General features: G+C 38.5%; 2 protein-coding genes, 1 long non-coding RNA gene and 1 pseudogene across 8 annotated transcripts; 3 read left to right on the top strand and 1 right to left on the bottom strand.

Moving 5' to 3' along the window:
* The first annotated feature begins 8,742 nt into the window (after positions 1-8,742).
* On the top strand, positions 8,743-15,238 carry LOC123589893. The gene is made up of 3 exons (XR_006708506.1): positions 8,743-8,841; positions 10,253-10,347; positions 15,027-15,238. It is a non-coding gene; the product is annotated as an uncharacterized LOC123589893 (long non-coding RNA).
* Positions 15,239-44,793: 29,555 nt separating this feature from the next.
* On the top strand, positions 44,794-99,951 carry SLC5A8 (solute carrier family 5 member 8). The gene is made up of 15 exons (XM_045464192.1): positions 44,794-45,262; positions 49,937-50,002; positions 52,378-52,429; positions 57,267-57,334; positions 58,354-58,508; positions 61,179-61,319; positions 64,700-64,829; positions 68,095-68,183; positions 69,277-69,389; positions 72,098-72,165; positions 86,446-86,532; positions 89,596-89,801; positions 93,939-94,042; positions 98,877-98,956; positions 99,216-99,951. The coding sequence occupies exons 1-15, from the start codon at positions 44,912-44,914 to the stop codon at positions 99,339-99,341; spliced, it is 1,836 nt and encodes a 611-aa protein (XP_045320148.1). The 5' UTR covers positions 44,794-44,911; the 3' UTR covers positions 99,342-99,951.
* Positions 99,952-125,808: 25,857 nt separating this feature from the next.
* Positions 125,809-542,869, bottom strand: ANO4 (anoctamin 4). Of its 6 annotated transcripts, XM_045462468.1 has the most exons (30): positions 542,557-542,868; positions 530,164-530,247; positions 522,195-522,446; positions 356,921-357,112; positions 339,071-339,175; positions 326,441-326,577; positions 322,859-323,017; positions 278,326-278,426; positions 274,864-274,908; positions 264,946-265,077; positions 236,266-236,372; positions 223,900-223,955; positions 221,486-221,607; positions 218,019-218,153; positions 216,860-216,956; positions 212,376-212,436; positions 184,464-184,546; positions 181,590-181,730; positions 178,641-178,805; positions 172,608-172,644; positions 170,030-170,141; positions 168,747-168,804; positions 168,511-168,608; positions 166,085-166,227; positions 150,266-150,418; positions 149,137-149,284; positions 142,806-142,925; positions 130,579-130,684; positions 128,852-129,047; positions 125,809-126,570 (listed from the first exon to the last, which is right to left on the bottom strand). In XM_045462468.1, exons 1-29 carry the CDS (start codon positions 542,675-542,677, stop codon positions 128,856-128,858), a joined length of 3,462 nt encoding a protein of 1,153 aa, XP_045318424.1. In that variant the 5' UTR covers positions 542,678-542,868; the 3' UTR covers positions 125,809-126,570; positions 128,852-128,855. The 6 variants fall into 6 exon arrangements, with proteins under 6 accessions (XP_045318424.1, XP_045318425.1, XP_045318426.1 ...); XM_045462469.1 differs by lacking the exon at positions 274,864-274,908 and having other exon boundaries at positions 542,557-542,869; XM_045462470.1 differs by lacking the exon at positions 339,071-339,175.
* On the top strand, positions 494,882-495,510 carry LOC123589895 (annotated as a pseudogene).
* Positions 542,870-576,716: the final 33,847 nt, after the last annotated feature.

Below are 576,716 nucleotides of genomic sequence, written 5' to 3'. Positions count from 1 at the left end.
ATTAATACAGGCATAATTCATTTACCATATTTTCTGCTTTGCTTGAAAGCTAGCCATGTTAATTATCTATTGCCACAATAAAGCTTCAGGGGGGGAAAAAACCCAGCCATAGTGGCATCCAACAAGTCTATAGTTGGCTAGGTGTTCTGCTGTTCTGGGTTGGTCTTGGCTGATCTTGGCTGGGCTTGTTCAGGCATCTGTGGTCTGCTGACAGCCTGGTCAGGGGCTGGCTAATCTAGCATGGCTTTGACTCGGATGGCTTGGTTCTGCTTCACCGTGGTCTTTCATCATCCAGCAGGCTAACCTGAGACCAGGTAGAGTCCTGAGAGAGCCTGGAAGAGTGCAAAGCCCAGGCTCAGATCTGTTACACCACTACTTCCTCTACTCTGCTAAGCAGAGCAAGTCACAGAAGCAGACCACCTTCAAAGGGTGGGGAAATGGTTTCCATTTCTTAATGGGAAGAACTGCAAATTTCCGTTGCAAAGTGCATAGCTACAGAGAGGAGTGAAGAATTAGGCCGTTTTTGTAATCAGTCTACCATACTCATCTTTGTTCCCTTTATAAAACCATGGTGGTAAGGAGATAACATAAGCAGATGGATACCGCAACTTAACCAGATGTTCACCAAGGGAAACAGATTCCTTCAGCACATCAAGCAGAGTATGCTGCTACCCTGTCCTTATTTCACTCAGCATGTGTGATTTTTCTTTAACTTGGAAATGCATACAGAAAGGAGACTGTTCTAAAGGAGACTTTAAAGGTCATCTGGCCCAATCTCCATATTTTTCAGAAGAAGAAACCAGACCCCGAATTAAGACCATCACTCTGACCTTTATTTCGATCATCACCTCACCTTCTCACCCAGGGTCACACAGGGGCAAGTCTGGACCCTAATCTGGAGACTCCCGGTGCACTAGGCTTTCCATCATCTTGTGCTATTCTTTTCCCACACCACAGCAATGTACTATAAAGTCTGCATTCTTGAACTTTGGAGTCAGTCAGCCTGGTTCTAATTCTTGCCTTATCACTTGTGAGCTATGAGACCTTTGACAAATTATTTAATGCCTCTGTGGATGATCTAGTAGTGCATACCTTGTAGAATTCTTGTGAGGATTAAGTGAAAGACAGAAAGTAAAGCACATAGTAAGTGTTCAGTAAATTTTCTTAAGACACAATACTTTCTATTTGATTCATTCCTGTCTACATTTAGTCTGGGTTTAGGAGTTTAGGGGAACTGCAAATATCATACCTCCTAATATTTAGATATCAGACAATAAATTATTCTTTTAAAATTATGTGGGAGTACAATTCCATGTGTTTATGAGAAGAGATGCTTATAGCCTTATTCATCTGTTTATTTACTAAGAAATATTTACTGAGAGTGTCTTTAGCGTCAGGCATTGTATTAGTTTGTTATTGATGCAACATATTACCTTAAACGTAATACCTTAAAGCAATGTATGTTCTGGGGGCCAGAAGTCTAAAATGGGTCAGCCAGGCTGCGTTCTTTCTGGAGGCTCCAGGGGACAACCTACTTCTTCGTCTTTTTCCAGCTTTTTGAGGCTGCCAGCATTCCTTGGCTTATGGTCCATATCACTCCAACCTCTACTTTTATCATTACATCTTCTTCTGTCCCTCTGCTACCATGGCCTCGCTGCCTTCTCTGACCTTCCTGCCTCCTCTTATAAACCTCACTATGTGGCTTGTGCTTCCAGACAGCAGAGTGGCCTGGAGTAGTCAGACTTCTTACATGGCAGCTCAGGGCTCCTAGCATGACTCTTCTCAGGAAGCAAAACAGGAATCTTCAAGGCCTTTTATAAACTAATCTTAGAAGTCACATAGCTTCATTTCCATCCTATTCTGCTGGCTTAAGCAGTCATAAGCCTATCTCCTATTTCTAGGGGAAGGGACATATATCACATGTCTTGATGGAGTAAGTTTTAAAGAATTTGCAGTTACATTTATAAAACACAAAAATGGACCTCCCAAATGTGAGGTTTTTTTTTCAGTTGCCACATTTCTCTGCCATTTCACCAGCCTGGCTCTGTAGAGGTATATGAAGTTGTCAGTGGTTTCCTGCAGGCTTCTGGGTTGGGTGGTCATAGCTCTCTGGCTCTGAGGCAAGGAAGCTGAAAGCTGGTGGGGAGCTCCCTGAATTTAGCTTGTCAAGACTTCCTGCCCATCCTGCGAGCCTCTAATTTCCTGTATTAAGTACCTCTCTACTTGAAATGCCTACCAGTGATGTCTGTTTTCCTTACAGGATCATGATGGATATAAGCTCCAAAGTCTGCTCTTTTAACTGCTGCATCTCACCTTATTAACCTTCACCACTTTTCTCAAGCTCCCAGCCTCTTCCCTCACAACCCACCTCCACGCGGGCACAGCTAGCACGCCCTCAGGAAGATGACTGTTCTTCTTATTGCTCAGAAAAAAAAGAGCACTTTAGACATGACCTCCGTCAACTATCCTCTCTTCCCAACTGGAACTATATCTACCCTTTTATTTTCTTCTGCTCTGTCTTAAAAGAATTATTCCATACTTCTGAGAGTAAAAAAAGGGTGAGACTTTTTTATATGTTACATGACACCCTTCATTTATCTTTTCAATCTAATTTTCTGCTACTTTCTCATATGTACTTATATTAACTACAGTAGACTAATGGCATTAATAGAGAGAATTATAAAATAGGTGGAGTTATTACTGTTAACAAAAAGACCCAAAGATCTATAATGGCTCAAACACAATAGAATTTATTTCTTGTTCAAGTAACAGGGCTGAGCAGGTGAATAATCAGTGGGACAAACCCAGCTCTATTTAGGGACCCAGACTGATGGAGACTCAACCACTTTCAACATGTGCTTTCCAAGGTCATCCTTTCTAGATATCCAGAAGGAGAAAAGCATATGGAGGATATACATGGAAGGTTTTTATGGGTCAGGCCTGGAAATAGTACATGTCTTTTAGTTGGAATTCAGTCACATGGCTACACCTCACTGCAACGGAGGCTGAGCAGTGTGATCTAGCTGAGTGCCCTAGAAGGAAAGAAAATGGGTTTTGATGACCAGCTATAGTGTGTGCCATTGTGCCTTAAACCTTGGAAAACTTTCAGTAGTCCAGTTTTCTCATTTCTAAATCAGGGTAATGATCGCACCTCCTTCCTAGGGCTGTTGTAAGGATGAAATGTGTTGGTACTAGAAAGACTTCAGAACATTGTCTGGCACACAGTCAGCACCCCATCAAAATTATCTGTTATTATTATAAACCATAGGTGTTCCTTCCTGTGTCAAACTTTTTTCTCCCATTTTTCTCTTGCCCATTTCTCTACCAGAGTTGCATTGTATTCTAACTACCTGTTTTATGATTGGTGGTTCTTCCTCTACATGCTTCTTGAGGGCAAGGGTTGTGTTTAGTTAATTTTTATATCTCAAGTACCTAATAGTCCCTGGGATATTATAGGTACTCACTAAATATTTATTGGAGAAGAAAAGAAGTGATGACAGAAGGGTGGCAGGAGGAAGGGACAAAGGAGGGAAGAGAGGAAGGGAGAGATGAAAGGAGGAAAACTATGTAAAGATCAACATCTTGTCACGGGTAGATTCATGAAGGGTCAGCCTGGTAAGCTGCAGAGCAACTTTAGTAGTCACTATATCCCGGGTCCCAGAGGGTCACTTGATACTTCTGCCAGCTCAGGACCAAGGCTGTCTGCATCACCTTCATGCCTTGCATCGGACACCCCTTGCACACTGCCTGGCATCCTCTCAGCCTAGCTTGACTCCAGCCATTGTTGCAGCACCAAGCCACCGGAGGTGTGAGCCTCCAGTCCCTCACCTCAGATGTACTGCATCTCGTTCTGCCCTGGGGCTGCTCTTACCTCTTCTTTTTTTTTTTTTTTTTTTTTTTTTTTTTTTTTTTTTAATTTTTTTTTTCAACGTTTATTTATTTTTGGGACAGAGAGAGACAGAGCATGAATGGGGGAGGGGCAGAGAGAGAGGGAGACACAGAATCGGAAACAGGCTCCAGGCTCTGAGCCATCCGCCCAGAGCCTGACGCGGGGCTCGAACTCCCGGACCGCAAGATCGTGACCTGGCTGAAGTCGGACGCTTAACCGACTGCGCCACCCAGGCGCCCCTCCTCTTCTTTGGACACCTGCAGAAATGTGTTTTGACTTCCATGTATGCAACATGGCAAGTGCAAGGAAGTTGGCATCTGTCTCACAGGGCAACTTAACCAATAGAGGACTGTAGCTGGTGAGTAAATGTTCCCCTCTTCTGGCTTTGGGTAGATGATTTCTGAGGGTGGCCAACTCATCCTAATTTTCCCAGGACTTTCCTGTTTTTTTTTGCACTGAAAGTCCCATGTTGTAGAAACCTCCTAATTCTGGAAGGTATTGTTTAAAACTCCTCCTGGGGTTGCAGGAGCTTAATAAAACACCTTTCTTGATTCTCCCTTCTTCCCCAGATTATATCCCCAAATAAACTGCCTCCACACAAGCCCCATCTCAGGCTCTGCTTTCTGTTGGCCTTTGAATTAGGTAGCCCTGAGCTTACCTGTGCAGTGATGAGTGTTTTCAGCTCTAGAAAACTAAAAAAAAGGCAGAGACAAAGGAAATGAGTCAGTGCCCAAAACAGCCAAATTATCACTTTCCTGATGTTGCTACAGAATTGATCTGGAAGATATGGTGCGGTTCGAAGATATCATCACGAAATGTTTATCATAAGGTTTAATTGCTTCAACAGCAAGGTGTTAGAAAGAACGACAGACAGGCAGAAGACTTAACTTTTAGTCCCACTTGGAGTATTTAAAATTCTGTATGACTCGTCACTTTTCTTCTTCTTGGGCCTCAGTTTCCTATCTGTAAAATGAGGAGGTTGGACTAGTCCTTTTTGCTTTTACCAGTTGTCCTATCCTTGGCTGTTGCTCATGAGGTGGAGGGAGGGCAGAGGATTGAGGGGCGTCAACAGGGCTAGTGGTAGGGAGGGACAGGGGCTGAGGGTTCATACCCATATCAGTAGCTGAGTACATGATGCAGAAAGATTTTATAAACAGGTCCCTGTAGATTGAAGAACCCCTAACTCATTTCTCTAACATTCTTGAGATTTAACAATCTCAAGTCCTTTGCCCATAGTGCCAACTAGACAAGATTCCAAGGCCAAGAATATTTGCCTCTGAATTTTAAGAAAAATCTTTATATAAACCAAAGGACTTGAGGCCATGACCATCATAGCCGAGTCAAACATCTCCGGCCAATGATGTGCTGGAATGGCTAATACCTATTTGCAGGAGCTGATTGCTGAATATTCAGGAATTTTTCCAGCCAAACAAACTATCCATAGTTACCCAAACAATGGATAAATTGAAACCAGTCATAATAGAAGTAGACACCGTAGACATTGGAAAACACTACAAACGGGGCTCCCTCTGCCACGCAAGCTGTTAACTAGCCCATCTGTTAACTAGCTACCCTGGTAGCTTCTTCTCTGGGACAGCTTCTTATCTGGCTGAATTAAGTATGTGTGGCTTAAAAATAATTTTTTTTCTCCCTTGCTTTTTGGTTTGTAGACACAATAAGTAGAACCATTAAAACCTGTCTTTCTGTCTCCTCAATAGTGGCTTTCTTTACAGATTCTATGGATCTGAAAGATGCAAATTCCTGCAGAATTGAGGCAAGTTTCTGCAACTCCAAGCCCTACAGGCTCTAACAGGGGCTGGCCCTGCCAGGAAGCTCTCAGATCCACATGTGCTGTTGTTTCAAGGGTGTTTGTCCTCATGAATTGCCTATTTGGTGGTTTTGGATAATTTTTTAAGGATTTCGGAAGCCTGGTTAGAATACTCACTTTGCCACTTGGGAGCTCTGTGACAGGGTTATGTTTAACTGTACTGAGCTTCCTTGTATGTAGAATGGGTAGTACATGCTTGAGAGGGTTTATGGGTTTACCAGGAAGCTAAGAAAGTTTAAGCATTGAGGTACCTCGCTTGTATGGGCCCCTCACAGGGAGTCTTGGGCATGTTGTATTTTGAATTTTATAATCTAAAAGACCCCCACCCTCCCCCCCTTCCCCCGCAGAGTGTGTAATCTTCAGAACTTCACACAACCTGCATCAGCTCCTGCTTGTGGGAATGAATCACATAACATATGCAAAGCACTTAGCCCAGGGGCTGGCCCATTATGAGAGCTTCATAACTAGATAAATAGTCCTTGTTGTAAGACAGGAACTTTCCTTCCATTACCACATATCCCACATGATTTTCCTCCACTCCCTAAGTGTCATCACTCAACTGCATTCTGTTCATACTTAGCCTTTCTTCCACCTATAATATTGGTTTTTACCAATCATTTGCCACTTTGCCAAACTTATTCCATGAAGTGCAACGTTCAGTGTGCTACTATGTTCATTTTAGTGGTGGGAAAACAATATTTAGCAATTACGCTCTTCCCAGAAGTGATGTGATGGCAAAGAGAAATGATAAATAAATTGCCCAAAGCTCATTGGTGTGATGAGGAATCAGTCATATTAATGCTTAACAAAACATCCAACAGGACAAGGATACAAAGGGCAATTGAGGCAACGCTGTGATGTTTTGTCAGTTGTTAAACTAAGAGGCCAATTGTCAGTCAAGCATGATGTAGAGACGCTTCCCTTAAGAACACATGTATCTCAGAATTATCAAAGGGCTGTAAGTCACCCTAATAATGGGCTTTTATCACAAGCAGAGAGAATGAAAGCCACGTTTATTCTTAAAAGACGCAGGACTTTGCACAGCAGCTGTAACAAGATTCTTATAGCTATTTGTCTTTACTGAGGGTGAGTAAAGGGGTGAGTGGATGCCTTTGAGCCTCACATGGCACTCTTGCCCTGAGCTGTAAAAAGGAACTTGACTCAGATGCAACTTAGGTACAACCATTACTTACAGCCTATTGTATACAAGGTGCCTGAGTGGTGATGAGTAAAATTAGGTGTCTGGTGCTTTCCATCATGCAGTGCTGGAAGCTGTCTGGTCAAGGGGAGAGAGTGTGGCCTTGGGATTAGATGAATCTGGTTTAATTCTGGTTTTGCTTTGTACCAGTATGTGCTTTAAACTATTTATGTAACCCTCTTGAACCTCGTTTTCTCATCTGTAAAATGGGACTAATGCCACCACTAGCAGAATTGCTGACACAAAGCAAGTACCCAATACATGTTAATTTTCTTACCTCCTTCTGAAAGCCATAGAATCTACGTGTAATTTTGGTACTCTCCAAAGCTACTTATGTAGCTTTTCTGAATCTTGTATTATTTTAGTAGTTGAAACATTTTTTTTCTTTTTACAAAAGCGATATATCAAAGCGAGAATTATAATACGTAAGCAAAAATATAAAAAATAAAAATTACACACAATTCCAATATGTAGTTATAACTTCAATTAACACCCTCTGTATATCCATCCAGAACATTTTTTATGCATATAAATATATGTTATTAAAAATATAATTATATAATTTCGTAAGCTGCTTTTCTCAGTACAAAATATCATTATTATGGGAAATCCTTGGGAAAATCTTTTTTGTGACAAGGCCAGGTAACAGTTTTTCCTTGTCAAGGGAAGAAGTTGAGATTAACACACTATGACAATTGTCTATTGCTATTAAGTAAGTTATACCAAAATTTTGGTACCCCTTTCCCAGGGAAAGGCTGTGTAGCTACTACAAGGAAAGAAAACAAGTAAAATCTACAAATCCTATCTTGAAGCCCCTTTATCTAGAAATCATGCTTGTTTTCTTTCAACAGTTTTATAAAAACTAGAAAGAAGCCTATCCCTTTGTATTTAAAACAAGGCAAAAGAAATTTATGATTGGATATTGTCTTAGCTTGGGCTGCTATAACAAAATCCCATAGACTGACTGGGTACCTTAAACAACAGACACTTATTTTTCTCACACATCTGAAGAGTTAAGTCTGAGATTGGGATGCCAGCCAGTTTGGTTCCTGGTAAGAACTCTGTTTCTGTTTGCACATGGCCACCTTCTAGATGTGTCCTTATGTGGTGGCAAGAGAGAGCTCTGGTTTCTTCTTCTTATAAGTACATGAATCCTACGGTGGGGGCTTTATCCTCATGACCTCAGCTCAACCTAATTACCTCCAAAGGCCCACTTTCTAATGCCATTATATTGGGGGTTAGGGCTTCAACATATAAATTGGGGGGGGGGATACAAATACTCAGATCACAACAGACGTTATAGACCCATAAATTCTGCCCTAAAGAAGATAATAAAAGGGGGAAAAATCCCTCTATGATCCATCTTGTTAGAAAAAATTACTGGATTGACACAAACAGGCAGCCAGTCTACTGTTTGGATGGTTGAGAAATCTTGTCCCTGACTGAGGGATGGAAGCAGTACAGGTAACCATTGGTGTATTACTTACTGAGGCATTTCGTTTGGAACCAAGGTAGAGTGGGATCTATTGGTCCCTCTGCTATCTCTTGTGCTCTCAATATCCCTCTCATTGAAAAAAAAAGAATCAAAATAAAATCTTGTTATAAGAGGAGCTATTTCCCTAATTTAGGCAAGTTGTACACTAATCCTATCTTCCTATACAATACATATAATATTTGCACAGTATGCAGTTGTCAAGATTGTTCCTCAGTTCCTAATGAAGATGAGGATTAAGAGAATGATCCTTCTATTGATAAAAAGCCTACACTCCAGTGATTGCCTCCTACTGTCATTCTAACAAGTACTGTTTGAACCCCTACTATGTTCCAGGTACTGCTTTTTGTGCTGGGGATACTGTGGTAAACAAGACAGGCAATGTTTCTCTTCCCATGCAACTTACATCCTGCTCTTTCCTGACACAAACCATGGTAAGACAAACTTAATGCTGATGACTTTAAGATTTCCACTTATTAGAAGCAAGGTGAAGGAAACCACAACATAAACAAGGAAATGTTTATGGAATGTCAATTACACTTGAGAATTTAAGGGGCAAGGATATCACTTTTTAAGATTAAACATTTTATGGAGTGGAAGCCTTCATTTTTAATGAAATTGTATAGGAAACAAGGGCACACAAATATTTCCTATTTGCAGCATCTGCTCACAATACATCTCTGGGTCACACAAGGATGAGAGCTGGCTCTCCTCTGCATGTTGAGGGCATTTTGGTGGAATTGTTTGAAAAGCATTGCCCATGAGTTTATATCTCCTTCGTAGTGTTCTTGGGAGAATTAGATGAGATTACCAGTGTAAAACAGCTCACATTGGACTGGCATGTAGAAAATGCTCATTCCGCGAACAGTGTGGAACATCCTTGGGCTTTGGACAGATCAGGGTTTGAACCTTTGCTTCTCACTTATTTGTTGGGGTATCTCTGAGTGTCATTTTATGTATCAAGATCTCTGTTCTTGGAATCGGGTGCCTGTCTATTCCTCTTTGAGGGCTCTTTCCAAACTAGGTTTTTGAATAGGGAAGAGAGAAAGAGTCTTTGTTACAAAGAGGAGGAAAAATTCAGACCATTTGCATACCAGAGCATTTGATTTATATTATAGGAAATGGCCAACATAAGCAGGTGATTGGATTAGATTGTAAATATTTCACTCAGAGGCTGAGAATGAGAGGGCTGTTTCCTTCTTCTCCTTCACCTAAGCACAGCACTTGAAGCCTCTTCTCTCAACATATTTAAAAACTGCCACTGGCTCCACCAAGGATAATATTGATGACCCCAGTTTAGTAGTCACATAAATCATAGGCTAGAAAGAATCAGCAAAGCCTTAGGGTAGGACAGAGGGGCAAGAAGAATGATGAGGCCTTGGAAGAAAAGAGAGAAGGCATCTAGAGGGAAGGGATTGCCCAGTTGCTGAGGATGTGTACAGATTAATAGGTGGCTCAAGGGAAAATCTCGTGCATGCTTGATAGAGGGACGTCCTTCCCTACAGTGTCCAAAGAAAGAACCCAGTGGAGAGGTCACATTTTGGATGCTAATACTACTATTCTTTATCTCCACGCTCTTCTTTAAACTCTAAAATTTAAGACCTCAGCACTGAGAATAGTATGGTGCTACTCCACCCACCCTGCCAACCACCACCTCTGTTTATAATTGTGACTGGTTTGCTGAATGAGTTGAATTTGGTGGCGTAAAACTTCTTCTGGCCAACTCCATGTTCTGATTAATTTAGTAGTAATTGTGACCACCCTGACCACAGATGCTTCCCTCTATCTAGATAGAATGTTTTCTTATCTTCCTTCCCTTGGCAAACTCTTAACTTATCCCTCCAGAGTCAGATGGGGCATCATCTCCAGGAAACCTTCCTTGATTCTACCCGGAACTTCCTACCCTATGGCTAAGTAAGACATCTCCACCCTGTGGCTAAGTAAGTATGTTAGAGTATCTACTGGTAACCTCATTCATCTTTTTATTGCAAGGAGCTAGTCTAGGTCCTGCCGAATAAATAGCTGCTGTATGACTATTGTATTTGTTGCTCTTCTTATCTTTGGTAAAAAAAAATGATAGTATAGGCATCTCCAGTTATGCATATTTGCAGATCAGTTTCCCTGGGAAGCAGACTCTGAAATGGAGTTTTATGTGCAGGAAATTAACTGGGGAGAGCTGTCAGGCAATACATATGGAGTAATGAATGAAGCAACAATGTGCCAGAGGAAGAGGTTGGGTAATAAGGCTGCCACAACAAAGGCCTAAGCTAATCCCTTTAGAGCAGAATTGGCCTTACAAAGTTGTCCTCGGTTGTCATGAATTGGAGCAAGAGACCAAGCCTTTTCACCAAGGCTTTTCAGTCAAAATGTGCAGGCTGCCTTGAGAAGGGGCATGATCTTGAATGCAGAGGCTGTCTTCAGCTGAGGCTAGTGTGGATATAAGCCATCATAGCCTCTGCAGCTGAGGGAATGCAACGGGAGGGGAGATAGGATGATACATTCCTGTGTCCATCATAGTCCATGCCTGGTGCTGCTTGAATCCACCTGCTTGAATCCAATAAAGGGGCTTTCTTGAATAGTAAACATGAATACACTCTTCCCTAAAATGTCTATGCCCCAACATGGGTAAGTACCATGACATCCTGGTTTACACATCAATCTTTTATCAACTGGTGAGCGTGAGTTTTTTCTAGGTAGGGTTATGAACCTAAAATTTGAGAACCAGATTTTGAATCTTAGAGAGCCTGCCAAGATATTTGGAAGCCCTTTGAAGGCATTTATAAGGCTTTTCATTATTTTTCTGTGAATATTTCTTGAGTAATAGAAATTTCTTAGAAATGTAGCAATCTGTGAGAACATTTAAAATGAATACACACAAAAAAACCTTGGGACTGTAAGTTTTGTTGTTTCAACCCATGCAAAATAGATCCTGGACTAGGGACCCCCTTGTATCCTTGGTCCTGAAAGTAATTTGCAAAGTCCTCCATGAACATCAAACTGGATTTTCCTTTATTGATACCTTTATTTGAATGTTAAAGTTTAAAAATTAAAGATGGTGACCAAAGCAAAGTGAAACTATGAATTTGGAAATGCAGCCTCTTAGGTCTGAGGGGTTAGTTTGAGAGCACTGAAGTTTCAGTGGATGGTGAGAGAAGCAAAGAGGATTAAACCAAGTTTCTGTGCTCAAGTCTTTAGTGAAATTAGAGTTGGCACAGTTTTCTTTGGCTCTGAATCTAAGCCATATTCTGAAAACAAGGTGGGGCCACTTCCAAGAATAACCTGTTCTTTGGCCACTGGGTATAAAGTAACTTAGTAAGTTTTTGCATATATTTTAGGGCTTCTAGTCTCAGATGGGCTTCCTGCTGCATTGCTAGTCAAATTGAGGTGATCAAGCTAAAATGAGATCATTAGGGGAGACTCTAATCCAATATGGCTGATGTCCTTATAAAAAGCTTGGAAATTTGGAGACAGACACAGGGAGAGAATGCCAAATGAACATGAAAATGGCCATCTACAAGCCAAGGAGAGAAGCCTGGAATAGATCCTTCCCTCAAGGCTCTCAGAAGGAATCATCCTTGCCAACACCTTGATTTTGGACCTCTAGCCTCACCCAGTTTGTGGCATTTTGTTACATTTTGCAACAAACTAGAAAACTAGTACCTGAATGGACTTTTCCCCATTCCTCACAGAGAATCATAAACTGTATGGGATGGGTCTTCCGTAGCAGGTAACAAAGAGAACTTCAGTGAAGCTAGCTCAAGCTAGTTTAAGTGAGAAGTAGGAATTTGTTTATAAGCGCAGATGGTCTTCTTAGAAACCCAAGTGCAAAGGTGTGCGATGGGCCACAAGGACAAACTGGAACCAGTGTCTCACTTATTATCAGGGCTGGTTCTATCTCTGCAGAGTGACTGATTATGAGTCTGTAGACTTTAGCAAGACCAACAGATAGGTTCCTAAGTTTACATAGTTGAGGTCCAGTTACCAGAGAATGACCAAAATCTCACGGTACCAGACCAGGGGGAGGGACACTAGCTCAGCTGTAGTCACTGGTTTTACTCCTGTTGTCCCTGCTTCAGACCAGTCCCATACCAACATTGCTGCCAAAAGTGTCCTCTGTAATCATGTGGGTTATGAAGGGAAAGGAGTAGGCTGGTTCATTACTTAGGGCAACTGTAACAAATCACCACAAACTACATGGCTTAACACAACAAATTTACTCTCTCACAGTCTGGAGGCTAGAAGTCCAAGATCAAGGTGTCAGCAGGGCCATGCTCTTTCTGAAGGCCCTAGAGAAGAATCCTTCCTTACCTCTTCCTGGTGGTGACTAGCAATACTTAGCATTGTTTGGTTTGTAGTAGTATCACTCCAGTCTCTGCCTATGTTTTTCCATGGGGTTCTCCCCTCTGTCTCTGTGTTCAAATTTCCCTCTTATAAGGATACCAGTCATTGCATTAGGGCCCACACTAATCCATTATGACTTCATTTTAACTTAATTATATTTGCAAAGACCCTAGTTGCAAATACGGTCACATTCACAAGTACTGTGGCTTAGGACTTGAACATGTTTTTGGGGAAAACACAGTTCATCCCACAACAGATGAGCGATCCAATCGTTATCCACTCCACAGACTTCTAACACTTTTATTAGCTCCTGCTTTCTTTGACTTTTCTATCTTCTGAGACTAACTAGATCTTCTTGAACCCAAAACCTAAATTTCCAACCTCACTGTATGTTAGCTACCTCATCAGTCATCTCTTTTGTCCTCCCTCTTACTCTGAAGAAAAGTCTAGATAGGGTTATTGGATAAAAGACAAGACACACAATTAAATTTGAATTTCAGCTAAATAATGGCTAAGTTTTTAGTATAAGTACATCCCAAATATTGCATGGGAGTCTTGAATTTTATTTGCTAAATCTTGCAACTCAAGTACTGCACTTAAAGAACTGGAAGTGTTCTAGATAAAGCATGTGTTCTTCAGGATGCCACCACACCAAAATATCTATACCTGACCTGTTATATTCACTTAAGTTATCTGTTGCCTGTTGGTATTTCAGTTTGCAATACCTAGTCACCCTAAGTAAGATTGGAGTTAGAAGGTGAAAGTCGGGTGGAAGATAACCAGAGATGGAACTAAGGCAAAAATACAGAGATGAAGAGGAGAGGGATAGATTTGAGAACCGCTAGGTTGCAGAAGAAAGTATTTGATGTCTTTTTGAATGACTCTGGTTTCATCAAGTGGGCTACCAAATAAAGTTAGTCATGTTGGGTGTGGGGTGTCCTTTAGGTGGTTGGGTGTGGAATGCTCAGGGAGGAGGCAGGGGCTGAAGATTTAAATTTAGAGCCATAAGCATATATTGAGATGTGAAAATTGAGATACGAAAGTATTTGGGATTTCCTAAAGAGAAATTATAGTGTTAGAAGGAAAGAAAATCCTGTGAACGACCAATATTTAAAATGCCAATGCCCTATTTGTTTAAATTTTTAAAATATTTATTTGTTTTTGAGAGAGAAAGACAGAGCATGAGCAGAGAGACACAAGAAGACACAGAATCTGAAGCAGGCTCCAGGCTCTGAGCCATTAGCACAGAGCCCAATGTGGGGCTTGAACTCACGAATCGTGAGATCATGACCTGAACCAAGGTCGGACACTTAACAGTCTGAACCACCCAGGCGCCCCAGGCCAGTGCCCTATTGATATGAATATTTAGGTTCTGTAGCACTATTTTCTTATTTCATACAGTGTTACAGTACACAAACATCTCTGTCCATCTTCTTACTTGGTTCATTTACTTCCTAACCATTTGAAATGTTAAATAAATTGGAAGGAAGGAAGGAAGGAAGGAAGGAAGGAAGGAAGGAAGGAAGGAAGGAAGAGGGAAGGAAAAAGTTTAGATTCCACCAGGGTCTACCACACGGACTGAAAAGGCCATTTGGCCCAGGACATTCAGAAAGGATCTCCAAATCACATCTCCAAATGAAATTTTACCTATATTCACCAAGATTACATCTCTCAGCAACTTTAAACCTGTGTCCCTATCAAGTATATTTTGAATTAAAATTGTGGGTTCGAGCCTGTGTCGGACTCTGTGCTGACAGCACTGAGCCTGGAGCTTGCTTCGGATTCTGTGTCTCCCTCTCTCTCTGCTCCTCCCCCACACATGCTCTGTCTCTCTCTGTCTCTCAAAAATAAACATTAAAAAAATTAAAAAAAAATTTTTTTTACAAATGCTTTAATTGCTTTTTATTTATTTTTTTTTTAATTTTTTTTCAACGTTTATTTATTTTTTGGGGGACAGAGAGAGATAGAGCATGAACGGGGAGGGGCAGAGAGAGAGGGAGACACAGAATTGGAAACAGGCTCCAGGCTCTGAGCCATCAGCCCAGAGCCTGACGCGGGGCTCGAACTCACGGACCGCGAGATCATGACCTGGCTGAAGTCGGACGCTTAACCGACTGCGCCACCCAGGCGCCCCTTTAATTGCTTTTTAAATAGTACAATTTCTACTCCATATTTTGCTTTGTTTAAAAATTAACTTGTTAAATTGTTAACTTATAAATATGTAAGAAAACCTACACATCAAGTAACCATGTGTTTACGTTTCTTTACTTTTTTATAGAGTTGGGAGCTTCCAGAAATAGCAACAGCCTGGACTTCTTTCTGTGTGTTCCTTCATCAGACTTGACCTGTTTGAACCAATGATTGCACTTAGGAAAGCAGTCTTGGGTCTTCCGTAACTTAAATATGATTATTCTTCAAGATCTCAAACCAAATCTTGCTCATGATTTTTTATGTCTGGGTTGTTATATAAAGGCATATATTTGCAGACTATTGCTTGGTTTGAACTGTGAGGTTTTTCTTCCTAATCCAATTGAAAGGGACCATATATATTTAAGTTCTGGATCCTTACTAGATAGAAGAGAGTTCAGGATTTTAGATTGTGCTACTTGCATAGGATGTAGGTGTATATTTACTAAAACACACATGGCTATACATATGTTCAAGCATCTCTTTGTAAGAAGGGTCCAGTATAAGTGGGAACATTGCTTCTACTATTCTCGTGAGGCAGTATTGCTTACTGATTAGGAGCACTAATTCCAGTCCCAGACTGTCTGAGCTTAACTCAGTCAGCTGCACCAACTGTAAACTAGCAATCTTGGGTAAGTTAGTTGTTATTAGTCTCTATTGTTTCATCTGTAGAGTGGATATAATAATAGTTCCTATTAATAGTTATACCTACCTCATAGGGTTGTTGCAAGGGTTAAGAAAAGTAAAAAACAAAAACAAAAACAAAACAATGTTAATAAGTTAAAGCACTTAGAACAGGGTCTGGCATATAATAGAAACTATATGTTAACTACTATCATTCTACTAGAATTCTAACAGGACTGGCAGTTTCCTAAGTGCCATGTTTCTCTCATTCATTACTCAAATAACACATGGTATCCTGGATGCCTGGATACATCAGGTACTATGCGAGCTTCTGGGAAACAACAAAACAAAATGCCCATTTTCCATTTCCTTAAACAAAAACACAACCCTAATACACACATCTTCTAAAACATCTTTGTGGCTGGGGTTGGAGAGATTCCTTTATGTAAAGCAGGAATCCTGGAAGCATGACCATGCTCTGTGACTCACCTGTAAAGAACTCTGTCACTTTGCAAGAGTGAATAATGCTGGGAGTGCGTTGAGGTTCCCAATGCCAGCTCTTCCTGAATATGCATCTGTGTAGCTGTCAGAGCTGCCAGCATTGTCAGCGTATGGTGACACCAGGATGGGGCTTGGTGTGGGAACATACGGTTCCTAGAGTTTGCCCTGTTGGCCTCCTATGGGGTGGCCTCTGTCCTACTTTCCAAAAATCTTCCTCCTGCTAGTCTGAAGCCAGGGTAATGAGACTACAATTATTTACTTTGAAAATTTTGACTGTATTCCAGTTAAATCTTTTTTTTTTAAGTTTACTTATTTATTTTGAGAGAGAGAGAGAGCGCGCGCGATGCAGGGCTCAAACTCACCGTGAGATCACGACCTGAGCTGACGTTGGATGCTTAACTGACTGAGCCACCCAGTGGCCCCCCCCAGTTAAATCTTTTGTACATGTTGATAAGTCGTTTGCATTATTAGAAGGGCCAAGGGGCTCCTGCAGTGTATTCCTTTTCATTTTATTTTTAATTTATTTTATTAATTTTTTTCCTTTTCATTTTATTTAAAAGGAATTGATGGGAACTTTTTCACTTTGCATTAAGGAGGAGAATGTGGAAGGGGGGGAGGAGGGTAAAAGAACTAACATTTATTTAGCACTTTCTCTATGTCTGGAAGTTTATGTATGTTGTCTTTGGGGGAACTCAGACTAGACTAAGGTCTGTGAGGCCAAGGCCACATCTTTACCTATCTATACATGTACTGCAGCAACGAGCACACTGTCTTGTCTATCGTAGATGCTCCATGTGCTGAATGATATGAACATATACACATGACATATGCACATGTCTGTCTATCTACCTAATCTTTGCTAAAGCTCATGTCACTTAAAATTATAATTACCTTGGTCTCAGTGAAAGACCATCCCATAATTTCCATGTCAAGTAATTGATTTTATACTTAACTACCATGTGATAGCTGCAGAGCTAATTAACTCATTATTATAGTCCTTTGAGCATTTAGATGTCTTCAGTGGTGTAGATTGAATTCATCTGTCGGTTTAATGAAACTAACTTTTTAATTAAAATGGTAACATTGACCTTATTTTCATCCGTAAAACAGAACTTCCCTATCTTCTTATGTAAAATTTGGGCGTTGAAGAGCAGTTGGAGATGAAGCATGCATATTGGAAAGTTGAATGGGTGGAGAGGTAAAGTGTGGTCACATTAGGAAAGTGAATTGGCATCTCAGGTTTCACTTGTCTCTACATGTCTTAACTATTTTGGGTCAGGATTCAGAATTGAGATGAACTAATTGGAGAATGGTTTGATGGACCTGTCCCAAACCTTGGCTCACAATCCTGATGACGTTTCTGGACTTAAACATTCTTCTTCCTAGAGGTCTTCTAAGCTATTATCTGTAGCTGTCAGTGCGTATTCCAAATAGGTCCTGGTAGTTCTTGATGCAACGCACGTCTCTTGCCTCTCTCCTTGCAGTTCACGGATGCTTCAAGTCAAGGGCTGCAGAAATTCATTTGATAAAGGATCATAGAGTAGAAGATCTTGTTGTTGTATGCTAATAGTGAAGTTGCATTAAATGCATATTTAACTTGCATGAAGGAGAGTACAAATTGGAAACATGCCCAAATTGCCATGGTTGATCTCTAGCACGGCTTCTTCTGAGGCTGCCCTAAGTTCTATTACCTCTGAAAATTTGGGGGGCTTTAAAATAAATAAATTATATCCCTTCTTCTCTTAAGTTTCATAGAATGGACAGTTTGTTAGGGGTTTGTGTGTGTATGTGTGTGTGTGAATCTCTGTCACCGAATTCTTCCCCAGGTGGGGTTAGTTGAACCTTATTCCAACTCCATTGTTTTACCACCACCAGAATCCTGGTGGGAGGTCTCCATTCCTGAATGGACTAAAACTCTTCCAGTGCTGGCAATGCCAGAATATGCCCTGCATATTCTCTAGTTTATTACTATGTAAGAACATAAATGTACATTCTTATCCATATGTATCTATACCTGACCTCATAAATATGACATCTAGGAATCAGAAATTTTTTTTTCTTAAATGGGCTTATAAGTGCATTGGTGCATATCATATTCTAATTAAATGCTTTCTAGATGCAATTTTAGATATCAATTATGGGTTTCCTTTCATGTGCAAAAATTAAGGTGTAGATTACACACTAGCAGAAATAAGAGCTCTTTATCTATCACTTAGAAAGCACTTACATGTCCTAGACTCTGTTCTAAATTGCTTTATAACTCATTTCAAATTTATCGCAAACTTATGAGCACTTACTATGTGATTATAAAGACTGTTCTTTATTACCTTATTTCTTATTCTCACAATAATCCTTGAAGATACTTAGCATTATTCCCAATGTTGTGACTACTCCTAAGAAACAGGACCTCCACCCCAAGTCGGGTTTGCATGTCAAGACTAATGATGGCACATACATACCAAGAGTGTATGAAAAAAGTTTATTACTCACATAATGAGGCTTTCTGGGGGAAATCAGTGTGGCCCCCAAGGAGATTTTAAAAATGGTTTGAGAGAGAGCAAGGAAATGAGACTGGCCTGGGTGTTTTTGTTTTTTGTTGTCCTTGTTGTTGTTGTTTGTTTTTTGGTGGTTAGGGGGTTGGGCCAGGGTGAGGGTAATTTCTCATCAACATCAAAAGAGGGAGTATCTCAGCTTTGTTACCAGTTGTCCCAGATGTAGGGCAGATGGGGAAGAAGGAGTGAGGCTTAAAAGCTGTCAGTAGTCAAACATCAAAAAAATGGAGTCAGATTGACTATACCAATTTTACCAATGAAGAAACTGGGATTCTATGATATGTTTTGAATTAGGCATGACATTAGATTAATCCTTATATGTGTAATTTAGTCCACATTATTCTGTGGTCACATACTAGGTGCTCATCTTGAAAATGCACACCCCTGATCATTGAAGGGGAGTGAGAGACATAGGAAAGCCAAAACACCATTGCAAATCTATCCATACCAGAGATACTGGAAAAATAATGTAGCTTGGCATGGTGGAAGGAGCGTGGCCTTTTCAATTAGGTTACTGTTTGGCTTTGCCTTGCTTTGCTTTGGTTTTATTCACCTTGATAAGTCTTCGTGATACAGAATACCTCCAGTGACATGGAATTCTAGGAGGCATCTCATTCCATTTTAGGGAGTTTTCTTGGGAAGTTCCTTCTTAAATAATGGCACTTTGCTACATTACGTTTGGTCTGTATATACATTCTTTGAACACTGGCGTATCAAGGAAGGTTGTCAGGAATTCTAAAGTATGAAGACACACTGGCCATCTGGAAAAAATATTGAAGGGGGTTTGGGTGATAGAGAGTAGATACAGGGACAGTAATCAAGCTCTATAGCAAAAGGTGAGAGGAAAGCATCATCAGCCTCTTAAAAATCCAAAACACACTGGAAACTACCCCAAGTGAGGAAAAAGTTGAAGTACCTAGGACGTTCATTAATTACTAGCAATAGTTTTGGTATAATACTGGGATTTGCTATTCAAATGTTGCTTCAATCCTGTCCCAGGAGAGTTTAATTCTCAGACTGGCTCTACATCCTACGATTTTATAAGCCCTAAAGTAAATGTCTCTTTTGTAATTGTTCTGGCAAAAGTCCCAGGGCTGCCTCTCATTGATCCAAATTGGGTCATGTACGCACATACCTGTCCATGAACCAATCACAGTTTGAATCATAGAACAATCACTCTGATTTGTTAGGCCCGAGCCGCTCATTTGTTCACTCCTGGTGTGTTGTGGTCAGCTTACCTGAACTGCATGGACTGAGAGCATGGGAGAGTAGATGCCAAGTTTGAAAACCAAACTGCTGTTCCCAGAAGAGTGAGAAGGTGATGCTGAGCAGGTACAGCAGCAGAGGCTTATGACAGGTCTCCAAAGAGTGACCTCACTCTTCCAGTTTTCATATATTTCTAACTGCGTGAGAACTCAGCATCTTCCTCAGGTGCCAAATTCACGTGGACTATGATGGAAATGGAGACCCTGGATTTTTGCAATGCTTTGCTCTACTTCCTCTCTCCCTGCTACAAACTTTTCCCACAAACTTTCTTCAGCTTCTGGTCTTAATAGGTTTTCAATAGATGGAAGGGAGATAGGGCTCAAAGCACAGGCTTCCACAGAGATTGAGTCCCAGTGCATAGACCCTGGTGTCAAGGTCTTTAGGCTGTTGATTCAGACCTTCCAGCACATACACGTGCTTTCTCTATGACAGAAAACTGCTACTAACTATATCTTCAGAATTGTTTCATATTTATCATAGGTCATGTGTGTCTCTGATAATAATAGCAGTCATCATTTAATGAATGCTTACAAATGAGTTTTTGGAACATTGCCTATGCATAAGCTGAAAATTGCCTGTGAATTTGGAAATGTGTGCCAGCATTAACCTGACTAGACATGTTATTTTGGTCATAAACCAGTAGGGTTTTATTTTCTTATCCCTCTGTTTGGCTGACATAAACTCCTTTGCTCTAAGCCACTCAACTGTAGATACAGAAGTCCTCTTTCTCTATTCTTTCCCATAACCTCAGCAGGGTAACATCTAAACTGGAGGTAAGATGGAGATAAAGGTAGAATTTATAAGCTACAGGGAAAATGATGTGTTCTACCTGTTCGTCATATAGTAAATAATGTAGTATGTATACTATATAAAATATAAAAATCACACACATGCATAAATGTACATTATATATGTTATATATTATATATAATGTCCTTTGCTTCCAAGCTTTAAGTTTGTGGTGTGTCTGTGATTTTAACCAATTTATCTTGCCTTTTCTGATGTATCTCTTAAGAACTTACAGGGGAATCCAAATAGATGACTAGTGTAAAGTAAATTTAAAGTGCTTAATGGAAAAAAAACAAAGTACTTGACCATCAATATTCTTTTTTTTTTTTTTTTCTTTTTTTTCTTTGTTTAATTCAAAGGGCAAATTATTTTTTAAATTGTATTTATTTATATTCAAGTTAGTTAGCATACAGTGTAGTATTGGTTTCAGGAGTAGAACCCAGTGATTCATTACTTACGTATAACACCCAGGGCTCATCCGAACAAGTGCCCTCCTTAATGCCCATCATCCATTTACCCCCTCCCCCACCTTCCCTCCAGCAACCCTCAGTTCTTTGTATTAAGAGTCTCTTATGGTTTTCCTCCCTCTCCATTTATATCTTATTTTTCCTTCCCTTCCCCTATGTTCATCTGCTGTTTCTCAAATTCCACATATGAGTGAAATCATATGATATTTGTCTTTATCTTACTGACTTATTTCACTTAGCATAATGTCCTCTGGTTCCATCCATGTTGTTGCAAATGGCAAGATTTCATTCTTTTTAATTGCTGAATAATAACCATTGTATGTATATACCACATCTTCTTTATCCATTCATCAGTCGATTGACATTTGGGCTCTTCCCATACTTTGACTATTGTTGGCAGCATTGCTTTAAACATCGGGGTGCATGTGCCCCTTCAAATCAGCATTTTTGTATCCTTTGGATAAATACCTAGTAGTGCAATTGCTGGGTCATGGGGTCATATTATTTTTAATCTTTTGAGGAAACTCTATACTGTTTTCCAGAGTGGCTGCACCAGTGTGCATTTCCACCAACAGTGCAAAAGGGTTCCCCTTTCTCCTCATCCTCTCCAACATCTGTTGTTTTCTGAGTTAATTTTAGCCATTCTGATAGGTGTGAGGTAGTATCTCATTGTGGTTTTGATTTGTATTTCTCTGATGATGAATGATTTTGAGCATCTTTTCATGTGTCTGTTAGCCACCTGGATATCTTCATTAGAAAAGTGTGTATTCATGTCTTCTTCCTATTTCTTCACTATTGTTTTTTTTTTTTTTTAACATTTATTTATTATTGAGAGACAGAGAAAGATAGAGCATGAGCATGGGAGGGGCAGAGAGAGGGGTAGACGTAGAACCCAAAGCAGGCTCCAGGCTCTGAGCTGTCAGCACAGAGCCTGATGTGGGGCTTGAACTCACAAACCGTGAGATCATGACCCAAGCCAAAGTCGGACACTTAACCCACTGAGCCACCCGGGCACCCCTCTTCGCTATCCTTATAGCCAAATTTTCATATGGTTTATGATATCTCACTGATTTCTCAAGGTTTAAGAAGCACAGAGGTATCATTACAGAGTGATTTTGCCCTTTGGTTTAGAGATTTATTTTAATTTACTATGTATCATTTCCAAGCTCTTTCACCTTCTAGACCCCCTAGACCATTCTTAATGAATACCAGCTGTGCATACATACCAGGGCAAACAGAGGTGCAGGCAAGCTAATAATTTGGTGCCATTTCAAACTGATGTTATTCAAATTTGTATTCATTTCCTCAGTGAAGCTTTCAGAGGAGATCCCAGCTCTGGCTGACACTTGATTGCAGCCTTGTGTGAAACCATGAAGCAGAATACCAAGGTAAGCCATGCGATTCCTGACTCAATGAAACAGAGAGATAATAAGCGTGCTGTTTTAAGGCACTACATTTGTGGTAATTTGTTACACAGCAGTAGATTAATAAAGTACTGAGGAGGGAAGTTTGCCTATACCTAGCCAGAAGCTCCAGTGTTAACTAGAACTACCCTTCTCACAACAAAATGTGGAAATCAACTGTGTTAACAGAACATATCTTTCAGAGTCCTTACCACTCTTTGGGCTGCAAGCAACAGAAACCCCCTCTGACAAGCTTATGTAAAAATGTGACTTATTGACTGACATACTGAGTGTCTAAGGGTATGCCAAGCACCTTTAACCTCAGATCTAAATGATTGACTATTTGGGGTATATATGCCACTATTGGACCAATTACTATGTCTAGATGGATAGGGTTCTCTAAGTAGGTGGCTTGAGTTGTATATGTACACCTGTTAGTGGGGAAGTGTGGTGGAAGGAACACTGCATCTGAAAGTCTCATAATGTAAAAATAGTTATCCAAAGACAAATTGAAATTCCATTTTTAGAAGTGTTGGCCACACAGCAGCTATCTACCATACTGCCTTCCACCCAGCCTCTCACGAAAATATGGCTTCCAAATACATACAAACTTAACTCCAAGAGAAATTTTGGTAAATATGGAATATTAGATCTCTTTATAATTTCAGTGATTTAAAAAAAATTTTTGGAAAGCCTAGGTGGCTCAGTCAGTTATTAAGTGTCTGGCTTTTGATTTTGTCTCAGGTCATGATCTCACGGTTTGGGTTCATGGATTCAAGCACCACATCAGGCTTTGTCTTGACAGCATGGAGCCTGCTTGGGATTCTCTCTTTATCCTTCTCTGTCTGCTCCTCCCCCACTCACATGTTCTTTCTCCCTCTCAAATAAACATTTTTTAAAAAATAACTTTTTACCAAACTATACTATGCATTGTAATATGCACATACATGAAGAGTACAGATGGATGAATTTTCATAAACTGAATGTGCCCTTATAACCAGCACCCAGATCTAGAAATATTAGCTACACTTCCCTTGCCCTGTCAAAAAGAACCACTGCCACTTCTAACAACATTGATTAGTTTTGCCTATTTTAATATTTTATATAAAAGGAACAATAGGGGCACCTGGGTGACTCAGTCAGTTAAACATCCAATGTTGGCTCAGGTCATGATCTCACAGTTCATGAGTTCAAGCCCTGCGTTGGGCTCTGTGCTGACAGCTCAGAGCCTGGAGCCTGCTTTGGATTCTGTGTCTCCCGTTCTCTCTGCACCCTCTCCTGCTCACTCTCTCTCTCAAAAATAAATCAATGTTAAAAAAGAAAAAGAACAATAGTATATGCTCCCTTTTGGGTTCAGCTTCTTTTCCCAACATTATGTTTCTAAGATTCATTTATATTGCTATTGTATTTCTAAATTATTCATTAATATTTCTGTATAGAATTTCATTGTGTGACTATATTAGAACTTATTTATCCATTCTACCATTGATGGGCACTTGGAAAATTTCCATTTGGGGACTACTATTTAGAGTGTTGCTACAACATCCTAGTGCATGTCTTTTGGTGAACATGTATGAACTTTGGTAGGTATATACATAGGAATAGAATTGCATATGTTAACTTTAGTGCCAAACAGTTTTCTGAGAAGTGTTGTCAGTTTACACGCCCGCTATTGGTGTTTATGGATTCTGGTTGCTGCAAATCTTTGCCAAGTTTTAGTATTTTTCATCATTTTCATTCTAGCCATTCTGGTGGGCTAGCTGTAATATCATATTATGGTTTTAATTGCTAATTCCCTGGTGACTTATGAAGATGTACACTTTTTTTTTTTTTTTTAATTTTTTTTTTTTCAACGTTTATTTATTTTTGGGACAGAGAGAGACAGAGCATGAACGGGGGAGGGGCAGAGAGAGAGGGAGACACAGAATCGGAAACAGGCTCCAGGCTCCGAGCCATCAGCCCAGAGCCCGACGTGGGGCTCGAACTCACGGACCGCGAGATCGTGACCTGGCTGAAGTCGGACGCTTAACCGACTGCGCCACCCAGGCGCCCCAGATGTACACTTTTTAATATGCTTATTAGGTAGCTGTTTGCATATCCTTTTTTTAAAAAGTAAATCTGCTCACTGTACTATTGTCTTTTTCTTATTAATTTGTAGTTCCTTACATATTCTGGATAGAAGCCATTTGTCCAAATGTGAGAACTGAAACCATAAAATTCCAGAAGAGAACACAGGCAGTAATTTGTCTGACATTGGCCATAGAAATATCTTTATAGATATGTCTCCTCAGGCAAGGGAAATAAAAGCAAAAATGAACTATTGGGACTAAACCAAGATAAAAAAGCTTTTGTGCAGTGAGGGAGACCATCAACAAAACAAAAAGTCAACCTGCGGAATTGGAGAAGATATTTGCAGATTATATATCTGGTAAGGGGTTAATATCCAAAATATATAAAGAACTTACATAACTCAATGTCCACTCCCCAATAATCTGATTAAAAAATGGACAGAGGACTTGAATAGATTTTTCTTTTTTTTTTCAATATATGAAATTTATTGTCAAATTGGTTTCCATACAACACCCAGTGCTTATCCCAAAAGGTGCCCTCCTCAATACCCCTCACCCACCCCCCCCCGCCCTCCCACCCCCCATCAACCCTCAGTTTGTTCTCAGTTTTTTTTTTTTAATTTTTTTTAACGTTTATTTACCTTTGAGACAGAGAGAGACAGAGCATGAACGGGGGAGGGGCAGAGAGAGAGGGAGACACAGAATTGGAAGCAGGCTCCAGGCTCTGAGCCATCAGCCCAGAGCCCGACGCGGGGCTTGAACTCACGGATCGCGAGATCATGACCTGAGCTGAAGTCGGACGCTCAACCGACTGAGTCACCCAGGTGCCCCTGTTCTCAGTTTTTAAGAGTCTCTTATGCTTTGGCTCTCTCCCACTCTAACCTCTTTTTTTTTTTTTTCCTTCCCCTCCCCCATGGGTTTCTGTTAAGTTTCTCAGGATCCACATAAGAGTGAAAACATGTGGTATCTGTCTTTCTCTGTATGGCTTATTTCACTTAGCATCACACTCTCCAGTTCCATCCACGTTGCTACAAAGGGCCATATTTCATTTTTTCTCATTGCCACGTAGTACTCCATTGTGTATATAAACCACAATTTCTTTATCCGTTTGTCAGTTGATGGACATTTAGGCTCTTTCCATAATTTGGCTATTGTTGAGAGTGCTGCTATAAACATTGGGGTACAAGTGCCCCTATGCATCAGTACTCCTGTATCCCTTGGGTAAATTCCTAGCAGTGCTATTGCTGGGTCATAGGGTAGGTCTATTTTTAATTTTCTGAGGAACCTCCACACTGTTTTCCAGAGTGGCTGCACCAATTTGCATTCCCACCAACAGTGCAAGAGGGTTCCCATTTCTCCACCTCCTCTCCAGCATCTATAGTCTCCTGATTTGTTCATTTTGGCCACTCTGACTGGCGTGAGGTGATATCTGAGTGTGGTTTTGATTTGTATTTCCCTGATGAGGAGTGACGTTGAGCATCTTTTCATGTGCCTGTTGGCCATCCGGATGTCTTCTGAATAGATTTTTCTAAAGAAGATGCACAGAGAGCTAATAGACACATGAAAAGGTGTTCAACATCGCTAATCATTATGGAAATGCAAAACCACAATGAGATATCACCTTATACCTGTCAGAATAACTAGTATAAAAAAGACAAAAAATAATAAGTGTTGGTGAGGATGTGGAGAAAAAGGAACAATCATGCACTATTGGTGGGAATGTAAATTGGTATAGCCACTGTGGAAAACAGTATGGAGGTTCATCAAAAATTAAAAATAGAATTACCATACAATCCAGTAATTCCACACTGGATACTAACCCAAAGATAACGAAAACACTATTTTGAAAAGATTCATGCACCCTTATGTTTATTGCAACATCATTTACAATAGTCAAGATAAGGAAGCAACTCAAGTGTCCATCCATGGATGAATGGAAAAGAAGATGTGGTGTGTGTGTGTGTGTGTGTGTGTGTGTATACATATATATATATATATATATATATATATATATATATATATACGTATATATATATATGTATATACATATACGTATATATATATACGTATATATATATGTATGTATATATAGAATATTACTCAGCCATTAAAAAGCATGAAATCTTGGGGGGGTTGTTATGAAACCCTTTGCAACAACATGGAAGGATCTAGAGGGTATAATGCTAAGTGAAATAAGAGAAAGATGGCTACCATGTGATTTCATACACATAGAATTTAAAAAGCAAAACAAATAAACAAAAAAAACCTCAAACAAACAAATATAAAACCGGGCTCTTAAATACAGAGAACAAACTGGTGGCTGCCAGAAAGGAGGTGGGTGGGGGTGGGTGGGTGAAATAAATCAAGGGGATTAAGAGAACACTATCTTGATGAGCACTGAGCAATGTATAGAATTGTTGAGTCATTATATTGTGCACTTAAGACTAATATAAAATTGTAAATTATAGTTCAATAGTAAAAAAAGTATTAGAAAATAAAAGAAAGCAGGAAAAGACTATATAGAGAAAGGAGTCAGTGATTTTGTTTTGTTTTGTTTTGCTTGCCAACAGCCTTTATTATTCTGTGGAGTTCTGTTCAAATACCTCCCTATTTCCATAAACTCTGATCTTTTAAAAAAATTTTTAAGTATTTATTTTGAAGGAGAGAGAGAGAGAGAATGCTCGAGCAGGGAATGGGCAGAGAGAGGGAGAGAGAGAGAATTCCATAGCCCAGTTCAGGGCTTGAACTCAGGAGCCATAAGATCGTGACCTGAGCCTAAACCAAGAGCCAGAAGCTTAACCGACTGTCCTACCCAGACGCCCCAACCTAGAGCTTTCTCAGAAAAAGAAAAAAAAAAAAAGATTGCAATTTTTCAAGGAGAAAGTGAATTTATCAGGGAGTAAACTCATTTGTATCTCTCTAGAGAAATCTTTTGCATATACTTCTTTCCAAAGAACAGCAAAAGACTTTATAGAGTTATACGCAAATGATAAAACTAAGCCAAATATTGAGCCAAATATATAAGAGGTTTAGCAGTTGAATGCAAATCTTTAATCTGACACAAACTTTTGATACTTTATACAAACATGTGGCTCTGTTTTGTTAGTTTCTGCTCAGAATCTGGCTTTCTCATTGATTATTTTGGAAGGCTAAATACTTTTTCAAAGACTGCCATTGATTATAGCCATTTTGGAAAACTCTAAGCAGAGAGCCAGTTTACAAGGCCTAATTAGAAAATCTTTCTGCTTACTTTTTAATGTTATTTTAAACCAAAAGTGGCATTACCCTTCTTGGCATCACCTGACTTTGAAAGACTTTAGACTGTGTCTGAAATCACAATTACCTTTCATGGAAGACTGTCATCAGTTAAGTTGTTTACATAGCAATGCCCTTGCTGTAGGCTTGTCAGAGTTAGCAAATAAAAATACAGGATGCCCAGTTAAATTTGAACTTCAGGTGAATAACAAATACTTTTTAATATAAGTATGTTCCATGCTTATACTAAATTCAGATTTAACTGAGTGCCTCGTAATTTTTGTGTTACCCCTACATAGGTGTTGAACATAATTCAAAGAAAAGGATTTTTAAAACTGTTTTGTACAACAGTGGCATTACAGAACGAGAATATGCATCTAAATTACAAGATATTTTTAAAAAGGGATCACCTTATCTTATTAGGCTTCATAATATTATAGCCAAGAAAAACAAGTGGCAGGAGGTAACAAATCACAAAAAGTATGTGGATTTCTTTTTTTTTAATGTTTGTTTTATTTATTTTTCGAGAGAAAGATTGACAGAGTGTGAGCGGGGGAGGGGCAGAGAGAGAGTGGAAGACACAGAATCCAAAGCAGGCTCCAGGCTCTGAACTGTCAGCACAGAGCCTGACGCGGAGCTTGAACCCACAAACTGTGAGATCATGACTTCAGCTGAAGTCGGGCACTCAACCAACTGAGCCACCCAGGCACCCCAACAAAAAGTATGTGGATTTCATTAGTGTATGTTGTTTATTACATCTTGACCAGTCTCTTAAATTAATAAATAAACAGTTCCTTGTAACCTCTCTGAAGTCAACCTAAGCTTATTTAATGAGTCAGATTGACTGCTTTTTTTAAAACCACGTTATTGAGGTATGATTGACATGTAAAAAGTCATACATGTTTACTGTATACAATGCAATGTAATGAGTTTGGGTAGCTCAACTGGTTTTGTCCCAATATCATAGGGAATAATGAATAAAACAAATAGAAAAGTTGTATTAGCATGACAATAAATGAAATGGGGAATTCCCCATTGAAGATTGGCTTTAACTTTGACTAGTTCCTGGTCTCAACTTTGTATCCTCTGACTTCAGTGGTAGAGAGGTACAAGAATTTGTAAAGGAGCGCCCTAGTACTTCATGCTTTGTTTAACCATTATCTAGTAATAGCAACTTGTCATTACATAACCCAAGCAGTAAAAAACACCACCAGCACACAAAAGACTTATAGAAATGAGAGGGCTGGTGCTGTGATGTATGAGGCGTACCTTCAGGTATTTTGTATCAAGTATTTTAATAACGCTTTTTGTACAGTCATTGTTTTCCTGACACAATACGCCTTCTGTACTCAACATGAGTTTCCTTTGAATTACATTTCTTTGTGCTTTCAGTAGTTTCCAGTTTTATTTTTAAAAGTGAAAAGTTCCTTTTCTGCAGAAAGAAATCAATAGAAGAATTTTGCCAGAAAGCAGGAAAGGCAATGAAGAGTCTTTTCTTTTTCTGTCAATAGGAAGTGTTTTTTTTTTAAAACTTAGACTTTCTTTTGATTAGCCAATTATTTCTCTCAAGAATTGTATCTCACAGAGTACAAAGTGAGATTACTAAAAGTTAGAAAAAGTTGAAGATCGTTACTTCTTTGGCAAATCTGAGTCTTGCAAATCTAAATCTTGCCTGAGGACAGAGAGTAATTGGGACATTAAAGATAAAAGAATTGCTAAGAGGTTCAAAGGAAATAAGGAAATGAAAAAAAAAGAGAGAAGCAATTATTAATTCTAGGAAAAGCGAAAGTTTACATAAAAAAGTCAGTTTCTTCTTAATATACTATGTGACTTGGCTATGAATAATTATATAGTTATAATAAAATATATGCTGAATTTTTCTAACAAAAAAATTATGATGTTTATCTATTGGGAAAACTTGGGACAGGAAGTGTTGTCTGTGTATGTGAAGATGGAGAAAGGAGGAACCTGATAAGGGCACTAAATCCTCAGATTCCCTGGTTGGAAGGTTATAGAACACACCCAGGCCTTAAAAAATCAAGAAATAGCTATAGTACATAGCTACTTAGAAACCTGGGGGTCAGTAATAGAAGAAAGAGCTAAAAGAATATAAAGTGGTTTTTCAGGAATGAGGACTTGTGGGAGGGGGGTATTGCTGTTTTAGTTATAAGCCTTGTAGTCCCGTTTGACTTTTTTTTTTTTACCATATACATGTATTAGCTTAATTAAATTAAAATTTTAATAAAATCAAGGGCCTTTCCCAAATAAAACTAATACCAAATTATAAGAATAATAAAACAAAAGGAGGGGACTGTTTCAGGGCGGGGTGTGGAATATATTCTTAGTTCCAAACAAGTTTTGTAAATAAATAAGACTTTGGTCCATCAATAGATTATGGATGGCTAGATATAATGTAGATATCCAGATATATCTAGATAGATAGAGAGAGAGAGAGAGAGAGAGGAATATTATTCAGCCACAAAAAGGAATGAAATCTTGCCATTTGTGACAAGGTGGATGGACCTAGAGGGTATTACGCTAAGTGAACTAAGTCAGACAACAACAAATACTGTATGATATGTTTATATGTGGAACCTAAAAAATAAAACAAACAAAAAGCAAAAATAGAACCATAAATACAGAGAACACATTGATTGCTGCCAGAGGGAAGGGCATGGGAGGATGGGTAAAATGGGTGAAGGGGAGTGGGAGGTACAAGCTTCCGGTTATGGAATGAATGGGTCATAGGGATAAAAGGTGGATCATAGGGAATATAGTCAATTGTATTCTGATAGGGTTGTATGGTGACAGATGGCAGCTACACTTGTGGTGAGCACAGCATAATGTATTGACTTGTTGAATCACTATGTTGTACGCCTGAAACTGATGTCACATTGTGTGTCAACTATACTTTAATTTTTAAACATACAAAAGAAATAGACTTTAGGGACATAACCTGCTCCTGAGGATGGTACTTTCTACCTTCCAAACTCAATAATGGTATGAGATCTGCCTTAGGAGAGTCTAGATACAGCCTGGCTTCCCCCACTCTTGCTCCTTTGTTCAATCTTTTCCAATTACACATTGCCAGTGAATAGCATTGCTTTTTGAGGATTGCAAAGCATCAGTCTTAGCAAAGCTAATGTTTCTAGGACCATCTAACTCAGCTTTCCTAGAAATAAGCATGGGAATGAAATTTTGAGGCCTAATGGGCCCTTTTCTGATCTGAGAATGAATAGGAAAATTCAAACCTCCTTCCTTTCTTTGCTCTTTTCAAGGAAGTGAAGGGCCTTGTTATGTCATTTGAGGGGGAAAGCTTGTGCCAGATTAAGCACACAGGGTGCTATGGAAAATAAGTAAAACTGACAATAGATTCAGCTTAATGAGACTTTGACAACTTCCAGAATTCTCCAGCCAATCTTCAAATTTGGGGGGACAAAACTCTACTAGATTTACACTTTGGGGTTTAGATTGGGGTGCAGGTGTTTTCCACTTGGCTAGCAAAATTCCTCCAACTGCTAGGATTTGATTAAGCATCCAGGGCTGAGCTGGGAGTATTTCTCACAACGTGCTAAGCCAAGTCTCCCCCCAGGAACCAATTATCCTTTGGCATCAAATAACCATTGGCCAGTGAAAGTTCCAACACACAACCTGGTCCAGGTGGCTGCACTTTTGGAGAAGAAAGGGGCAGAGGGGATACTCACAGTGCCAGTGAACAAGGCTCTTGTGATGTGGGGAGACATTCCTTCTCTTCTCCATTTACAAGAAAGGAAATTTGGAGTGTTGTTTCTCTGCTGTTGGCCCTTCTCCTCATCATTGAAGCTCTGGGCCCATTTGCTATAGTAGGTTGTTCTGTGCTTGTTCTGTTGCTGAGAGGACAACTATCCTTATAGATGATTTTCTGCTATTATAGATTTTTTTACTTTCTTCTGAAGTCCTAGCTCCACAGTGAGAATATAAGGTCCTTGAAGTCAAGGATTGTGTGATGCATTTCCTTTCTATCTGTTTCTATCCTAGATCTTACACAGTATAGATATTCAGTATATGCTGTGTGTTGATGATGACATTTACAAATACTTTCCTCTATTTATACAACATATGGAAGAATACCCATCATAAAAACCTGGATTAGATTGTGAGTATAAGTCTTCTTTTTGCTTATCTGCATTTTCTAATTTTTCTACAATGATCAGGGGGTGGGGGGTAAACCTCCACCCTCAACAGCATTCTTCCCTCCTAGAGGAAAAGGGGCCACAAATGTATTTGAATGTCAAACTAACTAAATACATACATATATACATTAAAAACAAACAAACAGACAGACAGCCAAAGGTAGCTTTTATTGAGCCCTTACTATATGCCAGGAACTGCTTTACATGTTACATTTAACACTACATGTGTTAGCTCATTTAATTCTAAAAATGATTCTTCTAATCGCAGATGTCTCACATTGTCTTAAACATCCTGTGCTCAAAAGCTGGGTTATTTCCTGATTTTATGCAAGCCAGGTTATTTCCTGACATACTTTATAATCCTGGTCATCATGATGCAGTAACAACTGTACATTCATTTGAAAGACTTTAGGGAAATGGTCAATACATTGGCGCAAAGGTGTGCCTTCACTTCATCATGAAATTGGGACTTGTATGTGTCACAAGTATAAATGCAAACAAACTAAAGAAATTATTTCTAATCATTAGAAATTTGAAACCGAGAGTCTACCAGGCCCCACATCACTGCCGCATGACATCATGAGAGGTTGCTCACCAGATGAGAATTCTCCAAGTATCACTGTGCTTAGCTAATTCATCTTAAGAAGCATGGAATGACCCAATGTGCCTTAAGGTGATTCTTTTAAAGTGAAATACAGCCTATAACATACAGAGTTTTCATGGTTGGCCTTCTAGCTCTGAAGATTCCCCCATCAGATGGGCAGTGGAAGCTACCTGAGATTCTCTAATGTTTCCAGGGAAGCAAAAATCATATGTAATGAAAGCAGAGAAGGGCCAACCCATCACCCCACCCAAACCAGAAAAGCAGGAGCTTGATGCCATGGAATGTGCTAATTCCTCTTGCCAACCACCAGCTGGACTCAGGGTTTCCTGATGTGTTCCTGGAACTTAGGGTAAATGGAATTGAGAGAATAAGTCACACCACCACTGTCAGAAACTGGAACCGTCACTGCAAGCATAACAGAATCTATCACTTTAAAGAAAAAAATAATCATAAAAAGTATTAGTAACGAAAACAATCCTAACTGTTTAGATTGGCCTACTGACATTCTAAAACATTTCTATGCTCCGTCCCAGAGCGAAGAACAGACACTACAGAGGGAGGAAGTAGGAGTAGCTATTGGCAGAAAGCACAATCAGAATTTTGAAGCTGGGAAGCCCTCAGACCTTTCATTTCCCAAAGAAGAAACAAAGGCACAGAGAGATTCAGAGACTTATCTAAGAACACACAGCACAGTCAGTACTAGAATACAGATTTCCAGACTTCTAGTTCAGTGTGCTTTCACTTCAGATATTACCTTTTTTTTTTTTTTTTTAAAATAAAGCAGTGTAACGTTTCAGAAAATGCAAAGTTTAGCAAAGAAAAAAACAAAAATTACCCATAATCACAACTTTCCAATAACTATTGTCATTTTTATTTTCTCCTAACACGTTACTATTTTCATTTCTTTAACATAACTATAATCATTAATCATATGTTTCTATTTTTTCAAAACAAAAGAATAAGTGTTTTCTCACTTAAAATTTAAGTGAATTTTTGGGGCACCTGGATGGTTCAGTTGGTTAAGCATCTGACTCTTGATTTCGGCTTAGGTCACAGTCTCACGGTTGTGAGATTGAGCCCCGTGTCAGGCTCCATGCGAGTGTGGAGCCTGCTTGGGATTCTCTCTTGCTCTCTCTCTGCCCCTCTCCCACTTGCATGTGTTCTCTCTCTCTCAAAATAAATAGACATTAAAAAAATTTTAGGTGAATTTTTTATGTTCATTCATGTCTATTTTATTTTTTTGTTCCAAGTTTTTATTTAAATTCCAATTAGTTAACATAGAGCGTAATATTAGTTTCAGGAGTAGAATTTAGTGACTCATCACTTCCATACAACACCCAGTGCTCATCACGAGTGCCCTCCTTAATCCCCATCACCTATTTAGCTCATCCCCCCACCCACATCCCTTCCAGCAACCTCAGTTTGTTCCCTATAGTTCAGAGTCTGTTTTTATGGTTTGCCACTTTCTCTCTTTTTCTTCCTTTCCTTATTTTCATCTGTTTTGTTTCTTAAATTCCACATATGAGTGAAATCATTTATTTATTGCTGAATGTCTACATGCACCAATGTACTGTTGTAAATAACACAATCCCTGTGCCACAGGACTAACACTCTAGTGGCATAGATACAGTATACATAAATAAGCAAGTAATGTACAATATTCCTCAACCAATGAGGATAATTTGTTTCTGAATAAAGGCCCTTGCGGGGAAAAATACAGCTCATTTTCTCATAGGTTGAAATGGTAACTAGCATCACTTTCAACAGGAAAAACATTTTTTCTCTGGAGCCCCCAAATGAACTCCCACTAATGCTAAAAACAAAGCCAATCCCCTTAAAATAGACACAATTCTATTGTAAGTAAATAACTCGCATAGGACGGTGCTCACAAAGCATTCATATGCTACCCAGTGTTTATGTAATTAAATGTTTAAGAAAAAATGAGCATTAAAAATAAAGATATGGATTAAGGATGGTGCACAAAATGAATACTTCCATAAGTACTTTAAAAGGAGAAACTTAAGGGGCACGTGGGTGGCTCAGTTGGTTAAGCGTCTGACTCTTGATTTTGGCTCAGGTCATGATCTGACGGTTCATGACTTTGAGCCCCACATAGGGCTCTGGGCTTACAGCACGGAACCTGCTTGGGGTTCTCTCTCTCCCTTTCTCTCTCTTTTTGCCCCTCTCCCACTCTCTCTTTTTCTCTCTCTCTCTCAAGATAAATAAATAAACATTAAAAATAAATGAATAAAAGGAGAAACTTAAGACAACCCACACCATTTTCAAGACAGCAAGGATGACACACGGGGACTTATGCTAAATGTACCCAGTGGCTTCCTAACCCAGTAAGTTCAAATACATCTTCCCCAATGTGAAGAATGATTCATAAGCTTAAATGAAGATATTATGTCTTTTAACACTCCCTCACCCCTACCACAAACACAGTTCTATCCAGGCCAGCAGGATTGAATAAGTGATAGGTAGTGATAAGTGATAAAGAAACAAAAAACAAAAAAATATTTTTAATATATTTAAATAAATAAATAAGTATATATGTGACTTAAGTTTCACTCAGGAAGCGAGCAGATGGTGTGCACAGCCAAGACAAAGGCATGTACCAAAGAAGAAACATGAGATTCAGGTAATAAGAGATCAACTGGATAAAGACTGGAAAAATCCCTGGAGTATGATACACTGAGATCCCAGGGCAGTAACTGTGTAGCAGTTCTAGAGAGCAAACAGTTCACAGTGATTACCTGATACACTGAGACATATTGAGTGAAGATTTTTACTCTTGGGGAAGAGTTTGGGAAAGACATGAATAGGGGAAGGATGCAGAGGGTCTTCTTTTTTTGAGTATGTAGACATTCCCTTAGTCCCCCAGTTTTCAGTATAAAAGCTAGAGTACAGTTGTATACAGTGTCCTCTGTTTAGAGTCTCTCTAGTTTAACTTCTGGGAGTGAAATTCAGTTTTCTGCTGGGGTTGGGGAGGGGCTGTTGCCCACCTGTCCAGGGTAAGGATAAAATGTTCATATGTAGATTTTCTTGTCTTTTGTGTGTGTGTGTGTGTGTGTGAGAGAGAGAGAGAGAGAGATAGCATGAGTGGAGAAAGGGGACAGAGGGAGAGAGAGAGAGGGAGGGAGAGAGCGAGAATCTTAAGCAGGCTCCACACTCAGCACTCAACAGACTGAGCCACCCAGTGGTGCCCCCTCATATATATACTTTCAACCAATTCTATTTTCAGCCAGCAGCCTCTTCCCTTCAAGAACTATTACTATCTCCAATTTCTGATATTTGGGGCTTCAGAGGCACAAATCAGCCTGTGTCCAGGCTGCCTACTCTGTCAGCCTGAATTTCAGCTTCCTTTGGTTTTCTAAGTAAGTATCTACTTATTCATGTGCTTTCTAGCTTCCAAAAGTTTATTCCTGTTCTTTTGTCTTTCACTCTGTTTATCTTTTATGGTTTGTGTTGTTTTTATTCCACTAAAGTCATGTCAGTAATGTTTGAGAGGGAACAAAATGTGAATATGTGTTCAATCAGTCATGCTGTTTAAAACCCAGTTTTCTTTTAAATTGTAAAATATTTGCATATAGTTTAATGAATAATTATAAAGTGAACAATCATTGACCAATACTCAAATCAAAAATAAAACATTGCCAACACCCTAAAAGCTCTCTATGTGTCCCTTCCTGGTGGCAACTAGCCATCTCTCTCCAGAAATAACACTTTTCTACCTTTTATGATTACAGCTTCCTCCTCCTCCTCCTCCTTCTTTTTTTTTTAAATGGTTTTAACCACTACTTACAATTATTGTGAAACAACACAGTCTAGTTTAGTTTGTTTTGGAATTTTATATAAATAGAGTCATACAGTGCATATTCTTTTGTGTCTGACTTCTTTTGGACAACTCTGTAAAATTCAACCATATTATTGCACACGTCCATTTTGATGATATGGGGATACCACAAACTGTTTATCCATGTTACCATGGATGTACTTTTGGGTTGTTTCCAGTTTGAAATAAGTCTTATTGCTATAGACATTCTTTTTTAAAATTTTTTTTTTTTCCTTTCAACATTTTTATTTATTTTTGGGACAGTTAGAGACAGAGCATGAACGGGGGAGGGGCAGAGAGAGAGGGAGACACAGAATCGGAAACAGGCTCCAGTCTCCGAGCCATCAGCCCAGAGCCCGACGCGGGGCTCGAACTCACGGACCGCGAGATCGTGACCTGGCTGAAGTCGGACGCTTAACCGACTGCGCCACCCAGGCGCCCCGCTATAGACATTCTTGTGCATACTGCTTGGTGCACAGATACACATATTTCATTTGGTATACAACAGGAAGTGAAAATTTGGGATCACAGTGCATGAATATCTTCAACCTTATATTACCAATCCTTTCCAATGTACTTATATCAACATTTTATGCAAGTTTCCACTGCTCCACATTCTCACCAATACTCAGTATTATGACTTCAGTTTTTGCCAGTTTGGTAGCTGTGCAACCAAACATATTTAGCAGGAAATACAGTTGACCCTTGAACACCATGGATTTAAACTGTGCATGTCCACTTAAATGCAGATTTTTTTTCAATAAATGTAGAACGGTACTGTAAATGTATTTTCTCTCCTTTATGATTTTCTTAATAACATTTTCTTTTCTCTAGCTTACTGTTTTATAAAAATACAGTATATAATACATATACCATGCAAACTATGTGTTAGTTGACTGTTTATGTTATTGGTAAGGCCCCCTGTCAACAGTAGGTTATTACTCAAAAATTATCTGTGGATTCCCACTGTGCAGGGGGGCAGCACCCCTAACCCCCACATTGTTCAAGGGTCAACTGTATTTTGCTTAGTTTTCCATGTACCTGCCATCACTTTATCACCCTATGTTTTGAAAAAATTTTTAAAACTCCTCTCTCATAAAGTTCAAATTGTAAGGCAGTTTATATATTCCATTGTTTTTTCTTTTTTCTTGGATATGTTCCACATGGAATTTCCTTGTCTCCCTGGATCTCCTGTTTCCTTGCTCCCATGTCTTCCTCTTTCTTCATTTTCTTGCTGTTTTCATAGAGCACATTCTCCAGAAGCTACTTAAGAAATGGTGTTTAGAGAATACAGTTTGATCTTGCATATTTGAAAACAGCTTTATTTTCCCCTCACACTTGCTTGATAGTTTGATTGGGTTAGAATTTTAGGTTGGACATAATTTTCTAAAGAATTTTGTAGGTACTTTATTGTCCTCCAGTTTACAATGCTGCTATTGAGAGGTCTGATGCCATTCTGATTTCTGATGGTTGTATATGACTTTTTTTTTTTTTTTTTTTTTTTTTATCTCTGGAAGCATTTAGAATGGTTTATGTATGGAGTTCTGACATTTCAGAATGTTGGGTCTTGAGGTGGGTCTTTTTAAATTCAGTTTCTATACATTTGGTGAGCAGTTTCAATCTGAAGAATCATGTTCTTAACATTTTGGGAAGTTTTCTTGAATTTTCCTTTGATAATTTCTCCCTTCTCTCTCTAGAATTCCTATAGTCATGTTTTTGACTTCCACGATTGAACTTCTATATTTCTTTTCTTTTAGCTCTGACTTTTCATCTCTATGTATTTCTGTTCTGCTTTATAGGAGGTTTCTTCAACTTTATCTTCTGACCTTGCACCAATTGTTAATTTCTGCTTCTATATTTTTTTCATGTCTGAAAGCACCTTCTCATCCTCTGTGAAATTTAATAGCAAACTCCTCAAATTTCACATCATGCAGAAATTTCCTTGTTTTCTCAGAAAGTAATAACTCTAGATTTTTAGGGTTTCCCTTTGCTTCCTGCTTTGACTCTGGTTTTGCTGTTGTTGTTGTTTTTTTGTTTGTTTGTTTGTTTTTAATTTATTTTCTAGTTTTTAATGGGAGGCCCTCACGTTAGGATGTTCAGGTGGGGGCTCTGCTTTTTTATGGAACCCCTAAATGCCAGCATTTTCTTGGGCTGCTTGGTTTCTTCAGAAAAAAATTCTCTCCAGTCCTGCCTGAGAAAGTATACAAATCTGGGAATCCACATGCTGGGAGCCTAGTAGGGAAAAGCATGGGGAGGGTGTCTCACCATTCATTAGACAAACTTTCTCTAATCCCTATCTTCTAGGAAAATGCCTCACTCTAGCCCTTAGCCATGACTGGTGTCCTTAGGCAGAGGGTTTTTGTTTTTTGTTTGTTTTTGTTTTTGTTTTTGTTTTTACTTTAACCTCTCCAGATGGTATCTGTAGTTTTCTACCAAGGAGAAGGGAGAGGCACTATTGCCAGTTCCCAAACACTCCTTATATGTCTACTGGTTTTTCATTCTACCTCATATCCCTACCTTTAGAAGTATATGGCCCCTCTGATTTCTGACTTTTTCTGGGGGTATTATTGCACAAATTGCTTTGTTCTTGTCAGCTTCCTTACCTTAAGGTATTTCACAAGTGAAGAAAGCTGAAACCTAAGTCACTTTCCACTTGTCTGTTTGCACTCATTCTTCTAAAACTGTGGTAAGCCTTTTATTGGCAGTCATCCCATCTTGCCTTCTGTCTGTCCTTCTGGGCTGACACCTTTGTTTACTCCTTTGATGCCATTTCAGTGGTGATTTAAGATGTACTGGGGGATATGTGCAATGAATAGATTTTATTGCATTTTTTCTTTCTTTGGGTGTAACTTTCTGTATCCAAAAGAAGGTTTGAGATTACTTGCAATGAAAGAGACATATGCAGAAAAGGTTGAGATTTGGGGAAAACAACAAAAATCAAGTAGCAAAAGGAGGGAAATCTCTGTGCCAGAGAACCAGGCTAAGGATCTGGGCTGAGATAACACAAAAGTTGGCCTTACTAAGGTGCTGTGGCAGTTTTGCTAGTAGGAGATATGAGGAGTTTAATAGACCCTATTACTTAGCAGGAAGCAGGCTAGGACATTAGCTAAAACTTTTCCTACTAAATTTATTGGGTTGGTTGATTCCATTATTTGATAAAAGTACCTAGTACTACAACTCAGAATTGATTACATTGAATTGGTTAGAGTGACACCCAGTTAAGAAAGGAACAAAAGAAGATGTGTGTGCAGGTAGAGATGCTAAGTACTGACTCATATACATCTGTCCTAACTCAAGCCGTGTGATGACAATGGCAATTGTACTCACCTGAAATTTCCAACTTTACTCAGTGCTCCCAAGTGGAAGGATGTTAAGAAAGTACTCTGTAGAGGAATTTGTGTGCTCTTATCTTCCTTTGCCATTTCAGAAGGATATTCTCACGGCCTCCTAGTAACTGTGATCGTGATTTCAAGGTAAAGAATGGGCAGACAGTAAAGACTTATGTTGGTAGTACACTTTCCTTTACTTTTCCTCTCAAAAACAAGAGAAAAGAACCCCCCCCCCCCCAACCTCCTATGGGTAAGCGTATGAGTAAATCTAGATTCAGGATCCAATAAGATCACTCTCAGATTTCCAGATTTCACTTTTAGAAATTTGGGTGAAATTCTCATGCCAACAAGCATTGTCAAGTGTGATCAATACAATAGGTTTAGCATTTTCTTTAAGCAATAAACAGTGCGAGGGTCTGGAGGTTTATAAAGATGAGCAAGCACAGTCCCTTTTTCCAAGGAGTTTATCTTCCACCCACAGGAGATAATAAAATGACACAGACATTTAATAAAGGAGACACCTTTCAGAGTTTACCATCCTCCTACATGGAGAACTAGTCCCCCTTCCCTACCCTCAAGGTGAATCTGTGCAGCCTACAGTGAGAATCTCTCCCTTCTGGCCAGAGATGATTGGATTAAAGGTCTAGGAACATGTAACCAAAACTGCACCAATTGGATTTCTTCTCCCAGTAATTTAAACTTAGAATTCAAAGGTGCTAATGGGTCTCTGCTGTCTACTGAATTCAGTGTAGATAAGCACTGGGTTGGACATTTTTGACCATGTACCTGTGGCAATGCAGAGAAGGCATCTGGAGAAAGAGGAAAAACTGAGGCAGGCATGTAGATGGCTTTCCAGTTCCTGCTTTTGGACTCATGGAATCCTTAAGATATTCCTGCATTAAGAGCCTTGGTCAAAACAACTGCAATACTGTACCACCATAAAGGCCAACAAATGAGTATAAACATGCTAAGAGGGCTAAAGAAGGAAAGATAGCTGGTTGTGAAACAGGTAGGATTAGGAGTAGTAAAACATTTCATGAAAAACTTTGACAATTTGAGTCCACCTTAAATTATGGGTATGATTCTAATATGAAGAAACGGGATAAGATCATTTACAAGTGAAAGGAATCATAGAGGGGAGAGAAAAATTGGGGGCCGTGTTGCAAGATGCACAGGAATGGGTATGTCTTCTTGTGAAAATTCAGGAACTCTTTGACTGGCTTCTATCCTCACATGAGCTATAACAAATAGTGCATTCAAGGTCCTTTTTCCACTTGAAAATAATTCATGTATCAGTCCATTCTCGTTGGCTTCCCTCTAGCTATTTTGCTTTAAAAAAAAATTACAGAGTCCATTCAGAAAAATTCCTATATTCGATAACGTTACTCCAAAAGCAGTAAAGTAACTAATCATGCAATGCTGTAATTTTCAATATAAATTCCGTTCTTGTTTCCTTATTTTAGGATAGGTGGCAAATAAACATTTCCCAGTCGCATGAGGTGAGTCATATACAGTTCGTTCCCGGGGTGCCTGGGTGGCTCAGTTGGTTGCTTAAGCATCAGATTCTTGATTTCAGCTCAGGTCATGATCTCATGTTTGAGCTCCCCATTGGGCTCTGTGCTGACAGTGCAGAGCCTGCTTGGGATTCTCTCTCTCCTCCCCTCTCTCTGTCCCTCCTGTGCATTCCCTCTCTCTCTCTCTCTCTCTCTCAAAATAAATAAATAAACTAAAAAAAAAAAAATTCCATCCTAACTTCAGTCTGGGGAAATCTGTTTGGCTCTGTTGGCCCACTTCTCAATGTCTATGTCTATGGCCTTCAGATGTAGCAGGCGACCGGTTTTGAGGGCCACCAAATGATTTTCTGGGAGAAAAGATATTTTGATAAATTTTAAAAAACACTAAAAAGGGGATTGGGGGGGAGTATATATGTACCTATTGTGGTTTAAACTACCATTTTTCACAAAACATTAAATGTGAATATACTTATAAAACTTTTATGAACTGTGCAGTTGCAAGGCATTACATAAATAGGCATATTATACACTTTTATGTGTTTATAAGTACAGGTAACTCTTGAACAACACAGGTTTGAACTTTGTGGGTCCTCTTATACATGGATTTTTTTTTTCAATAAATGCAGTACAGAACTACAAATGTATTTTATCTTTCTATTGATTTCCTTAATAACATTTTCTTTTCCCTAGCTTACTTTATTGTAAGAATATGGTATATAATGTGTACAACATCCAAAATATGTGTTGATAAACTTTATGTTATCTGTTAAGGCTTCTGCTCAATAGTAATCTATTAGTAGTTAAGTTTGGGGGGAGTCAAAGTTATACGTGGATTTTTGACTATGTGTGTGTAGGGGGGTCTGCACCACAACCTCCTCCAAATGTCTTTGAAAACATAGAAAAAGATGAAATTTGAAACATTAAAAATAGGTGTGAGTCAATATATTTGAGAAGATTTTCTAATAATCCTTTCCTTCGTCTATTCATATATTCAACAATTTTCTAGATGACTATTATGTACCAGACTGTTCTACACCCAGGGAATATAGTGATGAACAAAACAGATAAAGTCCCTGCCTTCATGGAGCGTCTATTCCAGTGCGAGAAGACAAAGTAAAGACAGAACAATTTCAGAGTGCACAAAGTATTTGGAGAAAAACTAAGCAAGGTGAAGGAGTAGAAGGTGATAGATACACTTTTCAGTTGGAGTGGTCAAGGAAGGCTTCTTGGAGGAGGTGGCATTTGAACAGATGCCTGAATGAAGTGAGGGTGGGAGTCATGATAATATCTGAAGGAAGAACATTAAAGGCAGAGGATGAGACACATGCAAAGGTCCTGAGATAGAAACAGGCTTGGCATGTTCCAGGAACAGTGAAAAGATAGTAGACCAAGTAGGGGGAAAAAAAAAAGTGATAGGGTAAGATGCCTGAGAGCTAGTCAAGGGCTAGATAGTGTAGGCTGAGTTGCTAGGAGGTCACATTTAACTGGATTAAAAACATACTTTGTGATCCACTTGAAAAGGAAATGCCTAAAAAGTAGATGGGAAGACTTCTTGTCTCTCCACTACTACCAGAGCACCTCTTTATGTAAGCAGAGCCCATCACCTCTAGAGACCATGTCATCTCAGTCCTCTGGCAGGACACTAACTGGGGTGAGGTACACTGGTGGTGCTCAGTGAGTCTTGATAGGAGCTGTCCTTGCAAGTAAAGCACCGTAGTTCTGGGCGGAGATGGAAGAGCCCTAGATACAGTGGATGCTGTACCTTAAAGCTTGTAAGATGCTGTTTCGTGATGAGTTTGAGTGCCAGGCAGTGAGAACAGGAGAAAATCATAGGTGCAAAGATAGTAAATTTCACACAGTTGGGACATAAGTCCAAGCCACATGTTTGTGTAAGTGATTGAATTACTTGGATTTAGCTTCCATTTCCTTCTTTATTTCCCTTTAAAAATATTATACAGGGGCGCCTGGGTGGCGCAGTCGGTTGAGCGTCCGACTTCAGCCAGGTCACGATCTCGCGGTCCGTGAGTTCGAGCCCCGCGTCGGGCTCTGGGCTGATGGCTCAGAGCCTGGAGCCTGTTTCCGATTCTGTGTCTCCCTCTCTCTCTGCCCCTCCCCCGTTCATGCTCTGTCTCTCTCTGTCCCAAAAATAAATAAACGTTGAAAAAAAAAAAAATTTAAAAAAAAATATTATACAAACAATGCCAGTTCACAAAAAATAAAACCTGATATAGTTTTCTTTACATTCTGGGCTGGGCTAAATGCATTTTGTGGATTGCTTATGAAGGATCACCTGGTAAATTATAAAGATGTATGACAATGAACAAGGTTGGCCTGAAATAGACCTATGCCAGGGCACACTTGACTGGAGGGTCTATTTCAGAGGAAAAACCTGGGAGTCATGTTGCTTTACAAGCATGAGTCATGTATTGTTAGTAATATTTCAAGGGAAGCCACTTAAAATATGTCCTGAGTACTGATACTGGAAATGACCTTGTTTTCCATATGCTTTCAGGTGTCTTCACGTAAGTGTACATATTTATGCCTATATTTAACACCTATCTACATTTGGGTTCTACAATGCATAGCATTGCAATTAAAAGAACGAATTCTGATATGAGACCTTGAATAAAAATCTTAATCCCCACCATTTCCTGGCAAGTGTTTTAATCTTCCTAAGCCAGTTTCCTCCTTTAAGAAATGGAGATGATTCCTACCTCAAGAGTAATTGTAAGAATTACATTAGTTAATGTATAAAGTACCAAGCATGTTATATGTCACAGGGTTTAAGTTTTCCTTAAACCATTAATACAATAGAAACTATCATATTTAGGAGAGATTGTAGGGATCAGAGATGTTTATTGAATGAAAAGGCACCCGAAACCAATAATATTGCACTGTATGTTAACTAAAATTTAAATAATATTTTCTTTAAAGGAGAAAAAAAAGTCACCAATAGCACAGATTTCTTCCTCTCCTTTGTAATTGCTTACCTGCCTAAGGACTGGAACCTCAGCTCACCGCACACTGTCACCTGAAACGCCCATCAAGTTATCAAAGAAGGCAATGTAAAAACCCCACGTGTATCTTCTTGTAAGGACCCGGACTGTTGAACCGGAAAGCGAAAAGTACAAGTGTTACAACTGACCTTCGACCCGCGCTCCCCCATCGGTCGCCTGTTTATTTAAATGGTGCGTCCCCTCGGGTGCCACCTGGTAACATTTAGGCCCAGCGCTCCCGGCGGATTCGCGGGACGCGGCTGGAGGCGCCAGTTCTCCCAGGTGTCCGCGGCGCTCGGCGACCCCGGCCACCCCGAGCCCGGCACCCCGGTGAGGGCTTGGCGTGACTAGACGAGCTCGGCCGGCTGCGGTGGGTGCAGAGGCCTCCGCGCCTAGCCACGTCCCCGCCTTCGCGGGGCGCTCGGAGCCGGCGGGGACCGATACCTGGAGGACGCCTCCAATCCCCGCGGGCGCCACGCCTGCCGCGCCCGCGGCGCGGGGAATAAGAAGTGAGCGCCCGGCCGCAGAGGTAAAGCTCGGGCTCGGGCTGTGCGCCGCGGGGCCACGGTTGGAACGCAGGACCCGGGAGACCGAGCGACCATGGACGCGCCGCGGGGCATCGGCACCTTCGTGGTGTGGGACTACGTGGTGTTCGCCGCGATGCTGCTCATCTCCGCCGCCATCGGCATCTACTACGCCTTCGCGGGGGGCGGCCAGCAGACCTCCAAGGACTTCTTGATGGGCGGCCGCAGCATGACAGCCGTGCCCGTGGCGCTGTCTCTCACCGCCAGCTTCATGTCGGCCGTCACCGTCCTGGGCAGCCCCTCGGAGGTCTACCGTTTTGGGGCCATATTCAGCATCTTTGCCATCACTTACTTCTTTGTGGTGGCCATCAGCGCGGAGGTCTTCCTCCCGGTGTTCTACAAACTGGGAATTACCAGCACCTACGAGGTAAAGGGTGAGGGTGGCTTGGGGGGGAGTGGAGGGGGCAGGACTTTTCAGGCTCTTGGAGGGATTTTCCTGGGGGCAGACTCACCACCACATCGAAATATCTCCCTGTCCAGGTCCATTACCTCCCCTGCCCTCCCCTTTTGGGGAGAGGTGTCCTGTGAAGGCCACAAAAATCTTGGAATTTGCTCTCAGGAGCTCACTGACAAAGAGAGCCTTCCAAAGTAAACGGAGTGATTTGGATTAGTGCTCACTAAGGCGCTTTCTGCTTTAACATCTTTGATTCCGAGTCAAGGGGAAAGATTTAAAAACTTTTTATCTGAGCGAGGGTAAGTTGTTCAAATCTCAGCCTCTCCTCCTTGAAAGGAATCCCCTTGTTCCAGGTCCACAGGCACCACTCACTTTCCCAGGATCGTCTGGGAAGAATTTGCGCACTCTCCCCTCCTTGCCCCTCCACACACACACACACACACACACACACACACACACACACAAACACACACACACACCCTCCAGAGGCACATGCCCAAGTGGGTAAGGTGCTGTAACTCCTGTCCCAGTACCTACATTTGAGATCAGAGTCTACCCCTTACTAGCTGGGTAACCTTGAATGATTTATTTAACCTTTTGTGCCCATTTCTTTCATCTCAAAATGAAAATAATAATACCAACTACCTCATCTAGTTGTTGGGAGGATTAAATGAGATGATGCAAGGGTAACATTCAGAATAGTGTCGGGGGCTGGGTGAGTGCTGGAAAAACGTGGGCCATAAATATTTGTGGTGACAGTAGCAGATGTGGTTATCTTGGGATAGCTAGGAAGATTTGGCTGAAAGGTTCTTAAACAGTTCTGCCTTTTCTCTCAGTGGAAAAATGATTAAGGAAGGCACTTGTTGGGATGAGCACTGGGTATTATATGTAAGTGATGAATCACTGGGTTCTACTCCTGAAACCAATACTACACTGTATGTTAACTAACTCCAATTTAAATCAATAAATAAAACCATCTTTCCTGCTGCACAGCTCCATTGGTTATAGGTTTTCTCCAGTTGTCTGCAGGAAAGGGCTTTGGAGAGGGAGGGAATGTTTGGTTTAATTTAAAGAACTGTTGAATGTGAGTGGGGTGGGGGTGCAGTTCAGCACCCTTAGTGGTCTCTTTATCCAGACACTAACCCATGAGGCACATGGGCAAACCTGCAGAAGTTTCCTCTCGCACAGGTCATTATCCAGAGGGCTCTGACACTCATTCTTAGACTTAAGTTCAGGTACTTTTTGCTCCAGTTCAGAGCCCCTGGAAGGTGGTTTCCTAGTGAGGCTGGTTCAACTGGTGCTGGCTGCGGGGCCTCAGTGGCACAACAAGTGTTAGTGACAAACTGCCTGGGCTGTGGTGATGCCATCCAGGGCGAGGCACCCCTGGGGCAGCAATGCCTTCCACTCACTCTGGTCATTGTGTTTGGGAGAGTTCGGTCATCATCCCAGAAGGGAGCAGAATGGAATTTCTCTGTTTTGCTCAAAATTAACAAACTGGCTGCCCCAGGCCAATCTTAATTTTCTGTCTTTTTTTTTTTTTTTTTTTTTTTGACCCTTAAAGTGTTTTGAAAGAAAATTAATTTAGCATTTATGATGTTGAGAAGTCAAATACAATTCCAGATTCTAGCTTCTTTTGAAAATTTAGAAGCCTGATGACACTGGGCTCACATTCCCTGGGGTGAATTCCATGACCAATTCCCAGTTTTACAGCCATTGTTCTCACTTCCTGTTAATTCTGGTAGCTGCATGGTTACTTTCTCATGATAGAGAAATCTTTATCTGCATTTTTGTCTTTCTCAAAAATACAAAAGGGAACATGGACAGGGTGAAGGGAGTACTTGGTTTTGAGAGAGATGTGAGAGGACATATTTCTTAGTGGATGTGAGGAATAGTCCGACATTTTAATATATGAACACCTGGCCAATCCACTTGTGTATGTTACTTTATGAGTCCTTAGGCAGTTTGAGTCTGTGAGCTCTGATCTATAGTCAACCAACTCCAAAACTCAGAAAGGGTTTGAAGAACCTGGCAAGAGGACTTCAGTCCCCAGAGATGAATGCTCCTCTCATAAGCACTGACCCATGCCTCCTCGGGACAGCAGCATTAATTCAACCAGAAAGAGATTACCCATACATTTCCAGCGGTGGAGGCTGTTAGCAGAGTTCCAGCTAAAAATGGCAAGAAGTTAATGTTTACTGAATGCTTAATACATGTGTGGCACTGGGCTGCATGGTTTACACACATACATTATCTGACTCAATACTAAAACAATCCTTATAAGGGAAGTGCTAAGAGAGCCCCATTTTGCAGACAGAGAGACTCAGAGTAAGTTAAGCTACATAAGAGTGTGAAGCAAAGTAGACACATGCCTAGAGGCTGTGCAGTGGTGCATACTGGCTGCTTCTGAAGCCTCTGGTGAGTCTGTTATAACCCTTAAGCAGGGCTTACAAGAGTACAGAGAGAACAAGGGAAGTAGAACAGAACACACAGAGTTGTGGGCACGCTGGCAGCTTGCATGACTGGTGGGTGCCCAGCAGCTGGGGTCAGGGAAGTTAAGATAACATGCTTTGTCCCTGATGATTGGCCATAGGAAACACTCTCCTGTAACTCTTTTCTATTTGTTTATATATGCCTCAGAGGGCACGACCTACACAGAATAAGAAGTCCAGCGTTGGGTGATATACCCTGGTATTCTTGCTCAAATATGAAATCTCTTCCTACTTATATTTCTTTAGCTAGAATTGGCTATTCAGAAGCATATCTGTTATCTATTTATCACTGCTTTTAAAGTATAGGCCTGATAGGTGTTAGCCACTTCCAGACCCACAGGTAAGAATGTAATGCAGGAATACAATTTCGTTCACCACTTCTTCAGGATCTTTCTGGATCCACAAAATCTGTGTGTTGGAACTGAGTTGTCTAGGTATATATATATAACCTATAATCCCTAAAAATATATGTATTTTTGTGAATTATATGTATTTATATATATTATTCATATGTATTTATTTTGAATACATATGTATGTTTATAATTATGCGTTATATTTATCTGTGGATTTGGATGCCAATTTTTAATGTCTTACTTTTGAATAACAAGTTACAATATTTCCCCATCCATTTATATCACTTGATAGTCTCCAAAGCCCTGCAAAGTAAGAGGGGAAAGAATTAGTACTGTGATCCTCATTTTCAAGAGGAGGAGCCTAAGATTTCCAGTGACTTCCCCGAGCTTGTGGAGTCATGATTGGGACTGGGTCAAGGGCTGGAACTCCTCCCCAAAACTATGCTGTGCTGTGTGTGTTTTTTACCTGTTAGTTGTTTTTTGAAAGTCCTACCATGCGTCAGTGCCACCTGCTCACTCTGAGTCTTAGAGACATGGTCAGTTTGCCTATTTATTTGGAATAATGTAGTGGTTCCCTGCCAAGATTTCGGCATCAAATGGTCCTAGACATGCATTGTGGCTGTGAGAATTGTTAGGTTGCAACTTTGGTGTTCTCTCTGAACCCCAGTGCCCTCTGCTCTGACGGGTAGTACTGGCCTCTGGGAATTGTTGGAAGGACAGTGTATATAGCAAGTACTCTATAACTGTCACCTGTGATCATGGAGCAAAAATATCTGGTGTCCTTGCCTCTGATTATTACTTAATGTCAATTTTTCCTTCCTCTTTCTTTTCCCCTGCTCTATGAAAAGACTTGTTTTCAGCTTTAAAATTCTCTCTACATGAGTAATATTCAACTTAGAGAATGAGAACCTAGCTTTCTTCCAGCTCTAAAAGTCTATGACTCTAACTCTATAATATATTATGACATATACTATAGGAGATAAGCAGATTATATTTTAAGATGTCAAGGAAAGTAGGAAGAATTGGCAGTTGTTCATTGGCCCCGAATGGAAACTGACATAGACTGATTTAAATAAAAAATAATTTATTTGGGAGGATACAGGGGTAGCCCATCCGAGAGTGAAAATATGAGCAAAGAGGCTGTGAAAAGGATGGAAGCCAGGATGGCCTCTTCAGGCCACTGTCAGGATCAGTCCTCTTTTGCTCCAGCCATTTTCTGTCTTTATATTATGCCTCTAAGATTAAAGTATCCATTGGAGAGAGAAGCTGATTGCCTGAACTTGGGTCATATGACCATCCCTTGGTCAGAAGAGGCAGGGCACCTTGATAGACAGTTCCATCACAATTGCCTGCAGTGGGAAAGGTTGATTCCCAAATGGATCAGGGAAGTATCTAAAGTACATACCAAGACAAAGGGGAGAATGGCACTTTGCCCATTCTATAAATGCAGAATATAATCCACTTATATATATTCTTGAAAAGTCAAAACTAGGGATGGAGAACAGATCAGTGATTGCCAAGGTTTAGGGGTAGGGGGAGAGTTTGACTACAAAGAAACAACATAACAGAGTTTTCTGGTGGTGATGGAATTGTCCTGTATGTATTAGAACCTAATGGACTGCACTTTAAAACAAGAGTTAATTTTGCCGTATATAAATAAAAAGAGTAGTAAAGTAGGAATACAGAATACAAATCTTATGAGGTTGCTTTAAATTTCTAACCCCTTTACTTCTTGAGCAGCTGATGCTTCACAACAGGATAAAGTTTTCGCGTATTAACCATTTTTCACTTTTTTGGAAACAGTATTTAGAGCTTCGATTTAACAAATGTGTTCGTCTCTGTGGAACAGTCCTCTTCATTGTTCTAACGGTAAGTTACTCTCCATTAGTTTGTTTTACCTTTTGTCATCTGAAATGTTTGAACTAAGGCATCTGGGCCAAGCTTATTTGGTAAATGAATGAAACATAAGAAAGAGATGTTGAGGGGCGCCTGGGTGGCGCAGTCGGTTAAGCCTCCGACTTCAGCCAGGTCACGACCTCGCGGTCCGTGAGTTCGAGCCCCGCGTCGGGCTCTGGGCTGATGGCTCAGAGCCTGGAGCCTGTTTCCGATTCTGTGTCTCCCTCTCTCTCTGCCCCTTCCCCGTTCATGCTCTGTCTCTCTCTGTCCCAAAAATAAATAAAATAAATGTTGAAAAAAAAAATTTAAAAAAAAAGAAAGAGATGTTGAAAATAGGAGACAAAAAAGCAAAAACATTTGCTGTTATACAGCATCAACTCTTAAGATCATTAAACCGTGTTTCAGCAAATGCCCCACTTCTTGGAAAACAGAATGTTTCAAGTGAATGCTAAGTATTACATTAATCAACTAACAGTCATGTTGCTTCAGGAGCACATGCTTTTTCCTCTCCCACCTCTGCTTTTGCCCACCAAAGTGACTGAGATGTCATCATTACTGAAATGACAAAGATATTTGAAGGAGCTGTAGGAGCTGATGGTAGGAATTGTAACAAAGGGAAAACAAGTAGTATGTTTCATAGTGTTTTGCAACTTGAGTACAGGTTTGTAAAAATTAACTGACATAGGAAGACACTAGGAAATAATTTCATTTGCTTGAAAGCATGCTTACAAAAGTGAATCAGTGCTCTCTTTTAAAAAGCAGAAACTTATGCCCCAATTGAAGTGGTCATCGAGTATAAAACAACAGAACTATGCACTCTGGAGTTTTTAAAGCCAAGTACAAGTCAGGTAATATAAGTAAATGCAAATATAGATTTACTGATTGACACAAATGGAAAGCAAAGATTTGCCAAGCAGTGAATGACAGAGAACACTTCCCAGTCTTCATCCAGGTTGCTGGAGGCTTGTCATGATTATTGTCACATCATTTATATTGATCTTCCTCTTGACAGGTAAATGCTTTTTGGAAGGATGGGTTTGTTAATGGAGATCTAGGAAGGAGTTTTCATTCTCATCCCTATTGGTAATTCAATTCTCCAATCACAAGCAACCCTAAGCATTTGCTATAGCATAACAGAGTGCCTTTATAAATTATTTAACTTGACTCCATTTTTTATCTCTGTAAATTGCATAACTTAGATTGGTCCTTAACACTTCCAGTGTAAAAGGAAGGAGCCCTTTGGGGTCTGGTAGAGATTCCGACAAAGAATTGAGGCCAGTATCTTGCATTTACCAACTGTTCCTCTTTGGATCATTTTTAGAAATGCCTACAGAGATGAAAAGTGGGGAGCAAGTGTCAAGAAGGTGCCCTGTGGTCATGTTTTCAAACTTTCAAGTTGGTCCGGATAATGACTGTGGAAAGTTCATTACTACAAAAAGAAGAAAGCTTTACCATCTCCCACTTGAAGGACTTACTTCCATTGACCTATCCATGTAGTATAATCAAACATTCAAATACTACATAATATGGCTTTTTTCATCATTTGTCTTTATAGAGTAAACATGGAATCATAGAGAATCATAGAACCATATATTTTTATAAAGTAAATCACATAGAATATATATGAATATACAGGATATGATATACAGTATTTGAAAAATCTAATGCAGTGAAAATAATATCCTGAGAAAAAAAGACCACATTTATCATACCACTGTGCCCCAGATTCATAAATATTTGTTAGATATATGAATGAAAAATAATATAGAATATCAAAAAGATGGAATATAGTTTTTGTTGGCTTTCAGGGTTTTTTTAAGTTCAAATTTATAGTTTTGTTTAATTAATTAGCATGCAAACTTTTTGAAACCAGTTTCCAAAATTATTACTGTTTTTCCCAATTAAGTATGCAGTGATTAACAATAGTTTGAAGGCATATGAGTGAGGAACCATCTTTTTTTTTTTTTAGGTTTGTATTTTTTCTTTCCTTTTAATTGTTTAGATCGAGGAAAATTGATTTCAAGCTTCAGTTGATGGATCAATGACTATCTGCAGTGAGCACCATGTGAAAAGTCCATATTTTTACTTTATTTTTTTATTTTTTATTTTTTATTTTTTTATTTTTGAGAAGTCCATATTTTTAACAAAATTGGCCATAAAAGATTTCCGTAATCTATGACCACATCACAAACGGTAAAGAAGAATCAGCTTCACTTAAATAACATTTTCAAGTTACAGATTTTATCATGTATACTGAAACTACTGTTTTAATTCATAATTGAGTTTATAAAAAATTAATATTTTATTTTATAATTCATACAGTATATTTGGTTTTCTTTTTCCCCTAGGTTCTCTATACTGGAATTGTTATTTATGCCCCTGCCCTGGCTTTGAATCAAGGTACATTTTAGAGTTAACAATTATGTCACCATATTTGGGGGTTCATTTTTAAAGACTTTATTCTCTCCTTGAGGAGGGGGGAAGATGGAGGAATGCCTCCAGTAACCTGCATCAACTTGAGGGGAGCAAGATGGCTTTAAGTGTTTACTCGCGCAGCTTCTTTGAGTTCCTGGGTCAATAGCTCCAAAAGATCTATGATTAATAGGAGGGCAGACCTCACTGAGGAGTGAATCTTGGATGTACCAACCAGCCACGCTCCATTCCTTCAGAATGAACGCCCCCTGTAGTCTAAGTCATGAATGGCTGCACTTTCTTCCTTGGTAGCTGTAACCAGGAGCCCATAGTCAAGAGGCTTCTGTGTTACTCAGCTCAGTTCCATCATGAAATCTGGCAGGGAGAGAAACTTTTCTTCTTCCCATTTCTCACATGGTCCAAAATTCAAGAGAGGGAGATTTGTGTGACTTGAAATATCAAATCTTTCCTAGTGACACAATGAAAGATGGCTATAGTATCCTTTTAAACAAATGTATGAAGATGGTGCTGATCAACAAACTACCCTTTGGATTTGGGCAGATAAAAGCCATGGAACTGGAATAGTTTACTGAACCAAAGATGCCTGTTAGTTAGTCTTATCTGCAAAAGGCTTTTGGGGAACCCCATATCCTTTGAATTCTTATCAATCAGATGTGAATTTATCTCTAAAACTGCCTTGTAAAATGGACAAGTGGACTTTGATGGGAAAAATGTGATGTGGTTCCTGTGAGTTAATATAAAATGGAAGAACCCTGCTAAATCCACACTCTCATTTCTTGATTTTATGATAGACAGATAGTAATTATAACCTAAGTTTATAAAGTATAACTATATCATTACAAAGAAGAATTCCATGATATAATGTGCTCTTGAATTCTGAATGACAGGCATATTCCATGTCAATATTACCAACATCATGAGTGGGTCAATTTCATGTATAAAGAGCTGACTATAAGCTTCATCATAAGTTACCTATTGGCCTTAAGTGTAACTAAAGATGTTGGCTTTAGGGTTTTAAAGTACAGTTATGGCAGTAAGAGAGTACTGCTTTCCATCTGTGAAGAAATTGAGGACTCAGATCTTATCAGGTTATTGTGCCATTCACTAGGAATTAGGACCTGAGGCTGCATTTTGACCGCTTGAATATCAATTGTGTATTTTACTGTGACCAAAGCAGTATATACCAGCATAAATATAGTACTGGCTGTGCAACAGATGCTCCAGAGAAACTTGTTTAACTGAAATGGATCTTAACATTCTTTGGGTCTGATCATTTCCTTTTTACTTTTTTAAAAAAATTATAGAAAAATTCAAACATATACTAGAAAAAAGAGAATAGCATAGTAAACTCTAGTGTATCCTTAACTCCACTAAAAATGATCAACTCTTGGTTTAATTCACTCTGTTTCACTCACTAGATTATTTTCCTGTAAACCTGAGATATTTTATCATTTCATCTGAATTCAGGGTCTTTTAAAAATAAGGATATGCTTTTTTTTTTCTCCACTGAGGTAAAATTGACATATAACATTGTATTATACTATAATGATTCAATATTAGTATGTATTGCAAAATGACCACCGCAATGTCTAGTTGACATCTGTCTCCATACATAGTTAAAAAATTTCTTTTTCTTGTGATGAGAGCAAATTGGTATTTATTCTCTTAGCAACTTTCAAATATGCATTATAGGATTATTAACTATAGTCACCATGGTGTACATTATACCTCCAGGACTTACGTATTTTATAACTGGAAGTTTGTACCAGCATGTGTTTTGCAAATACAACTATACCATTTTCATATCTAAAATATTAAAATCATTTTTTTTGATATCATCAATATGAAGTCAGTGTTCAGATATCCCTGATTTTCCCCCCTTTTTATTGTATTTCATCATATGCATTCTCCAAAATCTGTTCATCCATTCTCTTATTGATGGGCATTGGGTTGTTTCCAGTTTTAGGCTACTCTGAATTAGAGCTACTAAGATCATTCTTGTTCAGGTTTTGTTTTGTCTTGCTTTGTATTTGTTACAACCTCAAAGCAGAATGTGACTTGAGCACTACTTTTTTACTCACAAAACTTGCTGAGTTACTTTTTGAACAGCTTTATAACATACCTACGTAGGCTTGTAATTTTGCTACCTCAAACAATGTTTTTCTTTGGAAAACAAGCTCTATAGATAGTGACTCTCATCAAGTCAGTTCGGTTTAACATACTAGTTTTTAGAGGCCTGTCACATGTAGTAGACAACTACAGGGGATAGAAGGTTTAAAAAGTAGATCCTAGGGGCGCCTGGGTGGCTTGGTGGGTTAAGCATCCGACTTCGGCTCAGGTCATGATCTCACGGTCCGTGAGTTCGAGCCCCGCGTCGGGCTCTGTGCTGATAGCTCAGAGCCTGGAGCCTGTTTCAGATTCTGTGTCTCCCTCTCTCTCTGCCCCTCCCCTGTTCATGCTCTGTCTCTCTCTATCTCAAAAAATAAATAAACGTTAAAGATAAAAAATAAATAAATAAATAAATAAATAAATAAATAAATAAATAAAAGTAGATCCTAGAAGGTGAAAGGTATTTGAACCAGTATTTTTATTTTAAACATCAAGGGATAGCTCAGAACACTTCAGTTACAAAAAGTTTGGTCTTACTAAGGAATCTGCTAGGTAGCCAAACACTTCAGACCATGCAGTTAACACTAGGTTACTTACATCTTGCAACAAATGCTACCTTGTCCTGTTAAAATAAGCCAACATGGAACTAGATAGAAAAGGAAAACTAGCTGGGTTTTAGTTCGTACTTATCACAGCATCACCCTCAGAAAGTGGTTCTTGTCCTGCCATACAGATTTTTAAAATGTTAACAAAAATGAAGAAAAACATCCTTGAATGTATTATCGGGGGAATGAAGATAAAGTATTGAATACCTGTACAAGTAATTCTTGGGGCAGCGCTTAATCCAGTTCTTCCATGGGTGACGTGTCACCATCCCCCAGGAGGAGCAGCATCTCTTTGGTTACAGCAGCATTGCCATCATCAGCAGTGGGGTCATTTTCATCAATAACCAAGACCAAGTTTGATCGTCTTGTAGAACCTGTTAGCGTGTGTCTGGGGATTCTTTTTTGACACACGTTTTTATTTCTAGTGGGTGAACACCTGGAAGCAGTATAGTTAAACATACACCTATTATGACCCAGCTCAGGGCAGGTTCATGTACAAAATTTAAGAGAAACTGGCAAATAGTTTTTCAAAATGAATGTACCATTTTACATGCCCACTCCACAATGAATGCATGTCTGAGTTACTCCAGTTGTGCTCCTGCCTTGGCTTTGAATCAAGGTACATCTTAAAGTTACCACATTTGAGGCTAATTTATTACATAGGAAAACAATTGACTTTTGTATATTAACCTTGTGTCCTGCAAACTTGCTATAATCACTAGTTCCAGGAGTTTTTTTTAAATATCAATGATCATGTCATCTGTGAACAAAGAGAGTTTTATTTCTTCTTTCCCAATCTATATACCATTTATTTCCTTTCTTGTACAATGTTGAGAAGAAATAGTGAGAGAGGGCGTCCTTGTCTTGTACCTGATGTTAGTGGGAAAGCTTTGAGTCTCTCACCATTAAATAGGGTGTTAGCTGTAGGATTTTTGTAGACAGCCTTTATCAAGTTGAGAAAGTTCCCTTCTATTCTTAGTTTATTGAGAGTTTTTATCATGAATGGATATTGGATTTTGTCAATGCTTTTTCTGCATCTTTTGATATGATCATGTGATATTTCTTTTTCAGTCTGTTAATTTGATAGATTCCATTAATTGATTTGAAAATATCAAACGAGCCTTGCATACCGGGGATAAATCCCTCTTGGTCATGGTGTTTAATTCTTTTTATACTTTTTTTGGATTCAATTTGCTGATCCTCAATTTGTTGAAGACTTTTGCATCGGTGTTCCTGGGAAATATTGGTTTGTAGTTTCTTTGTAATGTCTTACCTGGTTTTGGTATTAGGGAAATCCTGGCGTCATAGAGTGAGTTAGGAAGTATTCCCTCTGCTTCTATTCTCTGAAAGAGGTTGTAGACAATTGGTGTAATTTCTTCCTTAAATTGTTAGAAGTTACCAGTCAGCCTGCCTCAGCCTAGAGCTTTCTGTTTTGGAAGGTCTTTAATTACTGATTCAATTTCTTTAATAGATATAGACCCATTTAGATAATTTATTTCTTGTTGTATGACTTTTGGCCCATTGTGTCTTTCAAGGAATGGGTCTATTTTATCTAGATTATCACATTTGTGAGTAGAGTTGTGATCCTTCCATTTAAAAAGAATACAGTATGCCTCTCCACTTCTTAGGTAGATGGTGGCAAATTATACAACTTTTCTCCTTCTTGGTTCCATCTTAGTAACATGCACAACTCATTTCAAGGAGTGGTAGAATAGTGTGTTTACTGAACCATGATGACCAATACTCTATGACCCCATTCAGTCTAGTTAACTTCCTCACAATATCAAGTTGTTTCTTAGCTTCATTACAATAGAAATGCTTTCTCATGTATTTTATTTAGCCAATGTTGGATCTAGGGATGCTGTCTGAGGGTAGAAACTAGGTCCATTTAACTCATCAAGTAAAATTTTAAACTCCACTTGTTTGGGGACATTTTATGAGATTTGGACCAGTTTTAGGCAAGAGTAGAGAGGTAGGGAGAAGATAGGTGCTCTACAAATGATATAGATTCCTAATGATGATTTTTTGAGAAGTATTTTTATTATACACGTTTCACAGTTACTCATGCGTTTTCTTTTTTCCTTTCACAGTCACAGGATTTGATCTGTGGGGTGCAGTAGTGGCGACAGGTGTGGTCTGCACATTCTACTGCACACTGGTATGTCAAGGACATTATTTCCCTTTTCACTTTATCCGCTTGCTTTGCAAAATGGAAAATTCCAGTAGTTGTGTTCTGCAAACTGCATTGTTCGTGTGTAATATCCTACTCTTATCTCCCACAAGTGTAACTTTTTGTAAGAAATATTCAATCTGGGGAAAAATTTGATTCTTTATAGAACATTGATCATAACTGAAACTTCTTTCTTTTATCTGAACCGTTGTAGTGGTCCTGAATTTTGTCTTCTGATTCATCTTTACTGTTGCTAAATTATTATAGTTGTGTTCATATTATTCCTAGGCTCCAAAACCTGAGGTAGTTTCTCATTGCCTATAGGTAGGAGTTACAGTCAAAATATATAACATCCATATAGTATGGACACTGGTATTATTATGGATGCTAGTTCTTAACAGTGGTGCAACTCTCATGGCATCCCTGACATACTAGGTCTTAAGACTTTAGTTGCTGGATCTTCTACAAGATGGGGATCTCCAGGAAGGGATGTTTCAGCCAAGGACAGAGGAACTGGAGAGAGACTCTTGGCAAGTTTTGGTAGTGGCTAGTACAAAATGATTTTAGTACTTCAACAACTGGTATGACCTTCTATATGCATACTTGTTTGGATATCAGCCCTGCCTATGGGATAAAGTCCATGAAAATGCCTCTTACAATTTGACTCTGAATTTTCTTCCCAACAATCTACCTATACCATTCCACTTTGCTTCAAAATGTATATCTGGCTGCACTCAACATGCTATGTACTTTGACTTTTTATGCTTTTACCCATGCTGTTTTCTCTTCTGGGATGACCTTTCATCTTTGCCTCTGCTTCTGTCTGAAGGCTTGGCTCAAATCTCACCTTCTCTTGAAGGTTCTCCCAAGCTTACAATCTATGTTGAATGTACCTCTTGGCCCAGATCCATGTTTTCATTATTTTTATCCAACATAGCATATAAGCATGTAGATTATTAATAATGTCTGATAAAAGCATTAATCCTAATATACTTTTCTCCTCAAAGGGTGGTCTTAAAGCAGTTGTCTGGACAGATGTTTTTCAAGTTGGGATCATGGTAGCTGGATTTGCATCTGTGATTATACAGGCTGTAGTGATTCAAGGTGGGATCAGCACTATTCTAAATGATGCCTATGATGGTGGAAGATTGAACTTCTGGAAGTGAGTTGCTATTTACCTCCTGATCAATAGAATTCTCCTTTTTTTTTTCTATAAAAATAATCTTTTTACTGAAATAGTAAGTTTATATTAGACCTCTAACAAATAGACCTCTAAGAACATAGTACAAAAAATTGAAGCTGACAAGTTAATGTGTGAGGGGTTTCCACCAAGTCTTTAAGGGGTTGAAACAGTCAGTTGGTTAGTTACATGGTACTTAGAATGGTCCTTCTTCCTGAGAAAGGACTGATAGCAAAAGAGTAATTTTCTTCCAGATATTTAAATCTGGAATTGGTTAAAGGGTAGGGTAGGGTAATTAGAGAAGAGATAGTTGGAAATAAGAAAAGGAAACCTTTCTTAAGAGAAAAACACCAGAAGACCATGCTGCCATTTTCATAGTTTTTTGTTTCAAGCAGCCTAGAGAATTTTTCTATTGATATTGCCCCAACAATATATAGTATATTATTATTATATTTCATAATTGTATATATGTATTAAATGTTATATAAAATTATATGTTATTTCTAGAAAATTTACTAGAAAATTTATGACTAATGTTTCAAGTGTCAGTAGATTGTGTAATATAGCATATCTTAAGCAGTTATTCATGTTTCCTGGAGAAAGACCAGTGGGAAAACTAGACATTTCATCCCAAATATATCACACAACTTAAAACAATATTTAAAATACCTTCCATTGTGGTTCAGTAGTGTCATTCTTGTTATCATGTTCAATGTGGAAAGGGGCTTATTTTGACTTGGAACAGCATATTTCCTCTTTAAGAAGCCCTACTTTGAGACACACAAGCTGAAATCACCGGCAAGAAGAAAAAAAGAAAAGCATTTCTTACTTGGTGGCTCTCTTCTAGTTTTTGAAAATGGCACTAACGTTTGAGAAGAGATTTTTCAGAAATTGGACAGGGACAACATGTTAATTTTCAGAGATGAGTTGAATTATGACAAATCAATTTCAATTATTTTCTATTATTACTATGACTACTTCAAGATTCAGATTCCAAGGAAGAGCACCTCCAATTGTCCTAGCTTGGGCATGATTCCATACCTTAGTTGGGGCAGAGCAGGACTTTGTATTGACAACCACTTAGACTATTTTATGGGGCAATGGTTGTTTCCCAAAGCGTATTTGGGTTGCCATTACTAGAGGATGGGAGAATGGATACCAAGAAGCAGAAACAATCAGTGGCCACGCAGAAGATCTTGATTACTCCCAAATCTCTTCCTAGTAGGCTTAGATTGAGGGGAGAAGGTTTGGAACCAATAATTTTTTCTGCAAGTTAATTGTCACTGTGTATAAAGGCAACCCATATTGCTGCATTGAAGTGACACCTTTTACATTGATGACAGATTATTGAAAGTAAAAGATTAGACATTTTCATGATGTTTACTTTGGAGCCTGCCAAGCATTAAATAATAAGAAAAGCATTATTGTGTATCCTTGTTATTCAGATATGTTTGAGAATATGGTGGGCAAAATATCTGCTCTGGTGGTGATAAGAGAAGGATTCTGTGTTGGTATTTTCTGTATGATCTATAGTTGTCATATATATTGTATATGGCCTAAAACCACTAAATTGGCTATTCTAAATCTTGTCTTACTTCCCTCAAGTAGCTCGCTGAGTCCTTTTGGCTCTTGATTTCCATTAGCTAATATAGTAGTTGCTTTCTCTGTAGGATAAAGGGTCAACACCCTTGAAACTCTTAAACTTTAATATGAAAGTTAGAGAGTGGAATAGAGGCTCTTGTATTTCCATAAGAATGCCAGAATATGTATAAAATTAGAATACTTTCTTCCACTAATCTTAAATATAAGATTTGAGATGGATTTGCAGAATTTCACAATTTTTAGAAAGTTTCTTTGAAAGCCAATTTTGCAGAAATTTGTCAAGCTCATATTGTATATCATAGATGAATAGAATTATTCCTTCTAAGATAACACATTAAGAAAAGTTAAAAGACATATCAAATATGGAAGTTGAGCTTTCTTTATGACAATATTTTGGGCTTAAGTATATGTCATAAAGTGACTTTTCACTATTAGCATTTAGCTTGTGCACACAGCATTTTCAGAAAGGATGATTACACTGACATGGTAATTTTAGAATGCAAAAGCCTTTAAACTGCATTATCTAACTGAGTTCTTGATCTTGAATATAAATTAGAAGTCTGACTGTACATGTGCTAGGAGAAGAATTACGTATGCATTGTATAACAAAAAATTTTGTTAATTTTGTGTTCATTTCAGTACCATATCTATTGCTAGGGTGCACTTAGGAAATTCCCTCTCTTTATTGCTTTCTCTTTTTAGTTTCATATTTTTCTCTAATTACAGCATGGCAGACTTGTTTAAATAACAATTTACTAAAGCTACAGGAGAAAATTTTTATAAAATCTCAGAATAATTAGAACATTCGTTTTTCCTCAGTCCCACCCAGAGTTTCCAATTCTCTGAAATTATCCACTTTTATTTCACGGAACTTAAGCTAGAAATATTTCTACCTTTTTTATTACTTAATAAATTTGTACATATTTATGTATGTATCCATATTTACATAGATATACATTGCTTGCTTCCAAAAACTATTCTAGGATAATTTTCTATAGTTTTTTTTTTTTCCTGATAGCTCAGATTTTTTTTCTGTCTCTTTTCATTTAGTTTTAATCCTAACCCTTTGCAAAGACATACATTCTGGACAATTGTTATAGGAGGGACCTTCACATGGACCAGCATCTATGGTGTCAACCAATCCCAAGTGCAGAGATATATTTCCTGTAAAAGCAGATTCCAGGCAAAAATGTAAGTCAAACTATGGTATAGAAATCATTAATAATCATCAGTTGTCTTTATTGAAATTCTTTCATTAGTCACACTTTGCTCAGGTTTAAGTCTTATGTATCATGAAATTCCAAGAGATAAATGATACTTAGTTATAAAAGGATCAAGTAAAACAAAGTGGCACTGTATATTTTAAACCAGATAATTTGAAATATTTATATGAATTATTTACTAAAACAAATACTATCAAATAATGCATTTATTGTGTATCTATTTGTATAAGGAATTATGGAGGATAAAAAATTATAAATATATGGCTCTTATCATGAAGGAGCTTAATATCTAGTTAGGAAGATATATGCAAATATGCAAAAAAGTGAAATAACACTAGAAAAGTATAACAGTTCCATGGAAGGATAAAATGCTAGAAGAAATGGTCAAGGACATTATATTGCCGGATGTGTTGGTGTGTTTTATTTTCAGACATAGTCATGGATTTATACCTCTGCTCTAACACTTGCTATTTGAGTGATCACGGGAAAGTTACTTAGTCTCCCTGAGTCTCAGTTTCTGAACTTACAAAATGAGCATAAGAAATATTATATATTTCATGAGAGGTATTGTAAAATGCTGTGTTCAGCACACACATGGTAGGGGGCCAGTAAATGTGAATTCCATTTTCTATCTCAGATCATAGGATGTGAAAGCAGAGGATGGGTGAGAGATTCCTCTCAAGCAGGCAGATCCTGAATAATGACCATATGTGGGCAGGTAGAGAATAGTGGGAGAGCATTCCAGATAGACATTGATTTGAACATAGCCCAGAAGTCAGAAGGATAACATGATCAGGGAACTCTCAAGCCCATCATGGCTTGAAAAAAGAGTACAAATGGTGGCTGGTTCTTTCTCAGGAAGCCTCAGATCAGTGTGGTGACCACCATTCCCTATGCTGATAAATAAGGCTAACTGGACCCACATGCATTTAGGAACTTAAAAATTCCAAATAGCTTAAGAGTAGCAGCATGATTAAAGTAGGATGAGGAATGGCAATTCTATTTCTATTCAAAGGAAAACATGAAAATATTGTGATGTCACATGTCAGAACTCAATATATTGAGGGTAAATTGGTTTAAACATGATCTGTCTTTGGAACATTCTCTAATAAAAGATCTACAAGAAAATCAGCACAGTAACTGGATACAGAATACCCCAAAAGTGAGCTTAGGGGTTCTGGTATTTTTAGGAACTTTGAAGGAATGTAATTTATACTTCCAGTAATCCACTGGACTTTAAATCTATGCTAGAGCTGATGCCTCTCCCAAATTAATTGTGCACATACTCTTCTGTTTCTTTGGGAACATGAAACTCAAAAAGCCCAATTTTATAACTAAAAGACCAGAATTGGAGCTTTAGAGCTTTCTTAATAAAAAACAATTTCCTTTGGAACGGCCTAGTGGGTCTCCTTAACAAGGCAGAATCCCTGAGCTCAGAGGAATCATTTTCTCCTACTTCTTTTTTTCTTTATTTTATTAATTTGTTTTATTTTTTATTTTTTAAATGTACATCCAAATTAGTTAGCATATAGTGCAACAATGATTTCAGGAGTAGACTCCTTAGTGCCCCTTACCCATTTAGCCCATTCCCCCCTCTCAGAACCCCTCCTGTAACCCTCAGTTTGTTCTCCATATTTATGAGTCTCTTCTGTTTTGTCCCCCTCCGTTTTTATATTATTTTTGTTTCCCCTCCCTTATGTTCATCTGTTTTGTCTCTTAAAGTCCTCATATGAGTGAAGTCATATGATTTTTGTCTTTCTCTGACTGACTAATTTCACTTAGCATAATACCCTCCAGTTCCATCCATGTAGTTGCAAATGCATTTTCTCTTACTTTTTAACACTGGCTCCTTGGTAAGAATGAATCCTAGCCAGAAAGTTAAGACCTACTGACATTGATTGACCAGGGGCAGTATTAAATGTTGTTGATGAGAAATCTATTTGAATGGCACTAAAGTCAAATAAGACTATATAGTAAAGTATTAAACCCATGTATGAGCAAGGGTGTTAGAGCAGGAAAGCGTCTGTGTAGATTTTCTGATGATTTGGAGATGAAATACACTTATTACACTATTTTTAGACAATAACAAAGCATAGAATAAATTTAGTCAATCAAGGGAAAAGGTTAGCAATCTGTGGCTTGGCACCTGTGGAAGGTGGCTTCTCCTGAAACAGACTCTGAGATGGAGGCTGGCATGCTACAGTCTGTTAGAAAATCACCACCTGTAGAAGAAAATGGAAAGGAAGCAGGGTTGACTGGAGGGAGAATTTGGATTGTTATGCATTCTCAGCCAAGGCCTTAGGGGAAGCTCTAAATTTGGGCTGACTCATCAGATTTGTCCCAAATTAGGATGAGGGGACTTGTCCTTTAAACCTCTGAATCCACTAGTCATTGGACACAGGTGCCCCAGGGAAGGAGGCATGATATTGGGTGTTGTACTTCTCTTCAGCCTAGGGCAGCTTGTATCAGTATCCAGTACAGCATCCCTGGGAGAACAATATAGTCACCTTCTGAGAGAGAGAAATGTTAACTATTCAACTGATTATTAAGACATAGAACTCAATGACATTAATATTCATAATATCAATAATTACCATTTAACAAATGTTATTACATGCCAAGCTATATGATATGTACTATTTCATTTAGTCTTATAACTCTGTGAGGTAGGCGTTGTTATCTGTAGGTATAAATGAAGAAACTGAAGTTCACAGAGGCTAAATTACTTGCCTAGGGTCACATATGATAGATCAAACTAGTGTTTATGTTCAGGTCTGACTCCAGTGATGTTATATAAGCCTTTATACTCTCCCAGAGCACACATCATGTATTATAATGGTGAACATTGTTTGGGGAAGGTACCTGTTCAAGGAATGCAGATTTGCCTTTCACATTTATTAGATGATATTACAAACCACATTTAAACAAGTTTGATGAGTTGCTATGTAAATGCTAACAATGTTTAGCAGTTTAGAATTGCATTACTTTTAAAAGGAAAGTGAGTAATGGTTACTGGTCTGTTGACTATTAAAAATCTTTATTTCATGATAAGAAGTTCTGAAGTAATATAATTACATATGATTATAAAGCTGATAATGCCCATGGAACTCTGACCAGGAGAATATAGTTATTTAATAGAGAAACCCCCATCTATTCCATGTATTTCCAAATATATTGTTGATTGAGAGCTTAAAGAGAAGGTTAGGCTAGAATAAAATAGATAGCAGTTTTGATAACCAAAAGATAATGTACATTTATTGAGTAATCATGAAGGTCTTTTCTGTTTATGTTACAAGTTTCCTAATCTTTAGGATGGAAATTACAATTGTCATTTGCTGACTTCTTTAGGTCTCTCTACATCAATCTTCTGGGACTCTGGGCAATCCTCATCTGCTCAGTGCTTTGTGGGCTCGCCCTATATTCCAGGTACCATGACTGTGATCCTTGGACAGCCAAGAAAGTGTCTGCACCAGACCAGGTTCAGTACCATGTCTTTCTTACATGTGCATTAAGGATACCCAGAAAGCTTATTAGCTGGGAGGAAAGAGTGTTCCTGTTTTTGTAGAGAAATAGCAAATGAATACAATGTAATTGTCTTTAATTTCTATAAAGCATTTGACAAAAACTTATTTTAGCAAATATAGTAAGAATGAAGAATGCTGTATCCAAGATTAAAATAGTGAAATACCTGGAAAAATTTCAAGCCAAGGGATCAATAGAAATAGCTCAAGGCTGGGAGTAGAAATGTAAACACAGTTCAAGAAAAAAAAAAATCCATGCACAAACCATGGTAGTGTAGAATATTTTACGGTTATTCTCATATCACTTATTTATCAATGGCTTACCTTCCAGTTTTTAAATGATAGATAAACAGATCTAATGAGTGAACATTTACCAAGTACCAACTATGCGATGAGATTCTATGCTCAGAGCTTTGCATGCTTTATCTCTTTTAATTCTCACAACCCTATAATTCTAATTTTAGAGATGAGGAAATGAATGGCTCTCAGAGAGGTTATATAACTTGCTCAAGGTTGCATAGCTAATAAATAAGAATAGCTGCAGGCACTTATCATACTGTTATAAGTGCTTTATATAGACTTCAACTCTGAATCCTTACAGCCACACTCTGAGGTAGGTGCTATGATTATCTCTCTTTCAAAGATGAGGAAACTGAGAAACAGACAAATCATGTAACCAGCTAGTAAACCTGGAACCAAAATTCAAACTCAGGCAGCCTACGACCAGAGTCCTAACTTTGAACCTCTGTGCCATATACAACCTTTCAGAAAGTGTAGCTAGAATTCAAATCCAGGGCTGCTAGACTCTAAAGCTTGAGTTCTTGTTCTCAGAGTTCTTGCCAAAATTCTTTTTTCTTTTAAATGTTTATTTTTGAGAGACAGAGTGTGCATGAGCAGGGGAAGGGCAGAGAGAGAGGGGGACAGAAGATCCAGATCAGGCTTTGCGCTGACAGCAGAGAGCCTGATGTGGGGCTCGAACTCACGAACCATGAGATCATGACCTGAGTCAAAGTTGTCAGGAGCTTAACCAACTGGGCCACCTAGACACCCCCACCCCCGCAAATTATTTTCTAAGACTTGTTTGTAAATCAAGTGCCCAGGGGACTCATGAGAAAGAAGATAGACCTGCATTCTATGTTGGTGTAAATGCATCACATACTCCTAGAAAAATGCAACTTTGTGGGATTAGAAAATGAGAGCCTCAATGAGCTGTGCATCTCAACCCTATCTTCACATGTGTCCTCCTGTTAATAAATAGATCTTTCCTATTTGCTCAGAGAATCTAAGAAGCATGTTTCCTCTGAAGATGGAGGCACTCTTCCCTTATGTTCTCTCTAGTGAAGAATATTTTGTTCTTTTTGTCAATGTTTATTGTTTGTAGTTTATATAATGAGGACAGTAGGGATGTTAAAAATGTTTCTCATTTATCTTATCCTACCCCTGGACAATCACAACAGAAAATGTCTACAATCTCCTAACCTTGAGACTCGTCATAGAATGACAATGGGGGTGGAGTGGGGTCTTGCATGCATGCACCTGTCATTTTGAGAGCCTGTGCTGATTTTTTTTTTTTTTTTTAAGAAAGGTTTCCTCCAAATTGGATGATTCCAGTGTTGTGTTGATTGTTAAGGAGTTAATCCAATTAACAGTTCCCTGGGGATACAATGCACATAGGCACAGTCAGTAGAAAGTCAGGTCAAAATCTTAACCTGAGGAGAGCAAAGATATATTTCTGTGACACTCTGCTGGACCTCACCGTGAGGAAGCAAGATTAGTGTTTGGATATAGTTTTACTACTTTTCTATCTGTCGGTCTTGCTAGTTCTACCTATACCTGAGGGGGTCATTCAGAATATGAAATATCACCCCAAAAACTTGAGAAAGTTGATGATAGGGTAGAGGATTTTAGATCTTGTTATAGCAGTAACAATGGAAACTTGACTTTTGCTTTATATGGAATACTGCTTAAAGTGACACTTTTAAGGTATCTTGGGAAAATTTGGTCTTGATTTCATAGAGAGATAACTGCTATTCTCTCTTTCTGAGAATAAAAATTTAGTAAGCTTTGGATAACGTGGAGAAATTCTTAAAACAACTCAACACAGACCCTTGTAACAGTGGGTTAATAGTAACAAACTATTGTTAAATGAAATCAAAGAGGCTGATAAGATAGGACATGCCATCCACTCTATACTATCAGAGAACGAATCAAGAATGTTTCAATGCAAATGAAGGGAATTTTTCCTAGAAAATTATCCTCTTAGTACCCTTTTGATTTAAAAATTAGTGTTGCCAAAAGACTGGCATGTAACATAGTACTGAAGTAATACACTTTCCCATCCTTATTTAATATTTATTTTTTTTAAGTAACTTATCAAAAAGTAAGTTGATATCAGGAACTTTTCAAAAAGAAGCAAGTTTCAGAAACTTCCTGAGGGTACTCTCCACTTGTCACTATTTCTCGTACTATATGCAGCTGTAATTACACTTTCAGTTCTGGGTAGTGATTGATTCACAAAGATATCTTTGAGTCATCAAGTCAAGTTAAATTAATTTAACTATGCTGTTTGCTTAAGCATAGAGGTATGTAAAATATTTCCTTTAAATTGTTTTATTATTCTAAAGAATGAGAACAGCTACTTTAAAAAAATTTTTTTTAAATGTTTTTATTTATTTTTGAGACAGAGAGAGAGCATGAGCAGGGGAGGAGCAGAGAGAGAGGGAGACATAGAATCCAAAGCAGGCTCCAGGCTCTGAGCTGTCAGCACAGAGCCTGACACAGGGCTCAAACTCATGGACTGAGATCATGACCTGAGCTGAAATTGGACGCTTAGCCAACTGAGCCACCCAGGTGCCCTGAGAACAGCTGCTTTTTAATCAAGCATTTACCATATTCCATGTACTATACTAAGAGCTCTACATTTAACTTTTATAGCAAGTATATGGGATTCGTATTATTACCCCTCATTTACAGATGAGGATACTGAGTCTTAGAGAAATTAAGTAACAAAAACCACTTCTGTCTGAATCTAGAATCTGTATCCTTAACTACTGTGCTATTCTTTTAAGTGTTAGCAGTTAAATAATATAATTTTTCATATTTAGAAATTTCAATTATGTGGAATAAGTTCCATTAGTTCTTGAAGAACACAAGATAAATGATACATTAATAATTTTATTTGGTAGCAAATAGCACTCAGGAGTAAATTTTGGAATTTTTCAGCTCATGCCTTATTTGGTACTGGACATTCTGCAAGATTATCCGGGTCTTCCTGGACTTTTTGTGGCCTGTGCTTACAGTGGAACATTAAGGTATGAACTATGACTCTAACAGTACATGGTTTCCCTATTGGGATCTTTCTTTTGTTATTGGATATTTTGGGGGATAAAGCTGAATTCTGAAAATGAACACAAATAGGGCCAAGTGAGTAATCTACTCTGTGTATCCTGTTGTTCTCAGTTTCAGTCTTACCTCTGTGGACTAGCAGTCTATTATCCTCAGTCTCCACTTTTAACTTGGTCCCTGCTGTCTAATACATCATCACCTACCCTGGAGGGTCACTATAATAATGATCAGTTGGTGGTAGTTTTCACTGATTATCAAAAATGAGTACCTATGGTCTCAGTTTAAAATATATGGATAGATAAAGCATGGTCAAATGGAAAATTAGAATTAAAATCTCCTGTTACATGCTGAATAATATGCACTGCCCAAAGACTCTTGTTCTGTGTTTGAACTTACTTATTGCACTTTCTTCTAGTGTTTGTGCCAGGGATTTTTTTTTTTTTTTTTGACAGAGAGAGTGAGAGAGCATGAGCAGAGGAGAGGAACAGAGGGAGAGAGAGAGAATCCTAAGTAGGCTCCACGCACAGAGCCCAGCACACAGGCCTTGATCCCATGACCCCAGGATCATAACCTGAGCCGAAATCAAGAGTTGGACGCTCAACCAACTAAGCTACCCAGGTGCCCCTGTGCCAGGAAATTCTTGATTAACATGTACAGTGTATGTTAGTGAGGATCCAGGAAATTAATATTATTGATATTTATGTTATATGTTAGTGAGGATTTATGATAGTCCTTTCTCTGTACAAAGAAAAATAAGTTTAAAAGTCACTATATAATAGTATTGTGTAGTCTGTAGATTGTTTCCATAGACACTGAGAATTTATTGCAAAATGATAGCAACATAAAATTGTCCTTTCTCACTATTAAGCCTATGGATGTTGACTGAATCATTCTTGGATGATATCAGTTTCCAGAAAGAAGATGTTGTGATCATGAAAAATATAGTAGAAATCTAGTTATATTTCAGCAATGACAGTTTGTTTCCCCCTTTCTTATTCCTACTTAAAGTATTGTTAAAATTAAAATATTATAAATCAAAAGTTTGATTTTCTCTTACAGCACAGTGTCCTCCAGTATTAATGCCTTAGCGGCAGTAACTGTGGAAGATCTAGTTAAACCTCACTTCAGATCACTCTCAGAAAGGTCTCTCTCTTGGATTTCCCAAGGACTGAGTAAGTTTCCATGTTCACAATTCTATTTTAGCCCTGGGAGATGATTTTTAGAGATACCAGAAATTCCTTTTCCTGGAAGACACAGAGTAAGAACCTCTGAGTGTAAGTGTATCTATGCATATGCATGCCTGTCACTAAACACAGCCATCCCGTATTTGCAATCAAGATTTGGGAGACCCTTCAAGCGATTAATTGTCAGGGGGCCACAAAGAACAATTTCCTTATTTGGCTGTCCTTCTTTTTGAACTTCTTCTTAGCTACAGAAAAAAATCCAACCCTTTTCCTTTCCAAACTTTAGCCCACGGTTTTAAGAAATACCCTTAGTTTGGAGGCAAGAGCCCACATTTTATTACCTAAGAGCTCACTGTCAGTTTAAAGTACATAGTCTGTGTGTATGAATTGAAGATAAACAGAGTGTTATGATTTTGAACCATCTTGATTGTCTATTCTGTCTGTACATGTAGACTGCTCTAGAGATAGTCAATAAAATTGTACAGGGAAGGCTCATCTTCTATTTATAGATGTAGGACCTTATGAGGGGTTAAATATCAGTTGAATGGAAAGGTTTAAAGACCCCAGTTCCCAGATGTCCCAAATGTAACAATCTGACTCAAAGAAATCTGGCTAGTGTACTTCATTTTTTGTTTTTGACGTTTTGGTTATATGTGTTCTGGAATGAATGACTAACTTGTTTTTTCAAAAGAATCTTTAACTTCAACCCAATAACACTAATAGACTGCCAAAGAAATAGTAAATAATATTCTATTTTGAACCATAATTCTATATGTAATTGTCTTGACTATCATCTGGAGTAAGTACTTAGTTTATATTGTTCAGTGTCCCTTACATTTTTTTTTTAAATTTTTTAATGTTTATTTATTTTTGAGAGAGACAGAAACAGAATGCAAATGGGTTAGGGGCAGAGACAGAGGGAGACACAGAATCCAAAACAGGCTCCAGGCTCCAAGTTGTTAGCACAGAACCTGATGTGGGTCTCGAACTCACGAGCTGTGAGATCATGACCTGAGCCAAAGTTGGATGCTCAACCGACTGAGCCACCCAGGCGCCTGAGTGTGCCTTACATTTAAATAACATTGCATAATTTTATTAGGTGCCCAATTTTAATCCTGCAGCATAATTTCAGAATGATACAATGCTTCCCAAAGAGTATTTAGATTGGTTTGTTATAGGATTATCAAAACTGTGTGGTTTTCAATAGAAGCTTTTGAAGCCAGACAGACCTAATCTTGCTCACCAATTTATTAGCCTTAAGCAAACCCAATAACCTAATACAGCTTGAATTTCTTTATATGGAAAATGAAACAAAATGTGTTCACCTTGCGGGTACAATGAGGTTTGGAGATAATGCATATAAAACAAGAGGCACTAGCTTGTGCTCAAGGAAGGATGTTGATAATGATTAATAACAAATCAACTTTGCTAGTGTAGATGAGGTTTTTGTTTACTCTGAAGGGTTATATAAAGTCATTATCTTGAGATATGTACAGTAAAGGTATCATAGAGAAGAACATGGCAAATGATTTGAATGTGTTTCCAGTAACTTTGATACCAAAACCCATAATGGTGACCATCCATGAGCAATCAGATAGAGAAGAATCAAGCTAAATATGTTAGAAATACCATTTACATTAGGATTAAGAGGTATAAAAATGATTGTATCTCAAGCTCTTTGCAAAAACTTAATGTAAGGTTTCCATTCAGGTGCAAAAAGGTCATTTACCCAATATAATCAACAAAGGTGTGAATGCTAGTGTAAGTCAGATAGATATAAGGAATGCACTAATTTTATGATGAGCAAAGCTATCATTCATTTTTTTTTGTTTTGAATTTTATGCGTGGGAAATTATATTGACTGATTTCAGGTGATTTGTGCTGAATGGAAGTCTTCAAAAATAAAAATCTGGGTGTGTGTGTGTAAATTTTAATTTAATTTCAAAAGTAAAACATGTACTTGGAGAAAATCTGGAAAATATTGAAAGCCAAAAGAGAAAAAAAATCCCATAATCTATAATCTGGCCAGCAGTGGTGGCTTGAGAATTTCTATAAAGTTGTGGGGAAACAATTTGGTAGAAGGGGTAATATCATACTTGTCTTTGATGCTATCTTTCTTGGCTAGTTTAACGAGAAAGGGTTGGGTATGTTGATTGAGATAACAAGACGGCTAAAGGTCCTAAACCACCCCTTGGTGTGGATGAACACTTCCTGGGAGAAATGGACCCTTCAAATCAGAACACTCTAATTTTTGATGCTTATTAATCCTCTCCCCCATCATGCTGTACACAGCAGAGCTGGATTGTGTCCTGTTTCTGGCAAACTGAAAACAGAGACCTAAGCCTTCCTTTATAAACAAATGTTTATAGAGGATTAGATTAATAACACAATAGTTCTTAGCTTTAAAGTCCCCATAGTTAATGCTAGGGATTTTTCACTTATATAATCTAATGTAATTAATCCTAAAACACAATATCAGAGTTTTCTTTCCTCTTTGCACTCTGCTGATCTTGTAAGAAAACACCCCTAACTTTTTTTTTTTTTTTTTGTCTGGCTTTGATGTATGTGGCCATTTTTCACCACAATCATCACAATCATATTAATTACTTTGAATCAAAGGTGTGGTAGCTTATTCTATTGAGAATTCGAATCCTCTGGGTCTGAATTTTATACTGGCTTTTATATCATCCATCTAGGTGTGATGTTTGGAGCTCTGTGTATTGGAATGGCTGCACTGGCATCACTAATGGGAGCTTTGCTGCAGGTAAGAGCTGATTCTGGAAGCTTTGAATCCTAATCACTGAATTCTTGTTTTTTAAATGTTGATGTGACCATCCTTCCAGACTTCTCTATTCATCTATATGTACACATATCAAGGAACAGAGATGACTAAATTCTTTAAATTTTTTAAAATTAAACTTTCTATTTTCATATAATTTTATATTTACATGCAATTTTAAGAAATAATACAGAAATATCTCATATACCCTTTACCTAGTTTTTCTCAATGGCGTGAGATTTAGAATGATGTTCTTTTTTTCCCCTTTCCCCATGGATGTCCAGTTGTAAAGGCTATCTTTCTTCCATTGACTTACACCTATATTAAAAATCAGTTAGGGGGCACCTGGGTGGCTCAGTTGGTTGAGCATCCCACTTTGGCTCAGGTCATGTTCTCACTGCTTGTGAATCCGAGCCCCGCCCTGCATTAGGCACTGTGCTGACAGCTCAGAGCCTGGAGCCTGCTTCAGATTATGTGCCTCCCTCTCTCTCTTTACCCCTCCTCTGCTTGCGCTGTAATAAATAAAACATTAAAAATTTTTTTAAAAAAACAGGCATATTTGTGTGGGTCTATTTCTGGTTTCTTTATTTTGTTCTATTGATCTGTGTGTCTATCCCTCTGTCAATACTACACAGTCTTGATTTGTATGGCTTTATAATAAGTCTAGAATCAGGTAAACTAATTTCCACTTTATTCTTATTTTTAAAAATTGTTTTAGCCATTCTAGTTCCTTTGCCTTTCCATATAAAGTTTAGAATAATCTTCTCTATATCTAAAAATATGTTATTTAGATTGTGATAGGATTGCATTAAATCTGTATATCATTTTGGGGAGAATTGACATCTTTATTATGCTGAATCTTTGAATCCATGAATGTAGTATATTTCTTCATTTAATTAGATCCCTGGTTTTTCTCATCACCATTGTGTAATTTTCAGTATACAAGTTGTGTATGTATTTAGTGATATTTATACCTCGGTATTTCATTTTAAGAATTTTAAAAAAGTTTTTATTTTAATTTCAGTTAGTTAACATACAGTGGTACATTAGTTTCAGGTATACAGTATAGTGATTCAACAATTCCATACATTACCTGGTGCTCATCATGACAAGTGGATACCATAATCCCCATTACCTACTTAATCTATCCTCCTACCCACCTCCCCTACGGTAACCATCAGTTTGTTCCCTATAGTTAAGAGTCTGTTTCTTGGTTCATTTCTCTCTCTCTCTCTCTCTCTCTCTCTCTCTCTCTCCCTCCCTCCCTCCCTCCCTCCCTCCCTCCTTCCCTTTGCTTGTTTGGTTTTAAATTCCACATATGGGTGAAGTCATATGGTATTTATCTTCCTCTGACTGACTTTTTTCACATAGCATTATACTCTCTAGCTCCATCCACATATTGCAACTGGCAAGATTTCATTCTTTTTATGGTTGGCTAATATTCCACTACACATACATGCAAATACACACACAACACATATTTATCCTTTCAATGGACACTTGGGCTACTTCCGTATCTTGGCTATTATAAACAATGGTGCTATAAACATAGGGGTACAGGTATCTCTTTGAATTAGTGTTCTTGTGTTCTTTGGGTAAAAACCCAGTAGTACAATTACTGGATCATAGGGTAGTTCTATTTTTAACTTTTTGAGGAACCTCCATACTGTTTGCCAGTATGCATGCCCAACAACAGTAGAATGCACCAATTTCCATTCCCACCAATTGTTCACGATGGTTCCTTTTTCTCCACATCCTTATCAATACTTACTGTTTCTTGTGTTGTTTTTAGCCATTCTGATAGGTGTGAGGTGATATTTTATTGTAGTTTTGGTTTGTATTTCCCTGATGATAAGTGATGATGAGCATCTTTTCATGTGTCTGTTGGCCAATGTCTTTGGAGAAGTGTCCATGTCTTCCGCCCATTTTTTATTGGGTTATTTGTTTTTTGGGTGTTGACTTTTAGAAGTTCTTTAAATATTTTGTATACTAATCCTTTATCAGATATGTCATTTGCAAATATCTTTTCCCATTCAGTAAGTTGCCTTTTAGATTTGTGCATTGATTTCTTCACTCTGCAGAAGCTTTTTATTTTGAGGTAGTCTCAATAGTTTATTTTTGCTTTTGTTTCCCTTGCCTCAGGGGACCTATGTAGAAAACAAATTACTACAGTCATTGTCATCAAAATTAACTACCTGTGCGCTCTTCTAAGATTTTTATTGTTTAAGGACTCACATTTAAGTCTTTAATCCAGTTTGAATTTATTTTTCTATATTGTGTAATAAAGTGGTCCAGTTTCATTCTTTTGCATGTAGCTGTCCAGTTTTCCCAACACCATTTGTTGAAGAAAGAGACTGTCTTTTTCCCACTGGATATTCTTTCCCGCTTTGTTGAAGATTAATTGAGCATATAATTGTGGGTTTATTTCTGTGGTTTCTATTGTGTTTCATTTATCTTTTGTCTACTTTTGTGCCAGTACCATATATACTGTTTGGATTACTACAACTTTGTAATATAACTTGAAGTCTGGAGTTGTGATTCCTCCAGCTTTGCTTTGCTTTTCTAAGATTGCTTTGACTATTTGGGGGTCTTTTGTGGTTCCATATAAATTTTAGAACTGTTTGTTGTAGTTCTTTAAAAAATGCTATTGGTATTTTGATAGGGATTGCATTAAATGTGTAGAATGCTAGAGTAGTCTAGACGTTTTAACAATATTTGTTCTTCCAATCCATGAGCATGGAATGTCTTTCTGTTTCTTTGTGTCATCTTCAATTTCTTTTATCACTTTTTTAAAGTTTTCAGAGAACAGGTCTTTTACTTCTTTGGTTAGGTTTATTCCTAGTATCTTATTATTTTTGTTGCAATTGTAAGTGGGACTGTTTTCTTAATTTCTCTTTCTGCTGCTTCATTATGGCTGTATAGAAATGCAACAGATTTCTGTACTTTGATTTTTGTATCCTGTAACTTTACTGAATTTGTTTATCAGTTCTAGGAGTTTTTGGGTGGAGTCTTTCAGTTTTCTATATATAAAATCAAGTTATCTGCAAATATTGAAAGTTTTACTTTTTCCTTATCAATTTGGATGCCTTTTATTTCTTTTTGTTATCTGGTTCCTGTGGCGAGGACTTCCAGTACTACGTTGAATCAAGTGGTGAGAATGGACATCCTTGCCTGTTCCTGACCTGAAACAGTTTTTCCCCAGTAGATATGATATTAGCTATGGGTTTTCTCATATATGGCCTTTATCTTGTTGAGGTGTGTTCTTTCTAAACCTACTTTGCTCCAGGGTTTTTTTTTTTATCATGAACAGATGTTGTATTTTGTGAAATATTTTTCCTGCATCTATTGAAATTATTATGTGGTTCTTATTCTTTCTTTTTAAAAAAATTTTTTTTATCTTTTTATTTTATTTTAGAGAGAGAGAGACAAACAGAGTGAGAGTGGGTGAGGGGCAGAGAGAGAGAGAATCTGAAACAGGCTCCAGGCTCTGAGCCATCAGCACAGAGCCTGACATGGGGCTTGAACGCAAGGACTGTGAGATCATGACCTGAGCCAAAGTCAGATGCTTAACTGACTGAGCCACCCAGGCACCCCAACTTATTCTTTATTGATGTGACTTACCACATTGATTGATTTACAAATATTGAACCACCCTTGCAATCTAGTAATAAATTCCACTTGATTGTGGTGAATGGTTTTTTTTCAATATATGAAATTTATTGTCAAATTGGTTTCCATACAACACCCAGTGCTCATCCCAAAAGGTGCCCTCCTCAATACCCATCACCCACCCTCCCCTCCCTCCCACCCCCCATCAACCCTCAGTTTGTTCTCAGTTTTTAAGAGTCTCTTATGCTTTGGCTCTCTCCCACTCTAACCTCTTTTTTTTTTTTTTTCCTTCCCCTCCCCCATGGGTTTCTGTTAAGTTTCTCAGGATCCACATAAGAGTGAAAACATATGGTATCTGTCTTTCTCTGTATGGCTTATTTCACTTAGCATCACACTCTCCAGTTCCATCCACGTTGCTACAGAGGACCATATTTCGTTCTTTCTCATTGCCCTGTAGTACTCCATTGTGTATATAAACCACAATTTCTTTATCCATTCATCAGTTGATGGACATTTAGGCTCTTTCCATAATTTGGCTCTTGTTGAGAGTGCTGCTATAAACATTGGGGTACAAGTGCCCCTATGCATCAGTACTCCTGTATCCCTTGGGTAAATTCCTAGCAGTGCTATTGCTGGGTCATAGGGTAGGTCTATTTTTAATTTTCTGAGGAACCTCCACACTGTTTTCCAGAGTGACTGCACCAATTTGCATTCCCACCAACAGTGCAAGAGGGTTCCCGTTTCTTCACATCCTCTCCAGCATCTATAGTCTCCTGATTTGTTCATTTTGGCCACTCTGACTGGCGTGAGGTGATATCTGAGTGTGGTTTTGATTTGTATTTCCCTGATGAGGAGCGACGTTGAGCATCTTTTCATGTGTCTGTTGGCCATCCGGATGTCTTCTTTAGAGAAGTGTCTGTTCATGTTTTCTGCCCATTTCTTCACTGGGTTATTTGTTTTTCGGGTGTGGAGTTTGGTGAGCTCTTTATAGATTTTGGATACTAGCCCTTTGTCCGATATGTCATTTGCAAATATCTTTTCCCATTCCGTTGGTTGCCTTTTAGTTTTGTTGGTTGTTTCCTTTGCTGTGCAGAAGCTTTTTGTCTTCATAAGGTCCCAGTAATTCATTTTTGCTTTTAATTCCCTTGCCTTTGGGGATGTGTCGAGTAAGAGATTGCTACGGCTGAGGTCAGAGAGGTCTTTTCCTGCTTTCTCCTGTAGGGTTTTGATGGTTTCCTGTCTCACATTCAGGTCCTTTATCCATTTTGAGTTTATTTTTGTAAATGGTATAAGAAGTGGTATAGTTTCAACCTTCTGCATGTTGCTGTCCAGTTCTCCCAGCACCATTTGTAAAAGAGACTGTCTTTTTTCCATTGGATGTTCTTTCTTGCTTTGTCAAAGATTAGTTGGCCATACTTTTGTGGGTCTAGTTCTGGGGTTTCTATTCTATTCCATTGGTCTATGTGTCTGTTTTTGTGCCAGGTGAATGGTTTTTTAAAATGTGTTGTTGGATTCAGTTTGCTAGCATTTTGTTGAGAATTTTTGCATCTAGGTTTATCAAAGATATTGATTAGCCTGTAGTTCTCTTTATTATGGTGTCTTTATTTGGTTTTGGTATCAGAGTAATGCTGGCCTGAAAGAATGAAATTAGAAGTTTTCCTTCCTCTTCTATTTTTTGGAATAGTTTGAAAAAAATAGGTATTAATTCCTCTTTAAATGTTTGGTAGAATTCACCTGTGAAGCCATATGGTCCTGACTTTCTATTTGTTGGCGTTTTTGATTGCTGATTCAATTTCTTTGCTGATAATTGGTTTGTTCAAATTTTCTATTTCTCCCTGTTTCAGTTTTCATAGATTATATGTTTCTAGGAATTTTTCCATTTCTTCTAGGTTGTCCAATTTGTTGGCATATAGTTTTTCATAATATTCTAATTGTTTGTATTTCTGTGGTGTTGGTTGTTATTTCCCTCTTTCGTTTGTAATATTATTTATTTGAATCCTTTCTCTTTTTTTCTTGATACTTCTGGCTAGAGGCTTAGCAATTTTATTAATTTTTTCAAAGAACCAGCTTCTAGTTTCATTGATGAGTTCTATTTTTTTTTTTTTTTTTAGTTTTTATATAGTTTATTTATTCTCTAATCCTTATTATTTCCTTTATTCTTCTGGTTTTAGGCTTTGTTTGTTGTTTGCAGGTGTAAGGTTAAGTTGTTTATTTGAGACTTTTCTTGTTTGTTGATATAGGCCTGTATTGCTATAAACTTCCCTTTTAGAACCACTTTTGCTGTATCCCAAAGGTTTTGAACTGTTGTGTTTCATATTCATTAGTTTCCATGTACTTTTTGATTTTTTCTTTTATTTTCTGGTTGACACATTCATTGTTTAGTAGCATGGTATTTAACCTCCATGTATTTGTGGTCTTCCAGATTTTTTCTTGTGGTTGACTTCTAGTTTCATGGTGTTGTGGTTGGAAAAGATGTATGGTGTGATTTCTATCTTTTTGAATGTGTTGAGGTTTGTTTCGTGGGTTAATATGTGATCTGTTTTGGAGGATGTTCCACGTGTACTCAAAAAGAATGAGTGTTCTTTTGTTTTAGGATGGAATTATTTGAATATATCTGTTAAATCCATCTGGTAGTGTATCATTCAAAGCCATTGTTTGTTTGTTGATTTTCTGTTTAGATGAACTGTCTATTGATGTAAGTGGAGTGTTAAAGTTTTGTACTATTATTGTATTGCTATTGATTATTTCCTTTATCTTTGTTAATAGCTGCTTTATTTATTTGGGTGCACCCTCCAACTGTCTAAGTCTTATTTATTCTTCAAGTTTCTTTTTTTCTTTATTTTTTTCTTGTCTGTGTATGTTATAATTTTTTTAATATGAAATTTATTGTCAAATTGGTTTCCATACAACACCCAGTGCTCATCCCAACAGGTGCCCTCCTTAATGTCCATCACCTACTTTCCCCTCCCTTCCACCCCCCATCAACCCTCAGTTTATTCTCAGTTTTTAAGAGTCTCTTATGGTTTGCCTCATTCTTCTCTGTAACTTTTTTTCCCCTTTCCATCCCCCATGGTCTTCTGTTAAGTTTCTCAGGATCCACATAAGAGTGAAAACATGTGGTATCTGTCTTTCTCAGTATGACTTATTCCACTTAGCATAACACTTTCCAGTTCCATCCACATTGCTACAAAAGGCCATATTTCATTCCTTCTAGTTGCCAAGTAGTATTCCATTGTATATATAAACCTCAACTTCTTTATCCATTCATCAGTTGATGGACATTTATCCTCTTTCCATAACTTGGCTATTGTTGAAAGTGCTGCTATAAACATAGGGGTATAAGTGCCCCTATGCATCAGCACTCTTGTATCCCTTGGGTAAATTCCTAGCAGTGCTATTGCTGGGTCATAGAGTAGATCTATTTTCAATTTTTTGAGTAACCTCCACACTGTTTTCCAGAGTGGCTGCCCCAGTTTGCATTCCCACCAACAGTGCAAGAAGGTTTCTGTTTCTCCACATCTTCGCCAGCATCTCTAGTCTCCTGATTTGTTCATGTTAGCCACTCTGACTGGCGTGAAGTGATATCTCAGTGTGGTTTTGGTTTGTATTTCCCTGATGAAGAGTGACGTTGAGCATCTTTTCATGTGCCTGTTGGCCATCTGGATGTCTTCTTTAGAGAAATGTCTATTCATGTTTTCTGCCCATTTCTTCATTGGATTATTTGTTTTTCGGGTGTGGAGTTTGGAGAGTTCTTTATAGATTTTGGATATTAGCCCTTTGATATGTCATCTACAAATATCTTCTCCCATTCTGTTGGTTGCCTTTTAGTTTTGTTGATTGTTTCCTTTGATGCGCAGAAGACTTTTATCTTCATGAGGTTCCAATAGTTCATTTTTGCTTTTAATTCCCTTGTCTTTGGGGACGTGTCAAGTAAGAAATTGCTGTGGCTGAGGTCAGAGAGGTTTTTTTCCTGCTTTCTCCTCTAGGGTTTTGATGGTTTCCTGTCTCACATTCAGGTCCTTCATCCATTTTGAGTTTATTTTGTAAATGGTATAAGAAGTGGTCTAGTTTCATTCTTCTGCATGTTGCTGTCCAGTTCTCCCAGCACCATTTATTAAAGAGACTGTCTTTTTTCCACTGGATATTCTCTCCTGCTTTGTCAAAGATTAGTTGGCCATACTTTTGTGGGTCTAGTTCTGGGGTTTCTATTCTATTCCATTGGTCTATGTGTCTGTTTTTGTGCCAATACCATGCTGTCTTGATGATTACAGCTTTGTAGTAGAGGCTAAAGTCGGGGATTGTGATACCTCCCACTTTGGTCTTCTTCAATATTCCTTTGGCTATTCGGGGTCTTTTGTGGTTCCATACAAATTTTAGGATTGCTTGTTCTAGCTTCGAGAAGAATGCTGGTGCAATTTTGATTGGGATTGCATTGAATGTGTAGATAGCTTTGGGTAGTATTGACATTTTAACAATATTTATTCTTCCAATCCATGAGCACGGAATGTTTTTCCATTTTTTTTTTTTTTGTATCTTCTTCAATTTCCTCCATAAGCTTTCTATAGTTTTCAGCATACAGCTCTTTTACATATTTGGTTAGGTTTATTCCTAGGTATTTTATGCTTCTTGGTGCAACTGTGAATGGGATCAGTTTCTTTATTTGTCCTGCTGTTACTTCATTATTACTGTGTAATAATGTAACTGATTTCTGAACCTTAATTTTGTATCCTGCGACTTTGCTGAACTCATGTATCAGTTCTAGCAGACTTTTGGTGGAGTCTATTGGATTTTCCATGTACATTATCATGTCGTCTGCAAAAAGTGAAAGTTTAACTTCACCTTTGCCAATTTTGATGCCTTTGATTTCCTTTTGTTGTCTGATTGCTGATGCTAGAACTTCCAACACTATGTTAAACAACAGCGGTGAGAGTGGGCATCCCTGTTGTGTTCCCGATCTCTGGGGGAAAGCTCTCAATTTTTCCCCATTGAGGATGATGTTAGCTGTGGGCTTTTCATAAATGGCTTTTATGATGTTTAAGTATGTTCCTTCTATCCCGACTTTCTCGAGGGTTTTTATTAAGAAAGGATGCTGAATTTTGTCAAATGCTTTTTCTGCATCGATTGACAGGATCATATGGTTCTTATCTTTTCTTTTATTAATGTGATGTATCACATTGATTGATTTGTGAATGTTGAACCAGACCTGCATCCCAGGAATGAATTCCACTTGATCATGGTGAATAATTCTTTTTATATGCTGTTGAATTCGATTTGCTAGTATCTTGTTGAGAATTTTTGCATCCATATTCCTCAGGGATGTTGGCCTGTAGTTCTCTTTTTTTGCTCGATCTCTGCCTGGTTTGGGAATCAAAGTAATGCTGGCTTCATAGAATGAGTCTGGAAGTTTTCCTTCCCTTTCTGTTTTTTGGAACAGCTTGAGAAGGATAGGTATTATCTCTGCTTTAAACGTCTGGTAGAATTCCCCAGGGAAGCCATCTGGTCCTGGACTCTTATTTGTTGGGAGATTTTTGATAACTGATTCCATTTATTCACTGGTTATGGGTCTGTTCAAGCTTTCTATTTCTTCCTGTTTGAGTTTTGGAAGTGTGCGGATGCTTAGGAGTTTGTCCATTTCTTCCAGGTTGTCCAATTTGTTGGCATATAATTTTTCATAGTATTCCCTGATAATTGCTTGTATTTCTGAGGGATTGGTTGTAATAATTCCATTTTCATTCATGATTTTATCTGTTTGGGTCCTCTCCCTTTTCTTTTTCAGAAGCCTGGCTACAGGTTTATCAATTTTGTGTCTTTTTTAAAAAAACCAACTCTTGATTTCATTGATGTGCTCTACTGTTTTTTTAGATTCTATATTGTTTATTTCTGCTCTGATCTTTATTATCTCTCTTCTTCTGCTGGGTTTGGGGTGTCTTTGCTGTTCTTCTTCTATTTCCTTTAGGTGTGCTGTTAGATTTTGTATTTGGGATTTTTCTTGTTTCTTGAGGTAGGCCTGGATTGCAATGTATTTTCCTCTCAGAACTGCCTTTGCTGCATCCCAAAGCATTTGGATTGTTGTATTTTCATTTTCATTTGTTTCCATATATTTTTTAATTTCTTCTCTAATTGCCCATTCATTCTTTAGTAGGGTGTTCTTTAACCTCCATGCTTTTGGAGGTTTGCCAGATTTTTCCTGTGGTTGATTTCAAGTTTCATAGCATTGTGGTCTGAAAGTGTGCATGGTATGATCTCAATTCTTTTATACTTGTGAAGGGCTGTTTTGTGACCCAGAATATGATCTATCTTGGAGAATGTTCCATGTGCACTCGAGAAGAAAGTATATTCTGTTGCTTTGGGATGAAGAGTTCTAAATGTATCTGTCAAGTCCATCTGATCCAATGTATCATTCAGGGCCCTTGTTTCTTTATTGCTCCTGTGTCTAGATGATCTATCCATTGTTGTCAGTGGAGTATTAAAGTTCCCTGCAATTACCACATTGTTATCAATAAGGTTGCTTATGTTTGTGATTCATTGTTTTATATATTTTGGGGCTCCCATATTCGGTACATATACATATATAATTGTTAGCTCTTCCTGATGGATAGACCTGTAATTTTTATGTAATTCCCTTCTTCATCTCTTGTTATAACCTTTAATTTAAAGTCTAGTTTGTCTGATATAAGTATGGCTACTCCAACTTTCTTTTGACTTCCAGTAGCATGATAGATAGTTCTCCATCCCCTCACTCTCAATCTAAAGGTGTCCTCAGGTCTAAAATGAGTCTCTTGTAGACAGCAAATAGATGGGTCTTGTTTTTTTTTTATCTATTCTGATACCCTATGTTTTTTGGTTGGAGCATTTAGTCCATTTACATTCAGTGTTATTAATTGAAATATATGGGTTTAAAGTCATTGTGATATCTGTAGGTTTCATGCTTGTAGTGATGTCTCTAGTACTTTGTGGTCCTTGCAACATTTCACTCACAGAGTCCCCCTTAGGATCTCTTGTAGGGCTGGTTTAGTGGTGATGAAGTCCTTCAGTTTTTGTTTGGGAAAACCTTTATCTCTCCTTCTATTCTGAATGACAAACTTGCTGGATAAAGGATTCTTGGCTGCATATTTTTTCTGTTCATCACATTGAAGATTTCCTGCCATTCCTTTCTGGCCTGCCAAGTTTCAGTAGATAGACCTGCTACTACCCTTATGTGTCTACCTTTGTATGTTAGGGCTCATTTATCCTTAGCTGCTTTAAGAATTCTCTCTTATCCTTGTATTTTGCCAGTTTCACTATGATATGTCGTGCAGAAGATCGATTCATGTTACGACTGAAGGGAGTTCTCTGTGCCTCTTGGATTTCAGTGCCTGTTTCCTTCCCCAATCAGGGAAGTTCTTAGCTATGATTTGTTCAAGTATACCTTCAGCCCCTTTCTCTCTCTCTCTTCTTCTTCTGGAATTCCTAGGATACGGATATTGTTCTGTTTGATTGCATCACTTAGTTCTCCAGTTCTCCCCTCGTACTCCTGGATTTTTTTTTATCTTTTTCTCAGCCTCCTCTTTTTCCATAGTTTTATCTTCTAGTTCACCTATTCTCTCCTCTGCCTTTTCAATCTGTGCTATTGCCGTCTCCATTTTATTTTCCACCTCATTCATAGCATTTTTTAATTCCTCATGACTATATTTTAGTCCCTTGATCTCTGTGGCAATAGATTCTCTGCTGTCCTCTATGCTTTTTTCAAGACCAGGGATTAATTTTATGACTATTATTCTAAATTCTTGTTATATTGCTTAAATTGGTTTTGATCAATTTGTTAGCTGTCACTACTTCCTGGAGTTTCTTTTGAGGAGAATTCTTCCGTTTCATCATTTTGGCAAGTCCCTGCGGTAGCTCCAAACTGCAGGGCACTTCCCCTGTGCTGTCCAGAGAAACTTGTGTTGGTGGGTGGGGCTGCAGTCAGACCTGATGTCTGCCCCCAGCCCACCGCTGGGGCCACAGTCAGACTGGTGTGTACCTTATCTTCCCCTCTCCCAGGGGCAGGACTCACTGTGGAGTGGCATGGCCCCTGTCTGGGCTGCTTGCACACTGCCAGGCTTGTGGTGCTGCTTTGATGGGATCTGGCCAAGGGCGTGTTAGCCCAGGTGGATCCACAAGGTGAACAGGGGAGGGAGGGGCAGGCTTAGCTCGCTTTGCCCTCCATGGTCCCCTGTGGGAGGGGCCCTGCAGCACCGGGAGGGAGGCAGGCCCATCCCAGGGATAGATCCACAGAAGCAAAGCATTGGGCGTTTGCGCTGTGCAAGCAAGCAAGTTCGGCGACAGGAACTGGTTCCCTCTGGAATTTCAGCTGGGGGATAGGAGAGGGAAATGGTGCTTGCCAGTGCCTTTGTTCCCCTGCTGAGCTGTGTCCTTCTGGGGCTCAACAACTCTCCCTCCAGGCGTCCTCTCGCCCTCCCCACTGTCTGAGAGCAGAGCTGTTGACTTTTAACATTCCAGATGTTAAGTCCCGCTGGCTTTCAGAACTCACACAATCCGGCCCCTCCCCTTTTGCAAGCCAAACTTTGGGGGCTCTGCCTTCCTGTGGGCTGCCCCTCCACTGCCACGGCTCCCTCCCACTAGTCCGTGTAGCACACTCCGCCTCTCTGCCCTTCCTACCCTCTTCCGTGGGCCTCTTGTCTACACTTGGCTCTGGAGAGTCCATTCTGATAGTCTTCTGGCAGTTTTCTGGGTTATTTAGGCCTATGTGGGTGGAGTCTAAGCAATCAACAGGACGAGGTGAGTCCAGCATCCTCCTACACTGCCATCTTCTATTCTTCAAGTTTCAACTTAAACATCCTTTCTGTTCCCTGCATACTTTTTAGTTTCCCTCTGCCACATATTCTTAGAACACTTTGTGTTTCTCTTACCATATTCTTATTTCCATTATCATATTATATTGTAGTGATTTACTTAATGTCTGTTTTACTAAATAGTGTATAATTCCATGAAAAAATTTTGACATTGTTGTCTAACACTGTATCAAATATCTGGTGTCTACTGCAGTGTTCAAGACATTTAATAAATTCAGCTTGAATGTACCTATTTTGTACTTGTTCATAAATATCCACTTATCACCTCAAACGCTCCCTGGACCTTCTCTGGGCATCTAGGCTCCCTGTCTGGGACTCCTGGACCTCCCCATGTTCCAGAAAGTTGAAGATCAATGCTGGACAAAGCAGGTCGTCCAGACTCCTTCTTTAGACCTAAGGCGTGGGTCCATTCTGGTTGATTATTGCTTAAGGCATACGAGTTGTTAAAATAGCTTAATCTCATCTTGACTATATGAGTGAATGAATTATGTCCAGATGCACCAAGCTTATCTAGTAAAGCTAAGCCATAACCAGCAAAAGTCCTCTGAATGTGCTTTCCTCCATAGTCTGCATTATTGCTTATTCTTCTGTAGTCTGCATTATCGCTTATAGCTCTTAATGTGGTTAATTTCCCTTTTTATCATATATCAACTCTGGCCTGAGTATATGCAGTGGGGTGTTCTAGGTATGTCATCATAACTCTAAGCCAGTTTTTGTTTGCTTCCTCTCTAACTTAAGTATTATTTCCTGAGATAGATCTTTTTGGGGATATATTCCTTGTGTCTCCAACACTGGCTCACAGGTCACACTGTCATAGTGTCATAGCCTGATTCGTGGGCCTTGTGACTTATTTCACATTATGCACTGAAGTCTATCTCCCTTCCTCCTGGGCTCTGGTTCAAGAGAAGTTGTGAAATGACTCCTTAGGATGATATTCTGAGCCCATATTCTCCTCAAACAATAGTTCTTTGTCATCTGTATCCATACTCCCTTCTATAGTCCAAAAGGTAGGCTTTGTAATTGTTGTTAACCTAAGAATGCCGTCTGTATCCTATAAGATTTTTCTTGACTCAATGTTTTTTCTTTGATTTGCTTATTCTGTTTTATCAAGCCCCTTTACTCTGTAGACAAACTAATGTGTTCCCTAATTCTTCTTATATGGTTCTATCCACTATTAAAAATTAGCCATTGGATTATTGGGAACTCACATCTCTTGGAATTTTTAGCTATTTGCATATCTCCATTGTTCACATTGTAATTTCTTTTGACATCTATACATCAAAACAAAGGTTACAGTTAGCCAATTACATTTTAAATCTTTCTACATGATTTGATCAATCTGTTTTTTTTTTTTTAAATCCTGGTTTTCATTCTAATTCCATTCTTAGGGAACCAAAGATGGTGTTGGGTTTCATTGCCATCTCTGTTCACTTAGGAGTACTTATCCACAGTCTTGTTTTGCAGAAGATTTTGAGAATCAAAGCACAAAGGAGTAATGTGATTGATTATTAACACCTGCAAAAACAGTTGGGAGGAGTAATGTTCCTCTTGTCTTATGCATTCATATAGGTGCTCCCATTGTCTCATGACTCTCTACCTTCTTTATGTTTTGCTTCCTTTATTGAGGTACCTCAATGAACAGATTAATAATTGAGACTGAGAAACAGAAGCTTCTAAGTTCTGATGACCTATTTGCCAATGATAAGGCTGCCATGATTTTCTGGAAGAGGCTAACTAAGTTCTCATTCTGATGAAATTTATTTGAAACTTTTTAACTTGGTATTTGAGATTACTAGTTGTTGACTTTTTGTTATTTTTGTAGGCAGCCCTCAGCATATTTGGCATGATTGGTGGACCACTTCTGGGCTTGTTTGCTTTGGGCATTTTGGTTCCCTTTGCCAACTCAATTGTAAGTATAAAGAGTGAATATGTGTAAAGCTTAATTTCCCAAATATAGTAGTGGCTCAATTTTTGTCAGTTGTAAAGATATAGTTCCTTTGATATCTGTCATTAGTGACTTGATGACTTAATTACTCATATTGACTTTGCTGGGGTGTACAATAAATTACTATGCACTGGGATTGTGCATATGTAAAGCTAAATGGAAATTGCCAAAACAACATATATTATGTAACTAAATATTTATATAATTAATAATATATAATATATTCTATAATTATATAATTAAAATATAATATAGAATATTATATAACTGAAGTATATATGCTATAAAACATATTATATGTAACATATTATGAATATTATATAACTAAAGGAGCAACTTTTTTGTGCATTTATCTTTTTGCCCTTCTTGAAAATTAATCACTAGGATTTAAAGAAAGGAGATCAACAGGCTCAGATATGAAAGATTTAAGGGCAATAGAGCTGAGGATACTTGTGACTAGCCAGAGTATAGCAAAGAGAAGCAATAAGATAAGATATTCACCACCTTGACTAGAGAGTTTATATTCCTGATATTTAAAGCTATAGCTCCAACACCATGGTTCTGGCCCCAAAGGGGTGATCATAGTTGGGAATAGTATCCAGAATAAGGTAATATCTCTCTTCTACATAGACATATCTGTGCTTTGAAGTACTAGATTTTGTACTAGTAAATGAAATTGAAATTATTTCTGTGAAAGCCAAGGGAAACTCCATCTAATCAGGCTTGCTATAGGCTGACATTCAGGAAAAACTGATAATGCATGTTTTGTTGTTTCAGACAGATGTAGAATAACCACAAAACTATGACTTTACATTTAGAATTCCATTTTCTTCATGAGGCATTAGGGATTGGTAAGGCAGCTACTAATAAAGGCTGTTACCATTATTACTAATAATTCTCAGAGAAATAATTCTCAACAGATGGTAGCTGTACTTGTGATGAGCATAAAATAATATATATAGACATTAAATCACTGTGTTTCAGTACCCCTGAAACTAATGTAACATTGTGTGTCAACTGTACACAAACAAAAACTTCACAAAAATAATAATTCTAAATAATAATAATAATTCTCAATGAAATATCATATGAAGCGCAAGTTTTGTAGAAATTAATCACAGTGAAAGAGAATGGTTCATATCAACCTCAGAATGTTGAAGCTTTGGTTAGACTCTTTGCATTTTGAAGTGCACAGTGCTTTTTGAGTGTTTGAAACATTAAAACAGGATTGACTTTTGGTTTTTGACATTTACTGCCACCACGGGGTGCCTCCAGAAAAGCTGTAGCAGACAAGGTCCCACATATCCTTTTTTCAAGAGAAGTATGATATTATTCCTGTCATAGGAGGTACCTCTTTTTACTGCATCCACATTTTTCACCAGAATATCTACTCTTACCTTGGAGTGGACTTCCTGCCTCCCTCTCTTCCTCCTACCTTCTCACCCTTTCTCCCCTTCTCCTTTTCTCCTTCTCTTCCTTTGCTTCTCTTCTTCCTTCCCTTTTCTCCCTTGTTCCCTCCCCTCTTCTTATTCATTCATTGAACATTTATGAGCTGAGTACTGTCCTGGAAATAGAGAGCACTGAATATTTCTGCTTTCACAGGTTTTATAATTTTGCAGATCTTTGAACAAACCGTATACAATGCTGAGAATAAGCAAGTCTGGCCTGTCAACAGGTGGCCACCCTACTATTCCAATCTCATAATATTGAAAAAATGTTTATTGAACTCCTGTATATGTCCAGCACTGTCATAAGTGTCATAAGTTTTGGGGTACCAAAAACAAAGAAATCTAATTCTGCTTTCAAGGTTCACAGCCTAATGAAGGAGCTCACAGTCTTCGTCCCTAACACAAATCCTCTGATCTGGTCATCAGCCTTTATTTTCTCCCATCAGCACACCATTCTTTTTTCCTACCCTATGATTTTGCTTATGTTTTCCCCCTGACTTCAAATATTCTGCCCTGTCCTTTCTATGGGGATCCTGAGGCACAAGCTGCATTGTCTGGTCGGTATTATTTTTTTTTAAGTTTATTTATTTATTTTTGAGCGAGAAAGAAAGTAAGAGTGGTGGAGGGGCAGAGAGAGAGGGAAAGAGAGAGAATCCCAAGCAGGCTCCACACTGTTAGCATGGATCCTGATGTGGGGCTTGAAACTACTAGCTATGACATCATGACCTGAGCCAAAGCCAGACGGTTAACTGACTGAGCCAACCAGGCGCCCCTGGTCAGTATTCTTAAAGGAAGGGGCAAAATTTCACCACAGGGGAAGAGGCTTCCTAGCCCAAGTTTTGCTTTTGTCCCCATCATTTGGAACTAGGGCTTAAATCATTCAAAGTCCAGCAGAACATCCGGATTACTGATGAAAAGCAGAAGTGGGGACTCCAAGTTTTCCAAGGACTGGGAAACCAGCTGTCTTCAGAGAGGACATCCCTACCTGTCTTTAGAAATACTAAGTGTGGTTATATGCACCATGGCAGTCATTTGTGAAAACTGCTTCCTGGTTTCCCCTAATTACCCTGAAGCACAATTATAATCGTGCATGTTGTTAAGTATAGGAATAAACTCTGTGTATGATTTCTCCTTCACAATCTGTTGTTCATATGGCATACCATTTGTTTACAGACTAAATAAAAATATAGGGGGCAATTGGTCTGGGGTCAGCGATGTGACTGTTGTAGTTATTTGGGTGTGAAGAAAGCAGGAGGCCAGAGCAGAGTGCTAGCTATGGAACAGAGTAGAAGAAATGGAATTATGAGATCAACTAAAAGAAAAATGGCAGGAATTGGTGATTGGCTAGGTAGGGTTATGGAAAAGGGAATGGGGTTACAGACTCCCCAGGGCTCTGGGCTAAAGGACCAGTGGCCCCTGCCACTCTTGACAAGAGGCAGAGATCTTGAGAGAGGGATGATTTTAGGAGAAAAGCTGGTAAATCTGACTTGGACCACGTTGAGCTTAACCTTCTAATGTTAATTTCCATCTCAAAGCAAGCTGTGTTATTTTTTCTTTTAAAAGTACTCTTGTTTTACAGGGAGCACTTGCTGGTCTTCTGGCTGGATTTGTTGTTTCTTTGTGGGTAGGAATTGGAGCTCAACTGTATCCTCCACTGCCTGAGAGAACTATGCCACTAAGCCTTGAAACCTATGGCTGTAACAGCACATACAATGTGACAAATTGGGTGACAACCACAGAAATGCCATTTTCTACTAGTGCTTTTCAAGTATATGGTGCTGAAAGGTATTGAATTAAACTTTGTATGTCATATTTTTAAGAAATGTATGTGACAGGTAGAGAACAGTTGCTTTCTGTCTTGCCTGCAGTGCTGTGATTTTTCCCTGATCTGAAATGGGTAGAGCCCTTGTGACTTGCTGGCTATGGTATTTTGCTCAGAAAGAGCAAAAATTGCCATATGTTCTTAATTTTATACACTTCTGTCATGCTTACAGATCTGGAGAAGACTTGAATTGTAACAAAAAAAAATCTATTATGGGTAAATGCTACCAAATATCAGCTCTAGTTGAATGAAAAATTGTCTTTGTCAACTAAGAACCTTTTAAAATGAAAAGTACCATTATAAAAGAACATTGCTTCTATAGTCTTTGAGGTATAGATTTTACAGACTAAAAGCTACAATCATCTAAATACGTTAGATTATTGCTATTTGTTTAGGTTTAAAGATTCCAAACCTTTAGAACATTAGCAATGAGTTGCAGCTGTGATATTCTTACTAGAGTTTTCTGTATGTGGTATACTTTTAGGCTTGTGGATCCTTATGTTGTCTGATTTAATGAAATGTTGTGGGTCTGCTAATAGGTGAGTGTTTTATTATATAGTGGATGTGAGGGCAAGACTTTCTATAGTGGACAATTATATGTACAGCCTTAAAGCATAAACCCCAATAGAAATGTTCAAGGAGTATGGATATGAGGTTGTTGCCCCCCAATTATTGCCCCCAGCTCCAGCTTTCTTGGAATGAAGCCATTAAGGACTCATGCCCACTTTAGCTGGACACCCTCCTGAGAGAAGGAATGTGACTGTTACAATTAGTGATTCATGTTCCAAAGAAAATATAACTATGAGAATGCCTGCCAATGGAAGTTCAAGGCTGGCAAATGCTTCATAAATAGAAAGAAAAGGTAGTTCCAGAGCCTGAGGCATATTTGGGGGAGGTCTGACTAGGTGGGGTGCTGTGGGGTGAGGGGCAAGGAAGTGCAAGGAGCAGTTTGGACAAGCATGAAAGCACTAATGTGCATGTGTAGAGGCAAGTTGTTACAGTCAGAAAGGGAGAAGAAAATAATGGAATGGTATGTGGGAGGACATTCAGGATGTACTTGTTTCACAGTTTTGCTTAGCATTTGTCCTGGTTGTGTAAATATCTCTCTTAATTTAAGAGTCTGAGGCAAAATAGTTATTTGGATTCTGAAACAAATAAATTAACTGAGGTTTAGTATATACCTGGTACCATAATAATTACTTTTATAGGTTAGCTTGTTTATAAAATAACAGGTAATAAGCAAGAATTTTTAAGAATGAATACATACTCAACTCTGGGCTAGCCATTTCTATGATATCCCTAGAAAGTCTTCCCCTTTCACTGTGGTTCCTGCCTTCCAGGAAATTATAATTTAGCTGGAGAGAGTATGCTAATGTACACAAAACAATCAATCCAGTAAGCACAGTAAGTATAAAATAAGTATAAAACTAGCACATGATAAATAGTAATAACTACTTGATAAATACTTGTTAAAAGAATGAATATAAACAAGGTTGGAGTGAGTAGCAGGAAGACTTTGGAGAGGTAGGACTTGAAGGATGCGGAGGCTGGCTAGACAGAGGTCTGGAAAGTCATTCTTACCACAGAAAATGACCAGAAGGGAAATTGGACAAGAAGATACACAAATAATGCTTGTGGTAAGTGGTATTCATAGGTGATCAAGAGAGCCAGCAGAAGGAAGAGCTTAACTCTTCCTGAGTGGAGTGAAGGAGACCTTCTTAGAGGATTACATAAATTGGAATTAGTCAGGTGAACAGGTTGGGCAGAGGGACCAAAGGAAGAAGAAAATCACACAGTGAAGGAATAGTGTATGCAAAGGCATGAAGTTCTGAAGCCACGTAGCACCTTAGGAAATCACACCTAGTCAATGTCGCTAGAGTACAAGGGGAGTAAAGTTCACAGCTGAAGATGAAATAAAATACCCTTTGGTCGTCTAGATTCTGCATTTCCATTACCCACATTCAGTTTTTATTAAGTTCCCAGTGCTTGATGTGTATATATTGATAGCTTGTTGTAGTTTTAATTTGCATTTCCCTTATGATCAGTTACATTTGATACCTTTTAATATATTTATTGGCCATTTCCATTTGAATATTTACTTTAGCCACTTGTCTGTTGAAATCTTTGATCCATTTTTAAATGCATTCTCAGTTTTTTTCTTATTTATTTAGGAGTTCTTTTTTAATGTTTATTTATTTTTGAGAGAGACAGAATGCGAGTGGGTTAGGGGCAGAGACAGAGGGAGACACAAAATCTGAAGCAGGCTCCAGGTTCTGAGTTGTCAGCACAGAGCCCAACAGGGGCTCAAACTCATGAGCTGTGGGATCATGACCTGAGCTGAAGTCGGACGCTGAACCCACTGAGCCACCCAGGCGCCCCTAGGAGTTCTTGATATATTCTAGATACAAAATATATTTTGAAAATATTTTTCTCCCACTTTGTGGATTGCCTTTTTACTCTTTGAGTGATACTTTTGGTGGCCAGAAATGTTTTCATTTTAATTATGTTCAACTTTATCCGTCTTTTTCCTATATGTTTGTGTATCCCAATTACATCTTCTGTGTATCCCAATTACATCTTTGCCAATCCTGAGGTCATAAAGAGATTCTTCAAATTTTTAATTTAAATGCTTTATTGTTAGTTAACTGTTTACATTTATGAATGTAATCTCCTTTGGAATTGATTTCTGTGGGTGCTGTGATCAAGACTCATTTTTTCCCATATGGATATTCGATTAACCAAGTACCACTTATTGGAAATAACTTCCCTTTACCCCATTACAAAGTACTGTCAACTTTGACATAAACCAGATGATTATTTTCTTGTGGGTCTGTTTCTTGATTCTCTCTTCTGTTCTACTTTGTCTGTTTTTTGTTTTTGTTTTTTGTTTGTTCGTTTTTTCTCCCAGTAATACCACATCTTAATTTCAATAGCTCACCTCAGTGTGTTTCCATCTTTCTGGGATCTTGGCCCCTCAAGTTCTAATTGTTGTGACTCTCTGGTATCTTAAAAAAAATGTGCCTGCTCTTTGCCCCAGTTTTTATACATTATTCTTGGCAGAATTGTTGGTCTAAATCAAGCTACTCTATTAAAGCTGAAAATGAGATCCTAGAATAATCATTTTAGAAACAGATTAGATCATGTCACTCCTCCATTTAAAGTACTTCCCTGAGAGCCACTGCTCAGAGAGTAAAATCCAAACTTCATACAAGCCTAACAACAAAAAAGAACTCCGTCTTCCTCTTGTTTTGTGTAACTCTGTTGCTCACTATGCTTTAGTCAGCTGGTGTTACCTCTCTCTAGGATGCTTTCCTCAAGAACTTTCCTCCAGGTCTCAGTTCAAATGTCACTTCTTCCTAAAGGCTTTCTCTGACTCCATGTTGGAGTGTAGTTCCTTCTTTCCACTCTGTTAATATCACATTACCTTGTTTTATTTTCCTTACAGCACTTTCCACCAGTGGAAATTATTATATTTATCAGTTTACTTGTTTATTTTATTTCTCTCCCCATTAGAATGTAAACCTTATGAAGGCAGGAACCCTGTCAGCCGTTTTTATGGTAGACTTTTTAATGACAAGAACAGTGCCTGGGACATAAAGCAAAGTTGAACGAATACACATGGACATTTAGCATTATAGTGTATGGTCAAGGTTAAGCCAGGATTTTAATATTTTTCCCTCAGGCTTTTAATTCTTTTTTTTTTTTTTAATTTTTTTTTTCTTCCACGTTTTTATTTATTTTTGGGACAGAGAGAGACAGAGCATGAACGGGGGAGGGGCAGAGAGAGAGGGAGACACAGAATCAGAAACAGGCTCCAGGCTCTGAGCCATCAGCCCAGAGCCCGACGCGGGGCTCGAACTCACGGACCGCGAGATCGTGACCTGGCTGAAGTCGGACGCTTAACCGACTGCGCCACCCAGGCGCCCCCAGGCTTTTAATTCTTGATTCAATAAGATAAAATTGGAACTGCAGATTATGACATTAAAAACATTATTAAATATTTTATTTTGATTTTGCCATGCATGGAGATTATTGAGACTGCTCTTAGTTGCTAGTAGCATTACATGAAATTTTACAGTTATGCTTTTGTTCTTTCTCAGGACTCCACTGATGGATAACTGGTATTCTTTATCATATCTCTACCTCAGCACTCTTGGAACTTTGGTAACATTATTCATGGGAATGCTAATCAGTTTGCCAACAGGTAACTATCTAAACCTTAGTATTGTATTTACCTCCATATCAATTTTTACTATATCTGTTTTATAGCTGCTGATGTTATCTTACTATAGTCCTGTTATCAACTAGTTTAATTACTTGTTCCATTTTCCTCATGGGAAATTTGAGGGCCTACACTTGAAAGCAGAAGATTCTCTTTGAACCTTTGCTCCACCATGTACCAGCTGCATGAACTTAGGGAAGACTGTATAGCTACTCTGAGGCTTAGCTTTCTTCTGTGTAAATTGAGGTTAGTGGTGATTGACTTCCCTATCTCACAGGTTGCTGTAAGATAAAAATAAGGTCTTTAAAATATTATACGTAGTTACTACAATGCTAGGGATTTTACACATATTATTACAACAGTCCTGCATCAGATCTTTTCATTGTCCTATGCTGACTTTTTGTAAACTTTAAAGAAGTATACGCAGGTAAGGAATGATCGCTACAATTGTTATATCTAAACATAGTATGAAGCTTTTTTCAGATTCCATAAATTTTAAAAACATTATTTAAAAACTGTCAGTGAGGAGCCTGCTTGGGATTTCTCTCTCCCTCTCTTTCTGCCCCTCTTCCACTCATTCTCTCGCTCTCAAAATAGATAAATACACTTAAAAAAACATTCTTTTTTAAAAAAACAAACTGATAATACACGTGATACATACATTGCTCTCTGGGATTGCTACAGAGCTGTTGTTCTGGAACTTCATGTCCTTATTCTGCGAGTTCCATCTGTCTCCCTCCTGTGTTGTATTCCCTGCTGCCTGTGTCCCATTATTCCTAATTCTTGTTTATCCCCTTAATTGAATGGAGCACATCCTTTTAGCATGTTCTTGAGAAAGTGTAGACAAGAGATTTTGAAAATGTGGTACCTCTGTAAAAAAATGTCTTTAATTCTCCCTTATACTTGATTGATCATTTGTTTGAGTAGAGAATCCTAGGTTGAAAATAACTTTCTTGTTTCTGAAAGGATGTCTTTTTTTTTTTTTTTTAATGTAATTTATTGTCAAGTTGGCTAACATACAGTGTATACAGTGTGCTCTTGGTTTTGGGGGTAGATTTCCATGATTCATCACTTCCATACAACACTCATCCCAACAAGTATCCTCCTCAATGCCCACCACCATTTTTCCCTCTCCCCTGCAACCCTCCCATGAACCCTCAGTTTGTTCTCTGCATTTAAGAATTTCTTATGGTTTGCCTCCTTCCTTCTCTGTTTGTAACTATTTTTTTCCCCTTCCCTCCCCCCATGGTCTTCTGTTAAGTTTCTCAAGGTACACATGTGAGTGAAAACATATTAAGTTTATTTATTTATTTTGAGAGAAAAAGAGAGAGAGTGTGTATGTGCACATGTGCAAGCAGGAGAGGGGCAGAGAGGGAGGGAGAGAATTGCAAGCAGGCTCTGTGCTGTCAGGGCCGACCCCGACGCAGGGCTCAATCTCATTCAGGACTCTGCTCTATCTCACAAACTATGAGATCATGACCTGAGCTGAAATCAAGAGTCAGACACTCATCCGACTGAACCACCCAGGTGCCCCTCTGAGAGGATGTCTTAACTTTCTTCTAGTTCACTGTGTTGTTATTAAGATGCCAGTGCCACGCTACCTGCTGGCCCTTTGTATGTGACCCATTTCACAATGATTGCTTTGCCCTAAGGCCTTGGTAGGATCTTTTCAAACTGAAGACTCATGCCCTTCAGTTCTAAGGCATTTCCCCTTATTATTTCTTTTGTAATTTCTTGTGATTTTTTGTTTTCTCTTTATGGAAACTCTTGTTAGTCAAATGTTTGAGTCCCAGACAGTTATTCTAATTTTCTTCTCTTTTCTCTCCTATTTTCCATAACTGTGTCTTTTAGGTCTACTACATGGGATACTTTTTCAATTTACTTTTCCATAATTCTCAAAGGAGCATTCTGATCCAGTTTTGAGAATAATCTGTAAAGGAAGGAGGGCCGGTAGGAAGCTATTACAGTAAGTCAGGTGAACGATCTTGGTGGCTGAAAGCAGGATAGCAGGGTGGTTGGTGAGAAGTGCTGGGCTCCCTGATTTCCTACATTCCCTCACACATGTACTTCCATAGCAACCAGAATGGGGGAAGGCAGCTCACTGCTCTTTTCCTCAAATGTGCAATAACTAGTCAGAAATCCTATACTTTTGTCCTAGGACGTCTGATGTCTTTGTTTGCTTTATGCTACAAGGCTACCATCACTGTGCCACTTGATAGTAGAAGAAATTCTAAGTAGAAAGTAGTAGAAGAAATTCTACTATCAATTATGATTTTGTAACTCCTGAATAGCACTGCCTTTCAAGCTTCTGTGATACTTGTATTTATAATTAATAAATGATATCAATAGTTAGTAGTAATATTAATATATCAACAATGATATTGCAATGTATAATTCTTATGCATTTATGATAAAGTTTGTAGCTATTTATTACCTTTCAAACAGCTGTTTTTAACTATTTTCTTTCTTTTCAAAAAGGACTGTGGCTTTTTTCGTAAATAAATTTACCAGCACAGTAGATTTATTCTTTTTGTCCGTTTTGATATATTTTAAGACAGATTTTAAACTTTTCTCACAAATAGCTCAATTATTCAGATCAAGAATACACATCAACAGTCTCCTTGTGCTATTTGACATTAGGTTCTTATTCAACCCATTCCTTTTTCTTTAAGAAAATGGAATATCAATATGATTTCACTCATTTGTAGAATTTAAGAAACAAAACAGATGAACATAGGGAAGGAAGAAAAAAAGAGAGGGAGAGAGGAAAGCAAACCATAAGAGACTCTTAAAGATAGAGAACAAACTGAGGGTTGATGGAGGGAGGTGTATGGGGGCTGGATTAGATGCGTGACAGGTGTTAAAGAGGGTGCTTGTTGTGATGACCACTGGGTGTTATATGTAAGTGATGAATCATGGAATTCTACTCCTGAAATCAGTATTTCACTGTCTGTTAACTAACTAGAATTTAAATAAATATTTGAAAAGAAAAAAAAAAGAAAATGGAGTATCGGAATATTCCCTTTCAACATTCCCTTTTTTTTTTGCTTAAAAGTTTTTATTCTGATAACCATATACAACCATATCTTTTGTTTTATAAAGTAATGCTATACCCAGCTGAGCAGGCATCCAGTGATAAGAAGCAATACAACTTCATTAATTTCATATGGCTTATTCCCATTTCACAACAGCAGTGAGCACCTTGAGAAAAACAAACAAATTAGAAACACGAAATCCTAACACTTCTGGGGAAATAAATTTAAAGATCTACTGCAGGGGCGCCTGGGTGGCGCAGTCGGTTAAGCGTCCGACTTCAGCCAGGTCACGATCTCGCGGTCCGTGAGTTCGAGCCCCGCGTCGGGCTCTGGGCTGATGGCTCAGAGCCTGGAGCCTGTTTCTGATTCTGTGTCTCCCTCTCTCTCTGCCCCTCCCCCGTTCATGCTCTGTCTCTGTCCCAAAAATAAATAAAAGTTGAAAAAAAAAAATTAAAAAAAAAAAAAAAAAAAGATCTACTGCAGGATACTAGGAATCTGTAACAATTCAGGCCATACAGACTTGGTTGGCATTTCAGTTTCACCTAACCATGTACCCACCGTAAGTGGGTCTGTCTCTTCATTAGTAAGTGGGGTAAATAATGCCCTAAGTAGACCGCGAGCTATGAGTACAGTAATTGTTTTACTCATCTCTGTCTCCCCAGCACCTAGTAGAGTCTCTAGCACGTGGTGGTTACTCAACAATGTTGACTTGATTAGTTTAAAGTTGATCCCATTTCTGGAAGAGCAGAGGTTCCCATAATTAAAAGCCTAATATTTGTACCAAAGTGATGGCACTCAAATATTAGATAGCATAAAGATCACTTTGGAAATTTGGTAAAAATCAGGATTCAGTGGCCCTACCCCAGAGTTTCTAACTGGGTTAGTCCAGGTTGGAGTTCAGGAATCTGTGTTTTAAGTACATCTCCTGGATGTACTTTGTACTAAAGTAGTTTGAGGAGCACACAGTTTTAAAAAGCTTAGTCTTCGATCTACAAATAAAATAATTTGTATCTACAAATAATTTTTGTAAAGCAAAATGTTAGGGAAGAGGAGTTGAATCCAACACAATCATCATACTGATTTTCATTTGACCAATTTATTTGACATTTCATAATTTCCTGCACTTCTTCACATACATCTACATTCACAGCCTTGAAACTGGAGGAGTGCAACTCCGCTGCCTGAAACAGAGGCAGATGGTTTGATATTTTATTGGTAGATCAGAGAGGATGCTTTTAAACCAGTTTCCCTATGAGTACTGGGTTCTTTCTCAGGTTAAGCACCATATGAGTAGGCGGCTTGCATTTAAGAGCCATCTATTCATTTTTATTTTTTATTATTTAAAAAAAACTATGTTTTTATTTTATTTTTGAGAGAGAGACTGCAAGCAGGGGAGGGGCAGAGAGAGAGGGAGACACAGAATTTGAAGCATGCTCCAGGCTCTGAGCTGACTTGGAGCTCAAACTCACGGACTGTGAGATCATGACCTGAGCTGAAGTCGGACGCTTAATCGACTGAGTCACCCAGACGCCCCATCTCATTTGTTTTTAAACACCAGACTCATATTTATCATAGTGAGAGGCTTGCAGAATCTGAGTGTGACTAAGGGAAGGGAAATGGTGAGCCAAGTCTCCAGCACTGCTTAAAAGATTTCTCTTTCTCTTTGTGTTTTATAAGTGCATAGAGTTGAATGCACCCAAGTCAAATGCTTGTATGATGGGCCATCACTGGGTAGTTACAGTTATCTTTCTAACAATGTAAACAATGTAAATGTTTTTCAGGAGGAAGAAAACAAAACTTAGACCGCAGATTCCTACTAACCAAAGAGGACTTTCTTTCCAATTTTGACATTTTTAAGAAAGTAAGTTGGCTTTCTTTCTCCTTCAATTAGTAAGACTGTGCTTTTACCCCCAAGATAGAATACTAGTTAGTCCTTAGACTCTCTTTTGAACTCTGATAGACAAGGAACGTATTTGACCTATTCTTTGATGATGTATTTCTGTTATATATCTCGTCCTCAGTAGACTACCAAGCTGATTTAAAGAAGGAAAAACAGTAACAATTATTTAGAATTGAATAGTTACTTTTTTTCTAATCACTGTATTAACATTTTCTTTTAGAAGAAGCATACTTTAAGCTATAAATCTCATCCAATAGAAGATGGTGGAACTGATAACCCTGCCTTCAACCATATTGAATTGAACTTCACAGACCAAAGTGGCAAGATCAATGGGACTCGTTTGTGAAGCAGCTGTGATATTAGATGATCTTAAACAGTGTCCCAATTTGATATATTTTCTAAGAAAATTGGGCCGGGTTTAGATTTTTTTTGAAGGGGTGGTTCTATAATGAGTAAAGTTTGGGGGGAAATTTTTGTTAAAGCAAAGTCCTGACTCTTCAGTTCCTAGACTCAATAATTGATGCTACTCTGGAGTTAAGAGTTTCAGTGTCAGTGTTTTCCTCTATTTCTCTTTTATTTTAATGAGGCTGCAGTTGTGAAAATTATGACCACATATGTGCTGATAGATTAATATGCACATACTTAATGGTCAAAAGCATATTCTTAAATTTGGTCATTCATAAAAGTATTTTCCATGCATTTGGTGCTAGCATATCAGTTTTAGGATTTACCAAAATCATAAGTAATACTGAAAAGAGCTTTCTCCCTTCTACTACATACTCTATTTTTTAGAAAACAATGGGGTGACAGATCTATGTTATCTAGATCTTTGCTTCACATTGATCCATATCAGCTCTATCAGGGAACATATTAACCTTGGAACCAATTCTGGCTCAGGAAGGTGATAATCAAGAAGCGTCCTGTTTGGGATGGAACAATGATCAAGGTCTTCTTGGTGTGGTGTATCTATTCTTGTGCCTTTCAGCTAATTATCTACAGCTTCTAACCATTGGGGGCTTATATTGCCTTAGACTCTGGTTCTTTTTTTTTTTTTTTTTTTATTTACTTTTGAGAGAAAGTGAGAGACAGAGGCATGAGCAAGGGAGTGGCAGAGAGAGGGAGACACAGAATCCAAAGCAGACTCCAGGCTCTCAGCTGTCAGCACAGAGACTGTCATGGGGCTCTAATTCACAGACTGCGAGATCATAACCTGAGCTGAAGATGGAAGCTTAACCGACTGAGCCACCCAGGCGCCCTAGACTCTGGTTCTTATATGCAATCCTAGTTTTGGACCCAACTGTGGTTTTGTTGTACAACTTTGCTTTGCTTGCCTTCCTAATTTCCTGTTTACTCTGTTACCTTGGGCTTGGGTATATCTTGAGACACCCAATATGAATCATGCTACCCCAGGTTTAGAACCATGCTACTCCTGGTTCACTAAATCCCAGACTATAAATTATAAACTCCTATGAGCCTGATACTGACTAAAGTACTTTCACTATAGGTACTTAAGGATTTGGTGACCCAAGAACATTTACATGATTAAAATGGTTAAGCTGCATGGAATTACATGATTATGTTGAATGATATTAATTTGAATGTCAACTAATTTGCAGTCAATTAAATTTAAAAGTAAATATGCTTAGAAGTCTTGTATTCTAGTGTATTCATCTGGTTGAAGAGCTAAATTACATAGGCAAACACTACAATTTTTTTTTTAATGTTCTGGAATTACTAACTATATGCTTTGTTCCACGGTTTAAAACTTCAAGTAGCAATCTCAAAGTTTATTTTGCTTATGTTGCTACGTTTCTAGCTAAGAGTTTGGTCACAGGCTTTTATCAATAACTTATATTTTTCTATAGTTCCCCCATTAGATCCTGTATAGATTTTTTTTTCTTTACAGTGTTTTCAAATAATGTGAGAAACATTTAGGTACATTAAAAATGTTTTATATTTAAATACTTTTTCTTATTTTCTGATACTTAGGTGAGCATGCTCTGTACGTTTAGAGATTGTCAATCGAAAACATTAAGAAATAAAATAAATAGGAAGTAGCATTTATCTAAAGCAAAGAGATTTATATAACATTTAAATTAATGATGTGTTCATATATTTCATACATGTATAGATGTTATTTTTTCATCAATATATTTGTCAGCATACATCAAACTTTGTAAATCTTTCTACAATTTTTTAATGAGTACTTAGATATGATCTTATTTATTTTATGCAAGTGTGATTTGAACTACTGTTAATTATTTAATAAGTGAAAGTGCATATGTGTGTAGAATGCTTCAAATTTGGAAATCAAAGTCTACTTTTTAAATAATTTTTTTTCTTATCTAACTGCCAAGGGATTATGCAGTATATTTTTTAAAAATTTTTTAATGTTTTTATTTATTTTTGAAAGAGAGAGAGCATGAGCAGGGGAGGGCAGAAAGAGAGAGAGAGAGGGAGACACAGAATCCGAAGCAGGCTCCAGGCTCCGAGCTGGCAGCACAGAGCCCAATGTGAAGCTTGAACTCACAAACCACGAGATCATGACTTGAGCAGAAGTCTGACCTCAACCGACTGAGTCACCCAGGTGCCTTATGCAGTGTATTCTTCATGAGAGATATGGTACTTCCATTCTTGTCCACTTTCTTTAACAAAGTATATCTTTGTGACATTGGGAACTGTTAATATTTTACCTTTATAAATACATCACAGTGACAGACAGGATTCTTAAGAAATCAAAGTACTGTTATTAATTATGAAAAATATTTTATCTTATCTGAATATTTGGACAAAACCAAATAGGGGTAAAATGTTAATATAATGTAAATAAAATCACCTAATGTTCTTAATTATTTTGAAACACAACAATCCTAACAGGAGGGAAAAGCCACATAAGTTGTCTATTTTCATTTTGCCACTGACAAGTTGTATATGACCTTGAATTTATCCTTAATCTCCTCTAATGATGGAATTTAACACTAAACTTAACTACCTCACGAAATAATGTGAGTATAAAAGATCAGATAGCACTTTATTAGCTTAAATAGTGTTACTTAAAATGTCAATATGATTGGAAATCAAATTTTGAGACAAAGGTCACTTGCTAGTTTTAAAAAAAGGTGAACTGTTAATAATGTGGAGATAGTTCTTCCTCTAAAAAACATGTGTCATTGAAATGTTGAACTATATTTAGGAAAAAGCAGGATTATTTGAACAGAAGAATGGAAACTTTAAAGAATGCTACAGATCAATCATATTCACTTCATAAAGAAATGAAAATATTATATGTAAGATGTGAAATGGTACAAGTGTATATGCACCTGTTTGATTGCTTATGCATTAGTTTTCTCTCTAGACCAGTGGTTCTAATGGGGCAATTTGGCATCAGAGGGGACATTTGGAAATATCTAGATACATTTTTGGTTGTCACAGCTGGTGATGAGATGCTACTGGCATCTAGTGGATAGAATTCAGGGACTCTGCTAAATATTCTATGATACGTTGGACAGCCCCTCTCCGTGACAAAAAATGATCCTGCCCCAGATATCAATAGTGCGGAGTCTGAGAATTCTTGCCCTAGAGGCTAAGATTGTAATCTTGATTTTCCCAAAGTCACACCTGCTGGTTGTGTTCCTTTAGGGAAATTGCCTTGACTCTTCTATCTGATCATTCTTTTTTTTTTTTTTTTTTTAATTTTTTTTTTCAACGTTTATTTACTTTTGGGACAGAGAGAGACAGAGCATGAACGGGGGAGGGGCAGAGAGAGAGGGAGACACAGAATCGGAAACAGGCTCCAGGCTCTGAGCCATCAGCCCAGAGCCCGACGCGGGGCTCGACTCACGGACCGCGAGATCGTGACCTGGCTGAAGTCGGATGCTTAACCGACTGCGCCACCCAGGCGCCCCTATCTGATCATTCTTATCTACAGATGAGGTTTAAAGTGTCACTAGCTTGCAGAATGTTATGATAGAGAGTAATGACCATGTGTTTTCATAGCATTTAAAAAATATTAAGGAATATAAAATCATGAATAATTATGAGAATAACTCTTAAGAAAGTTTCATTTAGCAACATGATTTCCAACATTAACACACATTAACGTGAAGGAAATTTTAAATCATAAATATAAAGATTTCATAATTTTGTTTTATTTATAAAAACACCAGAAAGTATAGCTTATTTGTTAACAACTCGATGTCTGTCCATGATGTAGACACAAGGGACAGGGATAGGCTTGAGGTCAGGGGAGTGACTCCTTATGTTGATTCTTATAGGAGATTCTGAGTTTTTTTCCAGTAACAGTTATTAATAACAGAATCAACTGAGTGCATGCACAGGTACTGAAAATTCACTGCACAATTTAGTTATTATAAAATTTACTTTTATATTTAAGTTGTATGCTATTGTGAAAAATCTTGAGGGAATTGAATATTGCAATGTATAACATGTTTGCATTTCTGATTTTTCAACTTGCTGATTAAATTGTCTACAAGTGTCTTTGCAGTTGTGTGTTCTTGGGGAAGAAAATGTCAAATTGAATATAATTAAGTTTATCAACTTTTACAGAGAGTTATTTCCACTCTACCACATAAAGGACTCTCTCTGTATATAACACATAGATTATAAAAGTGTAAGCAAATAAACATGCAGAACTTTTCACTGAAAAATATTTTAAGTAATTAACACTGTATTTGAAAATAAAAAGTAAAGTCTTTAATACTGAAAATTTCTTAGCCATTATTTCTTTGAATATTCCCCCACTTCCCCAGCTCCTGTTCTGTAACTCTTTAACTCCCATTAGATGAATGGTATACCTCTTTATCCTGTCCTCCAGGTCTCCTAATCTGGTTCATATTTTCTATATTTAAAATTTTCAGGATGTATCACATAAATATAAACAAAAGGACATTGCATTTTATTTTCTTTTCAGCTGTTTCTAATTTGCTATTTAATCTGTCCATTTAATCTTCCATTTCAGTGACTACTTTCTTCATTTTCTGAGTTGGGTGTGCTTTTTCAAATTTTTCAAAACTTCTTTTATTCCTAATGTTGGATTTTTTCATTAAGATTCCCAATTATTCTTTTATCTCTAATAATTTTTTTAATGTTTATTTTTGAGAGAGAGAGAGAGAGAGAGCAAGTAGGAGAGGGGCAGAGAGAAAAGGAGACACAGAATCTGAAGCATCACAGAGCTATCATCACAGAGCCTGACGCAGGGCTTGAACTCACAAACTGTGAGATCATGGTCTGAGCCAAAGCTGGGTACTTAACCGACTGAGCCACCCAGGCACCCCTTATCTCTAGTAATTTTAACCATATTTATTGCTCCTTTATGTTAACTGAAATTCTTGATGTGCTAATTCTTCTTCTTGTTCATTTACTTACTCTCCATCAGGGTAGTTTCTTTCCTTGTGTAGTTGACCTTTAACAAAGTTTATTTTCAGTAGGGTTTTTGTTTCTTGTGTTTTTTTTTTTTTTTTTTTGAGAGAGAGACAGAGTGAGAACAAGCTAGGGAGAGAGAGAATCTTAAGCAGGTTTCATGCTGTGCACAGAGCCTGATGTGTGCTGAGCCCAATGCGAGCTTGATCCCATGACTCTGGGAGCATGACCTGAGCCAAAATCAAGAGTCAGATGCTTAACCAACTGAGCCACCCAGGCACCCCAGTAGGGATTGTTTTTTTTTTTTTTTCTAGTGAGAGTTTCCTGGGCTCCAGTTAGTGGAAGAGTATTTCCAGAGAAGTTTTAAATTAGTTTGGGCTGTGCCCTTGTTTTAATTGCCTTCTACCAATTTACATCATTATCTCAGGGCTTCTCTCTTAGGTTCACAGTATCAATTTTCATCCTATATCCATGCATGGCACAGAGTTTAGGGTTGGAGCCTCAGCTACTTTGTTCTCCATCAAAGACTTGGAGAGAAAGACTTTAAAATTCCTTTTTAAATAATGGAGCAGTTCTTCAAGGCTTCAGGCTTTCAGTGATTTTGGAATAGAGTTCTTACTCTTCTACATTCTGGAAGTGGAAACCTCATCTTTGTCCCCATGAGGACCTAATACTCATCAAGAACTATACCTCCAAAGGTTATTCAACATCTGCTGGTACCATTGCTATGGTTTAGACTTTTTTTTTAATTGAGTAAAATTGGGGGCCGTCTGGGTGGTTCAGTAGGTTAAGCATCTGACTTTGGTTCAGGTCATGATCTCACGGTTCGTGGGTTTGAGCCCTGTGTCCGGCTCTGTGCTGACAGCTCAGAGCCTGGAGCCTGCTTCAGATTCTGTCTCTTTGTCTGTCTCTCTCTCTCTGTCCCTTCCCCACTCATGCTCTGTCTCTGTCTCTCTCTCAAAAATAAAATAAACATTAAAAAATTAATTGAGGGATGCCTGGGCGGCTAAGTCACTTGAGTGTCTGACTTCGGTTTGGGTCATGATCTCACAGTCCCATGAGTTCAAGCCCCGAGTCAGGTTCTGTGCTGTTAGCTCAGAGCCTGGAGTCTGCTTCAGATTGTGTCTCCCCTGCTCTCTGCCCCTCCCCCACTCATGCTGTCTCTCTGTCTCAAAAATAAACATTAAAAAAATATTAATTGAGGTAAAATTGGTATATATTTTAGGTGTATATCATAACTTTAAATTTGCATACAATTAAAGTGATCACCATAATTAGTTACCATCCATCACCATACGACTGCCCCTCTTCACCCTTTTCGCCCACCTCCCAACCCCCTTCCCCTCTGACAACCATCAATCATTTTTCTTTCCAATATCGGGACTGGTGTTTCCCTTTTTTTGTTTTTTAAGTTTCTATATTTTGAGAGAGAGAGAGAGAGAGAGAGAGAGAGAGAGAGACAGCTTGAGTTGGGGAGGGGCAGAGAGGGAAAGAAAGAGAATCCCAAGCAGGCTCCACATTGTCAGCACAGAGCCCAATGCGGGGCTCGAGCTCACGAACTGTGAGATCATGACCTGAGCTGAAATCAAGAGTCAGATCATTAACCAACTAAGCCATCCAGGTGCTCCCCAAGTTTGACTATGTTTTAAAATTTTTGTTTTGTGAATTTTATCCAGAATTTCTGTGTGTTTAGAGCAGATTTGTATCAGTATGAACCACAAATTTTTGAAAGTTCTGTTGTTATTATTTTCATTTGCTTAATCTTGGGCTATGGAGGCGTAAGGAGATATTCATGACACATGGCAATTTCAAAACAATGTGCAAAATAGGATAGTCTAGTATAAACTGAACAATTGAGTGGTGAGGCACATATTTTTATATAAAACCTTTATCGAGATATAATTCACATACCATACAATCAACCAATTTGAAATGTACAATTCAATGGTTATTATATTTCCAGAGTTATACAACACTTACCACAATCTTAGAACATTTCATCACCTACAAAAAAGCCCCACATCCACTGTAGTCTCTCTCCATTTTCTCCCAGCCCTCTTAGCCCTAAGTGACCACTGATCTACTTTCTGTGTCTACAGATTATTCTGGACATTTCATGTGAGTGAAATTACATAATATGTTATCTTTTGTGACTGACTTCTTTCATATTGCAGGTTTTCAGTGTTAATCCATGTTGTAGCATATATCAGTATTTCCTTCATTTTTATGGCCTTGTAATAACCCATTGTTTGGCTATACCACATTTTATTTATCTGCTTCTCAGTTGAAAGACATTTCTATTTTTCCACTTTTAGGCTGTTATGAATAATGATGCTTTGAACACTGTGTACAAGTTTTTGTATGGACATTTGTTTTCATTTCTCTTGAGTGTGTGCCTATCGGTGGAATTGCTGGGTCCTATGATAATTCTGTGCTTAATCATTTGCAAAACTGCCAGACTGTTTTCCAAAATGGTTGCACCATTTTACATTTCTTATTTTAGTATACGTGCTGCCGAAGCGAGCACTCCATTTTACATTTCTACCAGCAGTATATAAGGGTTCTAATGTCTCCACATCCTGACCAATGCTTAGCATTAACTATATTTTTTATTATAGCCATTCTAGTGGGTATGAAGTAGTATCTCCTCATGGTTTTGATCTGCATTTCCCTGATAGCTAATGTTGAGCATCTTTTTATTTTTATGGGTCATCTCTTTGGAGACATGTCTGTTTAGCTCCTTTGCCCATTTTTTTTTTTTTTCAACGTTTATTTATTTTTGGGACAGAGAGAGACAGAGCATGAACGGGGGAGGGGCAGAGAGAGAGGGAGACACAGAATCGGAAACAGGCTCCAGGCTCTGAGCCATCAGCCCAGAGCCTGATGCGGGGCTCGAACTCACGGACCGCGAGATCGTGACCTGGCTGAAGTCGGACGCTTAACCGACTGCGCCACCCAGGCGCCCCTCCTTTGCCCATTTTTAATTGACTTGTGTTTTTATTATTGAGTTGTAAGAGGTTTTGGATTTTCAAGATATAAGTCCCTTATCAGATATATAATCTGCAAACATTTTCTTCCATTCTGAGGGTTGGAGAGTTTTCTTTTGATTGGGAGTGTCTGAGTTACAGAGAAAAGTCATGTGAGAACTGAACAGAAGAAAAATATAGTATGATTTTGAAGTAGCAAAACATAAAGACTCCTATTCCCATACTTAAGGCGGAGTAGGAAACATGAAATTTCAATAAATAAGGCATGCAAAATACTGTACCATTTTTAACAAGTGCAGTTGTGAAGGCAGATGGAGGGCAAAAAAGGAGAGAGATGGAGAGACAAAAGATAGGACAAGAGAGACAAATACCTAAATTTACCTTCCTGCTGAGGCCATACATGGCATTATTATGTAACACTGGGTGGAAGCCAAGATACTTAGGCAAAGGCAAGGCTGCAAAAACGTGGTAGGAGTTAAGGAGTTCCTTGATTTACACTGTTGGAGAGACAAGGGGCTGGCTCAAGGAGATTGTCTACAAGGGAAGTGATCAAGTAGAGAAGAAAGGCATGTGAGGAAGTTCCAAGGAAAGTATAATAGTGAGATATTTAGAAGATTTAACCAATGACCTCCCACACTCCTTGGAGCAATCTGTTGCCTCCTTAGCTCTTCTTCACATTCAAATAATCAGGTCTTTGATATTTATAGCTCAGGAATGGGAGGGGAACAGTCAGAGTCAATACATTGGTGAGTCTTGGAGGAAGGCCCTCCTTGTTCTACTTTACGTGCTGAGCCCTGGATGGCGACAGCAAACCACCATTGGCTTGTATAGCTTGAAAACCAACACAACCTGTGCTGCAGCTCCTGGAAAGAGCTTAGAGCCACAGGACCCCAGTAAGTACACAGCTGAGTGGTGTGTCTGGGCAGGCATGGGCCTTGGGCTGTTGGAGAAATTTTGCCATGTTCTGTGAGCACCAAAGCAGAAATTGCTGCATGAGGTGTCCAGATGAACTGGACTTTAAATAGCCTCACAATTTCCTACAATCTAATGTAGCAGAAGAGCAACATAATGATTTCTAAGCTCCCAAGGGCACCATGGAGGTAAGGAAGGAACCCCTTATGGGAATTAGGCTCCAACAGGCTGAGATCTGCTTAGACTAGCAATCAAGGATTTTATAGTTTTTGAACAGATCATGAATTTTATAAGCTTAGACAATTTAAAAATTAGGCAGGTGAAGCAGTGGTAATGGGAAGCAGACATACCTTTCTCTTTTTATAGTAAGTAGCCCATCAATGCTGTAGCTAAAAATGGATTTCAACCTCTTAATGCTTTTCATGATCTCTTTTCTTAAATTTAGTTATCTGTGTTCATTGCTGTATTGTTAGCATCCAGAACAGAGTCTGGCCCAATAAATGCTTGTTGGATGAATGAATCCATACAATTCCCGCCTCTTAGAGCTTTCATCCACCTTTTGGCATGTTTGTTTGTTAAATGAGTGTTACTTGTTTGATTCCCTGGGAAGGAGAGTCTGAGATGGAGTTTAGTATGTTTAATGTTTATTAAGGAGAGCCTTTAGGAGCAACACCTGTGGAGGGAAGACTAAAGAAGAAGGTTTGGACAGAGGTGGAGGTTGAGCTGCAGTGCTGATCCAAGGACAGTTTCCCCAGAGATTCGGAAGTAAGAGGAGCCCTTTAGAGATATCCTGAGTTCGGCCAAGATCATATTCCTGCATCAATTAGTCACAGATGAGGGCTGTCACAGGAAGGGGTGTGGTCATGGACCAGGTGATCCCCTGCAACGAGGCAATTAAAAAGGGGCCAAGAGATGAAGGCTGTCTGACTTTACCACTCCCAAAGCCGCGTCAAGAAGTCCTTCGTTGAAGGAGGAGCTCAGCAGTGTACTATAGTGTCCACTTCATGAGGTAACTGTGTCTTAGAGAGGTTAAATCACTTGTCCATGGTCATACACCTTGGATCTGAATTTAGTTTTGTCTGACACCGGAGTGTATAATCTTAATATTTTCACTCTATTGTATATGTTAATGTAAGCTTATTCTTAAATTGGTGTGGGTGAGGGGTTGGAGTTAGGAGAAGTTACTCTCAGGCTCCTGGGTTGATACAGAGTGCCGGTCAAGGTGGACGACCTTTTGTGGCACACAGCAATCCTTTAAGAGGTGCCCAGTGCTCGGCTGGGAACCTGTAGTTGCAGTGTCTTCTAACGAATGATTTGATTAACTTATAACTGTACTAAGATCACAGTTTGAAATTGCTACCCACCTACCTTTCCACCATGGTGATGTTCTCTAAAATATTACACAGACAAAACTCATTTGGTTCAGCTTGAATTGTAGAGTATATTAAAGTAATTAAAAATCCAGCAACATATTGATTAGATCAGCAGTTTTCAAAGTATTAACACCACCTGGGTGCTTGTAACAATTAAAATTCTTGGGCTCGAGGGGCGCCTGGGTGGCGCAGTCGGTTAAGCGTCCGACTTCAGCCAGGTCACGATCTTGCGGTCCGTGAGTTCGAGCCCCGTGTCGGGCTCTGGGCTGATGGCTCAGAGCCTGGAGCCTGTTTCCGATTCTGTGTCTCCCTCTCTCTCTGCCCCTCCCCCGTTCATGCTCTGTCTCTCTCTGTCCCAAAAATAAATAAACGTTGAAAAAAAAAATTAAAAAAAAATAAATAAAATTCTTGGGCTCGACTTAGATCTACGGAACCAGAAATGGTGGTGGTAAGGTCCAGGTGATTCTAATGCATGCTAGAATTAGTTTGAGAACTTCTGGGCTAGATGATAATGATAATTAGGAAATACAAACTGGGTTTATGACTAGCAAACTATATATAAATGATTCCTTTAAAAATGGTTCAAATATTTACTCTATTTTGTTCATAGTATTTGCTTTGCATATTTGACCTCAGCCCTTCCATATGATTATAACTTCTTAATTAGCAAGGTCTGAGTCAATAAAAATTAAAGATTACCCCCTTAGGGGCTTACATCTAGGCACACTGAGTGCAGCTATACAGAGGGTACTACTAATAACAGTTTAATATTTACCCTTCCCTACTAGAAGGTTAATGGAATCCAAACTGAGTAGATCAAGTATTTAAAACCACTCATGTAATGAATGTGTTGTTAAGCAAGGCCACTTTGTTTTTGTTAAATATTATAAAATTGGTATTTGGACAATCAATGGGCAATCTGGAGAAATTACTCAATATCCCTGTTGGAAAACAATAGCTATCACTTAAATCAGAGTGACTTTAACTTCTTCACTAGAGGATTAAAGTTAATGTCTTATACTTGGCCATCTCATGATGAAATGTATTTACAGGAAAGTGAGTCGAAATTGATTGCATGCTGTAAACAACATGTCGCCCTTTCAGATTCATTTATTTTAAGAAGCATTTAATGCTTGACTATAGGCACTACACTCTGTTAGGCATTGGGGAAGGTGAAGAGGGGTTCTTGACCTCTATCACAAGCTATCTGAGGATATAAGACAGACATGTATGCACTAGCTAAGGAAAAAGTCTAAGTGAGTGGGGCAGATTGTGTAATAAGAGACTTCCGGCAGGAGGGGAACTCAGGAACAGGACTTGTTGAAAGATGGACGTGTTGAACAGCTAGAGTTTGAGCTAGTCCTTGAAGCTAGAACTGATTTGAACATGCAGAGAAGAGAGGGAGTATGTTTGGCCAGGAGTGTTGGTGCAGGAAGAGTATAAACAAATCTTCAGAAGGAGTGAAGGTGTCTGCTTTTCTGGGGAATGTGAGGAGGTGGACCTGGCTAGCATGGAGTTGGGACTAAGGTGAAGGAAGTTGTGTAAGAAGGGCAGCCAGCTCTGAAGGCCAACATGCAAAGATAGGTTTTTCACCAACACTTTCCTGAGAATCATTTGAGGCTCTGGAGTGTTGAATCCAGAAGGGTCTGCTGCCTGGCAGGGTTATATGCTATATTCTTCATCTGTCTCTGCTGTACATTAGAATGATATATTTACAGTGCTGACACTGAATCAAGCAAAGGACAAATGGGTTTCAATTTCCTTTAAGAACCCCTAGAAAGTGTATGGTACGTTTGCACAAAGATGTTCATTTAAAAAGTCAGCTAAAATAAAATTTTATCAGTTCCAAGATTGACCACCCTTGTGAACTATTTGGATAAATTTATTAAAATCACTACTTTCTTGAAAGACCCAGATGGCCGAAGTTTTAATGAATTACAGTGTTGAAGTAGGATATTTCTAGTATACTAGTCTTATGAAGACTCATAAGATTCGGTAGATTAGAAAATCCTCAAATTATGGCATATTCATTATGCATGATATTTAAAATATTCCACCATCAAGACTGGGAAGAAAGTTCATCATAAATATATGCTGATATTTTGATGGTTATAGTATTTGCTTTTGTATGCATTCATCCAATAAACATTCGATTTCTTTTGAAATTTATCGTTTATTGAGATATAATTGATGCTGTACAAATTTAAGCCATACAGCATAATGATTTGACTTACATATATTGTTGAAATGATTTAAGTTTAGTTAACATCCATTATCTTATATAGATACCAAAATCAATCAATCAATCAATCAATGTTGTTTTCCTTATGAGAACTTTTAAGATCTACTCTGTTAAAAATTGTCAAATATAATATAAGATGGTATTAACTATAGGGATCATGTTGTGCATTACATCCCTAGTATTTATTTATCTTTGTTTTAAAATTTTTTATGTTTATTTATTTTTGAGAGAGAGACAGAGTATGAGTAGGGGAGGGGCAGAGAGAGAAGAAGACACAGAATCCAAAGCAGGCTCCAGGCTCTGATCTGTCAGCACAGAGCCCGATGCAGGGCTCGAACTCACAAACTTTGAGGTCATGACCTGAGCTGAAGTCGGACACTTAACTGACTGAGTCACCCAGGCTCCCCGTACTTATTTATCTTTTAAAAAATGAGATATACCATTATCTTAGTTTTAGATGTACTCCATAATAATTCAGTATTTGTATACATTGTGAAATGATCAAAGTAAGTCTAGTTAACATCTATCTCCACATCTCGTTATAGTTTTTTACTTATGTGGAAGACATTTAAGACGTCAACTTTGAAATATGCAACACAGTATTATTAACATTAATCATCACAATACCTTTATATTATATCTCCAGGACTTACTTATTTTATATCTGGAAGTTTATACCTTTTGTTAATGTTTATTTATTTTTGAGAGAGAGAGACAGAGTGCAAGCAGGAGAGGAGCAGAGAGAGAGGGAGACACAGAATCCAAAGCAGGCTCTAGGCTCTGAGCTGTCAGCACAGAGCCTGTTGTGGGGTTCAAACTCACAAACCATGAGATCATGACCTGAGCTAAAGTCGGATGTTCATCCGACTGAGCCACCCAAGAGCCCCTGGAAGTTTGTACCTTTTGACCACCTTAAGTCATATCACCCATCCCCCACCTCTGACTACCATCAGTCTGTTCTCCTTGTCTCTGAGTTTGGTTGTTGGGTTTTTTTTTTTTTTTTTTTTGGATTCCACAATTGAGATCATATAGTATTTGTCTTTCCCTGTCTGACCTATTTTGCTTAGCCTAATGCCCTCAAGGTACACACATGTTGTTGCAAATGATGAGATTTCCTTCGTTTTACAGCTGAACAATATTCTATTGTGTGTGTGTGTATATATGTACACACATATATATACATACCTATATATGTGTATATAGATATAGCTATCTCACATTTTCTTTATTCATTCATCGATGGATACTTAGGTTGCTTCCATATCATGGCTATTATAAACAATTCCACAATAAACATGAACTTTCAGAGATCTGTTTGAGTTAGTGTTTTTGTTTCCTTTGGATAAAATCCCAGGAGTGGAATTGTTGGATTATATAGTAGTTCTATTTTTAATTTTTTGAGAAACCTCCATACTGTTTTCCATAGTGGCTACAACAATTTTATTCCTGCCAACAGTGCACAAATGTTCTATTTTCTCTACATCCTCACCAACTCTTGTTATTTCTCTTCTATGTGATAATAGCTATTCTAACAGATCTAAGGTGATATCTTATTGTGGTTTTGATTTGCATTTCCCTCATAATTAGTGATGTTAAAAATCTTTTCATGTATCTGTTGGCCATCTGCATGTCTTCTTTGGGAAAACGTCTATTCAGATCCTTGGCCCATTTTAATTAGATTCTTCATGGTATTCTTTTTTTAATGAAAGTATAAATAATATACACTATTATATTAGTTTCAGATGTATAACATTATTTCAACAATTCTTTTTTTAATTTTTTTTAATGTTTGTTTATTTTTGAGGGAGAGAGAGAGAGAGAGACAGACAGAGCACTAGTGGGGGAGGGGCAGATAGAGGGAGACAGAATCCGAAGCAAGCTCCAGGCTCTGAGCTGTCAGCACAGAGTCTGATGTGGGGCTCAAACCCACGATCTGTGAGATCATGACCTGAGCACAAGTCAGATGCTTAACCAACTGAGCCACCCAGACGCCCAGAATCAACAATTCTATACGTTATTCAATATCATGATAATTGTGGTCACCATCTGTCCCCATACAGTGTTATTACAATAGTCCCTATGCTGTACTTTTTATCTCCATGACTTATTTATTTTAAAACTGGAAGTTTGTACCTCTTAAGCTCTTTTATTTATTTTACTCCTCTTTCTACCCACCTCCCCTCTGGCAACCACTAGTTTGTTCTCTGTATTTTAGAGTCTGTTTTTTTTGTTTGTTTGTTTCCTTGTTTGTTTTATTTTTAGATTCTACATATAAGTGAAATCATATGGTAATTTGTCTTTGACTTTTTTATTGAGCATAATATCCTCTAAGTCCATCTGTGTTGTCACAAATGGGGAGATCTAATTGTTTTAATGGCTTAGTATTAGTCTATTGTATATATAACACTTCTTTTTAAAAATATTTTCTTTTTTCCCAAATGTTTTATTTATTTATTTATTTATTTATTTATTTATTTATTTACTGAGAGAGAGAGAGAGAGAGACAAAGAAAGAGAAAGAAAGAGGCAGAGAGAGAGGGAAAGCGGGAATCCCAAGCAGGTTCCATGCTCAGTGTGGAGCCTGACATGGGGTTCAATCTCATGACCACAAGGTCAAACCTGAGCTGATATCAACAGTCAGACACTTAACTGACTGAGCCACCCAGGTGTCCCCAACTTCTTTATCCATTCATCTATCGATGGACACTTGGGTTGCTTCCATATCTTGGCGATTGTAAATAATCCTGCAATAAACATAGGAATGAATATATTTTTTCAAATTAGTATTTTTATTTTCTCCAGTAAACATTCAGTAGTGGGACTATTGGATCACATGGCATTTCTATTTTTAATTTTTAAAAGAACTTCCATACTATTTTCCACAGTGGTTGCACCAATTTACATTCTCATTAACAGTGCATGAAGCTTCCTTTTCCCCACATCCTTGCCAACATTTGTTATTTCTTGTCTTTGATTCTAGCCATTTTGACAGGTATAAGAGGGTATCTGAATGTGGTTTTGATTTGCATTTTCCTGATGATTAGTGATTGTAGTCCAATAGTTAATTTTCGTACTTGTTTCCCTTGCCTCAGGAGACATGTAGAAAAATGTTGCTAAAGCCTATGTCCAAAAGATTATCCTCTGTATTTTCTTATAGGAGTTTTATGCTTTATGGTTTCACATTTAGACCTTTAACTGATTTTATTTTTGTGTATGCCATTAAAAAGTTATCCAGCTTCAGTCTTTTGTATATAGCTATCCAGTTTTCCCAGACTGTCTTTTCCCCCATTGTATATTATTGCCTCTTTTGTTATAGACTAATAGACCATATAAGCATGAGTTTATTTCTGGGCTCTCTGTTCTGTTCCATGGATCAATGTGTCTGTTTTTGTGCCAGTACCATACTGTTTTGATTACTGTATCTTTGTAGTATATCTTGAAATCTGAGATTGTGATAGCTCCAGTTTTGTTTTTCCTCAAGATTGCTTTGACTATTCGGGATCTTTTGTGGTCCCATACAAATTTGAGTATTATTTGTTCTAGCTCTTTGAAAAGTGCTCTTGCTATTTTGATAGAGATTGCATCAAATCTGTAGATTGTTTTGGGTAGTACAGGCATTTTAAAGATATTGATTCTTTCAAGCATGAGCATAGAATACCTTTCCATTTATGTGTGTCATCTTCAATTTCTTTCATCAATGTTTTATAGTTGTCAGAGTATGGGTCTTTCACCTCCTTGGTTAGGTTTATTCCTTGGCATTTCATTATTTTTGATGTAATTGTAAACGGGATTGTTTTCTTAATTTCTCTTTTTGCTACTTCATTATTAGTGTATAGAAACACAGCAAATTTCTGTATATTAGTTTTGTATCCTGCAACTTTACTAAGTTGATTTATCAGTTCTAATACTTTTTTGGTGTAGTCTTTAGGGTGATACACACACACTATATGTGTATATATATGTATATATATATGGTATGTCATCTGCAAATGGTTCAGGTTTCTTTCTTCCTTACCAATTTGGATGCCTTTTATTTCTTGTCTTATTGTTGCTGCTAGGTCTTGCAGTACTACGTTAAATAAAAGTGGTGAGAGTGAACGTTCTCGTCTTGTTCCTAATCTTAGAGGATAAGCGTTTAGTCTTCAATCATTGAGTATGATGTTAGCTGTGGGTTTTCCATATATGGCCTTTATTACATTGAGGCATATTCCCTCTAAACCCACTTTGTTTAGAATTTTATTGTGAATGGATGTTGTATTTTGTCAACTGCTTTTTCTGTATCTATTGAGATAATTTTATGGTTTTTATATTTTCTCTGGTGAATGTGATGTATCACATTGATTGATTGGCAAATATTGAACCACCATTCTATCCCTGGAATAAATACCACTTTATTGTTGTGAATGATTTTTTTAAATGTTTTTTTGTTTTTTTTTGTTTTTTTTTCAATATATGAAATTTATTGTCAAATTGGTTTCCATACAACACACAGTGCTCATCCCAAAAGGTGCCCTCCTCAATACCCATCACCCACCCTCCCCTCCCTCCCACCCCCCATCAACCCTCAGTTTGTTCTCAGTTTTTAAGAGTCTCTTATGCTTTGGCTCTCTCACACTCTAACCTCTTTTTTTTTTTTTCCTTCCCCTCCCCCATGGGTTTCTGTTAAGTTTCTCAGGATCCACATAAGAGTGAAAACATATGGTATCTGTCTTTCTCTGTATGGCTTATTTCACTTAGCATCACACTCTCTAGTTCCATCCACGTTGCTACAAAGGGCCATATTTCCTTCTTTCTCATTGCCACGTAGTACTCCATTTAAATGTATTGTTGAATTCAGTTTGCTAATACTTTATTGAGTTTTGCATCTATTTCATTAGACATATTGATTTGTGTTTTCTTTTTTGTGGTGTTTTCATCTGCCTTTTGTTTGATTCCAGTATAGTAAGTTATACAGTGTTATATTAGTTTCAGGTACACAATACAGTGACTCAACAATTCTATACATTACTTAGTGCTCATCATGATAAGTGTACTCTTTAATCCCTATGGCCTATTTCACCCATTCCTCCACCTACCGCCCCTCTAGTAATCATCAGTTTGTTTTCTATAATAGTATAATTCTTGGGGTGCCTGGGTGGCTCAGTCCATTAAGCATCTGACTTCAGCTCAGGTCATGATTCTTGTGGTTCATGAATTCGAGCCCCACGTCGGGCTCTGTGCTGACAGCTCAGAGCCTAGAGCCTGCTTAGGATTTTATGTCTCCTTTCTCAGCCCCTTGCCCACTCATGCTCTGTTTCTCTTTGTCTCAAAAATAAATAAACATAAAAAAAATTTTAAAAAGGAGTGCCATTCTTGGTTTGCCTCTTCATCTTTTTGTTTTTTATCTTCTTTGTTTCTTATATTCCATATGAGTGAGATCATATGGTATTTGTTTTTCTCTGACTTATTTCACTTAGCATTATACTTTCTAGCTCCCTCGATGTTATTGCAAATGGCAAGATTTCATTCCTTTTTATGATATTTGTGTGTGTGTGTGTGTGTGTGTGTGTGTGTGTGTATACATATGTATACCCCACATCTTCTTTATCCATTCACCTGTTGATGGACACTTGGGTTGCTTCCATAATTTGGCCATTGTAAATGGTGCTGCAATAAACATAGGAGTTCATGTCCCTTTCAGTTAATGTTTTTGTATTTTGGGGGTAAATAGTAGTGTGATTACTAGATTGTAGGGTAGTTCTATTTATAACTTTTTGAAGAACCTCCATACTATTTTCCATAGTGGCTGCACCAGTTTGCATTCCCACCAACTGTGTAAGAGAATTTGTTTTTCTCCACATTCTTACCAATATCTGTTTCTTGTGTTGTTGATTCTAACCATTCAGAGAGGTATGAGGTGATATCTCATTCTGGTTTTGATTTGCATTTCCCTGATGGTGACTGATGTTGAACATCTTCCCATGTGTCCATTGACCATATGTATGCCCTCTTTGAAGAAATGCTTATTCATGTCTTCTGCCCATTTTAAAATTGGTTTATTTGCTTTTTGGGTATTGAGTTGTACCAGTTTTTTGTTTATTTTGGATACTAACCCTTTATCAGATATATTATTTGCAAATATCTCCTCCTATTCTGTAGGTTGTCTTTTAGTTTTGCTGATTATTTCCTTCGTTGTGCAGAAGGTTTTTATTTTGATATAGTCCCAAGAGTTTATTTTTGCTTTTATTTCCCTCACCTTGAGACAAATTTTTTTGGCTCATATCATGGAAGTTACTACCTGTGCTCTTTTCTAGGACTTTTATGGTTTCAGGTCTTATATTTAGGACTTTAATCCATTTTGAATTTATTTTTGTGTATGATATAAGAAAGTGGCCCAGTTTTATTCCCTTGCATGCAGCTGTCCAGTTTTCTCAACACAATTTGTTGAAAAGATTGTCTGTCTTCTATTGGATATTCTTTCCTGCTTTGTTGAAGATTAGTTGGTCATACATTTGTGAGTCCATTTCTGGGTTCTGGGTTCTGGGCTCTGTACCACTGATCTATGTGTCTGTTTTTGTGCCAGTGCCATACTGTCTTAATGACTACAGCTTTGTAATACAGCTTGAAGTCTGGAATTGTGATGCCTCCAGCTTTGGTTTGCTTTTTGAGGATTGCTTTGGCTATTCAGGGTCTTTTCTAGTTCCATATAAATTTTAGGACTGTTTGTTCTAGCTCTGTGAAGAATGCTGGTGTTCTTTTGATAGGGATTGCATTGAATATGTAGATTGCTTTGGGTAGTATCGACATTTTAGCAATATTTGTTCTTCCAATTCATGAGCATGGAATGTTTTTCCATTTTTTTTGTCTTCAATTTCTTTCATAAGTTTTGTATAGTTTTGGGTGTGTAGATTTTTTACTTCTTTGGTTAGGTTTATTCCTAGATATTTTGGTGCAGTTGTAAAGGGGATCAATTCCTCAATCTTTCTGTTGCGTCATTATTGGTGTATAGAAATGCAACTGATTTCTGTGCATTGATTTTATATCCTGTGACTTTGCTGAATTCATGTATCAGTTCTGGCAGGTTTTCCACATAGAGTATCATGTTGTCTGTGGAGAGTGAACGTTTGACTTCCTCCTTGCTGATTTGGATGACTTTTATTTCTTTATGTTGTCTGATTGCTGAGGCTAGGACTTCCAACACTATGTTGAATAACATCCTTGTTGAATGGACATCCTTGTCGTATTCCTGACTGTAGGGGAAAAACTCTCAGTTTTTCCCCTTTGAGGATGATTTTAGCAGTGGGTCTTTCATATATGGCCTTTATGATCCTGAGGTATGATCCTTTTATCCCTACTTTCTTGAGGGTTTTTATCAAGAAACGATGCTGTATTTTGTCAAATGCTTTTTCTGCATCTGTTGAGAGGATCATGTGGTTCTGACCCTTTCTTTTATTAATATGATGTATCACATTGATTTGTGGATATTGAACCAGCCCTGCATCACAGGAATAAATCCCACTTGATTATGCTGAATAATTCTTTTAATGTATGGTTGGATCTGATTTGCTAGTATCTCATTGAGAATTTTTGCATATGATCATTACTTTAAATTTTGTATCAGGCATATTACTTATTTCTCTTTTGCTTAGATCTGTTGTAATTTTGTCCTATTCTTTTGTTTGGGACATATTTCTCTGTCTCCTCATTTTGTCCACCTCACAGTGTCTGTTTCTGTGTGTTAAGAAGGTCAGATACATACATCTTCTGCTCTTCAGAGTAGAAGACATATGAAGAAGAGGTCCTGTAGTGACCTCCAGTGCAGTGTCTCCTGTTCATCAGAACCTGGCTCTTCAACGGAGTCTCCTATGTGTGTTGCTTGCATCCTGCTATTGAATCTGAATCGCTTTTCCTTTCACTCCAGACATCTGCACTGACTCTCTGCCTGTGATGGACTGTGCTTGCTCTCTGTGATACTAGTGAGCCCCAGGCAGGCTGGCTTTGAGGGGCTGTGACAGCAGAAGGGCTCAGGTGCTGGGTGGCACTGTTAGCAAGATTTGCACTGAGCCACTAGTCCTGCTCTATTCCTCACAGCCCAATGGCCACTGGGGGCATGAAATGCAGCAGCTGTAGTGGCCAGCGGTCTGCAGCATCTTCTCCTGCAGTGGCTGGGTGCAGCATCTATGCTCCCAGTGTCTATGTGCACAATGGCTGGGTAAGAAGTATGGCAACTGTGGCGTGTCACATCTGTGCATACAGTAGCTGGGTAGGGTGTGCGGGCTTTAGCAAGATTTGCACTGAGCCCAGGGCCAAGGCCAGCAGGCTTGGAGTCCTCAGGGAGAACTCATGGGCAGGCACACTGCTAACAGGTTGAATAGCAAGTGTCCGTTCATTGTTGCCTCCCACACGTGGCTCTGTGTTCATGCTGAGGGGTGGGGGAGGAAAATGTCACCTGCCAGCTTTGTTCCCCTTCCCCCAACATGCTCCCAAATCAATATAAACAGAGCTCCTTCCCATTGTGTAAGCTGTTGTTTCTATGTTACTTCTCCTTGGACTACCGTTTCTTTAAGGGTGGAGACTGGCTATCACTCCCCCTCCTGGCTTGCCCAGTGCTGAGTCAGCTGGCTTGTTTTTCTAGAGATTTTAAAAAATGTTTTCATTATTTTTGAGAGAGGGAGATCGAGTGCGAGTGGGGGAGAGACAGAGAGAGAGGGAGACACAGGATCTGGAGCAGGCTCCAGGCTCGGAGCTGTCAGCACAGAGTCTGACATGGGGCTCCAACCCACAAGTCTTGAGATCATGACCTGAGGTGAAATCTGATGCTCAATGGACTGGGCCACACAGGTACCCCTAAGTCAGCTGACTTTTAAAGTCCCCTGAAAGCAGGGAATTCAGTCCCTTCTAGTTTCCAAGGCCAGACATGGGAATTCATTTTCCCCATGTGGCCTCCCTGGTGCTTTCCCCTCAGCATGACTGCAGCCCCCTCCCTCCTGCAGGCACATCCTAACCACTGTTTCTGCCCTTCCTAACCTCTCCAATGCAGCTTCTTATCTACATTTACGGGGCGCCTGGGTGGCGCAGTCGGTTGAGCGTCCGACTTCAGCCAGGTCACGATCTCGCAGTCCCTGAGTTCGAGCCCTGCGTCGGGTTCTGGGCTGATGGCTCAGAGCCTGGAACCTGTTTCCGATTCTGTGTCTCCCTCTCTCTCTGCCCCTCCCCCATTCATGCTCTGTCTCTCTCTGTCCCAAAAATAAATAAACATTGAAAAAAAAATTTAGTTGTAGAGTTTGTTCTGCCCATCTTTGTATCACTCTCCAGTTTATTTACTTGGATGTGAGTGATAAATCTAGCTGTAAAGCTGGGATGAGGTGAGCTTAGGGTTCTCCTCTCCACCATCTTCCCAAGCCCCTCTCCAGCATGATACCAGTTTTGTTTTGTTTTTTCAAGATTGCTTTGGCTATTCAGTGTCTTGTGGTTCTGTACAAATTTTAGGATTGTTTGTTCTAGTTCTGTGAAAAATGCTGTCAGTATTTTGATAGGGATTGCATTAAGTCTGTAGATTGCTTTGGGTAGTATGGACATTTTAACAATATTTGTTCTTCCAATGCATGAGAGTTGCTAGTGATTCTTTATGTTAATTTTGTTTCCTACAACTTTACTGAATTCATTGACTAGATCTAACAATTTTTTAGTAATTGTAGTCAGTCTTTATAGATTTTCTCTATATAAAATCATCTGTAAACAGAGACAATTTTACTTCTTCCTTTGCATTTCTGATGTTTTTTATTTCTTACCTGATTGCTCTGGATAGGACTTCAATTACTGTGTTGAATAGGAATGGTCAGAGTAGTCACCTTTGTTCTTGTTCTTAGAGGAAAAGCTTTTCAGCCTTTCACTATTGAATATGATATTAGCTGTGGGATAGTCATATGTGACCTTTATTATGTTGAAATATGTTCCTTCTATACCTAATTTGTTAGGAGTTATTATGAACAAATGTTGAATTTTGTCAAAAACTTGGTGCTACCTACTGATATAATCATATGCTTTTTTTTCTTTCATTCGATTAATGTGATGTATCATATTTATTGAATTGTGTATGTTGAATCATCATTGCACCCAGAGATAAATCCCACCAGATCCTGGTGAATGATAATACTCTTAACGTGCTGCCAAATTCAGCTTGCTAGTATGTTCTTGAGAATGTTTGCATCTTATTCATTAGGGACATTGGCCTCTAGTTTTCTTTCCCTTATAGTGTCCCTTTTCCAATTTTGGTATCAGAGTAACCCTGACCTTGAAAAATGAGTTTTGAAGTCTTCCATCTTCTTTGATTTTTTTGGAAAGATATGCAAAAGATTGGCATTAATTCTTGCTTAAATGTTTGGCAAAATATACCATTGAAGCCGTCGGGCCTGGAACTTTTCTTTAGTGGAAAATTTTGATTACTGGTTTAATCACCTTACTAGAAATTGTTCTGTTCACATTTTTTTTTCTTCAAGTTTATTTATTTATTTTGAGTGAGACACAGAGTGCAAGCACAGAAAGGGCAGAGAGACAGGAGGACATAGGATCCATAGGCTCCACACTGACAGCAGACAGCCTGATGTAGGGCTTGAACTCATGAACCCCAAGATCATGACCTGAGCAGAAGTCAGATGCTTAACTGACTGAGCCACCCAGGCAGAGTCCCTAGTCTGTTCAGATTTTCTATTTCTTCCTGACTCAGTCTTGGTAAGTTGCATGTTTTTAGGAATTTTTTTCATTTATTCGAGGTATTCCAGTTTATTGGCATGTAATTTTTCTTAGTTGCCTCTTATGCTCTTTGCATTTCTGTGGATTCAGTTGTAATGTCTCCTTTCTCATTTATAACTTTGCTGATTTGGGTCTTTTCTTTTTCCCTTGGTCAGCCTTGCTAAAAGTTTGTCAATTTTAACAAGACTAAGAGTTGATGTTATGAAAAGATAATCTTTTGAATTGTTTACTGTTCTCTTATTTCTGTTCTAATCTTTATTATTTTGTTCCTCTGTTAACTTTGGGCTCAGTTTGTTCTTCTGTTTCTAGTTCCTTAGGGTGTAGAATTAGGTTATTTGAGGTATTTCTTGTTTATTAATGTAGGCATTTACTGTTGTGAACTTCCCTCTTAGAACTGCTTTGCTGCATTCCGTAAGTTCCAGTATGTTGTATTTCCACTTTCATTTGTCCCAAGATATTTTTAATTTCTTTTTTGATCCAGGTTAAGGAGAGTGTTGTTTAATCTCTGTGCGTTCATGAATTTTCCAGTTTCCCTTTTTTATGGATGTGTAGTTTCATACCATTATGGACAAAGAGAATACTTGGTATGATTTCAATCTTTCTGAACGTGCAAAGACTTATCGTGTAGTTTAACATAGGGTCTATCCTAGAAAAAGTTCCATGTGCATTTGAGAAGAATGTGTATTCTGGTATTGTCAGATAGATGTTCTCCATAGGTCTGTTATGTCCATTTGGTCTATAGTGTTATTCAAATCTGCCATTTTCTTACTGATTTTCTGTCTGGATGATCTATCCATTATTGAAAGGGGTATTGAAGTTTCTAACTAGTATTGCCATTCATTTCTCCTTTTAACTCTATTACCTTTGATTTAAACTTTTTTTAATGTTTATTTTTGAGAGAGACAGAGACAGAACACAACTGGGTTAGGGGCAGAGAGACAGGGAGGCACAGAATCAGAAGTAGGCTCCAGGCTCCGAGCTGTCAGCACAGAGCCTGATGTGGGACTCAAACCCACGAGCTGTGAGATCATGACCTGAGCTGAAGTCGGACGCTCAACCGAGCCACCTAGGCGCCCCTACATTACCTTTGGTTTATATGTTTAGGTGTTCTGATGCTGGGTGCAAATATTTACAATTATTATATTTTCTAGATGGGTTAACCCCTTTATCATTATATAATGACTCCTTTGCCTCCTTTTACTATTTTAACACCTATTTTTTCTGATAAGTATAGCTACCTTTTGGGTTGTTTTGTTGGTTACCATTTCATTGAAATATCTTTTTCTTTCTCTTCAGTAAGTCTATGTGTGTCTTTTAGGCAGCATATAATTGGATTTTGTTTTTATTCAGCCATCCTGAATCAGGCATCCCGCCAAGTTCCCTGGTCATGGCTCTGCAGATAAACAAAGCCACTGGTTGGGATTATTTCTTGGGCATTGCAGCTAGGAACTCAGTTTTCCAAGATCTGACTGCTGGTTGTTGCAAGCTCCTCCCTGTCCTCCATCACAATCAGGTTCTCAGTGGTCAAGTTCTGCATGTTCCCCTGCAACTCCTGTGGGGCAAAATTAGAATAAGGACTGCTAAGAAGTGACCCACAATACTGGGAGTGCTGGATGTTCACACTGAGCTCTCTTTTCCCCCTGAAGGAACTTCAGGCTCAGAGGAGACCTCTTGGCATAGCACTGTACCAGCCTGGAAGAGGGGCAATCTGGTCAGCAAGTAGCTGCTCCTCTTACCCTTCTAATGTGGTCGTTTTTGGTCCCCATAGTACAGGGGGTCCTTCAGCATCACTGTTGCATTCTAAGTTTCTCTCTGTGGTCTTATCCATGAATGGTTGTTAGTTTTCTTCTTGTGAGGGGGAACAAAGAGAGGAACCTATGTCTCCAATTTGGTGATGTTATTCCTAACACTTGATTTCTTATTAAGTACATCAGAAATTCTCTTCTCTTTCTTTGCCTTCCTCCTCCCTACAAGCCTAAAGACATCTTAAGATATTCACCACATTTTCCTTGTACCTCAAACAGGGAATCAGGAATTGTGATTGACAGAAACACTTGGAATAGCAAAGGCAGAACACCACAGGCAGAAAAAGGTTTTGGTCATGGAGTTAAGTTCAGTTTATGCTCAGACCAGGGAGAAAGTTGCACTTAATAAATGTTTACTTCTTTATCCTGATCAGTGCCTTTGGTAATCCTCTACCTAGCTGTGACTGTTCACGGCCCATTCCAAACCCAAAGAGGGACTCACAATTCTTTGCCTCCACTGTTCTACCTGCCCCAAGGATTTATTGGGCCATGATGCTTGGGGTGGAGCTTCAGGCATACTGAACAAAAGTGACAAACTGAGTCAGTATGGCAAGTTGTCTTATTGGAATCTCTTTGCATTTCATCTCTGGAGACTTTTCATGGAAATTCCTTTTCCCTGGGGCTGCTGTGAAAAAGTTCACAGACTTCTCAGCCAGTGATTGAAAAGAAAACTCTTTCAATGGCTTTTTGTCTCAGTTTCCATAAAGTGTATCTCCTTAGTTTAGGCCCTGCTAGGGTTAGGACTTCACTCCCAGGAACATCAGGTCATAGAGAAAACTAAGAAATGGTTGAAGTTCTACCCTGTCCAATGCCACTCTGACTGCTGGTACTATATAGGCTAAGAAAACACCTAAGGTCTTTGGGAATCAACCGGCTTACGTGAATACATATCTAAACTAGGACAGTGTTTGATGGACCCTGGTAATGGGAGCATTTCATCTCCTTAACTCACATAGGCAAGATGATAACATAGTTCAAGGGCAGGTTCTGCTCTCTTTAGAAAAGAGTAACCACAACAGGCATTGTTTAGAAACCTTTTTTTTTTTTTTTAAACAGATGTATGGCCTCTTCCAAAGATTAGCAGACCAAAGTAATCAGGGCAATTAAAACATCATACGTAAGTGTCATTGGCTATATTTCATATTTCCTCAACAAAGTTATGTCAATGACATTTTCCAAGTTCTTCTGAGAGATATCTAATTAGTTGGCTTGATATTCTAAAAAAGTAGCCTAGAAACAAGATGGAAAAAAAAATGTACTCTGTCTGAAGTGATTTCTCAGGAGTGTGTGGGAGTAATAAACCTTCCTTTAAAGATCTCACTCTAATTTCTCTTATTCTATGAGAAAAAAATATGACAGAATTTCAGAAGACCCAACTGAAAATATTCCATGTGCATAAATTTATTTTAAATTTTATTGCATCACATTATACAAGCATTAAACATGGCTTCATGTTGATGACTATTTAAATGTGAAAATTTGTCATTCATGTCAGTACCCTTTGGCTATTTACAAGTAAGGAATTTCTATGTACTTTATATATCTCTGTATTTGTATGTACATATGTAAGAATACATGACTATACATATGTACACACAGAAATACATCTATGGCCATACACATAGCTATAGATATGTCATATATAATAATCTCCTCAGAAAGATCTGAAATTAAAAAAAAAGAAAAAGTTGTAAACAGGGTCTTGTCTGTATCGTTCAGTGACGTGGAATTAGGACCATATAATGACATTCTAGGAATGTGTGTCCAGGTGTCTGAATACCCTTATTAGCCCAGTGTCTGTAAAATTCACATGGGACAGAATGCAAAAAAGGTAGCAAACAGGCTGAAAAACAGGCCCAGTATACAAGTTCCCCTTGGTTTTAAAAACTTGAGAATGTAACTGCCCATGATGTGCATGCTTGCTTGGTCAAGAATGGTCTATGGATAGAGAGCAATTGTGTGCTGCAACGTGATTTCACAGCAGCATGATTTCCCAGGTAGTCCTTTAAGGGTGCTGACTCCCCTGCTGCTGCCAATGTCTGCGACATGCACTGCGGTTGCATTTTAGTCATTCACTTGAATGTGCTTTTGCACAGCTGGGAGAAGTAAACAGGTTTCAGGTCCTTGGCTTGGAAATGAACTGTTACCTAGAAAGAGGAAAGAAGGCATTGAAACCCCATGTACACACAATAGCTTAAGAACACAGTGTGCAATGGTTTATTTGTACTCACCACGAATCAAAGGCATTGAAAGAATTTGCAACCCCAAACTGAGTCAGGTATGGTATAAACATTATTGTGCCTGCTTTACAGATGAACAGACTGAGTCAGAAAGGCAGTCTGAAGCAAGGTGACATCCTGCCAACTGTTGGAGGAATAAGACAGACAAATACTATGCTTTCAAGCAAAAATTAGAAATGGCCTCTGGGGAGAAAGCAACCCATAATGAGGAGGCCAGAAAAAACTCCCAATTGGTTACTAGCCTTATAGCCCAGTGCAGCCCCTAGAAGTGTAGGTAATGCCGCTTACTGCACCTTGGTCTTGGCTACTGGAGCTCCTGGGAGCAATTCTCTTCACTAATGTCTGCCTCCTACCCTAAACAAAGCCATCTGGATAGTCAGCCATTTTCCTTTGAAGGCTGACCAGAGCCAGAGAAGAGGTGATCAGAATGGGGCTTGGAACAAATTCTAGAATCCCAGAGTGTTAAAACTGGATAGGCTCTTTTTTTTTATTTTTATTTTCTTTTTAAGTTCTTAAATTAAATTCTAGTTAGTTAACATACAGTGTAATATTAAAAACTGGATAGACTCTTAAAGTATTGTTCAGTCCAACTTCTTTACTTCTGTAAATGTGGAAATCAAATCCACATGAATATTCCATTCCAGGTCGTACAGAGAATGGAAAAGCCAGGTCTAGAATCTGGTGGAGCATAACACAACGTTTAACAATACAAATCCCGTGTAGTATTCTGTAGCACTTTATTGTTTCATACATGTCTCACATACATTGCCTTATTTGAGCTGCATATTAGTTCTGTCAAATAAACAGGCTCAGAAAAAGTAGGCAATTTTCCCAAAGTCGCATAGTCACATGGCAAATCTAGGAAATGGCAAAATTATTATGTTGCAAAAAATGTCTTACTTTTAGTGAAACCAAGACCTACTTTGGAATTGAGGGAGGGGCATTGTTCAATATCTGTATACTATTATCCTTGTGGGTCTGGGGTCTGGGTCTAAGTCCTCCTAAGTCCTCTAGGGACTTAGTCCTTCCTCTAAGTCCACCTTCATATCCAACTCAAAATAACCTCCTAGACTCTTAACACAGATCTGGGGCAACAGAACTTCTCTAGCTGAACAACAAATGTCCCTGTAGATATTGTCTACATCGTAATCAATATGAAAAATGAAAAACATACTTTCTTTCCCTGTATATCCCATTTTTCTTTGGAGGCAAAATTTTGAAAAATGTTTTCAAAGTTAGTCTTCAAACAAGTGGAGGGGGAGAAATGAGGGTGAGGAAGGCGAAAGGAATGCTATAATATTAGATTTACAGAGTACCAAAACTGAGAGCTCATCTAATCATTTGTGAGGAAACTGAGGCCCAGAGATGAACTGAGTTGTCCAAGGACACACAGCCAATATTTGACTTACCTGAGAGAAGGTCTCAGGAAAACTTTCTGATAAGATATGTGGAAACATTATGAAACTGTCTTACAATGCTTTTAGCCTTAATCCACCTCCTTTATTCACTGAATTGCATTTAATGGGTGCCATGTGCTTAATGCTATGCTAACTAGTTGGAAGAATAAAATTACCATCCATAAAGATACCATTCCTAAAGATGCTTAAAATTGTGCTGGGGAAGCCTGATAACTATTTGAAAATCATAAATAATACAGTTCAATATATAGGTCAATACACGTAGTAATGATGCAATAACCGGAGAAGTTTCTAAGAAGCGAGTCTCAGCAGGCTGATAAGTCTGGGAAAAACTTACTAGAGGGTATGGTGTGACATGGACCATCCTGAAGGAAACAATAAGTGGGTGATGGAGGGAGGGCCATCTTGGGTGAGATAAAAAGGTGACTTTAATATCCCCAAGGCAACAGGACTCTTTTCTGTTGAAAGAGAACTGCCAAACAGGAGTAGAAGGCAGAAAAGAAGGTTTATTTCAGGGAATAATAAGGCCAAGTCATAAAGACCTTGACTACCAGGCCAAGAGTGTCATGGAGGTAGAGAAGAGTTGCAGGAATTATGTGCAAATGGAAGATAAAGTTAAATTGTGCAATTAAGAAATAAGCTGGCTTGAGAAGCTTCTAAGGAGTTTGACTCATATCAGTAGAATGATGGCAAGCTTTGATTCAAGGAGTTTAAAGCACTAACTTCAACCCAAGGAGAGATTTCAGACCATGAGCACACCTCTCACCTACCTGGTCATGGCCACTCATTGTGGTGTGCTTTTCCATTTTTCTTCCTCTCCTTTCGTTCCTTCTGGAGACGCTCCAGTTCTGCTTCGTACATCATCTCTTGAATCAAGTATTTCTCTCTTCTCATTCGATCCCTTAGATCTTTTGGGAGGTCTGGGATCAGATATGAAATGAGGTGCTTTATACAAAACACGAGATGCTAAAAACATAAAGGAGAATACAACAAGTTAGGTTTATTGCCCATGCTTAGTGGAAAGAGCTCTGGGAATTGGTGCAAGAATGCCTCTCACTCTAGGGACATGGAGCCTCTCAAGTGTCTGGAAAGGTCAAGGGAGGTGTGTGTGAGGAAAGAAGACCATAGGGATAGGTGGGGACCGAACTTGGTCTGATGACACTTCATAGGGAATGAGAAAAGGAATAAGGAAAGAATGTGGAGAACCAGTGGTCAGAGAATGCAAGGGAGAGCCAGAAGTACATATACTGTGGAATCAGAAAACCTAGGGTTGAATCTTGGCTCTGTAGCTTTTATTACTTAAGAGCTGTTTGTTTGGCTGAGAATAAGTCACTCTGAGCTTCAATTTACTCATGTGTAAGATGGGCATTATTGTGAAAATTATAAGAAAATGTTGCAAATACAAATTGCTAAATTTGCTTTGCAAATTTTAATTGTAAGAATTATCAGTAGGCCTAAGGGAAGTGATCATTTCAGGAAGAAACTTTTTTCCGGTAAACTGCCACAAATTCTTTACCTGACTTACTAATAGCGGAAACTCTAGAATCACTGTCATTTCTATTTGCCTATATGAGGATTATCAGTAAAGTACCAGGTGATAATTTAAAGGCTTTCATAATTCTAAAGTATTAAAAACTTTAAAGTGGGACTGAGTCATTGATAAGTGAATTCCCAGGGAAGAACAACTTGTCTTCTCTTAGTTTCCTGGAGTGAAGAAAAAAAGCAAATGAAAAAGAGGTATAGGAAACTTCCAGTCCAAGCCAAGAGGCAGTCTTGGTTTTTCTTTAATCTGGCTTTTAACATATACAAATGGGTATCAAATTTCCACTTATAAGTATAGTCATAGAAATACAAATGATTTGGGGCATCTGGGTGGCTCAGTTGGTTAAGTGTCTGACTTCGGCTCAGGTCATGATCTCACCATTTATGAGTTGGAGCCCCATGTTGGGCTTTGTGCTGACAGCTCAGAGCCTGGAGTCTGCTTCGGATTCTGTGTCTCCCTCTCTCTCTCTGCCCCTCAGTCCAAGTAATGAATACTTATTTGTGTCTTAAATATAATGTCATGATGACACATAACCAGAGGCTACCACTTGTATAATACCCAGTTCAATGTTTTCCAGACTCTAGTCTTTGAACACCTACATCAGGAAGAATCATGTTGGAGAGCTTGTGAAAAGCAAATTACAGACCTGACGTATCTGAATCTCTGTGAGTAGTGATAATAAAACCTACAATTTTCCTAAAGTTGAAGAACAATGGCCCTAGAGTATTAGGACTAATGATTTCTGGTTTATCCATTAACAATCAACAATGGACTTTCAATTATTTCTTGAACAACTCAAGGTAAAAAAGATTTAAAAAAGAGGCTATATAATATTACTCTAATACTTCTGGACATATGTAATCACATTGAAAGTTCTCACCGTTGCATTTATGCATTATTCTCAGTTACTTCATTATGGCAAAGGTAGTAAAGGAATTGGTTAAGAGAAGATACCTCAAACACAATGATAAAAGCCAATCGAGCTGCTAGGACGTGCCAGAACTGCAGTGTGTAGCCATAGGGCACCAGTGAATGAGGAGGGTCACGGTAGTCTCGGTATCTATAAATATATAGGAGAATGAATGTTACATTCCAAGCTATGATTTTCCTGACTCCCATATCTCATCCATTCCCACTATGTAGTCCTCATTCATGACAGATGGTTTAAAAAGTTTCTCTCTTCTAGACATTTGTCACTTTACTTGCCCATCCTTTCTTCTTCTGGTAAAAGAATATCTCCTCTCCTCTGGGAAATTATCCATGTGGGTTAGGCAGGGTTCACCCCCTACCCTGACTCCAGCTCAAAAGATGATCAGTGAGAATCTTCACCAGGACTTCTGCTAGAATGGTCATTTAGCGAATTATCGCTACGTCCACAGAGGGTAAAAGCCTGGAGCTGCTGCTGGCTATCACAGACTATGTGGAGAGAGCTTCTTTGAGAATGGTAATTTGAACAACTCAGAGCCAGGAGAGAGGCATTGTGTTGGTTGACACTGCTGGAGGCTTGAGATTTAGCCATTACCAATGTATCATCCTGCCAACCTCCCAGTTACCTGAACCAATGACTTTTGAAAAGTCAGTTTATACTGGATTTCTCCCACTTGACAATAGAGTCCTTCCCAACATATGCTCCAACTATAACTTATGAATCAGCATCAAATTCCACAAATAGATGTTGAGTACCTACTAGAAGCAAGGCACTGGTCCTAAGAACTTAAATCCATGTAACTCCATTTTATCTTTGCTGTAATGACAGGTGGGGAAACAGAAAAATGACTCTCAATATTATAGAGTTTTCATTAGTCTTGAGCCCAGTATTCTTTTCATTAGCTCTAGAAATGTGTAAAGATACGGAAGTGCTAATTCTTCTAACAGTTCTGTATGTAAACTTACCAAATTCCATTGTCTCAGTAAAAATTATGATCATCCAGACTCCTATCCTGGATAGTACCTAACCTCAAGATCAGCACTAACTTATGTGTGAGAATTCAAGATAATTCCTATGCAGGGTATCTGTTCTTAAAATTAAGTATAATTGACAGATGATGTTATATTAGTTTATATTAGATGTTATATTGATTTGACAATTCTATACATTACTCAGTGCTCATCACAATAAGTATTGTCACCATTTGTCATCATACAATGTTATTAAACATTGACGATATTCCCTATGCTGTACTTTTCATCACAGGATTTATTTATTTTGTAACTGGAGGTCTATATCTCTTAATCTCCATTATCTATTTAGCCTATCCCCCTACCCACCACCCCTCTGACAATCAGCAGTTTGTTCTCTGTGTTTAAGTCTGGTTTTTTTCTTCATTTGTTTTGCTTTTTAAATTCCATGTATAAGTGAAATCATATGATATTTATCTTTTTCTGACTTATTTCACCTAGCATAATACCGTCTACATCCATCTATGTTGCCGCAAATGGCAAGATCTTATTCTTTTTGTGGCTGATATTCCATTATACACATATAAACCACCTCTTCTTTCACCATTTATCTATCGGTAGATACTTGGGTTGCTTCCATACCTTAGCTATTGTGAATAATGCTTCAATAAATATGGGAGTGCATGTATTTTTGTTGAATCTGCATTTTCATTTTCTTTAGGTAAATACATAGCAGTAGAATTACTGGATTATATCATATCTAATTTTTTGAGGAACCTCCATAATGTTTCCCACAGTGATTGCACCAATTTACATTCCCACTAACAGTGCATGTGGATTCTCTTTTCTCCACATCCTCCACCAACACTTGTTGTCTTTTTGATACTAGCCATTCTGGCTGATGTGAGGTGGTATCTCATTGTGATTTTGTTGTATTTCCCTGATGATTAGTACTATCTGTTGGCCACTGGTGTGTCTTCTTTGGGAAAATGGCTATTCAGGTACTCTATTTTTTAATATGATTGTTTTCTGGTGTTGAGTTACAGAAATTCTTTATATATTTTGGATATTAACCCCTTATCAGCTGTATCAATTGCAAATATCCACTCCCATTTACTAGGTTGCCTTTTAGTTTTGTTGATGATTTCTTTTGCTGTGCAGAAGCTTTTTATTTTGGTGTAGTCCCACTACTTTATTTTTGCTTTTGTTTCCCTTGCCTGAGGACACCTACCCATAAATATTTTGCTATTCCTGATGTCCAAGAGAATACTGCCCATGTTTTCCTCTAGGATTTTTATAGTTTCCAGTCTTACATTTAGGTCTTTAAAGCATTCTGAATTTATTTTTTGTGTATGGTATAAGAAAGTGGTCCAGGGCACCTGGGTGGCTCAGTTGGTTGAGTGTCTGACTCTTGATTTCAGCTCAGGTCATGATCCCAGTGTTGTGGGATCAAGCCCTCCATCAGGCTCCGTGCTGAGCATGGAGCCTGCTTAAGATATTCTCTCTCTCTCTCTCTCTCTCCCTCCCCCCCCTTCTGCCCCCTTTCCCCTGCTCACACTCCTTAAAAAAAAAAGTAGTCCAGTTTTATTCTTTTGCATGTAGCTGTCCAATTTTCCCAACACCATTTGTTGAAAGGACTACCTTTTCCCTATTGTATATCTTGTCCCCTTTTTCATAGATTGACCATATAGGTGTGGGTTTATTTCTGGACTGTCTATCCTGTTCCATTGATCTATGTGTCTATTTTTGTTCTATGCAGAATCTTTTTTTTCCATAACCATATCATTTTATTCATAAATTTAATCATTTATAAACACATTTGGGCAGATTTGTTCATGAATTTCCTCATATTCATGTTGGCTTCCTGCACACTTTGGCGGCTCCATAATCTTTCCTTTTTTTAAATTTAAATATATTAAATTTATTGTCAAATTGGTTTCCATACAACACTCAGTGCTCATCCCAAAAGATGTATGCAGAATATCTTTGAAAAGAAGCAAAGACTACAAAAATGAGCTGTCACTATTGTCACAATTATCATATTAATTATCATTACTGTCTATGGTATATAATAATGTATTACAATTGTTTTGTGAGTAAAATTATGTTTATGATGAGTATCTGGTGCTGAACTTAAGAATGAATCTACTAGTGCCTTCAAGCTGTTGGTTCTCTCTGTAATGATGAGGATTGGTCATTGTCTAAAACACCTTTTTTCTAATATATGATTACATAAATGGTTTCTGTCAAAGGTCCAATTTATTGGGGACTAAAAGTTTGCATGGACTAATCTTTCTAGAAGAAAAATGGCAGTATGCTTTTTATTATACATATGGTTGATTATTAGACAAAAGTATATTTATAAAAGGAGGGAAACTGAATTGTTTCAAGAATCACCCTAACTCCTTAAACCTTTTACACAACAGCATTTGCTAAAACAAAATTCTTTTCAGAACCCACTGCTCCCCTTCCTATTTATGCCTCTGTTCTGCTCTTAACTGGTGCCCTTCATTGTGACTGCTCTATCTCCTAGCTTCTCAGACCTTGTTCAGCTTTTCATTTGAGGAATTTTAATAAATCTTTTCCTCCCCATATCTCTTGTAAATTCATTGTGTGGAAAATTATGCTTTTCCCTTGACTGTTCCCAAAACCACAATATAGATGTATCATTCTTAAATTTCTGCTACAAGTTTGGTAGTATTAAGTGAATTCATTTATACATCAAATATAACCATTCATTAAATATAAGCATGAAAACTAGAAAGATGAAATACTTTCTTATGACCCAAAGATGATTATCAAACATGACTATTTATAAAATTGTACATATACGCAAGTAGTTTTACCCCACCCCCATTCTGCTGTTTCGTTTTCCATGGTTTCAGTTACCACATCCTCCCTACCACAGTCAGGAGGGAGAGGATCCTGTTGCTGACTATTGTCACAATGTCAATAGGAGCCTAATGCTAGGTCACAATGCCTATGTCATTTGCCTCAATTCATCTCATCACATAGGCATTTTTACTTCCCATTATCACAAGAAGAATGGCAAGTACAATGTTGTATTTTCATAGAGACCACATTCACATAATTTTTCTTACACTATATTGTGATAATTGTTATTAGTTATTCATCTTACTGTGACTAATTTATAAATTAAACTTTCTCATGTATGTATGTATGTATGTATGTATGTATGTATGTATGTATGTATATATAGGAAAAACATAGTGTATATAGGGTTTGGTACCATCCACAATTTCAGGCATCCATTTGGGTCTTGGAATGTATCTCCCTCAGATAAGGGATGACTACTGCAATATGCAAAAATGAAAACACTTGTTTTTAGGTGGTGGTCTTAAATTTTAATTTGTAGATTTTTATATTTTAAAAATTAACATTCCTTACATTTTTTAATATTTAGAAAACACTTATACTCATGGCTATGGTGAGTTGGGAATATTTGAGGTAATTGCTATATAGAGATCCAGTTGTTGAGGATATGCATCTATTTGCTCTGCCTCTGTCTAGGATACATCCATTTGTGGATCTATCACAGAGCTCTGCTAATATGTGTCCAAAGGATTGCGATGTTCCTACATTGGCACTTAACTTCTGATTCTTGTTCTTAGGACCTATGAAATTTTTAAAAGTTTCACTTTTCAGAAGCAGCAGGTTTCTGGCCTTCCTACTCTTTTAAGCTATTGTATCACAGTCAAGTTTCTCTCTAGAAAATTCCTTATTGCTACCCTAAGGCAATTAAGATGCAGTGGTGCTAATGAATTTGGCTGTCATCTGCTTCACTGCCCACAGCTATCTCCAAAACTCTGTATTGGAAAGCACACTGAAACCAAGTTTGGGGTCTGCCTGACTTTATTATCTTGGGAAATTCAGGAAGCTTCTCTAGACATCAGTTTTCCCTGGTAACACAATTAGGGTCTCTTCATCTCACCAGGCCCTAATATTTTGGATTCTCCCTCTTTTCTGGTATGAGTCTGCAGATGACTGTTTCAAGGGGAGCTCTCAGTCGATGTGCCAGCCTACTCCTGATCCCACTGGTCTTTTCAATGAGGCAGAGGTCTGAGAGATGCTCAGATGTCATTTGTGCCCCATGTCTCTGTTTTTTGATGTAGTGCTGTTTATTTGATTTGCCAAATGACAGACTACATGTTTACTTGTGCAAAGAAAACACTTTCCTGGCCCTGCTGTAGAAACAGACAGAAAGCCAAGTTTCAAAGCTAATTGAATCAGTGTTTTACTGCTCTAATCTTAATTTAGTATCTTCAAAGACATTAAGTGGTCCAGGAGCATTAATGTTTGGAGGAATTTTTTTTGAGTGAGTCACAGTTGTTTTCAGAAAGTAACACTTGTAATTTCTTGGCTTCAGTTTTACATGTGGGAAAGGCAGGATGTTCCCTTTTGACAAGTTAGTGCATTCTGTAAAGCTGCTTTTGTTTCTCAGGAAATGGATTATTGGCTTGCAAGCATATTTTTTTTCCTAGTGCCAGGTATAGTTAATTCGTTCCCATTTTTTAAAAATGTAAAAGTGTATGTACATTTGAAAGAATGATAGTGAACTTCATGTAACCCCATCCAAGGTAAGACCTAGAGCATGGTCAGGGGCTTACAAATGCCTCATTGTCAATCCCAGACACCCTGAAAGGTAACTGCTATTTAATTTTCTTCTTTTCTCTATGGTTGTACTACTTGCTCAAGTGTTCCTAAATAAAACAGTGCTTAGTTTTCATCTGCTTTGAACTCTGTATAAATGAAATCATATAGTGTTATTTTGTGATTATACCTTTAATTGAGTTCTCAATTCTATTCCATTTTCTATTTGATTCTGTAATACCACTACACTAATTAGTAAAATTTTATACTATTTCTAATGTAAAGTACATCTCCCCTTCATTATTCAAAAGTATCTTGACTATTCTGCATCCTTTGCGTTTCCATATAACATTATTTTTGACATTAGGTGCACAGAATTGTCCTACTCCTATATCTCAATTTATAAGTAAACTCATTGGCCCATTTGTGTTTTTTCTATATTTATTTAATACCTTAATAATATGATGAACTCTCATAAATCCACCATGCAACATAAGACTTAAAACATTATCAGGAACTTATCTTACCCTCTGTATTCCTCCTTTTCCTCATCCCCTTGCTTTCCTTATCCTGAACTTTATTCTTATCATTAACAAATGTTTGTATGTATATTCATTCATATTTGTCTGAATATTATACTGTTTAGTTTTGGTATTGAATTTTCTAGAAAGGATAGTATACTGTATGCAGTCTTCTGAGGCTTTTTTTTGTTTTTTTACTACCATGGCTACTAAGATTCATCCATGCTGTTGCCTATTTATTTCCATTGCTATAAAACAGACCCTAGTATGAATATATTGTGGTTGTTCTATGTAGTGCATGTTTAGATATATTCTCACATATTGGTCATTTCTTTATTTTCTTTCAACTTGTCTAGCCATGTAAGTTCTTGAAAAACAAAGCTCAAGTTTATTCAGTTTGGATAAAAGTACTTCTACATTCCATTCTGGGTTTCACCTTTTTTTATTATGAAAAATTATTTTTTCCTATAATGAGAACTTTTAAGATCTACTCTTCTAGCAAATTTAAGATTTGAAATACAGTATTATTAACTATGGTCACCATGCTGTGTATTACATCTCAAGATTTATTTTATAACTGGAAGTTTGTATCTTTTGACTATGTTCACAAATTTTGCTTTGGTAATTACCAATATGTTCTTTGACTGTATGAGTTTGAGTTTTTTGTTTTGTTTTGATTCTACATATAAGTGAGATCATACAGTATTTGTTTTACCCTATATGACTTATTTCATTTAGCATAATGTCCTCAGGGTCCATCCATGGTATCCATGAAAGTCAGGATTTCCTTCTATTTTATGGCTGAAGAATATTCTTGTGTGTATATGTGTGTATCACATTTTCTTTACTCATTCATTCATGAATGGGCACTTAGGTTGTTTCTGCATTTCGGTATTGTCTTGACTATGCTACAATAAACATGAAGGAACAGGTATCTTTTTGAGTTAGTGTTTGGATAATACTTGGAAGAAGAATTGCTGGATCATATGAATTTCTATTTTTTGTTTTTTGAGGAACCTCCATATATTTCCATAGTAGCTGTACCAATTTACATTCTCACCGGCCCAGTGCACAAGGGTTCCTTTTCCTATACATGCATTCCAAAACTTATTTCTTATTAGAATGGCTATTATTAAAAAGACAACTGTGAAGTGCTATCTCATTGTCGTTTGGTTTGCATTTCCCTGATCGTTAGTGATGTTGACTGGCTTTTCATGTACCTTTTGGCCAGCTGTATGTATTCTCCAGAAAAATGTCTATCTAGGTTCTCTACCCATTTTTAAGTTGAATTGTTCATTTTTTCCATTGTATGTGTTCTCTGTATATTTTGGATATTACCCCCTTATCAGATATGATTGGCAAATATTTTTCCAGTAAGTAGGTTGTCTTTTCATGTTGATGATTTCCTTTGCTGTGAAGAAGCTTTCAGTTTGATTTATTCCCACTTATTTATTTTTGCTTTTGTTGCCTTTGCTTTTGATGTCAGATTCAAGAAATCACCACCACAACCAATGTCAAATAGCTTAATGCCTATGTTTTCTTCTAAGAGTTACATTGTTTCGGGTCTTATGTTCAAAGCTTTAATCTATTTTGAGTTAATTTTTGTGTATGATGTAAGATGTTCGCCCAGTTTCATTCTTCAACATGGGGCTGTCCAGTTTTCCCAACACCATTTATTGAAGAGACCGTCCTTTCTCCATTGTCAATTCTTGGCTCTGTTAGAAATTAATTATGCATGGGCTTATTTCTGGGTTCTCTGTTCTGTTAATTTATATGTGACTGCCTTATGACAGTACCATACTGTTTTGATTACTATAGCTTTACAACATAGTTTGAAATCAGGAACATGATGCCTCCATTTTTGTTTTTCTTTCTCAAGATTGCTTTGGATATTTGAGGTCTTTGTGGTTCTGTGCAAATTTTAGAATTGTTTTTTCTATTTCTGTGAAAAATGCTATTGGAATTAGGAATTGCACTGACTCTATAGATTAATTTGGGTAGTATGGACATTTTAACAATTCTTTAAAAAAATTTTTTTTTTACATTTAAATTCAAGTTAGTTAACATATAGTGTATTCTTGGCTTTAGGAGTAGAACCCAGTGATTCATCTCTTATATATGAGACCCAGTGCTCATCCCAACAAGTGCCCACTACCCATTTAACACATCCCCCTACTACCTCTTCTCCAGCAACCCTGTTTGTTCTCTGTATTTAAGAGTCTTTTATTGTTTGCCTCCCTCTCTGTTTATATCTTATTTTTCCTTCTCTTCCCCTATGTTCATCTGCTGTGTCTCTCAAATTCCACACAGGAGTGAAATCATATATCTTTCTCTGATTTATTTTGCTTAGCTTAATACACTCTAAATCCATCCTTACTGTTACAAATGGCCAGATGCCATTCTTTTTCATTGCTGAGTAGCATTCCATTGTGTGTGTGCGTGCACGTGTATACCACATCTTCTTTATTCATCAGTTGATGGACATCTGAACTCTGCATAATTTGGCTATTGTTGATAGTGCAGCTATAAACACTGGGGGTGCATGTGCCCCTTCAAATCAGCATTTTTGTGTCCTTTAGATCAATACCCAGTTGTGCAACTGAAAAGATGCTCAACAACACTCATCATCAGGGAAAAAGAAATCAAAACCATAATGAGATACCACCTCACACTTGTCAGAATGGCAAAAAATAACTCAGGAAACAACAGATGTTGGTAAGGTTGTGGAGAAAGGGGAACCCTTTGGACTTTGGTGGGAATGCAAATAGTGCAGCCACTTTAGAAAACAGTATGGAGTTTCCTCAAAAAATTAAAAATAGAACTATCCTAAAAATTGTTCTAAGCCATGAGCACAGATTATCTTTCCAATTATTTGTATCTTCTATTTCTTTTATCATTGTCTTATAGTTTTTAGTATACAGGTAGGTATTTTACCTCCCTGGTTAAATTTATTCCTCGATACTTTATTCTTTTTGATGCAATTGTAAATGGAATTGTTTTCTTAAGTTTGTTATTAGTGTATAGAAAAACAAATGATTTCTGTATATTGATATTGTATCCTACAAATTTACTTAATGTTTGTTAGTTCTAGCAGTTTTCTGCTGGAGTCTTAGGGTTGTCTATATATAATATAATGTGACCTGCAAATAATGATAATTTTACTTCATTTCCCATTTGGATGCATTTTACATCTTTTTCTTATCTAACTGCTCTAGTTAGGACCTACAATACTATGTTGGATAAAAGTGGCTAGACTGGGCATCCTTGTATTGCTCCTGATCTTAGGTGAAAAGCTGTTAGCTTTTTGCCATTAAGTATGACATAGCCATGGGCTTGTCATATATCGTCTTTATTATTATGTTGAGGTACATTTCTTCTATACTCAGGTTGTTGAGAGTTGTTATTGTGAAAGGATGTTGAATTTTGTCAAATGATTCATCTGTTGAGATGATCATATCATTTTTATATTTTATTTTGTTAATGTGGCATATCACATTGATTGGTGGATGTGGAATCACCATCCTTGCATTCCTGGAATAAATCATTGATCATGGTGTGTGGTCCTTCTAATGTATTGTTGAATTCAGTTTACTAATATTTTGTTGAAGAATTTTACACTTATATTCACCATGGATATTAGCCTGTAATTTATTTCCTTGAGGTGTCCTTGCCTGGTTTTGGAATTAGGGTAATGCCAGCCATGTAAAATGAGTTTGGAGGGGTTTCCTCCTTTTCTAGTGTTTGGAAGATTTTGAGAATTGGTATTAATTCTTTGAATGTGTGGTAGAACTCATCAGTGAAGCTGTCTGGTCCTGGACTTTTGTTTGTTGGGAGGTTTTTGTTTACTGATTCAATCTCTTTACTAGTAATTGGTATGTTCCAATTTCCTGTTTCTTCTCAATTTGGTCTTGGTAGTTTGTATGTTTCAAGAAATTTGTCCATTTCTTCTAGGTTGTCAAATTGTTGGTGTATAATTGTTCACTGGTCTCTTATGATCCATTGTTCTGTAGTGTCAGTTATAATGTATCTTGTTCCAATTTTTTTCCCCAGTCTTCTTTTTCTTGGTAAGTCTAGCTAAATGTTTGTCAACGTTGTCAATTTATTTATATTTTCAAGGAAGCACCTCCTGGTTTTATTGATCTTCTCTATTTGTTTTTAGTTTCATTTTTCCTCTGATCTTTGTTACTTTTTCCCTTCTACTAACTTGGGTCTTCATTTGTTCTTTTTTTTTTTTTTTAGTTCCTTGAGGTATAGTTAGGTTGTTTGAGGTTTTTCTTGTTACTTGAGGTAGCCATTTAGTGCTATGAACTTCCCTCTTAGGATTGTTTTTGCTGCATTCCGTATGTTTTGGTATGTTGTAATAATTTCCAAATGTCTCAAGCTCTGTCTGATTACTCCTTGACTTCTTCTTTGATTCATTAGATGTTTAGTAGCATGTTTAATCTCCACATACTTGTGATTTTTTTCCAGTTTTCTTCTTGTAATTTATCATTTATACCATTGGGGTCAGAAAAGATGCTTGATGTGATTTCAATCTTAAATTTATTAAACTTGTTTTGTGGCATAACATGATCTGTCCTGGAGAATGTCTCATGTGCACTTGAGAAGGATGTATTCTGATGCTTTTGGATGGAAAGTTGTACATATGTCTGTAACATGTTGTCTGGACCAATGTTACTTTATTGATTTTCTGCATGGATGATTTATCATTGATGTAAGTGGGGTATTAAAGTTCCCTACTATGGGTGAATTGCTATGCATTTTTCCCTTAGATTTATTAATATTTGTTTTATATATTAGGCACCCCTTTGTTGGGTACATTGGGAGAAATGTTGTATCTTCTTGTTGGATTGACTGACCCCTTTATCATTATGTAATGATCTTCTTTTGAAAGTCTGTATTTAGAACAGACAATATATCCCAACTTTCATTAGGTTTTTATTTGCATGTGATTATCTTTTTCCATCCCTTTACATTCAGTCTGTTTGTGTCCTTACATCAGAAGTGAGCAGCAAATAGATAGGTCTTGTCTTTTTATCCATTCAGCCATTCTATGTCTTTTGATTGAAGAATTTATTTGTATTTAAAGTAGTTACTGATAGGTAGGTACTTACTGCCATTTGTTAATTATTTTCTGGCTGTTTTGTAGTTACTCTGTGTTCATTTCTTTTCCTGCTCTCTCCCTTTATGATCTGATGGCTTTATTTTAGTGGTATGCTTATATTTCTTACTCTTTCTGTTTTGTGTATCTATATATTTTTTGCTTTGTGGTTACCACAACTGTGGTATATGCTGTTACATATTATAACAGTCTATTTTATTTTAAGTTGATAATTATTAAAACTTGATCACGTTCTAAAGCTCTACATTTTTGTTCTGCCCCAACGTTTTGTTTTTCATGTCGCAATTTCTTTATTTTATGTATCTCTTAACTGATTATTGTAGTTATAAGTATTTTTACTACTTTTGTCTTTTAACCTCATACTAGCTTTATAAGTGATCATTCCTCTTTTTTTCCTATATATTTACCCGTGAGATTTATACTTTCAACTGTTTCCTTGTTACTAATTAGCACCCCTTCATTTCAACTTAAAGAAGTCCCTTTACCATTTCTTGTTAGGCTGGTCTAGTGGTGATGAACTCCTTTCCGTTTTGCTTGTCTGGAAAACTCTTTATCTCTCCTTCAATTTTGAAGGACATTGTTGCTGGGCAGGGCATTCTTGGTTGGCAGATATGTTCCTTTCAGCACTTTGAATATATCATGCCACTCCCTTCTGGCCTATAAAATTTCTCCTGAGAAATCTGATAGTTTTATGGGGGTTTCCCTTGTATATAACAAGTTGCTTTTCTCTTCCTGCTTTTAATATTCTTGTCTTTAACTTTTGACCCTTTCATTATAATGTCTTGGTGTGGGTCTCTTTGGGTTCTCTTGTTTGGCTTCCTGGATCTGGACATCTGGGTTCCACCCCAGAGATTCTGTTTTAATTTTCTAGGTCACAGTCCTGGTCAGGAGGAGTTTTAAAATTCTCCAATGGATGTTAATGCATGATCAAGATTGAGAACCACTGCTTTAAACTGTTCAGTCAGAAAGGACTGTCTGAGCAAAACCTCCCCATGGTAGAGTCAGCACAGGTTAGGCTGAGTGCTCACCTGCAGTACTTGAGAGGAGTCCCCGAGAACTCACTGCCATCAGACTCAGGCTCAGATCGGTTCTCAAAGTCAGAAATTCGAAACACAGATAAGCTGGCATTCACATAGCCAACCATGCACCTGAAAGAGAAAACAAATGCTATAATTAGATCTCTGATCACTTCTGCATCCAATTCAATAAAGGCTCTACTTCCTAGAAGCTCTTGCACTTGTAAACGCCTTTAGCTGGCTCTGACTTGTCACAAGCACTCAGGGCACACCGAAAAATCCTGGGTATGTGAAATCAGGAACAAGTCATTCTTTTATTCTAGTACTTTTTGTTCACAATCATCATATAGAACATCACTGCACCAATCACTACTTCAGCGAAATAGGTGAAAGACAGCATTGCATAATCAGTACAAATTATAGGCAAGTCACTGCTTCTTTCCTTGATGATATAAACACACACGCACATATAAACACATTCCTTTATTAATGAATATCTATATTCTCTCATAATGTCATGAATGTGACTGGTGTGACCATGACTCCCTCCCAACTCACATCCCTTGCTACAGTCATGATAGACTACATTCTCTGTCATGCTTTTGTTCAGGTTGTCTTTTCTATTGGGATTCCCTATTCATTTCTTTATAAGTGGAAATAGTGCTCCTTTTCCAATGACCAACTGAAATGGCACGCTTTCTGGGAAGATGTCCTAATCCTGGCCCAAAAGCTCATTCCCTCCTCTGTATGGTGCTGCACTTAACTTCACCATCACCATACAGCTTGTGCTAGAGTTGGCCGCATACATGTAGGTCTTCTTTAGATTGTAGTTGTTTTTGGAGAACAGGTGTCCTAGGTATTTTTGTATCCTAGGATGGTCTTATGTAGTGTAGGAATCCAGTAAATACCAAATTCAATTGATTTCATATGGGCATATAGACTACTGCCTATATACCGCAGGGATAATAAGCTTCTTGAGGACACAGCTTCCATTCTGTACTGGGAGTTAGTATATTATAATACTAAACACTAGGATTAGAGGGTCAGATTGTAGCTCTTCTGCTTTCTAGTCATGCAAATTCAGCAAGTTATGTAACTTCCTTAGACAACCACAGGGCCTACCTAATAGGGTCATTGTGGGGATTAAATGAAATGATACCTGTAAAGCAAGTGTGACAGAGTGCTTAACCTATAGCAAGATCTTAATTAAGTGTGAATGGCTATTATGAATTTTATTTATTTATTTTTACCTTGCAGGAGGTCAACAAATAATTATTAATTTAATGAGTAAATCATAGCTTTCAAATTCCCTTCATTAACTTGTCTGGCATGATTACTCCAAGCTGCTGAACACCGAACCAAAACAATGACACAGACACAGTACTGAGACCACGTGAGTTCTGTATGTTGTCTTGCTCAAGACAAATCACTGGGGTTTTATCATGGCCTTAAAAAAATGAAGCAAGCAGAAAGACCCATTTGTCAAGTCACTCATGGATGAAACAAATGGTCAGTGGGTGTGTAACATGCCTTAATCCAACTGGCAGAAGGTCTCCCCTACAACTCCTCAGAAGGACAATTTGGAACTGCCTAGAACATGACATGAAAGAAAATTAGTGCCTTGATTATTAGCTGTCACAGAGAGGGAGCCAGCTTTTGTGAGCTACAGAATATAGCAGAGTCTTCTCAAGACCCAAACAGTGAGAAAGGAAAGTTCCTCTGGAAACTGGCAGAAAACAGACCCAACACTGAAATGAAATATTTACAACCCCTCCTGCACTCTTTCTTATCTCCCAAAGCAGCCCTGTGGCTTTATTAAGATTAAAGCTGCAGTTTGATGGCTGCTCTGTCCAAAAACTCAATTGAGAAAAGTCTAAATTTAAATAAAATACCGGTCTCCTGGACAATATCCAGCCTTCAAAATAAAGAGGCTATATCTTTGAACTATTTATTAAGCATATTCATGTATTGCCAGTCATAAATCCAAGTTGAAAATATGCCTTTGGTGGTTCTGTACTCCTGTGTATAAAGCATCACACACGGACACAGTCCATACACACACACACACACACACACACACACATATATACACACCTAGTTATCAGCTGTGTAAGTCTCCCTTCCATATCCTTTCCATAATCAGGGAAGAAGAGGGACTGCTAATACTGAACTGGCTAGGCATTTCTCGAAGTCTTTTCACTGTGGTAGAATCTTCGCTATTGTCCATAATAAGTAGTTGAGGCAGTCATCAAGTCAGGGAAATGAGATTTCCCACAGTTCACTGTATGAAGTTTAGCCAGTGGCATTCATGTGTCAACTCAGTGACCTACTGTTACAGCAGGGAGGCCACAGGCAGTGGCAGATCCCATCTGTCCCTGTTTGCTAGCAGGAGATCTCTATACCCTCACTGTGACACACTACCAGCTGCCAGTTAGAGGAACGATGAAGCACTGATGATCAGGCAGAGGTAAGAGATACAGAGAGGAAGGTATCAGACAAACAAAGAGTTTCTGTGAATATAAAATAATGAAGTTAATTTTCTTAAGGGGTTGGTGGATGGCCTCTGAAGGTACTTCCAAAAAAGGAGATTCAGAAAATATCTTACGTAAGGGTAGCATTAAATTAGGATGCATACCTCTTCCAAGTAACTTCTGCAAAGACCACATTCATTTAAATGTGAGAATAATGGTTTTAAAACCATTCATGACTAATTGTTTCAATCCTTTACTACAAGGAAAAAGATGAGTGAGTAGTAATCACTAATAATCAGTTTTAAGGGAAAGAACAGAACCAGAAATTGACTTTTGAGTTTGTAGATTCCTGACCAAAATTACTGCAGAGTATCTTTGAGTTTTGCTATTCATTTGCCTTTGAGGTTTTACATATAGTGACACAAATGGCATGGGGATAGGACTCAAATGATGAAAAAGCTAGGAAAAATCAGATCTGGTTTACGCATTTAAAGTCAAATGTGCCTTACAGATAAATGACAAATTTATACATTAACTTATCTATAGATACTTAGGCTAATGAGATGATGACAGAAGAAAGTGGAATTCTGACTTATTGCAATAAAAATGCCAGACATCATGAAAAAGGAAGATTCAATCTCTGTACAGTAGGCTTTATGTTTTTAAATACAACTTTGCAATTGGTTATGATGTTGATCTATTGGATTATAATTTGCAAAAATATCTTGCAAACTAAGTAATGTATTTGTGATTCATTCTGTGACAATTTGAGAATTGTGTCCTTGATCAAGTCTCTAACTCCTTATGATACCACTATTTATACACAAAAATCAGCTTTGGTTTAGATCACTAAATCAGATCTATACCTCACAATAGTCCTAAGGCCTGCATATATCTTTAGAGAATGTTCCACAAGTCTAGCTTGATAACAACAGTAATTAGTTTCTCACATTCAACGGATGGGTAGGGGAGCTCAAAATGGTTATTTGTGCTATTTGAAAATAATTTTAGTTGATTAAAATTTAGTTCTGATTAACAGAACAATTTTATAGTATACAACTTCAACTGTGCTTTGTAATTTCTGTCTTCTGATGCATACCTGGAGGAGATTTTAGTTCTCTAAGCACTTTTCTTTTTTTTATTTTTTTTAAATTTTTTTTTCAACGTTTATTTATTTTTGGGACAGAGAGAGACAGAGCATGAACGGGGGAGGGGCAGAGAGAGAGGGAGACACAGAATCGGAAACAGGCTCCAGGCTCTGAGCCATCAGCCCAGAGCCTGACACGGGGCTCGAACTCACGGACCGCGAGATCGTGACCTGGCTGAAGTCGGACGCTTAACCGACTGCGCCACCCAGGCGCCCCACTAAGCGCTTTTCTAAAAAGGTTTATATGAAGATCTCTTGAAAGAGACAGTGACTTCATTTTACAAACCATAAACAATCTGAGCAGGGGCATTGGTCCAGGAATCCCCCTAGGTAGGCTGTAGTCAAAAGGAAGGAATTTCTTGAGAGGAGAGATGAAATATTTGAAACATTCTCATGTACCCACTGTGTGGAGAACATTGCCTCAAATTATGGCATTCCTTTCATGTTCAGATCTGGCTGGAAAAGGAGAATGTCTTCCCCTCTATGCCACTGAAGATGCATTCCCTGAACACTCATGACAGTAGGAAGACTGCGGATGGAGAGCACATCCAGGGAGCAGTTGAGATATCCTGTCCTAGGGACAAGGGGCATGTGAACTGAGTGACTCTGGATATATGCACGAAATTATCCTTGGGGAAGCCAGGGAAAGCTGAAAAAATGGTGAGAATTCGGAGAAAGGTAGTTGATTTGGTTGGAGTACTTTTGATTTAGAGTAAGTTTCAGTTGAAAGATGGCATTTCTACAGGTGCATTAAATCATAATAAGAAATTGGACATACTACCTCAAAAGCCTGTAACATTCTAAATTTTGACAATGCTGCTCCCCTATCAGTTAAATCATTTCTAAAGAATTTTTATCAGGAAAAAAAACTTAAAAAGGATAATAGAGTAGTTGGTGGGGCAGAAAATAAGATTCATGAAGAAATGAATACAAATGCAACTATTTGAAAACAAGAAAAATGACCAATGGATTAGAAGATAGAAGGTAGATCTATAAATATTGAAAGTGGCAGAAGACTCATAAGTGAAAGAGAAAAGTTATTTATAAAAAATAGCTCAGGGGAGCCTAAGAAAACTGAAACAAGGAGGCTATTAGGGAAATTTTAAACCCCATGAACACTGTCTTAAATCTAAATTGTCAACATTCTAAAGCTTTGATTCACTATCATAAATGTACATATATGTTTCCACTTTATTTTTGGGTTCCCCCAAACCAAGACAGGTTTCATTCTATTTGGGGGTGGAAAAGAATTTAAATAACCATTGGAATGTAAACCCCTGGGAGTTCTCTCCTGTTAGATGAGCTGTTTGACAATTTATTGGCAATGGCCCTGAGGGCTGTTTTGTTCAGGATGGAGAGCACTGTATGAGTCCAGGCTTTGCCTTCATGTGGGTTCTCATAGGTACTCTGCCTTGATATTCTGGACTTAACCTCTAATCTCTTTCTGCTCTTCAAAGTGAGGGTAATAATGCATGTCCCACTCCTAGGGTTGTTTTGAGAGTCAAATGCAAAACAGATGGGAAAGTGGTTTAAACAAAGGCAAGCTTTTCCAGGCTCAGTCAAGCAGAGAATGTTGGCATCAGTTACAATTAGAAAGAATATGTGAGTAGTACAACATAAGTCTTTAAATCTCTTAAAATGGGATGGCACGTTCACTTAAAGTTGCTAGATAATTAGTGTCTAATGTCCACATGGTTATTATAGTAAAGAACTTTATAGAAGCTTCTTCAAATAGCTGGAATGTAGGTTTTATTACATTCAGCTGTCCATGCCTTAGAGTACTTATGTAGGATTAATAATGAAATTGGACCTAGACTAGGGGTGCATAAATTTGGCTGACTTGATTTGGTGGCACTTTACTCCTTGGGGCTAATTGAATCACAGTGGCTATACAGAATTAGTTTAGTTCTGATAGTAAACCCAAAGGAAGGGCTGCCTGTGCAGGTAATCATAGCCCATGTGGGATGACTTCTGGGGCATTGAAAAGACTCCCAAACATATCCTACTCTGACCTACAAACCTCTAAATTCTACAATTAGAATTGATTATTTTTACTCTGGCCAAACAGGTATTTTTCTCCCACTAAAGTATGTTAAGAAATCTAGGGGCATGCTATAATTTTGCCTGGGCTTTACCTGACGAGAAATACCCAGAAAGCCCTGATTTTGGGAATCACTTAGGTGATGCCATAGAATTGAATCTGCCTGGGATAATATATACATTGGTTAGGTCAGTAGCCAGGAAGGATTACTTACTCTACAAATACTTATTGAGTATCTATAGGGTATTTATCACGTGGTTGTATATTTCCCATGTAGAATTTGCAGAATCTCCATATGATGATACAAGAGTAATCAGATTATAACTGTCCTCTTAAAATAAAAATGGTATAACTATACTATATCATGTGCTATTTTTTTGTCTACACACATTAGCATACCACACATTTCTCAATTCATAGTGGGCACAGGTCATGGGTAGGGGAAATGATTAATTGCTGCTCTCACACTGGATTCCACCTAAAACTTGTCTGACCTATATTGACCCCACCACTTCAGGATGTGTTTTCTTTGGCTAAAAGCATCATCATAATTTCACCTCCCTCCCCCACTCCCCACCATTCTAATCCTGGGTTACTCCAGTGCAGAAGCTTCTGTCTGAGTGAACCAGCATCACACAGTGCATAGGAAATGGGGATTTCATGATAGTTTTATGACAAACTTACTTTTGTCCAGCTTCTCCTTGACCTGCACAAGGTCCATACTTATAAGCATACACCAAGCGAGGAATAAAGTCAGATGTTATTGCTATGACAAATGCATTTGTAATAACAGAGAGAATTCCAATGCCTTCAAGAATTCCATACCAAATTCCTATTCAAGGAGAAGTGTTATATTAGTTCCAGACATAACAGCAGAGATAATAAACACAAAAAACAACTGGGGTAAGTAATTTCAATAGTCCTTTCCATGGATCCTTACATCCCAAATACTGACACTTGTAACCAACAGTAAGAATTTGTACTTGCAAATATCTTGTCACTGAAGGAGCTCCTGTGGAAGTACTACTGTTCATCACTTAACAACTCAGTCAGGATCAGACTTAAGTCAGAGAGTTCTGGTCAATGATGAGGCACCAATATGCTAGCCAGTAAGATGGGCACTCACACTGTCAAGCCAATACCAGCCTGGGAGCTCCTGAAGCACGCTGACATCTGTGTGGGCCCAGTCCCTGTTGCATTGGCCCAGGGTAGGTGCTCACTGAATGTGTGTTTGTTTCATATGGAAGTTAAAGAACACTGTGAGCCAAGTGTATCCACATTCAATTCTCTTCTGTACACATTGACTAAGTGCCTGCTGCCTCTGTACTAAGAACTGGATGCAGAAATGAATAAAAGGTGGTCTCTGACCCCAGGCAGTTCTCAAGAGGCTGCATCTGATTCAACTCAGCTTTTCTCATCAAAGACCAAAGGCCATCTCTGTCTTTAGAAAAACTGGATCATGATTTCTGTGACTAAGGCAAACGTTTGGGGGAAGGGTAAAACAAAGTAAAGCAAATGGAGGATTACTTTAAAAAGGATGTAAGTGATAAGTCAATATTTTAGATTCCAAGTTCTTAAGATAGAAATAACCAAACTGAGAATCTATTTAAGCACAAATTCTCTCGTACCAGAAATAATAAATTTCTGAAAAGGTAGCTTTACTTGTCTAATATTATTTAAAGCTAACATAATTATTCTCTTGCAAGAATTATTAAGTCATCTTACATGGAAACCATAAGTAAAAATCCAAAGTTGGTATCTTATTTTATCCACTAGATGGTTAATATCTTAAAAAAATTCAAATCTAACTTACCTATGTCTTTGGCCCTTGAAGCTAAAGGTCGTCTCCACTGTGTGACAAATTTGTAAGCATCAAGTCGGATTTCAATTATGTTGTTCAGTAAGGCCAGAAGTGGTGCTAGGGGAAAAGCTGCCACAAAGATAGTTGTGAATCCAAACTGAAGAACTAGAGAATAGAAAAGGAAAAAGAACAAAGAGTATTGGCTTTCTATTACTATTTTCAAAAGGATAATAATCTGAATGTGTCCATGTCTTCACCCATATTTTTCCCAATATAGAAGCACAGGAAACATCTCTACAGAAAAATGGCCAGGACACTGGAGAAACAGGCACTCCCTGGGTCTGAAAGTAATGACATCCTAGGAGAAATGACCATACCTAAGATGCAGATCTTGTTTTCTAAATACCATTTTCTAATAAATGGAACAGAGGTCCTTGAATAAATGTTTGATTCTAGAGCTATAGCAGGGAAAATACAAGGGGAGTCTGGAATATCTCATGATGTTAGGAAGTCCTTGAAATAGAATGGGGAACATATCAGTAGAACACAGGACAAACCTGAAGAAGCTACCAATAGCCAAAGCTGGAACAATATATACAACAAAATAGATAATGATAGTATTGAGTTACAATCCAAAGACTAAGTATATAGGTCCATACTGATATAAATAACTGAATAAATGGGGGAGAAGGTATAGCTCGTCCTTATGGCAGAATTTTAATTAGCAAATTAGAAAACAAATGTGTAAAAATAAATCTAAAGGAATGTTAAAAATAGAAAATCACTAGTGGTCAAAAACATCACAATAGTAATTGTTGCAGGCAAGAATCACCAAAGAATGATAGTGAAAAAATAGGACGTTTGTATATTCTCAAAGTATCTCCCTTCATGATAGTAATTACAAAGGAAAAAACATTATCCTTACCATGGAAAAACCTGGTAGCCATCACCTTCACCAAGTAAATATTACCAATAATAAGACATATTGACATCCCATACCACTATATGATGTACTGAGGTGCGTACATCATTTCTATGGTGTGGTATGAACATTTCCACAACATTAATTCTTCCAATCCACGAACACAGGATGTCTTCATTTGTGTTTTCTTCAGTTTCATTCAGCAAAGTCTTGTAGTTTTCATTGTACACATCTTTCACTTCCTTGGTTAAATTTATTCTTAGTTATTGATTTTGATGCTATTATAAATGGAACAGTTTTCTTTATTTCTCTTTCAGATGTCTCATTATTAGTGTATAGAAGTGCAAATGATTTCAGTTGATTGTATATCCTACAACTTTACTGAAATTGTTTAGTGCTGACAGTTTTGTTTTTGTTTTGGTTGAGTCTTTGGAATTTCCTATATGCAAAATCATATCATCTGCAAATAGTGACAATTTTACTTCTTTTCTGATCTGGATCCCTTTTCTTTATCTTGCCTAATTGTGCTAACTAGGACTTCCAGTACTATATTGAGTAAAAGTAGGGAGAGTGGACATTCTTGTCTTCTTGATCTTAAAGAAAAGCTTTCAATTGTTCTCCACTGAGTATAATATTAGATTTAGGTTTATCATGTATGGCTTTTATTATTTTGAGGGATGTTCCTTCTATACCCAATATGTTGAAAGTTTTTATAATGAGAAGATAATGTATTTTATCCAATGCTTTTTCTGATGCTATTGAGATAATCATATGATTTTTATCTCTAATTCTATTAATGAATTACAGTTGACTTGCATATTTTCAACCAACCTGAATCCCAAAGATAAATCCCATGTGGTCATGGTTTTGAAGTAAAGAACACATTAAGATGATTAGTTTGCTAATATTTTGTTGAGAATTTTTGCACTTATATTCACCCATTGGCCTTTAGTATCAGGGTAATGTTGGCCTCACAGAATGAGTTTGGAAGTTTTCTCTCTTCTATTTTTTGGAATAGTTTGAGGATTGGTATTATTTTTCTTTACATGTTTAATAGAATCCATTAGTGAAGCCATATGGTCCCAGGGTTTGCTGTGGTGGGATATTTTTTAGTATCAGCTTATTCTTTTTACTTGTTAGTGGTCTGTTCAGATTTTCTATTCCTTCTTGATTTGCTCTTGAGGTTGTATTTTTAGAAATATATCCATTTCTTCTGGTTACCTAATTTGTCAGCTTGTAATTTTTCATTAGAGCCTCTTATTATCCTATGTATTTCAAAGTACCTGTTGTATTATCTCCTTTTTCATTTCTAATTTTGAGTCTTCTCTTTTTTCTTAGTCTAGCTAAAGGTTTGTAAATTATGTTTACTTTTTCAACACATCACCTCTCAGTTTTGTTGATCTTGTCTATTGGTTTTCTGGTCTCTATTTCATTTATTTCAGCTCTGATATTTATTATTTCCTTCCTCCTGGTAACTTTGGGCATAGTTTGTTCTTTTTTTTCTAGTTTATTGAGGTATAAAGTTAGGTTATTTGAAATCTTTTTAATTTCTTAATATATGCATTTATTGCTATAAATTTTACTTTCAAAAACTGTCTTTGTTACTTCTGGGGAAGAGAGCAGAGTAAAAGGATCCTAAGCTCACCTTGTCCCCTGGATACACCTAGGTAACACCCACATCAGCGTAACTAACTGAGAAAGTGACCCAAAGATGGGCAGAACAGACTTTTCACAACTAATCATACAGAGGCCACATAAAAAATGGAAATCAAAGAGGAAATCAAAGAATACATGGAGACAAATGAAAATGAAAATACAATGATCCTAAATCTTTGGGATGTAGCAAAAACTGTTCTAAGAGGGAAGATTATAGTAATATAGACTTACCTCATTAAGTAAGAAAAATCTCAAACAAGCTAACCTTAAAATTAAAGGAGCTATAAAAAGAAGAACAAACAAAACCCCAAAACCAGTAGAAATAAAGAAGAAAGATTACAAAAGAAATAGAAAATTAAAACACATTAGGACAAATCAATGAAACCAGGAGGTAGTTCTTTGAAAAGATCAACATAAATGATAAACTTTTAGTCAGACTTATAAAAAAAAAGACTCACATAAACAAAATCAGTAAATGAAAAAGGAGAAATAATAACCAACATCACAGCTATACAAAAGATTATAAGAGAACATTATGTAAAACTATATGCCAACAAATTGGACAACCTAGAAGAAAGGAATAATTTCCTAATATATAATCTCCTAAAACTAGATCAGGAAGAAATAGAAAATTTGAACGGATTGATTACGAGCAATGGAATTGAATCAATAATCAAAAACTCCCAACAAACAAAAGTTCAGGACAGATAGCCTCACAGATGAATTCTACCAAACATTTAAGGAAGAGTTAATTTCTATTCTTCTCAAACTACTCCTAAAGATAGAAGAGGAAGGAAAACTTCCAAATTAATTCTATGAGGCCAGAATTACCCTGATACCAAAACCAGATAAAGATATCACAAAAGTGAGAACTATAAGCCAGCATTTCTGATGAACACAAATGCAAAAATCCTCAACAAAATATTAGCTAATCAAATCAAATAATACACTAAAAAAAGCATTCACCATGATCAAGTGGGATTCCTGTGATACAAGGGTGGGCTCGAAATTCATAAATGAATCAACACAATTTGTCAGTAAGACACAGGGTAAGAACCATATGATCATTTAAATAGATACAGAAAAAGCATTCAACAAAATAAAATATCCACTCATGATAAAAAACCCTCAACAAAGTAGGTTTAGGGGGAACGTATTTCAACATAATAAAGGCTATATATGAAAAACCCACAACTAACATCATACTTAATGGGGAAAACTGAGACCTTTCCCCCTACAATCAGGAACAAGATGAAGATGTCCACTCTCACCAATTTTATTCAACATAGTCCTGGAAGTACTAGCCACAGCAATCAGACAAGAAAAAGAAATAAAAGGCATCCAAATTGCTAAGGAAGAAGTAAAACTTTCATTATTTGCAGATGACATGATACCATATAGGGGAAACCCTAAAAACTTCACCAAAAAAACCCTACCAACCAACACTGATAAATGAGTTCAGTAAAGTTGTGGGATGTAATATCAATATACAGAAATCAGTTGCATTTCCATATACTAATAATGAAGTAGCAGAAAGAGAAATTAGGAAAATAATCTCATTTACAATTGCACCCCAAATAATAAAATATCTAGGAATAAACTTAACCAAGAACATGAAAAACCTGTACTCTGAAAACCATAAAACTTTGATCAAAGAAATCGAAGATGACACAAATGGAAATATATTCCATACTCATAGATTGGGAAAATTAATATTGTTAAAATGTCTATACTCCCCAAAGCAATCTACAGATTTAATGAAATCTCTATCAAAACACCAACAGTATTTTTCCTAAAACTAAAACAAGTAATCCAAAAATTTGTATGGAATCACCAAAGACCCCCAAATAGCTAAAACAATCTTGAAACAGAAGAACAAAATTGGAGGCATCATAATCCCAGATTTCAAGATATACTACAAAGGTACAGTAATAAAAACACTATGGTACTGGCACAAAAATAGACACATAGATCCATGGAACACAACAGAGAGTCCAGAAATAAACCACAATTACATGGTCAAATAATCTACGACAAAGGAAGAACGAATATGCAATGGGAAAAAGACAGTCTCTTCAACAAATGCTGGGAAAATTGGACAGTACATGGAAAAGAATAAAACTGGACCACTTTGTCACTGCATACACAAAAATAAACTAAAAATGGATTAAAGATCTAAATGTGAGACCTGAAACCATAAAAATCCTAGAAGAGAACACACACAGTAACTTCTCTGACATTGGCTATAGCAACATTTTTCTAGATATGTCTTCTAAGGCAAAGGAAACAAAAGCAAAAATAAACTATTGAGACTATATCAAAATAAAAAGCTTTTGCACAGCAAAAGAAACCATTCAAAAAACAAAGAGACAACCTGTTGAATGGAAGAAGATACTTGCAAATGATACATATGATAAGGAGTTAATATCCAAAATAAATAAAGAACTTCACCAACCCCCCTCCCCCAAATAATGAAATTAAAAGTTGGGCAAAAGACATGAACATACAGTTCTTCAAAGAGGACATACAGATGGCCAACAGATACATTAAAGGGTGCTCAACATCATTCATCATCAGGGAAATGAAATTAAAACCACAATGAGATATTACCTCACACCTATTGGAATAGCTAAAATCAAAAGCACAAGAAACAAGTGTTGGAGAGGATGTGGAAAAAAATGCACCCTTGTGCACTGCTGGTGGAAATGCAAATGGTGCAACCACTGTGGAAAAACAGTATGGAGGTTCCTCAAAAAACTGAAAATACTATTACCATATGATTCAGTTACTCCACTATTCAGTATTTACCCAAAGAATACAAAAACACTAATTTAAAAAAATGCATCCCTATGTTTACTGCAGCATTATTTACAATAGCTAGGATATGAAAGCAACCCAGGAGTCCACTGATAGAGGTATGAATGGATAAAGAGGTGGTATTTATATACAATGGGATACTGCCATCAAAAAAGAAATGAAATCCTGACATTTGCAACAACATGAGTGGATCTAGAGTGTACAATGCTAAGTGAAATAAATCAGTGAGATAAAAACAAAAACCATATGGTTTCACTCCTTTGTGGTATTTACGAAACAAAGCAAAAAAAAAAAAAAAGACAAAAAAAAAAAAAATAATCCTGACTCTTAAATACAAAGAACAAACTGGTAGTTAACAGAGGGGAGGAAGCTGGAGGGCATGGGTAAAATAGGTGAAGGGGATACTGAGTACACTTACCATGATGGGCCCTGAGTAATGTATAGAATAGTTGAATCACTATATTGTACACCTGAAATTAATATAACACTCTATGTTAATTACATTGAAATAAAAAAAACTATCTTTGTCCTATAAGTTTTGGTATGTTGTGTTTCATTTTTATTTGTTTTGGGATACTTTGTTTTCCTTTTGATTTCTACTTTGACCCATTCGTTGTTCAGAAGTATGTTTTTTAGTTTCCACACATTTGTAGATTAGAACTTTCTTCTTGTAACTTTCCAGTTTTATACCACTGTGGTTGGAATATTTAGTTGGTATGATTTCAATCTTCTTAAATTTGTTGATTTTATGTCCTACCATATGATCTATCATGGAGAATATTCCATGTACACAATGAGAAGAATATGTATTCTGCTGTTGGATGGACTGTTCTATATATGTTTAAGTCCATTTGGTCTAATGTTTGGTTCAGTTCCAATGTTTCCTTGTTGATTTTCTGTCTGGATGATTTATCCACTGCTGATAGTAGAGTACTGAAGTCCTCTAGTATTATTGTACTGTTGGTCTATTTTTCTCTTCAGATCTATTAGTATTCGCTTAATATATTTAGGTGCTCTGATGCTGAGTTCATATATATTTATGACTATTATATCTTCTGGATGTATTGCTTCCTTTATCATTCTATAATGACTTCGTCTTGTTACTGTTTTTGCCTGGAACTCTGTTTGACATAAGTATAGCTAATCCCACTTTCTTTTCATTTCTACTTGCATGGAGTATCTTCTTCCATTCCTTTACTTTGGGCCCATGTGTGTCTTTAGAATTGAAACGAGACTCCTGTAGGCAGCATATAGGTGACTCTTATTTTTTAATCCAGCCAGCCACCCTGTACCTTTTAATTGGTGAATTCAATTCATTTACATTTAGAGTGATTATGGATATATAGGAACTTACTACTGCCATCTTACCATCTTACAAAATACTATTTTGTATTTATTTTGTTTCTTTTCTCCTTTGTTTCTTTCTACCTCTGAAGCTGGTGTTTTCCATTGTAATATGCTCAGTCTTTTTTTTTTTTTTTTTTTTTTATGTTGCATGAATCTACCCCAGAATTTTGCTTTGTGGTTACCATCAGGGTTACATAAAATATCTCACGAATAAAACAGTCCATTTTATGCTGATAGCAACGTATCTTCATTTGCCTATAAAGCCTCCACACTTTTACACCTCCCTTTTTGTATTTTTGATGTTACAATTTACTTCTTTTTATGCTGTCAATTCATTAACAAATTATAGTAGTTATAATTATTTTTAATCCTCTTTTCTTTCAATCTTTATACTATATTAAGGGGTTAATACACCATCCTATTACAGTCTTCTATTTTGAATTTATTTTTCGCCTTTACCAAAGTTTTATGTACTCTCATATGTTTTTATGTCACCAATCAGCATCTTTTCATTTTTAGCTTGAAGAACTCATCAACATTACTTGCAAGGGAGGTACTGTGGTGGTAAACTCTTTTAGCTTTTGTTTGTCTGGGAAAGCCTTTATTTATTCTTCATATCAGAGGGAAAACTGCCAGGTAAAGTGTTCTTGGTGGGTAATTTTTATCTTTCAGTACTTCAAATATGTCATTCCATGCTTCCTGGCCTGTAGAGTTTCTGCTGAGAAATCTGCTGACAGCCCAATGAGGATTCTTCTTAGGTTACTTCCCCACCCCCACCCTCCCCACCTCACCTCCTGTCCCTGCTTCCTTTAAAATTCATTATTACTGATTTCTAACAGTTTCATTATAATGTGTGTTGGAGAAGTTTGTTTGGTTTTTTTGCATTGAGATAAGAGGGTGTTCAACTAGCTTTGTGCATTTGTGTGTCCAATTCCTTCCCATGATTTAAGAAGTTTTCAGCTATTATTTCTTTAAACAAACTCTCTGCCTCCTTATCCCTCTCTTCTCTTTCTGGTATAGCAGTTATTCTTATATTTGCCATTATAACTGAATCTGAGAACTCTTATAGGGTTTCTTCAGTTTTTAAAAATCTAAATTCTCTATCCTTTATTTCTCTATTCCTATCCTCTAAATCATTTATTTTTTCTTCCATCTGACTTTCTCTAGTACCTAACTTATGCTCTCCATTGAATTCTTTATCTCATTTACTGAATTCTTCAGCTCCAGAATTTTTTTTTTAATAAATTCAATCTCTTTGGTAAAGAACTCCTCCTGTTCATTCATTTTATTCCTGAGTTATTGAATTGCCTGAGTTTTCTTGTAGCTCACTGAATTTCTTCATAACAGTTTGGAATTCTTTATCAGTTAAATTATAATATTATGTGCCTTAGAATTTTGTTGCTGGAGAATTATTTTCTTTTTGTAATACCATATTTCCTTGATTTTTTCATAGTATTTAATGGTAGGAACCTCCAATTTTGCATTTGAAATAGCAGACATTTTCCTTTGTTATGAATTTATGTTTACATTTCTTATAACTCAACAGGCTACATGCCTAATAACTTTTATAGTTTGCCAAACATATGAAAACTCTAGATGAAGAAATAGTAAACTATTGCTTTCAGGCCAGTTCCGGCCAGATCCCTGGTTTTGTTTCTTTTTGAAAACCATCTCTGAACGAAACATGGTTTTTTATATGTGAAGTGCTTATATTTATAAGTACTTGTATAATATTTTTCCTCTTGACTCCAAAGCTTAAATTATTTACTATCTAGCAAGGTTCTTGATCTCTGTTATCAGTTATGTTTTTTTCTACAAGAAAATGTTCCTTGTGCTGCTGTTAAGGCAGATAAAGAGGGAGATGATCACTTCAAATATGGTCATTGATTAAGCTGGGCTGGTTTTAGATGGTAGTTTTTATAAAGTGTGGTTCACCTCTGTTTTTTTCTTGTTCTTTGGCTGTAACTGAGAACCTGGTGAGTCTTTATTTTCTTAGTCCTGAAAGACTGTGAGAGGTTCAGTTCTGTCCTTTGGAAGATTTCAATGTTAGCTCCTTAGCTTCTTCCTCATCACATCTTCAAAATATTACATTATTAGAGACAAAAAGTGGTTTTACATAAAGCTAAAAAGGTCAACAGTAAACTAGGAAAATCCTAAACTGTTTACACATAATAACACATCTTCAAAATGCATAAAAGAAAAGTTGACAGTACTAAAAGGATAATAAATTCACGATCATATGTGGGAATTTTAATATACTTTTCTTAGTGAATAAAATAGTATCTTAGTAGATAATATCTAGTAGAGAAAATAGTAGATAAAATAACTTAGTAGATAAAGTAGACGAAGTTTAATAAGACCACAGAAGATAAAGACAACACAAACAGTGTTGACTAATTGACATATGTAGAGCATTATATCAAATAATTTCAGGACACACTTGAAGCACTCACCAAAATAGACAATATACCAGGGCATAAAGCAAATCTCATCATATATCAAACAACTGAAATAATATAGAGAATATCCTCTGACCACAATGAAATTAAATTAGAAATCAGTGACAGAGGGATAACTAGAACTAGAAAATTCCCATCTTTTGATAGTAAGCAACTATCTAAACATGTAGCATTACTAAAGCAACATTACTAAAGTTGCTTACTTTAGTAACATAAACATAAAAGTAAGCAACAATACTAAAAAAATACATAGATCAAATATGAATGGCAATGGGATATATCTTAACAATGAAAATAAACCATGCCAAAATTTATGGGATGCAGCTAAAGAAGTGTCATAGAGAAAATTATAGCTCTAAATGCCTATATTGGATAAGAATAAAAGCTGAAAATCAGTGATTTAAGCTTCCCTCTTAAGATACTGGTAAAAGAGAAAATTAAGCCCAAATAACACATAAGAAAGGAAATAAAGATAAAAACAGAAATGAATGAAATAGAAGGCAAATGAGTAATAGAGAAATAAAATCAACAAAGCACAAGTTGAATTTTTTTTTTTTTGGAAAAGATTAACAAATCTCTTGACAGACTGGTAAAGAGAAAAAAGAAAAGTACAAACTATAGAAGAGAACAATATTACAGGCCTTATATAAACAAAAAGAAGAGGGTATTTCAAACAATTTTGTTCCACTAAATCTGAATATTTACATGAAATGGATAAATTTGTGAAAAAACAACTAAGAAACAGCTATCAAAATGGATACTCAAAATAGAAAATTGAAATAGTTCTATAGCTATTAAGTAAATTAAATATACAGTTAGAAATCTTCCCACAAAGAAAATTCCAAGTCTAGCTAACTTCACTGAGTTCTTCCAGATATGTATGTAAGAAATAATAATCTTACACAAGCTGTTTAAGAGAATAGGAAAAAAGGGGGAAAATTATCTGAATCAGAGGTCATCATAACAATGACACCAAATTCTGAAACATTACAAAAAAGAAAGTATAGTATATGTTTCATGAACTTACATACAAATATTAGCAAATTAAATTTGGCAATACAAGCAAAAAAAGGATGACCAAGTGATTATTTTTTCCAAGTCTGCTAGGTCAGTGGAACAACCAATAAAACTTTAACAACCAATAAAATCAATCAATGAAATTCGCCACATTAATAAAGAAGAAACACATGATTTTAGTAGATTTAGAAAATGATTTGATAGAATTTAATTACAACTTATGATAACGCTTAGCAACCTAGGGATATAAGTAAAGTTCTTAAACTTAACAAAAGGTATGTACATGGCAAGGTTGGGGGATAAATGAGTAGGCAGGGCACAGAGGATTTTTAGGACAGTGAAAATACTCTATATAATATTATAAGGATAGATATATGTCATAGTACATTTGTCCAAATCCATAGAATGTAAAACACCAAAAGTAAAGTAAACTATGGACTTAGGGTGATTATGATGTGTTAATGTAGGTTCATCCTTGGTAAGAAATGTGCCACTCTTCTCAATTTTGTGGTAAATCAAAAACTGCTCTAAAAACAAAGTCTTAAAAAATCAATCAGACTTCCCACCAACAGTGCAAGAGGGTTCCCCTTTCTGTGCATCCTCACCAACATCTGTTTTTTCCTGAGTTAATTTCAGCCATTCTGACAGGTGTGAGGTGGTATCTCATTATGGTTTTGATTTGTATTTCCATGATGATGAGTGATGTTGAGGATCTTTTCATGTGTCTGTTGGCCATCTGGATGTCTGCTTTGGAAAAGTGTCTATTCATGTCTTTTGCCCATTTCTTCACTAGATTATTTGTTTTTCGAGTGTTGAGTTTGGCAAGTTCTTTATAGATTTTGGATACTAACCCTTTATCTGATATGTCATTTGCAAATATCTTCTCTATTTCTGTTGGTTGCCTTTTAGTTTTGCTGATTGCTTCCTTTGCTGTGCAGAAGCTTTTTATCTTGATGAAGTCCTAATAGTTCATTTTTGCCTTTACTTTTCGTGCCTGGAGATATGTCAGGTAAGAAGTTGTTGCAACCGAGGTGGAAGAGGTTGCTGCTTATCATCTGTAGGATTTTACGGTTTCCTGTCTCGCATTTAGGTGTTTCATCCATTTTGAGTTTATTTTTGTGTATGGTGTAAGAAAGTGGTCCAGGTTCATTCTTCTGCATGTTACTGTCCAGTTCTCCCAGCACTATGCTAAAGAGACTTTCTTTTTTCTATTGGATACTCTTTGCTGCTTTCTTGAAGATTAGTTGGCCATATATTTGTGGGCCCATTTTTGAGTTCTTTATTCTATACCATTGATCTATGTGTCTGTTTTTGTGCCAGTACCATACTATCTTGATGATTACAGCTTTGTAATATGCTTGAAGTCCAGAATTATGATGTCTTCCATTTTGGTTTTCTCTTTCAGGACTGTTTTAGCTATCTGGGGCCTTTTGTGGTTCCATATAAATTTTAGGCTTGTTTGTTCTAGCTCTGTGAAGAACCTGGTATTATTAAAAAAATTTTTTTAAGTTTATTTATTTATTGAGAGAGAGGGGCAGAGAGAAGGAGAGACGGAATCCCAAGCAGACTTTGCATCATCAGCACACTGCTCAATGTGGGGCTCAAACTCACAAACCATAAAATCATGACCTGAGTTGAGGTTGAGTTGGACACTCAACTGACTGCCACCAGGGGCCCTTGTTGGCGTTATTTTGATAGGGACTGCATTGAATGCAAACTGGCACAGCCACTCTGGAAAACAGTATGGAGGTTCCTCAAAAAATTAAAAATAGAACTACCTTATGACCCAGCAATTGCACTAGCATGAATTTATCCAAAGGATACAAAAATGGTGATTTGAAAGGGTATATGCATCCCAATGTTTATAGCAGCACTATCAACAATAGCCAAATTATGGAAGGAGCCCACATGTCCATCAGCTGGTGTGTGTGTGTGTGGGGGGGACACACACACACACACACACACACACACACACACACACACACACAAAATGAAATACTACTTAGCAATGAAAAAGAATGAAATCTTGCCATTTGCAACAACGTGGATGGAATGAGAAGGTATTATGCTAAGCAAAATAAGTCAGAGAAAAACAGATATCCTATGATTTCACTCATATTTGGAATTTGAGAAACGACGGATGAACATAGGAAATATAAAAGGAAACTGGACAGCACTGGACAGCAATATGCAGAAGAATGAACCTGGACCATTTTCTTATACCAAAGGAAAAATAAGATAAAAACAAAGAGGGAGGCAAACCATAAAAGACTCTTAAATACAGAGAACAAACTGAGGGTTGCTGGAGGGTGGGAGGGTGGGAGACATTATGGAGGGCACTTTTTGGGATGAGCAGTGGGTGTCATATAGAAGTGATAATCACTGGGTTCTACTCATGAAGCCAAGACTACACTGTATGTTAACTATCTTGAACTTAAAATTTAAAAACATTTAAAAAAATCAATGAGAAAAGAAAATCCCAATATAAAAGTAAGCTAAGTGTAGAAATTATAAATCTGATTCTATAAGTTATAGGGAACCAATTTTGAAGAAGAACAAAGTTGAAATTTTTGTTCACTTTAATATATCAGCAAGTGAGTAAGAAGCCAAGTCACCAACTGGGAAAGGCTATTTGATTTGCAACATAGATACCTGACAAAGGACCCGTATCCAAAATAGGTTAATAACTTCTACAAATCACTAAGAAAAAGAAACAACAAGATCATGGATTTGAATGGGAATTCACAAAAAAAAGCATAGCCTTATAGCCATAAACATATGAAAAGGTGCTCAGTGTTACTAGTCACCACGAAATTTCAAATTAAAACCATGACATACTACGACATACCAACCAGAGAGGCTAATATTTGCAAGGACTAACAAGTTTTAGTGAGTGTGTGGAATAACTAATACTCTAAGACTGCTAAGTTGTAAATTGGTACAACTTAGTTTTAAAAACTCAGTGTTTGCTGAAGATCAACAGGTGCCTATCTTATGGCCCAGTAACTCCACTCCTACAAAAATTCCCTTCAGAAATATGTACATATGTTATCCAAAGCACAGGTACAAAACGTTCACAGTAGTATTATTTGTAAGAGCTCAAACCTGGAAATAACCCACATATCTATCCCCAGTAGAATGGATAGATAAATATTGGTATATTCCTATTTATTTCCAGGAGCCTAGAAGATCTGCAGACTCACAAAATAGTTCATCTATTGGCACAGTGACATCTGCATTTCCACAAGTAAATCTGACTTTTTTTTTTGATTCAAGCTTGACAGAGGCTTTGATTCCTATTAGAAAGCATTTATCTAGCATGTTTATCCTTAGCAGTGCTCATGAAGTTTCATACTCATAAAGTAAATTTTATGATATCGGAAAGGGTTGAAAGTTGGGGGTGGTGGGGTCTATGTGATTTAGGGGAACAGAAGAGAAAATTGGGGACTATCTGGGAGTAGAAATGCAAAAAAAAAAAAAAAAAACCCACATATGCCTAAAGATGGAGGTGAGTATCAAAGAGAAATTCCACCTGCTTCATGATTTTGCTTCAGGTATACATTCTAAGAATACTATATGGTAACGAAAATAAAATTTTACTACCTGTAGCAACATAGAAGAATCTTATAAACATGATGTTGAATGAAAGAACAGTATGTATTGTATAATTTCATTCACATGGAAATTTTAAAAAGCTACAATTAATCTATGGCATTAAAAACCAGAAAAGTAGTTAGTGAGGGTGTTATGACTTGGAAAGAAAACAAAGGAGCCTTCTTTGATAATGATAATATTCTGCTTCTTGATCTATCGCACAGAATGGCAAACATTTTCTTTAAGGAGTCAGTAAATATTTCAGACTTGATGGGCTGGGCTATACAGTGTCTGGCACAACTACTCAATTCTACTGTTGTGTAAAATGAACTATAGATAATATGTAACTAAATGGATATTGCTATGTACCAATAAAACTTTATTTACAAAAATAGGCAGTGGGCTCAATTTGGCCTGAGGTCTAGTAGTCTGTCAAACTCTTACTCGCACAGATGGGAAAATTTGTAAAAATTTATGGATCTGTACACTTACTTGTGTAGTTTTTGCATTATCTGTTATATTTTAATGAACACATTTAAAAATATATAAAACAAAGCAGGGAAGTCATTAAGAAAATAAAATGACGCGAATAGAAGGAAGCAGTTAGGATTCTCTGGTCTGCTTGCGATGCTTCCAAGATTTGTTTCTTGTTACAGATACCGCAGTACTTGGAACTGTACTAATTCCAGCCACATAAAAGCTTCTTTTCAAGCACTCAATATACCAACATTATTGTTCATTTCCTTCTTTATGGGAGAAGAGTCCATTAAGAGACCTCAAAGGGGTTAGTTCTCTTAATGAATTCCCTTTATTTTTATTATTAATGCCCACATTGATTTATTCTCTGAGTTATATCATTCTGCCCTTCTATAATTGAAACTCCAAAAACAACAGTAGATGCTTAAGACATAAGCAATCTAAAAAACGTTAAGCATCAACTCTGCTATTCCTTTAATTTTCAGATTTTTCCCAGAAAGAATTCCTTTCAGAAGTAATGCTTCTTGTCCATCCGTACCCCCACTTTTACCCTCATGTTACAGAGCATAAACATAATTGAAAAAAACAAACAAACCTATACACACTCAATATATCTGCTAAGAGATTTTGTTAGCTTTTCTCCCCTGGGAGATAAGAACAGGAAAATAATAACAATGATACAGATAACATGTACCAAGTGTATACTATGAGCCAGTCATTGTTCTAAGCCCTTTCCACTCATTAACTCATTTAATCCACATAAAGACCTTATGAAGTGGTTACACTCATTATTATCCCCACTTTAGAGGTAAGCAAATTGAGACAGAGATTAAGTTATTATCCAAGATTTCATAGTTAATAAGTGATAGGGCTGGGATTTAAACCCAGGCAATCTGTTTCCATAGCCCATGCTCTTAAATAACATGCTAAGATAAATAACTAGGGTTTGAATAATAGAGAAATCTAATTCCTTAAATGTAAGTTGCATAGTTTAAGCATTCCTGGCTTCCTGCCATCATCTCCAAGAGAAATGGCTGCTCCCCCTAAGCCTCCCCTGATGCATCCTGCAGCATCTATTATACTTTACTGCACTTATTTTTACATCTCTGACTTTCCCCCCACATAAATTCTTTGAGAGCTGGGACTATGCCTTACTCCTTCTTGTAGTTCTAGTGCCAAGCATACGGTCTGTCTGGACATAACATGGCTCAATACAGGTCTGCTAAATGAGAGAATCAATCATGCCATGAATGATAACTCCTTTTTCTTTGGCCCACCAAATTTTCCAACCCATTCTTGTTTTCTGGTGATTGATTATAAGGGACAGGACGCAATATCATGAGGAGTTTGAAGCGACCAGGCTTTTGGCACCATCTCTATGGATTGAACTTCTTAAAGCAAGAAACTCTCTCCTCTGAAGCACTTAAGAATCCCCACATGCTTCTGGCCTCAGTGATAATGGGTGCATGTCTAGCTGAATTATAGCTTGAGATCTAGAATCTGAATTTAGAGTTAATAGGATAAAATAGGATATTTCCATACTCATTTCTAAGTATTCATCGAAGAGTCCATAGGCGTTCATGGGCTGAAGGTTGTAGTCCTTTTCCCACTGTGGGAAACTTATTTTTCTTTCAGGTCCACGTTCTTGTCGTACTTTCCTTCTGGTCCACCAATTCTGAATTAACCTGCACGACAAGATAAGTTCCTTTAAAAAAATATATGGCTGTTCGTAAGACATAAGTAATAAGACAGAATTCAAATATGGAACCATCATTTAAAACTTTTTAGGATAGGCTGCCAAGGACATAAAACCTTGGATTAGGAAGAAAATAACAATGGAGGCTATACTTCATGCATTTGTACTTGCAAGTGAACAGAATGTCTGATGAACTTATTTTAAATATTCATGAAATTGTTTCATGTTTAGTGTTGCCTTGGAGGGTTGGATAGAGGACAGAGAGCATCTATAAACTGATCCACTGGCATGAAGGCAATACCCTGACCTTGGAGTAGAGGAAGGTTTGGCTTAGCTGACTTAACTCAGGACCCATGAGCAGTCTTAACCATGTGGGTGCTGATCTGCATATTCTGAGGGAGGTCCTGGAAGATCTGCAAACCCACTAAATGCTTCCTCTTTTTGGCACACTGAAGTCTGCATGCAGTTCCACAGTTGGACTTGCCTGCTTTTAGCTTGATCTTGAGACAGGGGCTCTGATTCCCAGTAAAATGCATCCTATACTGGTGAAGTTAGCACATTAATCCTTAGTAATGTTCAGGAGTGCATCTTATGATATGGAACGGGGTTAAGGAAATGGGTGGGGGGTCAGGTCTGTGTGCCGTAGGGGACAAGGAAAAATTGAAGGGTATCCAAGGGTAGAAATGCCCCCAAAACCCCCCAAAAACAAAACCAACCAACCAACCAACCCAACAAACAAACAAAAACCCAACCAGAAACAAAATGTGAAATAAAGGAAAAAAATGAGAGGGGGTATCGAAGACAAATGACCTATTTCACAATTTTGCTCTATGTCCATAATACTAGAAGATAAAATATAGTTCCCTTGGGGGCACCTAGGTGGCTTGGTCGGTTAAATAACTGACTTCAGCTCAGGTCATGATCTCACAGTATGTGGGTTTGAGCCCTGCATCAGGCTCTGTGCTGACAGCTCAGAGCCTAGAGCCTGCTTCAGATTCTGTGTCTCCCTCTCTCTCTGCCCCTCCCCTGCTTGTTCTCTGTCTCTCTCTCTCAAAAACAAATAAACGTTAAAAAAAAAAATATAGTTCCCTTGATGTCTCTGACATTTGATAAATTATGGTTTATACTTTAAAGAAGCATACAATCCTGTTAATTTTTAAACTTTATGCATTTAAAAAAGTTTTATAGAAAACATCAAGCACTTGGAATACATTTTTTAAAAAGAATTCTAAGAATCAAAAACTACTGGCATTGGCTCCGACAAAGAGCCAAGAGGGGACTTTTTCAAAGCGATCCAAGTTCTAGCTAATTGTTCTGGTTGAATGGTCCTCCCTGAAACCTGGAGTTCTCTATGGAGACACCAAGCTGCCATGAAAACCAGTAGGTGTGGAAGGAATTAAAGCAGAAAGAGAGGGGCTCCTGGGTGGCTCAGTCAGTTAACTGTACGACTCTTGATTTTGGATCAGGTCACAATCTCACAGATTGTGGGTTTGAGCCCCATGTCGGACTCTGTGCTGACAATACCTCTGAGCCTGCTTCAGATTCTCTGTCCCCTCTCTCTGCCCCTCCCCTGCTTGCACTCTTTCTTTCTCTCTCAAAAATAAACATAAAAAAAAAAAAGCAGAAAGAGAAGTTGCTGATTTATGTTCCTTTAAAACCTAACTGACCAGAGCTGAGCAAACACAGCAGAATTCAGTTATCCTTATAAAAGTGATGCATGTTTTTTGCCTATTGTCATCAACATAAACTCATCACCAGGTGAACATATTTTTGCTGGTTAGGATATGTTGACTTAGAAATACTCCAGTTTCTTTTCTGCATCTCTAAACTTTTTTTTCCCATAAGTTCCTTTTCTGTAGAGTTTGAATTTAAGATAGTTCAAAAAAAAATTAATTCCTGATTTATCATGGGCGTGGGAGAGCAGAGCTCTAGTTAATGTGTCCTAACTAGTGAGAGCCTTGCAGTGCTATGGTATGAGGGTCAGAGGCATCATTTAAAGAAACTTCCAAGCAAGTGTTCAATATTTAGGGCCCCACAGAGACTTTTTAAAAGGATATTCACTATCATTCATACTTCTTATGCTAAATCTTCCTAAAGAGCTAATGTTTATTACTTTCATGATCGTCTTTGAATAACTGAGCATGAACGCTTAGCTCCAGGTACACACCCTGGTGTAACTGCTGAGTCTGCATTGCTTATCTTACTTGCCACACCTAGAAAAGCCAATAATGAGCAATGCTGCATCTCTACTACACATGTCTAAGGTACTTACGGGTAGCCAAGTTCCATGAAATTATTCCAGGTCTGCTTTAGCACCATTATAATACCCATTTGCATACAGAGATCAATAAGGCATCCACTAGGGTGGCACTGCGAGGTAAGCAAACACAGAAATTCCAGAATCAATGGAGAGGAAGAAAGAGTGTCTGGTTTCTAATCTGCACAAAGTGGCCCTAGGCTGTTTAATAGAAGTCTGTAGCAAACAAGGAGATAGGGAAGAATACAGACCTCTTCTAGTCTCCATCTGTTTATCAGCCTCAAGTAGGCACCTGGGTGTCCTGTAAATCTTTAACACACAGAAAAACAGACCATTAGCATCCTGTAGGTCTAAGCTTTCGGTGACTATTATGTTCAGGGTAGCCTATCCTCCAGTGAAAATTACGGGTACAATCAGGTCTGAGAGAATTAGGAAACTCTCCAGAGCTGTCAAAACTGCAGCTTCTGGGGGCGCCTGGGTGGCGCAGTCGGTTAAGCGTCCGACTTCAGCCAGGTCATGATCTCGCAGTCCGGGAGTTCGAGCCCCGCGTCAGGCTCTGGGCTGATGGCTCAGAGCCTGGAGGCTGTTTCCGATTCTGGGTCTCCCTCTCTCTCTGCCCCTCCCCCGTTCATGCTCTGTCTCTCTCTGTCCCAAAAATAAATAAACGTTGAAAAAAAAATTAAAAAAACAAACAAAAAAAAAACTGCAGCTTCTGGAATTCTCCGGGGGATATATCCCTTCTGGACTGCCTGGCTGCTAACCACAGAGGCCAGCTCTTGTTGCTTGCTGTGACTTTGAACATTTTCTGCTAAGTATCAAGTGCTCTGGCCTGTGTAACAGCATGTTGGATTGAAACACATTCTGATCTTTTTGAATGAACGTTTAATTTAAAAAAAAAATAACCAGCTTCACTATTTGACTAGAATTGCATGCTGAAGTAGCTGGAAACCGACGAGAGGCTGCTGCATCCATCCCAGCAAAACCCAACGCTCCACCCTCCTCTGGTTCTCATCTCCTGGGAAACACTTCCTGGAGCAATGGAATCCATAGGACAGGACTTCTCCACACAGGAGCCTTTCCAAATCCTCATAACTGCTGGATTCGGAAGTTGCCTACTCTCCTGTGGAGTCCTACGTCAGCCCCTTTCCTGTCTGGATGCCTTTCCCTTTTCTGTGAAGGCGGGCATCCAGGATACACTGCAGATCGCTGTCCCCATTACACCACCTGCTTGCATTGGTGTGAGACCCAGGGTCCTGATTCAGGTGTGGATGGAGCCCACAAGTTTTAAATTCATCCTTCACTTGTGCAAATGCTTCTCCTCTGTGTCCTTACACTGAGAAAAGGTGCACAGGTAACACTTGAGTGGAGCGACCATTCCCCACGAGGAGAATAGGAAGGGAAAGGAGGAGGCTGATCTTCTCTTTTTAGCCTTTGTAAAAATCACTCTAAAGGAGGTGCTTCTCTGTCACCCTGGTCAGAGACCTCTGAGCGCTCTGTCCTGGCCTCCAAAAGCGTGGAGAGATCAGGTTCTTACCTTCCAAGGAAGAATGCGATGTAAAATGTGGAGCTGTTCAGATTGACAAACTGAAAAAGAAACATTTTCAGGGTGAAGCTGTTCTCCCACTCAGACTCTGTGCGAGGCTGTTCTGTGGACAAAAGGGGAGTAGAATTTGAGAGGCTGCATTTGACCCCTTCTCAACTCCCTCTGCCCTGCTCCCTATACACACAGGAGCAGAGGTGTTCTAAGGAAGCTGCAGGAGACCACAGCGCCTGTAGATGGTATGTGATGGAATGGACCACCCAGCGGATCGAGCCTTAAGCTTGCAGACCAGTCCCATCCAGGTTGTGGTGGAAAGCAGCTACTGACATGTCTGAAGGGATGGAATATCCAGTTTGTTCTGCTGTGACAGGATGCCCAGAGAGCCTGGAGTAGAGGCAGCCAGGCTTAAGGGGCCTCATTCCCAGGCCTGGCACCCTGCAGGAGTCTTTCCGTTGCTCTTAGTTTCCCCCTGTGAGGTAGGGTCTGTGTGGGGTCAGTTTCTCTTCCAGCTCCTAATAATTCCTTGTTCTCAATATCTATTCTGGTGAAATGTCAGGTGCTGTTGGGCAAGAGGGAGTCAGACCCCCCCCTCCCAGAATGCTGAGTATCTGACTTCTTTGCCTGTCATCCTCATCCATCATTTTTCATTCCCGTGGACAAATAAAAAGGAGACGACCTCATTTTTAGAGCTTTTACTGTATATCACCATCTGCATCTTATAATATCCTGACCTCAGTCATGTGCCAGTTCTCATCTCTTTATATTTTGACTTCCATAAAGCAAATGCTCTTTGGACACTGATATGAATCAAAGTATAAATCAAACTTCCAACTTGACATCTCATGTCAAATGCATCTATCCTTCCCTCGGAGCTTCAACCTCATCCCAAACAATGTCAAGGAAAATGTATTTAATACAATAGTACTTTTTCTGTTTCCACATTCCCTGAGCTTCTATTGCTCTTTACCATTTCACCCCATCAGTTCCTTTTCCACTAATTATAATTCAAAATGCTTGCTGGAGCATATCTGAGAAGGGAGGGGAGAATATAATTTAACAAGGTGTACTGCTGATGAGGGAAGAAAATACAGGATTGATGTGGGGGTGGGGGAGAGGGGAAAGTGAGTGATGGGCATTGAGGAGGGCGCTTGTTGGGATGAGCGCTGGGTGTTGTATGTAAGTGATGAACCATGGGAATCTACCCCAAAAACCAAGAGCACACTTTACACACTGTATGTTAGTCAATTCGACAATAAATCATATTAAAAAGATAAGGGTGCCTGGGTGGCTCAGTTGGTTAAGCGACTGACTTTGGCTCAGGTAGTGATCTCACAGCTCATGAGTTCAAGCCCTGCATCAGGCTCAGTGCTGACATCTCAGAGCTTGGAGCCTGCTTTGGATTCTGTGTCTCCCTCTCTCTCTGCCCCTCCCCCATTCATGCTGTCTCTCTCTCAAAAATAAATAAACATTAACAAATTTTTTAAAAAAGATAATAAAAGGGTTTTGGCTTTGTTTCACTTCTGCTACTGAACTACTGGTAACCTAGGAAGGTGTCCCACGTTGTTTGCCAGCTGGGTGGGTTCCCAGGTATCTCGACCACAGATGGACCAGGGCTGTATCACCTCGGCATCTTTGCCAGCCTGGATCAAGGTGCCATTGGATACAATCTGCCAATGCAGTTACCTCTTCTGTGGATATGAACCTCTTTCTATCTTTTTGGGGAAGGAGAAGTAAGGATGGAGGTTTCAACGACATTAAAGGAGATATGCCACGTGCCTACCCCTGTACCTGGTACATAGAAAAGCTCAATACATGGCATCTTGTATTATGATTATTATAAATGAAAGCACTTTTGTGATTTTTCCCCCCTCTGGACAAGCTATGTATGGGAATGTGCTAAAATAGGTTACCTGTGGGAGCATGTAATTTTCTGAAATTGTATACAGTAAAATGACTGATGTTTCATTAACAAAATTGGGACAATTTCTATACCTTGAAAACATGGAAAATGCACAGTATATAGCAGGCTTCCAGATTGTTCTAATGCTTTATGGAGTCAGAGACATGTTCTTAAAGGTGACTTGTCCAGGTGAGTGTTATTTCTACAAACATCAGTAGTGGGGGTGGTCACCTACATTCCTGGTAGAAGGCTCCCAGTCTCCAAAACAGCTAACCTTCTGTGGTTTTATATATACCATGAAAAACTTGATACATTTTTATTTAAATTAAAATTGTACGCAATACCAAGTGAACAATTTTCTAAATGATTCTGGGCACTTTATTCACATGTACTTTTGTGACGCTATATTTTTTGTGCATTAAGAGAAAACCTGTCTAAAATTACATTACCTCATGATAGATAATATTTATGACAAGCTTTAAAGCTTTAGACAGAAAAGATCCCTCAATTGCTAGACATACTTAAAATGTTCCATTGAAAGCAAAGAACTTATTGTATGCAATTTGAAATAAAAAGAATATTTCTTTTCAGCAGTATTTCATAAATGAATCTTTGAAAGGATGCTTTCCAGACCACAGTACTATGCCATGAAATAAGAAGGGTCTCACTTACCTAAATTCGTCAGAAGAAGTGCAACTTTTTCATAGAGCTGTAAAACAAATTTCATACGTTTAACAAAAAGACCCTAGATGCTACAAAATATGTAATTATAAAGGAAATAGGTAATCAAGTCACGAGTGAAAGTAATTTCATTAACCGCCCATTACTTGAACAATGAAAACACTGTAAACAAACATTGTGTCCTTTCTGGGCAAGAAAGAAATGCACAAGGTCCCATTTTACTATTTTTAAAATTTCACTTCTTATGTTGGAGTGAATAATTCTGTGGCAACAAGACTAGCTGCCACTGATGACCAGCTTGCTATGTGATGGCGGGCAAATCACAACATTCTTGGACCTTAGGATCTCTAAGACTGATTCTGATGGTAAGATTCTATAATCTCAGGGCACCTGGGTGGCTCAGTTGGTTAAGCATCTGTCTCTTGGTGTTGGCTCGGGTCACGATCTCAAGGCTTGTGAGTTTGAGTCCCCCATCGGTTTCTGTGCTGATAGCATGGAGTCTGCTTGGGATTCTCTCTCTCTCCCTGTCTCTCTGCCCTTCCTCTGCGTGTGCTCTCTCTCTCTCTCTCTCTCAAAATAAATAAACTTAAAAAATATAAAAAATTCTGTAATCTCACTGTTTATGGACTGCTGTGTTTTCTAGATTAGAGCATTAATAAATACTAAAGTGATGAAACCTTACTGGGAACTCCTAAGCTTATACTCTGCTTTTCCATTAGCGGATTGGATGCATCCTTCACTTACCCAGCTGTTTGGTAAATAGAGGGTCCTAAGAGGGAAGGGATAGTGTGTGTGTGTGGTGTGTGTGGTGTGTGCGTGCGTGTGTGTGTGTACATGATTTATAAAAGTGCAGGGTACAGTTCAGGGCAAACCCAGGTTGGCATCCCCAGAGAGGGTATAAATTGAGAAAAAGAAAAAAGTGCCTTCTCTAAAATGAAAGATGATAAAATGGAAATTTCAGAAAACTAGTGAAATATATTTGAACAACATGAAAATTAAGATCCTATTTAGACTGAAATGGTGAAAATGCACTGGTTAAAATTCCCCTGGCTGGAATTATAACTTTACCAGCTAGCAAGCTGTAGGGCTTGGGCATGTTACCTTATCTTTTCTTCAAACCATTGTTTTCATTTTATGTGGTTGAGAATGGAATGGGTATTGGACTCATTGATCTTAAGCTCCTTCAAGCTTCTCAATTCCCTTATTCGGGATTTTGGCTAACTACAGAAATAGATAAAATACTGGCTGTATGATTCTAAACTTTCAGCAATGACTATGCTTTGCTATAGTAAGATAATTAATATGGCCATAGTATCAAATTTTGTGTATAGAAACTTCAGACTCTTGGAATCCAGTGTTAAAAGAGATTGGTGCAGTTTTTCATAAGAAATCCTGTGGTGTAGTCATACATTTTAATTTTATCTTAAAAATACTGGTTAACCACAGATTAGGACAGGTGTTTTTTAATAAAATATATTTTACTGTTAACACATTTTATCATTAAAGTTAATTATGTAATTTTCAAGGAAAATTAGATTTGACTGGTGAGACAACCTTTCTCAAAATACAACTTGAAAAAAAAAGTTTATTTGTTGATTTTGAAAGAGAGAGGAAGAGAGGGCAAGAGCGAGCAGGGGAGGGGCAGAGAGAGAGAGAGACAGAGAGAGAGAATATCCCAAGCAGGTTCCACACTGTCAGAGCAGAGGCTGATGCAGGGCTTGATCTCATAAACTGCAAGATCATGACCTTAGCCAAAATGAAGAGTTGGTTGATTAACTGACTGAGCCACCCAGGCACCCCTCAAAATACAATTTTTGATTATCTAGTTTATCATTTGTATCTTTAATGTTTGTTCAAGTGCTGCACTTTGCACTCCTGTCTCAAAGGTCTTGATAGCTGGTGACATGCCAACATTATTTTGGTTTGGACACTGAAAAAAAAAAGGAACTTAGAGAAAGAACAATGCAGGAGTCAAAATATGATTAATATTAACCTTGTGAAAAATAAGGCAAAGTGTATGGGGACACAGTAGGGATCCATGGCATCTATGAACATTTATAAAACATTTATAAAATGTTCACAGATGCAAGGGGATGGACACTGAGGTTTTGAACAGGATGCAGCTGGAAAGGGCACATAAGCAGAGCGTGTGGTGACTAGCAAGAGACCTTCAGATGAGTGGTTTCTGGAAAAGGTCTGGTTTCTCATTAGGCAGTTGAGATAGAAATAATGGATGATTTGTTCTGATAAAAGCAGTAGAAAATCTCTTCTCAAACTGGATGCCACAAATTGGGAAAGTTAAAATCTGTAACTGACAGAAAGCTTTCTGACCTTAAGTATATTTCCAAAAGAAACTATGAGTGCTTCTAATTTGATCTCGTCCACCTGATCAATGTAGGTGGGCATGTTCTGATGCAAGCCATGTTTTATGGTTTACTCCTTTTTGGAACAAGACATTGTGGTTTTCACTGCTTAGAGTATAATGAAACATCTGATTCATATTGGTATGCCTCAGTAAAAAGGATGGCAATAACTTTTAGTCTCCTCCTGGGATATATTCTAATTGACATCTTTTGTTTGTAACCATATTAAGATGTTCTTTGGTCACAATAGAAACAGAATGAGAGTGAAACAGTATGACAAGGAGCAAGAAAATCCATCCTACTCACTCTATCTTTCAAGTATTTATTTTTCAAGAAGAAATAAAATGAAAACTAATAACTGCCACTTAAACAGTTAGTAAGAAGTAAATACATATCATAAAATCTAGAAAATAGACATCCCTTATACATCTGCTTCTTCAGTTAGGTTTGGAGAACTCTAGCATAAAGTCAGAAACAGGGTATGTGATCTATAACAATATTACTTAAAAATTAGAGGCTGTAATGAACATAAGATAAAAGCCAATCTAGCTCTCAAGATTTTTATATTCAATTAATGTAAAGTAGTAATGATTCATGACTAAATGATGATTTCTTTTTTGCAAGACAAGTATGGCCAAAATTTTAAGTAGTTGAAAATAACTTATGTAGCCATAAAAATGCATATGAAAATGTGCATGAAACTATCTTAAGTTGAATAATTTCAGAAGCCAGTAGATAGTTGAATTCTGAACTGGTCAAAGCTACGTTATAGTTATTAGTCTGTCATCTGTCCTTTAAGTGATATTTGCTTCTTAAGGACTTACTTTTTAATTTATTTTTTGATATTCTGATGAAAATCTTTCCAAACTATATTACACACTTGGTTGCCTTCATAATGGAATGTGCAAGGCTTCAGGGAATAAGATAGGACTGTAAATGTGTGTGCTCAGATGGGGACGTCATCAGAGACGGCTGAGGAGAGTAAGGCAACTGCTTCCTACACAAAAGGGTCTTGGATGCTGCTGCTTTGAGAGTTTTTACATATATATTTTTAAAATTTTCCTTCCTTCCCCTTGCTATGGCTTGTCATTTCCTGCTCTTGTCAGAATTCTTGCCTTAGTAACCTTCTGTTTTTCTAGTTTGATGTTGGTGAGAAATCAGAACATCAAAGGTGTTCACATGTACCTAAAATAAATGAAAATATACCTTAAAGGCATTATAAAAATACATATTACCTTTAGTGTGTGGACTCTACATCATCCATTTCAGTGACTCTGACGTGCTTGTTAGATAAAACATATAAATGCCTAGTAGTCTAGCTCCCAGCACATAGTAGGTGCTTTGCAATGTCCACAACTATATAGTTTTCCTACCCCCTATGCTCCCTCCTTCATTTTTTGTTTACTTCCTCTTTTCTTGGTGTGTCTCATGAAGTAGAGATTGCAGGGTAACTGATTTCTAGTTAAACAAAATGTTACACTGACAACATTGGTATCTGATCAAAATGTATGAGCAACCATGTATTTATAGACTCATTACATGTATACAGTAATTTATTAAGATGTACAAATTAAATTTTAATAAGACATTAGAGAAAAGAGAGCTTTAAGTCATTGCAAACTACCTAGACATAGAATCTTTCACTGCCCTGGCTGTTTGTTTAATTTCACTATGAATCACTCCCCTTCACAATGTGTATGTTCCACAATTAACTTGGAGACCAGCTAAGTCCTAGAGGAGGGAGTGCCAGGGGGTACCACATATCTACTCTCAATCTCCAAGTTCCTGTTATTAATAACAATAATAATAGTAATATTAGTAGCAGTAATAGTACTAACTCACCTACATTTTATTAGCTCAGTGATTACTAATTCACTTAAGAATCATAAATGAAGTTTTTCAATATTGGGTGGGTTGAATTCTCTTAGGGATCACTCTGAGTATATTGGTTATAGAATTTAGAATTGTTTAAAGAACTAGAAACGATAATCCAAACAGATTAAACAATATTGGCAACAGTATTAAATTGCTTGGCCTTTGGAAAACCCTTTTTTAATGATAAGAGCATTTCAGCATTATGGCCCAGATTTAAGATGCAATATAATTAAGGGTGAGGGCACCATAATTAATTGAACAGCTACTCCATGCCTAACACTGTGCTTGGCACTCCAAATACATTATCTTATTCATCCCCTGCCACAGATCTCTAATGTCAGGATTTTTATGTATAGGTTGACTTCAAATCTAACAATGTCAGCAAATAATATTATTCATTCTGCAAATAACAACAACAATTTACTGAGAGCCTACTATGTGCCAGGCCCTGATCCAAGCACTGGAAAATAAAAGCAGTAAAAAAAAATAGACAAAAGTGTCTGCCCTCATAGGCCTACATTCTAATAGAGAAGACAGATAATAAAATAAGTTTTAAAAAGCATATTATGTGGTGATAAGCACCACAGAGAAAAACAGAGCAGGTAAGGAGATAGGAAATTGTCAGAAGCAGGAGTGGTTATAATTCTAAAACTGAGTGACCATGGAAGCCTTATATTAGAAGAGTGACATTGGAACAAATACCTGAAGCAGGTGAGGGAGTAAGTCATGCAGACCCCATGGGGAAGAATATTCCAGGCAGAGAAAAGAGCGAATAAAAAGCCTAGGGTGAGAGCATGCCTGGCACATCCAGGGAACAAATGGAACAGGAGAAGCAGGGTGAGTAGGGAGAGACAAGGTCAGAGATGTCACTGGGGCCAGAAGAAGAGTCCTGGAGGCCACATGAAGATGTGAACTTTTATTCTGAGCAAGAGGAAAGCCATCGGACATGGTGAACAGAGCAGTGACAGGAGCTGGCTTACAGGTAAGAAGCTCACTCCAGCTGCTGTGATGAGTCTAACTGAAGGAGCAGACCTAGCAGCCAGGAAGACCAGTTAGGAAGGCACTGCAATAGCCCAAGAGGGAGATATTGGGGTCTTGGACCAAGGTGGGACTTAGAAATGTGTGAAAAGCGATCAAATTCTGGAAGCAGTGAGAGAAACAGAGGAATCAAGGGTAATGCTGAAGGTTTTCAGCCTGAGCAGCTATGGGGGAGATTGTGGAGGGGCTGATTCTGGAGGGAGGAGAGGGGGTTTGGGGAGGATAGTGGAGCAGACAGTTGGATGTATAAATTTGGGGTTTAAGGGAGACATCTGGGATGAAATACAGAACTGAAAAAAGCATGAAATTAACACAAGTTACATGTGCCATCCCCTTGCAGGGCTATTCCAAGGAATGCTTTGGAAACTGACCACTTTTCTACCATTCAGAATCAAAAGGAAATGGGAACCAACACTTCTGAGCTATGTTACAGATTCTAAGCTGGGCCTTTAAAGTATCTTCTTTCTTTAAGTTTCCCCAAGGTGTATATACACAGTGTTATCTTATTGGGTAAAGAAGGGAACTAAGATTCAGAGAGAGAAAGTGCCTTGCTTAATCTTACACTAAAAAATCCAGGAGCCTAGATTTGACTCAATCCTTCTCAATCCTCCGCATGTCAGGCAGTTTGCTGCCCAGCCATCAGCACCACGTGACAGGCTAGCCCCTCTGAAGCTGGGTCCCTTTTAGCAGCAGCAGAGAAGGGCCACATATTTTAACCATTGGGCTAGTTACCGTGCAGCTCACTTACCACATTCAGCAGCATAATGATGCAGAAGTTGATGCACACGGCAGTCCCTGTTGTTGCAACCTGAGAGTTATTCCTGATTAACGCCCACTTAAAGGCAGCAAAAGTGCTGACCGTCACCACCCGGTAAATGACGATCCCGAACACGGCTGCGATCACCACGCAGATCTGGCAAGAAGACAGAGACCCCGTGAGCACCTCGGTAGAATGTCTCAGGAAAAGGGTTCCCACCACTGTAAAATCCCACCCCTGGAAAATGAGAAAAGGATATAAAACAATGGTGATACTGACTCAAGCAACCACAACAAAATGCTTGCTTTTTATTGTGATTATTACTTTCTCTTGCCTGTATTTTCTTTGTTATTCAAATAGAAAAATCATAGTGCTTGAAAGCTGATTAACTGTGTAAGCTATGGAGTAACATTAGCAGAATATCAGATTGAACATATTTATTATGGAAATCTTATGATGTCACTCTTCTATGTAAATCTATTGGTTTCTTTCACTCTTAGAATAAAAGCAAAGTCTGTATGGTGGCCTGCAAGACTTTCTCCACCTCGTTGAAGGCCATTTTCCTTTCTGTCTAGGGACTCCAGAACCTCTCTCATTGTTTCAAATGGGCTAAGCACCCTTATTCTTCAAGACCATTTCCTTTGCCTAAAATGCTGACCCACCGCCTTCCCCTGCCAAACACACATATGTGCACACACACAAGCAATCTAGTTAACACCTACTCATTATTCACACCTCAGCTCAAGAACCACTTCATAACTAAAGCTTTTCATGCCCTCCAGACTTTTTTGTAATTGTTACATGGTACCTATACTCTTCTTTTAGTAGCCTATTTATAATTTCTAATAGTTTGTCAGTTTGATTATTGCCAGTTTCCACCACTTAGAAAGTACACTATCCACCCCCCCTTGTCTGTGGGGGATATTTCCAAGACCCCCAGTGAATGCTTGATACTTCAGACAGTATGGAATCCTGTATATATTGTGTTTTTTCCTATACACACATACCTATGAGAAAGTTTAATTCACGAATTAGGCACAGTAAGAGATTAACCACAGTAACTAATGATAAAATAATAATATACTGTAATAAAGGCTATATAAATGTTTCTCTCCCTCAAAATATCTTATTGTATTGTACTCTTCTTGTGATGATGTGAGATGATAAAATGCCTGTGTGATGAGATGAAGTGAGGTGAATGATGTAGGCATTATAACACACTGTTAGGCTACTATTGACCTTCTGAAGATATGTCAGGAGAAGGATTATCTGCTTCTGGCCTGGGGTTGACTGTAGGTAACTAAAACCCTAGAAAGCAAAACTGCAGATAAAGGGGTGGGGGGGACCACCGTAAGTTCCATTAGGGCAGGTATGGCATCTGTTTTGCATACCACGGTTTCCATGGCACCTTAACTTAATTACAGGTGCACAGTAAGTGTTCAGCTATTTGTTGCTGAATACACCAACTACGTGATAGGTACATAATCTTTTATTAATCATTTATAAACACTGAAATGAGGAATCTTTCTCTGAAGATTTCATTGTATTTGAGAAGAATATGACATGTCTTCTATCTACTGGGAATCTGAGATTCCAAAAAGTTTTTTGTCTTTCATTAGGTGATTCAATATATTAAAGACCTTAACCTACTTAGTTATTAAAACTTTAAGCTGGGCCTCAGGATGGATGTTGCTGAGTTACAGACTGCTCTCTTTATAAAAGCATTCCTCTGTTTTACTAAAACTTATTTTGGCTTCCTATAGGTGACATGCTCTAAAAGCTTGGGCATGAACCCTAGCTGCCAACTGGCCAAAATACAACAACAACTGCCCACATCTTAATCCTCGAGCTATGATGGGAAGATAGGTGAAATCTACATTGACTTTCAGACAAGGGTGGCAATGTGGTGGAATGGAGAGCTTGTTGGACTCAGTCAGAAGTCAGGTCTGAGTCCTTACTCTACATCTATAGATCTTATAAGAAACTTAAAAAACAAGACGGTAAATATGACTTTGCTCATGGAAGGCAAGGCAGGCACAACTGCGTACAGAGCAGTGTCTGTAGAAAGATATGGATCTGAATCTTGGTCTGAGCCAAGAGATTGCTGGGCATGCTGCCTACCCTTTCATCTTCCCAGTTTATTTCCGGCTAAAAGGGGGTCAAGTGTCTAGATTTGCTGCCATCTTGGTCTTCCTGATATAATGATCTATGATACTTATTTACACACTTACTATTTGAAAAGAGGAGAGGAGAATCCTAATAACCCCTTACTGTTCTAAAATGACATTTCGGAAAATATAAGTTTTGTTCAGTAATTAACAGTGTCGAAGCTGATTACTGAATGACTTCTTTTTAGGAAAAGTCAACAATGCAGGTTCAAGTTAGTGGTTTTCAAATTGACAGAACCATTAGTGAATCTGGAAATCAATTTTAGGGGGTTATAGCTGGTATTTAAAACAAAGACCATAGTAAAACAAACGAAAAATCAGTGTTCACTGTGTATTGCAAAGGTGAACATTGTTTCAGTTACTCTAGTTCTATATATCTACTGGCACAGAATATACTGGGTCATGACAGATAATGTATTTCTTATGCAGGAATGACAAGCAAAAAGCCTGACCAACACTGCTGCAGGTCCTATCTCAAATTTACTTCCTTTCAGCATGGAATAGGGAGGCGAGCAGAAAGAACTGGAGCTCTGGGTTATTTACTGGCTGACTCTGAACAAGCCCTTCACCTTCTGGAGTCTCAGTTCCTCCATCTGTGACTTGGGGACAGCAGTACCATCCCCAACCACCTCACGGAGTCACTGTATTACACAGCAAGAATATGTAAAAATGTTTTTGTGGAATTATGCAAAGGCCTGCTATGATTATTGTTGTTACCACGCTATAGGTTTGTACTTTATGAAACAAAGAGTTTTGTAGAAAAATTTCGAACCATAAAAAATATCCCAGATGCAGAAACAATAAGTCGGCTGCATTTATCTGCAAATGCCTGATAGGGTTCTGGCTTTCCCGAAATGGGATTCATCCGCTCTTTCTTGGAGTACTTGGCTTCAAACTGGGGCCGTATTTCTTCCTAAAGAACAAACAGACATATTTTTATGCAATGGAGAGATATGCACACAATAAAAAACTTTTTTATTCTACTGTAAAACTGAATCAACAGCTACCACACTAATCAGTCAATCAGTGAGGTGAGCTCAGAGACCCAGGTTTAAATGTTTGGAAATTGGCCACTTGAAGAAAATCTAAAGGATGATGATCTAGACTTATTATCATCAAGGCAGTGTAATTTATTTTTTTAAAGTTTATTTGAGAGAGACAGTGTGCATGTGAGTAGGGGAGGGGCAGAGAGAGAGAGGAAGAGAGAGAATCCCAAGCAGGCTCCATGGGGGCTCAATCTCATGAACCATGAGATCAGGACCTGAGCCAAGATTAAGAGCTGGAAGCTTAACTGACTGAGCTACCCAGGTTCCCCAAGGCAGTATAATTTAGACTAATAGTTACGTGCCTCTGTTATCATATTAAGCTGTGCTAGAAGAAACAAACAGAATGAGAAAAGGGACCACTTCTCTTTGTCCCTAGTAGTATGAAATAACTATTAAGCTTTTACTTTTATTACCAGGGAATGAGACAGACACAGGACAAAGAAAATTTCTTAACACCAAAGTGTCCACAATCCATGTTGTGAGTTATAATGGCAATATAATTTTTAGTTTCCTCCTACAATTACAAAAACATTTTTTTGGGGGGGCTCCTGGCTGGCTCAGCTGGTGGATCATGCAACTCTTGAACTCGGTGTTGTAAGTTTGAGCCCCACATTGGGTATAGAGATTACTTAAAAATCTTAAAAAAATTTTTTTTCAATTGAGGCAGCCCAAAACATGGTGAATCTATCTTTTAATAAGCTCCTATAAGAGTCATTCACCTTTAATCAGTAGATTTTAAATGTATTAATTGGTATTGAATAGCAGGTAAACATCTTTCAAATCGAGCTAAAATCAAGGCAATTCTAATTCGAAATCAAGCTGAGGCTTTGTTTTATTTAGTTGAGACCCATCTAATGTGAAAAGCTTCTGACTAAAAAGCAATTATGGGATTAGAAACAGGAAATCAGCAAGAGGGTATCCTGAAGTGGTTCCAGTTAATTAAGTACCTGTTCTATTTGAATGTTTTGCAAGAGGAGGGAAAATGAGTGGCAAGTCTGATAAAATAGAGATTGAGTTAATCCAGAAAGAAATGCTCAAGACTCCGATGGAGGGAGAGACAGAAAGTGAAGAAGGAGTTGACAGAAGAGTGGTTATGGATACTGGGCAGAGTTTGGCAGTAGCCTGCCTGTGTAGGAGGAAGGGCAGCCTTGCTCCTGCTGCAGAATAAGCCCAAGGCTGGCCTTCACTCAGGGGCAGGTAATGGGGAAGGACAGGGGGAGATACAATGATAAATAGGTTCTGCCTTCTTTTACTTATTTTAGGCAGCTACACTTGAGGATATAAACACAATAGACCTAGAATCTTCTGCTTCTTTGGGAAACTCTGAGTTTATAAGGCTGTGTCATCTAAGAGTCACTGAGTTAATTATCCAGAGGCTGAGGCCAATCACTGAACCAGACCTGTGTCTCTGGGTTTTATGGGCTAAATTGTGTCTCCGCTCCCAACCCCTGCAAATTCATTTGTTGAAGCCATAACTTGCAATACCTCCGATTGTGACTGTATTTGGACAGAGTTCTTACGGAGGTAATTAAGGTCAAGTGAAGAGTGGCCCCCTAATCCAATAGGACTGGTTCTTTATTAAAAAAAAAAATTTTAGACACAGACATGCACAGAGAGAGGACTATGTGAAGACATAGGGAGTACATGGCCATCTACAAGCCAAGGAGAGGAGCTTGCAACAGATCCTTCCCCACAGCCCTCAGAAGAAATCAACTCTGCCAATGCTTTGATCTCAGACTTCTAGCTTCCAGAAATGTGAGCACCTAAATTTCTGTTGTTTAAGCCACTCAGTATGTGGTACTTTGTTATGGCAGCCCCAGCAAATGGTTACCCTGGGTTATCCATGAAGAAGTCATGTAGCAAGCTGGGGATTTTCTGCACAGCTATCTGAGCATGACAGGCTAGAATAAGAGGCATTTAGCCACTTCTACCCATGAGGCCTCTTGAGGAGTGGTTCCTGCTCAGTGTTCACCGACTTGAGATAATACTTCTGAGTCTGTGCAGCTCTGGGCACTGTGCAGGGCTCTGGAGAGCTCAAAGAAACATTTCCTTGGAGTTCTCTTACGAGGGTTGCTTCCATGTACCTAGAGTTGTAAAACTAATACTCTCTGCTGAAGTAAAGAAAATGGATACTGTTTAAGAAAACTAAACAAATCTTACTACTAGTTATTCTGATGTCTCTACCTACAAGTGATGCTTTGCAATCAGAATGTTTTCTTTCTTTCTTTAAGTTTATTTATTTATTTTGAAAGTGAGGGGGGAGGGGCAGAGAGAGAGAGAGGAAGAGAGAAAGAATCCCAAGCAGGCTCCATGCTGTCCGCTTGGAGCCCAATGCAGGGCTTGAACTCACAAACTGTGAGATCATGACCTGAGCCAAAACTAAGAGTCAGATGGTTAACCAACTGAGGCATCCAGGCACCGTGTCTTTTCTTTCTTTTAAATTCTGCTAGTTTTTATACTACCTGAAGTTTTTTGCAAAGACAGGTATTGAAATGCTTTGTGAAGAAACCTGACTTCTGTCAGCATGGAGTGATATACTCAGGGGGACTATGTGTTTGTTGACTGGCTTTTTGAAAGATTCTGAGGTAAATAATACAAACCTCCTCTTCTTCCCAGTCTATCAAATCCCAGTCATAAGCAATTACTGCTCGCCTTCTTTTCCAAAACTCCAGGAAAACTGTTGCTGGAACAAGCAGAGAAAGACAAAGACGTTTTTGAATAAAACAATGCTGTTAACTGTCACTGAATAATGAAGTCATTGCAGAGAATGACAGTTGTTTGTGTAAGCATCCTTGAATATCAGAATTTCTAGCTAGCCCCCATTTAACAAGGACCACTATTGAGAATTACTAAGTTTTTGTCAAACATAATGAAAAATTAGCTATTTCATTTAGAATTATATTAAGCTGATTTCCAAGTTGAGGCAGAACAGACTTATTAGAATGACAAAGCTCCTGGTATACAAGAATACAGAAAACTAGGTTACCAGCATCTCTCTTATTGATAAGAGTATTTATTTTTAAAAGTGAGGAGCAGGTAGGGGCATGAAAGCAAAAATAAAACTTAGCAGTTCACATGGATTTGACTGGCAGTGATTTCTTGTCTGCCAAATCGTCCTCACCACAATAGCTATGTAAAATGTATTTTGCTGTTTTACTGAAAGAAGCTCTTTTACCCTTTTTCTCCAAACTATTTCTTGGTTGTCACATTAAAGGAAAAAGTGTGCAAATTCCAACAACCTTTTTCAACGAGGTGTGGGGTAGCTGGCCTTTCCACCCAGGGAAATCTGGAGGTTATCCTCATTCAGCCAAAGTAACTTTCTACTCAATTCAGTTAAAAATTATCTGCCAAAATCAATTATTGAGCATTATACAATGACAGAGAGGAAAGAAAAATAATCAAGACATAATTTTGCTGCCTTGGAAGTCATAAGCTAAATGATAGGAGACACACACACACACACACACACTCAAACTTTGAGGATGAATGCAACAGAGACACCCAGGACACAGAATTGGTAGATCTCTCTCTCTCTCTCTCTCTCTCTCTCTCTCTCTCTCACCTTGCTGTGTACTTAAGAATTACAGAGGCAAGGGCCAAGAGCCAAGCTGGTGAGCAGGATTTTCTAAAGCAGGCCTGTTACGTTAACTATTTTCTCTACACTTGTTCTTGCCTTACCAAATTATCTTGTCTTTGCATGGGGTCCCTGGGACAATTCTTCTATTAGGTCCTCTGGACTCTCAAGCAAATGGCACTGGCTAAAGACTTTATCTCTTTTTTTGTCTCCGGAGTGTCCCCTGGTCTTGAAGAGAAAAAGCAGCCAGTCCTTGAATATGTGGTTATTCTTCATTAAAAGTCAGGACTGTATTCTGTGGCCTCAGAGAGGCTTGATGGGGGACCATTCTGAAAAGCCTAAGGCCACAGTATACATATCCAATCTGTCTTCCTGGCTGTTGCTACTCTCACCAAAACCTACCAATGCATCTGCAGTTCTCACCTAGAGGAACTGACTTCTAAGACAGACCAGTGGCTGTCAGAAATATTCCACCACCTTTCTTCCCCCCAGTATGTGCTGAACTCTGCATGGAGGAGAGAAACTCTAACAAGGAATTCCCTTTTGTGGCTAATAATCCTCTCCTCCCTTCCATTCTAGAACTTGGGAGGATTAGAAGAAGTTAGTTGCTTGCACAATTGCCAATCTTTTGTGTTTTTGTGTGAAAATGAATCTGGGGAAGAATCTGCTTCTGCATCTGAGGAATCTGCATCTGAGGAAGAACTTCTTGCCATGAACTACGATATAATTGAATATTAGGTTGTCTCCTTCAAGGAAAAGCTTCAATTTCATAACCTCCCCCCTCTTTTTTTAAATCCCATATCCTCACTATTCCATGATTTAAATCGCTTTGTCTAAATACTCACAGCCCTGGGAACCCAATGTACTTTGACTGTGTCCAGTTATATGCTGCCTTACATCAGAGTTCACATTTTCCTCTTTGTCTCCTTTGAAGCTGGTTTGTTGTTAATATATCTCTTTGTCTTATACTACTATAGCACTCAGTACTATATGTTTGATTAAGAAGTATTATTTCTTGGAGGATCGTCGGAAGATGGCGGCATAGAAGGACGCTGGGTTCACCGCGCGTCCTGCTGATCACTTAGATTCCACCTACACCTGCCTAAATAACCCAGAAAACCAACAGAAGACTAGCAGAATGGAGTCTCCGGAGCCAAGCGCAGACGAGAGGCCCACGGAAGAGGGTAGGAAGGGCGGAGAGGCGGTGCACGCTGCACGGACTGGCAGGAGGGAGCCGGGGCAGAGGGGCTGCACGTCGGCCAAGCAGAGCCCCCGAGTCTGGCTTGCAAAAGCAGAGGGGCCAGATGGAGTGTGTTCCAACAGCAAGCGGGACTTAGCATCTGGGAGGTCATAAGTTAACAGCTCTGCTCGGAAAGCGGGAAGGCTGGAGGACAAAGGGAGAGAGAGTTGCTGAGCCCCAGGACGACAGAGCTCAGTTTGGCAGGGAACAAAGGCGCTAGCCAGCGCCATCTCCCTTGCCCATCCCCCAGTCAAAATCCCAAAGGGAACCGGTTCCTGCCACGGAACTTGCTTGCTCCGCGCAAACACCCAACTCTGTGCTTCTGCAGAGCCACCCCTCCAGCAGCGGGTCTGACTCCCTCCCGCTGCCACAGGGCCCCTCCTGAAGTGGATCACCTAAGGAAAAGCGAGCTAAGCCTGCCCCTCCTACCCCCGTGCACCTTGCCTACCCACCCCAGCTAATACGCCAGATCCCCAACACCACAAGCGTGGCAGTGTGCAAGTAGCCCAGATGGGCCACGCCAACCCACAGTGAATCCCACCCCTAGGAGAGGGGAAGAGAAGGCACACACCAGTCTGACTGCGGCCCCAGCGGTGGGCTGGGGGCAGACATCAGGGCTGACTGCGGCCCCGCCCACCAACTCCAGTTATACACCACAGCACAGGGGAAGTGCCCTGCAGGTCCGCACCACTCCAGGGACTATCCAAAATGACCAAACGGAAGAATTCCCCTCAAAAGAATCTCCAGGAAATAACAACAGCTAATGAACTGATCAAAAAGGATTTAAATAATATAACAGAAAGTGAATTTAGAATAATAGTCATAAAATTAATCGCTGGGCTTGAAAACAGTATAGAGGACAGCAGAGAATCTCTTGCTACAGAGATCAAGGGACTAAGGGACAGCCAGGAGGAGCTAAAAAATGCTATCAACGAGTTGCAAAATAAAATGGAGACAACTACGGCTCGAATTGAAGAGACAGAGGAGAGAATAGGTGAACTGGAAGATAAAATTATGGAAAAAGAGGAAGCTGAGAAAAAGAGAGATAAAAACACCCAGGAGTATGAGGGGAAAATTAGAGAACTAAGTGATCCACTAAAAAGGAATAATGTATGCATAATTGGTATCCCAGAGGAGGAAGAGAGAGGGAAAGGTGCTGAAGGTGTACTTGAAGAAATAATAACTGAGAACTTCCCCGAACTGGGGAAGGAAAAAGGCATTGAAATCCAAGAGGCACAGAGAACTCCCTTCAGACGTAACTTGAATCGATCTTCTGCATGACATATCATAGTGAAACTGGCAAAATACAAGGATAAAGAGAAAATTCTGAAAGCAGCAAGGGATAAACGTGTCCTAACATATAAAGGGAGACCTATAAGACTCGTGACTGATCTCTCTTTTGAAACTTGGCAGGGCAAAAAGGCATGGCAGGAGATCTTCAATGTGATGAACAGAAAAAAATATGCAGCCAAGAATCCTTTCTCCAGCAAGTCTGTCATTTAGAATAGAAGGAGAGATAAAGGTCTTCGAAAACAAACAAAAACTGAAGGAATTCGTCACCACTAAACCAGCCCTACAAGAGATCCTAAGGGGAATCTTGTGAGACAAAGTACCAGAGACATCGCTACAAGCATGAAACCTATGGACATCACAATGACTCTAAACCCGTATCTTTCTATAATAACACTGAATGTAAATGGACTAAATGCACCAACCAAAAGACATAGGGTATCAGAATGGATAAAAAAAACAAGACCCATCTATTTGCTGTCTACAAGAGACTCATTTTAGACCTGAGGACACCTTTAGATTGAGAGTGAGGGGATGGAGAACTATTTATCATGCTCCTGGAAGCCAAAAGAAAGCTGGGGTAGCCATACTTATATCAGACAAACTAGACTTTAAATTAAAGGCTCTAACAAGAGATGAAGAAGGGCATTCTATAATAATTACAGGGTCTATCCATCAGGAAGAGCTAACAGTTATAAATGTTTGTGCGCCAAATACGGGAGCCCCCAAATATATAAAACAATTACTCATAAACATAAGCAACCTTATTGATAAGAATGTGGTAATTGCAGGGGACTTTAACACTCCACTTACAGAAATGGATAGATCATCTAGACACACGGTCAATAAAGAAACAAGGGCCCTGAATGATACATTGGATCAGATGGACTTGACAGATATATTTAGAACTCTGCATCCCAAAGCAACAGAATATACTTTCTTCTCGAGTGCACATGGAACATTCTCCAAGATAGATCACATACTAGGTCACAAAACAGCCCTTCATAAGTATACAAGAATTGAAATCATACCATGCATACTTTCAGACCACAATGCTATGAAGCTTGAAATCAACCACAGGAAGAAGTCTGGAAAACCTCCAAAAGCATGGAGGTTAAGGAACACCCTACTAAAGAATGAGTGGGTCAACCAGGCAATTAGAGAAGAAATTAAAAAAAATATGGAAACAAACGAAAATGAAAATACAACAATCCAAACGCTTTGGGATGCAGCGAAGGCAGTCCTGAGAGGAAAATACATTGCAATCCAGGCCTATCTCAAGACACAAGAAAAATCCCAAATACAAAATCTAACAGCACACCTAAAGGAAATAGAAGCAGAACAGCAAAGGCAGCCTAAACCCAGCAGAAGAAGAAAATAATAAAGATCAGAGCAGAAATAAACAATACATTTTCTAAAAAAACTGTAGAGCATATCAACGAAACGAAGAGTCGGTTTTTTGAAAAAATAAACAAAATTGACAAACCTCTAGCCAGGCTTCTCAAAAAGAAAAGGGAGATGACCCAAATAGATAAAATCATGAATGAAAATGGAATTATTACAACCAATCCCTCAGAGATACAAACAATTATACTGTGAAAAATTATATGCCAACAAATTGGTCAACCTGGAAGAAATGGACAAATTCCTAAACACCCACATTCTTCCAAAACTCAATCAGGAGGAAATAGAAAGCTTGAACAGACCCATAACCAGTGAAGAAATTGAATCGGTTATCAAAAATCTCCCAACAAATAAGAGTCCAGGACCAGATGGCTTCCCAGGGGAGTTCTACCAGACATTTAAAGCAGAAATAATACCTATCCTTCTCAAGCTATTCCAAGAAATAGAAAGGGAAGGAAAACTTCCAGACTCATTCTATGAAGCCAGTATTACTTTGATTCCTAAACCAGAGACCCAGTAAAAAAAGAGAACTACAGGCCAATATCCCTGATGAATATGGATGCAAAAATTCTCAATAAGATACTAGCAAATCGAATTCAACAGCATATAAAAAGAATTATTCACCATGATCAAGTGGGATTCATTCCTGGGATGCAGGGCTGGTTCAACATTTGCAAATCAATCAACGTGATACATCACATTAATAAAAGAAAAGATAAGAACCATATGATCCTGTCAATCGATGCAGAAAAGGCCTTTGACAAAATTCAGCACCCTTTCTTAATAAAAACCCTTGAGGGGCGCCTGGGTGGCGCAGTCGGTTGGGCGTCCGACTTCAGCCAGGTCACGATCTCGCGGTCCGGGAGTTCGAGCCCCGCGTCGGGCTCTGGGCTGGTGGCTCAGAGCCTGGAGCCTGTTTCCGATTCTGTGTCTCCCTCTCTCTCTGCCCCTCCCCCGTTCATGCTCTGTCTCTCTCTGTCCCCAAACTAAATAAACGTTGAAAAAAAAATTAAAAAAAAAATAAATAAAAACCCTTGAGAAAGTCGGGATAGAAGGAACATACTTAAACATCATAAAAGCCATTTATGAAAAGCCCACAGCTAACATCATCCTCAATGGGGAAAAACTGAGAACTTTTTCCCTGAGATCAGGAACACGACAGGGATGCCCACTCTCACTGCTGTTGTTTCACATGGTGTTGGAAGTTCTAGCATCAGCAATCAGACAACAAAAGGAAATAAAAGGCGTCAAAATTGGCAAAGATGAAGTCAAGCTTTCACTTTTTGCAGATGACATGATATTATACATGGAAAATCTGATAGATTCCACCAAAAGTCTGCTAGAACTGATACATGAATTCAGCAAAGTTGCAGGATACAAAATCAATGTAAAGAAATCAGTTGCATTCTTATACACTAACAATGAAGCAACAGAAAGACAAATAAAGAAACTGATCCCATTCACAATTGCACCAAGAAGCATAAAATACCTGGGAATAAATCTAACCAAAGATGTAAAAGATCTGTATGCTGAAAACTATAGAAAGCTTACGAAGGTAGTTGAAGAAGATATAAAGAAATGGAAAGACATTCCCTGCTCATGGATTGGAAGAATAAATATTGTCAAAATGTCAATACTACCCAAAGCTATCTACACATTCAATGCAATCCCAATCAAAATTGCACCAGCATTCTTCTCGATACTAGAACAAGCAATCCTAAAAATCATATGGAACCACAAAAGGCCCCGAATAGCCAAAGGAATTTTGAAGAAGAAGACCAAAGCAGGAGGCATCACAATCCCAGACTTTAGCCTCTACTACAAAGCTGTCATCATCAAGACAGCATGGTATTGGCACAAAAACAGACACATAGACCAATGGAATAGAATAGAAACCCCAGAACTAGACCCACAAACGTATGGCCAACTCATCTTTGACAAAGCAGGAAAGAACATCCAATGGAAAAAAGACAGTCTCTTTTACAAATGGTGCTGGGAGAACTGGACAGCAACATGCAGAAGGTTGAAACTAGACCATTTTCTCACACCATTCACAAAAATAAGCTCAAAATGGATAAAGGACCTGAATGTGAGACAGGAAACCATTAAAACCTTAGAGGAGAAAGCAGGAAAAGACCTCTCTGACCTCATCCATAGCAATCTCTTACTCGACACATCCCCAAACGCAAGGGAGTTAAAAGCAAAAATGAATTACTGGGACCTTATGAAGATAAAAAGCTTCTGCACAGCAAAGGAAACAACCAACAAAACTAAAAGGCAACCAACGGAATGGGAAAATATATTTGCAAATGACATATCGGACAAAGGGCTAGTATCCAAAATCTATAAAGAGCTCACCAAACTCCACACCCGAAAAACAAATAACCCAGTGAAGAAATGGGCAGAAAACATGAACAGACACTTCTCTAAAGAAGACATCCGGATGGCCAACAGGCACATGAAAAGATGCTCAACGTCGCTCCTCATCAGGGAAATACAAATCAAAACCACACTCAGATATCACCTCACGCCAGTCAGAGTGGCCAAAATGAACAAATCAGGAGACTATAGATGCTGGAGAGGATGTGAAGAAACGGGAACCCTCTTGCACTGTTGGTGGGAATGCAAATTGGTGCAGCCACTCTGGAAAACAGTGTGGAAGTTCCTCAGAAAATTAAAAATAGACCTACCCTATGACCGAGCAATAGCACTGCTAGGAATTTACCCAAGGGCTACAGGAGTACTGATGCATAGGGGCACTTGTACCCCAATGTTTATAGCAGCACTCTCAACAAGAGCCAAATTATGGAAAGAGCCTAAATGTCCATCAACTGATGAATGGATAAAGAAATTGTGGTTTATATACACAATGGAGTACTACAGGGCAATGAGAAAGAAGGAAATATGGCCCTTTGTAGCAACGTGGATGGAACTGGAGAGTGTGATGCTAAGTGAAATAAGCCATACAGAGAAAGACAGATACCATATGTTTTCACTCTTATGTGGATCCTGAGAAACTTAACAGAAACCCATGGGGGAGGGGAAGGAAAAAAAAAGAGGTTAGAGTGTGAGAGAGCCAAAGCATAAGAGACTCTTAAAAACTGAGAACAAACTGAGGGTTGATGGGGGGTGGGAGGGAGAGGAGGGTGGGTGATGGGTATTGAGGAGGGCACCTTTTGGGATGAGCACTGGGTGTTGTATGGAAACCAATTTGACAATAAATTTCATATATTGAAAGAAAAACAAGTATTATTTCTTTTATGGGTTGATCCTCAAAACACTTAAAACTCTGCTATACGGAATCCTTCCTATAAAAATTTGGTCTAAAAATATCTTTTTTTTCAAAGCATCAGAAGGGTTAACTTTACTTCTAGCATTTTGAACTCCTTAGATTCCTATCTATCTTTCTACGGAGATAATGGTTTTTCTAAAACAAGGTATGACCAGTTTTCCTGGGTGTCAAGGAGCCACACCAACTATAGAAAAAGCCCCCACTACCAGCCCAGGATGCAAGGCTCCTAATGACCCTGCCTATGCCTAACTCTCTCTGCCCTAACTTGCACCCTAGACTCCAGGCTAACTCACCAGCAGTTTTCACACCTGAGCTATTGCATAACCTTCTTAGCTTTGCCTGCACTATTTCTTCAGCTTATAATGTTCTTCCCTATTTGAGTCTACTTAGCCAACTCCTACTCTTGCTTCCAGATTTGGCCCTATGTGTTCTGCAACCACTCCCTTTGAACCTTCTCTAAACCCATGCTGAGTTGTGCAGATAACTCTAGGTCAGTGCTGAGCACAGGATTCACCACTTAAAAAACAATAGAAAAATTGGATAGTTTCTACCACTAGCTTGTGGGCTTCTTGAGAATAAGGGCTAAATCTTTGCTGTCTTTATCTCTATATCCCCAGGGTTCATCACAGTAACTAAATCCACAGAGGCACAGTAAATGTACAGTTGACATGCTGTCATGAAAATGAGAATAATATGGCAAATTACTCTTATTCATCTAAACCTTTAAGGCATTATGGTATATGTTTGAAAAATATGCAACTATATCTTGTGAGTGTTTTTATACATCAGTGTCAGTTAAATAAATAATAACTAAGATGAAAAGTTGAAACTTTTGTGTTTCTCTTTTGCCTTGAAATAAAGTATCATTCTGTTCTAATTAGCACTCTCACTATTTGGTTGCATGGACCCTGTGGCAAAGACTACCTATTGCCCTCTAAGATGCATTCTTGCCTTGTTCCACAGTAAAAGGACTGCTGCTGATGTCATGACTGCCCATTATACTGTATTTCCCAGATGTCCTTGCTGTTAGATATGGCCAGAGAACACTTCTCACTGGTGGAGTGTGAACAGAAGTAATGTGATGTATGTCACTTACCTGTCGATATCTTAAGATATTCTCTTTACCCTTTTGGATAGGTGGAACCCAAGAGACTCAGCTGAGACCATGCAAATGTTGCCAAGGCCTGGGGGATGACCAACAACTTGTTTGCAGGACTATGAGTCCCTGAGTGACCACGTAGAGCTATCTGCCAGCCTGGAATGCTTCTCCCATTTAATCACTGACATTGCATGAGGCACGAAGATGAAAAAAAAACTTATGAGTTACTTCCCTTACAGATTTTAGGTAGGGCAGTATCCAGCTACAATATCTGAAGCTTTATTAGTTATAAGACAGACTTTTGCATGCTCTCTTCTCTCCCTTTTCTACTCTGTAATACTCTGTACTACTATCTAACCTACCCACAAATGAAACTCATCTGAGGTATTAACATCAATCCCAAATAACAATCTTCTCACATTAGTTGACACATTAGAAAAATCTGAGACTTCTGCCTTTTAAGTACCAGTAGGGCCAAGGTTAGTGTTCAGGTAGGTTTGTTTTCATATAGCAGAACACCATTGGCTCGGAATTGTACACAGTTGAGAAGGTTGTCACATAAGCCCATACAGGACACAAAAAGGATGTAACAGTGTTCTGTGGGCCATGTTATGATCATTTCTTTAAATAGAATATTTATTATCAATTTCAAATCAATTTGTGTCAGACTTCTATGCATTTACCAAAAACCATTTCTTATCTTTCTAGGCATAGTTAGATTACATTTCCTGGCCTTTATTACAGTTAGATGTAGCCAAGTTTTGGAAAATGGAAAGGAAGTAGAAGTGACATATGTCAGCTTGGGACTAAATAATTAGGAAGTAAGTTTATCATCTCTATGTTTCTTTATTCCTTTTGAGGGATGAATGGAGAGGACTCTAAGGATCCCAACCAGGATAGAGCCACAAAATAAAAGGAACCTGGGTACTTAAATGACCACTTAGAAGGCTGACAACCAGAAACACCTGGTTGGGCTTCATGTGCATGGGTTCTATTAAACATCTAGGTTTTGTTTTTTTGTGTATTTTGGCAATTAACTTTAGTCATCCTGATACAGGTTTTTTTTTTTTTTTGAAAGTATAACCATGGTAAACATTTTGCAAATAGGAAGAAAAAACCCACTGAGTTTCTATTTTTTGTCACCTTCTTAAGGCATTTAGAGAGTCTTATGCAGGAAAATCTTTCCTTTAAGCTGCATACCTTGGGTTCCATAACAGGGTTGAAATACTATACTATTTAGTCACTGTACAGTAAAAATTTATTACATGTTAGGTACTATGTTTTATTTTCTAAAAATTCTGTCCAGGTGGGTATTATTTTCATCATCCTATGAATAAGAAATCTGAGGTTGAAGAGGAGTCACATGGCTAGTAAATGACAGAACTGGGATTTGGCCCTAATATGCCTTTTTTTTGTGTGTGTGGGGGGGGGGAGCTTAAAACAGCAAATTTATTCTGTTACAGTTCTAGAGGTTAGAAGTTCAAAATCAGGTGTTGTCAGGGTTAGTTCCTACTGGAGGCTCTGAGGGAGAGCATCTTCTATGCCTCTTTTCTTAGCGCCTGGGTAATCTTTGGCATCCCTTGGCTTGTGAAGGCACTGTTCCAATCTCCCTGCCTGTCTTCATATGGCATTCTACCCTGTGTCTGTCTTTACATTTTCTCTTCTTGTAAAGACACCAGTCATACTGGGAATCCATTATGGCCTTATCTTAACTTGATTATATCTTCAAAGACCCTATTTCCAAGTAAAGTCACTTGCACAGGTGCTGGGGGCTAGGACTTAAATATATCTTTTTGGAGAACACAATTCAACCCATAGCAGGGTTATTTGGGCTATCACAATGACTAGGAGCAACTGACATTTAGGGTAAGAGCCAGGGGTGCTATCTGGTCCGTTAGCTAGAAGGTCACAGTCTAATCTGGGACTTCTAATTTCTATTGAATCAAGAAGAGCCAAAAAGAAAGCACTTTGCTGAAACCATAGGATCACTTTGCTGAAACAGTTATAAAAACCAAAGTACCATACCTCGGGTTATAGCTTTACTGTGAGAGCCTGGCATTAATCTCTATCCTTCCTGTAGATCTATTCTTTTCTTCTGTAGACCTGAAAAAACCCACATTTATTCCCAAAGCTGCTAGAGATACATGCTACCAGTATTTGCCCTTTGGTAACATAACGTATTCAGAGGCATAATTTGATTCTTCATTTTGAAAATTTCTACCCTGGAAGTCCAGAGGAGAATTGTGTCTAATGCCACAATATAATTATAAAGGCATGTTTACTTATTTTTTGAGAAAAACAAGGGCTTAAACATCCTAGAGTCTAACTTCCTTCCTTAACTTGTCAAAAGATTATTATATATTTATATAAAAACGAACTGTGGTCAGCAATAAAATTGGCAGTAGATAGGGAAAGGAAAGAATTATTTTTATTTCAGAAAAGTGACCTTCTGTCTGATGACTCAAAGCATTTTCAGAAACCTGGTTAACATGATTCTCTTCCTAGGAAATTAGAATGAACTTCCTTCATACACATAGTCATTTTTCTCCAAATTCTAATTTCCTTCTTTTTAAAAAGTGAAATGGATAATACTAACAGATTTAATTATCTCTGTCCTTTATAACTTTCTGAGAATGTTCATTTGGAGAAGGTACAGAGGAGTTACAAGGATGCTTCCCAAGAACTTAGAAGTAGAGGAATGAGGCCATCTCCTGAGAACTTAACTTGTAAAATCTACACATATTGAATGAGCTTAGTGAGGAGTCACAAACTAAAATGCTAAAATGACCAGATCATTACAAAACCTACAAGAGTAAACCACACAATTGGGAGTGGTGGGGAATGAGACCAGTTGGAGTGTGTGTGCACCATATGAAGTGGTAGGTGTTCTTCAGTTTCCATTGACTACACTGTGGCTAGATTTTCAAATTTTTCAAAAGTTCAAGGATCTGGCCACAATGTTTCTTCATGTGAACTATCTCAGTTTCAAAGTAATACTTAATTTGTATATTTTTAAAATTGGTGACGACCAGAGTATTTTTATCGGTTGTTAATTTGCAACATCTGAGGTGGGTCATTGGCAATAATAATGCAAGTGAATGTAAACACGTGACTAGAGAATTTGTGAAACTCCCCAACATACAAGATAAGGTTAATCTCAGGATCCAGGAAAAACAGGAATGTGACTATATTTTAAGAAGTTTAAGTTTAATTATTGGTATTAGAACCTTTCTGGAGAAATTCAATATATCCAGATAGTCAACCTGTAAGTTAAGAAAAACAAGGGTCTAAGAATATAAATTTTGCAGAGTTTGATCTAATGGAGGATATTAGAAGGGTGTCCTGACATAAACCAGTCTCTAGGGGTGTTTTTTGAAATGGAATAAAGATGACTAATTCAGCAGAAAAAAATAGTTCTTGTGTCCCTCTTCCATTCATTTAACAGTTATTAATTGCACTCTTTTGATGTGCCAGGGATTTTGCCAGCTGCACTGATTTCCAAGCTCAAACACCATATAATTATTAATCTAGCTTCCTAAGTGTCCTGATACAGGAAGAAAATGCTCTAGATGGTCATTATAAAATAATACTCTCTATAATATACTTGCATTTAATATTCTGGATAATGTACTAGTGCTTGCAGAGTTTATAAGAGGTGTCTGTTTGTCCAAGTGCAATTAGCTCTGGGTATTCCAACAGTGTTTCTGAACTGGTAAAAATGAGGAGACACCATGGATAATGGCAGTTTTCCAAAGTAACCAAAATTCTCTGAGGCCCTGCCTGAGTGTATGCTTCCCTTCTATAAAAAGCCATCAAGCTACAGGTGACTGCGATTTTTTGTTTCTACCCATAGGACTAACTGCTTCAATATAAGAAACAACTTTTTTCAGCACTGGACAGCAGATAGTGCAGCACTGTGATCTCTGAGAGAAAAATAAGTGAGGTAAGCTTTAGGATGGCACCAGCTCATTGTTTGGAGGCCATTTTCAGGTGGAGGAACCCAAACAAAGCCTAGTGGTCTTACTGAGCTTGAGAGATTAGAGTGGGGAAAGTGAAGTGGCGTGAGTTTGTGGGGCACAGTACCAGAGAGAAAGGAGCTAATATTGAAAGAAAGATCAAGGTATCAGCAATGAAGTCCCTTCTGCTCTTGACATGCATGGGGTGAAACTACATGAGGTGGCTTGTTGGTAGATAAAGAATCCTCAGAATTCACAGAGGGCTGAAAGAAGTTTACCATCTCACTAGTCAGAGTACAGAGATGTTGCAACATATAGAATTTTATGAGAGGCCTCATAAAGGCTGTCTCCTAGTAGTGGGTGTCTGGATCTATCCTAACAAGCTAAAAACAAATCTCAAGAGAATCTAACTGGGATGCAAGTAAGTTAACTACATACCTGAATAAAGTCCAATGCTAAAGAAACACAACAAAAAAACAAAATTCAACACTTCTCAGAATTTAATAAAACCACCAGACAGGGGTGCCTGGGTGGCTCAGTTGGTTAAAAGTCTGACTCCTTGCTTTTGGCTCAGGTCATGATCTCATGGTTCATGAGTTGTAGCCTGGCATTATTCCATCAATGTGGAGCCTGCTTGGGATTTTCTGTCTCCCTCTCCCTCTCCCCCTCACCCACTCACATATTCTCTCTACCCCCTCCTTCCCTTCTCTCTCTCTCTCAAAAATAAATGCACATTTAAAAAATTTTACTAGACATACAAATAAGCAGGAAAATAAAACCTATAAGCAGGAGAATATTCAATCAATCCCAGGGAAACAGCCCAGAACTGACAGAAATGATAGAACAAAGATGATAAAACAACTGTTATAAGTATACTTTGTCAAGAAGGGAGATGAAAACATGAACACAATGAGGAGACTAATACCAGGCATACAAAGACCCAACTGACTGAGATATGGGATGGACAATCTAAGTTATGGAAAGAAAAATACACTGGATAGAATTAACAGATTAGACCTTTCAGAAGATTCAGTGAATCTTAAGACAAACCAATAGGAACAATCCAAAAAGTATAGACAACACAAAGACTAAAAAAGACTGGAATATGTGAACAAGGCATTAAGTGACCTGTAGGACAGTATTGAGTGGTCTAGCATACATTCACATAATCGGAGACTGTGACAATATGATTCTGGAAAAATTTCAAAATTTGATAAAAATTACAAAATTACTGATCCAAATTAAATGAACCCTAATTATAAGAAAGACAAAGAAAATGACACCAAAACACATCTCAATCAAATTCCTGAGAATAAAAAATAAAAATCTTTAAAGCAGATACAAAGGAGGAAATCTTTTATAGAAAAAAAAGAATGTCAGCGACATCTTATAAAAGACCATGCAAGCCTTCATACGATGGAAAGGCATCCCTTAAGGCAATGTTTTTCAATCTGGACACAACTGACATTGTGTCAACTGTTTTGAAAATATAAGTCATTATTCTACATCAAAACATTCCATATGTTAGTCGTACTTTAATCTTCACTTGTAGATGAGAATGCTGAGATAGAAGTGTCAGATGACTTTCCAAAAGAAACTCAAATAGGCCATGTGACTTCAGAAAAAGAAAGATTATAAATTTAGCAGAGTTTGTCAAACTCAACATCAACGATGTCTTAGAACATTTAATTCCTCCTTGAGGGTGGGGATTGTTGTTCTGTGCATTGTATGATGTTTAGCAGCATCCCTGGCCTCTATGCATTAGATCAAAATGCCAGTAGCACTCCCTTCTGTCAGTTGTGACAACCAAAAATGTGTCTGCACATTGTCTAATGTCTCTTGAGAGGCAAAAATAACTCCTAATTGAGAACATGTGCTCTAATGTATTTAAAGGTAAAAAGAAAACCCTTCCAACTTAGAATTTTACATCCAGCAAAATATCTTTAAAAAGTTAAAATGAAGCAAAGATATTTTTAGACCTTAAAAATCAGAGAAAATTCATCACTAACAGCCTTGCATTATAAGAAACTTTAAAGGAAGTTCTTCAAGCAGAAGGAAATGACACCAGATGGAAATCTGGATTGATACAAAGATAGGAAGATCACATAAAACAAGTAGGGGCTCCTGGGTGGCCCAGCTGGTTAAGTGTCCTACTCATGAATTTGGCTGATGTTATGATCTCATGGTGTGTGAAACTGAGCCCTGCATCAGGCTCCATGCTATCAGCATGGGATTCTCTGTCTCCCTCTCTCTCTGGCCCTCTCCCACTCTCTCTCTCTCTCTCTCTCAAAACAAAAAATAATAAAAAAAACAAATAACTATATGGGTAAATAGAATTTTTTCCTCATTTCAATATCTTTAGTAACTACATGCTGAAAGCAAAAATAATAACAATGTATCAAGAGGTTTATAATATGTAGAAGAAAAAATATAACAAGAATAGCAATAAGATGTAGGACAAAAATAGAAGTAAAATATATAGCAATAATACAAGGGACAGAAAATAAAAGGTAAAGTATACTTTTTTACAGTTCTTATACCACATGTGAAATAGCATTATACTATTTTAAAGTAGGCTGCTATAAATTAAAGGTGTATATTACAAATCCTTGAATAACCATTATAAGATTAAAACAAGTATAGCTAATAAATCAACAGAAACAAAACTAAATCATGAAAATATCTAATTAATTAAAAAGGAGAGAAAAAGAAAACAAAGGCTCATTAAACACATATAAATCAAATAAAAAGAAGGCGTATTTAAACTAAATGTATTGATAATTATATTAAATGTAAATGGCATTAAAACTCTAATGAAAAAGCTGAGATTATTGGATTGGATAAAAAGTAAGACCTGTCTATATTTGATTTGATTTTTTATTTTTTTAAATTTACATCCAAATTAGTTAGCATATAGTGCAACAATGATTTCAGGAGTAGATTCCTTAATGCCCCTTACCCATTTAGCCCATTCCCCCTCCCACAACCCCTCTAGTAACCCTCAGTTTATTCTCCATATTTATGAGTCTCTTCTGTTTTGTCCCCCTCCCTGTTTTTATATTATTTTTTCCCTTCCCTTATGTTCATCTGTTTTGTCTCTTAAAGTCCTCATATGAGTGAAGATTTTTGAGTAAGACCTGTCTGTAAAAATAACACTGCAAATATAAAGACAGAGATAGGTAAATGTAAAGAAAATAAAAATATACCATACAAACTCAATTTAAGAAAGCCTAGAATGGCAATATTAATACCAAAGTATACTTGAAAATAAGAAATACTATCAGGAATAATGAGGGAAACTTCATAATGACTACGGGGCTTCAAGTAAACATAAAAATCCTATATTTAAAATACACGAAACAAAATCTGATATAACTGAGAGGCAAACTAGATAAATCCACAAATAAATTTAGAATTAGTATAAATGTAGAAGACTAAAACAAGACTAATCACCCAAGTGGACCCAAACGAAACTTACAGAATGTACAACTTAACAACAGCATAATATGTAGTCTTTTCAAATGTGCAGGGGACATTTGCTGAGATACTATACTATGGGCTATAAAACAAATCTCAGTAAATGTAGAAGGATTTAAATAATACAAAATATGTTCTCTTAATTAAACTAGAAATCAATAGCAAGCAGATACCTAGAAAATCTCCCAAATATTTGGTAAGTAAACAATATACATCTATATAACTCATGGATCAAAGAGAAAGTCAGAAGGGAAATTAGAAAATATTCTTAATTCACGAAAAATGAAAATACAATGTGGAGGATGCAACTAAAGCAGTACTTGGAGGAAATTTATAGCATTAAACTTTTATATTTGAAAAGAAGAAAGGTCTTACATCAACAAACTAGGCATTCACCTTAAGAAATTAAAAAAGAAGAGGAAACTAAACCCAAAGTAAGCATGAGAAACGTAAGATAACAGCATAAATAAAAAAAAACATAAAACAATATAAAGACATCACTAACATTGAAAAGGTTCATTAAAAGATGAATATAATTGATAAACTTCTACACAGAATGAACAGGAAAACAAAAAGACATGAACTACAATTTCAGGAATGAACAAAATGTATCACAAAAGATCCTACTGAAGGTAAAATATAAGAAATTATTATGAACACATTTATACCAATAAATTTGCAAGCTTAGATAAAATTACAGAGTCCTTGAGGACAGGAAGAAGTAGATAATCTAAAGAGCTCTCTATCTGTTAAAGAGATTACGTTCGTATTAAACATTTTCCTGCAAAGAAAACTCTAGGCCCAAGTGGCTTTACTGGTGAATTCTATCAAACATATAAGAAGTAATATCATTTTTATATAAACCTCTCCACAAACAGAAGAAAGGATACTTCTTAATTCACTCTTTGAGGCCAACATTACCTCAAAACTAAAAAATACACTGGAAGAAAATTAAAGACAACACTTATGAAAATAGATGCAAAAATCTTAAAAATATTTTAGCAAATCAAATACAGTAATATAGAAAAAAAGATAATACAGTTGACCCTTGAACAATACGGATTTGAACTGTGTGGGTTCACTTATACATGGGCTTTTTTTTTTAATACCATACAGTACTCTAAATTTTTTTTCTATTGCTTATGATTTTTTTATTTGAAAAAAAATTTTTTTAATGTTTATTTATTTTTGAGAGAGAGACAGAGTGCAAGCAGGGGAGAGGCAGAGAAGGAGGGAGACACAGAATCCGAAGCAGGCTCCAGGCTCTGAGCTGTCAGCACAGAGCCCAATGTGGGGTCCAAACTCACAAACCATGAGATCATGACCTGGGCTGAAGTTGGAGGCTTAACCAACTGAGCCACCCAGGCACCTCATTTCCTTATGATTTTTAAATAATGTTTTCTTTCTCTAGCTTACATTATTGTAAGAATACAGTATATAACACATATAACATGCAAAATTATGTATGTTTCTGTTATTGGTAAAGCTTCCAATCAACAGTAGCTATTAGTAAAGTTTTTGGGGAGTCAAAAGATTTTCAACTGCATGGAGGTTGGTAAACCTAATCTCCACACTGTCAAGAGTCAACTATATATACAATAAAATGGGTTTATGCTAGGAATTCAATATCATTGTAGGTTTTGAAAGTGAATCAATTTAATGAATATATTAACTACCTTTTAATAAACAGAATTATTGGGGCATCTGGGTGGCTCAGTCGGTTAAGCGGCCAACTTCTGCTCAGGCTTCATTATCTCATGGCTCAAAGGCTCATGAGTTCAAGTCCCGCATCAGGCTCTGTGCTGACAGCCTGGAGCCTGTTGCAGATTCTGTATCCCCCTCTCTCTCTCTGCCCCTCCCCTGCTCATGCTGTGTGTGTGTCTCTCTCTCAAAAATAAATAAACATTAAAAAAATTAAAAAAAGGATTATCTTATTAATACAGATGACAACTTTTAACAAAACTCAATACCCATTCATGATAAAATTCTTCAGCTTGACAAAGGGTATTTACAAAAATTTATATTTTCTAGCATACTTAATAGTATAACACTTAATGCTTTTCCCCCAACACAGAACAAAGAAAGGGTGTCTGATATCACAACTTCTATCTAACATTATTCTGTCACTGTAATATGGCAAGAAAAAATTAAACCCATATGGGTTTGAAAAGAAGAAACAAAATTGTATTTATTTATAAATATCATAATCATCTATATTGAAAATCCTAAGGAATTTACAAAAAAGTCAGTAGCTTTACAAGTGAGTTTAGAAAGGTCATAGGATATGAGATAAATATACAAAAGTCAATTGTATTTCCACAGAGTAGCAATGAACAACTGGAAATTAACATTATAGAAATGAAACTATTTATAAAAAATATAAAAAAAATTATTAAATACATAGGGATAAATTTAACAAAATATCCAAAACTGCACATTGAAAACAGTACAAAATTGCAGAGAAATTACAGATCATTTAAATAAATAATGTTTATTTATTAAATCAAATCAAATAAATAAATCAGATCAAATAAATAAATAATGCAGACATATTTGATACTGAGTTTTTCAACCTTCCCAAAATGATCTCTTGATTCAACTCCACCACAGTCAAACTATCAGCATCTTTTCTGGTAGTAACCGACAAGTTGATTCTAAAATATAAATGGAAATGCACAGTCCCTAATATAGCCAGAACAATTTTTAAAAAGAATAACACTTCAAGGCTTACTATGCTATAATAATCAAGACAGTGTGTTATTGCCATTAAAGTACACATATTCCAACAAATAAAAGCCAAGGACTAGACAGAATTCTACCAGATATCTAAAGAAGAATACTACTCCTTCTCAAAATTCTTCCAAAAATAGAAGAGGAGGTACCATTTCTAAATTCATTTTGTGAGGCTAGAATTATTATGATACCAAAACCAGACAAGGATGCCACAACAAAAGGCCAATATCCTGATAAACACAGATGCAAAAGTCCTCAACAAAATACATTTGTTCTGGAAACAAGCTTGTAATCCAAAGCACCTGTATTTCAACGCAAAGTTCAATAACCGTTGATTCAGTTGTGATCATGTGATGTTCCACATCACGTACTGTTCGTATTGCAACACCTCGCTCATTGATCAAGTTAAAATTTGTTAGAAATGCTTGCTCGTCTTGTGGAGCACTCGCAGAACAAGTTACTCGCAATCCAAGGTTTTAATGATTAGCAAACCACTGGTGTTATATATGTTAGTGATGAATCCCTAAATTCTACTCCTGAAACTGATATTACACTATATGTTAAGTAACTGGAATTTAAATAAAAACTTAAAAAAATAGAAAAAGTAAAAAAAATATATTAGAATATTAAATTCAGTGTGACACTAAAATGATCATTCACTAGGATCAAGTGGGATTTATTCCAGGGATGCAAGGAGGTTCAACATCCATACATCAGTCAACATGATAGACCACATTAACAAAATGAATGATACAAATCATATGATCCTCTCAATAGACACAGAGAAAGCATCTGAAAAAATTCAATATCAATTTATGATAAAAATTCTCAACAAAGTGGGTATAAAGGGAATGCACCTCAACATATTAAAGGTCATGTATGACAAGCCTACAACTAACATTATGCTCAGTGGTGAAAAGCTGGAAGCTTTTCCTCTAACACCAGGAACAAGACAAGGATGCCTACTCTCACCACTTTTATCAACACAGTACTGGAAGTCTTAGCCACAGCAGTTACGCAAGAAAGAGAAATAAGAGGCATCCAAATTAAAAAGGAAAAGGTAAAACTGTCACTACTTGCAGATAACATGATGTAATGTATAGAAAACCCTAAAGACTCCAGTAAAACAACTGTTAACCAAAAACCATTAATAAACAAATTCAGTAAAGTTTCAGGACACAAAAAAAGAAACATAAAAAAATTCTATAATACATAATTGCATCAAAAAGAATAAAATAGCTAGAAATACATATATCCAAGGAGTTTGAAATACCTATACACTGAAAACTATAAGACATCGATGAAATACATTGAATAAGATACAATTAAATGGAAAGATATTCTGTGCCCGTGGACTGGAAGAATATTAATATTGTTAAAATACCCATAACCTACAGATTCAGTGCAATTCATATTAAAATTCCAATGGCATTTTTTCACAGAAACAGAAAAAGCAATCCTAAAATTTTATGGAACCAAAATAGACCCTAAATAGTCAAAGCAATCTTGAGAAAGAAGAACAGTTATGGAGGCATCACTCTCCCTGACAGAACCACACAAAGAACCTTTGAATTTTCTTTTAAATAAGTTTAAGATCTCATTTATACATAGAGTCTAAACACAGACAAACAAACAAACAAACAAAACCTCTAAGCTCAGAGATACAGAGACCAGAGCGTGGTGAGGTGGCGGCTGGGGCTGGGTGAAATGGGTGAATGTGGTCAAAAGGTACCTATTTCCAACTATAAAATAAATGTCAAATAAAAGAACAAACTACTTATGTATGCTGACATGTTGTCACATAAACTCATTTCAATCACATTAAGCTTAATGAACAAAGCCAGACACAAAATGCTAAATTGTGAATAATTCTATTTGCATGAGATTCTACAACAGGTGAAAGTACAGTGGTAGAAAGCAGGTTAGAGGTTGCCAAGGGTCTCAATGCAAAGTCATGAGGAAACTTTCTGGAGGATGAAAATGTTCTATATCATCATTATGGTGATGGTTACTATACACATTTGACATAACTTGTCAAATTGTACACTTAAAATTGCTGGGGGGGGGGGGGTGCCTGGGTGGCTCAGTCCATTGTGTCTGACTCTTGATATCTGCTCAGGTTGTGATCACATAGTTTGTGGGTTTGGGCCCCATGTTGGGCTCTGTGCTGACAGCATGGAGCCTGCTTGGGATTCTCTCTCTCCCTCTCTCTCTCTCTCTCTTTGCTCCTCCCCCACTCTTTTGATATTTCTCAAAAATAAATAAATAAACTTAAAAAAAAAAAGAAACATGAAATGTCTGACCAATATTTAAAAAAACAAAATAAAACTGCTAGATTTTATGTAAATTATACCTAAATAAAAGCTGACAAAAACTTCTCATAATCCCGTCACATAGAGAAAATCACCATTACTATTATGACATAATTTGTTTTCATTAGTATTTAATATACCTGAAATCACATTTATCTGTATACTTAATATATATTTACCAGTTTTTAAAATATAATCTTTGTGCTCTATTACCTACTTTGAAAGACTAGTTTTTAGTGGCTGCTTATAATTTTGTAATTCATTCTTCTATCATTGGATATTTATTTTACATATCATAAATAACTAAAACTAGGAAAACACATTTATGTATAAGGTTTTTACTCTGTAATTTAGATCTTTTCTAAAGACCAATTCTGCATAATATTTTGACTGAACACTGGAACAGCTTTCTAAGTGGCCTACCTGCTACCTACTGGTCCCCACTTTCACTCCTCCATGCTGTTGCCAGGGTTACTTCCCAAATACAACTGATGACATCACTCTCCAGTTTATAACTTCAGTTGGCCTTCTGTTGCCTATAGGGTGAAGTCATGGTTCCCTGTTGCAGCACAAATGTCCTACAATAAGTAAACCTCAGCCCCCAACATACTGTCTGTTAGGGGTTGAATTGTGCCTTTCATAAAAGAGATGTTGATGTTTTAACCTCAAAATGTGACCTTATTTGGAAATAAGGTAACTGCAGACTAACTAGTTAAGATGAAATCATACTGGAGTAGGGTAGGCTCTTAATCCAATGCATTTCAGTGTCCTTATAAGAAGACTGCCCTGTGAAGACACAGAGACACAGGGAGAATACAGGTGAAAATGGAGACAGAGATTCAAGTGATGCATCTACAAACCAAGGAGTGTCAAGGATTGCTGGCTGTCACAAGAATTTAGGAGAAATACATGGGACAGATGCCCCCTCAGAGCCCTCGAAAAGAAATGACTCTTTTTATACCTTAATTTTTTACTTTGAGCCTGCAGAACAGTGAGAGAATAAATTTCTGTTGTTTTAAGCCATCCAGTTTGTGGCACTTTGTTACAGCACTCTAGGAAACTAATACATACTATATGTTCCTATCACACTGAACATCCTCTCTTTTCAGAGCTTTGCCCACACTGTTCTCAGTTCAGAATGTTTTCTACACCTCCCTCCAACCCCTCTCCTTTGCCTGGCAAATTTAAGACTTGGTTTCAGGATCTCCTTTTGTATAAAACCTTCTCTGCGCTTCCATTTTGCTTCAGGAAGTTGGCAGCATGGACCCTCACTGTCTGATTGTAAACTGTACTTAATATCTTACGTTATAATTACCAATCTCAATACACTATGAAATTTTTGACAGCTGAGATCACATTTTACTCATTTTTGTACTCCCGTTGTCAAGTGATAGTGAGAATGCATTGTCTGGTGAGTAATGAAATCTTAATGCATCCTATCAAAGGTACATGACATGATATACAAACTTTGGAATGACTTGAAATAGTCAGACCAGATCTGGTTTAAAATCTAGACTCCACCACTTAGCAGTTACTGGGTAATCTTGGGCAAGTTGCAGAACCTCTCTGAACCTCAATATGTTCATCTATAAAACTGGAGCCGTAATTTCTTTCTGGTGGGTTATGAGAAATTGATGAGGTGTCATAGGTGATTATACCTACACACCTAATAGGTATTTAGTAAATGTATACCATTTTTTTGAAAATGCAACCACTATTTTTTTTGTTGGACATACAGGTAAGACTATAAAGATAAAATTGCTGTAAATATCTACAAATAAAAGGAAATTATTATAAAATTTATTTTAAAAATGAGACATACTTCACTAACAAATTTTTGACAGAAGCATTTAAAGAATCTTTGAATTTCCATTAAAATAACCACAATTCTGGTATTCAGTTTTGGAGAACACTGAGGACCTTGATTTGATTATTTACTGAGGGCAAATAAATTTTTTGGCAATGAAAGTAAAAAGAAAAAAAAAATGATTTAAAAAACCCATAAATGAAGAAAAGAGAAATATAATCTGCTTCCTGACAAGTCTCTGCCAACATCTAGTTCCCTAGTGACTCATTTTCCCCCCTAGGGAGAGAAGCTAATTTAGGCCATAATTGTTCTGTTTCTTCAATCTTTCTGCACAAAAATGAGCACTGAGGAAAAAGCGACACTGTGGTTCAAGCCCAGAGCTGTAGGCTCACAGTGTACCTCGAGGGTCCCCGGGAGGCCCTGCTATCACAAAGGTAGTGGGGTTCTGTAAAGCTTTTTAACCCCACACAAAGGCCCTTCCCAGCTGTTGCAGAATGATTCTAAATGGAGCCCTATTGTTTCTGTCCTGAACACACAAAGCAAAGGGCAACACAATAAACACATCAGCCCCATCCTTTACAGGTCTTGTAAACCACTTTTATCTATTCTCAGCATCTCTGCATCTAGCAGTTTCCCAAAAATAAAGTGCATTTGTTTTCTTAAATGTAACTTGTCAATCATAAAGGATAAGCCTGACACCACTAAGCTGAGCTCCATTAGAAGTGACACACTTTTATGGAACATCACCGTCTCAAAGCAGTATAAATGGGGCTTGGGATGAGTTTAACAGTCCTTTATCATAAAGTTTATATCTCTGAAGCAGAAGCAAACAGGGCTACAAATAGTACATGATCTAGCAATAGACTGTAGAAGCTAAGAGTGCCCCGTTTAACTCCTGGGTTTGCCACTTTCTAGCTACTACCCCAGTTCCCTCATCTATCACATGAGGATAATAACAGTATCTTCCTCAAATGCTGCTATAAAAATTAACTGAGAGGATACTGTACAATGCTTAGGATGGTGTCCAGCACATAGGAAATCAACAAGTGTGTGCTATTATTATAGCTGTTATTATTGGCCATTCCAGATTTCTGAAAAAACATCTACAAAGAAACACCTGGGGTAAGTCATTCTTCTTCTCAAATGATTACATTTCTGGGAACCATCCAAGATTTAAGCAGTAAGTTGTCAACTAAGACAAAGCAATTCAGACAATGAATTATTCCAGGCTTGCCTTGCCTGAAGTGGTCCTAAAATGTTCGCTTCTTCCCAAAGGTTATTACAATACATCTATCAGATTCTTACTGGGTACCCTCCAAAGCCCAAGGATTGTCAAATCTCCAATCCACCCACTTGGAACTCAGAAGTTTCTCAGCTTCGTGTTCCAGAAAGCCACCCCCAATCAACTGAAGTTAGTAGGGATAAAATACACATATTTGTTATCACCAGCATAAGGCATTCCAACTTGCAAAGAAGGGATGCAATCCCCTTTATAATGGTGGTACTGTGTGAGGGGTAGAGGAGATCTTGACCTCTGCACTTTAGACAAACATTATAATATCCCAGAACTTTACTTCTCTATAGTCTCAGTGGATAAACAAAGAGAAGAAAACATCATTTCAGTAAAAATTGGTGAAATACTAAAGTAGGTAATGTATATTTATGTATTAATTCTTCCAGAAAATTACTCTCTATGCAGAAGAATTAACTCATTACATAGTAGACTCATGGCCCAAAGCAAAGCAGACCAGTGGGTATGCCAGGGGCAGATTATAGGTGTGCATGAGGTAATAATCCCTTCAAACCTTCAGGCAGGTAAGGTGTTGAGGGCAGTATTATCCCTGGCCATGAGCAGACTCATTCATGTACATCAGGATGCTGTGCAAATAGTATTTCATATGTGTGCCACAACTGGAAAAGTTTGGGAACTCCTGGTTTAATAAACGAAGACATTTTCTAAAGTATCCTCATTTGTAACCATGGCATAGCTTAAGCACTGGATGGCGTATTATACTTCCTGACCATGGTTACCAATACAAGTATATTCTAGAAAAAACAGATATACAAGTCTTGATCTAAGAGTTCAGTCCCATAACCAAATTCTGTTATGATTAGATTCTTTTGTTTGCAAGGGACAGAGATGTACTAAGGGGTAAAACAAATAATGAGGGCTTTTCACAAAGCCCTCCCTGTCAAGGGAGGCAGGAATCCCATGGGGATTAAAAGACTGAGCCTATTCAGAGACTGGATACAGAAGCCAGCAGTTTAAGAGACTTCAGCCATAGGAGATCCTAGGTCTTTACCCTGATACTCCACTAATAACACAGCTTGACTATATTCTCCCTGTTTCTCTTTGGGGGACTGTCTTGCATTTCCTCCTAGTTGGCTACCAGTTAGCTTCTGGACTCTCTGCTTTCTATCGTTTCCACTAGCACTTTGCTTTTGCTTATTCCAAGGTTCTGATTTCTCATAACTTCAACATGCTCATAATTCTTCCTACTTCCACCTTATGTTCAATCTCAATTTCCTTCTTCCTCCCTCCCTCCTGACATTTCTGCACATTTCAGTGTCAATTCCTATAGCTAACTCTCTGTCTCTCTCCACATTTTTCAATCCATATTCTTTAGAATAAGACTGTGGGTGATCTTGCTAGTTCCTCTTTGGACAGAACTTCAGGTATTCTCCCAGGCCACTTACTAACCTGTGGGTTTTGGGTCCAATGCCCACTGACAGAGGGGCTAGAGTCACAGGTTTAAAAATATGTCCCTTCAGGGGGCCTGGGTGGCTCAGTTGGTTAAGTGTCTGACTTTGGCTCAGGTCACAATCTCGCAGTTCGTGGGTTTGAGCCCTGTGTCAGGCTCTGTGCGGACAGCTTGGAGCCTGGAGCATGCTTCAGATTCTGTGTCCCCCCCCCTCTCTCTGACCCTCACCTGCTCTGTCTCTCTTTCAAAAATAAATAAACATTAAAAAATTTAAAAAAATATGTCCCTTCAACAGATATGTACTGGGAGAGACAATTTTTTCTTTGAATATCTCTAGGTAGGGAAAACAGAATATATCTAGAACAAGTCTCCTCAAGAGAACAAGGCTTTTGTATTTCCAGTTGTCAAAGAGACTATTTAAATACATTCCTTGTCTTATAAAGAAACTGTTTTGATAATTTGCTTCTCTTTCCCTTCTCTTTTCTTTTTCCCATCCATCCATCCATCCATCCATCCATCCATCCATCCAACAAATATGAATCTCTGTCTTCAAAAGAAATGTATGAATCTTCAATCACTATAATGATCCTTGAGGAACATGAACCTACTAAGGGAAACAATGTGTGTATGCAGCTCATTTTAAGTGTCCAAAGAAGGCTAGAAGTCAGTCAAATGTTGTGAAGTTCAAAGGAGGAAGATGACAATTCAGTTAGCCTCTGAAAGATGGAGAAGATCTGATATTCATTCCAGACACAAGGAACAACATGAGCCTAAGTCTTGAGTTAGCAGAGTTTTGTAACATCAAAACTGAGATTCTGGAATTTTAATTTCTAGAAGAAATGCATAAAAATTGTGAAAATTCAAACCAAATTGAAAACATATAGTGTAAAAACCTGTCTTTCATCACTGCTCACTTACCCTTTCCCTTACCCATCACTGCTCACTTAACCTGTCTCCAAAGATAACCACAATTGTTTATTATGAATCTACCCAGACTCTTCTATACTACTAAATTAAAAATTTATAATGATTTCATAAGAAAGATACTATGAAACTCATTTTACAAAGAAGTAGGTAAAGTACTTTCTTTGGGTTAAGAAAATATTTAAGTGAATGTTCCATCACACCTTGTTATTATGGAGCTGTTGACTTAAACTGATACAGAAGGACTCAATTCAGCTTTATAAGGAGCTCAGTTTATAGGGGGTCTTTTTAACCAGAACTGAAAGAAACCCAGAGGTGGGTACTCACACATTAGCTGGATGAAATGATTCCACTCACAGCAGAAAGTCCGATACATACTTCTGTGAGTACTTAGATCTCACTAGAATTTTTGATATATTACAAGCTTTATTTTTGTCTCCAACAGAAGGTGAATTTTATGTTAATAATGAAATGTTGATGAAAATCTTGAAGGTGTAAGAGAAATCAGACATATTTCTTCTCTATAACATTATTTTTTAAATAAATAAATGAATTATTTATCAGCTTGTGTCTAATAGAATGGCCGACTGAATTTATGCAAGCTTCTTCCTTTCACATCCACAGGACAAAGTCAGATTTCTGAAGGAACATATTATAAAGCATATAAGGGGAACTCAAGTTACATGGATGCAGGACACTTACCCCAGACTGCCATGAAAACAGCAAAGAATACAGTAGCTCCGTTGTCAAAGAGGTGAGTTACCTGGGAACATTATGAATCATAGTTAAACTAGTTTCTCATATACTATATTTCAATTCACATTTGTTTCAATTCTATACAAATAAATGAATTTTGCAGGATTTCTTTGGGAGATACTCATTTTGGATCATAATCAAGAAGGGAGTTCCTCCAACTGAGAAGTAGTTTGGATATGCAAAAGAGAATCTGTACCCTGTATATGGGTATCATCTAGTTGGAAGTTAATTAGCAGCCCCAAGAATGCTAAGAATTTTCTTTTGTACACCATAAAAACTATTATATGTGCACATATGTATATGGAAAATTTATATTTAAGACCAGAAAGGTGTGATTATTGCTGCTTTAAAGTCTTCTGATTTCTATTTTTAATGCCTCATTTATTCACTTTGGAAACACGGATATTTTGTTTGTGTAGTTTTGGGCAAACATTTTTCTGGGTTGCCCTCTGGATTTTAATATTACAAAGAAGAGAGAGCAGACCATTAACAAAATCCACTTCCACCTTTATTAAAGCCTTGGGTAATCATTGTATTTATCTATTACACACAACACAAATACTTTATCTAGCAAATACTTTATTGCTAGAATAATATATTCTATCACAAATACCACAGCAGAAAGCAAAGATATTTGTCTTGCAAAACTGCTATGCTCATTTCCACCTCCAGGATAAATCACACCAATGTCATGCCAAATTGAAATGACGACTGATACATTCATAAAGCATAACTTTTTTGGGGTGCTTTATAGCTCTGTATAAAATATAGTTTACTGTCCCTTGGAGAATGCACCAACTATAAACAGGTCTTTTCCTGTTATATCATATTGTGAAGTATTTCAAAATTTTCCAAAAGTTCATGCCTTCTTTTTTCTTTGAACATAAGCGAGATGAGCAGCATTCAAATATTTAATGTAGACAAAAGGCAAAAGCCATTTTATTCATACACCAGAGGGAGTGTTAAGTTGTATACTGCATATCGTATAATGAACTGAGAATTAAATCAAGCTTGAGAGTTCCAGTTATATGCGGCTGGTCTGTGCTATTAGGGTATTTATAGGGAGTTGGTGGAAGTTGTAGCCTGCACCATCAGTGTAGATTCTGGAATGAATTGTGGTGGTCATTGTTTTTGGCTGCTCACATGATCTTTCCTCCCTTCTCCTGATAATAGATCTCTCTCATGTAGGTCACTAGGGGGCATGTGGTTGAAACAGAACCAATTAGAGTCCCTCCCTGGGACTGATGTACAAACATGTGGAGAGAGACATTTTTCGGCTGCAGTTATTTGGGAACATGTGAATCAGGAGGGGTGAGTTAATATGGACTTCTGGTTCCTACTAAAATGTAAGTTAAGACAGACTGATGTCTCCCTCTGCCAAAATCAACCCTGGAGAAGCAAGATAGTAGATTCAGGGAACTAACAAAACACAAAAACAAACAAAGACTCTGAGAAACCCCAGGGGAGATGGAAAGTTGCCTTGAGTTGGCGTGTGTGTGTGTGTGTGTGTGTGAGAGAGAGAGAGACAGAGACAGAGAGACAGAGGGACAGAGAGAGAGAACACGTGTGTGTGTGTGTGTAGGTTGTAGTATATGGTGGTACATGGAGACAGTTAGTGGCAGTTCCCAAACAGCATGGGAGCTCAGCTTGGAGAAATACATAATTTCTACTCCAGCCTCTCCCTCCACAGTCCCTGGACAGTTAGTTTCCCCCATCAAATCACCTGCAACAGGGAGGGCAAGCTGCAGGTGTTGGTTCTTGGGGTAATATAAGGGTGCTCAGAGTTCTGCCTGGTTGAGGAGATGAGGAGGTGCTCCCTGGCCAGCTGTCCTTACGCATTCTCTCCTCAGTCCATTCCTCTTAAACTCCAGGGCTAGTGGGTAACAATCAAGGGATAGTGGCTCCGCCCAATTCTCTTTTGTTCTAGGCAGGCTTAAAAAAGAAACTCTGACCAAAAAGTCCTCTGGAAAAGTGCAGCGCATAGTGGTGCCTAGGACACATTGTCCTCTCCTTCTGTAAAATCGCCAGGACTGACAGCTGAGTGCTTGTCCTATGACCATTACCCAAAGTAGTTGACACCTCCAAGAGACAAACATGCACAGGCCAAAACAATGAAGTATTTGGGGAAGACATCTGCCTCCAAAGAATTCCCAACTAGACAACATACAGACAGGTTCTGAAAGAGACATTCTGTAATGGCAGACCAAGAATTTTTATAAAAATATACCTAAGGAGATAAAGAAAGGAAGATATAAGCCTTGTGTTGTGGCAGTCAGCAGCCACCTTCTTGACCATGTGATGAGAACTTGTCTGCAAAACGAACATGTAGATAGGTAGCCGAAAAGAGACATCTGGGGGCCTGGAGGCTGTGAGGGCTTTCTTCCCAGACAGTGTGGGCTTTCAGTATCTTTTCCAGTGAAACAAGCCAGTAAGTCCTTTCTGCTGACCTTGCGAATGTAAAGGTTGAGAATGAAGCATTCCTGACCAGCAGAACAGCCATTGATTAGATTGGATCGGGACTCTGATATGATCCAATATTCCAGTGTATCCTCAGTTCTATGAAATCAGTTTGGCATTTCTAATAAGTATTTCTAAAGGAAACTCTATAGAACTTCAGTTATTTCATTCTGTAGCGTTTTAGCTTTCATTTTATTAAGTTTTTAAAGGCAAGACCAAATCTGAAATCCAGAATCTAAACATCTTGTAGCCTCAATATGGCACAATGATATGTTTTCCAGTCAGATAAACCAAGGCCTAGCTACTCACTGCTGTGTGACCATGGAAAAGTAATTTTTACCTGAGTAAAATCAGAGTAATAACATCTACCTTGAAGTTGCTGTAAGAATTAGAAATAAAAATGTAGATTGCCTAGCTACTTTGATATCTATAGCCTAGCTGTTATTATAATTATTATTGTTCTAGATCTTATGTTCAGTAGGATAGCTGCTCAACTAGCTCCTATAAAATCTGAACACTCTAAACTGTCCATTATGATCCTTTTAAGGGATTGTCATAGATCTCCTAAAGAGAGAACTTCGCTCCAGTCATATTTTTCCACATAGAAAACAAATACTCCCAAGCAACAATAACAACAAAACATTGGTTTGCTGAGACTCCCAAAAAGCAGACTTTTTACACCTGAGTCATTCAAGCTTAATTCATGATCTTTAAACAAATTATACTGCTGACAAACCTCTTTGGGCCTCACCAAATCTATATTTCCCAAGCTCATTCTGTTAAGTTTGTCTCACTTTCTGGGTCTATCTGTATGTTCTCCAAAGACAGGGAGGATATTTTGTGCTTTTTTGGTCCCTTGCAGCATTTAGCCAAATCTTCCTAAAATCACACCTGGCTGCTGTGGTTTGGGCTCCACCCACATGGACTGGCCACCTGCACTACTGATGACATCATGGATGGGCGGGCTCCTGGGCTGTCTATCAAATGTTCTCGTTAAAAATGAACAAAACCCTGCCATGCCAACAGTATAATTAGATAGATCCAAGCTACAGGGATTGCAGACATTCAATAAAGTCTGCCAACCCTCTTTGTATCTGAAGTCTGGGCAAGTTGACAGGCAGTGGTGTTTGGAAAGTCTTCAGCAGCCCATACTCCAGCTATTGCTTTGCATTAGTGAGACTGACCGTAAGTAAAAAATAAGGAATTCAATGAATGTGTCTAAAGTTTAAATAAAAGCATAACATGGGAAAGGGACATGCAATGATATATGATAGACATAATGATGCTATGTATTTGTTCTTTTCAAAGCACTTTTCCATATAAGACTATCTTCTTTGGTCTTCAGGACATTCCATGGGGCAGAGAAGGCAGCTATCACTGTGTGCATCTTAGAGATGAAAAAGTTCAGCCTCAAAGAGACTGTCCATGTGCAAGATCAAGGAGGTAAGTAGCTGAACTAGTCTTGAATCTAAAATTTATTTGACAATAATAATGATGAAGGAGGAAAATGACGGCGGCTCTCATTTACCAAGATCTTACCATTTGCCAAGCACATGGCTCAGTATACATTTCAGCTTATTTCTTATAACCATTGTATGAAACAAGCATCATGTTCTCCATTTTACAGATAAGAGAACTGCGGCTCAGAGAATTAAGTAACTTGTTCTTGGACTGACAGGTGGTAAAGAGCAGAGTCAAGATTTGAATCTTTCTCTGACTCTAACAACTGTACTCTTTGCAGTTTGCACACTGAAGCTTCTTGTGATGATAATCAGAGCTAATACATTTAAAATACATATACAGTAAAAAACATATTTGAATTAGAATACCAAGTGATAGAGGTAACTCTCTCCTACAACATAAACTTGAGAATCAAGGACCAGATATTACAAAGAGAATACAGTTACCCTCTGTTCCTCAGAAAAATGTATGAAAGATTCAATCCACCTAAAATGCTGCAGATGTGAAATTACCTTGGCATAAACGCAGCTGTCTGACAGCCTCATGAATGGACAATATTTATCACACACAGGACACATGATGATATCTGTAGCTTGGCAGACTTCTTTACTGGAAAAGAGAACAGAAAAGGACCACTTTTTAATGACATAAGAGCATGTTTTTCCATCCAATTTCACCAGAATATTCAACCACTAAATAAGACCCAGTAGACCAGATTTTTGTCGTGATTAGATTCCTAGCCTTATCTGTTATTAATGTAAACAAATGCCTGAAGATTTTAGTAATTTGATAAACCTACTTATTTATGAGGCTGTTTCTTGGCTTTAAATATTAATAAGTTAAACTCTGAAAATACATGAAGCAAAACATTGGATGTTATAACCTAAATTACACAAAAGTCATTCACAACATTGCACAGATTTGAAACGGTTTTGTATTGAATTTTAGGAACAACAAGGTACCTAAAAGTGTCTGCCTCAAACTCCATGTGTATGGTAAGTGAAAACTAATAATGGAGTAATAAATAAAAATATGATGCATTAGTTCTGGGGGGAAACTACATACCCATTAACAATTTCACCAAAAAGTAAAATATTTTTATAGGCAGGAGAATCAATCCCTTTTACTTTTGTAATCATTTCTAAAAGGCACATTTATTATTTAGGATCACTGTTCAGGCTGGCAATAAACTCTGTACAAATACCTTAAACTATATAATGGTGAGAGAGTTAACAATCCTCGACATCAATCATTCTCAAGGCCCAACAAGTTGGTAAGATGTCTTTCTGGTTTAGGTGTAAAGGGCCCTTACAAAAACACAGAATTCATAAAAAGGGATTGTGAACCTGCCACTTTGCAGTATTAGAAGAGAAAAAGTAAAAAGTCAGAAAGAGAGTAACTTTTAGCCAGTGAATGGAAGTGATTTTTTCTGTGGATACAGAATAGCTTATATGCCTACAAATGTAAACCCTGCTTCCCTGGTATATGAAGACTACAGCAGCATGGATAATGGATGGAAGATCTTGTGAACTGAGCCTTTTGATTTCTTTTAGGAGTGACTGAGAAGGAGGTTAGAAGGAAAAGTGGGCCCATGATCTGGGAACATCCCCAAAGTACTACCACCCATCTCTAAATAGAAGCAAAGGTAGGTTCACCCAGAGCTCCCCATACCTGACTTGGCAGTGATCCAGAGTAATGACTCCATACAAAAAGACAAACAATCCAATGAAGGCAGCTGGGAAGAGCATGCCGGTATACCAGCCCAACCAGGCAAAATACAACCCAATCTTCTCTCCAAAGTACCGCCTGTGTAAGACACAACAGCATTTTAACACTTTACTCAGTAAGTTTACTTTGTAGTGTCCTTGCTGATAAACATGCATCTAAGAGAATAGATACTTGACCAAATTAAGGCTCTGGGCTTCAATTTCTTCTCCTATTATTATATATTGGAAATAGAATAAACTCTTCCATAAAGGAACATGATTATACACAAGCTTGTGTAAGAACACAGAGCAAAACCCATGTGCATTCAGGAAGATATGACATTTCTTACTACAGAACCAGGAGAACTTGAAGTGTTGGTGACAACACATCATCTCATCTTTGCCATTTCCAAGTGTATGCTTTTTTGTAGCACATGTATTATAATGACATATATTTTTAAAAACAGGAAACAAAGTTACTGTGAAAAACTTTAAACACCCCTCTCAATATTCTATAGCCTTATGTTTACAATGCTAGAATTGCACGATATTATAAAGAAAAGAATTCTAATTACTGAGATTCAATATGAAGGGACACTGAGAGCAACTTTTCCTCTTAAGTGATGATTTTACACAAGTTTCAACATGCACCTCTAAAAATGTTTTTCAGAGACTAACCAGTCTGCCTAGTGCCCTGAAGTCTGTGAAGTTCAGAGGTATCCAGGGAATTCCTTGTTTTTTTTTTATTTTATTTTCACACACCATTAATAACATAATTGACTTACACTAGAATACAACCCAAACTGTACTTTCTATGCCTCTCAAATGCTACATGCTATTAGTTAGAAGTTCATTATTTTGTTTAAAGTTTATTTTTATTTATTTTTGGAGATAGCAATTGGGGGAGGCACAGAGAGAGAGGGAGACAGAATCCCAAGCAGGCTCCATGCTGTTAGCGCAGAGCCTTATGTGAGGCTTGAACTCACAATCCGTGAGATCATGACCTGAGCTGAAATCAAGAGTCAGACACTTAACCGACTGAGCCATCCAAGTACCCCAGAAGTTCATTATTTTTTAGTTTAATATAAGAATATTCTAATTATTTTTTTATTCTCATTCTAAACAAATGTTGTTTACCACCTATTTCCAAATACTGGCTTCTGCTTTCCTCTTAGAATGTCCAATGGTTCCTAAAAGCTCCTAAAAGATGGAATAAAGATTATCCCCTTTATCCTATCTTCCACTGTTTTCCAACAGAAATTTTTCACTCCCTGAAGGCTTCTTCAACATACATTCAAATACACAGATAAATATTCTTTTATTCATTCAACAAATAGAAACTACCTTCCAGGTGGCAAATATTGTGCTATGAACTGAAGATAAAATGATGAACAAAATAAGCATGGTCCCTGCTCTTGTGCAGCTCACAGGCTAATAGAGTAGATATACATCAATCAATTAAAGAAATAAGTTTATAATTAGAACACTGGGAAAAGGGAGTGTTCTCCCTTTCCTTTTGTGGAGTCCTCTCCACAAAAGGAGAGGAACATAATTCCACAAGTATATAAACTAAGACCATGTGATCACCTTAATTAGGGAAGACTTCTCTGAGGAGGTGACTATTAGCTAGGAAGGACTGGGGACAGGATAGAGCATTTCCAGCAGAGGAACCATAAGTACAAAGAACCTGTAGCAGAAGGAACCAGGTAAAATAAGGGCAGTGTGCCTGGAACACTGATAACAAGAGGTGGGCTGGTAAGGTAGGTGGAGGCTGGACCTCAGAGGGTCTTGTAAACCATGCTAAATGCATTGATCCTTATCTTGGGAGAAAGGGAAAATCATAAGAGAGTTTTAACATTCGAGGGACATTATCAGATTCACATTCCAAAAATATCACTCTGTCTGCCGGTTAGAGAATGGACTGGAAGGGACCAGAGTGGGAACAGGAAGACCAAGTGTGGGACAACAGCCATAGTCCAGGTTGTAAGGTGAAGGAGGCAGTATGGTAGAGGAGATACTAGGGTGTGGCCAGATTCAAGAGTCATGGAAGAAGCAAAATTTATAGGACAAGAGCTATTTAAGAGATGAGATTTCCTAGATACTCCAAAACTTCATACTACTCAAATCTTGCTTGTGCTTTTCCTCTCCCTTCCTTTTGGGCAATACAAATCCCAATCTCTTCCAGGCTCAGCTCTACAGAGGTTTCCACAGAAGCACCTACCCATATCTATCCTTCCCATTTTTCCGAATTGTTGTAAAACTTATCATAATACGTTTTACCTAACTGTGCATAGTCTTGTACTGTTTTCTAGTTGTTTCGAGTATGCAGAGCCTGTTTTTATGAAGGAAACTGAATTTCTTAGACATGGTGGCTTCCAACTGTCTTTGCCAAAGGTATTTAGCATCATACTAGAAACACAATGGGTTTAACACAATGATAAACTGCAAAGTCTTAATCAAAACAATGTCAAGGACAGATATTTTGCCTGCAGTACTTTTCTGTAATTTTTAATCAGTGTATTCCTGTAATATTGGGAGTGAGGCTGGGAAGAGCACTTACTTGTATCCTCCCCACCCCCACTGTTTTAGCATGTATTGAGACTGGTCAAAAGAAAATGATCTCATCTCAGAAAATATTTTCCACTCACCCAGATCATCTGGTTTATTTGTTACTGATACATAGAATAGTACACAATTCGTCAGTGCCCTTGGGTCAATAGGAGTAAATACTTAGTAACAAGGACTCTGGCAGGAAGAATGGCTAATTGCCCAGGGAGACGAAAATATAAAGTGAGTTGTCTTATTATTTCATTTTCCTCTGGGCTCAATTTTTGAGGGCACTAGTCAGAGTAAATCAAATCAAACTAATCTAGGAAATGAGACATGACTTTCTCTTTTATAAGGAATCCACAAAGTATGGACTGTTGGTACCCAATGTTAATAATAACCAGCCTGTAAATAAATAATGAGATGTCAGAGAATAATGCTTCCATGAATGCTGAAAGTTGAACATACATAAACAGTTAAAAAAGCATACATTTCCAATGTCATCACAAGTTAAAAGCAGATGTACTGATTTGACTTGCAAAATCAAAACAATCTTTAAAATTTATCAGTTGAAAATTAAAATAAGCCTGAAATTTATTACAATGACAGAATCCGTATTTCCTACTTACACAGTAACTAATATTCTATTTGTCACTAATATATGTAAGCATCTTTCTGCAGTCGTTATTGATAATTTGTCAATAACAGTCACATGGATGGCCTGCTCCTTATAAAGTCCTGTGGGAGGCCTGGCCACGTTGCCTTTTGAGATAAAGCCAGATTTGATCAAGAGCTATGTAATTCAGACTTTTTTCTTGTCCCAGCTGACAGTCTTCCCTAATCATTCTGTGCAAGCTTTATATTTGCAGCTGGTTAAAAACTCACCTTACAAGATCCAAAGGCTGGTACTTATACCACACACCCCAGGAGGCCCAGCACTCATAGAGCAGATGTCGGTGGTTTTCCGCTCCATGGGTTCTAATGGAGTTTTTACTTCTGTAACTTCCCTGGGATAAAAACACCACTGCCAGTGAGGTAATACCCAAAAAAAGTCATAAGGAAAATCTGACAGTAATACTAGTCTATTATGGCAAGGGTAGTGATAGGGGTCATATAGGAAAGAAATGGATACATATTATTGAAGGCAAAGCAGTTATTGTGGACATAATCTTGTTGATGGTGCTGTGTAGTAAAAAGCACATGCTTGTTAGAATCAGGCAGGTTTGAACTGAGTTCGAACTCAGTTCTGCTATTTTTTAGCTGGAAGACCTTAAATTCTCTGAGCCCTGGATTCCTAATTCATAATGGAACTAAAATATCTGCCTCATTAGATGTCTTTCATGGTTTGAATGAATAAAGTGTCTTGCCCAGAACACATGCCTAAGACTTAGTTCCACTTGTCTCAAGACAGGGTAGTTGGTAAACAGCCATAGCTGTTCCCTTGCCTTGTCCACGCAAAACCCTAAAATATAAAATCTGGATATAACCTCAAAATTACAACAATTCAAATATAATTCAACCACTTCATGGAACAAATGACGAGACAAAGGGCCGGGACAGGTGCAGGTTTTTCTGAGTTCAGTTAATGGCAATGCTAGTTTCACAAACAGAAAAAGCATTTTCTGGAAGTGGACTAATTACTAACGTTAATCTGAGAAGTTCTTTCTTGTGGAAGGTGAACCAGGCTGAAAGACAAGAAACTCAGGTTCTAGTCTCAGGTCAACAAACTCACACAGTGACTAGAGGTGGGTTAACCTTTCTCTAAACCGCTATTTAAAGTTTTAACATGAAGCGTTGGCAACAATGTCTGCTCTTCCTGCTTTCCTGCCTTTAAAGGTTATTATGAGGTTAAATAATATAATTAAGCTAAACTGAGAGTAAAGAGTCAAAAGAGCAATTATCTTATTGTTGTTGCTATTACTGATTTGGAAGTTCTCTTCTCATAGAATACAGGGCTTTACCAAGATATGGAAGCCACAAAGACACCTTGAGTTACTCCATGGGGTTTCAAAGCTGCATCTTCTTAGACCTCCTCATACCTGCCACCTACTCGCCTACACAGATACTTCTGCTCCCCTACTATTGCTCACTACGGACAAGGGCTTGGCTGTGGGAGAATGCAGTTGTCTTCGAAACCTTTTTGGGGCCATGCCAACTAATAACTACAGAAGGCCACATGATGTTTTCTGGGGAAATCTGTCTTTAGAGTTCAGAATCACCTGTGTGTGGCTCGAGAATACCACGGGGTCAAAATGTTTGCTTTTGTCATACTAAAAGAATCATTCCTAAAATGTTTCATGGCAGTCTGTAAACAGGGTCTCAGACTAAAGCCTCTAGTTTTCTTAATGAATAAGATTTGTAAAATTCTATATCACCTTTGTGTGCTTGTAGTATTTAAAACAACAGGGGCAGTACTCTAAGCCAAATAATAAAAGGTATGTTTTGGAAAGACTTGCCATTTATGAACTGTTGGAACAGTTCTCCAAAGTTTATTGGCAAACTGTTAACATCATTACTAGTATAAGGCTTCTGGAAATCACTCCCAGGAGTTCCAGCCTGGCTAGTTTGTGAGGTCCTACAGGGCATGGGCTGTGATAGTCATCTTTCTGCTGCGTCACACCGTGACTGGTACAAAGTAGGGGCTCAATACCATGAAGATGAGAACCATCTTTCACCAATCATGAGGATTAAGTCCCTGTAAACCTATGTGTAAAAGAGAATTCTGGGTTAAATAACCCAAAACAGAGTTAAGGGTAATCTCAATTACATTTACTAAAATCCTTATAGATGACAAAAACCATGAAGCAAATAAGGAGAATATCAAAATTTATGTAACTTAAATGAGCAATAATATGTACAATACTATTCATTTCCATTCATCACCCTCTGGTTACCAGAGACTTTTCAAAATGGCTCCTCCCTACTCTCGAAGAAATAGCTATAAATTTCTTTGTTGCAGAGACTATATATTTCAGCAACATTTTCCCCATGGGTGTGGTGCCTCATGCAAATTTTCAATGCTTCTCTAATTTTATGACTTGGAGTCCCTCAGCGATTCCTCTGAACTCATGCTGAGTGACTCTTGACTCAAGTATTCTTACAATTACATAAAGACACATAAAATAAATCTGTGCTGGGGAGAGACGTCACAATGCAAGTAGGCCCTCCCTCATTATCCATTGAACAAATTAATTTCACTCTGAACAAATGTCGTATCAGCAAACTCAATTAATGACTATTCCCAGAAGGTGATTTAATAACAAGAAATTGACAGAGGAGGAGGAAAGGCAGGACAATACCTCGTGCAAAGGAAATGCAGCTTCATAGGAGCCATTGGTAAGCAAACGATTCAGACCTAAAATGATAAAAAAGTTCAGTTTGAACTAATACTGAGTTTGAATCCTCACAATGTTCAAGACTAATGTGAGGGTGGTACTTTTTGGAGCAAGCAATCTAGGTTTTCAAAAATGATTTGAACCCAGTTGGGGACTCAGTTTGGAAAGTTTTGCTATGTGCTAGCAAATTGGAATCAAGGGCTGGGAAATCAGATTTTCAAATAGAAACCAAACAGTGACGCATACCTGGCGCAGTGCCTGGCACAGAGACAAGAATGTATTGAGAAAAGTGGATACATTTATCATACCAAAAAATGATTTTCTTCCAGGAGCTCTTTTTATATTTTGATCTAGAAGCTTCAATGTAGATAAATCTAACCCTTCTGCATTGGACTAGTGGTATGACTTTGAAAAAGTTCTCTTGCCCTCAGGCTTTAATTTTCTCATATATAAAATGGGGGAAGGGTGTTGGATATGTGGATTATTTTAAAAATAGCTTTACTGAGGCAGAATTGACATACGACAGATGACAGAGATATAAAACACACAATCTGAGAAGATTTGACTTACATATGCACACCTGAAACCATCAGCACCAAGATAGCAAATATATCCATTACCCCAAATACCCCAAAGTTTATCATGCCACTTTGGAACGGCACTCCTCCCTATGCCATCTCCAAGGCAACACTGATCTGCTTTCTGTCATTATCGGTTTGCATTTTCTAGAGTTTTGTATAAATGGAATCATCTAGCATTTACTCTTTTTTTGTCTGAATTCTTTCACTCAGGATAATTACTTTGAAATTCACCCATGTTATAGCTCATTTTCATTGTTGAGTATTCCATCATACGGATATATAACTATTTGTTTCAATTTTGTGAAAGAGTTTTTTAAAATTGGTATTATTTCTTGAATGGCTCATAGAATTCATATATAAAATAATCTGGGCCTGCAGGGGTATTTTTGTGAGAAGATTCTAAAGTACAAATTCAATTTCTTTAATACATATGGGGCTAACTAGGTTATTTCTTCTTTTTTTAAGCTTATATACATAAGTTTATTTTTTTGTTTTTATTTAAATTCCAGTTAACATATAGTGTTATGTTAGTTTCAGGTGTACAATACAGTGATTCAACATTTCCACACATCACCTGGTGCTCATCACAAGTGCACTCCTTAATCCCATTTATTTAACCCATCCCCCACCCATCTCCCTTCTGGTAACCATCAGTTTATTCTCTGTAGTTAAAAGTCTGTTTCTTGATTTGCCACTGTCACTTTTTGTTCCTTGGCTCATCTGTTTTGTTTCTTAAATTCCACATATGAGTGAAATCATATGGTATTTGCCTTTCCCTAAATTATTTTGCTTAGCATAATACTCTTTAGCTCCATTCATGTCATTGCAAATGGTGAGATTTCATTCTTATGGCCGAGTAATATTCCACGGTGTATGTATACCACATCTTCCTTACCCATTCATCAGCTTGTGGACACTTGGGTTGGTTACTGTAGATAATGCTGCTATAAACATTGGGATGCATGTCTTGTTTTGAGTTAGTATTTTTGTATTTTTTTGATAAATACCTAGCAGTGCAATTGCTGGATTGTAGGGTAGTTCTATTTTTAACTTTTGGGAGAACCTCCATAATGTTTTCCATAGTGGCTGCACCAGTTTGCATTCTCACCAACAGTGCAAGGGGGTTCCCCTTTCTCCACATCTGTGCAATCTACACATTTAAAGCAATCCCTATCAAAATACCGACAGAATTTTTCACAGAAATAGAACAAAAAAAATTTGTATGGAACCACAGAAGAACCTAAAGAGCCAAACTAATCTTGAAAAAGAAGAGCAAAGCTGGAGGCATCACAATTTTGGACTTCAAGTTATATTACAAAGCTGTAGCGATCACAACAGTATGGTACTGGCACAAAAACAGACACAAAGATCAATGGAACAGAATAAAACACCCAGAAATGAGCCCACAATTATGGTCAGTTAATCTTCAACAAAACAGGGAAGAATATCCAGTGGATAAAAGACAGTCTCTCTAACAAATGGTTTTGGGAAAACTGGACAGCAACATGCAAAAGAATGAAACTGGACCACTTTCTTACACCATACACAAAAATAAATTCAAAATGGATGAAAGACCTAAATGTGAGACAGGAAACCCAAAACTTCTTTGATATCAGCCATACACAGCAACTTCTTTCTAGATATGTCTCCTGAGGCAAGGGAAACAAAAGCAAAAATAAACTACTGGGACCACATCAAAATAAGAAGTTTCTGCACAGTGAAGGAAACAATCCACCAAACTACAAGGCAACCTATGGAATGGGAGAAGATATATGCAAATGACATATCTGAGATACACATTCCAGAATATATAAAGGACTTACACAACTCAACACCCAAAAAACAAATAACCCAATTTAGAAATGTGCAGAAGACATGAATAGACATTTTTCAAAAGACATCCAGATGGCCGAGAAACACATGAAAAGATGCTCAACATTACTGATCATCAGGAAAAGTGCAAATCAAAACTACAATGCGATATCACCCCACACCTGTCAGAATGGCCAAAATCAACAACACAAGGTTATTTCTTCTTGAATGGGTTTTGATTATTTTCATCTGTCAAGAAATTTGTCCATTTCATTTAAGTTGTCATATTGACAAAAGATTATTCATAATAAAAGATTATTAAAAATATTCAGAAAATTTTTAGTGAGATCATCTTTCCTATTCCTAGAAATTTAGGAATTTGTGTTTTCTCTCTTTACTACCTGATAAGCCTGGCTAGAAGTTTGCATTAGTGTTCTTATCATTGTGTAACAAATTATAAGATATATTGTAGCTAAAAACATTATTATCTCACAGCTTCTTTTAGTCAGAAGTCTGGATATGCTTCACCTAGGTTCTCTGTTTTGGGTCTCACAAAGCCAAAGCAAAGGTTTTGGCTATACTGCATTCTTACCTGGAAGTTCAGCTAGGAAAGGAGCCACTTCCAAGCTGCCTTACATGATTGACAGAATTGATTTCCTTGTGGCTACAATATTCATGGCAACTTGCTTGATCAAAACCAGCAAAGGAGAGAGGGAATCTGTGTCACTGCAAGTTTCTGAGCTGGGGACAGGCCTAAACCTGATTAGGTCAGGCCCACCCAGAATGATCTTCCTTTTGATTAAGTCAAAGTCAAACTGATTAAGAACTTTTCCACATCTGGAAGATCTCTTAAGCTTTGTAATGTAACATAATCACAGGAGTGACACAATCACCTTTGCGATACTCTATTGGTTAAATTTAAGCTACAGTTTCTGCTCACACTTAAGGAGAAGGAATTACACAGGGCATGACTCACTGGGAAGTCGCCTTGGGTGTATCCACCACAAGGTTTATAAATTTTTTTGTTTGTTTTGTATTTTTCCCCAAAGAAACAGCTTTTGGTTTCAATGATTTTCTCTATTGTTTTTTCTGTTTTCTATTTCACTGATTTCTTCTCTTTTATTATTTTCTTTCATCTACCTACTTTAATTCCCTTTTCTTTTTGTTTCTTAAGGTGGAAGGGGAGATCATTAATTTGGGCATTTCTTTTCATATATAGGCATATAGTATTCTAAATTTCTCCCTAAGTACTGCAAACTTTTTGGTATATTGTTTTTTCATTGAATACAACATACTGACTTCTCTTTTGATTTCTTCTTCCACTGATGAGCTATTTAAAAAAAATTTTTTTTCAACGTTTATTTATTTTTGGAACAGAGGGAGACAGAGCATGAACGGGGGAGGGGCAGAGAGAGAGGGAGACACAGAATCGGAAACAGGCTCCAGGCTCTGAGCCATCAGCCCAGAGCCCGACGCGGGGCTCAAACTCACGGACGGCGAGATCGTGACCTGGCTGAAGTCGGACGCTTAACCAACTGCACCACCCAGGCGCCCCTGATGAGCTATTTAAAAGTGTATTAGTTTTAAATATTTGTAAAATTTCCAGAAATTATCTTATTAACATATAATCTACTTCCTCTGGTCAAAAAACATACTCTGTAGGACTTGAATCCCTTTAAATCCATCAATCATGTTTTATTCCCCCCCAAATATGCCAATCTTGGTAATGTTCTAGGGGTACTTGAAAAAAAAATACATATTCTGCTGTTGTTGGTAGTGGACTGATCTAAAAGATCATTTAAGTTCACTGGTAATGTTATTCAGGTCTTCTAACTCCTACTGATTTTCTGTCTATTTATTCTATTAATCACTGAGAAAGAAGTATTGGAAATATATGACTATAACTGTGAAGTTGTCTATTTCTCTTTGCATTTCTGTCAGTTTTTGCTTCGTGTCGTTTGAAGCTGTAGGCTTTTAGGATTGTTATGTCCTCCTGATGAATTGACTAAATTCATTTTTATCCCTGGTAATATTCTTTTCTCTGAAATCTATTTTTATCTGATATCAGTATAGCCTCTTCAGCTTTCTTTTGGTTGGCATGGTATAACTTTTTTGAACCTTTTACTTTTAACCTATTTCTGTCTTTATATTTAAAGTGTGTTTCTTGCAGGCAGCAAAGAATTAGGCCTTGCTTTTTTTTTTTTTTTTTTTTTTTTTTACTCAGTGTATTAACTTCTCGATTTTGGATTGGGCTCTTTAGAGCATTTATGTTCCATGCTCTGAGAATGATGAGGTGTTCCAATAACATTGGAAATCCTTTGTGGTTGTCCTTTCACTGACTTTGGATAGTTTCCTAATACATATCCACTAATCAGTAGTCAGCTAAATACTTGAGGGGGACCTGCTGCTGATCTTCAGAGTTCTCTCTTGGTGGAACTTTCTACTTTATGGTACTCTGCTCTGTGAACTCTAACTGCCTTGGTCTCCTTGGACTCTCAGCAACATCTTCTCAACTCAGGCAGGCTACCAGGTTCTGCCTGGGTTCTCCTTCCCTAGCCTGCTATCTAGAAACTATGTCAAAGTAGCAAGTGGAGACAATTATGGGGCTCACCTTATTTGTTTTCTGTTTCTCAGGGATCCCTATTCTTGGCTGCCCAACATTTGATGTCTTGAAAATAGTAGTCTCATACTTTTTTTTCTGTTTTCCCTTTGATCGTTTCAGGTGGGGGAGTAAATCTTGTGCCTGTCACTCCTTCTTGGCCATCAGTGGAAGTTGAATGTGTTGACCTTTGAAGTTTCTTTCAGATCAAGAATTATGCTACTTCCTAAAACGTACCTCAAAGAAGTTGACTAGAACAATGTCTCTCAAGTGACTAATAGGGGAATGCTCCCTATGCTTTAGATCCTGATTAGAGTGCATAGGCTTAGCCTCAGTGGGAGACAGAACATACACTGATTCACTTTTTACTGATGGAGGGTCAATCAATGTTCAGGTACTTTTAACCACCGTAACACAGTACTGTGTTTTAAGATGCTTGACATTAACACTAAATGTCTAAGAAAAACATGTTAAGTACAAGTACCTGTATTGCTTTTGTATTTTGTCTAGCAGGCAGGAGGCCCTCAATAAATACCTTTGCAACAAATGAATAAAAATGATTATGTGGAAAACTCTGATTCCCTGGAGTCTCTATTGAGAATTCCACATATCTCAGCAATCAACTTTCAAACATCCCAGATATTAGAAAAAACAGAATTGACAGGGACCTAATAAGAGACTCTGTTGATGACCTCTGTAAGCTTATCATAATTTATCAAAGTCCTGCAAAGTGAGAAAATAGTTCCTACTTGAAGTCTACTACTCCACTAACTTCCCCTTTGAGTACCAATTTTGAAAATACAAGTCAATTTCAAAATTTATTTCATGTACCTATATTGTTAAAAAATCTTAGTTGATCTATTAATTGCTCTATTTTGAACATGGATTTCAACAGGTTTGATTTTCACAGTTGTAACAAATTCAGAGTGAATCAGGAAAACTTACATAGTGTAGTTTACACTCCAGCAAAATATCCTTATGAATCATGTTTACAAATCAGTATTTTTGTATTATTTTTGGTCACTATTGGCTCATGGAAGATGTCACTTTCAGAAAGAGTTTAGGTAGAAAATAACATTAGATAAACATTATTCTATCAATAAATTAAAATTTCTTCTAATATGTTATTTCTTTTATTTACAAAACCAAAGATGACAATGAAACACTGGGTCAACCGAGCATTTGTAGTTTTACTCCATGTTTTTTAGCATAATGCCTGACTCTGTGTTAATAATTTACTCTGTGATTGGTCATTTCTAAATTAGATACTTCTCCAGGTCATCATTACCAATTTTCAAAGCACTGAACTGATGAAGGAATAAAGAATATGTGAGATATATATGTGTGTAATACACACACCATACACACACACACACACACACACACACACACACACACACACACACAAACACTGGACTTTTTCCTCAGTCATAAAAAAGAATGAGATCTTGCTATTTGCAATGACATGGATGGAGTTAGTATTATGCTAAGCAATATAAGTCAGTCAGTCAAAGACAAATACCAAGGGATTTCACTCATGTGTGGAAGTTAAGAAACAAAACAAATGAACAAAGAGGAAAAAAAAGAGGGAGGGGCAAACCAAGAAACAGACTCTTAACTATAGAGAACAAATTGATAGTTACCAGATTGGGGGGGGGTGGGTGGCGATGGGTGAACCAGGTGATGGGGATTAAGGAGTGCACTTGTGATGAGCGCTGGATGTTGGGTTGAAGTGTTGAATCACTATGTTGTACCCTTGAAACTATTATTACACACTATGTTAGCTAACTGGAATTTAAATAAAAGCTTAAAAGATAAAAAGCATTGGGGTTCTTGAATAGAATTCTCCTTTTAACAAATGAGAAACTTTTACAAAGATCATTTATAACTAGTAAGAATACAACATTTCCCACACTCCTCCAGAATATTTACAAATCACTGTCTCTGTCCTTTGGTCTTCATCTTGGCTATTTGTAAAAATAGCTCACATTTTGAGATGCAAAAGTTAAGTTATTGATGAATGGCCTCATTGTACACAATTTTTTTACTGTCTAAGGATGCTGATGATTAGACATTGTGTTTAAAACATTTTCAATTCAGTTCAAGAAGCACTCATACTACATGCCAGAGAGTGTGCTAGGCAATGATGATACGAAAATGAATAAGGCAGCGTATTTACAACTAAAGAGCTTACTGTCCAGACTAGCAGTTTTTAGCTACAGTCTCAATACACTAGCGTGTTATAATAAATTGTGAGATGTGTTGCAAGTTATAGCACCAATATTAGCGAAGGCACTGTTTTTAAAAATTTGTATTTTATGAAATAATTCAGAATAGCTACTATCATAATCATTTCACTTCTGCTCATTTCTTTCCTAGCATTTTTATGATACAATGTTAACTGAAAAAGTTATGATAAAAGGGAAGTGTAATATATCTTGTTTGTTAAAATTACATGAGCAAATAGGGGATACATATTTAAAAAGTAATTAATATAATATTTATGTTGTTGAGTTTAGCCATTCTGACAGGTGTGGGGTGGTATCCCACTATGGTTTTGATTTGCATTTCCCTGATGATGAGTGATGGTGAGCATCTTTTCATGTGTCTGCTGGCCATATGTAGGTCTTCTTTGGAAAAGAGTCTATTCCTGTCTTCTGCCCATTTCTTCACTGGATTATTTGTTTTTTGGGTGATGAGTTTGAGGAGTTCTTTATGGATTTTGGATACTAACCTTTTATCTGATAGGTCATTTGCAAATATCTTCTCCCATTCCATAGGATGCCTTTTAGTTTTGTTGATTGCTTCCTTTGCTGTGCAGAAGCTTTTTATTTTGATGAAGTCCCAACAGTTCATTTTTGCTTTTGTTTCCTTTGCCTTTGGAGAGGTGTCTAGTAAGAAGTTGCTATAGCTGAGGTCAAAGAGGTTGCTGCCTGTATTCTCCCCTAGGATTTTGATGGTTTCTTGCCTCACATGTAGGTTTTTTTAATCTATTTTGAATTTATTTTTGTATATGGTATAAGAAAGTGGTTGATTTCACTCTTATGCATGTTGCTGTCCAGTTTTCCCAACACCATTTGTTGAAGACACGGCCTTTTTTCCATTGGAAATTCTTTCCTGCTTAGTCAAATATGAATTGACCATATAATTGTGGGTCCGTTTCTGAGTTTTCTAATTCTGTTCCATTGATCTGTCTGTTTTTGTGTCAGTACCATACTGTCTTGATGACTATAGCTTTATAAAATAGCTTGAAATCTGGAATCATGATGCCTCCAGTTTCGTTCTTCTTTTTTGGGATTGCTTTGGCTATTTGGGGTCTTTTGTGGTTCTATACAAATTTCACAATTGTTTTTTTTCTACCACTGTGAAAAATGCTGGTGGTATTTTGATGGGGATTGCAGTAGATGTGTAGACTGCTTTGGATAGTATAGACATTTTAACAATCTTTGTTCTTCCCAGCCATGTGCATGGAATGCATTTCCATTTCTTTGTATCCTCTTCAATTTCTTTCTATAGTTTTCAGAGTATGGGTCTTTTACCTCTTTGGTTAGGTTTATTCCTAGGTCTCTTGTTTTTGGTGCAGTTGCAAATGGGATTGATTCCTTGATTTCTTTTTCTGCTGCCTCATTACTGATGTATAGAAATGCAACAGATTTTTGTACATTGATTTTATAACCTGTGATTTTGTTGAATTCATGTATTAGTTCTAGAAATTTTTGGTGGAGTCTTTTGGGTTTTTTACATAGAGTATCATTTTGTTTGCAAATAGTAAAGGCTTGACTTCTCCCTTGCTGATTTAGCTGCCATTTATTTCTTTTTGTGGTCTCATTGCTGAGGCTAAGACTTCCAGTACTATGTTAAATAGTAATGGTGAGAGTGGACATCCTTGTCTTGTTCCTGACCATAGGGAGAAGACTCTTAGTTTTTCCCCACTGAGGATGAGATTAGCATGGGTCTTTCACATATGGCCTTTATGATGTTGAGGTATGTTCCATCTATCCCTACTTTGTTGAGAGTTTTTATCAAGAATGGATGCTGTACTTTGTCAAATGCTTTTTCTGCATCTATTGAGAAGATCATATGGTTATTATCCTTTCTTTTATTTAAGTTATTTAATACACCAAAATATTAATGGTGGTTCTTTTTGCATGGTAGAATTTTCATAATATCATTGAAAATAAAGAATTCAAGATAATGAAAGAAGAGTTGTACATGGTTGCTTATTAAATAAACATTTCAGAAGTAGTTGCCATAGGAATTCACAGGAAGAAGAAAGAATACCTTCAAGCTGGAATGGTCATAGAGGACTTTATGGAGAGGATGTGTCTCAAGGATGGTTGACTGTTGCAGAAAATATAAAGATGTGCTAACCCACAACCCCACTGAAGTTAATAAAGACCTAAATCAGGTTCAATTTTACGATACCCACCTACATAGACTCTCACTGAACTTATTATTTCAGGTGTTTTCAGATTTGGACTAGATAGCTCTCATTTTCTCTGTATTATATTTTAATTTATGCAGCTTGGGATCAAAGCAGTTTTTGGCAGCTTCACCATACTAATGACTCACTGAGCTTGCATTCAACTAAGCCTCTCAAGTCTGTTCCTCTCATGATGTTGTTGAGCAACATTTCTCCCACACTGTACCAGGGTAGTTGTTTTGCTGAATTCGAGTGTAGGACTTTACATTTACAAACTATTAAATGTCACCTTGTTGGATTTGGCTAAGATTTCCAGATCATTGAGATCTCTTATACTCTGGACTCCAAAGACAAACATATTTAATGCATCCCTCCAGAGTCCACCCGACCTGAAAGCTTGATGGGCAGGCTGTTTAAGCCATATACCAGGTATCAATTTATTTGCCTCTTAATTCCAAATATATTTTCATTGCCTACTTTGCAATAATGGAGCTGGACCTTGTAAATATTTCTTCTTTACCAGGCTGTACAATGTTAGGTTTTGTCAGTAGAGGGCACTGGAAGGACTCTGGAAGAGTAAGGAGTTTGCCTTCCTGGTACCAGTATGCTCCTCTCAGCAGGCTTCTGCAACACATGGCTTCTACGGCACCAACTTCCTGCAGTGCATGGTGGCCGGTAGCACATGGTACTGCCCCAAGGGCAGGTATTTCCTTAAACAGTTTCACAGAGCAGTGCTGTTGGTGCAACACCTCCCAATGAATGGCTTCCCTGGAGCCCCTCCAGGCAATTTCTGCCAGCAACTCCAGAACACTGCTCTGCCACCTAGTGAACGACAGCCGCACCATTTCCAGCAGAGTCTGAATCACAGCTTTGCTGGGGGGAGTCTTCCCAAAAGTGGTAGATACCCTTAATATCTGCTATTTCTTTATCCTTTAGAGTTCTCTTTACCCTTTACTAGCCAATCCCTGATTACTCCAATCCGCTGTCATAGTTTTTATATTAAGTTTTCCCTATAAAAATTATGTGTGATTTTTGTCTCCTGACTAGATCCTGAGTGCTATAGGTCATTATTCAAACTACTGATAAAAAGCTTGTTTGGACAGAAATAAGGACAAAGCCACCCAAATCCTCCTGATAGATGATAATCTGTTTAATAATGTAGAAAATGTGATAAAATAATATGGAAAGGTTCTCATAAAAAAGTCCCAAATATGAATTGTGAATGTCCATTGATAGATGAATGGATACAGATGTGTTGTGCGTTTATATATTTATACACACACACACACACACACACACAGACACACACGTGCACGTGCACACACACACACACACACACACACACACACTAGAATAATACTCAGCCATTAAAAAAGAATGAAATCATGCCATTTGCAACAACATAGATGGATCTAGAGGGTATAATACTAAGTGAAGTCAGAGAAAGACAAAAACCATATGATTTCACTTTTATGTAGAATATAAGAAACAAAATAAAGAAATAAAGGAGACAAACCAAATGATAGACTCTTAATTACAGAAACAACTTAGTAGTTACTGGGTGTGTGTGTGTGTGTGTGTGTGTGTGTGTGTGTGTGTGTGTGTGAAATAGGCGAAGGGGATTAAGGTGCACTTATTATGATGAGCACTGTGCATAATTGTTGAATCACTATATTGTACACCTGAAATTAACACAACACTGTATATTAATTATAGTGGAATTTAAAAATGAAGTTAAATAAAATGAAAAATAAAATACATATATAAGAATATGCTAAGTGAGGGGCGCCTGGGTGGCGCAGTCGGTTAAGCGTCCGACTTCAGCCAGGTCACGATCTCGCGGTCCGTGAGTTCGAGCCCCGCGTCAGGCTCTGGGCTGATGGCTCAGAGCCTGGAGCCTGTTTCCGATTCTGTGTCTCTCTCTCTCTCTGACCCTCCCCTGTTCATGCTCTGTCTCTCTCTGTCCCAAAAATAAATAAACGTTGAAAAAAAAATTTTTAAAAAAGAATATGCTAAGTGAAATAAGTCATACAGAGAAAGACAGATGCCATGTGTTTTCACTCTTATGTGGATCCTGAGAAACTTAACAGAAGACCATGGGGGAGGGGAAGGGAAAAAAAGTTAGAGAGGGAGGGAGGTAAACCATAAGAGATGCTTAAAAACTGAAAATAAACTGAGGGTTGATGGGGGTGGGAGGGAGGGGAAAGTGGGTGATGGGCATTGAGGAGGGCACTTGTTGGTATGAGCACTGGGTGTTGTATGGAAACCAATCTGACAATAAATTTCATTTAAAAAAAATAATGGAAGTTATTTAATGGAGGAGGTGATTATTTGGAGAATTTCTTTATGTGTGACAGTTCATCTCTGTACTTGCCTAGAACAACTCCCCCTCTATCTTCCCATGTTGGCTCCTTCTTGTCATCAGGTATCAGTTCAAATCCTGGCTTCTCAGTGAAGCTTCCTTTGACCACTCCATCTCATCTTGATCTCCACCCTCCACCCCTTGCCAGTCTATCTCTGTAAGATCACCCATTTCAATTTCTTCATGTTACTCACTGTATTTACTTATTTGTTTATTTCTGGCTTTTAACTTCTTGAACATATGCTCCAGAAGATAACCATGCCCATCTCCCCCAACATCTAGCCCACTGCCTGGTACATAATGGGAACACCACAAATATTTATTGAACTAAGAGAATTTTTCCCTGATCTTACATACATGAGATAACATGCTATTTTTAAAAGATCTAAGGGTGCTATTAAGGTTTTACACTTGTGAGTCATCCATCAGGGGAGTAGAGGTTTTATAAATCATGAGAAGTTATAGAATTGATATACACTTTATAAAACCAAAGGAAAAAAAGTCTGTAATCTCCCAAATCAAATGTAGCTTATTATACTAATATGCTACTTACCAATTTTGTTTTTTCCTTCTTCATACTTTATTCTTTGTAAAATGTGATGTACGATTCTACTTCTTGTGGCATTGTTGAAGAAAGTGTCTTTGTTGTGTATGATGAAGCTGCACACACATATTGAAAACACAAGCTGAAGGTTAATTGGAGGTGATGAATCTAATCTTTGACATAATTTGGTGTTACTCATACAGAAGTGTCTTCAATCAGTCACGGAAGGTGGGTCTGGAATAGCATGAGAGAGCCCAGAAATCACACCAGAGGCAGGAGGCTCACAATCTCAGTAGTTTTGGTTCTTAGTCTCCTGAGCATTAATATAATTATGTCAGGAAAGAGCTGGAGCTAAAAACAATTAAGAATCCTTAAAATAAACTAGTAGTAAGTCTAGGCCTCATATCTTGTTTTTTTTGTTGTTGTTTCTTTGTTTGTTTGTTTTTTTTGTTTGTTGTCATCATTGTTTTTTTCCCCTCAGTAAGGTCATTAGATAAATTCAACCAAAAATTTATTTTGTTTTTATCTCCTCTTGTCTTCTAACCCACCTCCTTCCCTGTCATGTCAACCACCTGATTTTTCAGAAATTTTAAGATCTCAAGCTGGTTTGGGTGGTAGATATGGAAGTTAGGTAATAAGCTCTGGTCTGGCTCAGGGCCTCTGTCTGTTCCATTCCCATGCGCCTTGCTGGATGGGACTCCTCTCCTAAAGCAATACTTAAAATTGCTTTCTTTCTCAGCCAGTGGCTGACCCAGCCTCTAAAGTTTCTTACAGGGATCACACACCAAGATGTCCCTACCCTACTGAGAGGTTTTTCAGGTGACAGAGCTTCCAAAACCACATAATCCAGCATGAAGTGGCCATGTCCTCCCTTCCCAGGACGTGTTGAGTGATAAGTGGTACAATATTAGAGATACTGTAAGTATAACTGCTTCATAAATTGTAAAGTTTATTAACTCAAAACTTTTATTGGGTACCTCCTCTGAGTCAGACACCATGCAAGGCATATCAAGGTTGGCAGCCATTACCTTCAGAACCAAGCTCAGAAGTCACCTCCCCCAGCAGGCCTCCTCACCCCTCCAACTCCACTGTTCCCTGGCAAGAGTTCAGTACTCCCTCCTCTGTGCTCCTTCTTCTCTTGTAAGCACATCAATTTACTGATTATTCTATGTTGTAATTCATTTGTTTTCATTCATTCATTCACTCATTCATTCAACAAATGTTTATTGAGGGCACTATCTAGGGTACTGATTACACAGTAGTAAACAAAACAGATAAAAACTTAGTCTTTGAGAGGCTTACAGTCAAGGGGGGGAAGACAAACCATAAAGGAAATGAACATGATTGTATGGCTGAGGTAGGCAGAATCAACCTCTCTTTGCAGGTCTGTATCTCACACAAGACTGTGAACTCATTCAGGACACAAGGCTTAATCATACTAATTTCTGTAGCCCCAGGATCTATTGAGTGGCTGGTACAAATACAGGTACAGGTTTCTGAATTGTAGTAACTGAGGGCCTTTGGGGTTAATGTTGGGGAAATTTGCCAATGTTTTTCTTCAAGTAGATAGATTGCCAAGAGTTGTTCAGATGGTGGAAGGAAAAAATAAAACTGGCCTACAGAAGATAGTCTGGGCATAGGGTTTAGTTTGGGAACAACTGGGAACATGAATTTGGGATAACATATAAAGGGGAGAAAGGCCAAAGAATATGAAGATAAAATATAAATCATGTGAGCTGATTCCCTGGAGAAGTATTTTTCCTCTCACTTTTAACTCCCCAGGATTATGTTATAGAAAACTGTTCTCAGGAAAAGTAATTTGACTTGGTGGATGACAGATAAATGCTATGTGGGTGAATTAGAAAGCTGCAGAGCTTATCTTGTATTTTCTTCAAGGTTTTCTGAAAACATTTTATTGCATCAAAGAGGAAGAGAGGAAACCAAAAGTTACGTTGAATGCAGTTCCTTTTATCTTATCTTCCTCTGCTTTTCCACCTTCTTTAAGACAGACCATCTCATTTTAATACCAAATAGAGATGCCATAAAGAAATAGACAAATAAAAAAGCCCATTTTTGACTCACAATACTAGATGATAACTGAAAGCTGATAAGCATGACCATCCTTGACAGGACAATTCTGGCCTAAAAGCCCATGGCCCTCCTCCATTAAACAGTTTTCTACTTTCTCCTCCTTTTATAGTACCACATTGCATTTTGTGAGCTCATGTAACAGTTCTCTATAATAAGCACCACAGATGAGCTTCAAAATTTTGTTTTCCTCTTCCTTATATCTAGGTTGTACCTGGAGCATGGAGATTCTACAGTGGGAACAAATATATAGGGCACGTGCCAAGCACTATTCTAAATGTTCCAGGTACATTAACTCATTCAATCCTTACAATAACGCAGGACATAATATTGTATAGATCCATCTTACGGGTGAAGAATCAGAGAAGGTGAATGATGCACCCAAAGTCACTCAACTAAGGGGGAGAGCTAGGATTTAAACTCAGGCAGTGTGGCTCCAGAGGCTGCCCTCTTACCCACTCCACTCATCTCCCTTTGTCAGAAACCTCCTGATTCCTGAGGGCTGACTCTTGTGATCAGCCCAAGAGCTGCTTTGCCTGGAATGCTTTCCTTGCTTCTAGTCATTCTTTGAGCATTGATTCAGGACACATCTCCAAGGGTCTTCCTTGACCTCCTCCCCCCTCCCCTGAAAAGTAATTTGGTGTCATAACAAGAGAAAGGAGAAAAACATTTATTAGAAGAGGAAGATGAGCATTAAGTTCTAACATTACCCCTTATTCCCTTTAAGACTTTGAAGTGAGACAGTCCACAGACTAAACCCTAGCTCTGTCACATACTATGTAGTATTGGGACTCTCCCTCAACTTCCCTGAATCTTGGTTTCCTCATCTGTGAAATGGGGATAACACCATAATCACTCTCATGGCATGTCTGTAGAATCAGATGAGATGACGAGCATTGGAGAACCTCACTGTCTGGTGCTTACTAAGCTCTCAGAGTTAGCTGTCATCATTGCTGTTGCTTCTATGACATCATAGAGAATTTGCCTGCCTACATGCCTGACTTCTCTGGATGAACTTGAGGGCAAGGACTAGCCATGCTCATCTCTATACTTCCAGCACTAATACAGAGGTTGACAACTGGCTCAAATGAGCTGATCTTCTGGAGAACACTTGCTAACATTGGGGGCTATAAGACTAAATATCACCTCTTTATAACTTGGCAGCTACTTACTGCTTCCTGGAAATATTTCCACCCATTTCATCTTTCCAGCTACCACCTGAACCATTCTCTCTATGCTGCCAAAGGGTTTTCTTACAGGATGTGGAACAATCTCATTTTCTATGTCACCCTTTCAAACTGAAGGGCTAAGAGAAGGCACAATGATGATTCTTGACATCATTGTTCTCAAGCCTTCCTTAGTAACTTAGCCAAAACAACTTTCTTCAAATAAAATCACACACATACATGCATGCACACATGCATGCATTATGTAAGCTGAGCTGTTACAGTAAACATAAAACTTGGGAGCTCAGTCTCAGAGGTATCAGGGATCCACAAAGGCTTAGAAACTCTGCTTTCATACATTACTGATGAGTCAGAAAACTAGTACAAATTCTACAAGGGTCATTTGACCATGTCTATCAAAATTATATACAGGCTAATTATATTAATAGCTATATAATTATGTTATATATAATATATACATATCTTCTGACCAGCAATTCTTTTAGAAATTTATTCTACAAATACACTTTACCCATGTGCAAAGTGACAGATAACCAAAAACATTCATTATGGCATGGGTTATAACAGCAAAATTCTAAAAATGACCTAAACAATTCATCAGTGGGCGATAAGATAAACAAGTTATTGTACAATTCTACAATGAAATACTCTGAATCTGTGAAGAGACTGAAGGTGTTCAGGGTAGATATAAAAAAATCTTCAAGATACTATAGGGGAAAATAAGATTTAAAATAGTCACACAGCTATTTGTATCAAAGAGAAAAACACATATATAAGGAAGATATAAGTGTAATGACGTATTTATTTGCTTGCACATGCACAGGATAATATGGAATGGACACATAGACATCTGGAAATACTAGCTGCCTCTGGGAGAACTAGGTGGCTGGAAAGGAAGGAAACTTCACTGACACACTTAGGAAATTTTTATGTAAGTACCACCTATAAAAAACATGAAATATTTTTTATTAAAAATTTTTAACGTTTATTTATTTTGAGAGACTGAGACAGAGCACGAACAGGGAAGGGACAGAGAGAGGGAAAGACAGAATTTGAAGCAGGCTCCAGGTTTGAGCTGTCAGCACAGAGCCTAAAACAGGGCTTGAACCTATGAATGGTGAGATTATGACCTGAGCCAAAGCTGGAAACTTAACCGACTAAGCCACCCAGGCACTCTTGTTAAAAAAATTCCAAAGGGAAAATGCAATTTCTTTCTGGGTTTATTCTCCCCTTCACCCTAAAGGGTGAGAAGAGGAATAATTATGTGATCAAGGCTCTACACATACATCTCCTTCTCCTACTCTTTAGAGTGTTTATGTAATATACCTGAAGTCATACAACTGAGGAAGGATTCAAAACCCATCTGTCGCTTCCAAATTTTCCCATTCATTTGTGAAAGGAACTGCTGAGAGCACATGCCTGCCTGTATGCATGTGGGTGTGAACGGGATTTTCTGGACACTTTCATCTTACCATGTGAGGAAGGCCCTGCTCACCTCTTCATCAAGTAATAGGCAAATCTCAAGTTCCCACCATCTCCCCTCCAAGGTCCCCACCCTCCAGAGATAAGCAGCCTTCAGTTTTACCTGATGAGCCTCCCAATCTCCTCCCTGCTAGAAAGGGCAAAAACTTGGAATAGAATATGCCATGAAATTAGGTTTTAGCTATAGACTCCCTAAAGCTGTGGTTATTTGCACTCTGTTTTATGTTCTCCTGAAGCCAACCGGCCACAGCAGTGGCTGGTTGTAAACATTCTGCTTGTTCTGTGCAAAGAACTGTTAGCTGAGGGTGTTATCTGTGAGGTGGGTGGTGGGTAGGAAGGGATGTGAATGTTATGCATGTATTTATTTTGAGTGAGGGTAATGCAAAGGTGGAAAGAACCTAGCTTCTCTCCTCAGAGAAGCCTCTATTCTTATTAGGAAAAATGAGAAATACACAAAGAATCAAGGGTGTGAATTGGGAAAAGGTGTTTATTACAGCCGTGTATGAAATTAAAGATTATCGTGAAATGTGTTACTTTTAAAGCAAATGCCACCTCGTTTTTTAAAAAACTTTCTTCTTAGGCAATAGCTATTGGAATATGACTTTTTTCACAATTAACTTGGTACGAATTATGTAGAGTCTAGTATTATTGAATAGAAATTTCTGAGATGATGAAAAATGTTCTTTAATTATGCTATCCAATATGGTAGCCACTAGTCACATGTAGCTACTGAACACTTAAACTGTGGATAAACAAAAAGGAAGGTAAATTTTTACTTTAACTTAATTTTAACTAAATAAAATCAAAATATAAATACTCACATGTGGCTAGTAGAATATTGCCTCAAATATGGATGACAATTTGAGCATGTGGGCAAAGCCTCAATAATGATATCCTTATCTGGCATCTCCCTTTGACCACAAAAACTGAAGCAGGAGATTGGGCAAGGGGTAAAAATGCCCTACAGGACTGTATACAGGTCTTGGGTTCAAGTCTTCATTTCAGCTGTGTGGCCTTGGGGAAGTCATTGAGTTTCTTTGGGACACAGTTACTTGTCAGGAAAATGAGGGTCTTTATGTCTTAGTTGCCCAACGATGGGGTTAATCACAAAGCGACACTATAAAGTACTGAGGTAGATCATCAAACCAGGTTGGTAGATGACAGGACTCCATATGAGTCTAAGAGACAATTCAAACCCAATATATCCCAAAAAGAACTCTTGATCTATACCCTTGTAAAGTAAAAATCTCCTTTCCTCCTCATCTTTTCCATCTTAAAAAATGGCACTGACACATCTAATTTCTCAAGTCACAAACTTGAGATGCATACTCTATCCTCTCTTTCTCTCATGTCCAATCTCCAATCGAGTTTTTGTTCTTCCCAAATGTCATCCTGAATCTGATCCTTTACCACCCTCACTGCGCTGAAGTTGTGTCTAAGACCACTGGGAGAGTTTCCTGACTATTCCAATTTCACTTCCTCCCATTAGTTCATTCTCTACATAGCAAGGATATTTTAAAACATAAATAAAATCTCATCCCTCTTCTGCTTAAAACTCTTCACCAACTTCCCACAGATTTGATATAAAGCCTAACTACTTTCCAAGGTCTACTGCTTCTCCTATGGTCTGGTCCTCCCTATGCCAGTGTACTTATCTCTTCTCCTCTTCCTCTTGTTCATTATAAACCGGCAACATCGTCTTTTCTTCTGCTCTTGAAAAAACTCAACTTGCCACTACCCAGGACTTTAGCTCATGTGATCCTTAGATTTTTGCACAACCTGTTTCTTTCCAACATTTGGGCCTCAACTTAAATGTCACCTCCTGAATATGTTAGCTAAGACAGTTACTCTCGTGCCCTGAAAGTCACACTCTCTCTTCCATTACCTTGTTTTATTTTTTTTCTTGTTTTACTTTTTGAATTTTGGGGGGTGGGGTGAGGAGATGTATCTACATGTTCCTTGTCTAACTATCTTTCCTTACAGAATGACTGCAACCACATATTGACTCTAAATGGAACCAGTGGAAGAACTGACCAGCTTAACCCAGCATAATTGCTGAAACAAAAGAATCACGCACAAGTAAAATGGGTTTTAAGTTACTGAATTTTGGGTAGATTGTTATGTAGCAATCCGTGACCAATATGCCAGTCTTTTCCGATGGCTAGTTGTATTAATTCATAATACAAAAAGAAAAGTGAAAGCTAATACCTTAAAATAAATATTTCAGAAAACTTTCTCAATTATACTTTTAAATAGAGATTTCTTTTTTAACAAGGAGATGCAAAGGTTATACAGTTAACCGTCACTTAAATTATGTCCTCAAATTAATGAAAATCTAAGTAGGAACAAAGCAACCAATTAATTTTTTTATGTGACAAGGCCTATTTTGAGAATTTTTTTTGGCTTTAGGCACCATAATGCAATAACTAACTTCTTAAGTGTAATTGTTAGGAGTAAAAGGAGGAGATAATTATCAGACCAAATATGTGATATACATAATATTCAGAGTTCTGACCATTTGGTGAAGATTTTAAAGCCTCTTTGTAGGATTAAGGTGATAAATGGGTGAAATCTAAAGCAATGTGAACACATTTTTCTTATTCCATTGGTCATTTCTAATTGTACTTCATGACATCACTTTTTCTATTTGAACTTTAAACACCAATAAATATGAGACTTTCAGGTAAAATGGAAAATTAAACACTTGCATTTAATTTGTCTCTCTCTCAAAACCCCATGCAAATAACAGTAGCGTGTGTGTATGTGTGTGTGTGTGTGTGTGTGTGTGTGTGTGTGCATTTACATACAGGTATAAATCCTCAAGGAACAAAGACAGCAGAAAGCAACAGCAACAAAATGCTGGAATGTGAAAAGCAGACAGACAGGTGGTAACAGAATCCTAAACCAGCTCTGGACAAGACCAAGAACAATCATATTTATAGTCTACAAAATCTCATAAAATCTTAAGAACTGGGGCATCAGGGGCCTCTAGAAGTGGGGCGATGGGGGTGCTAAAATAAGTATTGGTTGAAAGCCATTTAGGAAGAAGGTAGGTCCTCAGAGCTTCACTTGTATTTTCACAGAAACTTGGAGAGATTTTTTTCTTTGCATAGGGTAATAATACAACCCCTGAACTGTAAGATACCAGAGATGGTTAGGGGTAGGGGAGCCATCCTGAAATCTAGAGGACCAAGTGAATACTTGAATCCTGGAAGCTGAGATTCCCAGCTGTCTTCATTCACTTAGGCTCCAGAACATTGGCAACGAGGTTTTGACTTTCCAGGGAGAACACTGGCAGAGACTTCTCTGGGGAATCTGACCAGCTTAAAGATGAAAGATCTGAAGAGGAATAGACTGGAGACTCCAAAATTGAAACCCCCCAGCCATTTCCCTACAACAAAGCTACAAGTTGATAGGCCCCACCCATTACTCTGAAATTCTACTCGAGTTTTGCATTTCCTATTCTTTAGCATGGACAGTCAGCGAAAGATAACTGGGTATCTATAAAAGAGAATAATAAAGAGAGTAAAAATAATCAGAAAGTAATGTGTTAGAGTATATGAGGCTATGTGGAGTGAGGAAACATTGAAAATAATAATTATGTTCAGAAAGTTATTGTAATTGTGAAAAAATACTCAAGATATGACTGAAGCTCAGAGTCATACAGTTCGTGAGTTGCAGGGCTGGGATTTGGGGCCCAGGTCTCACAGACTCCAGAGCCTGTGTGGGCTCAGCCACTAAGCCTTAAGGACAGAAACGGATTCATTCATCCTCGTCCAGCCCTACACAGTGCCTGTCACAGAACGAGTGCCTGATGCCGACTGAATGGAAATGGATATTCAGAAGGAAAACATGAAAGCACTGCGGTATTTAAATTTATTAGAGATCACTGTTATTTCCCATTGAAAAGTGAGACAGAATGAAGAGGAAATCATTTGTTTTAAATCCATAAAAACAAGTTTGGAGACCTAGTGATTTCATAATTAATCCTCAGAGCAGAAAAATCCAATTTAGAATAACCCAGGCCTCAGCTTTCTACTAATTAGGGTGCTACTGTAATTGAGTCGATAGTAAGGTTTTGCCTGAATTACTGAGGCAATGTCACTGCATAAATTGATCATCCAGTGATTCATCTGTGGCCACTGTCTTAGTCTGCTCTTGGTGATGGGTCTTATTTTTATATTCCCTTATTAGAGCTGAGCAGGACTGAGTGCTGACCAAAGGGACAGATCTGTCTTTCTTGTGGTTCATCTATATTGCTGTAGTCAGCAAAGATCTAGAAACCTGCCAAGCATCCATAAAACTTCAAAGTTGGTAAAATTTATTTTCCATAATTCCCCAATCTTTTTTCTTTTTTGACATTTTCCTCCCTCTCCCATCTTAGTGAGATCCTTTGTCTATTCCTGCTACAGCCAAAGTACACCCTCTTAGCTCTTTCTTCCTCCCCTTCTTTATTTTTGGCTCTCTAAAAAAGAGCTGATAAGCTTACTTATTATGGGGTATAAATGAAGAATAACATTGAAACTTTTAATCTTTCCCAGGGACATTTAGTTAATTAATTTACCTACTTACACTTACTTATTTATATTTGAGAGAGAGAGAGAGAGAGAGAGAGAGAGACAGAGAGACAGAGAGAGAGTGGGGTGGGAGGGTTGGGTAGAGGGAGAGAGGGAATTCCAAGCAGGCTCCTCCCTGACAGTGCAGAGGTGGGGCTAGATCTCACAACTGTGAGATCATGACCTGAGTCGAAATTAGAGTCAGATGCTTAACCCACTGAGCCACCACCGCCAAAGGGTACATTTATTTCAAATACAGATGACTTTAGCCAAAGGATTAAAGTTCACACTGTAAAATTCCAGATATTAGGGAGATGTTCCAGTCCCTGAGTTCTCTCCTAGCTTCTCTCTTCTATACCCTCCTCTATAATGCTGGAGCAGGGACTCTGCCAACTACAGTCCTACTCTGTGGCTGGCTCTCTGATAAGGTTCTGCCAGTAGGGGGTCCTACGAGGAGACTGGAAGGGGAACAAATGGAGTGAAAGGATCTGGTCTTTCCTGTTTGCCCATTGTCCTGTCAATGTTGCTCCAGCAGTGATTCTTCAACCTCACAGTGGCAGTTGGTTCCAGTTTCCATCTTAAAAAATAAACACCCCAAACTAGATTCACTGCACTGCCCTGTACCCCAGAGGTACTAGCACAGGCAGGGCAGCATTTTCTCCTCAGAAGCATGGGGGGTCAGCTCCAGGGGGCAACCTTCTCTGAGCTTCAAGGTTCTGATAAACCCAACCTCTTCCTCTGGACCCTCTAGCCCTAGGGGCAATATGTTGCTTCCTGTACCTCCTGTAGTTAATATCTGTGTAGACTCAGTGCTCGCTTTGTGACATTTTAGTTCTCCAATGCTTATGTAACAGATTCCCCACATTAATTTCTGCTAAAATAACTGCTGGGTTTCAGTTTTCCCGAGGGGAGCCTGAGAGGTCCAGGGAGCTAGAAAAAGAAAGATTCTTTGGGGAAGGGACCCTCTCTCTCTCTTTCTCTATCTGAAATCACATACCACATAAACGACCACCCACCTATCCTGCTTGTTAATCTGACAGGAATATCACCTTGGTATCAACATGGTTTCTGAATTTATATTTCAAAATATTTAAATTCCAAGTCTGATTTTTACCCTACAGAATTTTTTTCCCTTTCTTCTGCTTGTCTTTGCTAATTTGTATGGAAACTTTCTTTCCTAAAAATATGGAAGGTGTTTAAAACAAAGTAAAACAGTGCAAGATATCTGCACCCTAGAAGAGCTCATAGACTAAAGTGTTATATAGGTACAAAATACTATTAACATAAGGTATTCCTCAGTGGATTGCTTTATTATTTCCAATTTGCTGTTTTTCTTTGTGAAGATTATATATCACTACCCATTATCATGGACTTGCAGTCCCTTTTCCTGGGGAGAAGTCTAATTTCCCACCCCATTACCATGCTTGGCCATAAGACTTGTTTTGGCCAATGGAATAGAAGCAGAAGTGATTACGGCATATGTGAGCAGAACTTTGAAGAGCTAATGTGTGGCTCTACCATTACTGTTTCCCTCTTCCATGAGAATGCATGTCTTAGGTACAGGCTGCATCATCAGCCAATGTTCCACGAGAAGACATGGAAAGCAGAGCTTCAGCTGACCCACAGCTAGTATGCTATGTGAACAAGAAATAAATCAGCTGCTTTGAGTAAGACACTGGGATTTGAGAAATGTCAGTGCAGCAGAACCTAGTGTAATCTGACGGGCACAGTCTCTAACCCAACAAAGACAATCCTGTAATCTATGGCTTAATTTACTCTGTCCTGAAGAGGATGGATTTTTTTCCTCCCTTGTGGATAAGCTATGCCAGTCCACATAGCAAAGTGATGGCAGAGAGGGAGGAGGTTTGTGGGGAGGAGAGGAACTTTAGGCTGTGGAGGCTTCAGTGGAGGAGGGATGTTTCTGTCAGAGGGTATGAAGAGAGGGTATGAAGGAAGAAGAAATGATGATAGCCAACGGTTGCTGAGACCACGTACTTGGCTTCTTTTTTGTGTCCTTTGAGAAACTTGAGTAAAAACTGGAAATCCCTGCTAATTACTTTTGGCTGCTGAACTGTGCTTTGTGCAATATGGAAACAAATAGTTGTGGTACAATATAATCACTGCATAATCACAGTATTTACAAAGGCTAATGGGCCCAGAAGTCTAATGCCATCTGCATGAGACACGAGGGGTTTAATAAAAATGACAACATCCGGGGCACCAGGGTGGCTCAGTCAGTTAAGCATCCGACTCTTGATTTCGGTTCAGGTCATGGTTTCACAGTTTTCGAGTTCCAGCCCCACATTGGGTTCTGTGCTGACAGTTTGAAGCCTGCTTGGGATTCTTTCCCCCTTTTTCTCTGCTCCTCACCTGTGCTCTCTCTCTCTCTCTCTCTGAAAAATAAATAAACGTAAAAAGAAATGACAACATCTGAACTAGATCCTGAGAGAACAGGCTTTCACCAGATAGTGAGAGGAAGAGCACACTTTAGAAAGATAAAACATCAGTCGTGGGATAGTTAGGTAGCCTCCACTGCTACGTAGTAGAGCATTTGGCCCATTCAGCCTAGGAGACTGGTGGGGAGGGGGGAAAAAGCAGTTTTGTGTGCCACGTGCTAAGGACTTTGAACTTGATCCCAAAGGGCCTAGGGAATATTTGAAGGCTCTTAAGCAAGGAAGCAATGCTACTACATGTGGCAGTGTATTTTATTCACTGTTAAAGGTGCTTGGCAAAGGGATGAGGAAGTGTGGAAATCCACGATATTCTGCTTGTCAAACTGTGGGCTGTGAATTCTTAGAGGAAGGGTGTCCTTCTAAGGTGCCATGTGGGCCCATGGTAGGAGACTTGCATGTGACCCAGCTACATGGGTGTGATGGATAGATATGGGAGTAGGGAAAGATGAAGGAGTTGAGCAAACTTATAATTGTTTATGCAAGAGTTGGTGGCTGCTTTGACTAAGGCAGTGGCAGTGAGGTCAGAAAGGAGGAGCTAGGACCAAAAGGAGTGAGTGGTGATGGTGGGTGATGAAAAAGATGGTAGTGTCAAGGCTGGTCAACATGTAGTGGAAAACACAAAGCTTATGGTGTTGGTGCAGTATTGGGGGTGAGTGAAGTGGGAAATGAGAAGAATCAAATTTATCTCCAGGGATAAAAACATTTCTAAGACATGGTTCTGAATTAGCAGTCATTTGAATAAAATACCACTCAAAAAGCCATAGATTTAACTCTGGTCCTTGCCCTTTGCCCAACCAGTACCATTCTCAGATATAGGGTGCACCCTGCCCAGGTCCTGGATTTTAGAGGGCTCATAAATCAGCCTCCCAATGGGTTGCTTTCCACAGGGTGAGGTACTGGCCAGGCAAAGAGGAAGTGACCACCTAGAGTCTGACCCCAAAATCACCAAGGCCACTTTACGGTCTTTGTGGGCCTCTCAGGTCTACCTGAGACAATTCTATGCCTACCAAGTATCCAGGCTGTTTTCAGGGGACATGAATGACATGTGGACATGGGGCTGGGGTGTACACACACATGAGCCTGAGGCCCCTCAGGGTGGGATGGAGCTGGGGACAGGAAGAGAAGAGGGCAGGCCATGAGTGTGGGGGAAACCATTTTTCCACCAGTGGAATGGGTTTCCAAGAATCCTGAGAACTTAGACATTCAGGTCTTTATGCAGGTGTATTTGTCAAGATAGAAAAAGAAACTGTTGTACTTGTTAACATGATTTATTACTTCTAATTATTTAGACACATGGTCTATAGGCTTCACTTGTACTCTTGCCCCAAGCCTTACAATTCTTCTAAGCAGGTCTGCCCTTCCTTTAGATTTAAGAGTGTGGATTTAAAAGAGATAAATCTATTGTCTTTCATCCCCAAATCCTAATGAAGATAAATATGAGAGCCTGGGTTTGAGTGTGCTAGCAGAGTAAGAGTGAGCTCATGGAATCTGACTGTCCAGGAGGGTTTCCTGAACTGACTTATCTTCTCTGTTCCATTCCTCCATTTCTAAATGGATATAATACTACTACTGGTCTCATGAGTAACCTGATATCTAGTGATTGCTTGATGAGTGTTGGCTGTGTATCACGGAAGGGGCATGGGTTTGAAATCAGGCACATTTGGGTTCTAAGCAGACTCCAAAGTCTGCTTGTTACTGTGTACCCTTGGACAAACTGTTTAACTTTTAGGACCCTGGATTCTACCTTCTGTAAAGCAAGGACAATGAAATGATGTTGCAGGGTTGTCGCAAAGGTCAAATGAGACAACGAATGAAGGAAGAACAGGCAGCACAGAGCTCCCCACTGATCTCCCTTGTTCCTACTGACCATTGTTCCAGATGATGTAATGCACAGTGTAATTACACAGTATGCAATCCATCCACAGATGCAGTCCTAGCTCCCTTTCTTCCCTTTATGTTAACCCTCGCTTATTTTATTGTATGCAAATTTGGCAAATCTTCCCTTTTCCTATAAATGCTTTACATTGCCTTTCTACCATTTTGTGTGTAAAATGGTGTCTTTCCCATCAAATTTAATATGCTCAAGTTAAAATTTTAAATTAAAAATATGCACACATATATTTATGAACACAAAATCACATTCTCTACTATAGTATTATACTTGGCACAAAATATATTAAAAGTATGTGTTGAATGAATTGATGAAAGAAATTGAACATGACACCAACAAGTGGAAAGATATTCCATGATGATGGACTGGAAGAATTAATACTGTTAAAATGTCCATACTACCCAAAGCAATCTACAGACTTGATGCAATTCCTATCAAGATACCAACAGAATTTTTCACAGAACTAGAACAAATGATACTAAAATTGTATGGAACCACAAAAGACCCTGAGTAGCCAAAGCAGTCTTAAAAAAAGAAGAACAAAGCTGGAGGTATCACAATCCCAGATTTCAAGATATACTACAAAGCTGTAACAATCAAAACATTATGGTACTGGCACAAAAATAGACACATAGATCCATGGAACAGAACAGAGTGTTTAGAAATAAGCCCATGCTTATATGGCCAATTAATCTACAACAAAGGAGGCAAGAATATACAATGGAGAAATGACAGTCTTTTTCAATAACTGATAATGGGAAAACTGCAAAGCTACATGCAAAAAAATGAAACTAAACCATTTTATTACACCATACAAAAAATGAACTCAAAATTGACTAAAGACCTAAATGTGAGATCTGAACCCATAAAAATCCTAGAAGAGAACATAGGCAGTAATCTCTGGATATCAGCCATAGCAACATTTTTCTAGATATGCCTCCTCAGGCAAGGAAAATGAGCATAAAAATAAACTATTGGGAATACCCCAAAATGAAAAGCTTTTGTACAGCAAAGGAAACCATCAAAAAAATGAAAGGACAACCTATTGAATGTAAGAAGCTATTTGTAAATGATATATCCAATAAGGAGTTAATATCCTAAAATATATAAAGAATGGATTCAACCTGACACCAAAAAACAACCAAAAAACCCCAAAACCGAACCAAATCAAAAAACTCCCTAATCTCTTTTAAAAATGGGCAAAGAACCTGAACAGACATTTTTCCAAAGAAGATATACAAATGGCCAACAGACACAATAAAGGGTGCTCAACATTACTCATCATCAAGGAAATGCAAATCAAAACCATAATGAGACATCACCTCACACTTATCAGAATGACTAGAATCAAATGGACAAGAAAAATACATGTTGGGGAAGATGTGGAGAAAAAGCAACCCTCATGCATTGTTGGTGGGAATGTGGAAAATAGTATGAAGTTTCCTCAAAATATTAAAAATAGAAATACCAGATGACCCAGTAATCCCACTACTAGATATTTAATAAAAATAAAAACACTAATTCAAAAGATATGTGCACCCCTATGTTTATTACAGCATTATTTACAATAGCCAAGATATGAAAACAACTCAAGTGCCTATCCATGGATGAATGGATAAAGAACAGGTAATAAATATATACAATAGAATATTACTCATCCATAAAAAATAATGAAATCTTGCCATTTGTGACAACATAGATGGACCTAGAGGGTATTATGCTAAGTGAAATAAGTCAAACAGGAAAAGACAAACACTATATGACTTCTCTTATATGTGGAATCTAAAAAACAAAACAAATGAATGAAGAAACAATCCAAAAAACAGACTCTTAAATATGGAGAATAAACTGGTGGTTGCCATAGGACAGGAGATGAGGGAATAGGTAAAATAGGTGAAGAGGATTAGGAGGCACAAACTTCCAGTTATAAAATAAATATGTCACAGAAGTATAAAATACAACATGGGGAATATAGTCAATAATATTGTAATAATGTTATGACAGATGGTGACTACACTTACCATGGTGAGCCCTGAGTAATGCATAGAATTGTTGAATCAATATGTTGTATACCTGAAACTAATATAACATTGTATGCTAATAATACTTCAATAAAAATTATTGAAATAATGAGTTAGTAAATGAAAAAACTATTTACAGATGGATAAATGACAAAAAAATAAAAGGTTTCTAAGTAACTGAATTCATAGTTGGTCCTACAAGTACTAAGAGAACACAGTTAACTAACTACTGGGGTCTCCAGACACCCAATGGTGCATCTTTTGCCTCTTAAACTAGATGCATTAAGTTATGTTCTATTTAAAAGAAGCCGCATCATCTTCAGAAACACAAATCTCAGGTTGTGTGGCTGGTTTCATTTTCACTTCAGTATAAAACTTTCCAGGATATAGATGGGTTTCCCCTGACTTTACAGATCAATAGAAAACAACCTGCATATTGGGTATCCTAATGCTGAATAAGTGATTGCAATAAAAAAAGTGTTCTGAGACAGCTGTAAGTCATGGGGGCACTAAAAGAACATTAATCCTACCTAAATCAATATCAGTATCTCTTTGCCTAAAGTACTCTCTAAAGATTTCGGATCAATGAAAACACCAGAAAAACTTCAAACAGAAAATAAGAAAAAGGTACATGCTGGAAGAATGCATGGCTTTAGCTATCCATGTTAACAGGGTTTAGAAAACACATGTGTGTACATTTCTGATACATGTGAAATGGCAATGTGTCCTGCCTTCAGAGCTGCTGTAACAAATTACCATAGATTGGGTGGCTTCTCAACAACTGAAATTTATTTCCTGGAGACTGGAAATCTGAGATCAGGGTGTTCGTATGGTCAAGGTCTGGTGAGGTTCCTCTTCTGGTTGCAGACTTCTGATTGTATTCTCTCATGGTGGTCAGTAATCTAGCTCTCTGGTCTCTTCTTTAAGACACTAATCCCATTCATGAGGGCTCCACCATCATGACCTAATCACCTCCCTGAGGTCTCACCTCCTAACACCATCACAGTAAGAATTGTCAACATATGAATTTGGAGGTGGGGAACATAAACATTCTGTCCATAACATACCCACAACACTGAACGACATTTAGCTTAAAAGGAATGCTATGCCAGTTCAGGTCAGATATTTAACTTTGCAAAAATTAGTTTTTGTCACCTCAAACTTTTTTACACCGACTGCAACTTTTTAGGGATTTTTCCCAAGAATTCTCATTGTACTTATGGTCATCCTCCTTCTCCACCTCCGTCACCACCACCACCACCACCACCACCACCACCACATCTATCAATTATTGAGTGCTTTATCTGGGCCAGGTAGTGCACTAAATATTTTACACAACTCATTTCATTTAATGTCCTTAAATCTTATTACCACAATCCTTTCTTCCTTGCTTCTTTCTTTTCCTTCTGTCAACACTTACCTATCCTCTGTTCTAGACCCTTAGGGCTCTGTAGATTGGCCAGTCTATAAAGATGTGCTAGGCAGAATAATGTCAACATCCTAATCCCAGTATTAGGGATTTTAAACCATATGTCAAAGGGGAATTAATATTTCAGATAGAATTAAGGTTGCTTGTCAGCTGACTCTAAGGTAGGGAGTAGGGAGGGAGGGAGATTATCTTGGACCATTCAGGCAGGCTCAGTGTAATCATAAGGATCCTTAAAAATGGGAGAGGAAAGAATAAGAGTCAGAGAGGGAGGTAGAATGACAGAAACAGGGTCAGAGTGAAATGATGTGATGTTAGAAGAATTCAACCACTGTTTCTGGCTTTGAAGATGAAGAGAAGGGCCCGGAGCCAAGAATGTAGCAGCCTCTAGAAGCTAGACAGGATAAGGAAACAGTTCTCCTCCAGAGCCTCTACAAAAGAATGCAGCACTGCCATACCTTGAGTTTAGCCCAGTGAGACCCATGGCAGACTTCTAACCTGCAGGGCCATGGTACATTTGTGTTAAGCCATGAAATTCATGGTGATTTGTTATAGTAGCCACAGAAAACTGATATATAACGTTAAAAGGATAAGACTGGAGCCATAGCGCCTTATCTTAGAATCCACATCCTACCACTTACCCGCTGTGTTTCCTTGGGCAAGTTATTTAACCTCTCTGTGCCTGTTTCCTCCTCTGTAAAAATGGAGATAATGACTATACCTTCCTCATAGGTCTAACATTCAACAAACTCCCTACTGTTGTATTGAACTACTGCCTCTGAAGTTGTCTGAGTTTTGAGAGGGGCCTTCTGGAAATACAATGCTCCAATGAAATGACTGACCCTAATGCTAACAGCCTCGGGCCCCACAGCTGTCTAGTGCAGGAGAACTTTCTGTGGGGTCAGATTCTCAGGCTCCCATACAATTATGACTGGTAAGCAACTTGTAGGCCCAGTCTTGGTGATACCATGTAAAATGACCAAATGGTATCATACACTGATTTATAAAAATATGTACCCATTGGTTGCTTTTATTACTTCTCAAACACAAATATACATTGAAATGGAACATGAGGCTATTTGCTTTTTAATCAATTCTCAGCTATAATTTTTGTAGAATGTAGTTTAAATAACAAAGATTTACATGAGGTTAGTTTAGGATATACTGCTGAAGACAAGTCTAAATTCCTACAAAACATTATAGCCACGAGCAATTAATCCTCCAGAACCATGCTGAGGGACATACAAAAAACAATCCCTGGAAAAGCCTACAAGATGTTTGCTATAAGGAGGTTGCTAAGGAAATTGTTCACTGCTTTATTTACAGCCCTCCTCCCTTTCCTGTGCAAGAATTTTATTTCTTGCAAATGCTAGGAAAATGCTAAGAAAAGCTCTGCTTCACTAAGAGATTGGTTTTCTTCCTCTCTGACAATCAGAACCACGTGACTTCCTGTGTTTCTCCCTCTGCTTTACCCACTATGATTAAAGCCCAATTTACTGGCTCATTTATCAACCATTACAGATACATAGGCCATTGAGGCCTGCAAATCTGAGCCTTTTTCCCCTCTGAACTTGAGTGCCTACTCTAAATGATATTCTCCTTGGTTAAGAATATTTACTTACATTTTACCATTTCATTTGTTTGTTTACATCCGCCCCCAAATGCTTTAACAAATTCCAAAGGCAATCAGATATGTTTGTATGCACCTGTTCACACTAGTTTAATGCGACTGGAAAATAAACTGTACTTTGGTTCTGCCCATGTGGCACGTACCTGAGGTGTCAGCATTATAGAGAAAACACACTTTTCTCCTGTTCATTCATCTGCCATTGACTGGAGTGACTATGAGCAAACCACTCAGTCTCTGTGACCCTCATCATACCACTGCATCCTCAGAGTTGTAATGAGTCTATGGTGCAACTCTGGAATACAGAAGTTGTTTATAAATGGTGGCCACTATCACCTTTTATCCTTGCAATTGTTGCTACCACTACTTGAAGATGACCATCAGTTATTTGACTGATTACTACCATCCATACCTCACTGCCATGGTTTTCTGGCTTATGCAGCTGAGAAGGTTAACCAATAAGAAGGTAATCAAAGGGAGGTTACAGAGAACCTCCCACCAACAACCCTTCAGCAATTTCCTCCTGTCCTTAACAGCCCTCATTGGCCCCAGCACCAAGATTTCCATGGTCAGTGCTTTCTTAGCACTAAGAGCTGTGTTGTTTTGTTATTCTCTAGACTTTTTTTTTTAACTCCCTAGCTCATAATTTATAGGGGGAGAAAAAGGCACATAAGCCAATTTCATATCAAGTGGTCTTTTATGTACACAATTACATTTCACATATGCACATGACACATGAATTAAAATATATAATACAGGATTTCAGGATCTTGGGGTCAGGCATTAATCCTGATAATAGAATTTAATAGCCAAAAAACTTGATAGGAAAGTCTATTAGCAAAATTGAGACTAAAAACAAATCAATAAGCCAAGGGTAAATTCAAGTAGAACATGGAGACCACGATTGACTATTTGACTATGGTTTTCAACTTCTCATGTGGATATTGCAGGTTTAGATAAGAGAACCAGACTCTAAAGTCCCATCTCCATCCTCCAGCAGTGGCAATAGTGCCAACTCCGCTGTGCCCCTTTCCTGTTCTGTTAGGTCTTATGATCAAAATCATACCCTGGGTGCCACTGGCTGTCAGGCAGGAACTTCCTGCCCTCAGTAGCTCACAGTCTAGCAAGGGGATAAAGGCATGTAGGCAAATTTCATTTCAAAGGGTCTTTTTATCATGTCTATTTCATATATGCACAGGACACAAACTAAAATGTTTTGTGTACAACCAACCTTTGCAAGGAAATTGGTTGATACTGAGTTATATGTGATGTGATTTTCACTGTAGACTTTCAAAAGCTAGAAATTCTCTCACTGGGATGTCTGCAGTTGCCTCCTTACTGGCTCCTGCTTCTACTCTTTCCTACAGCCTGTTCTTAACAAAGTAGACACAATGATACTTTCAATAGTTAGGTTAGACTATCTCTTTCCTTTGTAAAAGCCAAGGCGGTATATAATCAGCCTCCCTCTTTCCTTTCTAACTCATCACTGTTGACTGTATCATCATTTTTTTCCAGCCACAGGATCTTACTTTCCCCCCAAACACACAAATGTGCTCACAGATTAGGGTCTGTGCTTTGGTTGTTCCCTTACCTGGAACTCCCTCTAAGTACTTCCCTCTTATCTCCTTCAGGTCTTTCTTTCCCATTTTTATTTAAATTTTATTTAAATTTTAGTTAACATACAGGGCAGTATTGGTTTCAGGAGCTGAATTCAGTGATTCATCAATTACATACAACACCTAGTGCTCATCACAAGTGCCCTCCTTAGTACCCGTCACCCATCTAGCCCATCTTCCACCCACCTCCCTGCATCAACCTATAGTTTGTTCTCTATCATTAAGAGTCTCTTGTGGTTTGTTTCCCTCTCTCCTCTTCCCGCCGCTTCTAATATGTTCATCTGTTTCTTAAATTCCACATATGAGTGAAATTATATGGCATTTGTCCTTCTCTGATTGATTTATTTCATTTAGCATAATACATTCTAGCTCCATCCGTATCATTGTAAATGACAAGATTTCATTCTTTTTGATGGTTGAGTAATATTCCATACTGTGTGTATGTGTGTGTATATGTGTGTGTGTGTGTGTATACACACACACACACATATACATATGTATGTATATATCACATCTTCTTTATTCATCAGTTGATAGACATTTGGGCTCTTTCCATAGTTTGGCTATTGTTGATAATGCTGCTGTAAACACTGGCTTCATGTGTCCCTCCAAATCTGTATTTTTATACCCTTTGGGTATCCTTCAAGTCTTTTTCCAATCACGACTTCTATGAGGCCTCCTGAAGAATATAAACACTGTCTTTTGAAAATTTAACCTGCATCCACCTCCCCATGCCACTGTTCTTCATTCTCTAACCCCTACTCCTCTTTTTCCTTTTCCATAGTACTTATCACATTCTAACATGTTTTACAATTGATTTTTAAAAAATGTTTACCTCAGCACTACTGACATGTGTGGCTAGAGACCTCTTTGTTGTGGGGGTCACCTGTGTACTGAGGGATGTTTAGCAGCATCCCTGCCCTCCATCCCCTAGATACCAGTTGCACTCTCTACTTCCACTGTGACAACCAAAAATGTTTCCAGATCTTGCCAAATCATGCCCCTATTGAGAACCACTAGTTTATAGTTTGTTGCCAGTTAGCCCCAACTACAAGCTAAGCTCCAGGAGAGCAAGGATCTTGGCCTATTTATTCACAGTTGGTTCCCAAGCACACAGAAAAATAACAGGTATGCAGCGTGTGAATGAATGAGTACCTATTTAAACATACGCACATACCACAAACATAAATTTCAGAATATTCTATTAGGAAATGGTCAATATTTAATTTTACCTCATTTTTTACAGGTTTTCATAAAAATAAATTAATGGTAATAGCAGGAATCAAATTACAGGGAGAAACAGTTTTTTCTGTGTATATCTAGCACAAACTTTTTCCTGAAAGGCACTTCAGAATTGATCTATTTCTTGAAAGTATATATTATACATCTATTATAAAAAGTGGCATAAATCTTTTCTACATTTCCTTTTCTCGGTCTACCAGCAAAAACCTTTATTATAAGTACCAACCTTAACAAGTAATTGCCTCAAGGATATTACTGGTAATGCCATTGTAAAAATGAAGGGCAATGATACTCAAGGAAGCCAACATTCACAGGCAAGGAGGTGCTGAGGAAAAAATTAAATCTTAAATAGATTTGTCTATCATAATTATCAGACGCAACTAGAGTTTAATTGATCTAGAGAGTGGGTGGTCCTGCCTGAAGGATGTCATGTAATAAAAACCAGTAGAACAATAGTTCTAAAGTGGAGAGAGTGGTGTGATTTTGAGCCCATCCATCATCCCCACCCCTCCAACCCTGGCAAGGAAAATTTGGCAATGTATGGAGACATTTTTTATTATAATAACTGAGCAGGGAGGGAGCAGCTGCTAGCATCAAATGGGTAGAGGCCAGTGATATCCTAACGATCCTACAACACACAAGACAGCTTCCTACAACTGAGTTATTCAGTCCAAAATGTCAACAGTACACAGGTAGTAGAGTGTAATGCTTAAGAGTGTGGAGTCTGAAGCCTCCCTGTCTGAATCTAAATTCCTACTCCATCACTGAGACAGACTGCCTAGTTGTTCAGCAAACCTGTTTCACTTTCCCTCTTGGGCATACAGATAGACTAGTTACGTTAGCATTCCTTGCGTTTGGGGTAACCATATGACTGAACTCTGGCCCATGAAATGTGGGTATAAGTGCAGTAAATCACTTTTAAGCCTGGCCCATATAAGCTTCCTACAAAATTACTCATCTCTCTTTTCCCGTGTGTCAACCAGATGCAAGGGATCCAGGGGATGGCAGTTACTAGAAAGAAGCAGCCTGGGTACTTGAATGACTGCATGGAACAGAGACACTGCACTTCCTTCCTCACGGTAGCCTACATAGACAATGATGTGAACCACACATAAACTTCAATAGTGCTAAAGCACTGATATTTGGGAGTTGTTTCATTGGGTGGACTAGCCTACCTATGTGACCTACTACAGATTCCTTAACCTGCTTGTGCTTTACTTTCCTTACCTATAAAAAGGTGGCAATAATACTTCCTCTCTTATAGGGTTGTTGTAAGGATTAAGGTCTTAAAATAGTGTTTGGCATCTAGTAAGAGTTTTCCTATGTGTAGGTCCACCTTTGGCGATATATAAAATGACTGATGGCATCATGTCTCTTATAGACATGTATACTCACAGATTTGCTTTTATTGTTTCTCAAACATTGATAGATATTGAAATAGAATGCTAGGCTATTTGTTTTTGAATTTATTCTCAACTTTAATTTTTTGTACAAGGTAGTTCAGAGTATAAAGGTTCATGATTAGATTATCCTGTGTTGTTTTTATTACTTTCATCCTTACTCCATTCATTTAATGGACAAATACTGAGCATCTATGGTATGCTAGGCATTGTGTTAGGTATTGGAGATATAATTATGAGCAAAACCAGACATAGCATATGCCTCCATGCAGTTCAGTTTTCTGGAGAGGTATTAATCATATTTTGCCCAAATAATTATACAGTTATGGAATTGAAAATAAAAAAAAAAATGCTCCATAGGAAACATGTGACTAAAAGAGAATACAGCAAGGAGACCTGGTCTTTGGAAGGAGGAAATGAGGGTTTCCCTGGGAAGAGTTCTGGAGTTAGTTTTTAAAGGATTAGTAAGAGTAAACTAGGGGGAAAGGGAAGAAATAGGAAGAGAATTCTGAGAGAGAAAATCGTGTGTGCAAATGCCCTGAGGGAGACTGCATCTGAAGAACTGAGAGAGGCTCTGTGTATCTGGATCATAATTGCAAATATCTAATTGCAGAATTCAAATCATGTCACTAATATAACAAATAAAGTATAGTTTCATAAGGGACCTTGCCAAATGCTCAGTAGGTCTGGTTCAAATCAATTTGGGACAAGCAATCAGTCCCATTTACACATCAGAAATTAGCTTGTTGATAATCCAGGTCCTAGAACCAAAGTAGTGTGAGACGATACTGGAGTTGTTTTATTGGGGGGATTTTTTTTGGAACCAGCAAAGACCTTGTAATCCTGGGATAATGACAATATAAACTACTATAATTTTAAGTTAAATTAAAATTTTATTGTAATCCTACAAAGATTTAAGAATATTTATCAAAATAGTAAAGAAATCAGAGCATCAATAATTTTGAATAGTTTTGGTATAAAGTGACAAATTTAGAAAACATTATAATTATAGTTATTTTGCCTACTCTTCAAAGTATAGTGTTCAAGAGTTTTAGTCACATTAAAATTTTAATTGTAATTTGCACTTTCTATGAGAGTTTAACTTACTGCATTTGTAATAAATTTTAAATGTTCAAAAAATAAGAAGTGAGGGTGGGAGACAGCAAAGGGAGACGAGGTTAGAGAGGAATTGACCACGTGGCCAGGCCATCCAAGGCCTTGTAGGTCACTTCAGTAATTTTGGTATTTATTCCAAGGTTTTTAAACAGGGTCAAGTGGCATGAGTAGATGTGTATTTTGAAAACATCCTTCTGTTTGCACTTGGGAGAATGGATTGAAGGTGGGCAAGGATAAAACCAGCGAGATCTATTATATTACCTCTAGGTTTTAGAAGTGAGATAATGATGGTGGAGATAGACAAAATTGTTAGATTACAGAGACACTTAGCTCGTAAAATCATCAGCCCTTGGAAATGTAGTGGATGTGGGAAGTGGAAGTGAAGAAGAAGATTAGAATAGGTTCCTGACTCTGATTTCAGCAACTGCACAAATATTAGTGCCATAAATTGGATTGGGGACAATGGAAGTGGACCACACTAGAGGAGAGAATGTGTTGAATTGAATTTGGTTTGAAATGAGTGTGCAGTGGTCTAATTGTCTATATATACCATCTATATTCTTTGCTCACATTATTGTTCTATTTTCACTTTTATGTACTCACTTCTCATTTAATAAATCATTATCAAGCACCAGCTATGAGATTCAAAAAATGATGACACAGATATAGTCTTTCAAGGACGTTATAGTCTATATGATAATATATTAAGAACTATGATAGAAAAAATAAATATTATCAGATATAGAAGAATGCACCTCACACAGAATTGGGGGTGGAGGTAGGAAATCTTGGAAGGTTTTCTGAAGGAAACACATCTAAAACCTGAAAGAAGGGAGCCTAAAGGGAAGGGTACACCAAGCAGAGGGAAGACCATGTGCAACAGGAGACAAGAGGGCATCATGAGTTAAGAAGTTCAGAGCAGTGCATTATGGCCAAAGTGCTCAACAGGGGAATGGAAGCAGGAGCTAGTGAGCCAACTTAGGAGTCTGGGTTTTATCCTGAGTGCAAAATATTTTTAAGACATCTTTTCCACTTTGAGCACATTAACCTCCTAATTTTTTTCTTCCTTTTTCCACTACATTCATGTGGATACACACACACACACACACACACACACACACACACACAACACAAATATCTATTATTCTCTCTTATTCCTAGACAAACACAATATTAAATAGTCTGCAAAACCAAGAAGTCACATGGGATTCTGGACTGCATTTGGAAAATCAAGAAATCATATTATAACCCTTACAGCCCATTTAATCAGCTACTTCTCATTACTTTAAACCCATTAATGTCACCTTAGGGAAGCATCTTTGGGGGATTTTTTTTTCTGATTGTACCAATCATTTCATTATTTAAAAGTTTATTTAAAAGTTTATTGGGGGGGGGGGTAGAGAGAGAGAGAGAGAAAGAGAATGCACAAGTGGAGTGAGGGGCAGAGAGAGAGACAGAGAAAGAATCCTAAGAAGACTCTGGCTCTGCACTGCCAGCGTGGAGCCTGATGTGGGGCTCAAACCCACAAACCATGAGATCATGACCTGAGCCAAAGTCAGACACTTCACTGACTGAGCCACCTGGGTGCTCGTGTACCAATCACTTCTAACTTGACAGTCAGTGCTCTATAAGTCTTACTTTTACACATTTATTAAAGGGATGTTGTTTGTCTGTTAGTTATGCTAACTAACCTGGATGTAAATTAAACAATAAATAAATTAAAAATGGGTAAAAAAAAAAAAAGACCTATCCGGAACATGCCCTCAACTTTTACCTGAGTTCCTACACCTCACCCCACCCCATCTCCGCAAAAGGGATGTTGGCTGTGTGGCATGACAATTCTCAAGGAGAAAGAAATCCCCACTGCCCAATGATGTTCATAGACCCTTGTTTAATCCATCTCCCAACTGCATGATGGAACTGTCTAAACTACCCTTTTGGTGCCACAGAGGCCTGGTTCGTATGTTTCCTTCATTCCAGCAGTCCCTCTGCTTTTTCCTCCTTGGTTCTCCTATCTCGAAAGCTCATCTTCCACTGATCACTCTCTTTTTTCAAACAATAACACCAAGTTTTCTCATACTCTTCCCATTCACAGAAAACCACCTGTAGTTCTTCAAACACCCCATTGTTTAGTGCTTGTTTACTTTTGTACACACGTTATTCTCTCTCGAGATATGCTTCCGCCCCTCACCCCCTCCCCCCACTTACATACCTGGACGTAGGTAAGACCCACCTCAAGCATTATTTTGTGTGTTCAACCCTTATTTCTTAGAACCTCCCTCCTAATCTGGAGTATGGAGCACTCTTTCTTTTAAGGCACACCCATCATACTGTTTACAATTATTCAAAATGGTCTTCTATCTTTACTAGGCTGGGGTAAAGACTCTGTATTTATCTTTATATCCTCTGTACCCAGATGGTGCCTGGCAAGAAGTAGACATCAAATAAGTGACAGCTACTTGAATCAACTACTCGGTGAATCGATGCCCAAACATCAAAAAGGCCTCTCAAATTTGTAATAGAGATGGCTAAATACCTCTGTGATCCCACAAACTATTATCCTTAATTTATCATATACTTTAAAATACTTATAAAGATAGGATTCTTGGTTCTATTCCCTAGAGATCCTGATGGGTGCCCAGGTGCTTCTGACTTTGAGAACCCTGCTAAAAATTTGTTCTAAAGCAAGAAAGAACATCAGGAAATGTAACCAGCATGAAGACGAGTAGTGACAAACCTTCCTCTTCTATTTAACTATATCCCTTTGAAGTAAAGCAAAACCCCAGGCACATACCGTGTATTTCATTGATTCTTCCACTCATCTAGCCACCTACGTATCCATTCATCCACCTATCCATCCAAAGACCATGAGATGTTCCTGAACTGTGCTAGATACTCTCTTAGGCAGGTGAGAAATAAAGGGAAAATTCTGCATGTATATCAGCCTCTACTCCAGAAGATTTAAAACATACAACCACTTGTCTAAGAAACTTCAAGATGAACAGAATAGGCATAGCAAAGGTTTAAATTAAGAGCAGGAACATGTCCGCTTTCACCTGTCTTTTGCTCTTAAAAAAACCCATATGTTATAATCTGTAAGTTAACATGAAACCCTTTTCATTTCCTATTTCCTGTGGAAGATTTAACTAGGATTCTGAGGCCAAGTTGTGAGTTTTAGATCTTCTTCAAAGTCTTTTAAATGTTCACATAATGTGGCTGGGTTGGCATCAATCTAACTTGTGGGGATCCAGAGTTTGGCTATTTCAGAGGCTTACAAAGTTCCTTCCTTTGCATTAATACATTATATATTTTGATGCAGAACATTTACTCTTGTTCTTTTCTCCTTCACCCTCTTAAAGTCCAAAGATATTAACTGATTTTCTGTTGCTGAAACAAACCCCCAATTGTATGTTCCCTGCAACTTGACAATTGCCCTTTGGTTTATTATCTTTTTTCCTCAAAGTTAGCAACCTATTTTTTAAATTTATTTTGAGAGAGAAAGAGAGAGAGAGAGAGAGAGAGAGAGAGAATGAATGAATGAATGAATGAATGAACGAGCTAGGGAGGGATGCAGAGAGAGGGAGAGAGAGAATCCCAAGCAGCTCTGAGAGCGCAGAGCCTGACACAAGGCTCAATCTCATGAACTATGGGATCATCACCTGAGCCGACATCGAGAGTCAGGCACTCAACTAACTGAGCTACCCAGGTGCCCTGAAACCTATTTTTTAAAGATGTCATCCTTTCCCTCCCCTTGGGTAAGTCATTTTTACTGAGGCTGTCTCTATGGCTGGAGCAGGGAGAGCCAGGAATTCCTGATGTCGGGCTGAGAACAAGGCTATGCCCAACTTATCTATTTGCCTTCTGAGAGACTGTTTTTGCCTAGCTGCTTACAGTCTTTGGCATGTCTTCTTTCCTACCACTGACCCTACCACCTGATTTCTTGCCATCTCAGAAGCTTCAGAGTCAACTCCCTATCACTTTTGCAGTTCCTCAAAGGCTCAATTACTTAGCCCCCCTCCCCCCCTGCCCCCCCCTCAGTATATCAAAAGTGACAAATTACTGTTTGGAGACTGTCTGACAGATGAGCCAGCAAGTGGGCTGCTAAGGGATATGGCTTTTCCTGGGGCAACTTGGTGGGTTGCTGAAGAAAAGGAAACTGAGAAGTGAATGGAGATTGATTAAAACAAACAAACCAGCCCTCTTTTCAATAGGACAAGGGGTAGACCAGTTTCCCTGTCTGCTGGTTAGATGTTGATGAGCCTCTAGGGGCTCTGAGCAATAGGGACTGGCAAAGCCACAAAACAGAAGAAGCCTGGGTCTCAGAATCACCAAGAAGAAGGTTGTTCACCCAACACACATATGAATGCATGTTCTATTGTGTCAAGCCACTGAGATACAGGGATTGTTTGTTAGAACAGTTAGCTTACCCTAATACAAAAGGATATGAACACTCACAGGGCTTTCAGGGAAGAAGGGCACTAAGCTGTTCCTTCCACATGCCAAGGACTCAAAGGCGTGCAGGAGAAGGCTCTACCACAGTTGCATGTCCTTAGTAAGACAAAGGCTTTCACACGAAACACTCACTGGTGGATCCTTTGCTGGCTGAAAGGGGCAGTGTAGCAGTCATTCTCCTCCAGGTCTGGCAGTGTCTCCTTGTCCAGCCTCATGGGCTTCTTAGGTAACCATCTCCGAAACCTGCTTATTTGTTTATCGATCCTGTACATGAAAGGCAAAAAAACCAAAGGGTACAGCATATCAGCATTGTCCCAAAACACAGGATGGAAGTCTCCATAGAGCTGTAATTATGACACCACACACCTTAGGCACTCTCACTGTACTCATGATACCCCCATTTTATACACAGAAAGAAGAAAGCCTCAACTCAAGTGTTTTTTAAGATCTCACTAAGGGGCCTCAATATCATTGTCTATGAAATAGTAGCCGAGAGTTAAATGTCCACCCACATGCCAATAAATGACCAAGACTGAAGGCTCTGGGAAGGATGTGGATAGCCCCTTAAGCAAAGCAGCAGAGACCTGAGCTTATTATGTTCTGTAGGTTCTAGAAACTTATTTTGTATTTGGAAAGTTTCCTTGGTTAGGGACGTGGTCAAGCTGTAGTTAACTTTTGGCAGGGAAGCTGACAGCACATCCCAGTGGGTTGACTGTGTGCAGAAAGCGTGATGTCATCATTTGTTTCCTGCCTCTCACATCATCCCTGAGCTGCCTCTCAGCAGACAGCAGACTGTTCAGCTTTCATATCTGTCCTTCAAGCAGACTCCATGGCTCCCAAGATACTGGGACATGATGACCCACACACACGTGTCATTTTGGCCAGAGTGCACAATGATGCCAAGTCACAGAAAACAGAGTTGTTACAGGTGGTCTACAAGCCACAGATTTCCCTTGGCCCCCTCCCCATTCCCTCTGACTTCTGCTGATGAAAACATCTGTCTTCCAAGTGACCAAACTGTCAATCATTCACAGAAAACCACTAGAAGGAGCAAAATCCACAGCACACTTTAAAACAACTTTGCTACCTGCGGTATCTATACCACTAAAGAAAGTATTTTCCAAAAGCACATATCAAGTAGCATCTCCATGAGGTAGAATGAACAGGAACCATACTCATTTTACACATCCAAAAGAGACCCATGGTGAGTAAGTATCAAGCTCAAATTACCCAGCCAGTGAATAAAGCCAGGAACAGAATTCAGGTTTTGAATTCTTGATTTTAGGGATCATCCTATCAAAGTAATTCATACTAGAAATCTTCACTTGAGGGCTACAGAAGGAATAGACTGCTCTACAGAAGAAAATATCTAAATGTCTTTTCAGTCTAGTAATTAAAAACACATGGAGTTTGGGCAGGTTTTTTTTTTTTCTAATTAAAAAAAATTTTAAATGGCAATTTATCCTTTTCAATGAAAACTCCCAGGTGAAGGAATTACTTTTTACATAGCCAGTCCGCTCCAAGATGAAAAATAATGGTTAACTCTTTTGCCACTTCTTTTATTCTCAGCAGAGTTCCAGCCTCACTACAAGTCCATTGTGCCTGGTGGCTGGCCTTTCTTTGGAACCCTTCGAAGTTCAAAGTAGAAAGCATCTCATAGCTTCTCTAGGTCCTTCCTCTCAAAGACAACTCATACCTACCGTCTATACACACACAGAAATAAAGATTCTACTCATGGTCACGTACCCAGAAAAGAACAGTACAGTGGAAGGGCTCAAGGCCCTAAGAAGGGGTAAAAGTTCCCATCTCCTCTATCCTTTCTCCTCCTGGTCCTCTCCTCCCTCACCATTTCTTTAAGGATACATGAAGTATAGTGACATGATGCTGAGAGATAGTATGACACAGTAATTGAGAACATGGGGGTGAAGTGCCTAGATTCAAATCCTGGTTCTGTAAATATTAGCAGTGTGACCTTGGCCAAGTTATTTAACTTTGCTGTGCCTTAATTTCCTTATCTATAAAGTGGGCAGGATAATGATACTCAATTCATAGGGTTGTGGTGATTAGCTAATCACTATGTATATAAAGTCTCCAGAAGAGTGTCGGGTGTAAACTAAGTACTGGCTCTTATTACAGTCTTTTCCCCCCAAAATAAGAGTTTGAACAACCTGCTTGTCTCTTAAAATTTCTTTATTTTCAATTGAAAGTTAATTGTGCTTCACCAGCATCTACAACTTGTCCAAGTTTAATGATTTAGTCCTTAAATGGACTCATAAATTATACTTCCTAGGCTAAGCTGGTGGCCTTCCCCATAACTCTTGGCTTTATTTCATCTGATTGCCTTTAAATTCGTTCAAGAAAGAGGACATTGGCCCAGAGGCTTTTCATAATAGAGCTTTTACCTCCCACACATCTCTAGTCCGCAGCACTAATCGGATTACACTTTGCAAAGTTCACATTCTTATAGAATCTGGGCTCTGCGTGCAACAACTATGAATTAAATCCAGCTGGGTACAGTGCTCAGCATGGATAAAAACAAAGCTGTGAAAAATCAGGCATAAATACTCTATGGGAATGAAATGGCAGCTTTCAGCAACAGCTTGTAGTAGTACAATTTAAAAGAAATGTGGAAATGGTGAAGAGAGAGTAGAACAGGGTAATGAAAATGATTCATTGAAAAGTGAGGAGGGGCCAGAAGAAGTGGAAGGAAGAGAAGAGAGACTCCTGAAAGAAGCTGGGATGTGTAATTGGGGTGCCTAAATCCTGGCTCTGTCGCTTATCAGCTGTGTGACCCTCCACAAATCACTCACCTTTTTAAGGGTTTTAAAATGGAATAATCATCACGATCCCCATCTTACTGACCTTGCAGGGTGGTTAGGAAGCTTACAAAAAATGGTGTGCATGAAATGCTTTGGAGAAGCTGCCAGGCAAATAGAGTGTTATTAATAACTTCTTGAGGACCATGGAGGCTAATCTGAAAGTGATCAAAAGCAGAGGAACTGTACTTTAAAAACATTAGGATGGAATAAAGATATTCAAAAGATATCTTAAAAACAAAACACCTGAGACACCAACTGGGGTGGGGAATGTGTGAATTGGTCTTCACTGGGGTAGCTGAGCAGAAGCAGAAGAACAAAGCATGGACTGGATAGCTTCCATCACACAGGCTGGTCCATATTATACACTGTTAAATGATATAAACAAATCAAATGTGGTCAGAGGTCTGTGCTCTTCTGGTTGGCAGAATGTCTCCTCAAAGATGTATGCACACTAATCACTGGAACTTGTGAATATGTTATGTGACATGGCAAAAGGGACTTTGTAGATTTAAGCAGGATTAAGGAACCTTTAGAGAGGAGAGCATCCTGGTTTACTCAGGTGGACCCAACCTAGTCATATGAGCCATTTAAAAGGAGAGAACTTTCTCCAGCTAGAGATAGCAAAGATGAGGCAAAAGGTAGGGGGTGGTCAGAGAGACTCAACAGGCTATTGCTATCTTTGAGGATGAAGAGGGAGGGCCAGGATCCAGGAAGTGCAGGCACCCTGTAGAAGTTGGGAATGACCTTTGTCTAAGAGCCTATAAAAAAACTGCACAGAACTAAATTATGCCAGCAACCTGAATGAACCTGGAAGAAGATTCTCCCTGAAAGCCTCAAGAAAAGCCCAGGACAACCAATACCTGGACTTTAGCCTTGAGAGACCCTGAGCAGAGAAACCAGTTAAGTCTCCTCCCTTGGACTACTGGCCTATAGAATAAACTTGTGTTGTTTTATGCAGCTAAGTTTTCAGGACTCTATCACAATAGCAAACTAATTAGGAAACTAATATACATCTTAAAACAGTCTTGGTCTGATCTTCTCCTTGAGAAGACCATGGGTGGTCAGGCTCCCAATGCTGAGGATGATGTACCACATGCTACTCCACCTGCCAGTCTGGTGGCTCTGGGAACAAAGGTCTGTTTCTCTGTGGCTGGATGACAACTGGCCATTCTTCAACAAACACTCCCATCCCAGACCGTGTTTAGACATCACTGAGGATCTTCTTCCACAGTGCAAGAAGAAATACATAGTGCAAAATCCACCAGGCTGGAAAGCATGAGACCCAAATTGGGTTTCTGATTCTGCTGCTTCTTAGATACTACATGTTTCTGGTGACTTGGGAAATAATACCTTGGCGATATCACCCTAAAAAAACTTGAGTTAATAAAGAGCTTTGCTTTTCACAGTATAATGGGTAATTTTTCATATAGAATGATGGACTCTGAAGTTGAAGTAGGTTCACGTCTTAGTTGTACATCCCCCTAGTGGTGGGTGCCATGCTGAGCAAATGACTAAACCTCTCTGAACTAACACACTTGCTTCATGAGGCATGGTGAGGACTACACAAGATAACAAATATCAGGTATTTGTTCAATGTCTTCAATGTACAAAATGCTCAGTTCAGTGGTAGTATCTAGGATGAAGAAGAAGATGATGATGAAAAACTTTTATGTAGAATTATTGATGGGAATTCAAGAGCTAAGATTGTATACTGAAGCACAGATTGAGGTCTGTGCTCTCATCTTCATCTAATAAACTTCCCTAAATTGTCAATCTTGAAATCTCTTAGATACAGGAGTTGAGAAACCAACTAACCAGAAAGTATCACATTTGTGTCTTTAGTATACGAGTTGAGCCTACTTAACAAAATCTCTTTCCACTGACATGGAATAGCAAAGAGAAAATGTTAGCTTAATGATTTAGTATTAATTTTGGTTGGACACATTGCCACTCTCTTCCATTTCTGCCATTTGCTAAGCAAAAGCCCTCTTACAGAATACATAGGCAAATCAATAGAGACACAATGAACTGAGCATCCACTTGGGCATTTCTGGCCTAAACTGTCAAGTTAATATCTGAGCTAAAAGGTGGGCACTTTACAGAAAGTTGATATTACAGTAAGTTCAGCCCCCTCCCCCCCCCCACCCCACCCCCCCTCCGGGGATTCTGGTTCATGGCAGGTCAGGTCCTGAGTAGCTGCAAAGAGCTGGCAGCACAGCACAAGCAAATGGGCAGGAAGTGCCACCTCTGATGTGCTGTGCCTTCCCAAGGTGTGCCTTAGAAATGTGCTTTGGGAAGGCTCTGCTTAAAGCTGTTTGGCCCTTGGTTTTCCTGAGATGTAAAGGGGAGACTATCTTACCTACCTTAGGAGTGGTGAGAATTAAAGAAAAGGCCACAGGCCAACGGACTTCACTCCCCACATACTAACCTATCAGTAGGTCTTCATAAATTACCTACTGCGTGCAGAGTCCCCACCTGGAAGCTGTGGATATACACTGAAGAAGACAAAGGCCTTTACCCTGGAGCCACTAACAACCCAGGAGGGAGCCTGTACTAATGACAACTTAATGAGGCTAAATTAAGTGAAATAGGCTACTTCAGAGACACCTACTTTTCCCCAGACCAGAATATTATAATAGCATCACACTTCAAACAGATTACATTTTCAGGAATGACATATCTAGAGGGAACCTACAGATAAATCTTTTTTTTTTTTTTTTTTTTTATAGTGGAGGTACCACACAGAGCCCGACATTGCAATAAATGAAGCCCTTCTGGACTGATAACAGACAACAGGAGCCTTGGATTTCTTTTTCCTCTTCTGAGAGCCAAGTCTCCTGTATTTATAGCCTCTCCTTGGATAGGAGTTAGGATTCTTTTAGGTCACAAGGCTACTAACTGGGGCACAACCTAAATATCTTATAGAAGAGTCTAAAGGCTTTGGAACATTTACATATATTAATTTTTTAAAACAAGGATGGAAAATACAAGTCATTTTGTCATGTGCCTGTATACTCAACTGATAAGATTACAACTGCACTGAATGTATAATGTAGTAGGGGCAACATTCTGCCAAAGAATTGCAAAGGATAACATCAGGCAGGTGCGTGTGGGCAGTGGATGGAAAAGGAATGAGTAGTAGTGAGACTTCAGCTACAAGCCACTCACAATTATCGAATTTGTTACTTTGTAATCACATTTTCTACAGACTATATTTGAATTATTTGGTCAAGGCAAAGAAAAAAAAACAGGCAGAAGATAGATGATAAATTTCCTCTCTTTATTGGATAGGCAATTTATAATGCTTTTAAGTTTGCCCGAAAAGTCAAAGGAGCATTTAATAGACCAAGTACATGATGAAAATAGCATTTACCTCCAGAATATATGTCTGAAATGCATGAGTGTACTTTATGGGAGTCAGGTGACTTTTAAAAATAAAGTTACTTGTGAAAAGATGCTTAATTCTCTGCCTGCTCAACACAAGTTTATTATAATTTATAATTTCTCTTATCATTAAAAGAGATAAATGTGTTTCAGGGATTCTTTCAGGAAGTAATGAAATTAAATATCATTTATGTGGATGAAACTAAAAGCTAAATTAAATACCCATATCTAGGATGACATGAGAATTTTAGAATATTGGAGTCCGTGTTTTATTAATGGTGTACAATCAGCATAGCAAGATATAGATGCACCTTCAAGAAGGCATATCAGAGACACTCTTCATAAGAGTTAAAATAGATAACAACATTTCTGACAAACTGCATTTTAAAAATTACACCAGATACTGGGCTTCACTAAGGTACACCACTACAGGAATGTGGTAAGCAATGAAGCTTAAGAGGCATTCTGAATCAGTGCGTCATACTATCAATTAGTTAGGGTTTCTTTTCCCTTCTCTTTGTCTGAGTCTTCCAGTGACTTTCGATGCCCAAATTCTTCTATGATTATGACTTATGCAGTTGAAGTAGCATCGACTTTTTCAGGCTGAAGATTGATGTTTAGTAAGTTGTTCAAGAAACAAGGATTTCCCAAACCCTTACTCACTCAAAACCTTTCCTCTACACGCATGGAGAATATGTGGTTGGTCACCTGTCACAATCTCTTCTGCTTCCTTCTTCTTGGCTACTGTTCTTAAGCCTATCCCCTTTCTTTTCCTCTATCTCAAAATTTACCAAGGTAGTAGTGAATCCTCCCTGCTTCTGATTTATCAGGGCCTTGTCCACTCTCCACCAGCTATAATTTGGTTTCCATTATCCTCCTCTAATGTGGTCATCATTCTCAAAATATATTCCCAGACCAGCCGCATTAACATCACTTGGGATCTTGACAGAAGTGCAAATTATTGTGCCTCACCTCAGAAACACTGGGGATGGGCCAAATAATCTCAGTACTAAAAAACCCTGAAGATAATCCTGATGTCCGCTCACATTTGAGAACCACCTCTCATGGGACAGCTATCATGGCAGTTATCACTAACTTCTAAATTATTTTAAATGTTTATTTAATTTTGAGAGAGAGAGATACAGACAGAGTGTGAGCAGGGGAGGGGCAGAGAGAGAGGGAGACATAGAATCTGAAGTGGGATCAAGGCTCCGAGCCGTTAGCACAGAGCCAGATGCGGGGCTCGAACTCACGAACTGTGAGATCATGAACTGAGCCAAAGTTGGACGCTTACCCGACTGAGCCACCCAGGCGCCCCTAACTCCTAAATATTCAAAATCGATTCTCATCTCTCAGCCTTCATCAGAAGTTGAAGAACACCCATTCTTATGGGAACTCACTCCTGGTACCTTTGACACAGTCCTCTCTTGGGTCTCCTCCTTAAATTGTTCGTTTTCATCCTTCTTCCATTTCTTCCTGCCTCTTTAATACAGATTCTCCAAGGAATTGCCACAGGCCCTCTTTTTGTACTTTGCCTCCTTCCCTGGGAAATTCCATCTACTCCCCTCATTCAAGTCATGACTTCTATATTTCTGAGTCCAAAATTGGATTCTCTAGCTTTACCTCTAAACTCAACTGCTTTGCCATCATTTCCAGAGGCCTTCAAGACACCTATGTGTCAAAGACCTACTGTGAGTTATACTACAGAATTATTAAACAAAAATCATCATCTTTCTCACCTGTACCTCTTCTGGATTTTCATTCTTCTTTTACTTCCAACATTTTCCCAATCCCTTAGGTATGGAAACCTCTTTCTCTCCCTCAATTTCCAAATACTTGCTAAGTACTTTTGCTTATAATTTCACAATCTTTCTCATACACTTTGCCTTTCTGCTGTAGATTATTTTTTGTTTGTTTATCCAGGGAGAAGAACTATAATCTGAACAGTTTTTTCAAGTAAAAACTAAAGACAGAGAGAGAGAGAGAGAGAGAGAGAGAGAGAATATGACTTATTTTAAGGAAAAACTTTTTAATAGTCAGGTGCCCACAGCTGTATTCGGAAACTCCCTATCTCCACAGATATTCAAACATGGGCTGGCTGACCCTATAGCAGAAGTTCAAGTATCAATTGAGTGGTTGGACTTGATGACATTTGATACCCAATCCAACCTTGAGATTTATGGTTCCTTTTATCACCATTTTCTTTTAAGTCTTCATTGCTCTCTCCTCCCCCACAGTGTAACTGTTTCAGTTCCAAGTCTGTGATACTTTTGGCAGATCTGGTTTTCCTGTTTTTTTTTTTTTTTTTTTTTTGGTGTGACCTCCTTTTTCCTCACTCAAATCCTCTCACATGTGTAAAGAAATTCATTTGCCCATTCACTGCACCTACTATGTGCTAGATGCTCGAAATATAGAATTGGACAAGCCATCCTTGCCTTCGCACACCATCCAGGTGGATAGATGGTCACCTACATCATAGGTTACAGCACAGGCCCAGCAGTCTTGTGTTTTAATAAGCTTTCCAGGTTTGCTGGTTAAAGTTTGAGAGCTATTGAGAACTAGTGATATAGGCTAATATGTTACCATCAGAGTTTTATAGAAGGTCATTATATGACAAGGGACTAATCTAAATCATGGTAAATCCAGGGCTCAGTTGGTTAAGTGTCTGACTTCGGCTCAGGTCATAATCTTACGGTTTGTGGGTTCGAGCCCTGCATGGGGCTCTGCACTGACAGCTCAGAGCCTGGAACCTGCTTCAGATTTTGTGTCTCCCTCTCTCTGCCCCTCCCCTGCAAATGCTATGTCTCTCTCTGTCTCTCAGAAATGAGTAAACATTTAAAAACATTTTAAATCATGGTGAATCCAAATGCCATCACTACTGTCTAAGGAAAGAAGAATTGCTAGTAAGGATACTGTGCAGGGACATTTATGGAAACGACATCTTAGTTTCTTTGGATGTCAAGTCTTATACCCTACTTTGTTGAGTGCACATGCACTTGAGTAAACCCACTAAAATATATCAATTTATCTTATAATTATCATTCTGCATAGCACATAAACAGAGTAAACTTGAATCCTAACTCTCACAGAACAATAGGATTTTCAGAGAAATGCAATGGTCTCCAAGTTTAATAGTCAGCTCAGCTCAGGGTGAATGGTCACATAAGACTAATTAAAATTTTGAAATTAGGTTTCTAGTTATCACAACAGTATCAAATTAAAGGACTCCATTGATGCCCCCCCCCCACCCTTCTCCCTGGCTTCTCAAAAAATAACAAGAAACAAGCTTTGGAAGCGTATATAGTACACTGAAGGCAATTTTTACCCAGTAGAATTTTGGGTGAGTGGGGAAAGGTTAAAGAAAAAAGGAAAGTAGGAAGGGCTTCTGAGTAAGGTAATACATCTACATATTTTATAAACAAAGTCTTACTAACATAAGAGGGCCCCGCCCATGGGCTGCTGAACAGCTATCTGCTTTTTGACATATTTATTGTCTGCACTTCAAGATTTCAAGTTACTTATAGTGGAGGGTGGGATTTTTGTGGAAAAAAAATAACATTCAGACCAAAGATGCACTCAACAGCTGGGGATTTTTGGTAATTTATCTAATAATAGAATGGGCTATAAATTCTGCTCTCCTAAGTGTGAAGAAGTTACAGGGAAGATTCTGAGAAGAGCATTTTCATCTTTTCTCTTATCTTTCCAGGCTAACCTGAAATACCTATTTTGGAATGTTCATGGCAGTCAGTTTTGCCATGTGACAAAGGCCCCCAGCTTGTATTCCTTGTCATTGTTGGAACAAACAGGCCAACAGATCAAACACATCATGACAGAGCATGCTACTAACCTGCTCATGAACTTGTACCGGCGGGGCAGGTAATAGATTTTTCTCCTGGAAGAACAGCAAAAATGAAGCCAGTCGAGAAGAAAACCCATCGTCAGTTACAGTTTGAACTAGCAAGGAAGGAAAGGAGATTGAAGATAGAAGCCTGTAAGAGGTGAAGAAGAAAAAACTAAAAAGAGATTAACAGTGAGAAATGTAGTAGGAACATAGGGCATGCATTTTTGAGTCATGAAATCTTATGAAATATTTTCCATTGGTATTTCTTCCTCTCATTATCATAATTTTTTATGGTTGCTCTTCGCCTACACAGCCTGTGCAGAACGATGATTTGGAGCACTTGGTATTCGTATGAATTTAGCCGAGGTCAGCCTTTTTTTTTTTTTTTAGGAATGAAGAAATGGATTGCCAGCCTGCTGGCAACATGCACAATTTAATGGGCATACTATTATATTAACTAATATTTATATAGCTCTTGAAGTTTACAGAAGACTTCTCTCATTTGATTTAGCCAGGGTAATATAAAAAGTACGTATTTTACAACCAGTATGGGAAGAACAGTAATCAGCACCAACATCCTACTGCAAATAACTGCACTAGGGAATACTGTCTAACCACTAGCTCTGATTGGACATGAATTAAAGAGGTAAAACAAGGAATCTTGGAAAAAAATCTTTTAAAAGTCAGACTTAGTAAGGGTGTGTTGTACTTCTGTGTATCTGTATTTTTTAAAGCACTCCAGATTAAAATTCTGGGTGTAATCTGAATGGAGAGTGTATGGATTAGATGCTTTATAAAAAAAAAAAAAAACAATTAGCCCTTTCATATTTTGGGCTTCAAACAATGGAGTAGTAATGAAACTGATGTGGTTTATATATATTCTGAACTGTTACTAAGCTATCTCACTTATGGAAAATGAGAAGTTTATACACAACTTTGCCCATCTATGAAAACTGATAAACATATTCATGTTTTTAGTAGGCAAAACTACTAAAATAGAGACAAGATCACGAGCTGCTAGGGGTTTGTATTGAGGTAGAAGGGATGAACAGATGCAGTAAAAAATATTTTTAGGTCAGTAAAACTATTCTGTGTGACACCATAATGGTGGATACATGACATGGATTTTTCAAACTGCATAGAACTATACAACCCAAAGAGTGAACCCTAAAGTAAACTGTGTACTTTAGATAATAATAATGTATCAATATTGGTCCATTAAATATAAAAAATATACTACACTAATGCAAAATATTAACAATAAGGAAACTGAAAGTGGGGTGAGAAGGCATGTATGAGAACACCATACTATCAACTCAATTTTCTGTAAGCCTAAAAATGCCCTAAAATTAGTCTATTAATTAAAAAAAATAAAAATAAAAGAGACCATATCCATGGACATATAAGTACTTAAGCAAATTTTGTTCACAAATTCCCTTAAGAAAATTATTCAACTTTGCTTTAAACATTGCAGGAGTAAAAAAACCCAAGGAGACTAACCCAGGATTCAGAAGCGCAATCTACAGAAAATAATAAATACACACACAATTCTTTGAGGCATTTACATTTAGCCAAACTGATGTTTGCACATTTTGTTGAAGTGATATGGCAGGAAAATTCCTCCTTTGGAAATACATAGATCTCCTTAGGCTAGAGTTATTTACCTGAAACACTGGACAAAATAACTGCATAAAATTTAACTGCATCAGGTTCTATCTAGTGAAGCTATGCTTAAGTAAAATCACATCAATATTAGTGAGGCTAATTAGTATCCACTATTAACACTATTTTGTCCTAACCTTGTCCTGCAGGAATACCTACATTTACAAAGAAGATTATTATTCATAGTTATTACAGTTTTTCATTTATTCCCTGGATCACAGTCTCTTAATACGGCATAAGGAAAGTATTAATGCTGCTTCCAGGCTGCACTTTTCTGCTATATAATGAGCATGTAGAAATGTTAGTTATGATACAGTCAGGCCCTTCATATATGAAATGGTTCCACGTACTAGGAACTTGCTGTGCATTAACACTGCTCAAGTTTCCACGATCTCCTTGGGTTTTTTGCTTGAAAACTGTGTTCTGGTAGAAGGTTTTGTGAGATTGCTAGGGAGGAACTATCAATTTCACTAAGTTTTACTATCTCACTTTTATCAAGACACAGACTTTTGACTGTTGGCTGTAAGATGTTGTCTGATACACGACTGTGTCTAAGCATAGATTTCTTTTCCTTTTGGTCTTTATGAGTGATATGGTATTAATCCGTATGAAATAGTTATAGCATTGATAAATAACTGGCTTTAATTAATTATAATTATAGTGTAACAAGTTTCAATAGAAACTAAACTGATAAATGACTCAGTGATTTTATATAATTTTTTTAATCTTTGGGTTCTCAGATTTCCTTTGTCACATTTTAAATACAAAAATAAGTCAAAAGTTAAGAACTATGTTTATCTCAATTCCTTTGAGAATTTTGCCTTGAGGTAAACAGATACTAGAAATCCCAGCCTCTATTTTGACTTGGTATTAGAACAAAAAGGCCAATAAACAAAGAAAGTAAGATGCACCAGGGAGATACATTACAGATCTCTGAGTGGAAATTGCCCTTCTCTAAATGTGTCCCTAGTGCCTCTGTCTCTGTAATTTCCCACAGCTCATTAAGAGGTATATTTTAGAATTGGCACCAGTTTGCTTGGTTTCTGTCATCTGACTTGGTCTTATTGGCAAATTGTGAATGAAAAGGTTTTAATTCTTTATTCCCTTTGGAACTTCCCTTGGTACTAAATTTCTCCATCTCCTTTAGGATATTCCTTTATTTACTTCCTACATATTTTGGCATTTATAATTTCAAGTTTAAAACTTTATCTAGCAAATGTAGATAACTTTTCCTTAATCTATATGGAAAATAAGAATATCCACTACAAGATAAAGGTAAATTAATCCTTTAAATAACTAAGCAATCCACATGAAGGATTTTCTATTCCCTTTGGAATAAATATCAATGATTATGCTTGCACAGTACTTGTGAACTGACTTTTTAAAAATTAAAAATGATTTAAAAAGTAGATCACATTTTCATGAAATTTTTTGAACTTGCTTTAATGGAGGCAGATTTTAATGTCAGTAAGAACCTGCACCATCGATGCCTGGGGTCTGGCCATTCAAAGCAGCAGTACACAGGGCTTTTGAAAATGACATTTTGGAAATGAAAGTGCCACTTGGAAAATTCTTATTTCTCAGAGGCAGTTGACATATTTACCTGCTAAGGACTGAATTAGCCAGGAATTTTCACAAAAAGCCATCAAGTCATCATAAGCCATAAAGACTGTATTTCCTAAGCATTTTAAACACCTTCTCTAATAATGTTTCAGTCTGCATTTCGGTTTTATTTGTTTCAAGAGAAGGGCACATTAGTTTTACAGGGAAGCAGTAGAGAGTGGGAAAAAATATATTTACACCTACCTGAAAGGCATTCTTACATTCATTTGTTCTGCATATCTTCCAAGCACTTCCCATGGGGCATGCAACTTCACAAAGATAATGTCACTATTTATTAGAGAGGACTGAAACAGAAAAAAGAAACAAAATTGAAAAGTATATCCAAATTTCCTATGGTTTAAATTGAGTTGGAATTTAGAACAGGAGTTTAGGATCTGGGGCATTTTCAGCCAAAACTGGGTCCTTGTGTGTGCATCTATTCATTCAAAAAATATACCAATATGTGTCTGGCACTGGACACCCAGCTGTGAACAAAAGAGACATGAATGCCATTTACATTCTACAAACATACAAAAAAAAATAGGCAAAAACAGGTTTAAAAGAAAGAGATAAATTTAGATAGCGATGAATATTCTGAAGATAACAAAATAATGGGAGAAATTATAGGCAGGGGGGCACACACTACTTTGGGCAAGGGGTCCAGAAAGGCCCCTCTGCAGAGGGGACATGCAAAGTTGAGACACAAAGGAGCCAGCTGGGTAAGAGCATGGAATAAATGTCCCAGGGGCAAAGGCCCTAAGCTCAGAACTCGCGTGGTATGCTCTGTGTTTGAGGAGCAGTTAGGAGAGCAGAGTGGCTGGAGTGTATTCATCATAAAGATTAGCGTGAGTAGAGGTTGAAAAGGTGAGTGGGAGCCAGCATGTGCAGTGCTTCGCCAGCCATAAGACAACTGGACTTTATCCCAGGAACACTGGGAAGTCATTTTGATTGAGATTTTCAAAGATCACTGTGGCTAGTGCACGGAGAAAAAAATATATCAGGGAGAGTTGCAGAGAAAGCAAGAGAAGAAGAGATGCTCTCAATCATCCAGGCAAAATAAAAAATCGGTGGTTGTGGAGATAGAGGGTCTTCAGTGAGGTGAGTTTTGCATCTGGATCACTATCAGGGAAGGCTTTTTCAAAGGTTTTTAACTCCTCTTGGGCTTTTTATCAATACAGCACATAGACAGGAAAGTAAAACCAGGACTTCACATTTTAGTAACCACCCAACAAGTTTTGGTCTATGTCTCTGGCCAAGGGATATCTCCAATTAGGAGACTTCCTTTGGAAGTCATCTCCCAGGGCTGGGTTGTGGAAGGAGGTAGAAGAAAAATGAGAAAACAGTGAGCCAGACCAGTTTAAATTAGCAAAATGGTCTATTGTGTATCCATATCTTTTTCACACAAGCTCATTCTGGACTGCATGCCATTTAAATTTTTATAGTGTAAGAATGTTAACAGATATTTTAGGCTTGTGTGGCTAAGCTCTCCTTATAACAATATTTATAAACAACCCATTACTTTTATACAACTGACAAAAATAGAAGCCCAACTTTATGGGATAAATTTGTGCTACAGGGAATTGTTTTTAAATTGCAGATGATGTGCAGTTGCAATTCATTGCTCATATTTTCATTCAGAGTCTTCTTGCTGGGTTTATAAATATTGTACTTAATTTATAAGAATTCCCCAAGATATTATGAAGGTCAAACTGGTATCAACTACAAAGTTCCCAGGAACTCTGATGGTGGTGAATTTCCCAAAGGTGAATTTCCCAGAGTCTGGGCCCAAATCCACAATGATGGAGGGCAAACTTTGATATTGGTCTGAAAACCAAACTTTCTAGCAATTCAGGCTGAAATGAGGTTTTATATTCTAGGTTGGGACAAGGAGACCTCTGGCTGTAAGCCCCCTAAGCACAAGGAACATTTCTGCTATTCACAGTCGAATCCTCCGGGCCTAGCACAGTGCCTGATCCAGAGGGAACACACAATCAATACTTATCTAGAGTATGGTTAGTGAAATGTGAACAGTTAGTCCTGGTCCAAGTGAAAGTTGCTTGTCCTGTGAAGCAAGAAGGATGAAGTGATTCTTGGAGCCACATAGCTGGTAACTGCAAATGAGGTACCCATCCAGGGAAGAGACAAGCCAATATGCACTGAAGATGTGACAACCAGCTGTTGGATCTCTTTGCATGAACTGGTTTTCCATTGAGTAACCCATTATATCCAATCCTCTCTAGATTGGATGCTTATAGCTACGTAGCCAAGGGGAGTGTAAATGAGCTCATAGGTAGCAATGTCCATACAGAACACGGAGAAAGTGCACATACCCACAAAAATCTCCATCCTGTCCCATTCACATCTGTAGATGCAGATATGAGATGGTCTCAGCTTATCAGCTGAGCAGTTTTTGCACTGGAAAAGACTGCCATTTGTTTTCCAATATATAGTACAGTTTTCCAAGTTATAAAACAGAAGACTATTTTCTAATAAATGGATCTTTTTGTTTATATTAAAGACATACATCAGATTCTGGGTAGGTATTATGGCTTTCCCACTTGAAAATGTTAATTTTGACATTGGGAATTCTTTAAGTTCACTTAGCCTTCCTACAAGATTTTACACTCACCTGTTTCTTCTCTCATCTTCCCAAGACAGAGTGAAACTGTGCATCAAGGAATATGGGAATGTAATTGATTCACAGACTCAACCAAACTCTGATTTATAGCAGAATATAATCTTTTTTTTTAATTAAAAAACATTTTTTTACATTTATTTATTTTTTAGAGACAGAGAGAGACAGAGCACAAGTGGGGGAGGGGCAGAGAGAGAAGGAGACACAGAATCTGAAGCAGGTCCCAGGCTCTGAGCTGTCAGCACAGAGTCCGATGTGGGGCTCAAATCCACAAACCGTGAGATCATGACCTGAGCCGAAGTCGGATGCCTAACTGACTGAGCCACCCAGGCAGAATATAATCCTAAAATACACTCTCTTTGTGAAATTATTGTAATTGCTAGATTTATAGAAAATAAATACAGTGGAAGAAAAATCATTTTGTAGAACTCCATGAATATGTGAAAATATTAAGGAGACTACATTAAAATATTATACTTAGGGCACATTTTAAATGCCACATTTCTGGGGCATCTGGGTGGCTCAGTCGATTGAGTGGCTGACTTTGGCTGAGGTCATGATCTCATGGTTTGCGAGTCTGAGCCCTGCGTCAGGCTTGCTGCTGTCAGTGCAGAGCCCGCTTTGGATCTTCTGTCCCCATCTCTCTCTGTCCCTCCCTCGCTCACACTTTCTCAAAAATAAAATAAACATTTATTTATGAATAAATAAATAAATAAATAAATAAATATCTGTCACATTTCTGTGTGTGGAAAAGCCAAGTTCATTATCTGAATACACATGGAGTCAACTAAAATTCTAATGTAGACTCTACCATTTTCTGCATGAAAGCATAGCTGTTTTGACTCATTCAAGCGGGATAAAAATATCTTCATTTTTCTTATTTCAATTATAATAATAATTATAAAACCATCACTTTATTATTATTTTTAGAGCTTAATAATTTTGGAAACAATTTCACATTGTTACCTCATTTTATTCCTACACAAACCTTGCAAGGGAGGCTTTCCTTCCACTCCTTAAAGGGGAAAGAGACAGGCCAAGTAATTCACTCACAGCCAAACTGAATGTTTATCCCAGATAGAGCTAATACTCATATCCCTGGACTCCCTTGTCAATTTTACCTAATAAATTCTGAGATTTAAATAAATCTATGGCTTTGTACATGCATTGAAGATGCATAATTTCTGAATTGTTTATATAAATTAATCTATTTATTAGTTTATACAAACTATACAAACTAATCTGAAAAGAATTCTGTATTTTAGAAAACAAAGCAACAAAAACAAGACAAAAGTAAGCTACTAATGAATTAAGATTTGATTTGAGACTATTAAAAGTTACTTTCATAATCTTGAGAAAAATCTTAGCTGAATTGCCTTGAATGATAATGAATGTTTAGTCATAGGTTGTATGTGTGTGTCTTGGGGGGGTACTTATTACTTACATTCAGTTTTTCAAGGAGGAACTGAACATCATCCCAGAAAAATAAATATGAAACAGATTACTGCTAATTATATGGGTCATATATCACTCTTTTCTCTACTGCTGAATGATTATGCTACTGTTTCTAAATAGGTTTTTCCTCATTATGAAGTATTCCTTTCCACATAAATCCAAGAGTGCAAGTGACAAAGCGAAGAGAAATGAAATGGTTTTTTGAAACATAGAGTTGTTTCATTAATATCCTGCCCCTTAGGTTAGAACCATGGGGAGAAGAAAAATGGCCATTTAAAGGAGTTGGGAAAATATCTCTGGAAGAATGGCTGGAGAAATTAAGAAGTAGCATGGAAACTACCTGAACTGGAAACAGAAAACATTCCTTCTTTCTTTCCTTCATTCAACAAGATCCCATTCAATACCCTGTATGCACTAGATGCTAGAATGCAAGGATATGTAAGTCATGGTCCTTGCCTGGGTATGTCACAATTTAGTAAGGGAAGGTTAAATCAAGCAGCAGTACAGAAAAGAAGTAGTGTGCCATTACCTAAATCAAGCAATCTCTCTCTCAAAGACATGTATATGAATATACACATCTTTATATCTCATGAGCACCAATACCATTGCTGAGAAGGGGATACTGAGTGAAAAACAGGTTTGGATGTGGGGGCATGGAGGTAGTGCATAAACTCAGTTTTGGAAATGTTAAGTTTCAGCTACCCATGAGAAGATGCCTTGTGGGTAGTTAAATTAGTCTGGAACTCAGGGGAGCAGTATGGGCCAGAGATACAAAGTAAATGCGGCCAGGACATAGACGGCATTTAAATCTATGGGATTGGAAGAGAGCACTTTGAGAAAGAGTATAGGTGCAGGGCCACCTATGGGTAGCTGAACTTCAGAGGTTAGTTAAGAATGCAGACTCTGAGGTCAGACTATACATATTCATATTCCTATGTCTCTTTTACCAGCTCTGTGATCTTGGGTAAGCTATTTACCTCTCTGTGCCTCAGTTTGTTCAACTGTAAAATGGAAAAACGATAGCAATATCTAGCTATGGAATCACACTAAATGGCATAATAAAGATAAGATGTATGTAAAAACATGTTAGTTGTCATGATCTCCAAGATGGGCCATGCCATACTGGTAGTGTTGGGAGGAACATAGCTTTCCTACTCATCCAAGTTACAACCTGTGAATATGACCAATAAGGAACCAGTATCTGAAGAGAATTTTCTAGTCTTTGACTACAAGGCTGAAGAAACCCTGAGAATCAAGCCTCAATTCCTGTCTCCTGTCCCTCCATGGTCCCCAGGTCTCTTATATGTTAAGGATATTCATTCATTAAGATTCAACAGACATTCACTGACTACTATATATCAGGTACTCTGCTAGGTGCTGAATATACAAGATAGCTAGAATTTATAGTATAGAGTAGGGGACGAATATTAAACAACAAATAAATATGGGATTGAAAATTATGAGAAGTAGCCAAAAGGAAAAACTATATAATGCTATAAGAGAGAAGAATTCGGGGTACCTGCCTTAAATTTTCTGGTTAACCTCTGAAGGTATGGCATCTAACCTGAGATCCAAAAGATGAGAAGGTGCTAGCTGTGGGAGAAATCAAGTGAAGAGCATTCCAGACAGAGGGAATAGAAAGTATGAAGACCCAGAGATTGTACTAGAAACTAAAAGGCTCAGGTGACTGGAAATTGTTAAGTTTGAGGTAGGCAGAGTTACCTGAGATGGAATTGGAGAAAATGGCTGTGGACAGACCATGCCAGGCCAAGTTCAATGTGGTAAGGAGTTTAGATTTTATTCTGTAAGGTCAGTGAGATGTCACCAATGGGTTAAAAGCAGGAAGGGAACATGAAGCTTGTTTTAGAAAGTATACTCTAAATGGCCTATGGAAAATGTTTCAGAGGGAACCCAGGACTTGGAAGTTCAATAGGAAAGTTATTCCAGCAAGCCAGGTAAGACAAGATGATGGCTGAAACCAGGAGGCAGATGTAGTAAGGAAAAATGGGACAGACTTGAGATCAATTTGGAGGCAGATTTGAAAGTATTTGGGATTGGTCAAATGAGGAGAGAGAGAAAAAAAAATCCAGTGTCCAAATTAATGTGCACGTTGTTTCACCTGGAAAACTGGATGGATGGTAGTACCACATAATGAGTTAGAGAATAATCAGGGGAAAGATGGCTGTTTGCTTTAGGATATTCTATATTTGAGAACCTGGGAGATATATACATACAAGTGTGAAGTAGGCAAATGGGTATGGGAGTTGGTCTCAGGGCTAGTGGGGCTTATTAATTTGAGAATTACAGACACATCATTAATATTTGAAAGCAGAGAACTTGATGTGGTCACCTAAGGAAGTAGGAAAGACTAGGCACTAGGGTGCAACAACATTTAGAAGGTTTGGAATAAGAGAAAGCAACCATCAAAGGAGACTAAGGAGGAACCACCAGAGAGGTAGATGGGAAATAACAAAGGAGACAAAACAGAAGCTGCGAGGAATGGGTGTTTCTAGAAGGATGAAGTGATGAGCTGTGTCAAGTAAGGAGCAGCTCAGGGAACCCTTCCCACAGCTAGTCCGGGCTGATGCTTAAAGTTAGTGCCATTTGTCCCATCTCTGCTGCTGCAGCTGTCTCTTAGGGCTTGCTGACACTGCCCTTGGCCCTGGCTTTGAAGCTGATGCAGAGCTGAGATAGAACTGCTTCCAGTAGTGTTCAGCTTGTTCCCTGATGCTAGGACCTTCCATGAGGAGTCAGAGCTGATTTCAAGGAGGACTCGTGGGTACCAAGCTATGTCTCTCCCAAGTGCCACTCCCTGCCACATGCAAACCAGCATGCAAACCAGCAGCAAAGAATGAAGCCCACACATGAGTCCCTTTGTCCATGCTGGGGAGAGACAGGAGTGCCCTCAGAGCACTTTGTCGAGGGGCAGAAGTGGCTCGAGTCTCTGCTCTGCACCTGGAGTTCCCTGTCTCTGGCTGTATGTTCCCCAACTTCTCCCAAAAATTCTCAGGCAAAAGCTGCTGGCAACATCCCAGAATTTCTGAGATGGGCATGCAAATCAACCTCCCCTCTACCTCCAGGTCTCCTCACAAACACATATGCTAATTTCAAAGAAAAAGCTCATTGCAATTTGAGCTTCATTTTACATCTATGATATAGGTCTGAATGAGATCATGATCTTGTACACAGTCACACGTGGATAATATGTGTGTGTGTGTGTGTGTGTGTGTGTGTGTACATAAAGACAATATACCAGAAAGCACATGTGCCACAGAAACCTTATTCTGGGAAATTTTTATCAATCTATTTTCACCTCAGATACATTTTCAGTGACTAGGTTATACTAAAACAGGATGGTAGCAATTCTTTAAAAGTAGCAAAAGAAGGGAAAGCAGTTTAAAAGGATTTGGTTAATCGCTTGTTATCAAACATTTATTGTATGTGTATTCATCACTAGCTTTGTGCTGGGAAAGGGTCATTTGTGTTACAATAAGGCAACTAACTGATGCACCTTGGACTACACAAAAAAAGAAGACAGTTATAATAACTGTATATGCAATTTGAGTAGAATTATAAAACAACAAATAAGTGCATGACATGTAACCTTTCTTAATACATAAAAAAAATAGAGTAAACACATGGCGTAATGATTAAAAGTCCTAGCTTTGGAATTCCCAAGCTTTGGAATTCAAGGTTCAAGGGCCAGATGTGCTACTTAGTAACTGATGACCTTGAGCAAAATATTTCATCTCTATAAGTCTCCATTCTCTCATCTGTGAAATGTGAATTACAGCACTTCAGATTTCTTCTGAGGACTATGAAGTTTAATACATGCAAAGTATTTAGCTAGTTCTTTGTGCACTAAAAATGCTCTTTAAATGGTAAAGAAGGTATGTGATTTATCAAGGCATATGAAAACATTTTCAAAAGTTAAAGCTTTGATCAAAGAATAAAAAGGATTGCTTTCTTCAACCTGGTTTGCAAATTTTGGCCATGAAAATATAGTGATGGAACATTAGTAATGAAGAGGTATTTGCTTGGAGGGACTAGGAAAGGCAGCTGCATGTGAAAATTGAACAGTGTTCCTCTCCAAGGATATTACAGAGTGAAGGTCTGGCTCAAGGGAGCCTGCCTCTCTCACTTTCAAGCTCATTGGATTCTGGTTTCATCTAAGAGATAAAAAATAAGAAAGTAAGATTGGGGTTATGTCTGTGCTAAATAGGAAGAAGGAACAGGTGGAATGGGGGAATGAAAATGGAGGTCTATTTGGAAATAGTCCTCCCATTGGTCTAGGTTTATCTGTAGCAACCCAAAGAAGTCTTGGGGCCCTATAAGAGGATATCAAAGTTAAAAAGGCCTGTCCATCATCCCTAGGCCAACTGAGCTCAAAAGATGACACAAATCCATTTTTTAAATTTGAAAGAAATGGTCTTAAGAGAGCTGGAGCTTAGGAACAGAAGACTAATGAAAACCTAGGCATAGATACTTCCCAAAAGTATCTAGAAGTATCCTTGGTTTGTCCTGAAAGGTAACCATTGGCCAACAGACAACTGGGTACTACTGTGCAGTAGAAAGAATGCGTGGGAAGGTCCTCCCACAGCTCACTGCACACTTGGGTAAGTCACTTCACTCCTCTGACTCTCAGTTCTTCACTGACCACACAGAGATAACATGGCCCCTGAGCTGCAAATGTCTATGGCTGTTTTGAGGCTCAAATTGGAATAACATGTAAAAGCATGTTGAAAATTGCCTGGTCCCAGCCTGGTCTCTGAGTGGACCTTAGATTTGCTAACTGGCCTTTCCTTTCTGACTTAAGTTTCCTCACCTGCAGAAGGAGGGGCTGAAGTAATTCACTTGGTTCCAAACTTATTCAGTGGAAGTGTACCTTGGAAATCATGGTGTTCTCTGCAGGTGACCATGAATCTCATCCTGTGAACTATAATTTAACACTCACTCACTTACCCATTTATGTATTCCACAAACCATTATTGAGAACCTACAACGTGTTGGGAGGACAGCTGTAAATAAAACAGACTGAATCTCTGCTCCCATGAATTCTACTGGGGAGAGAGACTTTGAATAAATAGGTATATAATATTTCTGATGGTATGCCTTGAAGAAAAATAAATAAGGTGAAGAAAATAAAAAGTAATGGTTGGAAGATTTTATTTTAGATAGAGGGGTATGAATAGGCTTTTTGATAAGGTGACATCTGAGCAGACACCCAAAGAAAGTGTATAAGAATGTGGTTTCATTATCCAGGGACAGAACATTCCAGGCAGCAAGAAGAGTCCAAGGCAAAGGGCCTGGGGCATAAATATGCTTCACATTTCAATTTATTGAGCACAAAGGGTCAAATCAGCGTAGTTACTTGCACCTGTTCTGTATCACCTTAGGCAAATAGCAGTGTGTCACTTTCTTATAACTATATTGGTAGAAAAACAAAGAAAACTCTTAAAATGCTGTAGCCAAAAAACATTAATTTCAGCTAGGATTCAGATAAGCCTCTTGGAGAAAAAAACTACAGTGGTTCAGACCTGAAGACACATATAGATTGAAAGTGAAGAAATGAAAAAAGATATTCCATGCAAATAGAAATGAAAAAAAAAAAAGGCAGAGTAGCAATACTCATAAAAATGTAGACTTAAAAAAATACTTTGACGAGGAGTTACTAGGAAGATGGCGGCATAGGAGGATGCTGGGTTCACCGCGCGTCCTGCTCATCACTTAGATTCCACCTACACCTGCCTAAATAACCCAGAACACTGCCAGAGGATTAGCAGAACGGAGTCTCCGGAGCCAAGCACAGACGGGAGGCCCACGGAAGAGGGTAGGAAGATCTGAGAGGCGGTGCACGCTCCATGGACTGGCGGGAGGGAGCCGGGGCGGAGGGGCGGCCCGCCAGCCAAGCAGAGCCCCGAGTCTGGCTTGCAAAAGCAGAGGGGCCAGACGGAGTGTGTTCCGACAGCAAGTGGGACTTAGCATCTGGGACGTCATAAGTTAACAGCTCTGCTCGGAAACTGGGAGGGCTGGAGGACAACAGGAGGGAGAGTTGCTGAGCCCCGGGAGGACAGAGCTCAGTTTGGCGGGGAACAAAGGCGCTCGCCAGCGCCATCTCCCTCGCCCATCCCCCAGCCAAAATCCCAAAGGGAACCAGTTCCTGCCAGGGAACTTGCTTGGTCTGCGCAAACACCCAACTCTGTGCTTCTGCGGAGCCGCCCCTCCGGCAGCGGGTCTGACTCCCTCCCGCTGCCACAGGGCCCCTCCTGAAGTGGATCACCTAAGGAGAAGAGAGCTAAGCCTGCCCCTCCTGCCCCCGTGCACCTTGCCTACCCACCCCAGCTAATATGCCAGATCCCCAGCACCACAAGCCTAGCAGTGTGCAAGTAGCCCAGATGGCCATGCCACCCCACAGTGAATCCCGCCCCTAGGAGAGGGGAAGAAAAGACACACACCAGTCTGACTGTGGCCCCAGCAGTGGGCTGGGGGCAGACATCAGGGCTGACTGCGGCCCCGCCCACCAACTCCAGTTATACACCACAGCACAGGGGAAGTGCCCTGCAGGTCCGCGCCACTCCAGGGACTATCCAAAATGACCAAACGGAAGAATTCCCCTCAAATGAATCTCCAGGAAATAACAAAAGCTAATGAACTGATCAAAAAGGATTTAAATAATATAACAGAAAGTGAACTTAGAATAATAGTCATAAAATTAATCGCTGGGCTTGAAAACAGTATAGAGGACAGCAGAGAATCTCTTGCTACAGAGATCAAGGGACTAAGGAACAGTCAGGAGGAACTGAAAACCGCTTTAAATGAGATGCAGAATAAAATGGAAATGTCCACGGCTCGGATTGAAGAGGCAGAGGAGAGAATAGGTGAACTAGAAGATAAAATTATGGAAAAAGAGGAAGCTGAGAAAAAGAGAGATAAAAAAAATCCAGGAATATGAGGGGAAAATTAGAGAACTAAGTGATACACTAAAAAGTGATAATTGGTATCCCAGAGGAGGAAGAGAGAGGGAAAGGTGCTGAAGGTGTACTTGAAGAAATAATAGCTGAGAACTTCCCTGAACTGGGGAAGGAAAAAGGCATTGAAATCCAAGAGGCACAGAGAACTCCCTTCAGACGTAACTTGATTCGATCTTCTGCACGACATATCATAGTGAAACTGGCAAAATACAAGGATAAAGAGAAAATTCTGAAAACAGCTAGAGATAAACGTGCTCTAACATATAAAGGGAGACCTATAAGACTCGTGACTGATCTCTCTACTGAAACTTGGCAGGCCAGAAAGGGAATGGCAGGAGATCTTCAATGTGATGAAAAGAAAAAAAAATGCAGCCGAGAATCCTTTCTCCAGCAAGTCTGTCATTTAGAATAGAAGGAGAGATAAAGAGATAAAGAGATAAAGAGAAGGTCTTCGAAAACAAAAACTGAAGAAATTCGTCACCACTAAGCCAGCCCTACAAGAGATCCTAAGGGGGATCCTGTGAGACAAAGTACCAGAGACATCGCTACAAGCATGAAACCTATGGACATCACAATGACTCTAAACCCATATCTTTCTATAATAACACTGAATGTAAATGGACTAAATGCACCAACCAAAAGACATAGGGTATCAGAATGGATAAAAAAAACAAGACCCATCTATTTGCTGTCTACAAGAGACTCATTTTAGACCTGAGGACACCTTTAGATTGAGAGTGAGGGGATGGAGAACTATTTATCATGCTACTGGAAGCCAAAAGAAAGCTGCAGTAGCCATACTTATATCAGACAAACTAGACTTTAAATTAAACGCTGTTACAAGAGATGAAGAAGGGCATTCTATAATAATTACAGGGTCTATCCATCAGGAAGAGCTAACAGTTATAAATGTCTATGTGCCGAATACGGGAGCCCCCAAATATATAAAACAATTACTCATAAACATAAGCAACCTTATTGATAAGAATGTGGTAATTGCAGGGGACTTTAACACTCCACTTACAGAAATGGATAGATCATCTAGACACACGATCAATAAAGAAACAAGGGCCCTGAATGATACATTGGATCAGATGGACTTGACAGATATATTTAGAACTCTGCATCCCAAAGCAACAGAATATACTTTCTTCTCGAGTGCACATGGAACATTCTCCAAAATAGATCATATACTGGGTCACAAAAGAGCCCTTCATAAGTATACAAGAATTGAAATTATACCATGCATACTTTCAGACCACAATGCTATGAGCTTGAAATCCACCACAGGAAAAAGTCTGGAAAACCTCCAAAAGCATGGAGGTTAAAGAACACCCTACTAAAGAATGAGTGGGTCAACCAGGCAATTAGAGAAGAACTTAAAAAATATATGGAAACAAACGAAAATGAAAATACAACAATCCAAATGCTTTGGGATGCAGCGAAGGCAGTCCTGAGAGGAAAATACATTGCAATCCAGGCCTATCTCAAGACACAAGAAAAATCCCAAATACAAAATCTAACAGCACACCTAAAGGAAATAGAAGCAGAACAGCAATGGCAGCCTAAACCCAGCAGAAGAAGAGAAATAATAAAGATCAGAGCAGAAATAAACAATACAGAATCTAAAAAAACTGTAGAGCAGATCAACGAAACGAAGAGTCGGTTTTTTGAAAAAATAAACAAAATTGACAAACCTCTAGCCAGGCTTCTCAAAAAGAAAAGGGAGATGACCCAAATAGATAAAATCATGAATGAAAATGGAATTATTACAACCAATCCCTCAGAGATACAAACAATTATCAGGGAATACTATGAAAAATTATATGCCAACAAATTAGACAACCTGGAAGAAATGGACAAATTCCTAAACACCCACACTCTTCCAAAACTCAATCAGGAGGAAATAGAAAGCTTGAACAGACCCATAACCAGCGAAGAAATTGAATCGGTTATCAAAAATCTCCCAACAAATAAGAGTCCAGGACCAGATGGCTTCCCAGGGGAGTTCTACCAGACGTTTAAAGCAGAGATAATACCTATCCTTCTCAAGCTATTCCAAGAAATAGAAAGGGAAGGAAAACTTCCAGACTCATTCTATGAAGCCAGTATTACTTTGATTCCTAAACCAGACAGAGACCCAGTAAAAAAAGAGAACTACAGGCCAATATCCCTGATGAATATGGATGCAAAAATTCTCAATAAGATACTAGCAAATCGAATTCAACGGCATATAAAAAGAATTATTCACCATGATCAAGTGGGATTCATTCCTGGGATGCAGGGCTGGTTCAATATTCGCAAATCAATCAACGTGATACATCACATTAATAAAATAAAAGAGAAGAACCAGATGATCCTGTCAATCGATGCAAAAAAGGCCTTTGACAAAATTCAGCACCCTTTCTTAATAAAATCCTTGAGAAAGTCGGGATAGAAGGAACATACTTAAACATCATAAAAGCCATTTATGAAAAGCCCACAGCTAACATCATCCTCAATGGGGAAAAACTGAGAGCTTTCTCCCTGAGATCAGGAACACGACAGGGATGCCCACTCTCACCGCTGTTGTTTCACATAGTGTTGGAAGTTCTAGCATCAGTAATCAGACAACAAAAGGAAATCAAAGGCATCACAATTGGCAAAGATGAAGTCAAGCTTTCCCTTTTTGCAGATGACATGATACTATACATGGAAAATATGATAGACTCCACCAAAAGTCTGCTAGAACTGATACATGAATTCAGCAAAGTTGCAGGATACAAAATCAACGTACAAAAATCAGTTGCATTCTTATACACTAACAATGAAGCAACAGAAAGGCAAATAAAGAAACTGATCCCATTCACAATTGCACCAAGAAGCATAAAATACCTAGGAATAAATCTAACCAAAGATGTAAAAGATCTGTATGCTGAAAACTATAGAAAGCTTATGAAGGAAATTGAAGAAGATATAAAGAAATGGAAAGACATTCCCTGCTCATGGATTGGAAAAATAAATATTGTCAAAATGTCAATACTACCCAAAGCTATCTACACATTCAATGCAATCCCAATCAAAATTGCACCAGCATTCTTCTCGAAACTAGAACAAGCAATCCTAAAATTCATATGGAACCACAAAAGGCCCCGAATAGCCAAAGGAATTTTGAAGAAGAAGACCAAAGCAGGAGGCATCACAATCCCAGACTTTAGCCTCTACTACAAAGCTGTCATCATCAGGACAGCATGGTATTGGCACAAAAACAGACACATAGACCAATGGAATAGAATAGAAACCCCAGAACTAGACCCACAAACGTATGGCCAACTCATCTTTGACAAAGCAGGAAAGAACATCCAATGGAAAAAAGACAGTCTCTTTTACAAATGGTGCTGGGAGAACGGGACAGCAACATGCAGAAGGTTGAAACTAGACCACTTTCTCACACCATTCACAAAAATAAGCTCAAAATGGATAAAGGACCTGAATGTGAGACAGGAAACCATTAAAACCTTAGAGGAGAAAGCAGGAAAAGACCTCTCTGACCTCAGCCGTAGCAATCTCTTACTCGACACATCCCCAAAGGCAAGGGAATTAAAAGCAAACATGAATTACTGGGACCTTATGAAGATAAAAAGCTTCTGCACAGCAAAGGAAACAACCAACAAAACTAAAAGGCAACCAACGGAATGGGAAAAGATATTTGCAAATGACATATCGGACAAAGGGCTAGTATCCAAAATCTATAAAGAGCTCACCAAACTCCACACCCAAAAAACAAATAACCCAGTGAAGAAATGGGCAGAAAACATGAATAGACACTTCTCTAAAGAAGACATCCGGATGGCCAACAGGCACATGAAAAGATGCTCAACGTCGCTCCTCATCAGGGAAATACAAATCAAAACCACACTCAGATATCACCTCACGCCAGTCAGAGTGGCCAAAATGAACAAATCAGGAGACTATAGATGCTGGAGAGGATGTGGAGAAGCGGGAACCCTCTTGCACTGTTGGTGGGAATGCAAATTGATGCAGCCACTCTGGAAAACAGTGTGGAGGTTCCTCAGAAAATTAAAAATAGACCTACTCTATGACCCAGCAATAGCACTGCTAGGAATTTACCCAAGGGCTACAGGAGTACTGATGCATAGGGGCACTTGTACCCCAATGTTTATGGCAGCACTCTCAATAATAGCCAAATTATGGAAAGAGCCTAAATGTCCATCAACTGATGAATGGATAAAGAAATTGTGGTTTATATACGCAATGGAGTACTACAGGGCAATGAGAAAGAACGAAATATGGCCCTTTGTAGCAACGTGGATGGAACTGGAGAGTGTGATGCTAAGTGAAATAAGCCATACAGAGAAAGACAGATACCATATGCTTTCACTCTTATGTGGATCCTGAGAAACTTAACAGAAACCCATGGGGGAGGGGAAGGAAAAAAAAAAAGAGGTTAGAGTGGGAGAGAGCCAAAGCATAAGAGACTCTTAAAAACTGAGAACAAACTGAGGGTTGATAGGGGGTGGGAGGAAGGGGAGGGTGGGTGATGGGTATTGAGGAGGGCACCTTTTGGGATGAGCACTGGGTGTTGTATGGAAACCAATTTGACAATAAACGTCATATATTGAAAAAAAACAATGTGGGTAGAAAATTAAAAATACATGTATATGCTGAAAAAAATACTTTGACAAGACACAAAGAAGGGAGCTACAAAATGACCAAGTGATCAGTCCAACAAGAGGATATAACAACTGTAAATATCTAAGCAGCCAACATAGAGCACCTAAATACATAAAGCAAATATTAACAGACATAAAGGTAAAAAGTGAAAGTATTACAATACAGGTAGGAGACTTTAACATCCTACTTACATCAGTGAATAGATCATCCACAGAGAAAAATCAATAAACAGTGGCTTTTAATGACACATTACAACAGATGGACTTGAGATATATACAGAACATTCTGTCCAAAATTGGCAGGACACATTCTTTTCAACAGCGTATTGAAGATTTTCCAGGATGGCTCATGTTAGACCACAAAACAAGTCTCAATAAATTAAGAAGACTGAAATCATACTAAGCATGTTTTCTAACCAAAATGGCATTAGACTAGAACTCAATTACAAGGAAAAAAAACTAGAAAAAAACCCCACAACCACATGGAGACTAAACAACATACTTCTAAACAACCAATGGATATATGAAGAAATCTAAGAGGAAATAAAAAATACATGCAGACAAAAGTAAATGGAAACAAAGTTGTCCCAAATCTTTGGGACAGAGCAAAATAGTTCTAAAAGGGAATTTATAGTGATACAGCTTACCTCAAGAAGCAAGAATAATCTCAAACAATTTAACCTCACACACAAAGAAACCAGAAAAAGAAAAATAAGTAAATCCCAAAGTTAGTAGAAGGAAAGTAATAATAAAGGTCAGAGTAGAAATAAATGAAATGGAGACAAAAAAAAAAAAAAAACAATAGAAAAGATCAATCGAACCAAGAACTGGTTCTTTGAAAGATAAACAAAATTGTAAACCTTTAGCCAGACTCATCAAGACAAAAAGAGAGGATTCAAGTAAATAAACTGGAAATTAAAGAGAGGTGACAATGAATACCACAGAAATACAAAGGATTATGAAACTATTATGAAAAATATATGCCAAAAATCGGACAACCTAGAAGAAATGAATAATTTCCTATAAACATTCAATATTCTAAAACTAAATTAGGAAATCACAGAAAATCTGAACAGAATGATTACTGTTATGAAATTCAATTGGTAATCAAAAAACTCCCAAGAAGTAAAACTCCAAGACCAGACGGTATCAAAGGTAAATTCTACCAAATATTTAAAGAACAGTTAATAACTATTCTCAAACTATTCCAAAATATTGAAGAGGAAGGAAAACTTTAAAACTCATTCTATGAAACCAACATTACTCTAATACCAAAACCAGAAAAAGACACTAGAAAAAAAGAAAACTATACTACACATCTCTGATGAACACAGATGCAAAAACACCCAACAAAATATTAGCAAAGTGAATTCCACAATACATTAAGAGGATCATTCACCATGATCATGTGGGATTTATTCCTGGGATACAAAGATGGTTTAATATCCACGAATCAATGAATGTGATATATCAAATTAGCAAAATGAAGGACAAAACCATAGGATTATCTCATTACATGCAGAAAAAGAATCTGACAAAATTCAGTATTAATTCATGATAAAAACTCTCAACAAAGTGGGGTTTAGAGGGACCAAACCTCAACATATAATGGCCATATAAACCCACAGCTAATATCATATTTAATGGTGAAAAGCTTAGAGGTTTTCCTCTAAGATCAGAAACAAAACAAGGATGTCCTCTCTCACCACTGTTATTCAACATAAAACTGGAAGTTCTAGCCATAGCAATCAGACAGGAAAAAGAGATAAAAGGCATCCATATTAGAAATGAAGAAGTTAAATTGTCACTATTTGCAGATGGATGACATGACACTATACGTAGAAAACCCTAAAGACTCCACCAAAAAAACCAAAACAAAAACTGTTAGAACTAATAAATTAATTCAGCAAAGGTGCAGGATAGAATATTAATATACAGAAATCTGTTACATTTCTATATACTAATAATGAAGTAGCAGAAAGAAAAATTAAGAAAACAATATCTCATTTGCAATGGGCACCAAAAAGAGTAAAATAGCTAGGAATAAATTTAACCAAGGAAGTAAAAGACTTACACACTGAAAACTGTAAGATATTGATAAAATAAATTGAAGATGATATACCATGGTTATGGATTGGAAAAATTATTACTGTTAAAATGTCCATACTACCAAAAGCAATCTACAGATTCAATGTAATCCCTATCAAAATACCAATAGTATTTTTCATAGAACTAGAACAGAATCATAACATTTGAATGGAACCACAAAAGACCCCAACTAGCCAAAGCAATCTTGAGAAAGAACAACAAAGCTAGAGGCATCACAGTCCCAGATTTCAAGATATACTACAAAACTGTGGTGATGCAAGGTGCCTGGGTGGCTCAGTCAGTGAAGCGTCCAACTCTTGGTTTCAGCTCAGGTTGTGATCTCATGGTTTTTATGAGTTTGAGCTCTGCATTAGGTTCTGTGCTAACAGTGTGGAGCCTTCTTGGGATTCTCTCTTTCCCTCTCTGCCCCACCCCCACTCACTTGCTCTTTCTCAAATAAATAAACTTCTAAAACATTATAGAAAAAAAACCAGTATGGTGCTGATGCAAAAATAGACACATGAATCAATGGAACACAACAGAAGGCCCAGAAAGAAACCCATATTTATATGGTCAGTTAATCTATGACAAAGGAGGCAAAAATATACAATGGGGAAAAAACAGTCTCTTTAATGAATGGTGCTGGGAAAACTGGACAGCCACCGCAAAAGAATGAAACTGAACCACTTTCTTACACCATACACAAACATAAACTCAAAATGGATTAAAGACCTAAATGTGAAACTTAAAACCATAAAACTCCTAAAAGAAAACACAGGCAGTAATAGCTTGGACATCAACCTTAGAATATTTTTCTAGATATGTCTCCCCAGATAAGGGGAACAAAAGCAAAAATAAACTACTGGGAATACACCAAAATAAAAAGCTTTTGCATAGTGAAGGAAACCATCAACAAAATGAAAGGTCAACCTACTGAATGGGAGATGTTTACAAATAATATATGCAATAAGGGGTTAAGATATTTCCACCATTGGTGGAAATATAAATTTGTGCAACCACTGTGGAAAACAGCCTTGTGGTTCATCAAACAATTAAAAATAGAAATACCTTACAATCCAGTAATTTTACTACCAGATATTTACCCAGAGAAAATGAAAACACTAATTCAAAAAGATATATGCAGCCCTATATTTGTTGCAGCATTATTTATAACAGCCAAGTTATGGAAGCAACCTAAGTGTCCATCGATAGATGAATGGGTAAAGAAGGTGTAGGCTGTGTGTGTATGCGTTACCCTATATTATACCCTAGAGGATATGATGCTAAGTGAAATAAGTCAGACAGATAAAGACAAGTACCATATGATTTCACTTATATATGGAATCTAAAAAAAACAAAACAAAACAGAAATAGAATCATAAATACAGAGGACAAATAGGCGGTTGCTGGGGGGGGGGGCGCGAAATAGGTAAAGGGGATTAGAAGGTACAAACTTAACAGTTATAAAATAAAGAAGTCATGAAGATGAAAAGTACAGCATAGGGAATATAGTCAATAATATTGTAATAACGCTATATGGTGACAGATGGTAACTATATCTATGGTGAGCACAGAATAATGTATAGAATTGTCAAATCACTATGTTGTACACCTGAAGCTAATATAACATTGTATGTCAACTATAGTTCAATAAAAAAAACATAGTGGTAGAGGTGGGAGCAGTTACATAGTCTACCACATGCTAGGAAGTATTTTAGGGCTTTTACATACATAATACAATCTTCACCAAACCCTATGAAGCAGGCATTATTGTTATCCTAATTTATTGCAGACAAAAAGAACCAAAGCACGAAGAGGTAAGGTACCTTTTCTAAGATCACACAGAAGGAGTGGGACCTGCGTTCTCATCAAGACAACTGGACTTCAGAACAGCTGCTCCCCAAGAGGAGAGCTGGGGCTAATGTGAATGTATTTTCTCATGGATTCAATTCCACTGTCGTTTTATTTTTTTGGAAAAATGCTTAGTTACACATTGGAATCCAGGGTGTAATGCATACAGTTCCCTGTAAACATCCTAAAATGAATGTAAGGCCAGTAGTAAAAACAAATTTGAAGTCTGGTTGTGCTACTCACATTACTGGGTACATTATTTAGTTCAGGAGCCTCCATTTCCTCATTTGTAAAATGAGGATTAGTAATACACACCTTCTAGGGTTGTTCTGAAACTGACAGACTTGTATTGCTCAAATGGCTTAATAAGCATTTCCTCTTCCTCCCAGAGTTACTGAATGCTTGGTGGACATTCTACTAACCCCTAACTGATGCTACAATTTCTTGGTGGATCTGGAATCTACTCTCTGAAACTTATGAAGAATTGCACATTTCTGGTGGGGTCAAGGGCTGGAGGTAATCACTAAGCAATTTCTGCTCCTCTCAGCAAGGCTGCCTTCTAGCCAGCTGTGGGTCATGGGGGAAATCACTTGTACTTTTCTAAGCTTCCACTTTCTCTGAAAAATAAGGCACGCATCTCTAAGGAGATTTTTTTTCTTTTTTTCATTTTTATACTTTATTCCCATAGGGACACGTGAGAATTTTAAGTGTAGTTCAAAAAAGCTCTTCAGCTGATTCTGATGTATTTCTCTCTCTACAATTCATGCACATACACATTCTCACTGTCTCCTGGTGGAGAGAAACGTCTGCAGTACTGTGCATATTCCTAAATGGTCCCAATGTTTATTCCCTGAGGATGATATTAGTGTCAGTGACAGGAAATAGATGTGTGAAGTGACCACTCACTCCTCTTCAGCAAACCTTTAAATGGGGTTGCTCACTCAGGCTCTAGTCTCACCTGCCTGTTTTTCCTAGATGATCTTATCCTTTCCCAGTGGCTTTCAATGACACCTATCATCCAATGTCTCCCAGATTCTCATCTTTGGCCCAGACCTCTCTTCTGAGTTCCAGATCAGCATAGCCAATGATCAACATCATATGTGCCCTTGGCTGTCTCAGTGGCACATCAGTCTCAGTGTGCCTAAAACAGATTCACTTCTCTGGCAAAACTGCTTTCCTGAGTGTCTCTGGATTCAGGGAATGGCAAAACCACCCAGCTAGGTGCTCAAGTCCAAGAGTTGTCTTTGACTTATCCTTTTTTCTTACCCTGCATATAATTATTCACCATGTCTTATTGATTCTACCTCTTAAAATGCTTTTGAATCTGTCCACTTCTCACCATCCCCACTGCTATCATTCTCCTTTGAGCCACCATCATCTATCTCCTCAATGATTACAACAGCTTCTTAGTTGGGCTCCTTTCAATTCCATTCTTGCCTTGTGTATTCTCACTAACATCAGAGAGATCTTTAAAAATGCATTGTCATCTTGGTGTGCCTGGGTGGCTTAGTTAAGTGCGTGACTCTTGATTTCAGCTCAGGTCATGATCATGTTAGGTTCATGGGTTCAAGCCCCACATCAGGCTCCATGCTGACAGTTCAGAGCCTGCTTGAGATTCTCTCTCTCCCCCCTTTTGTCTCTTCGTCCCCTGCCCCACGTGTATACATTCTCTCTAAATACATAAATATTTAAAAAATGCATTGTAACCCATGGTTTCCTATGGCTCTCTGGAAAGTCACTTAAGTGATTATTTCATCCCACCTTTTCCTTCTCTTGGCTTCAGGCATATGGACCTTCTTTCTTAATCGCCAAGTCTCAGGGGTCTCTCATGTGCTATTTTCTCTGCCTCATAAATTCCAAGCTCTTTCAGGTCTCAAGTTACATGGCAGGCAGAATTTTAATATTATCCCCAAGGTTCTCACTCTTCTGGTGTCCTGTATAACCATCTCTTCTTGAGTGTGGGTGGAACCTGTGTATATGAGGGGCTATCACTCCTGGAATCGGGATACTGATCTGTTTATTTTTAATTAATCACAAGCACAGATTATCCTGGATTGGCCTGAACTAATCAGATGAGTCATTAAAAGAGTCTTGAGATCAGAGAGATTCTCCTGGTTTTGAGGAAATGAGCTACTGTATTGTAAGAGGGTCTATGAGGGCGAGGAACCACAAGTGGTTCTAGAAGTTGAGAACAATCCCTAGTTGGCAGCCAGCAAGAAAATGGGGGTATTGGTCCTAAAACCTCTAGAAATGAAATTCTGCCAATAGCCACGTGAGAGGAACTTAAGCTCCAGAAAGGAACGCAGCCCGGCTGACACCTGATGGCAGTCTTATGGGATGCTGATCGAAAGAGACATACCCAGACTCGTGACACCTGCAGAAACTATGAAATCATAAACATGGGTTATTTTAAGCTTCTAAGTTTGAGGTAATCTCTTATGCAGCAATATAAAACTAATACAGGTCATATTTCAATGAATTAATCCTGTAATTATGTATTACACTGTTGTCTCTAGGAGACTGTTCAGCTTCTGCACAGCTGTGTTCCCAGTACCCAGTGTGTTATTAAGTACATAGTCATTGAGAATGAATGTTCCCTAAATTAATTTATGAACATCTTGGAATTGAGACTGAATAGCTTTTTCATGTTGTTGATTACCTTGTTAAAACCCTATTAGACAGAAAAAAGTCATCTTCTTGCCACCACAAAGGTTTCAATATGGCTTAAATTTATGATGAATTCAAGCAAACATTCCTCTAGGCCACAATCAGGACAGGTCCAGTGCTAAGGAGCTAATCTTCACACAGTTCATCAAAGGTTCCCTATCTTGCCATCAAATGAACAACCTGCTCTTGGCTACTATGCATCAGGATATGTGAAGAAAATCAGTTTGGTGTGTCAGTCAAGATGGGTTAAGTTATGCTGCAGCAACAAATAACTCCAAATATCAGTGACTTAAAATGGTAGAGCTATACTGTCAATATGGTAGCTACCGGCCACATGTGGCCACTGAGCACTTAAAATATAGCTAGTCCAAATTGAGATGTGCTTTCTGTAGAAAATATATACTAAATTTTGAAAACTTAGAATATCTGAAATAAAGAATATAAAATATCTAACTTCTATGTTGATTACAGGTTTAAATAATTTAGATAAATTGGATTAAATAAAGCTATTAAAATTAATTTGATATCCCTTTTTACTTTTCACATGAAAAGTAGAGTATTTAAAGTTACACTATGTTTATTGGCTGGTGCAATGATAAAGGTTTATTGCTTTTTTTAAAAAAATGTTTTTAATGTTTATTTCTGAGACAGAGAGAGACGGCGCATGAGTGGGGGAGGGGCAGAGAGAGAGGGAGACAGAGAATTGGAAGCAGGCTCCAGGCTCTGAGCTGTCAGCACAGAGCCCAACGCGGGCCTTGAACTCATGAAACGTGAGATCATGACCTGAGCCGAAGTTGGATGCTCAACCGACTGAGCCACCTAGGTGCCCCAGGTTTCTTTCTTATTTATGCTACCTGTCCATTGCAGGTCAGCTCATTTTAGTGAGCTCATTCAGTGATGCATGATGATAGGTCACTGTGCCAGAGGAAGAAAGATCTCAGCGGGTCTCATAAAGACACATGCCACTTCTGTGCCCATCCCACTGGACAGAAATAGTCATATGGATCCATTTGTTTATAAGGCCATCAGGAAGAGGGATTATATCCAATGAGTAGTGATAACTAATCCACACTGGTATAGAATAGTCTTCTTCCATCACCTACTCAGGATCACAGTAAACCTAGTGTGTAAAGCAATGGTATTTTCTTTCTAACAACATAACCAATCATAAATTCATTCAAACAGACAATGTTATTAAAGATAATCTTAACTATATCCTAAGCACTACATTGGCCCCTAGGGATACAAAGAAAGCTAAAACATTGTTCCTACATCTCAAGGAACTCACATTTTAGCAGATCCACTATGATACTAACTATAAATGATGCAATGGATATGAACAGAAGTTAGCTTAATGTCCTATGAGAGCACAGGAGTGAAAAGGATTCCTTTGTGGATGCTCTCTCTGTGCAGCATTAAATCTCCCCTCAGAAGTAAGCAATTTCAGTTCTGATCTACACACGCGAAAAGTCCTTTCACTTGTTACAGATCATAATATCTCCCTACTCCTTCAAGGTAGAAGTATGGAAGTTGAATGTGGGGACATCTATATCATCACTGGTATGCTTTGTATTATCATAAATGATCAACCCACTGATAACTATTTACAGTTATGACTCAGTCAATAACCCATGTGTCATTATGCCCTTACTAAACTGCAGTGATTAACAGCCATAAAATAAGCATGACCCAGAAAGGACAGATGAACAGGGTGGCTGCTGCCAGGGAAGAAGCAATTTAACTTTGGAAATACTTTCTAATGAGCTTGGAAAGGTTATGACATCCTTCTGAGGCCTATTCTATTTATCTTTTGGTGGAATGCTGATCAAAATTGGAAGATGCAATAACAGGGCACATAGTTGTATAGCTTACAAAGTGCCTTTTACCTAAAGATTATAAAAAAGCTGTCAAGAATGGGACTCATATGAGTTATTATAACAGAGAAATGCAGCTGATAGACTATACATAAATCATATCAGCATTATACTAGTGAGAAACTGATATATCTCCTTTCCCTACTTTAAAGGACTTAGCTAGCTAGCTACATATCAACAGACATAGATATAGAGCTATATATGTTATTATATGTTATATATTATATACATATATTAAATATATTAGATTAAATATTATTAGATAATATTATAAGTGTTAATATATATTAGATAATGCTAATGTTGTGTGGGTTCCATTAATAGGTCCCTGGCATTGGGTTCTCTTCACCTTCAGGAAAGATGGACTTCTGAGTTTCCTGGCCCACTGTGGTAGGCTGGAACCATATGATGAGCTCTAGCCATTGAGTTGTGAGCAGAACCTTGAAGACTGCTGTGTGATTCACCTTTCCCTGCCACGGTGGCAGGGTGAAGCTTCGGTAATGCTGGGTCTCTGGTAACTATAAGAGCAGACCCCTTCCCCTTCCCCCTCCCCCAACTCTATTATCCTGAGATGGAAAACTAAACCCTGTTGTCTTAAGTCCCTGAGATAACAAAGCCTTGAGTGGCAAGTGGAAGTAATATAAAGATCTGTATGGAACTTCATGAGATCATGAGATTTATGAGGAATAACTCAGGAGCAGGAATGAGGATGCTCTAGTATTTGGATATCAAATAGAAGAGGTGGGCCAGCAAGGGAGATTGAGAAAGAGCCAATGAAGAAGGGAGAAAGCTAGGAGAGCATGACATGCTCCAGAGTCAAGAAAAGAACATTTTTCAAGGAACAAATGATGGACCGTGGGCAGCAATTCTGCTGACCATGTCCGTAAGATAACAGAGATGTCATGACTTTTGGTTTTGGTCATGGCTGACCTTTATGAAAGCAGTTTCCGTTGAATGATGAAGGAGAAAGCTGAGCCTGAGTAGTTTAAAAAGAAAATGGTAGGTGAGAAAATGGAGACAATAATGCTAGACAAATCTTTCAAGAAGATTTTCTGTGAAGCAGAGAAAAGAAAGGAACAGTTGTTGGAGGAGAACATAGGGGATCAAGGGATTTTTCCTTTTAAGATGTTAAGTTACAGGAGGAAAAAAAGATTTGAGTTACAGGTGCATGTTTGTAATGATTGATAAGAGAGCAAAAACTGATGATGCAGGAGACAGAGGAGACAGTTAAAGGAGAAATGTCCTTGAGAAGGTGAAATGGGAGGGGATATAGCACATAATGGAAGGGCTCCTGGGATAGCAGCAGACATTTCATGCACAGTGGCAGACACTTCATGCATAGTAACAGAGAGAAGGCAGGGATGGGGATAGATGCAGAAGACCCCGCCTGACTCCTTCTATTCTCTGTCACAGCATGGGCAAGGTTATCAGCACAGCCCCTTTATATGGTGGCGGTTAGGGAAGGTGCAGATAAAGATGAGATGGTTGAGGGGTGAGAAGAAAGTGTGAAAGACCAGTTGGCCAACTCTCTCACCTATGTAGTCTTTGGTCAGATGTCACCTTCAGTGAGCCCCCTACTCAAAACCCTTTTTACAATAAAATCCCTTCACCCTCAGTACTCTTGTATCCTGTTTCACTTTTTCCTTTGCTATCTCATTTGTCACCTTCTAACATACTAACTATGCTATTGACTTATTCATTATGTTTACTGTTCACTGTCTCCCCCACTAGAATGTGAGTACCATGAGGAGAGGGCCTCTTTATTGTTCACTGATATTGATGAAATTATGGCTAAAAGCATGGTTAGGACAATTATCCCATCCCAGACTCATTATCATATTCAATGTACTTCTCAGTGACATTTTAGAGTATTTAAATTCATTCAAAGCAAGTTTCAGCTCCAAATATTCAAGGGTTTACTTAGACCTCTCTTTCCCTAAAGAGACTTCATTTTAAAGGGAGATAGAGGTACAGCTTCACAAAGCATAGACAGAAAAAGAAAAAAGGAAAATCACAAACTAAAATTCAGCACTGACTTGCTGATTGCTTTTCTTTGTTTTGCCAACCAAATAAAGCACTATAAGACATAATGAATCAAGGCTAATAGTTTTTCATTCTACTGGAGTTTGTACAGAGAACTGCAGGGTGGGAGATACCTTCTAGCAATCAGAAGTAACAGTAGATGCCTCAAACATAACATATTCAGTGTTATCCATGAGTTGCCAAATACAGACTAGATTTCAGAAGACCCACAGGCATTTATTAGTCTGAAAAGCTGAATCAAGGAAGCCTCAAATGAATGCCAAAGTGATTTACTGCTGTGTGCTCCAAAATAATATCCTGGCTAAACCAAGGAACCTACAGACTGTGGAGGAGGAGAGGCCCCAAGAGGAGACATAATGCATTTTTGAAACACTAATGGACACGAGGTCTCACCGTGTGTAATATTCTTTCCTGCCTGCTAGACTGCTAAGGTCAAGGAAAATAGCAAGCAATACGTTTCATTCTTTGCCTGCTCTACTCCCAGCCTTCCATAAAGCTCTTTTTAATTTCAATACATGTAGGAAACGTCAGAATTAGAACAGAGATGAAAAAGAACTCTAGTGAGCAATAAACATCATCTTCTTGGAAGACCCTCACAATCTTGGTTAAATTTGCAGGTAATAACTCATACGGTTGGTTTACTAAAACTCTTGGCCTGAAAGAAATGTAGCAATGAGATGACTATTTAAATAGAAGCACAATGGGATGGATTTGGTTGCAAAGAAGCTAAATGGTACTAGGTTAGACCACTTAAAAAATAACTAAAAAATGCTTACCTGGCTAGTATCAGTCCAGTCATTAAGGCCTAGGAAAACAATTACATCTGACATGAATTATATTCATGGCAAATTGCTGAATGAGCATAAACAATGTGAAAGTCAAGATGAAGTGATTATCCAGGAAATATGGTAGGTTCTGTGAGGAAGCCCCTGGCAGTCCTATAAGGATTTCCATGAATGAATTAAATGGGGAAGCAGAGATGCACAGAGGAGCCCTGAGGCCTCAATCAGAAGTTATGCCTTTGCTCATACTGTTTCTTGTCTAGAATGCCATGCCCTGTACTTTCCTGCTCAGTACATATCCATTCATCCTTCAAGACCCTGGTCACCTCCTCTACCTTCCTGAAACCTCTGGACATGCCCTTAGTGCCTTCTAGGAACTTTTCAGGTTGTACACTAATCATCGGTTTCACACCTACTCAATGAACTCCTCAATATACTGAGCGTATTATGGCAGGTTGTAGATTCCAAAGATGGCACTGACGATAGCTTTCATCCCATACATCTTCTAGAACCTTGCCACTCTCCATCAAGAGGTAGAATATGTCCCTTCCCTTTGATCCTCTCTCTGCCAATGGATTGGGTATAGAAGACACGCTTCTGTGTCTAGGTCATAAAAATGTACTTCTGCTTTGTCCTCTTGGAACCTAGCCACCATGTCATGAGAAAGCCTGAAGCAGAGCCACCTCAGAAAAGCCTGTGGAGAGACCACATGGAAAGGAACCAAGGTCCACAGCCCACAGGTCAGATTGAACTCTCTGCTGACAACCAGCACTAACTTTCCAGCTCTGTGAAGCAGCCATCATGAAAAGGGGTCCCCCAGACCCCTAGAAGAGTTGATGCCCTATGGAGCAGAGAAAAGCTATTCCTGCTGGCCCTGGCCGGTTGAGATTTGAGAGTAAAATAAATGAGTATTATTTTAAGCCAGCAGTTCTGGAGTTGTTATGCAACAACAGATAACTAGAACACTTTTTTATATTTGATTCTCCACTGCCTGGCAAAGTGCCTGGAATATGATAGACACTCAATACACATATGCATGATGATTGATACTCTAACACCACAAGAGCTGGAAGTGGTGGAGAGGACCTTCCTCTTTTATTCCTCTTGTGGGAAATTATGGGGGAAGGAGTTTTCAGCTTGTCTTTCCTTTTCCCCTGCATCACAAATACATGAGTGTCTCTTTATGCAGGCTGTGACTGTTACTGCCCCCTCAAAGATTTTGTCTCAAAGAATTAAGCTCTGCTTTGAACAAGGAGAACTGCTTGGTGTCAGCATCTAAACAAAGGTGTAGGTGTTGAGAAGGCACTGTGATTGTGGGCAATTTTCTGAGCCATGCCCAAGTGAAACACCAGAAAGAGCCATGATAGGAGGAGGGCTGATGGCTGCCCTACACTGTCTGTGTTGTTGTTGTTTTATTTTTTTGTTTTTTGGTTGGCTTGGCATCTGTGCCCTTTCCCAAGGCCTCCTCCCTGTTGCTGAGAAGAAGCTAGGACTACATTTTCCAGAAACCCCTTCCCGTGGAAAGATGAATGGTACTCAGATGAAATCTGGAAGGTGGAAAAGAAGCTATTTTTCCACCTCAGGTAGGCAGTTAGAGACAGTTGTGTAAGGTATCTGATTAAGTTAGAGACAATTTCAGTAACTTATTTTGAGAATCATCTATTGCACAGACATTCTTGAGATCCATAGTGGCTTCCAGGCCAGCTCCTGAGACCCACCCTGATAGTCCCTGAGGAAGTAGCTGGAGGTAGCCTCCCTATCCTTCACATGTCAGCCTTTTCAGCAGTGGTGTAAGCCTCTACATTGAACACTTCATTCTTGAGAGACACAGAATGGTTTGTCCTCATGCAGAACCCTAATCCTAAGCTGTTACAAGCAGTAGGGAAGACTTGAAAAGAAGAAACGTGAGGCACCTTGGTGGCTCAGGTGGTTAAGTGTCTGACTCTTGATTTCAGCTCAGGTCATGATCTCAGGGTTGTGAGATCAAGCCCTGTGTCTGGCTCCACGCTAGCCCCCCTCTCTGCCCCCCACACTCTTTCTCTAAAAAATTAAAATAATCATAACTTACAAAAAGAAAAAAATTTGGTGTATGTGTAGACAAAAGCGTGGAATAACTCTTTTCTGTTGTTGGTGAGGTTGCACCAACAGAGGTGGAAACTAAACTGATGAATGGCAAAGAACAAATTAGGAAGGGGGGTTGTAACCAGATCAGGTCTCCTCAAAGAGAGACTGCTCAAGCATTTGATTTGTCTCTGCTCCTTACCCCGGGAGAAGTCATTTAGATGCAGAACACCACAGTCCTCCCCACCCCTTCCCCCAGCCAAATCCACCTAGTTCCCCCTCTTGTAGTATACCCTCCTTATTCAGTTGTTCTACTTATTCTTCCTAACCTCATCCCTGCCCACATAAGCAGAAATGCAAGACGAAAGTAATCCAATAGTGGAAAACTCTACACTTCCTTAGAGAGTAAGGTTTACAAATGCAAATTCCAATTTCTCTCTGTGCTTAGTTTCCCCATTATTTTAGAGATTTCTTTGAACTTCTGGAATGAAACAGTGACTCCTTCCTAGTATTCCTGCATATTTTCTCCATAACACTCATCACATCTGACATATTATTTAATGCCTCTCTTCCCTCAATAAGAGCAGATTCTCATTAGATATTTTACGAATGAATAAAGAATGAATTCATCTGGAAATGGAGTCATCAGACACCAAGGACTGCTCTTAAAATATGCCCAAAACACAATAAGAAGTGAGTTAAGCCTTGGTCCCTGCCTCAAGGGTTAGTGCTGCATCATCACTTTTGCAACCAAAGTATATCAGGCTTTGTTAATAAAATTCAGCTTACAATTCATCTTTTTCAAAGTTTCTACTTGCAAGGATTATAAGCAGAAGATCATAGATTTATAGTTCTCTGGACTGCCTCAAAGCTTCAAAATCTCTCCATCTCATTAACGAATAGTTAGTGCCATATCCCTAGTATGTACTTTGAGTAATCGTCAGCAATTTAACCTAAGATGTAGTAAAAACAACAGGAACAAAAATAGCTCCTTTCAGAGCTACAACAGTGCAACGCCTACATTTGGTATACAGTAAGTTACGATAATTCAGAGTGTGTTATATATCAGACAAGTTCAGTTTAGACCACTGAGAAAGTCTTTAATTGTTTGTCTCATGGGATGGTAACAACAGTTCATAATATCACTTCCATTCTTGAGCTGTGTCTTGTATAATGGGTGGGTTTTTTTCCCTTAATGTTTTTCTGTCTTTAGCAAAGGAATATGTGTGAGTCATATGAAGTATGTATTGATTTAGAATAATCTTTTGAGTAAATCAGTGTAAGATAACTTTGTACTGGTCATCTTGACCTGGAAACAGAAATGTCTTCCTAAACAAGCAAAAGTAGTGGAAGCAATAATAATTAGGCCTACAGAACTTTAACTGGTCTCATAAATTATAGTGAAAGTAAGGGGATGGGTGGGGAGAAGGAGAGAGAGAGGGAAACAGAAAGAGACAGAAGAGAAGGCAGAGAATGAGAGAGAAACAGAGAAGGAGAAAGGGGCTTTCCCACAATTTGATGAAAATGCCTTAAGAAGATGGAACAGGGAGAACCAGGAAGTGATTCTGATAGACTGATATGGGGCAGTGGTAGGTGACACCAAAAAGGATTAAGCCCTGGCAATGAGATAAGACTTACCATTAGTATCTCTTGCTACCTACCAGATCCCTTCAGCTTTCCCTAGATACAGGGCAAGGACCTATGGGCCAAGAGGTGATAGATTGAATGCCTGAGATCAGGAAACAGATAACTAATGGTTGAAGCCTCTCCCTTCATTATCAATACCAGCAGCAAGCATTTATTGAGCACTTAATATGTGCAAAACTCTAAGCACATTATAATGTGTTAACTCATTTTATCCTTATAACAGCCTCATTAGAATTATCTGCCACTTAATAAATGAAAAAACTGAGGTATTAAGAGGTGAAGAGCCTTACCTAGTAAGTGATAAAGTAGTAAGTGGGTCTACATTCCCTGAAAGGCCAATCTTACCTGATTTTTCTCCCAAAATACATAGGCCTCTTTCTGATTCAAGAGTCTGAGTGTTTAAAGAGTAAGATTCAAGAGTTAAGAGTGTTTAAATCAGTTGGTGTTTTAAAGGTCATCAGGCTTGGCTAGGACAGAGGTCTGGGGGCAATGTCCTGCTCCTAGAGATAAGGCAGGAAAACTACTTGGGGGCAGACAGCATGGAAGCAGGGATCAAAGGAACTCCTGGGACACACAGTGGGGAGAATATTCACTCACCTCAGAGAGCATCTCTGGGGGGCAACGTTCATGGAGAACCTCTCCAGGAAAAGGGGAGTTGACTGGTGCCATTTCCCTCCCCCACCCCTCAGCAAAAATGTAGAGCCACTGGCAGGAAGCAGGGAAGCAGGACAGCACCAACACTGGCTGATTAACTTGCTTACACCAAACCCCATCCCCCCCTGCACTCTGGCGGGGACTACCCTTCTCAGTGAAGGTTGTCACAGTCCCAGCACAGCAGACCCTCCCCCAGAAGACCAGCACAAACTCTGGCCCACACCATATCCCTAAAGCCTGGAGTTTTAAAGGTCAGCAGGCCTGGCTGGCATAGAGCCAGGAGGGCACTGTGCTGCTCCTGGAGAGAAGCCAGACAAATAACTTGGGGAATAGGGGGGCCAGACAGTGTGGAAACAGTGATCTGAGAAACATCTGGGGTACAAAGCCGGGAAATTATTTGCTATTCTAGGAGGCTTACCTGAGAAGCAGTTTTCAGGGAGACTCTTCTCTGGAAACAAAGGAGCTGTCTGGCACCACTTCCCTCCCCCATCTCTTAGTATAAACATATAGCCACCTGAGGGAAGCAGCTCAGTCCAGACACTATTTGCCTAACATGCTTACATCAAGTCCCCCTCCCCCTGCCACCACCACCCCTCAGCTGCTGTGGAACTGCACTTCTCAGTCAAGCTTGTGTTATGGCAGGTGTCATGGCGGACCCTTCCCCCAGAAGACTGGCACAAACTCTTGCCCACACCTCATCTCCCAATCAGAAAGTTCTGCAGGGCCTCAGTTTTGGTGAAGGTGGTGTCACGTCTCATTTCACAAGCAGACCAGAGCACAAATAGTTAAAACTCACCACACTGTGGCCAGGGACCAAACATTGCCCACAGCAGGCAAAGAGGGCCTCTATGGATGACTGGCCTGAAGGACAAAACAGCCAAAACACAATAGCGAGCACACACCAGAAACACTCCCTGAAGCGCCAAGCCCTGGGCACCACGTGACCTCTTTCATAAGGTCATTACTTTCAGGAGCAAGAGACATAACTGGTTTTTTGAACACAGAGAAGAAGGCAGAGACTTAGACAAAATGCTAAGATGGAGGAATTTATCCCAAATGAATGAACAAGGCCATAGCCAGAGATCTAAGTGAAACAGATATAAGTAACATGCCTGATGGACAATTTTTTTTAATGTTTATTTATTTATTTTGAGAGAGAGAGAGGAAGGGCAGGGAGAGAGAGAATCTCAAGCAGGCTCTGCACTAATAGTGCAGAGCCTGATGGTGAGCTCATGACCTGAGCTGATATCCAGTCTGAGGCTTAACCAACTGAGCCACCCAGGCACCCCTTGATGGGAGAACTTAAAGTAACAATCCTAAGGATACTCACTGGGTTTGAGAAAATAATAGAAGACATCAGTGAAACCCTTACAACAAAGATAAAAGAGTTAAAAAAGAATCAGAGAGGAAAAGTGTAATAAACAAGATTAGAAACAGGCTTGATGCAATGGAAAGGAGCAGAGGAACGATTCAGTGACCTAGAAGATAAAATAATGGAAAACAATGAAGTTGCACAAAAGAGAAAAAGAACAATTCCACAACATGAGAATAGACTTAGGGAACTTAGTGACTCCATCAAATGTAGTAACATTCACATTACAGGAGTCCCAGAAAAAGAGAGAGTAAGAGGAGGGATACAGAAAATTTATTTCAAGAAATAATAGCAGAAAACTCTCCTAATCTGGAGAAGGAAACAGACATCCAGATCCAGAAAGCACAGAGAACTCCAACAAAATCAACAAAATCAGGCCAACACCAAGACATTTTGTAATTACATTTGCAAAATAGAGTGATAAGGAAAAAAAATCTTAAAAGTAGTAAAACAAAAGAAGGAAATTTTCCTTACTTACAAGGGAAAATCCATAAGACTAGCTGGAGATGTCTCACCAAAAACTTGGCAAGTCAGAAAGGAATGGCACGATATATTCACAGTGCTAAATGGGAAGAATCTGCAGCCAAGAATACTCTATCCAGCAAGGCTATCATTCAAAATAGAAAGAGATATAGCATTTCCCAGACAAAAACTAAAGGAATTTGTGACCACTAAACCAGCCCTGTAAGAAATATTAAAGGGGACACTTTGAGTGCAAAGGAGAGACCAAAAGTGACAAAGACAAGAAAGGACCAGAAAAAAAATTTCCAGAAACAACAACAAAACAAATAACAAAATGGCAATAAATACATATCTGTCAATAATTATTTTTAATGTAAATGGACTAAATGCTTAATCAAAAGGCACAGGGTATCAGAATGGAAAAAACAAACAAACAAAAAAACACAAGACCCATCTATATCATCTATATGCTATCTACAAGAGACTCATTTTTTCTTTTCTTTCTTTTTTTTTTTTTTGAGAGAGAGAGAGTGGGCGAGCATATGCCCTTGAGTCGGGGAGAGGTAGAGGGAGAGACAGAATCCCAACCAGGCTCCATACTCAGTGTGGAGCCCATCACAGGGCTCCATCTTGTGACTGTGAGATCATGACCTGAGCCAAAATCAAGAGTTGGACGCTTAACTGACTGAATCACCAAGGAACCCCCAAGAGACTAATTTTCAACCTAAAGCTTGAAAGGTGAGGGTGTGGAGAAACATTTATCACACAAAGAGAGGTTAAAAGAATATTGGAGTAGCAATGCTTGTATCAGACAAACTATTTTTGTTCTTGTATTGTTTTTATCCTGCTTTAGTATCAGGGTAGTACTGGCTTCATGGAATGATTCTGAATGTGTTCCTTCTATTCCATTATTTATAAGATTCAATAAAGATTGTCATTTTTAAAAAATGTTTGGTAGAATTCACCAATGAAACCATGTGGTCTTGAATTTTTCTCTGCTGGGAGATTTTTGATTCCTAATTCAACTTTCATTCTTATTATTGGTCTAAGAAGATTTCCTATTTCTTGGATCAAGATTGATGATTCAATCATGGGTGTGTGTGTGTGTGTGTGTGTGTGTGTGTGTGTGTGTGTGTGTTTAGGAATTATCTGTTTTTTTCCCCTAAGTTATACGATTTGTTAGATATAATTGTTTAGACGAATCTGTTATCACACTATGTATTTCTCTAGTTATCTGTTGTGTTGTTTCTTCTCCCATTTATCATTTTTGTTTTTGAGACTTCTTTTTCTTAGTTGATATACTTAAAACACTGCCAATTCTATTTTTTTTTTTTTGAAAAACTGATAATTACTTTCAACGTTATGTTATTTATTCTGGTCTCTATTATTCATTTGATTTTTTTTGTTATTTCCTTCCTCTAATAAAGTTTAGCTATGTTTCTTCTTTTTCTAATTCCTTGTAATGTTGTTTATTTGAATTTTTTTTTTGGAATTTTTATAGAATTTTATTTGAGAGATAGTGATAGATAGAAAGAAAGAAAGAGAGTAGAGGGGCAGAGAGGATATGAGGAAGGGGCAGAAAAAGAGAGAGAGAGAGAATCTTAAGCAGGCTCTATGCTCAGTCCAGAGCCCGATTCAGGGCTCAATCCCATGACTGTGAGATCATGATCTTAGCTGAAATCAACAGTTTGATGCTCAACTGGCTGAGCCATCCAGGTGTCCCTGAACTTTTTTCTTACTACAAGCATTTATAACATAAATTTCACTCTAACATCTGCTTTTGCTGTATCTTTTAGGTTTTGCAATATTGTATTCTCTTTTTCTTTGGTTTTGAGACATATTTTGATTTGCCGTTTGATTTCTTACTTGGCCCATTGTTTGTGCAGTAGTGTGCTGTTTAATATTTACATATTAAATATTTAATGTTTACATTGTAGATTTTCCAGCTTTATTTTACTGTTGATCTTTAGTTTTGTACAACTGTGAATGGAAAATATACTTCGTATGATTTCAGGCTTCTTAAATTTGTAATATATGTTAGTTCTCTTTTTATGTGATTTAATCAGGGGATTCTTCTCTGTGTACTTGAAGACAATGTGTATTCTATTTTTCTTGGATGGAATGTTTTATGTACATCTTTAGAACCATGTATTCTGAAGTATGCTTCAAGTAAAAAATGTTGTTGAAAAAAATAACTTTAACTGAGGTTACTTGTTTAAAAGAAAGCATATCAGAGGGGAGGTGGGGGGATAGATGAAATAGATGAAGGAGATTAAGAGTATACTTGTCTTGATGAGCACTGAGTAATGATGTATAGAACTGTTCAATCACTATTTTGTACACTTGAAACTAATAACATTGTTAACTATCCTAGAATTAAAATAAAAAACTTAACAAAAAAACAATGGTAACCCCTGAAAGACACTGTTATGGTATGAATGTTTTATGTCCCACCCCCAAAATATGTTGAAATCCGAGTGTGATGACATTAAGAGATGGGAGCATTTGGAAGGTGATTAGGTCACAAAGGTGGAGCCTTCATCAATGGCATTAGTGCCCTCATAATATAAAAGATCCCCCAGAAAGATAGTTCACCTCTTCCGCCATGTGAACACACAGTGAGAAGGCAATGACTATGAACCACAAAGTGGGACCTCAGCAGGCACCAAATCTATTGGGTTGCTTTATCTTGGACTTCCCAGTCCCTAGAACTGTGAGAAATTTCTATTGTTGTAAATCATCCAGTCTGTGGTATCTTGTTTAGCAGCCTGAATGGACTAACACAGATCTTTAAGGAATCTCCAGGCCTTTGATGTTCACAGAAAACCTGTTTTCTTTGCTCTTTGCTTATGATTGTCCTTAATTTTCTTTTCTCTTCTCCTCACCCTGAGACCCTTGGTAATACTACTTGTGACATAAGAAAGTGGAGATTATTAAGTAAAGTCTAAGTCTCTCTTTTAAGGCCAGAAAGCACTAGAGGACAGGAATTTGGATAGTTCATTTTGTCCTGAAATTCATTTATTTTAGACACTCATCCCCATGGATTTTAACTGTGAAGGAAGGGAGGAGTCCCTGGTTCTCTTCTCCTCATATCTCAGTGCTCTGGATCCAGCATCTACAGCAACTAGCTGGATGTGGACACAGAAAAAAACAGAGGTGAAAAATAGAAAGGGCAGGAAGCCTGTGTAGGCAGAGAACATCTGAGTGAAATTAGAACTTTAAATGGAGAAATCATTGCAAAATTTTCCCTTGAATAGGGGTAAAGCAACACCAAGATGGGCAACAGAGTACAGGGTTTTTAAAACTAGATTAATTTATAATTTCATTCCCTGATGAATCCAAAACCAAATCCTTTGGAAGCAGACAGATACCTGAACCTTGACAATTCTAAACTTGTTACCTAATGTATTCTGAGTTTTTCCAAGGGCATTAAAGATAACCATTAATCTCATTAATGTATATACGCATTAGCAACATATGGTCAGCAGACGTTGCTATTCCTGATGGTTACATTTTAAGGGATTTGTAAACTATATGAAAATTTTTCTAAAGTTTGCCTTGAAAAAGTATTTTAAAAATGTGTTAATATACTTTATTTAGCTGGTGTAACTATAATGATGATAATATTTTAAATGCTTAATATATGACAACTATAGAGATATGCACTTGATATGAATTATCTCATTTAACTATCATAAGAGCCAGGGAATATATCTCATTAGTCTCATTCTGTAGATGAGCCAACTTCCCCAAGAATACACAGCTTTAATGGTGGAAAAAAAAATGAGCACTCATAACACCTAGCCCCAGATTCTTAACCCACTCTATTAGCTACCTACAACTGTATAACAGATTACACCATGAATTTAGAGGCTTAAAACAACATCCATTAGTGATCCCAGAGTTTCTGTATGTCAGAAACCCAGGCACAGTTTAGCTGGCTTCTCTGCTGTGGGGTCTCACCTGGCTCCAGTACAGCTCTTGGTTAGGGCTACAGTGTCATCAGAGGCTCAACTGAGGAAGCTCCTCTGGTTGTTGGCAGAATTCATCTCCTGTGGTTGTGGGGCTGAGGTCCTGGTTCTCCTGCTGGCTGTCAACCAGGGGTAACTCAGCTCCTAGAGGCCACCTCATTTTCCCTTGTACCTGGGCCCCTTCATAGACTATCTTCAACATAGTAGCTCATTTCCTCAAAGCCAACAAATGAGTCTCTAGTGCCAGTTGGCCAAAATGGGGTCTCATACATCATAACATAATCACAGAAGTGGCTTCCTACTACATTTGCCATAGTCTATAGGTTAAAAGCAAGTCACAAGTCCTGCCTGCATTCAAGGGGAGGAAAATATACCAAGGTGTGAAAACCACAAGGCTCACTGACTTTAAGATCTTTCCACCACAACCACTAGGCAAGTAACAGACTGGAAACATGTTTGTGTCACCTTCTTAATTTTTTTTTTCAAATGTATATATCATCTACAATATTTTAATTTCCTATGTTTCCTTAAATTGGCTCATTATTAAAATAATTACTCTATAAAGAACTTTTATAACATAGGCATACGGGGAAAATCAATATTACTTTCCATAAATAGAAGGTAAAACCAAAGCAAAATAAAAAGTAAGGCAATATAAAAAACAAAGATTTACACTGTACCATGTGTTTACCAATATGGGCTCACTTAATCCTCACACAGTTCATGGTATCATCCTCCTTATTGAAAATATGGATGGGTTCCCTGGGTTGCTCAGTTGGTTAAGTGTTTGACTCAATTTCAGCTCAGATCCTGATCTCAGTCATGAGATCAAGCCCTGTGTCAGGCTCCACACTCGGTATGGAGCCTGTTTAAGATTGTCTCTCTCCCTCTCCCTCTGACCCTTCCTGGATTGCTCGTGCTCTCTTTCTCATAAACAAACAAACAAATGGAAGCTGAGTTCCAGAAAACTTTGGTAAAACATTCAAGACAACACAGCTTATAAGCAATTGTAACGAGATTCAAATCCATGGCTCCTGGCAGCCAAAATACACAAGAGCTACAGTCTAGACAGCACCCAACTGCATTATGAATCCCAACTTTCCTGGTTCCTTTTCCTTCTCATAACTCTGCCTGTCTTCTCAGCCTGTCTCCTAACTCTGCAACCCTGAGATCCATCTTCAAATACCATAAATCAACACAATGTGAGAATGAAGAGCAAGTATGCTCAGGTTTTAATCCCAGCTTTATCTCTTATAATGGCCTTGTCATGGAGGGGGTAGTTATTGCTTTGCCTCAGTTGTCCCATCTATAATATGAGGACGATAACAGTAGGGGATTAATGCAAGAGTTAAAATTTCAATACTATTTTTACCATAATCTCAAAGAAAAGTGTCCAAGATACCTAACCTTGAGTGCTGTGTATGTGTTTATTGCAGCTAGGTTTTAAATCCTTCTAGAGGTAACTAAAAAAAAAAATTTGACAGAGTGCATTATTTTGCAGTTTTTTGTTTGTTTTTAAAGATTACTATAATTAATCTCTTTGTGGGGGGCAATGTCCTTGAGTAGGAGTGACAGGATGGAGTCTTGTGCCCAAAGCAAAGGGTTGGACTTAGCTAAGAGCATGGTCAGTATGCCCTTAGCACCAGAGAGAAGGTTGCCTTTGTGGACACAGATGCAAGCAAGTAAGTCCCTGTGATGGGAGGAACTTGTAGTCCTTCTTTTCTTATTGCTTCAAGGACATTGCTCTGTAAAGTCTTCCTTCACTCTTTTACATCAATTTTGCCTCTCAAGTAAGTGATTTCTATTAGCATGAAAACATGCAGTTATTTCTCCCATCTTAAATAGAAAGAACTCTTTCTTTTAAAAATTTTTTTCATATTTATTTGTTTTTGCTAGAGAGAGAGAGAGAGAGAGAGAGAGAGAGAGAGAGAGAGCAGGGGAGGGACAGAGAGAGAAACAGAATCTGAAGCAGGCTCCAGGCTCTGAGCTGTCAGCACAGAGCCCAATGCAGGGCTCGAACCCACGAGCCAAGCTGTGAGATCATGACCTAGGCCAAAGTCAGATGCTTAACTGACTGAACAACCCAGGTGCCCCAGAAAGAATTCTTTCTTGACCCAACTTCTTACTGCAGTTACCACCCCATTTCTCTCTTTTGAAAGAACTGTTTATATCTGCTCTCTCCACTTTTCTCCTCCTACTCTTTCTGACCATATTTTGCACATGCTTTCACTTCCACCTCTCCAAAGAAACATCCCCTGCCCAGTTTACCAAACCCCACCACGTTGCTAAATTCAATGGTTAGCTTTGGTCCCGATCTTAGTCCCTATATAAGCAGCAATTGACTCAATCTCTCCCTCCTGAAACACTCTCCTCCAGGCACCACACCCTCTCGGTTCCCCTCTGGCTCCTTTCAGCTGACTCCTCTATCCTCCAAATTCACAGCATGGGTATGTCCCACAGCTCAATACTTGGATCTCTTTACCATTTGCAGTCATTCCTTTGGTAACCTCATAACAAAGTATATCTCCCAGCCAGAGCTCTCCTGTATTTGAGACTCTTCTGTCCTACTCAACATCTCCACCACTGGGACACATCAAGCTTAACCTGCCTATGAGAGGACCCACTCCTCTCTTCATTCCTGTAAACAGCGACTCCTTAAATGAATAGCATGTAACAGATAAACAGCCTGTGACTCTTCTCTCTTACATCCCTCATCCAACCTGTCCGAAATTTCCGTAAGGTCTCCTTTCTACTCTTCTCATCATCTCTGCTGTGTGCTTGACCAACCCACCATCCTCTCCTTCCAGGATCCTTGCAACAAATCTCCTTAACTCATCTCCCTGCTTCTTCCCTTGCCATGTCTCCCCCTTCAATAGTCCAAAATCACCAGGCAATCCTAGTGACTCTAATAAAACAGAAACCAGATCTTGTCATGCCTCTGCTCAAAACTATCCAAGGATGTCCTTATCATTCAGAAAAGCTAAAGTTTCCCAGTGACTACAAAGGCATGATGTCATCTGGCTTCCACTGGCTCTCTGGTATAATTTTTCTTACTATTCTTCACCTTGCTCAGCAACTCCTGTCATCCTGGCCTCCTCACTGTTCCATGAACACACCAGGGAAACTTCTGCCTCAGGGCCTTTTAACTTACTGTTCTCTTTTCTTGGGATAGAGGCCTACCCTTGCCAACTTCTACAAAATTGCAAGCCTCTTCTGAAATTTTCTGCTTTACTTTCTTCCCCATAGCATGTATTGACATTATATATATATATTTACTTATTTATTTTGTGCTTAAGTTCCAACAGAAAAGGGCTTTTTGTCGGTTTTATTTACTGCTGAGTTCCTAGTCCTGGGAGCAGTGCCTGGCACACAGGAAGTGTGCATATTTGCTGAATGAATTAACCAGCATCGAAATGTTACGATTTACCTAATCATAGTTATTTTGTAATGACTAATGAAAGAAGTTTTCCACCACGTTCCGTGTGACTCTAAAGACAAAGAGTGCTTCATTAATACAACTACTCCTCACACATTCCGAATAATTCAAAAGTCATCCATGATTTGATTACTTATATGAAGGAAAAGATAAACTTATTGATAATAATCATTTCAAAAATAGATACCAAAGGGCCAACAATGGACATTTAATTTGAAGTTAAATGTAAAGTGGAAAAAAATGTCTGAAATAGAAAATGTAAATAAGTAAATATGAGTTTACCTTTAAAAAGGGATTTCTTTAAATAGCCACTAAGAAGCAGATCATTTGGGCTCAATGATACTTTATTTGGGAACTTTGCTGTGAATTGCTTTCTCTAGGCTAATTTGAAAGATGAGTTACAGAATATTAAAGACCCAGGGTGCCAAAAGCAAACACTTAGCTGCTGACTAATCAGGCAGGGGCAAAGTTTTTAGGAAAGATTAAATTTGACTGTGTCTTCACTTTTATAATGAATTAAAGATTCTCCTAGTTGTTTCTTGAAATTCAATGTTAAAAGAGATAACGATTATCTTACTGTCAAAATGTTCAACTAAAGAGCCTGTCTTTACCCATTTGAAAGCAAAAACCTTGAAGTCTGTGAAACATGTTTTCTATAATTGTTGGACATCATGACACACAGCTAATGAAGAAAACATTAACCATAAAATGTATTTAGTATTAATCATTTCAGACATATATGGATTCATAGTAGGCTTTCTGGGTTTTCCTTTTTTCTTTTCTACCTTGAACTAAGTTCTTTGTATTCTTCAGAAAAGAGTATAAAGTAACTTCTGGAAGATGCAATAGCTATTAATATTATTGTCTCTCTGTAGCTGTTTACAAAATGATTTAAATAAGGGTGCTTTGATCATTTCTAAATCTAATAACACAAGGTAGATATAGGTCTATTTTTCAACCAAGGGACATTTTAATTATTTGTGACGGGGAAAAATTAATTTATCTATAATTTCCTACTGCCTCCCAAGCAGAGGAGAACCTGTAAAGGCCCTCTTGCTGAGTCTGCTGAGGCCATGAGAACACAAAGCAGGGTTAAGAGGCTGAGTTAAAGCCCACTGGGCCACATATGCAAAGGGTGTGGGCCTTTCGAATTGTTTCAAAAGGAAAGAGTAGAGACAGGCAATGGGAAAGGCTGCTTAGAAAAAAGGGTCCACCTCTTGCACTGTTGGTGGGAATGGAAACTTGTGCAGCCAGATTGGAAAATGGTATCTGGAAAATGGTATGAAGGTTCTTCAAAAAGTTAAAAATAGAATTACCCTATAATCCAGCAGTTGCACTACTAGGTATTCACCCAAAGGATATAAAAATACAGATTCAAAGAGGTACACGTACCCCAATGTTTATAGTAGCATGATCAAAAATAGTAAAACTGTGGAAAGAGCCCAAATGTCCATTGGCTGATGATTAAAAAAAATGTAGTATATACATACACTATGGAATATTATTCAGCCATCAAAAAGAACGGAATCTTGCCATTTGCAACAACGTGAATGGAGCTAGAGTGTATTATGCTAAGTGAAATAAGTCAGTCAGAAACACAAATACCATATGATTTCATTCATATGTAAAATTTAAGAAACAAAATGGATGAACATATGGGAAGGGGGAAAAAGTGAGGGAAACAAACCATAAGAAGCTTTTTACAATAGAAAACAAATTATGGGTTGATGGAGGGATGTGGGTGGGGAATGGGCTAAATGGGTGATGGGCATTAAGGAAGGCACTTGTTGGGATGAGCACTGGATGTTATGTGTAAGTGATGAATCACTAAATTCTACCCCTGAAAATACTATTACACTATATGTTAACTAATTAGAATTTAAATAAAAATTTGAAGGGAAAAAACCCCAAAAACATAACAAGGTTCCAGTAAAAGGAAAACCTAGATGTTGGTAGTGGATAGAGGATTGTGGGGGAAAAGAATAGGAAAGCTGCCACCCAGAGAGGAAGTTCTGGAGGGAAAAGGAGAAAGGGATATTTACATAAGTCTTTATAAAGTTTTCAGTATGGTAAGATCACCTTTTTTCTACTGCTATTTCTTCTAGTATCCATTAAATAAATACCTAGCTATTAAAATTTTGAGAAATTATAACCAAAAAAATTACCTTGTATACAATCATATAGCAATCATACGGCACACCACATCAGCATAACTGGGTAACAAAAGTCAGAACAATTCTCTGCTGCATGCTTTAATTCTAATAGATAAATACTATAGCATACATGATATTTAAGGAGACATATATGAATTTTGCCATCTCCATAGTATTGGGTATTATTGGAAAGTATTGGGCTTTTTGAGTTTTAACCACTAAGTCATAAAATGGCATTAAACAGGGAGGGGGACAAAACAGAAGAGACTCATAAATATGGAGAACAAACTGAGGGTTGCTGGAGGGGTTGTGGGACGGGGGATGGGCTAAATGGATAAGGGGCATTAAGGAATCTATTCCTGAAATCATTGTTTCACTATATGGTAACTAATTTGGATGTAAATTTTTTAAAATAAAAAATAAAATTAAAAAAAAAAAGACCTAGGCAGAAAAAAACCCAGGAATGGAGAACATAGCTATGAAGCTTAAAATAGAAATCACTCAGTAATTGAACAAAGCCACCTAGTTTTGATGGGAATTAAGACTTTGACAGAGTCAGAATAGACAAGAAGGACTTTCATTATTTAGGATCATGTGGAACTTAACATTTCTTTATATACAAATTCTGAATATGGAAACAAATTCTGAATAAGGAATAAGAATAAAAGGTGAATGATTTTTAAGGATAAAAATACAGTTGTCTCAATAAGAACTTAAAGAACAAGATTTATCAAAGATATGTTCTATGGGTATAGCAAAGATTTCCTGAAACCCCGCCAAAGTGGAAAAAAAACACAACATATTTAACTCTGTGTGTTGTTCTGAGGAAACCTCCAACCAAGACAGCCTTCTGAGCAACCCGGATTTACTTACCTGAGAATGAGAACCTGTTAACTCGAGGCCACAATTTCCATCTTGCCATTTTTCTAATTCTCTTTTTGGAGATGCTCGAGAAAAATACTACTTCTGTTTCATAAATGCTCACAAGTTCAGGTCAGTCTAACAGATCTGGAAAAATCCCATTTATTCGTGTCCCAACATCAGGATGCAACCCATACATACCATATAGAGAAAAATCTGGATGTCTGATTTCAAAGATCTAACCCCTCAGCCTTGAGGAGCAGAATCAGAAGCAAACATTTTTAACTGCCAATATGTTCTTCTTATTGACTTTGAAAAGCTCCAGAAGCTTTGCACAATGATTAAGGAAAATCTAAGAAGAGTTACATAATCCAGCTAACAGGGCCAAGTTTTCTAAGTGTGCATGGTATTTTGGGGGACACAATAATCTCATTGTGGTTTATTGTCAGAGGCGTGGCTAGGCCTCTTGTATTTTACTAATTTGTTCCTTAATACTCCCTATGCAGAGAAGGAAGGAAAGAACAATACACTGGTAAGGTAACCCTTGAGTTATAGAATGTGTTAAAAACCTTGAGTTATAGAACGTGAGTGTCTCTTAAAACTGGAATCATTTTCTAAGCTCCAGCTGTTTTTGGCCAAATCAGTCAACAGTCTCTCCTGGTAGGTGAGGATATCCAAAATCATTATGTTTCCTGAAATGTAAAAAGAGGCCCCAGAGTGGAATGATTGCATTTTATCCAAAGTTTTCTTACATCCATGCAATAGAACCTTCCATTCACATAGAGAAACAGTGGATGAAGGAAGTCAGGGAAATCAAAAAACTTTGAAACAATTCATTTAATTGGAATAGAGTATTTTGATTTTCTTGGAAACTTTTGGCATTAAAATGCTCTCTAAGGCAAACTGTGCTTCGAAAAACTAATTATTGGAACATTCCCCAAACACTGCAGACTGGCAAGTCTGACCAAATGAAATGTTCAGTTAACATAATGAACAAAAACATCATGGCTTATTTTTTAATTGCCTCTCGATATGAATAGACGCATATTTGTGTTTCTTCTCACCCAAGCAAACTATTTACCTCTTTCTCCATTTGTAATCCTTCTGCTCTAATATTTCTTTCAAATACTTCTCTCTTTTCAGTCTGTGGGTTGGATTTTCTGTACACAAGAATGTAGTCAATTCGACACTTTCCATCTCTGAAGTAAAGTCCATTTGATTTGTTTTTTTCCGGCACTGTCTGCACACAACGAGAAAGGAACCAGTTTAAGACACTCATAAAAATGAGTCTGCGGTGAGGAATGTTAAAGAACAATGAAAAGTAAATGAATTTTTCACTGTTGTATCAAAACATTTTTATTAATGAAAAATGTAAACAGTAGAATGTGGAGCAACCGAGAATGATCACATTCTAAAGGTGAGAGTGGAAATTGATATACTTATTCTGAAAAACACACTGGCATTAAAAGTGAACATTTGAGGGGCGCCTGGGTGGCGCAGTCGGTTAAGCGTCCGACTTCAGCCAGGTCACGATCTCGCGGTCCGTGAGTTCGAGCCCCGCGTCAGGCTCTGGGCTGATGGCTCAGAGCCTGGAGCCTGTTTCTGATTCTGTGTCTCCCTCTCTCTCTGCCCCTCCCCCGTTCATGCTCTGTCTCTCTCTGTCCCAAAAAAAATAAATAAACGTTGAAAAAAAAAATTAAAAAAAAAAAAAAAGTGAACATTTGATGGGGCACCTGGGTGGCTCAGGTCATGATCTCACAGTTCGTGAGTTTGAGCCCCAGGCCGGGCTTTGTGCTGACAGTTCATAGCCTGCAGCCTGCTTCAGATTATGTGTCTCCCTCTCTCTGTCCCTCCTCCACTCGTACTCTGTCTCTCTCTCAAAAATAAACAAAAACATTTTTTAAAAAGTGAACATTTGCATAACATACAACCCATAATAAGAGATATCCTTATTAAAGCAACTGGGAGACATGTATATGACTACAGAAGCACTGTTCATAAGAGTAGAAAATAAAAAATGTGAATCAATTCAAATGTCCATGGACTGGCAAATAGATAAATAAATTGCAGAACAGTCATACAGTAGAATATTATACAGCAGTAAAAATGAATGAACTATAGTTCCATAAAATATGGAATCTTAAAATTGTATTGACAGAAAAAAACCAAGTCACATAAGACTTCATGCTACATGATTTTTAATAAAACAAAAATAAAATGAATCTACAAAGAAGCTGTTAAGGCTACAAATGTGCATGATAAAGCTATTTTTAGAATAAGAGTATGAAAAAACCAAGAATTTAGGAATATGGGACTTTTGATAAGGTAGAGGGATGAGATTAAAAGCAGCTTGGATGGTTTTAGTATTATTCTAGTTCAATGTTTCTCAAAATTTTTGCCCACTATAAGAAAAACATTTTGCTTTGTGATATCTGTATACATACATAAACATAGAAAGGATCTGAGACAAAAGTTTCACAAGACAATACTTACCCTTTCTACTTACATACATGCTAATATTAATTTTCCATTCCCTTAAAAATAATTGAAGTTAGTAACCTAGTTGTAGATTTGAAATTTGAAAAATGACCATTCTAGTTCATATGTTGGATGGTAGATTAAGGTGTTCATTTTGCTATTATGCTTCAAGACTTACAAGTAAGCTACAAATATTATTTTGTAGTGAGCACACATATAAAAATTAAAGAACAAAACAGTAGGTATAATTTTCATCAGGCTTCATGGGCTTGTTGTAATCATGTACAATGCTGAAAGAGACCATCAATTACAGGGTGGTTAGGCTGGAGACAAATTTCTCAGGCTGATAGATTTCAAAAACATGTCTGTGAACCTAGCAAGTGGAAATGGGGGAAGAGGAGTTGGCTACCTTTTCTGTAGGTCACAGTTTACATCAGTTTTCAAATAGTGGTATATGGGAGGCAAACATGCCAGATTTCCAAGGTCATTGCACCAGACTTCCGAAGTCACTGCTAGAACCTACATTCTTGTACAGATGCCATGCATACACCCTCATACAAAAGGGAAAATATCAGCCAGGAGGGATAGAAATGTCACATCACTTTGTCTTGGTGCAGATATTTTCAATTGATGACTGATCCTTACTATTTTTTTTTTGGCTTTGCTTTAAGAAGTACTCAGAAGTCCACCCAAATAAGCACTTTCTTAACAATTATTTGCCAAGTAAGAGAGAACTACTTTGTAGATTTAGCATGTCAGCATCTGCCTGCAAAAACAAGGTTTCAGCATGGCATCTGGAGCAAGGTTATTAGCAAAGCCTTAACCCTCCTGGGACTGTTTCCTTGTCTGTAAGTTAAGGAGAGGAGACTAGGTCTTTTGAGATCCCTCCTTTATGCCACATCATGGCATTCAAAGTAACTGTGTGAATAGATGACAACAGAAAGAAGTTTTTTAGAGAAAAACAATACAGGGGCACCTGGGTGGCTCAGTCGCTTAAGTGTCCAACTTCAGCTCAGGTCATGATCTCACTGCTCATGAGTTGGAGCCTCGTGTCGGGCTCTGTGCTGACAGCTCAGAGCCTGGAGCCTACTTCGGATTCTGGGTCTCCTTCTCTCTCTTCCCTCCCCTGCTCATACTCTCTCTTTCTCAAAAGTAAATAAAAGTTAAAAAAAAAATTTAAATACATGGATGGTAGCATATGGTGTTTGTAGGAAGAGGTCCAAGGAAGCTTGGTAGAAATAAACAGTTTTCCCTGTTCAAAGGTGTCATCCTGTCAAAAGTTAACTGGCTCTGGAATAATAAAAACAGGAGGAATATGCAGTAAATAAATGATTCTGATTCTGTGTTCCTATTACCTATGCGTATACAAAGCTAATGCATATACAAAGAAGATATTAAACTCCACTGAGGTGCAATCTGAACAAGAGTGAATGTCCCTAACAAAAGCCTTTTGTTCCAAAATGACATATGAACAGATGGATCTATTAACAACTGCAATGAGTTTCCAGATTACATAGGCAAGTGGCAACTCAAGGAGGCTTTGGACAACACAATCTACTGAGAGCTGGTCTATTCTGTGTCACTGTTCTATGCACTGGGGGATGTATACAAGGAAGTCCTTTCTTGTAAGGCTTTCTATCTACTAGGGACACTCAGAATGAAGATTATCACAAAATGACAGGTAGTTTCAAGAATCTCCCTTTATATAATTTTTTTTCAACGTTTTTATTTATTTTTGGGACAGAGAGAGACAGAGCATGAACGGGGGAGGGGCAGAGAGAGAGGGAGACACAGAATCAGAAACAGGCTCCAGGCTCTGAGCCATCAGCCCAGAGCCTGACGCGGGGCTCGAACTCACGGACTGCGAGATCGTGACCTGGCTGAAGTCGGACACTTAACCGACTGCGCCACCCAGGCGCCCCGAATCTCCCTTTATATAAATGAAATGTCTCTGGGTATAAGAAGGAAAATATATGACTCACTGAAAAATGTTTTAAGCATAGGTAGATTCAGGATTCCTGAAATGTGCTAGACTTGTGGGGGAAATAAAAGAATATAAGACCTGCCCCTTGTTTTCTGGAAACCTACAGTTTAATGAGACAATGACTTTAGACAATCCATTGGAGGCATATTCCCAGTTCCCACCTGGATGAAAACCAGTATTTTTAAAAAATTACACACTTACCTCTCCCCCTGCTTCCAATCTGCTAGCATCATCTGAAGTACTGGTCAGGTTTCCAGGGTGAAGCAGAGAATCATCATCTTTGCAAGGACTGTTGACAGCTTCTAATTCATCAAAAAGAATATTGACATCCTTGGCCACTAAAACCAAAATAAAAACATTACAAGTGGGGTTAAGAATTTTGGATCTTAAAATAAATACCGAAATAGAATGTGTCTCCCTTTGGCTTCATATTTTTTTCATTGTTTCAAGAACACCTTGAATGACAGGTGTATTATTTCCTAAGAGAAAAGGAGGTCAGATGTAAAACATGTTTTATCAAACAGTGTCTTGATCAGGCAAGATTAAGGACAATGTGAAGCAAAGTAAAGTACTTCCATAATATAAATATAACTTACCTTCCATGATAAGAGAAGGCATTATGTTTGTTTAGTTTTCCTTCATATAGTTGTTTAGCATAAACTACTTTCTTTTTTTTTTTTTTTTTTTCAACGTTTATTTTTATTTTTGGGACAGAGAGAGACAGAGCATGAACGGGGGAGGGGCAGAGAGAGAGGGAGACACAGAATCGGAAACAGGCTCCAGGCTCTGAGCCATCAGCCCAGAGCCCGACGCGGGGCTCGAACTCACGGACCGCGAGATCGTGACCTGGCTGAAGTCGGACGCTTAACCGACTGCGCCACCCAGGCGCCCCAGCATAAACTACTTTCACTTAAGACTTCTAAGAACTCATTCTCTGTGTTGGAGATAACCTTTTAAAATTTTATTTTATTTTTCATCAAAGTGTCATACAACTTGCTAAGTGAACCCATACATGTGCCAATTGCAAGATGCAGTAAGATCTGTAATTTTATTCCTTCGTTACTTCCTAAGGTCTAATAAAGAAAACCTAATACAGTAAGAAAACATACAGATAGGTTTTCTGCCTTTCTTATTTCTCTAATCATGAACTGAAATCATGAAGTTACCCATTCAGGGGCTTTCCCAAAAGATTGCTGATGCCAATACATGAAGCACTATATATCAGAGTTCCAAATAAAGAATATCACATTCAAATGCATGGTGCCTTGTAACATACCAGAAATGACAGTTCAGCACTAGTGGCTGAAGAAACATGGTGCCAGGTCCAGGACCCTTCCTTAGCAACTCAAATGAGAGCCCAATATTGAAGCTCACTTTTTCCTTTGATGCTTTAAAAATTGCCAAGGGTTTTTAACCTGCCACAAGCTGTTGCGCAGAATAATTTGTAGGTGATATGGTACTATTTACATAGCACGTACAAGAGTATTCATCCTTTCATTCAAAATATTTTTAGGGATGTGCACACTGTGTGCACAGAGTTGTGTGATAGCCATATTTTAGGGTTGTGCACAGAGTTGTGTGATAGCCATACCTTGATGAATAAAGGTGAGTGAACAAAACAAATAGTCAAAGAAATGTAAAATGCATTGAACGCTATAAAGAACAGAACATAGTTTGGATGTAGAGAGAACAGATATCATCTACCTAGAGAGTGTGACCAGGTTCCATAGCTATATCCAAATTTGTGACTTTAGGCAATTCATTTAACTACTCAGTTTTTTTTCCTGTAAAATAAAATGGGTATGACAATAAAATTAACATTTATTGTTTACTGTGATAGGTTGAATCATGGTCCCCAAAGGTAATCTGATACCTGAAACATGTGAGTATCTTACCTTCTATGGCAAAAGGGATGCTGTAGATGTGTTTAATTCAAGGATCTTAATGTGGGAGATTATTTTGGATTATATGGGAGGGCCCAAACAAATTACAAGGCAGGCACAAGGGTCAGAATCAGAGAGATGGATTGGAAGATGCTATGATGCTGGCTTTGAAAATGGGGGTAGAGCCAGGAGTCAAGGAATGCAGGTGCCCCAGAAAGTAAAGAAAGGCAAGAAAGCAGATTCTCTCCTAGAACCCGAAGAAGGAACACAGTTTTGCTGACACCTTTATGTCTTCTGACCTCCAGAACTGTAAGATAATAATTTTGTGTTGCTTTAAGTCACTACATTTGTGGTAATTTGTGACAGCAACAAAAGTAAACCAATACACTTACTATAGGTTTTTAGACTCTGCAGCTCCAAAGAAAAAAACCTCATGGTCTTGTTATACCACCAGGATTTAGGGACACCTATGTTGTGCCATGAACTCAAGGAAAGGAACAGTTTTGAAGGAACATGGTATGTCTAGTGTTGTGGAAGACATCAAGGGGAAAGGCAACTTCCCTGACAACCCTACATAAAGAGACTCCTTCTCGTCCAATTATTCTTCACCTCCTCTCACTGCTCATTTCTTCACAGCACTTATCACAATGTAATTATATTGCTTATTCATTTGTTTACCTGTATACTGAATGTTTACCCTATGAGAATATAAGTTACTTAAGAATAGGGAACTTGTCTGTCTCGACTGGTGTACAGAGGTCCTGGCACAGCCCTCAACATGTATGTTTAATGATACAATGATGACCTCAAGGGGGACATAGTCTAAGGATGTCTGGGAGCCCCCTTTTCTCAAAATCCTATGGTTCTAGGACCTTGCATGTTCATTTTTCCTAACACAATTCTTATTCACAAGCCAGGCACTCCATAGTTTCAAGTAGAGACTGATTAAATTTTCAAGTACATAGTGATTACATTTCAAGTAGATATTGATTATATTTGAACAACAGGATAAAATTATTTTAACAAAGTATAAGATTTACTTACTATTATTTAAAAAATATTTTTTAATGTTTATTTATTTTGAGAGAGAGAGATAAAGAGTGTGATGGGAGAGGGGCAGAGAGAGAGGGAGACACAGAATCCAAAGAAGACTCCCAGGCTCTGAGCTGTCAGCACAGAGCCTGATGTGGGGCTTGAACCCACAACCACAAGATCATGACCTGAGCTGAAGTTGCACACTTAACCGAATGAGCCACCCTGGTGCCGCCTGCTTACTATTCTAGGCTCTACCACTCATCTGCATGAACTTGTGCTCTCATTTCCTCACTGATGAGGCAGGTATGGAAAACTTCTTTTTCAGGATGGCTGAGAGGATTCAAGGAGATCATATACATGTTAGTCAGGGTGGCTGACGCATGGCGGATCTGCAAGAAATGTTGGTTTATCGATTTTGGACACTGGGGCCTTAAGTTACCACTTAAACCTTATCAACACAAGATGTCAAAAGAAACATTTGCAAGTTGAACTGGTTGTTATGAGGGGTAGATTGGGGTGAAGTGTGAAATAAAGGGGGAAGCTAAAGAGGACACTAAGAGTCATGTCTAGGTGACTTACTGACTCACGATGGGGACAAACTCTTGAATATCCATTCATCCATCCATGAGAATTGCCCCTCTGCTTTTGCCAAAGATAAAAAATTACCAGATCATCTTCTGTCAGTATCACCTTCTGGTGTTGGCACAATCAGTTCAATAAAGCCCTCTATCTTTTGGGGTTCCCAAATGGAACCATGCTGTCACCCAGGAGATGTCTGGAGACATTTTTCATCATCCTGGCTAAGGAGAGAGGGTGGTGCTAGCATCTAGTGGGGTAGAGGCCAGGGATGCTGCTAAACATCCTACAATGTGCAGAAGAGCCCCATAAAAAGTTGTCTAGCCCAAAATGTCAACAGTGTTGAGGTTGAAAAATTTTGCTTTATATTAAAGGACCCACTATTTGATTCTAAAGGGACCAGATAACTTGGGAAAGGGAAGAGAAGTCCTTTGTTTTTCATATTGCTGCCCAACAGTATTACTATTTGGAAGTTGTTATGGAGCTGATGTTACCTGAATGCTCAAGAGAAATAAGTATGCTGTACTATCTGATTTTTAGAGAATTAACTTATATTAAGGCACCACTATCACATGCCAGTCTCTCAAGAGCCTTAGCAGAGATTAAAAATGCTGATCCGTCAAAAAATGCTGAGCTGAACACACGGTCAATAAGAAGACTGTAGAACATGTAGACAACTACACAGACAGAAGAAACACGTGCCCTTCATCAATATCTCACCATTGTTACTGATAGAGCAGCTTTACATGCTAAGATTTAGAAACAAAGTACAATATCCTTTGAAGCAAATTTATATAATTTCTTTAAGGAAAAAATCCCCAACTTCCAAAGTTAATCAATTTTAAAAATCTATCTATTCAACAGGTACTTAGTGGATGCCTACCTTGCCTGGACACTGTGCTGGGCTAGGAACTGGGGTTCAAGCATTGGATGTACCAGCCATGGCCCCTGTCCTCACAGAGCTCACCATCTAGCCAAGGTGGCAGCTTTATCCATGGCATGGATATCACAATGATACTGTACATCCAAACAAGGTTACTTTTAAAGGATCTCCTCACTTTCCTTATACTTTTTTTTCCTCAAAATAAGTTTGATAATTATCTACTTATTAGAATTCTGCTACTAGACCCTTTAAATAAAAAAGAGCCAAATGTTTTGAGAAGTCAATTAAGAATAATAAGATGAGAATGCAAAAAATTCTATTCAACCCACGTAACAGACCTACACTGCATAAACTCAGGAAGGGCTGTGTGAATAGAACTGGAAAGCTGAGTCAGTATAGGTAGATACCATACATTTGAAAAGCACGAGAGACCCAAATGACCTCTGCAAAAAGCAGGCATTCAGCCTAAAAAAAACCACGTACAGCAAAGAGTCATGTACATCAGCTACACAAAAGTCAAGAACCTTAAATTGCCTGGGAGATCAAAAATCAGAATCTTGAGTAAATCATCAAACAGCATAGGAAAGAGATTTCTGTAGGCTGACTTGCTATGCCATTCCAGAATAGAGGCAGAGCAGAGAAGTCAGAGGGCTAGGAGGCAGGTAGATCCTGACATTCTTTATATGATGGAAAGGCAAATTTACCTGTATAGTACTGAATCTACTCATTAAATATTTGCAATTATTTAAATATTTTTTCAATGAAAATCATTTAGGTTATGAGCCATTATTCATTCTCTAGGGAAAAGAGACCACAGATATATTTCAAGGGCTCGAATAAAGAAGCAAACAAGTTAATTACCTTCTACCATTTGCTCACCGAAGCAACATTAAGTTAGGTGCGAGAGGTACAAACATGAACAAGAGATGAGTGGAATAAATGAAATCAGTGTTATAAAAGCAAGGGAAATCAAACAGTGTGTCTTTTAGAGAGTAAGAAATAAATACCAAAAAATCAAATAGCTCCACTCACCGCTGTTTTAACTCTATTCCTCAAATGCAGCAGGAAAACCCCACACTGCTATGAAAGTACAGTAGTACTTTAATCTCAGTATTTTCTGATGCAGAGAAAATAAAGTGAAATTATAGGTCACTGAAGACAACATGAGAGGACTGTGTAGTGTAATCCAGGTATCTATATTTGTCCTCCAGAGCACCAGCTCATGTTACTATTTTTGTCCCAAGTTCCAATGATTACATCTGATATTCAGAATTCTGAAGATACTGTGTATTGGCCTCAAATCCTCATCAGAAAACACGAAAAAAGGACACCTTTGGGAATTATTTAGAATGCAAAAAAAAAAAAATTGTTTAAATCTTAATTGAGGGGCGCCTGGGTGGCTCAGTTAGTTAAGCATCGAATTCGGATCAGGTCATGATCTCACAGTTTCCGAGTTCCAGCCCCACAACAGGCTCTGTGCTGACAGCTCAGAGCCTGGAGCCTGCTTCAGATTCTGTGTCTCCCTCTCTCTCTCTGCCCCTCCCCCGCCCGCATCTGTCTCTTTATCTCTCAAAAATTAATAAACATTAAAAAAAATCTTAATTTGAACATAGCTGGCTGTTTTATAAGAAGTTCACCTTCACATCTAGCCCGAGGGTCTCTTCCAGGGAAAGGCCCATGGCATCTCCACAACTGATGTAAGGACTAGAAATAGGAGGCGCTCAATGCCCATTTCTAGATAAGTAAAAACTACTTGTAAGGTTCTATCAATTTTTTTTTTCTTATTCTAGTTCTCTTAGTGTGATTGCTTGGAAGTATCTGTTTCTCTCTCAGACCCAGAAATTAAATATGAAGGAAGTGGGAAGGGAGACATACGCAAGGGCATTACAATGTATTGAGTGCCGACTGTGTATTAAGGATTTTCAGGTCTGTTTTCCCTTTTCATCCTCAAAATACTTTAAGAGAGGGACATTCTGAGAAAGAAGCCAGGCTCAGAGACACAAAGTATGGCCACACAGTAAGTGACAGAGATGAAATCTAACCCAGTTCTGACCCCCAAATCCACGATGTTTCTAGCTGGCTTCCTGTTTCTGTGGAAAGAATCCTACTGTTCTTAAATCGTGTTTGGCTTTCAAGTACACAGGAGGTCTTTTAACCACCAACCAACTATCTTGTCCTAGTTCTAATATTTATCTGAATAGAGCTAGACTTTACATCTGTCACCTGACAGGTCTGACACTTTTTAAAATTTAACAAATAGATCAAATTAAATGTTTTTAAAAATTCAGAGAAACACAAGAGACTCAGTAAAACTTTGAGTACCTGAAGGTGGGATTTTAAAAACTAAACACTACTTAACATTTGTATGATACCAACAAACCTAGGACTCTCTGTTCATTATGCTTCAAATGAAACCTTATGGTGTTTCTGAGGCAGAGACGGCTTGGTGTACAATGAGAAGGGAAAAAAAGGCAAATTTGGAAAACTCAAAATAAATAAAGCAATTGGAAAGGACATGAACCTTCCCTTAGCTGGCTTTACTTCTTGCCAAAGGTCAGCGGTTTTCAAAGTGTGTTCCCTGGAACCCCAGGACCCTTTTGGGGAGTTTCATGGAAGGGACAACGAGGAACCTGAGTGGGCAAAGCCCTATACCCTCTACCCCCAGCTACTCCCAACAACTCAGTTACCTGTTTTATATATTGAGATTATACGTGAAAATACATGTGAGGAAGAAACAACAGCTTCTACTGCTTTAAAAAGTTTATAAATCTCTACTAGTGTGTTACAGCAACAATTAAATGGCTGTGCTAACATCTCCCCAAAGAAAACCTGGGATAAGAAAGCTGGGGTTCTAACTGTTGCAGATCTGGGAGTAGCTACTTTTTTCTGCCATGGAAAGTTTACTTGAAATACTTTAAGATTAAAAATAGGTCTCTGAAAAAAGAAGTCATAAAAATTTTTAAAAATGTGTAGTCATTAAAAAAATGTCATTGGCATTTTCTGGCTCAGTAATGATGCGGTTTATATAAAACGGGGCATAGACAATAGCATGGGGTACCCACAGGGCACTCTGCAATGGGGCCAAGATCATTAACTTGTTCCTGGGACAGCATGTTTCTTATGAAGAGCTTCTCTTGCCACTACTTCATTCTAAAGAAACGGACAGACACCGTGGTTACTTCTACAACAAGGCAGATAATAACAGCACCTCTTAAAATCTGAGAGTGATACTTAGAGAAGAACTGAGTACCTAATTCTAGCTTTGCTCAATAGCCTTGGTTACCTTTTAGCAACTTGAAAGGAGGTCAATGATGTTCTACATTAAAGATCCTGAGTCTCCTGACCATAATTTCCCTTTCTTTGGAAACAGCATGAGCTTTGGATTCAGACAAGCCTGGATTCAAATGCTAGTCTTCACACCTACTAGCCATTAGATTATTTAACTTATTTAAGCTTTAATATATTTCTCTTTTCAGTGAGGATAATACAAATTACCATACAGGATTATTGAGAGGAGTGAGGACAAGGTAGCAGCCAACACTTGCCATGTGCCAGGCACTACATTAAGGGCTTTATGCAGATTTACTGTAACTATTCCCCTTTATCAGATGTGGAAATTAAGGCAAAAAGAATTTAAGACTGAATACAATAATATAGGTAAAAAGCCAAGCGAGAGTTGCCAGGCAAGATTACATGTGCAATATATGTCAGCACCTCCCTCTTCCCCATCTTCCCCTTTGAAACAGCATGACCATACAGATTAAAAATAAAATTGGAAATCAGGGCTCAAAAAATTGCATTCAGAATGACTCACTGGATGTCACTGAGAAATGACTCAGTCTCTGCAGGCACAGAAGCACAGAGGACCACCAGTGCAGGAACAGCACTGTGATTATGTGGGCACACGTGCAAGCACAGAGGGTCAGACTATAGGATAACAAAGAGCCTTCCAACCTCCAAGTTCTCATTTCAAACATTTTGCTTTTTGTTCTCTTTCCCTCACAAGAATCTAATGGACTACGACACAATAATGTGCCATGGTGTGAATGCCACTCTAGAGTCCTCACAGTCTGTTATCTGTATATGCTGGGAATCAAGAAAACAAGAACCGAGGACAAAGCAGGAGAAGTGGGCAACAAAAAGTGGGGGGAAGGAATGATCTCTAGAAAAGGATGGGCATTGATGATAATTTAAAACAAGAATTAAAAGGGTCAGTATAACCTTTGAATGGTATATTTTTTAATGGCTTTCTAATGTAATAAATTCTCATTCACAAATACACACACATATGCTTCATGGACCGCAGATCTTTAAGATGTGATTCTCAATCGAATTGCAGAATGAAATATATTATTTTTCTAAGTGATCCTTCTCAAAAAAGTCCAGATTTTAAAAGTTTGGGGACAAAAAAATCAGAATAGTTTTGTTTTAGTTGCTATTATTATATATACTATAGTAGGCACTAAAATCCTTTGACTACTAGGGGTTATGAATCTTACTAGACAAATTCAAGACTAAGAATTGCCCCCATGATCTTGTCATCATTACATCAAGTGAAATCTGTCTCTAAGTCCCCACCCCACTGGCCTGGTAGACAATTTCAGTTCAGCCATTTCTGACATTCCTCTACTTCACACATGTAGGACTGTAAAAGGTTACAGAGGTTTTGTAAACAACAGAATGTTTAAAGAGACCGCTCAGTTCTCCAAGCCACACTGCTACTCATGAACCACCCCCTTTGCAAGTCTAGAATAGAATTCATTCATTCACTCATTCAGTAACAAAATTTGTTGAGTGGCTACTATACTCTATTTTCTGCTCAAGCTACTAGAGATACAACAAAGAAATAGGAAGAGAAGACTGCCACCTTCCCAGAACCCTCAAAGTTCTCTGAATGCTAGAAGATCTGCTTCTTCCTCAGGCTAGAGAATCTCAGCCAAGACTGGCAGTTCTGGTGGCTCAGGTGCAGGCTCCCAGCACACAACCCAGTCATTTCCTCCCTTTCTACACACCGAAGGGAAGCCATGCTACCACTGCAGGACAATCTAAGTGAGCTGGACAGGAAATTCCTTTTCTCTGTCTCTGGGTATCTATGTGTGTTTCTGTCTGTCTCTCTTTACCAAGCTTTAGTCACTCAGAAGCCCAGGCTTTCAGAAAACAAAAGCCAGGAACTTCAGGAACACAGAACTCTGCTGAAACAAAGGATGGGGATGGGGATAGGGAACAAAAGGTTAGAATAAAGAAAGAGGGGAAAATAATGAAGGAAAACACACACATACACCCTTATGCCATACTGCCACATATAAATGCTTTCTTCCTAGAAAGCAATCAAGTTTTCATTTTGAAAAATAAAACAAATGTGATCTGTGACTGTTTTAATTTTTCTTGAACTTAACTGTGCACCAAAATGTTCACCAGTGCTTTAAGATTATGAGGAACATAGTGTGTGGCACATGACAAGTGAGATGGATAGATGGATGAACGGATAAAATGACTCTTTTCTTCCTTAGAAGCTGTATATCTGATATGGGGAAGCTGAGAAACTTATAGGTGGCCAGCCATTCTAAGACATCTTTTGGACAGATGAAACTATTGTTGGACAGATGTAACTATTGTTAGGGCGTAAGTACTATAGGAAAAAAAAATGTAAATGTATTTTATAATGTAGAAGCATGGAGAAGAATTCTTGCATCAAGACATAACAAAGTAAGAATAATTTTTTTTAATTTTAATGTTCATTTTTGAGAGAGAGAGAGAGAGAGCACAAGTGAGGGAGGGGCAGAAAGAGAGGGAGAGAGACAGAGAAACCCAAGCAGGCTCCAGGCTCTGAGCTGTCAGCACAGAGCCTAACATGGGGCTCAAACCCACAGCTGCAAGATCATGACGGGAGCTGAAGTCAGAGGCTCAACCAACTGAGCCACCTAGCTGCCCCAAAATAAGAATAATTTTTTTTAATCTGGAGTTCATTTTTCCTAATTATTTTTAGTTAATCGTTTATTTATCAGAACAAGGGCCAACATATGTTTAAACATTGACTATCAAATATTAACCATTTAGCCTTAGGGAGGTATACTCCGTTTTTTTCACCTTTAAAATGGAAAAAATAGCATCTATTACTTATAGGGTTGTTTTAAGAATAGGAAGAGATAGAATGGAAGAGCACTTACTATAACAGTCAGCCTACCTTTGACACTCAAAACATGTTTCAAATACTCTTTCTCTCTCTTTTCTAGCTTGTTCTTAAAGGTCATATATGTATGTCCAAGAAATTCCAAGAAAATAATGAAATCTTTCTATCATCTCAAGAAAAATACTTGTAGGAGAGAAAGAATTTTCCTGATGTCCAAATCCTATATATTTTCACATTTTTGTAAGTTGGTCTCTTAAAGCTTCCTATAAACAATAATCTATAGTACAGTCCCTTGAAGAACCAAACTATGTATTTTTATACTTAGAAATTTCAATTAACTTGTTAAATATCTGAATCACATTTGAAATGCAGGGAGAAACTGAAGGGAGATAAAAGGTCCAAATCCCTCCTACCAGTAATGACTCAGGCCACATGGACAGCTTCTCAAACCTACTTAGCATAAAAATTATTATTTTTTTAAGTTTATTTATTTATTTTGAGAGAGAGAGAGAGAGGAACCAGCAGGGGAAGGGGCAGAGAGAGAGGGGGCCAGAGGATGCGAAGCAGGCTCTATAGTGACAGCAGAGAGCCTGATACAGGGCCCACAAAACACGAGATCATGACCTGAGCTGAAGTCGAAAGCTTAACAGACTGAGCCACCCAGGCGTCCCAGCATCAAACTTATTTTTTAACAAGAAAACAGATTAGTTACAAAGTATTAGAAAATTCTTAAACCTATAAAAAGTTTATTTTCATTTTAAAGTAAAATATTTCCCTTTTCTTAGTTTTACATTTAAATATTAACTACTCATAAGCCTCCACTCTTCTACTTGTTCACAGCGTTATCATATATAAATGTCTGTAGTAAAATATACTAACAAAAATTACTATAAATATAATCTCATAAACATTTAAATTTATGTAAGTTCACGCAGCCCTAAAAACTTTTAAGTTCATCTCCTGCACTTGCATAGAAGCCAACTTTTATCATTTATTAAAAATTTTTTAAAATCCTCTCAGCACTATATAATCTATCATCTTTCAAATCAGATGAAGTAATTACAGAATTTTATAACTTCCCATGAAAAAATTATTTTCTCTCCAATGTCTATTAATTGGATTTTTAATCTCTTGGGGAAAATTTTCTCTTTTATTCATTAAGCTAATATGAAGGGACTGCCCAACCAGAACAAATAACTGGTCCTCTTGTATTCTTCATTAAAAATATTTCTCTTAGTACCAGCCTTATCTTCAATTTCAGGATCCTTCCCCTTGATGTGTTTAAACCCCATACTGAGCACATTCAGAAAGGAATTAAATGAAGGGTAGGAGACCCTCTATCCTCCTCTGGTCTCCAATCTTGATCATATTACCTCAACAGGTAACCTCTGCCACCCTCAGCTGTCCTACCTATGAAAGGAAAGTATTAATTATCTCAGAAGGTCAGGAGGGCAGTATAATAACAAAAGAGGATAACTGCTATGAAAATGCTTAAAGCTGCTCACTAAAAATTTAGTATAGAAATGCAGTGTCACAAAACCAAAAGTAGCAAAAAAATTATAGTGGTTCTTTCTGCAGTGCTCTTCAGATCTAACCCCTTCAAACGCGAAACTGTACAATACTATTGGATCTTAAAAGAGGAGTATCATTATCTCGAATTAGAGCTCCAATAATGAGACACAAATGTTAATGATTTAGTATGTGATACTACATCATCCATCCTCAATGCTGAATCTACAACTTGAGTAAATGTATGGTTTATGATCAAATTCGTACTGACAACTACCAAACACAAAGTAATGTAAGAAGAGTAAACCTTGATTAATCAAAATGCTTACAAGAGAGGGGTCATTCCTGGGTCACAGCCCATCATTAGAGATTCAAGATACCCGTTTTGGAGAATAAATTCCTGATTTCAGTTTATTGCATCAACATTTACTTCTTACTACTCTTACATTTGAGCAAAGGAATAATATTCTGGTTTCTCAAAGAGTTTTATTTGATTATGATTAATCAAGGAATCTAAAAATTACAATTCCTAGATATTGGTTAAATATCACAGAATACTAAATATATAGAATTTATAATTCCACTCCAGTTTTCCATCAGGCTTCTTCAAACACCCCAATACTATGTGACTCAGTTTCACAAATTAAACCTGCAGTTCAGTAGCCATCTTTTCTGGTCTCAAAATTATCTTACACAGTATCTCTTTTAAGACATTTTTTAAAGCATGGCATCTAAGTTTCTAGTTTTATTATCCCTCCCAAGTATTAGAATAGTTTCTCCTTTCATGGTCAAATTAAAATTTGAGTGAAACTTACTTTCTTGTATTGCATTAAGAATCTCTGAAAAGTCCACATCACTCTTTGGGCCGTCAGGTAGTATTTGCATATCCAGCTGGTAGCCTTGCAAATCCACACCTCCTTCTAGAGAAATGAAAGATATTCATGGAGTTTGCACTGGTTATCAGAGAGCCCAGCATTAGGGTCCCAAGGAGAGGCAACATCAAAATCTAAAATGAACAGCCAGCTGGTTTGCCAGTGATCCTCCCTCTTGGAAAAATTACTTAAAAAAAAAAATGAGAAACATTACCAGCCATTTGATCCTTATGGGACCAAAAAGGTTTAACTGTATTTCCAATGTAAAAAATAAGGCAATTACTTTTTTTTAAAATACCACACACTTCATAGTATTTACTGATTATTTCCTAGGTGAAGAATGAAACATGTTAGCCTCCACCCAAGGACATTTAAAATTATTTTTAGCTTCGCATGGCTCAAAAGTGACATTCAATACAAATACTTTATAGCATCTTCTCTAAAATTATAATACATTCTTAGAAAAGGGTTTAATATTCTTGATATCACAGGAAAAAGATATCATTTTCCCCCTCACAGTTGGACTTCCCTACTACATCACTTATTTTTCAATTATACCAGAATGCTTTTACTTATTCTATGAAATAATTAAACCTCTTGTACTAGATTTGCCTGATGCATTTTTGGTGTGTTTCTAAAGAAAGAGGGTTATTTATGCTGCTCCACATACCTATAGAACATTTAAAGAAGTCAAGGAAACCAAGATATCAAAAAGTAGCTTAATTACTACTAACAAACCTTTAAATCCTTCTTAAAATAATTACAAATAACATCTCCAATTTGAGGAGTCTGGTAGGGTTAAAAGCCAGTGCTAAAAGGAAAAGATAGCCTGATGAACAGAGTAGGCCATGCCCTAGCTTCCAATACTTTTGTAAAAATAATTATTTCATAAGCCCAGAAATTATTCTTAGCCTTCAATAAATTTGTTATGTCCCTAAAACTCAAAAAGAATATGACATAGTCATGATTGCACAGGGACACTCATTCTAGGAGGGACAAGGACATAAGTAACTTAACATAATAGAAGGTGAGCTTTAGAAGGGCAGGAACTTTTATCTGCATGCTATCACTCGGTACTTAGAACAGTGCTTAGCACAGAGTAGGCCCTCAACAAATGTAGGTTGAATGAATGACTAAGGCTGTGTGGTAGTTATGAAACATAAAGGCCATAGAGCTACAAGGCAAGCTATAAGCTCAGATACTAGAGTTCTACAACTGAGCATTCAAATTCTTATTAGGAAACATTGAATCTCTCTAAATCTTGGTTTCCTCATCTATAAGATAGGGGTGATATTAGTAACAATCTCACAGAATAGCCATGAGGACTAGATGAGATAATGCATGAAAAGCTCTTAGCTGTCAAACAGTCAGTGCTCAGTAAATTGGAAGTCATTACTATTATCATCCATAATAATGTTTCAAAGGAACACTGACATTTGTATAGAACTATCTAGCTATGAATAATGAGAAGCCACAAGTCCATTTTTTGTGATACCAGCATGCATTTCAGTGACTGTCAAGCACTGTCAAGCACTGTAGACACAGTGAACTTCTTAAATGCATGCATGCGGTTGTCTTACTGAAGTTGAGACTAAGCTTCCAAACAGGAATTAAAATGGGTTATTTGGTTTATTTCCACCAAGTTCAGCCACTGTGAATATGGAGAAGTTCTGATGCTTTTCAGCCTCTACTAAGTCCTTTGTTCTGTTCAATAACCAAAGACCTTATAATAACAATGATAAAAAATAAAGAACAAGAATATTCACTACTGCCTCTAGGCTGGCTCTGGGCTATGTGCTTGTTCATCTCATTTAGTCTTTACCTTTGAAAAGAAGGTGCAGTGAGAAGTAACTTGCCCAATGTCACACAGCTACTAAGTTGTAAAGATGCAATACCAATCCATGCTCATAACTACCATTCTTTAATAGCCCCTATATCAAAGCAGTTACAAATATAGGCTGTCAGAAATAAGAAAACTGGATTTACCAACAGTCCCATGTTCTAGAACTTCAGACCAAGATAAATACCACTGCATAACCTAAAAAGCAAAGGACTTGCTAAATAGACTAATCAATAGAAGCCCAACTTATTTACCTTTGTTTGCCTTAGTCAGAAGCTCATAAATTCATGTGGAAGTAGTTTTAACTAATAGCCACAAATTTTAATAACTAAAATTACACAAATTTTTAATATTTTTTTTTTCTTAAAGAACAGTATAGGAGTATAAGAAGTCACAGAAGAAGCAATATAAAGGGGGCATTCAGGTCATTAACGTCTCTTTATTTATTTTATTTATTTAAAAAAAAATTTTTTTTTTCAACGTTTATTTATTTTTGGGACAGAGAGAGACAGAGCATGAACAGGGGAGGGGCAGAGAGAGAGGGAGACACAGAATCGGAAACAGGCTCCAGGCTCTGAGCCATCAGCCCAGAGCCTGACGCGGGGCTCAAACTCACGGACCGCGAGATCGTGACCTGGCTGAAGTCGGACGCTTAACCGACTGCGCCACCCAGGCGCCCCTTAACGTCTCTTTAAAGAACATTTAATGCTTAAGATAAAATTAAAATGTGAGGAAAATGAATACAGAGATACAGATAAATAGAAGATTTGTCTCAAGTATATTTAAAAAAAAACACCCTTTTATATAACTAGAAAAAAAAAGACAGAAAGAAATTAGTCCAAATGGGTACACAGGTCATATCTCACCTATAACATTATGGGTATATTTTGTTTTATTCTTTATCTTCTCTATTTTTTTATAATAAACAAAATACTTTTATAATTTTAAGTCATTAAAAAATTCAGATTGTGTCAGTAGAGAACATTAAATATTTAGAATTCAGGATTCAAGTCTTAAAAGACTATAGATGTTAAACCAGTAAGGGAATAATTTAATATAAAATTTTCTAAATTAATTCAATTCTTTAAATGTATACATTAAAGAGCTCAAAATTGTAGGATGCAGCATTCTCTTCATGGAAAACCTTAACATCACATTTAGAATCCTTAACATTTAAGGTATCTTTCTTCATCTGCTCTAGAAGAAATAAAAAATATACTTTCATAAAGTGTAATAATATAAGGGTCTGGAACTTCTGACAGGAAGTCATTCATTAAAGTCCAACATGACAAAGTAGGGCTTTTGCAAACTTTCCTAAATAGAAAGTGATCACTTGTGCAAGGACATTTTCAAATAAATCCTTCAAGGTGACAATCTTCACCTTTAGCACATACTGTCAACTGAACAAGACTAAATTACTTCAAAACATTCTACGTCTACTTTGAATGTCTGGTATTTATTTATTGTTAGTCCTATAGCTTCAATGTGTTCTCTAAAATGTTGAGAATCATATCTTCTGTAGTCAAAGAGGCCTCTGACTTGAGTCAAAACACAAAGGTCTTTTTTCAGAGGCAAGATGGTGAAAATGTCATGGTTTCAAACTGATCAAGTTTTAAAATAAAATATAACCGCCATTGTTGTTGACAGTAACTGACATGCAAACCAAATGTAATCCCAACGAAACTAAATCAGTAAGTTACATTAAAGAGGGAAGCTGAAAACTTTCCTAAAGATGTGGAGAACATAATGCACAATTTTAAAAATCAAAAATAGCCACAAAATTCATGTGATCTCCAATTTTGCCTTGAGATTCTCTCACACTTGATTGATTATACTCAAATCTTAATTATGATTCTGCAGTGTGAGGGTAAAGTTGAAAGTAGTTTCAATAAAAAGTAACCTTGACAGCAGTGCTTACATTTAATAAAAGATCTTCAGCTGGGCAAACAATAGGTTAAAAATTCATTTTAGATTTATAACTAGCTTACACAGATTTAGCTAAATGCTTACATACAAAAGGAACCAAAAAAACCAAGCTCTAAATAGGAGTCTCAATTAGCAAATATGTCAATGCCTCTCCCATTCCATCTCTGTCTATAGAAATCCTTTTCTATTTCTAAGCCCCATCCTAAATACTCTGCTTCAGAAAACATTTCTTGATCCTAATAAGCAAACACCACTTTCTACTATTTCTATTTTGAACTTTTATGGCTACCTATATTTTATCTTTTCTGTGGTACATTTTTCTTTTTTTTTTTTTTTAATTTTTTTTTTTTTGTCAATGTTTATTTATTTTTGGGACAGAGAGAGACAGAGCATGAACGGGGTAGGGGCAGAGAGAGAGGGAGACACAGAATCAGAAACAGGCTCCAGGCTCTGAGCCATCAGCCCAGAGCCTGACGCGGGGCTCGAACTCACGGACCGTGAGATCGTGACCTGGCTGAAGTCGGACGCTTAACCGACTGCGCCACCCAGGCGCCCCTGTGGTACATTTTTCTATCAAAAATAAGGTAGGTAAAGTACCTAGCACAGGATAGAGTAGACACAGACATGTGAGCTCTCATTTCTCCCCATCTAGGTTTTTTCTTCATCTCTAGCACTCTCAACTAGACTGTAACATGATGGAGGCCCGATAACAAACTTTACTCACTTTTATCTCCTAGAGAATCTAAAACAAGGCCTTGAACATTTTAATTGCTCAATTAATGCTCTTATACTGCAATTTCACATTACTAGTAACAGTGGATACAGACTAAGAAAACATCCCAGTTTTCTTTCTTCGTCCATAATTTTAAGGCATCTTGACAGGTTATCTATAGATAACTATGAAAGACATGTTCTAGATCATACACTTACTTTTTGTGAAGTCTTCTCAAATTTTGTCAAATAATAAAGAAAATGCTGAGGTACCAAAATCGTAAAGCTTATAATGACAGTCAAGAGTTGCCAAACTTACCCCTTTCTCAATCCAAACCTATCCCCTGAGTGTACCCCTGAGTACACTCTCAAGAGTTTGTTTTTACTTCTTTTGGCTATTTATGTGTAGGTGTTCCATTGTTTCTTGATCCATTTTATTTATTACTTATTATTTCCTGCTATGATGTAAGACAATATAAGTTATATTACTGCCACTTCCCTTTGTCCTCCACCCTCCCATCAAACTTAGTTATTCTGTTACATTTAATAATATATTATATAATGTATAATAATATTCTGTTATAGTTTAATAATTTTAAATGACTTAAAATTCAATTTCTTGTTCAACCGAATTCAGACAGATCTTATATTTGCAAATTAGCACAAAATGGTACAAAAAAGATTCTGACATTACATTGATCTGGATTTGAATTTTGTTTATATGTGACCCTGAGACATTTTATTTAATGTCATTATTTTGAGCCTCATTTTTCTCATTTATAAAATGGAAAAGATGAAATTTTTGGAGGCTCCACTGAAAATTATGGACAATTATTTATATATATATGCAAATATGGCTCATAGTGTTAGATCACCAGGTGAGTATCTATTTTCTATGTTTTATCTAATTTTATATGGCATATTCCTTCTCTGGAAAATGAAGGCCAATTCCAGGTTTAGGGTATAGACTAAATAAAAACAGTGCCTTAAAAAGATTCTGTAACTTGGACTTGGAATATTTATTTCACATTGAAAGAGAAATAAAGAGAAGTATGACAAGTCAAATCTTACCTTCCCCATGCAACACAAAAGAATGGGGGACTCTGTAAAGTAGGCCAGAGGGGACAAATGGTATTTTCTGTGATTTCCTCATAATTAATGATGCTAGATGTGAGCATCTGTCTACATTTTACTTATATTCTGTAAATAAAAATTGGTAGTTCCTGTTCTGAGAGGCATTTTTTAATACAAATTGTCAAATGCAATATTTTTACAATATAGGAAGCAGTGATATACCAAAATTTTATATAAATATCTAAAATAAATCCTCATATGTAATATTTTTGGATTTAATAGGCTGCAAAAATACCCTTTTTTATAATTGAGAGTTTGTTTTCAATTCCTCATAGTGAATTCAGTGTTTCTATGACAATGTTAAGATGAAGAATGGTATTAAGGAGAGGGAGCAGTACATTCTGTCTTCTTTACAAACTTTTCCTGCATCAAGCCAGTGTTCAAAATGTATCTTTTAAGAAGGAAGAAAATGATTTCAGTTCTTCTCAAGGATCTGAAGTCGGAAACCCTAGATTCACATGTGGGATATTCCGCTGGCTCTAGAAAAACTTTCCATCTCCGTGTCTTACCTTCATTTATGGTGGTTACCGAAATCTATTTAATGTGCCACAAGCTAAAAAGACTTTACAATAGAGGATGCTTCATAAGTACTATTGTGAAAAGACACACAGATCACACTCTTTCATATTAGTGTTTCATAACTATAAATCTAGTAATATTGGAAGATTATTCTCTTGCAAAAGAAAGCTCAGCATTGTATTAATAGGAATAAACAGACTGATTCACCCATACCAGTCACTAGCTAAAGATATTCTTTCAAATGTTTAACATTGAGTAGTTCTAAGGACTCAATTCTGGACTGGATCCTGACTGGAAAATCGCATTTAGCTAATAGCGGGTACAAGTTTCTCAGGTCTAAAATGGAAATAATAGGGGCGCCTGGGTGGCGCAGTCGGTTAGGCGACCGACTTCAGCCAGGTCACGATCTCACGGTCCGTGAGTTCGAGCCCCGCGTCAGGCTCTGGGCTGATGGCTCAGAGCCTGGAGCCTGTTTCCGATTCTGTGTCTCCCTCTCTCTCTGCGCCTCCCCCGTTCATGCTCTGTCTCTCTCTGTCCCAAAAATAAATAAACGTTGAAAAAAAAAAAATTAAAAAAAAAATAAAAAAAATAAATAAAATGGAAATAATAATCCCAGTGCTTTAGCCAATAATGGCTGACTTTCAACAAAACTGTTTCCATGTTTCTCAGGACTGGCAAGACTGTGACCTCCTAAATTATAATGCATCCTTGCACTAGCAGTTCCAAAGAGAGTTTGGAAACCAGAGCTGCAAAGCTACAAAGCAGGAAAGATTTGTGAGTTCTGTAGGCAGGGCTTCTTGGTGGGTGGGCAGGGGGCTCTTGCAATATCCTAGCTGGTGAGTTCTGTTGCTATGATGACAGGCATTCTTTAGAGGAAGAGAAGACAGTATTTAGAATCAGGAGGGGTTGCAGAATAGAAAACATGAGACCTTCAGCATTACTATAATGTTGTTTACTTTCTTGCATGATAAATCTATAGATGGGCTTGAGATGAACGTATGAAAGAGTATGGCCTTGCAAGATAGCAAGCTTCATGAGTGCTAGGGTTCTGCCCATCTTTACATGACTCTTACCTCTAACTTAGGAAATTAAGCAGAATGGAAGCTTACTATTAACTACCTACCACAATTATGGGCTTAGGTAACTAGTTATAGTATGATCTTTAGTTACATTATTATTTAAATCTCTCCAAGCTTCTTAAATATAAAATTGTTTCAAATAACCTCAGGCAGAAGATACAGTTTTATACTGCACAAGACACAATCCTTGTTCCAGAAATTAGTCATTTTGTTTTCCCTGGGGCTGTCTTTTCTGTAGCTTTTCTTCACTCACTTTGTTCAACTGGTTGTGAAAAGACTTCAGAAAATTCTCTCTACATGCATCATATAAGTCAAAATATGTGCATATGTCTCTAAGCAAAGGGAAACAAAAATGCAAATATCTAAGGGAAGAATTTGGTACATATTTTTAGAAAACACAATTCTGTTACTCAGCAAATGAGAGCAAGGAACACAGATACCAATGCCCAAAATAGCTTGTTTTCCTAAGCACCCCCTGTTTACTAAACTCACATCACACATCACCAAAAAAAAAAAAAAAACACACTTAAAGAGGAAGAGATTCAAATGAAAGATAATTAGTGTTATTTCCAAATCCCACCACTGACTGTTCTGAAAGATACCACATTCACCTTCAACTCAATGAGAAATAAAACAGAAGTCCAAAGTAACTCTTATAAATTTTTTACCACATAATTTCAAAGCCACGTGGAAGATCTTATCTTCCAGTCACACCCAAAATCCATTTCACAAATAAAACAAATATGTAATTTCACCCAAGCTTCAGATCTATTCAAGGAGAGCAGCCAGGTTCCTGAGGTTCAGTAAAAAAGTTTCGGCCACAATTCTCAATTTTTTCTTTCCAGATAAGGTGATGAGAAAAACACCAAAATTTCACACTCAAGTAATTCTCATCTTCAAGGGGAAAAAAGTGGCATGTTTAAAACACACACACACACACACACACACACACACACACACACTCATAAGAAATACAAGACGTAGGTTTTAGTCAGGGTGCATCAATTATTAATTTTGTACTTTGGGACAAGAAATTTCATTTCCTGACCCATAGTAAAATCAGGATAATTCCACCTCATAGACTGCTAAAAGAACTTAGCAAGATGTAGGAGAAATATTTATGAAAGCCTTTTGGAAACAATGGAGCATCATCTAATGTGAGGTAGTGGTATTATGATTATTATTGTTGTAAAGAATGGCCATCCATTTGCTTTTTCCTTATTTTTTTCTCTAAGGAATGAGCTGAATCTTGACTTTCATCTTGGCAGAACTAGAGACAAGTCAGCCTTAGTGTGGCTTCTTAAGAAAGATATAAGTCTAGGGGCGCCTGGGTGGCTCAGTTGGTTAAGCATCCGACTATTGATTTTGGCTCAGGTCATGATCTCATGTTTGTGAGTTTGAGCCCAGCTTCAGCTCTGCGCTGACAGAGCTGCATTAACAAATTTTAATAATAAATAAAGACACAAGTCTTTCTTGGCTGTCCATTTTTAAATCTCTCTCTACTTGCTCCTTGTCTCTCCCTGTCCCTTTCACTGTAGCTCCTGGTAAACATGAAAGGCAATGCTAAGTTCAATCTGTTCCCTAATTTGAGACCAGACCTTGACATGAGGGCCAGAAAGTAATCACTAAAACTCAGGGCAATGGTTATGTGTTTTATAATATTGGAACTAGAAAAGGGGAGGATAAAAAAAACCAAGTGTAATGCAGAGTACAACAAAAAAGAAGTTAAAAAGTAGAGCATCACTTAGATAAGTTTCCAATGGAATCCCACTGGTCCCTTTTTCAGTAAGTTCTTCTTACATCAAGGTTTTAACTATTACAGGTCTTTTAATTTAAATTTTCCAAGACTTTGCTACACTAACTTGCTAGAAATATATAGCCACCAAGTTGTTTGAAGAAGAAGGTAACATCGCACACTGAATGACAAAATCAAACTACCTGATTTGGAATCTTGCCTCTACCATTTACTGGCTGTATGTTCTTGGGCAAATTACTTAACCTTTTCTGTGCCCCAGCCATAAAATAAGGATAACAGCAAGAGAATATTAGGGGAATTAAATGAGATAAGGAATTCAAGCAGTTTAACAGTTCTTGAGGTTGAGAGTATGATACAGTGCTTAATAAATTATAGCTATAATTTGATTTATGTCAAACATTTAACACCTCTGTATACAGACAGAACTACAGACATTCTAGATCACTGGAAACAACAAAACCCTAAAGTTCTTCTTGTGTGAAATTGACTTGTCCCAGCATTTAGATACCATGTCTACATAATCATGCATAAAGGGCTGCTCAGGTTTTAAAAGATAAAAGAAATTGTGTTAGAAATTATTTGGAAAACCATGAAACGTATCAGCAAAAAAATCATTTCACAAATTCTAAAAGAGAATATAGGACATATAATGGGATCAATAATATTTCTCTGGGACAGTATGATAGGCCTAACAGATTAAGGGAAGGCAATAGAAATATTTCAGATTGCAGAAGGCTTCTAATTCTATTTTATATGGCATAATCATTAAACTGGGATAATGTGATCTATACTCACACCAAGCTTTATGGTTTCAAATTCAAAAGATTGCAATCAATGCTTCAGTTTACTCTACTCTTGACCCTTAAATTATAGTCCCAAGCCTAGTGCCATTTAATACTTCTATTATTTGCCTATAAAGGGGAATAGAAAATAACATGCATTAATTATGAGTGGCTGAAAGATAAGGTCAAAATAAAATCAACACACAAGAACAACATCTGAAACAATCAGAAGGAAAGTGAAACCACACAATACAAGATAGAGGTAAAGGGCTCCTGTGTCAGTACAGCACAGTGAGAAGCTGTCTTACTGATATTCATTCCAGCATGAGTTAACTGGAAAACTGCTCTATGGTAGAGTGACCGAGCAACAGAGGGTTCTGGGACATATTCATTTTCAGGCTTCTGAACTGTGTCTGTGATGGTGAGAACAAAAGTGATCACTACCATTTATTACTGAGCACCTACTATGTGCCAAAAATCATATTGAACATTTTACATTAATGAATTTATTAACTTGTCCTAACAGTGCTACATAGAGTTGCCAGATATAGTGCATAAAAATACAGGGTCCCCATTTATATTTGAATTCAAGTAACAGCTAGCAATTTTTTATTATAAGTGTACCCCATGCAATATTTGGGGCACACACCAAAAAGTTCTGCTGTTTATCTGAAATTGCTATGAGTCCTGTATTTCATCCGGCAACCCTAAGGCCATGAAATAGGTATTAATATCCTGGTGAGAAACCTGAGATTCACAGAAATTAAGTCATTTGCCCAAGTCTGCATAGCTGTCAGGTAACATATCTGGGTTCAAAATCTCTAACAACAAAGCTTGCATTCACAACCAGTATAATGCACTGTCTCTTTTATTATGCTCTTTCCTATATAGGAATGGCCATCCATCCATCCTCCTGTTGATATTCTAATTGACCTTCAAAGTCCAATTTGTAGATTATATGCCTTGTGAATCCTTCTTAGATTTTTCCAAATAAGAATATTCCTATAACTTTACTTTTATCTTTGTTCCAGCCCTTAAAACAGTTTGACTTCTATTACAGCAGGTTACATACAGGTCCCTGTAGTGGACATTCTTCTATGTGCATTTCTCTTTTCTAACATCACCTCTATTTCCTTTTGGGACAGTGTCTTTCCCTCACTACATGTAGCCCAGGCGGGAGGAGAAATCAAGGGGTCCTACAATCCTATTATAAAAGCTGAAGGGGAAGTCTCCTTCTGTCCTATCCTTTCTTTCATCACCACCTCCCAACCAAGGAAAAGGTGCATGGCCAATAAGACTGTCTCTCCTAAGTCTTGAAAACTAAGACAAATGGTAATAAAAATAATAAATAACTAAGACAGATGGTAAGGGTTCATTTATTTCAGATAATTAAGTAATTTATTTCTTGGTTTCTGTTCCTTTTCCAAGGCTGGTTTCTATAGGCTTTCCATCCATATCTTACAGATTTAAATTCCTTCTTTGCTTGGATTAAATAGTTTCAGTTGTTTATAACCAAAGAACCCTGACTGATTGTTTCTTTGGACATGAGTGTAAGCTCCCTAAGGTCCACGTGTAATAGAGTTCTACACCATTCCAGTCCCAAGGAGTTATCTTCCAAATACATATTTGTATATAGTAGGCACTCAGAAATGCTTATAAACTCAAAGGGGCATAAATTAACTGAAATTGTTCAGAGCTGATAGCACAGAAGATCTACAAGGCTCTCTTGTTTTTTCTTTTTGCACTTCACAACCAGTCTGAGTGAGCTTTTGGAAAGCACTTTGAGAATTGTGATTATTAACTGTGTAAAAAGTGGATGAATCACTTGATAGGCCTCAATAGTACTAAAATGTCCATGAGGTTTCTAAAATCTATGACTCGTTAGATATAAGTTTGAGAGCTCTTCTATTATCTCTCAACAGAGAGCTAGGATGCATTACTGCTAAGTACACTAAAAATAAAAGGATGTAACTGAAGTCACATCTATCTTGCAGAATAGGAGTTTTAAATATATGTATTTGGGTTTTTAATTATAACTTATTTAATATAATTTTAATTCTATGCTAAAGAATTGGCCTTATTTATATTTTCTACCATTATCCAATGCAAGTAGGGTTCAATATCTATGATAAAATTATGAATAAACATAGTGATGTGTTCTTAAGGTGATATCAGTGACATGAGATATGCTAAATTATCCCACACTGACATTACACCATTAGCAAATAATACTTCTTTAAATTTTTATTATATTAATTTCAGCAAAGGATGTCAAGTAAACACTGACTCAACTCTACCTGGGTCAGAGATGAACAAATATTCTATGTAATTCTGGGCAGTGTAAATTCAAAGAGGCAGAAATGGGTAGAATGGTAAACAATCTTAACACCGTATCATTGAAGGAAGAACTGAAGAAACTAGGAAATGTTTCAGTTGGCAAATAGCTCAAGATGAGTTTTTAAACAACTAAAGGAACATCATTTGAAAGAATTTAGATTTATCCTGTGTAACTTCAGAATGCAAACCTATACCCAGGGGGTGGAATAGATTTCAACAAACAGCAAATAATCATTTAGTAAAACCTTGTCTGAATTATGGAGAATACAAAGATAAATTGAATACAGTTCCTGCATTCCAAGAGAACTATGAAGTCTGAAAAACATACTGACTTTGATAAGGCTTCCAAATTGTGTGAAGTACTGGAAAGTGGGAGGTCAATTCTGACTAGTGAGATGTAGGAAGACTTTTGAGAGAATGTGGTATTGGGTTACATTTTGAGTAATGATAAGGGCTGGATAGAGATTTACTGGGGAAAGGGGCATTTCAAAAAGTGACATGAGCTTACCTGAGAAACAGTGAAGAGCTGTAGATTGTTAAAATAGAATAAGACAGGTTATGGAGTACAAAAGATAAGCCAGAAAAACTGGGAGAGGTTAAATTGCAGAGGGCTTGAAAAACTGGACTCACAAGGTTGCGCTTTCTTCTGGACAGCCATAAAGATTATTAAGTAGAGGAGGGATATTATTAATGGTCTTATTTGGAGGAAAACTTTAGATGGTCCAGAAAAATAATTAAAGAAAGTTGTGGAAGGCAATTCCCCAACATCCAAAACCCTTCCATTGGGCCCTCCATAGTTCTCCTCCTATCATCAGTCTTTTCTCAGAATGTTCCCTTCATTATCTTGTTCTTATGAAAGTCTGGCTCTTCCACAGGCCACTGCTTCCTTGTGGCTCTTTCCTATGGTACTCTTTTTTTCCTACGGTCCTCATACCAATGGACCTGGAGGGGAGAAAATATCCTCATTGAGTCTTAATGCCACCTTTAGACCACTGGTCTTTCCTTTTCTCTAAGCATCCCCAGCCTTGAGTCTCAGGTTGTTATATGAACCTTCAATTCTTCATTGCATTTACTTGCTGCCTTCCAGGCCATGCTCCCTCATTTCTTGATGAGGTAAATTCCTGGCTTATTATCACTCTTCCAAACACTATTTAATTCTTGACCATTTCAGTATCTATATAGGTGATCTTTCCCAAACCCTGGCCTCTCAAGTCTCTGAGAATTCTTTCCTCCAATACTCTTGCCCTCCACCCTATTAGAGCCACTCATTTCATACCCTAGTCTAGACCCTGTTATTACTAATAACAGCAACCCCTCCATAATATCAGTGCCAAGCATTCCACTCTCTCATAACCACCTCTTAACTTTCTAGCTCTTCTTCCTATCCTAACCTTGACACCCTTCCAACCCCTCTGAAACCTCCAACCAACTGATCTATCAACTTTCCACTGTTCCTTATCCCCTTAATGGCCTCACTCCCCACCTTACCAAGCCTGAATCACATAATTGATTGCTCTCATTCCCTCTTATGCACCTTTGATACCCTCTCTCTTTTCTTAATTCTTGGCAAAATCACAACCCCGACTAAATATAACTGTCCATCTGTTCTATGTCTTCACACATGTCTCTAAACAAGGTTAAAGAACAACACACAACCATGATGACCTGTCCTACTTTAATTTCATGACCATGAATCTCAAATGGGCTTTTAATGTGGATTGGCTGGCAATCATATTTCCCCTGCCCATTCCACACATCATCATACCATCTCCCTCTCCCTCCCTCTCTGAACAAGGCTTTATTCTCATTCTCTGTAATGACCTTGCTTCCCACATTACAGATAAAACTGATACAGTAGGAAAGAACTCTTAGACCCTCGTCACCCTGCCAACAGCCACACATACTCTCCCTTCCCATCTGTTATCACAGATAAATTATTCATGATTCTATTGTGCATAGCCCTCATCTCTCACTGACACCCACATCATGAATTCTCCCCTATCCTGAACATCATAAATTATCTGCTGGAGATATGCTATTTTGAAAAAAACAAAATGCTCTCTTGACTTTACCTCTTCTCTAGCCAGGGCCTTATTTCTTCATTAGCTTTCACAGAAAAATGGCTTTTAAAAAGTTGTCCATATTCACAATATCTAATTCATATCCTTCCATTCTCTCTTACACTTAACTCAGGGGTTCATCCCTACCACTGCACCAAAACTGTTCTTATCAAAATCACCATGGATCTCCACTTTACTCAAATCAATGACCAACTCTTAGCTCTCATCTTACTTGATTTTCATCAACATTTAAACTACATAATCACTCCTCAACTCTTGATTAACTTTCTTTACTTCCAAAACATGTAATTTCTAGTTTCTCAACATCCTTTACAGTCATTCTTTCTTGGTCTTTGTTCTCACCTACCTTTATTATTGGGGTCACCCAAATTCCAGCCATTAATTCTCTCCCCTTCTCCATCTTTACTTCTTTCTGTCATCTCTTTTCATTACATGGCTTTAAAGCCCATTTATATGTCAACAACAGTTGATTTTATATCTCCTTCCCAGACCAATCTCTCAAACTCCAGACATGCTTATTCCACCACTCACGTGATCTGGCCAGTTCTGGATTATTATCATGTCCATAACCAGACTTCCAATCTTGGCCCTACTTCTTCCCTAAAACTCACCAAATCTTCTTCCCCTGCAGCCTTATCCATCTCAGTTGATACCAGCCCAATTTACTCAGGCCAAAAATCTTGGAGCCATCCTTAGCTGTCCTTTCTCTCTTAATCCACGTCTAACTCATTGGGAAATCTTGATGACCCAACATTAAAATACTTCCAGAATCCAAATTCTCACTACCATTTCTGTCACCCCTAGTTACAGCTACCATCATCCCTTGACTTGACTATTATAGTGGCCTCCTATTTGACCTTTCCCCTTTCACCCTCTCCATCTGTAGTGTATTCTCACACAATAGCTAATGTAGTCCTCTTAAAATTTAAGTCATATAATGGGATTATTCTGCTCAAAAACCTGTAAGAACTCCCATTTTGCAAAGAGCTCTAGGACCTTATAATAGTCTACAAGGCCCTGCTCCATCTGGTCTCTATCTACGCTGATGTTTCCCCCTCACTCTAGGCTCAGGGGTCTCTGTAATGTTCCTCAAACTATCGGACTCCTTCCTCATTCCATGAGGTATGCCCAAAACTTGAAGAGTACCTGGCAACCTAAGAGGCCTTCAATAAATATTTGTTCAATGAAAAGCAGGTAGAACAATTATAAAGGTATTAAAATTTGTCAATGATATCCCAATAAAGCTGGAAAAAAATTAAGAAAAACTATTGTAGTAGTCTGAAAAACAGCTAATGAAGGTTCAGTTCAATCCTCCCCTGCAAATATTTATTGAAAGTACAAAGATAAATAAGCCAGAATCTCTGTCCTTGAAGACCTTATGGTAGAGAGACAGGTAGTTTAAAAATGTTAAAAGACAAAGGAGCAAAACCAGGGCATCCTAGAGAGAGCAGCATGAACAAAGGTTGGGAGACATGAAATAGCATCATATGTTGGAGAGTTGAAAGCAAGTCAGTCTGATTAGATGTGATGATCTAGTAGATGCAACCACTTGGGTAAACTACAGTCCCCAGTGACTCAATGAACACTAACCTAGGTGTTCCTGTGAAGACATTTTGTAGATACAATTAAAGTCCATAATCAGTTGCTTTCAGTAAGAAAGATTATCCTAAATAATCTAGGGAGGACTGATTCAATCAGTTGAAAGATCTCAAAAGCAGAGCTGAGGCCTCTCTGCAGAAATTCCTCGTATTGACAACAGCTTCACCTGTGCCCAAAAGTTACAGCATGCCATTCATGATGGCCTGCTCTGTGGATTTCACACTTGCCTATATACCTTCCCAATTATGGAAGCCAATTCCTTGAAATAAATCTCTAAATATCCATCTTCTACTGGTTCTGCTTTTCTGATTGAACTGGGACTGATATACTAGAATATAAAGTTTCAGGCAGAGGGAGGACAAATGAAGGATGAGAGGCAGGAGGACTATATCAGCAAGGGCATTTGTTTTTAACATGCTCAGAGGTTGTAACTTTACCTCATAATCAGTAGGACCAACAACGTGAACGGCATTATTAGGAGTAGAGATGAATTATTTTGGGTTTTATATGAAGAATGTACTAGGACAGGAAGCAAGGGGAAGAGAGAGATGCTAGTGACTGGGAAACCACCCATGTTACCTGTCAGGGAGGTAGGAGGAGAACCAAGAAAAAAGGCTATCATGGAAGACAGGGAACAGTATAGTGGGGAAGCAGTGGCAGTCTGAAGCACCCAGTCTGGTGTATCAGAAGAGTCTGCCATTCAGCACACTACGATAAAAGGAGGTCACTAAGGAGGTCACTCAAGAACAGCTATGATCTACAAATCAGATTGTACTAGGTTCAAGAGTGGCAGAGAAGTGAGAGAGAAGAGAAAATAAAACTATTCTTCTACAAGCGTGGCTTAAAAGGGAGGAGGAAAACTGGCAGTAGAGAGAAAAGGACAGTGTCAAATAAAAACATTAGAATGAGAGAAGCTTAAGCCTTCTTCATAGACTGAGGAGGAAGAGCCAACAGTAAAGCAGGGGAAAAGATGAGAATGAGGGTACACACCCTCCTGAGAGAGGTTCAAGAGAAGACGGGTGGCCAAACCCACAGATGAAGGCTTAGTCAAGGACAGTGGGAAGACCTTCATTTTCTGAAAACTAGAGGAAAGAGAAGTCTGATGAAAGTAAGTAGAGATAAATTTGGAGGTGGAGAGTAAGGAATCCTCAGTAATTAATGCCCCACAGCCCTGGGGTAGCTCAGTGAGGTTAGGAAACAAGGTCATCAGTTGAGAGAGAGATGGTGTGACATATCTAGAGATGGAGGCTTGGCTTTAGTTGAGGCTGGGTAGCCACCTGCCAAGACATAACACAGAGGAATAAGGATCACATGACAGTTATACTAAAGGACTTCTGAACTGCCTCACAATTCAATCAATGTGCCTATGAATCAGACTGGCAGAAATGTTGCCTCAGCACCCAAAACAATGCCTGGCATAGAGCAGGTACTCATTAAATTCACTGAATGAATGAATGAGTCAATGCTTAGATGAGCTCCTCATCCACACAAGCAAATAAAACCTTTTAGTTGAAATTACCTATTTTAATATCGACTCATTTTAACATTTTAAAGAAATACAGACATTTTCCAGAGCCTTGAAACTTAATACAGCTCCAGTATGCTCTCCTAATCTCCAGAGAATATAGCCAAGGCAAGCCAGATAACTTACAATTCAAAGTGGGCATTTTTAGCTTGGCTTTTTCCCTGGAGTATCATAGAGAAAATGATCAAGAAAGTGGTCAAATCTCTCTTTTGTTTTATTGTACAATATGGTTTTTTGAACTGAAAGTTTACTCACTTGGATTTTTATTTAGATTCTACCACTGTAGGTAGAACGTAGTCTTAACCTTTTCTGACACGTCAAGCTCTTTCTCTTACTGGTCTTGGTGACATTTACCACTGACCAAAGAGAAGACAAGGAAAAAAACAAAACTGTTTAAAAAGGCAAGTTTAACTGGAAGTATGGCATAATTAGGTAACAAGATATAATGCAGGCAGCATTAAGTTGCTGCTAAAATGGGTGTCTTGAACATTCCCCATGCCTTACCTGGGTGGAAGACTTTGGTTTTCCCATTAGTGATTCCAGAAGAGCTTGCCTCCATTTTTACTGACCTTCTGCCTGGTGGAAGTGAGGAATGCCTGACCACAGGCAGGCGACGTGACCCTGGGCGGCTTGCGACACTTCGCCGTTGATGGATTTGCAAACGCTTTTCAGCCCCATGAATAGATAAACTTAAACCTGGAATGAGAAATAGAAGCATTATATTAAATAAGTCAGTTCTGAATGGCTAAGATGCCAAATTATTTTCTGGCATGAGATATCAGGCAGCATAAGTAACTATGGTTCAACTTCTTAAGGGATGCTAATGACACTACAATTTTGATACCAATTGATTTTCACATTGCATTATACACTGAACATTATTTCATTCAAAAGTGGACATCCTCAGTTATCATGACAAAAGCTTTATGAATGGAGACCCAAAAAAGTCAAATATTAAAATTCTTCCCAAAATCCTGGGAAAATATGCATTTATTTGGTTAGAAACTGTTGCTGGGTTATTTGGATTTTCAATAAAAATTGAGAAACTTTTTTTCTTTCTTTTTAAAAAATATTTTAATTACAGTAGAGTTAACATATAGTGTTCTATTAGTTTCAGATGTACAATATAGTGATTCAACAATTCCACACATCACTCAGTGCTCATCACAACAAATGTACGACTTCATTCCCATCACCTTTTTAACCTATCCCCCCACCCACCTCCCCTCTGGTAACCATCAGTTTGTTCTCTATAGTTAAGAGTCTGTTTCTTGCTTTGTCTCTCTTTTTTTTTTAGTTTTGCTCATTTGTTTCTTAAATTCCACATAAGTGAAATCACATGGTATTTTTCTTTCCCTGAGTTATTTTGCTTAGTATTACACTCTCTAGCTCCACTCATGCTGTTGCAAATGGCAAGGTTTCATTCTTTTTTATGGCTAAATAATATTCTACTGTATGTATGTATATGTGTATATATGTATTCCACATCTTCTTTATCCATTCATTCATTGATGAACACTTGGGCTGCTTCCATAATTTGCCTATTGTAAATAATGCTGCAATAAAGGTGCATGTATCCCTTTGGGTTAGTGTTTTTGTATTTTGGGGGTAAATACCCAGTAGTGCAATTCCTGGGTTCTAAAGTAGTTCTATTCTTAATTTTTTGAGGACCCCCATACTGTTTTCCACAATGGCTGCACCAATTTGCATTCCCGCCAACAGTACGAGAGGGTTTCCCCTTCTCTGCATTCTTGGCAATACTAATTTCTTGTATTGTTGATTTTAGCCATTCTGACAGGTGTGAGGTGCTATCTCACTAGTTTTGATTTGCATTTCCTTGATGATTAGTGATGTTGAGCATCTTTTCATGTGTCTGTTTCTTTGCAGAATGTCTATTTATGTCTTCTGTACATATTTTAGTTGAATTATTTGTGGGGTTTTTGGTGTTGAGTTGTATCAAGTTTATTATGTACTTGGGATACTAACACTTTATCAGATATGTCATTCACAAATACCTTCTGAAGTAGGTTGCCTTTTAGTTTTGTTGATTATTTCCTTCACTGTACAGAAACTTTTTATTTTGATGTAGTCCCAATAGTTTATTTTTGCTTTTATTTATATAGTGTTCTTCTCTGCATCTTTTTATAGATTTTGTTTTAAAATCTATTTTGTCTGATTTAAATATTGCTACTACTGTTTTTATTTTTTTTTAATTTACATCCAAATTAGTTAGCATATAGTGCAACAATGATTTCAGGAGTAGATTCCTTAATGCTCCTTACCCATTTAGCCCATCCCCCTCCCACAACCCCTCCAGTAACCCTCTGTTTGTTCTCCATATTTAAGAGTCTCTTATGTTTTGTCCCCCCCTCTGTTTTTATACTATTTTTGTTTCCCTTCCTTTATGTTCATCTGTTTTGTCTCTTAAAGTCCTCATATGAGTGAAGTCATATATTTGTCTTTCTCTAATTTTGCTTAGCATAATACCCTCCAGTTCCACCCATGTAGTTGAAAATGGCAAGATTTCATCCTTTTTGATCACCGAGTAATACTCTATTGTGTGTGTGCGTGTGCGTGTGTGTGTGGATGCACACACACACACACACACACACACACACCACATCTTCTTTATTCAATCATCCATTGATGGACATTTGGGCTCATTCCATACTTTGGCTATTGTTGACGTGCTGCTATAAACATTGGGGTGCATATGTCCTTTTAAAACAGCACACCTGCATCCCTTAGATAAATACATGCAGAAGAATGAACCTGGACCACTTTCTTACACCAGACACAAAAATAAACTCAAAATGGATGCAAGACCTCAATGTAAGACAGGAAGCCATCAAAATCCTCGAGGAGAAAGCAGGCAAAAACCTCTTTGATCTTGCCCACAGCAACTTCTTACTCAACACGTCTCCAGAGGCAAGGGAAACAAAAGCCAAAATGAACTACTGGGACCTCATCAAAATTAAAAGCTTCTGCACAGTAAAGGAAACAATCAGCAAAACTAAAAGGCAACTGACAGAATGGGAGAAGATATTTACTCTAGCTTTCTTTTGACCCCCATTTGCATGATAAATGTTTCTCCATCCCCTCACTTTCAATCCGCAGGGGTCTTCAGGTCTGAAATGAGTCTGTAGGCAGCATATAGATGGGTCTTGTTTTTTTTTTTTTTTTTATCCACTGTCACCCTATGTCTTTTTTGATTGGAGCATTTAGTCCATTTACATGCAAAGTAATTATTGACAGATATGTATTTATTGCCATTTTGTTAATTATTTTGTGGTTGTTTTTATAGTTGTTTTCTCTGGTATTTTCCTTCTTTCATGGTTTGCTGCTTTTCTTTAGTGATATACTTGTATTCCTTTCTCTTTATTTTTTGCATATTAGGAGGTTTTGCTTTGTGGTTACCAGTAGGATTATGTATAACATCTTATGTATATAGCAGTCTATATTAAGTTGACTATCACTTAAGTTTGAACCCATTATTTACTTCTCTCCCTCCCACCATGTTTTAGTTACATGGTGTCATATTTTACATCCTTTTATTTTGTGGATCCCTTGACTGATTACAGAAATAATTTTTTTTAATTTTTTATTTTTTAAAATTTACATCCAAATTAGTTAGCATATAGTGAAACAATGATTTCAGGAGTAGATTCCTTAATGCCTCTTACCAATTTACCCATCTCCCCTCCCACAAACGCTCCAGCAACCCTCAGTTTGTTCTCCATATTTATGAGTCTCTTCTATTTTGTCCCCCTCCCTGTTTTTATATTATTTTTGTTTCCCTTCCCTTATGTTCATCTGTTTTGTCTCTTAAAGTCCTCATATGAATGAAGTCATATGATTTTTGTCTTTCTCTGACTAATTCCACTTAGCATAATACCCTCCAGTTCCATCCACATAGTTGCAAATGGCAAGATTTCATTCTTTTTGATTGCCGAGTATATATATACCACATCTTCTTTATCCTTTCATCCATCAATGGACATTTGGGCTCTTTCCATACTTTGGCTATTGTTGATAGTACTGCTATAAACATGGGGGTGCATGTATCCCTTTGAAACAGCACCCCTGTATCCCATGGATAAATGCCTAGTAGTGAAATTGCTGGGTTGTAGAGTAGTTCTATTTTTAGTATTTTGAGGAACCTCCATACTGTTTTCCAGAGTGGCTGCACCAGCTTGCATTGCCACCAACAATGCAAAACAGATCCTCTTTCTCCGCATCCTCACCAACATCTGGGTTGCCTGAGTTGTTAATATTAGCCATTCTGACAGGCGTAAGGTGGTATCTCCTTGTGGTTTTGATTTGTATTTCCCTGATGATGAGTGATGTTGAGCATTTTTTCATGTGTTGGTTGGCCATCTGGATGTCTTCCTTGGAGAAGTGTCTATTCATGTCTTTTGCCCATTTCTTCACTGGATTATTTGTTTTGTGGGTGTTGAGTTTGATAAGTTCTTTATAGATTTTGGAAACTAACCCTTTATCTTCTATGTCATTTGCAAATATCTTCTCCCATTCTGTCAGTTGCCTTTTAGTTTTGCTGATTGTTTCCTTCACTGTGCAGAAGCTTTTAATTTTGATGAGGTCCCAGTAGTACATTTTGGCTTTTGTTTCCCTTGCCTCTGGAGACGTGTTGAGTAAGAAGTTGCTGCGGGCAAGATCAAAGAGGTTTTTGCCTGCTTTCTCCTCGAGGATTTTGATGGCTTCCTGTCTTACATTGAGGCCTTGCATCCATTTTGAGTTTATTTTTGTGTCTGGTGTAAGAAAGTGATCCAGGTTCATTCTTCTGCATGTCGCTGTCCAGTTTTCCCAGTACCACTTGCTGAAAAGACTGTCTTTATTCCATTGGATATTCTCTCCTGCTTTGTCAAAGATTAGTTGGCCATATGTTTGTGGGTCCATTTCTGGGTTCTGTATTCTGTTCCATTGATCTGAGTGTCTGTTCTTGTGCCAAGAAATACTTTTCTTTTTTTAACTGCTTTTGTGATTTTTCCTTTCCATACTTTTACTTATGGTCTTTCCTTTTTTAAAGAGTCCTTTTAATATTTCTAGTAGGGGCATCTGGGGGGCTCAGTTAGTTGGTTAAGCAGCCAACTCATGGTTTCAGCTCAGGTCATGATCTCACAGTTTTGTGAGTTCAAGCCCCATGTTGGGCTCTGTGCTGGCAGTACAGAGCCTGCTTGGGATTCATTCTCTCTCTCTCTCTCTCTCTCTCTCTCTCTCTCTCTCCCTCTCCCTCCCTCCCTTTCTCTGGTTCTCCCAACCTCACGCTGTCTCTGTCTCTCTCAAAATAAATAAATCAACTGTCAAAAATTTTTAAAAAATATTTCTTACAGCGTTGGTTTAGTGGTCATGAACTCCTTTAGGTTTTGTCTGTGAAACTCTGTCTCTCCTTTTATTCTGAATGATAGCCTTGCTATAAAGAGTATTCTTGGCTGTAGATATTTCCCTTTCAGCATTTTGAGTATATCATGCCACTTCCTTCTGGCTTGTAAAGTTTCTGCTGAAAAACCCACTGATTGCCTTATGGGGATTCTCTTGTATGTAACTGTCTTATTTTCTTGCTGCTTTTAAAATTTTTTCTTTATCACTACTTGTTACCATTTTAATTACTATATCTTGGTGTGGACTTCCTTTGGTTGATTTTGTTGGGGGAATCTCTGCACCTCCTGGATCTTGGATATCAGTTTCCTTCCCTAGATTAGGGAAATTTTCAGCCATTATTTCTTCAAATAAATTTTCTTCCCCCACTTTTCTCTCTCTTCTCCTTCTGGGATCCCTATAATGCAAATGCTCTTATGTGCGATGGACTCACTGAGTTCCTTAAGTCTATTCTCCTTTTGTGTAATTCTTTTTCTCTTATTTCTTCAGCTTTATTACTTTCCAATACTGTCTTCTAGTTCATTAATTCACTCCTCTGCTTCTTCCAGCCTATTTATTCCATCAAGTTTATTTTTAATTTCATTATGTTCTACACATCTCTTATTGGTTCATTTTTTTTATGTTATCTCTTTGTTAAGGGTCTCATTGATGTCCTCCACCCTTTTATCAAGTTCAGTGAGTATCTTTATGATTAGTATTTTAAATTCTCTCTCAAACATGTTACTCATATCCATTTCACTTAGGTCTCTTGCTGTGGTTTTGTCCTATTCTTTCATTTGGGATATATTCCTCTGTCTCCTCATTTTGTCTAGTTTCTCTGTGTGTTTCTCTGTGTTCAGGAAGTCAGCTACATCCCTTGTTCTTGAAAGTAGACCAGCTGTGCACTTTTAACTAGGTGGTGCAGGTCCTCCTCCACATGAAAGGCACAGCTGAAGTGGAGACCTGGGCCAGCTGGGTCACTCCACAAAGAGTCCCCGGGCAATGGGTACAGTTTTAACAAGGTGCCCACGTCTTCCATGGAAGGTGGGGAGATACAGTGCTGGCAAGGTTTACATGGGTCTTTTGGGAGAGGGGATCCACAGACGGAAGCAGGTCTGGCTGGAGAGGCAGGGTATGGTGTAAGCAAATTAGGAAGTGAGTGCAGGCGCCACACTAGTTCTCACAGGTGGCTGTGTGTTTATGATGAGAGGTAGGGGAGTGAAATGTTCCTAGAAAAGGAACATTTGTTTGTTCATAGAAAAGCTTGTTTTTTCCTAGAAAAGTCTCTCAGGGAACTCAGATTAGTAACTGACTTTCCCTCCTGTAAGCTCCAGGTGACTTTTAAACTGCTGCTTCGAGCTGTATATCCACAGGCTGTTAGCTATGCTCTCTTTAAGGTCAGGGGCTCAGCTTTCTATCACCCTCTAGGCTCTCTTAGAGCTGAGCCCGCTGATTTTTAAAGTTCTAAGCTTTAAGTCCTGTTATTGTAAGTACTCATGAAATTCAGCCCCTGATTTTCAGAGCCAAATGTTATGGGGATTTCTCTTCCCCTTATAGGGTCCCCAGTGTGCTAGTCTGTCTCTCACCACTCTGCACCTGCAGCTACCTCCCTCCTGTGATTAGACTCTAGGGGTTTAGGTTCTCAGAGTCCTTGCCCCTCCTACCCTCTTCTATGTGGCCTCTTCTCTACCTCTACTTGTGGAGTGTGTTTGGCCAGGCTTTGGGCCCTTTTCTGGGTTGTTTGCTCTGAAGCAAGTATTATCTAGTTGTATCTGTGAGACAAGGTAAGTTTAGGGTCCTCCTTCTCTACCATCTTCCCGGTAGTCCCCAAGCAACTTTTTGATTAAGAAATAATTGAGAAGTTTTTCCACAGGACTCATGTAGAGAACAGTTGAAGACTGAAGTTGGATTTACACCTCTGATAACCTTAGAATTATATACCTTTTGAGACCTATTTTTTCCAGGAAAATTTCAAACATACCAAAAGCAAAAAGAATAGTATAAAAAAACCCCACGTACCCATCACCTAGCTTTAACAAACATCAAGATTTTTCTATAAAGCTGAGGAGAATAAAAGATTTTTCTAATCTTTTTTCATCTATTCCACTCTCTTTGTTGTTGATTTGTTTTTTAGGTGCTGGAGTATTTTAAAGCAAACTCTAGACATCTTGTTAATCTGATCAAAAACAATATTAATTGTATTGCCTTACACATTATATCAATATGAACTATACCTACTAATACATATGAACCACATAAAAAATTCAAGAGAGTTTTAAAAATATTAATAACAAATTAATAATGAAAAGATTTTCTTAAAGAACACTCATTGATCACCATTAGAGGTTGCTAAAATACCAATTACTCAGAAAATTGATAAATAAAAGGAAAGAAGCATTTATCCCTGCCTTTCCTTTACTAACCACATTTCAAGGTAACCAAATAGTTGATAAGATAAAGTTCTTCACTGCAGATTTCCAGCTAATAAATTACCGATGGAAAAGAGAATTGGAAAATCATTTTAGAAGCTACAGTGAATATAAAAGTAAGTTTTGTCCAAAGAAGCACCATGAGGAAAGAGCTAGAATTCAAGCACATGGAAAACTAAATCCAGATCTTTAAAAAAAGAAAGCTAAGGAAAGGTGTTAGCCTTATTTAAAGCCAACCAGTCAGGGAAACATGGTCAGGAATGATGCCATCTGATGGAGGAAAGCTGAGTTTCAACAAATTGCAAAACCTTTTATTAAGAGGAGAATATCTTGAATTTGAAGGTAGAAATTTAGTCCTGAAAATTACCTTAGTGGCTGGCATTTAATCGGGTGCTTTATACAGATGAGGAAACTGACCCTGTCAGGGTAAAACAATCAGTCTACTTATTAGTCCTGGAAGGCCACAGTAAGAAGTCTACCAAAAACTCAGAAATAAGGGATATAAAAGCCTGCTCAGAGGTAAATTGTAAATCAGCAATCACGAGTCACATCAGAAATATAAAGACTCATCTTAAATTTCCCCAAGGGGAGGAAAAAAGACGTGACTTGGGCCAGACTGTAAATTCTAAAAAATTTTAAGAAACCTCAAATCAGAATGAAGTTTGGTCAGCCAAGTATAAAAAGAACAACAATAACAAAACCTGTAATAAACAAACATGAGCAGTGCCCATCCAGGTAACAGCCTCTAAGTTCAAGAGTTCTAACAGCCAGGAGTGCCTGGGTGGCTCACTTTGTTAAGCATCCAACTCTTAGTTTTGGTTCAGGTTCTGAGCTCATGGTTCCTTTGAGTCCTGCATCAGGCTCCATGCTGACAGTGGGATTCTCTCTCTCCCTCCCTCTCTCTGCCCCTCCCCCGCTCACTGTTTTTCTCTCACTCTCAAAATAAATAAATAAACTTTAAAAAAGAGTTCCAATAGCCAGACAGTCCTGAGACACAATTTTACTCTCCTTTATCCATTTAACTGCCCTTGCTCTAACAGCACTCACCAGGCAACCTTCAGATTAAGATTTGGCTTCCATTGCAGGAAGAGAGTAATCATACTAATGTTCCTATCTACCCAGGAACCAAGGTTCTCAGTGTGGGCTAACAAACTGGCATCCTGAGTTTCTTTCTATACACCAATCTCCTCATGATTGCTTAGAATGAATCTGCCCACAAGATCTCGTTTCTAAGCCCTCAATGCTTTAAGTCTGAGATTTGTTCTTGGGAAATTCACCCAGGTAAGGCCAGCCATGCTGGGTGATCCCTTGGGAGACAGCCTGGCAGCTTTGCCCTCACAGTACATGTACCACTCTGATGTTCAGACGCCTGGGCAAGTGTGGGCCTTCTACTCCTAGGTGTCTCTCTGTGGGCAGGACTAACACAGTGGCATCAAACTGGTATTTTCACCATGTCATGCTTTCTATCATGGTTGTATGTTCCACATTTCCAGAGAGATGCAAAATGAATATCTTCAGACCCATAAAGACTCCAGAAGAACGCAGACAAATTTTTAGGTGTCAGATGAAGGGGCTGGGAGAGATGTTTTAAGTCAACATCAGAGAGTACATGCAGTCTGAGTTTGCAACCATGAAACAGACCACTCTTTCAACATTTCTTGTCCCTTTTACAGAGGATTATTGGGCTAAAGGAACTAGAACTGTGACTCACTGTGGCACTTCTAGTTCTTATAGAACTCCTGTCAAGGAGGTATAAAATGTTAGAAATGAGAATAAAAATCACACTGTGGAAATAAACGGCACAGATACTTGGAATTGTTGAACATTCCATGTTAAAAATATAATAATGTAGATCATGTGGTGTGATGTCAAAATGTAAAAAACAAAAAAAAATTCATGAGTATGGCCAGGAGAGAATAGAAATGAGGAAGATGGGTATGTTACAAGGGAATTGGGAAGAAACCCTTATTGCCTCAGCAAATCCATACGGTCCTCCAGAAATTAAGAATTCTCAGAGTTGCAGATAAAGTACCTGGCCCATTAGAGCTCTCCTCATACAATGGCAAAGTCCATGGCAGAGAGATATGTAAACAAATAGCACACAAAACATCAAATACACTCCAGACATGAAAAGTTAACATTTATAGAAGACTCAGCAGTCACATCTTCAGAAATGAATTATCAGTCAATAAGTTGCATCATCCAATTTGGTCTTAACTACTTTGAAAAAAACATTGATGATTATCTATTAAATGCCAGGCACTGTGGTAAATACTGATAATTACCCCATTAATGCCTCACCCCAATCCTACAAGACAGAGAATTGGCATCTACATTTTACCAACAGGAAACCTGAGGCCCAAGAGGCAAAGTTACTTGTCCAAGGTCAAACAAGTAACTGAAATTTTAACCCTAATCTTTTCCACTATTGCATGTAGCCTGGTGAATGTAATTAAACTGATTAAATTAGCTATATACCAATACATAGACAGTTTTAAGTGTATAATGGTTCTAAATAATTTAACAAGGCAGGGTTGGAAGGTATGGTATGCTGACATTCCTTTAACCCAAACTCCTATCAAACCATGTCTTCGCCCTCTTTTCCATCCATTCTGAAATGTCTTCCTGGTTCTTGAACAGCTACCAAATGCCTTAGTAAGAATGAGCTGAAACTGCACCTTCTCCTTGAAGCCTTTCTGGTTCCTCTGGCTCAGAGTCAACACTGTCTCTAATCTTGCAGTTAGCCTTTACCATGCTATGCTCTTGTACTCTCCTTCACCCATCAGCACATGGCTGTCCCATTTCTCCAGCTATCTCAAGAGTCTCTAAGGGCAAGGATCACACTATATACTTCAATTCCTTCCTCAGCTCTGAACAAAGTACAATCCATACAGAGATGTGGGATGACAATTTGCCTTCATCTCCTTCTCCTTCTGCACGCTGCATTCTACATGGTGCAAAGACTCCTTCGGCATAGGCAGAGCAGAGTCAAGACAGGCAAGGAAATGATACTGAGTATGTTGACTCATGCAACTTTTAATTTTATGCTTCCTGTTTCACTATACACTCATCGCCTTTCCTAGACTTCTTCAGGCCTGAAACTTGGCTGCTTTCCTCAGCTTCAGCAGATAGCTTCCTCCCCAATTCAGCTGAAAAGGTGGAGCCCAGGCAATGTAAAGCTTCTAGTCTTCCTACTTTTCTACCTTAAAATATCTTTAAAAAAGAGTATCTTTTTCTCTTGAGACCTATCATCTACCTTACTTGATAAAAAAAAAATCTGTAGGCAGAACCTTGAGAAACACATCTTTTTAGGAACGAAGACAGCAAGTACAGTAGGTATTAACATGTGAGTACTGGAGTCAGGGTTTCTGGGTCCAATTCTTGGCCACACCTTTTTCTACCTATTTTACCTAGTGCAAGTTACTTAATCTTTTGTGCCTCAGTTTAGTCATCTGTAAAATGAGAATAACAGTTTTCTACCTCAGAATCGTGAGAATGAGTTAATATCTACAAAGTGCTCAGGGCAGTGCCCAGCACACGGCAGCTGCTCAGTGCAAGGCAGAGGTCATCACTGCCTTCTATCATATCAATGACTCCGCTGAACTTTTCAATCTCACCCCTTAGGCCCTAGAATTTAACACTGTTGGCTCTGCTCCTCTGCTTTTAAACAATCTCTTTGGATTCTAGGACACCCTTCTTACCGCTTCCTCTCCTAACTGTAAACTCTCCTCTCTCTTGTTCTCAAGGGTGAAAGTGTTAGTTTCCTCGGGCTACCATAACTTATTACCACAGCTCTGGTGGCTTGAAACAACAGAAATTTATTATCTCCCTGTTTGGGAGGCTAGAAATCTGAAATCAAGGTGTTAGGAGGACTGTGATTCCTCCAGAAGTCTCTGGGGGTGACATCTCCCTGCTACTTTCAACCTCTCAAGGGTGCTGGCATTCCTTGGTATTTGCCTTGTGACCACATCACTCCAATCTCTTGTCTCCATAGTCTCATCACCTCCTATCTCCATCTGCCTTTTTCCTACAAGGACAGGCATGGTGGCATATAAGGCCCACCTGGACAATACAAGATAATCTCTTTACCTTAAGGTCTTTAATCACATCTACAGACTCTTTTCAAATAAGGTCACCTCTATAGGCTTTGGGGATTAGAACATGGATGTATATCGGGGGGTCATTATCAGCCTACCATAGCAGGTGTTCCCCAAGGTTTTGACTTTGCTCTTTTCTTTCTCTCCACCCCTTCTCCAAGTGATCTTCCAGACTCCATGTCTTCAGCTGTGTGGACATGTCCCAAAGTCACTCTTGTTCTACACTGTCTCCCATATTTCAAACCCATCTTTCCTACTTGGCCTGAATCTCTTCCTGAAAAATTTGGTGAGTCCACAGAACACAAGAAATGTTTAATATTTTGAGAACAGAAAACAAACTCAGATTTATTTTAAGCACCTCCTTTATTTCTCTTAAAATCCTATTTCACATGTGAATATTGTTCTCAATAAAATAATATTCTTTGGTGCTCCTTCTCTCTGGCTCACTTCCAAGGTGCACTAGCTCCAGCTGCATTGCGCAGTACAAGTGCGCCCGTGGAAAAACGATTTGCTTTCATCTAAATGTCATCCTGTGATTCAGAAGAGCTCTGTGCCACAGGAACATCTGCAGTTCTGTTGGTGTTTTACAACTTGCAGCCATAGCACCTCTGTGTTCTATCACACTCCTAGTCATTTCTTAGATAAATTATTTTTCAAAACACTGAAAACCTATGTTTTGAATGTCACTACCATGAGCAAAACAAAAAACTCATCTATTCCTGATTAAGGAAAAAATTAATTTGTGCAAGGGGATGTTTATTTCTAGTTTTCTCTTTTTCTTAGATTTAACTACAAAGTGGAGAACAAATCCAGCATTTCCTCTTCCCAGAACACTTATGAGACTGGAGGTGAAAATTCTCCTGCCTGCTCCTGAGGCTTAGAATTACTTCCCAAACTTCTGGAGCTTTTCTAATATCTTCTCTCATTTGGCTCAAAATAGTTTACAAAATATTTATAAGATAGCTGATACCCTTCAGTCTCCTAAGGAAAAAAAAAAAAGACTCAAACATATAGAATGCATTTGGCCACGAATGCATCCCACTTATCATAAGCTTAGGCATGTTCCCATTACAGGGGGCAGAATTTGTGCAATCTCAGTCAGATGAGCTCAGGTGGACCCAGAGCAAACATTCTGAGGAGATTTGAGTGCCAGAAATGGTGGGTAACTGAATGTGGGTGCATTCCAGGGAGCAGTCACAGATGCTGAGATTTAACCCATATGAGGCCCTCCTGGAGGGCTGAAGATGAAGCACTGTTTAGTCTCAGTAGGCCTGATGAGAAGATTTGCAACAATCCAACCTTCCTCCATCACATCAGGTCCTTAGGTGTGTCATGCCTCCTTCTGTTTGGTCTGCATTGTAACAGGGATTACCATGGCATCGTAAGACGCTCAAGCACTTTGAAAAAAGACCAACATGCTAAAGACTAGGTATATTACCGAGATTTAACTTTTGGCTCAATGTCTACATGAAGAATTTACAGTATGGAAACCAATTTGACAATAAATTTCATATATTGGAAAAAAAAGAATTTACAGAACCAGAGAGTGATAAGAGCCTATAAGAATATTTAACCAGGGGCGCCTGGGTGGCTCAGTCGGTTAAGCAGCCGACTTCGGCTCAGGTCATGATCTCGCGGTCCGTGAGTTCGAGCCCCACGTCGGGCTCTGTGCTGACAGCTCAGAGCCTGGAGCCTGTTTCAGATTCTGTGTCTCCCTCTCTCTGACCCTCCCCCGTTCATGCTCTGTCTCTCTCTGTCTCAAAAATAAATAAACGTTAAAAAAATTAAAAAAAAACATTAAAAAAAAAGAATATTTAACCAGCATTACTAAATTCAAATAAAGTGCTGGATATAAATTACTAGGGTTTCTCTCCTTCAAACCCACCACTAGATTCTAAATAGCCTTTTTGTAACTTCTTTATTTCCTGTGGCTGAGGCAGATTTCAAGTCTCCTTTTTTCCCTTCTGCTACAGAATTCTACCAGAAGCACTTCATTTCAGGGAACCACAGTGACACAGTAGATTACTGTCCCCAGTTCATACCTCCTCTCTGCCATGTGGCCCATTAGTACTTCCCAGTTGGGAGGGAAAGTGTGTTCCCCGCTCCGGTGATTTTGGACTTGGTGATCATGACTTGCTTCAGTCAATGGGATGTTACTGGACGTAATGAAAGCAGAGACATGAAATGTGCCTGCACAGTTTTGCCTGAGTTACTTCTTCCCTGCTCCCTCCCTACAGTGGCCCCATCCATTTCCATGGCTCTCATTCTACTGGGCTCTAATATTACCCTTGCCTCTTTACACATAGTTAAACTTCCCACTGTTGCTAGACCCTGAATTCTTCACTACCTCTTTCCTTAATGCAACCCCTCCTTTGCAACAGAAGAATCCCCTTTATTAAAATCTCTTCATTTGTTAGAATTCTGTTTTCTCTTGAACCTTGATTATCATAGACTTGGAAATCCATCCCTTTCAATTTTAACACTTAAAGGTTCCACATCTTCACCAGTGAATAACAGTATCACTGAAAATTTCCTTGGAAGTTTCTCAAAAACTCCATGTGTGCTATCTTTCACCTTTATTCTCCCAAGTTGTCTTGTTCTGTGTCATTTTGGTCAACTTTTTTTCTTCACTACTCTGAAGGCTAATCTAAACCCTGAATTTCTCACTTCACCTCATCCTGTGATATTTAACTTATCCTAAATCTTTACATTCTCACTCAGGAAAGCACTGAGAAAATGGCTATGGAATTCTTGTTACTCCATGAAAGTTTAAGGGTTTTCCTTGTGTTCTGTGGCCTTAGGCACAACATATTCCCGCCACCCCCCACCCCAACACATATTAAACTTATAACAGAAAAATGTCGTAGATGATATTTAAGGATGTAAATAAGATGGAAGTAGGCAATTACATGAATATGGTTTAAAATTAATACCTTGGGAAAGAGCTCTTTTTGAGATCTTCAGTTGTTAACTGATCGGTTCATGGAAGAAACATTTGTTAAGAGCTCACTCCGTGCTAAGCACTGAGGATTCAGAGATTAAAGGATAGAGTCTTTACAGTTCAAAGTGCTCACAGTCTGACAGAGAAGGCATACCCTAGTCCTAAAGTAGCAAAAAGCTAGGGTTTCTAATGTAATCTAGAAAAAGATATCAACACTTCCTGGGTTTAATAAAAAGAAGAGAGAAAGATCAGGTCATTTGGTCTTTCCTTAAGCAGCCAGTGAAAAGGCATCTCTGCTATTCCTGAAACAAATTTAATTTATTTGGCATTTTTCATAATAGAGTGGCATGGTCAAATGTTATCAAACCCCAAGCACATACAGCTGGGGGTAGGCAACAAAAGTAACCAAGAAGCTAGGTATCTACTTCACATGGTAAAACCCACACACTGTGAAAAAGTACACAATGCAATTCCTAAACTTCAATGGAACCAATGATTAAGTGATATCACCAAGTGAGCAACTCAAATAGCATAAGAACATTTCTTAAAATCCTTGGACTCAACTTTAACTTATCTTGGCAGTCAATAAAATGCTTCTAGAAGTTACCAGTAACCTCAAATGATAATCATTAACCCTCTAAAGGGAACAATGCTTTATATAAGATTTTGTTCATTTAGGCAAGTGAGCACAGTTTAGTTGAAAAGAATTCTTTTTTACAGAATGGTTTATTTCTATTGAAAACTACTAAGCTATACATGCTCTTGGGCCCAATGACAGAAACAAAGATGATGAAGGCAGAATCTGTGTTCTTGCAAGGAAAAAAGGTATGTAAAAGTAACTAACAGTAGGGAGAGGTGAAAGCCCACAAGGGAGGGGAGATCCAGACTACATACACTCCAAGGGGTGAAAGGGGTCAGCACACCTTTCCTATAAAGGGCCACAGAGTAAATATTTTTGGCTTTGCGGGCCATATGATCTCTGCTGCAATTACTCAACTCTGCTGTGGTAGCCCCAAAGCAGCCATGATAATATGTAAATAAAGGAGTGTGGCTGAGTTCCAATAAAGCTTTAATTTCAAAACCAGGCAGTGGGGCAGATTTGGTCCATGAGCTGTAGTTTTCCCCACATAGAGTTGTGGGGAAGACTATCAGACCTCTTGAAGAAGGCAGTATGTCATGTCACTAAGTCTAGACTGCTGGGTAAGTTTCTAATAGCAGAGAAGGAGGAAAAGAGCATTCTTGGCAACAAAGGCATGAGGGTATTAAAGAACAGAGCCAATTCATGGAAGGAAGAGGTGTCCAATTTCAAACATGTTTAAGATATGTGAGCAGTGGGGGCACCTGGGTGGCTCAATCAGTTAAGCATCTGACTTCGGCTCAGGTCATGATCTCATGGTTCGTGAATTTGAGCCCCATGTCAGGCTCTGTGCTGACAGCTCAGAGCCTGGAGCCTGCTTCAGATTCTGTGTCTCCTTCTCTCTCTGCCCCTCCCCTACTCATGCTCTGTCTATCTCTCTTTCTCTCAAAAATAAACATTAAAAAATTAATTAATAAAAGGTATGTGAGCATTGGGGCACCTGCAAAGTCAGTTAAGTGTCTGACTTCAGCTCAGGTCATGATCTCGTGGTTGGTGAGTTCAAGCTCTGCATCGGGATCTGTGCTCACAGTTTGGAGCCTGGAGCCTGCTTCATATTCTGTCTCCCTTTCTCTCTGTCCCTCCCCTGCTCACACTCTGTGTCTCTGTCTCTCAAAAATAAATAAACATTAAAAAAATTAAAAAAAAAAACACAGATATATGAGCAGTAACACTGGCTCTTTAGCCTAAAAGTAATGATAACAACAACTTTCTTTTCTATGGAATTTTAAAATTTTTAGACAATTTGTCAAGAACCTTGAGTACTGAACTTAGAGCATAATCTTCATTTTAGGACAGTGAGGAATCACCAAAGATATGTGAGCAAGGTTGGGAGGGTGCATCATCAGAACAGGGATTTAAGAAGAGACTGCCTACTTCAACTGGGGAAATAGATCAGGGTAAGAGCCAGAGGGGCCTGGATCAGAGCAGTGGCAATAACGATACAAACAGATTAAAGGGAGATTGAAAGTAGCTTCTGTAGAATTGGATGACCTATTTGAGATTTAGGAGTGTGAGGAAAGAATCAAAATTAACTTAGGATCTGAAGATAGTAACAAATAAAAACACAGATAGGATATTTGATAGGTAAGATGTTAGATATGCTAGGTCTCTGGCTCCCCCTGGAAGTAAAAGTCTTTGACAAGGTATTCATTTTAAGCCACACTCTTTGGATTTAGACATCAAAATAAAACGTTCACCCAGCACTGTCAGAAATAGAGGTGTGGAGTTTGGAAATGTTTCTGGCTGGAGTTCTTTGCCTAGAACTGCACTGAGGGGACCAGTGAAGGAGACAGATTAATGATAAAGCTCTGAGGGATGCTGTAATTTCTGGAGAAAAGAAGTGAGATCTTCTAGATAAACTTGAGGGAACTTCCAGAAGGGGAGTAACCAAAACAATAGCAACAATAGTATTTGTTGAGGGTTTACTATGTGTCAGGCATCATTCTAAGAGTAATAAATACATTAACTCATTTAATCATTGTGTCAGTCATACATGGTACATACACACTCTTTATCTCCATTTTACAGAGGAGGCGAGTGAGGTACAGAAATAGTGTGTAACTTACTGAAGGTCACACATAGGTGGCTCAGCCAGGATTTGAACGCAGGCAGCCTGATTAGCCTACACAGAAATATTGCTTTCAGTAGGAGAAAGGAGTCAAGGGACTAACTGCATGCTAAAGGAAGGTGGAAGAAGTTGAGAACTGAGAAGAGAAAGGGTTAAAGTGAACTGAGACAGAAATAGATGGCAAAACACAAGAAGCTGGAGAATGAAAAGATGGGCAGTGAACACAGGAAGTGCAGACAGTGAATTCAATACACTGAATTCAGGTCCTGTGGCAGACAGAATAATGGCTTCCCTAAAATGTCCAAGTCCTAACCCCTGGAATCTGAATATGTTACCACACATGGCAAAGATGACTTTGCAAATTTGATTAAGGACTTTGATATGGGGAGATTATGCTGGGTTATATGGGGAAACCTAATCTAATCATGAGTCCTTAAAAGCAGTCTTTTAAATCCAAAATAAAGCCTTTTGTGGCTGGGGTCAGAGAAAGATGCTCCATTGCTGGCTCCTCGAAGGGGCCACAAGGCAAGGAACATGGCAGCTGGAAAAGCAAAAGGAAGAGAAAAACATTCTCTCAGAGAGCCTTCTAAAGGAACATAGCTCTGCTAACAATTTGATCGCAGGTAACTGAGACCTGTGTCAAACTTCTATCTTGCAGAACTTTAAGGTAATAAATTTGTGCCATTTTAAGCCACCAAGTGTGTGGTAATTTGTTACCATAGCAATGAAACAGTAATCCAGGTCCCCATCTCTCCTTAATCTAATTGATATTTTTGCTAGTGATTCCAAGCCCCTGGTCTATCTCAGGCCGCCACTACTGACAATGAACCTTCCTCAAAGTCAGCGCAGTCTCCCAGATGTTCAAGGCAGTGTACTTTGGGGACAGGGAAGGAGACAGATGGTGAAGTTGGCTCTGTCTGAATGTCCTTAATCAATATTTGATTTAACTGACCATAAAACAAATGTTAATTTAGAAAAGTTTAAAAATTTATCAAAACTAAATTCAGAATACAGCCCACAAATTATTTACTGGTTATAGCTCTATGCTAATAACAATGCAATTAAATTTTTAGCCATATAATGTGCTTCTATAGACACCTGATGTAACAAATGTTTGAACAACAAAAAAATGACATTAAATTACATGCACTTTGAAACTTTTTAATCAAATATACAATGATTATTTTAAAGGAACAATGAAGGTTATTTATGCAATTTGAGTTATAAAGTTGATCTTGACTAATTTCAGTGTTAATTAAATTTCTGATACTGTTAATAATTAATAAAAATTCATCTGGCAGACAAGTGTTATATTGTAAGGCCCATTTGAGAGATCTTAAATTATAAATATATATTTTTCCTTCCTTAAACATTTATTTAAAATAATTTATCCCTTCCTTTGCAAAAATATTTACCTAAAGGATTTGAGATAACTCAAAACAAGGCATATAGTCACGTTTTTACTCTATATGATTTTTTAAAGCTATTTTGTCATCTGTTATATAGTGTTGAAAGCCTGTTCATAGTAAACACTGGCCTAAACAACATGCCAGATCACATGGACTTAGTAGATATATACAGAACATTTCATCCAATAGCAGCAGAGTAAACATTTTTCTCAAGAGGTCCTGGAACATTATCCAGGACAGATCATAAGTTAGGCCACAAAAATATCCTAATAAGTTTAAGGATATTGGAATCATATCAAGCATCACTTCTGACCACAATGGTATAAAACTAGAGATGAATTGCAAAAAAAAGGAATATTTGCAAATACATAGAGATTAAACAGCATGCCCCTGAACAACCAACAGGTCAAAGAAGAAATCAACTGGGAAATAAAAATATGAGCCAAATAAAACAGAAACACAATATACTAAAATGTATAGGATGCAGCAAAAGCAGTTAAGAAAGCAGCTTATAGTGGTAAACACTTACATTAAGGAAAAAGAAACATCTCAAACAACCTAACTGTACACCCCAAAGAACTAGAAAGGGAAAAGCAAACTCTGGCCAAATTTAGCAGAAGGAAGAAACTATGTTACAAAGATCAGAGTGAAAAGAAAACAGACTTGAAAGATCAATGAAACTGAAAGCTGTTTTCTTTTTAAAGATAAAATTGACAAACCTTTAGCTAGACTAAGAAAAAGAGCAAGAAAAATGAGAAATGAAAGAGGCATTACAACTGATAACACAGAAATACTAAGAATCAGTAGAAAACTAATACGAATAGTTGTATGCTGACAAATTAGATAACCTAGAAAAAAATGTATGAATTCCTAGAAATGTATAACCTACCAGGACTGAATCATGAAAAAACAGAAGATCTGAAAAGACCAATTGCTAGGAAGGAGATAAAAATCAGTAATCAAAAACCTCCTGGGGAGCCTGGGTGGCTCAGTCGGTTGGGCAACCAACTCATAATTTTGGCTCAGATCATGATTTCAGGGTTCATGAGATTGAGCCCTATGTCAGGCTCTGCACTAATGTCAAGGAGCCTATTTAGGATTCTCACTCTCCCTCTTTGCTCCTCCCCCACTCATGCACTGACCCAGGCTTCACCCCCCCCCCCCGTCCCAAAATAAAGAACTTAAAAAAAACACCTCCCAGGGAACAAAAGTCTAAGAACAGAAGGCTTCATTGGTGAATTCTCCAAATATTTAAAGAAAAGTGAATACCAATCATTTCCCAACTCTTCAAAAAAACAATCGAAGAGAAGAGAATACTTCTCAACATGTTATGAGGCCAACATTACCCTGACACCAAAGCCAGACAAGGACATTACAAAGAAAGGAAATTTCAGGCCAATATCCGTGATGAACATCCTCAAAAATCCTCAGACAAAATACTAGAAAATTCAATTCAACAATACATTACAAGGATCATACACCATGATCAAGTGTATTCCAGGATTTCTTCCTGGAATTCAAAGATAGTTCAATACATGCAAATCAATATATGTGATACACAACATTAACGAAATGAAGATAAAAGTGATGATTACCTCAATATATGCAGAAAAAGTATTTGACAAAATTCAGCATCCTTTCATGATAAAAAGTCTCAACAATCTGAGTATAGAAGAAATGTACCTCAACATAATAAAAATAAAAACATATGACAAGCCTATGGCTAACATCATCCTGTAAGATCAGGAACAATATAAGGATGCCTATCCTGGGGTGCTTGGGTGGCTCAGTTGGTTAAGCGTCCAACTTCAGCTGAGGTCACAATCTCACAGTCTGTGAGTTCAAGCCCCACGTTGGGCTCTGCGCTGACAGCTCAGAGCCTGGAGCCTGCTTCAGATTTTGTGTCTCCCTCTCTCTCTGCCCCTCCCCTGCTCATGCTCTGTCTCTATCTCAAAAATAAATAAAAACATTAAAAAAAAAAAAGGATGCCCATGTATTCAATATGGTGCTAGAAGTCCTAACCACAGCAATTAGGTACGAAAAAAAAAAAAAAAAAGAAAGATGTCCAAATTGGAAAGGACAAAGTACAAGTAAAATTCTCTCAGTTTGCATGATGTATCATTTATGGAAAACCCTAAAGACTCCACACACACAAAAAAAAACTGTTAGAACAGTATATTCAGTAAAGTTCCAGGGTATAAAAATATGCAAAAATCAGTCACATTTCTATACATTAACAACAACCTATCTGAAAGAAAGATAAAGAGAACAATCTCATTAACAACAGTGTCGGAAAAAGTAAAACATTTTGAAATAAATTTAACCAAGCAGGTGAAAGATTTGTACACTGAAAACCACAAAACGCTGATGAAAGAAATTGAAGAAGACCCAAGTAAGTGATAAGATATCCCATGCTAATGAATTGGAAGAATATTGTTATAATGTCCATGCCACCTAAAGTACTCTACAGATTGAATAAAATCTGTAGCAAAATTCCAGTGGCATTTTTCACAGAAATAGAACAATCCTAAAATTTGTATGGACTCACACACACACAAAAAACTCCAATAGCCAAAACAATATAAATAAAGAAGGCCAAAACTGGAGGCATCACAATTACTGATTTCAAACTATATTACAAAGCTATAGTGATTGATACAATATGGTATTAGGATAAAAATCACACACAGATCAATGGAACAGAAAAGAGGGTACAGAAATAAATTCATGCATATATAGTCAGTTAATTTATGACAAAAGAGCCAAGAATACACAATGGGAAAAGGAAGTCTCTTCAATAAATAAATGTTAGGGAAACAGAACAGCCATATTCAAAAGAATGAAACTGGACCTCTAACCTTACACCATGCACAAAAATCAACTCAAAATGGATTAAATACTTGAATGGAATAACTGAAACTGTAAAACTCCCAGAAGAAAACATAGGAGCTTGACAATGTCAGGTAAGCTCCTTGACATTGGTCTTGGCAATGTTCTTTCAGATTTGATATCCAAAGTAAGGGCAACAGAAGAAAATAAATATGTGTTACTACATCAAACTAAAAAGTTTCTGCACAGCAAAGGAAGCTGTCAATAAAAAGAAAAGGCAACCTATTCAATGGGAGAAAATATTTGCAAATCATGTATCTGATAAGGGGTTAATATCAAGAATATATAAAGAACTCATACAACTCAATAACCAAAAAGGACATGATCCAATTTAAAAATGGCAGAAGATCTACATGGACATTTTTCTTAAGATGACACACAAATGGCTAACAGGTACATGAAAAGATGCTCAATATCACTAATCATCAGAGAAATGCAAATTAAAACCAAAACGAGGTATCACCTCACACCTACTAGGGTTTCTGTTATCAAAAAGAAATAACAAATGTTTATGAGAATGTGAAGAGAAGGGGGCCCTTGTACACTATTGGTTAGAATATAAATTAGTACAGGAACGACAGAAAAGGAAGTTCCTAAGAAAACTAACACTAGAACTACTATATGATCCAGCAATCCTATTTCTAGGTGTGTATCCAAAAAAAAATTAAAGCATTATCTTGAAGAGATATCTGTATCCCCATGTTCATTGCAGCATTATTTACAATAGCTAAGATATAGAGGCAACTTGAAGGTCTATCAATGGATAAAGAACATTTGGTAATTATCTGTACAATATTATTTAATATTATTAATGTAGTAGTATTCAGCCATAAAAAAGAAGGAAATCTTGCTATTTGCAATACATGGGTGAACCTAGAGGGCATTATGTTTCATGAAATAAGTCAGACAAAGAAGACAAATACTGTATGATCTCACTTGAATGTATAATCTAAAAATAAACAAAAACAAATGCAAAACAAAAAAACAAAAAAACCCATTAAACTCATAGAAACAGAATGATTGGTGATCACCAGAGTCAAGGGGTGGGGAAATCTGGGTGAGGTTGGTACAAGGGTACAAACTGTCAATTATAAAATGAATAACGTCTGTGGATCTAATGTATAATATGCTGAATACAGTTGATAATACTGTATTATACAAGTGGAATTTGCTGAGAGAACTTAAGTGTTCTCACCACACACACATACATATATACACACACACATACAAAGTAACATATAAGATGATGAATGTGGGACTCTTCACAATTTATACATGTACCTAATCATCATGCTGTTTAAATATATTATTATTTTGTTTTTAAATTATACCTCAATAAACCTGAAAAAAGAGAAATAGAGTCGTGTATTAAATAATTGTTGCTATGACAACTGCTCTTCTCCCATTTAAACAACCAAGTTGGATTATAAAACTCCACAAGCAGATAACATCAGAGTTGGGAGAAAGCTGACAGATCATCTATTCCGACCACCTCATATTCCAGATGAGGAAGCTGGGGTCTATAACAGTTCCATGATAGGTCCAAAACCATACAACAATTGCATCAGCAGAGTAAAAACTAAAATCAGATCTTCTTGTCTCAAACTCTTCAATCACGATGACTGCTAAGACTTAACAATAGAAGCCTAATGAAAAATCATTTTACATTGTGATCTACTTACTAAAGAGTGGAGAATGTGATAAGCAGAACCAATCAATACTTGAGTATATTCTGCAAATAAACTCTGATGAAAAGGCATACTTGTCCACAAAATCTGAGTCTTAAGAGTGCACTGGGTGGATGCATGACAGGTGTAGGGGAATAAAGAAGTGAATTTCAGAGCAAATGGTCACATAGATAAAGATCTTCATAGCATAGACAGACCAGATACTCTTGTGGCACGAGGCCTGGTTGTAAGTTGCACTAAACATACTGACCCGTTTTACTGAGATCCTGCATATGGGCAATGGTGGTGAGGATCCACTGGCGGTGACTCTAACTTGCTCACCTCACAGAAAAATCACATCATTAGGAACAAATATAGTTAAGGCATTTTTTTAAAAATGCTTTAGCAGGGAAGCAGTGATCCATGCTGCTCTTTGGCTATGAAATGAGAATTAAGTTTTGAGGGCACCTGGGTGGATCAAGTCAGTTAAGTGTCCAACTCTTGATTTTGTCTCAGGTCATGATGCACACTTAGTGAGATTGAGCCCCACACCCGGCTGTGTGCTGACAATGCAGAGCCTGCTTGAGATTCTCTCTTCCTCTCTCTCTCCTCTCTCTCTTCTCTCTCTCTCTCTCTCTGTCCCTCCCCTGCTCTAAATAAATAAATAAATAAATTTAAAAAAAGAAATAAGAATTAAGTTTTGATGTGACTTTTTATTTCACAAATTAACTTCAGACTTACAATACCATACAATATATTTTCCACATTGCAGCAGAGCATAGTGATTAAGAACAGATTCTGGAGCCAGACATTCTGGATTCAAGTCTGGACAAGATCTGTGACCTTGCATATGGCACTTCTAGGCCTCAGTTTCCTCATATGTCAACTAAGGATAAAGATAAAATCTACCTCAAAAGAGTTATCATGAAGATTAGATGAGTCATGTACTTAGAACAGTACCTGTTGCTAACGAGCACTCAATAAAATATTAGTCATTGCTCGTTACTACTAAGAAAGACCTAAAGAATTTAGTCTTCTAGAAAAGCACATACACCATTCAATTTTTCCTATTTTGTTAGGTTCTTCAGGATGTGACCTCTAATAACCTCTAAGTACTATCTATTTCTCAGCTGTCTGTCCACAACCTTTTCCCGTTACCACTCCTGCCTCTAGCCATTCTAAACTATCCCCACAGTATGTACTGTGCTATGTCACACCTCCCTAAACATGTGTATGACATCTTTTCTACCTGGAGTGCCTCCTCCACCCCTCAATCCTGCTCCACTAGGACAAGCCCTACTCTCACTCTTCTAGAAATCACCATTCTGGATCCCTTCCCCAATCCCCAAGTGGATATAGGTTCTCCTCCCTCCATGCTTCACTGAGACTCTGCACACTTTTATTATAAGCCTTATCCTTTTATTTTGTAATTGTCTACATATGTAACTCTGCCCCCTCTAGACTATTCTTTCATTGGTATATCCCAAGTGTCTAGCACTTAGAAGGCATTCAATAAATTTCTGTAGAAGGATGAAAGAAAAAGAGGGAGAGAAAGGGTCCATGAACAATTACTGAATACCTACTACGTCCTTACTATTTTATCTGATGCTAGAAATACAAGATAAAGAAATAGTATCTGCCTTAATTTTGTCCCAACTTCACTGAAGAATAATTGACAAATAATGTTATATATACTTAAAGTATAAAACATGCTGATTTGATTTACATATACATTACAGAATGATTACTAAGGTCAAGATAATTCACACACCCAATACATAGTTAATTCCTCTTTGTGTGTGGTGAAAATTCTTAAGATCTCAACAACTTTCAAATATACAAAAGAAGTCTATACACATCTTTCTCCAAACAGAATATTTAACATTTAATTCAAATATTACACATTTGCAATGTGCCTAGCGCTGTGCTAAGTGCTGAAATAGGTGTAAAAGGAGACAATCTGCTCTCAGCCCTGAGGGATGCCTGATCTCATAGGCAGACCACAATTACAAGCCCAAGTTCTAGCCCAATCCCTGATCTCCAAGTGAAACTGGGGCTCACAGTTACCCAAAGCTATCAGCTCCACTACTGGAGGAAGCTGAGACTAATCTACAGGTCTCCAAACTTAATTTCTTACTCCCTTATCTACAACATGATTTCCACTTGGAGAAGAATGATATAAAATAAAAAGTTAAGTTGAGCATATGCTAATACATCTAATATTGACAAGAATACGTTTCAATGGTTTGCTTCACTATCAGAAATTTTAATGGTACTAGGAAATTTAGAAAGTGAGATTTATGGTACTAAACTCAAGTGCATTAATACCAAGCAAGCCCTTTTCCCTACTGTGGGTCCATTTCTTCATTCATTTTACAAACTTTCCTGCAGTAGACCCTTTGATGCAGGGATGAAAGACAAAATACCTCCTCCTCCAGGAGTACAAAATCCACTCTCATTTATGTTACAAAACAAGCATTACCCCAAGGGTTAGCTTCTTGGGAAACATGAATTCAAGCACCATAGATGGAGCTTTCAAGGTCTGAGGCTCAGAAATAAATATTGATGGGTGAATCACAGCACACATCAATGAGAGAGTAAAATTTTAGATCTATCGATGGTTGAATCATTTCACTCAAAGAATTCTCATTGGTTTGGGGCACCTGGGTGGCTCAGTCAGTTAAGTGTCCAACTTCAGCAGGGGTCATAATCTCACAGTTCATGGCTTTGAGCCCCATGTTGGGCTCTATGCTGACAGCTCAGAGTGTGGAGCCTGCTTCAGATTCTATGTCCCCCTCTCTGTCTACCCTTCCCCTGCTCGTGCTCTGTCTCTCTCTCTCTCTCTCAAAAATAAATAAAAGTTAAGAATTCTCATTGGTTTTAGAAGTCAAATAAAACCACAAAAAGCTGATGCTTCTTTCATTATAAAACAAAATACAATAGGGGCGCCTGGGTGGCGCAGTCGGTTAAGCGTCCGACTTCAGCCAGGTCACGATCTCGCGGTCCGTGAGTTCGAGCCCCGTGTCAGGCTCTGGGCTGATGGCTCAGAGCCTGGAGCCTGTTTCCGATTCTGTGTCTCCCTCTCTCTCTGCCCCTCCCCCATTCATGCTCTGTCTCTCTCTGTCCCAAAAATAAAAATAAACGTTGAAAAAAAAGATTAAAAAAAATAAAATAAAATAAATAAAATAAAATAAAATAAAATAAAATAAAATAAATAACTGCCAACTATACAAATAGCACTACTCAGGGATTATGACAATAGACAATCATGTTAACTTGTGTTCATTCCTATTGTTTTAAGAAAATGGCATATATATATACACACACACACACACACATGCCTCTTGTCTCTCTCTCCCTCCCTCCCCTCTCTCTCCATATATATATATTATAATATAAATATAAATACAATATATTTAATATAAATATATTATATATTTTATAATTTTTTAATATTTTTATTTTTTATTTTATATTTTTATATAAATATTTTTAAATATTTATTTTTATATTTTATATTTTTTATATTTTATATTTTATTTATATATTATATATTTTGTATTATATATTATAATGTAAATATAAATACAATGTATATAAATATAAATAATATATATATGAACAACCAATTCAGTAGGAGTCTTTCCTTGGCTCCAAGTTGTGGATTCTGATTTTGTTGACTAGGAACCAATATTTAAATAGTAATGCAGTTGGATATTTATATATAAGTGGTACCTTCACTTAATATCTGATCAGGATACTAAGTTGTTGTTGTTCTCACCATGAAGTATCATCAGTTGCTTGAGGACAACTAACTGCATAAAGAAGGCAAAGAGAATTAACACCTATCAAGTGCCCAACTTATGTTGAACACAACATTGTACATATATTATGTCACTGAATTCACTGGAGTGTAATTCCATTGGAGGTAAGACTAATTCACTACTATCTCCTTAGTGTGTTCCATATTGCTTGGGATACTCTAGGTGCTCAGTAAATGTTGAATGTATCCTTATACAGCCCTGCAAATCACATGGTCGACAGGTGAAGTGGTGCTCAAACTTGGTGAAACTTTTTCCACCCCACCAGCATATCTTTAATGAGCAATATCCCTTTGGGATTCTGAAGGCCATGATTTGTTGACTAGCTGAAAAACATGACATTTTGGACAACAACAACAAAAAAAATTGAGATACAAACTATGGTATTACTCACCTGCTTACCACAGGGGGAAGGAGCAGAATATCGCAGAATCTAAACTGATTAGTGCAATATCAAGAATAGCTCTGAAATATGACATAGTACTCAAGAAGTTGGTGTCTAGGGTCAGAGAAGATTTATGTTCAAATTCTGCCAATTACTAGCAAGTTCTCTGAACCCCAGTTTCTTCCTCTGTATAACAAGGACAGTATGGAACAAATTCTGTCTAAACCCCACTATTCTTCTACTCTAGACTTGCACCAGAGCAATTGAAAGATGCTGGAAAAAAGCCACTCAACCATGTTGACTGTAAATGAATGTTCACAAAATCTCAAATGGGAGCTTAGCACAAGATTTCCCCAAAGTCCTACCTTTTTATAGCAAACTGACCTTTCAATTCTCCAAAGTAACTCACCAAACTCAAGACACCTTCTTCAAATATTAACTTCATCTCATATTCCATTTCTAAAGAGGCACTCAGGGGCAACCTGGGTGGCTCAGTCTGTTCAGCATCCAACTTCGGCTCAGGTCATTATCTCAGGTCATGAGTTCAATCTCCACACTGAGCTCATTGCTGTCAGCACAGAGCCTGCTCAAATCCTCTATCCCCCTCTCTTGTGTTCGCTCTCTCTCTCTCAAAAATAAATTAAAAAAAAAAAAGAGGCACTCAGCTTAGAACCAACTCCATATCGCCAACCAACCTGAACCCGTAGCTCTGCCTTCTCTGCTTTTGAAATGAAGATGTCTGTTCTGACAATCACCCCTTCACATATCCCCTTTCACCCACTTAAGGACTTTCCCCTAGAATTCTTCCCTCTCTCACTGCATCAGCAGTGTCTCCCTCTCTACTGAGTCACTCACATTGCAGATAAACATCCTTTACTTTCAAAAACATTCCTCAACTCAGAATCCCCTTCCAGCTACTATCCCATTTCCCTACACCTGCCTACCACAAAACTGTGGGTGGAGTCAGCAATAAAACCATTCTCTTTTCAACCGATTCGAGTGGGCTTTCTGCCCTTTCCATTCCACTCTGTACCTCTTGTCAAAGTCACCTGCAAATCCCCATCTTGTCAAATCCCATAGTTATTTCTGTCTTTATTTTCCTTGGTTCTCTCACTACCTCTTCCATCTTAAAATCTTTTCTATACCTTGCCTTTAGGATACCATACTCCGTTTCCTCTGCCTCACTAGGAACTTCTCCTAGGACTGATGAATTTATATATAATTTACAGGATCCATTGAAAAATGAAAATGTGGGGCCCTTAAAAAATTAAGAATTCCAAGACAGCAACAGTAAACCATTAAACTGAACCCTGTGCACACACCTGTGAAAGTTGCATGCCCTTGAAGCTAGCTCTGGTTCCTCTTTGTCTCAAGGTTAGAGGATCCACAAGCACAAATTAAACCATTTTCTTCTTTCTGTCTATGCCTTCCCCCTAATGCTCTCATTTGTTCTCCAGGTTTAATAATCATATCTATGCTGATGATATCTAAATTACATCTCTAGTCTCAACTTCTCCTAAGCTCCAGATTTCTTTATCCAATTGCCTCTTTGGCATCTCCACCAGTATGTCTAGGAGATATTTCAAACTTGATAAGACCAAAAAATAAAATAAAATAAAATAAAATAAAATAAAATAAAATAAAATAAAATAAAATAAAACAAAAAAAACTTTTGAGTTTGCCCACATCCACCGCACAAAGCTGCCCCTGCCTTGGTGCTCTGATTTTGATAAATGACATCTTCATTCTCCCAGTTGCTCATGCCCAAACTTGAAAGTCATTCTTGATTCCTGTTTATATCAGATGCAATATATCAAAAAATCCTATCAAAATATATCCCTAACCTGATCAACTTTCTACGTTCTGCTTGCACTCTAGCTTGATACTTGGCACGTAAGAGGAACACAATAAATATGTGCCAACGAACCAATGGGCAAATGGGGTTGTTTGAAAATTATGAGGCAATTAGTATAAAATTCTTATTACAAGTTGGTTTTCAATAAGTGGTAACTGTAAGTAACGTGATTAATAATAAAGTACATCATCACTGTGGCAGAGACTAGCTAGTTATTCATCAAACCTAGTTGTTTTGTTTTTTTTTCCCTGGGCACACAGCTAGACTGTCATTTCCCAAGCTCCCTCTCCTGCAGTATGTGTGCCCACATGCCTGAATTCCAAACAGTAGAACAAGTGATGTGTGCCTCCCTGGCTCATAGAAACTTTCTCTGCATGATCATTCACTCTCTCTTCAGGGTCTGTCAGTGGGTTGATATACCCCAGGCTGACCTTGGAAACCACGTGTTGATGATGGCAAAGGAGAGCCTTGGGTCCCTGGAAATGGGGCAGAGTTTGACTTCCTCCCTGAAGGGCAACTGGACTTGACCTGAGTGGGAGACTTCTTTTGTGTTCAGCCCCCAAAATTTTGATGTTTTCTGATATAGCAACCAGAGTTACTTTAATCAACACAAATTCATCACTTCTACGGCAGCAGGTCTCTGAGGTATGTGCAGTTTCAAAAGGAGAGCCCCACAAAGGACTGGCTTAAGAGTCCCAGTTGCAGGATGCTGGAAGTAGACTCTGAAAGTATCCTTTCCAGTAATTATTCTATGTGACCTCAGGAGTCAGGCCAAAAGTAATCTTAGGATTTTTGTCTTTTTGTTCTCTGGCACATAGTGGGCACTCAGTAAGTATTTGTTAAATAAATAGATGACGGGGAGAAAAAGCCCTTGGTACTTAGAAGTGCATATTCTTTACTTCCCATGGGAATCTCAGGGAAGCATTTGGATTATAGGACAATTACTTTCAATGACTTGTAGAAATTACATAAGTGCTTTGTAGATGGCCAATGTGTCTCATTTTTATAAAACTACAGCTGCTTAAATATAAATAAAAGTGCAAATCAGGTCATTTTTGTGGCTTTTTCCTATCAACATGCAAATTAACAAGGTTCTTATGGTAACATATTAGTTTATTAAATCTAAAAGGTAGCTAAATTGGACTTAAATTTATTTTTAATGACTTGCTTAGCTGAAAACGTATGTTAATTCTGCAGCTAATCCCCATTATCATTTAGCATCATCAAGTGAAATGCAAATGGTTACCTGGACACATGAACCCCTGTTCCTGACTATACTGGCTTGCCAGCGTTGCTCAGAAAATGAAGCTGATCTCACGATCATGCATTCACTCTCCTTTGTGGGACTGGTGAGCATCCTTCAGCTGCTCTGCTCCATTTGATCCCCTTTTGCTTCCACTCTGCCCTGTGACAGCATCTATAGTGCTATGATGTAATTGTTTTGTTTTTGTGTTTTCTTCCTAACTGAATGAAAGGTAAGGCAGCACAAGGTGTTACTCTTCTATAATTCTCGAAGTTCAAGTCAGAACTTGCATTTAGTAGGTGCTTAATAAATGTTGAATGAATGAATGAAAAAATATTGGAAAAGTTCATCCAGTAGTCATTTGGAGACTAAGAAAACAGCATCATCAATGCATCATAAATTCAGTTACTGGGGTTCTTAGTGGCAATCTCACATAAATGCAAAGACGTCAGCTAAGCTTGCTGCTCCAAATTTACTCAGTTGGCCATCATGCACTCAACAGCCCTGTGTACACAATGGTAAATAATTAACAGTCTGTGCTCTCAGGGTGCTCAGTCTACAGGAGGCGAAAGACTTGTAAAAAGATACATTAACAAGCCAAGAGGTGTTTAATGCTATAACAGAAGTGCATACAAAGTGCATTGGGGCACAGCTCTGGGAACAGTTAATTGCCTCAAAAAAAAAAAAAGGCACTTGAAAGAGAAGCAGACTTTCAGTTTTATATGGAAAGATGCTAAAAGGTTTGGTGTGGAGAAAGAGGGGTTTCTCACAAACAACACCCCATTTATTTTGTACAGAGTTTGATTAAAGAAATCTTTATTGATTGAGGAATATGGCTTAGAAAGTTTCATGGACATAATGGATTATGTAGCACCTCTTCATCTTGTCTAGTTCTTTCAATAAAACAGACATGATAAATGACCTTCTTTCTTTTAGCAACAGTTCATCAAAATTTAAGGTGATATAAAAACTCAGTAATCACAAAGTGATGGATGGAGATAGACCACTAGGAAGAGCCCTAGTGAAATGATTTCCAGGGAATAATTAATAGCCCCATATATGGAGACAGTGATGTTAAGAGGCATGTATGCCACCTAGTAAATGAGGTTTTTTGTCATCTCCTAGTACTGGGTAGGAAAGATGCAGAGGAGTGAGGAACCATTCTCCAGATAAATAAGGACACATCCCAATAATACCTGCAAAGTACCACTGTGGAGAAAGAGACCTAAGAACCAATGAACATACATCCTCCACTTACAGAATGTTGTATAATTTTGTGCTTGGAAATCTAAAGTAATTTCAAGAACAAATGAGAAAACAGTTCTTGAACTAATGCATATGGAAGCCTGGATATTGATTTCCTGGACTATGGATCACCTTGCCACACTACCAAAGTTTATTTATTGTCCTGCAGTGTCTAAAAGAAGGGCTTGAAAACCCTAATTAAAATTCAAATGAAGGCAATCATCAGATAAAAGTGACCCACTGGCTAAGGGATTAAAATAAATTATGCTATGATGGTATTTGAAGAAAATAGAAGATCAGGATGGTTTTCTAAAAAATAAAAAAAAAATCAGACAAATATATGGAATGACAAACTGTCGTGTTTCAAGGACTATGCTGTAAAAAAAAATAATGAAAACTGAAAATAAATCCTCACTGTATTCATTTCATTTTTCAATAGACAACTGAGGCTGTTTAACTGAATTCCATCAGCTGAAAAACATGATAAAGATGTCTAAAGAAAGTGAAATAATTACTTTGTGGACTTTTAGAAACAGGAGTCATATGATGCTCTGGAGTTATAAATAAGGTACATTTAAAATGAGATTGGCTGCATAACTGCATAAAATACTACAGGAAAATGTCAAAAGTGCTGATTGTGTCCCTGAACTTGGGATCTTCTCAGCCCCTTTCTGGCAACCCTTCCTACACAGTTATGTATGCCTTGCATTTCATCAACTTGTCCCTCGCATCACTGCTTCAGGCCACTCTATCCCTTTATGAAATTCTCCTCAAAGTATCCTAATCTGAACATGCTTTTTGCTCCCTACTAAGACTCTAAAGTGGGATTCTGGCATCGGATTGCTCATGTGTTTGAGAAATACAGGCAAAACCTCTTTGCCAAGAGGAAAGGGAAGACCCATGACCCAGGCCAAGGGTGACATCAGTTACTTAGGTTGTAACCAGTGGTGGCATGCAATGAAGGACAGCTGGAAGGGAAGGTGCTGGGTGGTTAAGTGGCCAAGGCATTTATTGCTATGGTGATGGTAGTGATTATAAATAGCACCAAGTGTCTTGGCTTCTTCTCACAGCCCTAGAAGGTGTACAAATGGAAAATGAGAAATTTAAATCAGTGAATATACAGTTAAGAGCATGCATGGATAAGCAAGAAAGTTCCCATAGCTACTCATCTCCTACAGTATAGGCATCTCTCATCTAGAATCACAGAGCAGATATGGCCAAGGACCAAGCCCAGAGCCAGACTGTAAAGGCTGTAGAGCTTTAGTGCAATCACACAATCAGTTTCATCAGGTGCAGGATATTAAGGTATGGCCACACCCTGATAAATGGGCAGACACAGACAATGCTGAAAACTCTGAACCCAGAAAATCCTCCTATACAGGGGGCTAGGCATTTCCTAAGAAAATCAGATAAACCTCTCCCTGCATAATAACCTGTTGATGCTTCATGGCCCTCACCCTGCCCCACCCTCAGGACCCACTCCTACCACCTCTCATTGCCTCTAGGTCTATACCCTAAAATTAGGTCATAGTAAAGCCCAGAGGGAGGAGTATCAGACAGCCTACACACCTTAACATTTATAGAACCTGGCCAATCTGCATTGTCAGGAACCAGGAGATTTATGAGTTTCCAATGACATCGGTCAATGAATTAATTCATTGACGGTATACACTCACCCAAGATTTAGGATTTAATGCTTTTGCTCGGGCACCAGAGAGTGGCATCAGTGATCTGACAAACCGTCAAATTAAAGCTTGAACTCAAAGGTGGCTTAAGTTTATGACATCAGACTGAACCTCCCTGCATCCTGTACAGTAGGGATCAGCAAACTATGGCCTGTGGGCCAAATCTGGACTGCTGTCCGTTTTGATATAGTTCACAAACTAAGAATAGTTTTTCAGTTCTTTTAATGTTAAGAAACAAGCACACAAACAACAACAAAAATTATCTGTCTTTGGCAAGAACAATTGTTGAATTTTGTCTCCTGACAAAATATTTACCATCTGGCCCTGTATAGAAGTTGCATGAGTGGACTTCTATTTTAGGAGAAAGAGTCTAAAGCCTTAGAGAGATGGGATGCTGAACTGGATCTATTATGAGCAATCATCACTCCGTAACCATAACTCCTACTCTTCATGAGGACTAAGGAGGGTGGCACCCTTGAAAAGCTTGCAGTGGCTGTCCTCTGCAGGTAAAGATGGTACAGGGCAGGAGGATGCTGAAATGAAATTGAGTTCTTTGATCTCAATGGAGATAAAAGGATCCAAGAATTGTAGGAGCCAGCCGGTGGTACTTGACTGTCAGTGACAAGATGAATGCAACCAACCACAGGGATGAGGGGTAATCAGAGCCTTGATCCACAAGGATCTGTGGTGACAACTAAATTATCGGAAGATTTGAAGAAATGAAATAAAAATAGATTATCGATCTATGAAAGTGCTACTTCTGGACACATATGAGAGGAAAAATTCTATGTGTGATGGGCCAAAATCTAATGCAGTCACTATAGTGGGGATTCTCAGCCTCTTACCAAGTTTCACTGACCCACAGCTTCTCAACAGAGGGAGAGGCTGAGTCCTTTTGAGGATGACCCTACAATGCTGCCTCAAGCATCCCTCAAGCCTTCCATGTAGGATCCTGTGGCTGTTTCTAGGGTGACTATGTACTAGAGAAAGGAAAATACTCAGAACTTCCATAAACTAGATACTGGATCTGAATTTACACTGCTGTCTGAAATACTGCTTTGGTGCACCATTCAATGGGAGGCAACTAGTGGAGACAGGTGATAGGAGTCTTGGCTTGAGTGCACCTCACTATAGATCCAGTGAACCCAGAGACTTACCTCAGGGTTATTTCCCCACTGCCAGGATGTACAGTGGAAATAGATATATTTATCAATTGGCAACCCTCCACATTGGTTCACTGATTCATTGAGTGAGGGACAAACGGATACTCCTAGAACTACTCCATCCAATAGAATAAACTGAAATCATTGCCCCACGTAGGGGAATTACAGAGATTGGTGCTACTATCCAAGGCTGGAAGAATTTAAGGGTGGTGATTCCCATCTTATCTTTATTTAACTCAGAAAAGGCCAGATGGTTTATGGAGACTACTGGGAGACAATCACAAACTGAATCAAGTGGCATTGCCAATCACAACTGTGGCTCCAGCAGCATTTTTATTGTAGAAATCGACAGACTGTGGCATATGGTATGCAGCTACTAGCCAGGCAAATACTATTACCCTCTATCCCCATAGTAAAGAAAATCACAATGAATTTGCTTTCTGTTACTGAGAAAAAAAAGTACACCTTTACCGTAGCATCAGATCTCTCTGACATATCATGCTCTGGAGCATTTCTGCCAGCACCACTATTCACGGACATGCAGAATGCCTCATTCATTTGCTGTGTTATCTCATTGAACATTGCCTGTGTCCAGGGAATGTATTTTAAGACAAAATAAGTGCAGCATTGTACTATCATCATAGACTTACTGCTCTTACCATATTTCTCATGTAAATAGCACTTTATGTAATTTATTTCCTCTTCCACCAAAATATACTGGTCCAAAAAAAAGGAGGAAAAGTGAGTGTTCCTATCCTAACTCTCACCGTAACACTTAACAACCCACTTATAGAATTTTTGCTTTTCATCTCAATGACCTTGACCTTGACATGGGCAGTCTTATTGCCTTAGTACCTGGTGACATGCTTCTAATTAGTAAACACAGCCAGAGTTCCACTGAGTTGGAAGCTGAGATTGCCCTGGGTAGTTTGGGTTGGCCATATCAATAAACCAAGAAGGAAAGAAGGGCTCACTGACTAATCCCCTCTACCACAGAGAAACTGGGTTGCTAATACAACATGGAGGACTATGCTCCTCCATGGAACCAGGGAACACTGAAGCAACCCAATAAACAAGGGACTGTCAGGACTGAGATTCTGCAGGAACAAAGGTTTGGGTCACCCTCTTCCAGCCCTACCTAGCTGAGAAGCTAGAGCAAGTAAGGGGTACGTAGAGTGAGGATGGAGGAAGACAGCTTGTGCAACAGAATCCAGGGATGCGGCAGCTGGGCTTTTCACTGTTCTTTATTCCCTTGTTACTGGTTTGAAGAGGGAACACCACTCTAGTGACATTATTCAACAATGACCCATAGCTGATGGGACTTCCTGACACCCCTATAAAGGCAACAAGAACATTTCACTTAGACAAAAGATAAATGCATATACTAAGGGTCAAAAGGGGCGGACTGTGCCAGGTATCAACCCCTGTCCCTCCGGATTTTCTCTCTACCTTCTCCGTGTTGTCCTATGAACTGAGAGGCTAAGTAGGATGGATGATATCAGTGGGCTCCTCTGCTCTGTGGCTTCTGGTTGGGTCCTGCCAACGGGAGCCACCAGTAAAAGACAGAAGAGCAGAAGGAGAGTGATGTCAGGGTATTAATGCCCCTGTGTTAATTGCTTCCATCTGGAGGCCAATTACATAGTTGGCCTGGACACTTCAGCAGATTCAACTATGTATCTCCATTTCCAGCAACAACTGGCCATGTCTCCTTACACAAGTCTGCCAGAGGATTCTATCTACCTCTACCCTTTCGGCCTAGGGGAAGTAAACAGAGCTGCAGTTACTATCCCCAGAGTGCTGCTGTACTGTCCCTGTAGTTTCCTTACACCCTGCCCACACCTTTGCAAATGATCCCTTTATTACATTCTTCTCAAATTATCCTAATTTGAGTGTTCCATCTGTTTCCTGCTGAGACCCAGATTTATATAGCATCAACAGGGTAAAACAAAATGCAGCTTTTGTAAGACATTAGTTTGTTTTTCTGAACACAGACACACAAGAAATCTGATAAGATCAGCTCAAGTTCTTGAGGCAAAAGCACAGCTTATTATGAAACGTGAGTGTGTGAGAGAGAGATACACAGACAGACGGCCAGACAGACAGGGAGAGAGACAGAGAGGTATTGAAAAGGGGATTCCTATTGAGAAACCTAACCCTAAAGGGAGAGAAAGCTGTAGTGAAAAGGGGACAAGATGCCCAGGCCTCTCTGGCCAGTTAGAGCATCACATCCTCTTGGCCATTGGGATTGGCTTGAAAGTGAGCATATTACGGTATTAGAGTCATATTTTGGGACTTTGGCTGCAGTGACCTGGAGCAAGGTATCCATATGGCTGGAGCCACTATTAGCCACCTTGCAGCTAAAAGTGAATACCACGCCTGAGAATGAAGCCAACCCAGAGGAAAACTGAATCCCTGGATCAAATCATGCCTGAAGCTAGATATTCCTTTGAACTTTTCTTCTGCTCGAGGCACTCTGAGTTGGGTGCTCCATCACCTGCAATGAAGAAAGTTCTTACTATCAGTGACAAACCAAGGACATGGTGGTAGGACAAACCCACCCTGTGTGCAGGTATTAACAGGGTAAATTATAAAGAATTTAAAAATAATAATAGAACCCATATGAGTCTATCTGTTTTTTATTATTACCATTCAATGGTAACTTTAAACATCAAAGTATTCCTCCCCCAAAGTTCTAAATAACTGTTGCAGTTACTGTTAAGTTTAATAACATACTATACATATGTTTTAAATTAGGTTATTTTATTATCTTTAAATAAACTTCGTATTCTAATTGGAAATTAATTCAGAGAACTCTCAAGTCTATAGTTGACCTCCAGACTTAAGCAAACTCAACTATACACATTTCAAAAATAAATTCATTATGGGAGCTCTGAAGTGGGCCCAGCTCAGCCTAGGGAAATTAGGAGAGGCTTCCCAGAAAAGACAACACTTGAGCTGAATATTGAAGGTCAATGCCTTCATCTCATGCCTAGATATGTTTAAGAGATTCCTAACTGCTCACCCTTGCCCTGTTCAACCCACCTTATAATCTATTCTCATCATATCAGCCAGATCCTTTTAAGACATACATACCTCTGCCCAAAAATTCACAATAGCTTCCCACTTCATTTAGACCGAAGATCAAAATACACTGACCAAAAAGTCCTACATAATTTGTACAGCCCATCCCCAACCCACCCCTCTCACTCTGGCAAGGATTCCATTCTATTCTTTGAGTCCTCCAAGCATGCTCCTGCTTCAGAACCTTTGGCTTTTCTTCTTTGCTGTGAACCCTTCCAGCTCCTCTTCATTCTCTGTGCTCATGGTTTTCCTCACTTCCTTAAGGCATGTGATAAGCACCTTACCTGTTAGGCTTTCCTTTCCCTGCAAAACTTAGCAGCATTGCCCTGCCCCACCCCTACATTGATGATCCCACTTACCCTCTTTATTATTCACCATAGCACATATCACCACCTTACATACTATGTATTTACTTAATCACAGGTGTTTTCCAATAGAATATAAATTCCCAAAAAGCTGTACTCACGAGGCTTATTGCTTGGTATAGAGTAGGCTCTTTTTTTTCCTTTTAGTTTAAATTCTATTTAGTTAACAGTGCAATACTGGTTTCAGAAGTAGAATTCAGTGATTCATCACTTACATACAACACCTAGTGTTCATCATAACAAGTGCCCTCCTTAATACCTATCCCCATCTAGCCTATCCCCCACTCACCTACTTCCATCAACCTAGAGTAGGCTGTAAATAGATATTTGAGAATAGATGAATGAACCCAGGGAATGGTTTTTTGGGGACTAGAGAATCTGCCTAAACAAAAGAGACGTGAAAAAGTGTGCTCTATTTAGGGAATTTAAATTTAGGGAAGACGGAGAGAATGGAAGGGTAGGCAAGTAGGGACCTGATCACAACAACTTTGTGCATGCATGTTCTCCCCAATGCCTGAAATCCTTTCCGGGAAGAAACAAATAAAATGGAGGCTGGTGGGGCAGGGGAGGGATTGAGACAGAGCTTTCACTGGACCAAGGCTAGCACACAAAGCACCTATGCTGACAATTCTTCAGCATTCAGAATAACATGTATTAAGCACTTTTTGAACCAAATAAAATTCTTCACAATCCTTGGTGAAATAATAAACTCCGAATCAGTAACTATGCACCAGCCAAGCTTTAGTATCAGGATTTTCTCCTAATTATAATGCCCAGTGGAAAGATAGTCAAGATGCAAGCTCAGCATCCAGCTCCAAACAAGTTTATATGCAAATACATCATCCCTCCAGCCAAAACACTAATGGTACTTCTTTAAATAAAGCTTTTTAAAGGCCCTGACGGCATGGAAAACACAACTTGAGAATCCACATTAAACTGCTACTTTGTGCCTCGAAAATTAGCCAAATTAGTTACCGACAAAAAGGTGAAATGTCAACCATGCATTTTGTGCAACCACAAATATTAAGATATTTAACACCAAATAATTATTCATCACCTGTCAAGTGCCAAGGAATTTTTTGGTCCTTTTCATTAATCTATCATCATCTAGTGCCCACTAAACATCACACATAGTGTTAGGTGCCCAAGTTTAAGAAAGAATGAGACATCAGGGTACCTGGATAGCTCAGTCGGTTAAGCTTCTGACTTCGGTTCAGGTCATGATCTCGCAGTTCGTTAGTTTGAGCCCTGCATCCGGCTCTATGCTGACAGCTCAGAGCCTAGAGCTTGCTTCAGATTCTGTGTCTCCCTCTCTCTCTGCCCCCTCCTTCGTTCACTCTCTGTCTGTCTCTCTTTCAAAAATAAACATTAAAAAAAAATGAGACATCACTCTGCCCCTAAGAACCCTCCAGTATGACAGCAAATCTATAAACACAAAGCTATTGTTTAATATGTTAGGCCCTACTATAGGGATGCAGAAAAAGTGCATTTCAGAGTTAATGCTCTAAAAACACTTTAGATTTTCATGTCTACAAATCATCTGTGATCTGTATGTAGGAGGCTTTTTTTATGGGCCTAAGATGCTAGAAGAGTCCAGTGTATTAGTCAGGATGGATTAGGTTTTGCCACACAAACAAACAACCCCCCAAATCTCACTAACTTAAAACAACAAAGATTTATTTCTTGCTCAGGTTACATGTCCTGTTGTGAGTCAACTAGAGAACTGTTCACATCATCACACAGAGAGACTCAAGCTGATGGAGTAGCTACTGTCAAGAATTAGAATATACCAAAGCATGCATTGATTCTCAAATATTCTGCCCAGAAGTGATGTCTGTCTCTACCACTCACAGTTAGCTGGCTATGACAAGTCATGGCTATATCTGAGTTGAGTAGGGAAGAACAACTGTACGATACTGTATCTCAAAAGAAAGGAATCAAATAGTCGTGAACATCCTGGAAAGCTGCCTTAAAGATGTGACACAAGTGGAAGCAGGAAAGTGCTATTCCTGAATATGTTTATCATATTACTTTGTGCCCTGAGGCTTGACTTTCCTTAAGAGTCCTTGCTCTTTTTCTTTGGGAGATGAAAATCCAGATGCACAATGACTACTTTTGTGGAATTCCTACTCCTATTTGGCAACTATGTGAATCTTGCTTCTAATACTTGTTTGAGTCACTGCTGTTGGGAGTAATTACAAGATGAGGAAACAGGGTGGAAATAGAGAAAGAAAGCAGGGAAGATGGCAGAGGAGAAGTGGTTTTTGCAATGAAATTATTGGCAAGAAACAGGAAGTTAAGGGAAAATAGACACCAAATCCTGAAACTTTACTCAGATTTGTAAGAAGAGGGGAAGCTAAGTCACACAGGCGTCAATTATTTTCTTTGCCTTATTCTCCATTTCAAATAAGACAAATTTTCTTTGCCTTGTTCTCCATTTCAAATAAGACAAAATATGTCCAAATTAGTGTCAACAGAAGAAATTAAAAGGGATCTTCTTTAAGCTATGAAGGAGCATAAAGTTTCTAAGAAGCAAGGGATGATGTAGAAATTAATTATATAATCCACACCCATATAAATATAGGAAATGTCAGTTTTCTATATTTAGTATGACGTTTATAGTTTTATTTTAGCAAATATAAATTATATGTGGTTTTCATAGGCTTAGTTTTAAAAAAAATTGCTCTTCCCAACCCATGAAGTCCTCAATCTCAAATTCTCCTGCCTCTGATAATAGAATGTTTTCACACATATATCCCTGCCAAGAAATTAAGGAATGGTTACCTTTAATTTTCTTTTGTGGCTCTAATGGTTTGATTTCAAATGGAGGCCTTTAATATTTAATTTGCTTCATTTTATCTTCTCATATTGACCTATTTAGTAAGAATAATCTTTCATAAGAGAAGCAGTAACATAGATTATTTTAGAATTTTGTTTTAAGGAGGTTGTAGTAGTGTTACAAACTCAGCTTCAGAGACAGTCTAATTTCTTTCTTTCATCCCATATCTACCACTTCTCAAACACAGCTGATAGGATATAAAGCCCTCAACCTCTAATTTAACATGGGTGATTCAATGATGCTATCGTTTTGACAGCTGAACCCTGAAAATCTTCATGTGGCACCATACCTGTCTGCCTATCAGCTTCACAGGGAGGCAGGATGGCCTGGAGCTTATGAGTAAGGACCTCAGAGTTGGTATCCCTCAGCATTTGCATTAATTAGTGACCTGGGGCACGCAATTACTTCTCTGTGTCTTTGTTTGCTTATTTAAGGGTTGTAGTGAGGATTAAATAAGAGCATGAATGTAAATCATTTAGCACCACATGTGGAAAATAAGGAGTACCTCATAAATGTTAGTTATATTATTACCACCTAGTATTGTCATTCTGTAATGAGGAGGTCCTCTACCCATCTATCCGTAAGAATGTCTGATTCTGTTTTGCCTGTTGTACATTTGAGATTGTCCATTTAAGATTTTCTGAACCTTACAATTTTTTTATACCTGCACACTTCTTAGCAATAAAGAAGGGTTATTAAAAATGTGACAATGTCCATGGACCCTGGAAGTGACCTCCAAATGTACCTGGACATCCTCTTAAGCGTTTCAAGAATGCTTGAATGCCCATCACCTACCCTCCCCTCCCTCCCACCCACCCCCTCCATCAACCCTCAGTTTGTTCTCAGTTTTTAAAAGTCTCTTATGCTTTGGCTGTCTCCCACTCTAACCTCTTTTTTTTTCTTTTTAGAGGGCATCTTTTGGGATGAGCACTGGGTGTTGTATGGAAACCAATTTGACAATAAATTTCATATATTAAAAATACATATAAATAAATAAAACTAGCATTTTTTTTATCAGTAAAAAAAAAAAAAAGAATGCTTGAGCCTCCAAATGCCCGATAAAGTCTTCTCCACTGTCACAGACACCACACTGCACTGCTTCTACAGAAACAAAAGCACCATCACCTTAAATCTTGATGAACCCAATTAACTAGAGAAGAAAAGGTATGTCGACCTGAGAATCATATTTTGTTCATCTCTCCTTCAGCCTTACCCCCACCTCCAATCAATCATAAAGTCCTGCCAAGTTTCCCTCTTAAATATTTTAAGATCCTCTGTTAATCGTAAAAGATAAAGCCCATACTGCTTCCCATGGAAAACATGATCTAGCCATCTAGCCCCTGATTTAGATCCTGGCACTCCCCCTCACACTTGATTCTCCTATAATATGAAACTGCTTTGGTTCACATATTCACCTTGTTGTTTCCCACCTCATGCTTTTGTTCATGCTAGAATGCCTTTCCTTCACCATAGTCTGTGTATAACTGGCAAAATTCTTCCTGCCCACTCTTTATGATACAATATAGACATCATCTTCCATAGCTTCTCTCCTACCCACTTTGCCTAGCTGAAATAACTGCCCTTCTTCTGCATTCGCCGAATACCCTCTATCCATCTCTATCATTGTCCTCACTCTGCTGTTTTACAATTATTGATTTTTCTATTTTCCCCAACTAGCTTTGACAGCTGACCATATACTTTATTCATCTTCTCTTCTTCCAGTGTTCAGTTCAGAGCCATGAAGAGATGTTCAACAAATAATTCCTGAAAGAGGGAGCAACTTTACCCTCAGATACACCTCAACATATCAGTGTAAACTTGGAAAAGTTTCCTAAATTCCATGGCAATCACCTTCCTCATTTATAAAATAGAGAACTGGCTAAGTCCTCTGTCAACCAAAAGGTACCGTGATTCTACAATATGTGCTTTTCTAAAACCAGCATTTGCAATTAGAGGCAGAAATGAAAACTTGCTGATTATGTTCAAAACCATTTAGCATACTTAAGATCTACAACCCAACAACCTACCTTCAACTTCATCTGCCACCTGTGCCTTTCCCTCACCCATTGTTTCAGCCACACCATCAATTTCAATGTTCTCTAAATGCACTGTAGACTTTTCCATGCCTCTGGTTTTGTCCATTAAGTTTTCTCAGCATGGAACATTGTCCAGCCTCTCCTTGCTCAGAGAGATCCCACTCTCTTCTGTACCCATAGCTGTAATGCAAGCTCTACTGTGACATTTCTTCCTTGATTAGATTTGACATAGCACTTGTTCCTTTTGCCCTATTATAAAAGTTAACACAGCTACATCCTTGACTTCACTATAAATCACTTGAAACACAAAGTAGGTCTTATTCATCACTATTAGCATTCAAAATGCACAGAGCTGCCTACACAGTAGGTGTTAAATAAATCCTTTTGGTTGCTATGTAAACATATTCCTGGTGTTACTATAAAATAAGAAAGTCCACTCAAAGGACAAATTGGCAATGCCAAAACAAGATTATGAATGTATATATGAATAAATGTATGTATATGTTTAGTTATTTATTTATTGTGAGCAGGGCAGGGGCAGAGAGAGAGGGAGAGAGAGAATCCCAATCAGACTTCATGCTGACATGGGGCTCAATCTCACGAACTGTGAGATCATGACCTGAGCTGAAATCAAGAAATGGATGCTTAGCCAACTAAGCCACGCAAGAACCTCTAAACAAGAATTTTTAATTGAACATCTTCCTTCAATTTTAGCCATAGAAAATAAGGTAAAAGCTATAAATGCAAAAAGATATTCTGGGAAAAATTTGTTTAAAATAAAAAACTGAAAACAGGAAACTCTCTAAGTATGATAAAGTACATCAATTCAAGAAACTATCAGAAACATTAAAAGTGATAATACAAGGATTACTTAGAAATGTGGAAAAAATGTAAACAAGACAGTTAGAACACAAAATTAAATATGTGTCACAGTTATAACTATAAAATCCTATGAATAAAGATTTGAAGGATATCCAGAAACCACAAATAGACCCTTCTACCACAATTATGGGATTTTTTTTTTTTTTTTTTTAATAAGCCTCCTTCTGGGGCGCCAGGATGGCGCAGTCGGTTAAGCGTCCGACTTCAGCCAGGTCACGATCTCGCGGTCCGTGAGTTCGAGCCCCGCGTCGGGCTCTGGGTTGATGGCTCAGAGCCTGGAGCCTGTTTCCGATTCTGTGTCTCCCTCTCTCTCTGCCCCTCCCCCGTTCATGCTCTGTCTCTCTCTGTCCCAGAAATAAATAAACGTTGAAAAACTCAAAAAAAAAAATTAAAAAAAATAAGCCTCCTTCAATGCCAATATAAAGTTGTTTTAGTGAATAATGATAATAATAAAAGCTTATGGACAGAAAGTATAAGTTAATGAAAATAACAGAATTAAAGGTGAAAAAGCATGTGCTGAACCAATCTGACATTACTAACACAGAGAAATGATACATACTGATATAGCAAATAAAGTGATCAGAGCCAAGTTTGAAAATAAGAAATGGAATACTCCCTACTACAAAAACAAAGAAGGAACTTAATTCCTGATAAGAAAGCAGGAACTGATATAATTGTGGTCCAAATGGGTTTCAGATTAAGACATAAGAACCTAGGAACTTGGGGCATACGACATAGGAGGAGGTAAAAGAAATGGGTTTAGGACCACTTGAGGTAAGAGTTAGTATTAAGACTCCCTAAACAAAGTCCAAGAACTCAAAATGTCACCCAGTCCATGAAAAAGGCAGTAAATAAATTGCCCACTCACTCAAAAAAAAAAAATAGCAAAAAATCTTGCTGATTAAACAATGCCATGAGGAAGGAAAAGAGAAAACCACCTATGAGAAATCCAAGCCCTAGACTTGACCATGTGTGGGTAAAGAATTCAAACTCGTGTTTGCATGAAGAGAGACTCCTGAGTTGAAAAATTAAAATAGGAACCAACTCAAGATCTAGGTCATTTCGAGGCAGACATGAAATGTTTCTGAAAGGACCCAGGGGCACCTGGGTGGCTCACCTAGTTGAGCATCCAACTCTAGATTTCAGCTCAGGTCATGATCTCATGGTTTGTGAGATTGAACCCTGTGTCAGGCTCCATGATGACAGCACGGGGCCTGCTTGAGGTTCTCTCTCTCCCTCTCTCTCTGCCCCTCCCCTGCTTGTGTGTGCTCTTTCTCTCAAAATAAACAAACAAACTGGGGCGCCTGGGTGGCGCAGTCCGTTAAGCGTCTGACTTCAGCCAGGTCACGATCTCGCGGTCCATGAGTTTGAGCCCCGCGTCAGGCTCTGGGCTGATGGCTCGGGGCCTGGAGCCTGTTTCCAATTCTGTGTCTCCCTCTCTCTCTGCCCCTCCCCCGTTCATTCTCTGTCTCTCTCTGTCCCAAAAATAAATAAACGTTGAAAAAAAAAATAAACAAACTTAAAAAAAGAAATGTTTCTGAAAGGACCCATGTAGGTAGGAGCCAGGACACATGGAACTCCATTCACCAATGCACACGTAAACGGCCACAATCATCAAAATTCCTTCAGAAGGTCAGTTCACAAAGGAAAGCTACAAACTATACAAGAAAATGGAATATGATGATGAAGATTAAGTATAATAAAAAATAATAATTGTGCCTCAAGAACTAAAGAAATAGAAAAGTCTTTTTAAAAAACAATATTTTGGGGCGCCTGGGTGGCGCAGTCGGTTAAGCGTCCGACTTCAGCCAGGTCACGATCTCACGGTCCGTGAGTTCGAGCCCCGCGTCGGGCTCTGGGCTGATGGCTCAGAGCCTGGAGCCTGTTTCCGATTCTGTGTCTCCCTCTCTCTCTGCCCCTCCCCTGTTCATGCTCTGTCTCTCTCTGTCCCAAAAATAAATAAACGTTGAAAAAAAAAAATTAAAAAAAAAAAAAAACAAAAAACAATATTTTACTGTATCACAATAGTAAAAAGGACTAGGACATAATTTTATGGGAACAAAAGGTTATTTTGAAAAAGAACCAACAAAGAAGGCAACGTAAGAGAGAGTTAATAAACTAGAACACAGAACAAGGAAAGTCATGCAGAATCCAGCACAGAAATGATATAAAAAATATGCAAGATCCATTAAGAAACATGAAGCATAGTCAAACCTGTCTATACATAGTTTTAAAATGAAAGAAAGAATAGCAGGGGAGAAAATTCAAAATAGTGGTTGAAAAATGTGCACAATTGAAAGAAAACATACGTCTCTAATACTTCTTAACCTGACCATAGCTATCACAACTGAAAACTGCACTCCTTCAAAGGAAAGAGCAAAGAGCTAAAGCAAATAAAGACAACTGCCAACAAAGAAATCATAAGCAGACTGATAGATTTCTCATGAGCTACAAAAGATGCAGGAAGCAATGAAAAAATATCTTCCAACAGCTAAGAAATTATCTTCTAAGAATTGAGGAAAAATAACTCACCTTAAAATTCTATACTCAGCATCACTATTATTCATGAATGAAGCAAAATAGACATTTTCAAGAAACAAGGAAGGTTTTACCACGCAGAGAGTCAAAAAGATGTTCCTTGTTAAGAACCACGCTGAATCCAGAAGGAATAAGTGAAATGCAAAAAGCAATAATAAGCAAACTGGTTATTGTGTTGGCAAATCTATGTAAAACTACTAAAAAAAAAAGTAATGGTTAATACAGAGAAGACCAGACAGCAGGTGTAAGTAAAATGTTAAACCAAAATACTACATAAAGGTGTGCGAAGATGGTTAAGCAGTATTTGGATCCTTGTGCTATTGGGGAAAAGGACAGATATTATCTTTAGCTCTTGACTACTGTACATGTTCAAAACACCTATGGATACTACTACTAACACTAGACTTTAATAAGTCAAGGAAAAATGCTATGATTTATAAGGAAAAGGTAAGTAAAAGACTATAATCTTGAAAGTTTGAAAAGAAAGACTATGTCTTTTACTAACAGAAAAAAAAAAAACAGGTTTTTTTTCAATGTTCAAAAGGAAGAAAAAAAAAAGAATACAGGAAAGAAAAATAGAAAGTACATAGTAAAAGAGAAGACAAAGAAAAGTTGAGGTTCCAGTTTAAAGAAAGCTAAAAAGATGAGCCAACTAAATACAATATCTGAGCCCAGATAGGAAAAACTTTTCTGTAAAGGACATTGGGACAACTGGGTAAATTTGACTATGGACTGTATATTAGAAAATAGAATCAAATCAATGTTAAATTTCTTAAATTTTACCATTGTAGAGTGTTATAAGAGGATATCCTTGCTCTTAGAAGATACTTAGGATTACAGGGTCATATAACTGCAGCTGACTCCCAAATGTTTCAGGAATAGTTACAATAAGAATATGAATAGACAGTGACAAAATAAATGTGGGAAAACATTAACAATCAGTGAATCTAAATAGAGTATTAAGAAATAGACTGCATTCTTCTTGCAACCTTTCTGTAAGTTTGAAATTTTTCAAAATAACAAGTTTTAAAAGTGAACAGAATAAAAGAGAGAAGTCATATGCACATTAGGGGAAATCTTAATCTAATGATTAATCTGCTACAAACATCATACTTAAATGGTGAATTACTGAAAGTTTTTCTTTGAGATAGGGTACAAGGTACATATGCATACTATCACCAGTTCAACACTAAACAGATGAAATTTAGTAAGGACAGTAAGACAAGCAAAGTATGAGGTTTGAAAAGAAATAAATACAACTATCATTATTTACAGATGATATGATTATGTTCATACAAAATCAAAGAGAACCTACAAATACATTTAGCCATGTTGCTAAAATAATTTAAACATTAATTATATTTCTAATGCCAGCAATAAAGAGAAAATTTAAGAAAATGTCATTGTATCTTCATCAAAATAACAAATATCTAAGACTAAACCTAAAAGTAATGTTATGCATTATTTTGTACGCAGAAAACTGGAAGACATGATTAAGTAGCCTTAAACTAATGAAGAGCTATACTTTGTTCACAGATTTAAAGTCTCAATATGTTTAAAATATCAATTCTCTCCAAACTGGTCTCCAAATATAAAACAATCTTAGTCAAAATCCTAACAGGTTTTACATGACAAGCTTATGCTAGAATTTATATGTAAACAGAATAGGCAGAACACAAGACACTCTTGAAAAGAATAAACAAGAACATTATGTTGTTTGGGAGACAGACACTATCTTTAGCCTTTAGTAAGTACATATATTAAACATTTATGTGTACCTCAATTAACATTAGATTTTAATAGGTCAAGGAAGTATGCTATAATTTCTACAGTAAAGAGAGATGAAGGACTTTGTAGGTTTCAAACAGAGAGGGAAAAAACATAGAAGAACCTGCCAAATCTTGGATATCAAAAGTTATTTTAAAACTACAGCAAGTAAGAAAGAGTAGTCTTGGTGCAGTGATTGATAAATAGACCAATGCAGCAGAAGCAAGAGCTCAGAAGACAGATGCGAATAAAGGTATTTGAATTATGGGAAAGATAATAATTAAGAAAGGCAAATCTTTTAAATAAATGTGTTTAGATCTAAGTATGAAGGTAAAAATACTAAATTTTCTAGAACATCTTATTAGAAAATATCTTTATGAACTTGGGGTAAGGAAAAATTTATTCAACAGGACATACAATGTGCTAACAATAAAGACAAGACTGATAAATTAGACAACACTGAAATTAAGGAATTCTGTCTATAAAAGACATTATTAGGAGAGCTTAGCAAAATCAAGCTACAGATTTGGAGAAGGGATTTCAACACACATCCCAGAAAAATGGTCTGTATCCAGAAATTATAAAGAACTTCATATTAATAAGAAAAAGACAATAATTAAGTAGAAAAATGGGCAAGAAACTTGAACAGGCAACTCACCAAAGAGGAAATTCAAATGGTCACGAAACCTATGAAAGGTGCTCAACTTCATTAGTCATCAGGGAAATGCAAAACAAACCCTTAATAAGATACCTTTATACACACACCACATGTATTATTAAATTGCTTCCAGAAAGGTTATACCAAGTTATACTTCCTAAAGGAGTGCTGTTTCACTTTATGCTTGCTAATTTTGAGTATTATCATTATTATTTAATTTGCAAAATTAATGAACCAAAGTGATAACTATTTTAACTTGCATTTTTGGAATTTTATATTTTGTAATTTTTATGTATATATTGACTAGACCACATATATTTTTCTTTTGAGACTTATCTTATACTGCTTCTACTATAGGCTGTCCATTGTGGCAAACACAGTTAGTTCTTTCTTAACTAAGAAGGTGCAGATTGTGTTCAAGGCAGCAATGTGCTCAGTTCAAAATACCTGCTCCTAGAGACTCCCCTAAAGATAAAAGCAGTTATGTGACCCCATTTTGGCTATGAAGTAATCAGATGCTTACTACTGGAGGTCCAAGAAACTTATTTGTTTCCTAATGAAAAAGGACAGTCTTAGCTGCTCCCTGTCCTTCCTCTTTTTTGGAATCAGAACTTCCCATCTGGAGGACAATTTTGTGAATAGCATGACAGCCACATATATGCATAGTATGGTGGAAGAAGCCTATATCCTTGGCACCTTCCTAGAGACTTCTGAACCAGCCTTGAATTACCTACCTACTGACTTTAACATGAGAAAAATAAAGCCCCATTAGGGTCAACCCTCTGCAGTAGGGCTTATCACATACATTTGAATGCAACCTGATACTGCAGATGAATAAGAAAGGGATAAGTAGAAGTCATTTTTAAGTATACTATTCTTTTCATGATTTAATGTTGCAAATGGATTTTAGTACATGTATAATCAAGAAAATACAAATTTCAAAAGAAAAGGGTATACATGGTAAATACAGATGGATGAAAAGTTCTTAAGAGAAAATTAAACAGTTGAGTACTGAAAAAAGTAGAAATGTAAACAATTTCTTCTAATTTTTTTATATGTATTTTTGAGACAGAGACAGAGAAAAAGAGAGAGAGCACGCACAAGCAGAAGAGGGGCAGAGAGAGAGGGAGACACAGACTCTGAAATAAGATTCAGGCTCCAACCTGTCAGCACAGAGGGGGCTTGAACTCACGAACCATGATATCAATACCTGAGCCAAAGTCAGACGCTTAATCAACTGAGCCACCAGGCACCCCTAAATAATTTTCTGATAAATTATCAACTAGCAAAATTAACCCAAAAAGGAGTAAAACAAGATAACCAGTAAGAAAGAAAAGGAAGAACATTTCCCCACCCACCTCCCACATTTTCTGACCTCGCCCTTCACCTTCCTTTCCCCCACCCTGTTCAGTCATTCCTCCCACATGTCAGTCTGCTCCCATCCAGGGTTCCTGCTGTCGTTTTCCCTTTCCTGGATGTGTTTCTTTAGGTGTCTGCTTTATCAAACAGCTAGAGCAATTTTTAAAAAGCAAGTCATGTCAGATCACTCGTCTATTTAAACTCTTGCAATGGTCCCATGTCATTAGTAGGAGTAAAAAATGTACTCAAAATGGTTTATGAAGAGCTGGACTACTGCTTCCAGCCCATCCTTTTTCAGATTTCATTTCCTGCTATGTCCTCTTCACCCACTCTGCTCCACCCACACTAGCCTTCTTGATGTTCCTTCAGTACGTTAGGCATGCTCCCATTAATAACCTTCACACTTGCTGATCCTTCTTCCTGAAACATGCACATCTACATATCTGCTTGGCTCACTCCCTGGTCTCCTCAAGTCTCTGCTCAAATGCATAGGGAGCAGTGAGGTGTTCCTTCACAGCCTCACTTCAAATATCCTCATGGTTGGTTTACTTCACCTCTTCTGTTACTACACCTGATGCTTTATAGATTTACTCCTTAAGAAATTTCAATTTTGGGGGGGTGCCTGGGTGGCTCAGTCAGTCGAGTGTAAAAATATATAGGAGAAAATATAGGTAAATTTCTGTCTGCATTGTGGATGTGGAAAGGATTTCTAAATACAAAAGCAAGGAAAAATTCACAAAGGAAAACATCAATAGACTTGATCTAAATAAAATTTCCTGAATTTGCCTAGTTCAAGAATATTAAAAGGCAAGCAAACTAACATTATCTGAAAAAAATATCTGTGACCATAGAAATACAGTTTACATAGAAATAGCATTAAAATCCACGAAGAACAGTGAGTCTCCTAAAGACAGAAATACAAAAGGAATAGATATTTAATAAAAAGGGAGAGAAAAATGGGTAACAAAATTCTAATGTATTCTACTTCACTAATCATAAGATTAAAATTTTAATAAGGAAAATATAATTTTACGTGGTTTTAAAAAATAACAATGCTGAAAGAATATGGTGATAAAGGGAATCTCAAATTGATGGTGGAGCTATAAACTAGTAGAGTCTTTCTGTAAGTATTTTGGTGTTCTATATCAAGAGTTTAAAAAATATTTATACCCTATGATCCAGTATTAAGACTTCCAGATACATACACACACACACACACACACACACACACACACACAGTAATCATATATGCAGACTAGCATTAAAGATAATGTCACTGCAGCATATTTTATAAAAGCTAAAAATTGGAAACATACCCCACAATAAGAGGATGGGTAAATAAATTATGTTGTATATACAAACATGGACTATTAATGCCCCATTAAGCTAATTTAAAAGAATTTAACAACCTGGGAAAATGTATATTTTAATATTATGGTAGTTGAAAAATGCATGATGCCACATAGATTACACAGAGTAAACTTTTGGATACGTTACAATACCTGTATCATCAAAAATGTCAAAGTAAAGAAACCAAATATCAATAACTTCTGCATTATAAAATTAGGGCATTTTTTCCTCTTTAAAATATATTTCTGTATTTCCTAAATTTTTATCAATGATTGGGAAAAAAAACAGAACAAATGAATCTTATTTAAAAGACAATAAAAATGCACATTTTAAAACACAGTGCTCATGGTCTAAGTTCTACCAGTTTAATTACGAGTTACAGTGAATATTAATCATTCTAACTGGGTATTTCTAATCATTCTAATTAGGTAAAATTTGTGCCTATCATTTAGATATAAGGAATAATAGACTATCATTTTCTAATGCCAGAAAAACTACCTAAGGCAAAAATCTATAGCTCCAAAACAGAAATATAAAAGAAAGTGATGCTGAACCTGGCACCAGTACTATGGGAAATTCTGCCAGAAAGTGCTGCCCATTATCATGATCCCTTATTGAAACGGAATGAATAGGAGAATAATGATTCTCCTAGGAGGTATGATAGTACATATACAGGAGAGAACCATGCCCATCTAGGTCAATCTGTATTTTTTTAACTAAAAAAATTTTTTTAATATTCATTTTTGAGAGAGAAAGAGAGAGACTAAGAGAGAAAGAGAGAAATTGAATGTGAGAGCAGGGAAGGGGCAGGGAGAGAGGGAGACACAGAACTCGAAGCAGGCTTCAGGCTCCAAACTGTCAGCACAGAGCCTGACACGGGGCTCGAACTTATGAACCGAACCGTGAGATCATGGCCTGAGGCAAAGATAGACGCTTAACCCGCTGAGTCACCCAGGCACCCCAGATCAATCTTTAAACTGTTTTAGTCAATGGTCATGTTTGCTACTACTTACTACCATTTCCAAATTCCTTCCTTTAATCATACACACAAAGTCCCCTCTCCAAGAATCCATGGCAGAATACTGATGAAATTATGATGGGAACATGTTTAGATTTTTATTAACAATATTTAATCAAGTATTCCCAATTAACCATTATTTATATTTAATCTATAAACACAAACATTCTAAAACCTCAGCCTCCCTGGTAATTTACAGGCAGCTCCCCAAGTTCCAGCTGCCCCCAAATACATTCAACTCATTTCAACCAACTCTACTTAAGAAAAGACCAGCTGCTTGATGCACAAAGCCACAGGTCCTAGATATTAAAGACACCACCATAGTTTTGTGAGGACAATTAATATAATCCCTATTTTTAGCAATCTGCCAATATTATGAGGCATGTACCAAATAATCTAGGAAGTATAACTCTAAAAATTTTCCTGAATATACAAATGCACATCCAAAATAACATATACAAGGAAACTAATTCATAGATTAGTTTCACAGAATTTGAATTAGGAACCTAAATTTCCATCAATAAGGGACAAAAATGAATGAATGGATTGGGATACATTAATACAGTGGATTACTTTAAAGTTGTAAAAGAGATAAAAAGAAGATCCTGTGTATTCATTTATATCAGGTGTTTACTGAAACTAGCAGTAAGTAAAAAATCTCAGAGTAGAACAAGTGTGTAGCATATGGTACCATTTCTTTTAAAAGGCATAAAACTGAAACACTGATTGCTTTCGGGTTGAAGAAACGGGTAGCTGGGGAAGAGAGGCAGGAAGGAAACTTTTCTGTATACCTTCCTATATCTTTAGAATTTGTGACAGGATATGTAGGTGTTGCCGATATAAAAATAAAACATTTGAAAAATACATACAGGACAATTTACCTGTATGTTTCTGTTTCTCCAGTCTTCACAATAACAGCCCAGGTCTTTTTTATTCTACTAAAATATGTGTCAAATAAATAAAATATGTGTAAAATAATTGACAAATGTTCTCCAACTCAGAACAATGACAGCTAGTATAATATCTTTCTAGCCAGTTTCTCCAGTATTCACAATAAATAAATAAAATATGTGTAAAATAATTGACAAATGTTCTCCAACTCAGAACAATGACAGCTAGTATAATATCTTTCTAGCCAAAGGTCAGGATTCTTTTATTTTCATTATCAGTTAATTCAGGCATTCATTGATTTAACTATGATTAGTAGAGTACTCTCCATGTGCCAACATCCATGCTAGGATTACAAAGTGGAAAAGACACAGGTCTTATTTTAAGATGCTCACTATACAGTAGGGAAGACAGGCAACCCATTCAGTCCACAACTATTTATTTAGCACCCACTATGTGCAGGACAAATTAATACAGTGTGTTAAGTATGGAAAGGAAGGCAAGAGCAAAGGCCAAGGACAGCCCAGATAAGGGATGCCAGCTCAATCAAAAGAAGTGGGAGAAGTCCAAGAAGTAAGTGGGAATTACCCAGGGCATGGAAAGGGTAAGAACTCTCCACCATGTCCAAAAGTGGAGAAAATCTGTGGTACATTCTGTAACCTACCAGTGGTTGGCTTGGTTTGAAAGTATTGAAGGGGTTATAGGAGAAATGAACCTGGGGGCAATGGACCAGAAGTGAGATCATAAAGGACCATGTTCATGGGTTGAGATTAAAAATTTTTTTAATGTTTATATTTTTTTGAGAGAGAGTGAAGTGGAGCGTGAACAGGGGAGGGGCAGAGAGAGAAGGAGACACAGAATCTGAAGCAGGCTCCAGGCTCTGAGCTGTCAGCACAGAGCCCAACATGGGGCTCGAATTCACGAACTGTGAGAACATGACCTGAGCCAAAGTCGGACGCTTAACCGACTGAGCCACCCAGACGCCCCTCACGGGTTGAGATTTTAGCCCAAAGGCATCAAAGGGACAAAAATGTTTTCAAGCATTTGGTATTCCTATAGAGTTTCCAAACATGATTGTACATCAGTATCACCAAAAGAGTTTGATTTTCAGGTTCTACTCCAGACATACTGGATGAGAATTTTAGAGCATTAGGCCCTGAATTTAAGTTTGTAAAGATGTTTGCCTGGTGATTTTGATGGTAAACCAAGTGTGAGAACCCTTAGTATCTAGGATCCCCCGGCTGAGGTTCAAAATACCCTGTTGATGAATGAGAAAGAGACACAGAGAGAGGTCTTGGCTCCTCCCTCCCAATGTAAGTGATAAGCAAGCACAAAGCTGGCTTCACTGGGGTGTTCCCAACACCTAAGAGAAAGAAAATGGAAAGCAGGAACAATGAGATAAATCAAGGCCAGTCCCCCAGAAGGTAACGTTTATAAGTCTCCTCTTACAAGGAAAAAAAAAAACAACCCAATGAGACCTCAGTTGACAGAGACACAAAAATTTCTTTGATTTTTTTCTTAAAAGTCAGTACAAGACACCAAAGCAGACAGCACACTTTAACATTATCTTTATCTCAGCAACATAGTTAGAGGTACAGCATCATATTGGGCATTCAGATGCACATAACACATAAAACCTCATTTGACCTGAAAACCCCAAGGTATTTTCACCATCCGAGGCAAAACGAGAAGCAGTGATTTGCTACCGTACATGCTTTCCTGAGGACTGGCAAAAGCTTGACACTCACAACTCTTTAATGCATCAAAGTAAACATTCATCTCTATTTTGGGCTTGTCTTCCTTTTTAAAATTCGTCTTGGCCACACTTTGGGGTATTTTGTAAGATAATTACACAGCAATTTGGAGGACATGAAAACAAAAGAAAAGGGAAAAAAATAAGGAAAACCAAACCACCCCACAAAGATGTATTTTTAAACATCTGATGGTCTTAAATCTAGATAGATGAATCACATACTAAATAAATACCACCCACAATTCCACCTGACCTGCAAAGTATTTTCTTCCAAAAAGCTAAGCTATGTTTATTAAATTTATTCAGTCACTCATTCCATGGGTGTTTATTGAGCACCCACTCTGTGGCAGGTACTGTAATAATTGTGATAAAGTAGTGATCTAGGCCATACTCTTTCCTGCCTTTAATTCATATACTGGTGAGAACTGACACCAGACAAAGCAGAGCAAGGACATGGGATAAGTCCCATGAAATGAAGGCACAGAATGCTAAGAGACCATACAATGTGGGAACCTAATCCAGCCTGGAGGTCATGGAGAGCTTCCCTTATTGACTTTGCTAAAGATGTGATCTGGAAAATAAGTAGGACTGAGAGCAGAGTGGGGAAGGAGGGAATATATGTGAGAATAGATTGGGAGGAATGGCAGGAAGGGAATGAGGGTATATTCCAGGGAGAGAGAAAAGCATAAGAAAATGGGAAGAGATGAGACAGAACATGCTATGCTTGAGGATTATGGCCAAGTACAGAAGGCAAAAGGAGAATATCAGTAAAGGAGGCTGGAAAGATAGGCAGGGGATAAACATGGTATCTGATTCACGCAGAACATTCCCATGGATTAGGCAGAGCTATGTACTTTTGCCCCAGTTTACAATTAACTCGATATAAAAGTTAAGTGGCTTGGCCAAAGTCACCCAATCAGAGTAAAATCAGAAGTCTGTTGCACTACATCCTCTTGACTAATTGGTCTTTCAAATGCTCAGATCGGACACTGTTTTAGCTCCAAATTATGTAAAGTTAACATAACTTTAAAAAAGAGAATCAAAATGCATGCTATCCATACTTCTATTTGAGCAATGATATAACTTAGAAGCTTCATAATTTTATTTTCTATTGAAGTTATGTGTACTAAAGAATAACTTCTGATGTTTTAATAGATATTAGCATCAATAAAAAATTTTCTTTAAACACCAAATTACTGAGTGATATTATAGCTTTTTTCAAAATGTTTCCATTGGGGGAAACTGAGTGAACTAAATGTGGGTTTTCTCAGTAATATTTCTTATGATTTCATGTGAATCTACATTCATCTGGATAATAATTTCAACTGAAAAATCAAATTATTGGTTTACCCAAAAGCAAAAGGAAGAAGATAAAAGTATGACCCTTATTATCGTGATCTGCAATTTTTCAGTGTTTATACTACTAATTCATTCGAGCTCTTGGGACTACATACAACTAACACTTAACAAGGATACCTAGGTGCAAGATGGCTTACTAATTAATTTGCAGTCTCATTTATACCTCATGATAACTGTAAGGTCAATGTATTAACAACTCACATTAAATATTAGAAAATAAACACAAAGAAGTTAGATAATTTTTATAAGCTCCAGACTTCCGAGGGGCAGTGCCAGGATTCAAACCCCTGTCTGTATGACCCTAAAACCTGGTTTCTAAGTTACAACCCAGGTGCTAGGTTCTTTCCTTCCATAGGTCACTCACTTGCTTCAGGAATCCATGTCTTCTGTTCAGTGAAGAATCTGAACCAGATGGTGTCAGATTTCATTTCCAGTTCTAAATATCTGGTAACTTACATTGAAATGGTAAAGTCAATGTTACATATATGCTATCTAACAACAGCTCTGTAATAAAATATTACTTTTTCCCCATTTCCTCCCTTCTTTGGTCTGCATGGTTGTTAGAGGGAGCTACACAACATGCTTTTTAAAATTCTTTGAAACCTCATCATGTAGACCTGCATTCTATATAGATGTATCATACAGACAATAAAAAGAGTCTACAGCAAGTATGTTAAGCCATGAAAAATGGAAGCAAATTTATTGGCTCATGTTACAGGCTAGCTTCAGTCACAGATGGATACTCAAAAAGCCCCTGGCAAGAGACAAAGAGGGAGAAAGACTGCCTTAAGCTGAAAAGGGAACAGAGACCTTGACTCCAAGCTTTCTCTACCCTTTAAGCTCCAGAGTAATTACCATATGCCAGCCAGTCCTCTGCCTAGATGAACTTTTCTTTTAGGTTTCATCTCAAATGTCTAAGATTCTCTTAACTCACATCCCCCTCCAGGTCCTACTCTCTCTGGCCCCTTCACAGCTTAAGAGAACTCTATGCACCCACCATCTCCATCTGCTTTCCTCTCCTTCTGTTCACTGTTTAATCCCTCCAATCTCCCCCCTACCCCAATCCCACCAAAACCACTTTTGCTTAGGGAATGAGGACTTCCATCTTGCCAATACGATGGTACCTTCTGTGCTTTCAGCTTTTTAATCTTCTAGTAGAATTTGACATGATAGACAACTACCCTCCTCAAATTTCTCTTCTTGGATTCAGCAATAAAATATTCTCCTGGCTTTCCCCCTTCCTCTCTGGGCTGTTCCTCTTCAATTTTTCAGCTGTTGTGTAAGGAGTTCAGATCCTCAAGGCTGCCATATGGAGAGACCTCATGGAGAGAGAGTTGCCTGAGGAGCCCCAGCCACTGGAGTCTTTCCAGCCAGGCAATCTTCGTGGTATTAAAAAGTTTTGAGAGGACCCCAGCCCCAGCTGCTGAAATCACAAATGAGAACTACCTAGATGAGGCCACTCAACCCCCAGAATCATGAAGGGAAAAAAATGATGCTATTGTTTAAAAACGTTTTATTTTTAACAATTTCCTCTTCCTCTACCCACCAATTAAACTGGATTTCTCCTGTTTAGAATAGGTAAATCCATAGAGACAGAAAGGGAATTAGTGGTTGCTGGTGGGGTAGGGGAAGAATGGGGAAAATAAGGTTAGAGAGTGACTCAATGGGTACAGCTTTACTTTAGGGAATGAGAAAATTTTCTGGAATTAGTTGTGATGAGTGCACATCCTTGTGAACACACTAAAAATTTCTAGAGTGTGCTTTTGAATGGTGAATTTTATGGTCTGTGAATTACATGTCAATTCAAAAAATTTATCAGAGAATTATATGAAATTACCTGTCAATGAATGAGTGTTGTACAAGGACACATATCAGTCATGCTGTGCAAACAGAAATGCAGATGATTCTCAATTCTGTCTTTTTCTCCCTGTGCCCCAATAAAAATTTATGTGAAGTAAAATAAATAATAGATAAACAAACAAACAAACAAACTGAACTTCTCCAAGAGTTATCCAGGGCTATTTTCTTCTCTCTCCTCCTTGTCAACATCCCCCATCCCCATAGTATTAATATTATGAATATGCAGACACTCCCAAATTTAACTCTTGTTTTGACTGTCCCACTTACCAGCTGTCTATTTATACCTCCATGTGGATGCCTCACAGGCTTTTCAAGCATAACAAATCTCCAACTCCCCTCTCTTCAAAAAGCCAGTTTCTCTTCTGCTTATACTAGTTAAGGGCTCGCTCCACCATTCACCCATTAGATAGGCCAGAAACATCCTTCCACACAGCTGGTCTACTGGCAAGTCCTGTTAACTCATCTCCCAAAATATATCTTGAACATATTCATTCTCTCCAAGCCCACTTCCTGCATCCAGTCCAAATCACCATCTTCCTTCCTATGCACCCAGCTCTTAACTGGTCTCCTCACACCAAGTCTAGTCTTTTTCTAATACATTATTGACAAGAGACAGAAGAATTGCTGTGAAATGAAATTCAGAGCATATTACTCTTCTGCCCAAACCTATAAATGGCTTCCCAATCCATGTAGGAGAAAACCTAGAACCCAGTTTCACCTCCAAGTACCTCTCCCCAGACCTGTTACTTTTTATCCTTCCTGCTCTTTCCTAAGTATCTCACTTCTTTCCTCCTTCACCACCCCCGTTCCATTATACTGTTTTATGTTCTTCATAGCCCTCAGCACCAGCTGAAATTATTATTCGGATTTACTTAACATATAATTCCTGCCTCTAGAATATAAGCTCTGTGAAGGCAGGCACCTCGTTTATCTCGTTGTTACACCTCTGTAACCGTAAGGCACAAAACAGCGTCTGACATACAGTGGACACTCAACAGGTAACTGCTAAATGAGTCAGTGAGTGAGTGAATGAATGAATGAATGAATGAAGCACTGACATCTTTGATGTGCCTTTTCTTGTCTCTGACTTCAAAGAAACAGAAATAAAGTAGTAAATGTATTAGCTTAATTTCTATCTGAAGAGAAGTGTCTAATAAACATCCTTCCCTTCTGGCCAGTTTTTCAATATGAACAATATATTTCAGACTAAACTCTAAACTCCTACCGCCACTCTCAGAGTATTCCATGCTACTCTATCCAGCATGGTCTAAATATATATCCAGTCATTTTACCCTAAAATGACTACAGAAGCTATTCCTTTCTCCTTGTTCAAAACTCTAATCAAGTCAAAAGCAATCTGTAAATCTTGTAGGACTGGCAGTCATTCCTAACACTAACAGAATTTTCTTTTATCTCCCAGCCTTTTAACTTACAGGCTACTTTTTTGATACTGGTAAGGCCCCTTCCTTCTGTTGGACACCACGATGAGGGTTTGGATATTTAAGTATGGGGCCTGAAGTTGAGGAGAATTAAACTGCTCTATAAAAAGAAGTTGAAGTTCTTAGGAACAGAAGGTGTGAAGGATATTTTTTCTTAATATAGATGAGAAATAATTTTAGAGAGTTACAATATCATAGTGATTGGGAACGTCACCAATCCAGACACTTCTTTAGAGAACCTGCTAATTCTTGACTGGCCTTGGAAATTCATTTTCTCAGAATCATGATTTGATTATGATGATGACGATGGTGGTGGTGGTAGTGACCATTAAAATTATTAAGCGATGATGATGTACCAAGAACTGTCCTAAGCACTTGAAGCGTGCTATTTCAGTCTTTCTAACAACTTTCCTAGAGTCACCCTGAGAGTAAATGGCACAGTTACACTTGAACACATATTTGCCCTTGCTCTTAATCACTATGCTAATAGAAGAATAACAGCTCCTTTAGCATAATTCTAACAAGGAACCACTAGCTGGTGATGCTGGTGGAACAGGAATTTTGAGAAAAAGAAATTGTGTCATCTCGGAGTTTGTCCACAAAAGAAGAGAAAGGTTGAGTTAAGACATGAACTTAGGATTTTAACAAATTGATTAACATGAGAAGTAAAGCAAGCATGATGTTATGCTCAAGAGTTTCTAAATAGAAACCCACCTACCTCAGGGGCGCCTGGGTGGCGCAGTCGGTTAAGCGTCCGACTTCAGCCAGGTCACGATCTCGCGGTCCGTGAGTTCGAGCCCCGCGTCAGGCTCTGGGCTGATGGCTCAGAGCCTGGAGCCTGTTTCCGATTCTGTGTCTCCCTCTCTCTCTGCCCCTCCCCCATTCATGCTCTGTCTGTCTCTGTCCCAAAAAAAAATAAACGTTGGAAAAAAAAAAAAAAAAGAAACCCACCTATCTCAAAAGGAACTAGAGACTCTATGAATGACATCTGCATACACACATGTGCACACACAGGCACAAATAGCTCTCAAGAGGAGGTCAAAGAACAAGCTTCTAGATAAAGTAACGTAGTTTCTGAGGGGGTCAGGTTTAATAATAAGCGTATAGAAGATGGAAGGGGAAACAACTAACAGAATGAGATAGAAGAGAAACACTGACCTGTAAGAATGTCAGTAAAGTTTAACTAAAGCCTGGAATGAGATGGAGCCTGTGAAAAATGCAAAAAATGATAAAAAGGTAGTCTGTAAAAACAAAGACATTAAGAGCCAGAAAAGGAATAAAGAATATTATGTCCTTGACCTTGGGTTGGGGTGGGGAGTTGAACACTACAGTATTAGCATTTATCAGAGCTATATAGGATATTTGGCTGAAATCTATGCCAGTGTTGGGTCCACCTATCTGGTTGATTCAGCTGCCAGGAAGATTCTAGACACCCACAAGGAGGCAATGCACCTTCTTAAAACATACTAACAAAAATGTCATACAAGATATACAACCATCAAACTTCAATCACTGTCTTCTACAAAGAGCAAGCAGAAAAAGACTAAATATAGTTAAAAAGTACTTGAAGCTAAGATAAGAAAATGATAATAAGAAATCTCTAAACTATTTTGGTCATGTTCAACCTTCAGGCTCTGATAAATTATATTCTAAGTTTCTGAAGGACTAGACAAACTGTCTTGCAGAATTAAAAAAAAAATGGTTGTATATTAACATGAAATGTTACAGTCCAAATTCTTCCTTGCCTGAGGGCCTTTGCACTTGCTATTTCCTCTGGCTGGACTACCTTTCACCCTGGATCGTCTTATGGTTTAGCTTTTTCACTTTGTTCATAACTCTCCTCTCACCTCATCCTCAGCCTTCCCTGACCAGCCTATTTGTATAGTTTGCAACCTCCTATCCATTATTCCCTATCCTCTCATCCAGCTACATCTTTCTTCATAGCATTTACCACTTCCTCAGAGATGCTTCCACTTATTTGTTGTTTGCCTCTGCATTGGAATATATGCTCCATGGCACTATCTATTTTGCTCATTCACCACCTTATCCACCACACCTAAAACATACCAGGCACTTAATGTGTATTTGTTGAATGGACGAATAAATAAATGATTATGTGCATGAGTAGGGAGACCTAGCTCAGTAACAGTTTTTGTGAAAAAGTCATAATGGTATCAAATAGTGGTAAGATTAGATGAGCCAGTAAAGTTAGGTAGGAGTATTTTTTTAATGTCATTTTAGGCCTTATTAGTATAACAGTTATATCTCAAGGATACATTAGAATCTCTCACATGTATTTACTTTCATAATATCTATCTTTGGGCTGCTCTCCCCAAATTTCTGTTCCAGGAAGTATGTGATGAGGCATGAACATTTTTTTTTAAACAAGTTTCCATTGCTCACTTTCCTTTAAGAACCAGTAGCTAGACAAATGGTCATTTCACTGGATTTTGTCAACCAATGTTGCATGCGTACCTAAAAGATTCTGGCAGGAGCTGGGGATCCAACTCAAAAATAACATGATGTGGTAGTTTCGAAGGTAGTTTTATGGTATACTGAGTGGAAGCTAACCAAAGACAAATGCAGGAAATAACATTCTATAGCCCAACGTGCCCCTTTTGGCCAATTCATAGTTGAGTAAAGCTGACCTTTTACTTCAGTAAATGTCTTTACCTCTGTCAGTTCAAGGGTCTTTGGGGGAGTTCCTATACTGCTACAGTCTAGAAAAGGGACATTCTTGGTCTAGATAACAAGTGACAACTCATAAGAGCTGCCTTCACATACCTGGGAAGCTATCACTCAGTAAAAAAGGGGTATAGGTTTTGTTTTGCTCCTAAATCCAACCTCTGGAATGACTCAACAGAAACAAGTAAAAAGAAAAGAACACTGAACAAGAAGCCAGCCAACCTCCATCTATCTCTGTTCTGATACTTACTAATAACCAGCATGACCTGAACAAGTCACTTACCCTCACTTGGGTCTCAGTTCCCCAATTCTACGTGGCGTAATGCCTGCTTTTTGTTTTTGTTTTTCTGAACCAACCTCATAGTACAAACTATTTCAAACTGGATAAGTTGAAAGTGCAACTAAAAATGCAGGTTATCAATGTGGCTGATATCATTTATCTTTAAGAAGTCACTTATCCTATGCTTGAGAGCCAAAAATTCTATGTAAAAGTACTATGGTATCCATGTTCATATGAAAAACAGTAGTGTAATTATGTGTAAGGCATTACTTACTCAGGCTTCAGAGGAGATCAAGACACATTGTAGACTACTGCAAATTTTATAATAATTCATTAATTTTCACAGAGTCTAAGTTCACGGACACAGAATCATTGTTTCTTGCCACCCTAAATTAACCATGGACAGCATCCAAATCTACTCCACCTATATAAATGAAACAAAGTTCTGCCATCTCTGAAATGCTTGTTTGTCTTAATTCCTCAGCAAGCAAATTTCAAACAAACAGTGGGTTCTGGATATTTTACCTTATCTCAATGAATGGAAGATATCTGATTTTAAGATCCCCATTATATGTACAGAGAATTAAAAACAACCAATCAACAACAAAAAACCCCACAACTTCCAAATTATGAAATGATACTTTCTTATCACTTATAATTTTTATTTTATCTCTATTGCTCTTTTAAACCTACTTAGATTGATATTTTATCAAATATCATTCTTGTACACAAGTTAAAAAGAAATAGATTGGTTAAGGTATCCCTAAACTTTTTTCATTTGCAGAGTCTGAATACCCAAAGCTAACTGTGTTTCCAGTCTCAGTGCTTTCCACACAAAATCATCCTCTGTGCCACTGAGAGGGATCCTGTGTTGTCCCCATGATTTTCTGAGTCACTAACACCAACTCTGCAAGTTCTGATACAAACCCACAGTTAAAGGCAAGGACATCATAACTACAGACTGGCCAACAGCACATATAGGATGCATCTTGATCCCAGAGAGATAAAGGCTTGCATCTTGGAGTCCGTAAAATATAGTATATAATTCCTGGGAGAACCAATTCCAAATAATATTCTAACTATTAATGCCATAGGTTTATTTTCTCTGGTACCTCATTGGTGATGTTCTTGGTTTTCCATTCCTCAAGGCTAGATTTGGAACCTACTAGTCATCTCCCTTCTCTTTCATCTACTCTATCTAATTATATCCTTTCAAATCCTCACTTCACACTGCCCAATGGACTTACCCTTTGCTCCGTAGTCCCAGAGCCACATCCTCTTCCAAGTCTCCATCCATCTCATACACTATAGGAGCTCAGTATAACTGCCCTTCCCTCTTACAGTCTCTCTGCAATCCAATGTATTAGAAACAACGACCTTCCTTAAAACACCTCTGTATTCATCAATTCCTTGTTTCATGCATCTCCATTGGCCCCCTTTTATTCATGGTTCAAACACCAAACTCCCTTGAAGGCTCCCATAATCTGACCTCTACTCAACTTATTTCCCACCTCCTTCATCACACATGTGGCTGTTCTCCTAAGTTTTGTGCCCACCACCTGCATTCCCAACCTATCTGCTCAAGCTATCTCCTATTCCACTTATCCAGTTCTAATCCCTTTCTCTTGGCAAAGTCTTCCTTGACTTTTCCAGGCCTTGTGAACTTCCCCTTTTGCTGTATTCTTGTTACACTAATGGTATTTCTTGGTTTTAGACCGAATGTGCATTCTGTTCTTCTACCCTATGAGACTGCCAGCTTAGAATCATCAAAAACTTAACCAATCTTGGGGCTCAGTCATCTATCAAGTTGGCACCCAATTCATTTTTAGTCCATACCCCTTCCAGCCATTTGCTACTATATTCTTTCACCTTCACCACCACCAACCTCAGTCATCTGGCACCACTGTATCGTACATCCCATACTTAATCACAAGGATCAGCCATGCCCCCTACCTGACCACTAACAGGCCAGATATGTTTCTGTGGAATGAGTACTCAAGGCTCACTCATGTTGAACAGAATCAGCTGGTGTGTTAGAAAGGGAGGGGTAGTTACAAGAGGCATTGGGGTTTTCTAAGAAGTAGAATTGCTTCATCAATATGTCTATGATACTTATATAAGACAATCCCATGCTGACTTGGAAATCTGAAGAAAAAACTCTGTTAAAGCTATAGTTTTATGTGACTTAACCACGAAAATCTTTGGGCCCTGACTTTTGGCCATAAGAAAACAATTTTTATCTGTAATACTTCTCCCAAACAATGGTTAGGCTATTTAGCGATACAATATGGCAGCAGGTTGAGAGTATAGACTCTGGAGCCAGCCTGCCTCTGTTGGAGTCCCAGACCCACTGCTTAGTACCTGTGTGACTGTGGGTAAGTGACTTTAAATCTGTTTCCTCATCTGTGAAATGGGAATGACAATATTGCTTGTCTCATAGGATTCCAATAAAAATTAAATGAAAAATTTTTAGAACAGTGTCTGGTACAGAGTAGGTGGTCAATAAATATTAGCTACCACTATCATTATCATTGTTTTTTTATATTTTATTAATTTAAAAGTAGCTATTCCAAACACAAGGTAAAGCCTGACTCCTCTGGCATCCTTTCCTCAACCCATCCATAAATTGTACTTTTTTCTAACCTCCTGTCACCAGTCCTTTTCACTTCCAACATAAATTCCTTCTCTGGTAATATCAACCCTACTTCCCTCGTGACTTATGGTCTCTTAATGGTTTTCTTTTTTTTTTTTAATTTTTTTTTTCAAAGTTTATTTATTTTGGGGACAGAGAGAGACAGAGCATGAACGGGGGAGGGGCAGAGAGAGAGGGAGACACAGAATCGGAAACAGGCTCCAGGCTCCAGGCTCTGAGCCATCAGCCCAGAGCCTGACGCGGGGCTCGAACTCACGGACCGCGAGATCGTGACCTGGCTGAAGTCGGACGCTTAACCGACTGCGCCACCCAGGCGCCCCTCTTAATGGTTTTCTGACATCTTCACTTAAGCAATCCTTCCTTCCATAAGAACTTCACATATAACATCTCTCCCTGGCTCTCCATTACCAATGGGATAAATCCAAATCCCTCAGCCAGCCTTCTTGTGTGCATCCACTACTAACAGTGCTTATTCTTTTCAGTTATCTAGGCCTTGGCTCATGCTGTTCCCTTCACTTGGAATCTCTTTCCCTTTTTCTTCATTTCAACAAAACTTCTCAGAAGCATTTCCTCTGCCTTGCTACAACACCTTCTCTTTCCTTTAGACTCTCAAAATGTGCTATTCCAAATATTCTCGCATCATAGCTCTTAGCACATGGTATGTTAGTTACTGGCTTCTCTCTTTCTTATTAAGAATTTAAGGAAAGATTTCACATTTAAATTCATTTTTGTACCCCTAATGCCTAGTACAGTACCTGACACAAAATGTTTTTCAAGTTGATTAATAGGCTTCGGAGCTCAGGCAAGCCTTACTAGGCATTTTAAATACTTAACACAAATTTATATTTCTATTTGTGGGGACTCCAAAAACTTACTGACAGATAGAATATAAAGGGAAGTAAGCAAGGTATATGTACAAAGATAATCAACTCCAATAAATAGTAGTTTAACAGACAGAATGTTATAAGAAATGCATTTGTTTTTCTGGCTTTGTCATATTTTCATCTGATGAATGAGGGCCCTCGGGCAGTGGTCCTGCTGTCACTAATTGAAATGTGTTTTCCTGATTTCAGCTCGGGTTGTTTGTTGATTCATGTAGCACCTTGCTTAATTAAATAATACAAGTGTTGGGTTACATAAGGGCACCAAATTTCCACTTCACAATTCAAGAGGCCATGGTGGAAGGAGGCACTCAGCATTAAATAACACTAAATACCTGAATATACTGGCAGCACCAGTTGCAACAGAACAATTCAAATTATCAGCTCCCTGATAGCTGCCTGCAGCCATACAGGATGCGTTCCATTTTACATTTGGGTGTTCTTTGGGTACACTGCAGAGAAAAATTACAATAACAAGCACAAAAATTTCCACATGGAGATAAAACAGCACAAATAAACCAATAAATCAAATCCCAGTATTGCAGTGAAATAATCAACTACACTGGCATTACAAATCATGCAACTAATACAGATATTATGTTTATCTCCCCCAAATATTTTTAGCAGTTTTTGTTTTCAGTATTTCACAACATCGAGGCCATCATGCCAGGGACAGGAAAAGTACTGGGTAGAGAGTAAATTGCAGAGATTCAAATCCCAGCTCTTCTATCCTCTGTGATTTTTCCTTATTTTCTGTCATCTCTGTAAGCCTCACCTATGTGCGATTAAGGAAAATCTGCTTGTCCTTGAATATTGCACCCAAACTACTCATTGTTCCGTCACTCAAAATAAATGTAAAAATATATAAACGATATATGCCAGGTACTCTACAAACTGTTCAGGTTGTAAAATGAGTAAGATAAGTCTTTCCCTTAAAGAGCTCACAGGAAGGTAGAAACCTAGCCAGTCCTCTCCTACTGCCTGGGTGCATTGAGCCCCATCCCCAAGCCAAATGTGGGTACTCACTATAATGCACTAAAGTAGGTCTTCACACATCTGTTCCTATTAGACCACAAGGCCCATGGAAACAGAGGTTACATGTAGTTCATGCAATGACTCCATGGTGGTCTGGTTCTCTCCTACATCTCTGATCTCCTCTTCCTCTCCTTCACTCCACTCCAACCAGACCAACCTCCATGCTGGTCCTCAGCATGTGAAAGAAACACATGCCTTGGGGCCTTTACACTTGCTGTTCCCTTTGACTTGATCACTCTTCCTTCACATATCTGCATTGCTTGCTTCCTGTGCAAACCCCAGTTTTTTGTTCAAATGTCCCCTTCCTAGTGAGTCCTGCCTTGACCACTTTTTAAAACTGCAAGTTCTATACCACAGCTTTTCTACCACCCTGCCATGCTTTATTTTTCCTCCAAAACCAACATTAAAAACACAACCCGAATTTTCATTTTGCTCATTGTCTCATTCCTTCACCATAAGACAAGCTTCCAGAAGAAAGGAATGCTTATGCGTATACTGCTGAATACAGCATATGCGGCACCTAAAATTGTTGCTGGTGCACACATAAGGATTAATACATATGCAATAAATAAACTATAGGAGCTCTAAAAAGGTAGTATGATACAATCTATGCCTTCAAAGAATTGAAAGTTTCTGGAAACTGAAGGGCATAACTGGGAGGGAACATCTTGTTTGGTCACTAATCACCTATTTCTCCTTAACAGCACCACAGTTTTCTTTTAGGGGAGTTATCTGTCTCCCACTATGTGTAGCCTTTGGAGATGCCACCTGGCCTTTTTCCAGGGCAATCAAAAAGGCAAATCTTTCACTCATTGCTTTGGTGTGGCTGAGCCAAGCCCATTACATGATGTCTTCCTATTTGCATCCTGAAAAACTGCCACAACAGAAGAGGTGGTTGGAGTTCATTCATCTCAGCAGTGGCCTGTTGATCAGACTGCTCCAGCTAGGAAACCATGCACCGGATTCCTCATTCCTCATCCATGTGATACTGCCCTGTTCCCATCCATTTCCAGCCCTGGTTCTCCAAGCTTTGGTGAATTTAGTGGGTTACCCACAGCCTTCCCATAAATTTTCTCTTTTCACTCATGTTAGCCAAATCCATTTCTAATGCTTCTAGCCAAAGAGCCCCAACTGATACAGTATGAAAAAGAAAATAATTCAGATGGTATCTATTTAGTGACAAATAACTTTCCTTATTTGGCTCAGAGAAGGATACAAGTCCCACAGGCTCCATGTAAGAGATGTGACCAGATCTAGTCTTTGAAGAATAGACAGAATCTGGATGGTAGAGAAGGGTGAGACTCTGAGGCAAGGGAAACAAAACCAAGATTTTAAGAACTCCTGTGAGCCAGGTACTCTGCTAGACACCTGACTCCAGAATCCACAACTAGCAAGAGAGTGGTGGAGCTCTCAATTAGAGGCAATATCAAAGTGGGGTTTCAAGAGAATACAAGATTAAGTGACTTAGAAAAAAAACTGCCTAACTTGTACCCCAATGTTTATAGCAGCACTCTCAACAATAGCCAAATTGTGGAAAGAGCCTAAATGTCCATCAACTAATGAATGGATAAAGAAATTGTGGTTTATATACACAATGGAGTACTACGTGGCAATGAGAAAGAATGAAATATGGCCCTTTGTAGCAACGTGGATGGAACTGGAGAGTGTGATGCTAAGTGAAATAAGCCATACAGAGAAAGACAGATACCATATGGTTTCACTCTTAGGTGGATCCTGAGAAACTTAACAGAAACCCATGGGGGAGGGGAAGGGGAAAAAAAAAAAAGAGGTTAGAGTGGAAGAGAGCCAAAGCATAAGAGACTCTTAAAAACTGAGAACAAACTGAGGGTTGATGGGGGGTTGGGAGGGAGGGGAGGGTGGGTGAGGGGTATTGAGGAGGGCACCTTTTGGGATGAGCACTGGGTGTTGTATGGAAACCAATTTGACAATAAGTTTCATATATTGAAAAAAATAAAAAATTAAAATTAAAATTAAAAAAGAAAAAAAAAGAAAAACAACTGCCTAATTAGAGAGGAGCTGAAAAGGTCTGAGATTAAGTATGAGGTAGTAAATGATAGAATATCTCAATTTAAATCTTTAGGCTATGACTATTCAACTCTGAATATGATTCAGGAATGAAAGTGACACTAGAAACAAATTTGGTAAGAAACGCAAATTTGAATATGGAATAGTAAATGAGCTATCTAAAATAGTAAACTAATGCATTTATGTATACTACTGATGATATAGTCCATTTGCTTATTATTCTTTTCATGCAATGTTTTCCTTGAGCTGCAATAAACCCCAATGACTATCATCAGGTGCTGTAAGAAGGTGTTAAATGTTAGTTTTTACTTCTCAATTACTTAAAAATGGAGAGAGACTGGGCACCATAAGTTTGATATTCCATTTTCATCACAGTGTCCAGTTCTTCAATTTTTTGAAACCATGTATTCTCTCCCCCATACCCTTCCTATGGGCTAAGTTCTAGTGTTCACAAATAAATGGAGAAAATAACCTACAGAAGTATTTTGGAAAAAAAAGATTTTACTTGGTTAGAAGTGTCAGTCCCAGGCAATCAATCTGCTAAAAGTCTAAAAATCAGTTGTTTACACACAAGTTTAAATATTTACTGAACTTAAGTGTTTAAAGCATTAACAGAAAGTAAACATTTAATATATTAAAGGTGATGAAATAGATCTGGGAAAGAAAGCAGTGATTGAAATCTTGTTTCCTTTACTTTCTCTTCATTTAAGATGGTATCTTTAAGACCAGGTAGCCCCAAATGGTCCAGCAAATTCATTTCTACTGTGATGAGATAAAATGAACTCAGCACATCTGAGAAGCAAGTGGTTTTAACTTGGCAGGAGACTAGCTGAAATCATTAAGCAGTAGGTCTACGTACATGCTTACGTGCATGCTCATGTGTGCATACACACACACACACACACACACACACACACACACACACAAGCACAGCAAGGAAAAGAATTATTAACTGAATATTCCTGACTAAAGCTAATACTCTAACATCAGCAACATAAGATAACGTTAACCTAGTGGACACTACACATGTTTCTGAGAAACCAGAATGACTCCTGATGTCATGAGTAAAAGCTGGCAAATGTCATCAATTCTTTGTGGATTGGAAGACTGCATTATTTAAAGAGACACACTTGGGGCGCCTGGGTGGCGCAGTTGGTTAGGCGTCCGACTTCAGCCAGGTCACGATCTCGCGGTCCGTGAGTTCAAGCCCCACGTCAGGCTCTGGGCTGATGGCTCAGAGCCTGGAGCCTGTTTCCGATTCTGTGTCTCCCTCTCTCTCTGCCCCTCCCCCGTTCATGCTGTCTCTCTCTGTCCCAAAAATGAATAAACGTTGAAAAAAATAAAATAAAATAAAAATAAATAAAAAGAGACATTCTTTTCTCACTGTATTTCTAATACATGTTTCAAAGAAACTATTGGACTTGCCTCTTGGCCAGTTGACCCCAACACCAGCTCCTACCCACCCTTTAGCAAATACAGTTTGGGTCATAGATTTTATAGAAAAGATTGCTGCATTGAACAAAAAGATAAATATGGACCTTACCAGATCCTTACCAGGTGCCTGTTGGGCACCCTGAAATATAAGAAACATCACTCTCCTGAAAAGGTCATCTATGTTCTTTCATGATAGGTGGAATCTTTCAGAGGGACTTTCAAGACTTACTCAGAGGATCAAGGGAGGATAAGCCTCCCTGTCTTCATCAGACTTCACTCACAGGCTTTACAGCATACCAGGTAAGCATAGGGATAGCTGAGACTAATGAGTCTCAGTTCAAATCCTGACTCTGACACCAGAGCATATTAGAAGATTGTTAACTTACAAATCATATCATTTTTAATATGGGAATAAAGATGGTGACGTCTATATTTTAACTTCCCGATAAATATTAACAATGTGTTCATTAAAATTCAGGTGTATAGGCTTAAGAAAAGATACTCATTTTATAAATTATTTAGTTCTACTCTATCACTCCACTAATAAGCTGTAGCCCAGAGAAGTGAAGCAACTTGTTCAAGGGGTCATAGCTAAATGGCTTAGTGGCTGACAGCCATTCAAAACCCATGTCTGCTTACATCTAGGCCAGTAGGCAGTCCACTATAGGATGCAGCCGGGATTACAGATTTATTTCACCAACTACATTTAAGAATTTACTAAACATATCCTATGGTCAAACTTGCACATACCCCTTTCCTTGTGTCAGCCCTTTATTACTAGACTCAGGAGCCCAGTGTTTTCAAATTGTTTTCTTCCTCCCCAGTCCCATTGAAACCAGCTCATTGTTTTATCCCCAGTAGAAATGGTACATATCACATAGTAAAAGTGACTGATTGTGGTACATATCACATAGTAGGCATACATAAATATTCACTGAGTGACTTTACTTATGAAGCTATCTGTTCAAAAACAAAAACTCAAAAGGAACCAATCTGGAATTTTAGCACATCTCCATCAGAAAAGTGATAGAGAAAATGTTTTGTTTTTGTAAGGGGCCCTCTTCAGATACCTCTGAAACATGAAATTCACAAGCATCAATATACCAGAAGGCACCTGGCATCAGGAAAATGGCTAAATATCAACTATGGGATGTTTGCAACAACGTCAAAGAAAAATCACCCAGTATACTGTGGCAATGTGTTAAATGTCACAGTGTTTTCTACTTACATACTTTTATCAATAGCCACAGGATCTTTATACACTTTTAAGTATCAATTTAAAATAGCACATTTAGCCAAGTTACAGTGCAACAGAAAAGGCACTGTAACAAAACAAGTTGTAAACACATTAAAATTTTAATATGTACTATCTACATGTTAAGCTCTTCATGAGAGAGAAATATATTTTTATGCTACTCACTAATGTATAGGTCCAGTTTACTTTCCACAAGAGACAGGTTTCTTATAAAAGCTTTCTTATAAAAGCTTTGTTATCTCACTGAAACAGCCAAAAAAGAAACAAAAAAACAGTTTCAAAAATCTCTTTAAAAAAATCCACCAGATTTTTGGGCTCAAAGTAGGTGCATAAGGTAAAAGCAAATTCATGGCAGAGCCACCAATGAATATAAGTCAGATTAACTATGTCTTAAGATAAATATGCTGTAGTAGTGAAATAAAACATGAGAAACATTGTCTCAGTAGCCAGGTCACAACTGATGGCAGAAGAAAAACATTGTATGGAACCCTTGTTTAGTCAAGGAGGATGACAAAAGAGCCCTGAATGAGAGGCTGGAGGGCCTACATGATGTTCATTATTGCCCGGGAGGCAGCCCCAGGGGTGACAGAACCTACCGTAGTGTTATCCCAAGTAAAGGAAAAGGCATGTTGGGATTAGATAGGAGAATCTGTTTGGGTCCTACACAAAAAAATATACTGAAACACATAGAAAAATGTAGTAAACACCTGCATACTGTTAAACTTCCAAAGCATCCTAAAAAACATCAATCATTTTCTGTAGCAAATATAGAATCATCCTCTAATAAATCCCCTGGTTTTCCATTTCAGACTTCTTACCACTGCCATTTGAAAAAGAAAGCAGAGAGAGATGGTTTCCCCACATCATCTGGGGCCTCTTATATATTCTCTACTTTAAACAGCTACTCTATATTGCTCCGGAAACATGGTTGACAAGTGAAAGAAGAAACCACCAGTCTGGCAATAAAAAAAAATCTTACATTTAGAGAGCATTTTACAGTTTATAAAGGCTCTCATGTCTATATTTTCACATAAGGCCCAATACAAGGATATGCAATAGGCAAAATTACACTCTTATTTTTAGACAAGAACCGTATTTCAAGCAAATTAATGGACTTGTCCAAGGTCACACAATTACAGGGCAAAAGAGCCAAGACTTAAATATAGTACTGTGATCACTCTCTAACATGGGGCAGTATCTTAAATTGTGGACACGTGACCTGTGAAACCTATAGAAAATATGGAGTGACATACTCTTATGTGAACAGTGCATCACTGAAAGCTATGGCCCCGATTTCATCGAGGACTAGGTCTTGGCATTCATTGAGCCAAAGAAAGAATGGCATACAAAGTTTTTTTGTGTAGCTCACTATACTTAAAGTTGATTCTTCCTGTGATGTTTCAATCAAGCATAATTCTATATGCACGACTTACTATTGAGTGAATTACCTTGTACTGATTTCTTCTCTGAATTCCACCCTGGAGTAATAAAGACATCATCTTCATAAAGCAAAATATTGATTTTTGCTTACAATCTAAAAATTCTAATGACAGAATTCCTATACACATATTGTACCATGCTAAGGGAGAACAAAGTCAATTTCTAACTTTTCCACTAGGACTGGAATAATCTAACAACTAAATTAAAAAGTGTGATATAAAAGTGGAAGGGAACTAACTTCCACAGAGCAGCCATTGCATGCCATACTTTGTGCTGTTGGTCATTATACATACACATGTGCATGTGTATTTTTATATGAATATATAAAGAACAGCACAAGTACTACTGATGATACAGATATAGATAGAAAAATCTCTAGGAAACCTCACAATTACTTTATGGGGTAGGGATTATTAAATTCATTAGGTAAGGAAATTGAGTATCAAGAGAGACCTAATAAGTAACTTGCCTGAAGTAACTCACCTAACAAACAGCAGAGTCAGTTTTAAACCAAGGTCTGTAACATCAAAGAACTTGACTTTAACCCCTACATTACGACAACATACAATTGACTCAGTTTTTCCATATGGTAATATATTCCAAAGAAATCAAGATATGTTTTTTTGCACGTGGATCTCTACCAGCAGAGTATTCTATAAGGGTACTTTTTCCTAACAAAAGAAGAACAAAATTTAATTTAAGGATCTAGTAAGCTATTTAGGTTAGAGAGAAGAAAATTATTTGTATATGTATTTCTACTTCCACTTTTTGCCCCTTGTTTTTACCTGATTCCTGCTTAAATTTTGGTAATGGAATACTGATCCTCCCATTACCTTTACAATCAATCATTACAAAAATTATAAAGAATAAGGTGATGTTGTGTGGGCTATTTTCCTAAACTAAAATAGCATAAAACCAAAAATTTGAAAAAAACAAGGACTCATAAGTACAAATACTAATAACAAGTACAAAATACAAGTAATTTTGAACTTTTTTTTTTCCTTAAAGTCTGTTACACACATTGGAAAAATCACTTAAAACACTTTTACACTTTTTTTTTTATGAAAGTTAGAGATTGCTAAAGGTGGGAAAGCAATAGCAGGGCTGCAGAGCCATAACCCCCCCTGCATGAGTCACTGCCCCTTGGCAAATGGGAATGAGGTTATCAATAATTAAACACAGTACTTAAAGGTGAGAAACCAAAAGCTCCCATAATTTCCCTCTCCAACTGCAGAAAATATTGGGGAAGAGGTGAATGAGGAAAATATTAAATATATGTAAGTTTTGTACAAAATGCTAAAGGGGACATAAATAAGGAAATGGTATGAAGTTACAGTAGACATCCTAACTGGCCAAGCCAAATGAGACTGTGGACCCTACTCTGAATATAAATGCCCAGCACCCCCTTGTGGCTGGTGCTCATTTATAAAAAAAAATTTAATCAGGAACACATATTCAATATTGTTTCTAGAAGGAAGATAGATACAACCTACCTCTTTCCATCCTTAATAGTTTCAGGGAAATACCTTTCTCAGCCCTACACCCCTAGAAGCCTTCAATGTCTCTAAGACACATATGTTAGAAGTAGGGTTAAACAATGAAGGCAAAATATATAGGATAAAGGGACTTCATATAAATTTTCTCCTGGGGAACTCACCTGCACTGGAGCTTCTGCTAACGTCCCCTGTATCTTAAATGGATGGACTTCATACCTATTTTATCAATACCAATACCAGAATCCAAACTATAAAGCAATCAATGCTAAAAATATTTTCTTTGTTACCTCACAGTTTTACAGAATGAGACGTGTCTGTACATATCAAATACTGACATTTAATTTCCCTCTAAATCAATCATTTGTAAATTAGATCCATTCAGTTAATATTTGTTGAGCTCCTACTATGTACAAGGCATTATTCTAGGCATAGAAGTAGAGAAAGCAGAAAAAGAAATCCCTACTTTGAGTTTACATTTTAGAGAGAGAAACAAAAAATAATACATTTAATTAAAATACATAGTTTGTTGGATCATAGACATGCTAAGGGAAAAAGTCAAGGAAGGGGTAGTATAATTATTAATGGGCAGGGGCTTCTTGTGATTTTTTTAAACAAGTTTAGATAAGAAGACTAGAGAAAAGTCAATGAAAGAGATTTTGAATAAAGACCTGAAGAAAGTGAGGCAGTGAGCCATATATATAATGATGAGAAAACAACCCAGGCAGAAGGGAAATCAGAAGTTCAAAGGTCTTAAGCAAGAACATAATTGGGTGAGTTCAAGGATCATCAAAAGGGCCTAGGTGGCTGAAACAAAGTACATGAGGACATGAAAAGTAGATAAGTTCAACACAGAACAGTAAAGAAAGCCACATCATGCAAGGGCCATTATAAAGCCTTGGCTTTCATTCTCACTAACGAATGAAGCAATCATAGGATTGCAGAAAATAAGTTATATGATAGGACTTTAACACTTTACAAAATGACTCTGGTTTCTGGGTTGAAAACAGACTTTGAAAGTCAAATGAGGTGGGGGCAGGACATAAGAGGAAGACCAGTGAAAAGTCTAACAGTGAGATAATGGTGGCTTGCACAGGATGGTCACAGTAGGGTGGTGAAAACTGGTCAGATTCCGAATATATTTTGAAGGTAGACCCAATAAAAATGTGGGTGGGATATGAAAGACAGTGCAGTAAAGAATGATATCAAAGGTGTCTGCCTGAGTAACACAGAACAGTGCTGCCATTAACGGAGATGGGGAGGAATTCGTTTGGGGAATTATCAGGAGCTCAATTTTAGCCAAGTTTGGGACCACTATTGAAATCCCAAACTTGGAAATGGCAGTAACAAGAAATATTACTGAAATATTATATATTGCATTTATAATCCAAACACAGTGCAAGGTAAGAAAACAAGGCACGCAGTAAGGAAACAAAGCACCCTTTTCTTCTGAAAAGAAAAACATTGCTACAACCTTTCACAGGCAACACTAATTCAGCACCAAGGACAGCACCCAATATATTGGTAAGAGCAAATACAAAAAGAATAAAAGAGAAAAAAAGAAAGGTACTCATTACAGTACATCCATGAGTTAAATTAGTGAAACTCAATGTATCAATATTAACAGAATATCTTGGTTTTCTGTAGCCATTTTATTAGTTACTTCTATCAAATCATATTGTACTGAATGAATGAGCTCTGTGAATCTTCTGGAGCCAATCACCATTTTCCGTATCTTTATTTTTCTTTCTCAACTGCATCTTCAGACTTATTTTTCTGTTTTTAAGCACATATTTCAGAAAATCTGCTTATACATTTTCCAAAGTTGTCCTCTTCAGTCATTTTTCGTATTCCAATTCAAATTTTCAGTCTCTATTACATTGTATTTCACTTCTAAATGTTACCCTTTTTCAAATAATCTATGTTCATCTTACAGAATATCACATCAACCACAGCAGAGCATGGTGCAACTAATCTGCCCATCATTAGTGCGCGCCTGAGGTATGGATGATTAGATTACATTTCTCTGCCTAATGATTTGACCAGTCCAAATTTCTCAATGATATATCTTCATAAGATGGTTAATTTTGGTAACAAGTCTTATGATAAAATATTTTGTACAGTTTAAGCTTTGAAATAATATGTAATATTTTAGAAAATAACACACACATGTTACAGGTAAACATCTGAAAATGTCCAGTCAATAGGCTGTAAATAATCAAAAATACAGAATCACATCATTCCCTTAAAAAAAAAAATGAAAACAAAGGCAGGAATACTTTGGATCATTTGCCAAAGTAGCATTAGCTAAATTATGTGGAAATATGTTCATGTCCATAATTGAGGGTTTCCAATTTTCATGTAAGGCGCTAAATATGGTTGTCAATATTTAACTCCATATCTAACTTGGCCCCTCACTTGTGAGGCCTGGACATTATCCTAGTTCTTCTTACCACACTCTTTATCCTATCTCAGACACATCTTATTTATCATAAAATGTCCACTCTGTCCTTAGATAGTCGTCTCCATTTAATTATCTATGACAGTATGGTGCCATTATGGAAGTCAACTGGGTTTAAATTCCACCTTACCCTATTAACTTATGTAAGATCTTGGCCACATCATTTCATATCTCTTAGCCTTAGCTTATACATCAAAACATAAAAATACATATTACAAGGTAGTTAGAAGATTAAATGGGAATTATGTACACAGTCTAGCCTAACCAGACCCATAGCAGGCCCTCAATAAATACTGCTTCAGAGATCATCAAGTAATTCAGTATTTGCCTATTTTCCTAGATGGCTGACTACTGAGTGGATTGAAAAACTTACTTTTTATTTGTAAACCAGTAACAGCTACCATCTGATTCCTTAAGTAAATATTCCTTCCCTATTTCATTACATACTCCTTCCCTATTTCATTAATTGATACCAGTGAACTTATTCTGATTTCAAGTAAAAAGATAATTTATGATGAGAAAGCTCACCATTTTATAAAATAGATTCAATATCATACAGCTTTTCAGCAAAAATCTATGGCAATTTGCACAAAAATATTTTACTCCATTCTAGATATTAACCATCTTTTTGAAAACAGACAACTAAGCAAGTTAAAAAGTAAGGGCAGAATACATTTCCTTTGTTTCTGACTTCACTTTATGTATCAATACTGGAATTAAAATATCTGTTATAGGAGTTTCTAAGACAACTTAGTTTTCTGGTCTCTGAAGCCATTTCCTGTGTGAAGTAAACATTCACAGTTTTGTGTATTTCATTGATAAGATCTTTCCCACAGGCTGCCAAAGTTGCTTTATGCATCACATACTTGCATGTTTTGGACAACTAATTCATCCCCATCTGTGACAACTTGGCATTATCCAGAGTTGTATTTCTGTAGAATACAAGACTCTTTCTCAACCAGTTAATATGGCATTGTATTCTGAGACCAGAAGTCATTTTGTGCCCAATCTAAGAAAATGTATTCTTTAGAAAATCTGTAAATATAAAAATTTAAACCAATAATAGAATGTTTGGCTGGAGGTTTTTTTTTTAATCTGTGATGCTGTCTTTTTTGTTTATTCTTTTATTCCTAGTGAGATTTCCTAATCTTGGAAAGGAATTTAAGTTTCATTCATTCAATAAGCATTTATTAAGACCTTGCTCTGCAGTACAGAGCCCTTCTTTTTAATTTGAGCAATTTGAGACGTGGAGGAACAAGTGACATGACTAATTTACATGAGAGCCAAGTCCGACACCAGATCTTCCTGCTCCTGTCCCAGTGCTCTTTCAAAAGTGCACAGTCTCCTACACCGCCTCAAAAGCTCCCAATTGTGAAAAATAAGCTATTTTGCAGTTCCGCTGATGCTATTTTTTCAATTACTCATCTGCCCACTCACACCCCCCAAAATTCTCCATATTAACAAGAGCTAGATCTTTTAATGACAGTCTTCATAAATAAGTTTTATAGCGTTTTTATTCCTATAGTCTAACTGGTTGGTTACTGTACAGAAAAAAAATCCAATTATCTTTGCTATATATGAGCTATTCCAAAATAGTACATGTTTATGTAAACTTTAATTGCCTACCATTTCATCAAATCCACACTGTGGGTGTATAATAGCTCATTCTCCAAATAGATTTTGTTGCTACCTGCAGAGTCATCTCAAACTACAAAACACAGCTTTATCATATTTATAAAGTACTTAGGAATTGTACAGTTTGTAGTTCCATTCCAAGTGGCTTACAGGGAAAAAAACTGGAAAAACTTTATGGGGGAAAAATTCTTGATTTATACAAATAAACTGGTTTTAAAAATTGCCTAATATAAAATTGTTTTTAAATATCTAGATCACGGTTTTAGTCAAGGATGATACCACAAAAGCCTTTAATTTTCCAGAGTTCTATCCTACATGTGAAAGCAAAAGGTAGCAGAAATATATGTCCCAACTGTCTTGTAAGCAACCACAACAAATGAGGGAAAATGGCAAGTGCGGAAAAGAGGTAGGTATTTAACAAAAAGGAGTGACCCTTTAAGTAATATAACAGATTTTATCAATTCTTCCTCATGAGAATCTACTTATAGATGACTTCCTGAATTGGTATGGAAGTTGAGCTGGCTTATTTTAGAATTTACTGTGTATATGTACATTAATTTTTAAAGTAGAAGACAAATAATTTGGCTGCCAATTTCCTACTAAGGCACAATTTTAAAAAGTATTTCTATGCTTTTAATAAACTGAATGTTTATATAATACAGGAAGTAGGTGACAAAGATGACAAGAACCCAGATATAATTGCAGCATACAATTACTTCTGTGTATTATGTCTTATCCATACATATGATTTTTTTTAAAAACACACATACTTGAATGAAAAGGTTAAGGTTGGATTTTTTTCAAGTGGATTTGTTGTTATAGAGCAAATAATGTATCAGGAGATGCGTTAGGCAAATATAAAGCAAAGCAAAATGTAGTAAATAATAAGATTGGAAAAAAAAACAAAATATAAATATATCGAGGTTTAGCTGTAAAGTATGGGCAAGAACCCAAAGATAAGGGGTACACATCTAATACAATGTGTAACAATTCCTACTGGAAGTTTAAGGTTCTCCTATCACCTGCCCCTCTACCTCTCATTCTATCAAGTAATAGGCTACAGGTGATCAAGATTTAAGACTTTTCTTAAAAGAAATTCACCCCACTCAGTAGCTGGGATACCACTCAGTTAACACTCTTACTCATTCTCCTTGCTCATTTTTTGGACTCCCTTGGAAAAATGTTTCCTTCTGTCTTGCTCTGTCTCTGTGCATATGTGTACACAGGGTTGGGAGGGGGTGCTCTTTCTACCAGACTCTCTCACACGCTTGCTCCCAGGCCCAGAGGCTGCTGTCTTGCTTGAGAAGATCTGAGAAGGGTGACTACTAAGTCTCAAAGCAAATGCTATCACTTGAACACAAGTAGGTGTGAACTTTTTCTTCAAACGGAAGTTGTTAGATCCAAGACTCAGGCTGGGAATTTGGAATAAGAAGTGGAAAAAAATCTTTTACTTGCCAACTGTTTCAAGACAATCCAGCTTTGTGCAGGAGTTCTCCATGTGATCCAGCCTGTCTGCATGTTTAGCACAAGGGTGAGCAGAAGACTCTGCTGATAACAGTCACTTCATTTGCATAAGTTTGGTTAAGCTGCTCAAAAGATATCTATCCCCAGAATTTTCTTGTTTATTTTTATGCTCTCCATGGAGTGCAATAGGAATCTATTTGGTGAGTATGGTCAGGTTGGGGATTATGGGCCCAAACACCAAAGAACCTTAAAACTTTTTGCCATCAAGGAAAAGTACTGGTCACTGAGTGGGGTGTGGGGGAAGTAAGCACTCATATTCAAAGCTGTTGAACATGTCAATTACAAGAATATCTGGGGAGAAGCAATTTGAGAATATCAAAATCCAAAATATGTATCACTATTGAGCGATAAATTCCATTTCTACATATAAATCCTACAGAAATGTCAGCCTATTTACTCTAAGATATATATACAACAATGTTAACCAAGTTGCTATTTATAATGATGAAATACTGGAAAGAGCCTTATGTTTATCAATAGTGGAAGACTTACCTAAATTATGGCACATTTTATCTACGATCCATAGTACCACACTGCTGTTAAAAAGAATGAGATGGACCTACATATCCTGACATGTAACATGCTCTAAGACCTATTAACTGAAAAAACAAGCTGAATACATAGATAGATAGATAGATAGATAGATAGATAGATAGATAAATAAATACATAGATGATAGATACATAGATGATAGATACATAGATGATACATAGATGATATATTCATTTTTAAAATTTCATATATATGACTGACTCCATTTCTATTTCTATGATTATCTGAAAGTATATTGCCAAGAGCAGTATAAGAGGAGCAAAGGGATAATTGGAGTCATTTCATTCTTATTCTTCAAGTCCATACTGATTTTTAAATAAAATAATTATAAAAGCAAAGCTTTTTAAAGTACTATACTGGACATACCTGTTTAAAAACTGCTATCTACCAAAGAGCTGAGAGAAAGGCAAAATCCTTCTCAGTGTCCCAACTACTCATGTCTACTATCCCAAATAAAGCTCATTCTACATATCACATTTGTTTTATTAGTTCTTGGAAATTAGTCCCTAAGCTTTGATTACCCATTTGATGGCATACCAAGGTACCACATGGCAGCTTACTAGATAAGCTGAATAAACCATTTCTATAAATAAAACAGTTGACAATTTCCTTCAGAGCATCAACAAATTTTGGAGCCAATCAGAAATACAGGCATGCCCATTTGGTTCTGACAACCATAAGCATTTTTATTTGAAAGTATGCTGGCTAGGGCATAGTTAGAGCATGCCAGGTAAGTGAGTTCCAAGACTACTCAATATAGTGCTGACCAATAAAAAGAAGGATATGAAAAATGATGCCTATCTGGGAACAATACAGGTAAGTGGACCCTGCATCATGAATAGAGAAGTCAATCAGCACAGCCAGGGTCAGGATGACAAAGCAGAGTAAGAGGAGCATCCATTCCTTTATTATTTGCCTTTTCAGCACATGAAAAAAGAGATTAAGACTACAACTCTGAATTGCAAACCAGGGATGAACAGACCCTTGGGAAACACTATGGAGTTAAATCCAATGATTGAGGTAGCCCAGAATCTCAACTGCTAGCTTAAATTTTTCCCATACACCAGTTCTATTTTGAGGGGGATAAAACTAATTGACATAGCAGTAGAGAAAGAACTGTACAAGCACTACTGACAGCTCTGACACACTCAATTTCTTTTATCACGTGGAGTTAGAGATCAGCTTGCTAACTCACATTTTTCTCAATTTTGGGCCAAGTGTTTGGTTTTCCTTAAGACAGTAATGCCACAAATGTATTTCAACACAGAGTAAAGGAAATATTCTGTAATCATCTCCTTTCTTTGCTCTGTCAAATCTCATGCTACATAATAATCAGGGTAGGGAAAGGGAACATTGGTTTTGAGAAACTGATCTTCTTGCTGGGGTGGAAAGAAAACCAGGAGACCCATCAGTTAGCTGTTTGAGCTTCTTTGGTAATAAAATGAAAGTGTAATATTTTAATAGACTGAAGGATGAATGGGTTCCAACAGTGTGGCAGGATGAGGTAAGTTGGGAAGGCTTCTTTCCTTCTCTAAACAACTACAAATGCTAGGCAAAATGTAGTTACACAACCACACAAGTTTTAAATACCAAGCCAAGTTGGAAGGAAGGGAGAGGGGGAGCAGGAAGAGGGGGGAATGGAGAGAAGGGACTCAATGATAAAACAAAAAGCAGAAACTATTCCAGGGCTGCCTGAGGGAAACAGGCTGAGGACAGGAAAGTAATTTAGAACCAGCACAGGCCAGCCAAAAGAGACAGACAATTAGGACATGGCACCACCATCAAAGGAACTTGGCATGGGCTTCAGCCGGAGTTCCATGCAGGGTAAGTAAGTGTGCATGGGGTTGGAATAGGCAAGCAGAGAGGGAGAAACAGGGAAAGGTAACAAGGCAAAAGACAGAAACCCACTCCAACTTCTTCCGTAGGTACTTCAAGTGTTACATGCTTTCACCACAGCCTTTAAAAGCCCTTGTAGACAACAAATGCTGTCAAATGCTCCACCGTTAGACAACAAATGAAAAACTATCTTATGCTTAGAAAAGTGTACTTGGTACCTATATTGTTGCTTTTGAAACCTCTTCTCAGGTTCCTTAAATCAACCTCTAGATCATAAAAATATGGAGCCGATAGGTTATAACCATTAATCGCCACCAAGAATTTCAAAATACACATTTCCTCCAAAATAATTTAGAATTCTACTAGCATTGATGGTCATTCTTAACTGTCCCATGCCATAAAATTCAGTATACTAAAATATTTTTATACCACTGATGAATCTTACTTTAAATCATAGGGATGTATATCCACCCCTAAAGCTATTTACTGAAATATGGTTTTCAAATAAATTATAGTACTTAAGCTCTCCAACATGAAACAGTTTTCTCCCCTTTTTCTATAAATGCTACTGGTACCTGACAGTTAGCATTGGGAAACTGTCACACTACTGAAAAGATAAAACATCCTCCTCTATCCTGGGTTTTCTACAGTTATATTGAACTTTAACATTTGAGTATGCTGAATCAGAAAAAGGGAAGGGCAGAGTAGTAAATTTTGACTTTTTTCCCCCCTCTGCTTATATTATTTAATTAATTCTAAATCACTAAAACACCACTTAAAGACCTACTGAACAACTGAATTCATTGAACGTCCTCATCTTTACATTACTCAGGTCATTTAAAGCAAGAAAAAAAATACATGATCAGCCTAAGTTTTAGAATAAAAGACACTTAGGTTGGAAAAGTCAGTCCCTCATAAGATAGATGATCTAACGTAGGATGTCTCAGTCTTGCTACTACTGAGATTTGAGGTGGGTAATTCTTTGTTGTTGGCAGCTTTTCTTTTGCTGTAGGTAGGTTAGCAGTAGATCTGGTCTCTATCCACTGAATGGCCAGTAATGTCATCCAAATCATGATAATCAAAATGTCTCCAATGCTGCCATATGTCCCCTGGGAAACAAAATCACCCACAGATGAGAACTACCAGCCTGCATATTTGGAAGTTGAATCACAGAAAGTTTCAGCAATTTACTCAAGGCCACAAAGTTAGAATAAGGCATCACTGGGAATAGAGCCAAATTATTGGATTCTTTGGTTAATATTCTTTCAACAACGCCTTTGTTTCTCCCATTAGACAGTACTATATTAGGTAAATTATCAGTTTATTACAATGAAGCTGTAATAATGTAAAATGTAATAATACATTTTTTTTACGACTTAAAAAAATCAGTTAACTATTTGCGCTGCATGAAAACTTCCCCCACCTTCAGTTTTCTTTAGCTACTTGAGGGCAATCTAAGATTTCCAAAAAGTAGCCTGGGATGATTAAAATGCTCAACTGTAGATGAACATATTTAAGCTTCTACCATTTGTGTATCTACTGTAGCTGACCCAAACTTTTCATGGCCTAATATGACAATAACAGTATGCAGCCAAGATAACAAATCTATTATACTAACAGCAATTTTAAAATGCAATTTTCACATTATCCTTTTTTTACTCCTTTGCCAAGTATCTGATGTCTAAAGCCAACCTTCGTAAGGGCAGATCATAAAGATCTAGACCCGCATGGTTGTTTTGAACTTTGCAAAACATGAGCTTCAGCACATGGCTCTTCAGTTGAACAAACACTGAGTGCCCAGCATGTTCACCTTGATGAGTCCTGTGTATAAAGTTAAATGAGACACAGTGCTTACCTTTCAAATATGTACAATCCAATGTACAATATACACAGTTAAAAGGGTGCCATGGTATCAAAATTCAGGAGAAATGAGCCCAAACTGGGTGTTGCCAAGAGTTTCCTGAAGAAAACCACACATGAATGGAGTTTTTAAGGATACTATATTAGAAAGCCAATTAATCAAAAGTGGGAAGATCATATCAATAAAGGAAATGGCCACAGCAAAGGCAAGACAATGAAACAGTGGGAACAGCAATTTGTCATTTAATCTTTCAAACCATGAAATGAATGACCAAAGATTAGGTTAGGGAGCTAAGGAGGCCAGGATACAAGGGTTTTCAAAAACTGATCATTCATAAATATGTTCCAAAGCATAAATTTCTTCATTTAAAAATATTATTAGTTTTTAATACACATGAATTATATTTATATTAAGTATATTATAAAACCTACACACAGTTATACAGTAAAAATTTTAGTTTTGCCTATGAAGCACAGTCCTATGTTCCAAGTCCTAAGTTATGACAGAGGCTTCTATGAAGGAGAAGTTAGAAAATAATTTGGATAATCAATCATATTGCAGGGAACTAGATTATCCTATCAGTTTCCCACAGGCCAATCTTGTCAATCACAATCTACAAGGTTGTGATTTCTAGACATTGGCAACTGAACCAACTTAACCTCAACTTTACCAACAATATTCAGTCTCTCTGTAAAATGTAAAGACTAATACTACAACTCACCAAAACTCATAGTTTAAATGGACTCATCTTTAGCACACTCATCTACTTCTATTCCCTTCAAGTTGTACATTTTTCAAAAATCAGTTGTGCTTGTTCCCAAACCTTCTTACACCATTTATAATTATTGTAATTTTGTGATTTTTAATTAAATAATGTGTAAACCAATGAAATTTAAGTATTTATTTAAAAAGAGCTGGGGGACACCTGGGTGGCTCAGCTGCTTGAGCATCCAACTTTGGCTCAGGTCATGAACTCACAGTTCATGAGTTTGAGCCCTGCATCAGGCTCTGTGCTGACAGTGCTGAGCCTGCTTGAGATTCTCTCTCTCTCCTGTCTCTCTCTCTCTCTCTCTCTGCCCCTCTTCTACTTGCTTTCTCGCTCTCAAAATAAATAAATAAACTTTAAAAAAATACATGAAAAGAGTTTGTGTTTCTATGAAAAATTTTAAATAAAAACTTTGGAAAGGGGCGCCTGGGTGGCTCCATTGGTTAAGCGTCTGCCTTCAGCTCAGGTCATGATTTCATGGTTTTGAGTTCAAGCCCCGCATGGGGCTCTCTGCTGTCAGTGTAGAGCCTACTTCAGATCCTCTGTCCCTCTCTCTATCTCTGCCCCTTCCCCACTCACACCTTCTCTCTCTCTCAAAAATAAAATACAAATTTTTTAATTAAAAAAAAAAGCTTTGGAAACATTTGATAAAGCTGAATCATAAAAAATTGCTGCTATACAACAAGAAACTACAGTAATGACAAAAAAATAAAACACTAAATGAAGTATGCACTTAGATTATTTTCTTAAGTGTCTAAGTCATCATAAGTGATGAATTACAGGCATGGTTTATATAAGAAGGGATAATGTAGAGGGGCACCTGGGTTGTTCAGTCAGTTAAGCATCTGATCTCAGCTCAGGTCATGACCTCACAGTTCATGGGTTCCAGCCCCATGTCAGGCTCTGTGCTGACAGCTCAGAGCCTGGAACCTGCTTTGGATTCTGTGTCTGCCTCTCTCTCTGCCCCTCCCCTGCTCATGTTCTTTCTCTCAAAAATAAATAAATGTTAAAAAAAAATTTTTTTAAAGGTAACATAGAACAAATTAAAAGATTAAAAGATTAATAAATTAACAGATTCTTACTTGAAGAAAAGCCCTTAGTCCCACACAAAATATTAGCAAATCAGACTAATTTGTGTTTTCAGTTAAAATGTTTAAAAAATGCATATTAAATTGTCTTAATTATTTTCTTATTTAAACACTTTTTTCCGTTGATCAACAAAATTTATCTTAAGCAATTTAGAGTAAAATGTCTTCTAACTATTTCTGATGATATTAATAAAGTTCACTCCATCATAGTCATCAGGGAAATGTAGACTAAAACTATTAGATACCACTCACACTTAATAGAATGGTAGAAATCCGGAATATTAACTGGTGAGGATATGGAGAAACAAGAAGTATCATTCAGTGCTGATGGGAATGCAAAATAGTACAGCCACTTGGCTGACAGTTCAGTTTCTTATAAAACTAAAAATACTTTCAATCATGTGATCCAGCAATCATATTGCTTGATATTTACTCCAAGGAGTTGAAAACTTATGTCTACACAAAAACCTCCACACAAATACTTATAGCAGCTTTAGTCATAATGGCTAACACTTAGAAGAAACTAAGATGTCCTTCAGTAGGTGAACAGATATCTAGACAATGGAATATTATCCTGTGCTAAAAAGAAATGAGCTATCAAGCCATGAAAAGACACGAGGGGTCGGCAGTAGAGGGAAAACGTTAAAATCCATATTACTCGCTGAAAAAAAGCTGATTTGAAAAAGCTACATACTGTGTAATTCCAACTATAGGATATTCTGGAAAAAGTAATACTACAGAGGCAGTAAAAAGATCAGCGGTTCCTAGTGGTTGAGTGGAGAAAGGATGAACAGGCAGAGAATTCCCATCACAAAGGATTTTTAGGGCAATGAAAATATTCTATCACACCATAAGCATGAATGATGTCACACATTTCTCCAAATGCACAGAATGTACCCCAAGAATAAAGCATACTGTAAACTATGGGATTTGAGCTATTATGATGAATCAACATAGGTTTGTCAATTTTAACAAATTTACCACTCTAGTGGGCAATGTTGATAATGGGATGGGCTGTGCATGTGTGGGGGTCAGGGGTATATAAGAACTCTCTATATTTTCTGCTCAATTTTGCTGTGAGCTTAAAACTGCTCTTAAAAATATTAAGTCAATAAAAAAAAGTCTACAATATGAACGTCAATGGTCAGTTTAGCAGATAAAAACACAGAATCCAACAATTGAACCTCAAAGTTTCCTTTGTCATTCATGGCTATCAAGTTTATCCACCAACTTTAGTAAGGAAATATAGTGATTATATCATAGTAAAAGCTGCATTTCACAAATAATTTGTTAGACACATGATAAAGTGAGCTGCTCAGTAAACCTGCTTTTAGCTTCACTAGAACACTGGTTTGATTCTTCTCAGGTATTTCATTTTCAAATTCTCAAGTCATAACCAAAGAAGACCTAAACCAGGCTCTATGCTATGTGCAAATAGGATTATCCTTGGTTCTGTCTGTTGGAAACCAATTAAATTACTAAGATACAATGATTATTAATGGAACTTAAACTGTGTATCTTCCTGTTTGAATCTTACCAAACAGGCAAGTTCTATACATATACCCCAGAGTCAGATAATCAAGTACGACTTACCTTTTTAACATATCTTTTGAAAGGTCTCTACGGCATACACTTAAGGAACTATGTAAATGAGCAATCATGCCCTTTAATTGAATTTTGTATTTTCCCCAATCCCTACAAAAAATAACGACCCAAAGGCAAATTGGCAAGTAATTACATTTTATATCTCTGCCTTCAAGAAAACTCTAAGTCATTCCCCCCCACCAAATGAATACCTAAGATTTTTTTTCTCTAAAATTAAATATTTCTTTCTCTACATAAAATTGACTCAACAACTGAGTTTAGAAGGCTAAAAACTCTGAAGATATACCAAGAAAAGAAGTTAAAAAATCTCATTTCTAAGAATCTTACAATTGAAAAGCTTAGAAAAAAATTAGTACTCTTAGCACACCATCATAAGCACACAAACTGCCTTGCCATGTTCATAGATGATAAAATATAACAATAACAGTTTAATCTGACAGATTCCAATTCACCCATTTTTATCAATAGCCCCATTTTGTCAATACCTCCTTTTCCCCTTATACTCAGTTCATCCCCAAGTCATAGTTGATTCTATCATTTATGTATTTCTTAAAATCCATTCACTTGTAACTGTATGGCCACTAACCTCATCTGGTCTAGTCTCTAGACTACCTCATTTCTAGACTGAATTACTCCCATAGCCTCCTAACTCAGCTACCCATATCCATTCCTTGTCTCCTCCTTAAATGGTTCATAAACCTTCCCAACACAGAGCTTCTGCAGGTGCTATTCCCTCCATCTGAACTACTCTTACCTACTCTGGACTGAATAATGCCTCCTCATCTATCAGATCGTGATGTAAATACCATTTTGTCAGAAAGGTCTTCACCAATACCACAAATTAAGTTACACTTCCCCAATTATCCTCTCTCACGTCATTTGCTTCTTACTATTCATAGCAATAATCACAATTTATTATGTCGTCATTTGTTTACCTCATATATACCACTGAACTCCAGATTCTTTAAGGACAAAGATTATACCAAATTTATTCATTATTGTATGCCCATTATTTAGCAGTTTGCCTGGCATACAGTAGATGCTCAGTAAATACTTTAAATAAAAAAATTTTTTTTATGTCGCGTAGTAAGTGCTATCAAAGTTACGTATTTTAAATGCTTTGGGAAGATAATTAAAGAACGCTGAATTAAACATATTTTAAAAATTAACTTCTCTTCTAAATCTTACCAAACTTTCCTCTTAACATTCAAGGATCCTATCTGCCAATCTGCAAAATAGGTTTCTATACACAAATTGCATTAATAGTTAATTGGTCTTGCTTATTTATTGTAATATCCAAATATGCCAAATTTTTCAAATGTTTACAGTTTTATGGTTGTAAATACTCAATCTTGTCCTCAAAACACTCTTCTGTTGGTTGGGAAAAATATGCATTCAAATTTGCAACACACACATATTTATATGATGTTATCTGCTAAAAAAAAGTCTTATTAACAATAATGCCTAAAATAGGCTTTATTTTAAAATTAGTAAGTCTAAATTTTAGTCTAGGATAAAAGGTGAATTACCATTTATATTCATTTCATTTCCACTTTCAAGGTATATGAAAACAGGCTTATAAAAATTTGTAACAAATTTAATGCAAATAAGTAAATGGCAGGACAGTAAGTGAAATACTACAAATTTAGCTAAATAGTGAGTTATAGGCTGAATGCTCAAATTATCTATTAATGACTATTTCAGATCTCTAGCTAAATCGTGGACATTATTTATATAGAATATTTATATTTGTCTTTCACCAACCAATGTCACATATCAAAAACTTCAATATTTGAAATCCAAGTTTCAGGATTATAAGTCAATGATTATATTATTACAACAAATTTTGGTGATAACTCCTGAAAGCTTGAAGTAACTTGCTGAGGATCATGGAGAGACTTAAATCCAGGCTTCTCAGATTCCAGAGTTCTATACAATGGCCATACTGCAAATGGGTCACTTGCTGGATGATCTGTCTACATTCCTATGTTTTCCAGAATATTTAGGGAACCAATAATCATTCATATGCACATTCTCTCTCTCTCTCTCTCTCTCTCTCTCTCTCTCATTCAGCCTCTCAGGCAGTCCTCCTGAATGCACTCCCTTTTTAAAATAATCCCAGACCATCTACTTGATTCATAAAAAAATTCTCACAATCCTGTCCCACCAATTTACAGTCCTGTCCATGCAGTCCCTTCTCCCCCTCCTTTCTCATGGGAACTCTACTCACAGCCTTTCACATTTTCAGGTTTGGGATGTAGAGGAGATTCCAGAACCTCATGCCCCCCAAATTCCAGCCATTGGATACATATCAAGCTCAATTAGGGTTGCCCTCACTTAGTTTGGAGGAAGGATGAGCACACTCTTTCTACCCTCACATGCTCAACGGGACCCAACTTCAATCTCATGCCACACAGTAACACAACGATAACTAATTCTTGCACAATGCTTAGCATCTTCTGAATGGGTAACTGATATGGGCAAACCTATCATACTAGTCTTGGCCTTTGGGATCTCTGGCAAAAGTGAGATAGACAGAGCCTGCCTTAATATCTTGTTGCATTTACAGCAGTAAAAATATATGAAGAACAGGGAAAAACATCGTGGTTTTTATTTTTTTAATGTTTATTTATTTTGAGAGACAGAGACAGAGCATGAGCAGGGGAGGGGCAGAGAGAGAGGGAGACACAGAATCTGAAGCATGGTCCAGGCTCTGAGCTGTCAGCACAGAGCCCAATGTGGGGCTTGAACCTATGCACCATGAGATCACGACCTGAGCCGAAGTTGGACGCTTAACCGACTGAGCCACCTAGACACTCCATCATGTTTTTTTTTTTTAAATAAAAATAAGAGATGCTATCATTCATGCTTTGATAAATGATGAAATTCTGGTCCTGCACTTCTTGCTTTCTTCCATCCTCAGCTTACTGTTCCTGAGGATGTTGTCATGTGAACTTGCAGTCTCTTAAAAATTAGAAGAAGGAAAAAAAAACCACAGGATTAATGTAAATGGATGTGATGAATCTTCTTGGGGGTGATGAAAATATTTTTTTTAATTTTTTTTAACGTTTATTTGTTTTTGAGACAGAGAGAGACAGAGCATGAACGGGGGAGGGTCAGAGAGAGAGGAAGGCACAGAATCTGAAACAGGCTCCAGGCTCTGAGCTGCCAGCATAGAGCCTGACACGGGGCTTGAACTCACGAACCGCAAGATCATGACCTGAGCCGAAGTCGGACGCTTAAGCGACTGAGCCACCCAGGCACCCCAAGGTGATGAAAATATTCTAAACCTGGCTTGTGGTGATGATTTCACAACTTAAAAGTTCACTAAAAATTATATTGAATTCTATATAGTTGACCCTTAAATAGCACAGGTTTGGACTGTGTCGTTCTACTTATATACAGAATTTTTTTTCAATAAATATGTTAGAAAATTTAGATTTGTGGGGCGCCTGGGTGGCTCAGTCGGTTAAGCGGCCGACTTCGGCTCAGGTCATGATCTCGCGGTCCATGAGTTTGGGCCCCACATCGTGCTCTGTGCTGAAAGCTCAGAGCCTGGAGCCTGTTTCATATTCTGTGTCTCCCTCTCTCTAACCCTCCCCCATTCATGCTCTGTCTCTGTCTCAAAAATAAACATTAAAAAAAATTTTTTTTTAAAAAAAGAAAATTTAGATTTGTGATGATTTGAAAAACTCATAGATGAACTGCTAGCCTAGAAACACACACAAAAAAGAACAAATATTATTTTAATAATATAGTATATAATACATATAACATACAAAGTATGTGTTCATCAACTATGTTATAGGTAAGGTTTCCAATCAACATTAAGCTACTAGTAGTTGCAGTTCTTAGAAGTCAAAGCTATACCCAGATTTCTGACTGTGGAGAGGATCAATACCCCTAATCCCTACATTGGTCAAGGGTCAATTATCCTTGAAATGGATGAATTATAGCTATGTACAATATATCTCAATGAAGTTAATTTTTTAAGTGTGTCTTTCTATATTACATAAGCCACCTCTCAAAAAATCCTGGGAAATGTTATACAGTTTTCTAGAACTAAAGATATTTCTATTCGTAGAAGAACTGGGATAGACACAATCTAATCTGTTAGAATTTATATTCAAGTATATAATTCATTCAGGTGCCGATAGGAACAAAAAGGAAAATTATAGGTAGAGGCTGACCTGACATTCTATATTGGTACAAAAACTAAAGAACTGACCTAGAGCAAGGATTTGATGACCCCGGGCAAGGAGCTAATGCTGAAAAGGAGGATGTTCCCTTCTGCTGTCAGAAGGAGAGGATGAAGTGGAGTCACAAAGGATCAGAAAGGAAAACCAAGGCTGATAAATGGATTAAGAGTTACAAGACACAGGTCTTTGTCCTGATTCTGTTTGGGATTTACTGACCTGAGTCATTCATTTTATCTGAGTCTTCGTTTTTGTTATCTATAAAATGAACCCTCAAATGACATATAAACATAATAACAATCCTTGCCTAACTCCCATGGCTATTGTAAGGAGATAATGGAAAAGAGTATGTGAAGTATGCTGAAAAATGCATTGTAGCATCAAGATGCCAATGCTGCTAATAGGCTTAATAGGAAAACAAAAGATTGCCTTTGCCTTGAAGGATGTGGGATGCTAATAGGACACTGGGCTGAAAATGTCTTACTCTGACAGGGAACCCATAGGAGTTAGAGAGAGTATGTGTGCATGAACAACCATCAGTCAAACAACTCAACTTGTTAAAGGCTGGAGTCCAAAGGATCACAAATAGAAAACTGGCCTTAACATTCTGACTCAAAGAGGTTTCTAGAAATCTTTGAGTTTCTTGAAAGACATTAAATTAGTCCCTTTCTTAAAAAGAATAATGACTACTTTAGACCTATTCATTCCTATATATATATATATATATATATATATATATATATGAAAATAATTGTATTTGGTTAATATAGCTCAAAAGGTCTTAATATGGATTGGTAGAGAAAACTCTGCATATCACCAGGACCTCCTCCTCTTTCACTACCACTGGCCCCATCAAACAGTCATCAAGCATCACTACCAACAATTCCAACACCATCATCATCACCATTCCCAACAACCCAACACCACCAGCAATGTAGATAGACACACCCTTTGGCTATAAATTCCTAGTTTACTTAAACATAGAGAATTTACAGGGGGTGGGGGGGAAGGTAGTTACACCAAATGGAGGGAGATGCAGCATATCTTTGCATACAGTTTCCCTTCTTAACTCCCTATGGGGCTTGTTGGTGTCATCAATGACCCTCCCTCTCTATGTAGGGCAGGTATTGCCAGAATTTAGAGAGAAACCTAAATCTCACCATATTTCTTCCTTTTCCTTCTCAGCCTTAGTTCACTACTCTGGAAGAACTTATGCTAACATTGCTTTTCCTTTTGAAAGGGTGCTACAAACATCTCCTGGTTCTTGAACCTAGCTGAGCATGAGCAAGGTCATATTCCCAAGGTAAATAGGTGGGAGAGACTTGGAGAAACAGAGTCAACACCGAAGTATCCCTGAGCAATATCTCCTCTTCTGGCATTGCAGTCATCGAGAAAGCCCAGCTGAGCATGGTTATGTTCACCTCAATGCATTCTAAAATGGGTTTGACAGTTTAAGAAATGCAGGCATTCAACCAAGATTTCAAAATAAACATTTTTAGGTTAAAAATTCAAACAAGACAAACACATAAAAAAATAAAATTTAACTTAAACAAAATCAATATCAGGGACAAGGGAAAACTAGGGTAAAGAAAAAATTTAGTAAAACAGTAAATACTTGTGTCTTTCCAAGATTCTATACTATTTTTTGTACTACTTGTTATTTGTTAAAATGTAGATAAAACACTGAACTTGATTTATGAACACAAAATGTAGGCCTACTCATTGGATAAATACATACTGTGTGCCTACTCTGTACTTTTCCAGGCACTGGGGAATACCAGTGAACAAGACACACAAAATCCTTGCTCTCTGGTCAATGTGATAATATCATGGCAAGTGAGTAAATTCTATAGTATGTTAGAAGATGGGAAGTACCATGAAGAAGATGAAGCTGCAAAGGAGACAAAATATGAAGTGGTTGGGGGTGCAGTCATAAATAGGGTGGTTAAGCAAGACTTCACTGAGAATTGCCCAGACTTGGGGGTAGGGATTGGCTAAGAAGACAAGCAGAGAAGAGTATTCTCAGGCACAGGAAGTAACAGTGCAAAGATCTGAGATTGTGAAGGGCATGGTGACATGCTGCAGGACCAGCAAGGAGGCCACTGAGGCTGGAGGACTGTGATCTAGCTGAGTGTAGGGGAAAAAGGATAAGATGGGGTGAGGAAATCATCTAGGTCCAGGGGAAGTCAAAATAGGATTTTGAGCAGAAGACAGACATGACGGGACTTCTGTTTTAACCAGATAACTCTGGACATCCGTGCTGTGAACGCAGTGTAGCAGTCAAGGTCAAAGCAAGAAGGCTGCTGTGATGATCCAGTCATAAGAGGGCTGTGGCAGTCGTGGAAGTAGTGAAAACTGCTGAAATGACCTATTCTGAACCTACGCCCTTTTCATAAAGAAGGGACCAACCTTCTAACTACCTTTCAGATTTTGTTTTGGGTAAAGCATGCATCAAGCTAACAGTTATTTTGCTAATACTATAGGGAGTAATTTATGGTCTTCAAACACTTTTGCTAAAAAAGTAAAAGCAAAAGACAAAACAAAAACCTATGTATCCCCTCACAAAGTTTTGACTTGGACTCCCCAGTGAAATTTTAAACTGACATCATCATAAAATTATATAGAATACAAAGAATATAATTTCTGGAATATGTAAGTAGTATAATTTTAAGACATAATTTCTATTTCCCACCATGATTGTTAATTTTATGTTTCAACGTTACTGGGCCACAAGCTACCCAGACTTTCGGTCCAACATTAGTCTGAATCAGGTGTTTCTGGATGAAATTAATATTTGAATGAATAAAGCAGTCTGTCCTCCCTAAAGTAGATGGGACTTAATCCAGTCAACTAAAGACCTGAATAGAACAAAAAAGCTAAGAGGGAATTCCCCCTTCTTGACTGCCTTGAGTTGGGACTTTGGTATCTTCCTGCCATTGAACTTGAACAATGGCTCTTCTTGGGTCTCAAGCCTGCTGGCTGTTGGACTGAAGTTTGCACCATTGTCTGTAGCTGGCCAACTGCAGAACTTGGGACTTCGCAACCTCCATAATCACATGAGCCAATTCCTTATGATCTCTTAATCTCTTTCCCTCATCTTCTTTCTCTTTCTGTCTGCCCCTCCACAACCAGGTGTGTGTTTGTGTTTGTGTGTGTGTGTGTGTGTGTGTGTGTGTATTTATGCATGTTATTGGGTTCTGTTTCTCTAGAGAACCCTAATATAAGCATCATCATCCATTTTAAAAATAACTAAATTCAAGCTCCTCCTCACCAGTTGGAAAATTTATACTGTTTTTCTTCTTTAACTCTTATATTCAGTCTGCCTCCCCACAGAAGTTTATCCCAAGATAGCATATGTTTATGTTAGGAAGTCTTTTATTGCTCACATCGCCATACTACTTTGTAAGAAAATATTTCAAATTGCTGCTCTGTTCAGTGCCCAGGTGGATTCTAAATCCATGCACAATACATTACAGCAGCAAGATTTAGGACAGGTAAGAGAGATGCCTTTCTTCACTAAAATGGGGAAAGAGTAACTGTGAAAGGGTGGAGAGAAATAAGACTGAGCACAGTCCAGATTTTGGAAACTGATGCCCTTAGAACCTTCCATAATTTGCTGTGTGTTCGGGTACACCCCAGGAATACCTGTTAAAAGTCCCTGGAGTAGACCACCCATTTGTCTGAGTACTGAAGAACTTTCTATGTATAATCATGGCCTAGCTCTTTGGTTCTCCCTGTGCTGCCCTTGGAAATAAGGAGGGCAGCCTGCTATTCAGGCAAATGTCTTTGTTAGCAACTCAGCTCACTCTAAGGGAAGCTAACCCCAGCTTTAATTTGACACTCTGCCTGGGCACTGTGTCTCTCCTTAACTGGCCACACCAAATAGCTGAACTCTAGGTCTATGTAGGAAGGAGTAATGCCACCTTTAAGTTCAATGCCAATGAATAATTCTCAAAACTTCAGCTGTAAAAAACAATACACAGGGAAAACTTATGGACAAGTAGTCCATCTACTCTTCAGATCTCTGGGCCAAACCACATCAGCAGAGAATGGAGTACCTAAACAGAACCCTACTGTTGCTTTTACAAAAATTTGCTTTGAAGCAATGCTATTAAAATAAAAGTGTTTTAGGAGAATCAGCCTTACAAGACTTGATGATTTTCAAAACAAAACACAGTGTACTCTTTACGGGGACTCCTGGGAGAAATTCTTGTCTGATGTTGGTGCCAAGAATAGTTATAATCATCCTGAGCAACTGGCTTCTCTTTACTCCTACAAGAGCTTCCTCTTCCTGCTGGCTGACAGAAAGCTTAGAGCCAAAGTTGTGGCCTCTGTGTCTTAAGCTTAGGTCATTCTGACACGCAATTTAATTGTATACCTAGTTCCGTTTTGTTCCCCACATTTCTTCCTCGCTTTTGAACTTTCACTGTGTCAAATATCATCTATTCCTATCAGCAGCCTAAATTCCTTCTAGTAGGAGATAATAGACCTATAAATACTTACATATATATATACATACACACACACATACACATATGTATATGTGTGTGTATATATATACATGTATATATATGTATATGTATACACACACACACACACACACATACATACTGGGGTTTTGTCCTATAATCTCATGATCCTTCCATATCCTTCTAAATTCATGTACAGAGCCACTTTCTGTTGCCTATTTGGGGGCTCCTGGGTGGCCCCAGTCAGTGAAGCATCCAACTCTTGAGTTTGGTCATGGGATTGAGCCCCACGTTGGGCTGTGCACTAAGTGCGGAGCCTGCTTAGGATATTCTCTCTCTCTCTCTCTCCCTCTCTCCCTCTCCCTGCCTCTTCCCCACCCCCAGCACTTGTACACTCTCTTCCTAAAAGTAAAATATTAAAAATAATTTAATTAAATGTTGCCTATTTTTTAAAAATATTTAGAGTCATGAATATGCCATAGACTGTCAAATAAAACCAAGTTACCAGGTACAATCATTAAGGTTTCTAAAATTAATTCAAAACTAAACAGGATACAATAGTATTTAATCAACAGAACAATAAAAAAATGTTTCTAGATTTGATCATTGATCATTTTTTGAGCTTCTACCTTGTGCTAGACACTAAGCTAGATGTAAAGAATTAATGTTTTATTTATTTTTGAGACAGAGAGAGACAGAGCGTGAGCAGGGGAGAGGCAGAGAGAGAGCGAGTTACAGAATCCAAAGCAGGCTCCAGGCTCTGAGCTGTCAGCACAGAGCCCGAGGCGGGGCTCGAACTCATGAACCATGAGATCATGACCTAGGCTGAAGTCAGACACTCAACCGACTGAGCCACCAGGCACCCCTATATGTAAAGAATTAAGAGAAAAATAACATGGCTCATGTTTCAAAAAGACTACTATAGTATAGACAGGAAAAGAGGAATGATGTATGTATATATGTCTACATATATGTATATATGCACACACATATACTATATCCTTAACACAATGGCATAAGTCTATGTAAGCCTATATGAAGTTATGAAAAACAGTGACCAATTAACAGAAGAAAGATTTCATATTCACTGCCATGGTTTAAGGGATTCTTTCTTACCCATCACTCTGGCTATAACTGAAGAGTTCTTTAATTTGTGACTTATGATGGACAACACCGGTGAACTCAAGAAAGAATGAAACACACCTCCTCCCGCAATTCAGTGAGGACTGTGCATAGTTTACTATACAATTAACTGGAAAAGATGTGTCAAACTACATCCCTTGATCAGTACAGCCATGAGAACAGTCTCCATTCCTGTCCAGTTTTTCTCTCTAACTTGCTTTGTACCGTGGGAATTTACCCAGTCCAAGGTGACTAGAACAGCTTTGAGCATGGTTTTCATCCTCAATTTTGCAAGGGAAATCTGAATTCTTATGATCAGCCTAAAATCCTTCAAAAGGCAAGGTCTGACAAAAGGGGTACCTGGCTTCGATCCATAAAAAACCTTCAGGAGTGTATTTTCAGTTTCATAATAGAACACACCACATGATTTACAGAAATATACTTACTTTTTGGAACAGATAGCACTGCATCACTCAAAGGTAACTTCCAAAGATAAGGGAACTAGCCTTGACTCAACTCTCTGGAACATTTTATAACCTTTTGCTAATAAAAAGTAGCTAGGCTTTAGAGAAAACTCTTAGCTAAAAGCACTTGGATAAAATGTTAGGCAATTTATAATTTTCAGCCACACTTAATTCATTTTCCCCACATTCCTAAGATCCATAATATGTGGCTCCTTTTCTGTGCCCCTCACATTGTTCCTCTGACCCATGTCAATGCAAATGGCTGCCAATTTCTTATATTATGAGAGCCCTGATTACTGTTTGCTGAAAATTCTCAGGCTGTGAAATTGCTTAAAGTTCAATTTAAGTGTAGTCTTTTTATCAATTTTATTGCCCAGGAAAGTAGACACCATTCATATACTTCCAATTAACCCTATTTAACACCACCTCTTAGAATAAGGCAATTCTGGGAATTCTCTATTGAATCATCTCACACATTCCAGTGTGGCTTACAAGTATACAGAGGCATGAAAGGACCCTGCAAGAGCTCATGATGGCCCACTCACCATACCGGCCGCGTTGACTGCTCTTGCTACAGTGGTCCTCCCCGCTATTTTATCCTTGCCTTCCTTTAAAATATTGTTTTTCACATGAAAAGATGCTCAGCATCACTCCTCATCAGGGAAATACAAATCAAAACCACACTCAGATATCACCTCACGCCAGTCAGAGTGGCTAAAATGAACAAATCAGTAGACTATAGATGCTGGAAAGGATGTGGAGAAACCCTCTTGCACTGTTGGTGGGAATGCAAACTGGTGCAGCTGCTCTGGAAAACAGTATGGAGGTTCCTCAAAAAATTAAAAATAGACCTACCCTATGACCCAGCAGTAGCAATGCTAGGAATTTACCCAAGGGATACAGGAGTGCTGATGCATAGGGGCACTTGTACCCCAATGTTTATAGCAGCACTTTCAACTATAGCCAAATTATGGAAGGAGCCTAAATGTCCATCAACTGATGAATGGATAAAGAAATTGTGGTTTATACACACAATGGAATACTACTTGGCAATGAGAAAGAATGATATCTGGCCTTGTGTAGCAACACGAACGGAACTGGAGAGTGTTATGCTAAGTGAAATAAGTCATAAAGAGAAAGACAGATACCGTATGTTTTCACTTTTATGTGGATCCTGAGAAACTTAACAGAAGACCATGGGGAAGGGGAAGGAAAAAAAAGTTAGAGAGAGGGGGGCCAAACCATAAGAGACTCCTAAAAACTGAGAATAAACTGAGGGTCGATGGGGGGTGGGAGGGAGGGGAATGTGGATGATGGTCATTGAAGAGGGCACCTGTTGGGATAAGCACTGGGTGTTGTATGGAAACCAACTTGACAATAAATTTCATATTAAAAAATAAAATAAAATAAAAATAAAATATTGCCTTCTTCCTTAGCAGCAGTTATCCATACTTGCCCATTTTACTTCCTAGGCATATCTTCCTGCATCCTTTTAGTTTGAATTTGGAAATAGATCCATAATCCTGCCACCCCTCAATCATGTCCAATGCCAACACCCTGCTCCATCATCACCTCTCCTAAATTTCTGGACCAGCCTCCTAACCAGTCTACTTATACCCTGACTCCCAATGGTCTGTTCTCCATGTAGCAACAAGTGAGATTCTTTCAAGGCTACTAGATCAATCACTACACCCCTGTACTCAAAACACTTTCCTGACTTCCCATCTCACCCTAACATTTAGTTAATACCTACTATGGCCACTGGCTCCCAGCTGCTCTTCTGTCTCTCTGTTCTAGTCCACCTGGCCTCTTTGCTATTTAATCATGGCATGCACAATCTCTTCTCAGGGCCTTTGCACTAGCTGTTCCCTCTTCTTGGACACTCTTTCCCATATATCCTCTGGCTTACACTCTCCCCCCTTCCTCCTCAGGTCTCTATTCAACTATCACCCTGCTGAGAAGACTGCCTGAGGAGCATGCTCCACATCACTCCCCCTCCTGTTCCCTTTAATCGTGCTTCACTTCTTACCAGCACCTCTCACATCAGCTTATTCATCAGCTTGTCGGTCTCCTCCCACTGGAATGTCACCTCTTTGGAAGCAGACAGCATACCTATCTTATACACTGCTGCATCCTAGAAGCCAAGTACAAAGCCTGACCTATAGGTGAATGTAATGAATGATTGTTGAATGATCTTGCATAGGACCCCTCTCTATCATTCTTAGTGCCAAAGCCCTAGTTTAAGAGAAAATAGCCTCTCACTGGGCTTAGCGTTGTTACCTCCATACTAGTATTCCTGACTGTTTACCCAGGTCCTTCATTTAACTTCCATATGGCTACCAGAGTGATGTCATCTACAATCTGACCTTGTCTTTTCTGCTCCAAATCTTTTCCAATGCCTATAGAATATAGGAAAACTTCCTCTGTCATACAAAGTCTTTTGAAATGTGGCACCTGCCCATTGGCTAAGCATCATCTCCTACCATAGTCTCATAAACTACATTACTTGTAACCCACTCATGTCCCAGTGACTTTGCACTTGCTAGGTCTGGTACAACTTCCTCTGCTTTGCCCTCCTGGTAGCAACTCATTTAAATGGTCCCAGTTCAGATACCACCTCCTCAGGGAAGCCTTCCCTGATTGTCCCAGGATAGCCTTAAGCACTCTTCTCCCGCAGCATTCAGTTCCACCCTTAATATAATTTCAAGAAAGTACATTATTTTATTATGATTTGTTTTCAGGCCAGTCTCCTAATGAACAGCAAACCCCTTGATGAAAGGGACATTTTATTAGCATATTCCTAATGCTTGGTCTATAGTAAGTACTTGTTAAAAGCCTCCTCAGTTAATTTATTAATAGGCAAATAAATTATTCCAAGACAATGTTACAAAACACCGTGCAAAAGGATCTGAGCAACTGGTGCTCTCAATCTGACAGTGAGAAAAACAGGCATTAAAACTAATTAGAGATTTAAAGCAAATATGAATTTATAGTTAGGTCAACAATTCAAAAGATGGGGTTTTAACATAGGGCTAAAAGAAAAATGAGTCAGTCATATCCGTCTATGCAAATTTTCACTATTCTTCCCCTAAATTATTCATCCATCCTATGGTGCCTGAAGAACACTCCCATTCCCATCTCCTCCCTCAATACCTCTGGAAATATATGAAGGCTAGACAAAAACCTATCATAAAAGGACAAAGTATTTAAACAAAAAATACTATCAAGATAGATGAAAAATACTTTAAAAACACTACTTAGATCCATAAAAAGTTTGAGTAAATGGGAACATATACTCTGTTTGAGGAAAGGTTGATTCAATTTCATAAATTCTTTTTTTTTTTTTAATTTTTTTTTCAACGTTTATTTATTTTTGGGACAGAGAGACAGAGCATGAACGGGGGAGGGGCAGAGAGAGAGGGAGACACAGAATCGGAAACAGGCTCCAGGCTCTGAGCCATCAGCCCAGAGCCCGACGCGGGACTCGAACTCACGGACCGCGAGATCGTGACCTGGCTGAAGTCGGACGCCTAACCGACTGCGCCACCCAGGCGCCCCTCAATTTCATAAATTCTTAATAAATTAATTTATAAGTTTAACCCTTCCCCCAAAATATGATTTTTTCAGTACTAGACAATATCTAAAGTTTATACAAGAAAAACAAGCATGTAAGAAGACCCAGGAAAATTCTGGAACAAAGGAAAATAAGAGATGCTGGCCACACCAGATATTAAAACAAACAAAAAAGGCCAGGGGCGGGGGGCCTGGATGGCTCAGTCAGTTGAGCGTCCAACTCTCAATTTCAGCTCAGGTCAGATCCCAGGGTCATGGGATTGAGCCCAGAGTTGGGCACTGTGCTGAACTTGGAGCCTGCTTAAGATTCTCTCTCTCTTCCTCTCCGTTTGCCCCTCTCCTGTGCTCAAGCTGTCTTTCTAAAATAAAAATTTTTTAAATAAACAAAAAGCTAGAGAAATCAGCAGTGTAGGCTAGCCAACAAACTAACAGTTAACAAAACAGAGCAAACTCCCCAAACAGTTCAAACTGTAGAAGGGAATTTAATAGATGATGCTACCCTTTCATGCCACCTCCACCCTGGTCTAAGTAAAGATCATCTTTTTCAAAAATCGACATATGACAGGCAAAGAAAAGATACATCATTCAAAAAATATTTGGGAGCAAGTAGGTAGTTATTGGGAAGAAATAAAATTGAATTTCTATTTCATTACTTAAGTGTGAATAAGAATAAAATCATTAAAATACAAAAAACAAATTGTTGAATTAGTTTTATAATCCCTACATGTTTGGCTTTGTTACTATACAAAATCTATACAGAAATAAGAGAAGTAACATGATAATTTCAATTTCATAAAACTTAAGAATTTCTTATCCCCAAAATACCACAAACAATATCAAAAGGCAGATGACAAAATACGGGCAAATCATAATGGAAATTTTAATTTCTTTAATATATAAAGAGCTCCTAAAAATCAAGAAGACCAAAACTCAAATAAAAGTGTACTCACAAAGAACATTAACAGAATGTTCACAGAAGAGGAAAATATAGGTGAGCACATGAAAAGATGCTCAAACTAAACTATGAGATACTACTTTTCACATAGCAGGTTAGCAAAGATCAAAGTGTTTGCTGGTGGGGGCACCTGCGTGGCTCAGTCAGTTAAGCATCCGGCTCTTGATTTTGGCTCAGGTCATGATCTTGGGGTTTATGAGATCAAGGCCCACACTGGGCTCTGCACTGACAATGCAGAGCCTGCTTGAGATTCTCTTTCTCCCCTTCCTAGAACCTCATGCTCTCTCTCAAAATAAATAAACATTAAATAAAATGTTTGTTGTGGGCTTAGGAATAAGAAAACAGGCATTCTCATTCAGTGCTTGTGGAAGTATAAATTGGCACACTTCTGTCACTAGGAATTAGGTAGAGTTATCAAAATTTTAAACTCACATGTCCTGTGACCCAGCCATTCTGCTTTTAGAAATCTTTCCTACAAACTAACTGCCAGGTAGCAACTCCTCTCTAACCACCCTGCCCTTGTCTACAGCAATCCCATCTCCTTGGTTATTCCCCCCGGGGAAACTGCTAATGACATTATAGCAACAGCTTGCTTAGACTACACACCATCTAAGGAGCAACCATCCCTAAGCCCTCTGTCAGAATCAAAGGAATTTCATTTTAACCGCTACCACCTTGCTCCTTGTTCTCTTCCATCTCAATTTCTCTTTTCCTGCCAGAAAGTCACTTAATGTGTCTAGTAGGTCCTCCTCCATAGTCCCCTGTGGTCATTCTCGTCTCCAATTCCCCTGTTTATATGTCACTGTGATACAGACTTGTAATTCAAGTGAACTGAATAAGCATTTAAGAGTCTGGGGCGCCTGGGTGGCGCAGTCGGTTAAGCGTCCGACTTCAGCCAGGTCACGATCTCGCGGTCCGTGAGTTCGAGCCCCGCGTCAGGCTCTGGGCTGATGGGTCAGAGCCTGGAGCCTGTTTCCGATTCTGTGTCTCCCTCTCTCTCTGCCCCTCCCCCGTTCATGCTCTGTCTCTCTCTGTCCCAAAAATAAATAAACGTTGAAAAAAAAAAAAAAAGAGTCTGATAGCAAAAACTGAGATCCTTCCAAAAAGCTTCATCATAAAATCATTCATCCAAGAAAGCATGATCATGAGCATTAGAAGAAAGTCTGCTAAGGAGGTAAATATGTACACACAAACATACATGTACATAGGAAAATTCCTCCAAATTCCTAACAGTAGAGACAAATAATGGTAACATTAACAACTGTTGGTCAACGTAACCATCTTGCAGGCACTGTGATGAGTGCTTTCCATGTACTATCTCATTTAACACTCAACAGCTCTAACTATGAGGCAGGGGTTGTTAGTTACTCTCATTTTTATAATTGAGGACAATGATATACAAAAAGACTATGCAACCCATCCAAGACCCAAAGGTGAGGAAGTGGCAGAGCCAGGATGGGAACTGAACTGCCTATCCCAGAGCCCAAGCTCTCTACCACCAGGAGAGATTTTTCTTTAAATCCAAATTCTTTTAGAAGAAAGGTAGAAAGTATTGACCAAAAGTATGCTTGGAATAAAATAGAACATGGATACTGAATTAAAGATCACAAATAGGGTAGGAATTAAAAATTCATCAACATTTCTTTTTGTTTCAGGACACCACTTCTATTAATGGACTCATCCAGATGTTCTACATTAGGCAGTACCTTTTTTTATAACTGTTGCTCATTGATACATATGTGTCTCACTGGCTTTATGCTTCTTCCCTCCCAAAATGAAATAACTTGCTAAATTTCTTGTATGCTTACTTTCTATATCATCTCATCTCTTCCTAATGAGCTGTGCTCACTGGTGATGTCCATCATTTCCCTGCCCCCCTCCCAGGGCCAGAGCTCCTGAAGCTCAAGCTCTCAGACTCCCAGAAGAACACTCCAATCTGCTCCCCTCAGACTCAACTGAGAGACTGGTCTATTTCTTTCCTATATTCTTCATCTAAATTCTGACAACTTTACCCTGGAGAAAAATACTCATGAGCTCTGGTGTCCATCTTACTTCTCCTTTAAGTCAATTCAAGAGCTAAATGCCTGATTATAACTTTTGTTCCCAATACCAATTGTTTCAATAGCTGCACTTACCTAGGGGAAAAATCTGTCAAGATTGTGGCTTATGGAGACTAATTAGAAAGTAAAATATCATAACAGCAAGCTATAAAAACAATGCATGGAACAAAATAATTTAAACACAACGAGTAAGTTCAATAAATGGAAAACCTAAATATGAAGATAACAGTAGCATCAACAGTCTTCACTTTCACCATTGTGCATATCACCATCTGACATGCTTTGTGTCTGCTAATGGTGTCTGTTTGTTTGCTCCTCCCATTTCTACCCAAATGTTGGCTCTGTGAAAGCAAGATATAGATGGTTTTGTTCACTGTTGTTTGTCTAGTGCCCAGAACTATGTCTGAAGCGTAGTAAGTGCATAATAAGCACTTGTTTAGTGAGTGAGCAAATGACGTGAGCTTCTTTTCTACCTCTAATCTCTCACTGAAAATCTATTTGCTTTCATGCTCTGGCCAAGGTATCTAGAGACTGTCCAACTCCATCTTCTTAGGTTACAATCAAGGTGGAGAGACATCTGACCAGGTCAATTCTCAGATGCGCAAAACTTAACTTACCAGTCCCTAAACCTATGTTCCCCAATTCTTTTAGAGAAAAGAAAAGTAGGAAAAGGCACAACAGAAATCATACCTTGGGGATGAATGGAATCGATTACAGATAGAAGTTTCTAATAAGCTACTTTTTCACATATATGAACATAGCTTATCCATGCATATATACACTGATTTATAAAATGATTATATTCTTTGTAAATAGCACTAAGCTAATTGCCAAAGAAAAAGAAACAGAAGTTATGGGCAATAAAGCACCAAAGGACCATGGGATTATTTACACTCTGGACAGTATTTTCACAGGAACTTCAGTGACCTCCATCCTAAATTCTCTCTAGGTCTAAACTGATTGATTTAGATTAGATTTCCTGGCTTCATTTCCTTGTGATGACTCTGAATGTCAAAGTGTACCCTCAAGGGTAAACGGGCTGGGTGAGAAGCAAACGTCTTATGTGCTTATGTACTGAGCAACTGCTCTCCTTCCCTGAACATAGACTTCTGATTAATTAAACCTGAGGAGAGATTCCTTTTTGGCTTTATCCAGATCCTATTAATTATCTCCCATCTTTCAGAAATAATAAACTGCCACTTACTTCTTCTGAATACCGTCCCCATCTTCACCCAAAGGTCCCTGGACTTTCTCTGCCTTTTCCATTTCCCTCCCACCACCACTCCCCAAGCCATCTTCTTGTTGACCACACCATCAATCTCTAAGTCCTTTTTTGTTTTTAAATGTTCACTTATTGAGAGAGAGACAGAGAGACAGAGAGAGAATGTGAGCAGGGGAGGAGCAGAGAGAAGGAGAGAAAGAATCCCAAGCAGGCTCCACACTGTCAGCACAGAGCCCAAGTGGGGCCAGAACTCACAAAACATGAGATCATGACCTGAGCCAAAACCAAGAGTCAGATACTTAACCAAATGAGCTACTCAGGCACCCCAGATCTCTAAGTTCTTGCTCAAGCCAGTTACTCTGTCCCTCTCTAAACCCAGCTCCCTTACCTTACCTGCACATCTACAGCCTATTAGAATCTCTGTAATCATCTGCCTTGTAACCAGATCGTTTACACACGACACAAATCCTTACTAGTTTCTGGCTTTTTAAAAAATCTTGCATTCCTGGAGACCTAACACAACGCTTTGCTTATAGAAGGCACTTAATAAATTCTAGTTGTTTATTTTGTTGAAACTCTTTTGGAGACAAACATTTTCTGGGGGTTTTCTAATAGACTCCATCAGGATGACTGCCTATCTCTTTATCCTTCTCAGTATAATTCACAGTCAGATTATTTTGAAAAATTAACTTCTCCACATAGAGCAGTAGCTACCAATACCAGCACCATAGGTTTTATATGGTGATTCCCAGTCTAGCTTGTTCAAGGATTACTGGGTATTTGCTATTGGTATCTGCAGTCACTAAACTATGCCTTGGGATATAGAGATGAAAATATAGTCCTTGTCCTCAAGGAACAAAATGTCTATTTGGGAAAGAGAACCAATAGACAAACAATCACAGTACAGTCTATAAAATCCTATGAGATCTTTGTACCAAGGGATATAAGAGGATAGACATGATCTACCTACCTCAGCTTTGCATGACAGGGGTTAGTAAAGGTGTTAAGTATCACAAAGCTTCCTTAAGAGATGATATCTGAACCTGCCTTGAAAGTTAGTCTGAAGACAGCAGAGACATTTCAGAGGAACCAGCATATGCAAAGGCACCGAGGCAAATGAGAGCACTGCAAATGGTTTGATACTTCTAAAAAAATTCCATAGGAGCTGCAGAGCAAGAGGCCAAACAAGCAAACAAGGGCTGTATGTAATAATGGGCTTGCCATGCAAGGCCAAGGGATTTGACTTTAACCGGCAATTAGTTCCACAAACACCTTGCTATCTAGACTACACATTTAGGGTTTCCAGGGAATAGCTAATTTTTCCAAAGAAGGAAACAATCATTTTGTGAATCATAATAGTATAAACAAGTTTAGCCAATCAATCTCTTTTTTTCAGTCAGGTAACAGAACAGGAGCTAAGAATATTATTTTGAAAACTGGAAGATACATGTTGCAATGACAGCAAAGGTGCCTTTGTGGGGAAAGAACTTGTCAGTGGAATACTCCCAGGCAGAAACTGACCAAGCAAATGGCTTTTCAAATGGATTGAGAAACCATGTGAAACAGTAACATCACTGGCTGAGAATCAAGACGAACTCCATGAAGCATAACTACACTCTGAACACTCTCAGCAATGGTGGCATCCAGCTGTTTCATCACTGGATCCCTGCTGCTTGGCATATGGATGGACATAATAGGTGCTCAATATGTATTAGGTGAATGAATGGATGAAAGAATCCATCTATAAATATATCAACCCCTCTACAAAACTGATCATCAGTCAAATAGTTGAAATGCCAGGGGAAAAAATAACTGAGCATAATGTTTGTAAAATTCTTGAAATGTTCATAAGAAAAGCAAAACTTCAATATAAAAAATGCATTTCTACACAACCATGAACAAATTACCATAAACATTGGCTTGATGTGACTCACTCTGACTGGTACAGCCACGTAATCTGCATGAAATGAACCCAGAAATAATGGACACCAGTGAGTTGGATGCCACAAAGCAGTTTTGTGAGCAATGAATGACACAGTAAGTGTCAGCTGTGTATTGTGGAAAGGGTCCCACACCAGGAATAGAACAAGGGATCTGAGTAAATCCACGCACACTGCACTGAAATGTCTTCCCAGGTGCTAACCAGGTCTCCAACCCTGGGGAGGACATTTAACTTCCCTGAGAGTCAACTTCCTTATATAGGAAATGAGAGAGTTGATAACACATGCCTTAAGGTCCTTTTCTATGGTTAGGAGGAACATTTCAAAAGTCCCAGGGTAATCAGGCAGTAGTCATACACACAGGAGCTCTGTTCATGAAGGCTCATCATTATCACACTTTTCTGAATCTGATGTTCACGTCATGGTTATAGTTCCAGGGAAGGTTATCAAGGGCATGTATATAGCCCACCTCCTAAGAATGTCTAATCTGGATCCATTGCCTTAAAAATTACCATCCATCTAGTAAAAAATAGAGGTAAAATAACAGTTCATAATTTTCAATGGCTGGGGGAACCCAATGAGATTATCTGGCCCAAGCCCAAGGGAGCTGTTAGGAGTAGGAGTCTCATAGCAGTTGGTGCCTGAGGTTGCACTGGAACCCTGGGGTCCTGAAGACATCCCACTGTGACTAGCTGTCTTCTCTGTCTCCAGACACTCATCCCCTCTGACACTCACAGGAGGTCCCCAGTGGGAGACCAACAGGAAAAATGTAAGTAAGTAAATTCCTACTGCATGACAGTATGTCTGTTTTCTATAAGAATGGCTGCTGGTTCACACAAGCCGAAAGAAAGGCCACTGCTGAGAAAGGCCACTCAGCAGATACCTAATTAAGGGTCAAGGATTTCTATTAGAGACAAGGTCCACAAAACGTGTTATTATTTGTTTTTAACAATTTCTTGGATCTTCAGACTTAAGGGCCAACAGCTTGACTGGAGAATTAAATGCTACATAAAGGGAAGAATTTCCCCTTTCGTCTTACATTATTTTGGGGCTGTGATTTGGTTCTGCTCCAAAATTCTGCCATCTCCCTCTACCACCCAAGAGATATAACTTGCAACATAAACATTTATGACAGTCTGGCTAGATTATTATGCTACTGAGGACATGATTTTTTTTTCCTGCAAAGCTGTCTAGTGACTATAGTCCTAAATGAATTCAATAGGGAAGCACAGATCAAAAATGCAACATTCAACACAGCTCATGAAGCATTTCTCCTGTTTTATACAATGTAAGTTGCCAAGTGAATAGCAAGTTCCTTTCAAAGTAGATCACCATAGCTGGTGTTAGAAGTGGTCTTGAGTCTCTGTTAAAGAACAGTCCTCTCCCTAAGCAGCTTTATGTGGGAGTTGTACATTCCTCTTCTTTTCCTCTGTTTAAAAAAAAAGGCTCATGGAGACATGGTAAAGGGACTATATTAATTGTACTGGAAAAAGCAACAGAAAAAAATCAGCCAACATCCTTAATGATATGGTTCATCCAATTCCCCCACACCCCCCAAAAAAGGCTGTGTTATAGAATCAAAGTTTTTACTTTGTAAAAATAGACACCATCAACTCCCCCTCTAAATACAAAGACCTTTTGGGTAGTAAACATGTCAAGATTTGAGGGCAGTCCAACCTAGACAGATCTAGAATGTCATTAATTAAAATGCAAAACTGATTCTATTTCTAGTCCTGGTAATCAACTATGGAAAACAGTTTCAATGACAAGAATGCCTGTAGAAGCATGAGGTTATATTTGTATTAATGGGGGCAATTTCTTCCCTCTGAACACTGAAGTTCAGCTACTAAACAAGAAGCTGTAACCAACTCTTCATTAGTTGTCAATTTTCACTGCCTGAGTTTCTAAGCATACACATATGAGTGCTCACATATAGCAACATATATAAAGCAGAAGTAGGAAAGAACACAGAGAGGAACAGGATAAAAATGGAATACTGATTTACAGTAGAAGCTGCAGATTTCAAATTAAACCACCCCCGAAAGAAACAGTAAGAGCACGGGTTTTAAGGATGGCTGTAATTAACAAGTGTGAAAAGTGAATAGGTGCATCTACACCAATGTAGGTGCTTCTAGACCTATTTCAAATAACTACAATTTGCCAGAGTGGCAAGCAAAACCAGTTGCAAGGTACAGCAGCTGAATCAACACACAAATAAAATGTTGTGGTGACTTCATCACAAGAGGCTACTGGCTCCACTCAGCACAGCTTTTATCAGTTTTTCCTGCTGTAGTTTTCTATGCTGCCTTCAAAGACCCTGCAAAGGAATTAACATGACACCATGCTGTGAGACAAGGAAATGCTGTAGAATTCTCCCAATTCAAAGAAATTCCCAAAGGCGTTATCTGGAGGAGGGGTGTGAGAAGTGGGGAAATCCCTACAATAACAACAACAACAAAAAAAGCTAGCTAGAGAATGGTAAGCAATAGCTTAGGAATTTTGTTTCAGTCCTCTAAATGAGCATGCTACAACTATTAAAAGTATATTCACATAACAGTCCTAAGTAAACATTTGTGTATATACCTGCATATACCACACACACACACACACACACACACACACACACACACACTTCTGGCTGTATAGGCAAACATTCTGCTCAGCAAGATAAAGAAGCCTAAGTAATTCTCTTCTCTCAAAGCTGAAGTTGCTACTAATTAAAAGGAAATATATTTTTTCCAATGCATGCAAAATTGCTTGCAGTGTGAAATGCAGAGTCTATTTCCTTGACATACAAGCCGATTCTAACGCTTCCCATCTTGAGTACCTCAGGCTGTGTTGCCAGGCACCTGATAAAAATCCTTGCAATTGGAGGAATAAAAGAATAAGCAAGGTAAGAAAACACCGTTAAGGATGTAAGTAAACAAGTAAGAATGAAAGAATGATTCAAGGAAGCAGAGAAGTCTACCAGTCAGATTACAACATTGCTATGAGCTATAACCGAGTGTAGGAAAGAACGGATATTAGAAGAGCTAATCCAAACAATGCCAAAAGTATTTCAAACATTACTTAAGGATTCAGAGTTTTCAGTCTGCAAGGATCCTAATTTTTTGTTGTGTTGCTGTTAACCTATTTGCTGGTTTCACTCTGAAACTGGACTGTCACATAAACATCTACAAATTCTTGCTCTTTATTTAAATGTATGCTTTCATATAAGAACCCTCCACCAAATGTATCTACTTTGAACCCAGGGAACAGAATGAAAGCATATGCCTGATGTCATCACCACTATTTTAAGAAAAATCCACACAGGCAGTAGAAATAAAAGTGGTGAGAATGAGCAAGACAGTTGAGGAACTTTATATTCAAATTCCCAATCAACAGGGGAAAGACCAGAAATTTCACCCCATCTTTTTTCTCTCATTTGTTACCAAAAAATCACATTTATTAGTGCAGTATCTTACAAACCACAGGCTGAATTGCATTTGATCAGAACCCTCCCTAGAGTGAAATGGACCAGAATTAGAAATCCCATACAAAAATCAAATAAGACAACCCATCTTCCAGCCCAAGCTGGAAAAGAACTAAGCAGAAACACCACTGCGAAGCTTATTCTCTAGAATGCCAAAATAATTCAACACACCTGCTACCAAAAACAAAAAGAGAAGAGCATCTCCCTGTGAAGAGAGGTACTCAGTCAACCACCAGTGAGATCTATACCAAATGTTCTTGGTTTCCTTTGGGCTACCGGAGGCAGCAAGCCTGTAACAGACCTCAAGTTGTGTTTCTGTCTGCAGCAAGGCTCAGGAGACCAGGTGAAAAATTAGGACACTATTCTCAGAGTGATGTCCTGGAATAAACAATCTGCCTGTGGATGCTGCAACACACATGTTCTTCCTCGGAAACCTGCTTATTTTCACTTAAAAAAGTCTAACCATTCCAGTAGCCTCAAAGCATTTTCTCTCCCAGCAGGAGGATGAAACTGTGTTGCCAACTCAAAAATGTTCCTGTCATCGCTGCCCCACCAGCCTCTGAAAAGGATGTAAAATATGGTTTGCAAAGCAGGCACCCTGAGATTCCAAAGGAAAAAGGAAGCAATGAGGTCATGAATCACTCCATCCGCCAGTGCAGGATTCCTCCCGCCGCGAATGTTACTGCCCAAGTTGTGAAGCCCACAAGACACAGGGCCAGTCTGGACTCTCGGGGGGCAGGTGCTCCAAGCGCCACTGCCCACGGCAGACTCCGACATAACTCACGCGGGTGCTGTCTTCACCTGGAAAGATGGAATAGTTTGCTATGTGGGCCGCCCAGCCCCGGCCCTTCCGGATTCTGAGAGTGAACCTCAGCACACCAAGGATTCATCTTGCCCAAATTTGTCAGTCACCCTCCACAGATTCCCTGCACACTGCTGCAGTTTACCAGCGTGAACACATCCCCCTGGCTGCCGCTTCAAGGACAAAGAGAGAGTGCTTATGTTTCCATCAGAGCTGAGAAGCTCGGGTTTATGAAAAAAAGAAAAAGAAATAAAGAAAGAAAAACAGTCCAGACAAATGAGCCCTGGCATTTTAGTTCTCTGGTTCACCCCAGACAACGGATCCATGAAAAAAGGAGAAACGCAGAGAGAAGGTCACTAAAGCTTAGCTGGGAAGAGAGGGAGCGAGCAAGAGCCTTCAGTTCACTGCAGCAGAGCAGCTCATTCAATGCGAGCACTTACCATAAAAATAGAAAGAGTCAAAAGAAGGAGAAGGGATCCTTCCTCAGTCTTAGGCAGAAACAAATCCAGGCAAGTGCCTCGGGATGAGGCCAGCAAAGTGATGAAAGACGATAAAACCACCACACACAAGTCCGTTTCAGCCTCCCCTCGGCCCGCATGCAGTTGTTTGTGCTGTAAAAACCCTGAGAAGTCTGGAGCAGGACTCTCCCGAGAGCGAGCTGGAGCGAAAGCAGCCTGGTGTATTTCACCGCCAGCTCAGAGCATCACGCCCAGGACTTGTCCTCCCCCGGGGGAAGGGGCATCACGGTCGGGGGTGGCTGGGCACCAGGCTGGGGTTGGGAACGTGGGAAGAGGGGAGGAAAGGAGCTTCTTTGGAGTGGAAGGAACTGCCCGTGAGAATATCAGTATTCCATATCAGTTATTGCCGGCGACCAATCAGCCCAGCCAGCGAGAGCCCTGTCAGTGTGACAAGAGAGCATCAGAGATAGTGGGTTGAGAGACACAGGACAGCCCCCTGCCTCCAACAGAACTTTGGCAGGATTGGCATCTCACTCTCCATTCAGTTGCTGATAATATTTGCTTGTTATTAAAAACAAGCTCCAAAGCCCCATAGTGACACCAGAAGGCTCAGGAAGTTTTCCTATGCATCCCACAGTATCTCTGCAAGAAGCCAGACTTGGAACCCACCCTAAATGAGGTCTGCTGGCATCTCCAGACCAGACAGCCTGATACTGGGCATGGAGAGATCACCCTGAGTACAGCAGAAGCACTTTGGACATAAGCTTCTTTATGGCCAAGGCACAGGATGTGAGGACCAGGCACTAGTCTCCCTATTTCACAAGTGAGAAATTGAGGCAGAAAAGGGTTAAAGGTCTCTCCAGAAATCTCTCCCTTAGTTTTATCATTTTCTTGTGCACTATATGCACAGGAGTCGTTGTCAGAGATGAATTTATCAAGATAGCTAAGAGTTCCTTTTGAGGTCTCTTAAGTCACCCGTAAGACAGGGAAAATGTGGTTTTGGGCATACAAACCTGTACAAAAGTTCACAGGCACACTGAAGTATGCGAAACTGTGCTAGACTAGTAGAAGAGGCACAGGAGTTAGGGTGCCTGGGTGGCTCAGTTGGTTAAGCATCTGACTTCAGCTCAGGTCATGATCTCACAGTTCATGGGTTCAAGGCCCTCATCGGGCTCTGTGCTGACAGCTCAGAGCCTGGAACCTGCCTCGGATTCTGTGTCTCCCTCTCTCTCTGCTCCTTCCTCTCTCCCTCTCTCCCTCTCTCTCAAAAATAAATAAAAATGTTTTTTAAAATTTAAAAAAAAAAAAAGAAGAGGCAAAGGAGTGAATCCCTTCGTGGTGACTAGAGACTAGAGAAAGTGACACTCTTCCTTCTTGCCTTTTTCCCCATTCTAACAATGAGCCTAAAAACTTAGCACAGATATCTGAATTAATCTGTTTTTGGTCGTGACAATTAAATTACATAGGGGCATAGGTTCTAAAGTTAAATGCCAGTCAAACTGAACTCCACACTAAAACTTCAGAACTTTTGAATCTGGGGAGACAGTCTTGGGTAACCTTTTTATCTCTGTAGAAAAGATGAATTCCCTTGCAGTAGCCAAGAGTTAATGGAAAGATACAAATGCTCCTAGGTTTGTTTTTCAGATGGCTTACATGATATAGAGTTTTTAATTTTAGTTCTGTCTTTACCTAGAAGTTGAAGTATTATTTGGATACTTTGTTGTGATTTCTACCCAGAGGCAAACTACTTTGGGGGACCTGAATACCACAGCTTAAAAGAAAGGGCTGGGCTCCAAGGAAGCAGTTAACTCATTACCCAAATGAGTCACAGCAGGAGGCCATAAAAATGTTCCACAAAGATGAACATAAGAAAATGAAATTTTTGAGAAGAAGTATGGTTTGCCAGGGTAGTCCTATGTACATAAAATAAGGAAAACCTGGGACACAGAGTCCCAAATTCAGTTTCATTACTCACTTCAGTTCAACCAGCAAACATTTAAAGAACAGCCAACCATGTTTCAGAGCTACAGAGATCCAAGTGGCAGGCCCTGCCTTCAAGAAGTTTATAGTCTCATGGGCCAATTTAAATCTTCTTTTCGATGTTTCAACACCATGGTTCTGGCCAAGACTGAAAATGTTCTATTTGAATGTCCGTTGAATAAAAAGCCAAGCCATGAGTTGGACTCTGGACTCAAAGTTCTATATTTGCCTAACAAGGTGTTTTCCATAACCAAAACCTTGGGAAATATAAATGTACACATTATTTTTTTAATCTCATTAAAACATGAAAAGGTTTTTAAACTAAATGTTTGCTTTTATCAGCATCAACAGCTTCTGACACTGTAAAAACATGGGCAGCATAACAAAGAATATATTTAATAAGGGAATATTATTTAAAGCTCACAAAGTAATTGAGATTAATACTGTTTATGGAACAGGTTCAATACCTTGAATATACAGGGTGATGATGAAGCATGAAAATGATAAAACTGCAGAGGTACAAATTACTTAGATTAAATAATTGCATATCTATGTAGCAATTAGGTCAATGAAAACGGGTACTCCAGTCACTTACTCTAATGCAATTAATTTTTTAAAGTTTGGCCACTTCTCCACCCCTCCCTCCTGAAAAGACAAGAGAACCACCTTACATTCCACATAGCAACAAACACCCACTGAATTTTGTAAAGGACAAAATATCCAAGTCAAATAAACTTGGGACAATTTCTGGGACTATATTTTGCTCCCTGGTATAACACCAGTACTTAATGCATAAAAGGTTCTCAATAAATGAGATGCGGCCAAATGTCAGACGGCTATGTGACTGGCCAAGATAATTTACCTAAAGTTAAACAACAGCATGATTTAACACTTCTTTTCGAAGACTAGAAGGTAATTTGAATTATGTACCTATACCTGTCACTTGTTTTAAAAGAAAAAAAAAAAAAACAGAGGGGCACCTGGATGACTTAGTTGGTTAAGCGTCCAACTTTGGCTCAGGTCATGATCTCACAGTTCATGAGGTGGAGCCCCAGGTCGGGCTCTGTGCTGACAGCTCAGAGCCTGTAGCCTGCTTCAGATTCTGTGTCTCCCTCTCTTTCTGTCCCTCCCTGTTCGTACTGCATTGCTCGCATGCTTTCTCTCTCTCAACAATAAGCATTAAAAAAAATTTAATAAATAAGAAAAAAAGATAGTTTTAGTAAATTTGCTTCAGAAAAGCATGCTGACAGAGTTTTATAAAGTCTGAAAGACAAGGATTTGTAAATCTCCATCTTTCAATGCCAAAATGATTCTACTTTCTGTAATCAGCCTGAAGAGACAAAGTAAAAATACACCTATTTTCTAGATCATCAAGAGGGTAACATGGCCTTATACTTCCATTTTAAAAAAATTTTTTAAGTGTTTATTTATTTTTGAGAGAGACAGAGCATGAGCGGGGTAGGGGCAGAGAGAGAGGGAGACACAGAATCAAAGCAGGCTCCAAGCTCTGAGCTGTCAGCACAGAGCCCGACATGGGGTTCAAACTCACGAACCGTGAGATCATGACCTGAGCCAAAGTCAGACGCTTAACCCACTGAACCACCCAGGCACCTGCATATACTTCCATTTTTGACATTAGGATCTGTTAATGGAGATATGAGAATCAAGAAATTTTAAGGAACATGCTGCCAACCAATGGTTTTAAAAACAAAGTCAAAATCTCCCTAAAGGAAAAGCTTGTCTCTGCCCTAACTTCTAGCAACCAGTATCTAAAGAAACTAATATATACTGAACCCTACCTTGTGCCAGACTTTTTTCAAGTGGTCTCACATGTCTCAGCCTTCACAGCACTCCCAGAACACAAATAGGATAATGTTCACTGCAGTAACTGGGGCTCAGAGAGGTTGAAGGTGCTTGCCCAGGTGGCAATACCAGTATATGAACAACCAGGACAGCCTCAAAATGCCTCTCTAATCCATGGAAACACAGGACTTGGACATAGAAGAGGACCCCAAAACCTTTTTGAAGGTTTTTTTTTGTTTTGTTTTTTGTTTTGTGTGTGTGTGTGTGTTTTAATGTTTATTTATTTTGAAAGAGAGCATGCCAGAGCACAAGCAGGGGAGAGGTGGGGGGAGGGGGGACGGGACAGAGGATCTGCAGCGGCTCTGGGCTGACAGCGGACAGCCAATGTGTAGCTCAAATTCAAGAACTGTGAGATCATAACTTGAACCAAAGTCAGACACTCAACCAACTGAGCCACCCAGGCACCCCTGTGTTTTGTTTTTTTGCTGTTGTTTTAAGAGAGAGAGCTAGAAGGTAAGGGGCAGAGGGAGAGAAAGAATCTTAAGCAGACTCCACACCCAGCATGGAGCCCCAATACAAGGCTCGATCTCACTACCCTGAGAGCATGACCTGAGCAGAAACAGAGTCAGACACTTAATGGACTGAGCCACCCAGATGCCCCCAAAATCTTTTTGACTAAGCATGTCAGATTACTTGGGGACTCTTCCCACAGTGTTACATGAATTTGGGTGAAGTAGGAATGAGGCAAATCCATATTAAAGAAGAAACACTCATTTTTACCTCAGATTAAATTTAACCCTTTATACAACAGAAATGAATTCTTGATGCTTGTAATTTGAAGAGCAAGCAGTTGGTACTTGTTGGTTTCTTTTTCCTAACTCTACCTTACATTACATTGAAAGTCAGGATGAGTGATCCCTAATTACTAGAAGAGTGGAGAGGATTCCAGAAAAGTGTGGGATTGGACATAAGCACTGCAGTGTAATCCCTTGTCTAATACCTCAGCTCTCCTTCAGCATGAAATGAAGGGAGAATAGGTTGCCCTGCCAATGTTTCCCTATCAGAGGTCACTCGATGAGTGAGAGTAATTTCCCCAAAGTGCTTAGTAGGCGGGCTTTCAAATAGGCAACAACAGTTCCAAATACATAAAAGGTAAATAATCTGCAATTCATATAGTCATCGCATCCAAGCCTTCAAAACTGTGTTTACACTCAGCATTTCTCAGCCAGAAGAATCCTATGGGGTCAACAATCACATCACACAGAAAGGATCCTTAAGATCACAGACCTAAACTTTTTCTCTCCTTCTTGAGGATAGAAAACTACATCAATGGTTAGCTTGAAGAGTCAGAATTGGGCTGAATCTGGGGAGAGCAAGGGGTGTGTGTGTGTGTGTGTGTGTGTGTGTGTGTGTGTGTGTGTACCAATGGAAAACCAACCAGTGTGTGCATCCAAAATCCAACTGGTGTGTCTCCACATCCAATTGGTCTTTAAGCCTCACTAATGTTGTTGCTACCATTCTCCTCAATGTATAATTAGGCACGATGGCCGGGTGAGGGCCATCTTCCTTCTCCTAAACTATTACAATAATTTCTGACTTGTCCCTTGTCCCAACCTGACTTTTCCTTACCAACCGCATTTGCTTTCTAAAACACAGCAAGTTTAATCATGTCACTGCCTCACTAACAAACCTGGCATGCTCAGGCCAAATATAGCACCTCCTGAGCCTGGCACTCAAGGCCCTTTGCAACCAGACTTCAATCTACCAGCATCATTTCCCACCATTCCTTCCCATAGATCCCACGTTCTGTATATACCCAATTACCATGACAAAGGAACAGGGTATCTGAGGAAGAATATGTTTTTCCTAGAATAACCTTCTCCCCCTTGAATAATCATTTAAAGCCCAGTTTACTATTATCTTCTTGGTGAAGCTTTCCCCAAATTCCCCAAAGTGACTTAATCACATCTTCCTCTCTATGTATGTAAATACCATTATTTCTAGTCTTTTATTATAGGGCAAGTAACATTGTGCTAAAATAATTAGTATCTTTTAACATATTTGAGATCCTTTGATAGTCCCTGGCACACAATAGGTCAGAAGAGTCAGAATTGGGCTGAATCTGAGGAGACCAAGGGGTGTGTGTGTGTGTGTGTGTGTGTGTGTGTGTGTGTGTATACGTGTGGTGAGCTCAATATATTCATGAAACAGACCATTTTTTATGCCTCTTTTTCACCATCAAAAGCACTCTGAAGAAAGCACAAATTTGTTTTCTGGAAGTCTGAAGAACTATAAGCTTATGAGCCATATAGATCTCCTCCTTCAGGAGTTTCTGTGGTTTAAGGCAAGGACCCTGAATTAGAATCAGTGGAGCCAAGTCCCAGCCCAGTCCCCTGTGTCACCTCAGGTCATCTCTTAACCTAAATGAGAAGAATAAAACAAGTTCTGCTTACCTGTGAGGGCTCTTCTGAGCCACAAATGAGGAACCATATAAAGTACTTTGCCAAGTATAAAACTATATGTTAGTAGGCAGAGTTACTGCCACTATCACTGCTTGATGATTGTTAATATCCCATCAAAGCCATCACAAAATTCAAGACCCATATCTTCTGAAAGGCTGCCTAGGAGGCCAGTGACTCAGCACTTCTTCATTCCAAGTGCCTTGTTCAATCCTACAGGTCTGCAGTTAGGGGCAATGGAAGAGTCAGAAGGCCCAGGCTCAGGTCCTGGAGACCCGGTCCCACATAGCCAGCTCCCTTGTCAAGGAAATGGGAGTCACCTCACTATGTTGTTGAACAAGATGGGGTATGATTTATATGCAGTATACATAAATCTAGTATATTTACGAGTCTCTAATAAGCATTCCGTTGCTCATTGGGAAAAGTGAGCCATTTCTTCATCATTCTACAGTATATGCATATACCCCAACTACTACCCTCCTTCTGTTTCTTGAACTCACAGAGCTCATTCCCACCACGTGGTCTATGTAATGTGTCTCCTTATTTGATTGCTGATTTAACATTTGTCCTCTAAACTATAAAATATGCTCCCTTCAGGCAAGGATGATCTCTTGAACTCATTGTGTCCCCAAAGCCTAAAGTATCCAGAATATGATAGGTACTCAGTATATATTTCTTGAATATTTACAGGACAACCAATGCTTGTATTAACTGTTCATATGCTTTCTACCACCTATATAAAGTTCCAATAATCCTTGACTATTGAGGAATTAAATCTCGGAGGTCACTTAATATAGTACTCAGGACCATACCACAATGTTCAAGCTTATATAGGTATTTAATAATGTATAACAGACATTAAAGTGGTATCCAGGGTCAGGGGGTACCTACATGTAATATGCCAACTCCTGCCCCATTAGAAACAGGAATTATCAAGAACTGCATGCTGATCCTCACCTATATAACAGGAACTGAAAAACTGAGCAAAAATGTTAAATTATGTTTATTTAATAAAGAGATTTTATGGATCCTTATTTCACATTTTCCTTCTCCTTTTTAATGTTAAAATTGCTCTGGCCCAAGCTTATCCTGAGAAGAAGTTGACAAGGTCCTTGATCTCTGAAGCATCAACTAGAACAAATAGTTTCAGAATACTAGGAGCCCAGGAATCTAGGCAATTTCTCTCTCCTCCCAGGGAGCTGCCTCGAAGGCAAGATATAGAAATCCTCTGGGCCTGACCACATCATCCCTGTTTCTGATTACCCAGCCTGAGAGGAGGCTTAATAAATAAATAACCATGGCAATCCTGTATAATGTATGAAGGTTATTTTCCAATGGTCATCTGGAAGGACATAGTTTTCAATTAGAGTATTTTCAATTAGCAATAGCACGCCAATCTACAAAACAGGCATATGGATTTGTCATTGGCAAGAAACAGAAACAGGTAGTTTTGTTAAAAAAAAAAAAGCCACCAAAGGAAAAAAAATCCTAGACTCAATACCAAACATATCTTTTTCTCCCAAATCTGTTCTTCCTCTGAACTTCCTTTTCTTCCCCCTTTTTTTCCATTTAAGAGCACCACTATCTACTCTGCTGCCCAAATGAAAGGACATTTATTGACTCTTACATGGAAGACTATTTGGGACCCTTTATAGGGTGTCTAGAAATCTCAGCATCATTATTTAACTCATCTTGCCCATAGTCCCTCCTAAACATTTCTTCCATCCATCATCTCCCCATTTCCACCACCTCAGTCTCATTACCAATTCTCCCCTGGTCTAATGTGATGGTCTTAGAAGCAGCTTTCTTTCTTTTTTAATGCTTGCTTATTTTCAAGGGGGGAGGGAGGAAAGGGCAGAAAGGGAGGACAGAGAGAATCCCAAGCAGGCTCCACACCATCAGTGCAGAGCCCATCACCGGGCTCAAATTCACGAGCTGTGAGATCATGACCTGAGTCGAAATCAAGAATAAGACGCTTAACCCACTGAGCCACCCAGGTGCCCCCCTTTTTTAATGTTTATTTTTGAGACAGAGAGAGAGAGAGAGAGAGAGAGAGAGAGAGAGCGCACATGTGCTTTCCTGACTCGTGTCTCACTTAGTTCAATCCATCCCTCACAGCCACCTAAGGATTTTTAAGTGAAAACACCATAATGACCTCTCCCACTCAACACTCTTGCCTGATTCTTACCATGTACAGGATGAAGGATACCCCATAACCGTCCTCCTGTCATTCCTCTTGCCATCACTCCCCACTTGCCTCCTCCCACTCATCCATGTCCTAATAGCCTGATTGGGATTCTCTCTCCCTGCCTCTCTCTGACCCTCCACTCATGTGTGCATGCTCTCTCTCAAAATAAACAAACTTAAAAAACAATTCCAGGGTCCTGGCACAAGCTTTTTCCATTGCTTAGAATTTCTTCTCCCTGCCTTCCTCCTGAACTCTTACTGAGTTCTCTTGAGACCCAACTCAAGCATCTCCCTCATCCTTGAAGCATTTCTAGATACACACTCCCTACATTCTAGAGTTAACCATTTCTACCTTATGGCACTGATCACGTGTTATTCTAATGGTCTTATTATTGGATTTCTTCAGGAAAGTCCTAGTCCTGAGTTTTATTTACCTTTGTATCCCCAGAGGTGAACTCTCCCTAGACATACTCAAATAAATGGTAATAGGGAGATTGGGCTCCCCTGTGTATCTGTCTCATTAGAGCCTGTGTTCCTTGAGTGATGTAAGAGTATCTTGTCCATCTGTCTAACCTCTCCACTTGTTGCAATGCCTGGTATATATGGATGCTCAGTGTGTATTTGTGGAATTGTTTTTAATATGATTGGGGAAAAAACTTTCAGTTCAAAAAATTTAAAAATCCCTGTGAGTTTATTTTTAATTAGCTCACTTTTTTATTTAAGAATTTTCCTTCTCCTTGAAATTACAGAACACCGCAAGCATTAATTTACTCCACAAAGATTCAATCTCTGCAACTCCTGGCTTTCAATGGTAACCCAACTAATTGGGGCACCTTGGGGACAATAAGGCATTCCAAACATACTTTCTACTTTGAATTGCCTAGCAGATGAAAGGCTATTGATTTTCTTGAGTAGAAGGGCCTTCTTGGAGAAATTTCACCAGCATTTAACTTTGGAGGGGACAGAGCCCTGTGTTTCTATGTGCAGAATTTTACTCTTAAGAGCAGGGCTATCAATGGGCTGTGGCTGTTACTTGGAAATCCAGTGCCCCATCCAACATACAGGACCATTACAAGAAGGGATATGGATTGAGGAAATAGGGCAAGACCTAGGGCTTATAATAGACCCTCTATACCAGCCAAAGGATTATCTAATTTTCTCACCTACTCCCCCTACCTCACAGGAAATTAACTATGATGGACCTAAAGAACAGGAATAAAACTCCTCTTCGTGCATAGCTGCAATGGCCATTAGCACCTAAAGAACAGTCTCCCCTTGGTATGACTAACTGGGGAACATCTTCATTGGCAAGGAAGCCCACCAAAGCGATTGCAGACACCTGGCCAAGTCAGCTGGGGTGGGGGTCAGAAGAATACCTACATCTCCCATTCTCCCAATGTTGCTGATCCACAAGCAAAAAAAAAAAAAAAAAAAAAAAAAAAAAAAGTCAAGAATGAAGGGGTGCCTGGGTGGCGCAGTCGGTTAAGCGTCCGACTTCAGCCAGGTCACGATCTCGCGGTCCGTGAGTTCGAGCCCCGCGTCAGGCTCTGGGTTGATGGCTCAGAGCCTGGAGCCTGTTTCTGATTCTGTGTCTCCCTCTCTCTCTGCCCCTCCCCCGTTCACTCTGTCTCTCTCTGTCCCAAAAATAAACGTTGAAAAAAAAAAAATTAAAAAAAAAAAAAAAGAATGAACCATAGTATTAGTGCTACAGATGTGGTTATCCTGCCTGCTTTTTTTTATATAATTTCTCCTCATTTCTCTGTAATCAATTTTGAGTTCTATTATTTGAGTTGAGAGGAGAAACAGAATGAGCATTTTAAATAACTAACAAGTTCATATTTTGATAAAATGAAAGTAGGCCATACACTGACCATTCTACACCTTCTTAGGAATGGATTTTTCCTTTTATGAATTTTTAAGAAGTCCTTGAACCTGTAACAAAAATAAATCTGTATCTCTGGCAGGAATGCAAAAGTCATACAGCCATGTTAGAAAACAGTTTAGTGGTTTCTTTAAAACACACTCTTATACTCTTACCATACAATCCAGCAACTGTGCACCTGTTTTTCCCCCCCAAAAGAGCTGAAAACCTATGTCCACACAAAAACCTGAACACAAATATTTATAACAGCTTTATTCAAAATTGTCAACACTTGGAAACAACCAACATGTCCTTCAGTAGGTGAAAGCACAAAAACTGTGATACATCCAGACAATGGAATATTATTCAGCATTAAAAAGAAATGGGCTATCAAGCCATGAAAAGACATGAAAGAAACTTAGATGTATATTACTAAATGAAAGAAGTCAATACTAAAAGGTTACATATTGTATATTTCCAACCATATGGCATTCTAGAAAAGGCAAAACTATGGAGATAGTCAAGATAAATGGTTGCCAGGTCTAAGTGGAAGAGATGAGTAAGTACAGAACAAAGGAATTTTATGGTGTAAAAATTCAATACTGTAATGGTAGATACACCATATATTTCATGGATTTTGACAAATGCATGGCATCGAGAGTGATCCCTCATGTTCACTATGGACTTTGGGTGATTATTATGTGTTAATTTAGGTCCATCAGCTTTGAGATGTACCACTGTGGTGTGTTATGTTGACAGTGGTTGAGGCAATCAATATGAGGGAAAAGGTCTATGTGAATGCCCTGTACTTCTGCTCAGTTTTGTTGGGAACCTAAAACCTCCAAGACAAAGTCTATTTAAGTAAACAAAGAAAAAAAATCTCAGTCTCTCTGAATAGGTGGTTTGTTTTTTTGTCATTGTTGTTTTTGTTTTGCTTTTCCAAATTTCAGTTGTCTTATGAGATAGATACTTCTGGAAAATGAACTTTAAAGAATAAGAGAATGCTCCTTACCCCAAATAAAGTGAAGTTCTAAGAAATTCACTGTGACAAACACAGACAAATCACATAGCCCTGTCTTTATACCTCAGAATCCCAACTATGAACATGATAATGGCTGTCATGTTCTGCTAATACAGTTTCTATTATCAAGGCCTAAAAAACCCGAACACTGGGAACATAATGTGAATTCCAGTGAAAAATTTAAAAGAAATTTAAAATTTTTCCTTTCTTTCTTTCTAAGGCTCTTCCCTTTTTAGGTTTATTCTGTATTACTGCCTGGGAGTAAAACAAGACAAATGTGTTAGGATAAGGAAAAATTGGCATACAGGTCTCCATGAAGGACAAGAGAAAAGCAGTTAAAGACTAAACCACACCTACAAATTATCAACTTTGAACAGAAATTACAGGAAAATAAGAAAATTGAAAGGGATGTCTTTACAAAATAAGGGTTTTAGAGTGGTTATGTCTGGAGAAGAGGAGGAGGAAAGGAGACAGTGGTGAGAAAAGCTTAATGGAGGCATGGTGGGAAGGGTGCCATGTCAGTGAATAAAACAGTCACTCTTCTTCTGAAGTTCACAACACGGTAGGTAAAAAAAAAAATGTAAGCACATAGCTACATGCAATATAGGCAGTCAGTGATAAGCTCTATGACACAGATGCAAAGGTCAAAAAGAAAGAGGGGTGGAGGCAAGCAGGGCCATTTTAGAAGACCTTCTGAGGAGGGCAGATTTGGCTGATCCTCAGAGAAATGGCAGGCCTCCTGCAGGTAGAAGTTAAGACCAGCCATGAAGGTCGTGCCTGATAAAGTTATGGCCAGAGGTAAGACAGAACTGGGTCAGGAATAAATGGATTCATTCATTCATTCACATTCAACAAACATCTCTTTAGCACCTGTCAATGGCAAACATTGTAGGTGGTGGAAGAAGTTAGGCAAAATACGATGATCAGGGTGAAACTTCACACAAATATGAACATTAGGTTACATTTCTTAGAGGCAGCAGAGAGCCTGGTGGGATGGATGCCATTGGTGCCTTGCTCCCTGTGGATTCCTCCCTCTTTCTAGTGTCCCTTCCCATACAGAGGCTGGCAAATTAAAACCTACATTTACTACACTCCTTGAAGCCAGGGTTCTGAAGGAGAATTAGGTTCCATCAATTTGATGCATTTGCATGAACTCTGGAAGGTGGAAATTAGAAGGAGACCATTTTCTTGACTTCTTTTGGCTGCTCTTCACTTTGATAAGATCATAAAGGTACGATGTTTTCCTGCAGCATTCCGGGGTACAATGTCTTGCTGGGTGAGGAAAAGCAGTTGAGGGGCAGTAGCACCATGGATTCCTGATCCATGAACAACTATAGCTGGAAGTTCTTAAATTCCAGGCTTTTAGTAGACATTGGTGCATCCTTCCTGTACCTGTTCCTCTAACCCTCCTCTGATATTATCATTCCTAACCCCCATGTTAAATCCTTTCCTGATTGAAATACATAGAGTGACCTCTGCTTCCTACACTGAATTTTGATGAGTATAGCCAATAAAGAGTTTTAAGCAAGGGAGAGATAGAAGATTGTGCTTCAGGAAGGGACCTTGGTGGCTGCTTCAAAGACAAACTGGAGACAGATTTAGGAAACTCTTAGGAATGTCCAGCCTAGACCAATGTGCCTGGGATACTGGGACTGAATAAAACAGTTGTAGTGGGAAGAGAGAAGGAATGGAAATACGATACTCCCTAAGTTGAATTTATAGGATCTACTGAAAATGGAGATGAGAGAAGAAATTTAAACTTCGCCCTACTTCATCCCAACCCTGCCGGGGTCCTCTGCACTCTGTTCTTCACCATCATAGGACCTGTCATACTTCCTTAAAAGTCATCCTTCTCTTCAGGCTTCAGACCTTTCTGCTCTTTGCTGCAGCCTAAGTGCAGAGCACAGCAAATAGCCCCTAATAGAATGCTCAGTAGACACTGGTTGGGTGGATAGAAAGGGAGAAAGGAAATCTCTAACCTCAGAGACACTGTGAGGATTGAGATTCTATTAACCAAGGAATAGTCACAGGCTGAGTACTGCTTGAGTAATACTGAATCTTGGATTACATGGGGAATCCAGGTGAAGAATATTAGCACACCAGTAGACATAAGAGTCTGGTGGTTGGGAAGTAGGAGCTTTGACACAAATCTTAGAATTACTGCACAGAATGAAAGCTGAATACTTCCCAGGAAAAGATGATGCCTCAATAAAGCTTGGGTGATACCCATATTATTATAATTACACAGTGAAGAGAGTCTAAAATGCCAGTCACCATTTGAGACACTATATGTACACTGTCCTTTTAATCTTAACAACAACTTATAAGTGAGGTGTTATCATCCTCATCTTACAGAGAAGGAAACTGAAGCTCAGCAAAGTGAAGAACTGCCCAAGGTCACATAGCTGGTGAGGACAGAGCTGAGGTTCAAACCCAGGTCTCCCCGACTCTAAAACCTGTGCTCATTGTTCTCCCTCAGCTGACATGAGAAGAAAGAGTTAGTGACAGTGACAAAGGACTGGTCAGAGAGGAAAGAAGAGAAGTAGAGAAATGACAGAACACAAAGGCCAATTAAGCAGATAAAAAAAAAAAAGACTGTAGACTAGAAGATGCTCACAGGAATCAAAAGTCAATCAGGAGTTTCTTTAACAAGAGCAAGATGCTTATGGGCCAAAGAGAACAGTGAAAGGTAGAAATCAGAGATGTAAGAGGTGAAGGCAATGAGTAAGAAACGTCTTAAAAAGATGCAAAGAATGGATAAGCAGCCTTTGAGAAAAGAAGGACAACAGGCAAAGTTTTAAAATTGAGTTGTGGTCCCCCACGTGATACTGACAAAGCAAACGTTGAGTACCTAACAAATTACTTTGTTTGCCAATAAACCTAACAGATGTCAGGCATATGCACTGATCAGGCTACATGCAAAGAGAAACAATTTTCCTTTTGATTGGAATTCTATCAATCTATTTCATAGCACTGATTAGCTCATGCGGATAAGAAGCTTTGATAGGAAGTTAAATTTGTATTTGGTCAGCCAAAAGAAAGTGATCAGTAATTATCATTTATTAAAGATGGTCTTTTTATTTTCATAGTCTTCCAAAATCCATGGTAGGGGATAATGAAAAGGGTCCTTCATAGCAAAACAATTATTAACTGTCACTAAAGACTATGTCAGCAGAACTACAGAAATACACAGATTACAATCAGATATTATCTAAATAGCTACAAACATTGGAATGAGAAAAGAGAAAATGGAATACAATCAAGCAGTAAATAAATTGGATTTAACCAATCTAATAGTGAAGCAATCCGGATGGATGATTATAGACTTAAATCAGACTAAAGATATAACCAGAATCCATCTGATGAGGACTAGAAGACCATTCCACTGGACATGTGGATTTGGAGACTTCCCTGGCATTGCAACCTTGGAAGAGAGGTCTATGTGTCCCCCACAGTTTTAAGAAAAATCCACCTGGACACGAGCACCTCCTGACCTTAAAGGCTAGCAGAATGGTTGATGGCAGAATTGTTTTCTTGGTGGGTAAACATCTGTTAAGCCTGGGAGTATCTAGAAATACATGGAAATAATGTTATAAATTAAATCTATCAATATTTATGTGTTCAGTATTTAAAGAGTATATAACGTTTATGAGACTCTGGCACATTGGCCTAGCTAGCAGATGACCATTTCAATTCCAAGGTAAATTATGTGGTTGAATAACTAAGCCCGGTGACTTTAAGTTAAGATGTATGGCAGAACTTTGCTTAAGTTTGTCACAATACTGGGAGGTTTAGAAGTTTTACCACGTTACACATTTATTGTATTTGTAAGAATCATGAAAAATTTTCTTCATTAGGAAAATGAGGTCTTAAGAAGGAAACAGAATATTAAAACTATCAATGCATTAGAATATTTAGGAGACTTTAAATGAGGCCAAACTGTAACCAGATTGCTTGCGACAATTAACATTTATAGATTTAGAATTAAATAAGGTGTGTGTGTTTAAAAGTTAAAGGAAAAACTAGAATCTTGAATTTGTAACCTTAATAAAATATTAATGTTTAAATGGCTGGCAAATACAAAGTCCTTGGGGAGCACAAGAGCCCCATCAAGGATAGCAAGAAGCTCACATTGACATGGTCACTGATATGGAGGGACGAACATCTGCAACCTACATACCAGGCACCTACTGTGTGCCACCAGCTGAGAGAACAAAGACACCGAAGACAGCATGGTGGGGAAGACAGAAAGGAGCACAGAGGAGCAACTGCAACATGGAGAAAAGTACCTCAGAAGGAGTAAGGGCCAGGATGCCTGGGGAGGTTGGCACAGCCAGCCCTGATCTGAGGGAGATCTCCCTGGAGAACTGAGCCTGTGGAGTGGAATAGGGGGCCACCTTGAACAATGGCTGATAATGGTCTCAATCACAGCAAACCAGGCAATAATCTACAAAGAAAAGAGGCAAAGGAGGTGGTTCTAAAGGCTTTAGAGAGATCTCAAACAGTTCCACGGGAGAACCAGGAGAAAATTTAAAAAAAAAAGGCAAAAAGCTAGGCTGTATTGCCTGAAACTGAGGTTTTCTCTGCTTACACAAGATGTTCTTTCTGCTGGCTGCAGGCTCATCTTTATGACAATAGCAGCACTCAGCTGCCTGTCTCTGAACGAGGAAGAATCTGGAACCAAACTAGAAGAAACTGGAACCAATCTACTATAGAGGAGAATTTCTGGTTAATAGAAAAGGAGAATTTGTAGCCCCTTAGAATATTAAGCCTCAGTGGCACTTTAGAGACCGCATACTTCTGCATTCTCAATCCTAACTACATTTCAAAAAACTAAAAATTCCAAAGCCCCATCTGGGACCTGCTGTATCACTCATTGGAGGGGGGAGTCCCAAGAATGTGTATATTTACTTTGTTATGGTGGTTTTTAGTAATAATATCAGTATTAGTAATATATATTCACTGTTTAACAAAATCTCAAACACCACAAGTATATGAAGTAAAAAGAGAAATTTCCCTTCTTCACCTTTTCTAATCCCAGAGGCATTTATTCCATAACATGTAGGAGTATGTGAGGGAGTGTGTGTGTATTTTAAAGGCCTCCCAACTAATAGATAATGTGTTAACAGTAGAATCTGGGTGGTGGGTGTTCACTATAAAACTCATCCTACAGGGGCACCTGTGGGTGGCTCAGTTGGTTAAGTGTCCAACTCTTGATTTTGGCTCAGGTCATGATCTCACAACTCATGAGATTGAGCCCCAGGTCAGGCTCAGTGCTGACAGACAGAGCTTGCTTGGGATTTTTGGTCTCCTTCTCCCTCTCAAATTAAATAAACAAACATTAAAAATTCATTATATATTTCTGTTTTAAGATGTTATCATAAAATATCCAGGAAACAAAAATTCTCCAGCTGATAAGAATGCACAGCCAGGGTTGACAACCACTGGTTTAAGCATAACCCAAAATTACAAATAAGAAAACTTTGGACAATAGAGGTAATCCTATCTGCCCCAAATCTAACAGGGTAGGGGTCAGAGTCAGCCCATGAACCCGGATCTTCCAGCTTTCTGTCTAGTATTCTATCCAACATACTATGCAATCTCTAACAGGAGAGGCAGCCCCAGAGCAGACTAGGCAAGGAGACATAGAAGTTGCCTTTTCTCGACTTTAAATGACCAAGACTCTTGTATTTTGACTCTTCCTTGTGGCAGAAAACAACACTAGAACTCAGATGCTACGATCTTTATTTTGTGTATGTTCATTAAATTACACTTCTCTACCTTACTGATTCACACTGCCTTCAAGGACTTTCAGATTCCACAGAAAATTCCAGCATACATTCACCTTCATTTGCCTTCTGAAGTATTAAAGCCCACTGAAACTCCTTGCTGTCGCAGAGAGGAAGAAAAAGGACATTTTCAAAAATGTTAAGCATTATCCTCTAACGCCAATGAGGAAACGTCACAACAAAATGACAGTACAAGAACATTCCTGATCATAAGTGAATAATAAGACAGTAAATTGCAATTGCTGAATGGGGGATATTAGCATCAGTAAAAGGTTGGAAAATAACCTTTATAGATGCTAAGATTCATTTTGTGGAAGGAAGTGGAAAGACAGGGATTAAACTGAATTAGTCTGAATTCCAAGCAGTATCGTTACAAAATAAGGGCACTGTTTATTGCCAAATTTTATATGCAAGAAAGGCAACTTTTTCCTATTCCCACATAAAACTTAGGAAAAGTCTAACTTACGGAATCTCTTTGTGGAAGAGCCCAAACATTAGGGATAAATATTAAGGCTTCATCTGCCAGCCCAGGGAGAACTCATGGCTTTTTGTTCTTCCCAGCAGTCAGTTCAAAATTTAAGGATAGGGACATACAAATCAGGAGACCTGGTTTCTAGTCCCAGCTTTGTCACTAAATTGCTTTTTCTCAGCTTCCTTACCTGCAAAAATGGTGTCTAAATGGCCTTTCAGGTGTCTTAGAATGCTAAAACCCTGGACTCAATACCTGTGTATTCCATCTAAGACATTTGGTAAGCAGTGTCCCAAAAGAGTTATCTTAAATACCACTACCTGCATATTTTTCTCCTATCATTCTTGCTCATCCTCCACTCATCCCCAACCAGTTCTTAAAAATGTAGTCTGTAAGGAAACATTACCCCAAAAGGAAAAGGCCAGGAGTTATTTGAAAAGACATGCCCTTTTTCTCTTCTGATTAGTATTTGTAAAAGAAATAAAAGCAAAAAATTCAAGTGACCGTGAGTAGGCCCTGCAGATGAAAGCGATTTTCTTCAGTCTTAAATTAATCCTTAAAAACAACTCTTAAAGGCTACAATTATTTTTTATGACAGATTCAAATAGCCCCTTCACATTAAAAGTGTTCCCAAAAGGTATATCATCAATAGATTCCAGAAATTATACTCGAGTCTACACTCTTTGACCTCCATAATGAAAGGTCTAGAAAGAAAAGTACACTGAGGCATCAGGTTCTCATCTTCCCTGGCAGGGAGGGCCCAGAGTCATTTCTGGTGCAGAATCCCTAGGGTGGTTTTTGAACCAAACCATTAACTTACACGAGTTCTAACATGGGTATAGATCTCTGTAGACTGCTCTCAGGAGTTTGTTCTGATAGCCTCTCCTCCACCAACCACTCTACTCACTGCCAACAAGAGGTTGGGAAAATCTCAGTATCCAGGACACAAGGATAGGCCCAGAACAGGTTTGGGAGCCAGACTGCCTGGCCTTGAGTATTGGGTCAACCAGTTCCTGGCTGTGTAACCTGGACAGATTACTTTACCTCTTTCTCCTCTTCCCCTCCTGTATAACAAGGATAGTAACTGCTACCTTCTATGGTTTTATGAAGATTAAGGAAACTAGTTCACAAATGAATAGCACCAGGCATTGTAGCAAGCACTCACTGAGTTTTTCCTATCGTCATTTAACATTTTGGCACCTTAACGTAGTGCTGGTTTTTGTTGTTGTTATTGTTTATTTTAGAGAGAGAACACTCAAGCAGGGGAGAGGGGCAGAAGGGGAGAGGGAGAATATTAAAGCTGAGCACAGAGCCTGACATGGGGCTTGATCCCACAACCCACGGCTAGGATCATGACCTGAGCCAAAAATCAAGAGTTGGAGGCTCAACCGACTGAGCCACCCAGGAGCCCCATTCAGTGCTGCTTTTAATCATTGATTGGTAAGAAGTCCATGGTTTCAGTACAGATTGCAGATTTTTTTTTAATGTTATCCATTTGAGAGAGCGCACATGCGCGCAAGCAGGGGAGGGGCAGAGAGAGGGAGACAGAATCTAAAGAAGGTTCCAGGCTCCAAGATGGCAGCACAGAGCCCAACACAGGGCTCAACGCATGAACCGTGAGATCAGGAGCTGAGCCAAAATTGGACGCTCAACTGACTGAGCCACCCAGGCACCCCCAGACTGCACATTTTTAAAAGACATAGGTGTCTAAAAACACAGTTGGAAGAAAGCTACTAAATGTTTTCCTTAACAAGCAAAAGGCTCTTATCTCTATGATATCAGAATGGCAATCACACACACACACACACACACACACACACACACACACACACACCCCATCTACTAGCTGTCAGTAGTTTCACCCCTGGAGCGGCCACTAATAAGCACATGAGTATCCTGCTCATTTCTCTCTCACCCCTTTACTATATTCTAGGTACTATGTTAAGACTTTTTATACGTATTATTTCATTTAACACTTAAAACAACATTTTAGTGGAGATTAGTACCATTTTCATTTTTCAGGTCAGGTACCTGTGATTTAAAGGACAAACAAGTTCCCCAAGGTCACACAATCTTGGCTCTAGGAAGTGATCCCAGGTTTGATGATAAACACTGAACTCCCAAGCACTGTATCTACCCCACTGCCACACGTCATTTACACCCTGCTTCGATGAAGCATAGAAAAGAATACAAGAGCTACGTATTCACGTGCACATGGATCATTCTTAGAGGGCAGGGTTTCCGTCTGGGTCTATGGCCTCCTTCTGATCTCCAACTCACCTACGTTCTAAACATCATTTTTAAGAATGCATTTCCAAAGGGCCATTACTTTCTGGAGGAAGGAAAAATGATTTTATTTGAGAGGCTGCTATTTTAAGGTGTTTAGCTTTTCACTTAGAAGCCCCAAACAAGCATTCTTTAAATGCAAATTTGAAAAGTGAGGCATTTGTATATACAATGATTTTTATAATTGGAGAGGGGAGGAAGAGGAAGGTGGTGTAATCAGGCTTTGAACCGTATAGCCCTTTCTTAGACTACAACTCACTCTTTGCCTCAAAGCAGCACAAGAGGTACCCTACTCTCAGCCTTTCAGAACTTTAGACCGAAATACAGCTTGGAGGAAAGATTACACTGGATATTTTTTCTTTTTTATTTAATGTTTACTTATTTTGAGAGAGAGAGAGAGAGAGAGAGAGAGAGAGAGACAGGGAGACAGAGAGAGGGAGGGAGGGAGAGAGAGGCTCAGAGAAGGAGAGAAAGAATCCCAGGCAGGCTCCACACTGTCAGTGCACAGAGCCTGACGTGGGGCTCGATCTCACAGATTGAACTGTGAGATCATGACCTGAGCCAAAATCAAGAGTCCGAGTTGGGTTTTTTTTTTTTTTTTTTGGCTTGCTTGTTTTAATGAATTTGATATGATCTTTGGGTTTCAATTGCATTTCCCCTATAGGCAGGCAAATTAAAGTTATTACTTACTTTTTCTTTTCACTTGTGAGATTGCCCAAAGAAAATTAGATTGATTTTGCTATAGTGAAAATGACAATTGACAATTTGAAAGTCAAAACTTTCTGTGTTCAAGTGGAAAACAGGCAGACAAGAGTCATCTCATTTTGGTTTTTATTTGACTAAGCATCATTGTGTGTGTGTGCAGTGTGGGGAAGGATGTGGTGTGCACGTGCACTTCCCAAATGTCACTTCAAGAATCATGTGTGCTCCAGCTCTATTTCCTATCAAGTATTTTCATCTGTTTGACTGTTTAACCTCTACTCACTAAGGAATAACTTAATCAAAAAACTCAATCTGTTTCAGGTGTTACTTTCTCCAGGGATATAATCTCAAGATGTTGATCTCTTTTTCTATTCAATTAGATATACCCTGTGACCTAAAAAATTATTGGGTTGCTCCAGTCTTTTCATTATAAAATGTTGTTGGTGCAATTCAGCACACTCTTAAGGAGGTCAAGATTGAGAGATAATTTTCTTTGGGCTTAGTTTCTGGCTATTCTTAAGATTTCATTAAAATAGATCCTAGAGTTTAATGTTTTTGAATGTTATAATTATTTAACTTGCTTTTCTCAAACAAAGATTTTCTCAACTACTTTTATTAAGTAGAAACCACACAGGACAGAGGCAGTTCTGTTTTTCCAAGTCAGACTCTAGAAGAGCAGTTGGCAAACTTTCTATGAAGGGCCAGAGAGTAAATATTTTCTGCTTTGCAGACTATGCAGTTCTTTCTACAACTACTCAATTCTGCTATTGTAGCATGGAAATAGCCATAGATGATATAGAAACAAATTAGCAGGACTGGGCTCTTTTTTTTTTTTTTTTTTTTTTTTTTTTTAGAGAGCAGGTGTATGGAAACAAGTGGGGAAAGGGGCAGGGGGGGCGCAGGTGGGGGGAGAAGGGGAGGGAGAGAGAGGGAGAGAGAGGGAGAGAATCTTAAGCAGGCTCCATGCTTAGCACAGAGCCTGACTTGGGGCTTGATCCCATGACCCTGGAATCGTGACCTAAGCCAAAATCAAGAGTCAGGCACTCAACCGAGCCACCAGACAACCTAGCATGACTGTGTTCTAGTAAAACTTTATTCACAAAACCAGGCAGTGATGCACGTGTGGCCCACAGGTCATAGTCTTCCAACCCTCCCTGGAGCATATCAAAAGGCTAAATTTCTCAGGGTTGCTGATCTTCTAACCAAATCCACAACATAGGTTGTTTAACAAATTTAGTGATTGAGATGCTATAATTATCCATATTGTATTTTATGCACTTGTCTGCATATCTGTGTTCTATTTCATAATGAAGTTTGGGGTTTTTTTGATTTTTGTTTTTTTTTTAAGTAAGTGATCAAGTGATCAGGAAGGTTGGTCAAGGTTTAGAAGGAGGATACAAAGGGAACTTTTCTGGATGGGTCAAAGATTTTTACAGAGACTGGGGAAGTTTGGAGTTGGACGAAACGCACTATTACACAGTCCAATCTCCTTCCCAATGGAGGAATTTCTTTTGCAACACCCCTGGCAGGTATTCAGTTAACCTCTGAGGGAAAATGTTTTGGGCTAGATTGGGAGGAAGGATTATCAATTTATAAAGCAAAACTGGTCCTCTCTATTTTATTCAATACATATGCTTATGGACACAAAAGCAAAGCCAAAAAAGCAAAAACAAACAAGTGGGACTACATCAAATTAAAAAGCTTCTGCACAGCAAAGCAAATTAGCAACAAAATGAAAAGGCAACCTGCAGAATGTGAGAAAGTATTTGCAAATTGTGTCAAGAGCCAAAAAAAAAAAAATCTGATTAAAAACTGAGATGAACTAAATAGACATTTTTAAAAAGATCTACAAATAGCTTATAGGGATATAATACTTGAAAAGGTTTTCAACATCACTAACTGGGGAAATTCAAATCAAAATGCAAATATCACCTCACCCTTGTTAGAATGGCTACATCAAGAAGATAAGAAATAAGTGCTGGCAAGAATGTAGAGAAAAGGGAACCCTTGCGCACTGTTGGTAGAAATGTAAATTGGTACAGCCACTGTGGAAAACCGTATGGAAGTTCCTCAGAAAATTAGAAATAGAACTACCATATGATCCAGCAATCCTACTTCTGGGTATATATTCAAAGGAAATGAAAATAGGATATTGAAGAGATATCTGCACTCCCATGTTCACTGCAGCACTGTGTGTGTGTGTGTGTGTGTGTGTGTGTGTGTGTGTGTGTTTCCTCACACCAACAAGCAATTCTCAGACACTAGCATGGTCTCCAAGATTTCAACTCAATTTAAGTCAATTTTGGCACTACCTACACCTGGAGATTACATCAGCTTCCACAGACTAAACAACTCAGCCTCACAAGACCATCCTCCACTTCAGGGGCCATTTGCAAGCCCAGGTTATTTATTACCTGTGCTTCTCAATCAACTAGCTAAGTGAAAATCAGAGATTTCCAAAACCCCCTCTCTGGATTTGATTAATTTGCTAGAACAGCTTACAGAACCCAGAGAAACATTTTACCTACTAGATCATTGGTTTATTACAAAAGGATAGAACTTGGGAACAGCCAGATGCAAGAGAAGTATAGAGCAAGACCTGGGGAAAGGGCAAAGAGCTTCCATGACCTCTCTAGGTACACCACTCTCCCATCAACTCCATGGGTTCACCAACCTGGAGGCTCTCTGAACCCTGACCTCTTGGGGCTTTAGGGAGGTTTCATTACATAGCCATGACAATTAAGTCATTGTCCATTGGCAACTGATGAACCCTCCAGTTCCTCCTCCCTTCTGGGACTAAAAGTGCCAGCCCTCTAATCACATGGTTAGCCCCACTGGCAACCAGCCTCCTTTCTAACCTGCTTAAGTCACCTCATTAACAAAAGAGCTTTATTGCGTTTAGAAAATTCCAAGCATTTTAGGAGCTCTGTACCAGAAACAGGGACAAAAAACAAGCATTTCTTATTATAAATCATAATATCACACACACACACACACACACACACACACGCACATGAATATTATTCTGTAATAACTATGAAGGAAATTCTGCCATTTGCAACATGACCTTGAGGACATTACGCTTAAGTGAATAAGCCAGACAAAAAGACAAATACTGCATGGTGTCATTTATAAGTGGAATCTTAACCAAAAAAAAAAAAAAAAAGTCAAACTCATAGAAACAGACTAGAAGAGGGGTATCTGAGGGAAATAGGAAGAGGTTGGTAAAAGGGTACAAACTTTCAAAAATAAATCTTCCTGTGCAATGACCAGGTTCCAATCATAAGGCTTGACCCTGTGAGAACACAAACATCCCTGACACTGTCAGTCCTGTAGGGAGCTCACAGTCTAATGAAAGAAATAAGACAGGATGCAAATAGTTACAACAGAAAGTAGAAGTAGTAGAAAGTTATTATGACTTAAAGATGACCACAGACAACCCAATTTAAGAATGAGGGAAGGGGGGCCCTGGGTGGCTCAGTCGGTTAAGTGTCTGACTTCAGCTCAGGTCATGATCTTGTGGTCCATGGGTTCGAGCCCCACGTCAGGCTCTGTGCTGACAGCTCAGAGAGGCTGGAGCCTGCTTCGGATTCTGTGTCTCCCTCTCTCTCTGCCCCTCCCCACTCGCACTCTGTCTCTCTCGCTCTCAAAAATAAGTAAACATTAAAAAAAATTGTTTTAATGAAGGAAGGATTTGAACAGGCACTCCACAGACCTAGGAAGAGGTGCTCCATGTTATTAGTTACCACACAAGTACAAAGTAAAAACCACACTAAGGTACCATTTCACACCCACCAGACCAGCAAAACGTACAAGCCAGACACTCTCAGGGGCTGGCAAGGATATGGAGCAATGAGGACACGCAGGGCTATTGTGGGGATTGAATGAGTTGACATGAGTGCAGGCACGCAGTAAACTGTGTGACTTAGCCATCAGTCATCATCATCACGGTTGTTGAAATTATGTACAGATGGTCAAAGTGTAAATGGCTATAACCAATTTGGAAACCAATTTGGAAAACAATTTGGTCTTTAATATAGCCGAGCAGGTTTATACCCTATGGTCCAGCAATTCCACTCCTGGGTAGATCCCTAGAGAATCTCCTGCACCTGAACACATACAAAAGTGAATTCAGAAAATTCTTAATAGCCCCAAACTGGAATCACACAAGTGTCTGTAAATGGTGGAATAGAGATAGTAGGTATACTAATATAATGGAATACTACACAGGGGCAGATATGAAGGAACTACTGCTGTCCATAACACAGATGAATCTCCTCCAACTTACCTTCAGGTGGAAAAAGTCTAAAAAAATATACTGTTTGCTCCAGTTTAAATAAAATTTAATAAAAACAAAACTATGTGTAATGATTCATGCTAGTTATACTTGAATTTTAAGAAATACAACTTTTAAAAGTTTTTTTAAACTAAACTATGTATAGTTTAAGGATATGAATGTGTAATAAAACTATAAAATAAATCAAGAATATGAAAATTCCCAAATTTAGGAGAATGGTTACCTTTAATATAGGGGAGAGAAAAAAATAGGATAGGGGAGAGGCCACAAGAGCACTGAAAGGCAATATTTATGATCTTTTGTTTAAACCTCGTGGTGGAGCCCTTTCACGAAGATGGTGTCAAAGGCGAAGATGGAAGCCCCTGCCCCTCCCTAAGCCAAAGCCAAAGCAAAGGCTTTGAAGGCCAAGAAAGCAGTGCTGAAAGGCATCCACAGTCATAAAAAAAAAAAAAAAAAAAAAAAAAAAAAAAAAAAAAAAAGAAGATCTGCATGTCACCTACATTCCAATGGCCCAAGACACTGCATCTCCGAAGGCAACCCAGATATCCTCGAAAGAGTGCCCCCAGGAGAAATAAGCTTGACCACTATGCCATCATCAAGTTTCCCCGGACTATCGAGTCAGCCACAAAGAAAACAGAAGACAACAACACTTTTGTGTTCATTGTGTATGTCAAGGCCAACAAGCACCAGATCAAGCAGGCTGTGAAGAAGCTCTAGGACACTGACCAAGTGGCCAAGGTCAACACTCTGATCGGGTCCGATGAAGAAAAGAAAGCATATGTTCGACTGGCTCCTGACTATGATGCTTTGGATGTTGCCAACAAAATTGGGATCATCTAAACTGAGTCCAGCTGGCTAAATCTAAGTTTTTTCAAAGTAAAAAAAAATGATAATAAAAAAATAAGTAATTAAATAAATAAACCTTGTGGTAGATAAACAGGTGTTTGAAGCTGTGTCATCCTTTATCTTATGTACACTTTATATTTTATATCTCCTCAAAAATATTTTTAGGTCTACTCAACAATTAATATTTTTAAAAAATAATTAAAGGAGAAGGAGAGATTACTTCTGACTGGGAGGAACTGGAAAAGCTGGTCATCATGGCCACCAGGATTCTTCTTTCTTATCAGCCTAACTGGTTGATGGCATGGCCTTGGAATTCTGCAGCTGTATCAGGCTCCAAGGTGGGGGAGGGGGTGGCCACCAGGGATCTACAATCAATTAGAGGCATGTCCTGGTCACAGGTCTCGAAGTGTCAATACCCCTGGAGGGTTTCTCACCCATGAATTGAGGTGTTCCTGGCCTAGAGTCACTCCATTATGCCACATGGTCTCCTTCAAATGCCATCTGTGTTTGACACTGAAAGAGATGCAGAGATTTGGGAGTGAAAGAACAGTGGTCAGGTAGAGAGGAAAGAATAGTACACATATTTAAAGAAAACCAAAGAGCATTTTGGTTTTGGGCCAAAATGTTAGTTCTAATTTAACCCATTCCTTTTCAATAGAGTCCACGGTGGGGAGAGTATTACAGAGTAAATCATATTGTAAGATCACTTAAATTTGGCTCTAAAATGTGTATTTTTAGAGATAAGCATATTCATGGGGCACCTGGGTGGCTCAGTTGGTTAAGCATCTGACTCTTGATTTCGGCCTCAGATCACGATCCCAGGGTCCTGGGATGCAGCCCCACGTTGGGCTCCATACTGAGTGTGGAGCCTGCTTAAGATTCTCTAGTGCTCGCTCGCTCTCTCTCTCTCTCTCTCTCAATTTGGATTCTGGACACCCATCAGCACCTCTTCCCCTCCTGATGGTCTTAGTGCAGGCTCTGCGCTATGCCCAAGAAACAGAAAAAGTCCCTGACTCAAGGATCTTAGTATTGCACTAGCAACAGTTAAGTTAACGCAACGTCCACCCCTCTTTCCGAAGACAGAGCCTCTTACGCTGTTAACTCTGAGCTCTATAGATCTCCAGTGCCTTTTTATATCTCTATGCCATCACTCCTGCCAGGGTAAAGGAGTCAGATAGGAGCTCGCAGTTCCGGGCCACAAGTCCTCTTTCTCACCTCCTTCAACACAAGAGCAGATCTGAAGACCTTACTGACACTTAAGGAAAGGGAATACAAGGGAACTGGCAGAAAGTACTTTATAAGACAACCAGAATCATCTTTTCCAAATGGACATAAATGTTTTTAGTTATTCTGCTTTGCCTATTCTGAAAAGGCTATAGGTGATTTTAAGATATAAATTATGGCTATTTAAAGTTCACTCATATAGTGGAAGAATCAAGATTCTAAAATCTTAAGCCAGTAATTTTCAAACTTTAATATGCCCAAGAATAACTAGCGTTCTGTATAAAATACAGATTATTAAGGCCCAAGGTCCAAGAAATCTACATCAGTAGGTGAGTTCCAGAATCCATATGAACAGCACTCCAGGTGATTCTGATGCCAATAGTCTAAGGAGATCCCTTTTTTTAATATTTATTTTTGATAGAGTGTGAGCAGAGGAGGGGCATAGAGAAAGAGGAGTACAGAGGACCTGAAGCAGACTCCCCACTGACAGCAGCAAGCCCAATGCAATGCAGCGCTTGAATTGATGAACCCATGAGATCATGCCTTGAACCCAAGTCGGATGCTCAACCGACTGAGCCACTCAGGCTCCCCTAAGGTGAGCCCTCTTAAACAAAACTGACTTTGGCCAGAATATTCACTATAACTGAAAGCTGAGCTTTGAGTTTTCTGGTAGTCAAAGCAAAAAGGGGAAACATGGTGCATCATATAACCATCTCTATATTTACTCAGGGAGATAAAAATTTTATAAATTCTAAAAGTAATATAACATGTGTTTTATTATTATCTGTGTAAGAAACTGAATTACTTAAAATATGTAAATACCAGCTCCTAAAATTTTGGATAATTTGGCTGAGAAAAAAAATCTATAAAAATAGTAGTCAATAAAATTCTAAGTTCATTTTACTCATGGAAATAACATGTTAAGCCAATATCCTATAGCCATTATACTTCTGTCTCTGGCTCATAAGCCTTCACAAGAGATGGCTTTCATGGCATGTAAGTTCAACAAATTTAATGGAGCCCTACCATAGCACTATGGGGTGGGAAACAAAAAGGTCCTATTAGACATGGGAATTAGAATGTATCATTCTAGAATGTACTTGTACTTTATTATGTCCACAGAACAAAGATTTCCTAGGAATAATCCACAATCCAGATGGCCTGCCCTTCTATGATAATTCCTTGTATTTGTATATCCCTTTAGAGTTCATACCAAGATTTCCCATATTCCTTTGAACACCACAATAACACTGTATACAAATTTCTAGGAGCCTCACATCACAAATTGGGAAACTAGGCTCAGAGATGCTAAGAGAGTTGCCCAGGGGACAATGGCTGAAAAGGGCAGAGGCAAGAATGAAATCCCAGGGTGTCTTCTTCCATCCTGGTGGGATGACCATACTAGAAACTCTCATTGTTACGGCATAACACCAAAGTAACAATTACATTTTTATTATCTTCATAAATATCCTGTTAATCTTTCTGCATTATTTACCAAGAGGTCAGATCAATTGTAGGAACCAGCTAGATTACTAGCATTTTTCCTTTGTATAAAACTCACAGCTGCATACTTCTCAGGATATCCTTGCATCTTTGATGAGAAAGGTGAGATTGATAAGGAAGCATAGTTTTGTTATTAAATGAATGCCAGCCAAGAAAATTGATTTCAGAAGTTCTGTGAGAAAGCATGGATGTTCTGTGGGTTTAAAAATGACTGTATGAATAGGTTTCTCTATCTTGTATTTTGGTTGGTTGTTGGTTTCAACAGAGAAGCTATTTGTCACATTGTAAATAGCTACCTAAACAAATGGTTCCTCACACATTAGATGCCATCATAACCACAGATATTCAGGACACAACATTTTTAATATGTGCTAATTACTTAGTATTTAAGAGTCAAAGTCTGAGATTTTATAAAAACAGAGTTGTGCCATCAAAATTAATGCTACTCCCACCCACTCCCCCTGAAACATCTAAACATAATGTGAACTCAGTGTGGGGAAACTAAAAATTGGGGGAAACTACAGAATTTTAAGTTACAGAAAAATCTATCTCCTGTCATTCAAAAATACTAGTAAAAACTAACTTAAAAGTACAGCATTTACTACTCAAAGCTGTAACAAACCAAACAAAATAATTTGATTCAATGAATGCATTGAGGATCTATGATGCCCAGGCCCTGCATTAAAAATACATGGAAAATGGAGCGCCTGGATAGCTCAGTTGGTTGAGCATCCAACTTGAGCTCAGGTCATGATCTCACAGTTTGTGAGTCCAAGCCCCGCATCAGGACTTTGGATCCTTTGTCCTCCTCTCTCTGCCCCTCCCCTGCTTGCACATGCCCATGTGTGTGTGTGCTTGCTCTAACATAACAAACATTTTAAAAAATATACTGAAAATACAGGAATAAGATGAAGTTCCTGATTGAGGGGCACTGCAAGACCCAGGAGAGGGATGAATATGTAAGCCCGTAAGTTAAAATGCAGCATGATGAGAGCTGAAATAAATGTAAAATGTACAAGGTCAGAGTCCTAACATTTTCCATGGGTTTCAAAGAATCTGTCATCTCCATAACCTTCATTCCACCCACCATGTGGAATATGTGTATTACAAAGCATTAAGAACTTGTCTCTTTTCTCTCTGGTTGGTTTTGACCTTATTTTCTGCTGAGCTAGTGGAGAGAAAGGCTCTTATTTATTTATTTATTTATTTATTTATTTATTTATTTATTTATTTATTGAGACAGAGAGATTGAGCAAGGGAGGGGCAGAGAGGAAGGGAGAGGGAGGGAGAGAGAGAATCCCAAGCAGGCTCCACACTGTCAGTGCAAACCCTGATGCAGGGCTGGAACTCACAAACTGAGATCGTGACCTGAACCAAAACCAAGAGTTGAACGTTTAACTGACTGAGCCACCCAGGAGCCCCTGGGAAGACTCTTAGGCGAGCACTGTGTGTACTAAGACTCATCTTCCATTGCTGTGATTCCACCTGGTCTCAAGCAGCATAGGTTCTGGAATTCCTCAAATCTTACCTGAATACCTCTTCCTACTATTTTGTTAAACAACTTTATTATATTAATTAACTCAAACTTCCAGCATAAAAATGGTACTCCTGGGCAGCGTAATATGCAATTCAGTGCAGCATTATCAGACCTGAACTTAGATATAAGATCCTCTGGCAAATCTGTTGTAGAACTGATACTTAGAAACTTAGACCCTGACTCAAAATCCAAACCTAGCAGTCCCCCTCCAGAGTCTACTTTGCGGTTTCATCCAGGATATCAATAAAATGTTTCATTCCTTCCATTGTTAGAAAAACAAGGTTTTGCCACATTTTCATTCCTTCTCAGTACATCTAAGTAAATAAAGCGATTCGACATTTTTACTCACTTTAACTGATGTCTTTCTCAGGCAGCTTTCTCCTTGTAAATCCTAATAGCTAGAATGACCATATAATCAAGCAAGCAATACCATTAACTCACCTATAATCACCATGGCTGCTGGACTCACCTCTTGTCATCCTCAATAAGGGTGTGACCAATAGTATTAACTTTCACTTTATATATTACCAGCACTATTCCTTCCAGAACACATGCTTGATTGAACAATGCACTGAGGAAGCATATGAACAAAAATGGTCACCTGGTAATTAGCCCAGCTGTCCATGAGTATCAGGTGGCCTTCCATAGTTTAGAAGTAGTCTACAGCTAAACATATTAGGTCTCCTTAGAGGCCACTCTTACCCAAATATGGTCCCCGCCCTGTGTTTTCTCCTTGAGATGCTAACAGGTGGTCCTCAGTTTAGGAAAGAGGTAGTTACTAGGCCTTTTGTTTAGAACTCAGAAAGGAAGCTTGCCGTGTGACTAAAGAGTATGTATGCCTCTCATATGGTCAGGGTGAAACACCAATCCTGGCCCATGCTCAATAAATGTGGGGTAGACTGGTGAATGAATGGAAGAAGTGGGGTTATTATAAGTCATGGTAAAATTCAAGGCCAATTCACAGAAGCCCACATGACTAAAATAAAGCACTGAAACCCACGAACTGAGGATGAATCATGCTGGGTGCACCAGCAGTTGCTCCTGTACCAGGGCTGGAGGGGGCACAGGAGCCATCTGTTTAGAAAGGAAGAAAGACCAGAGAGGTCAGGAAACTCATTCAGAGTCACACAGCCAGGCTCCCAACTAGCACCCTGTATTAAGAGAGGAGCAGCAATTTGAGGGAAAACATGGTGCCATCAGGTAGGTATTAACGGTTAGACTTGGACAGGCAACTACTTCCCATCTCGGTTCCTGGTGTCCATGGCTGCAAAATAAGGAGAACAACTCCAAATGCTGATGGTTGACGTCAATGCGGTCAGTGTCATGAGTGCATGGAAGACACCTGACACAGAACCTGGTACACAATAGGTACCAAATAAATATTAGCAACTTATCTCCCACCTAAACATCACCAATGGCCTTCTTCAAAGCCCAAAGAAACTCTGCATTCCCTTGGGAACAAGATTTTGTGTCACGTAGGGACAGAGGCAATGGCAGAACAGTATAAAGAAATACATGGCAATGACAAACCCCAAATTCAGAATAGCAGTTGCTTCTGGGAGGAAAGGAATGGAACACGAGAGCTTCAAATGTACCAGCAATATTGAGGTCTTCAGATAAGTGGCATGTGTGTTTCATATTTTAATATTTTCTCATATCTGGAATATTTCATAATAAAGTATTTAAATAAAAGCAAGACAAAAATCCTTGAAGAAATGGCACATGGGACCACAAAGTCTTTATAAGGGGGCAGACAAGGGAACACTTTGGGAATATGGGGCAGTGTCCCACGAGAGAGGTTCTGAAGAACGGCAGGATGCTGGGGTGGTCTCTGGGCAAATGAGCTCAAGAAAAGCACATCACAACTTTGACCTCCATCACAGTTTCATCTGGCCCTCCTAAGAAATGTACAGAGAGACAGAAAACATTGTTTATATTTACATTTCCTTTCAAGCGTCAGGTATGAAATTTAAGTGCCTTTTGTCCAGGGACAAAAGAAAAAAAAACCCTAGCCACAGTGAAGTGGTCACATGTCCTCATCGAGTCAGCTCAGCCACACTGACCACAAACCTTAGGTAGGCTCTGCCCAGCCCCTCCTGGTAGCCCTAAAAGATGTGGGAAAGAGAAGAAGCAGGGGAGAAAAACAACTGAGCCAAGACAGAGGAATCCATTATGAACTCATTCTCTCCTCATTCTGGTCTCAGCCAAATTTTAAAAAGCTCTTAAATTAGTCTGTTCTTAATTTGACAAAGATATATGCATTTCACAAAGCAGGCAGTAGGTTCTCAATACATAGAATGAAAGCAGTACCCCCACTGCATACAGATGCCCACGTTTGGAGAGACTGAGGACTAGTAAGACCCAATGGAAAGAAGAGATCTGTTGTCCAAAGACTTAACATGCTCCAATGTCTCTGAGCAAAAACACCCTCTTTAAGAGGTGCCTAGGTGGCTCAATTGGTTAAGCATGCAACTTCAATTCAGGTCATGATATCACAGTACGTAGGTTCAAGCCCCACTTCGGGCTCAGTGCTGATAGCTCAGAGCCTGGAGCCTGCTTCAGATTCTGTTGTCTCTCTCTCTCTCTGCCCTTCACGGGCTCGTGCTCTGTCTCTCTCTCAAAAATAAGTGAACATTAAAGAAAATTTTTAAAAAACACCCTCTTTAAGTTTCCCCATCCTCAAGAGAGTATACTAATATATAATTATAGTAAGTTGAATAGTGCCCCCTAAAATATACGTTTACCTAGAACCTCAGAATGTGACCTTACTTGGAATAAAGGTCTTTGCAGATATGATGAAGGTAAGGATCTTGAGATGAACTCATCCTGGATTAGAATGGACCCTAAATCCAATGACAGCTGTCCTTATAAGAGATGGAGAAGGGGAAGACACACCCAGAGAAGGTCATTTGCAGCCAGAGACTGGAGTAATGCTGTCACAAACAAAGGGGAGTCACCAGAAGCTGGAAGAGGAAAGAAAAGTTCTTCCCTAGAGTTTCTGGACAGAGTCCAGTCCTACTGATATATTGATTTCAATTTTCCGCCCTCCAGAATTGTGAGAGAACAAATTTCTGTTATTTTATGCCATTAAGTTTGTGGCAATTTGTTGCAGCAATTCTAGGAAACTAATATATGCCTTATAGTGTCAATGTGAACATCAAAGAAGAGCATGCATGTGAAAGCATGTGGTGAACTACTTACAGTGATAGAAGTGGTAGCTGTCATGAGTCACAAAATTTAGAAGAGTAACTTATCTGTGAGGAAACAAATTCTTGACCTGCCCCTAAGGGCACATACCCTACAGCTCTCTCCAGATAGGACTGTTAGAATGCTGGCATCTGCCTCCTTGTCTTGCCGGCTCCAGACCCACTCGCTCCACTTGTATGGTGTGCCTTTGAGGAGGACTCAAGTGTCAGCTGGTAAAGAAGGGCCCATCTGCTCTCAGACACTGACCACATGGCAAGTATCCCACTCTGAGGTCACCATCTGCACTAACAACTCACCTCCAAGTACAGTTCAATGTCAACCTGCCTCTAATCCTGAATGAGCCAGGAACAAGGGCAGGTGACTCTGGGGCCAGGGTCTTTCCACAAACAGAGCAGTTCTGGGACAAAGAATTTCAGAGCAGATGAACTCCAGGCTGAAAAAGGAAGGGTCCAAGGCAAGGCCCTCAACCATCAATCTCAGATCCATAAAAGCCTCATCTAGGACATTCCCAGGTATAATGTGATCTGAGGACTCTTGGGTGTTTTATTATTTTCCTTTATACGAAAATCCACAGTCCTTGAGGGAGTGGAAAATAGATATGCACTGATTGAAGTACATGGACAGTGCAAAAGAGCAAAAAGAGTAAGATCCTAGATGGATAAAAACACACAGGGAAGGAAAAAGTGTGGCATAAACCATAAAGAAAAAGGAATGGAAGAGAAAGGTGAGATGGTCCTCTTTGATGAATTTAAGGTAATTTTCAACTTCACAATATGCTTGTATAAAAGCTGGTACTCTTCCCATTTCATAAATGAGAACAAAGAACAGGGGGCAGGTTAGCGATCTGTGTTCAGAGAATAGACATCTACTTATCAGGAATTAATGGAGTAGACTCGGTGGCCTTCAATGGCTTCTTTCAATTCTGAAATTCACCTTCCTCACATGCAAAGTTTGCAGGGACCCCATCCTCCATAAGGTCAAAGTTCTTGGCATACCACACTCAAGGCCCTCACAATCAGGCTTACCTTCATAGCTAAACCAGGGGAAGAAGAGTATAGGAGTAATCAGAGATGAGATTGAAAACAGACAGGCAGAGGCCCAATCATGAAGGGGTAAAGAGATTGAACTTTATTCTCTAGACAACTGGGAACCACAAAAGTTACAAATGGAGTGATATAACCAAAATCTGCACTTTAGAAAGATTAAGGCAACAGCTATGTGAAAATGGACTGGAGAGACTCCAAGGAAGACCAGAGACTAAATATGGTCCAGACAAAGGTAACAAGGTTTGGACCCAGGCAGGGAGAGTGGGGATGAGGAGGAGATAGACTCAGCAAGACTTACCACCTGAATGTGGGCAACAGGACAGAGTAAAGAACCTAGGATTAGTCTAGTTTTCTGTCTTAGACAACTGAGAGCATTCAACAAGATAGAAAATACAGAAAGGATGGATAAGAATTTGGGGCAAAAAGATGGTTTTGGTTAACCTGAGTTATGGTGCTGTGTGACATCTATATGGATGTGTCAAGAAAGAAGTCAGAAAGGGTCAGGTGAGAGATTTGAGCCTAAAATACAGACTTCAGGTGAAATAGGAATTGTGGCTACAGACCAGGAAGGGCAAATGGAGTAAAAAAGGAAGTAAAGGGCAGACTCTTGGTGTAGATCGTCTTTTAAGGGACATACAGAGGAGAAGGTCTAGTGATGGACAGAGAAGTAGAACAGAACTCATGGCTAACGAGCTTTAAGGAGGAGATCTCCCAAGAGTTGAAATATCCCACAGAGAGAGGAGGAAAGATAAGTATGGGAAAGTATCTACTGGGTTTAACAATTAGGTGGTCACTGACGACCTGAGAATATATCCCATGCAGGGGTAAGGAGAGATGACAGGTACAGAGTTAAGTAATAAGAGGTTAAAAAAGAAAGGGGAGGGAGGAGAAGGAGTTCTATTTTCTCTTGGATGAAGTTTGGCTGGGACACTGGGCAGTAGCTAGAGGGGATTCAAGTTTTGAGTTCGGTTTTGCTTATTTTGTTGGGTTTTTTAAATTTATTTTTGTTATAGATTGAGAATTGTGTTTTGTCTCTTTGTTTATAAGATGTATAATGAATGAATGTATATTCTCACTGTAAAGAAGGGGAACTAAGAAAGTAAAGTACCTGAAAAGGCCAAAGGGACAGAACCCAGTATTATAAAGAGCAGCCATGAAACAAAGAAGGGGTGTGAGGGAAGGAGGTGATGAGAGAGGAGTGTATTCCAATGAATCATAACCATTTATGGGGCGCCTGGGTGGCACAGTCGGTTAAGCGTCCGACTTCAGCCAGGTCACGATCTCGCGGTCCGTGAGTTCGAGCCCCGCATCAGGCTCTGGGCTGATGGCTCAGAGCCTGGAGCCTGTTTCCGATTCTGTGTCTCCCTCTCTCTCTGCCCCTCCCCCGTTCATGCTCTGTCTCTGTCCCAAAAATTAATAAACGTTGAAAAAAAAACAATTTATGTAATAATGGTCTCTTCTAGAAGCTTCAAAGGGGTCAGGGACCCTACATTTTCATTTTATTTGACACAATGGCAGGTGCATAGGGGGTGCTCAATAATTAGATGAATTAAGCACCCAACTAGAGTTATGGTCATGAAAATAGCAGTAATTAGGTGCCAGCGCTTTCTAAGAACTTCAAGTTGATTGACTTTTTGAATCCTTACAAAAACACAATGATGATGGTATTATCATCATCCCTACTTTATTTTTAAATATCCAGAGCAGGTAAGACCAAATTGAAAATTCAGATTTTTTTTGGCTACTATTCTGTTTTAGTCAAATGGTGAAAATATTTCTAAGTAGTACAACTGAATTTACACAGCGATTTTTTTCCCCTCAAGATGCAAGACAGACTTAAAAAAAAGAAATCAAATGTTGGGTGGAGTGAAAAGAGGTATCACCTAACTGCTCTCCTGCCCCCTGTTAAGTTTTGGGCCTCCCGGTCAATTCCTATTGCATCACTAAACCACATTGTAAAATAATTTTCTTGCACAAATTAAAGTGATACCTTCAGTTTCATCCTGAATCTTCAACTCAAAAGTATTAGCTACAATAGCCTTTACTATGTTGAAAATTCAAAGCTATGAGTACAAACCATAACATTTCTTGAAAAAAAACCATGAGGGGTGGTAAGGTCCTGAACAGTCTTGACAATGACTGTTTTTGGGTTTTTGGATTTGCAAAGACAACAAAAGCAAAAACAAGTGGGACTACATCAAATTAAAAGCTTCTGCACAAAGAAAGCCATCAACAAAATGAAAAGGCGATCTACAGAATACATGTAACAAATTCTTATGTCATACACCTTAAACTAATGCAATGTTATACATCAATTATATCCCAATAAAACTGGGAGAGAAAAGCTAGCAGTACAGATGGATAATGTAAAATACCCAAAATCACTTAGATGGAACTTTCAAATCTTTGTGGTTGCATTTTATTTAGTAAGGAAATGGCATCTAAGGCTTCATAAAATGGTAACAGTAGTACTAATGACACTTGAAACCCTGACTTGGGATTAAGGGGGAAAACTACCCTATTTCTTTTCATGCTTTGCCACTCAGACTCCTCTTAGCAAACTGCCATTCTAGGACCAAATGATCCTCTGATAAAAGAGTTATAGATTAAAATAATAAAAGATTTGTCCTCTGTCACACTTTCCCCAGAAAAGGGAAAATGGTTAAATGTTAAGGTTTCAAAAGACTTCTCTGCATAGGGAAGGGAGGTACATCAGCTGCAAAATCAGCAAATCTGAGAGCAGGCAAGAGCAAAGTGAGTGTTCAAACAGCCAAGAAAACAAATCATTGTGTTGAGCAGGTGCCAATAAACTGGGAAGAAATTTAAGGTTAGGTCTATTAATTGTAATTAGATGAAGATGATCAAGGACGCTTGTAATCCAAGTATTATGATTGTTATAAAGAAGTTTTAAATTAAGGATTAGGGATACAGCCTTAGCTTAAGGACAGAACTAAGACTTTAATAACCAAACCATTTAATTTGACAAATATTGATCGACAATTATGTATCACTTACTGTCCAAAGCATAGGGATTCAAATCAGACATTTTCCCCTCATGCATGGCTCAGGGTGAGGATATACACTCAACTAGAAGTCACCGTGGTTAACTGTCTGAATAGGGCGCTATGGGAAAACAGAGGAAGGAGCATGGGGTAGCCCTCACAGAGAAGTGGTATTTGATCCAGATTTTAAATTTTATCAGGGAGAAAAGAAGGAAGAACAGGGCATTCCAGGTAAGAGTTCAGCATAAAAAGGCGGGAAGACATTACAGTACACCAGCAGGGCTGGAACATAGGATCTTTGGAGGCAACTCAGCCAAGAAGATAGGCCAGGCAAGAGCATGAGAGTCTTAAACCCCACACTCTAAAATTCAGACTCAAATTATCAGTGGTCAGGGACCACCGATATTTTGCATTTTTTAAATTTATTATTACAATAAATTTATCATTAGAAACATTTAGTATATTCATAATTTTGTGCAACCATACTATCCAGTTCCAGAAAACTCTCAGCCCTCCAAAAGGAAACCCTATACACATTAAGGAACCACTCCTCATTTTCCCCTTCCCCGCACTCCCTGACAACCACTAATCATCTTTCTGTCCCTATAGATTTGCCTATTCTGAATATTTCACATAAATGGCATCATAAAATATATGGCCTCTTGTGTTCAGCTTCTTTTGTTTTTAGCACAAGGTTTTCAAGGCTCATCTATGTTGTAGCATATATCAGTACTTAATTATTTTTTATGGCTGAATGTTCCATTGTATGAGTATACCATATTTTGCTTATCCATCAGTAAATTGACATTTGGACTGTTTACACCTTTTGGCTATTGTGAATATTTTGCTGTGAGCATTGGTGTACAAGTTTTTGTTTGAACACCAGTTTTCAATTTTGGATATGTACCTAGGAGTGGAATTGCTGGGTTATACGATAATTCCATGTTCTACTTATTGTAGAAATACCAAATCCACTGATGGTTTTCAAGTCAAATAATGGAATGTTGGGATCAATGTTTTAGCCAATGATAACCAGTAGCTGGGGAAAGAGAACAGATTGAGAAGAGAGTCAAGGCCAGGAGGCCATCCAGGAGGCTACTGTCCCAGTCAAGAGAGAGCTTCAATCCATGGCAGGGAAAGTGACAAGAGTGAAGAGAAAAGGGTAGAATGAGCAAGAATTAATGAACAATATGGGAAAGAATGGAAGAAATTTTGTTCATAGTGCTATGTCAGATCATGGACCAAGTGTTGACAATTCACCTCCCTGAACTGATGCTGTGTTTCAAAGAGGAGTCCTGTCTTAGTGACTCCTACATCCCTGGTGCTTAACAGGGAACCTGGTCCATAAGTGATCCAAGAACAATATTGTGTCTGATTGAATAATGATGCCTGCATTATTATTCATGAAAGAACAACTGGCAGATCAAGACTGTAAATGAGGTTAAAGAGGACTTTTTATTCTTTGAGAAACAGGATGGAGAGTGATGAATTTTGTTGAAACAGGAAGTGGTTTAGACAGGTGTTTGTGGAAACATGAAGGTAAAGATGTCCAGTAGACAGCAAGAAATTCAGAATGAAGTCTCAGGAAAAACTGGAGACAAAAGACAGTATTTCGACATACACTATTGGCAGCTTTACTCGTTAGAATCTCTGAGATACCAAATTTCATAAATCGGCGCAAAATACCATAATACAATAGCATAAATATCTTCCTAGGAAGAACTGGGGAAAATGAGCAAAAACAGTGGTGTGCATTGTAGATGAATCTCAGTTATGCCCACAGCTAGGACTCAGCCCCAGGCACATTTCATGTTGGCAGAACATGCAATCTTCAAGCATCTACTTTCTTAAGGTGGCACTGGAAAGGAGGAGCTTCTACAAGGAAGTTTAGGTAAAAGGAGGACAAAATAACCAGGGTATGAGGAGGACAGCATGGTGTCTCTCTCAAATATTGCTAGCTCAGACCCACGGACTGAGATCTAAGACCTACTTGAGAAAAAAAGCCTCCTTTGAGTCAAGGAAACAATGTGTGCGAGATCAACTGTGATAAATGGTGTCATTGGCTCTAATTCTTTACCCTTCCCTAAGTCCACATCCTTTTGCTATGTAACTCTGCAGTGCCTCCCAATGACAGACATTCTGCCCCGTCCTTAACTGGGCTCAGCCATTTAGCATGGTTTGGTCAATGGGATATGAGCAAGTATGTTGCCAGCATAAGCTTGCCTGCAAAGCTTTCTCTTGCATGACTGCATTCCAGGGCTAACCTACTGGAGGATAAAATACTTGTGGAGCAGAACAGAATCATCCAGCTGATCCAGCTCAGGCCAGCCTGGATCAGCCAATAGCCCTTCAAGACACTGAATGAGGCCCACCCAGATCAACCGAGCCACCTAATCCCAGATGCACAAGTAAATGCTTAGCATCATATGCCACTGAAGTTTTACAGTTGCTTGATATACAGTATTATTGTGGTAATGGTCAACTGAAACAGGATTCTTTGCCACAGTTCTTTGTTGACTCAACACTGTTGGAAACTTCAGGGAACATAGAGCCCCTCTGAGGCATCCAGCTTTGAGACAGTCCCATTGCCACAGGCATCATACAGGATTGAAGGTACATTATTAACCAGTCTTCAGAAAGAAATAATTTCTTTGTACAATAGACCTCACACATACCCCAGAAAAAAATTTTCCTACGATCCCTATATTGTTTCAGAAGGATTCAAGATAATAATATTGTTCAATGTAGAAGTTGTAACTCATTAGTAGGCAATAACATCACTTTAATGGATATTGATGAGCACTTTTTGGGGGACGAATGGAATGAAAAACACCTGAGCTTATGACAAATAATAAGGCTAAGTATTTTCTGTAACATTTTTCACGGGAGATGGGGGGAGGGGGAGATCACAATACAAAAGTATTTCTCACTTTAGGTAAGAGTCAAAAAAAAAAAAAAAAACCACAAGTTCAAAGAAAGTAGCTAAATAGCATTTTACAACCCATCAAACTCTGCATCCAAGCACACCCCAGGAGAAGTGAGGAGCCAGGTAAGAGAAGAAAGAAAAGGGGCACCTGGGTGGCTCAGTTGGTTGAGTGTCAGACTTCAGCTCAGATCGTGATCTCACCCTTGGTGAGTTCAGCCACGCATCCGCTCTGCACTGACAGCTCAGAGCCTGGAGCCCACTTCAGATTCTGTCTCCCTCTCTCTGCCCTCCTGCTCACACACTCTGTTGTGTCTCTGTCAAATATAAATAAACATTTTTTTAATTTTTTTAAAAGAGAGAAGAGAAGGAATCAATGGGCCAGAGTAATTAAGAGCAGCTTTCACTCACGTTTTAGGATTTTAAACACTTTTGTCTACCGTACCTCATTTGAGTCTCATAAGAGCACCGTTGCACAGATGAAGTCAAGGCTCAAAGAGGTCAAGCCCTTCGTGGGAAGGTAGGTCATACGTGACAGCGTGGGAGAGAAGCCAGGTCTTTGGTCTCCATATTCCCGCTATAATCTCCACCAGTTCCAACGCATCCTGGAGATGGCGCTCAACCTGCTGCCACAGAGACTGCAGCCGTTTCCAAAATCTAAAGTAAACACCCTCTTGACAGACTTCCTAGTAAGGTTTCGGTTTTGTTTGTTTGGGGCCAGTAGGCGCAGCACCCGCTGCAGGAGCTGGGATCCAACTGCGCCGCCAGGTGGCCGGGCTCGCCCTCGGTGGCCCTGCAGGGTGCGCTGCGCTCGAGCGCCCGCCGCCGCCGCCGCCGCCGCCGCAGCCTCCCCCGCGGAGCCCTCGGCGCCGCCCACGCCACGCTTCCCCGCAGCCAGCCCGCCGCAGCCACCACCGAGTCCCCGAGCCCCCGATGTCGCCCACGCTGCCTGAACACGGGCTAGCGCTGCGCTGCACCCGGCCAGCACCGCCCGCGAGAAATCCCTAATTAGTGTTTTTTTTTTTTTTTCTTTCACTGAGCTAACCAAATGTTATTTGTGTGATTCTTTAATATCTGTTGCATCCACTAGCCTGCATCACTATCATTCCATAAAGAAAGGGACCCTATCTGGGTTCAGCACAGTATACCCAGCACCTGATGCAGTGCTTGGCACGTGGTAGGCACTCGATGAACAACTGTTGAATAAATGAATATGAATCATTGCTTCTGATGAGAAAAGAACAGCCAACTCTCCCAGTCTCCAATTACAACCTTAAGTCAGCTGAGTCATTTTCCCGAAAAAGACAAAAACCGTACAAAGTTTCCAAACATATACCCTCATAACAAGGTGAACTCATAACAAAGTGAATCTGAATCCAGGGGCTCAGAAAACCTGCCCAGATGCTCGACGTCTTTATCCACAGAACTGAGCCCTGACCCCTCTACCTGGGTCTTGGCTTTTAAAATGATTTACAAGTCTTGGGGCGCCTGGGTGGCGCAGTCGGTTAAGCGTCCGACTTCAGCCAGGTCACGATCTCGCGGTCCGTGAGTTCGAGCCCCCCGTCGGGCTCTGGGCTGATGGCTCAGAGCCTGGAGCCTGTTTCCGATTCTGTGTCTCCCTCTCTCTCTGCCCCTCCCCCGTTCATGCTCTGTCTCTCTCTGTCCCAAAAATAAAAATAAACGTTGAAAAAAAAATTTTTAAAAATAAAATGATTTACAAGTCTCCCTGTGTCCACAAACTTGCTGGATGAACTCTGATGAGCCATATCTCAAAACTCCTAACCGACTTCAACTCAGCACTCAAACAAGTAGCCAGTTATCCCCTCCCTTTCCCCACCAAGGTCTGAGGAGACTTACCCTTCCCGGGGCTTGAGAGTTCCAGAGTTCCTCCACCTCGCCTTCCCATTTATATCCTCTTCCAAACTTCATTTCAACTAGCCAACGTGGTGGATGCTAGCCTACGCCATGTCACTCTCCCAGCTGCTGCTAGTGTTAGCGCTTTATGGCTCTCAGCTGAGTCTCCCTCTGGGCCTTGCCCTCAAAGAGAATTTCTCCAGGTCATTCCCCACCTTCCCTGTAGCAGGTTACATTCAGGCCATGATGGGAGGCTCCAAAAACCCCATGGTGGGACAATTTTGAAGGGACATCCCAGCTCTGCATTTCCCTTTTGTGATGGCCTGAGGCTGTTGTACATCGTCACAGCCCAGATCCTCTCTCTGCCTAATCCTCCACCTTTCCATCACCACCCCCCTTCCCCCACCAACCACATACACACATACACATTGATCCCAAGGGCTCTCCCCAATAAACTTCTTACATATACATCTCTGGCTCAGAATCTATTTCCCAGGGAACCCAAATCAAGATAACTAAGCTCCCTCCCAAGTCAATACCATGGTTGTTGCGTTTTTTGTTTGATTTTTAGTATCTAATGTATATGAAAAAATTAGAACATTTATACCTCAGAGGTATAAATAATAATTTTCCCATCACAAGCAGACCTTCCACTTATAGCTGGTGGTAAGGCAAATGTTTTTGCAGAGTGCTCTTTTGGGAACTCAGAAGCATGTTTTCATCAAAACAATACTACCAACGATCTTTAAGATCACTTTCCTCCATAGTATCCGCCCGCTGGTAACCATACATTCTTTGGTATAATATTGTTATCTGCATCTCACACTACATTCCAAGCTCCACAACCACCATACAGGAACTTGTTAGAAATGCAGAATCTCATGCCACACACACCCCTCCTAAATGAGGATCTGCAGTTTAACAAGATCTCTAGGTGATTTTTATTCACATTAAAGTTTAAAAACCACTGGTCTAAACCATAAAGCTTCATCATATTTTGACCTTATGGAAATACTTGGGATCACCACTCACTCACATACCACATCCATTAATCACAAGTCCCACTGAAGCTATCTCTAAAATGTCCATCACACCCACTCCTTTTGAATTATATTTCTCAATTTCAGTCAAGCCCTCTTATCTCTTGAGGACCACACTTTGAGTAGCAAGAGTTTAGATAACTAGATGAATGGATGACTTTATTCAAGTATCTGAATGCCTTTGATTCTAAAATAGATCATTCTTTATAAATCAGATTTAATACAGCTTTAAATCAAGCTTTTCAATTTCTTGTATCAGAAATCCTCCAGTAACTTCAGAGCTGCATCATTTAATTGACTTTGTCCTCATGTGCCATTAATCATTCCCTGATTCACTGGTGTCTTCAATCTTCTAAAGCTAAATAACCACCACACGCAGAGAAGGAATTAACAGGATTGTGCTAGAATCACAAATTAAATGATGGATATGGCCTTGAATTCTGAAAAGAACAATATAGCCAAATTTAAGAGAACGAAGGGAAATTAGGAAACTTGAAGGAAGTTCAGAGATTTATTTATCTTAGCCAATTCTCTTGTCAAATGAACATTTCCGATGATCCTCTTTGTTCTAAAGTGCAGGTGGTCCCCAAATGATGTCAGTTTTTCTCGGAGAAGTGGCATATACGTGGTGGTTAAGGTTCTGGACCTGATCACAAATGTCAATTAGCTCATGGAATGCCAAAAACAAACAAACAAAAAACAAACAAACAAACAAAAACCCTGGAAATACCAGAGTAATAGCCCAAGAGAACCCAACTACCACATGCAAGAGTATCTCTGTGGATAATGCATTCTGTACTCAACCTTGAATATGAAGGATACAGCTACTCCCAGCTGCCCTGGAATCTGTACACTGCCCACTGCCTAAAACACTGGTCCCTCACCTAAACAACCTCTACTCAAATGGCTGCTCTTTTTCTGTGACATCCTCTATCCAGCCAGTATTCACATCACCTTCCAAAAAGCCAGAACAAGTGATTTTACTTGTTATAACTACCCAACTTAAGTAGGTTAACCATCAGACCCACATTTCATATAAACCTTACCAGGCAATTTTTTCCATAGCTTAAGATTAAAGTTAAAACACTTCTTCAGGGACATTTTAACAAAAGGAAAGACTGTTAAGGCAGAGAGAGAAGCAGGTGGATTCCCATTCCACTAAAAAAGATTCATATGGTGGGGTGCCTGGTGGCTCAGTCAGTCAGATGAGCATCCGTTTCTTGATTTCAGCTCAAATCATCATTCCAGAGTCATGGAATTGAGCCCCACATCTGTGCTGGGCTCTGTGCTGGGCCTGGAGCCTGCTTAAGATTCTGTCTCTCTCCCTCTGCTACTCTCCCCCACTTGCATGCTCTCTCGCTCTCTCTAAAATAAAAAAGAAATCATATAAGAAATTCAATTAAAGCCAGAGATGGCAGAAAAAGGGAGAAAAAAGAAACAATGAACAAATGCAATGACTAGAAAGCAGCTATAAACATGGTAGATATTAATCCAACTATATCAATAATCATTTTAAATGTGAATGGTCTAATATATCACTTAAAAGACAGATTGTCAGAATAGATAAAAACATAAGACCCAACTCTATGTTGTGCACGAGAAATCCTCTTTCTTTCCTTCTTTTGTTCTTTCCTTTCTTTTGACCTCCTTCACCTTTTCAAAATATAATAGCTTAGAAACTGGTGTCTAATCTATATTGTCCTGTTTTTTGTAGATGTCCTCCCATTACTCTGTACCATGAATTAAGCTGGGCTAACACTCAAGCAGACATTTTGGCTTTAGACTGACTGGGCACACAGTATGCAAGCAGGGGCAGGCCAGTGAGCATTTCTGGGCATCTCTAAAAGGGAGACCACTGATGTCCCAGCTGGGTCAGATTACTCTCATGGTCATACCAGTAGTTCAAGTTGCAGGGTCACTTTTTGTGGCACCTTACCTCTGAAATTTAGAACTCCCCTGTTTCCTTCAGCACCAATTCTGAATGTATCTGGTCACAATTTGTTGAAAGAAATTAAATTCATGCTATTAAATAGAGAGCTCTTCTAAAGTACTCTATATCTTCAGGCAAATCCTTGGCATCACCATAGTTTGTCATATCTCAAGTGTTCAGAGCTCACACATACAGAAGCACTGGTAAGCCCCACGAGGTCACTGGGAAAGGTAAGAGAACACCTTCCATCCTATAGCAAGACATAGTGCTGTGCTTAGATTATAGGTACACAGGTAAAAGCAAGACTCTTGGGAAATGATCACCAATCTGAAACAGAAAATAGTCATTTCACATCTTCCTTTCCTTTCACAAATGAGGAACATATTTAAAATCCATAAGGAGTGTTTGGAATTCATTAAGAATCTCTTTCTAAGACCCAACTCTACCAGGAGACCACTAGGGGGAAAGTGGCATAACATAAGAGGGGAAGAAGGAGGCCACAACACACAAGGAATGAGTTCTTGCTTATCCCTGTGTGTGAAGGGAGATTACCAATGGTCTTGGACAAAAATGGAAAAGTTCTGATTTATGACATAATCTCAGAGGACTGCAAACTGGGAGCCAGTAGGCAAGTACAAAGGTGTCACCTTAAACTTGGAGGTAAATCTCCCTCTTTGGAAGGAAATCCCCTCCATGCTTCTGACTAGGATACAGTTCGCAAAAAGCTCTTGTTAAATATAAGCTAAAAGTCATTATAACCTACAAACACATTCTCAGCAATTAGGTTATCAGAATACTCCTACTAAGCAGAACTCCAGAGAACAGGACCAGATTAATTGGTGTAAATCAGTGGTTCTTAACTGGGGGCAATTTTGCACCCTCTATCCGGGGACATTTGGCAATGTTTGGAGATATTTTTGGTTGTCACAACTAGCAGCCATTTGAGTAGAGGCCAGCGATGCTGCTAAACATCTACAGTGCACAGGACAGCCCCACAGCAAAGAATTACTCAACTCTAAAATGTCGATAATGCCAAGGGTGAAAAACTGATATAAAGGAACAAAAAGAGAAAAGGTCTAGGTTTGGCATGAGATAAGATTTAGGAATAGTTAAAAGACACAAAGAAATATGGAAAAGGGAAAGTCAAAAATGCCAAAGGCATACTTTATCAAGGATAGGCCCAGATAGAGCAGAGAGAACAGAGCCCTGGAAATGCCACAAAGGCAGGGCCCACTGCTAGGACAAGGTGTAACACACAGGAAGAGAAACTCCAAGGGAGAAAGTAGCATTAAGAATTAGTGGTGAACATGAAACAATGAGTTCGGGACCATGTCACATGCACTGCAGGATGCTTAGCAGCATTCCTGGCCTCTACCCACTGGATGTCTGTCATACCTCCTGCCCACTTGTGTCAACCAAAAATATCTCCTGAAATTGCCAAATGTCCACCATGAGGTAAAATCATTTTTGGTTAAAAACTATTCAAGAGGTTCTAGAGGTATCTTTTGGAATTAAAAAAATACAAATATATATATATATATATATATATATATATACACATATATATATATATACACATATATATGTATATACATATACACATATATACATATATATGTATGTATATATGTATATATGCATTTTCCCCTTATTTCTTTCATCTTAGTCCTTTCTTCTAGGTTCAGTTTCCTTCTTTTCCAAAATAGACTTTTCAGTCATTATTTCAGTAGGTGTGCACTGGGTACACTTTCCTAATCTTTTCCCAAAAATGTTCTTATGCTGACCTCCTTCTTCAATAATCACTTAACTGGACTTAGAATTCTGAAGTGACTGTTATTTTCTTCAGCACTTTTAAGATACCAATCCACTGTCTTCTGGCCTTTATCATTATTATTGGAAAGTTTATCCTCAGTTTATTTCTCATTTGCAGGAAATCTGTTTTTTCCCCTTAGAATTCTAATATTTTTCTCTTTGTGTTTTGCTGACTCACCATGATATGTTTATAATATGTGGATTTAGTTTTACTTATTCTGCTTGGCACTCATTGTGTTTCTTGAATCAAAAGATTTGTGTCTCTCATCAATTCTGGAAAATTCTCATTTTCTTTTTTTTTAACATTCTATCTCTCTCCATTCTTTCTATTCTCTTAATCCAAAACAGGATTTCTATTAATTTTATATTGGACTTTCTCATTCTGTCTTCTATATTTCAACCTCCCCTTTCTTGTTTTTCCTACCTCCTATCTCTTTATCCTGCACTTGGGGGTAATTGCTTCGGCTCTATCTTCTAGGCCTAATTCTCTCTTCAACTGTCTAATCTGCAGTTGAAATGGTCATAGAAAATATACTAACTACATTTCAGGTTCTACACTGACCAAACAAACACATAATGAAGACACTAATTCTCAATTCAAGAACTTTACATATAGTTGGCCAGCCATACATGAAAAGAAAACTATTTTGCAGTCTAACAAGAGCAGAATTCAAGATGTCAATAGGAATTGCCAATGGAAATGGAAAGAATAATTAAATATGCTGAGGGGAAAAGGAAAAGAACTCACAGAGGAAGTCACCTCTTAGGTAGGTTTGAAGAAAAAAATTTCTAGGAGAGTGTAAGGAAGGGTATCCACTCAGATGGCACAGCATGTGCAAAATCAGGATCTTAATGGAACAGTAAAGAATTATGTATAACTACTGTGTGGATACATCTGAAGACAGTGGTGAGATGTTAGGGGGTCAGTTAAAGCCAGTTAGGAAGGCCCTCAAGTACCATATATGAAGCGTTTAGACTTTATTCTGTTGCCAATGGGGAGGCAACAGAGGTTTTCATGGGTGGCAGGGGAGGGTAGTAATAGAGGGAGGGAGGAAGACAGGAAGACTGAGAGAGAGACAAAGAGATAAATTTGGAAAAGTGAACCTTGTGGACATGGAAGAATTAAGATGTAGGGAGGCTGGTATAAGACTGCTGTACTAGTCTAGGTAGAGATGAGGAGAGTTTGAGCTGAGATAGTATTAATAGGGATGATGAGGATGTTCTAGATTAGAGATATATCTAAGGTAAACATAATGAAGGTGTTAGCCAGCTGGCTGTGGAGGCCGATAGCCAGCACAGTGTTGAGCATGAGGACACCGACTTTTTGGCTTGGGAGTCTGGACAGACTGTGACACCATTAAACAGAGTAAGAAATTCAATTCAGAGAGCTATCAGAAGAAAGTTCCTTTTGTAGCGTGTAGTTTTTAGGTGTCTGGGATATATCCAGGCTGAAAGTTCTCGAAGGCAGTTGTAAATACATCTTTAAAGCCTGGCAGGGAAATCAGATATGGCAATGGCACTTTGGAGTCATGAGCACGCAGCTAGGATATGAATACAATGGGAGAAAGTGACTGAGAGTCAGCTGATGCCAGGGAATGACCAAAAATGTAAGTCATGTGCTGGTGGTAAAGAAAATTGTAAAGCTTGATCATCAAAAACGGGTATCAAACCTACACTGAATATCTGAGACAGAACCAGTTTCCAGACTTTCTTCCTATGGTTCTCCCCAGTTGATCTTCTTTTAATTGAGGAAATAATTTAATAACATCTTTTGTACTCAAAGTATTTTTACTAATATATTTTAATGTTACATTTTTTGGAATAGCATATTTTAATACTCTATTATTTGTACCTCAATAGTATATTAATAAAATAATTCAATAACAAAAATGTGTATGTGATCACCTAATGTGAAATTTTCTATCTTAGCACTTACTACACTGAATTAAAATACTTGATTTACTTATATACTTCGTCCTGTAGACTTTGAGCTCCCTAGGAGTGATGCCCTATTCAGTTTTCTACTCCGAGGACCTATCATAGTACACAGAACAGAGTGGGATCAGAGGGATGTATGGATAGAAGGATGAATGGTTAAAGCCAGCCAGACAATAGAGACTGTTTTTCCAACTGAACCTGCTACAATTTATTTACTGAGTAAAACATCCTGTACCATGAGGAAGGAGTGCCATGTCCAGAGCCACCATGCAGAGTTTCTCAGGTTGTTCACTGTGCAAGGTGGCAGGTAGGGTTAAGTGTAGTCAAATCAAGAGAACCTAATGTGCAAGTTAGCCATGCAAATGAAGGGAAAGGATGATAGCATAGTGTGGTGGCAAGAGTAAGAACAGCTCAATAAAATGAGAATTCTGGGTTTTTTTTAGTTGTTTCTAGAACTGTAGAGTGGTGAGGTTTATAAATGGAAACGTTATTTTTAAATATGTTTGGTGAAGGGGCGCCTGGCTGGCTCAGTTGGCTAAGCATCTGACTTCAGGTTAGGTCATGATCTCATGGTTCATGGGTTCAAGCCTTGCACTAGCAGTGTGGAGCCAGCTTGGGATTCTCTCTCTGTCTCTCTCTGCTCCTCCCCCACTCGCACTTTGTCTCTCAAAATAAATAAACTTTAAAAAGAGAATAGTTTTTTTTTTTAATTATAAATAAAGAAGTCTGGTGAAATTCTTAAACATAAGCCAACAACAATCAATAAACAAGTATAGAGTGATTTTGTGACTAAAATTTGTGAGCTCCTCCACATCAGACCTGCCGTTTGCACAGAAGAAAGATATCTTACAAGTGTGAAGAGAGGTCTGGCAAAATGTGGAATCTTCAGGAAATTCTGGTATAGCTGAACTGTTTACCTCACCCCAGAGATCTCTTCAAACTAGTAAGAGAAGCAAAAACTAAAATATAGATAAGTAATAATATCAACCTTATTTTTGAAAAAAAACAGGAAGAAAGGAGAAAGGAAACTGGGTGCTTTCACACTGAAAATACACATTAAAATCAATACATTTCTGTAAAAAAGCAAATAAATATAATAATTAACCCACATATAATCATAACTAAGACTTACAGGAGGTCCCAGCATCTACAATTTTCTATAATAAAATACTACATGCTTGTTTAATATATCTTTAAATGCTCAGGCTAACTTTATAAGTATACAAATAAAAATAATAAACAGTTGCTTGGAAAAACTCAGTATTTTATTGCTAATGGAAAGTTCCCAGGAATGAAGAAAACTATGCGCTTTTAATTTGTTTTTGAAAATCTGCAAGGTAAAAATAGAAACCTCTTCTAGAAATTGGATTGCTTCTGAGTATGGTGCTCTGTGGAAAGAAAAAAGTCAACTCACAGAGAAACGTGATAAAATGTTAATGTGGCAGCTGCCATTTCACACTCCTCTTTGCCAAGAAATGCCAGAAGCCTGCAGCTACCCTGGCCAAAGGCAACAACACTTCATTTCTTAACTTCAGATTTTATTAAATTTTAAAAGCAAGCAGAGTCAGTTTTCATTCATGATAATATCAAAACCCTAGAGATTTCAAAGTTCAGCCCAGATCATGATTTTTCTACTCTCAAATTGACCCTCAATCAGGACAACTGGAAAGATAGTTTGCTTTGCCATGGCAGAGCTAATGGAATGCAAATATTATTCAATGCTCTGTAATACCATCAATCCACTTAACCAAAGACACTTTGGAGGGTGTCCCCCAAAGTATATATAGGAACCTCAGAAACCAAAATCTCAGAAGAGAGCAGCCTGCCCAGCGCAGACGGCTGAAGCCCACTTTGTGCCATGGACACGGCATCCCCTGGAGAGGCCCAGGAATCCTCATTTTTAAGAAGTTCAATGGTGATCCTTCACATTTAGTGAAGTCTGCATTTACTGCTTTTAGAGATTGCTTTTGATAATCTGGAACTTCTGCAACATCAGCATCTCACCTCTAGGTGGCAGCATCTGTGAATTGTTCAGTGTCCTTGTGACTGTTAAGGTTCAAAAGACTTATTCCCAGAACAGGAATTACACACTGGATTTGTCCAACTAAACCATTACTTCTAAGTGCTATATCTATAGAAGAAAAATGTAGCATGATAGATTTTTCATGATTTAAACTTCCAACTTAGACTTTAGAAATAAAAACAACTGGTTATCCTTGCATAAAATTTTCTGTAACTCATTTCAAGTGATAAATTTTAAGGCAATATGTTGTGAGCATTTTTCCTGCCTTTATTGTTTAAGTCATGACTCCCAAAGATCACGTAGATGAGCAACTGGCAAACATTTTCTGCAAAGGGCCAGACAGTAAATACTTTAGGCTTTGCAGGCCATACAGTCTCTGTCACAATTACATCACTTCTGCCGTTGTCACACGAAAGCAGCCAGAGACAATACATAAACAAATGAGTACAGCTATGTCCCAATAAAACTTTATATATGAACAATGAAATTTGAATTTCATGTAACTTTCACATGTCTCAAAATACTACTATTCTTTTAATTTTTTTTCCAACACACACACACACAACAACCACCAAATTCATATGTTGAGATCCTAATACCTGATGTGATGGTATTAGGAGATAGGGTCTTTGGGAGATGCTTAAGTCATGAGGGTGGAGCCCTCAGGAATGGATTTAGTGTTCTTATAAAAGAGACCCCACAGAGATCCTCCACCCCTTCCACCATATGAGAAAACTATAAGAAGTCTGAGACCCGACGAAGGGCCCACATCTGACCATGCTGGCACCCTGGTCTCAAACCTCCAGCCTCCACAACTGTGAGAAATAAATTTCTCTTGTTTATAGGGGCACCTGGGTAGCTCAGTCAGTTATGTGTCTGACTCTTGATTTCAGCTCAGGTCATGATCTCATGGTTATAAGATTGAGTCCTGTGTCTGAGTGTGGAGCCTGCTTGGGAATCTCTCTCTCTCTCTCTCTCTCTCTCTCTCTCACTCTCTCTCCCTCTGCCCCTCTGCCCCACTCACATGCTCACTCTCTCTCAAAATAAAAATAAAATAAAATAAAATAAAATAAAATAATTTCTGTCGTTTATAAACTACCTGGTCTGAGGTATTGTTATAACAGCTATCACTAAGTTAGACTTAATGACTGAACAATGACACCAATAATCTTTAAAAAGTAAACACTATTCCCAGTTCTTGAGCTGTACAGGTGGCATCTCAGATGTGGCCTATTGGTAGTGGTTTGCAGACCCCCGACATAGACCAATTTGGTGAAGCCACACGAATTGGTAGTAACTAAGGTGTTCAAAAATGACTTATTGATAACTCTTCTGAATACATTAATCCAAGAAAGATGCCTTGTCACTAAGCAGAGGATTCAAGAAATTAAACAAATATTCATAAGACAAAACTTGGAATTCTGATTCAGAGTTGATTTCCAGATGACATTTTACCAAACAGAACTAACACATAGAGCAAATATTTCTAAATACGTCTAACCTTCCTTCTGGCACAGCGACGCTATGAAAGGCCAGTGAACGTGGGGGAATTGTTGGAATCTACAGCATCACACAAGCAGAAATGCAGATGTAATTTGTTCAACAGGCAAATGTGTGAAGGAACCTTTAAATACACTGAGTCCTGAATCTCCAACAGGGAGCCAACACTGTTACCTGTCGTGTCTTGACTCAGGGTTTCCTGGCTGCTGCTGCTGTAAGAAGGCACTGGAGTGATGGACAGTGAGGCTGGGCAAGACAAAGGTGTAGGCAGCTCAGTCTTGCGGGTGAGGGATCGGTGATACACAGGGATGCCCGCATCTTTGGAGATGAAGAGAGGCAGATCTGATGGGAGGGTGGGTCTGCCTTGTGCGTATGGATTTTTCCAGTGGGTGAGCCCAATTGCAACAGGCCCAGCAACATCATAACCTGGCAAGACACATACCTTCGGTTAGAAACAGCAAGCAAAGCCTCATACCATATTTGTTTTTGTATTCCCCAAAAGTCTTAGCTGTGAGTCAAATTGAATACCACTTGAAATAAAGATGCATGTTACTAATAAACAGGGAGGAATCATTACACTTACCAGATCATTCACTGCTCAACATACGTTTAGTAAGCACATGCTATGTGCGGTTGTCCAGCCTTTGCCCTTAAGGAGCTAAGAATCCAATAAAGGAGAGAAGTCGTGTGTTCATAAAGAAAAATAACTGAAAGCCTACTATGTGCTAGATACAGTACTTTGCATAAGTGATTCTATCCTCACAGCAACAGTACTAGGAGACTGTTACTATTTCACTTTCACAGATGAGGAAACTGGATCTCACCTTGCCCTAGGTCAAGTAGCCAGAAAATGCCAGACGCAGAATTTAAGCCCAGACCTGTCTGACTCCAAAATCTATGTTCTTTCCCCCAAACCACAACTAACTACAGTACAAAGTAAGATGAAAGAAATAGTTTAAAGCAGGACAGAAATGTCACCGCAGTCTCACGGGAGAAAGCTCCTCTGAGTGGAGAGACTAGGTCACGGAGAAGGTGGTATGAACTTGGCCTTATAGGCAATGGTGGCAACCTAGTGGCCAGAGGAAATAGAGGGACAGATCTGTTCTGCAGATATGTTTTATTTAACCACACTTTTCTTAATTTGAAGCGAAACTCAAATTAAAAGTGACAACAATAAAAGGCTAGAGAGTTCTCAAGAGAAATCCAGCTTTCTGGCTTATCTTGAAAAATTCTCTTGATCTTCTCCTTAAGAGAAGACCACATCCCCACATGGCAAATGTCAGCTAGAGCAGCTGTCCTCTTCAGCCGGAGTAGGGGGATTCCCATCTGCCACAGTCCCCACCACTCCCTAATACCTTACCCCCAGGCTGCTTCATTCATTTGTCTTACACACCTGACTTCTGCAGGACTTTACATTTGCAACATAGATACAGAATTTAGGAATATAAGTATAATCCAGAAAAAAAAAAAACTAGAAAGGTAGGTTGATACAGGACAGTGTGGGTCTTAAATGCCAATGTAAGAAAACTAAATATTTTGGCAAGCAAAACATCCCTGAGAGTTTGTGAAGTGAGCATTTCCATAATCAAACTAATGGCAGAGAAAGCAGCCAGAATCTGTCCCTTCTTGCTCCAGTGGTTATCTCTTCGAGGAGGCCTCCTCTGTCATCTCCAAGCTTTCTTAACCATTTGTGAAGGAAGGCTCACTAAAGAGTATTGGTGTCTGGGGACTGAGGTGTTGGAAGAGAAAGTCCAAATTGGGGACGGCAGGTGGAGGAATCAAGAAAGCCCAAAAGAGGTAACGTGAAGGACACCTGTGTAGATTCCGAAGCCTGGATGAGGGTGCCTGGGGCAGCCTGCCCACACTGTGCTGGAGACCACCTAAACACAGGCATATGTCAAACAGTCCCTGCCTACATTTAATGAAAACTGTTTTCTTCTTTCTATGTGTGGCTCCCTCATGAACTGAGCTTCCCTCAAGGTTAGAGGGTGTCTTAGTCATCTTTGAAACTCCTCCCAACATCTACTTCACTCTTTCCCTCCTTCATCTCCCATCAGTACCTAGCACAAGGCGAGGCTCAGAGCTGGCACTCAGTAGATACCCACTGTTCACTGAGTTCCTAGATGTCAACAGCAAGAAGAAGATGCAAAAAGCTGAGAGGCAGAGGCTAGGGGAGCATTATTAAGGGGCCACATTGAAGTGTTGGCTGCAAGAAAGGAAAACAAGTCCAGAGAAATACATGACATTGACAAAAGAAAGGGGTTTGGGGCCACCAGGGAGCTCTGTCTCTCACTCACAAGATGTCAGAGAAGACTCACTGCAAATAGAATGGTGCATTTCCTCAGCCTAACTGTGGCAATCAGGAAGACCAGCCTTGCAAGGGATCAGGAAGATTGAGCGTGTTTTTAGAAATGAGGAGTTTGAGCCTTAGTGGAAATATCTATATGGAGATGTCTGGCAGGTAGCTGGGAAAAAAATGAACATAAGGATCAGGGGAAATGGGACCAGACTCATCAACATGGTAGTTACCCACGTAGAAGTCATGGGTGACACCTAAGAATAAACGACCGGCTTCACTGTCATAAAATAATAAATCTGCTAAAAATTACAATACTGTCTAATACTTAGTGGCATTGTGCTAAGGGATCTACCAGCACCACCTCATTTAAACCTCACAATAACCATGTCAGGCAGATGCTAATATTCCCATTTGACAGATAAGAAAACTGAGGCCAAAGGACATTATTACTTCCCCAAGGTCTGAGCTATTGCTCCACAGAAGTTAACAGTCAAGATTCAAGCCCAGGCTCACTGAAGATAAGTAAGACTCACGACCACTAAGCCGTCCCGTCTGGCTAATAGAGCAGGTAGCAAGAGGGATTCTGGGCCTGAAATGGGGCCCATTCCCCTAGAAATCACTCTTAGGTGATTTATTCTTCTCTGAACAATGTTTCACAGACAAATCCTAATGGACCAGAATACTCAAGGAAAGGGAAATGGTGACAAACCTGAGAACTCGCCTACTGGATTGTTTAGACTCTTCTTGATAAGTCACCTTCCTAAAAGGTGAGTTCCACTACATGGAATGTTGTGATGAAGGTGAGCATCTCTCTTGAGTGAGGGCTCTTGGAACTGCAATGGAGCCAGAGTCGCATAAGACTAAACTGAATGCTGGTGATCCCAGAACTGCCCTGACCATGTTTGTTGACTAAACCTCTAATGCAAATTTGTTTATTGTGTGACCAGTACTCTCCCACAGCTCCTACTACTGGGCCATAGAATGCAATTCCAGAAGTCTCCATTTAACTTGATGTTCCATTATGTTTTTATTAAAGACTAGAAGACGTATTACCTTCTATTTACACCAGAGAATCCTCTTACCAGAATAATAATAGGACCATGTTTTTCCTTGCCTTGATCCTTCATTCAGAAACTTTGCTTAAATCCCTCTTCTCTTTCCACATTTCTAAGCTCCTTTGGAGTCATTATACAGAATAGAGCACAGTGCAGAAATGTTATGTTTAAAAGTCCCAAGGAACTCTGCACTCTCCTCAACTTCAGATTTTACCATTTCTTTTCTAAAATGATAGCTAATAGTATACACTTAATTTTGAAAAGGCATCATTCACATAGCTAACAAGCCTTTTCTTTTTTTTAGTTTAGAAAATCACCACATCATTTACTCCAGAAATGGGGTTCATTAGCAAATATTTTAATTCATGCTATTGATACAAATTAGCTATGATCATTTCCGCATGATTATAATGGAGTATAAATGGATCAGCCTAAATTCGCAATGAGGTCAAAGTATTTTGAGAGGATAAGGAACCATCCAGGGGAACAGCTGGCACCCAAATGTCGAGGAGGCAAGTAATAGAAAATGTCCACATTGGTAGCCAACCCATTCTCCCTCACCCATTATCCTATCCCTTGGTGGACAGTGGGGTAGGAGCAAAGGTCTCAGTTCCCTTGGAGTTTTATGTCAACATATGACCCCAAATTGTGAAGAGAGACATGTAAGGAACACTCAAAAATTATAAACTGTTTTGAGGAAAAAATGTCAATTAACTATGAAGTTCTTAAATCTCTCAATTTAATCTCTCCGGGAGTTCACTACCAGAATATAAGGAATTATCCAAGAGTCTCATGGATAAATAGAAAGATTTCAGAAGGAGTCTTTTTCTGTTTCTTAGTTGTTTTTGTTGTTATTTTGTTTGTTTGGCAATTTTTCTTTTGGCAGGACATAGGTTCCTACAAGGAACTATTAACAGGGAGTCCACAAGTATGCTATTTTCTTAAATGGAGTATTCTGTAGGAGAAGGACTGCAGTGCAGGAAATGAAAGAGAACAAAAAGAGCTTTAAAAAAAAGAACATCTCTGGATGATCCAGAGATCTGTCCTCCCTCGAGTACTTTGGAATCTACGGTTGTTAATTATTTTCTGCCTTTACTATAAATATTGCAAAGTGCAAAAAGCATTTTGTACTGGACAGACTGTGGGAAGTGAACACTGCCTGACGCCTGTGCAGAATCCATCCCCCTCCTTCCTCCCAACAGAGTCCCACTTTGGCAACTGAGGGTACCCCTACCCAGACATGGCACTCAGGGCAAGCTGACATCCTCCTCTTTCCTCTGCGTGAACTCTGATTCATCTAAAGAGATGCTCATTTCCTCTGAATAATGATTGGCTCAAGGGTGGTCACGTGACCCAATCCTGCTCAATGAGATAGGAGCAGTCTCTGAGGGCTTCAGGGGGAAGTCGCAGTTCCTCAAGTCAAAGCCTGAGGAAGGCACCAAAGCTCCTCTCCCTCTGATCACTGTTGTGTCTGAAAGCAATTCCTGGAACTGTGGTGGCCAGATGGCTGCCACACTAAGATAAATTCTCCCATGAAAGCAAAGGGGAGAAAGTCTTTCACAACATCACTGAATAGCTTAATCATCTGGTCCTAACGGCAGGCCTGCATCTGGTCATCCTGTTATGTGAAATAAATTTCCTTATGGTTTCAGCCACTTTGAGTCAGGGAACCGAAGCAACATTTAAGAGCCTTTCAGTTACCCCATCACCTTCTGAGAAAACTAACTGTCATACCCACCTCCCCTTCAGAAGCGACTCCCTAGGGCAGTAAGACTTGCTATCTTAGTTTCCTAGGGCTGCTTAGGAAGTACCACAAATGGGATGGCTTAAAAGAAAACAGAAATTTGTTCTCATAGCTTTGGAGGCTAGAAGTCTGAAATCAAGATGTTGACAGGGCTGTGCTCTCTCTGAAGTATCTAGGGGAGAATCTGTTCCATGCCTTTCTCTTAGCTTCTGACGTTGCTGGCAATCCTTGGTGTTCCCTGACTTGCAGATATATCCCTCTAATCTCTGCCTCCATCATAACATAATGTTCTCCCTGTGTGTCTCTGTGTCTCTTCTCCTCTACTTACAAGGACACCAGTTCTACTGGATTAGAAGCCCACCCTAATGGAGAATAACTTCATCTCAACTTGATTGTATCTGCAAAGACCCTATTTCCAATAAGATCACATTCAGAAGTTAGGACTCCAACATATCTTTTCAGGGGACATAATTCAACCCATAACATGCTGACATAGCAGCCGAAGCTGACTAGACTAGGTGCAATATGATGACTTATAATAAATATATACTTGGTCATTGAGATGGCCAAAATATATTTTCCAGATATATTTGGTCTTCATCCACACACAGTACCTGAAAATGCTTCAGAGCCATAAAATTTAGTGACAAGGATGTCTTGTTACTAATGAAGGTGACTTTTTGTGTAAGAATTGAATTGAAATCTCAGACACTGGGCTGGTGTCTAAAAATCGCTTTGTACTGTGGAGGGGGGCAGAGGGTACCCATCCACACACTGAACTTGGGTCTGGGAACCCAAAAAGACCAGGAAAGGGCACTAGGCCCATGGCAAATAACGAGAGTGTCTAATGGGAGCTAGATTACCTGGGTTCAAATCCCAGCTGTTACTACCCATGCATCTTCCAGGAACTTTTTAACTTCTCTAGAATTTAGTTTCCTCATCTGAAAAATCGGGAAAATAACAGCATCTAACTCGTAAGATTTTTGTGAGGATTAAATGAGTAAATACAGAAAAAGTACCTAGAAGAGAGCCTGGCACGGAGAAAGCTCTCATGTGGTCCTCCCTATTTACCCTCCACTTTCATTGACAAGTGTCTTAAAAGATAAGTTTCTATTCATAGCTCTTCACTCCTTATTCCAAACTTTGCAACCTGACTTCCCTCCCACTATCCATTGCCATGGCTCTCGGGGATGTCCCCAGGGCAGTCCCTGAATTCTAACCCTCCTCAGCCTCTCCTAGAAATTCCCTAGGCTTTCCAAAAACCATGCTCACTTGGTCTTCCTACCTCTGTCATTATTTCTATCAACTATGCTTCCCTCAAAGACTGGGAGCTGGCCCTCCACTCATTCAATATACTGACTCTTATAATCTCATCCTCTTGGAAAAATTCTACTGACTCCTCTGTGCAGAGAATGGCAATATCTTCATCTCCTGCCCATTCTCTCCTGTGGGTCATTCTGAGGTGGGAGTCTCACAGGCACCTCAAACCCACCACATCCAAGCAGCAGCCATCAAGTCCTCTTCCTGACTGCTATATTTCTAGAGATGGCTCAGACTCCCTGTCACCCTGAATCAAAGTCTCAGGGCACTTCTGTCTTTCCCTCATCCAGTCAATGACTAGTCCTGCCAGTTCTCCCACACCTCTCCCTCCAGACCTGCTCTTTATCACACCTGCCAAGTTCATTACTGTCTCAAGTCAAAATTAAAGTCACAGCTACTTACTCTATTATGACGTGAGATCCTCTGCCCGCCATGAAATCCACCTTGTTCACCATCAAAATCCCTTCTTTCATCCATGCATTCATCTTGTCCCCCTCCTGCTCTGAACCTCCCACTACTCAACAAATGTCTTTAGGAATGTCACTGTAGGTTGTTTGGTGTTTTCACACCAGGGTCCATGAACTCTCCACAAGAATTTTTTTAACTGCTTTTATTTTTCATTTAAAATCTAATTTAATCACTTAAAAATTAATAGATGCATATCGCAGACCAAGTTCTACCACTTAATTTTAGTGCCTAGATTTGTTTTTGTGTTTCCATCAAGTTGGCACCAATTGGTACACTCAATGAGAAAAGGAGACAGATGGATATGTCAAGGTGCATCCATACCAAATGAAGATCCAATAACCTCACCAGCATTAGCAGAGATTTCACAGTGAGTTGAAGAGAGAAAGGTGGGGGCAGAGCAGAGTTACCATAAATACGTAGCAGTAAAGCTGTACTCAACTCAAAGATCCCATGCTGCTGCAGCCAGTCCCACATTGCATTACAAGAAGTGATTGTATGTCGGCAAAATAATGATGTCTATAATATTAATGTGACAGATTTGTAATTTTTTGCTTTACAGTGTTTTAAACTTTATTTATAAATTCAATTTGATTTGTATGGCCATTGGTATGGCTACAAGGTATTTATACTTAGTTTTATGTTTGAACATACTTAAGTATTATTATAATAAAAATAATTTAAACCAATTTTAGAGGTTCATAATCATTATTTGCTTTTATAGGTGTCCACATTACTAAGGTTTGAGAAACGATAATATAGTGTTTTAGAGCATGAACTTTTAGTGTCAAGCACACCTGGATTGAAACCATGGATACATTAATTATTGGCTAGATGGTAAAGATGGAATTTTCTCATCTGTGAGATAGAAAAGTAATAATACCTTCCTCATACAGTCCTGATTATGCAAAATAATGTATGTCGAAGGCCAAGAGCAGCCAATAGCTAAATATAAATCTTACAAAGTCAGTTTTAATATCAAGTACATAATAATCAGGTGATATACCAATTAAAGAGTTAAAGTAAATGATGAAACGTTGGGAAAACGTGGGGATTTTTTTTTTTTTTTTAGCTTTTTCAACCACATTGCCTCCAGCAATATCCACGCAAAAGCACTAACAATCCACAAGAGGGTGCCCCAGCAAGAAAGTCCGCAAGCATTTGCTCTGATTCTGGAAACACAGACTCCTGCTATTATACTACCCTGGGTCTTTCCAGGCAATAATAATTTTTATAAAACAAAATGTCACAATTGCTCACCTATGGTGATCTGGCTGACACAACTGTAGTAGCTGCCTGTCGTTGCGGAGGAAAGGTTATAACTCCCACTGCTCACATCTCTGTCTGTTAAGAAAATAAGAGACAGTGGATTACATCCTGATAGACACCACGAACACAGTGTAAATATATGACCGTCGGTAGATTAACCAGCTCCCTGTTCTGGGCAGTCTCATACTCCTTTATCAGTTCATTCATTGGTACTTACCTAGTGCTCAGTGCCAGGCACTTGAAACGTTCAGCCAACAATCCAGACAGCCCCACACAGGCAATTTCAGTTGGGTGCCACTATTATTGTAAGGGGGGTGACAAAGGATGCTGAAGTGCAGGGACAGTCAAGAGAACACTTGATCTAGAGAGGGTAGCAGGGAAGGTTTCCGGGAGGAAGTGACATACAAATTAAACCTAAAGATGAGTACCACCTCACTAAGCCAAAGAGGGAGGAACTGAGGGAAAAGATCCAGGCAGAGGCTTCATTATGTCTGGAGGCTCAGAGGCCACAAACAGCCTCCTGAGTTAGCAGCTGAGCACAGGAAGAGAAGGAGAGGTGCACAGCAGCTAGACTACGACAGGTCTTATAAACCATGTTAACAAGTTTGGATTTTGCCTAAAGAACAGGATCCCATTTTCACTTTAGAAAGGTCACTTTGAGGCCATGTGGAGAACAGACTGGAAGAAGCAAGATGAGAGGCAAAAGACTCCTTTCTGAGGCCGCTGCAATAATCCTGATGAGCAGTGAGGGTGGCCGAGCCATGGGAGATGTCCCAGTGGATAACACAGACGTGGATGCAGCTCCCTTCAGAGCTAAAAGTACAACACGCTGTACTGAATTCCTCACAATTGTGAACAGAAAATGTTGTAGGCACAGGAGCCAAAGAAACCCAAAGCCTCCGCTGACATAGCATCTTAGCATTTTCATCCACATCACCTCATGCATGAGGTCGGACAGGGCAGTCATCACCCCCCACCCAGCCCAACTCTATTCTCTGATGGAAAGGCTGAGACTCTGGGCACCAGGGTCACACAACAGCATGAGGCAGAATGGAGCCCACATCAAGATCAGAACATTTCAAATTGTTTATGAAACACAGCAGGGCACAAATAAGTGATTTTCAAATATCAAAATAAATATATATTTTCTAATATAAAACTTTTCAGGTTACGACAGTTATTATGATCATGGTTACAAAACTGACCTAAAAGAACTATTTAAATATGTTATGTAATAACATATTTCCTAGTATGTAATACTAGGAAAACTTTGAAACTCTGATCTACAAATGTTCTCAGGGAAATAAATAATTACTAAGAATAAGTCAGTTGTGCTCCAAGAGAAGGGTTTATAGAAACATTCTGAGAGTCAGATTTTAGTGAGAGCACAATATGGATTGGTAGAAAAGATAGCTTTATATATAAACACTCTTGGGAGGAAATAATAGCAGGTACATGGATGAAAAGAAGGAAATGAGAGGCTTCTGCAGGGACGTCCCTATATGCCTGGGGTTTGAAAGCACTTGGGGAATATTAAAAAAGCAAATGGTGAGCCAGAGGGCAGAGAAATGGTGGTGGCCCTCAGAAGCCACATAAAGGCCACTGTATGTCCACAAACAGGGAGGTAAAATTTAAACTAATTTTAACAGGGGAAAAATAATTTTAGTAAGTGCATGTGGCCAACTCATCCTCTAAGAAACATCCCCAGACCATCCCCACTCTGTAAGGTGCTTCCTGAGCATCAGACACGCCCCCAACAGCACTGAGCAGGCAAGACTGCACTGGTTGACATGGACCCTAAACCATGGGCTTGTCAAGAGCATACCCATGCCTTATTCAATTTGTAATTTCCAGAATTTAGTGCTGTGCCTATCATCAGGTGAATCTTTAGTACATGTTCATTGGTTGCAAGAAAGAAAAAAGGATGCATGAAATTAAAAAAATAAAAAATGACCATTTTCCCCTTCTTGTTAGCATAACTTCATTAGAGGTGGCTGGGATCAAAAAGAACACTGGGCTGGGAATCCGCAGGCCAGTGTTGGCCCAGTTCTTCTGCATATAAACTCTTACAACTTGGTTGAGCTGTTGACTGTTTCTACCTGACAGTGACAATAATGCTTATCTCACTTTTTTTTTTTAGTGGTGGTTGGGGAGGCGATGTGATATGGTTAATAAAAATAAATAGGCTACACAAATGCATAGTTAGCAAATAATTCAGTATATATTTGTGGAATCAGCTGAATCAACAAAATCCAGACCTAACATATACCTAGCTACTCTAAAGTTGTCATTCCTAATTCTTCATAAACCCTTAACTAATGATCTGTCCTTAAATGATTTTTGGAAGGAAGGAGACCTGCAAGGGATAAGGTCAATGGCATCAAAGGTGATATATAAATAAATATATACAGAGAAAGAGATTCACAAGCCCAGAAGTAGCTATGCATGGGGAGAAGAGAAAAGAAATGAAGGAGAAAAGCATACTCAGAAATTAGTAATCAACAAAGAAGCAGGATGCTTGAATAAGGAATGAATGCATGGAAAGAGGCTGTAAATAAAACTTAATGGTAAAACAACTGAAATTTGAACAAAAGCTGAATGGTAAAACTAGGGCACAATTTGGTGGCAATATTTTGAAGAGGCTCAAAGGGCAAAAGTATAAAGACCTGTGGCAGTTATGGAACAAGATGACTCTGTGGAAAGGAAGATGTTTCCCCTGTACAGGAATTAAAACAAAAAAGCTAGATTTTTTTGGAGGGCTAAATACCCATTTAATCCTTTAGGAACCAATTGCAGTTAGAGAAAAGAATCAGGTTAACTAGTGGGAAAACTTGAGACTATGAATGAGATTAATAAACCTTGAGGGTTCTGGAGTCAGTATCTAAATTAGACACCTGGCTCCAACCCTTGGGCACATTACTTCATCTCTATGAGGCTCTGTTTCTTCATATGTATGATGAAAATAATAAAGGCACTTACCCTATAAGGCAACACATAGAAAGTGTTCAATTAGTGTCAGCTAATGTTTATTTTATACTGCAAAAGAATGAGTATATCCATAAAATGGAATGCCATATAGCAAAGAAAATAAATGAAGTAAAGCTACACAAAATATTATAGATCCATCTCACAAACAATGCTGAATGAAAGAAGCAACCGAAAAACAATTCGTGATTCTATTGGTGAAGTGTCAACAACAAAACTAAATTGTTTACGGATGCATATGTGGATGGTAAAGATAAGTAACATGGATGGTAGAGGGGCACCTGAGTGGCTCAGTCCGTTAAGCCTCTGACTTAGGGTCAGGTCACGATCTCATGGTCTATGGGTTTGAGCCCCATGTCTGCCTCTGTGCTGACAGCTCAGAGCCTGCATGCAGCCTGCTTTGGATTCTGTGTCTCCCTCTGTCTCTGCCCCTACCCTGCTCACACTCTGTCTGTCTGTCTCTCTCTCTCTCTCAAAAATAAATAAAACATTAAAAAAAAAAAGAAAAGTAACAAATTAATTAGCATTTGGTGGTTCCATTTGGTGGAAAAGAAGCAACTTAGATTTGGGAGAGTATGGGCAGCAGGGGTGGGTTCTGCAGTACTGAAAATGTTCTGTTTCTTGACTTAGGTGGTGGTCACATTCACAAAGCTGGAATTAAAACCCATGTTTGTCTTACATGAGAGCAGAGGTGAAGACAGAAGGAGAACAGATTATTATTGCAAGCTGGGTTAGGTAGAGTCCTCTGGTATCTGGTGCTATATCTGTGATAGTCATTTCTCTGATGTGCTAAGCACTGAGGTTCCCCAGGGAACAAGGTGAACATCATCTTATGTACTTCTGTTATCAGAAACGTGTGGCAAAATTAACACACTTTTTTGATCTCAAATTATTTTGGTTATACTCATAAACAGAATGCTGTTACAACAAAAAGAAAACCTCACCCATTTCAATACGCAATCTATCTTACTTTCATCTTAACCACAGGGGGAAAAAGAAAGCACTGAGCCTATTTATATCTTTCCACTGACTGTGGAATTCTAGGAAATATGTATGCAAACCTAAACAAAACTCTCAATATAAAATCATAATTATAATACCTAATTTGGGAAATTTAAAAACAAAGAATAAAACTAAAATACTGAATAATAATAGTATAGGAGCCAGGAGTTGGGTGCTCCAAGTAAAGAACTATTCAGGGGAGAGGTCAATACATTAAATTCATAGTTTAAAAAACTATGATGAATAAGTGTAGAATTTGTTAAGTATGGTTTAAGTGAAACTAGAAGAGCAATTATTAAAACAACAGAAATAGACTATATTTCCAAACCAGTTTGTTGTGTTGGAGGGAGAGACAGATGGTGGGGAAGAATGGGAGAGGGGATTTAGCACACACACAAAAAAATTAATTAATTTAGAAAAAGGAAACAAATTGGAATAAAGCACAGGAATAAAAGATAAGACAAAGAGAAAATACAAAGTAAAATGGTAGAATTCAGTTCAAATATATTTGAATCACAATACATGTAAATGGTCTAAATTTGCTATTTAAGAGATTGTGAGAAGAATTTCTAAAAAAAAAAAAAAAAAAAAAAAAATCAAATGCTGTTTACAAAAGAAATGCCCAAAATATAAGGGCACAGACATGTTAAAAGTAAAAGATATATATAAGAAAAAAATAAAGCAAGCAAATACTAACCAAAATAAAGCCAGAGTAGCTATGTTATTTTTAGATAAAAAAGCTTTAAGGCAGAAAGCATCATTAAGTATACAGAGTCAATAAATAATGATAAAAGGTTCAAGGTTCAATGCTTCAGGAAGAGATAACATCTGTGTGCTCAAAATAAAACAGCCTCAAAATATATGAAGCAAAAGTTAATAGCTGCAGGGAGAAACTGACAAATTCCACTATCATAAGGAGAGATTTTAACACACAATAATTGATTGGTGGAGCAAACAAAAATTTAGTAAAAATAAGGACAATTTAATATTGCATATCACTTGGCATCTTATTAAAATGAAGATCTTTAAAAAAATGAAGATCATGATTTCATAGGTCTGGGGTGGGCCTTTAAATCTACATTTCTTTCTTTTCTTCCTTTTTTGTTTTAAGTTTTACTGAGATATAATTGACAAATGCATTTTGAATAAGACTTCCACCTGGTGCCAGCGTTGTTGGTTGAGGGACTCCAGACTGAGGTACAGCCCTCCCCTGGAATCCACAAAGTCTGGGAAAGCCTCTCTCCAAAAAAAAAAAAATAAAAAGGAAGGGAATTTTTTAAAAAGGAAAGAAAATGTTTTCACTAAACCCTTAAGATCATATCATAAATCTGCTTATACACATGGACAGAGGAAACTCAAGAATTCACCAAACAGATAAATGATGCATAGCTACTAATCTACAAAAACAAACTCACCATACAATTCCATTAATAACTATCCATGCTAGTGCACTGGAAATACTATTTAATTTACAAAATACATATTCATTGTGTAGCAGGAGCTACAGCTGCCTACTGCAGCTGATTTTTTTTTTAAATCGCTTTAAATTGTTTATAAAGCGTTCTACAGAACGTACTATTAAAAATATACAATGATGGGACACCTGGGTGGCTCGGTCAGTTAGGCATCTGACTTCAGTTCAGGTTATGGTCTCACAGTTCATGAGTTAGGGCCCAGCGTTGCGCTCTGGGCTGACAGCTAAGAGCCTGGAGTCTGCTTTGGCCTATGTGTCTCCCTCTTTTCTGCCCCTCCCCTACTCGTGCTCTGTCTCTGTCTCTCAAAAATGAATGTTAAAAAAATTATATATAAAATGATATGTGTGTGTACATATCCATATATCTATTCCCCGGAAATAGTGCGGTGATTTATTCCATGTTTGCTGTATATTTTATAGGCTTACAGAAAAGTTAATACTCAGGACCCACTCTTTCCTCCCAGCCATATAACCACCCAATCTCCCTGGGCTTCAATTTCCTCCTTTATATTGTGACTGAAATTCATTCATTCGAAAAGTGTTGCCTGCCCACCACATCAAGTAGACAGTCTGGTCCCAGGTAGGAACCGGTGTCTTGGGAGGTCTTGCTAAGGTGCTGACGAATCAATCCAAGTGTAGAAAGTATGTTTCCACTCAACACAGTGTTTCCTATAAAAACAGATTTCTTTATTACTGCAATAAAAACAACACATCATAGTGCTGTATACTAAATTGCCATAGGGCTTTCTAGGTTTTCATAAAATGTTTGCATTTTTTCTTTCATGTGACTTTTGCAACAGGACTAGGAGGTACTAGTTGTAACAATACTCGTAGTAGCAGCCTCTGCATCCCCCACAAGACCTGTGCTAGACCCAAACTCCCGGAGGGCAAGGCCATCCTTTATTCATCTTGTGCCCACAGTGCCTGGCTCTGCCTAATGCATAGAAGACACAATGAATGTCTGCCAAAGCCTCTAGTAAGCTTTCAAATACATTAATCACCATTCCTGAATTTTAAACACTGTGCCTGATACTCATTAGCTCAGCTTCCCTTTGATTCCACTCACAGTCTCCACAGTGACAAAAGCCCTTTCATGAACCCTAATTAGAGAAAACCTTTCCTTTCCTTTCTTTTCCACATTACCTATTTGATTCAGTGTTGAAAATCCTATATTCTATTTTCATTTTTTCCAGAAGGTAAAGATCCATTTCTTATTAGTACAATGTAAGATTCATGAAAACGGGCTTTTTGTTGTTGTTGTTGTTTTGTTTTTTGTTTACCTCCAGAACCTAAAACAGTGCCTGGCACATAGTAAGCACTCACAAAACACATCTATTCTAGAAACTTCCTTAGTAGCTGTGAACTATTTGTCTAGGACTATGCTCTAATAGAAAACTCCATGTGGCTATTACAAAGAACATAATGTTTTAAAGGAAAAGATTAAGATGTTTCTTCACAGGATCAAAATAAAATTTTAATTTAATCTTACCCCAGAAAGAGACTTTTAAAATGTGAAGGCTGAAGGTGAAAGAATAATGTGTACATGCTTTGCTGCAGCTTTTTAATCAAAAGGATCCTAATCAATGTTGACCATGAGTGTCTGGATTGCATAATAACAAGCATGCCAGGTGGTGGAGGGCAAAAACAAGAGAAGTCATCAAATACCTCCTTGGATTTATTTTGTAAATAAAGCATGAGTTCCAGTTAGTTAGCATGCATCTGATTGTACCACATGGTGTGGACGCTTTTGGTCTTTTGCTTGTTCCTCTTTTCTGAAGGGTAAAGTTATTTTGCTTGTTATTTGCAATAGGAAAATGAGGTTTTAAAAACTTGTGCACAGTGTACTGCCCCCTGACACAGTCTATGCAGTTATTCAGACACCCCAGTACTGGTCACCTACTATGTGTCAGGCATTGTGCTAGGCACCAGGAATTCAAAGATAAAAGATATCATCCTTGTCCTTTGGGATTTTACAACCTACAAAGGGGAATATTCACAAAACAAAACGGAGAGCTGGGTGGAAGAGGACTTACCCTGAGACCTCCCCAAGGGAAAGGGGAGTGAGTGTTGTAAAGGAGAAGGGAGGTGTGTTTCAGAGCATGGGCCAAGGTCCAGACACCTGACAAAGCCTGATGTAATCAGACATGCTAAACCACCGGTGTCCCAAAAAAGGTGGGGTGCTGGGACCACAAGAGAGAAGGATGGTCAGCTCCTTAAGGGTCCTATTTGCCAAACAAGGAAGGTTAAATTGTGACTTGTAAGCAGAGGGGAGCCACTGAAAAGTTTTAAGCTGGAGAATACAGGATCAGATTTGCAAATGGGACCAGAAGGGATTAGAACTAGAGGTAGAGAAACCAGATGGGAGACTGCTACTGCAAAGGTGGTGGCCTCTACTAACATAAGAACAGTGGGCAGAAAGAGGAGAAAATAGAGTAGAAATATGTTAACGAAGAAGAATCAACAGGATTTGGTGATTGAGAGTATATCAGCTGGAGGAGAAGTCGATAGTAACAGCTCATGCTTACTGAGTACTCACTGTGCACCACACATATGCACCTACAAGTACTATTGCAGTGACCCCATTTTACAGATAAGAAAACTGAGACACAGGAGGTGAATCCCTTTGCCCAAGGTATTATGGTTAGTATGTTCCAGAAAGAGAGGAGTCAAAGAGGATTCCCAGGGGTCTGGCCCTAGGTGCCTACATAGAACACAATGGTCCTTGCCAACCTTTCCAGGTTGTCACACTCCAGGAACATGTGGTCCTGGCAGCTACCTTTATGCGCCCTGGCATCTCTCCCCTTTATCTTTGTTCATGTTGTTGTCCTTTGCTGGAATGTCCTCCTTCTCCCAATTAGCCTCTTAACATCATCCCCTCCAGGGAGCTGTTCCTGACCTATCCCTCACTCCTCCCAGCCTCCCCTCCCACTACAACAACACTGCATTATAATTTTTGTTTAGAAGTCTGTCTCCTCTAGCTGATCCTGCCATCTATGAGAGAAATAATGAGATCTCACTCATTCAGGCCCTCCTAGGTCCAGACTAGAGCCTGGCACATAGTTTGAGCTCAGCAGCTGGAGAGCTGGAGTTATTCTATGGGAAACAGGTAACAGTTGGCGGGGGGGCCGGATTCTCCTTTGGACACATAGACCTAAGCTGAAAGGCCAGAGAGGCATACAACTAGAGAAGTCTAGCCAACAGCTAAGTATAAAAGCATAGCATACACAAGAAAGAAGTTCTGAGCTGGTGAGTTCCACTGGGGAGTCACCGAAATAAAGACGAAGTCGCACGAAGGGAAATTATGTCCTATGCTCTCTGCCCCATTTCACTTCCATGTTGCATGGTTGGGCTTGGCTTCCTCTTCTAATTACCAGAACTGAACGTCTGCCCCCCATTGTCTTTTGGCCTTTGCTCAAGCCATGCTTTTTGCCTTGAATTATCCACACATTTGTTTATTTCCTTCCTCCTCCTAATTAACAGTAACCCCAGGCTCCAGAGTCAAACTCTAAATCTGCACTGGGGTTCCCCATTCATTATATGAGGTTAAATAAGTTCCTCAACCTATCTATGCCTCGATTTCTTCAAATGAATATGGGGCTAACACTGGACCAATTTCTTAAAAGTTGTTGTGAGATTTAACTAAGGTAATTCACATAAAGTACCATTATTATGTCCCAGCATACCCCACACTTCTACTTAAAATACAGAAAACTTCACCACCCCAGTTTAAAGGCATCCCACCAAGGGACTGACTCTGCATTCAGGGTCATTGTCCAGCATTTGGTAGGTGGCTAATAAATGTCTTCCAAATGGTTGAGAGTAAGATTATAAACTCAAGGACACAACCCAGGCAAACACCAATATAAACAGAACTCCAAAAAGAAGCAACTTAAGAGATAGGAGGAATTGGGGGGGGGGGGGGAGGGAGAATAATTATAAGAACAATACTGGCTCTGATTACATTTCCTTCTTGTCTTCTACTTGCTGTCTCTGCTCAAGCCACACTGACCTTCTAGCCCACCCTGAACATGACAAACTCATTCCTACCCCAGGACCTTTGCTCTCACTATTCCCTTTGCCAGGATTGCTCTTTCCCCACATAAGGCAATGGTTCATTCCTTTATTTCATTTATATGTCTGCTGAAATATCTCCTCAGAGACACTTTCCCTAAAATAGCCCCCACTGTGCTCTATAAGCAACTTGGGCCCCATATTAAGCCTCTTCAGATACGAAGCTGACAGGTCCAAACACAAGTCGTCTTCCCGGTTCAGACTAGAACATAGCCCCTCTGCCTTCTTTTGCATGGCCAAGAACAAATCAAGTCCCAGCCATTTCTCTCTAAAGGAGACTTGTCACCCATCCTTGGTGTCATTCACTTGGTTATATAATGAGCTAAAAGTGGATAAGAACCCAAACCATTTAAAAGACAAGCAAAGAAAAATCAGTGGTGAGCTCAAAAGGTTGAGGCACTAAAAATCCAGGATTTTAAAAACTGCATCATCCACTGAACATATATTTGTTAGAGTGCATATTACAGTTACTGATTACCTGAATCTCATTTCACATTTCCAGAATATATAAGCCTAGACGGCTGTCTAAAAGTAAAAATTCATGCTAAAATACAGAACAAGTTCCAATACAGGATCAAAAATGCATATTTGGATGGGAAGCTAATGAGGTTTACTGGAGGCTGCTGCTAATGAAATGCATACATAAGCCAAATTTCTCTCTGAGGAACCTAAAACACACAGTCTACAGTATAACTGTTCATTCTGTGCTAAAGATAGGACTAAGGCATTTATTAAATCAGTCAAATGAATACAAAAATTGAACCCTGTAAGTTCCAGGAAAGAATCTTAGATCATCCCCCATCATGATATCTAAATCCAAATCCAACAGAACCAAAAGGGAACATTTTTAAAGCAGTTCAGTTGTCAGAGAGATGATTTGTAGAAGGTTCCAGACTGGGCCAAGCTCTCATCAGATAATGATCTCAACAACATTCAGCAGGTGAGGAATATATTGAATGTCCTCAAGTTTGTTTTTCCTTAACTTGTTCACTAGAATGGAAACCCTGATGGACTAACTTATCTTGTCATGTCTTGGGTCACTTTGCTATGGGCTGAAGAATTAATGTGCACTTTGTGGCCAAGTGTATTCACCACGTTAGGGATGGAAAGAAAGAAGAGCGTGTCAAGAATATATTTAAAATAGCACAAATTCTAATTGATATATATATTTAAGTCTGTTTTAGTTCCCTTAAAGGCCCTAAAGAGAAACCTGTGTAATTCTTTGTTGCCAAAAAAGAAACAAACAAACAAACAAACAAAAGGTCTGCCACCCTTTTCCTTTAATTACTGAAATATACTTGCTTTTCAAAAACAATTTCACTTCTTCTGATTTCATTTTCTCTACCTAGGTGCCCAATTAAGCTTTTAAAGTTTCTAGAAATTTAAAGAACTGATTATTATTAATTATCACTGACAGTATCCACAGAGTAGCATGTGAAATCCAACACGATGGATCACTGATCAAAAAAGGTGTAAAAAATAGATTCCTGACAATGAATATGCCTAAAACACCATCAGAATGTTGGATTATCCCCAGATGGTAACCCAAGAATGACAATGTTCTGTGTTAAATGTGTGGCAGGAGTAAGAACAATTCACAGCCCAGCAGAAGATGCATTAAGTTAAAAAAAAAAAAAAAATAAGTCACTAGTATGCAATTGGTAATCTTCTCACAATTCCCTATCAGTTCACAAGGATCAACTGCAAACCCTCAGAGCCACCTGAGTGATCCCTTTAAACAGTTATATCCCCCGTTAAAAAAAGACCCTGACTCCTTTAACCTTGGTAAAATGAGCAGGGGACATCACTGGCCTGCAGAATGAAGCCTCCATACCAACCATACCAAAGATCAGCAAATCCACCGCCCCCCGCACCCCCCCCCCAAATCCGAGGCTTGGGAGATGTCCCTGCAAAACATTTTCCAACAATTGCTCATCCGCTTCACGTTTAAAACGCCAAAACTAGATGTTATCACAGCAACTGATTGCCAGGGGAAGAGGGGGGAGGTCTACTTGAGTTTCTCCCTCCTATAACCCAATCTCGGCAGCATCTCTGACAAAGGTCTACAGAGAATTGCTTTTTCCACGCAAGCAGGAATGTTGATAAAAAGCCTTGTTGGCTTCTCCAGTGCACTGGGATTTCTAGCTGAGTTGGAAACCTTCATACTGTGATTTTGCTTTCCTCAGAACTCTGCAATGCCTTTAAGAAATAATAATAATAATAATAATAATAATAATATATATATATTTTTTTTAACCCAAAACGGTGGGGGGGGGGGGGAATGATGCCTTCTATTCCCATGGAACTTTTATTTACAAGCTGATTTTTTTTTGCATTAAAAGCATATTTTGGTGCATATTATTTTAACCCCACAGCATCTGTCAGGGAGATGTTCTCATCTCTAATTTACAGATGGAGAAATACAGGAACAAAAAAGTTTAAATAACTTGCCCAAGGTCAGTCAGGGACAAGGCAAGCGCTGACTGAACGCAGACCTCCCAACTCCCAAGCCTCGCACCACTAGAAACGAACTTAACACCCGTATCCCTTCCCTTCGGTGCTCTGAAGCTAGTGGGATTTTTCTGGAGACACAGAGCTCCCAGACACCTCCCAAATTTTGGGCGTTTTTACCCCCACCGACTCCTTTTGCACATACTCCCTTCCCGGGTTTCGGGCCGCTCCAACCCCGCAGAGCGTCGGACCCCCAGCCCCACGCAGTGCGCACTGCAGCCCCCTCCCTTCCTTCCTGACCCTCTCGGGAGCCGAACCCCGAAGTTCCCCAGGATGCTCTGACGGCTTCCCGGCCCCGCCCGCCCCAGCCGCCCCAAGAGCCCGCGATCGCCCGCCGTTACCGTATGCCGTGAGGGAGGCCATCCTGGCTCGCGTCCTGCCCAGGCTGGCCAGGGCGTCGGCCAGAGCGGCCGCCTGCGCGCCGCGCCCCTGGACGGCCGGCGCCTGGCCCCGCGAGTGCATGCGCTTGGCTCCCGCGGCGCCCGGCCGCCCCGCTGCTGAGCATGCCCAGTCAGCCCGCCGCGGTCGCCCCGAGAGGTGCCCGCGGCTCGCAGGTGCCCCTGGCCGGGTCTCGGCTGCAAGGGCAGACGGTCAACCGCGCTTCGGGTCCCCGTGCTCCGGGTCCCCGCGGGGATTGAACCTGCAGCGGAGGACTGGCGGCCCGGAGAGAGGAGGAGCGAAGCAGGCGGTGGGAGGTGCTGGGGCGCGCGGCGGATGTGGTCCCAACGGGCGGACGTCGGGCAGGACCCGGCTGGGTCCACTCCAAGCAGGGTGCCCCTCGGGGTGGGGGCGACAGGGTGACGCGGGCAAACGTGAGATCGGGGAGTCCCGAGGGCGCCACAGCCTCCCGGACCTCGAGCCTCCAGCTCTTTTCCTAGGGAAGTTCCACTGGAGAACACGACTGGGGACGCAGGGGGTGGGACCGTCCGCCTGTGACTCTAGGGCGCGATTCCCAGCGTAGGGGACAGTCTCAAGAAGGGTTTGCCTCCGAGGCCGAAGCCCAAGGGAGAGTGGCAACTGTGTCCCGTGGATTTTTATTAATGAAGTCCTTGACCGCCAAGTACAGACTTCTGACCCCAACAGCCCAGACCTGTCCTAGAGCATCATCCTGTCACCTTTATTGGTGTGTCTGTCTCCTCGTGAGGCTGCGTCTAGTGTCCTATTCCGTCCGCTCTGACTGCTCGTGCTTCAATCAGGGCGTGAACTCAATATTTGTTGAATGACTAAAGACCCAACCCCCTCCCAGCTCTCTCTACCTGGAAGCCCACCCATTCTGTCGTGCTGGTTCTCGACTTAAGAATCAGCTCCCTGGCAAATGGGAGGAGAAAGAAAGAAATGGGAGGCAAAGGGGAGTGGGGAGAACAGGAAAAAACTAGAGGCCGCCTAACTACCCCTTGGGGTCAGGAACACCCGGAGTTTCGCAAATCCCAAGAGTAAATTAAATTCACAAGCTCCTGAGCGCTGCCCAGGGCTTCCACTGGCCTGATGACCAGAGAGTCTCGGCCTTGAAAAACGCCAGCGTCCAACAAATTGGGGGGGGGGGCGATGCTGTGGAGCCTAGTAACTGCGTTTGGGGTTGTGCCAACTTCGGTGGAGGTACTGACAGGGCAGAGTTGTCTTCTGACTTCCAGATTATCTCTCCCTTTACCTCCACATTTTAGCTCAGGTAGGGTCATGAAGAAGGACAATCAAAATGAGTTCCAAATTGCACTTTAATTCTTCTTGGCAGCTCTTTCTAATTAGCAGGAACTAAAATGTGGTGTCTGATTAATTAACTTCTCTTAAGGCCACCTGAACTTCTGCCCACATAATACCACTCCAAGTCCTTGAGATATTCAGTGTCCTCAATAAAATTAAGATTGAAAATACTGGGCCTCTGGGTTGAGGAATTGTTGGTCAAATACACCTCAGACTTGCTAAGAGCCCTGTGCTGTCAGTTGACACTGACGTCTTTAAGCAGCCTCATGTCTGCAGCAGAAGGGGGTGGTCTCTCTGCCTCACATTCTTGAGGGGAACAAAGGCCAACAAACAGTTGCGACAGTATCCTGGAACTCAGGCTGTTAAACCTGGCCGCCAGGAGCAAGTGGTTCTGTCTTTGCAGGATTCACAGATGACTTCACCGAGGAAATGACATTTGAAAGATGAGGTTCAGGATTTGTGTGGTTGCCAGTAAGACTTCTTAAAGGCAAGCTTGTCATTCAAATTTTCTTATGTTTTATTCATTCACAGTATTTTCAGGAGTAAAATATGAACTGCCACAACCTTGATGAAAGCTGTATTCAAAATCTTTCCAGGAAAATGCTTTTTTCAGATGGTAGACTGAGGAAAACTGGTTCTCCTCTTCTCAGCATGCTCTAAACTTGATCTATTTGACTTACTATTAACTTCCTAAATGTGATTATAATGCATTTGACAGTGAAAGAGTCTCTCTGTGATCAACGTTTTTAGCAAGTTATTTTAATTCTGTAGGTTAGTAACTACTCTACAAATACTCATTCCTTAAACTATTGCATGTGAAGAGTAATTTAGTTTTGATTTGCCCGTGATCAACTTGACTTAGGATTTGGTCCATTATAAAAGATCTAACAAATTGAACATTTTAAGATATTGCTGCTATTGACAGATCAAAGCTTTTATAGCCCTACGTCCTTGGTATTCCTGTAACACGTAACATCTCTATTATAGCATTTATGACATCATGTTATAATTTGTCTATTTATCCATACACCTCTCCACTGGGAAGCAGGGGCCATGTCTTATATCTCAGTGTATCACAACACCTAGCACATTATTTGGCCCATATTAAGTATTCAGTTAATATTAGTTGAATCAATTAGTGTGAGAGAAAAAAAATGTTTGATTATGGGGGAAGGATAGTTGAGAAACGGTCAGTGCTTAGGAGACCTGAGTTGTGGGTAAGTTTATTCTATAGATCTCAATCATCTTCCTCACTCAAGAAAGATTATGGCACCAAACTATTCTACGCAACACTTTGGCCAGGCCAGAGCACTCTGTCAGAACTACAGTGTCTGTCCTATTGAGGCACAAATGGAGTTCTTCCTGGACCTGGAAGATTGGAGAAAGAGTCTATGGGTGGGCTTCATGGGGATCATGACTTCTGAAATACATTCAGAACTGGGTATGTACATACATTTTTTCTGGGATGGGGAGAGGATCCATAATTTTCATCAGATTTTTAGAGGTAAGCCTGATCCAATAGAGATAAAAAAATTAATGGCATAGCAAATAGTTTGCATCCAAAACATAGCCTTTAAAGAAAACTAATTACAATAATGAGGAATTATAGCTACATATTAGATCCTTTCGCTATAACAATAATGGCCCCCTTGGATCCATCCTTTGATTTTCTACACCTGAAAAAATTTATAGCTAAAATGAAATGACAATCTTTGCTTTTCAAAATTCCAAAATTAAATAAATTTAAATTATATAAAACATTTAGCCCTTCATGATTAAATCTGTGTTTTTTTAATTTTTTTTTTTAATGTTTATTTTTAGAAGAGAGACAGAGACGAGCGCAAGCAGGGGAGAAGCAGAGAGAGAGGGAGACACAGAATCCAAAGCAGGCTCCAGGCTCTGAGCTGTCAGCATGGAGCCCGATGGGGGGCTCGAACTCATGAACTGTGAGATCATGACCTGAGCCAAAGTTGGACACTTAACCAACTGAGCCACCCAGGTGTCCCAAATCTGGGGCTATTAAATGGAAATGTAAAATCCCCAAAACTGTTTTCCTGAAACAAAACAAAAACAAAAACCCAATAACATGTCAAAGAAACAACTATATCAAGTTCATGTTTTAGGATTTTAAATGAATGTTTACAACACATTTCTATAAAATTTGGCAGATTTGTAACAATGAATGGTACACTTATTTACATATCTTACAATTAATTACATATATGCAAACTTATTTATTTTAATATATATGTAAGCACATATATAAAGTCTTATATATTTATATATAATAATATATATAGTCTTAATCAATATTAAGATAACAAAATAGATACTATTGATGATTTGATAGTTAGGGAAACTGAGTCACTGAGTGACTAATTAACAGTCAGTAAGGACTGGAGCTAAGATTTGAAACCAGGTTACAGAGCTCATGATATCCTATTCCCAAATGTTGGTGAATATATATAAACCATCTGGTTATCTTTCTTTCTAAATCTTCAATTTAAAATGTTGTTTTATTTATACTTTTTTTCCTTAAGACAAAATAGGAAAGTTGCACCGAAAGGTGTAATGGTCAAGAAGAGGCTAAGTGAGGGATTCCTAACTACATCAGGGCCAGCCAGTTGAATCACACTGCAGAAGTAAACATGAACAGTGAGTTCTTATCTCAGAGAAGAGAGTAGATTATTTAATTTCTGGCTTCCTGGTCTCCATTTCTCAAGTGTCATGAAAAATCTCTCTTCAATTTATAACAGAAAAACTTTTGCCAGTAATATGTGTTTGGAGTCAGCTTTGTGCATTCTGTCCTTGTATGAATGCCTTTCATAACATATCACACTAATTATTGTCATGGCAACTTAACTGAATATATGATAAAATAGAACTTGCTTTTGAGAGGACACTGCCTTTTTATCAAATACCATGCATGAATACGAGGAAATTTATTATAGGATCCAATCACATTTACCTTAAAAATGCTTCATGTTGTTATACAAATGACATAATTTTTTTTCTGAAAACAGAAACACACATCTCATCCTAAAATTCTGAGTGTTGCAATAGTTGTACAGGTGAAAAATGCTGTATATTCAGATCCATTTGGTTGGGGAGCAGGTTGGTCTACCTTATTCTCAATTCATATTCTAAATTCATATTCCATCTCAATGGGAAAGCCAAAGCGTTTACATTAAATGGTAAATGACTATTTCTCATGTCCCAGAAAGCAACCTATGAAAACATTACTTTTCTGATCTTCAGTGAACACCATCAAATTGGAGTCCTATGCACCCAATATTTCCCCTGGAGTTTGTTTATCAAATGGTCCCTCTGGACCATCAAATGGAAAGGGATTATGTGGGACCTATGTTGTCCATGTCAGGAGAAAAGGAACTTGACCATTAAATTCACAAGATGATGAACTATGGAAAGATAGAATTTAGGTCTTGTTTTTCTTTATTTCACCCACAGTACTTTTACATGGTGCTCTACATGGCAGAAACCCAATAAATGCTTATTGCTTATAGTCTCACAGAAGGTCAGAGCCATGAGTAGACTTAAAAAAAAAAATAAATAAAAAAAATAAAGCACTGGTTCTGGGGTCAGCCTGAGTTCAAACTCCAAATTCCACCATGTATTAGTTATGTGACTGTGGGCAAATAACCTAACCTGGGCCTCAGTTTCTCATCTACAAAATGCAGGTAATAATAACAGCCACAGCAAGGGATTCTTGAGGGTGTCCAGTGAGTTAATATCTACAAAACCTTTCAAACAGTTATCAGTAGATATTAACCCCTATGATTATTATGTCCAGTTTTTCAGGATTCCCTTAGGAATGCCAATCAAGCAGTAAATCCTTTCCATTCCTTTCATCAAGGGGTGCTTTTCATAATAATTAAACAGACAGTACTGCACCAGTCACCACCAATCAAACAGGCACCCCAGGCTTGCCAGGCTTAACCCTTTAGCTGCTGGGGAAAGTCTATAAGAACCAAGGTGTCAGGCAATGGGGGTCTTAGAGCAATGCCTATTTATTACCAACCAAGTATGGAGGTATTTTAATACTTTGTGACTGGTATCATGTATCCTGGCTGTATATCCGCCCTGATTCCCACCTTCCCACCCTAGACATCCAAGCCACTGAACTTCCAGGTCACTCGAAAGAGCAAACTAGACCTCATCTGAAACATATTTAAGTTTCTAATTCCCCACCGAGAGAAGTAAAAGTGAACATAATGGGTTATCAGAATGCACATAAGAAATTGATATTTTGGGGAGACATTTAAACCATCTATGAGCACTTGTTAGTAAGAGATATTTTAAATATCTGTTTGATACAACATTTATGGGGAAAGGTGGCTTAAAATAACATCAACCCAATCAAAATTTAAAAAACTCAATACCAAGAGAATGCTGAACGGATTTTGCTAGCTGTCTACTGAGAACAAATTTCATGTGAGAAGAATATGGTCATTAGGGAGAGAAATATCTGCCTCCACTGCAGAAAAGCAGACCAAGAAATAAAAAGTAAACAAAACCCACAGAAGATTTAAACAATAATGGCAGTAGAATCCTTAAGTGAAAAGAACATGTTACATGAAAGAGCTCCCCAGTTCTCCACTCACTGACTTGAACTAAGGGTTCTCCATTTGGTGAAACAACCCAAAGCCCCCAGAATTAATGCTGGGTCACAATAACCTTTCTTGCCAAGTTGGACCTTTCTGTCTCTTGTGGGGACTTTTGTAGGTTCCTCAGAGATTTCCCTTCTGGGAATATCCATCTAGACTTCTCAGGACATAGGCAATCTTCTCCTCTCACTAGCTGTTTGTGTTTCATCTCTCAGCCCTCAAGACTCTCGTAGTTCACCCTTCTCATTTGCAATACCATATTTTTAAGGTGAGTGTAGGGCTGGGGGTTGCAAAACCAGTGTTTGACCACCTTGTTTGCAAGCTCTGGATGAGGAAAATAACATCTCATTTTGGAATGAAACATTTTTCATTCATTTTGCTTTCAGTTTTGGGGGGCACTGGCCAGGAAAAAGGAAAGGAAAAAGAAAAACAAAGAAGAGAATTTCATTCTTTTTTTTTTTACTAAGACTTTATTTTTTTAGAGCAGTTTTAGCTTCACAGCAAAACTAAGGGAAGGTACAGAGATTTCCCATATACCCCTACCTTACTCATGCATAACCTCCCCCATTACCAACATTCTCCACCAGAGTGGTACAGTTGTTACAACTGGTAAACATACATTGACACATCATAATCATTCATAGTCCATAGTTTACATTAGGGTCTCTTGGTATTGTACATTCTATGGGTTTGAACAAATGTATAATGACATGTATTCATCAATGTGGTATTATACAGAGTATTTTCACTGCCCTAAAAATCCTCTGTGCCCTGACCATTCACCCCTCCCCCCAACTTCTGGCAACCACTGATCTTTTTATTGCCTCCATAGTTTTGCTTTTTCCAGAAAGTTATATAGTTGGGATTATACCATGTGTAGCCTTTTCAGATGGGATCCTTTCACTTAATGTAGTAAAATGCATTTGTTTCCTCCATTTTTTTCATAGCTCATTTCTTTTTAGTGCTGAATAATAGTCCATTGTCTAGGTACACTACTGTTTATTCAACTACTGAAGGACATCTTGATTGCATCCAAATTTTAGCAACTATGAATAAAGCTGCTACAAACATCAATGTGCAGGTTTTTTTTTTTTGTTTGTTTGTTTGTTTTTAATTTTTTTTTTCAACGTTTATTTATTTTGGGGACAGAGAGAGACAGAGCATGAACGGGGGAGGGGCAGAGAGAGAGGGAGACACAGAATCGGAAACAGGCTCCAGGCTCTGAGCCATCAGCCCAGAGCCCGACGCGGGGCTCGAACTCACGGACCGCGAGATCGTGACCTGGCTGAAGTCGGACGCTTAACCGACTGCGCCACCCAGGCGCCCCCAATGTGCAGGTTTTTGTGTGGACATGAGTTTTCAACTCCTTTGGGCAAATACCAAGGATTGTCTAATAAGAGTGTTTGGCTTTGTAAGAAATAGCCAAATTATTTTCCAAAGTGGCTATACCACTTTACATCCCCACCAGAAATGAATGAGTTCCTGTTGCTCCATGAATCCTCTCAAGCGTTTGGTGCAGTCAGTTTTCTGGATTTGGGCCATGCAAATAGGTATATAGTGGTTTCTCCTGGTTGTTTTAATTTGCATTTCCCTAATAGCATATAATGTGAAGCACCTTTTCATATGCTTATTTGCCATCTGCATATCTTCTTTAGTAACTATCCGTTAAGGTCATTGGCCCAGTTTTTAATGAGGTTGTTTGTTTTCCTATTGTTGAACTTTTTAAAGAACTTTTTTATTTTTTTAATGTTTATTTTTGAGAGAGAGAGAGAGAGGGAGACAGAGGATCTGAAGCAGCTCTGCGCTGACAGCAGAAAGCCCAATGTGGGACTTGAACTCACAAACCGTGAGATCATGACTTCAGCTGTAAGTCAGACAAAAAACCGACTGATCCACTCAAGTGCCCCTCTTATTATTGACTTTTAAGAGTTCTCTGTATATTTTTGGATAACAGCCTTTTATCAGTGTGTCTTTTGCAATCATTTTCTCCCAGCCTGTGGCTTGTCTTCCCATTCTTTTTTTTTTTTAATTTTCAATGTTTATTTATTCTTAAGAGACAGAGACAGAGTGTGAGCAGAGGAAGGGCAGAAAGAGAGGGAGACACAGAATCCAAAGCAGGCTCTAGGCTCTGAGCTGTCAGCACAGAGCCTGATGCAGGGCTAGAACTCAGGAACTGTGAGATCATGACCTGAGCCAAAGTCACCCAGGGGACTGAGCCACCCAGGTGCCCCTTACAGAGCAGAAGTTTTTAATTTTAATGAAGACCTGCTCATCAGTTCTTTCTTTCATGGATCATGTCTCCAGTGTTGTATCTAAAAGAGTCATCACCGTACCCAAAGTTATCCAGGTTTTCTAATATGTTACCTTTTAGGAGTTTTATAGTTTTGCATTTTATATTTAGGTCTGTGGTAAATTTTTAGTTAATTTTTGTGAAATGTGTAAGATCTGTGTTTAGATTTATTGTTTCATTTTGTTTGTGCATGTAGGTGACCAGTTGTTCAGCACCATCTGTAGAAGAGATTATTTTTGCTCCATTGTATTACCTTTGCTCCTTTGTCAAAGATCAGTTGGCTATATTCATGTGAGTCTATTTCTAGGCTCTCTGTTCTATCCCACTGATCTATTTGCCTACTCTTTCATCCTACAGCTTTCTTGATTACTATAGCTTTATAGTAAGTCTTAAAGTCAAGTAGTGTCAACCTCTAACTTTGTTCTTCTCCTTTAATATTGTGTTGGCCATTCTGGGTCTTTTGCTTCTCCATACAAACTTTAGAATCAGTTTGTCAATATCCACAAAATAACTTGCTGGGAAAAATTGACATCTTGATAGTATTGAATCTTCCTATCCATTATCATGGAAGAGCCTTCATTTATTTCTTCTTTGATTTTGTTCATCAGCTTTATGATTTTTCTCACATAGGTTTTGTATATATTTGTCATATTTAAACTTGAGTATTTAATTTTTGGGAGGTGCTAATGTAATTGGTATTGTGTTTCTAATTTCAAATTCTATTTGTTCATTGTTGGTATATAGGAAATGATTGATTTTTGTATATTAACCTGGTATCCTGCAACCTTGATACAATCACTTATTAATTCCAGGAGTTTTTGGGTGTTTTGTTTTGTTTTGTTTTTCTTTTTGTTTTTGTTTTTTGCTGGGGGTGGGGAGAGGTGGTTGTCGTATTTTGGATTTTTTTTGTAAGGTAGGCTTCATGCCCAACACAGAGACCAGTGCAGGGCTTGAACTCATGACCCTGAGATCAACACCTAAGCTAGGATCAAGAGTCAGATGCTTAACTGACTGAGCCACCCAGGTGCTCTGGATTTTCTGCATAGATGATCATGTCACCTGCAAACAAGGACAATTTTATTTCTTCTTTCCCAATCTGTATAGCTTTTGTTTCCTTTTCTTGCATTAGTTAGAACTTCCAATATGATGTTGAAAAGGAGTGGTGAGAGAGACATACTTGTCTTGTATCTGATCTTAATGGGAAAGCTTTGAGTTTCTCACCATGAAGTGTGATATTAGCTGTAGGTTTTTATAGATAATCTTTATTAAGTTGAGGAAGTTCCTCTCTATTTCTAGTTTACTGAGAGCTTTTATATGAATAAGTGATGGATTTATCAAATATTTTTTCATTTTTTGATATAATAATTTGATTTTTCTTTTTTAGCCTAATGATGTGATAGATTTACATAAACTGATTTTCAAAAATTCCATTTAAATATTTTCTGCTAATCAATGTTCTTGATATAACTTTATAGTAAGATACTTGTTCTATATGTCATAGATTCCCAGGAGTGCTAGGCAAAACAGAGAAATTATACCCCTGCAATCCATAAAATTAATTGCAACCCACATAACAATGTATTGACATGTGTGTTACATAATAATGATATTAAACCATACCAATGAAACCTAATAAACCAAATCACACAGAACTGATCCTTCTTAGAGTGTCTCCATGTGAATTTCTACTGGATAACAGCCACTTAAAGTAGTAGAGCCAAACCCATTAAAAGTCAGTAAGTAAATGACTTGAGCCAGTGGCCATTGCTGGTTACCTAGACCACATCAATTACTTCCTTTCCCCTTTAAAACAGAACAAAATTTGTTTCTTCATGTTTCTATTTCTTCTTTAAAAACCCTATGTTCTTCAGGAAAAGTGTCCAGTTTAGTGTTTCTATGGGCCTTAGTGGTCTAAGGACAAATCCATCCCCCTTGCACAATGATCAATTCACTTCATCAGACTTGAGTAAATCAACTCATGGCATTCAGCTATTCATGTGGTAATTTGCTTAAAAATGAGATATATTTTCTTAACTACAACTAAGATAACTAAAGTAAGAAGTAATAGCAATATATTGTAGGATTTATAAAATTTATAGATATAAAATATGTAATAGAAAAGAAAATAAAAGGTGATAAGTAGAACATACAGAATTGAAAGATTTTTGCATTATATGTGAAGAGGCATGTTATTAATCCATACTATTATATGAGTTAAAGAAGCCTGCTCTAATCCTCAAACAAAAAGTATAACAAAGAGTGATAGCTAATAAACCAATAGTGGAAATAAAGGGGAAAAAAAATAACCCTCAATTAATCCCAAAGAGGACAAGAAAAGAAGAGAGGAATAAAAAACAAGTTGAACAAATAAAACAAATAGCAAGAAGGTAGAAATAAACCCAGCAATAAAAATAATTGTGTTAAATATAAATGTTATATATGCCAATTAAAAGGAAGAGATTTTTACATCAAACAAAAAAGACCCAACTATATACTATTTACAAGAAATGTGCTTTAAATATAGACACAGATAGGTTTAAAGAGTGAGAAAAATATAATATGAAAATGCTACTAATAAGAAGCTAGAAGGGGTATATTAACATCAGATTAATTAAACCTTAAAACAAGGAATGTTGCCAATAATAAAGATGCACATTTCCTATTAAAGGGATTAACTCATCAAAAGAACACAACAATCCTAAATATTTGTGGACCTAATAGCAAAACTTCAAAATAGATGAAGCAAAAAAGTGACAGAACTAAAGAAATAAATTAACAAATCCACAATTATAGTTGACTACTTTAACATTCTCTCTCTCAGTAACTGATAAAACAAGTAGAACAAAATAATTTGGGTAAGACTATAGATTTGAGAAACATTATGCATCAATTTTACCTAAGCGACATTTATAAAACATTTCACTGAACAATATTAGAATGCATACTTTCCAATTGCATATGGAACAATCACTGAAATAAACCATACCTGTGCCATGAGCAAGTCTCAACAAATTTAAAATGATTGAATCCTGTAGAGTGTGTGCCCCATTACAATAGAATTAAATTAGAAATCAATAGTTGATAGATACCTGAAAAATCTTAAAATACATGGAAATGAAACATACACTTCTAAATAATCCATAGGTCAAAGAACAAATAAGTGAAATGAGAAAATATTTGGAGCTGGATAAGAATCAGAAAAAAAGTATATCAAAATTTGTGAGGTACACTAAATTAGCACTTAAAGGGAAATGTATAGTTTTGAATGCTTATATTAGAAAATAAGAAAGGTCTCAAACCAATGATCTAAGTTTCCACCTAAATATACTACAAAAAAAGAATAAAGTAAACCCAAAGCAAGTAGAAGAGAGGAAACAATAGACATAACAGTTGCAACCAAAGGGACAGAAACCATAAAAGCAGTAAAAAAAGTCAATAAAACAAAAAGCTGTTTCTTTGAAAAGATTACTACAGTAGAAACCATCCAGCCTAACTCATCAAGAAAAAAATGTCTCATCCAGACACAAATTATCAATATTAGAGATGAAAGAAGGGCCAATACTGTAGATTTTACAGATATTAAAAAAATAAACAATATTATGATAACTTCGTGCCAATAAATTTGACAACTTAAATGAAAAGGACAAATTACTTTAGAGACACAAATTACCAAAACTGAATAAAAGCCATTCTATTTCTAATACCAGCAACTATTTTTTAAAGTTCCATTTACAATAGCATAAAAAATAATTAAGAATAAATTTAACAAAAATTGCACAAAATCTGTATTCTTAAAACTAGAAAACATTGCTGAAAGAAAGTAAAGATCTAAATAGATGGATGAATATATTACATTTGTGGATTCAGAGACTCAGTATTGTTGAGCTGTCAATTCTCCCCAAATTGAACTATAGATTACATGTAATCCATATGCAAATTCCAGCAGGAAAAAGTTAATAAGCCAATTCTAAAGTTTATATGAAAATGGAAAGCCAAAACAATTTTAAAAGAGAAAAACTATCCTGGAAGATTACACTACCTGATTCAAAACTTACTCTAAACCTACAGAATCAAGACAGTGTAGTATTGGCATAAGCATAGACATGTAGATCAATGAGACAGAATAAAGCATCCAGAAATAGATACACATTTATATGGCCAATTGATTTTCAACAAACACGCCAAGGTAATTCAATGAGGAAAGGATAGTCTTGTCAACCAATGGTTCTGGAATAATTGGACATTCATATGCAAAGAAAGGAAAGAAAGAAGGGAGGGAAAGTAGGAGGGGACAGGGAAGAAGAGAGGTAGGAAGAAAGATGAACTTTGACCTTTATCTCACACCAAACACAAATTTAATTTGAAATGGATCATAGCCTTAAGTGTAAAAAGCCAAAACAGTAAAAATTTCCAGTAAAAAGCAAATAAGAACATCTTTGTGATCTTGAGTTAAGTAAAAATTTCTAAAATACAACATAAAAATCATGAACCATTTAAAATATTGATGATTTAGACTTAAAATTATAAAATTTTCTGTTCAGAAAACACCATTAAGAAAACAAAGAGGTAAGCCACAAATTGAAAAAAAAAAAAAAAAGCATTCACAGTATTTGCATCTAATAGAGGACTTGTATCTAGAATATATAAAGAATTTGTACAACTTGATAAGATGAACTATTCCCCCTGACCCTCCCCCCAAAAACAAGCAAACTATTTGAACAGACACTTCCCCCAAAAAAGGTTGTAAATAGTCGATAAGTGCATGAAAAGATAATCAACATCTCCACAGTTTCCCGGATTCCTAAAACAGTCAGCATTGGAATCAGTTCTGTGGGCTAAGACATTGTCTTTTAAGTCCCCCTATTCATTTCGAGCATTTATTTAGGGAATAGTTATTGAGCACCTACTTACACAATCATTAAACTACCACAAAAATTGTATGTTTTAAAAAGGTTAAAACAAGGGCACCTGGGTGTCTCAGTTGGTGAAGCATCTGATTCTTGATTTTGGCTCAGGTCACAATCTCATGGTTCATGAGATCAAGCCCAGCATCAGGCTCTGCACTGACAGGATAGAGCCTGCTTTGGATTTGCTCTCTCCCTTTCTCTCTGCCCCACCCCTGCTTGTGCTCTCTCTCTCTCAAAATAAATAAATAATTTTTTAAAAATTAGTAAAATAAAATAAAGAACAAGATATAAAAGAAAGGGTGCAGCAAATAGCACCCTTTTGTTAGAAAATGTATCAGTCAGCTTTTGCTGCATCACAAACCACCCCAAATTTTATTAATTTAAAATAGCAATCATTTATTTGGCTCATGATCCTGCTGGGAAGTTTTTCAGGTCTGAACGAAGCTTGGCTGATCTCTACTGAGCTTTTTCATGTGTCTGTGGTTAGTTAATAGAATGGTTGGGTTGGTTAATCTAAGATAGCTCAGCTAAGACAATTCTTCTCGGCTTCATGATCTCTCAGAACTCCTCAAGGAGGTGACCTACACTTACTCACATGGCAGCAGTGATGAGGTATCTAAAGAGCATCAAGAGAGGAAAAACTCAGATGTACACATGGTTTTCAAACCTCTTCTGTATCATGTTTGTGGGCATCTTTTTCCAAAGCAAATCACCTAACCAGGTCCAGAGTCAGTGTGGAAAAGCCCTCAAAGTTGTATGGCAAGTAGGTATGAATACAAGGAGGGGAAGAATTTGTGGCCATTTTTGCAATCTACCACTGTAAGTAACACAAATCAATCCAAGTTAACCAAAAGGAGAAATTACTGGTTCCAGTTATTAAAAATACCAGAGAACCAACAGTGGCTAAACCCAGGGGTTCAAATGCTATCAGCAGAACTCATTCTCACCACTCCTTGGCATTCCTTCTTTTTTTATTTCATTTCTGGAAGGCTCTCACTTTGGTCACAAGGTGACCTTCAGCAGGTACAGACTTTCATCTTAACCTCTCAACACTCTAAGAAAAAAGTGGGGTTTTCCACCCCTTTCCAGTGGAAGTTTTAGGATGGAGTATCTCTGGACCAAGTTAAGTCAAGCACCTGTCTCAGTGAACCTGTCTCAGTGGCCAGTAAGATAGGAATAAATTGATTCTTTAGGCCTTTGTCATATGCCCAGCCTTAGTGGTAGGAGGGCAGGAACAGTTCCATCTAGATCACATGGACTAAGATGAGAAGAGGTGAATTCCCTAAGAATTATCTAATAAGGGGACTTGGTATTTAGCTGCCAAAACAATGGGTGTCTTGAGCTATAAAAATATTCTGATGATAAAGATGTTGCTATGTTATAACATGATTGGAAAGATAATGCTACTGCTGCTGTTGTCAACCTACTCCTCCTGATTACGTCATAATGAATTTGCTCTGTTCCAGGCACTAAGACCTTCACGAACTTTATATCATAGGGCTCTGGATTAAGAGAAGCAAAATTTGGATCTGAAGTATGCTTCATCCTGGACTCAGAGAGATGGAACTACTGGGTTGTTTCCTTGAGGAAGGGTGAATGGATTCTGTGTGCAGAAAAGAGCACACTTGGTGATGAGGAAAGCAGGTTGGGGTAGATATACGTGGTGCCTACCAACATTTCCAGTTCTTCCAACCTACACGTACAGAAGCACTGCATTTCTTTGGCTTGTTGAAATCAGGTATTTCCGTGAAACTGTTTATTAGTTAAAAAAGAAATGTGAGCAGAAATGATACATGTCACTGGTAGGCTGAAGTATTTTTTTAATGTTTATTTATTTTTGAGATAGAGACAGAGTGTGAGTGGGGGAGGGACAGAAATAGAGGGAGATGCAGAATCTGAAGCAGGCTCCACGCTGTCAGCACAGAGCCCAACATAGGACTCAAACCCACAAACTGCGAGATCATGACCTGAGCTGAAGTGTGTGCTTAACTGACTGAGCCACCCAGGTGCCCCTAGGCTGAAGTTTTTAATTCCTATGGTGATCATACAAGAATATGTTAATATGCAAATGCCATAAAATCGAGGCAATGTGGAATGTTGAGCCTGGAGTCACCCAGACCCATAGCAGACTTTGCTTGAGTGAGAAATAAACTTGAGTTGTTACTGCAGTAGAACCAAGCTTAATTGGACCATTAGGCACTAAATACATGTAAATCAATTTTATAGATGAAGAAACTGAGGCATAGACAGTTTAAACAAACTGCCTAGAGTCCTATATCTAGTGAGTGGCAGACCCAGGATTCAGATCCAGGTCTGTCTGATTCCCAAGTCCCTGCATTAAATCTCCTGGTCCCTCACCTGGCAGGAAGGAAGGAATGAAGGGAAGTAGGAAGGAAGGGAGATAAAGAGGAGGGAGGAGAGAGGAAAGAGGAAAGCAAAGCAAGAAATAAGAGCATTATATTAAAATAGTTCTATCTCCTCAACATATCTTCAAGCACATACAAAATATGAAAATATAGAAAGGGGACTTTGTAGCTGAATAGACTGACAGTTCACATGCATGATCTGAACATCCAGTTTTAGAGAGACAACTCATTAGTGGAAGGATAAGAAAGCTCAGGCAGGTTCTAGTTCTAGACCTAGGTTCTAGTTCTCTGTCTCTCTGTCCTGTTATGTCACTTAACTTTTCTGGTTATATCTATTTACATATATTAAATTAATGAGTTACCAGGGCTACTCAGAGTGTGATAAATGATCAAATGCCTCATTCCCATTTTCAAATTGGCCTATAAATTGACTGCTGTCACCAAATGCATCAATTAGTACATTGTTGGGAGGGAGGGGAGGGTACGTGATGGGTATTGAGGAGGGCACCTGTTGGGATGAGCACTGGGTGTTGTATGGAAACCAATTTGACAATAAATTTCATATTTAAAAATCAAATAAAATAAGATGGGAAAAAAAGGAACATGATTTTATTGGTATGTTCCAGGAATATAACATCACCGTGTATCTTGTGTATGTCTTAAACATCCTGGACACTGCATCAAGTGGTCAGCAGGGGTTGAAACAAATAAATACATATAAATGTGTCTTAAATATGAGGTTTTCTTTTTTACTTTTCTGTAGTTTTCAAACTTTCCATGAAGAACATAATGTGAAAATATCACTAATTTTTTTAACAGGAACATATGAAGCCTAAATGACTTAAAGATGTTAGAATAAAGATGTCAGGGAAGAGGAGAATTATTTAAGTAATATAAATATATGCTACAAGTCAAAAAGATACATTGATTTTACCTGTGACAAATATGTAATTAATTTTAAGTAATATTTAAAACATAAATGAAAACTATATATACATCCTTTATCATTTCTGACAAAGGTAGCAAATATCATACAAATGAATAAAGAGCACAGATAGGCACTTGCCCACCTTTCACACTTTTACCTATTTCTGATGATGGGTAATTTTTGCAGAATCAGAGTCCAAAAGTTCATATTGCAGGCATCTTCATAAGAAACTCCTGAGGCATGGCCTATTTTATATTGCACACCTCAGGACTCTAAGATCTATTTATATTCTGCTTAAGCTCCTGATGTAGTTTGAATCCTTTTTGTAGCTCAAAATTAAATTGTGAATTTGGGGACAACTAATTCCAGTGAATTACAACTGCCTCTCAAACAGATTCCAGAATGTATTTCCCCCTAAATATATCTTGTTGTTTCAGAGAAATCAAGACAATTTCATAGGAATCTCTGTTATATTCTGAAATTCCAGTAAATCATATTGCCATGACATTGTCACAGCAAACATTTCTTCATTACTAAAAATATGATTAGTAAGTTCTACCACAAATATTTCTCAGTATGGTGCAAGTTTAAATTCAATGCAGTTGACACCTTTTGAAGTTTGTTGTGATCTGTTTTGATCTCCAGTATATTCACTACAGCATTTCTTACTTTTCTCATTCTTCCCACAAATAAAACAAGGTGGATCCAAGACATAAACACCAATAACATTCTTAGGCTTGCCGCTGAGAGCAGATTGAATCAGTAGCCCTCTCAATATACTTGCTTCACTTTTCTTTACTAATAGGATCCTGATTGTTTACAAGATAGCAAGGTGCCCAGCTAAATACTCCATTTCCCAGCTTCTTTTGCAGGTGGGCAGTGGCCACATGCACAGTCCTAGCCAATGAGTCGTAAGCAGGGGTTTGCTCATCCTGATGGTCTGCTGGCGATCTGTAGGACCTGCTCATTCCCCCCTCCTTCCTCCTTCTTCTTGCCTTGAGTGTGAGCATGATGACTGGAATTCCTATAACCATTTTGAGACAATGAAGGAAAGGCCAAAAGAATCTCAGAGAGATATGCATAGACATTGTTGAGCTAATAAACCAACAAAAGCAACTATCTGCACCCTGACTTTGTTTTACATGAGAAAAATAAACTCGTTTGTTTAAGCCACTGAAGTCGTGTATTTTATTACCTTCAGCTAACAACATTCCTAGTGGTTACACCTCCTCAGCCCAGTCTTTTTGTGTAATCAGGTAGATAGCAAAGCTTTTCACTAATCCTTAATAGAAATCAAGAATGGGGATTCCTAACACATTAATTAGAACAGCTGCCTGTGCACCTGTCCCACTAATGAGCCACCCCAGATGACTTTTTGCTGTCAACTGTAAAATCAGCACTCAGATTAGCAATTATTTATTTAATTCCAAAAGCTGCCCTGCTCCCGAACCTCAAATCCCTGCATCTGCCTGAAGTTGTCATCTATTTGTGATGGGGGTGTGTGAATGATAGATTTCCTCAGTCCTCCATGTTACTATTATGGCCCATTCTGAGCATTAAAGACAAATCAGCTGTGAAGGGAAATCACATGAGGGGAAAACACGAAGGTCCAGATTATCCCAGATGATTAAATCAAACCTCAATTGGTTACAAAAGGTCTAAGCTCATGCAGCGGGGGTGTATTCAACATGAGATGCAATTTCTTTGGAAGGATGAACCATGTAATCTAGGAAGATAAGAAATACTACCTCCTGTTCTCATGAAGTAAGAGTTAAAGACTATGAAATACACCATAAACAATCTTATGGTTAGAAGTAGTTAGAAGATGAATATATAAAATGAAACTAAGAATAATTAATGATGATAATTCCAGTGGACTTTTATGAAGCACTAAGCCAGGCAAAGTATTTTACATTGATTTTTCTCATTTAACCCTTACAACCATACCATACACAAGTCACTATTAAGATCTTTATTTTATAGATGAGGAAATAAAGACTTGGAGAAGTTATGCAATTTGCCTGAGCTTACACAACTAGTGAGAAACAGAGTAAGGGTTCATACCCACGTCCATCTGGTGCCAAAGCCCATGCTTTTAGCCCTTTTCTGCAACCACTGTGCTGTACTGTTGTCAAAGCCACTGCCAGGAATCAAAGGATATCTGTCCTGAGAGGCCCTGAGTGGGCATCCAGCATGGTGGTTTCCAATATTTTCAAGCATGAAGACCTTTGTTATCTCTCTTCTAAAATTCACTGGTTGAAAACGTGATAGTGACAAAAGTAGCTGTAAATTCAATAATGCTCTTATATGACTCTACATTGTATTTGTCACCTATATTCATTTGGAGAGTAGTAATTCATATAAATGTGAGACTTAGAATTCATAGAGTCTAAAGACATTGCTTACTGAACATGGAATTTCTAGACTCTAAATATTTTCCTGACCTTCCCACCCAGGTTGGAAGATGGTCCTTCCAGATATCAAGCAGATATCAAGACTGGATTAGCTGTGCAAAGGATTTATTGAGGAATATTTCAGTAAAGGGTAAATGGGATATAGGCTGGAGTAGGCTTGGAGAGGCTTCAGATCATGATGCTGGTTCAACCCCTGGGAAGGAGGTAGGGAAGAAAGAATTAGGTAGGGAGAGGCTTGGACTGCAGTGCAGTTCTGAGGAACTCTTACCCAGCTGATGGGGAATCCCTGAGCCAAACCTGCCTAGCAGGGGAAGTCCAAATTAGGCCAGCATTGGTACCCCTCCTGTGTTCAGTCATTGACTGGAAGCAGCCTGGTATAAGTGTGGCCTCAGGCTCACAGGGTAGTAGCTGGGGGCAGTTAGTCAACCATGTTCCCCACCAGATGGGGCAGCACATTTCCAAGGCAACCACAGGTTAGGCATCATGGATATGGTCCAATATCCCTACTTCACAGATGTGGAAAGTGAGGCCCAACTATTAAACCACATAATCAGGGTAAGAATTTACTTGATAGAACTTGCATGCCAGAAGAGTGCTTGAACATTTTGACTCTGAAATTAAATTCATCTGCAAAAGTCCTTGTCTTCCTAAACAGATGTTGTTTAAGGGTACATACTTGCAATTAAAATATAAATAAGTCTTGGAGATCTAAAACACAGTACAGTGATGAGAGACAACAAAACTGTGTTATAAATATTAAACTTAGTAAAAGACCAGAACTTTAATTATTCCCACAAGAAAAAATAATAGTTATGTAATGTAATAGAGGTGTTACTTAATGATACAGTACCCATCATATTTTAAGTAAATGTACCAAGCCAATATGCTGTGCACCTTAAACTTACATAATGCTATATGTCAAGTATATCTCAATAAAAAAATGATAATAACATCTAACTGTAAGACTAATGTGAGTTTCAAAAGAGAAAACACATGTAAAAATGCTTAACACCGTACCTGGTACATATTAATCATTCAACAAATGGTAGCAATTATTATTTCCAATCCAGGGTTTTTTCTACCAGATATGGATACACTAAAACTGCAGAGAACATCTTATTATATGTCTTTATACTTTCCAATTTAGCCTTTCATAGATACTCATAGAAAAGTAATCCAGTCCTATGGGAATGGGAATTATTCCTAAATTATCTTCCATGTATGCAAAAATCTCCAATGTTTAAGAATATTACCAATATTCCAGATCTTATATCAATATCAATATTCCAGATCAGGTGCCCTCTGTGCTCAAAGAGATATATTACAAATAAACGATTTAAGTAGTTTTAAGAAGATTTACTCAACAAGTATTTAAAGTTGAATTATTTAGTGCTTTCAATATTAATTCAGTTAAGTTTTATTCAGGATAAAAATAAGCCTCTGATATTTAAAATCCAATTCAATGCCTTAAAATATTTACTAAAGTGGAGGAGAACAAATCAATGCTACAAGGTCAAGGAGGAACGTCCACATTCTTGGAGAGTCACCACTGCTCCTCAGACCTTTCATGGAGCTTGGCAAGGGGTAGTGTGGCTGCCTCTGGGGTCCTACTTGACAATAAGAAATGAGAGTCTTATTAAAGGCCATGAGCTCTCAGTTCTAGGGAGGGCACAACTTTTTTTCTCCTTGGCTTAAAATACTATTCTCCACCTAAACTTTTTAAAAAACCACTGGAATATAGTTGACTTTATTGAAGTGTACATTTTAAAATGGCTAAGATGTTAAAGAAAAAAGTAATGGGGAACTCTGTAAGGAGTGAGGAAAGAAGGAACAAGAATTCTCTATTTTCTGCTAAATTTTTCTGTACACTGAAACTGCTCTAAAAAAATAAAATTTATTAATTAAAAAAAGAAAAAACACATTCTTTCACTAAGTGAAAGAAGCCAGATACAAAATGACATATGTTTGATTCCATTTATATGAAATTCCCAGTATAGGCAAATCTATACAGACAGAAAGTAGATAGATAGTGTGTATTGGAGGATGGGAGGGAAGTGGATGAATAGGCAGAGCACAGAGGATTTTTAGAGAAATAAAAATATTCTGTATGACATTTAAATGATTGATACACGTCATTATACACTGGTCCAAATCCATAGAATGTGCAACACCGAGAGTGAATCTTAATGTAAACTATAGATTTGGGGTGATCGTGATGGGTCGGTGTTATGATGTGTCATGATGTCCTCGGTAAACAATGTTCCATTCTGGTGAGTGATGCTGATAATGTGGGAGACTATGCATGTGTGGGGGCAGGAGGTATATGGGAAATCTCTGTATATGCCTGTCAAATTTTTGTAACCTAAAACTGCTCTAAAAAAATTAAGTGGATGTTGGTTGCCAGCAGCTTGAAGAGAGGAAGTAATGAGGAAGAACTGTTAATGGATTTGGAGTTTTTTGGGGGGCGATGAAAATGTGCTGAAATTAGATAGTGGTGATGTTTGCACAAGTCTCTGACTATAATAAAAGCCACCAAAGTCTATACTTTGAAAGGGCTGATTTCATATTATGTGAATATCTCAATAAAACAAATCAAAACCTTGTACTGAGTGGAATGAAGATCTTATCTTTTTTCATTTGACAAGGAGACCCTGGAATACAGAAGAGGGAAGGGAAACAGCAAAGATGTTTCTCTCTCCTGCCTTGCAACCTTGCCCATCACCTTCTGATGTACAGCAAGGCCAGCCGCTGAACCAGCTGGTAATAATCTTACCCTTTCGTTGTCCAGCCAGTTACAGGTGCTGAAAGGTGCATGTGGGCTTCTGCTACAGGTAACTTCTGTCTGCTTTTTTTCCTGTTTTCCCTGATTAGCACCACAGTTATCTATTCTCTCTTGACTTCTTCTATCCCTTCCCATTCAGTGCATAATGTTTCCACTTCTCCTTTATCTATTGTTTTCACAGACAAGTAAAACCCCTCTGGCTGCCTGGTTATTCATCCATCCATTCTTCCATCCACTTGTTCACCTATTTACCCATTATCTATCTCAGGAATCCCCATCATTTTGGAAGGAAAGGGCTCAATTCCTGGCAACACCAACAGGAAACTCCCCTTCCCACCCACCCCCCACCCCCAGCCAAAGGAAACAACCATTATTATCTCCCAGTTTCTGTGACCAGGAACTATTGAGTTTCTTCACTTCATAGTATTTCTAGCTGCTACTACAGAAAAGAGAATGAAACAACTTTATCAAAGCTATGGTCTGTCCAGATGACTTATAGATGGATTGTTTTAGTACTTTGACAATGATTATTTACAGAGGATGGTTATTTCACCACTTACTGGTGATGAAGTTGAAACAAATAACTTAAGTGTTGTCTTAGCATATTCCTCAGTTTATTGACAGACACTTATTGACAAACATTTGCAGACAAAACTAGAAGTTTCCTTCCCCAAAAGTCCCCCCTACAATTCCATCAGTTTTAGATTTATGAAAAATAGTGGACTGAAAGTAATTTGGTAAGCAAATAGCTACTTTTAGTTTCAAATACCTCCTTGGAGGAATATCTTTATTAGTGATTCAAGTATTATTATCTATTAATTTAATGATATCCACACCTGGATATAATCAACCCAGATTGGAGCTTTATCTATGAGAAAAGAAAGAACTGATGTAAGGTTGGGACACTTTTTAGTGCCTTTGAGAAAGTTCCATCATGGTGGGCTCACCTACCCACTAACTCTTCTTCTTTCAAGTCTGAATTCAGAAACCACCTCCTCTTTCAGAAAGCTTTTTTTCTTACCTCTCATTTGGGTTCATTTTTTTTTCCTGTCCACCAATAGCACTCTGTGCAAGACACAGGCTAGGTGAAAATATTAGCAATAAATGTAGGTGACAAAGGATTTGTATCAAAAATATTTCTAGAGAGCTCTTACAACCACAATAAGGCAAACAATCTCCCATTTTGTAAGTGGGCAAAAACTATGTAAAAGACATGTAAATACCAATAAACATATGAAAAGATGCTAAAATAATTAGTTAACAAGGAAATACAAATCAAGACACCATTAGAATGTCTAAAATTTAAAAAATAACAATACCAAGTGTTGGTGAAGATGTGGAGGAACTATAAATCTTATTTATTGCTGGTAATAAATATATAATAATAATAATAATAATAAATAATGTAGAATTATTACAGCCACTTCAGAAAGCAGTCTGGTGATTTCTTATAAAGTTAAACATATGCTTACCTGATAACACAGAAATCCTACTCCTAGAGAAAGAGGAGAAATGAAAACATAAGTCCACACAGAGACTTGTATATGAATGTTCATAGCAACTTTATTTACAATAGTCCCAAACTGTAAACAACTCAAATGTCAATCAGTGTGTGAATAGATAATCAAATTGTCATCTACCCTTACAACAGATAAATAAAAAGGAACTGCTGGTGTAAGCAACATGGATGCATCCCAAAACATTATGCTAAATGCAAGAAGTGTGTCACCAAAGTATAAATACTACATGAGTCCATTTATGTGAAACTCACAGGAATTTTCAATTTAATTTATATTTTCAGAAGGCAGGTCAGTGGTTGCTTGAGTCCACGAATGAGAAGGGAAAAACGGGAAACTTTTGGGGGTGTTGGAAACATCTTATATCTTGACAGCAGTGGTGGGTATGGGTATATACATTTGTCAAAACTCCTGAAACTACACTTCAAATGTCTGCATTTTGTTGTTTATAAATCATGCCTCAATCAAGTTGGTTTAAAAATATATGAACTCTTGGGGTGTTTAGGTGGCTCAGTCGGTTAAGCTTCCAACTCTTGATTTCAGTTCAGGTTACGATCTCACAGTTCATGAGATCCAGCTCCATGGGCTCCATGCTGATGGTGTGGAACCTGGTTGGGATTCTCTCTCTCTCTCTCTCTCTCTCTCTCTCTCTCTGTCTGTCTCTGCCCCTCTCCCACTCATGCTCATGCTCTCTATAAACAAACAAACAAACAAACTTTAAAAATATATGAACTCTTATGTACCTGACTCTTAATCTTCTGTAATCCACCTGCACTATCTTATTTCTCTAATTTATTATAGGCCCTGGTGTTTACCTTTGTAACCTTCAAACCTATAGAAATATGGAAGCCTCAAGTATCATTGCCTGTGGTCAGCGCTTAACCTCAGATGGAAACTATGTTTAGTCATTTCTGACCTCTGCTTTAGTCAAGGGACTGCCTCAGAGGGTAGCTGTTTTGCATCCTTCGTGAAAAAAAGCCCTGAGTCATCCATTTTCCTCCATTTTCAACCCTGTGTTGATTTTTGGCATGATTTCTGAGGATAGTCTAAGCTTAATAGAGACACTATATTGTATCTTTCTTCCTGCCTATGAGTGAAAGTGGTTTGTAAACTAGAGATGTATGCTCTCTCTCTCACCTTACTTCTTCGAGAAGGTGATTTTCAGATCAATAGGGAAGCTAGTGACGCTTTTCTCCCCCCTTAGTTTGCTTGGCCAACTTCATTTGTGGACAGAGCGCATTCATCTTTCTCTTTACTTGAGAAGATCATGCTGCCAGAGAGCCAATTTGATTCCTTGCAGAGCAGTTTTATTCCAATTGAGGAAAATGATTTTTATTTTCCAAAAATCTTTGTGTCACAGTGTGGCAGGGTTGATCACTCTGCACTAGCCAAACAATTCCAATAATTCAATCCCTCTTGCATTTAGTGGTTTGGTTTGTTAAATGAAAAGTTTTCAGGGACACCTGGGTTGCTCAGTCAGTTAAGCATCTGACTTTGGCTCAGGTTATGATCTCCCAGTTTGTGAGTTAGAGTCTCGCATCAGGCTCTGTGCTGACAGCTCAGAGCCTAGAACTTGCTTCAGATTCTGTGTCTCCACCACTCTCTGCCCCTTCTCTGCTCATGCTCTGTCTCTCTATCAAAAGTAAATAAACATTAAAAAAAAAAAGTTTTCAGCAGGGAACCTCTTAAGGAGAATTGCTGGACTTAGTAGCCAGTCTAGATATTGAGCAGAGTTCAAGTTACTTTCTGAATAAAAGGGAGAATAAAAGCAAAAATTTAAAAACAAACCATGGGGCGCCTGGGTGGCTCAGTTGGTTAAGCGTCCAACATCGGCTCAGGTCATGATCTCACAGTTCGTGATTTCAAGTCCTGCATCAGGCTCTGCGCTGACAACTCAGAGCCTGGAGCCTGCTTTGGATTCTGTGTCTCCCTCTCTCTCTGCCCTTCCACTGCTCACACTCTGTCTCTCTCTCTCTCTCTCTGAAATAAATCAACATTAAAATTTAAAAAATAAATAAATAAATGAAATTAAAAATAAAAACAAACCACAAAATCAGCCAAGTGAACAGACTTATGAGACTGTAATGTCTGATGGGTGTAGATGTTATTCTGTTAAGCCCCATTTCCATCCCACAGCTCCTTTTAGGCTTACTGTAAGCAGAAAACAATTGGAGCTTTATGTGACCACTTTGGACATCTTACAAAGTTTATTAAATGATTATACAGATGTTACAAGCTGCCCTCGGGCAGCATTAATAATCTTCTATGTGAAACATTCTGCTCACGGGTTCTAACAGCATCAGACAAGATAGTTCATGCGTATAATTGCAGGGATTCCCATATTTTCCAGATTAACAATACTATCTTTGAAACTGTTCTATTTCAACAATGCTGTCCTTATTCTTTCTGAGGTTTTCAAAATCTTTTAGGATCAAATAAGATGATTTGTGAAAGTCTTTTGAAAACCTCAGTGCTATAAGTAGAATTTGATGATTTCTAAAATATCCATTGAAAACCTACCAGATAGTAAAAGATGTGAGCAGACAGTTCATGGAAAAAGATACACAAGTGGCCCTTAAATATATAATAATGCTCAATTTCACCCATAATAAAAGAGACACAAATTAAAATTACACTGAGATGCCATTTCTCTACTATATGATTGGCAAAAAATTCAAGACTTGACAATACACTTAGGGCAAGACTATGGGGAATAAAAGAGGACTTTCATATACTGATAGTGAGAGAGAAAAATGATACACCCCATATTGGGGGGGGCGGGATTTGGCATTTTCTAGCAAAATTACATGTGTATTAACCCTTTGACCCATCAATCCCATTGCTAGAAATTTACCTTACAAAATACACCTTTACAGATGCAAAAAATATGTACACATGGGGTGCCTGGATGGCTCAGTCAGTTAAGACTCTGATTCTTGGTTTCTGCTCAGGTCATGATCTCAAGTTTCATGGGATTGAGCCCAGCTTTGGGCTCTGTGCTGACAGCATGGAGCCTTGCCGGGATTCTCTCTCTCCCTCACTCTCTGCCCCTCCCCCACTTGCTTGCACGCTCTCTCTCTCTCTCTGTCTCTCAAAATAAATAAAATGGACATTTGAAAAAAATATGTACAAGTTATTTATCATTATATTATTTGTAATAACAAAACATTAAGATAATCCAGATACATATCTATAGGACATTAGAAATAAATTGTGGTATATCCAAATATAGCGGAATACTATGCAGCCATCCAAAAGAATGAGGAAGACCTCTATGCAGGACATACTGTCAAGTGATAAAAAGCAAAGTATAAGAGTGTTCATAGTATGCTCTTTTGTATAAGAAAGAGGGAATTAAAATGTATACGTACATATTTTCTTATTTTTGCACAAAGAAAGTCAGGAAGGATAAATAAAAAACTAATGAGTACAGCTGGCATGCCTACAGGGGGCAACCAGTGGGGTGTAGGGAATAAGGGTGCTACAAGACTACTCTGATTAGAAATTTTTTTAACTAGTTTTAACTTTTAAGCTGTGTAAATATTTTATATAGTCAAACCATAAAATTAAATGAAAGGAAACCTTAAAAATGACTAAAGAAAGAAGTGAATCTTACTGTACATCGGATAAATAACCTAGCCACATAGAATAATAAATGAAGTCAAATAACTTTTTGTACATTCTTTTTTTAAAAATTTTACGTTTGTTTGTTAATTAATTAATTTATTTATTTATTGAGAGAGAGTGCAAGCTGGAGAGGGGCAGAGAGAGAGGGAGAGAGAAATCACAAGCAGGCTCTACAGCGCGGAGCCCAACTTGGGGCTCGAACTCATAAACTGTTGGATCATGACCTGAGCCAAAACCAAGAGCCAAATGCTTAACTGACTGAGCCACCCAGGTGCCCCAAGACTGTACATTCATAACAGAATATATTTTAAGATAAAAAGAATTGTAAAGACATCTTGAACTTTACTTCATAGGTTTATCATTGACAGTATTTATTGGTTGTTGTGTTTCTGAAACCACATTTTGTTTATTGCATAATAGTATAAACGAGTAAATATATTGATGTTGAAAACCAAAGTTTTCACTGTGGGATAAGGAAAATACATGCATATATGGAATGGGGGATTAAGATTTTTAGGTTATTTGGTTTTTATTGGGTCAGTTTTTATCTTAATTGAGGAATCATTATTAACTCATATTTAATTTTTTTCTAGCTTTATCTATAAAAAGGACCAGAAGCAATGATACTCCAGTAGTAGTAGGTATACCTCACACTGAGCTCTTTGTTTGTAATTCCATTTCCCACTCAAGGAAATTAGGGTTTCTTATCAACATGGTTCCAGGTGGAGCAGGAAATGTAAAAGGTAGTATCGAGACATCTTGTGCCAGATAGCAAGGAAATGCTCAAAGGTTAATGGGGCTGTGTCAAAAGGACAAAGAAGCATTGACTTAGTTTTAAGAAATTAGGATTCCATGGTGATACTCATAAAAGGTGGAGGGAGAAGCTTTTTTTAAAGGAATAATGTCAGCAAATAAAGAAAGAAAAGAAAGTAAAAGGAATAATAGAATAAGAAGAAAAACACAATTTTTCCACCTTCCATATATTAACTGATTAAGGCAATCATCAATAGATACTAAAACCATTGGATGAAAGATAGTTGGGAAGTAGAAAATTCACAAAATCTCAAAAAATCACAAATTATTAATTACATGAGGAGAGTAACCTTAACAATGAAAAGTTCTGTGGCCATCACACTAACCAAGAGATCAAACATTGTACAACCAATAGTGGGACAACCTGGCGTGAGGTACCTACTGATCAGATGCAGTAAAACATCACCTATGACACTTTCCAGCCAAAAATGTTTAACCAGAATCTAATCATGAGTGAACAACAAAGCAAACCCAAAATGTGGGACGGACTACAACACAATTGGCTCAGACTCTTAAAATGTCCATGTCACAGGATAGCAAAGGAAAGCAGAGGTTGTGCTCTGATTTAAACAAACTAGAGACTCAGCATAAGGAAATGCAATTCATACAATGTGATTGGATCCTGCATCAAAAAAAAAGAAATGAAAATAGGAATAAACAATATTCTTAGGAAAAACTGGAGAAATTTAAATACAGACTGTATATTGGAATATAGCCGAGAATTATTCATTTTCTTATATGTGATAATAGTATTGTAAATGTAGAACAACTCTTTTCTTAGGAAATGCATGCTGAAGAATTTAAAAATGAGATGTCATAACATCTGCTACTTATTTTCATACGGTTGAGAAGAGATCTATCTGTATAGAGAAAGCACAAATGTGGCATATGCTAACAACTGGTGAATTGAGATAAAGGATGTGTGGATATTCATTGTATGATTCTCCCAACTTCTCTGTAGTTTGAAATATTTCAAAATAAAAAGTTGGCAAGGAAAAAATATCCTACCTGATAGCTTCAAGTTTCTTCTTTGTGATCCATACTCTTCTAGCCTAAAGTTAGAAAAAGAAAGAGGATCCTCTTTAATTTTTTTCTTTAAATTTTTTAATGTTTATTTATTTATTTTTTATTTTTTCAATATATGAAATTTATTGTCAAATTGGTTTCCATATAACACCCAGTGCTCATCCCAAAAGGTGCCCACCTCAATACCCATCACCCACCCTCCCCTCCTTCCCACCCCCCCATCTACCCTCAGTTTGTTCTCAGTTTTTAAGAGTAAGAGGATCCTCTTTAGATGAAGAAAAAAATCTATTCAAGGTGGTAATTAAATGCTTCTTGGGCTTTAGAGTCAGACACACACAGGCTGGAGGCCAATGCAAGTTACTCATACTCTGTAACCTTCACTTCCCTCAACTATAAAATGAGGTTAACAACAGTATCCACCTCAAAGGACTGCCGGATTCAAGAGATAATCCACATCGAGTGTTGGCATGGAACCAGCACATGGTCACCACTTGCAGATACCTGCTCTGATTTCCAGGATACAATTATTTTTGCATGACATACCCTATGACCCAGATCAGAAATAATAGTGTCAAGGTTCTTTCTCTCACTACAGTTTGTTGGAGCCTCAGTTTTTCTCGCTCTTTCTGGGCTATCTCATTCTCTCCAGGCTACTTTGCAGCTAGTTGAGCCCATCACTTTCCACTGGAATCCAAAAGTCTGCGACTTGGCTTTCGATGGATTCGCCAACGAAGCCTTACCCATCCTATGCCCCGGAACCTTCTCAGATGGCCAGTGAAGAAAATTCCCAAAGAGGCTCAGCTGCCTCTCAAACTATCTCTGAAGTTTTAATAAAGAACCTTAGTAAATTGACTCTTGACCCTAGTATCAAACTTCCTTCCCCTCTACCAGAATATCCACCCCAACAGCAGGACAGGGAGAAGAAACCACAGTGACTTGTGGACTGAACACTCAGCAACAGGAGGGGGGGTGGAGTAAGGACTTTGTTAACTGCTCGGAAAGAAAGGATGGAAAGGCTGATGTGGTTTATTAAAAACCTTCGTTACTTCAACCAGTGTTCCACGATGAATCCAGAGTAGAAAGATTTAGATATAGATGTCATTGTTCCTTGTATCATAGACCTCCTGAGGATACCAGCATGGAGAATAATTATGACATGGAGTCTATGTAAACATTATTATATGGTGTTTTTCTTGCTACTAATTTTAGAATCAGTATGCAGCAGCTTGGGAAAGCTGCTCTATTAAGACAAACTATAATATTTTGATAATCTATGATATTATCTCTGTCTTGTCTTTTCTACCTTGATACCAATAATTTGCGAGAAATCCTGTAGTTTGCATTTGAATGACTTCAATATACTTTAGTTCCACTTTTTGATATGACCCAAGGAAGCACTAGTAGGTTTTGAGTGTTGCCTGGGTGTTTGAGAAGCCTGAAGTCATGAAGATGTGTTAACATGGGGTTCCTGGGTGGCTCAGTTGGATTAAGCATCCAACTAGAGCTCTGTAGAGTAGGGCTCTGTGATGGCAGCTGGGAGGCTGGAGCCTGCTTCAGATCTGTGTGCGTGTTTCTCTCTCTCTGCCCTTCTCCCATTCATGCTCTCTCTCAAGAATAAAAACATTAAAAAAAAAAAAAAAACCTAACATCAAATTGGAAGCCAAGTAACTTGCACAGGAGGAATATATAGAGAATATTCGGTGGTTTGGCTAGAGAGCATAATTATAATTATGGCAGGGTGCATAGGCTAGATTTTCTGGTTTTCAAAAATTAGAGTTGTAATAAAAATTTTTTTGTGGTAGTTCAATTTTCAGTAGCAAATGTGTATGTAGAGGATCTTATTAAAATTGAGGCTTATTGGATACCAAAAAAAAAAAAAATACCAGTTTCAAGATCACCCATTTGTTTACTTACTTTTCAAAAGCCTTCTCTAAAAAGCTCTAAAATAAAATTAATAATAATGAAGAGAAGGAGGACAGTGATAGGAAGATCACGAAGAGAGAATGCAGAAGATGACAACTCATGTTTCTAAGTTTAAGAAAATGCCAATGAGGAGCGGGAACAAAAAGAGGACATAATTCAAAGTCTCATGCTCACATTTTTCAAAAGGTAGGAACAATTTCAACAGATCTTAATTGGGTGGGGGGGGGGTCACAGAATACTTTTAGAATCTGATAGACCCATTACCCTGAAAAACAGACATAGTGACACGACGCATGCAAATTAAAAGTCCATGGTTCCTCTGAGGCTTGTTCATGGACTAATAGGTGAGCACTATTGCCTCATGAATAGGGACCTGGTGGGACCAGAGGGCAAGATCCTCACCCTCCAATACTTGCTTGTAAGATGTCTACAATCCTGTCACTAGATAAGCACTGTGCCACCACTAGAAAATTGAAATTTGCAATTCAACCTTGGGAGTGATAAAACGATTAGAAACAAGTGAGCTGGATCAAAAACACTGGGGCCTTGGAACAGATTCTGTTAAGGAGCCAAGGGATGCGAAGGAGAACAGAACTAGGTCAAAACATCCAGCTTACATAACACAGAAAGACAGGATTAGGCCTCAGTTGAGCTACAATCCTAGGAGGGGCTGATGGCCTTGTTCTGTTCATGTGGAGAATCTCTCATCCTCGAGCGGGGGCCTCCAGGTCTGGAATCTGTATTCAATGAAGCTGAAGAGCTTCTTCAACTCAGGAATTTGTGTAGTTAACAAAATGATTTATCGAGTGTGACTGAACCCACTCTGTTAGGAGAACTATTTTTAGCTGTGGCATAAACTCACCATCCACATACCACAGAGGATGTACAGTGGGTTCAATAACAGTTTTCAGCCTTCCTCCTAAGGATGTGGTAAGTAAGAGAACTTTCTCGGGGCAGATTTTGTCCAAATCCTCATCTGTGTGCCCTGCATTGCCCTTGTCACCACAGACACCTTATTAAAGAGTCTTCATCTTTCCACTCAGCACTTGCTCAAATTACAGCCCTCATTGAGCTACAGCCCTCCATTGATTACTGGAGGTAGAAGTGCATTCCTCCAACATGTCCTGCAAGATGTCAACTGTGGATCTGTGACAGCAGAGCTTTCTCTCTCTCTTTCTCTCTCTGTCTCTCCCAGGCACTGTGGTCCTGCTTCTCTCTGCAGAACTTCAATTCTTCAGCTCCAGCAATGGCATTGGTAGCATTTTGTCAGCAGGAGGAGTATTTGAAACTCTTTTTGACCAGAAGAGTCACTTGCTACTTGTGATCTCTCTGAAAATGGATTGCCCATCAAAAAGAAACAGGGAAGCCAGGACACTTCCTATGCAGCTCCTCAGAGGCCATAAGTCAAGCCTTTACTCTTTAATCACTTCCCATCCAACATCACAAGGGCTCACCAGGTGTTCCACTGGCTCTGGAATGCTGTTATCCTAAATAGACCCAAAGCCACAAAATCTGGGTTTTAGGCAGGACAGTTGGAAACATCTTGCTGTTGCCTGGAGCTTTTTCTCTTAGGCTCAGCTAACAGCTGAGAGGTGTTCCAGAGCTGACTCATATGGGCGCATAAGGGCAGATTGTTAAATTTTCAGGAATTTTGCAAGTCAGTTGTTCAATTATTGGTAGGTTAAAATTGACACGGTGGGAATATTTATGCCAAGGAAATAGGCAAACACTAAAAATAATGGTTTTCTCTCCCACTCACAGCTGGTTGTTAATTGTTTACCAGTATACTACTATTAGTGATGATAAACTATGCAGTCTACTTACTGGTTAAGCCCACAGGTTTTTAGAGTCAGGCTGAATTGAACCAGAGTCCTAGCTTCACACTTACTATATTACTTAACATTCGTTTCACCAAATAAAATTAAGCTTTAAAAAAGTGCTGTGCTGTGTAACACTTACTTCCCATTCTTCATGTTTCCATTTGGAGAACTTCCATTAGAGTCATACTCCTGGCTTTTCTCTGATTTCCAAGGGAGGAGTGACTTGGGTGATTGGTGAATTTAGGAAAAGCAGCTCAGCATGTGTGACTCTGCCACCCTAGCACATGGCATCAAATGTCATGGGCTAAGATAGTTGCTTGAGCATTTAAAAGTTCTGCACCCAATTCCAGGGGTGAGGGGAGGCAGGGATGGGGTTCCCCACACCACTAAGCAATTCTCAGACACCAACTGGGTGTCCTACAGTTCAGCTCAATTCTGACACTGTCTACTAGAAGATAGCATCAGATTCCATAGGTTAAGGGCTTAGTCCCACAAGACTGCCCCCATCTCCACTTCAGATGCCACCAGCCGAGTCCAGGTTGTCACCTGTTCTTCTGGTCAACTGTCTATATGAATCAGAGGTTTTCACAACACCCTCCTCAGGTTCAATTAATTTGCTGACAGAACTCAGAGAAACATCTTACTCAATCACTGTTTTATAAGAAGATGTAACTGAGGAACAGCCAGACCTGGGCAAGGGGGTATAGAGTTTCCATGCTCTCTAGAAAAGTGACATTCTCCCAAATCTCCATGTGTTCACCAACCTAGAAGCTTTCCAAACCCTATCCTTCTGGGGTTTGATGGAGGCTTCATACGTAGGTATGGCTGCTTAAATCATTGAGTGTTGGTGATTGATTCAACCTCCAGCCTCTCTTTCTTCCTGAGAGGTCACAGGGGTGGGACTGAAAGTTCCAACCCTCAAATCACAGGATTGGTTCTCCTGGCAACCAGCCACCATCCTTATGTGCTCTACAAGTCACTTATTAACATAACAAAAGACACTTTTATCGCTCTCATCACTTAGGAAATTCCAAGAGTTTTAGGACGGTTGTGCCACAAAGAGCACCAAAGACCGAATATAGATTTCTTATGATTAATCACAATATCCAACATCCCTATCAGGTACACAATACAGTCTACAAGAAAGAGGCAGGCACAAAGAAGGGCATGCCTCCTTCCTTTAGGGACAATGTGACACATATTTGCATCCCATTGGCCAGAGCTGAACTGTATGGCCATTCCAATTGCAAGGGAAGCTGGGGATTTTTATTTTATTCCAGCCGGCCACATGCCTAGGTAAAAACTAGGACTTCTTTTAATATGTAAAAAATGAGTAACAGATATTGGGAAGAAATTAATAGTCTCTGCCACAGCATATAAACATTAGACAGAGATTGCTCACAGTAAACATTTAGTGAATATTACTTATCATTTTTTTCTTATCAAAAACATTCAAGAGCTACATTATTCTGTATCTCTATGCTTATAATTATATGGGAAGTTAGAAGCCAAAGTATTCTTTTGGCTAAAGGCTTTGGTTTTTGTTTTTTTCAAATGCTTACTTATTTTGAGAGAGAGAGTGCAAGTGGAGAGGGGCAGAGAGAGAGGGAGACAGAGAATCCCAAGCAGGCTCCACACTGTCAGTGAAGAGCCCTACTCAGGGCTCAAACTCATGAACTGTGAGATTATGACCTGAGACTAAATTGGACTTAACCGACTGAGCCACCCAGGTACCCCTGGCTAAAGGTTTATATTCCTATTTTCT

The sequence above is a fragment of the Leopardus geoffroyi genome, chromosome B4 (genome assembly GCF_018350155.1).
Source record: "Leopardus geoffroyi isolate Oge1 chromosome B4, O.geoffroyi_Oge1_pat1.0, whole genome shotgun sequence".
NCBI lineage: Eukaryota > Metazoa > Chordata > Mammalia > Carnivora > Felidae > Leopardus > Leopardus geoffroyi.
The sequence above is the reverse complement of the archived record's forward strand: the minus strand, read 5'-3'. Positions and strand labels throughout refer to the sequence as shown.

Bases quoted from the DNA above. Each gene is read 5' to 3' on its own strand.
- SLC5A8 (XM_045464192.1), top strand. From the start codon at position 44,912: ATGGACGCGCCGCGGGGCATCGGCACCTTCGTGGTGTGGGACTACGTG. The intron at 61,320-64,699 runs GTAAGTCAAACT...TGACTTCTTTAG, and splicing joins AGCAGATTCCAGGCAAAAAT to GTCTCTCTACATCAATCTTC. The intron at 89,802-93,938 runs GTATTGAATTAA...GTTCTTTCTCAG, and splicing joins CAAGTATATGGTGCTGAAAG to GACTCCACTGATGGATAACT.
- ANO4 (XM_045462468.1), bottom strand. From the start codon at position 542,677: ATGCACTCGCGGGGCCAGGCGCCGGCCGTCCAGGGGCGCGGCGCGCAG. The intron at 522,447-530,163 runs GTGAGCAATTGT...GTGTCTTGCCAG, and splicing joins TGTCAGCCAGATCACCATAG to GTTATGATGTTGCTGGGCCT. The intron at 265,078-274,863 runs GTTAGTAGCATG...TTTCATGTACAG, and splicing joins CGGTACAAGTTCATGAGCAG to GATCGATAAACAAATAAGCA.